This window comes from Homo sapiens, chromosome 1, assembly GCF_000001405.40.
Source record: "Homo sapiens chromosome 1, GRCh38.p14 Primary Assembly".
NCBI lineage: Eukaryota > Metazoa > Chordata > Mammalia > Primates > Hominidae > Homo > Homo sapiens.
The window spans coordinates 197,038,423-197,491,157 of record NC_000001.11 but is presented as its reverse complement, the minus strand read 5'-3'; the positions used below and the strand labels follow the sequence as shown (position 1 = coordinate 197,491,157).

The 452,735-nt window shown below is 36.1% G+C and overlaps 4 protein-coding genes, 1 long non-coding RNA gene and 3 pseudogenes across 29 annotated transcripts, besides 5 other annotated features; 5 read left to right on the top strand and 3 right to left on the bottom strand.

Moving 5' to 3' along the window:
- On the bottom strand, nucleotides 12,703-289,654 carry CRB1 (crumbs cell polarity complex component 1). 14 transcript variants are annotated; one of them, NM_001257965.2, is made up of 15 exons: nucleotides 289,570-289,654; nucleotides 188,687-188,718; nucleotides 186,745-186,787; nucleotides 162,155-162,736; nucleotides 146,682-146,877; nucleotides 143,679-143,818; nucleotides 134,145-134,327; nucleotides 69,202-70,158; nucleotides 63,157-63,704; nucleotides 62,050-62,184; nucleotides 61,544-61,709; nucleotides 55,546-56,452; nucleotides 52,483-52,611; nucleotides 48,866-48,992; nucleotides 12,703-13,494 (listed from the first exon to the last, which is right to left on the bottom strand). In NM_001257965.2, the coding sequence occupies exons 4-15, from the start codon at nucleotides 162,597-162,599 to the stop codon at nucleotides 13,279-13,281; spliced, it is 4,149 nt and encodes a 1,382-aa protein (NP_001244894.1). In that variant the 5' UTR covers nucleotides 162,600-162,736; nucleotides 186,745-186,787; nucleotides 188,687-188,718; nucleotides 289,570-289,654; the 3' UTR covers nucleotides 12,703-13,278. The 14 variants fall into 14 exon arrangements, 12 of the variants coding, with proteins under 12 accessions (NP_001244894.1, XP_016856341.1, XP_047272528.1 ...); NR_047563.2 differs by lacking the exons at nucleotides 62,050-62,184; nucleotides 186,745-186,787; nucleotides 188,687-188,718; nucleotides 289,570-289,654 and adding an exon at nucleotides 222,676-222,906 and having other exon boundaries at nucleotides 69,202-69,408; nucleotides 69,617-70,158; XM_017000852.2 differs by lacking the exons at nucleotides 186,745-186,787; nucleotides 188,687-188,718; nucleotides 289,570-289,654 and adding an exon at nucleotides 222,676-222,906.
- Nucleotides 126,946-127,374, bottom strand: MRPS21P3 (mitochondrial ribosomal protein S21 pseudogene 3; annotated as a pseudogene).
- On the top strand, nucleotides 203,325-218,103 carry LOC124904477 (uncharacterized). Its single transcript, XR_007066780.1, has 3 exons — nucleotides 203,325-203,363; nucleotides 217,637-217,771; nucleotides 217,889-218,103. It is a non-coding gene; the product is annotated as an uncharacterized LOC124904477 (long non-coding RNA).
- LOC127011 (ATPase H+ transporting accessory protein 2 pseudogene) lies at nucleotides 267,618-269,032 on the bottom strand (annotated as a pseudogene).
- Nucleotides 289,533-290,118: an enhancer, noted in NCBI's record as "H3K27ac hESC enhancer chr1:197170170-197170755 (GRCh37/hg19 assembly coordinates)". NCBI's record gives its function as "activates a minimal SCP1, AML or CMV promoter by ChIP-STARR-seq in primed H9 embryonic stem cells {active_cell/tissue: H9 hESC(primed)}" and the evidence as "EXISTENCE:reporter gene assay evidence [ECO:0000049][PMID:30033119]".
- Nucleotides 289,809-289,918: a silencer, noted in NCBI's record as "silent region_1660". NCBI's record gives its function as "represses an Ori minimal core promoter by ATAC-STARR-seq in GM12878 lymphoblastoid cells {active_cell/tissue: GM12878}" and the evidence as "EXISTENCE:reporter gene assay evidence [ECO:0000049][PMID:35858748]".
- ZBTB41 (zinc finger and BTB domain containing 41) lies at nucleotides 289,865-337,476 on the top strand. 5 transcript variants are annotated; one of them, NR_135153.2, is made up of 12 exons: nucleotides 289,865-289,935; nucleotides 290,568-291,804; nucleotides 299,259-299,466; nucleotides 300,327-300,396; nucleotides 302,719-302,866; nucleotides 310,041-310,170; nucleotides 312,646-312,741; nucleotides 314,488-314,594; nucleotides 315,144-315,227; nucleotides 316,043-316,148; nucleotides 318,910-318,998; nucleotides 331,144-337,476. NR_135153.2 is itself a non-coding variant. In NM_194314.3 (11 exons), exons 2-11 carry the CDS (start codon nucleotides 290,685-290,687, stop codon nucleotides 331,797-331,799), a joined length of 2,730 nt encoding a protein of 909 aa, NP_919290.2. In that variant the 5' UTR covers nucleotides 289,865-289,935; nucleotides 290,568-290,684; the 3' UTR covers nucleotides 331,800-337,476. The 5 variants fall into 5 exon arrangements, 4 of the variants coding, with proteins under 4 accessions (NP_919290.2, XP_047275627.1, XP_011507809.1 ...); NM_194314.3 differs by lacking the exon at nucleotides 315,144-315,227; XM_047419671.1 differs by lacking the exon at nucleotides 315,144-315,227 and having other exon boundaries at nucleotides 289,865-290,446.
- ASPM (assembly factor for spindle microtubules) lies at nucleotides 344,489-407,031 on the top strand. Of its 2 annotated transcripts, NM_018136.5 has the most exons (28): nucleotides 344,489-345,017; nucleotides 347,058-347,201; nucleotides 347,348-348,827; nucleotides 351,287-351,391; nucleotides 355,916-356,062; nucleotides 357,563-357,808; nucleotides 358,806-358,873; nucleotides 361,102-361,243; nucleotides 361,841-361,971; nucleotides 362,493-362,668; nucleotides 365,967-366,112; nucleotides 366,203-366,288; nucleotides 366,827-367,048; nucleotides 368,563-368,770; nucleotides 368,857-368,999; nucleotides 369,115-369,243; nucleotides 373,175-373,369; nucleotides 385,973-390,727; nucleotides 394,994-395,160; nucleotides 396,978-397,074; nucleotides 397,897-398,106; nucleotides 399,102-399,251; nucleotides 400,117-400,308; nucleotides 400,770-400,962; nucleotides 401,074-401,228; nucleotides 402,726-402,902; nucleotides 404,186-404,355; nucleotides 406,732-407,031. In NM_018136.5, the coding sequence occupies exons 1-28, from the start codon at nucleotides 344,721-344,723 to the stop codon at nucleotides 406,832-406,834; spliced, it is 10,434 nt and encodes a 3,477-aa protein (NP_060606.3). In that variant the 5' UTR covers nucleotides 344,489-344,720; the 3' UTR covers nucleotides 406,835-407,031. The 2 variants fall into 2 exon arrangements, with proteins under 2 accessions (NP_060606.3, NP_001193775.1); NM_001206846.2 differs by lacking the exon at nucleotides 385,973-390,727.
- Nucleotides 344,805-344,984: a silencer, noted in NCBI's record as "silent region_1659". NCBI's record gives its function as "represses an Ori minimal core promoter by ATAC-STARR-seq in GM12878 lymphoblastoid cells {active_cell/tissue: GM12878}" and the evidence as "EXISTENCE:reporter gene assay evidence [ECO:0000049][PMID:35858748]".
- On the top strand, nucleotides 351,851-352,610 carry SEPTIN14P12 (septin 14 pseudogene 12; annotated as a pseudogene).
- Nucleotides 410,593-410,793: a silencer, noted in NCBI's record as "peak640 fragment used in MPRA reporter construct". NCBI's record gives its function as "represses an SCP1 promoter by STARR-seq MPRAs in K562 erythroleukemia cells {active_cell/tissue: K562}" and the evidence as "EXISTENCE:reporter gene assay evidence [ECO:0000049][PMID:32103011]".
- Nucleotides 421,591-422,790: an enhancer, noted in NCBI's record as "BRD4-independent group 4 enhancer chr1:197037498-197038697 (GRCh37/hg19 assembly coordinates)". NCBI's record gives its function as "activates an origin of replication core promoter dependent on BRD2, P300/CBP, MED14 and CDK7 cofactors, and independent of BRD4, by STARR-seq in HCT116 cells {active_cell/tissue: HCT116}" and the evidence as "EXISTENCE:reporter gene assay evidence [ECO:0000049][PMID:35650434]".
- On the top strand, nucleotides 423,898-452,417 carry F13B (coagulation factor XIII B chain). 7 transcript variants are annotated; one of them, XM_047449422.1, is made up of 12 exons: nucleotides 423,898-423,998; nucleotides 428,101-428,301; nucleotides 429,189-429,374; nucleotides 430,083-430,259; nucleotides 430,616-430,792; nucleotides 433,693-433,872; nucleotides 433,963-434,145; nucleotides 435,261-435,443; nucleotides 438,324-438,524; nucleotides 440,279-440,461; nucleotides 450,423-450,636; nucleotides 451,747-452,417. In XM_047449422.1, the coding sequence occupies exons 1-12, from the start codon at nucleotides 423,935-423,937 to the stop codon at nucleotides 451,778-451,780; spliced, it is 1,983 nt and encodes a 660-aa protein (XP_047305378.1). In that variant the 5' UTR covers nucleotides 423,898-423,934; the 3' UTR covers nucleotides 451,781-452,417. The 7 variants fall into 7 exon arrangements, with proteins under 7 accessions (XP_047305378.1, XP_011507586.1, NP_001985.2 ...); XM_011509284.3 differs by having other exon boundaries at nucleotides 450,781-452,417; NM_001994.3 differs by having other exon boundaries at nucleotides 433,960-434,145.

The window sequence follows — 452,735 nt, the reverse complement described above, 5'->3', positions numbered from 1 at the left end:
ATTTACAGAGGATTTCCTCTTTATCTTTTGGGATAGTTTCAGTAGGATTGGTATCAATTCTTTGAATGTCTGATCGAATTCAGTTGTTAATCCATCTGGTCCGGTACGTTTTTTGTTGGCAATTTTTTTATTACCACGTCATTCTCGCTGCTTGTTATTGGTCTGTTCAGGGTTTCTATTTCTCCTTGATTTAATCGAGGAGGGTTGTATATTTTCAGGAACTTATTCATCTCCTGGAATGAATTGAATTCCAGGAGATGAATAGTAGTAGCCTTGAGTGATCTTTTGTATTTCTGTGGTATTGGTTGTAGTATCTCTCCCATTTCATTTCTAATTGAGATTATTTGGATCTTCTCTCTTCTTTTCTTGGTCAATCTCACTAATGTTCTATCAATTCTGTTTATCTTTTCAAAGAACCAGCTTTTTGTTTCATTTTTCTTTTGTATTTTTTTTTGTTGTTATTTCAATTTTATTCAGTTCTGCTCTGTTCTTTGTTATTTCTTTTCTTCTGCTGGGTTTGGGTTTGGTTTGTTCTTATTTCTCTAGTTCCTTGAGGTGTGACCTTAGATTGTCTATTTATGCTCTTTCAGACTTTTTGATATATGCATTTAATGCTATGCTCTTTCATCTTAGTACCACTTTTGCTGTATTCCAGAGGTTTTGATACATTGTATCACTATTATTCATTTCAAAGAACTTTTACATTTTCAACTTGATTTCATTGTTAACTCCTAAATCATTCAAGAGTGGATTATTTAATTTTCATTTATTTGTATAGTTTTGTGGGTTTCTTTTGGAGTTGATTTCCAGTTGTATTTCACTGTCATCTGAGAAGATACTTAATGGTTTTGATTTTCTTAAATGTATTGAAACTTGTTTTTTTTGGCAGCCTCTCATATGGTCTATCTTAGAGAACGCTCCATGTGCTTATGAGAAGAATGTATATTCTGCAGTTGTTGGGAAAAAATGTTCTGTGAATATCTGTTAAGTCCATTTTTTTCTACGGTATAGTTTAAGTCTACTGTTTCTTTGTTGACTTTCTGTCTTGATAATCTGTCTAGTGCTGTCAGTGGAGTATTGAAGTTCCTCACTAGTATTGTGTTGCTGTCTATCTCATTTCTTAGGCCTAGTAGTTAATTGTTTTATAAATCTGGGAGCTCCAGTGTTAGGTGCATATAAATTTAGGACTGTAATATCTTCCTGTTGGACTAATCGTTTTATTATTATATAATGTCCTTATTTGTCTTCTATTACTGTTGTTGCTGTAAAGTCTGTTTTATCTGGTATAAGAATAGCTACTCCTGCCTGCTTTTGGTTTCTATTTGCATAAAATATCTTTTTCCACCCCCTTAGGTTTGTGTGAGTCCTTATGTGTTAGGTAAGTCTCTTGAAGACAGCAGATATTTGGTTAGTGTTTTTTTTTTTAATTTATTCTGCTATTCTGTATCTTTTAAGTGGAGCATTTAGGCCATTTACATTTAATGCTAATATTAAGATGTGAGGTACTGTTCTATTCATCGTATTTGTTGTTAACTAGATACTTTGTTTTTCTTCATTGTGTTATTGTTTGTTTTATAGGCTCTGTGAGATATATGCTTTAGGAGGTTCCATTTTGGTGTATATTGAGGTTTTGTTTCAAGATGTAAAACTCCTTTTAGCATTTCTTGTAGTGTTGGTTTGGTAGTGGCGAATTCTGTCAGTATTTGTTTGTCTCAGAAAGACTTTTTCTCTCCTTCATTTATGAATCTTACTTTTACTGGATACAAGATTCTGATGGTTACTTTTTTTAAGGATGCTAAAGATAGGACCCCTGTGTCTTCTGGCTTATAAGATTTCTGTTGAGAAACTTGCTGTTAGTCTAATAGGTTTGCCTCTATAAGTTACTTGATGCTTTTGTCTCACAGCTCTTAAGATTCTACTCTGTATCTTTAGATAGCCTGATGACCATGGGCCTTGGTGGTGATCTTCTGAATTTCCCAGGAGTTCTTTGAGCTTCTTGTATTTGGAAGTCCAGATCTCTAGCAAGGCCAGGATAGTTTTTCTCAATTATTCTCTCAAATAAGTTTTCCAAACAGGAACACCAGTTATTCTTAGGTTTAGCCATTTCACATAATCCCATATTTCCTGGAGACTTTGTTAATTTGTTTTCTTTTTCTTTGTCTTTGTCTGATTGGGTTAATTTGAAAGCCTTGACTTCAAGCTCTGAAATTCTTTCTTCTATTTGTTCTAGTCTATTGTTGAAACTTTCCCCTGCATTTTGTTTTTCCCTATGCATGTCTTTCATTTCCAGAAGTTCCAATTTGTTTTTATTTATGATATCTATTTCTCTGGAAGATTTTTCATTCATATCCTAGATTGTTTTTAAAATTTCTTTAAGTTAGTTTTCACCTTTCTCTGGTATCTCTTTGAGTAGCTTAATAGTCGACCTTCTGAATTCTTTATCTGGCACTTCAGAGATTTCTTCTTGGTTTGGATCCATTGCTGAGGAGCTAGTGTGATCTTTTGGGGATGTTATAGATCCTGTTTTGTCATATTACCAGAATTACTTTTCAGGTTTCTTCTCATTTGGGTAGACTACTTCTTCTAATTGTTCTTGAATTTATTTTTTATTTGACCAAGTTTTTCTTTTTTAATTTCTATTTTTTCCCTCTTAAAGATCTGACTTTAGTGTGTATACTTTATTTTAGTCTAATTTGATTCTTGGTGCTTTTAGGAGTGAAGACTATATATGAGTTCCTTAGTTATATAGAGTCTTTGTGCACTGGCTTTTCCAGATCCTGGGTGTAGTAGTTATGTACTTAGTGTATGGGTGAGTTCACTGTCTCCTATGGGGTTGGAAATGGCAGGGATCTCTTGAAGCTTATCTCATTCTCTCACGATGTACACTTTATTTATTTAATTTTTCCCCAGTATTTTATTTACTAAGTTGATAATTAAGGCTTCAAGCCAATAGGCGAGGTATCCCTGGGTAGGCACTGCTTGTAGGTAAGGCAGGTGGGTAGATGTAATACCCAATGGTGGGCAGAGGTCCCAGCCTTGGTGAAGGTGCTGGGGGAGCTCTTAATTAGATGTGCTGAGGTTTTATCAGGATGAACAGTGGGAACTACCTCAGCTCCCCTACCAGGCCTGCAGGAAAGCTATCCACCTCATAGTCTCACTCCTGCCCCAGTGTACTGGCTATTCAGATCAGAAAGGCACCTCTTTTCATCTATAAGAATGTTGATATTCCAAGTAGGGAGGGATTGTGACTCTGCCTCTTGTGCAGGCCTGAATCTGCGGAGTGCTCCTCCTCTGGGGCTGTAATCAACTTGAATTGTTCCAGGAAGGCTGTCTATAAGTGCATCCATGCTGCGTTCCCATGTGAGAAGCCCCAGATGTGTCTGCAGTGGTCTTCCAGGGAGAACAAGGACCCCTTCTCCAAAATCCTTCATTATCACAGAGGCTGCCTGCCTGTTGGGGTAGAGGTACAGACTTTCCCTACTGCTCTCAGTGCTGCAATTGTGTCTCTCCTGTAAGAAACTTCCAACCAGCAGAAAGATCTAGGACTCAAGGCCTACTGTTCAGAATTTTTTCTTCCACAGTACCCTGTGGAAGTATTCCCTTCATGTTGGACTCTCCCCGTTAGCCTAGGAATGGGACTTCTTGAGAGCCAGGCTGCAATGATTGTTATTGCTCTTCTGTGTCTAGCCACCCGGTGCAGCTACCAGACTCCAGGCTGGTCCTCGGGAATGTCTGCAAAGGATCCAGTGATACGACCTGTCTTCAAGTCTCCCAGCAGTAGGTACCAGCACCCACTCTGATGGCATCACAGGGGAGTAAGATAGATTGTGAGAATCCTTGGTTGTAGACAGGCTTAGTGAGCTGGCTCTCTCAAATGCTGGTTATACTAGTAGTGAAATTGTCACATAGACGCAGGACCTCTGGTTAGTCACGGTGTTTCAGGCAGTGGTGTTAGCTGAGATCATGCAGCCATTTTCTCCTTCCTGGTCACAATGTTATTCTGTCAAGAGGTACTGTACATGTCTGAGTTTGTTGGCCTTCAGCCAGGAGGTTGCACTTTCCAGAGAGGACCAGCTGCATTTGTAGCAGTGGGATTTGAACTGCCCTAAGTTGTCCAGGGGAAGTATTCTGATTCCTCAGGCAATGGATGTTGCCATAAAGCTCCCAAAATTTATGTCTTTTGTCTTAAGCTACCAGAGCAAGTGGATAAATACTGCTTGTTGTGGGCAGGGTTAGGTGGGTCTGAGCTCAGACTTTTCTTGGGCAGGGTCTGCCACGGCCACTGTGGGGATGGGGGTGGTTCTTAGGCTGCTGGGGTAGTGTTCCGAAGGGGATATATGTACTTGTTTTAAAATCAGATTTGTGTGTCCCAGATATGTTTGAGTGATTCAAAAACTTGTGTTTTGAACAATCTTAGGTGGGATAAGCCAGTGCTAAAAACCTTCAAGGTCTGGGCATCTTTGAAACTGTCAGCAAAAGAAGGATTTTGCTGACACCAGTTTCAAAGAACCTAGTCAAGGTTAAGGGAAGGACTGACTCTAAAAAGAGCATCAAATTCCTATAGAATTTTTTTTTTTTTTTTTTTTTTTGAGACGGAGTCTTGCTCTGTCATCCAGGCTGGAGTGCAGTGGCGCAATATTGGCTCACTGCAACCTCCGCCTCCTGGGTTCGAGTGATTATCCTGCCTAGGCCTCCGAGTAGCTGGGACTACAGGTGGGTGCCACCATACCCAGCTAATTTTTGTATTTTTAGTAGTGACGGGGTTTCACCATGTTGGCCAGGATGGTCTCGATCTCTTGACCTTGTGACCCACCTGCCTCTGCCTCCCAAAGTGCTGGGATTTTAGGCATGAGCCACTGTGCTCAACCCCTGTAATATTTAATTTAACCTCAGTGATCTAATACATGATAGAAGGTGAGAGTTGCAGAATTTAGGAGAGATGCCCAGAGGTCACAAGCTAGCTTAGTTTGCTTCCTAGTTTTAGATGGAAGAGGTAGCAAGAAAATGATTAAGACGTGAAGTTCAAACTCAAAACGGAAAAATCAATGCTGGAAAGTAAATAGTACTGAGAAAGAAAAAGTTAGATCATACTTCCTCTTCACAAGTCACAAAGGCCAATTATGCTGAAATAAGAGAAAGTGAACTGGGTCACCTGACACTGATCCAGAGAAAATAGCTGAAGCTGCCCGAGGCTGTTTACACTAAGATGGCAGGGCTTTTGTTGCTAGACAGATTTTGACTGTCCACATACCTATCTAGGCCTCTAATTAGAGTTAAGTGTGCTTACCTCTCTGGTAGAATCCTGGCCTAGCCAGGTTCTTGTCTGTGTGTCCTGAGATTAGACCATCCTTAGGAACAGGTGGAGAGCTTTGCTTGAATTCTCCAAGGGAGTAGGGAAAGGGTGGTCTGGAATGGAGGGAGGCCTCTGAGGAGATGTGAGTGTGACAGTAGCAGTGGCCTAGTCTCCGACTAAACTCAGGGTTGCAGGAGCCGTGTTATCCTACAGTTGCTCCCTGGTGATTAAGGGGCAGCTCTGAGATCCAGGCAGCTCTGAGATCCAGGTTGGGTGAAGGGAGCAATGCTAAGTTGTGCAGCTGCTACTGGCCTAGGGTAGTTGATAGGATGCAAGAGGACATCCTCACCACCCTTGTCCAGCAGTGGCCTCTGAAAGTCAGCCTGATGAGAATAGGAGTGGCTGATGGAAACTGCTGCAGGCCACCATCACAGCCTGGATGACTTACCAGTGCTGCCATTCCTGACAAGAACAGATACAGAAGTCAACTCATCATAGGGCACTAAAGAGACTTCAATATTCAAAAATTTTCACTCTTCTCCAACATGAGTCACCCTTGAGAAGGAAGAGGATAGTGCCTTGTATCTAATTGTTGTAGAAGGGGAGAGTAGAGGTTGTTAATTGATATTTCTCATTAAGATAAGAAAAACAAAAGACTCAGCATGAACAGTGTAGGGATTGGAGTTTCAGAAATGCTGGATGGGACTTTGAATTAAGGAATCTTTCACTAATAAGCAGCAAGATAATCGAGCCTAAAAAAGAGGGTTACACTCAGAAATTTGGTGGGAAATAGCAGCTACAACACCCAGTTGGATTAAATTAAGCACTGATTACATACAGTTGGTCAGAAAGGTCACAATCTATGCCTTCAAATATTCAATTATTGCTTCAAATAATCAATGATCACAAATACCTGTTTTTTAATATAGCTGTTTGTGGAGAGTAATGATATTTGGCTGGATTATAAATCTCATTCCAAACCTGAGGACAGAAATTTACCAATTACTGTACGCATCCTAACTGGCATCTAAAGGCAGCAATCTTTACAGTCTTGAGGAAAAAATAACCTAACTTTAAGAAATGAGCTTTTGATATCTCACTTATAACAATGAACAAAAATATCATAGCATCCCCCAAATCTGTTTTCACTTCGTCTATATTATTGATTAAATGATATAGCCTCTTGTCAGCAATGATTTTCATGGAAGATGACTAACTTTGACCAAATTTGTTCCTAAACACTATTAGAATCTAAATTGAGTTTTGAACTATAAATTGATCTGCCATCTTGAAATATTTTCACCTACTTTTATAATCTCTAGTTTTTATTGTTTTGATCAAAAAACACAGAAAGAAATATCCTTTGAAAAGAGGTCTAATCATCCCTTTTAAAGTAAACTGCAGGCCCGGTGCAGTGGCTCACGCCTATAATCCCAGCACTTTGGGAGGCCGAGGCAGGTGGATCACTTGAGGTCAGGAGTTCAAGACCAGCCTGACCAACATGGTGAAACCCCATCTCTACTAAAGATACAAAAATTAGTCATGCGTGGTGGCATGCACCTGTAATCCCAACTACTTGGGAGGCTGAGGCAGGAGAATCGCTTGAACCCAGGAGGTGGAGGTTGCAGTGATCCAATATCATGCCACTGCACTCCAGCCTGGGTGACAGAGCAAGACCCTATCTCAAAAAAAATAGAATAAAATAAATAAATAAAATAAATTGAGAATAATTATTAAACAGGTATTAAGATTATGCATGGCAACAATGAATTTATTTTGACACTTTTGAGTCTTTTATAATAGTCTCATCTCTAGACTAATAACCCTTGAGGGCAGATGTTAATCTACTGAAATGCTTTCAGAAGGTCACTAGAACTCTGAAAGTTCACTGGAACTCTAGTAAATATAAACAAATTTGATTTTTTTCAGTAGGGTGTGTGTTTGGCCAGTTTCTGGGATAAGTGGAATAATTAATTTGTATTTCATTTTAAATGATTTAAGTTACCCTCTGTCAGTTTGGATGACGACATTACATTTTACTCTCTAATTGTGAGTGACATTTTCTTCATCCTTTTTTCTCCCATGGTAAGGTCTCTCATTCTATCAACATGATAAATGCTAAATAAACTGGCATAATTGGAATCTCTGATTTTGGCCATTAGGGGCTTCAGACGAACAGTTTATTAAATTGATGATTTTTGCTCTTCTTCATTTTGAGACACTTAAGTCCTATTACTGCAGATTCAATATTTGAATGAAATTGGTATTTGGCAGTGGAGGGGTGGTGACCCGAAATCCAGGTACTATTCAGATCGCCAATCAAGAGGACCCTCTGCCTTCCCTTCTGTTTATCAGAGAACCAATTATCAATGCATTTAAAAAATAATTAATACTTTTAGAAAAATTTGAGCCTGGGTTCATGTCTATATTCTATATGGGATGTCTATATTCTGGACCTGGAAAACCTAATGGCTTTGGAAACCCAATAAAATAAAATTTTTATTACGATTTTTAACCTTTAATTAAGGTAAAGTTCGGCTTAATTTTTCTTCATGCAAAAAAATATTTTCAAATTAAACCTACCCTGGGTGGTTAGTGCTAGTTATTTATATTTTACAAAAAACAAAATCCCCAAATGATTCAAATGTACAGCAATTTCTTTTTAAAGTGGGCATTAGAAAATGGGACTGACCTTGCAAAATAAAGTTTTTGAATGATCTCTGTATGGGAAAGCTAACCTAGAAGTTGTCTTGTGGACCACCCGCCTCATATGGTAAAAGGCTTTCGCAACCATACAAAGCTGGATGTTGAGTATGTAGCTGAATAAATTAATTCATGCTGCAGCCAAATCTTTGACATGAAGGATTGAGTCAAAATGGGGTCCTGGAGCTCTTATACTCTAGGGACTTTTCATAACACCTATATTTGCTTCCATTCAGTTTGCCTTATTTCAGCCATGAATGAGTTTAATTTTGAGCCAGGAGCCTCAAGCTGCAAACCATGAGCACCTCTACAGGATGCTCCACTTCGAGCTGAAAGATGTGGATTTGGGAGCAGTTTTCAAGGGGAGCTTGTTTTCTCCCATTCTAGGAGACTCTGTGATTGGTGATTAAAGCAGCTGTCCTCAGGCAGGCACTGCCAAATATGTTGGATAGATGCTGTTCCCAGGTTTCTGGAACCATGTAAAGCAAAGCCTGGGTACCAAATCATAGGAGAATCAGTTTAAATGGGAAACATGCATTTTTGTCATCACTATTCAATGCAATACACAGCAGTAAAAACTGCACTTTTGCTGAAAGCAGGGTGAAACTTGAAAAGTCATATTCCTTCCAGATATGCCCCTGCAGAGCATAAAACCAGGTTGAAAGTTGGCTAGCTAATCATTATCAGAAGGATGATTTAAATCAAGATACATGGGCCAATATTTCTTGCTGTTAATGAAAAAAGATGATGGTGATTTTCTAACAAAAGAGGTTTAAGGAGTAACCCTAAAAGGGCCAAAAAAAACCATAATAATAAGTCATCTCTACAATGTATAACTAAAAAAAATCTCTATCATTAGTTGTTTGGAGGTCTGAGAGACCTGAGACCTTTTGATTTATTTCTGACAATTTCACTGAGGACATACAACTGGTATGTACCGTTTGTTTTATTACAGATGAATGAATTAAATTCTTTAGTTGGATGGGACCACCATCATGAGGCAATTCAGAGTTATGGGAATGACATGAAAAAATTATCTTTCTCTGCACAAAACCTGCTTATTTTACAAACACATTATAAGACAGATGGGAAGGAGGATAGGAGGAAAGTAGTTACCTATTTGGTTTGTCTGGCAGATAAAGTAGGAGGTAGGAGTGTGGAAACCATTTAAACGTTACTGCTGCTTGTCATTTGTCCTACTAACACTTCATCTTATCTGAATAGTAACAATAGATGCTATGTATTGTGTGCTTACTTGTAGTTAAGCATTTTCCAATAATGTTATCATAATGTGCCTGTGCAATAGAGGTGTGATTCCCATTTTTCAGATTAAGCTCAGATCAGCTGAATGGGGCATTTCAGAAGTTTAAAACTATGTTTCTTTGTCTGCAGAGGCTCGTGAGAAGAAGATAAAAGTTCCTCCCTCAAAGGCTGTTATGAGGTCTAAATGAGACATAATGCATGTAGCGCAGCAAGCTTAAGATAGTCTTGGCCTCTAGCAAGGGCTCAGGAAGGGATCCCTCTTTATTGTTATAATAATCATTATTATCATTGCTATGATGGCTTCTAGTTCTACCTCTATTCCCTATTACTGTTACTCTTCAATTACTGCTGCTAATACTAATTGGTAATGATAATAACAATTATGGCTACACAGGGCCAGACTCTGGGACCATACCTGTCTCAGTCTCAGATAAGAGGATCTATTATACGGTGGTAATTTAGGAATAAAACAGGGGAAGGCTTGACAGCTGATTTAAGTCACAGTCATTTGTCATTTCCTGCTTCTCTTTGCACTCACTGTGACTACAGAAGCCACATGAGAGTCCGCTTGAAGGAGGCTTCCTGTCACTCCTTGTAAACTCACACCAGATGTGTGCCTTTTACATTGGCTGCCTTGGGCCAGGGTTCACCCTAGGGCAGGAAGTTGGCCGGCTGTGTCCACTTTACACCATGCCCCAAAGCCTGCAAACAGCTGCGCTAGAAGGACTATAACCCTCAGCACCTCCTGGACCTGTGTTTGGATTAAGTGGCTCTTCACCCTTATTTGCCATCCTGAGAGAAATCTGACATATAGGTGTCATATTTTATTCATAATGTACTAATTATTGTTCCTATACAAATGAATACTCTATAGTCCACCAGTTCCCAGAGCAGCAGTTCTAAAAGCAAAGAAATTAGAATCAAAGAAGTACCTCATATTGCTGTATTCCTTAGGTTGCCTTATTGATGTGAATAATTGTGTTTCATTTATCTATTACTATGTAACAAATCACTCTAAACCTTAATGGCTTAAAACAATTTACTGTTTCTCATGATTTTGTGGATTGAGCTGGTGGTTCCTTTGCTGTTCTCACGTGGGTCACTAAGTGATTGCATCCAGCAGGCACGGTGACTGAGGCCGGGTTCAGCAGGGATGTCTGGCATGGCTGGGACTCTCTCTTGACATGTTATTTTCATTCCAAGCTTCTTCACAGTATGGCAATCTCAGGGTCGCCTTCCAAGAGAGGGAAAACAGAAGCTGCAAGCCTCTTGTGTATGGCAGAGCATCATTTCCATGGCATTCTGTCAGCCACAGCAAATCACAAGGCCAGCCCTAATTCAAGGAGAAGACAAACAGACTCCTCTTGATGGGAGGGGTGGCAATGTCACATTGCAAATGAGCATGGGAGGAATTGCTGTGGTGTTTTGTTGCGGTCTTCGAAACCAATCCTAATACAAATTTTGAAAATACATTCTATTAAAAAGCTGCACCGTCATTGATCATGCAGATGCTTCACTTTTCCACTAAGATGAGGTCTACATTGTTAAAAATAGTTCAGTACAAATACTTCATGGGGCTAATTTGGAAGCATTCTTGACATAAGATATTGAATATTTAGCTTCTTCAAAGATAAAGAGATTTGGCTTGCTGGGGCAGCCTGTAAATGTGTGCGTGCTTGGAGTGTCCACATGGAAAGAATCACTCATTTATTCATGCCTGCATGCATTCATTTATCCATGTATTTGGACATACATTCCTATGCAAAGCTCTAAGCTAGGTACTGGAATAGAGCAAATACTCAGATTAATTAAACCAATAGAATCATTTTATATCCTGTGATTTTTTTTTAGTTTGTGTGTGTGTTTTTAACTCAGCTACTTATTTTTTCAAGCATGAGCTCTTTCTTTTCCATATGAACTTCTATTAAGAAGTTGTATCTAATGAAATGCAAAAATAAATATAGCTCATAGTATACTTCACATGTAGACACTGGAGACATGCTTTTTCTTAAACTTACACTTAAAGCAATATTAGATATGGATAAAAAAGCCTGAGATTGAGTAAGACATTAGATAGGCTACAGAGCCATGATAGTTTCATGACCAGAGCATCCAATGACAGCCCACACAAATCTTGGGCACTTTGGGATTTCTCTGGTGGCAGGTACAAATTTGAGCACCATTCATTCATTATTTGTTTATTTATCCAGAAAATATTTATTGTGTTTTCACTATGGGTTAGGCCTGTTCCAGGTGAGAGATACTGGAGTCAAAAAAAAAAATAGTTCTTATCCTCATATAACCTAAATTCTAGATAGAGAAAATTGAGAACAACAACAACAAAAAAAAATACGCAGTCTCTCAGGTGGTGATAAACAGTATGGAAAAAAATAAAGCAGAGTTTAAGGAATGAGGGGAAACTATCAAAAGAGATGGAGAGGGGATGGACAGTGAGGTAAGAAGAAAATCAAGATGAAATGGTGTCCCATTGTGTGGAAAATATTTCAAGAGGAGTGACAATTGTTTCAAATGCTTAGGAGAGGTCAGGTAAGCTGAGGACTGAGGACTGGACATTGTGTTTGACCATGTGGAGGTCATGGAGTGGTGATGAGAAAAGCCAAATTAGTTTAAGTTCCAGAGAGGATGAGAGACAAGAAAAGGGAAACCAAAAATACAGAAAACTCCTCTGTAGATGTTTTGCTGAAAAGGGGTGTTGAGGAATGGGGTAGATATTGGAGTGAGATGAGGGCCACAGGAGAGAATTTTATATGATAGGAAATATGACAGCATGTTGGTGCTGATAGGGATGCCCCAGGACAATGGGTAAACTGATGATGTAGAAGAGAAGGGCACTTGCTGAAATGATGTCCTTGAGTAATTGAGATGGATGGGTTCTTCTAGACCAGATTTAAAAATTCATGTCATTAGACATGTTGAGTGTATACCCAGAATATATATGCATCTATTCTTAAGTTTTATTTATATTCTACAGCAGTAGCATGTTTCATATATTTCAAAGCACATATAAAAATATAATCAGATGCTTTGTAGAAGAAAATATAAGAATAGAAACCCCAGCATTTTCTCCAAATATCCCATAGTCTTAAAACACATACTCCGTAAAGTGCATACATTTAACTTTGGAGTTCTTACCTTTAAACAATGTCACTGTTTGGCACTGATTTACCTAAAAGCAGTTGGAAGAAAAGAACTCGATTTTTCGAACTTGAGAATCTGAGTTTTCCCCGTTTTGATTTCTATCTAGGAAGCGTTTTGCCTTAACCAACCCTTTACAAAGAGTAATAATTTGAAAATGTAACCAACTTGAAATGATTTAGGTAAAAGGTCTAATTCATAAGCAGGTTCTTCAAATGTTCCTAGAGGTTACTTTTGTCACACATAATGTCACAAAAATGCAAAAAGTACTCAGAAAGGAGAACAACTGCATTTCAATTTTTATTTGTTGCCATTGGGTCACTTTTTTGGACCATAAGTCATTCCCAGAGCTTTCTCTGAATCCATGAATGAAGGACAAAAGTATACATCCCATCGCTGGTATACAACAATAACTTTGACCACATGATAGGAGAAGTGAGAAATGTAGCCAATTTTTTCCTGTAGTTTCCATGTAAACATATGGCAGTTTACACAGAAACTACAGAAAGTACAGAAACCTAAAATGAAAACTAAAATTTGTTCCCAGGTTGAAAAGAGGAAAGAGTTTCAGTGATAGCCACTAAAGCCACAGAAGACTTTATTCTCTGGAAGATGTTTTTGCTAATTATAAGGCTGAAATTACTGGCACAGACTTTTTTTGCAATTGGCTGATATAATATAATAAAACAATGGTGTCGAGCGGAACCACTGTGAAAGTTTTTAAGGTGGTCAAAGGAATCATTCCTGTAGTTCCAGTGTAATCCCAGTTGCAGATTAACATTGTCAGGTATGTCAGAGATACCTGAAGTACAGTCATCACATTCACAGTGTGTGGATCCCCATCTCGAAGGGACACAATGCTCCTAAATCAGTCTCTCCATTGCAGGGGGTGGCATCAAGTTCCACATTTCCACTCGGGAGCCCTCCTTCTCCTGACGGCTGGGGCTGTAGGTTCCCTGAGTTGCCCTTTTGTTGGAGGTGACAACAGAAGCAACAATGGCCAGCAAGAGGATCAGTAACAAGGCGACAGTCACTGAGCCAATAGTGGTGAAAATGTCGGAGATCAAGTCATCTGCCAACTGGAAAGATTGAAATCATTGGGATGCGAATTCTATAGCAAAGGCAAATAAATATTCAGGACAATGGAACTACTCAGGAATGAAGACCAACCAGAGCAAGCTGGTACCACTCAGTACTGTAAAAAGACCAAGGTATTAAAAGAAAGTCAGATTTTCTTATTCTCAAATCATTTACAAATAATCATATATCTAGAATCTAAAGTCTACAGTCAGAAAATATGGCATGAAATACCTACTATATTTGCTCAGTCTCTTAATCTCAGTGACTGAGATGATTCATGTAGCAACAAAGGCAAAAGATGAGCCCACACTTATATTTATAAAATGATTCTAGATCTATAGCCACGTATTATTCATGATCTCTTTCCTCCCTTGCCAAAAGTTCTAATTTGGGACTGAAGAAATGGTTATTTTACAGTTTTGTTTTGTTGCTTTGGGAAAGGAAAGAAATTAAATTAGTTGGGTCTTGTGGGAAAAATTCTTGACACAGAGGAGGGACTGTGATACGCTGGTCTCGCAGGGGGTTTCCAAAGGAATCACTCTGATTCGGATTCAACATGGCAATTGAATGGTTGTAAAGGCACATGTGCTTAACGCTGAATCCAAGTATCTAGCAGCAGACAACGGCAGGTAGAGCCCTGTCAAAGGGAGCTGGATCCTGGGCTCTCAAAGTTGTTATTTTTACACAGTGGTTTGATTAATGTTAATTCCGATGTGTTTGCAAACACTTTTTAGCAAACCTGAGCTCTTATCAGTTTAACAATGGCTAACATGAAACTGTGACTGAGTTGCACAGAAATATTAAAGACAGAAAGGAGTTACTGTTTGAATTTTTAAACTGATTTTTTCAAAGACATATTTCTATCAGAGTAAATCAGTAGTAAACTCTTTTACCTTCTTATTTAGCTTTCTCTAGGACTCATCCCCACGTTACCAAACCAATCTATTACAAATGAAATCTGTGTTTAACATCCTAGAGAGTTTAAATATCTTTTCTATCCTTAGTCTCTTTTTATTGTCCCCTGTGTCTTGGTTTAAATTATTATACAATTAATATAATATTTTAACAGCTTCATAGTATTGTCTGGGATCTACTCACAATAATCCTTGCTCAAATGTGGTTCATTAGTTTGTGCATTCAATCAGCAATACTTATTGACCATTTACTATGAGCATTTACTGAGCTAGGAAATGAAAATACAAAGACAAATAAAAGTTTGGAATCTGGAGCTCAAATTCTGGAGATAGGAGAAGAGGAAGACGCGCACACACACACACACACACACACACACACACACACAAATAATCATAATACATTACAGATAGGTGTTATGACCATGTGATGAATTAATTGTGTTGAGGAGTAGGTGGAGCAAGATTGGAATGAGACATGATTGTCCTTTGAAGGATTAGTGGATGCTCAAGTACTTCAAGGAGGAAATTCCACTTTAATGAGACAATCTCGGTGGCTCATATCTGTAATCCCAGCACTTTCGGAAGCTGAGGTGGGCAGATCACCTGAGGTCAGGAGTTCGAGACCAGCCTGGCCAACATGGTGAAACCCTATCTCTACTAAATATACAAAAATTAGCAGGGCATGGTGGTGGGTGCCTGTAATCCCAACGACTTGGGAGGCTGAGGCAGAAGAATCGCTTGAACCCGAGATGCGGAGGTTGATGTAAGCTGAGATCAGGCTACTGCACTCCACCCTGGGTGATAGAGCAAAACTCTGTCTCAAAACAAAAACAAAAACAAAACATAAAACGCAAGAAGACATAAAAGTCCTTAGAATTTAGGGAAAGAGTAAGAAACCCAGTGTGACCGAATGTGTATGTTTGAATTGGGAAAGGGTGAAAAGAGTTGGTGAGAGAAAATACTATATTGACCAATACATTGACCATGAATGTGTATGTTTGAATTGGGAAAGGGTGAAAAGAGTTGGTGAGAGAAAATACTATAAAGTAGAAGGGTCTTGTTAAGAAATGTGAATGCCACACTAAACTCAGACTTTGTCCTGTAGTCAGTGAGGAGCCACTGAAGATATTTAAGCAAAAGCATGACTTGATAAGCTCTGGTAACAGGGTGGAGGATGGGAGATAGTGTAGGTGGGGAAGAAATTGGAGGCAGAGAAGTTAGTTTATCTTATTAGTCATGATAAGAGATTACCTAGGTCTAAATTTAGCAAAGGAGTGAGAATTGAAGGGAAAGAATGTTTGACAGGGATTTCTGAGGTAAATTCAGCATCACCCCATGTCAGATTGTGTGGGGTAGTGGGGAAGAGAGGAAGGATGAAGATGGCTGTTGATACCACATTAGATGAGCAGGTGGATTGGGATGTCAGTCATTGAAATTGGGCTCACATGAGGAAAAACTGGGTTCACATGAGGTTTGTGTAGGAAGAATATGAGGTCAGGCTGGGAAAAGCTGGTCTTAGGTGCCTTGGAGACATTCAAGAATATAGTACTATTAGATCATTAGAAATATGTTTACTACTCCATCTCTCCTTCATATTACTGTGAAAAATTCTGGGTTATGACAATGACTGGAGCTTTTGAAGTAAAGCATATAGAATTTCATAGAGTTCAGTAGTTTTTTAGAAAAAATAGTTTATGTCAACTAGAGGGCAAACTCTCCATCCATACTGTGTGGCCATGCTTTTGTAAATAATTATATGTTTTATCAATAAAGATAACTCTGGCCTGGGAAAGAGGAACAGAACCGCAGAGTTGGGCTTGAAAGGTCAAAAGGCTGGGACACAGAAGAGCAGATGAAATCTGACCAGAAAAACACCTTAGTACTATCCAATGATCTTTAGAAAATGCACACTCTTGTTCTTAGATGTTGATTTCATCTTAATCTGTCTGGTAAATCATGTCATCTGTTGGAGTAAATGGCGGTTCTCCTGGATGAGAGAGTTGGGAGTGCCCACACCCATGCACACAAGAGAAAAATCACTTGGTTTGTCTCTGTTTTCTAAACTTTTCCAGGCCCTTCTCTTCTCATTCAGCCTGAGATTGATTACATTGGGTAAACTGAGGCTTCCCAGATCCTCTCATCTGCTATGCTGCAACAGGAGAGGAAGAAGGACTCATGGGGGTGGGTCCCGAGTCCTTGTTAGTACCTCAATTCAGGTTGAACCAGAGGGCTGACCTGTTTCACATATTTTGGGACTCCTGAGGAACCAAGTCCTTCATCTACAGTTGCTTTGCTGTTCTTAAAAATGTGATAAAAATAAAAGAGCAAATTCAAGGCCTGGGATCCAGCCCCACCTCTGCCAGTCCTGGCTGTGTAATGAAGTGGTTAAGAGGTCAGTCTTCAGAGGCAGAGACCTGGGTTTGATTCGTGGCTCTGCCAATTACTTGTGCAAACACAGCAAGTTATTTCACCTCTTAGGAACTCATTTTCATCATTTATAAAATGGAATATTAACATCTACTTCAAAGGATGGGACCAAATAAAACACAAAGAATGTAAAATACAAAAAGCACAGCCTATAGGAAGTTCTCAAATACACAAACATATTAGTAGTCATTAGTATACCATTTATCATTTTCCCTAATTCTATTTGCTTTTAAAAGATAAACTAGAATTCCCTCAGGACGTTGCAGTATGACCAAGGGAGCCAACCTACAAACCTAATATTGCAATTCCCAGCCTCATATAAAGTTTTTGATGAAAGAGTTCCCCTAACTGTATCAAATAGGGCATGTCATTAAGCTTTAGAGTGAACTGAATGAGTAGGGTTTTGAAATCGCCTCTTCAGGGCCCTTTGCTTTTAAATTCCCATGGTTGAAAGGCTTTTTTTTTTTTGCTCCACTATTCTTCAACTGTGCTTAAAATATACGGCACTAGGATGGATCTTTTGATAATTGAAACTGCTGGGACACATGAACTGATGATGGAGGCCTCCAGGTGCAGGACGAGATTTAAGGCCAGCCCTATTTGGATTGGTTGTGCTCTAACACTGAGCTTTTGAATAACCTTTTCCTGAAAAGACATACCCCAAATTAATTATAAATATAATGTAGAATTGTTTTTTTTTTTTCTGAAAAATGACATGCTGCTATCTGCAGTCAGTTATCATATTAACATCTTTTAAAAAATGTATATTGTATGTATGATTAATTTAAACTGTGATTACTTTGAACTCCATATCTGCAGAATAAAATAAATAGATGTTTCATTTGTTCTCCTCAAAGAGAATTTATTCTGAAACATTAACTGGGTTCTGGCCTATATAGGACCCAAGCAAGGTTATTCCATGGTATTCTATGGTGAGACTGTCAAAACCTATTTTGAAACTTCCATCCTGATTATTGTATGCTGGAATGTGCTAGCACCATAGGTTAATGTGTGTTTTCCTCTTAATCCCAGAAAAGAAATTTCATCTTGTTTCTTCTGAAGGGGAACTGGAAACAGCATGCACTTGCTAAGCAGACAGAAAGGGATTTGAATCCAATTTCGATACTTGTTTAGTATACTTAGCCTACATATACTGTTTTCCCACTTCTCTCAGAAATGTCATAAGAATGAAAGAGCAAATTCAAGGCCTGAGATGCAGCCCTACCTCTGCCACTCCTGGCTGTGTAATGAAGTGGTTAAGAGCTCTGCTCATATACCATTTTCCCACAGTATATGTAGGATAAGTATAATAAATGGGGACAACAATTCCCACGTCTTAGAATTGTTCTAAGAATTACAGCATTCAGTGGATAAAGAGCTTCTCATAGGACATACGCACAGGACAAGAACTTTGATCCATGTGATTACTCTTGTTTATTACCCCAAGTGACCTTCCCCTGATTGATTTTCTTGATCCTGTTTGGATTTCAGAACTCCTACCATCCACTCAGGGCCATCCTTGTGAACAAGGAGGCGCTTCGGGTTATCACTCTCACTGTGCTGATGTGGCGCTGGTGGAAGGGTGTGCAACCTGGGCCTATCAGAATCAACTGTTACTAATTGCTTGAGAGTTAATCTAATTTGGAAAACACAAAATGAGCTGGAAATAAGAGAAATGAGACAAATTCTGTTGTCAGCATCAGGACCTATCTTTCATGATATTTAGGGCCGATGACAGCATTTGAAATAATGTGAAAACAATAAACATATCAGAAGGAGCTCTGAAAAAATATGAAACATTGCAGGATTTTTTGGAAAATGTAACCTCACATTCCCAAGTGAACAGAGGTGCAAACATGAAAGCTTTGACTTAAAGTGAGGGAATTCAAGAACTAATGCTGCAACCATCAGCCCCCAGAGGTCCTTTCTCTCATGCCTGCGTTTTATAAAACCAACAGAAGTATGTTTGCGGTTAAAAATGAAGGCAATATTTGGGGTTAAAAACTGGCTCCTGGAAAACACCACACTGGAATGAATTACTTCAAGTCTTTCCTGGAATTCAGTTGTATGTATATCAGTTACATAGAAATATGTGGAGACAGTTTAAGATGGAAAGTTAAAATGTTTGAATGTGTCAATTGATTACAGGTTACATTCCAGCTTCAATATGTGCGTTTCTGAAACTAGTTGTGTCTGTGTGTGTATTTAGTGTTACATCAAATAACCAAGTAAGACCATTATGTGCAATTAAGAGAATTAGTGATTCATGGAAAAATTATTTTAAACACATTGTGTCTTTAACATGCCAGTTGGAATATTTATCTTCCATCTACATATATAAAGTAAAATAAAGGCATCTCTCGAATGCTCATCCACTAACTTTTTTAAAAAAGGAATACAAATTTGGAGAGCAGTTCTTGTGAATTGCTATTCTGACAAGTAGATCGTCAATTTGGTGGATGGTAAAAACCTCCCACACAGACCTCAGTCCTTGAACTATATCTTATGAGTGAATTGTTAGAAGCGGCCGTTTCCATAGTAATATTGAATATGTGCCAAAACTCTGTTTTTAAAATTAATATTGCTATAGCAGCCAATTTTCAACCATAAATACACTGTCCACTTTACAGTCATAAGGGGAAAATAAGGTATTAAAAAGCCAAAAGAGAGAACTCGGGAAGTGTCCTGGGATAAGGAGGAGGCTATCCAGCCAGATGCTCCTTCCACCAAATAAAAGGCTTAGGAATGTGAAGAAAGGATGGCGATCAGAGAGCCACCAGGCACCTTTCCCTCTGAGCAGCAGGCCGACAGCAGGGAACAGGGGAGGGAGGGATCTGCACTGCATGCTGAGTATCATTTTCTCCTTGGCACTGCCCCATCTCTTCATCTGGCTGCTCTGCTTCTCCCAGAAAACAGATAAGCTCCCACTGGGTTTGCCGAGAACAGAACAATGGTGAGCTACGGCCCCCTCCAAGGGCTGTAAGACTGCAGTTAGCAGGGTTTGAAGTCTCTTGCTGGAAAAAGAAGGAATCCAATATAAAGGCTTTCTCATTAATTCTCACCATGTGATTACAATTTCTTATAACTATGCTGATTGGGGGTCATCACAATAGCTGGGGGAGGAAAAACTGAGCTGAGATGGGACCGTCCAGGGAACCGCAGCCTGGAAGACGCTTCCTGGGAACCTTCTGATATGATTTCCATACCAGAAGGAATGGTATAGCTATGATAGGAAGGAAGAGGCTAGAACAGCTACTGTGGAAATTTCCTGTGGACACATTGGAGATAAATGAGAAAAAAAAAACTGATGTAACATAAGGATATATGTTTGGAATTCTAGTTCCAGGTTAAACAATCAACCTCAACATTAACTCAAGCATGACATATTTCCTCTTGTAGACCTTTAGGGAAAGGGCCCAGTGACACTGAGATTTGACATGTGCTGTGACATTGGTCATAAATAGACAAGTTTATTTCTGCATTCTACAAACTGTGTAACCACAATGCTAGCTAGAAGTAGAGTGGTGGGCCAAACAGTCCCTGGCAGGAGCCATCATAGGCATTAGATCTGTAAAAATAAGTATCAAGAAAAAGCCCTGATAATTCACAACCTCTCTCCTACTTAGGATACCAGATTTTAGGCAGAAGCATAGATGCAGCTAGAGGTTTGAGGACATTGCTTTCATATTTTTCTCTCCATAAGCAGGTGGTATAAGTGATAGCATTGTTTTCTTTGGAGCACATGGCCTTGTGAATAAAAATTATCGCCTCATCTCATACAAGAACCAAATCCCAGCAGCTCAAACTCAGTTATATTTCATTATGCTTTGTAAATTTATTGTTGAAAGATAATGGCTAGCCATTTCTTCTGACCCTGTGTCAGTGGTTTGCCAGATGTTTTTAACACAGAAAATGCTTTAATTCTCCTAATAACTCAACTAGGTAGGTGTTACTATTTGCTGTCATCTTCTTGGGGAGACCTTCCCTGACCATCCTCTTTGATTGCAATCAGCTTTCATTCTCTCAAGCATTCAGTACCATGTGAAGTCTATAGAGTTTTTGTGTGTATCCTGCTGTAATGGAAGCCCCATTCAGGTGCAGATATTTGCCTTCCTTGTTCCCAATTGTTTCCCTGGCACCTGGAACAGTGTCTGTTCCACAAAGACATTGCAGACTGCCACTTGGCAGAAGAGAATTAAAAGTTAGAGCTTGTCTAGCAGCATGCAATGAGCTATTGACTTTATCAACACAGAGCTTCTTCCTCTTGGGATTTTTACGTAATAAAAACCTCACCATGTGTCCTGCAGAGGAACGGAAGCAGCAAGGGGAGGTGCCATCTCTGAGGTGCTGCTGGCAGGAATTGGAGTGGCAGATAAGGGATAATATGACCAAGGAGCCAACCAGACACGAGCATTATTCCTTTTTGTGAAATCAACAAACAATGTGTTTGTTTTTACCTTTTCCTGCCCCTCGTATCTAGAATGGAAACGTTATCACGTGATACAATCAGGAGCTGCTAGTGAGGATTAAAAACAAAAATAAAGGTAAAAAATAAGCAGGAGCCAGCTATCATTTGCTACATGTGAATTATTCTTTTTGTTTCCGTTAGGTGAACTACTGGACATTAGCTTGGCCTATTTTGGTCTCAGAAAAGCTGTGTGGACATTCATGCTTCTCTCCCTTTTTTTTCTTTTCTTCTCTTTATTTCATTTTAGAAAACAGTGGTTGCTAACTAAAGATTCAGAGCGTGTAACTCATTCAGTGCTATGAGCTGCAAACTCTTGTAGTTTTCAAAGCACATCCTTTTCATCTCTTCATTACTCTATGCCCAGACCCATTTGTAACCAATTCCCCTACAATTCTGTTCTAATTTCTCTCTCTGCATTCCCACAGTCACAATCCTGGCCCAATTATCCTCTCCCTAGGTAATTCATCTATTCTCTACACACTTTTATTTCCTCCAGAATCTACATCCTCCATCCAGCCCCACAGAAAAAAATGACCGTACTTACGTGACTAGGAAGTCGTGGGAACGAACTATATCAAACCTGTCCATATCAAATATAAATTGCCAATTTTGATTTTATTTATTTATTTATTTTGAGACAGGGTCTCACTCTGTCGCTCAGGCTGGAGTGCAGTGGCATGATCTTGGCTCACTGCAGACTTGACCTCCCGGGCTCAAGCTATCCGCCCACCTTGGCTTCCCAAAGTGCTAGGATTACAGGCGTGCGCCACTCCACCCAACAATTTTTAAGTTGAGGCTCTTTATTAATGAGTCCCATTTCCTCATGAGGGTCATCACCAGTTGCAGCCTAGCTAGTGCCGGGGCCGGGGGGTTCCAGCAGAGCAACTCTCTCTATCTGCCACTTTTCAAACAGGAATCACCTGTTCCTCCAAACCACTTCTCTATCCTGAAACATGCCGTTTATTCAATCATGCCTCTCCTCTTTTTAAAAGATAATTCAAACTTTCTCTGTACTTTGCAAAGCCTCTCCAGAGAAGCCCATGTGACTCCACTCACCTGTAACTCTTACACAGCAATGTCCAGGGCCAGCACATTTTTGAGAAGAGCTGTAGCTAGGCCTGCCTGGCATAACATATGCGCATGAATGTGTAGCTGTTGTTCAATGTGAGTTAAGCCAAATCTATCCCTTCCTTCAGGACTGTAAGGCATGACTATTTGTTACTCTGGAACTTCCCAATAATATAAAATGCAGTGCTTTGCCCAAGTGGCTGATCAATTATTATCGACTCACACACTTGTAACACTGATTGCCCTGTTTAACACATTACTAAGTTCTTCTCAGTCATAAGAAGAGTTCTATAGAACCCAGAAAGTTTGTTGGTGGTGAAATTCATTCATTCATTTTTTCATGCTTTCATTCACTTACTCAACAAATTATTACCGAATGCCTTCAAACTTTCAGACAGCATATTAGATCCTGGAGATATGGAAGTAAAAGGCATAACCATTATCTTTAAAATAATTCACTGTTTAGTGATAGTGCCTGGGGGTGGGGCAGCTATATAAAGCAATTACAGTTCCATATGGGTGGTGTTAGTTTAGAGGTGAACATGAAGGAAAAACAAGGAGAAAGGAAGGTGCCTCATGGGATCGCTAAGTTTCTCAAAGGAAGTTGCTGGGAGAATGAGGTAAAGAAGTATGTTTTAGGCTGAAGGAATCACCATGATCCAATTGCTTTAAGGAGAACAAAAAGCATGCCTGTGGTTCTGGGATATTTCCTGCATGCCTGGGAAACTTTACAGAAGGATAACTCCTTATGCAGAGCCACAAATGGAGAAGAACTAGAATAGGAAGTGGCAGACAGCTCATGTGCCAGGAAAGTGTTTACCAAAACTGGGCATATAACCCATCTAGATACCATGTCAAGAAACCTGATTTCCTGTCTCTCAGGAGGGCCAGAATGGAGGGAGCAATTTCATGTGTACTCACTACTGGTCCTTTCCTAGGCTGATGACTTATACCACTTATTTTCAACATAGTAGCTTCATTATTTGAGTTCCCTTTTTATGTATCTGCTGGGTCGTCTACTAACTTGCATTTTGTAGTGTAGAAAAAGATTGGAGTTTCTTCATATCCCATTTCTGCCATACTAAATAATTTTAGAAGACAAGGGATAAATATGCCAATTGATTTTATACAGAATTCCAAAAGCAAGAGAATATTCAGTGGCAAAAGAATTAAAAGGGCAGGGGACAGTTTGAGATAAAAAAAGATACTAAAAAGACATGCCAAATGATGATTAAATGCAATTGATTGTATCCTGGATTTAAAAAATCTATAAGGGACATTATTGGGACAATTAGAAAGTCTGAATATGGATAGTATATAAGATGTTAAATTTCTTGAGTGTGATACTAGCATTGTGGTTATAGAAGGAAGCCTTCTTTCTTAAGAGATACTAAAATACTTAGTGGTAAAGTGTCATGACATCTGCAATCTACTTTCTAATTACTGAGCAAAAAAAAAATACATGTATATGGACAGAGATAAAGCAAAGGTATCAAAATGTTAAAAAGTTGGTAATCTGGGTTAAAGAGTTACACGCATTAGTTGTAACTTTTTTTCAATTCTCTTTAGGTTTGCATTTTTTTCCAAGCAAAATGTTGGAAAAGTAATAATTTAACAAACAATTTTTATAAGGAAAATAGTTCCTCCAACCCCCATATTTGCAGATCTTGCTTCTTCCATTACCCCTTCCTTGGCTATACCAGGCCTTGCTTATTTCTCTCTGCTCTACACTTTTATTGCACAATAAATCTTGCTCTCATTGATGGTCTTATCTCCTCTCCCAGACACTAAGATATGGATCACATCACATGTTAGTTTCCTCACATATTTGGCCCTGACCCTGCCTGCCTGTGCCTTGCACGGTGTTGGACACACATTGGGTGTTCATGGACTTTCTTATGATCGACTGGTGTCACTGCTCTTAACCTATAAGCCGTACCTTGGCTCTCTTTTCATTCAGATTTCTTTCTTCTTTCCAACTTTCTTCAGCTAGTTAAAAGCTGCTATTAATTCATTCTCACATTACGCAGAAAAAATAATGCAGGATCCCTGACATCCCTACGGCTTATCACATATCCCTTCAGCAGAGGTAATCTAGTCTGTGTCATCATATTTATTGCCCCCAAATCAAAACCAGTTGCCAAAGTAATGAAGGTCTATTGGTTTGTGTTGACTTAATCCATGTCAGAGGAGCTTTAGGAGCATATAAGGATAATTTGACCAGCAAAAGGAAAGCCATAAAAATGATCAAAAAGCCAATAGATATGCTGAGAACACCAAGCTTATTTTACTGAGGATTTATGGCCAATTTATCAGAAAATTATTTGGTCCAAGCCTACATTCGAATAAGTCTCTCAGTAATTCAGCAAAGATTCAAACCTCTGAAAAAAAATAGCCTCCTATAATGAGATACCCTAGTAACCCCTAACTTGCAGCACATGTACTTTAATTTTCAACAGTTGTGAGACTGCAGTAAATCCAGTTTTTGAATCACTAGTCCCATTTATGCCTCAGACCTGCATTAAATTACTAGAGCCTGAACTGCCTCAGAGCAGAGCCAATGCATCGTCCCTTCAACCTGCATAAGTGTTGATTAATCAAATAGGGCTTAAATGTAGGACATACCCCAGATGGTAGCAGTGCCAACTCCTGCTGTGTCCCAGCAGAAGTGGATGCCAAACCACCAGGCTCTGCCACACTATGTCAGCTTTGCCCCAGGCCCAACTTTGGAGGTTGTGTTTTATTGACCAGACTCAAATTGGCTTCCCCTCATGTAAGTGATAAAGTGTGGCGTCAAGTCACCCATGTAAAATATATTATTTTAACTTTGACAGCTTGTCATTGAAGTCCTTGTTTATATAATCTATTGTGCCATTTACTCTATTCTTATTTTAAAAAGCAAACACAGAAATAAAAACCTTTCCTTTAGTGTTTCATTGATGAATGTCTATACCTTGCACCTTCTCTTAAATAATCTCAAAAGTAGCCATTTCTATTGTCACTGTCAGTTTACATCAAATTATCAGACTTTCAGTTTCGAACTCTGCCTAGTGGAAGATGAAAGACACACATCATGCTTTAATGGGTAGCCTTTCACTGCACAGCCTTTTCTCTTCAAAATAGTTTGAGACTTGGTATGTCTAAACAGAGATGGATCCTGTGAAGCTGAGAGGCTGGTCAGATCCCAAGTGAACATTTCTAAAATCTATGAACTCAAAGCAACTTAAAACACCAAGCAACCTGACAACCAGCAAAGATAGAAACCTTCATATTATGAGGATTTATTGAAATAGTATTTAGTTTTAGAACTAAAGGTTTGTTTCAGAAGTCAGGCTTTCATAAGCCATTTGGTAAAAGTCTATAGGTTTTAAAGTTAGCAGGATTAAAAAAAAAATAAAAACAAACCCTAAACCTTATGTATGACTTTACTAACAGTTCACCTAAATACGCAAAAGCACAACAGAAGCAAAGGCTAGGTTTTCATTTGTATTGAGGAATCTAAAGCATTTATTCTTGGAGGGGACAAAAATAAAGTCTAACAGCATTTTCCTATTAGTTTAAAAATACTGCTGAACTAAAATTTCTCCATCTCTATGTATAAATTTAGCACAGAATTTAATAACCTGCTATAAAATTAGATCATACAATAAAGCTAAAGTGGTTATTTTATGCTTTGGGATCTCTAAGTCTGTGTTATATACAGTACATAGGGTAATTATGATATTCACAATGACCACATCTTTTTTTGAAATAATAGTTTGAGACCCTTGCCCAAGGAAAGGTGGGAAGCAGAAGTGACAAGAACTCTGTTCCTTTGCTACAAAAGGCTCAAAAGACAAATTGCATGACAAGTTCTCTTCTCCTTTAGCCACTGGTTAATTTTTGGAGACTGTTTTAATAAAATGAAGATCAGGTTCTCTGTTTTCTAAGCAGCTTGGAGATCTATTTAAGAAAGAAGCTGAGATAACCTGGCTAATGTGCTTGATTATATTTTATTTCTATAATTTGCTATTCATACTCTCAAAATATAGTTTTTTTTCTGGATAATTCTTGTCTCATACTTGGTATCATACTGACATGAATTATTTACATTATTTCTGAATTTTGAAGTAATTGCTTAGAGAAAGTATTCCTCTTAGTGACTTAAATAATCTGAAACAGGGAAATTTTATTTTTTTAACTCCCAAGGAGACATAGAATTGAATGTTCAAACTATAAACTAAGCCTCTTCAATTTTGCAGTGCAGCGCAACTCTCTCTACTTTTTCCCATACCCCAAACAACACTCCCACTGCCCCTTTAAAAAAAAAAATACTTCCCTTGGGTCTATAACTTTTCTATTCAATCACCATTTAGATTGCTTGTCCTCAGGGATATGGCTGAGTTAGGAGCCTCAGGAAGAAAACCATGATTAGTCACTAGGCCTGAAAAATCCTCCCCAATCCTGTTTCCAAGGATTGATGCCAATTCTCCAAACGTGCTCAGTGCTCATGTTCTTTTCAGGGTCATTCGGCTTGTACAGCACAGATTAAACACACAGCCTCAGTATTTTCAGTGTTGTGAGGAGACGCATTTACATTCCACTGACGGCGTTGGGTGTAAAAGGAAGCCATCTGCTGTGATTTAGCAACACGAGGAGGAGCTACAACTTTGACAAGCGAGAAAGAGTTGCAACACAGCTCAACTCAGTCCAGGTCCTCTTTGTGGGGTGGACCTGAGCAGAAATCACCTCAATATTAAAAGGCATTTTTATTAAGTAGTTCTTAGAAGTTGGTCTTCTATTAAATGTTTCATTGTTCTCTTTCACTAAAATTCGTTTGCTGCTATTTGTTAGGGTTCTTTTACTAGTTTCAGGAACCCAGAGTAAATAGATTAATTCTATGACAAAGATGACAACTAGGTCTTTGATTCTTTGAGCATTCGATCCAGGTAGTTAATCTTTCCTGTATCTGGTTCATTCGCTACACTGGGATTACCTGTAAAATACGTTAGAACTAAAAGGTGGAACATAGGGATATGGAAAAAGTAACTACAAGCTGAGGATTTAATATTTTCTGGCATTTTAGATGTCATCTCTTAATTTTCACCACAATCTAATGATATAGAGATTATTGCATGTATTTAAAAGATGATTTAAGCAATTTGTCCAAAGTCACACAGCTAGTAAGCAGCTTAGAATCCAAATTATCAGGGCTTGTTTAATTACGCACAGCTGCATCCTTAGATAGAGCACTATATAAATGTAACCCCAAATCTACCCCATAATTTCAACTGTATTACCCTTAGTTGGCATATCTGCAGACTGAAAGAAGAGTAAAAATGGTTATTTTATATTTCAGGTCTCTTACTATGCACAGTGCTTATGTAACCAATCATGCTTCTCTGATTACTGATGTTTGCTTAGTGTGTGTGTGTTTTGTTTTTTTTGGACTTTGCATGTGAGAATAACTACAATAAAGTAGGCTGATGGGTGGAAGGGTTTTGTTTTCAGTTCTAGGAAGGTGCCTAGCACACAGCAGGTGTCAGGAGGTAAACTGTCTTTACAAACAGTGTCTGCATAGACCTAGAAAAATTCAGCAGGAGAACAAAGAAAAAACTCCATAATGCACAATTTTCAGTCCTATGCTTTTAACATCCCAGTATGTCTATCAAGAAGTAAAACAACTAAACAATGAAGAAAATCTCCCAGGGTTGTGGCTCTTATAAAACAGCCATGTGCTCCCCTCCAGTTTCAACACAATATCATCAGGCGATGATTAAGAAGGTAGCTGTTTCAGTGCTTCACAGTGTCAGGAAACAAGGTATCAAGCCAACAACTTCCTTGTTAGGTGCAGCACTTAGATTGCAGCCATGTTTTGCTTCCAACTGTAAATATTAATGGTGAAGAAAAAAAAAAAAGATCTGCATTGGCTATAGGCTGCCTGAGCTCAGCATATTACATGACACTCTGGCGTTATTTGCTGAGATGTAGATAATTGTAATTCCTGTTAACAAGTTTCCATGTATTTTCACTCCATCAGCAGGTTCTTGAATCAATGCTTAGATTACGTTTGACTACATCAGCACAATTTGACTTTGATGGAAAGTTTGAAATTTATGTGTAATTAAAAATTATACATCAATTTCCTAATTTTCCAGAAAAGGCAGCTAATCCTCTTGGATGCCGTAGCATTTATACCTTGTCCCTCAAAACACACTGGCTCCTTTGCCTCGAACTCCCTAAAGGAGTGCGTAATGTTTTTAGGACCAAAGGGAGTATTTCAGGGCAAACTGAGGGAGTCCTTTCACATGTCACCCATTGCCAAGAGGATTTAATGTTTCCAGAAGCATAGGGGAACTTCGGAGTTGTTTTTGTACTCCTTTTGAGACACTAAGTTTCAAAACCATTTTAAAGGAGCTTATATTTCCTTATAGATTAATGTAAAAATGGCCTGAAAATAATTTAAATCATTTATTAAAACATACACACATATTCCACTATATGTAAGATATATCAGTATTATTTATGGTGCCTGAATTCAATAAATGCCAATTGATGAGGATGGTAATACAGTCATCCATAAAATGCTCCTAAGTTTTTTCATTGCAGTGGCACATTTCTGCCTATAAAAAGTCTAAGGCAAAAAGCTTATTCTACACTATCATGTACAAAATCAAGAACGACAACATTACATGTGTATAAAATGTGGAAAAGTCAAACTATTTAATTTATAAGAACATACTTTTGCATTTGTGTAGCATAAATTCTAATAGGCATGTCCTCCGCGATGAGTTCCTGCAATTCATGGCATGCTGTGCTTTTGTCTTTATGTACAATTTCAAGACTCATACATTTCTATCTTGAGAAAACTATTCAAACAACATGCCATCTTTTCCTGTCAACTTCAGAGTTCATGATGTTTTGCAGGTGCTGAAATTTTTTTGAACTGAGCTGACAAATTAGATGGCATTGTAAAACAAATGCAGCACTCCTGGACATAAATGATGAGTAAGGTCTGATATATCCAGGTGCGACTTGGATTGTTTGCCAGGTAGAGGGGAAAGCTCTACAGATTCATGTGTCGAGCCCAATCTGGACCTCACTTTTAACCAAGAGAATGTAATAGGAGCTTGTGAATTGCAATGTCTGATCAATGGAATGAGTAAATCAGTGGACAGGTCTTTAAAAGGAAATTGACCAGTGATGATGGTTCTTGTTATACGTCTCTCTAGCTTGCAGTGCCATGAGAGCTAACACACAGGATGCAGCCTACTCTTCTGTCACAGAATATTTAATTTGAAGAGGCAGCCACTCAAATGCTTTCCCTTTATGCACATGTGCATCACCTTCATGGCTCTCATAACCCACCCCAGGCTCTTTCCATCCCAGAGTGCCTCTTTACAAAGGTGTGCATTTTCTCCATCAGAGTAGTCCTCTGTCTTCCCCAGCCACGGCCTGTCCTCCCCAGCCATGGTGGGAATCCTATGAAATACTCCTTTTCTGTTTCAAGGCAGAAGACTAATCATGCACAATTACACACAGAAGCTGATCCTCTTCAGCTCACCTCACAATGTGAATGTGAAGCTCAATGTCATTACTTAGAGTTCTGCAAATAAATCTTTAAGTTGAGGGGCTTACATTGGTATCTATAATTTGAGAGCATTTATATTGGTAATTAAGTGGCAATGCAGTTATACCAGCCAAACACACACAACCTTTAACTTCAAGAAGCTGCAAATATGGATAATTTACATATTGCCAGCTGTGATTATCTTTAGTGTTCACAGGACCTAATGGTAAAAACAAATAGATTCTGGATCCTATTAGGGCCGTAGAGCAAAATTTACAATTTCTTTCCCATTTACATTCCATATTTGCCCCTAGACCTGTTCTTTAAGAAATTCCAGAGTTCCCTGGACACAGTTGGTCCCATGATAAACTTGTGTTTTTGTAAACTATGTGTAATGGCATCTCTTCTAAAACACTTATTTTACAATTAAGAAATATTAAGACTTCTAGAATTTTCTGGTAGGACAGTCTGCTTAAAAACAGTCTCCAAATGTTGCACTTCACAAACTAGGAAACAGAAAACCAAAATTATACACTGGAGAAAAAAATGAGGATTTGAGGTTAAATGAACTGTGTGACCCCAAGTAAGTCACTTCACTTCTTTGGGCCTTCGTTTCAGCATCTGTAAAGTGGAAATAACAGTACTATGATGGTTAGAACTAAATGAGGCATTGCATGTTGAGTGCATGTGATCATTATGGCCTAATATCAGAGAAGGCACAACCCTTGGCTGAAAGAGGCACCGTAAGAATCCTGGTCATCTGATGCAAGCTTTCTTGTGCACTAGACTGTTAACTCCCCTCAGGTAGTGAAGGGTCTGCTTTTTTAATCTTCTGGCTTCCTTAGCTCTGAAAATAGATTGCACTAATCACAGAAATGTTCAAACCAACCACTGCTCAGTATAAGGCACCTTTTATATTGATCTGCACAACTTAGAAATTTTCTGAAGTGAGTAAATATAGTTCCTTAATTTTATGTACATTAAAATGGTGAGTAATAACATCAGTCTATTGCCCCAGAGACTCTTTTTTAGTGATGCTGATCCAGGGAATTTGCTCAATTTTTAGTGAAAGAAGACTTAATCTGATCATATCTGAACCTCCCCAGAACAAAACATGTCTTTGGCCCTTTGAGAGAAATAGGAGAGCATCATAGGTCTAAAAACCTTCAATTAAAATCCTCAATTAAGAACTTTAGAAAGATTCAAGTGAAGTAAAAAAAAAAAAAAAAAAAAAAGAGGGGGGCTTAAAGCAAGACTTACTAACAAAACTATGCCTAGTGAAAACTTCTAATTAGCAGAAATCAAAAATTGGACTGAAGATTTTGTGGATTTAATAAGCTAGTTTCAAAAACCAAACTCCCAAAAAAATCTGCTCAGGAAAAACTTTCTGTCTACATAACATTATATATTTTAAAAAATTCTGGAAGAATAAACAGTTTGTATTGCTTTGAGTTCCAAAATGAAAGAATTCGTCTGAGAATATAATTCAGGAGTTTTTATTGATAAATCCATCATGAAGGAAAGATGCTACCATTTTGGTGTAAGATCCTGCCATGGTCTGAATGTTTATGTCCTCCCAGATTTCATTCACTGAAACCTAATCGCCAATGTCACCGTATTAGAAGATGGGGCCAATTAGGTCATGAGGGTAGAGCCTTCATGAATGGGATTGGTGACCTTATAAAAGAGGTCCTGGAGAACTGCCTTGTTCCTTTGTCATGTGAGGACACAGAGAGAAGAGACCATTTACGAACCAGGAAATGGGTGGTTCCTCACCAGACACTAAATCTGCTGGTTAGTTGGTCTTGAAGTTCCCAGCCTCCAGTACTAATACCCTTCTGTTGTTTAAAAGTTACCCAGTCAATGGCATTTTGTTACAGCAGTCCAAACAGAGTAAAGTAGGTCCTTTCTAGTCAGAAAGTGAATTGTAGCCATACATAATCAAAACCTGTAGGAAACATTTGAGAAGAAAACATGGCATATACCTAAATCACAGAATTATAGAATGATTCTTTCTTCTCTGGCTGGATTTTTACCAAAGTTTGGTCGAGGGAATCCATCATCTAATCTTTCTCTTAATTTATCCACTTCTATATCCTACTATTTCCTGACATTCTTTATCTATTAAAATCAGGCCTACCTAGTCTCTGTTCTTCATCCCATCCAAACTTTTTTTTCCCACTATCACATCTTTACTTGCGACATTTTTCTCTCTTGAATGTGCTCCCATTTTCTGTTCTATAAATAATCTTTCTCATATGTCATGGCCTACTTTAATTTCCGTATCCTCCATGAAAACTTTCCCTCTTGCAATAGCTCATAGCGATCAGACTTCTGTGAATTTATACTGTGCTTTTACTCAGTAACATAAATTAGGGATTAATTGTTTTCAGGATGTTTTGTAGTTTCTTTTTTCTTGACAGCTAGATTATAGTTTCCTTGAAAGTATTGTCATAAGAATTATATGTTATCTTTTACAGATTCCCTGCTCTCCTTCTTCTCTCCCTGTGTACTACCCATTGCCAGATGTATTGAAGAAACAAACGTGTGGATGGAATGGTGACTTTGGGAAGATGCTTGCATTCTTTCAGCTGTAGAGAATATGTGGAAGGCACTGACTCCAGCAGCTCTCTGCATTGCCATGGGACTTATGAAAGGACAGAACATTGGATTTCCTGCCTAGAAGCCCAGAATGTCAGCTTATCCTGTGGGGAGCAGTTATTGCAGATGAAGGTGGCTTATAGGGAAGATGAATTGGCAATGAATAGGTGGGAGTGGACAGCATAAACCCTTCAGGCTCAACTGAATTTGGAAAGAAGAGAACATTTAGAAAATTTGTTGTAAGGCTTTTCTGACAACTAGATTTGTAAAAAAAAAGATAAGCTTTAGTGTTCTTAATGGCACTTTTGGGGCAAATGCAGAAATCTTCATCCATGTCCCTAAACTCCTGTGGCTGCTGTAGGGCTCCTTCTACTTGTAAACTCTACTAGCTCTTTCCTGGATCCTCCTTTTCTTCTGGTACCACCCATTTTTCCTTGGCATATTTCTGCTCTCATTGCTTAGGGCCCCTTCAAAAATGTGTGTTGACGTTGATTATCTTTTGGGACCAGTGCCTTAAGTTTCCTTTCTTCCCTTTTGTCTATAACCCTCGTTCGGTGATCCCTGAGGAAGGTTATGGCTTTAATGGTTGTTTTCCAGAATTTCCCTTTTCTACTCTCACAAATTTAAAATGCAGTTATGTTAAGAAGAACTAATAATCAACAAAAGCAAGGGATAATTATAAACACAGTGTGGCACTTACACTATCAATAAAAACATGGGCATTCTGACATTCTAAGCTCTCTTTGCTGACAGGTATACAACTTATTTGTGAACTAATTTCTCCAGTGAAAAACTGTTTAAATTAAAAATTAACACTTTGGTAGCAAATAAACAATCAACAATACAAAAAAACATGTCAAGGAGAAATGTGCTTTTTGTTCTTCTGAGATAATGCTTGCTTATTCTTTAAGAGCTGGATCAAATATCTTCTGCACGAAGCTTTTTCTACCCTACCGCCAGCCCTGGGAATGTTCTAATTTCTTCTGTGCACACCACATACAATTCTTTCATTCGTTCATTTAGTCCTTTGGTAAATAGTGAAGCACTACTCTGCCAGGAATGATTGCCAGGTACTGAAGTTATAAAGATAAACAAGACATTTTCTCCACCTTCCTATAGCTCTCAGGATGGAGGATGAGGCAGACAAATGAAGGCTTTTGCAGTATAGCTAATTGGTAATAGATGCAGATGCTCCGGGATCTGAAAGCGTGGCTCCAACTTCTGAATTGGAGAGCCTTGGAAAAGATACTTATCCTCTCTCTGATTTTGAGTTCTCATCAATAAAATGAGGAAAATAATATTACTTAACTCTTGGGATTTTGTGAATAATAAATAAAATAATGCTTATAATGACCTGAGCATAGTTTCGGGCTCAGAGTAAGCACACGACAAATATTAGCCACTATTAGTATTATTATACGATGCTATGATAGAGGCGTACTTAGGATTGTATGGCAACAAGACACTCCAAATGCTGATTGTGTGGGGGAGGGAAGCAAGGAAATCTTTACTGGAACATTATGAGAACAAATGTATTTGACTAGGCAAAGGAGAATGAAATGAGGGTTTTAGGGTCGAAGAACAATGAGCAACATATTCTTTAAAATGTCTTTTCAATATTGCAGCAGTGGTCAACTCTTACTGGCTTTAGAGCAAATGGAAGAAAAGGACATGATTTTCTACAATTCAACCATACTTATCTTACTTTGAAGAGAAAATCCACTCCTCCTCTCAAACCACTACGATTTTTAAGCAAATTGAGTATAACCTGCAGGACTGCCTTGAGAGTGTCCTTGGCTGTGTCCATGTGATTATGGACTTACAGAAACCGGTTTTTAAAATAATACATTTATTCATTCATCCACCATTTATCAAGGGCCTTTTTCAGGCAAAGCTCTGAGCTAGGCATGGTAAGCAATATATGTCTTTATGGATCTTGACTGCATCTGGGATTGGTTCGGGAAAGGGTAAATTTATATCAAATTCTAATTCAAGATGAATAATGGGGTTTCTGTGCATTGGGTTCTTAGATGGAAATGTTTTCCTAATGGACAGTGTGGCTCACTTGTCTCCAAGACACTGTCATCAACAAAGTGGTGACTAATGGTCAAGCCTTGCCTTTTTCATCCTGTAAATTTGAAAGGGAAATGGGACAATTTTGTACTTACTATATACTATCATTTTCATCTTAATTTCAGTAACTATGGGGCAGGATGAATAAAAACATTCACACACACAAAAACAAAATTCTCAAAGCTGGAAATTGACACTTCAAAATTACCTCAAAAATACCTCATTCATTATCTCAATCACTTAGGTAATATTTATTGAGTATATACTTACTCAGGATGATGCTGGCTACTGAAAAAGTCAAGGAAATGAACTGGTTTCAAAATATAATTTTTTTCCTGAGTTCTAGGTATCAACTAGAGTAATTTCAGCCATTTATCAGTCATTAATACATATTTTCCCACTTTAAATAACAAATATAGAAGTACTTCAGTTTTCCTTTATAACTGTTGTTATCAGCATAGGATTATCAAAGAAATGTTAAGGGAAGTGGATAAAAGTAACATATTTGTAGCTATTTGTGAAACTAAATTAAAATACATTCAAATAGACAATGAAATAATCATGAATATAATTTCCAAAACATCAAATAACTTTCATTGCAAATAGCCTATTTGGTTTTGGATATTATATTTAATATGTGGCTTCCTTTCTGTCTATAATTAGTCTCCAAAATATTTCTACGGTTTACATGAAACAAACCTGTGTTTCAGTAATTACAATTGTGAGAAAAATATAACAGCCATGATCTTTATAACCTTTTAGGATGAAAAATCATTTTTAATTTAAAGAAATTTAGGAAAATTATACACATATAATCCATGAATAAGTATTATGATTCATGGAAGTTTTAAGTAGAAACAATATTAAAGCAATTGCCAATTTCAAGTCAATTATCTTGGTATTTAAAATTGTTCAGATAGTAAATTCCTACAGTCTTCTACATGCTATTCAATTTGTTCTCACAAGAAAAAATTTAGCAATGAATTCAATGAGGTGCAACTGCATTTCCTAAAGGCAATGTAAGTTATAAAAGAAAAAAATGTATACACACCATTCTTAAAATTAAAAATTAGTAGAAACTAAATTCATGTCATGTTAAACAAGACAACGGCATGGTATCTGGGTGCATACTGGCAGTTTTCGGTTTGGTTGACAGCTCTATTTTTCATAGATGGAACTGATGCCAAAAGTTCTCCTTGAGCAAAAAATAAGGAAAATAATTCAAGAAAATTGGTAACTAACACGATGCTGTCAACTTTATTGTTTGAGTTATTTTTGTCAGTTAATTGGTTTGGAACATGTAGACTTGATTTCTGAATGATCTGTGATAGATGTCAATGGCATTTTAAAGAGAATCAAGTAAAACATAATGCATTCTCCTGGGTGGGTAATAACTAGGATATGTCCTAGTTTGCCCAGAACAGTATCAGTTTAGGCTGCTGTCCTAGAATAATTATTAATAGTGTTGCTCTCTTTCACTTTGAAAATGCTCCAAATTGGACAAGAAATAATATGGCCAACCTTGTCATAACCAACATATGTCATTATAGACACATTAAAAATATCTTTATGATTCACGAAATTAGAGAACTCTTATGTACGAAGCTATGTACCTGATTTTCTTACCTAAGTTCTTTGAAAGCACAAACACACTTTTTTGTGTATATTTTAGTTGCTTACCATGCCTAGCTCAGAGCTTTGCCTGAAAAAGGCCTTTGATAAATGGTGGATGAATGAATAAATGCATTATTTTAAAAACCGGTTTCCGTAAGTCCAGTATCGTACCAAGGCAGTGATCATTTTAGGGAGATTTTAGTAGATGATGAGATTGATTTGACAGCTAACAAAAATGCTGCATGATTTGGTTAGCTAGTCAACTCAGTAGCAAACATCAACCTAGTTATTTCCCACAGTTGTCTATGGCTTAACAAACCAACCAATTTAGTTGGTTGCATCTATAATCCAGGAGCTCCACTCTGTATGTTGCCTGTTTCCATTCTATTCAGAACACATGAAAAAATGTGTTCTGACGGGAAAAACCTATGTTGCATGATTTCCGTGAAGCCTGCAGCAATGACCTCACGTTAAGAAATGAAGAACATTAATTATACTTGGTGAAGCAGAAATCTTAATAATGTATGAAAAGATGAAAGGAAAAGAGATTAGTGAACCAAATTAGACCTAATTTTGGTGCTTGATAATGCATCAAAATAACATTTATGAACAATTTCTTATTTTATTTATTTTTCCTCCATTTGAAGTATTTTAAATTCTGTCTTAAGTAAGTAACTTTTTAAAAAATTGTGGTAAGATCATTTTACATAAGATTCTGCTAACAAGATTTCAAGTGCACAGTACAGTATTATTATCTGTAGGCACAATTGTTGTACAGCTGTTCTTTAAAACTTATTCATCTTGTATAATTAAAATTTTATACCACTGGGTAGAGTGGCTCATGCCTGTAATCCCAGCACTTTGGGAGGCCAGGGCAGGAGGATTGCTTGAGCCTGGGAGCTTGAGACCAGCCTCGGCAACATGAGTGAGACCTCATCTCTACAAATAATAATATAATAATATCAATAATATATATTATTAATAATATAATAATATCAATAATATATATTATTAATAATATAATAATATCAATAATATATATTAATAATATAATAATATTAATAATATATATTATTAATAATATTAATATATATTAATAATAATATTGATAATATATTAATAATTAATAATTAACAATATATTATTATTAATATATTAATAATATAATAATAATAATAAGAAGAAGAGGAAGTAGAAGAAGAAAATTAGCCAGGTGTGGTGGCACATGGCTGTAGTCCCAGCTACTCAGGAGGCTGAGGAAGGAGTATTGCCTGAACCTAGAAGTTTGAGGCTGCAATGAGTTGTGATCACACCCCTGGACTCTAGCCTGGGCAACAGAGCAAGACCTTGTCTCTCTCTCTCTCTCTCTCTCCCTCTCCCTCTCTCTCTCTCTCTCTGTCTCTCTCTCTATATATATATATATACACACACACACATATATATACACATATATATACACACACAGTTATTTAATGTATATATTTATATACCAATATATTTATAATTAGTATACTACTATACTTGTAAGTATGCTAAATTAGTATATAAGTATGTTATATAATTTAATTATATATAATTTAATTATGTATATTAATTTAATTATACTAATTTAATTATATATACTTATTATATATAAATATATATACTTATATACTAATTTAATTATATATATATATATACACAAGTATACACACATACTTATTTAATGACATCTCCCCATTTCCACTTCCCCCTAGCTCCTAGCACTCATAATTCTACCCTCTGCTTCTAGGAGTTTGACTCTTCTAGATATCTCATATAAGTGAACTCAAACAATATTTGTCCTTCTATAATTGGGTAATTTCACTTAGCATAATGTACTTCTGGTTCATTCCTATTGCAGCATGTGTCAGAATTTTGTTCTTTTTAAGGCTGAATAATATTCCATTTTTATTTTCTTTATTCATTTATCCTTCGCTGAACATGTAGCCTGTTTCCATCTATTGGCTATTATGAATAATGCTGAAATGAATATGGGAATGCAGATATGTCTTTGAAATCCTGATTTCAATTATTTTGTATATATACTCAGAATCATGAATCATATGACAGTTAACAAATTATATGATAGTTCTATTTTTAATTTTTTGGGGAAACTTCATACAGGTTTTTATAGTGGCTGAACCATTTCTACATATGTGTAACTTATTTAGGAATCAACTTACAGGGTTTGTTACTAAAGATAGTGCTGCATCCTAGGAAGACCTGTGGCTTGGAAGTAAGTACTCCCAGGTTCTAAACCTTGCTCTGATCCCTATTTGTTGTGTGGCCCTGGGGCAGGTAACTAGCCCTTCTAAATCTTATTTCCCCCGTCTATAAGATGGGCATTATAATATTTATCCCATAAGGTTTCTGTGAATATTTATTACTAAAATTGATATGTAAGGTCCCTTCATCTCATACATGCTTTCATTTTTCCATCACGAAATCAAGCCAGACTCAGCCTTGTCTCCTACATCCTCTAAGATCCTAGGCCTATATAATGACAATTGATATTCGTCATCATATTTCTTTAAAGTACTTTTAATATCATTAGACTAAGACTACATTTTGATGAATGCAGTGCTGATGTTGATTGGGTTTTATAAATTTGTAGCTTTAAAATAGGTCACGTATGCAGGGACTCTGCAGTGGCCTAGAGTACTCTGAGACTCTCATTCACAATCTCTCTGGCAAATGGGATAGGGAATTTCCTTCGTCGTCTTAGAACAGCAGGAAGAATATTGAACTGTGGGTTGACAGACCGGGATACTTGTAGAGTCTAAATAAAGCACTCTCTCTCTCTGAGCTTTAGATTCTTCATCTCATACATAAAGAAGTTGGATTAGATGATTCCCGAAATCCTTTTTAACTCTTTAATTCTCCCTTCTGCATTAACAACCTAAACTTTAGAAGAAGCATCCTTGCAAATATCAGGCATCTATTATGGAGTCAGTTTAACCGTATTAAATTGTCATTTTTATCAGTCAAAATGTCAAATATTTGCAAGTTCATATGATTCAATCTAATGTTTCAGTGGCATATGTAGTGGTGGAAATAGCATTCACTTAATCTTCCTATAAGGGACATCCTACAATTTATAATGGAATGTTTTTCTAATGTTAGTATTTTACCATATGACATTAAGAAGAAAAGCGCAATTTAAACAAACTTTCCCAATTGCTCTCTTGCTATTGTCTGGCTATATGCCTCGATTCTGTTTCAGATCTTGTTTGGAAATGATTGAGGATGAAGCAATGTAGACCTCTAAGTTTGCTCAGAAAATCCTGTAAGTGTATATGAAGCACATGGCAAACATCCAGGCCCAGCCCATCCTTGCTCTGAATGGGGCAGAATCGACAGTGTTAGGTTCAGTTTCAGAGAAAGCAGCATAATAAATCAATGCATTTAAAAATATCACATTCTTAGGGAAATGTCTCATTCTCAAACATTTCTTTACTATAACATGGTCCAACGTATTAATGACCTGAAAAATCTAGATGAATCATTCCCAGTCCTCCCTTTCTCCAAAGTATCAGGTGATCTCGGCCAATTATTTAGCCCTGTGTACTACACTTTGCTCAACTAAAATTCGCAAATGTCATTTTTCCACCTGGCCCATAATTTTGTTATCATGAGTAATCTATGCCATAATCTTGAGAAATGTTATACATAGAAAATGCATGAATTGTGCTAATCAGCTAATCACAGATGCTTAAGAAATGTCAGGTCCATGTCTCTCTTTCAATCAGTGCTTAAGTATTCTCTACACTATTTCTGAAATACGGTCATTCAGATTCTATTGGAATGTTTCCAGGGATGGGAGTCCTGTTTGGTGCAAATCAATGCATTACATTATTGAGTACTTCTAATGTTAACTTGCTTCCTCTTATGCTGACTTGAAATCTTCTTTCAATAAATTCTATCCCTTTGTCTTATTTATGCTTTCTTTTTTTTTTTTTTTTTTTTTTTTGGGACGGAGTCTCGCTGTCTTCCAGGCTGGAGTGCAGTGGCACGATCTCAGCTCACCGCAAGCTCCGCCCCCCGGGTTCACGCCATTCTCCTGCCTCAGCCTCCCAAGTAGCTGGGACTACAGGCGCTGGCCACCACGCCCAGCTAATTTTTTTTTTTTTTTTTTTTTTTTTTGTATTTTTAGTAGAGACGGGGTTTCACCATGTTAGCCAGGATGGTCTCGATCTCTTGACCTCGTGATCCGCCCACCTCGGCCTCCCAAAGTGCTGGGATTACAGGCATGAGCCACCGCGCCCGGCCTATGCTTTCTGTATTAATATAGAACAAATCTATTTTTCCATTCTCATGATAACGTTTCAAATATGTGAAGGCAGTTTCATGCTTTCCTTAAGTCTTCCCTTTCTAGACAAAATATCCGTTTATCCTTATAATGTTTACAAAAAAAACTAACTGTTGGGTTACTATGCTCACTACCTGGTGACAGGATCATTCATATGCCAAACTTCAGCATCACGCATCACACAATATACCTATGTAACAAACCTGCTAAAATAAGCTAAAATGCCCTTTTCTAGGCCCTGGCATTCATCAATGTTTTCCCCGGAATGTAGTGCCCAGAAGTAAAACCTGCGCTTCTGAATTGATGTGGTCAGTGCAGAAATCAGAAGGAAAACCATGTATCTTGTTCTGGGACCAAATACCTATGCGATTACAATCTCAGATTACCTTCTTAAAATTACAGTTTCCACTTCTGTGGACAAAGTAGCTTCTACTAGAGTAACCCTTCGGCATATAACAGCAATAAAATCCAGATGGAATAGCAAAAAACAACAATCTGAGGGCACTCAGATAATAACCAAAAGTATGCATCGACCTGTATGAGAATTTGAACTAAGCAGAGCGGAGGGCACTATGTGATTTTTATTTTTTTGGAGTGCAGTCTCTGCTCAGCACCATGCCAGTTAACTAAAACTAGGAGAGACGTTTGCAATCTTACAGGCTTGAAGAACCAGAGAAAAGAGGGTTCACCACAGCAGCTAGAAAGTGAAGGAAAAATTCTAGAAAGGAGACAGCTACAGAGGTGGAGCCTCAACTTCTGAAAATGATTTCTGCTCAAATCTCTGGTTCACCCTTGTAATATGCCCATGTAGCGTACACTCCAAGTCACCCAGCTAAAGACAAAATAACTGAGCAGAGATTGCAGCTGTGACACACCACAGAGGGCACTGCTACAGGACTAGAAGTTTGATTCAGCTAAGAGACTGCCTGCCAAAATAAAATAATATTTTTCTGGGCCAGGCGTGGTGGCTCACGCTTGTAATTCCAGCACTTTGGGAGGCCGAGGCGGGCGGATCACGAGGTCAGGAGATCGAGACCATCCTGGCTAACACGGTGAAATCCCGTCTCTACTAAAAATACAAAAAATTAGCCGGGCGTGGTGGCCGGCGCCTGTAATCCCACCTACTTGAGAGGCTGAGGCAGGAGAATGGCATGAACCCGGCAGGCGGAGCTTGCAGTGAGCCGAGATTGCGCCACTGCACTCCAGCCTGGGCGACAGTGCGAGACTCCATCTCAAAAATATAAAATAAAATAAAATAATAATAATATTTTTCTGAAAAACATAAAAGAATTCATTCATAATCTCTGCATTGTATAAGCTACAATGACCAGGATGCAATCCAAAATTACTGGATAAAGAAACAGAAAAATGAAACTTATATACAAAAGGAAATTCAATAAATGGTGACCAATCACAAAATGACCTAGGTGTTGGAATTAACTGAAAAGGATTTTAAAGCAGCTGTCATAACTATGATGTTACAACTAAGGGAAAATAAAAATGCACACTGACATAGTTGCTATTCTTTTGACATTGTTGTAAATACCACTATGAATTTGTATTCTTAAATAGCCTGCAGTTTCTCACTTAGCTATAAGTGTATCATGATAAATTTTATTCTAGCTACACTATGCATTTATCCTCATTAAAATAAAAATATTAAAATAAGGAAGCAATATAATTTCTTCTCAAGATCTCCATGTTACTGTAAAGTGATCATTCTTTTACAGACATTTGTAGAGCTGAGTTAGATATGTTAGATGGCCTCTGGCCTTGAGCAGTTTATTATTGGATGCTGTTTTTGTGTGTACATGCATAGATAATTACCAAATAATAAGCACTAGAAAAAGAAGTACAAAATAGCAAAAAAGTGCAGGAATAAAATAGTAAGCTTTTCCTGGGGCAATCAGGGAAAGGATCCTAGAAGAGTCTATACAAGATCTGAAATTTCTGGAAGGACAAAAGTATGTCAAACAGAGAAGAAGGGAATGACAGGTTAGGTGGGAGGAACAGCACGTAAGGGAAGAGCTGTGGCAGCTGTGAAAAGTTCAAAGGGAGGTGCAAAGTTTCATGTGGCTGGAGAGTGGAGTTTGTGAGAGCACAGGTAAGAAATGAAGTTGGAGACAGTTTGTGTCACATTTATAAAGGGCTTGAACCCAAATTGTATATGGAGACCAAATTTACACTATCCAGATGTTGTGGGAATCCCCAAACTAAGAGCACAAAAACAGGCACTAGACCAGTGGAACTCCTGGCATCCTAGCAAAAATCTAAAGCTAAGACTGTAGTCAGGGGCATTTACGCAACTCAGCACACAAAGACCCCCCAGGAAAAAGAAAAATCCTCTTAAAGTTGTTTTTGCTCATAAAAAAATAACAAACCACATGAAGAAAAACTCTGTTGTGAGTAAAATTCCCCAGAAACAAAAATAGGAGGGTGAGCACTCCAAGAGCTTGAAATAACACAACAGTCTGAAAGACACTATTAAATAAGTTCCTAATTATGTGAAAGTAAAATGAAGGTAGCAATTATAGAGAAAAAAAAACAGGACACAAACAGGAGAAAAGATTGATTTGTAAGATTTAAAAAAGTCAGAATTTTTTAAAGTAATTTAAAATTGAAAAATCTATCAGTGGATTATATGTGGACTATCAGTGCTTGGAAGATAGCAATAGGGAATATATGCAGAATACAGCACAGACAGTAAAAAAAGATACTGTGAGAGAAGGTTTGGCAGACAGACTTTTTTTTTTTTTTTTTTTTTTGAGACAGGTTCTTGCTCTGTTGCCCAGGCTGGAGTGCAGTGGTGCCATCATGGCTCATGGCAGCCTCGACTTCCCAGGCTCAGGTGATCTTCCCACCTAGCCTCAGCCTCCTTAGTAGCTGGGACTACAGGCACATGCCAAACTAATTTTTGTATTTTTTCTTTTCTTTTTTTTTGTCAGAAAGGGGATTTTACCATGCTTCCTAGCTGGCCTGGAAATCCTAGACTCAAGTGATCTTACTGCATAGGCCTCCCAAAATGCTGGGATTACAGATGTGAGCCACTGCAACCAGCTGGCAGACACCCTTTTAAGTGAACCCCCCATGGTTGGTCCCCACCTCCTGGTGTTTACACCTTGTGTGCCCCTCTCGCTTTCAGTGTAGATAGAACCTGTGACTTGTTCTTAACCAACAGACTATGACAAAGGTGAGGAGAAGTATGCGATTATATGTACACAATTGCATAATTATGTTATATAAAATGGTAACATCCATCTTGCTGGCATCTCTCCCTCCTTTTTTGGCTTTGAGGAAGTAAGCAACCATGTTGGGGAGCCCCAAGTGGCAAGGAGCTGAGGGCTGCCTTCAGGAATCGAAGGCTACCTCTGCCATCAGCCTCAGTGAACTTGATCACTGAGTTCACTCTGGAAGTGGATCCCTCCCTGGTTCAGCTCAGATGAGACCACATCTCTGGCTGACACCTTGAATGCTGTCTTGTGAGACCCTGAGCAGAGGACCTAGTTAAGCCATGCCTGGGCTCCTGAACACAGAAACTGTGAGATAATAAATGTGTGTTGTTTTAAGTTGCCAAGTTTGAAGTAATATTGTTGCAGAACAATAAATAAATAATACAAATGGATTACATATACAAAGAATGGAATATAACACTCAATAGATCTATAATATATATCCCAAATATATACACCCTGATATGCCTCTTGAACTCCAGAATGGAATATGCACACTGATTAATAACTGTATTTAGATATCCAACAGATCTTAAATTCATTCATTTATCCAATCAACAAAGATATTAAAAATATTATCCACCAAATTTAAGTTATCACCCCCTTAGACCCACAGCTTCTCCCAAAAAATCATGCTTCAAACTTTTAAAATCTATCTTCTCTACAACTATATATGGTAGTGCAAATTCTCCTTCTTTCTTTATCACTGCAGCAGCCTCCTAGCTGTGTCTTTCTGGGTCCAGTCTTGCCTTTCTTTTAAGCCATTCTCTATGTAGAAGCCCAAGTGATCTTTCTAAAGTGCAAGTATAATCATGACATTTTTCTTGTTTGAAACCCTTCAAGGATTCTCCATTTCTCTTATGATGAAAAACCAAGGCCTCTGCCAAGGTGTATAAGGGCTTACTCCTGCTTCTTTCGACAGCCCCATCTTTCAGCACTGCCACCCTGTGATATCCCTGTCACAGTGCACAACCTCTCCAGCCCCTTCTGCCTGAAACACACAGTACTGTGCCATTGCTTCTTCCACAGCCTAACTCCCTCAAGTCTTAGCTTAGGCTTCAGGAAACTTTCCTTGACCTTCTATACCCACCTGTAAGACTGGACAAAATGCCTCTCTTATATGCTCCCTTACAGCTGGCACTCAGTTACATCCTAGTTACATCCTAAGACTATTTGTTTAATCACATTTTTTTTTTTTTGAGACAAAGTCTCACTCTGTCACCCAGGCTGGAGTGTAATGGTGTGATCTCAGCTCACTGCAACCTCCACCTCCCGGGTTAAAGTGATTCTCCTTCCTCGGCCTCCTGAGTGGCTGGGATTACAGGCATGCGCCACCATGCCCAGCTAATTTTTGTATTTTTAGTATAGACAAGGTTTCACCATGTTTGTCAGGCTGATCTTGAACTCCTGACTGCAGGTCATCCACCCACCTCGGCTTCCCAAAGTGCTGGGATTACAGGTGTGAGCCACCACACCCAGTCTAACCCACATTCCTTACCATAACTTCAGCTTATTTTGAGCAAGCATTGTGTCTAAATCATAGTTCTATTCCCAGGACCTAGTATACAGTATGGCAAATAGTAGACATACATTAAACATTTGTTGAATAAGTACAAAAGCAGAGAAGTAAAATAGTTTATATTAGTAATAATACTGGCAGTTGAGAAACAGATTTCTTCACTGATTTCCTGCCTAACTCACTAAACTCAAATTTTATGCAGCACCATTTGCAGAAGAAGTTTAATTTTAATATTGCAAAATTAAAGCTTAACAGTTTCTATTTTTAAACCTACAAATGGCCAAAAGATATTTTAAGAAAATTTAGTGAAGAATTTGGAAGATAAAAAGATTTTGGTTGACCTTGTATTGAAAAAAGATAATTGAAAAGATAAAGTATTTAAAAAGGCTTATCACAGTTCCTGGCATAGAGTAAGTCCTCAGTGGTGTTAATTGAACTTAGTTGTCTCTCCTCCTCAAACACTGATTTTTCCAAATTTGCCTATTCTCTCTATTTTCCTATTTTGCAAAAGGGAGGGTGATAAAAACCCACTTGCCACGTACGCACACAAAAAAGGAGGCATGGCCAAACATAGAGACATAGCCCTGTTTAGTTTAATGTTAAATCTGAAAAACGCAGCAAAATGGAATTAGTTTTTATTCAAGTAAATATAGGCTATGTTTTAGAAGCTTGGTCCAGAGGAGTTAGTGTAAATTTCTGTCATTTAGGTAAAACAGCCCCTCTTTAGAACCAGGTTGAACTATGGCTAGCTTTGGCAGGGACAATGTAAACCAATAATAAGAACAATTAGGGTTGTAATCAACTTTAGAATGCCAACTAGAGGATTACTTGCCAGAGTACATGCAACTTTACTTGGATACCACAGTGTTTACTCACAGTGACACTTTCACAGAAAGAGATCACGATTCAGGAAGATCAGTACCAGTACTTCTGTGGTGTGTGTGTGTGTGTGTGTGTGTGTGTATGCATGGCTGGTGGAAATTTTATCATACAAGACATAGTCAAGGCAAACAAGTACAAGTACCATTAGAAGATGAGAAAGAGAAGATACAGAAACAAAGGTTTTATTTTTCTGTGCAAATATGTAAAAGCCATAGTCACACACATGCAGCTGGAAAATACAGAAGAATAAAAAGAAAAGGGAAAACATTTTTTAAAGTCAGATACCTTATGACAAGAAGACATTTGGAAAACAGAAAAGCAACTGACAATTACAGTGACAACAGAGGCATCAGAATTGTACACAGAAAGAAATTGTGAGTGAATATTTCTTAACCACATTTGGTAGAGAACATATTACATTTGGAACAGCCTGTAAGTACATAAGTACAGGTATGTCTAGAAGGGAGTAAATGTGAAAACTATACATATGGTCTGGCTATAATCTATTTTATGCTTATTGCAAATACTTGTGAATGTAAATATTGATGGGAAGGTTTTCCCCATGTCTTTTGTCACAAAATTTAACTTTGGAACAAATCATCTGAAGCAGCAGCATCACACGTTCAGCCTTGGATGTGAAGAAAATGGATGAGTAAGAAGGAAAATCTTCACAATTAGTTGCTCCCAGTTTGAAATGATTGTCACTACTCCAAAGGATATGAATTTGCTATATAAAAATTGTCTATTACTATTGCAAGATAGAATACACTTTCTTTGCTTTTGTAGTATATTACTTCATACTATATGCTACATGTACTCTATAACAAGGATATTATTTTGTCCTTGTTTGTTTGAATGGTATATTTAAATTTACCTTGGTCATTCTCACAAAAAAACAACTTTCTTAATTGGGACTAAATAGATGGCATCCAATGGATAAACTGTCCTCATGTTTTCAAACCAGGACAGCTCCTAAAGTCATAGACGTATATTTACAAAATGACATTTGGCAGGCCATTGTTATTTTAGTTGCTTTCTGAATTAATTCATAGGATCAAACTATTTTTCCTTTAAATGAACACAAATAACGTCTTCTTTGGAAGGGTATATCTACACAAAGATATTTAGCATAAATGATAACGTACTGGTGGAAACAATAAAAACATTAAGAAAGTTTTTTTAAATTATTATTTTATAATCTCTGAAATATTTATAATAAAGAATATATTAATTTTTGCATATCTTAGTATACTTTATAGATCCATTATTTCAGGTATACATTTATTTTAAAAAATCATAATGTCAAATATATTTTGGTTATGATGTATACTATGCTTTCATATTTTTTTCTGAAAGATACTTAAGAAAATAAATTTACTTGCAAATCTTAGAAAACCATGCTTCTAAGAAAATTCAAGTTTTACAATATATACTTTTAAATTTATGTATAAACTACAGTGCTTATTTTTATTAAATATTCATTGAAAAGCAACTGAAATTAGTCCATTTGATAGAAAAGTCAAGGAGCTCATAAATTTAGAAACAACAGAAAAATTGTTCTATTTGTTAGGAAAAGGGAAAGTATTGCAGGAAAGGAAATAGAGAAAGGATTATTTGTAACTTTGTTAGAGAGACAGTTTTATGGAATCAGAAATTATACCAGGGAGGTATAATTTGAGTACTGATACTAGATAATTGTTTTTCTACAATTTAGGGACTCGATGTAAATTCCTGATTTCTCTTTATATATTTAATCATATATCAGAGAAAACGTAACAATTCATTTGAATAGCTTCATGTAAAAACATAGATGAATATAATCAGTAATTTTAATCGGTAATTCTCTCTTTTTTTTTTTTTTTTTTTAGACAGAATCTCACCTGTCGCCCAGGCTGGAGTGCAGTGGCACAATCTTGGCTCATTGCAACGGCCGCCTCCTGGGTTCAAGCAAGTCTCCTGCTTCACCCTCCTGAGTAGCTGGGATTACAGGCATGTGCCACCACTCCCAGTTACTTTTGTATTTTTAGTAGAGACAGGTTTTCACCACGTTGGCTAGGCTGGTCTCAAACTCCTGGCCTCAGGTGTTCCGCCCACTTCAGCCTCCCATAGTGCTGGGATTATAGGAGTGAACCACCACACCTGGCCTGTAATTCTCAATTTTTGTGTCATAAATAATAGATAAGAATGAAAGAACAGAAATGAAAATAGAATCATAGTGATGGAGGGCAACTTAAAATGTGAAAATACCCAGAAATGGAGTGGGAAGAAATTGCAGTGGTCATTCACATATAGAAGTGTTGAGAATGATAATATGTTTGTACTAAATACACACAATAAGGAGATATTTCTAGTTATATTAAGAACACTTTTTTCATATTTAAAGTTAGAATAGGAAAATATTTTATACACAGACAAAGTGCTTCTGATATGTTTAAAATAAGCCTTGAATTTACCTTAATTATTGAGATGGTTTTTATTTCCTTTTTCTTCCCCAGAGATCTAAAATGAATCAAGGCATTTCTTGAAATTCAATGGCTTTTTTTTTCATTTGGGAATGTTCAAATGTATGTTAATAATCTTCCTGTTCACCCCACTCAACAACTGGCTCGTCATTCATACGCAAAATGAGGTAAGAAAGAAGCTGAAAAAGATTCTGCCAGAATAAGAGAGAGACATAAAAGGAGAGGCTGCTTACGTCCACCTCGCAGCGCTCGCCAGCAAAGGCAACATCACAGAGGCACTGGAATTTGTTGAGTAAGTCCTGGCACAGACCTCCATTGACACACGGATCAGAGGCACACTCATCAATGTCCTTTTCACACCTTCAAAATAAACAGAACAGCAGAAACCCAGGTCCCTGTTGAATACATTGGTTGTGAAATGGGAAGAAAAAGTTTGCCTTATCTCTCTGGAACAGCACAGTCTTATCTACCCATCCACACATACTTTATACATACTTGATAATGTCGGAGATGTTTCTTAAAATTTCTTTAACACATTTGGGGTTTAATGGAAATAATCTGTACACATATATATACATATACACACGGAATTAATTAGAATGAGAAAATAGATGCAAATATTTAGAAACCAAGAGAAAAGTGGGCCATGCCTACACCAGTGTCAATGCTCAAGAGCATTAGTGTGGTTGCCACCTTATATAAATGTTCAGTTTATTAGGGGCACAAGGAGAGAGGCTGTATTTTGCCATCTGGAGTCTGCAGGGCAGACCTACATTCAGGCTATCAGGATCCTCATGCATCAGAGCCCTCAGGCTAAGGAAAAAGCCCACCAAAGAGAAACCAAAAAAAAAAAAAAAAAAAAAAAAGAAGGAGGGAAGGAGGAGGAGGAGGAAGAGGAGAGGTTTATTCTGAGAGATTTTGAATTATTTTCTGTGGAAATCCTTTTTTTATAACAAAAGCAAAAATCAATAATTAGAAGATTGTACTTGCTAATAAATCTGTGTTCCAATAGCCAAGCATAATTTCTGAAATGTTGAGGTAGAATGACTTTCAAAAGCCAAATTTTCCAAGACAAGTGACATCAAGTCTCAGGTAAATTGAAGTTTTCTTCTTCCTGGGATATTGTCATTTTTTTAAACTAATTTTCCAGCAAGAATTTGTTTTTCTGTATATTCATGGATTAAGTCACCAATCATGTATTCAGTCACACAGTGGATATTTATTTAACACATACTATGTGACAAACACTCTGCTAAGACCTTGGGATAGAACAGCAACTAAGGCGGCTATTTTACTTTTGAAAATTTATATAAAATCTTAGCTCCAAGATCTCTATAGTGCAGCTTATAATGTTGAAATTGTATGTAAACAATTTTTAATTTTCCCTTATTCTTTCCCTCACCTTCCAAAATGTAAAACTTGCACGTATGGGTCAGAGACTAATCACTAGGCTCAAAATGAAAGGGGGTGAGGTAGTGGGGCAAGGCCAGCCCAAGGTATAAAGGAAAACAAAGATTTCTTCCAAGAAAAACAGCTCCTTATCCCTTTGGATACCAAGCATAGCTGAGACATTTTGTTTTCCTTTTTTGGCTTATGCTTCTGGACTGGAGGGAGACTTCTCTGATTAGATCTGAGCAAAACTTGACAACCCTCAGGAGCCTGCCAAGCATTCTCGGTCTTGGGTGGGCCAGAGTGTTCACACCATCCATCATTCAAAACCTGCCAGGATGACACTATTAAGCTGAAGGTTTAACCAAGGCAGGAGAGAAGCCAATTTATTTGAGGATAGCTTTTCAATATCCTTGGATGTGATGGAAGTCACATTTCCCTAGGCCATGGGAGATAGCCCACTATTTTCTGTCTTCCTCTAACTACTCCATCACTTTCTCACCTATTTCTCTGTTGAACTAAACAGTCAACAATAGATACACATGTATTATCAGCATCATTGGCATTTTTATTAGAGGTTAATTAATGCATGAAAAGTAAAAATAAATCCATTAACATCTAGTCAATTAAGTAATGATGGTTAAGGACTTTGAAAGCATAGAATCTACTGAACACAGGTTCAATGTTTTAGAAATATCTAGCATCATGTAAGTTTTTCCAGTTGAAAAGTCTCCTGGGAAAAGAAGGAAAACTCTAAGCTTTCTTTTCTTTCTATATTTCAAATATATCTGAATTTAAATGTCAAATATAAATTTTGTAAACTAATAAATATCAGAAGACAGGGAGATATTTGTTGTAAATAGAAACAATGTGTGAGTGGCAGAGAAAAATAATCCAGGGTTTTGGATGAGTTCCATGCATTGTGCCATTAGGCAGAAAGTGTGACGTTCAACCAGGAAGCAACCCACCCTTGACAATAGTTGGATTACTCAAAATTAATGACAAGAAAATATTTGCAATATTTTGAAAGATACATGGAATTGGAATACAACTAAACGATCTCAGTTAATAAGTTGCAGAACCAAAATTGGTGCAACAGAAAGCAGAATGTGACTCAAGGCTATCTCCTTTCATGCACATATAGACTTGGAATGCCTGTACCACAAAGAACCAACCACAGAAGGCAGGCTGCAAATGAAAATGAACGTTAAAAGGGTCAAATTCAGGTATACCCTAGACTCCCCGCTGTTTTGTAAAAATGGCAAAAGACCTGTGTCTTTGTGATGCAAAAGAGGCCAGCTAGAAAACAGAAAATTCCAATTAATCCAAAGGGCACTTGCCAGGGAGCACTCACATATCCATTATTTTATTAACTATGCTTATGGGAAATATTGAGTCAGTCAAAATATCTTTGTCAAATATGTCTGAGCTCAGTTTATTTAATTTTTTCAATGTAGGAAGTTTGATCAGAGATCACTTATCTTACCCTCGATGATACATGAGATGGAAGAACACCTTTCTCATTAAAAAAAAAGAAATTGTGTTGAGCAAAGATTTATTCATACAGTTATGCTGGCACATCAAATAGAAGAGCAGAGGCTTTGAAGGCAGCTCAACCTTACTGCAGCAAACGTGTGGATAGGCCCTTTATACGTCACTCAACCTCTCAGCCTCAGTTTACACATATGCAAAATAAAAATCATGAAACCTTCTTTACAGAGCTATAAGAATTAGAGATGGTATTTGTAAGGTGCATGGCACAGTGCTAAAACAAAAGGTTAACAATTATCTGCTTATATAGTATCTGTATTCTATAGAGCCCCAGTTCATAACTGTTTTGGGGACATAAATCCCTTTAAGCAGCTGATAAAAGCTATTCAGTATGCATTATTTCTACCCCTGAACTTACCCCTAGCCACTCAAATACATATTCTAATTTTCCTGTATTTTCAGCAGGTCACAGATTGCCTGAAGCCATTGACCAACTCCATTTTAAGAATTCCTGTATGAGGTGAAGAACAGTTGAAGAGTTTCTCTGGGAAAAGTAGACTCATATGGATAAGGTATATATACTTTTGGGTTGTAGGCAATTCTATGAGGCAATCTTTTAGTTGTAATTTATTTTACCTCGACAGCAACCATATTTGCATCATGTATTAGAGTTAGCAACAAAAAAGAGACATGAATTCAGAAGTACTTATAAGAAAGAAAAATAGCACATTATACATTTTTTAAAAATCATTTTTCCCTATTTGAAGTTTTGTCTAATAAAATGTTCTCCCCTTTGACCTAAACTGTAGTTTTTCTTCTTTTTTATTGTTTCATTCTGTCTGAACCTCTATTTCAGCATAGATTTTCCTATGGGAACTGAGATAAAAAATTAGAGGAGAAAATGAACTTTGAGTAATCCCATCATTCTTTAGCTCAGAATTCTCTTCCAGAAGGCTCTAATGTGACTCACCATTCTCCAGTAAAACCTGGCCGGCACATACATTTTAATTCAGTCTGGAACTCTGTGCAGTTGCCTCCATTGTAGCAAGTGAGATTTGTCTTCTCATTCCCACAGACTGTTGAGGGTAATCTGCTCTGTCTAGAGAGATAAAAGCAAGAGCCACAGCTGTTCATCTTGTTCATCTCATTCAAGAAAAGTTTTCTGATAAATTCATGTATGTAGTCAATGCCAAGCTAATTAAGTACTCAGGCTGGAGGAGCTACAAATGCTTAATTGTGCTGCATTATGCAAGAATCACTTTCTCCAGTAAAAAGCTCCTGCTGGAGGGTTCTGTGACAAGCATGGCTATACATCTTCCATTTCTACACAGTTTTCGTTTGTGAGATAAGATCTATGCCATGGGGTGGCAATAAATTTTGGGTTGGAAAAGAACTTGCTATAACTAGATTTGCTGCTGCTTTGCTAATAAATCAATAAAGGCCATAGGAAAATTGCATCTCTATAAAGGCCAGGAAGCAAGGACAGCACTCTACTACCCAAGCACTCATGTGATTTCTCTATTGGCTTTCAGAGCTGAACTCCAGTTGCCCTGCCAAGACTTGCTGCTCCCTATGTAATAATTCATAGCTTCGAAGAATGCAAGCCAAATGCTGTCCAGGAGCTTTGTATATAGCACACGATGGTAACTGCATGTGAATTCAGAGTGTGGCTCTCTGATATGGCAACAAAGCTTTACATGTTAAAGAATCCTCATAAAAGGCGGAACAAGTATTAGAAGCTAAGCGGAACTTCACTGTAAGACAAAATCTAGTAATGTGAAGGGACTGATATTTAAAGAGTTTAATAGTGTTGCTTAGGCCCTTTGACCCACTGTGTATGTGCATGGTATCAGATAACTAATAAATATTCAGGAAGTGTAAAATGAATTGAATTTTGTTCTGTTGTGTGTGCTGCAGCTAATGTGGATAGACTAGCTTATATGATGCTAAGTGTGTCTCTTCCCGCAAGAGCTAATCAATTCTACTTTAAAAAGAAGGATATCATAAAGACTTTTCAAAAGAGCCAAAAATGTCAACCAGCTTTGAAAGAGGTCAATTAGCAATGCAAATATGAAGCTTTGTATACATCTTGGTTTTAATAAACAATTCCTGAATCTCATTAGAAGGTATTTTTGAGGGCTTTCATCTTTCAGAACTTGACTTTAATGAATTAGGCAGAAAAAAATTCTGGAGAAGTAGTTACTAGGGCCTATGTGTTTATTTTACTTATCAAAATTCACAGTGAAATATACTAAATTTGATCCTGAATTCTTCTTGCTTTTAAACAGGCAGGTTACCTGTTGGGAACACTTAGCACCTACAACAGTGCCTTGCTTTCACAGGCTCAGAACAGTAACTGTTAAGGAGAGATGTACAACTTCTTATAGGTATGCCTACATGTTATGTTTGCTAGGAGATTCATGCAATTAAGGTACCACCTCTGAATTAGTGTAATGTCTACAGGCTGCCAACCCATTCCAGGTGTTCTTGCCGAAGTTCTGGAATGTATTACTTGTTAATAATAACCCTCTCACCTCCCCATAATGACTCAATTATTTAGTAAATTTAAAGCGGTGTAAGTTGTAAAAACAATAATAACTTCTTACATGGAAATACTGAAGCAATGTGACTTAGAAGAAAAATAGTCTTTCTTATCTCTGTTTATATAGCTTGAAATGGAGGTAGTTACAAGAACTAAAATACTGCTTTTGTAGTTGTAGAAAAATGTGAAATACTTTGAAATGGGCAAAAAAAATCACTGCATATTCTTTCAATGCACTGCTGGGTTTACATAAAGGACTATCCAGGATTATCCACTTTTGCAGTGGTCTGTGCCTTATTACAATTCTGTAAGTTGTAGAAAACAATATTAATATGAAAATCTTGTTCGTCAAAATGCAAATTAGTTTATCTGTAGTGAGCCATACAAATGATTATCACAGTATTGAAGATGACTTCAAATACTAGTTTTCTTGCCCTATGGGATATTAAACAGTTTTGTATTTATTAATAAATTCATTCACTCATTCTTGTTTGTATATATACGTATACATATTCTTTAGATTGTCCTTTGAATTAGTTTTTATATCTTACTAGTTTCCTCATTAATGACAGAATAATTAAAACATGTTTATTTTATATTTGTCTGAGAATTATAATTCCACTGTTTTGAAATTACAGTTGACCCTTGAACAACACATGTTTGAATGGTGTGGATTCACTTATATGTGGATGTTCTTTCACCTCTGCCACCACTGAGACAGCAAAACCAACCCCTTCTCTTCCTCTTCATCCTAATCAACATGAAGACAATCAAGATAAAGATCTTTGATGATCAATTTCCACTAATGAATAGTAAATTTATTTTTTCTTTCCTATGATTTTCTTAATAACATTTTATTTTCTCTAGCTTGCTTTATAGTAAGAAGACAGAATATGACATACAAAATATGTGTTAATTGACTATGTTATTGTTAAGGTTTGTGGTCAACCAGGCTGATAGTTGTTATGTTTTGGGAGAGTTAAAAGTTAAATGTGGATTTTCAACTGCACATCAGCACCTCTAACCCCTGCGTTGTTCAAGAGTCAGCTGTATACTTTAATGTACTGTTTTCGGGATTTTAGAGTATTTACCTGCCTGAAATAGCTCAAGGCATTATTTTAGCAATAGAAGTCATGCCTTCCCTAACAATACTACATTTCAGCTTTTGCATTTATTGTAAATGCATTTGTTTCCCGAGGCCTTGAAACTGTTAGACCCTGGGGCTACAGTTCATGAGACATATTTTCACACAGATGACTGAGAAAATATTTTGCTGAAAATCTGATTTAAACACTACCTTTCTGACCTGTAGAATATCCTGGTAAGTGAGATCCCATCTGAACATGACCAAATTGTGACAGAAGCTACCAGTGTCACCCTGTTCAGCACAGTATATATGTATACCTTGAGGAGAGAGCTTTCCAATTTGACAAGAACAGTGATGCAGAGTATAGCTTCAAAGACCAAGCTTCATATGGACTTTATGCTCACCTGCAAAATTTTCCTGTAAAATTTCCAAAACAGAGGCAAGAATAGCCATTAGTATGACTAATGCAGGTGGCTCCATTTGCACACTGGTGACTCTGGCAGTTGTCTATATCCACTTCACAGTTCACACCAGTGTATCCAGGCTCACATGTGCAGTGGTAGGCTGCAACTCTGTCAGAGCAGTTGCCATGGATACAGGGGTTTGAAAAGCATTCATCGATGTTGAGTTCACAGTGTTTCCCTGACCATCCCAAGGGACAGGAGCAATGATAAGAGCTATAGATGTCTTCACAGTTTCCTCCATGCAAACAGGGGTTGGAGTTGCAGACATTTAACTGCAAACAGCCAGTGACCACTGAATTGGTAGAGATTTTGAGAAATTGCTCTTCCTGAGGTTTATTAATGAAACCATGAACATTTTCAAAGTAAGAGAGATAAATGCCTCCGATTTCTATTGTACTTAGACACCCTTGCAGGCCCTTTATATTGTCAATAGCTCTGTCTCCCACATAAATATCTGTATTATCCTTCAAAAAGTTGAGGCTTCCAGTAGCAATTGTGCTGGTCACAAAAGGTGTTTCGTTGTCCACTTCCATTTGCCACCTGGAGGTCTGGGACAGTGGGTCTGTCATGGAAAGGGTCACTTCGTGCCATGTGCCATCATTCACTGACTGCAAACTTGTCAGACTTAGCATATAAAAGCTGTTGCCACTTTGCAATTGAAAGAATAATCTGGAATCTTGAATGCTAATATTAAGAAATTCAGGCTCTTTTTCTGCATGCAATATTATTACATTTGCATCCCTTGTTCTGAAACCAAATGTGATATTGGTGAGTTCTCTGGTAATATTCCCATTGCTTCTGAATAATATTTGACCGCTTTGTCCATTAAAAACAGCATTTGCAATACCTAATGAGAGAAGGTGATAATAATCAATAACTTTATTAAATCTATAGTTTGCTTAATTACCGTTATTAATAGTAATGATCATTGTGTTAATAACATTGCATATTGACTATTTGATACATGTTACATACTGTGCTAGTTGCTTTTATATTATTTCTAATATCAAACTTTTGAATACAGGTATTATTATTATCCCCATTTTATGGAAGAAGAAGTTGAGACTCACAGAATTTAAGTAATTTTGTTCATGGTCATGTAATTAATAAATAACAAAGCCAGAATATCAAACTGGGATGGTCTGATAGCAAAACCAAAACTATACATTTCTTTTCCAGTGAAATCCTAATGCATGCCAATTTTTATTTTGCATTTGCTCCCACAAATAAAGCATTGATAATTCATTTTACACATAAATAAATTGAGCAAAAAGAAATCACAAATCTAGCTATGGTGACCCAGAAAATTAACAGTGGAGTCTGGCTTCTGATTAAGCTGATGAGTAGGCAGTTAAAAGTAGCATTCCAAATGACTGATTTACTTACCTGGTAAAACTCCAATTATGTGACAAGCTGCAAATTCTGTATCTACACCCAAGTACTTTCATATACAACCATATCAATTGCTCTCATGCTATATGTGAGCAGAGCACTTTGGGCAATCCTATTGCATTTCTCTATTAAAAACTTTTTTCCCCATTCTATAAGATGATTAACAAACAACTTGTTCTGTCTCTTAAAATATCTAATTCTGTCTCAGCTTATGATCTCACCTAATATTTTCTTGAAAAAACAGAGCTACCTCAGATATCCATCAAATCTGTAAACCTAATATTATTTGGATCCACACTGCATTCTATCCTGCTATAATAGACGTATTGTCTGTATTCCCACCAAGGTCAACTCTACCAGTTATAAACTGGGTCCTACTGCTTTTCACCTTTTAAACATATTATTCCTCTATGCATTCTTTTTCTTTCTTGCATCATCATTTCCCCTTCCATTTTGTTGTTTCCCATCAATATACAAATATGTGTAATTGCTTTAATCTTAAAAAATAAAAATACACACGAAACAGTATCCTGACATCCCCCAATCCTGCTGCTTTTTTGTCTATTTTCTTTACCAGCAAAACTTACTAATTTTATATCCCCATGGTCTCACTCTATTATTCCTCATTTTTCTCTTTTATATATGCCACTCAAGCTTTTGTCCCAGTCACTTCACTAAAACCACTTTCATGGTTACAATGAATGACCTCCATGTTACTCAATGCAGTGGCCAATTATCTACTTTTATTGTATCACACTTTTCAGTAGCAAATGACCTGAAAACACTATTAATACATTATCAGGCACTACACCCAACCACCATCATCTTTCATTAAGACTAATTACTTCTTAGTGTCCCTGCTTCTACTGCTCTGCAGATCAATATAACAACCACTCCTTAGTCAAGCTCCATTAGTTATCATCTTTAAAAGAAATCCTAAATTCTAAACATAACCACAAGAGTGTACATGATCTGAGCCAGTTGTGGGTATAATCTCAGCTATCTGGGAGGCTGAGGAGGGTGGATAGCTTGAAGTCAGCAGTTTGAGACTATCCTGGGCAACATAATAAGACCCCGTCTCTCTTCAAAAAAAAAAAAAATTCATGACAAAATTTTGCCATGTTAAAAAAAAAAGCATCTACATGATCTGGCCCCTGATTAACTCTCCAATTCCAATTCATTCACAGGCCACAGCCACAATTTCTTGCCATTCATTGAAGATACACCAAGCTTGTTCCCAGCGCAGGCCTTTTATACTTGCTGTTACTTATACCAAGAATATTATTTCCCCAGATCTTCTTATACTTGGCTTTTCTTAGTGTTAATATCGCTCAAATGTCACCTCCTCTGAGAAGCTTTTCCCTGACTATCCAAGTTAAAAAAACCGCCTCCCTGCATTCACTGTCTATGCTTAATTTTCTTCATAGCTCCCATTACCACTTAAAATTACGTTTATTTGTTTACTTGTTCCTTCACTGTCTTTCTGCACTAGGACATAAGCTTTATGAAACCAAGGATCCTCTGTGTCTAGGTTATCACTAAATCCTTATGCCTAAGCCTGTGTGTCCCTGATGTATAGTAGGTGCTCAGTAAACATAATTAAATGAATACTCTATGAAAATAACTCCATCCTGTATCCTGAAAAGTGAGATAATGATTAGAAACCACAGCAGGAGAAAATTTCAGTGTATCATTCAAGTGTATTATTTGACTTAATTAAATAAATCAATTCCTTTGATCTTATTGTTTTTTACTATGTGTGTGTGTGTGTGTGTGTGTGTGTGTGTGTGTGTGTGTGTGTGTTTCAACCAGGTTTGGAGTTGGGAATTTAGGGAAAAAAAGAGCAACAAGTGTTTCATTACATGTTTTTAAGTAAATGTTAAAATAAAAAATCTCCAAAATTCTCCAACTCTGAAATGAAGACTATGGTCTATAATGCTATATAAATATATTTACTAACTCTGCTGAGCACACTGAAATCATGTCTTCTGATCTGGGTAAAAACCACGATATACCTAATCACTTTTGTACTTCACCTTTTCTTTGGGGAACTTTACCATAATAAGCACACCTGTATTTAAGGTGAGTTGTAAATGTTTAAATCTTGGTACGATACAGAGATGATTAAAGTCCTAAAGGCAAACTCAGAGCAATTTATCAGCTGTACTCTCAAGAGTATCTTGTTCCATTAGACTTAATCTTTTCAATATATTTTAGTTGGAAAGAAAATATAATAGAGTCATAAGATTACATAAAATTAAAATTATGAGAGTAGTAAAAGTGAATTCTGGGTTCATACCTGTCAATTAGAAAATTGATTTATAATTCCTATTGTACACCTATTTATTTACGTTTTCTCTCTACACTAAGATAAGCTATACTTAAAAAATGCTACTGGGACTTTCTGGGGGTGTCAGAGCTGGACTTACTAGTCTTTTGCTATTGGCAATGTTGTAGCAGTAAAAGTTCACTTCACTTCCTTCTGACACATGTTTGTCCAGCTCCTAAACTGTTTGATGTGTAGATTGCAGAGCAGTGTGCATACTGTTTTGGGGCTGCCACTGTTTTTAGAAATCCTATTCATTTTTCCTGTGAAAATATTCAAAACAATTCGGACACCAGGTAGAACATAGCTGAGACTAACAACTTTAGTATTTCTATCAAAAGATCAACAGTAAAATTAATAATTAAGAAATTATTTTAGAATAATTAAAGAAGTAGAATGAAAAAGTATCATTTAAAATTTAGTGCCCCATTAAAAACCAATTTACCTTATTTATGCCAACGCATCATGTTTTCTATACATGTGTGGTACCTATTTCTTAAGTATGAAACATAAAAGTATATACGTTTTTCTAGAGAACTTCCCCAAGTGTATATACAGTGTAATGTATTTCATACAGGTCTTTTAAATAATATGATTTTGAAGTACAGAAACATAAAAGTAAATTCATTTTTCTCTTTTTCTCAGTTACTTCGGGGCCCAGTCTAGATAGTATGTCATTGCTACTGACCTTAAGCCAAACTATCCTCTAGTTCCATTCCATTATTTTAGTGCAGTATTTTTATTTTTATTTTTATTTTTATTTTTTTTTGAGACAGGGTCTTGTTTTGTTGCACAGGCTATAGTGCAGTGGTGTGATCCTAGCTTACTGCAGACTCAAATTCTTGGGCTCAAGCAGTCCTCCCACTTCTGCCTCCTAAAGTGCTGGGATTATAGGTGTCAGTCACTGCATCCAGCATGTATTTTTTTTATAGTAAGCTGATAATGTACTTAATGTCCACAGCAGTTAAGTGAAAATATTAAGTAAATTTGAAGAAAATAATATCAATTTATTTATTTTACAAATATTTATGAGCAAGAAACCACATAGAAAAGTTTCTTGCCTTGTGAAGCTTATATTCTCATGATGAAAGAGATGATAGACAAATATATCAATGCATATGTAACAAAATATCAAGGAACAATAAGAGATAAAAATAAAAATAAAGCCAAGTTGGAGGATGTTTGTGTAGAAACCTGAATGAAGTGACAAAGGTGACCTGTGAATCTCTGGGTTAAGAGAGTTCAGGAGGGAGGTGGTGGTGTGTGGGCCTGACTGTATGGAGCAAAAGAGAGAATGGAGTGAGAATATCAGAAGCATATTGCGGACAACACATTAAAGGGTTTTTTACTCCCTATTCTTTAAGGCAGAGAAATGGGATGGTAACTGGTAGGAATAGGAGTGAGGAAGTGTCAAAAGAAATTTTTTGTAATGATGGAAAAATTGATACTGGTGTGTGAGAGAAAAGTTTTAGGAGCACAATCTTTGAATAAGGGGAAGAAATTAGAATTCAGTGCAAACTTAGAGGGTTGGCTATTAACTGGACTGTGAATTATTTGAAGTAGGTGAGAAGACAGAATATAAATAACAGTATAGTTAGTGGGTGGATATGTCAAAATTGTGAATACTGTATAGTATTCAAATTGCTAACATTTGGAAAATTGTTTTTTGTAGTACAGAAGATGGACAGGAAAACTTTTCACAGTGAGGGAAATTCTCATAGATATCATTAATTGAGTGCCTAACATGTTTGATTATTTACAGATAAGGTCATAGAATCATCACAAAGAAACCGAAGAAGTAGAAAGTGTTCTCCCTATTTTACAGGTGAGGAAGCTTTAGATGATGGAGATCACATGAATTGCCTGAGGCCTCATAGTTAATAAATGGCAATGCGTAACATGCACATATTTATTCTGTGTTCCCAGTAATGAGGGAAGGAAATTCAAATATTGCCTTGTTAATTCTTTTTCAGGAAATCAGTTTTAAATGATTAAGCATCTAGGTTTAGTGTTGCTGTGACCTCCATTTCCTATCCAGACAGCCACCAAGGGCAGGATGAGGCAAGAGGCCAGTCAGTATTAGCCTACTCGCATAGGGGAAACAACCATAGATTAATTTAATAAACTGGCTTTGTCTATACTCTTTTTCTGTGTTTGCTCTTGGAACAACTCAAATGTCGCAACTTAACTGGTGAGATGGTAGGTTTGAACTCTACCTACATTCAAATCCTTGAAGCACCGGCTGGCACTGGGCTCCGTGAGGACACGGGCTGAATCCACACCACTGAACCTCCTCACAGGCTTTCCCACTTGTGAGGGCAGGACAGGAACAGGAGAAGTCATCCCACCGGGAATGGCAAACACCTCCATTGTGACAGGGGTTGGACTGAGCAGAAAAGAAATCAAAGGTATAAAAAGCACTGGCAACTAAATAGAAAAATGTTGACGGTGAAACCACATATCTGTTTTTTTAAAATGCTAATTTCCCTGCATCTTTACATTTTAAACTTTTAAGATCCATTGTTAACTAAATAGAATAAAAATGACTACTGCCATTACCAACTCCTTTCTAAAAGGGCAGAGTGGTGGCAGAGAGAGAGAAAAGATATAAAATTGATCCATAGCACAAGGAGGGTTTTTCAAGTATAGCAGTGTCCTCTGTAATTTACAAATTACCAGGCACTTTTTCACATGCACTAATTATCATTTGAGGAAGGGATTCTTACTCCTGGTTTTATAGATGATAAAAAGAAGGTGTTTCCAGTTGCCCAAGATCCTACACAGAAGCGAAACAGTGAAACTTGGTACTTAGGTCCTCTGGATCCCAACTCAGTGAGTGCCCTTCCCACATTGGTCTGCCTCTGAATCAGAGACATAGTATTATTATTTGAGTTCTCACAAGGTTGCTCACAAAAAGTATTCAAAATGAAAGTATTTAAAAAGAAATTTATTAGAGCATGAACTGTGTTTGTCCTGGGTCTACTATTAACATATGATTTAGGCTAGTTACATAACCTTTCTAAACTTCAGTTACTTCATCTGTAAATAATGTAAATTGGGACAACAATAATGCTTGCTTTCCACAGTAGTCCTTCAATAGAACTAAGTGGATTAATCCATGTAAAATAGTGCCTAGTACATTGAAAATGTTCCATAACTATGTTACAATAATTCATTTGTGTATATTTAGAACCAAGCTTAGTGTAGGGCCATAGTTGGAGCTCAACAAACGCTCAACACACAGAAATGCGTTTCCTTTTTTTCCTTTGAAAGGTCATGCAGAGCTGACAAGTTCTTGTATTTAAGCAGCTCTTAGAAGAGCACATAGAATATTTAAAGTAAAGCTTGGGCTTTGAGAAATTATATTTCGGAAGATTTCAACTACCAGAAGGAAATTACCTCTCAGATTTCTCTTGTTGTTTCTGACTTAATAAAAGTTCAAAACAATAGTAGTTGGGCATTTAAAATAAAGTTAACAATATCATCCAAAAAGAGTTAATTCAGTTAAACCTCTGGTGTGCCATTAGGAGTTTAGGAATTGAAATATTATTATACCTAAGTAATTTGATTGCTGTGAGGGTGAGAGAAGCCTATAGCCGAAGTTACTTTGGTTAGTTAAATAGATCCTGATACCAGTAAGATCAAGGCCTCATTTCTATGGCTCAATGTAAATTTCACAGTCTTGTTGGAACAATATAGATGAAATATTATTCTATACTGGTGGGTCAGTAACATCATCTTTATATACAAAGAATGGTTTTAATAAGTTATCTTTTTAATAAAGTAAAAGTTTAGCATACAGTATATACCTAGTTTGTATGAGTAATCATTACCTTGCAGCTGTTGTCTCCAGCACAGCCTTGGGTTACATTGACAAGAACTGGATTGAGAGATGCATTGTTTGTTGGATTTGGAAAGAATTCCAGATTTTGGTTGTTTAGTCTTACATCTTGGATACAGCCTTTGAAGAATCCACCATTAAGTTCAGTCTCTTGCTTGTCAGGTAGGCCACCAATGTAGATGACATCTCCCTTTTCGATTTTCCACGTAGAAGCAGAAATAAATCCTAGGTTTTGTGAAGACTGATACAGTTCAATTTTATATGGCTTGATTTTCAAAGATATCAAGTGGACATTTCCATCATTAAGAACAAATTTTACTACTAATTTGGGAGAGTTTGGAGTCAGCATTGCTAGTCTGCCGCGCTCTAGCCAGACACGGATATATTGATAAGTGCTGTTTTCCAAAGCTAGAAGTAAGCCTGATGGTTGAAGCGTTCGGACAAACATGGAGAGGCTGATGGTGTCTCCATAGCTCTCATCAAGAGTAAAGATGACATAACCAGTGGAGTCATCCTGGCCAAATCTGCCTGCCACATACTCTTCAATGTCAAAATAGAGGAGGAGGAGAAAAAAAAAGAAACATCTTAAGGCTCAAAAGACAGAAGGGATGGAAGACGAAAATTATACATTTCACACACACACATGCACACAAGCATACACACTCATACATAGCTTTTAAAGTTCAGGACAGGTTTATTAAATAGAATAATGATTTGGCCTCTTTCTGGACTTCTGAGTTTACTTTAACCCTAAAATAACTATATTTTGGTTTGTAGTTTACACTTCAGGCATATTGATCACAAAACAGACCAAAAAGATCTCTGCACTGATAAACTAAAGAATCTCCCCTTTGCTGCCCTAAAATATGGGCCTTAATGGTGGTATATCAGACACTACTATACTCCAACCTGGTGGAAGAAATTTTTGGACAAGGGCACTTCATGCAACCCTCTGCAAGTGGACTGTGCAGGGAGTCATAATCTTTGCTACTTAGAGGCATGCTGAAGCAAACATGTCATTAAACCTAATTATTCTTTGTAAAGAAATTTTTTAGAGCCTGGAATGTATTTGTCCCAGGTCTGCTATTAACATGTGATTTAGGCTAGTTACATAACCTTTCTAAACTTCAGGTTTTTAGTCTGTAAATAACATAAATTGGGACAACAGAAATCAAGAATTAGATGATTAAATCTTCTCTTGGGATGACATCTCACATAAGAAGCAAGGCAGTTGAACAAGGAAAAAGAAGGACCCTTCCTTCTGTGGTCCTGGTTGGGAGTAGGAAAGGCACAGGAAACAGAGAACTTGGGGCAAAGCTGAGTATTAAACCCACCCTGCATTTCCTGTGGTCAGAGGAGTTAGTGATGCTCATCTGTGGCAATGCTATTGATGTGCATCACCTCAAGAAAACTCTTGAGATGTATAAAAATAAAAACTGACATTGTAAAATATGGGTGACATAGTAGGAAGAAAACTTCCCATCCTCATCAAGCTTACATTCTAGTTGGAGGAAAGACACCAGACACAGACAAGGAAGCAAACTATATAATATGTCAGATGGTGAGAAATCCTTTAGTATAAAATGTCAGGTAGAGAAAGGGAATAGGGCGATTTGGAGGGGTGGAATTGTAATTTTAAATAGAACAATCAGGGAGGAACTCTGAGAAAGTGATATCTGAGCAAAAGCCCAAAGTTATACTACATTATTGTAGCAACTCAAGAGAGAAATGATAATGGCTTGGATCAGTGGTAATGTGAAAGTGGTCAAAAGTGGTCAGATTTTCAAAATATTTTGAAGGTAGATACAACAGAATTTTCTGGAGCAAGTTCATCTCTAAGGCTTTGGGCCTAAGCAACTGGAAGCATGGACTTTCTATTTGCAGAGATACGGAAGAAAACTGGAGGAAAAGATTTTTGGGTGAGGTGGGAGTCCATATTAAATTTGAGATGCCTTTTTGGATATCCAAGCAGAAGTGACTAGTGGGCAGTTGATATAGAGGTTCAGGCAGGATGTTCTGATAATGTGGGATTTGTTAGTATATACCACCTTCCATCGGCCCCACCTTCAACATTGGGAATCACATTTCAACATGAGATTTGGAGGGGGCATACATCCAAACCATATTAGATATTTAGAGCCACAAGACTGGATGAGATCACCAAGAGAATGAGTATATATAGAGAAAATGAGAGGTCCAAGAAGTAAGTCCTTGGGCATTAGACAAGTAGAGGTAAAGGAAATGATGCAAGAGTAGCCAGTAAGATAAGAGGAGAACCAAGGGAGTGTGGTGTCCCATAAGCCTAGTGAGAAAATAGTTTTTCAGGAGGAGGGAGTGTTTAATTGTGTTAACTGGTATTGAGAAATCAAGTAAGATGGGGACAGAATTGACCATTGATTTTGCAGTCTAGAAAGCATTGATAACTTGACAAGATCACTGTCTTCAAGATATTGCTGTCTTCAAGATTTTATATCCCAGTACTAACCAGAAAAAAAGAGCATATTTCAGCATGTCTAAATGTCATCATATGGCCCAGCTGAAGTTTGGGCAAAGGTAAGACACATTTTAGTTTAGCTTAACTATAGTAAAACTTGCTTAGACAATCAACTGTGTTTGAAGATCTTCTGCATAAAAGGCTATATTTTCAGAACTCTGACTTGATTTAATACAGGAACATTGCATTTTGAATCTGCATTTGGAGACCACCTGCTCCAGGCAACTACCGGTAGCTTTCAAAAGTGTACTGTTAGATAAAATAACCCCTTTGAAGAGGTTAACATCTCTGAATACACTGCAGCACTTTCATATGAGATAAAATGCTTAATAAGAAAATTTGGCCCTTGAAGCCCCTGAGGTTTGAAGATATGCCCAGAATCACTCAACCTCAGGGGTAGCGGGGTGCCTGCTGGTCATCCCAGGATGCCTTCAGCATCACTTTGTGGATCTGGATTAAAAGCCAAAATGCAGAGTATTTTTTTTTCTCAGAAGCCTGATTCTTCAGCAATCCTATTTCTCAGAAATCACAAGCAACTAATCAGCATGTGTGATTTGCTACATGACTTTAGAAACACCTGAAGACATATGACTTGGCTGTGGATTTGGAAGGGTGATACTCATACAAGTGGTTGACATGTCATGAAGAGGAACAACACATACAGATAAAAAACAATTTTGGCAAGCTTTAATGATTGATGGAATACAACAAGATGAAATTTAACAAGAATAAATAAGAGCCACTTCGATCTAAATGTGCGTTTATAAGATTAGAGTGGGAGAAACAGGACTATGTGGCATCATGAGTGACAATGATACAAAGTGACGCAATCACGAAGTGTGGCTGCCAAAAAGTCAATGTTGTATTAAGCTGAAAAACAGAAGCACATTATCTAGAATAAGGGAGGTTATGGCCCTGTGTGTCACTGTATCATCCAGCACATACAGACATCACATCTTAGAAGGAATACAAAGAAGCAAATATATTCCAAAACCTGCAAGCAGCTGATGAAGTGTCGGAAAACTATGTCATATGGCAAACATTAGAAGAAACAGGATGTTTAGCCTGAATAGAAGTGATGGTTTAGATGGCTCGAGATACTTTTCTTCAGATATTAAGTATTCTCAAGCAGCAGGCAAGTTGAGATTTTTATTTGCATGTGTTCCAGAAATGCAACAAGGTCAATGAAGGAAAGCTACGGGCAAATCCTATTCTATTTCAATATAAGGAAATAACTTTTGGGCAATTTTTGGCAAGATGGAGTGAGTGATCTCTCTATTTGTGAAGGTGTTTGAGCAGAGATTTGAGCCACTACATTTGGCAGGTACAATTGTGTTAAAAATTCAGTCATAGAATGAATCTTTTTCTATATCTAGGAAACTATAATTCTAAGAGAATAAAATTCTCAAAATCTAGGTATATGGCTGAAAAGAAGAGATATGTAAATTGCTTTTGTAAGTCAAATGTTCACCAGAGAGCAAGAGGTAGGTGATGCCATTTATTCTGAGTAGTAGTATCTTGAATGCTGCATGTTCTTACAAACAGTCAACACAAGATATGCTGAGAGAACCTTATGGACACTTCTGTGACCTAAGCTTAGTTAAATCCTTTTCAGCACTCTTTCTGTTGAGAAATTAGATTATTTAAAAAAGATCAACCTTGATACATTGGAAATCACTATGTCTTTTGTGTTTAGTCAGCCACCAAAATCCTCTATCCAGTCTCCTTGTTCATTAAAATGTATACCATGGTTGGAAAACATTGAGCCAAATATGAGTGCAAGTCATGAATGGGCTGAAGTTTGCCTTTGTGCTTTTTAGTATGTCTCCTCCCTCTTGCACGTATATGTACAGTAGCAGAAAGACTCCATGTTCTCATTACCACTTAAAAGCAGTTTTTAGTGGGAATAAACTCTCCAGGAAACATTCCTTCAAGATAACAGAAAATACAGAATATTTTAATTTTATAATGAAGAGGTGATATGAAAAATATAATTTTCCTTAAATTTATACCAAGAATTTTCAGAAAGAAAAGATTTCACAGAACTCTCTCTGTCTGTAAAGTGATCTTTTGAAGTCAAATATTTTCTTGAGGGTTAAGCAGTTTCAAATAATGTTGGAGTATAAGGAAACTGGGAGAAGTGGGGGAAGGGTAACCAATTCAGGAACTTGGTTTGAAAAGTTCATGGTTTTCCAAGTTGGATAAAATAAAGAAAACCAGAACCCAGTGGATTGGCATCTCTTGAATCTATTTACTAGGACAGTTAACATCACCATGGTCAGTATTAACCTCATGGGTCACTGCATCTGGAAGCCAGTCAAAATGAGTCAGCATCTGTTTGTTATTTTGTATATGTAGTAAAAATATTGCCTTAGGTCAATTAAATTTTTCTTCAAAAAGTGAACATTGCCTCAGCATAATTTCCCTTTTTCTCCTTAAAAAAAATCACAAAACAACTTGCCATTCTACTTAAAATATTACGTAGAGCTAGTAGATACCATACTTCATTGTCAAACAGGTCCGTGATTTGTAATGAATATTGTGGTCGGGGGAAACCCTTGAGTAGTTTCTAATAATTCTTAGACATTTGAACATGGAATAGAGTATAGGCTAAGACTGGTTTTAATTTTACTTCATATAAAGCAGAGAAGACTACTTACCAGATGTTGTCCTACTTCAAGTTACTCTAAAATCTTGGGGTAAATTACAGCTGAACTTCAAAGCAGTCCGTTACAATTACCTCTCAGACTTTTTCAATGTATGATAATAATAATAAAAAGAAACAGGTATATATTGATCACTATCAACAGCAATCTCTAGAACAATGTTGGAAGTTAAGGATTTTGAAATACTTTGCAAACTGTGGTTTACTAGAGAAATTAGATCAATTAGTTTATGGCATCTACCAAGTTCTACTATTGTTACTTTCCACATTTTTTTTTCTTTTTTTTTTTTCTTAAGACACCTAGTATATTATCTGTCTTCTCCAGGGCAACCTTGGAAAAGATACCTTTGAATAAAATTGGCGTTTTATAAAAACGCTATGCTTAATTATGATTGTGGAGCAAGTGTGAATTGCATGGAAAGGAGAGCAAGGAAATGAATATTTACCGAGAATTTACTATGCACAAGATATCATGCTAGTATGTGGCACTGACAAATTTTATGTCTAAGGTTTTTTTTTTTCAAAAGATTATTTCTCTTTCAAATAAGATTTACAATAAATTTCTGATATGTGACCAATGGTAAAATTGCAGTAGCATTTTGCAAACACAAAGATGAAAACCTCTTTGGAAAAGAGCTATCTGCTTATTTTTTTTACTTCTCTGTATGAGTGAAACTGATGTCCTATGAATCCACTCAAAATTAATTAACGCACATCACTGCCCTCTTCTTTTCTTTCTCATCAGTGGGCAACCAGCAGCAGAAGTCTTGTGGGGTCATTATGTTTCATAGCAGGCAGAAGCAGTCTGGCTGTTTTTGCTGTTTCTGCTCTGCTCTGAGGCATGGCACTCCTAGCCATAGCACTCAGCTTTCTCTCACCTCTCAGACAGTTGGGGCCTTCATAGGGCCTGTGGCAGTCACACTGGTAACTCAGCCACAAGTTGATGCAGCGTCCTCTGCTTTGACAAGGTTGGCTTTCACACCAATCCTTTCTCACACAGCCTGCCTTGACATTTAATGATGAGCCAGACGAGATGTTCTCCAGGGTAATGTGATTCCAATCAATTTTAATGTCTTGGAGACAGCCTACAAACGAAGGTGTGGATGGCATATTATAGAAGTTAAGCAGAGCAACACCATTGCTGGTCATTCCCACTGGTAAACCACCCAAAAAGGAGTTCTGAAAAGCACATATTGATTGATCACTTTCAAGTGGAGTAGGAGCTTTCGCGATGCATTTCTCCTTACAGGAGTCGTCGATTAAGGTAAGGGTCACAGCCTCTGCAAATATTACCTCCACGAAATGCCACTCTCCATCGCTGGTGTTGTGGGAAATGAACAGAAGCACCTTTGACTGATTATTGACCTGAATTGATAAGTGAATGTAGCCACTTAGCAGCTCCAGCTTCACAAACACATCCCTGTTGCTTCGGAAAAGTAGAAGAGCCATTGGCTGAACAGTCTGAAACCTGAGGGCTATGTTACAAACTGAGCCCTTGGTTGTCACTGAGCCACTTTTGACCCACAGGAAGCCATCGCCCTCAAATGAAAGTGTGGTTGCGATTTCACACAGGGACCCGGTGTAGCCAGATGGACATAGGCAGCTGAATCCATGCTGGCCATCTTGGAAGTGAGGGATGCATGTTCCATTATTTAGACATTGCTGATGGGTACAGCCCAGGAGAATATCAGAACAGTCCCTTCCTCCATAAAAAGTTCTAGAAAGGTTATCAAATGGGCAATGGCAAGTATAATTCCCAGGCAAGTTCTCACAAGTACCACCATTTTGGCAAGGGTTTGAAGAACATTCATTGACGTCTTCTTCGCAGTGGATTCCTGTTAAATAATAAAAAAGGGCTAAAATTATATATATTCACATCAAAAATAGAAGTTTCACGTAATTTACTTGTATAATCTTGCAGAAGTGCATGAATAGCTCAGGTTTAGGACTGTAATGGAGTAAAATGTAAACACTTAATAAGGAAAAGTAAAATCAATTCTATATTCCACCTGTGTCATGAAGAAAAAAGATGCAGTCATGGCAGGCTTTGTATTCTTCCTCTAGGAATAATTTGCCAAATACTGTGATTGATTCCAACTATCACTGTCAGATATACATGCAGCACTGAATATCATACAAACAAAAACAAGAAAAAAGATCGCTCTTGGCACTGATGTAAGATACAATTTATTTATTTCGAGACTTTTTTCTCAGACATTGTATATTCTGTCCCTGGCTGCAGATTTCACTCTATTCTACTTGGAAACAGTGATTTTGCCTTATATCTTGTTTATACTTCCCCATAATTCCTAAAAGTTTGCCAGAAATATAAATAGTCCAAACAACTCTCACCATGAAGGACTTCTAAGGTGAATGGAAGGCCCCATTTCCTCCTTCCCTGCAATGCCAGTGTAAAACATGATGTCTATACCATAACAAGCTCCTTTCCTGTTTATTATTTTAACTTCACTTTCTACTTTTTTTTTCTGATTCCAAGTCAAAAAATATATCTAATTAGGGAATTATTAGAATTCATTTAAAAAAAGTAATATGAATACGTATAACACCTTTTAATAAGCGTGGCTGTTGCTTTTCCAGGGAGATTCAAATGAACAAAGAGTAACAATAAGAACAGACATATGCGTAGGACTTTATGGTTTCCCCAACATCTTCATTCAAATTATTATATTTGTGCTCACTACAATTTTCTGAGGTTTTCAAAGCAGATATTCTTAGTTCTCTTTCACAGAGTAAATTGAGGTGTAGAAAGAGTGAAGTCTAAGTTCCAAAGCACTTCTAACATCAGACCCTACATTAACTAGTTTTTTTTGTTTGTTTTTTTTTTTTCGTTTTTGAGATCGTGTCTCGCTCTGTCGCCCAGGCTGGAGGGCAGTGGTGCAATCTCAATCTTGGCTCACTGCAAGCTCTGCCTCCCGGGTTTACACCATTCTCCTGCCTCAGCCTCCCGAGTAGCTTGGACTACAGGCGCCCGCCACCACGCCTGGTTAATTTTTTTTTTTTTTTTGTAGAGATGGGGTTTCACCATATTAGCCAGGATGGTCTCGATCTCCTGACCTCGTGATCCACCCGCCTCGGCCTCCCAAAGTGCTGGGATTACAGGTGTGAGCCACCACACCTGGCCTAAATTAACTAGGTTTTAAAAATCCAACCTGGCCATGCTCGGTAGCTCACAACTGTAATCCCAGCACTTTAGGGGGCCTAGCTGGGTGGATTGCTTAAGGCCAGGAGTTTCAGATCAGCCTGGCCAACATGGTGAAATCCTATCTTTACTAAAAATACAAAAACTGGCCAAGCATGGTGGCGCATGCCTGTAATCCCAGCTACTCTGAAGGCTGAGGCAGGACAATCTCTTGAACTCAGGAGGTGAAGATTGCAGTGAGCCAAGATCATGCCACTGCTCTCCAGCCTGGGCAACAAAGCGAGACTCTTGTCTCAAAAAAAAAAAAAAAAGAATCCAATCTGACACACAGTTTTTTAATTAATAATTTAGTGTATTCTCATTTATTGTTTGTTATTAATATGCATGTCTTATTTTTCCATTTAACTCTATGCCCAAATGTGTGTTTTTAAAAATTTAAACCAAAGATTCCTATATTGATAATGTTGGATCAGAACCCCAGCTATGCTGCTTGATTGTGAGCAGGTCACATATACTTTCTATATTTGTTTCCTCATCTATGAATGGGATTAATAATAGTATTTACATCACGAGGCTCTTTTAAAGATTAAACCAGTTAAGACATGTAAATATTCATAACATTGTTTGGTATATAACAAGTTCTCAATAAGTTTTGGCCAATACTAAAAAGTAGTAGGAAAGAATTACCCTCTAATGACAAAATTCAAATAGTACTGTAGTCATTGAGAGAGACTATTTAGAAAGTGTGGGCATGTGTAGTGTCCTGTAAATTGCGTAATTTTATATGAGAAATTTACTTGGACAGCATATTAGTCTAGAATCTCATCAAGTTGTGCTTTCCATGAAGGAAGGAAAATGCCTGTTTTATTCACCAATATATGTCTAAAACATAGCATAGTACCTGGCTTGTATTCACCATTTAGTAATTAATTTTGGAATGAATGAATTCATCATGACCTTCCTAAAGTGATTAAATATTTATATAATGCATTTAATCTGATCCAAAACCAAAGTGATCTTTTTGTGTAAACTTTTAGACAAACGTATGAAATGTTAATCTGACGATGTACTGCCATTTATGATCTACACGTCTAGGCACTTGATTGGACTCTACTGTACTTATATTTTACTGTACTGGGATTACTTTCATACAAGCTTTGTCAATTCAAAAATATTTCAAGCTCTGTGAAAACCGTGGACATATTATAATCTTTCTTAGAGACGCCCACAGCACCTGTACAGTGCTAAGGGTATGAATGATTAAATGTTTGATGGATAGAAAGAATAGAACTGAATGGAAGTAATCTATTTGTTATACAATTATCCTGGGAAGCACAGAAAACTGACACAGGAATTACAGGTAAACTACAGTATATTCTAAAGGGGTGTTCCAATACAAGTTTAATATAACTGAATATGAAAAGTTGAAACTTTTGTATTAGAAGATATTTTACTTAAACTTGATTTTCAAAGGATTTTAAGAACAAAAAAATTAATAACAAGTATTTGATTGAGGGTAAAACTATTGAACAACTGATATGGCATAACAAAAGCAAAACACGATTTTTTCTCCTACCCTATCTTGAAACATATTTAACTGGGGAAGGGTTTCATTGCCTCTAGATAAGTCTTCAGCAGACCCCAGGACTTTTCGGCTCACTATTAGATAGTAGTGTCACGATCTCTTAAAAAAAAAAACAAAGCAATAAGAATGGTCAGTCACATATAATGATCAAAAATTTCAATGCAATTTAGAATAAAATCGTCTTTGTCTGCTAGGCTAACTTCAGGCTGTCTTGAAGGAAGATTTGGAAGCCTTCTTCCCTCTTTCTATCCTTCCATTGTCTCCATCTTCAGATTTATGTGTTTTGTCCCCTAGAAGACTGAACTTGGTGGCAAAAAAAGGGGGAAGGGGGCACAGAAATTATTCACTTGACTGATACAATATGGCTCCATGGTTTCTGAGACTGGGAGGTGTTTAAAGTTGGTATTTGTTATAAGGGACACTTATGACTTCCTTGGAGCCCACTCTATTCCTGCAGCTGAGACTCACTCTAGAGAACTGTGAAGGCAGGCAGACGTTGCCTCTCTTTTTACTGGCGGCTCATATTTGCTCCTTCCTCAACCCCTTTGCTATTGGTTTACTGACGTTTACTCCTTCTTCCTTCTTTATCAACTCTTTTAGTGGGATTCTTTGACCTTCCAACAGAGGCCTATTGGGAAGAACTATTTTTACACAAACTGCCTACTAATGCTCCTACCATGGGTTCCCCATCTAGACCACAGGATTCACGTACCCTTAACCTGCAGTAGGAGGGGAGCACATTTACTTTCCAACACAGCACAGCAGCAATTCTTTCTCTCTCTTTCCTGACACCTCGGGTTAAGAGTCATCACGCTTTTTCATCTTTGGATTCCTCAGGCAGGTGGAGAATCTAGTCTAAGTTTCCTGTTCCTTCCCTTCCACCAACTTTAGATGACACTGGAGCACTCCTGGAAGCTATGGTCACTCTGGTTTAGAATGTGGCATCCAGCCCTCAATTTGATGAGTAAGGTTCAACTCACAACACAGCAGCAAGCCTCTCCAACGAAATCTCCTTATAGACCCACTCCTTCAAATTGCCTCTGAAGAATTTTCACACATCCCTGACATAAGTATAAACCTTTTGGCCAGGCACGGTGGCTCACACCTGTAATCCCAGCACTTTGGAGGCCCAGGCGGGTGGATCATGAGGTCAGGAGTTTGAGACCAGCTTGACCAATATGGTGAAACCCTGTCTCTACTAAAGATACAAAAATTAGCCAGGCGTGGTGGCGTGTGCCTGTAATCCCAGCTACTCAAGAGGCTGAGGTGGGAGAATAGCTTGAATCTGGGAGGCGGAGGTTGCAGTGAGCTGAGATTGTGCCACTGCACTCCAGCCGGGGCAACAGAGCGAGACTCTGTCTCAAAATAATAAATAAATAAAATAAAATAAAAAATAAAAAAGTATAAACCTTTCAAAAACCTAAAGTCTGTTATCTGTATTTACTTTAACATCTTGTGTTTTTATTTCTTTCATAATTCACTTTGGTACCTGACAGCAACCATATCTTGACCCCTTAGATGAAATTTCAATTGACCATTTTCTCAATTTATAGAATAGCTACTCTATGATGTACTCTCAGAGTACTCTCAGACTACAAACTAGAAGACGTAGACCTAGCCTGAATGTATTTACAATATAATGGAAGGACAAAATATATATTTATGAAAATGCATTGTACATAGTATGTTCCCAGCAGATGTCGATAATATATGAGAATAAAACTCAGGCAACATTAGAGCATATTTAGGAAAGTTTTAGGAAAAATACTTTGAATGATAGATAATGAAACATCTTTAGATATGAAATCTTCATATTAAATTTAAGTCAAATCAATAAATATTGATTACATATCATGTATAAAATATTGCAGATAACATGAAGTTCGAACTAGTCCCTGTCCTCAATGAATTTAATAAAGGAAAAGTAAGACAAATTTGTGAAAAACTAAATGATAGTGCAAGTCAAGACAATACTGAAGAGATTTCACTAGACAGTACACAATAGATTCTAAGTGAATAGTTTGGGCAGTAGCTGCTGCAGAGCCTCTGGAGAAGGGTATCTCTTCAGGCCTGGCTGGGAAGGTCTTATAGAAATAGAATTTAATATAGGTTTTCAAATATAGGTCAAGTTGATAAAGAGGTCCTTGTGGGCGGACGCAGTGGCTCATGCTTGTAATGCCAGAACCTTGGGAAGCCGAGGTGGGCGGATCACGAGATCAGGAGATCGAGACCATCCTGGCTAACACGGTGAAACCCCATCTCTATTAAAAATACAAAAAATTAGCCAGGTGTGGTGGTGGGCGCCTGTAGTCCCAGCTACTCAGGAGGCTGAGGCAGGAGAATGGCGTCAACCCGGGAGGCGGAGCTCGCAGTGAGCCGAGATCAAACCACTGCACTCCAGCCTGGGCGACAGAGTGAGACTCTGTCTCAAAAAAAAAAAAAAAAAAAGAAAAGAAAAAAGAAAAAGAAAAAAAAAAGAAAAAAGAAAAAGAGGTCTTTGTGTGTGTAAATAAGTGAATAAACAAAACACTCATCGATGGGAAAGCTTAACATTTAGAGGTGACAATGAGTTTGGCAATCTGGTTGGCATGTACAATTTACCTAGAAAAATAAACACACAAAGGTTAAATGTAGCCAGAGTGGAGAAGGTCTGGGAACTTACGAGGTTTTTAGCTGTATTTATTTATTTTCTGGCAGTGGGGAGTCATACGTAATTGTTGGACAGAAAACCAACATGGTTTCTCATAAAGATCACCTTCACAGGGATATGTAACAGAATGAAGTGGGAAGAAAGTAGAGACAGGAAGACCAACTAGGCAGCTATTAAAACTATTGACACATAAGCTTATTAGAGCTTGAAATAAGATGTTTATTTCTTTACAATTTACAGTACACTCTCATTTATCCTTTGTGGGCAAATAAGTGCAGATGGTCATGCTTTCTATACCATTGCCTACTGTTTTTTTTCTTATGATTGCTAAAATTTATGCATTTGATCTTTCATAAAATGTCAATAATTTGATTATGTGTTTCTTTAAATATAAACAGAAAAGCAAGTTTTAAATTTTACCATCACTTTAAAAAGAACAAAAAAAGGAGAGAAAGCCTGTATTAAGATCAATAGTCCGAAGAACAGCAAACAGAATTAGGTATGAAAAGTAGAATGATAAACAGCGATTTATGCTTTTACTTCACTTAAAATCAATTCTATTGACATGTCCAATGTAAAATAAAGTCCAACATATTTATTTGATGAACCCAGAAAACTAAAAGTGGGAAAAAAGATAAAAATGTCTCCTATTGGTTATTGGAGGAGCTGGGCAAAGAACAAGATCTGTTGTCAATCAAGATAAAAGGATTAGGACATATTTATGGGACCATTGGGGCCATTCAGTCTTCTTAATTGGGTATTTTAGTTGAATACAAATTGCTTATTTATGTGCAATTATTTATAGTATGGGATGGATTACTTGAAGCTTATTGTTATTTGCTTAAAGTCAATTAATTTAATTAATTAAAAACTGTCACCTCATTTTACTTTCCTAAAATTTTTTTAGTTCAGTATCTGATTCCATAATAATACTGTATTTCAAAAATAATCATGATAGCAAAAATTTCTACCACTTGGTATATCTCATATTTCCTTGAGAATAAATCATATTAATGGATAAAAGGAACGTAGACTTTATATTTAGAATTAATATCATTGGATATGAAGATGATTTTTGTCATAATTCTCACTTTGCTGAAGCCATGGTTAATGAAATATCTAATATGAAGTTATATAATTTACCCTAGATATATATATACTAGACATATATACAAAGACATATACAAATGAGGAAGTTTCATCTTGATCTGTTTTGATTGACTTAGGATTTTAAAAATTTTAATAAATAGAAATCAAAGTAGAAATTATCTAAAGCCAAAAACTCAATGCATAAATATATCCACTTTTCCTTTCTCAAAAGTTTGAATTTTCATTTGATAGTAATATCTGTTATAGCATTAAACAATAGTTGCTAAATAAACATCTTAAAAACACTAAGCATGTTGCAAATTAGCGTATATAAGAAGAGAGTTAGTTACCTATGAGCATTGCCATTAAAATGTGAAAACCATGTGTCCTGGCTCCAAACATCTTTCTGTTAAAAAAGAGGTATCCATCCAAACACCTACTAGGTTGACAGAGTGAGTTTCTGATCATTTTGGACCATATCCAGAAGTGTGGGCTTGTTCTTCAATGTCACCTCTTTCTCGCAGGTAGAGAGTATGGGGACTTGGTTTTGACTCATTTCCCTCCAAGCTGGATCAGTGTGGCTTAGTGTAAGACTCATTTGTGCTGCTTACCAGGCAGATTTGTTATTCTTAGATCCTATCCCTGCTTAACACATGGTGCCTCCCCTTTTTAAGTCACACTAGTGAATGTTATGATCACAACACTGAACGCTGACAGTATTATTATGAAGAAATGAATTTTGGGAAATCTAAACACAGATAAGTATTTTGGACAACTTCTGTTGTGGAAAATTAGGGCCTGATTTTATTTTGCTTTACAACAAAGGAAATGCTGTTTTTGTTTTTGTTTTCTTTTGTTTGTTTTCCTTTTGAATAGTGGTTAAGAAATTAATGGCAACTTCAAATCTATTAAGTATCTATGCAAGGGATAGAAAGGAAAGAAAAATTAAGAAAAAAGAGTAAAGGCTTTTATTAATTGAGACTGTGGCAAGAGTTACTTGTGTGGTGCTCTCAGAGAAATTCCAGCCTCTATGAAAGACCAGTTATGCTCCACTCCTTCTACATCCAATGGCATTTAATTTTGTACAAGAGAATAATTTGAATATGTGAGGTGTTTGAGATACACTTAGAGTACAAACAAAAAAAGTGATTCTTTTTTGTTTCTTTTTAACATTTTCTTAAAGGGGAACCTGAGGACCTAGAGAGGTTTCACATAGGCAGTATAAGCTGAGAGGTCATGAAGCCCCTAGAACTACCATACTCCCTAAAATTCTCACAATCAGAGCAATTCCTTTAGGTTGAGACCTTGTCTCTTAGAAGCCTCAGTAAAGGTGAAAATGTTACCTGAGAGGGGCAGTAACTGTATCATGAAATAGTCATTAGTGCCTTATCATGGGCAGTGTATGCCAAGTTAAAAAAAATAATCGCCAGGTAACTGAGGTCAGATAAGTTGTGATGGAAACCAGTAATAAGGCAGAAAACGTGTGATGCAAGAGACATTGCAATAGTGCATGTATTCATTCATTTATTATTCATTCATATTTAAAACTTATTTATCAAGGCCTTAGTTTGACTGCCACTATGTGAGTGCAGGAGATATGATAGTGAAGAAAAATAGATATAATCTTGCTTTTTGAAGCATACAGTTTATCCAAGCTTATAGTAGTGGGGAAGCCTAAGCAGACAACAGCCTTGAGGACCAAAGGAGGAAATGTATCTATTGGGGGCTACAGGGTGAAGGTGGTGTAAGAAGGAGAGGGAACATATTCAGGGTTCTGATCAATGGACCTACTTGGAGAGGCATTTCTAATAGCCCTCAGGGAATCAAAATAATGAAGTAGAATAAACATGGACTTGGAGTCAGACTATGACACTGACTTTTATATTAATCGGAGCTTTGATACTAGGCTATGAGAACTTGGGTAAATTAGCTAATTTATTTAAGCTGAAATTTCTTATAAAGTAGAAATAATAAAGCCTATGAAACAATTATTTTTGTGTGAACCAAATGAGATAACTATAAATGCTTGGAGCATGCTAGTCATTCAAAGGAGTTTCACCAACTTTTTTGTAGACAGCATAAGTGAACTTGGATAAATATTACTTGAATAAAAATATATAAGGCATACTTATTGAATTTATAGGCAACATGAACCTGTTAAAAATAATGACCATCCTTAGGCAGAAATTATGGTTACCTCTAGTAGTCATTCCCCAGCATGTCCCATGCCTGTTCCTTACAGAGAGAAATGTGTTCCACCGTATAGAATACACATGTCAAATATATTCTTTCACACACTCCTTTACAGCTGGGTCATGGGCATGTGACCCAATCCTGGTCAATAGGACTTGAGGGGTGCTCTGCTAGGGGGAGGCTGAAAAAGGTTTTCTTCTCCAATACAACAAAGAGATGTACCTTTAGAGGGCTTGGAGGAGGGAGAGGATCAGGAAAAATAACTAATGGGTACTAGGCTTAACATCTGGGTGATGAAATAATCTGTACAACAGCCCCCCATGACAGAAGTTTGCCTATGTAAAAAAATCTGTACTTGTACCCTTGAACTTAAACTAAAAGTTAAAAAAGGAAGAAAGAAAATGAGAACTTTAACACAATATATACTTATACACAAACCTTAATAATTTACATGAATACATGTAAATGAGTCTATATAGCTAATATATCAGAGTGATGTACAAAAGGAAAGGAGAAAAATGAATGAGGAATGGGGGAAACTATAGAATAGGATTGGTTGGGACAGAATGGAATAGATATAAAGCAGGCAAGCCAGGGATCTCATGTCAACTAAAGAAGACAGTTTTCTATAATCTGAAGTAAAGAGTTAACTCTTTTCACTTGAGGTGAAGAAACCACAAAACTGGATAGAAGAGATACAACTTATTGGGTGAAGACCTATGAGTTTCAATTGATAATAATTTACTAATAATTATTATTAACACTTACATAATGTACAGCAGCCTATGGTTTACTTTATTCTGTATTACCTCAACTTATCTTTGAAATATGGATCCATGGTGATGTGACTTTCCAAATTTTATGTGACATTGGGGCTGTCATGACCGATGATAGTATCTGGGGCAAAGGAAATGAAAATCCCTTTCTAACTCCCAATTTGAACTCGAAATATTTTTGTTTTAGGAGACAGCGATAAGATATGGACACTCCAATAAAGAAAGCTAATATGATAGTGATTTTACTTGAAATCATGTCATTAGAGAAATTATTGGAGAAAATTGAATGTTTAACCAGGAGAAAAGCAGATACCAGGGCATATCAGAAGGGTCTTCATGTAGCTAAAGGTCTAACACATGGAATTTTATGTTTTATTTGTTTCTAACTGTGAAAACTAGTACCAACAGTAAGAAGCCTTTGGATGGTTTATTTATGCTCACTGTGCAGAATCTTCTAGCAGTTGATGCTCATCAAGCATAGAACCAGCTGTCTTGGGAGACAGTATGTTTCCTGACATTGAAGCTGTGCAGATTTAGAGAGAATCATCATTCAGCATGGATATTATCATCGAAATTTAAGAAAAGGTATGTTATGTATTTCAATGGCCTCTAGTGATTCTCCCAGTCCTAAGATTCTATCATAATTTTAAGTAAAGAATATGCCGCATGAATAATTTCTAAGTAGAGAATTTATAAGTGGAAAATATGCTGAATATAAGAGTTGACATTTTCATAAATTCATAATTTTGTCACAGTTTAAAAAATCTGTAAAAAGGGAAGAGCAGTAACTTCTTTAGAAGGCCACTAATAAGGATTAAATGAGGCAATTGTTCATAGCATGTGGTTCCAGGTCATAGGTGCTTATCAAATGTTGCTTGTCTTGCCATAATTCACTAACTCTATTTTTATTTGCTTAAAAACATAGTTAGATTTCATCATGTCCACAATTTTTCTCCGTATTGATTACCATTAAATTTTACTTTTCTGGAGGTCAGTCCCTGTACGTGACCTCAACTATGCAGAACATAATCAAGAACGAAGATGTGTCCTAAAAGTGTCTATGTTTAAAACTGGAGATGGCGAAGTTTGTTAACTATTTCCTCAGGCCTTAATCCATCATTCATTACTATTTTAGATACAATTAAAGCAAGCTTGATTATCAAATATTTCAGCTTGCAGTGGAATAGAATCAGCAAAAGAAAAGGATAAGGGATAACTTTGTGTACCTTTTCAGCCAGCAGGAAATGACAGCTGAGAACTAGAAAATGAATGTGAGTGGATAGAACTAACACTTACTGGCCGGGCGCAGTGGCTCACGCCTGTAATGCCAGCACTTTGGGAGGCCGAGGAGGGCGGATCACGAGGTCAGGAGATCGAGATCATTCTGGCTAACACGGTGAAACCCCGTCTCTACTAAAAAATACAAAAAAAGTAGCCGGGCATGGTGGCGGGCGCCTGTAATCCCAGCTACTGAGGAGGCTGAGGCAGGTGTGTGGCATGAACCCCTGGAGGCGGAGCTTGCAGTGAGCCGAGATTGCGCCACTGCACTCCAGCCTGCGCGACAGAACGACTCCGTCTCAAAAAAAAAGAGAAAGAACTAACACTTCCTGAGTCTCAGATCTGTGCCAGTCACTGTGGTAAGTGCTTTATTTATGTGGCCATTTAATCATTCTAATGAATGATGAAGCATGTATTGCTACCTGCATTTCACAGATGATGAAACCAAGCCAACTTGTGGTTGGTACTCAGTCTGCCTGACTCCTGAGATAAGTCATTTGTTCTCTACAACATGCTCCCTCCGAAAAAATAATATGATGAGCTGGCATAAAATAATATTAAAAAGTATAGTACCTTGAAGATATTGAAAATAGGAACAAAATCAAAATCTATAGAGCATAGGACAATAAATAATAACATTGTCGTCAATAAGATACAAAATTGTATGCAACATTTTTAAACCAGAAATGCAAGAAAATGTGTAATATATTTCTGAAATATTTAAATGTGAAATGATTAAAAAAAACATTTTTCCCACAAGAATTATAAAAATGTGTTATGCCAAAAGCTCTTTTATGTGGGTCACTGTCAACCTTAATATCAGAAAAATGTGGTGTTACTATGTTGGTAACTTATTTTGTATATTAAGATTGTGTGTGTACAGCGTATAGCATGGAATTGTTTCTTCAGCATCCATTCTTTGCTCTACTTTATGATTATACTATTCTAAAGTTCTGATGCAAGAGATACATATACACACTCTCCAGACCTGATATTTGTTCAAAACCATATGGTAGCTCAGATAAAAAAAATACTGAGCCCAGAGGAAGATTTGATTCAGTCTATTGTGTGGAAAGTATTCTGAGATCTTCAAACGAAAGACAAAATAGCTGCAAAAAGCCTTGCATTTCAGTTTCACATTTCACTTGATTTTGCACTTCAAAAGTCATACTTTGAAGCTCAGTGGATATAGGTAAGTGATTTTTAGTTATTTTACGGACTAACAAGTAGAAAGTACAGCACTGCACATGCTCACTCTTGTTGACTTTACTTTGAAAAGTAATTTCAGAGAAACTCAACCCAGTTCAACCAGAACTATCCTAATTGGCTTTGATCAGTAAATCATCAGAAAGGGCTCTGCTCTTGCTTGGTCCTTTTTTCCCTTGTCTTGTCAAAAGTGAATGATTAAACACTTAAGTTAAAGTGAATTATAAAAACCTGTCTTGTATGGAGTTGGATGTTGCTGTTCTAAGAAATGTTGGCTTTCTCTCTGCCATGGTAAGAACTGGCTTTACATTCTTTAGCAGTGCTGTTTGTCATTTTTTGCAAATTTATTAATACTTTAATTTTGTACAGCCATGAAAATATCAAAGGCCAAGTATATTATTGACCTGGTAAGGCCCGACATTCAAGGCCCTCCACAATCTGGCTTTTATTCATCTCCCAGCATTATTTCCCATTGCTTACTGCATAAATGGTTGTATTAAAATATATTTTAGTAGAATAAAATTTAAAACACATTCAAAGTTTTCTCTCTCTCTTTCGTTTTTTCAAAATCCCAACTTTCTTTCAGAGTTCTGCTCAACTGCTACTTTCTCTTCAGTTTTTTAAAAATCCCAACTTTCTTTCACAGTTCTGCCCAATTGTTACTTACCCATATTGAAATGCCTTCTATTGGTAACTCTCACTCATGTTTGTCCTTGAACATCTGAGCTTATCCATATGGAACCCAGCACAGAGTACATTGTATTCTTTTTTTTAATATTTGTGATTTACTTTCCTCAACTGCATGGTAACTCTTATAAGTGTGAATACCTCTTTCTATGTTTACTTCCTAGTGTACGGTATTATATAATACAGTACTGCTATAAAGTATATATCTTGATGAAATGTGTGAAATGCTGTAATCAAAATGAACATGCATTCAGTCTTTTCTCCTGCATAAAGAGCCTAATGTATTGGAAGACAACTTTAGTCTTTATTCAATGCAAAGGTTGTAAACCTGGCATTTGCAGATATCTAATGTATCCATGAATGGACATGACAGGTCTGTAAATCATTTGAAAATATATGTAATATTTTTTGATTTGTTGTTTTGCATTTTCTGGGGGAAGAATTTATAGTATTGACTCTATAAAATATAATATCATAAGAGTCCCTTAGTGGGAGTGGGTGTGATTAAAATGCAAAATCTTAGGACACATCACTAGAAATTCTGATTCTGTGAATCAAGATCGGGCTCAGATAGCTGCATTTTTTATGAGCATACCAGGTAATTCTGTTAGCACTCTTCCTCAGAACTGGTCTAAAATTTCAACAAATTTTCACAGGAATATTTGATCTGGAAAAGCTAAGAAGCTCTGATCGCAGGAAATAAAACACTTTCAGAGACACAAATTTTATCTACCCATGTAAATGTGTCAGTTCAAAGAAGCTGGCTTTGGATTGGCATTTAAACTGTTCCTAAAAAATGGCAGTGACTTTTAGAAGAAATAACTTTAGTTGATAGAGGTTTCTTGATAAAAGGCAGAAACTACTTCACCAAAATATTTCTTTAAAACTTCTATTTGGCCAAAACCCGAAATCTCTAACATACTTGGATTATACCATATGCTGCCTATTAACTGAGTAGATTTCATTATGTCCTTCATAGAATAAAAAGAATATCTTAAATATGCAACAAGAAATTTTCCTCCATATTTTGTCTTTGCTTTAACCATTTTTCCACTTCATTCTTTCTTAGTACAATCTTAAGATTAAAAAGTTACCTGTGGCATATTGTAGCAAACATAGGCTGACTTAGCTTCTTAATTACTAGGTTTACATATATTAATTGGCAAGCCAATTTAATAAATATGGAAGAGAGAGGAGGTGTTTGGAGGTCAAATGTCCCAGCAATGGCTCCAGTTAAATATGTGATCCTACAGGAGCCATGTAGTTTCTCTGAGTTTTAACTTTGTTCATGGTGAAATGGGAGTAAGCACCTTTGCACCACCTACCTTTAGTTGTTGTGAGAACTGGAAAAGGTAATTAATATGTAAATATTTTAGAAAATATAAAGTGCTCTATTCGGCAAAATATAAAGCACTATACAACTATAGGGTAATATGTTTCTCTAAATGTCTGGAATTTGTCATTTGGTTAAAAAAAATAAAAATCCCTCTAATTTTAAAGTTAAGTTAATAAAAGAAATATTTGAAATGTTAAATTTATGTTAGAGATCCATTCATTTTGTAAATATAAATTCTAACAGCTATTTAATTAAAATATGCAGAATATTGAGCACATTATTTTTTATTTATTTATTTTTTTATTGATCATTCTTGGGTGTTTCTCGCAGAGGGGGATTTGGCAGGGTCACAGGACAATAGTGGAGGGAAGGTCAGCAGATAAACAAGTGAACAAAGGTCTCTGGTTTTCCTAGGCAGAGGACCCTGCGGCCCTCCGCAGTGTCTGTGTCACTGGGTACTTGAGATTAAGGAGTGGTGATGACTCTTAACGAGCATGCTGCCTTCAAGCATCTGTTTAACAAAGCACATCTTGCACCACCCTTAATCCATTTAACCCTGAGTGGACACAGCACATGTTTCAGAGAGCACAGGGTTGGGGGTAAGGTCACAGATCAAGAAGATCCCAAGGCAGAAGAATTTTTCTTAGTACAGAACAAAATGAAAAGTCTCCCATGTCTACTTCTTTCTACACAGACAAGGCAACCATCCGATTTCTCAATCTTTTCCCCACCTTTCTCCCCTTTCCATTCCACAAAACCGCCATTGTCATCATGGCCCGTTCTCAATGAGCTGTTGGGTACACCTCCCAGACGGGGTGGTGGCCGGGCAGAGGGGCTCCTCACTTCCCAGTAGGGGCGGCCGGGCAGAGGCGCCCCTCACCTCCCGGACGGGGCGGCTGGCCGGGCGGGGGGCTGACCCCCCCACCTCCCTCCCGGACGGGACGGCTGGCCTGGCGGGGGCTGACCCCCACCTCCTTCCCAGACGGGGTGGCTGCGGGGCGGAGACGCTCCTCACTTCCCAGACGGGGTGGCTGCCAGGTGGAGGGGCTCCTCACTTCTCAGACGGGGCAGCTACCGGGCGGAGGGGCTCCTCACTTCTCAGATGGGGCGGTTGCCAGGCGGAGGGTCTCCTCACTTCTCAGACAGGGCGGCTGGGCAGAGACGCTCCTCACCTCCCAGACGGGGCGGCAGGGCAGAGGCGCTCCCCACATCTCAGACGATGGGCGGCCGGGCAGAGACACTCCTCACTTCCTAGATGGGATGGCGGCCGGGCAGAGACGCTCCTCACTTTCCAGACTGGGCAAGCCAGGCAGAGGGGTTCCTCACGTCCCAGACGATGGGCGGCCAGGCAGAGACGCTCCTCACTTCCCAGACGGGGTGGCGGCCGGGCAGAGGCTGCACTCTCGGCACTTTGGGAGGCCAAGGCAGGCGGCTGGGAGGTGGAGGTTGTAGCGAGCCGAGATCACACCACTGCACTCCAGCCTGGGCACCATTGAGCACTGAGTGAACCAGACTCCATCTGCAATCCCGGCACCTCGGGAGGCCGAGGCTGGCGGATCACTCGCGGTTAGGAGCTGGAGACCAGCCCGGCCAACACAGCGAAACCCCGTCTCCACCAAAAAAATAAGAAAACCAGTCAGGCGTGGCGGCGCGCGCCTGCAATCGCAGGCACTCGGCAGGCTAAGGCAGGAGAATCAGGCAGGGAGGTTGCAGTGAGCCGAGATGGCAGCAGTACAGTCCAGCTTCGGCTCGGCATCAGAGGGAGACCGTGGAAAGAGAGGGAGAGGGAGACCGTGGGGAGAGGGAGAGGGAGAGGGAGAGGGAGAGGGCGAGGGCGAGCACATTATTAACAATAGCTACTGCTATTGCGTAGGTATGGTGTGCAGCTCACTTTGCTAAGTATTTTACTGTATTATTCATTTCTCACAACCTCACAGTGAGGTAATTAAGCTGAATAAATTGAAACTTTGACAGCTTATGAAACTTGCCAAAAGTCACAGAATTAGACAGTGGTAGTGCCAGAACTTAAATTTAGATCTGGCAGTGCCCAAATACAAATTAGTTACAGTTATATCTATCACAAGTTTAGCTATATTGAAGCAATGTAAACAAGTTTGAAACATGTAAACAACAATAATAATTGCTGTTTAGCAGGGGCACATATCCACTCTATAGCATCATCTATTTAACAGTTACTGTCAATATCCCATTAAAATGTGTATGAAGACAAGAAAAAGATGAGAGGTAACACAATAGTAACAGATAAAATGAAAAGATAACTTACTGTCTGAATTGGAGAAAATGCTTAACCATAAAACCAAAGGTGCTGAATTAAACAAAACCAGTGTGAAACAAGAAAGTAGCAACAGAAATGGTGACTAACGTCATCTGACAAGTTCCACTACTTTTTTTTTTTTTTTTTTTTTTTTTTTTGAGACGGAGTCTCGCTCTGTCGCCCAGGCTGGAGTGCAGTGGCGGGATCTCGGCTCACTGCAAGCTCCGCCTCCCGGGTTCATGCCATTCTCCTGCCTCAGCCTCCCGAGTAGCTGGGACTACAGGCGTCCGAAGTTCCACTACTTTTAGGAAAGTACAGAGACGTGGTTTTCATATCCTGCAATATGCAATTAGGCTCAGAGCCCTGGGTCTGCACTAATGAGAGAGCCAGCTGATGGTCACTCAGTTGCTTTACAGAGCTAGTCTGAATACTATTTTCCTTGTCATTCTTATACTCTGTCTTCTCCATGCTTTGAGAAATGACAACTTGCAGAACAAAACAAGGCAAAAGCAACAGAGGACTATATTTTATTTATCTTACAAGTGACAGAGAAGATATCTGCTTGGTTTGAAGTATCTGTGAAACTGGTTAGATCCTAGTACAGTTTAGTATTATTACAACAGATGGTTACCAACTACCGGAACTTGAACAGCAATTTCTACTATGTATCTGAGGTGGAGCTTTGACTGTTCCTCAAGGTGGTCAGTGAACCTGGCTAATGACAGCTCACAGATTTATTTTGTTAGCAAACACTAGGTCTGGTTGTGCACTTGCTAAGGAGATGTGGGGAAGAGCGGGGCAGGGGGAGAGAGGGAGAGAGAGAGAAAGAGAAAACTAATTCCTTTCAACATCAGATTGTAGTTATGTGTAAGTTAGGATGATCTGGCAGCAAGCAATAGAGAACCTAAATGAAGCTTCCCTAAATATTAAAATTTATTGGCTCATATAAGGAGAAAGTCCAAGAAAAAAAAAACATCAGCAGGGTTATCTTGAAGACTCAAAAAGATCAAGAACTCAGATATCTACCACTTCTTCACTTCACTGGTCAAAGTTTCAGCTTTACCTCAAAGACATTTTTGAAGTTATAGGATGGTTGCAAGTAGCACTCTATCTACATGCTTCCTCATTCACGTCCCCCTGATGTCTCTACCTAAAGAACAAATGAGAACTTCCCGAGAAGCCATCAGCAAACCTTTACTCATATTCATCTCTAAATGGATCAATGGCAAGAAGTGGGAGGAAAGAGGATTATTCTTTGGAACTGAGAATGAAGTCAGCCTCCTCTAATGTACCTGGCTGCTAGGAAAAGAAGGTTATTAAAGAAACCACTGTTCTTTTATGAAGAGGTAAAGCAAGAGGGAATACATGATGATTGGACAGACACATGTTGTGTGTTTGAGTATCTATACATATACATACATACATTATGTATTCCTAGTGCTCCACAAAAGAAAGGGAACATAACGCTAAAGAGCTAAAGGAAGAAAACCCAAAATCTGGCTTATAACAAAACATCAAGAACATTTTAGAATACTACATTATTTTCATGACAATATGTGTGAAAACTTGATTTCTGTGGAAATAAAGTAAAAAGACACAAAAATGAAAACAATAACTGAAAAGACAACAGGATGGGATTAAGGACTACAGACAGAGAAGAAAAGGATGCAGTGTAAAATAACAAGAATAAACTAAAACTAGCATTGCAATAGTGCTATTAAAATCTACATTGGGGGCAGAAAAGTGGAAAACTGGTACTGCAGATAATCAAAGCAGTATGATCTAGGAATTAGTTATACAGATATGTTTAGTTGATGAGAACTCATTAAGCTAAATACTTGGTTTATGTAATTTTTTGTTTATTGTACTTCAATAAAAATTTTAAAACTGCATCTGTGATAAGAGAACAAAACTGAGAAACTATCCCAGAGATAAAGGGACTAGAGAACAGAAATTAGACCTTAAAATTTCAAATGTAACTGAGAGAGAAATCAAAATACTTTGAAGTGGATTAACAATAAAAGACAGCTGACCTATTTTTCTTGTTGAATAAGACAGGAGACAGCATATTAAAATGGATGACTATCTTTTAGTCAACATTAATTTTAAACGACATACATCTAAATAATGATGAAATAATTAACTGTGATTGGATAAAGAAAATGTGGTACATATACACCATGGAATACTATGCAGCCATAAAAAAGAACAAGGTAATGTCTTTTGTGAGAACATGGATGGAGCAGGAGGCCATTGTCCTTAGGAAACTAATGCAGGAACAGAAAACCAAATACTGCATGTTCTCACATATAAGTGAGAGCTAAATGATGAGAACTCATGAACGCAAAGAAGGGAACAACAGACACTGAGGACTCCTTGGGGATGGAGGGTAAGTTGAGGGAGAGGAGCAGAAAAAAATAACTAAATAACTATTGAGTACTAGGCTTAGCACCTGCATGACAAAATAATCTGTGCGACAAACTCCTGTGACACGAGTTTAACTGTATAACAAACCTGCACATGTACTCCTAATCCCAAAATAAAAGTTAAAAAGAAAACAAAACAAAAAGAAGAAAAACAATAATAAAAATTAACTGTGGATACAAGGAAAACATAAAAATATTAATTTATATTAAAATATTTTAAAAGACATAAAAATAAACAAATTTAAAAGATACAAATAAATGCCAAAAGAATATCAAAATAATAGAATTAAAGTTAAAACATTTTGAATATAAAAGACTGAGACCCTGAAATTCTGTGCACAGAGAAACTGTCATTCAAATTTGTAGATAACAGAAAGAGATACTACTTATGATAAGTGCATAGCCTAAAAATACTTAAAGATAAACTTCATGTGACTAAGGGAAAAATTATAATATCATTGGGAAGAATATTAGTTAAATAGCATAAAATAGTACATTATCAAATATTAGTGGGCAGATTATTAAAGAACTGGTCATAAACATTAAAACCAGTTCAATTTGAAAGTATGGCTAAATCATTTTGCAAAACAGAAGACACAAAATACGACAAATTGTTCAAGGTTATTCTTCAAAAATAAATTTCCAAAATGTTAAAATAATAATTGGATGACAACAATTTGTTCCCAAGCTCATGATTATGTTAGCAAAGACCATGCTATCATGGAAAAGATGAAATTTTATTTAAAACATGCTAAATTCTTTGTCTTACATAGTGGGCAATCAAAACAATATGATTTCACTTTGACCTTGGTAATTAGAGGAGAATAGATTAAAACATTTAAAAAATGTTTTTAAGTTTAAAAGTAGCCTAATGAAAACAAAATATGGAAATTCCAGAACACTGGTGGAGATAAACATCAACAAAATAATATACAAAAAATACAAAAATTATTTTTAAAACACCAATTTAAAAAAACCCACACTCTACAATAACAGAAAATGAGAAGGTAGGAGCAAGGCACTACAAATGGTATAATAATAGCTATATATATGCTTAAACACAGCAGTAAAAGGCAAGGACTCAAAAATTGTATTACAAAAAGGAAGTTTAAAGATATTGTGAGGTAGCAATTTATTCGGATACAAAACTATATATAATATAATTTCAATTTCTCTGTGTATATGTATGTGTGTGTTGGGGAAGGGAAGAATAGAGAAAAACAGAGAGGAAAAGAAGGGAAGGAAAGCAGAATAGATATACTAAAGTATTTTTAGGTGTGCGATTAGAATTTTTAACTTCCTTTATTTCTTTTCTATATTTTCCAAATTTTCTACAATGAATATGTTTTACTTTAATTTAGAAAAAGATAACAGACATATTTCAAAACAGAAACACAAAAGCTTTTAAGTCTTTAAGAGTCAAAAGGAAACTTAAATCAGGGCTGGATAGTATCTGAGTGAGAAACCTTAAATCAGGGCTGGATAGTATCCGAGTGAGAAACCTTGTACATCAAAGTGAGGAGAGGAGTTTCTGTTTATTTTGTTTGCACATTTTATAATTTACTCTGGAAGGAAGAAGCAGGATAGGTTTTGTAAGAGTTCCAGAGATACAAAAGAGATTTAGTTAGGAGTGTATAGTTTCTGTTTTTAAAATGTGTCTTTGTGTATTACATCATCATCATCATCATCAAAAAAAAAAAAATGCTCTTTTACTTCTGGTTCTGCTACTCTAGAGGCCAAGATGGGAGGATTGCTGGAGCCTAGGATGTCGAGGCTGCAGGCTGCAGTGAGCCAAGATTGCGCCACTGCTCTCCAGCCTGGGTGACAGAGCAAGACCTTATCTGTTTTAAAAAAAAAAAAAAAAAAAAAGCTCTTACATTCAAAATCTCTGACCCTACTTTTATGGCACAATGCTGTGAAGGATGCACCACCATCTAGTGGTTACTCCGGTTAATTGCAGAACAATTGATTGATGGATGAGTTCATTTATCCATTGGACATAAATAGCTGTTTGAGCACTTGCCATGTATAATATTAGGCATCTAGTGAATCTTTTGGTTTTATTGACTTGGTCCTCACATGTAGTAGGCAGAGTTCTATATGACTCTATAGCTCCCAATGATCCCCATGTCCAGGCATTCACATCCTTGGATAAGCCCCTCCCCTTGAGTCTGGACTGGAACTAGCAACTTGCTTCTAATCAACAGAATATGGCAAAGGTCGTGAGATATCACTTCAGTGATTATGTAACAAAAGATCTTGACTTCCACCTTGCCAGAAGACTCTGTTTCATAATGACTGTGGTCAAACTGCCATTGTTAGAGAAGGCTCACTGCCACCAAGAAACTGAGATCCTCAGTCTAACCACCCTGAAGGAATTTGTACCTGCCAAAAACCACACACATGAACTTTGAAGTGGACTAATTCCCTGTTGAGCCATCAGAGGAGACCCCAGCCCTGGAGGACACTTTGATTGTAGCCATGTGAGAGACTCTGAAGCAGAGAATACAGCTAAGCCATTATCCACTGAAACTGTGAGATAATAAATGGACATTATTTTAAGTTGCAGAGTTTTGGGAAAATTTGTTATGCGGCAGTAGTTTACTAATACATGACAAAAACTTGATGAGGAAAGTAGCATTATAATCTCTATTTTATAGAAACCTAAACTCAAAGAGATTGAACGATTTAACCAAGCACACAGACTATGGCTAGCAGAGTCAAAATTCAAACTCATATCTACTTGATTTCTTACACCATGTTCTTTCCAACAGTGTAATGCTGCAACCCTATTTGACTATTTCCTATAAGCCAGGCACTGTAAAAAACACTCATGTTCCACAGATGAAAGACATCAAGGAGCTGACAATCTTTTGTGGGAAAATGACAACTAAACTAATCAACAGTTGCATTAAAGTACCCTAAATGCTACATTCATTAGAGTGTTATAAATGTGACATTAAAATGTCCAAAAATGTGCATCTAACAGCGTGGAGTTAGGGGATAAAGGTGGGCTTGAGGGAATGGGGCTAATCAAGGAAGATTTCCTCAAGTAGATGGCATCTGAATCATTTCATGGAGGATGAATTGGAAATAACAGATGAAGAAGGTGAGCATTGCAAGTGGAGAGAATAACATAGAGAAATACATGGAGACTTGAATCCTTCTTTACTTCTGAAAGAAATAGACAACTATTATACATATATATAGTCACATATATAGTCTATATCTGCATATTACACACACACACACACACACACACACACACACACACACACACAATCATTTCCTGACCCCAGCTCCTGGCAATCTATTATCTCTGTTGTCCTTGGGATTTTACCCCTTCCAGAATGTCATATAAATGGAAATATGTATATATAGTGCCTCTACTCCTTCCCTGGGATACAGATTGATTTCTTTAAATATCTTCCTGATAGGATTATCAAACTTATTATTTTCCAAGCTGAAATAATCACTTTATACCCAAACCTCTTCCTTTTCTTATGTTCGCTGACTTGCCGAATGACTCCACCATTATTCAGATTGTATAAATTGACCATAAATTTGACCATTCATCTAACAATTCTATTTCCCTGTCCTAGCTGTGTTCAATGTATTGCCAAGCCCTACTGATTCTTTCTTCTACATCTCTTTAATCTATCCTTATCTTCCAAAGCCCTACTATTTGGATATCCATCACTTCTCCATATCATCTCCCAACCTACCCGCCTTCCTTCAGTTTTGCCTTTTTCAAATTTATCTTCCAATTGATACAAAGGTAAATACCCTAAAATACAAAAGTGATGCCCTTGTTTACAATGCTCAACTTTACTTTAAAACAAACGAGTCATAAGTAAATAGAAAATGAGAAAGGTATTCTAAATATGGGAATCTAAGCAGCACCAATATTTAGGGGGTTGAGGAACTTTTCATCACGCTAAGAATGCATGATTAGGAGAGAGCAGCATTGTGGAAGAGAAAGGGAAAATATTTCAAAGGAGAAGTTATTGATTATGCTAAAAGTTGTGAGAAGTCATAAGAAGAACTGAGGATGAATTTTGCAATCAGAATGTTTTTGCTGACCTTAACAAAATGAGTTTTTTGTGCAGTGGTGGAGATAGAAACTGGATTACAGTAGGGTGAAGAGTGAGAAACTGGGGTTAGGATGGACATCTCAGAGGCAACAGAGGTCCAGGTCACTTCCACTTTTTTAAAGTTGAGTTTATTGATATGTAATTCACTTATAATTCATCATGTTAGGTGTACAAAGGTATACACTGTGCGACTACCACCACAATCGAGCTGTAGAACACTTCCTTCCCCTCCAAAACAGTTCTCAATGCTCTTTGTTTTCAATACCATGCCCTAATTCCAGCTCCCAGCAACACTCCATCTCTTCACTGTCCCTAGAATTTTACCCTTTCCAGATGCAATATGAATGGAGTCATACAATATATAGCCTTTTGAACCTTGCTACTTTCACTTAGAAAAATGATTTTGAGATTATTCTTTGTTGTTGCATGTGTTAATGGTTTGGGTCTTTTTATTGCTGAGTAGCATTCAATTGCAAGAAGGTAAGACTGTTTATCCATTCAGTAACTGATGAAGATTTGGGTTCTTATCAGGTTTTCGAAATTATGAGTAAAGAAGAAATAATCATTTGTGTACAGGCTTTTGGGTAGAAGTATGTTTTCATTCTCATGGGTAATATGTATGAATTGGGAGTGAGATTGCTCAGTGTGTTACAGTAAGTGTATTTTTAGTTTTATAAGAAAAAAATGCCCAACTGTTTTCCATTTTACATCCCTGCCACCAAAGCATCAGAGTTATTCCACATCCTCTCCAGCATTTGGTATTGTCGATTATTACATATAACCTACTCTCTCTCCTTCCTTCTCTCTCTCAACACATACACTAATACATGTATATAAAATAGTTAATAGTTGCATAGTGATATCTCATGTGGTTTCAATGGACATGTTATTGATATTGAGTATCTTTTCATGTGCTTATTTGCTATCTTATGTGATGAAGTATTTATTTAAATTTTTTGTATATTTTTAAACTGGTTTGTTTACATTCTTGAGTTTTGAGAGCTCTTTAAATATTCTGAATATCAATATGTAAGAAAAAACATGTTTTGCAATATTTTCACATTCTGTGGTTTGTCTTCTTATTTTTTTAAGTGTCTTTCAAAGAGCTGAAACTTTTAATTTTGGTGAAGTGCAATTTATCAGATTCCCTTATATCATTTGTACTTTTTTAGGTATAATTTTAAAAATCTTTGCTGAGCCCAAGATCCCAGATATTTTCTGTGTTCTCTTCGAAGTTTTATATTAAATCTGAGTTTTAATGGAGTTAGTTTTTGCATTTGATTGTATAAAATTTGAGTTGAAGTTCATTTCCCTGCAATATGGCTGCATGCATTGTGCTAGCTTTGTTTGTTGAGAGGACTTCCTTTTCTCCAGAGATTCGCTTTACACCTTTGTTTAAAATGAATTAATCATAAGTGTGTGAGCCTATTTCTGCATTCTTTATTGTGTTTATTTCTATCCTTTGCCAACTCTACATTATCTTGATTGCTGTGCTTCTATAACAGATCTTGAAGTCAGATAGTGTGAGTCCTTCAACTTTGTTCATCTTTTCCAAATTGGTTTTTATTGTTTTATTTCCTTTGGCTTTCCATACAAATTTTAGAATCAGCCTATCAATTTCTACAAAAAAAAATCCTATTGATATTTTCATTTGGATTACATTGAATGCAGAGATTAAATTTGCAAAAATTAACATTTTAGCAACGTTGAGTATTTCAATCAGTGAACGTGAAATATAGCTCATTTATTTGGGCTTATGTAATTTCTTTTATCAGTGTTTTGTAGTTTTTGGCATTCTAATCTTGCTACTATTGTTAAATGTATACCTAATTATTTCATTTAAAAAAATTAATAGTACTTTAAAAATTTCAGTTTCAAATTGTTCAATGCTAGCGTATAAAAACAACTAATTTTTTATATTTACTTTGTATCCTGTGACCATGTTAAAGTTATTTGTTCTAGTCTCTTTTTGGCAAATTCTTTGAAATTTTCTGTATAAACAATCATGTCATCTGTTAATAGAGGGGGTTTTAATTACTTTTTTCCAATATATGTAACTGCTATTTCTTTTTCTTACCATGTTGCACTGACCAGGATCACCAATACAATGTAGAATAGAAGTGGTAAGAATGAACACCTTTGTGTTAATCTTGATCTCTGGGGAAAAGCATTCAGTCTTTCACCATTACTATGTTAGCTCTAGGTTTTTTTGTAGATGGTCATTTTCAGGCTGAGGAAGTTTCCTTTAATTCTGTTTGCTGAACGTTTTTATCATATGAATGTTGAGTTTTGTTAAATGCATTTTTTTCTGTATCTATGGAGATGATCACATAGATTTCCTTCTTTGTTTTATCATGGTGAATTACATTAATTGAATTTTAAATGCTGAATGAACCTTGCATTCAATGAACCAGGGAGGTCCGTGCTGGCACACAGTAGGTGTTGAGTCATGGGCATAAGGAGGGAGCACTGGAGCACAGAGAAGACCTGGGGTTCCTTAAAGACTAAAAATTATAGGGAGAGGGGTATGTTGAATCACCACCTAACTTTTATACAGTATTTATCTCATGTTCCAACTTGGGACTTATTTCCAGGTAATCTGCTCTGTTAATTTTTTACATTTCTTTAGTGCATATCATGCAATCTTCTAAGCAGGCTGCCAAAAGCATGCACCTAAGGTGGGAACATTTCTGGCTTATGAATAATTTGTTTTTTTGCTTCCTTGTACGGTAAATATCAGGGTTTCAAATAGTTTCAGATATTATGTACATTACTTGGAGGTCAGAAGAAACTTGTAGAAAGTTATTTCATTCAACTCTCACTCTCAATAATCTTGGGTTACATAACATTTACTAATTTACATAAAATTTTCACTGATGGAGATAGAACAGTAATTTCTTTTAGTTTTTCTGCTGCATGTACTCTGGAGACATCCATTAGCAGCTGTATTTAGATTCCAGCTTAATGTGGAAACTGTAATCTCAAGCAAGTTACTTAACCTCTGAGGCCCAGCCTTCCTCCTCTCTAGAAGGTGGTAGCAGTAACAATACCCCAGGGTTACTATGCCAACCATATGGTACAAACGATGCTCCTTGATTGCCTATTAAGTCAGAGTTATTTATTTATTTAGTTGCCTTAGGAACTAACCGAGGCATAAAATAGAGAAATAACTTGGAGATACCCCATCTTATTTGAGTGCAACCTAATATGCTTGCTCTTATGGTATAAAATGGGATTTCTGTGAATGGTTTAGACTCCCTGCTGAATAAAAATGTTATCTCCACATCTGGAGAAATAGGGACTGGCAGCTAATCCTGTCATTAAACAGAAATAGTGTCCCTGTGTTGAAAGTGACTTTAATAAAACTGAAATCAGAAAAGATTCCTTGAAAAGGAATGGCAAAAAACATAATAAATCTATAAAAATTAAAGAAATAAATTAAAATTATATAATTTAAATTTGTATCATAATTGCATTAATTATAATTTGAGTGTATAAATTAATACATAATTATAACTTATTTTAATCATTGTGAATGTAGGTAGTTTTACAATATCTATGGTATGTAGATATAAAAGGTATACAGTTGACCCTTGAACATCATGGGGGCTGGGATGCCGACCCCTGAAGAGTAGAAAATCCACATATAACTTGCAACTATCCCAAAACATAACTACTAATAGCCTACAGTTGACTGGAAGCCTTATTGATAACATAAATGATTAACACATATTTTGCATGTTATATGTATTATACACTATATTATCAAAATAAAGTAATTCAGAGGAAAACATGTTATTAAGAAAATCATAAGGAAGAGACAATATACTGATTATTCATTAAGTGAAAGTGGATCATCATAGAGGTCTTCATCCTCAGCATCTTTACAATAAGTAGGCTACAGAGGAAGTGGAAGTAGAAGGGTTGGTCTTGTTGTCTCCAGCATGGCACAGGCAAAAGAAAATCTGCACATAGTTGGGCACAGGCAGAAGAAAATCTGCATATAGTTGGACCCATGCAGTTCAAACCCATGTTGTTCTAGGGTCAACTATATATAGTGCCACCCAAACCGCTATAAATTTTGTGGAAAGTTTAAGAAACGATGACTAAACACTATTTATATATAGGGAGATTCTAAAACTAGTCTTAAGATCATTATCGTAGTTTTTGTAAAAAATTTAACAGAAGCACCTTTTATTCCTATACATTCACTTAACTTTATTCTGTTTTCTCGATACATATTGAAATACATTTATAGATTTAAGCAGTTTTGAAAAAAGCAGAAGAACAGATAAATGTGCCTTAATCTTTATAAAAACTCTATTCTTGTTGATGAAAGCAGAGGTTATAGTGGGCTATGATTGGAATAATATGTAAATTACATCGGGTGAAGCATGGTCTATAGTATTAGTTTGAACTAATTGGGTGATACTTTTTTTGGTAGAGAGTTTGGTCATTCAAATCATTTAAATCCTTATACCTTTTCTAGTAAAATAATAGTGAGAATATTTCTCCATTAATTTCACCTCTTACTGAATGTTTTATCTTTCAAAAAAAATGACTACTTTTCAAGAAATTAATGAGAGTGCCTGGCATATTCATCTAGATTTGTAAAGGAAGACTGAAAACAGCCTCGCTATTTCACTGGAAATATTAGCTACTGAGCCACTGTAGCCAGCCCTTCTCTTGCTATGCTGTTGCTGGGCTTCACTTGAGAATTTTCCATCTACTATATAGTAGAAGCTGAGATTCTGAAGCCATTAAGGTAGGAGGAGCAAACCTAGCTTTCAGAAGTCATTGTTTATATTAGTTTCCATGACTACTTCTAGAAAGAAAGATAACACATTGTGCATGCAATACTATTTTTTGGTACTTTTTGGTCCTGCATTCATTGCTGTGCCTCTTTTGCATGTGCTTTTAGATGTTAATCTATTTTTTCCTCTCTGCATTCTTAACTGTGTTTTAAAATGTCCTGTTTAATTTGATTAACAGCCCTAACTATATTTATGTTGTAAAATATATACTCAGTCTAATTATGTAGTATATATTTTGTTATTATTGCACAGTATATGCATTCATACAACATATATTCCCCTGGGAACATTAAGTACCTTTTCCCTGGATATTACTTCATCAAGTGCCGAATTTACAAGCTACCTGCATTTATAAGCTGATTCCCTACTTGGGCACTGTTGTGGCAGCTCCAGAAAATGAAATTCCCAACTCTTCAGTTACACTTTCTCATTTCAAATAATACTTAATTCCTTTGCAAGGACAGCTTCCCTAGTCCACTGAAGATCTGGTGAACTTTGCATATTTTATGTTTGATTCATAGTATTTTTAGTGTTGTATTTTATTACAAGCTCTGTAGTCATATTGATTCACTTAGGTGAGGCTTTAGAGCCCCATAGTTTTATGTTTTGCATCTTATAAAATAGGAGTTTCATCAAAAAATATTTATCCTGTTTCTCTTTTCCCTTTTAGTTCCTTGGGTCTTTTCTTGAGATTGAACAATATTGCTAGCAGAGTTTGGAAAATGAATACCCAGTGCTGTGTAACCTATTTCTTTACAGCTCAGAGCATGTTCAAGTAAAAAGAATTGAAAGATGAAAATTATGGAAACAAATTATCTGAGTTACCTTTATAGTATCAGTTCCTATTCAACACAAGACTTATTCCAGCTGTCTATAATTATGATCCTGTTAACCTGGTTTTCTCATTCAGCCATACAATCTTTGAGGTCTTAGCTAGACTCAGATTTTGAGCCCTTTTCTCACTTTAAAGAAGGAAATTATATATATATGTGTGTGTGTGTATGTGTGTGTGTATGTATATCTTTGTTTTTTTGCCTTGTCACCAGAGTGAAAACTTAGGACCTCAGGTGTAGAGGAAGTGTAGAGTAAGGACCAAAAGGCCTTCAGGTACTAGCAGCACCACCCTGGTACCTCTAATTGCATGTAGTGAGAAGCTACCCAGCTGCTTGAGTTCCCCTTTTCCCTAGGATTTAGACACCACGAGATGCTGTACCAGCCTTGTAAGCCCTCTGCTGGCCTCATTCCTAATTTCTCATAGTTTCTTGAATACATTCCTCAGAATAAAACCTGTTTTTGCACTGGGCCCCCCAAGTTTCAGCTACAAATTCTGTAAGCAGATCTCCTACCACATCGAGACCTGGACCCTCTCAGATACTGACTCTATCCTAGACTTGAACTTGAGTTGTCACCCTGCTGTATATTACTGTAGGAGGGTCTGTTGCTTCCTTCTTAATATTTTTTTCTGAATTCTTATTTTTTCCTTCACTAACTCACCATCAGCTCTTTGAAAGCCTTTCAATTATGTCAGCACACTTCTGAGAACTGAGAACTGGTTAAGTTCAACTCCAATAAACAAGAAAAACTCAGCCACTTGGATGTGCAAAACCCAAGAGTCGAATTTATTATAAAGTTCCAGGATGCAACTATCAGAAGTAAAGATGCCTGCCACTGTGTGGTGTTATATATGGTGCTTGCTTTGCTTGTTATCAGGAAACCACAAGGCAACTACAAACATTTTTTTTCCATTTGAACTTCTTCTGATGTAATCATCTTCCATTACAGTGACAACTTCACAGCAGAAACTTGGTTTGCTTTTTTATACTCTTCAAAATGATACCATTAAACAACTCTTCTGAAAGAAACAGAAGAAACCACAAGAAATTTATGAGCCTCTGTCTAGCTATAGACTCTTTGCCCCTCTATCAAAGTTGGTTGAAATTAGCCTGTGGGATCAATGGTTATTATAGGAGGTGGACAGGCCAACAAGGCAAATGATTTTATAAGGTTTCTGTCCTGAGGATATCACACTAAAAACAAATTTATTTTCACTCCAGCAATCTCTTAAGGGAATTTCAGAATGTTGTCTGTTTGATGAACACCACTATTGAGGAAGATTGGGATGCTTCTAATATGCCATAAAAGGAATTGTGTTTCTGGTCTCCAAGCGAATTCTCCTGCTTGTTCTAATTACAATTGGCATGTACTCCTTTGTGCTGTCTACCATGAAACTTTCTGCTTGCAACTCTTTGCCTGGAGAAATAGTTTCTTGAGAAAGTATTTCAGCAATCCTTAGAATTTTTTTTAATGTTGTCACAAAATATATGAAGCTACAATGCATAAGTGAGTATATTTGTATAACCTTATTAATGCCTATTATAGCCTATTCTTAAGGGCCTCGGGCTAGAAATGGAAGTTTTAACAGGAAATGTCTCTACCTAAAAAGAGATCAATCACCAAGAATCAAATAGAAGCTCCTAGAGTTATCTTTTTCATGGGATGAGGAAGGAAAATTTTAAATATTTTGATTTGCTATTTTAGCTACAATTAAAAAAATTCACGTCTTTAAAATTTTTTTGTATTATATTTACTCTGGTTTAAAATGTCAACAGAGGACCTTTATGGGTAAACAAAACAAGGTATCATGTTATGCACAATGAAGGGAACCGAGTAACTTCTGCCTCACTTTCTATTCTGTATGCTGGGTCAAACCTTGGAGCCCTGGAAAAGCTGAACATACCTATGATATGAAAAACAATCAAATGTGCCTTCTGACCTTGTCATCTTTCTACTGCCCAGGAGAATGTTGGGAGCTATTGTTCAGCTTTCTTGGCTTGCTCAGAGTCTCTAATTCAAATATAAGCACCCTTCCCACTGCTGGCACTAAGCGAGGGCATATGGGAAAAATGTCTGCTGTCTATTCATCCATTTACCTCCTCTGAGCACAGAATATTTAATTGTTATAGCTATGTTTGAACTTCTCTATTGTTATTTAAAACACATTTTTATAAATGTGTTTATAATGTAGTGACTTAATAAAAGAACACAATTATATCTGGTATATTTCCCGCCCCACCCCCTCCCCCCCACACAAACACCCCTTCTCTGGGCTCTTCTTCCTATACTTCTTTCAGGAAGCAGAAGCTAACATTATCTCTTTTAAAGATTTGACTTCCTTTCTACAGTGTCTCCTGTTCCCCTTCTCAGTCCCACCTGCCACTCCTCCCCAATCCTTTAATAATACCATAATAAAAGGAAGTTCACAGTTGTTTTTGTTTTGAGTTGCACATTTGATGTACCAGAGACAAAAACAAAGCTGTGGCAGATCTCACATCATTTTCATTCAGCACGCAGCAGGGTGGCAGGGAGTTTGGTGGAGTGGCTCCTGGATGCCAGGGCACTGAAAACTAAGTTTTCAAGACTTTAGAAACTGCAACAAAATGCCTCAGCTCCTATGTCTAACATAAAAAGATTGAAGACATGCCACCTAGACCTCTGAGAGACCACTTAAACAACTATTGATGAACTGAAACCAATAGCCCTATCCAATTTTTTTATTGTGGTAAAATATACATAACATAAAATTGACATTTCATCATTTTAAGTATAGAGTTCTGTGGCATTAACTACATTCACGTTGCTGTGTAACCGTCACCACCATCCATCTCCAGAACTTTTTCATCTTTCCAAATGAAAAACTACTCATTAAGCACCAAATTCTCGCTTCCCTTCCCCTCAGCCCCTGGCAGTCGCCATTCTAATTTCTGACTCTATGAAATTAACTACTCCAGGAACTTTATAAAAGGAATAATAAAATCTGTGTCTTTTGTTACTGGATTATTTCACTTAACATATTTCCTCAAGGTTCATCTATGTTGTAGCATATGTCAAAATGTCCTTGCTTTTTAAGCCTGAATTATATTCCATGATATATGTATGGTATATTTATATAGTATTCATACCATATATATCATATTTTGTTTAGCCAGTCATCTATTGATGGACATGAGTTGCTTTTATCTTTGGCTATTGTGAATAATGCTGCCCCTCTTTAAGGTGTGTATCCAGCAGAATTGTGGAATCATGTGGTAATAACTATGTTTAATTTTCTGAGGAGTCAAATGCTGTTTTCCACAGCATTTCACCATGATACCTTGCCAACAGCAATGCACAAGGGTTCCATTTTCTCCACATCCTCACCAACACTTGATATTTGTAACTTTTCTGTTTGATAATAGCCATCCTAATGGGAATGAAGCGGTATCTCACTGTGGTTTTGATTTGCATTCCTCTAATAACTAGTCATGTTCAGCATCTTTTCATGTGCTTATTGGTCATTTGAATGTCTTCTTTGGAGAAATGTCTAATTCAAGTCCTTTGCCTATTTTAAAATCAGGTTTTTATTTGTTGTTGCTGCCATTGTCCTTTCTAAATTTTAAGGACAGTTGCCATCCCTGGGACAGATAAAGAGAAAATTAATAAGAGTAATATTTAATTTCATTTTAAAAATAAAGAAATGTAGCAATTCTCTCATGAAGCATTTCAGGGGTGAATTTCATGGTTATGTTTGTTTGTTTTTAAATGTGTGATTGATTTCTACATTATTAGATTATAAACTCTTCCATAGCCATCTTATCTTCTACTTCTTTTCTTTTCGGAATGGCTATTTAATTATTCTTTTAACTGATTGATTTCTTAACTGCTGATTGATTTCCTCACTAATGGGAATGCAGGAGAAATAGAGATTTAAATAAAAGTGCTGTGGCTCTATTTCATTGGACCAGTGAAGAGGAAACTTGATGAATAGGGAAGAGAGAAAAACATGAGATTTTTGACATTCTTAAAAACTCAGGCTTTATTGTAATGCTGTGAAATTGAGTTTTTTTTCTTAGTCTCCCGAAAATGTTTAGGATATAATGATGACATTGTTTAGGTTAAGTGGCTTATTTTGAGAAAATTCATTTGCCCTACTATTATCTCCTTTAAAATGTGCTTTTGCCATTTATTTGATCCTAAGAAACTTAAAGTAGCTCATATCCTGTGCCTTAGTAATTTGTCTTCCAGAAATCCATCAAAAAATAATTTTCATTTCAGATGTTCATTGCAGTGTTATATATAATATCGAGTAGTAGGTTCTACCTAAATGTCCAAGAATAGGGGATAATAAAGCAAATCCATAAGGAGGAATATTATGGAGACATTAAAATGATGTTTATGTAATTTGATCATGTCTTAAATACTATGTGTGTGCATATATATATATATATAGAGAGAGAGAGAGATGAGTTTACACAACAGTTTCAATTATATAAATACATACTAATACTCAGTTTGGTGAGGGGAGGTTGGGGAAAAAAGAAGATACAATTTCAGAAGAGAATCTGCTAATATATTACATATATTATTTTCGTTTGGTGGCAATAGAAATAGCCTCCCCACGCTTTTGTGTTTTTTTCCTTTCTGTATTTTTCAAATTTTCCTTTAATAAACTTGTATTCTTTTTGTAGTAAAAACAGTTTAAAAAATAACTAGAAGGCTCTTGTATTCATGTAAACAAACTTTTTAGAAAAAAATTGTTGCACCCAATAAAAAATTGTAGAATAAATGGATAAAATTAAATAAAATAATCATTCATTTCCTTTAACTGAAGGTTCCTGGAAACATTATTAAATTATTTATAATACATCTAAGGTCAAGTCATTTTTAGTACGCCAGGTGCCAAAATCAAATATAGCTCCAAAAAAGATGTAGAGAGATTTAGAGAATTCTATGGAGCGGCACAGGGAACTTTCTGTTAAATTCACACTTAAAAAGATATACAAAAATCTAGAAGAAAGGGAGAATTACCAAAGACAAATGGCAGAGGAAAACATGCCTCTCTACAAACAGTGTCCAAAAGAATTAAGTTCCTGATTAGCTATATTTGCTGAATGTAGCTACATTAGCTACATTAGCTTTATTAACATAATGTAGCTACATTAGCTACATTGAGCTACATTTGCCAAAATACTCCAGACTTTGTGCTTTAAAGATTATATTTCCGGAGGCTGAGGCAGGAGAATTGCTTGAACCAGGGAGGTGGAGGTTGAAGTGAGCCCAGAATACACCACTGCCCTCCAGCCTGGGCAACAGAGAGACTGTCTCAAAAAAAGAAAAAGATTATGTTGGGAACAAGAATGTGAACATGATGGTTCTACTGCCAAGGACCAATGGAGTGATGTCAACTGTTGAGTGAGAGAAAGCGAGCTACTTGTGATCTAAATGTTTCTATCAGGGAAGACTGTTAACTTGGATGGAGAAAGTAAACAAATGAAATTGTCGTAGCCAATACTCATGGCTATAGAAAAACATAGCTATTACTATGGAATTGCTTTTTATAATAACTATAAAATTATTAACAATTGACAGTTACTAGGATAAAAGCAGGGAAAATATTCGCTCCGATTTTCTTAAAAGAGCTTAATATCATATCCCTGAAAATATTTCAAAGAGAGAATGCAATAACACTCAACATAATAGAGATGACTTATTTTCCCCCATGTATATTCTCCCCTTCTTAGATTGTATAAAGAACCTCCAGAGTTAAAGAGGAGCACGTGATGGCTATATTAAGACGATATAGACTATTATTTCTTGCAGTCCGTTTTGACCATGTGATTAAATTCTGAGAAATAAAATGTGGAAAAATGAATTAATGCAACTTCCAGATCATGTTGTTTTTTAAATCAAAGTTCTGGGACAGATATGAATTCAGGGAAGTGCTGTCTACTTTGCATGCAGAGATGCAGGGACTTTTAGCTCTGCTAAGGGAGACTCCATCTTTGGTCTGCAATCTAAATTGACTGAGAGATTGGTAACTGGGTCCTCACAAGTTTGAAAAATCTCAACAGTTTCTAAATCTTAAAGAGTATGATAAGAGATACAAAGATGTGGAATAATAATAACAGATATTTGCAAAGCTCTTACTATGTGCCAGGGTGTTCTAGGAGCTGTATATTTACCATATCGTTTGATCCTTTATTAATAGATCCATTATTAGCACAGAACAATTACGTAACCAGTTCTTGGTTACATAGCAAGAAACTGGCAAGAGCTGGTATTTGAACATTGGTGAACACAATCCAGGGGTATGTGATTTCAGGGGTAGTGTTTTACCCCCCACTACTGGGGGAATTTGTACAGGAATAAATTCTAACATCCGCATGTCGGTTTTAGCCCCTAGACATATGAATGTTAGAATTTATTCCTGTACAAATTGCTTTAGAAGAATAAAGATCAACAACTTTGCTGGGAAATGGATAGTTCCTTTTTGATAATTTTCAAGGTAATTGAATCTAACTCAATTACAATTTCAAGCCCTTAGATTGTTTTTTAACCACTTCTGATTGTAGTTAACTTCTTTTTTTAAAGCTCTGAACTGTTCTCTATCATTTTTGGGTCATTAAAAAGAGAATCTTAAATGTTAACTATGTATTTTCATACCTAAAGTGATTATTATGAATGTCAGCTCTAGGAGCTCTTGAGGCGTTCAGTATACCTGCCAATGCCTCTGAGTAGTCTCCTCCAACTCTCTATAGTCCCCTGCAATCCAGAATTAAAGGTCACCAAAAGATTATAATAGTAATCATAATAACCCTAATAATAACAAGGATATAATAGTATAACAATAATACATATTCTAACATGTTATTATTACTTGTATATTGTACATGTATATATCACTTGTACTATTGAACTTGGCACCCTGAGGAGTCAGGAGGAGAAGTATGAGGAGAAAGACTCTGGAGGAGGAGAAAAATCTGAAAACCTACTTCTCACTCCACAATTTAATATCTTACATATTAGACATATATTCTTACATATTAGACATATAGTTTCCTGATAGAATATCAAAGGGAATACCAAAAAGCAGCTTCAAGAAATGCCTCATTTGTCTATTTACATTGTTCTTTTAAAGATATATTGTTTTGGAAAAGCAATTCTCAACTACTTTTTAAGAAAATACAATTTGAGAATCAGTAAGACAACTTTAAAAAATGATAATGTACAGTTGTACAACTAATTCGACTAATTAACAATAGCAGGTTTGTCTCAAGGGTTAGAAGTTGTGATATGAGCTGGGGGAGGGTAGTTTGCAGTAGCAGCATTTCACAGGAAAATTCCCTTTTTTCAGAAACAAGTTACCAGAATTAATGAGCTTAGCTGACTAGCTGACTAAATCATATCCTTTCCTCCCTGGAAACTCCTCAGACAGAAAATCCTTCAAAGGTTTCTGCTTATCCTCTGAAGTGCAGAGCAAGTCTCGTTTTATTAAAAGTCTCTCTACCTTTAATGAAGGAGATTAGCTTTAGTTTTACTTTTTTCTATCCAAGAATCTTTAACAGAGAGAAGAGATAACTGACAGAGAACAGGTGGCACACAAATCTTTCTAAAGCACTGACTACGGCACACAGGGCAAATGAGCAATATAAATATGCAAATGTGGTCATTCATGTCCTTATTATCCGTAAATGCTAAACAATTAAGTGGGAAATGCTTTGGGGAATAATTTAGGTAAAACTGCTTTTATGGGCTGTGCTACAGTGAAATGTATTTCGGTTCTCATTTGGCCATTTTATTGTCAATGTTGAGGACTTCACAGGAAGCTATAGAGACCTGTGGGACTCATCAATGTTAATTAACTTCAAGCAAAGACTAAACCTACAGGATGTCGAAAATACATTTAAGATGCAGCTCCCATCTCAGGATAATATGCTCTCAGCTTAGAATTAAGACAAGGGTCTTAAACGGAAACGCTTGCAAACACCAGGTGACTGTTGAAAGAGACATGCTGTTTTCACTTCCAGCTATTGATGCCAGGTTGGAAAGTGGATCCATTGTTGTCAGGGGGAAATGTGGGTCCAAGCCTTTGGATCATTCTTTCCAGGTAATAGCACGACCACCTGGGAGTGTTTGGAGCCTGGTGGTCCAAGTTTAGGTTCCAGCTTTACCATTTGCAAGCTGTGTGAGCCTGTAAAATAAGTTATTGAACTTCTCCATGCCTTTGTTTCCTCATTTGTGAGATTTGGGATGATGAGAATGGTGATACCTTAGAGGATTTTTTAGAAGATTCAGTATTAAAACAAGGTCTGGCACAGAAAGTAGAGAGGTAAGCAATTCAGGTTTTTATTGGAAATTTTCTAACTTAAGGATGTTGGTAACTAATTTTTCTTTTAAAATTATTACATCTGCTGAATAAACCATATCCAAGAGCAAAATCTGGCCCAAGGCCCTCAGGTTGTAACTTCTGCATTAAACTTATTTGAGTCTATTAAAAAGCTCTTATAACCTTCCACTGGTTTTAAGGCTCAGTAGCCATTGTTCATAATTATTTATTTGCTTATATATTCTCTTTATTTGCCCAAAGGACTTGTGGTAGTTTACACTAAATGGTATAGTTCCAATTAAACTGGTAGTCAGTAAAACAAAATAAAAATACCAGAGCAGTTTAATAGAGTTGAAGATGTATAAAGAGGAGAGAAAATGTTCCAGAAAACCAAAGCTCAGGAAACACTGGCATGGAGGAAGAAAAACTAAACTCCGAGCTTCATGGTAGCCAAGACAGAAAGAGAAATATCATGAGTCTGTTTACGTCACAGTGTTCAACAGGAGGAAGCTGCATATCAGGTTGTCAAAAGACATTTCTTTCAACTTTTAACTGTGAAATTTCTGAAAAGGGTCTTTGTATAAGGGACATTTGAGAATTCAACAAAGAGTATCTTAAGTAGCAGTTCTATTGAAAAAGTGGAGAAATCGTGTATGTAGCAGCTCCTTAATTCTTGCTTCAGGACCAGCTCCAGGTACACTTATTCATAGTCATGTAAAGGCATTTGCAAGAGGCAGAGAATGGAGAGCGTAGCGGGTCCAGTTGCATTCTGCTTGAGGTTATCTGATGATTCAGAGATGAAGCTTAGAAAATCTCGAGTAAAGAATTGTTAGTATGATCCCTATTTTAGCTTTCCCCAATATCAACAATTTTAGTTTGAGTTCCTATGGAAACTCTATTATAGACATCTTGTGTTTTGACTAAAAGATCCTACAAGCCAGGGATATGTGTGGGATGAAGGGTGAACTGGTGAAAGAAAATAGCACAGGAGGGCCAAGAATTCTCAAAATGTAACTTTGGGCCCATTCAAGCCCTTGAGTGATTCTCGAACAGAAGTCCAGAATTCTGCACCAAAAGTAGAGGACAAATAATTTTAACCTATGATTTTTGAGGGTAGTTACCAATTTTGTACTTCTGTTTTAGAAGAACCTTAATTTAGTTCCTGCAGAATGGATGATTTGGAGCAGGTCTGCATCCTGAGAGGTCAGTGAGGTTAGGAGAGCTGCAAAACGTGCCCTGAAAGTGAGTTTTTATGTGTGTACCTTTCTTGTCTCTCTCCTTCCCAAGACTGTAAACTGTGCAAAGGCAGGGATTATTGTCTGCTTATTATTTTCAGGGCATGCAACAGTGCCTGGCACAGAGTCTGCTCCTAATAAATCTTTGCTGAATATGTGACCAGAATTTTTTGTTATTGGACATCTGGATACCTATATGTGTCTGATTTTTTTCTATGACAATTTTACTTTGGGCATATTTTCTATTTTGCAGCTTCTGGTGGACATAATGAATAAACACATTCATTTGATACTTAAAGCAGACTGATTTAAACCCAGATGTTTCTTTGAAAAACGTCTTGCTGTCTTTGAATAATTATTATAGTATATTTTCTGAGATTTCCTTTCTTATCAGTAAATAAATAAATTACTGGATGAATTATCAAATTAAAATAGCTGTATATTATTCAAAAGAAGAGTTTTTCTCTGAATTCATTTATCTATTCCTTCATCACTAGTTTATCACATTTTATTGGTTATCAAGTCTATTCCAGGAGCAGTATAAGGTATTGGAAATACAGTCATGAGCCCTAAGTACCTGCCCTCTAGGGGGATATTTAATGATGGCAAATACTTACACTGAACTTTCTTTGCACCAGGTGCTGTTCTAGGCATTTTGAATATATTAACTCATTTATCCCATTACCAGCCACCCTGTAAGTTAGGTTACTGTTATTGTCTATATTTTGTAGATGAAGAAATATAGGGCCACAGATAATATTAATAATTGGCTGTTACACTAAGAATTCTGAATCCACAGTCCCTACTCCCCGTCACCATCACAGTTTCTCCTCACTTTGCTTCCTAAGGGACTGCCCAGCTCAGTGCTAGGCACACCTTATGTGTTCGAAAATTACATCCTGAGCCAAACCTCTTCCAGTCTAAAGGAGGAGAGACCCTTTGGAAAGCATCAAACACATCTGCAAGGGAAGAATTTACTGCTTAAAGCCCATAAATTATTTGGCTTCCTCACAATAAGGAGTGCAGAACTTACATTTTTAAGGAAGTCAATTATCTTAATGGTTGGTATGTAGTTGACTTCACCAATCAGTGTGTAAATTTCTAAAATTTTTCATGTTAGTTAAGTGGATGTGGAAAGTTTTCATATTAAATTAAGATAGGAACAATACTCATTATTACTATTGCAATGAGTTATGCTGTCATCTGTCAAATTGAAGGCTGCATGTGTAACCTCTTGTGTCTTTAATCATTTTCTATAGGTTCTTAATTTGACCAAACTATGTGTATTATAGTGAGAGAATTTACTACAAAGAACAAAAGTAATTGTGTTCATTGAGGAAACACGTTTAGTTACACATATGCAGATTAAATTGATGCCTGAATGCTTCACGGAGGAAATCTTTGTAAGATATCACTGTAAGGACTTAAAGAAAATAATTACCAATTCTGTGCCACTGAAAGGAGAATTCTATGTTTGATGATTATGTCTGCATGTTTATTATAATTTGAATTTACCTATGAGATACGAAGTAAGTGAGGATTATGCCAATTTGAATGATTCAAGTATAGTAATAATCTAGTCTCCTTTTATTTTTCTATTATATATATTCCTTTAAATCACTGAAAAATTCTCTTATTCTCCCAATGCATAATGCCTGAACAGGCTAAAATATTAAAAGGAGGAGAATGAGAGTAAACCAGAATGAGGAACCCATTTAATAGAAGCTGGCTGAAGGCCCTAGAGTGGTATTGAAGGCCCTAGAGTGGTATTGCTTAAATGAACGCTCACAAAGATGGTATTAATTAATGATTGTTCAGGATCTAAGAGTAATAATTCAAATGGGAATGGTTGTCAGATACGATATTGGGGTCATGAAAGAAAACATATGAAGAGCTGAGGAATCTCTTCCCTTTTCCTACTGCTTCTAAGGACACACTTTGCATGCTAAAAAATCCTCACCAACAAGGACAGTTCAACAACGAGAGATGCGCCAGACACACTTGCGCTGGCTCCTGGGCCTTGTCAGTCCTGCAGGGCTGCTTTGTGTAATTTGGCATGGAGATGCACTCAGACAGGATGGATCAAAGCACACAAGAGCCAACTATGAGAATTCAAAGGCAAAAAAGGCTTCAGATGATCAGGAAAGCATCTTGGTGTAGAGCTTCCTGGTGTTTTAATTTCTTGTAGCATTTTACCTTTTGGGGGCTTTACAAAATTTAACTATGATTGAAGTTAAGTGCCCAGCTTGGTGCTTGTGTCTCTCATTTTTCCTACTAAGAGCACTATGAGAAATGCTTGAGAAATTGGATTATCTTATTTGGATGTTCTTACCTATTTGTGTAAGCTGTTCAAATCTTTTCACTGGAACGAATTCACTGACCTTCCTGCTTCTGTGGGGAAATCAGAGATACTGGATACCCTTAGCTGCTAGATAAATCTAGATTCTTCTTAAGTGAATGACCACAGCTGGATGGCCGCTTCAAGCAATATTATGAAAGTAGGTTAAGATGAGAAATATAGGGCCTCATTAGAATTTCAAGGGCATTTGAGACAGGCAAAATATAATGAATTGTGTTGGAGTTTGGCCAGGTCAATGATGCTAAAACTCACTCAAATAAATAGATAAATTTTGAAGCCCTATCCTCTGTTTAACCTCCCACCCCAAAAATGATTTTCTTTGCCAAAACTTTTGATAATATTCCAGACTATTGTCTCATAGGTGACTCTAAAGGAATGCTGCCTTCAATTTAATCACCTTGGGCTCTGCAGAACCGAGGTGTTAAGTAGAAAATCTCGATCATTTTTTTCTTTATCTGCCTCTTTTTCGACGTATTAAATCACTGCAGTAATTAAAACATTTAAATCACAAAGTGAGATGGTCATGTATTAAAGAATATGAAAGAAACAAACTTTCTCATGAAAAAGTGCACAAAGATGAATCCTTAATTCAGTTGTTGAATTTGAGGGCAACAGTTATAAAAATTTTGTTATACTAATTATCTAGGTAACTCCTTTGTGCTGAAATAAAATTATGTTATCATTAGCAGGAAGAGATGTAACAATTTCACTGTTTGCCAAAGCTTACCCAGTGCAAGGAACAAGCTTAGATATAAATCTTCCATCTTATGAAACTTATTATATCCTTTCATCCAGACTTCACTGATAGTATCCTTAACTTAAAATAGTCTATGATATGGAAAGCAAAAAGCCCATTCCACCATTCTTTTAATTTACTTCCTGAATGAGCTAGAAAAATGGTTTTTTTTTTTTTTTTTTTTTTTTGGCCGGGGCCGGGCTTGGTGGCTCACGCCTGTAATCCCAGCACTTTGGGAGGCTGAGGTGGGCGGATCACGAGGTCAGGAGATTGAGACCATCCTGGCTAACACGGTGAAACCCTGTCTCCACTAAAAATACAAAAAAATTTGCCAGGCGTGGTGGCGGGAGCCTGTAGTCCCAGCTACTCGGGAGGCTGAGACAGGAGAATGGCGTGAACTCAGGAGGCAAAGCTTGCAGTGAGCTGAGATCGTGGCACTATATTCCAGCCTGGGCGACAAAGCGAGACTCCATCTCAAAAAAAAAGGAAAGAAAAGAAAAGAAAAATGATTTTTAAATATCTCCTAAGAATCATTTTCACTGATCTTTAGAAAATACTATTTTATTATGTACATTTATAATTGCCTTGATGTTACCATTAGAACATTGATCTTCAGAGTTTGATTTTACGTACATCTTTGGTTGGAAAGACCCAAGGAAGTCATCCAGTCCAACCAACCACTCAAGAATTCCATCTTTCCTATCCACAAACAACTCTAATCACATAGAATCTTTTTTCTTTGCAAGGATGCCTGTCTCATTTGTAGACAGTTTTAATTATCTGAAAATGTTTTGATGATTGAACTGAATTTTGCCTCTGTCACTAACTACACTGGCACTAGTCATCTCCTTCAAAAGAAAGTAGCATCCATTTAACCATGCTCTTGCTCTGGGTACTAGATACATGAGCATGTTCTCTTTATAACACATGTATTGAGCTATAAATATATTATGTGTACACTTTTATCTGTGTGTGATACTTCAATAAAATGTTAACAAAAGATGATAACCAGATCTTGATTACAGTTTTATCAGTAGAGAGTAAACTGTTATTTTGAAAGGGGTAATTCTGAAGAAACTCTTTGAAAAAAGCAATAAACATATACAGCTTCAGCAGTAGATTATCTGTGACACTTATGAAATGTTTCATTCAGACCCTCTTCCTTATTGGGGTCAGACTACCATGAGAGGAGTGAAAAACAGGTCTGAAATTTATATAGCTGCATCTTAGAGGCATCAAAAGTAGGTCTAGTTCCCTTTTGTTGGAAAGGGTTCATAGAGTTTTGGATATGAGAATCCTTTACATAATGAATTCATTAAGAACCATTATAATTGAGAGAAAGAGGAGGTAAGAGCAAACAAGGAAGAGAAAAGAGAGGAAAAAATGGAGAAAGATTAATCTGTAGCTGTAAGATATCAATATAGCCACCTGGGAAAATGTAATAGTAATCCCATCTTGATCTAAACTCTAAATTCAATCTGAAGAAATATTAGATTGTGGAGAGCAGGACATTTTGTTTGATCGAATTTGAAAAATCTTACGCTATTGGCTGACATCTATATCATTGTTTGATACTTGAAGAATTGATGGTTTCGCATGTGCCAAAAATGGCTTGCCCATACATAACTTTATTCTAGCCACCATTCCTCTTTTTTAAAACACTATGGGAGATGTCAGGAAGTAAAAATGGAAAAAACAACCAGAAAACTTACATGTCAACAAAACCTTGTGGCTCTGTCTTAAGACACTAACTCAGCAAGGGCAGCTCTACGGAAACATCTAACTGACAAAATTACTTTTGCCATAAGCCAATTAACTAAGAACATACGCTTGACTCAAAGATAGTGCCGGGAGGATACAGCAGGCTAGAGCTAGGCCAAATTTGCCTTAAGCTAGGAAGTGCTTCATTGCACAAATGATCCTAATCACATTTCCAGTAATGACCCCTATAGGTTTGTCATGATCCATTAAAAAAAGAGTTCATAAAAAAAGGTTTCATTTTTAACAAAAGCCTTTCTCATAAAAATGTAAGCTCATATAATATCTTTGAATTTTTGAATAAATAAATCCTTAGATTCTTGATAGGAAGAAAATGGAACTGAGAAACTTAAAGATAAGGTGTTAGATACTCTTGAAAATGGAAGATCAATCTGAAATAAGGAGAACACATTTTTCAAATTATGATATGTCAAGTGGCATGGAAAACTTAATTTATCAAAATATGGCATACACTATAATTAGAGCAAGAATTCTGAGGCTCATCTAGTTACTTCCGGATTAGGAGAATGAAAGAATCTTCAAAAGGTTTATTAAAGTTTTTAGCTGCTAAGGGCAAAACTTTACCTGACATGTGGGTTGATGATCAATGCTTACAACTGAGAGTCCTGAGATTTCTCTCAAGCTTCAACTGATTGATTTCAGCATTTTGATATTCATGAAATATTGGTTGGGCCTCCTGTTATGGGCTAGGCACTGTGCTAGGTCCTGGAGCTATAGTAGTCAAGATGTTCAAAGTCTATTTCATGGTGGACAATTCTAGTAAGGACTGAGAGAGGGGAGATTAAAAATTAATGGAAGTGTGTGTGTCTGTGTGTGTGCGTAAGATCACACAGTGATAAGTAATATGAAGAAATTAATAAGGGTAAGGAAATAGAGCATGTGTTTGTATGTGTTGGGGTGCAGAGAGAGGTGGCATTTTTGTGGGAGGTTTAGATAGACCTCTCTGGAAAAGTGGTCTTTGAATAAAGATTTAAAAGAGGGAATCACCATGCAAAAATCTGTAGTCTTTTAGGTAAAGGGAAAAATAAATGTAAAACCCCTAAGGCAGAAATGAGTTTGGCCTAACCAAGTAACTTTAAGACCCCCAGCCTAGCTACAGTGAAGAGAGTGAGGACTCAGGAGGTGATTTTGGAGAGGATAACCAAGGACAGATCACACAAGGGCTTCCAAGAATATGTTAAGGAGTACAAGTTTTATTGAGAACATGTGAGCCACTGGACTGTTTGAATGGAAGACTCACATGATCTGATGCATATTATGTTACTACCAAAGCTGTGTGGAGAACTGATTTAGAAAGTCAAGAATGGAAGAACACCAAAACATTAGGCTATTGAAGTAGTTGAGGTGAGACATGACAGTGGCTTGGTCTAGAGTAGAAATGGTAGAGGTGGGAAGTATGATCGTGCTTGAAACACAGCTTAAAGGAGAAGCCAACAAACTGTGTGGAGGAATCAGATGTGGGATATTAAAGAAAGAGAGAAACCAAATACGGCTTTGAATTTATGGCCTGACCAACTGGGTGAATATGCTGTTACCACTTACTGAGATGGGGAAGAAGTGTTTTTGTCGTTTTGTGAATTTTTGTTTTGTTTTGTGATTATTTTGTTTGTTTGCTTTAGCTTAATTTTTTTCTTTTGGGTTTCATGAAGATAAAAAAATAAAAAGTTTTGCCTGGGTTATGTTATGTTTGAAAATCATTTTAGCTATCTAAATACAAAAGTTAAGGGAAGTTCAAGAGAGGAGCTAGGGCTGGAGACAAAAATTTAGATGTTGTAAACATCTATCTAAAATTTAAAGTCAAGAGATTACATGAGATTTTCCAAGGGGTGAAAAAATATGTTTAAGGATTGAATCCTAGGGGACTCCAGCATTTAGAGTCTAGAAAATAGAGGATATGCTAGCAATAGAATGATAGTGAACAAGAAGAAAAGGGGGCAGATGTTAAATAAAGAAATTATATCCAGCAGGTCAGAGAGAACAACTGTAAACTAGAGGCCAGTTAAGATAAGGACTTAAAATTAAGTTTTAGATTAGCAAATGGAAATTGTTGACAGGGAAGTTTTCACCGAAGTAACAAAAACTGCCTTAATGGGGAGGTTACCGGGAAGTGAAAAAGTAGAGAGTAAGTATACACATCTCTTTAGAGGAGGGTGGAATACAGAAGAGGATATCTGAGGAGGTGTATGCATTCTAAGGAGCATTTTTTTTCCAGAGGATAGATAGGCAAGCCAATTAGAATGATTTAGAATAGAGTGGAAAATCAATGATGCAAGATGTATAAAGAATAATTGCTAAAGATCCTGAATCATAGAGAATGAACAGGGTGCCATGCATAAGTAAACTTCAGGTGGGAATGTTGTAATGGAAAAGTAGTCCAAACATAGGCAGGAATTGGGAGGCGGCAAGTAAATGAGTGACAGATAGATAGGTAGGTGTTGGGAGAGTCCATATACCATGGGCACTGAGGATCACTGCAATTCTTGTTGGTTGTACCAAGAATGCAAGATCCTTACCATTCTACCCAGGCCATCTCTCAGGATTGGTTTTTGCAGCAAGCAACTTTGAAACATGAGGTTCAAAGTTGGGACAAAAAACAGATTGGCTTACTGCCTGCTATGAAAACAGATAATTTATCAAGCTATTGTTCCTCAGCTGTGATGCAAATCCACTGCAGGTACACCATCCATCTAGCAAATCACCCCTGTAAGACTTGAATGCAAAAGAAACCTACATAAACATGATACTCATGCAGTCTGCTGTGCTGTGAGTAATATAGTCATTTGTCTTTGACCCAAGAGTTTAGTGTCTTCTGCCAGCATCCATGAAACAGTAACAGGCTAACTCATTCCTTTATAAACAGGGTAAAATTAAATCTCAGACCCAACAGTTATGGCAACAAAGATGAGATCCTGAAAGAGACATGTCTTTCTGGAAGAAAAATGTTAAGAGCCTTTGGGATGGGTTCAGATGTAGAAGATGAGTTCCCTGGACTCCCACTGAAATGGTAGGTGAAAGAGGGAAGCAAAAGACCCCCAAGGTCCTGCCCATCAATCAGATTGGGATTAAAACAAACAGCCTTATATGGTGCCTTGGTTGTTTCTAGCTCTCCTCTAGGTGGGAGGAGGAAAAAACATTATTATGACAATAGGGCAGCAAGCCCTGTGGCTCCAGCCAGAAGGCAACGTATCTGTGACAGCTGAGTCAAGGAGTACTGAAAGATGAAATAAATGGAGTCAACAATGACATCATTTCAATTCAATATAGAACTTTAGTTAGAAAAAAAAATGATGATTTTATTTGATGATGATGAGTTTATTTGATTGAGCCACAAGCAAGAGAAATTGAATTGAAAGTGAAATTGAATGTAAAACCTTGTTTACTAGTGTCGAGCTGCTCTCTCCCTCTATGACCCCTGATTCCTCCCCCTCCCTATTCCACAACATCAACTTCTTTAAGAAGAAATAACATTGTTATATGAGATCTCAAGTTACTAGCTTACTCAGGTGTGGCACTGTTCTTGCTTGGTGACTACCCTTTGACAGGGCAGAGCACAATGGCATGCAGGGGGGGCAAGAAAAAAGGGGTCCTCTGGGCCCTGACACTCATCAGATATCAGGATATACATGGATAGGAAGCAGCTCTGGCACTTGGTCACCAGCCCCTTAGAAAGGACCAAGCCTTTTCCCACGTCCACTCCCATAGGCTAATCTCCCCATCATCCTCCATTCCTTGCACTCCCAACTGGGGGATAGTATGGTTTTCTGGTGGCTGTTGCTATAACCCCTAATGAGAACAACTAGAATCAAATGGATTACCCAGCATCTATCTAGATGGCTTCCATCATTATCTGGATCCATCCTCTTACCAGAAAACATATCCACTACCACGAACTACAGCAAAGGACTATATGTTTCTAATCTAGAAACTGCATACCAAAGGAGACTCCTGCCAAAAATTGGCCTGATTGTTTTGCAGTAAAGGAGGCCACATTACAAGGAGCATTTTCCCTGCTCACTTCTAGAAAATTGGCTGTGTCAGATCTCTGACCCTCTCTTGGGACTACCATTGGTGCCTTGCTAATATTGACATATTTTTAGATTATTTTGCTGCTATTTCAGTTTGATAATCTGATTCTTATTTTCAGTTTTCAAGACCATCTACAATCTGACAATGGTGTATTTTTGTCATAAAGGCCACCTAGCAATGGGCCAGTAGTAAACATATTCAATGGACATTCCACACTCTTATCATTCTCTGATAAGGCTGCTGGCATCATTGAGATATGGAATAGACTTTTTGGAAACCAATCCTGAAGATTTCTGACTCTCCCTCCTTTCTGTATCTACCTTCTTTGCCTCTTTCTGGCCCACAGATTTTATTAAAACAGTTTATTAAGGCTGTTTGAGCATTAAATATGGCCATGGGCAGGAAAGATTTGTCTCCTGTTGGCCAACTCCTAGGTAATGATCAAGATGGATGGGTAGAAAAATTATGTAAACTTATTTTGAAAATTCATGATTATGCCTTGACCATTTATGAACCTGAAGTGTATTTTCTTCCCCTAGTGACAACCTCATGTCAGCCTGATTTGTACACACTTTGAAGGGCAGCCACATCTAAAGGGGAGACTAAGAGATTCAAACTTAACTTGATGTAGCTACCTGGATTCTTTTATTGAATTAACATGGTCTTAGATCATAAAGACAATGAACACTGGTTGAATATACTATTCACCAACTAGTATAATTACTTATAGTAACCTAACTGGACTAAGTGGGAAATATAATGAATGAATCTCAGTAAATATTTTTTAAAGTGACCTATTCCTATTCATGTCTGACCTCTCTGGACAAAAGGTATTGGTATGAGCAGATGATTGGAGAAGAGGTAAAGTTATAGCTACTGGGTTGGGACACCCTAGTTTCATGGCCATGGAGGGAGAATAACAATTCTAGCACCCGAGCACAGATCACTTTAAACCCCAGGCAGTTCAGGGGAGAGAGGCACTTAGGCTTCTTATTCCTTAGATTCAGCAATGCAGGCTGGCAAAACAATTGTATGGTCTAGCTGAATCTAGGAGCAGCTGCAGTTGACAATCTAAACTCACTACAGGATTTGTCATCCCTGTCCAGGTGTTATAAAAACACCAAAAGTCTTGCAAACTTGGCTGGTCCTAAACTACTTCACCATAGCTGACACCACTAATGGAAGCTCCTGAACTGCCTCCTCCTCAGCCTTGTATGCGTACAAAGAGATAGGTCCCACAACTTTGTTTCAGTTTTTTTATTTGTTTTTTTTTTTTAAAGAGACAGAGTCTCATTATATTGCCTAACCTGGTCTCAAACCTCCTGCCTTGGCCTCCCAAAGCACTGAGATTTCAGGTGTGAACCACTGTGCCCAACCTCAATCTTAATAACATATATTCATACGCTTTTCCTAATACTCAGGCAGCTTAAGTGTTGCCATAAATGGCAATGGGAGCTGCAAGCGATGCTTCTGTTGTACTGAATTAACCAAACCAATGTAACAAAGGTATAAATCAATTTTAACCAGAAATTCTGAACTAGAGTCTGTCCCTTTGTGTTATATGTTTGTATGTGGGGGAATGTCTCTCCTTTGGGGGTTAGTGTTGCTCGTTTATTGCCCCTGTCATTATTGGTAATGACATCAAAGATCAGTATGTCAATCTAAGCTCCCTTACGTGGGTCACAATGGATAACTGACTGGCTTTAGACTACTTTCTGGCTATCTAAAGTTAAGATGATGATTGGTGCCCCTGGGACTTATGTACAATTGGCTGAGTCCAGGGCCCTGGGGAGTAGAGTTGAAATGTATACTACAGGTTGACTTCATCTTATTGCTTAGAGTCCTCTTGATAGTCTCCTTAATTAAATGCTGCATGAGGCAAATTGAACAGATTTAATCCCAGTCTCTGTCAGTCACATTAAGCAGGGTGGCTCATGGAGTGGCATATTCATATGAAAATTCGAGTTCAGCCAAGAACAAGTGGGGTCATGGGATGGATTGCTGGAAGAAGCAACTCATCATGGGCCCTGTGTGTCCTGGCAGTTTCTTACTGGGAATCCTAAGAATGCAAGGCCCTGACTGATCTTTACCTGCCCATTTCTTGGGGTTGGTTTTGCAGCAAGCATCTCTGAAGAATGAAGTAATGTCTCCCTCTGGGACAAGGAGCAGGCTTCTTACTGCTTACCGTAAAAGCGATGAATTCCCCAACTTGATGTTCATCAGTTGCGACAAAAATCTGTCTGTGCAGTACTCATCTGGGCCCATGTAGTACCAACCCTGTGGGAGTTGGGTGCAAGGGTAATTCATGTAAACCTGAGGCTCATGCTGCTGGTTGTGCATTTTTTCCTGACACAAAGTTTTATGTCTTTTGCCAGCATTCACAAAACAGGAACAGGATAACGTATGAGCTTGTAAAAAGGATAAAAATCAAACCTCAGAACTGACAACACTTTTGGTGGCAGGAAGATACTATTTTCCTGATGAAATTAGACTTGATGATCAACTTAGGGTAACAATGAGGGAGGAGGTATTGGAAGTTTGAAGAAATAGAAGATTTAAAAAGGCTCATCTTGGGAAGTAGAGCTCTAGAAGGATTTTTATCTAGTGCTAAAGGCCCCATGAGATTTGGCACCATAAATTTAAAGTGACACTCAACAGTTCAGTGTGTGGCTTGTGAGTTTTTCTCCAACCACATTCAAATTGGTTGTAAGTGTGGAGAAGGTAGAGGATTGATTTAACCATAATTGTACCTTTGTCAGGCAAGTACAATGAAGAGAGAAAGAATCAGGTGAGCCGAAGGTATATGCAAGGGAATAATTATAGTGCTGGACCTTGAAACCTTAGCTGAGACAGAAGGTAAGTGAGGCAATGACTGGAAAAAAAGTGGTTAAGACAACAGACTAGGCTCAACGGAAAAAGTTCTAAAGTATATGAACTGGAATAATTGGAGGTTCTGGTCATAAAACAGAATGATTTAAAGTGATGTTTTTAGGAAGGTTATCAGCGATAATAAGGCCTAAGTTATGACCAAAGAAGTGGGCAGAAGTGTGTGTGGCATGGCAGTCACAGTCATTGGAAATAAGGATTTCAAATAACAGAGATAATGGTTTGTATCGGTTGTCTACACGGATGCTGAAATCCTCAAAATGATGACAGGAGTAAGATATTAAGGTAATCAGTGACTGAGGAGAAGGTACCGTGAGGTAGGAAGAATGTTGCAACCAAAAGAGGTAGTGAGCAGTGCAGTTCAAAGACATGTACTTCAACATGAGGTGGGTTTTTGATGTAGGCATTTAATGCTATAAACTTTCCTCTTAACATTGCTTTTGCTGTATCCCAGAGGTTTTGATAGGTTATGTCACCATTATCATTCAGTTCAAGGAATTTTTAAATTTCCTTCTTGATTTCATTGTTGATCCAATGATCATTCAGGAGCAGGTTATTTAATTTCCATGGTTTTGAGAGTTCCTTTTGGAGTTGATTTTGTTTTATTCCACTGTGGTCTGAGAGTGTACTTGATACAATTTCTACTTTTTAAAATTTCTCGAGACTTGTTTTGTGGCCTATCATATGGTCTATCTTGGAGAATGTTCCATGTGCTGATGAGTAGAATGTATATTCTGCAGTTGTTGGGTAGAACGTTCTGTAAATATCTGCTAAGTCCATTTGTTTTAGAGTATAGTTTAAGTCCATTGTTTCTTTGTTGATTTTCTGTCAACAAAAGTATAAATACCTTGCGGTTTTTTTTCATTGTGTTATTGTTTTATGGGTCCTGTGAGATTTATGCTTTAAGAATGCTCTATTTTGGTGTATTTTGAAGTTCTGTTTCAAGATTTAGAGCTGCTTTTTAGCAGTTCTTGTAGTCCTGGCTTGGAAGTGGAGAAATCTCTCAGCGTTTGTTTGTCTGAAAAAGATTGTGTCTTTCCTTCATTTATGAGGCTCAGTTTCGCTGGATACAAAATTCTGAATGAGGATGGAAGACTAATTTCCTAGATGAAGCAATGACATGAGGACATTTAGCTTACCTTTGGGACTAGTCAAACATGAGATTTGGAAGAAGAATAAAAGACAACCACCATTCAAGAAGATTGCAGAAGAAATGGTACCCTGAGAATATAGCATGATTTGAGCTTAAGCAAGCAGGTGAAGGAAACATTTAGAAAAAAAGTTGAGGATATTGGTAATTGGGCTTATTAAATCTTCAGCATACAGAGAGAAGTTCAGAATGGGGTAGAAAATTGCATGAAATTAGGGTATGTAGAGAGCATTCTGGGATAAAGACCAGAAATGATGAACTGGGACGCTGGGACTTCAGTGGGTGACTGAAGTAAGCAGACTTATAAGTCATAGTGGTATTGTTCCTGATGTACTTTAGGGAAAGTTGTAATCAATGCTGATTATAGCTTCTTCAGAAATTAATTGTTTCCTAAGTAATGACTAAGGGGGTAGTTTTTTTTGCCAATGGCAGGTATAATAAAACCTCTTTTGAGAAAGGGATATGTAATTCTTCAGGAAGAGGATTGGTTGGTCTCAGGAAGAGGTTTTGGATACTTTTTCTTGCCCTCGCAACTGGGTTGCTTGGGACTGAAGTGAAGCTCTAGGTGAATGTGCGTGTCATGGTGGTTGGGGAGGGGATGCAGGAGGAGAGGGGTGTTTCTGAGGGTCTTCTGTGTTAATATCAGAAGACAGACTCTCTCAACAAACTAAGTAGTAGACATTGGGAAAAGAGCTATAATTAATCATTTATTAGGTCAGGTGTAGGTCAATAATATTGTACTTAATGATTAACATGCTTAATAAAAAACATTTTGGGATCTTGGGTAGTTAGAAAAAAAGCATGGGATGTCAAGATGGGCATCCTCATGAGTAGTAAACACACACTAGACCACGTCATATGAGAGCTCGCAGGATGGTCTACTGTGAGGACAACTCCCAATATCCTCAACCTCCCCAATGAACATTTTCATCAGCTTCTTACTCTAACAAACGTTTGGCTATTCTCAGGAAACATTACTCTCCTGAAAGCTCTTTTAAATGGGTGAGGCCCACATCTCTCTCATCAAAATAGAACTCTGGTATGAAAATCTACCTTTCAGGTCTTCTAAGTTGCCAGGACAGCACCTCAAGACTTTAATGATGGATTTCCTGGCTTTGTTCTTTAGTTTCAGAAATTTTTTCTAATACGTATTGGTCAGCATACTTAAGTTGAAGAGTTGGCACCTGTCTGCTGATTATTCATTTGAGAGCTTTTCCCTTACTTGTGTGATTACAAGTCAACAGAGGAATGCCAACCTGAGACAGCAGCCAAGGCCCTTGATGCCATAGTTATCTATCTCTGTCATAGGGTCTACAAACATATCTGCCTCTGTTTTGGTCTGTATGTGGTCTTCCAAATATTAGCCTTTAAATTTTCCTCCTTGCTATAATATCTTTCTAAATAATAGGCAGTAAGCAATCAACAAAAATCATTTTTTAAATTAATGTATGTATAACGTGGTATACCTGTCCTAGTTATTGCAGCTAACATAGTAAAATCAAAAGGAGTACAAGCGTAAATAGTTATACACACTATGAATAGTTTTGTTCATAGAAATTAACATGCATGGTAAAGGCAAAGGTAAATGAATCAGATGAATCTTGAAAAGATGTTTTATGAAGTAAACGAGGATAGAAGCAAAGTTTCATCTTTTAGAGTTACAGTTATTTATGCATATCAAATATCTGTTTGAGAGTCCTAGGATTTATATTCTCAAATTTGAAATTGTAAGTAAGAAAAAAAAGTGCATTTCTAGGAACAATGCTCCTGAAATGTGAAGTCAGCAAATGAAAAAATTCTATTGAAAATTTCTCTTCCAGCAGGAGATATTGACTGTACCATTGCCTAATTCCTTCATGACTATATGAAGCTTTGAATGATATATGCTTGGCCCTCTATGGCTATTTTAGTTGGATTTAGGTAAAGTGACAGGATTTGACTTTTAAGGAAAAGTGAACGCTTCATTTTTAGCAACATTGTGCTTGAAGCGGATGAACTTGAGAACGAAAGCCCTGTGTGCAGTCACTTTGCCAGGTGGCTCTCATCGGGGTGTTTATTGTTAAGAAACCCGATATTTTTGCCCGAGGTTTGAAGCCAGGACTTCATAGGATCCCCTGCTGCACTCAGTTCTTTCCATACAGAGAGCAGATGGGTGAAGTAGAATAAAATCCCAGCCTCAGAGGCAACAATGTAGCGTTCCAGAGACCAGGGAGGGTGTTCCTCTGAGTTGGAGTACATGCTAATTGGAGTTGGTGAGGGAAAGTTAGAAATGAAAATTGGACTTGGATGAGATGGTTTGGAAACTTGTTAAGGGTATTATCATGAGTATAGTTTGATAAATAGAAATGAAATGTTCACGTGAAAGACATATCAATTGTTTCCAATTTCACTTGGCTGGTTAGAACAGGATGGTTCAAGGGTAAGCACACAGGTCATGAGATCCTTGTAAAAGTTTCAGTAGTAACGTTGATTTGTACTTCAAAATGTGAATTTATCAAGCTGTTTGGGTTCTTATAATTTCCACTAACTTCTATCTGGCATAAACAGCACAAAAGTTCCTCTTTATTGATTTATCTAATGGTGCCTTTTTATGGCTCCACTGTGACAGTTATCATATTGTCTTACACTTTGCGCATCATTTTCCTCTTGTTCTTTCATTTTCCCTTGGGAAGAGACCATGTACTCTCATCATTTTATCCCCAGAACTGAGCCCAGTGCCCCGGACTGGAAAGCTCAAACAGAATACAAAGAAGCAGCCAACATTCCTTCTAGTAGTGGTCAAGGGTGGTCATACAAAATAAAGATAATTTACTGACTTTGGAATGGACTGAATAGTATTATTCAACTACAGGCCTTCTCCAATTATAAATTTATTTTGCTTACCATTAAAATTATGTGGATGTGCAGGTTTAAGTAAATGCACAGACATTTAAATCAAGTGGCAATGTCCCATTCTCATTTTAATTTGAGTGTTGCAACTATGGTCACAAATAGTTATGACAAGATATGAGCATATTTTGCCAAATTTTTTTTTGAAATGATTTTGGAGAATTAGAGAATAGTAACCACTACTGCCTCTAGAGGCATGGTTCAATTCTAGTCATTAAAATATCTAAATGGATCTTTAGATTTTTCTCAATTACCTTACCAAATGAGACTTTTGGTTTCTCTGGGCCATGGTAACTTGCTTTACCGGCTGGAAATTCTAGAAGAAACCTTGAATAAAAGTTAATCCTCCTTCAGGGGGTCTTGATTCCTCTCACTAGGATTCTCTGCCTCCTTGAGTTCCTGTTTTCATTTGTCATCTTCCATGGTCTCATGCTCTCTCTATTTCTAACTCCCTGAGTATAATTCTGAGACTGTCAGTTAATTTTCTACTCTGGTATATATCATTTTTACATTATAAAAAGTTAGAAAAATTACGTTACATATGCAAATATTTTCAATATAGAAGGTAATTACACAAGTAGTGAAGAGTAATAAATACATTCTTAATTATAATACAAAAAAAGAACAGTTTATACCTGTATTTAACACTTGGAAAGGTTCTTTTGAATGGAGCTGTCAGTAAATGTACTATGCACAAATACATTTTTCAACATAATGGAAATTTTATTTTAATCTAACAACCAATAGAGCTATAAATACACATAGCATGTAAAAAAGTAAACTGTATGTTTTCTATCTGCAGAATATAAAATGGACGTATAACAAATAAAAATAAAGTTGAATATCCAACTATTCGGGATGGAAGAAAGGCAAGGGAAATAGTAAGTTATTTATTAATAATTAATTATAAATATAGTCATTGATAAAAATAAATGATATTTTGAACTTCTTGGTACTATCAGGAAGATAAAGAGAAAGTTAACACTTGCTTTTCTACCTGAAGCCATTAAAAAAATTTTTTTTCTTTATACTACTATAACACAAGTGTTTTTAACAAATGTTACATAGGGACTTTTAGACTGGACAAGAGAGCATAGACTTCTCTCTCCCTGTTTCTCCCCACTAAGCATGACTAAAAACTACATGTAACAACCAAACAGAACTCTGAAAGGTGGAAGAGGAAGGTGAACTGGTTAGACGCCCCAGGACTAACAGCAAAGCATCAGGGCTTTTTATAACCTCCAGCATAACACAAGGAGGTGCCTCCGTCCTGGTGTTTGCTGATCCCCGGTCAGCAACAGAAACAAGAGAAGGTGGCCGAGGTTGGCTCTTTCTTTCCCCAGATTGAACGAGAGTCCCACCTACAACACAAGGCGAGCCTGGAAGAATGGGCAAAGAGAATTAAACAAAGCCCTACTGATAAAAAAAAAAAAAAAAGAAGAAGAAGAAGAAGGAGAAGGAGAAGGAGGAGAAGGAGAAGGAGAAAAAAAGAAAAGAAAAGAAAAAAGAGCAGCCAGAGAAAGAGCTTACCTCCTCTGTTGCTGAGCCTCCCTTCTCCCCCCCTCCCCAGAGGCATCATAGGCAAGGGGGCCATGGCAAAAGGAATTATGCTACCACAATGGCCTGTTATGTGAAGTGTTTTCCTTCCTTAGCAGTTGTGAGACTCCCCACTTCCATCAAGAGATACCCTGTGAGTGGGGGATCAGTAAAGGGGATTATGCCACAACAGGTATTCAGCCTAGGAAATGCTCTCTACCCCCAGAGACAGGGAGAAGCTCACCACAACACCCACTAAAGGAGCCTCTTCATCTCCATAAATCAAAGACTCCCATTTCTCAGAAGGACATGGAACATTCTCACCTAAGGAAACACCTTCTGACCACTCAGGGATCATCAGTAGAGATCCTGGGAGGCCCAATGGCACAAGGTAAGCCAAGGAGGTCAAAACAACACAGCAAAGAATCAGAAAATAAACTGATCATTGGACCCACAGTCCACATAAGTAGGCCAGGACCTGTTCTTAAAACCTAAAAAGGTGATTGTCTGCTAAATTCAAAAATTCAAAGAAGACATGGAGTCTCCTAACTTAATATCTAAAATGTCCAGCATACAATTCAAAATCATGTCATCACAAGGATCAGTAAAACCATAACTTGAATGAGAAAATAAAATGAAATGATGTCAACCCAGAGATAAATCAGATATTGGAATTATCTAACAAGAATTTTAAAACAACCAGCATAAAAATGATTTAAAAAGCAATTACAAATTCTCCTGAGATGAAGAAAAAACAGAAGTATCAGCAAAAACATATGTTGCTTAAAAGAACAAAATGGAAATTATAGACTTGTAAAAAACAATAGATGAAGTAACTCCCTGAATGGGCTCAATACTAGATGGGAGACAAAAAAGAACAGAATCAATGAACTTGAGTACAGATCAAAAGAATTTGCTCATTCTGAGCAAAAGGCAGAAAATAGACTGAAACAAAAATAAAAACAGAGCCTCAGAAACCTCTGGAAGCATAGCAAAAGACCCAATATTTGTATGATTAGAGTCCCAGAAGTGGGGAAAAATAAAAAAGGATCTGAAAGAATATGCAAAGAAAAATTGGCTGACAAGCCCCCAAATTTGCCAAAAGACATAAATCTACTGATTTTAAAAGGTGAGACTATCTCAAATAGGATAAACCCAAATAAGTTAACACCAAGTCATATTACAAATAAATTGCTGAAAATTAGACAAAGAAAAAATACTGAAAGCAGTTAGATAGAAATAATCTATTACCTATAGGGCAACGCCACTTTTCTTTTTCTTTTTTGCAAACATATTGAGTTTATTTTGAGTTTACTGAGTTTATTGCAGAACTGTAATAGGAAATGGGATTGTATAAAAAAAAGAGATGGAGACAAAACTGGATGAGGGTTTCATACTGGGTGTCCCATCCACAAGCCTCAGCAGCCCACCCACGGATCTGCCCGCCTCAGCAGCCCCGCCACGGATCTGCCTGATTCTTTCGCATCAAGAAGTTGATCTTGTGAGCCATTTCCATACTGTAGATCCGCCGGCACTTTTCATAGCTTTCCCTCTGTCGCCGGCCGCATGGCTTCTCATAATACCGCCGAAGCTTAATGTCCTCAGTGAGCCCATCCGTAGTGAGGATTCTGTTTAGGGTCCTCTATGCACCTTCCACGTTCCCTTCCTATACCATCACAGTCCTGGTGATGAACTTCAGATGTTTTGCCATGAACTTGGGTTTAAATCTCCATTCTGCAGAGCCACAAAGACCCGTTGCCAGGCATGGAAAGGGCAGGGATGGCAAGGAGGCACCACAGGATGCCAACAACCACACACAGTTCCAAAAGGGCTTGGGTTGGGAGTTGGGAAAGTTCTCTTTGTTGGTCTTTGGAAAAGGGAGCAAAAGCCTGCAAACCTGCCTTCCTGCCGAGCCGGCCTTCCTTCCCCCAAACCCTGCACCCAGCACCACTTTACAATGATAGCAGATTTCTCATTTGAAACCATGGGGTGCAGAAAAAAAAGTTGTGTAGAATTTTTCAAGTTCCATGAGAAAAGAACTGTCAACCATGAATTCCACATTGAATAAAACTACTTATCAGGAATGAATGTGCAATAAACACATTCTCAAAGGAAAACCAAAAGAAATTGTCACTAGCATACCTACCCTCATAGAATGGCTAAAGAAAGCTCTGTAAACCTAAATAAAATGATTTAAAAAAAAAAAGAAAGACTCTTGAGGCCTAAGGTGGGGAGGACAAACAATGGAGAATAGACACATAAGTAAACACAATGGAGTATCCTTCTTTTCATGAGTTTTCTAAATTATATGTAATGATTAAAATAAAAATTATAACACCATCTGATCCTCAAAACAAGGATATTTTAAAGTGAAGAAGGCAAAAAAAAAAAACCTAAATAGAAGTGAAATTCCTATACTTCACTTGAAGTGGTAAAATACTGAAACCAATAGGCTGTGATCAGTCATACCCAGAGCAATCACTATGAAAATTACACAGAGTAATATATTTAAAAACACTATACAGAAATCAAGATGAAATCCCAAAAATAGTCAACTAATTCATAGGAAGTAAAGAGAAAGAAAGGAATCAAACAGAAAACACATAATAAAATCATAGAGCTAAGCCCTACAATATTAATAATTACTTAAACATAAATGGTCTAAATACATCAATTAAAAGGCAGAAATTGGCAAGATGAATTAAAAAAGCATGACCCAACAATTTGCTGTTTGATATACTGTTTACAAGAAAATCATTTCAAATTTAATGACATAAGTGGGTTGGAAATATAAGGGTGGAAAAATATATGCTGTGTAAATATAATTTTTTTAAAGGCAGGAATGGCTATAACAATATCAAATGAACTAGATTTCAAAGCAAGAAAAGAATATGAGAAAAAAAATCATTGCCTAATGATAAAAGGATCAGCACACCAGGAAGACATAATGACCCTAAATGTGTATATATCAAACAACAGAGCCTCAAAATACGTGAAGAAAAATTGATAGAACTGAAAGAAGAAAGAGACAAATCCATAATTATAGGTGGGGACTTTAACACCTCTCCTCTAAACAAGTAATGGACTGCTAGACAGTGCTATTCTGTATCAGTAAGGATATACAAAATGTGAACAACACCATCAGTCAATGGGATTTAATTGACATATATAGAAATCGCCTCTAAACAATAGCAGAACACATGTTGTTTTTTAATTTTTATTCAGGCAACCATGGAACATTTACCAAGATAGATTGTATCCTGTGCCAAAAAACAAACCCCAACAAATTTGAAATAATTTGAATTATTTGAAATTATACAGAATGTGTTCTCTAATCATAATGGCATCAAACTGAAAATCAATAACAGAAAGACAAGAGAAAAATTTCTAAACAGAAATTAAACAATTCAATTCTTATTTCTAAATCATCCATAGGTCAAAAAGGATGTCAAAAAGGAATTTTAAAAATACACAGAACAGTATTAAGATGGAAGTATGGCATATCAAAATATGTGGGATGCAGCTACTGAAGCACTATTGAGAGTTAAATTTATAATGCTTATATATTAGAAAAAAGAAAAGGTCTTAAATCAGTAATAAAACTTCCTACCTCAAGAAGCTAGAAAAATAAAAATAAATTTAAAAAACAGAAAATAAACCCAAAGCAAACAGAAATAAGGATATAAAAAAGAACAGAAATCAATAAAATTGCAAATAGGAAAACAGAGAAAATAAATGAAACCAAAAGCTATTTTTTTAAAAAAAATCAGTAAAATTGATAAACCTGTAAAAAGGTGGACATAAAAGGGGAGAAAAGATATAAATAGTCAAAATTAGGAATAAAACAGAGAAATCATTACAGATTCTGTAGCCATTAAAAGAGTAATAAGGCAATATTATGAGCAACATTATGCTCAGAAGTTCAACAGAAAAATCAGCAATATAGAAGATCCGATCACTACAATCATCCAACATGATCTAATTGACATATATAGAAATACTCCATCCAACGACAGCAAAATACACAATTTTTAGAAAAAAAAAGGACCAATCCCTTGAAATCCACAAATTGCCGAAAATAAGTATTCTTGATAGTCTCATAACAATACTGAAATTAAATTTGCAATTCAAAAGATCCAGAAAATGGAATCTCCAGGATCAGCTGATTTCCCTGAATATGTCTACTACATATTTAAAGAATAATTAACATCAATTTTACATACTCTCTTCCAGAAAATAGAAAATTAAGAAACATTTTCCAACTTATTTTATGAGGTCAATACTACCTTGATCTTAAAACCAGACAAAGACAGTACAAAAAAAAAAAGAGAGAGAAAGAAAACTATAGACCAATAACTTTCATGAACTTAGAAGCAAAAAAGTCATAAAATATTAGCAAACTGAAAAAAAATACACCAAGTGGGATTTATTTCAGATGTGCAAGTCTGGTTCAATATTTGAAAATGAACCAGAGCAATCTACCACATCAATAGGCTAAATAAGAAACTTACATGATAAATCAATTGCAGAAAATGCATCTGACCAAATGCAATACCCATTTATGATTAAAAACTCTTAGCAAGTTAGGAGTAGAGAGGAACTACTTCAACTTGAAAAAGAGCATCGATAAAAATTCATAGCTAATGGTAAAAGACTGAATGCTTTCCCTCTAAAATGGTGAATGAAGCAAGACGTCTGCTCTCACAACTCGTACTCAACACAGTAAAATAAACAGCATGTATATTGTAAAGGAAGAAATAACACCAGTCCTCTTTGCAGATGGCATAGTTGTCCATGCAGACAATGCCCTGGAATCTACAAAAAGAAAATTCCTAGATCTCATAGGTGAGTTAAACAAAGTCTCACTATACACAATCAACAACCAAGAAACAATCATATTTTTATGTTCTAGCTCTTTGGCAAGTGGCATCTGTTGCTTATTACCAGGAGTAAAAGTCTGGACACGTTTGGCCACTGCATTTTAGTATTGGAGTTACCAAGGAAAACACAACACAGTCAAGTACTAGATGGAACAATGCTTTACTCACATAGAGAAGAGACAGAGCAAGGTCAGCTATGTGGTGACCCCATAAGCAGTCCCCATAAACAGCAGGGCCTCCTTTCAGCAGATGCGGGGCAGTTGGCAGCATGCAACCATTTCATGCTGCAGCAGAAGAACCTTTTGCCCTCCCCGCAGAAGAAAGTTACAGCAGTGGGGCTGGCTAGGTGCCATATGATACATATGTTTAAGCAGAACGAGGGAGTACATATTGAGTCTGAAACAGGGAAAGATATTCCCACACAAGGTGATAACTCCAGCATGGTCTGCGAGGACGCTTTATCTCTTGGGAAGGAAGTGTTCTAGGCCCAAGGCCCATTCTTATGTGGCTGAGTAGGGGTTTCAAAGGCCACATGCACAATACTGCCTTTCCCAACACTAATAATGAATATGTAGAAACTGAATTAAAAACAGAATACTATTTACTATCCCTCAAAAGAAAATGAAATACTTAGGTATAACCTCACAAAAAACGCCCAGGGTCTGTATGTGGAAAATTACTCAACAGTTAAAAAAATAAAAACAACTCAACTAGGAAATAGGCAAAAAACATGGGGTGACATTTTCCTGCAAAAGACAAACAGATGTCAAACAAGCACATATAAGATGTTCAACATCACTAGGCATTAGGTAAATGCAAATTAAAACCACAGTGATATATCACTGCATACCTATCAACATGACTATTAAAAAAAACAGTGATAACATTAAATGCTGGTGAGAATGCAAAGAAATTGGATCACTCGTACATTGCTGGTGGGAATGCAAAATGGTACAGACACACTGGAAAACAGTTTGACAGTTTCTTAGAAAACTAAACCTGAAACTATCATAGGAACCAGCAATTTTACTCCTGGGCATTTACCTTAGAGAAGTGAATATTTATATTCACACAAAAGCCTGTACAACAATGTTTCTAGCAGCTTTATTCAGCGGCTGTTATGAATTAATAGCCGAAAACTGAAACAATCTAGATGCCCTTCAATGGCTGAATGGTTAAAAAATCTTTGATATATACATACCATCGAATTTTACTTAGCAATGAAAAGGAACAAACTATTGATACACACAACCTCAATAAATCTCCAAAGAATGATGCTGAGTGGAAAAAAAAAAAAACTCTTATTCTAAAACTTTACATATTGCATGATTCCATTTATATAACATTCTTGGAATGACAAAATTATACAAGTGCAGAACAGATTAGTATTTGCCAGGGATAAGGGATGAGGAGGCAGGGAAGGAGAGAGGTGGCATCCTTGTGATGATAATTGTTCTGGATGTGGACTTTGTCAATGTCAATATGCAAGTCTGATAGCTGAACTATAGTTTTGCAACATGGTACTATTGGGAAAATTAGGTAAAGCATACATGGGCCTCCCTGTATTTCTTAAAACTGCACATAAATATACTATTATCATTTAAAAAGTTATTTAAAAACAAAATATAGAAAAACGTGTAGACATAAAAATATGTGACATAGTAGGCAGGAGGATAAACTTAGAATCAGAAGATCTAGGTTCGTATCCCCAGTGTACCAGTTCTAGCTATTGTGTCAAATTGGTTATCTGTTTGCAAAACTTATTTTCTCTTTATTTTAGGTACACAGAAAGACTAGATTTTCTCGTCTTTTCTGCAATTAAATGTAGTTACATGATTACATTTGACCAGTAATATGTGGGTAAAAGAGATATTCATTACTTGTAGTGGTTGGCCCATAAAATCTGCAGGTGTCACACTCCATTTTCTTTCCTTCTCCAGTAGCTTGCTTCATAAGAGCACAGCAAATTTGGAAGTAACATTTTGAAGCGGGGGAAAAACATAGAGGAGCCTGTGACCCTGAATTGCCATTTGTAGGACAACTGATGATGGGAACCCAGTTTTGGAATTCACATGAGTAAAACATAAACCATTGCATTAAGCCACAGAGATTTGGGGCAGTCAGGACATCTTAACTCATATAGTCATTCCTGGCAGCTCTTCAGAAATCAAGCCCAACACTTTTCTGGAACATTCTACTGTCTCTCCTTTTAGATCTGCAGATTCAAGGGGTCACCCATTTCCTTTTATTTGATGAGGTAATATTAGCAATGTCCTTTGACTTTCACAGAATCACCCCTTTATGACCCTAAAACCAATATTTAAAAAATAATTTATAATGCCTTCACCTTATTCCAAGAAAAATATAAAGTAGCTGACGAAAATGCATACACTAGACCAAAATCAAATAATTTAGAAACAAATTTTTGAAAAGAGGCAATAGTAAGAAACAGAAACAGGAAATTTAAATATCCCCAGAGGTGAGGTAAATACACAAATATATTTCAGAAAGACCTGTATGTTTGCAGATCTCATATTTATTTCTAGCAGCTTACATAATTGGGAAATATTATATATTACAAGATTTATTTCATGCATTTAATCAGTTGAGTCACATCAAGATTTATTTGGATGCATTTTTTAAACTAGGGTGGAAAGCATGCATGATAGAAGTTGTTCAGGGAAAATACCACTTTCCTGATATTGACACCTGGGGAATTTTTTTACTGTATGTTCTCCTTGAAAGGTCAGTGAATAAGGAAATAAACATTTTTTTTATCGACCTTGCAGCAAACACTGCCACAAATCAAAGACCATTAAATTTCAAAACTGAAACATTGAAAGAGAATCCTAAGTGTAAATAGACACCCCCTTCTTTTCTTATTTCTCATTTACTTTTCTCAGAAATCCTCAACAACAACTGATATATTTTCCAGAGGCATCACTTAATCTATTGAGAAAGAAATATGATAGAGATCTAGATTGTAATTGGTTTTCTCAGTGATATCAATGCAATTGTAGGTAAATTGCTAGCCATTAATGAATTGGGGAATGCCTCAATAATTCTGAAAATTTTCAGAACAGAAAGCAGACAATACAAAACTGTTCATTGGATAACATACATGCAAATTTCCTCTGGGTTTTAGGTAAGCAAGTTGTGAAAAAAAAAGAGTAATTTAAATTTGATATGTGGAATGACTTTAGCTACAGAATCGTTGAGGAAGATTACTTGAGACTAGGTCATTTTTCCCAGTGTAAATATAAGTACAATAACTTTTCTAGCAAATTTGAATAACATAAAATTTAACATCATTATCAAATTTGATAGCATAAAAATTTCAACATTTTCTGTGTGTAACGTAAAGAACTTGAGATGCACTCCAGTTCCCAGTATAGCATATAAAAATGTCATCCCTTTCATTCCTCCTTTATCCCTCTTTAATATTTCTCTCGTGATTTGAGGAATTCTGAAATGTGAAACAAGATACTTTTCATGCCCACAAGGGGGACCCTTTGCACCACAGCAGCAGAGTTTACACAGTACAGCTCTTCCTGCTAATACACCATTTGGTTAAAGCCATGGTCTGCCATAAAATACCAGAAAGTCAAGTCATATCCCATCTCCTTGGCCTCACCTGTGAATCCAGGCTGACAGATACAGACATAACCTGAGGCTTCATGGTAGCTGAAAGAAGAAGGCAGTCCAGTGATGCGTCCATATTGTTTCTCTGAGGACAGCTCCACACATTCCCCATTGGACTGGCAGGGGTTACTATTGCATTCATTGAGGTCGATCTCACACTGGGCACCTGTGTATCCTGCATGATGAAAATTCAGAGAAGCTGCTAAGTCAAAGGTGTTGAATTATAGAGCATTTGCCTAAAAGGAGGTTGACTGCTATACTGGCATTGATTTAGCAAGTTGATGTGCCTGCCCTCAAGGAGCTGGTAAGGGGAATCTGGTAAGAGGAGGCTTAGTGGAAACAAGTACTAGTATCAGTAAAATCACTTAAATAATTTTGACCAAAAAATTTTAAAGAAAAATTTGATTAATAAGACTTGAAATAAAATTAGATGTCAGGATAACCTGGATTTAACCTGAACATTTTAATGAAAGCCTCCAATTTTTCAAATACTCATTTGTGAATTTGTATTTAAAAATATTTCAATAGCTGAAAAGTCAGCAAATATCCACAAAACCAAACTAAATTCTCTTAAAACTCAAAGTAAAGGTAAATCCTTATTTCATAGCATTCAATGAAACAGAATAAGAGGTTGTTTTAAATTTGCATGGACTTAGCTGGATTATTTTATTAGGACCAGGAATAAGAACAGTAAAACATGATTTGTCACTTTATAGATAATTAAAACATTAAATATCAATGAAAGTTCTCTACTTGAACTTTTTCTTTGCTTTTATAAATACGAGCAACTGTAAGAAATACATACAGTTTTAGTGTATGTGACTGTTTTAACATAACTGGAACTGTATTATCTGCATTCTTTAGCAACTTGCTTTATTCACTCCCTTGCACAGTCTAGCCATGTTAGTAATATAGATCTAACTCACAATTTATAACTACTGCCAAGTATTTCAGAATATAGATGTGCCATGCCTTAACCATTGTCTTACAGTTTAACCTTTGTTTTATGTACATTTTTGCTATTGTGATGTTGCAATTAATATCATTATGAGAGGTGACAGTGTGCTGGCAGCCCTCGCAGCCCTCGCTCGCTCTGGGCGCCTCCTGGGCCTGGGCACCCACTCTGGCCACGCTTGAGGAGCCCTTCAGCCCACCGTTGCATTGTGGGAGCCCCTCTATGGGCTGGCCGAGAATGGAGTCGGCTCCCTCAGCCTGCGGGGAGGTGTGGAGGGACAGATGTGTGTGGGAACCGAGGCTGCACGGGCGCTTGCGGGGCTGCGTGAGTTCTGGGTGGGCGTGGGCTTGCCGGCCCAAAACTCAGAGCGGCCGGTGGGCGCCGCTGCCCACGGCATTGAGGGGCTTAGCACCCGGGCCAGCAGCTGTGGAGGGTACGCAGGAGCCCCCAGCAGTGCCAGCACACCAGTGCTGCTCTGGAATTCTCGCCAGGCCTCAGCTGCCTCCCCTCAGGACAGGGCTCGGAACCTGCAGCCCGCCATGCCTGAGCCCCCCGCAATCCCCCAGGGCTCCTGAGCAGCCCCAGCTTCCAGGATGAGCACCACCCCCTGCTCCGCGGCGCCGGGTCCCATCAACCGCCCAAGGGCTGAGGAGTGCCAGCGCACTGCGCGGGACTGGCGGGCAGCTCCACCTGCGGCCCCTGCGTGGGATCCACTAGCTGAAGCTAGCTGGGCTCCTGAGTCTAGTACGGATTATGTCTAGCTAAGGGATTGTGGATGCACCAATCAGCACCCTGTGTCTAGCTCAAGGTTTGTGGATGCCCAATGGGCACTCTGTATCTAGCTAATCTGGTGGGGACTTGAAGAATATTTATGTCTAGCTAAGGGATTGTAAATACACCAACCAGCACTCTGTGTCTAGCTTAAGGTTTGTAAACACATCAATCAGCACCCTGTGTCTAGCTCAAGGTTTGTGGATGCAACAATAGGCACTCTGTATCTAGCTAATCTAGTGGGACTTGGAGAATCTTTATGGCTAAGGGATTGTAAATACACCAATCAGCACTCTGTGTCTAGCTCGAGGTTTGAAAATGCACCAATCAGTGCTCTGTCAAAATGGACCAATCAGCTCTCTGTAAAACAGACCAATTGGCTCGCTGTAAAATGGACCAATCAGCAGGATGTGGGTGGGTGGGCGGGGGGGGGGGGGTGGGCGGGGGGGGGGGGTGGGGGGGCGGGGGGCAGATAAGGGAATAAAAGCAGGCTGCTGGAGCCAGCAGTGGCAACGTGCTGAGGTCATGTTGTACACTGTGGAGGCTTTGTGCTTTTGCTTGTTGAAATAACTCTTGCTGTTGCCCACTGTTTGGGTCCACACTGACTTTATGAGCTGTAGCACTCACCATGAAGGTCTGCAGCTTCACTCCTGAGACCAACAAGACCACGAACCCTCCAGGAGGAATAAACAACTCTCCAGACGCGGCCAGACGTGCCATCTTAAGAGTTGTAACACTCACTGCAAAGGTCTGCGGCTTCACTCTTGAAGCCAGTAAGACCACGAACCCACCAGAAAGAAGAAACTCTGAACACGTCCGAACATCAGAAAGAACAGACTGCGGACACCCCATCTTTAAGAACTGTAACACTCACTGCGAGGGTCTGTGGCTTCATTCTTGAAGAGTCAATCAGACCAACAACCCACCAATTTCGGACACAATTATACATGGCTGTCTGTGTAAGCGTTTTGAGTTTAACCCTACAGTTTATGCCTAGAGATGGAATTTGTGGGTCATAAGTAATGTACATTTTTAATTTTAATAAAAGCTGCCAAACATCTCTAGTTGTACCATTTGCACATTACCAGCAGTGGATGATTGTGAATGTGGCTCAAAACGTTTGCCAACCTTTGCTATCACCAAATATATAAATTTTACCAGCTGGTTGGATAAAATATAGTATCTCACTGTTACTTTGGTTTACGTTTTCCCCAGTTAATATTGAGCTGAACATTTTGGGGGTGTTTTTTTTTTTTTTTACCATTTCATATTTTTTCCTGTTTTTTTCATTAGGTTGTTTTCCATATTGATTTGTAAGAGTATTTATATACTATGTATACTGCTCGCCCCAAAATGTAAATTTAGTAGGATGCACATATAACACTGATGGTCAATAGGATAATATCAAGTGTTTTGTAACGTGGTAAAAGAAATGTATAAAGTTTTTTTTTTTTTTTTTTTTTTTATTTATATATTTTTGAGACGGAGTCTCACTCTGTAGCCCAGGGTGCAGGGCATTGGTGTGATCTTGGCTGACTGCAGCCTCCATCTGCTGGGTTCAAGTGATTCTCCTGCCTCAGCCTCCCAAGTAGCTGGGATTACAGGCGTGTGCCACCATGCCCGGCTAATTTTTGCATGTTTAGTAGAGACGAAGTTTCACCATGTTGGCCAGTCTAGTCTCGAGCTCCTGACCTTAGGTGATCCACGCGCCTCGGCCTCCCAAAGTGCTAGGATTACAGGCGTGAGCCACCTCATATTTTTAAAGAAACACAATTCAACTTCACAGTCGCCTAAGGCCCTTTGCAATATCATTTAACTCTGCTGAGAAATGTTTTGGAAACAATTTACAGTTGAGAATTATAAAACTTGTAAACTAAATCATAGTATGTGTTTACTTTAAAATCATTCAACAACTTCCCCTTTCACATAGAAAGGAATTCAACATCCTTAACATAACTGTAAAAACTCCCTGCATTCCCACAGCCTTCGTGATGTTTTTCTCTCTTCTAGAAAACTCTCCTTCAAGTGTTTTCTTGGCTAACTCTTACTCAATTTTCAGACTTTATCTTGTATTGCTTTCTCAGAATAACTTTCCATCATGGGCAGATATAAATAAGATCCCCTTATTTTCTCTCATGCCACCCAATTCTTTTCTTTCATTGCTCTCATTGTAATTTTAAATATATATTGATTTGTGTATATGGTTTCCTCCCTCAGCAGGCTGTGTGCTTCACAAAACAGAGACTGTGTTCATTTTATTTACCAGTCCAGGACTGAGCAATATGTAAGCAGTAGACCTTCAATCACTAGTACTACTCAAAGATTGAAAATAACAATTTAGATTATAATCCTAGTTTAGCACATAAACCAGGGAATTGACTATTAATAAGCAAATAATGAGATTGTAATGTGTTTGCTCATTTTGTATTAGTTTTAATAAACACCTAAATGAGATCATATGTTAAATCATAACCACAACATAAATTCTGCAGCTCAACAGTGTAATATATTTTTTACAAAAAGACCCTTGGGGCCTTTCTCAACAATCTGAAGAAGAAACTTAGAGTCAAAAAGTTAAAAAAAAAAAAAAAAAGGAAAGTAAAATAACATGTCAGATCAAGACCCAACAATCCTTTGTAGTGACCCCCCGCAACAAAGATCATTCAGAGTCTCTTAAACTTGAATGTCTACCTTTTGAATATTATTATTTCATACTTAAGGTTCTTCAAATACATTAAATAATAGTTTTTACAATAAGTTTTTATTAACTGGTATTTGTTGTGCCACAATGGACTTATTGAAGAAAGGCTGGACTATTTTCAATTTTCTTCTCATTCTAAGACTCGAGACACACATAAGCCAGGTTAGGGAGTAATTTAGAATCATCATAAATCCTTTTTTTGCTTTTCTGGCTCATGCATTATCTCATTCCAATCGTGAACATTAGGAAGATTCTGATTTATAGTCTTGCCAGTCCTGTCCCCAACACTGAGGCCCTGTGGGGATTTTATTTGCTGCTTTCTTTAACCATGTATATAAATAGACTCCTTCAGTCAAGACTGTATTCAATAGTTTTAACAAATTTTTCTGTAAAACTCTGAACAAATAAACAACATGATACTGAGTCACATCCCTGGGGTTCTTATATTATGTTTGTTAACAATTCCAATCACATCTGGGCATCAGGAAATCTTTGAAAGTAAGCATTTAAGGTGACTGACACTTCTTGTAATTATTAATTACTTCTGAAATGAGGACCCTAGGCAATTACATCAGTGGATTCTTGCCATTGTGTTCTGTGGCAGTGAAGTCATGAGCTGAAGAAATGGTCTCCTTTTCTTAGATATAGAGTAGTTTGTAGTGTTAACTTTTATCTTTGTATACAACAGCAAGATAGGTTACAAGGGTATTCAGGATGTTCTATCTAGGCAAAATTACCATCCATGCAGTAACCCAAGGCAGAAACCCAGAGGCAGAACTGTCCTAAACCTGTGCCCTTTTCTCACTCCCCACATCATTTCCAGCTCCTATGTGACTCTCAGGACTACCCCTCGCCCCAACCTTAACCACTGTTGTCTTCGTTCTAGCAAACAGGCTCATCTCTTCAAACTACCTAGGAATCTACTCACTAGATTTCCCTGCCTTTAGTGTTATTTTCTTTGATCATCTGCCATGAAGCCAGGGAACTCTTTTGAAATTAACAAAGCAAATTTTGTTATTTCTCTGCCCCGTAGTTGGCAGGGCAGATATGGAGTTTTGTGATCTGGCTTTAGTCCTGCTCCCCAGTTCAATGTTTCTACCTCCAGCCCTACACAGTCCAGTATTTTTGCAATCATTCAAAGTTCCACAATTGGACATGCTCTTTTCTTTTTTTCTCTTTTCTTTTCTTCTCCTTTTTTTTTTTTTTTTTTTTTTGCCAAGTCTCACCCTCTCGCCCTGGAGTACAGGCTGGAGTGCAGTGGCGCGATCTCGGCTCACTGCAACCTCCGCCTCCCAGGTTCAAGTGATTCTCCTGCCTCAGCCTCCTGAGTAGCTGGGACTACAGGCATGCAACACCACACCCGGCTAATTTTTTTTTTTTTTTTTTTTTTTGTATTTTTAGTAGAGATGGGGTTTCACCATGTTGGCCAGGCTGGTCTCAAACTCCTGACCTCAAGTGATCTGCTTGCTTTGGTCTCCCAAAGTGCTGGCATTACAGGTGTGAGCCAAGGCGCCCAGCCAGACATGCTCTTTTCTATGGGTGCCTGCCACCTTTCTTGCTTCTTTCTTTCCTCTTCTCCTTCCGTTCTTCATTTATTAAATAAGTAATGGACTACACAACTTCCTAATTTTGATATTTATTTAACTTTTACTTAGTGCTTACTGTGGTCCAGGATAAGCCAGGAGTTTTATATACATTACTGGATTTATCTCTGAAACAGCTCCATCCTGTGGATATTATAAATGAGGAAACTGAGGCTCAGAGCAGTAATTTGTCCAAAGTCACACAGCTAGTGAATACATTTATGGAACTTAGTCATCTTTAGCTTATCTAAAATGGTGCCTCTTTGATCAAGCTATCCCTGCACTTCTTCTCTATTCATTTTTACAGAATTTAGTATAGCCTCTTATTGTACCAAAAATTGTACTATATACGTTTTGACATATGTCTCGCTACTAGAATTTAGGCTCCTTGGAGGAAGGGACGATACCTTTTATATTCCCAGATCCCTATTGTATTAGCCACTGAAATCCATGTGGCTTAAATGCTTGAATCCATGAATGAATGGAACATGTACTAATTGGGTTTCTTGAGGTAGATGTTCTTAACTGCCTGACTCCATTACAAACTCTCGCCCTCCTACATAATTTCCACCTCATGGTATAGAATTTGCTACATAGTTGCCCTTTTTTGAGTGCTTAATATGTGCAAGGCTCTATTTTTACAATTTTACTTTTCATAATAATACTACAAGTAAAGTATTTTTATCCCTCTTTTGCAGATGAGGAACTTAGAGATGAAGAGGAAACTCACCCGAGTTCACTCAGTTAATAAACAGGAAACATATCCTACTCCTAAACCATCCACTCCGCCCTCTGCTTCTGGACAGAGATCTTTCATGAGTGTTGGTTGGTGACAAGAACATGAAACTACATAGTTTGGAAAATTTTCAGGTTTTTTTTTTTTTTTTTTGAGACGGAGTCTCGCTCTGTCGCCCAGGCCGGACTGCGGACTGCAGTGGCGCAATCTCGGCTCACTGCAAGCTCCGCTTCCCGGGTTCACGCCATTCTCCTGCCTCAGCCTCCCGAGTAGCTGGGACTACAGGCGCCCGCCACCGCGCCCGGCTAATTTTTTGTATTTTTAGTAGAGACGGGGTTTCACCTTGTTAGCCAGGATGGTCTCGATCTCCTGACCTCATGATCCACCCGCCTCGGCCTCCCAAAGTGCTGGGATTACAGGCGTGAGCCACCGCGCCCAGCCAAATTTTCAGTTTTAAGTCAAGTTGATGACCAAAGGTTAGCAAATATTCCTCATTTATTATCTGCAAGTGGGAAGACATAACATATATAGATTTCCAAGCCACAGCATTCCAAACTTCATTTTATATTTTCATTTATTTTTCCTATAAAATGTATTTAACCAAAGATGTTAAATGTCTCTTAGGCAATAGGATATCTTTCAACCAGAAGCTACTACTGATTAGATTGACTAGTCTCCAGGTTTCCTTTCCACCCACAAGATTATCATTTTCTTAGACAATAAAGTTAGTGGGGAGAGAGAGACAGATGATCAGTAAGCTTATATAACTAGGCCTTGAGTAATCATAAGTTTATCATTTTTTCCCAGTAAATAAAGCAAGAGGAGATAGGAGATGCTGTGTCTTTTATTTTTATCAAAAAATCCTAATGAGAATTAGATTTTAAAAAAGAGTCATGCATCACTTAAAGACAAACATTTGTTCTGAGAAGTAAGTCATTACACAATTTCATCATGGTGTGAAAATCATAGAGTGTACTTATACAGACCTAAATGTTATAGCTGACTACATACCTAGGCTATAGGGTATAGTCTATTGCTGCTAGGCTACAAACCTGTACAGCATGTTACTGTACTGAATACTGTAGGCAATTGAAACACAATGGTATTTGTGTATCTAAACATACTTAAACATACAAAAGGTACAATAAAAACACAGTATAAAAGATTTTTTTAAGTGGTACACCTGTGTAGGGTACTAACATGAATAGAGCTTGGAGGTCTGGAAGTTGCTCTTGAGAGTCAATGAGTAATGAATGAATGTGAAAGCCTACAACATTATTGTATACTACTGTAGATTTTATAAATACTGTATGCTTAGGCTACTCTAGGTTTATTAGAAAATTTTCTGTCTTAAAAACTAACCTTAGTGTACTAGAACTTTTTTACTTTATAAATTTTTCAAATTTTTAAACCTTTTGGCTCTTAAATAATGCTTAGCTTAAATCACAAACACATGTACAGCTGTATAAAATAATTTCTTTATGGGCCAGGCGCAGTGGCTTATGCCTGTAATCCCAGCACTTTGGGAGGCTGAGGCGGGCGGATCACAAGGTTAGGAGATTGAGCCCATCCTGGCTAACACAGTGAAACCCCGTCTCTACTAAAAATACAAAAAATTAGCCGGGCATGGTGGCAGGCACCTGTAGTACCAGCTACTCGGGAGGCTGAGGCAGGAAAATGGTGTGAACCCGGGAGGCGGAGCTTATAGTGAGCGGAGATCACACCACTGCATTCCAGCCTGGGCGACAGAGAGAGACTCCGTTTCAAAAAATAAAAATAAATAAATAAACAATAAATAATTTCTTTACATCTTATTCTATTTTGAATTTTTTAAGCTTTTAAACCTTTTATTAAAAATTAAGAACCAAGCACACACCATAGTCTAGGCCTACATGGAGTCAGGATTATCAATATCACTGTCTTCTACCTCCACATCTTGTCCCACTGAAATGTCTTCAGCAACAATAACACACATGAAGCTGTCATCTCCTATGACAACAATGCGTTCTTTTGGAATACTTCCTGAGGGACCACCACAATCCCATGGATAGTGAGTGATACTACAATGTTAAGACAGCCATGACATCACTAGGCAGTAGGAATTGTTCAGCTCTATTGTAATCTTACAGGACCACGGTTGTATATGTGGTCCGTCATTGACCAAAATGTTGTTATGCAATGCAAAGCTGTATGTCAGGCAGTTTGTTTTGCAAAATTAGCATCAATATTTGCCTATGGCCTGTAATGTAACACAAATGTTACATACTGTTTTCTATTGATTCTTGTATCACCTCTATACTCGTCTAATTATCCTCTATATGTAAACTTTAATTATGGTTTATAGATAATTAACTTTTTATTATATTAACAAATATAACTCTTTACAAATGCCTAAGAGAATACAAGTTTCTAATAGTTTAACATTATTTCATGGATTTCTATATATTCCTGCCATATAAGAGAACATCTTGGAAGAAAAGAGCATCTTCCAGTGAATTTTTCTCCATGAAGATCATGCTGAATTTCATCTTTCCATTGATTTTTCCCTTCTATTCCTCTAGAGGGTTATGATCATTGGGCAGCTTGGTAACCTACTTCAGACAACATTTAGTATAGCAGTAAATATGTGTGAGCACTGAAGAATAAAACTAAACAATATTAGCTAGAAGAAATTGATTTAAAACATTTAACAACAATAATTTTTCATTTCATTTGCTATAAGCGATATGTGTATTCTAAACAAATGAAAAATAATTGGTGGAAGGTATTTTGTCACTCACCAGGCCAGCAGTGACAAGTGTAATTGTCAACACTGTCCTCACATGTAGCATTATTGTGACAAGGTTTTGACCAACAAAGAGGCATCAAGGTCTCACAGTGTGTCCCTGTGAATCCACTACCCGTGCAGTTACAGCTATATCTGGAAAGTAAATGAAATTTTCATGTCAACTCTTAGTCATATTGAGATCAGATATCTTTATACTGTTTCTTCAACTGTCTATCAACCCAAGACCCATGGCATCATCTTACTACCTCAAAAACTCTGGGGAATTATCTATACAGGACTGAATGCATGATTTATTTCCATATTAATGTCTTATTAACTTTAAAAAATTTAAAGTACAGGGTCATGCAAACCATGACTATTTAGTTCAGTTTCTTCATTCATAAATTGAATATAGTACCTATATTACAAGGTTATTGTGACAATTAAGTATGCATATAAAGAATAGACACAGTATTCCACATATCTGAAGTACTAAATATGTTGCTACTAAATAGCACTTAATAAAATTGTTAATATTTTTTAAGGTGGTAGAGAATGATTTATACCATCATGGCACTCTGTTATACAGAGAGCCCATTAATAAGGTTCCATATGAAAAGTGAAACCATAAATTATGAAAAACTCAGGAAAAGCCTTTATTAAATGAATTGTGACTTACGATGTTCTCTTATTTTTAGATTGCAAGAATATTTAGGCCTTACTATTTCTAATTATTAACGGAATGACTGGAATTATCAAATAGCCCCAAAATACAAATCTAATGAAGAAAGTTGTTGATTTTATTAAGAGGAGACTTTTAATTTAGGTCGGGGTCTCCTCAAGGATTTAGTATTGTAAAAAATGTACCTGCACACTCAGCTTAGGCAAAATGAGGGTCTTGGGAAAAGAATATCTATGAATTTATAAGGCAGGTAGAGTCCTCTTCGCTATGGCTGTGTGTGTTTTTATCACCAAACCAAATATTGTAAGTGACTGTAATCTTCATATGTGTTGTTAGAAATCTATTCAGTATTCCATTTGTTCAATTAAAAAATACCTACTAAAAATCTAGTATAGGTAAAACATTAGCGACAAAAACCCTGTTGCCAAAGGGCTTGGCTGGCTGACTAGTGGACCTCACGGAATTAGAAGCTCCATTTGCATAATTCCTTTGGTATGCAAGAAGTTCTTTTTTTTTTTTTCAGTTCTGATTTTCCAATGTATCTCATAGCAAACATTTTAAATTTTTGTGGGAACATAAAGTCAGGTTATATTGGATTGATCTTATGACTATCATCTCAACATTTAGGCAATAAGAGATAATGGTACAATAGGGAAATTATTCATGGCATATTCAAGTGAGGAGAATAAAAGATAGCAAAGTTTCAGCCTTGTTTACATTTCCATTGGAATCAAAAAGTTGTGTCGTTTCTGTCCTGATGCTTTCTGGAAACAGTGAAGTATGGAAGGGTAAGCCTCCTTTTCCTCTAGGAGGCCTTGTGTGGAAACTTCCATTGTGACCTGTCTGTCTCTGTGTTGGCCAGTTACCTGTCTCCAGGAATGTAGATTTATGCCCCTAGAGCATTATTGGGGTACAACTAAAAGTCAAAGGCAAGACATGGAATGTAATTAAAAGTTATATTTTAAAAAGAATGTACAACCACATTGTTCTATTAAAATTTGAGAGCCAGGTGCAGTGGCTCACACCTGTAATCGCAACACTTCAGGAGGCAGAGGCAGGTAGATCACCTGCGGTCAGGAGTTCGAGACCAGCCTCGCCAACATGGTGAAACCCTATCTCTACTAAAAATAGCAAAATTAGCCAGGCATGGTGGTGGGCATATGTAATACCAGCTACTCAGGAGACTGAGGCAGGAGAATTGCTTGAACCGGAAGGCGGAGGTTGCGGTGAACCAAGATCACACCACTGCACTCCAGCCTGGGTGACACAGCAAGACTCCATCTCAAAAAAAAAAAAAAAAAAAAAAAAGTCATTATTTTTGCAAATTTTTGAAGCATATGTGCCTTTTATTGCTCTCCTTTTGACTCTGATTCACTTTGAAATTAGATTTGGCATAAATTATGTCTTATTTACTAAATAAAGGAAAACCATTCTGGTCTTCCTTTTGCAAAGAATTAATTGTGTGAACTTGCGGGCGTCTTCTCATTTCCCTAAACTTTAGACTCCTTATTGTAATATGGAAACATAAATACTTATCTTGCCTTCCACTGAGCTGTCGAAGAATCAAACGATAATTTTAAGTGCTAATCTTGTTAAAAATTGTTATGTATTTGGTAACTCAGCATCGTGGCTTAAATAAAGATTAGAAAGTTCTTCAGTGTCGTGGCTTAAATAAGTATTAGAAAGTTCTTTTAAAAATGTTTTATATGAGCTCAATTACTGTTACACACATTTATTATATTCATCATATTGAGATGTAATTTATTGCTGTTCTATTTTGCCTGAAAGCCAATGATAGACTTCAATTTGAAGCAGAATCACATGGCTATTTCTCGCCATTATGCTTTCTCAAAAATATTCACCCAATTCCCTGAACACATGGAAATTAATTCAAGATATAAGTAATTAAATATCACTGCCTTTTCCAACATGGTTTATATAACACTTTAAAAGGATTTATTGCTGTCATCTGATTTATATCCTTGACATATAGATACAAACTTATGTACACATATATAATAATCTCTAGCTCTGTTTTTGCACCTTTCCTATCTACAACAGCTTTATTTCATGGAATTGAAAAATTGGCCATTTTCCATAGGATAAGCAGTTCTAAACTATTACAAGAATGACTTGTAAAATCTTCCCTCTTGAGACAGATGGTCTCCAAGAATACCCTTTTTAGTGAAATCTGAATGTTTTCATCAGTTAAAGTATAAAGTTACACCCCAAATTTTAAGCCGAGAACGTGAGAGCTCTAAATTCAACAGAGTGGTAAAATAGTTCATGGTCAGGGAGTTCTAAGCCAATCACCCAACGCCAGAGAAAATGTACCTGTTTTCTCCATCCACACACAGCCCTCCATGGAGACAAGGTTGACTGGCACACTCATCAGTGTTGAGTTCACAGTGATCCCCCAGGAATCCAGGGGCACAGTCGCAGAAATAGGCCCCCAGAGCATCCTGACAAGTTGCACCATTTAAACAAGGCTGGGACCAACATTCGTCAATTTCCAATTCACAGTTTACACCTTTTAAAAAAGTCAGCACAGAAAAAACAGAAAAAGTTTTAGCAAAGTGTTCATAATTTAGCAATTTGACAATGCTTTGTTTACCAGAGCACTTGTCAAATGTTCTGTTACCCAAAATAACTTTCCCCCTTAATTGTAATTGATATTAACTTTTGGTGTGCTTGTGGGAAGTTGCACAAGGCAGAGCAGCTGTTACAAAGAATTATTGCATACAACAGCTTGTGGTGTTTAGTCCGTGAAAACAAATAAGTCATTTTTAGAACAAAGTTTATTGTTAACTGCACTTTTGTTGGAAGCCTAAAAGTGGCTGGTCGATGTTTTTCCATTATTTTTAAACACTTAATTTAGTAAAGGAGCAGAGAGAACAGTGGGTAAGAGCTCAGACTCCAAAGCCAGACAGTTGGGTCGGGATCCTGGCACAGCCACTTATTAGCTGTATGACCTTGGGCAAGCTTCTCAGCCTTTCCATGTTTCAGCTTCCTCATGTGAAAAAGACGATAGTGGTAATTATCTCATAGGACTCTTAGTCTAATTAAATGTGTTCAAAAGTACTTATAGCAGTACCTGATACATACTAAGTATTTGCTAGAGAAAAAACACTTTTTTCCACAAAAAATCTATTGTACAAATATAATGTGCAATTATTGATCTAAGTGCTCATTTTGCATAGACATTTTTATCTTAATTTTTCTTTTTGTAAAATACTACCCTTAAATACAAAAACTGGTGACAATGTAATTAATGGCATCATTAGAAGCTATTAACACTTCATTTTAAGGTAATGTTATGTTAAAAAAAAACTGTACTTATCCCCCCAAAATTAGTAGGTATTATTTGCTAAGCAAAATAAGTTTATGATTTATACAAGTTGTAGTAGTATTTAAATAACAAACTATTTTATTAAGTGCCAAAATAGTATTTGATATGCAATAATTGCATTTGCATACAGGTTTTAAAAGACACAAAAGGAAGAATATCTATACTTATCCATCTTTATTTCTTTGTTTCTAACCCCAAATAATAAATTATATATTAAAATGGTATTAAAAGACTTTCAAAAAACTCAGAAGTCAGTAGTAGTTCAATTGATTTGTGCCCATTTTTCTCTACAGAAAATGCAGCAGGATATTCTAACACCATCTATTATTTACAACTGTTACTAGATTCAACAAATAACCAACTTAAAAGAGAAGCTAGCATATTAAATTTGATTGTTTTTTAAAAAATAAAAAACTCTAAATTTATGTCGGTGAAAATGGAAATTTTTGCAATAGCACTTGTTTCTAGGTAAGTGGCTTGCTCTTTGAGGCTTAGCTATTTCTACTGCAGTCTGTGAATGAGATTTTCCATGGCTATTTTACTTGGCATAACTAAGGTCATGGAAGAGTGGAAAGAACATAAATTTTTTTGACAGACCATCCAGGACTGAGCTCTGCTCTATCACTACTAACAACGAGGTTGGATACAGTAAATGCTACATCAATGGTAGGTATTACTATAGTGTGTTTGTCATTTCCTGCATTCCACCCTTAATTCTTCAGGGTAGGTAGAATAAAAAATGTTTGAAAAGTGACTGGAAGCAAAGACAACTCTAAAAGAGAATTTAGAATAACCTTAAATTCACTTATCAATAAATATAAATGACATTACTGGGAGTATAAAATATAGAGACTGGAAAAATTTGGAGCAGCCAGCGTGTCAAATACCATTTAAAAAAATCAACAATTAATGTAGAAAAAGCCACAAAGCAATAGCAAATATATAGCTAAAATTAGGTAATAAATATTTGAAGTGGATTAATAGCTTTACAGCTAGACGAGAAGAAGGTAGAAAATGGGGCTTTCCACTACTGGAAAGTTGAAGGTCAAAAACAAGAATGTTTAGAGAGCAATGACAGACACATTCTTGAGATGCTTCTCATTAAGTCCATGATTGTTGGGGAGATGTCAAGATAGAGAAGGAGTGAGAGAGAGTATGGGTATGGAAAGGCCAGGCGACAGAGGTTCTGCTAAAAATTCAATAGTAGAAAGGAAATGAGAAGCCTCAGGATGTGGTGACAATTTCTGTTGTAAAGCAGGTTTGAATGACGCCAGGGTCTAACTTGAAATTGGATCAATGTATGGCTGCAGTGGAATAAAGATGAAGGTGACTGAGAATAAGAAGCTCACAGAATTCCAAAAGCATGGTCCATACAATTCCAATGGCTCCTATTAAAATTCTGTCATCATTCTACATGCTAGTCATATGTCATACCAGACTGTTTGCTTTTCCTCAAACCTACCATATACCTCTACCACTCAAAGTTTTTGTATACACTGATCTCTGTCTGGAATGCTTTTTCCCCCTTGTCCACCCAAGGAAGCCATCCTTTTAAAACTGAAGTTAAATGTCCCACTAGTGGACTCATGGGAACAGTGGTTTCAGCAAGAAAGCCAACCTTCCCTCTTGGCCTTAAGAATGAATCATGGAGATAAGGACTCTTCAAAGAGGATTGTGTGGAAAGTGGTTTCATTGAATAAATGCCAAGTTTCAGCAAAAGCCATGGGATTAAAGGTGCATTGGGAAAAAAAATGTTTGGTTTATCTATTCGTAGTTGAGAAGAGACTATAGGTAGAGAAACAGGTGATCATTCTCACAGAAGTCAGAAAGATTTTTCCCTGTGACGTTTTCACATAAGCGAATGTAGATATACATTAGCATTCTGTACCTCCAGACCAGATCACCCTTTTCTTTTTTTTTTCTGAGATGGAGTCTCACTCATCTCACTTTGCCACCAGTGGTGCTTTCTTGGCTCGCTGCAACCTCTGCCTCCCAGGTTTAAGCAATTCTCATGCCTCAGCCTTCCAAGTAGCTGAGACTACAGGCGCATGCCATCATGCTTGGCTAATTTTTGTATTTTTTGTAGAGATGGGGTTTCACCATGTTGGTCAGGCTGGTCTCAAACTCCTGACCTCAAGTGATCCGCCTGCCTCAGCCTCCCAAAGTGCTGGGATTACAGGCATGAGCCACTGCGTCTGGCCCAGATCATCCTCCTGATACCGTCTAGAATGTCTTCTTCAGTTATCTCACAGGCATTGAGATCTCAATGGCATTGAGTTATCTCACAGGCATTGGCTGTGTCCCCATCCAAATCCCATCTTGAATTCCCAGGTGTTATGGGATGGACCCTGTGGGAGGTAATTGAATCATGGGGGCAGGTCTTTCCTGTGCTGTTCTTGTGATAGTGAATAAGTCTCACAAGATCTGATGGTTTTATTAGGGGGAGTTTCCCTGCACAAGCTCTCTCTTTGCCTGCTGCCATCCATGTAAGACGCAACTTGTTCCTCCTTACCTCCTGCCATGATTGCGAGACCTCCCCAGCCATGTGGAACTGTGAGTTAATTAAACCTTTTTCCTAAATAAATCACCCAGTCTAGGGTATGTCTTTATTAGCAGAGTGAAAATGGACTAATACAGGCATCATTCCACAATTCCAAATAATGATAACCTTCATCTCCCCACCTGTGCTGATTTGCGCCACCCCCATCCCTGCCAAAACTCTCCTCTCAGTGAATGGTATTATCATCCAGGTCATCCAAGCCATAGTTCTAGGAGTTATCATCTTATTTGCCACTATTCCCCGTGTCCTAATTAGTCATCAGATCTCATCATCTCTCTCTTAGAAATGGATCTAAGGTGCCATCCTTATTGCTGTGACCTTAATTCAACCCTCATCATGTCTCATCTGCTCTCACTATTATTGACTTCTCTTTTCGCAATCACTCTCTACATTTCTATAGAAATGTGATCACTATAAAGTACAAATATAATTGTACCCTCGTCTGCTTAAATTTTTGACATCATCCCCTCTCTATCTCCCTGTCTCTGAAATAAAGCATAATTGCCTTGTAATGCAGTAGAAGCTTCTAAAAGATGTAGATTCTACTGGTGCCACCCACAGCAGTGGCCTCACAGCTCCACTGTATCTCAAGACTCCAGGCTGCATATAGGTATTTCCCTTACTTGTAATGCCCCACTCCTCACTCCCTCCTTCCCCAGGCTAGCTCCAGTTAGTTCCCAAATATCCAGTTTGTGTATCCCATGATTCTGGAAACTATAGTTACTTATATTTGCCTCTAATGCTGCTTCACTGTGCTCTCAAAATTCCCCTTAATATAAATGTCTATATATATTGTCCTCAATTGCTTATTTTTCTATTTTATCTACAAAATTGTGAGCTCCTTGAGGTCAGGGCCTTTGACCTTTAACACCAATATCTGTGGCATTTAGCACATATTCTTGAATATTTAAAAAGTGCTCAATAAATGTTGAATGCATGAATAATCAAGTCACAGCTATGGAATAATCAACCACCTCTACAGGAAGGCAAACTGTATGCCAAACAGAGCTTCTCAGTGCTTCCACAAGCCATAAATCAAAAGCCCAAAAGTCAAATTTGTGGCTTTGGCAAATGTTTAAAACCTATTATGGTTTCAGAATGATTGTGCCCCAAACTTGTGATCAGTATTTAGAGACTTTGCACTCCAATTGGCATCTTTCGGCATTTAGAGATCCATGTTAAGATTCCGTGCCACAAGATAATGGACATTATATCCTATCAGGATGGAACAGGTCTTGACTTTGACGCTGTCTTCATCATTCTTTACAGTGGGCAGGGAGCACACCATGCACGCAGCAAGGTGTTGATAAACCATTCTGAATGCCTTTCTCATTATCTGCAGAGTCCACGCTTTGGAAATAATTGTAGTCTGGCTTCAGACTATCATCTTAAATTTCAAATTCCATTCAATGTATGTGATGCCTAACAGGCCTCTATGCATAATATTTTTCTTTTGAATAATAATTATGTATGCTATTTTGGGGCTTTTTATGTATATCAAGTACAACAGTTATCAGTGCAAGTCGGTGACACAAGTATCAGAGCAATGTGGAACTGTAGCATTCGGTTTTCATTATAGTGATAGATTTACAGTAAGTTCTCCTCCTAGATATTATAGTCAATCTGTTTAACATCCTAAAGCAATAAGGAGAGGCTGGATGACTTCCTGCTCTGATTAATAACATAAGCATAACAATGTTTAGCAAGATGTTGTAAGAGATTAAACGTGGATAATTATTATTTTCAGTGGGAACATCTTTGGCGTTTTAGCCAATGAGATTTCTGGCTTGTGAATTTAGACACACCTTTCCTAAGGACACCAAAAATAACAAAATTCTCTTTTTGAATCATTCACTTAAAGCAGATTTTACAAGCCCAGGATTCTATCTCTGAAGGACTGCCGAATTTTGTCAATTCTGACTCCTTTTTTACTCCCTCACATTTTTAACTCTCTAGAACCGAGATGCACTTTACAATCAGCAGTGCCTTAGCCTCTTGTTACAACTTAACCAAATAATTTTTCTTTCTTAATGATATCTGAAATGTATGTAAGACTGATGATGTATTAAATCTGATGATACAGAAAATTTGTCTTTATAAATATTATTAATGCTTTGTCATTATTTTATTTAACTATTTGATTATATTTTATTATTTTGTTATTGTGACTATTATAATCCTTTTTGTTTCTACAAGTTTTGCTTTACTGCTAGACAAAACTGTAATAACCTGTGGTTTCCATATTAAACATTTTTTTCAGGTTTTCTTAATCCTTTTCACATTGTGTCCTCTTTGGTACCATTTTACCATCAGTGAAAGTTTAAGAATGTTCTTGACAGTTTCAAAACCATCTTCCCAGAATATCATGGAGGCTGAAACTAATTCTAGGAAGAGAAAGAATGTCTTCTCTTTGTCAGCCCTAGGAGTGGGGCATTGGGAGGAAATTCTCCTACTTCCTTGTATCTAATGATTACAGTTGTCTGTTTGGAGAACAGTTTCTTCTAATTCTGTGAGCTCATTCTTCATTCCTCTTCTCCAGCCATTTTTCTCTAAATCCATCTGTATGCCATTTCTCCCACTTCACTTGCATCATAAATATCATAAAATTTACAAGATAGTAATATATTATTTTCCCAAGTTAAACGAATGACTTTCCCCCTACACTTTCTATATTTTATACATATATATACACCCACACTTTTTAAAAGAATTATGAAAATAGCAAAATATATATCAAATTTTAAAAGCTGGAGTAACCCATTTCAGAGACTCCAAGATGCTATGTTTGAAAAATACACTACTTTTATGAATGGTTTATGCTTTAATTTTATGTTTTTTTGAAAGATTATAGAAAAATTACAACATTCTCATTTTATGTTAAATACATCAGTATTAAACATTATATATTTTCGTACTTCCATAATTATGTTTTAATCATAGCAAATTACTTTCTTATGTTTCTCTTCATTAGGATAATTACTATTCCTAAATATATGAAATTGTTAAAATAGTAGTAATTTCTTAGTTCTTTATTTTATGATATGGCCATTTTAGAAGTTGAATTCTTGCCTACACATATTAAAATATTACACTTTAAATTTATAAGTGTGGCAGAGAGATTTTGACCGAACTTCAGTTAATCTATTCCTGAGTTGGGTTCTAACAGTATTCAAAAAATAATACTTTCAAGTAATCAGGTATAAGATTACTTGAATGCAATTCAAATATAAGAAAATGATACCTGTAAAAAACAAAGGCAAACATTGTTTAGATACCATAGGTATTCATTAGTAGCAATGTTTTAAGAGACAGAAATATTGGCAATTAACTCTTTCATAGCCTAAATAGTCTATGGAAAAACTTTTGTTAATCCATTTCATTCTCATCATGACCCTAAAAGTTAGGTTGTATTACCATGCCAATCTTTGAATGAGGAAATGGAAGTTCATAATTGTTATTTATCAGTACCAAACCACTAGAGAACATCTAGGCTGAGCCTGGAATCCCTGTCTTCTACTTCCAAATTTGTCTTTCCACCACATCCGTTCTTTATATTACTATATATTTTTTGGCTCATCCCCTTTGCATTCGGACTGGCACACACACCCTGCTGATAACTAGGTAGGCACTAGGAGAAATAGCAGTCACATGTCAGAGAGAAAGCTGTCGTTCTGGCTCATAGATTATAATTTCTTTCTATGTCCTCACATGGTAGAAGGGGTGAGGGATCTCTCTTGGACCTCTTTTATAAGGGCACATAGCCTATTTATGAGAGCTTCCCCGCAATGACCAAATTACCTCCCAAAAGCCTCACCTTTTCATCGCCTTGGACAGCATTTCAACATATACATTTTGGAAGGACCAAACTTTTCAGATCATAGCAACACCTTTCCAAAATATCTCTGCAGTCCTTCTCCCTTGATATTCAACATGTTATTGTTCAAATAATAATAGTAAATGTAGGAGGAAGATACAAGTTTCAGTTTTACATTCTGAAAGGGATGCATTTTTGCTCTACTCATAGGCCATTTTTTTTCCTAGGAACATTTCCTGACTCCAACCAACATTACCAGCTTCTTTCTTTGTTCTTCCACAGCATGATGTTTATAGACAGATGGTAATTGTTGTTTACATTCCTGATCCCAGAATAATTTGTGAGCATTTTGTCAGGAATACATTTTATCTTAGTCACTTTTACATCTCCGAAGTCCGCACAATGCCCAGTGCATTGCAAATATAAGTATTTGCTGAGTGAATATTTGTTATTTTGTGCACTCATTCAACAAACATTTGTCAAAACCTGGAAACTTCATTTATTCATAAAAACTACTTCAAATGACTCTAGTTCTGAGCAAAAGCCTGAACAAGTGTTTAATTTTCTTTATAAGACACCATAAAACATTATCAATTTCATAATTAAGCGCATATAAAAACAACCATTTTTCTTTGATATAATAATATTATTTCTCATGAAATAAGCTTATATTTAATAACATATTTTATTTTCCTCAAATTATTTCCCATGACCATTAAATTATCTATATTATTTGCCACAGATGCCTTCAAAGTGATTTAGTTGATCAAAATATATTTAGAAAAGATAGAACACCAAGCCCAGATTCAAACCTCCACAACGACTGAAATTCGAATTATGTCTTTGATATGTGCCACTGTAATGGCAGTGTCAGTTACATCATACCTCTTAGACTTATGCATCAGCATGGATGAGGACTATTGGAGAAGGCCCAAGAGGAACAGGAATTATCATTAAAAGTAAAAGAAGTGCTGATAGGACACTTTAAATGAGTAACCATCATGTAACCCAGGGAGGTAAAATATGTTGCAGTTGTGTACGTGAAAGACACTGCATGGCAATATGGTGGACAGAAGCTACTAAGAAAGACTGCATTCTTGTTAGAATATTCTAAAGGACAGATTTGTTCTGAATAATCTAGACATTGCCATCAGAGGGCAATAGAGGGCAGAGAGAGAAAGGCATGCTTTCATTTTGTTTGCATGATCCATGATCCTTCTTTGTTAATTTCCATCTTAAATGTTAAGGGTGGAACAGGGAGGGGAGAAAGTTACTGTTAAAACTTGATAGGGGCCGGGCGAGGTGGCTCATGCCTGTAATCCCACCACTCTGGGAGGCCTAGGCGGCGGATCACAGGCTCCGGAGATCGAGGCCACCCTGGCTAACATGGTGAAATGCCATCTCTACTAAAAATGCAAAAAATTAGCTGGGCGTGGTGGCACGCTCCTGTACTCCCAGCTACTAAGGAGGCTGAGGCAGGAGAATTGCTTGAACCTGGGAGGTGGAGGTTGCAGCGAGCCGAGATTGCACCACTGCACTCCAGCCTGGGCAACAGAGAGAGACTCCATCTGAAAAAAAAAATTAAAACAAAAAGAAACAAAAAACTTGATAGGTCTCTTTCACTCTTCTCTCCCACAAGGAGTGGATTTTCTTGGACTATTGTATTAACCTCCCTTAGACACTTGAATTCCATGCTTATCGCCCCCTGCAGTGTATCTTCAACATAATAAGCAGAGTGACCTTGTTAAAATGTAAGTCAAATCATTTCAGTTCTCTGCTCAGAACTCTCCAATAACATCCCATCTCACTTAAAGTAAAAGCCAAAGTCCTTACAATGGCCTACAAGGTCCCAAACAGTCTGACCTCATTATTGCTCTGACCTATCTCCTTCCTCCTTCACTCCAGTCACACTAACTTTATTGCTGCTCCTCAAACATTGCAAGGACTCTTTACCTCAGGGCCTTTGCATCTGCTGTTCCTCTGCCTGGAATGCTATTCCACAAGACATTTCCTTGGTTCCCATCCTCTCCTCTTTAGAACTTTATTCACATGTCACCTTCTCAGTGAAGACTTTCTTGATCATTCTACCTAAAGTTAATCCCTAATACCATTATTTTGTTTTACTTTTCTCCATGCAGTTATTACCCTCTAACCTACTATATACAGTATATCTATTACTTGTTTTATAGACATCTATCTCTTCCTTGCAGAATGTAAGAGACTTTGTCATCACTTCTCTTTACGCTTTCATTTTCAGAACATAGAACAATGCCCAATTCATTGAGGTACTCAATATATATGTGTTGAATAAATTAATGATCTAATGAATTCGACAAATATTTAAAAAATCCATATCATGTGTCTTATAGTCCATCTGGTGCTGGTATAACAGAATATATAGGACTGGGTAATTTATAAAGAACAGAAATTTATTTCTCTTAGCTCCGGATGTTTAAAAGTTCAAGACCAAGGTTCCAGTGGGCTTGGTGTCTGGTAAATCCCCACATCCAAGATGGTGCCATGAAGGCTGCATCCTCCAGAGGATAGGAACATTGTTCCTCACATGGCATAAGAGTGGAAGGGGGTGAACCCACTCCAAAAAGCCCTTTTTATTATGGTATTAATCCATTCCTGAAGGTTCCATCCTCATGGCCTAAATACCTCCTCTTAGTTCCCACCTCCCAATACTATTGCATTGGTGATTATGTCTCCAACACATGAGTATTGGAGGAGGCAATCACTCAAATCATATCATCAAGTACCTAGAACTGTTACTAGCAATAAGTGCTTTATATAAAAGCCTGCTTTTATTGATTTGTGTTTCCTTGCCTCATGGACTTTGTGAAATAACAGTCAAGGATGTCACATGGAAATCCACATAACTGTCTATGTCAGTGGTTCTCAAAGTGTAGTCCCCAAACTAACAGCATCAGCATCACATGGGAACTTGTTTTAAATGCATATTCTTGGACCCCCACCTCAGATCTGTTGAACTGAAAACAGTATTTTATTGATAAGCTGTATAGGTGAGTCTGATGCATGCCAACACTTGAGACCCATTGATCTACATTGTAAGCTTATTAAGTTGACAATGCCAGTTAAACTTTTAATGCATTTGTTTCATATCAGAGTTTTCAAGTTTTCCTTGGATACAATAAGTTTGAAAATACTCTGACCTTGATAAATGTTAAGTGAGTCTTGTTTCTAGAGACATTATACTTTCTCTTTCCTTTCATGCCCATGGCCACTCTCCCAGGCCAGGTCCTAAAACCTTATACCTGGGTTATCACAATGGCCTCCTAACTAGTCTCCATGAACTAACTAGTCTTCTAACTACTCTGTAAGTACAAATACATTTCCTTCACTATATGATGAATTTTTGTACATTTTTATTTCTGCAAGGAAATTCATCATATAGTTGAAAAGTACATTGAATATAGTGCATTTTCTTATTTCCCAAAAGATTACTTTTATACCAAAGATCTATTTTGTAATAGAGGAATAAGATATTTTTCTACATTGATTTGTTTCAACATACATTGAACTGGCCTTTCTCTGCCCTCTTACAGCCCTATTTTTCTCATACTGCAGGCATCTGAATGAGAAAAATGTACATTAATCAATCTGGCTAATTTTAAAGAAGGCCTCAATTATGAAATGATTCATTGCATGAAATTGAACTAAAAGCAGTCACATGCTTAGAGCTAATATTCTTTTCATTAAAAAAGTTTGCATCCACTTACTTTCAGCTTCAATTGGAGTTTTTGCTTATGCACAGCAGATTCTCACCAGCCTCTTCAGTGGCTCTCTCTGAGACCATTTCTGTAGTTCATGAATCACTGCCCATGAAGCATAATGGAGTGCACAGAGGAGAATTCACGCAGTGTGAACCCTCTCTATGTGCTACAGCTCTTTTTCCCCTTCTACCTCTCTGCCTTTTAAAATTTATTACCTTTTCTTACTTTGCTGCTCAGAGGAACACAGGTTTTTTTCTGTAAGAGGAGTTCTTTATGATCACTCTAAATTTGGATGTGGTGCACAGCAGCTAGGTCATTGTAATACAGTTTCCAGGATTCATCAGGAGGTCTAAGTTGAGGCAGAGCACTCCAGCACATCCATGCTGATTGCTGATGGTCTTTTTTCTTTCCTTCTCAACTTTGGCTTTTCCCTTGGTTCTACAGACCTTCTTTGGGGTTCTCGTTAGTTGGCCTGGGCTGCCACAAACACTGGTGGTCATGGGATAGCAATGAAATAAACACACTTCCCTGTGTGTCTAAATGATGGTATGGTGCAAGAAAAATTTCCAAATAAAGCTCACATGAACTTAATATTTGGCCGCCAGCCCTGGCTATACATTAGACTCATCAATTAAATTTGACCCTCTGGAAGTAGAGTCTGAGCACCTCTGTTTCAGAGCTCCCTGGGTAATTGCTAATGAGTAGTCAGGGCTGAGAAACACCCATGAGCTACTAGAACACAGGCCATTCTACTTGTGTAGGAGATTGGTGAGCAAGCCTATGACTGCATTTTTTTTTTTACCCGAACAAGCCTAACCAGCTAATAATAGACCCGATTTTTATCTGCCTTATGAGTCTCTTGTTTAAATTCTGTTTTCAAGAAAGTTTTATATATGTCACTTGAAAAGGTGAAATAATAACATGTAGCTGATTTCATAGAAAACAAGGGAAGAATATAGTCAAATAGGGAACAACACTATTATATCAGGGATTGACAAGGAAAGCATCCTCATTGTGGACCTAAGTGTTATAGTGAGAAAAGGGGACTCATTCCCATTGGACCCTACAGGGATGTGATACAACCTACAGTATAAATGAATTCATTGTAAGGTGAAGTGCCTTATGATGGAATTTGACTACATTTCACATTTAGAATATACTCTTTCTAGCTGTTTTTTTTGTTTGTTTTGTTTTTTGTTTTTTGTTTTTTTGAGACAGGGTCTCACCCTGTCGCTCAGGCTGGAGTGCAATGGCACAATCTCAGCTCACTGCAACCTCTGCCTCCCCAATTCAAGCAATTCTCCTGCCTCAGCCTCCCAGTAGCTGGGACTTGTATTTTTAGTAGAGATGTGGTTTCACCATGTTGGCCAGTGTGGTATCCATCTCCTGACCTCGTGATCTGCCGGCCTCAGCCTCCGAAAGTGCTGGGATTACAGGCGTGAGCCACCACACCTGGCCACCCTTTCCATCTTTTATGCCTAAATTTAGACGACTGAAAGGATTCATTAAAATCCAATTTAATTAAGATATTTAAAAAACATACATTGTAAAATATAGTTTTGCAAGCTGTGTTTTTTTTACAAATATAAGACTATTACACAATACTATAGTTGAAATGAATGAAACATTAATTTGATTTTATATCTATTCCTTTTAATCACCATTCACAATATTGAGATAGAAGCAGAAAATGGAAGACACTATCTTAATGAACTGTATTGATTTTTAAATGTGACCATTGTAAACAAAGCACTTCCAAGCCAGCCCCACAAAAATTTCTTATTTTTATTCAAAAATTTAAAAAATATTGAAATTCACCTGCCATAACTCCACCAAAGAAAGAGACACCTCAGTATGGCATACAAACAAGGAGCTTTTCATACAACTATTGTTTTATAAGCTTTTAAAATATTTCCTATAACTTTTAGATAGTATTGACAATTAAGTCACTTGATAAAATAATTTTCCATTTGACATAAGCATTTTAGCATCATAGAGTATACATAAAATAATACAAAAAGTGAATTCTTATTTAATATTCATTTACCTGAGTTTCAGGATGGGGAAGGGTGCCCAGAAATATATGGAAGAATTGTAAAACTTAGAACAATTTAGTAACAGTTGATTAAGCAGCCATTACTCACAAATACTGAGTCAGGCTCTTGGAGGAAGAGGGCTCCTCTTTTTTTTTTTGAGACGGAGACTGGCTGTGTTGCCCAGGCTGGAGTGCAGTGGCGCGATCTCGGCTCACTGCAAGCTCTGCCTCCCGGGTTCATGAGTAGCTGCGACTACAGGCGCCCGCCACCACACCTGGCTAATTTTTTGTATTTTTAGTAGAGACGGGATTTCACAGTAGTCTCGATCTCCTGACCTCGTGATCCTCCCGCCTCGGCCTCCCAAAGTGCTGGGATTACAGGCGTGAGCCACCGCGCCTGGCCGAGGACTCCTCTTCTTAATCCACTAACTGACATCTAATAGAAACTCAGAAAGTATTGATGAATTAAAGAATAAATATAAAACAATACTCTGTCCTTTAGAAACTAACATTTGGGGGGGGGTGCAAAAACATAGATATATGTAAAATAGGAAAGAATTATAGGGGATTCTTTAATACAGGTGTCAACTAGTACAAACATAATGAATATAATTACTGCAGCAGTGTGGAATTATTATTCCAGCTGGAAAGGAACCTGGAAACACTTCTTGTGTTGGGTGATATTTGAACTAGGTCTTAAAAAGTATAGCAGAACTTCAGAGTAGACATTGTGAAGTGAGGAAGGACATTCCAGGGGGAAAGAAATGACTTGTATAAGAAATGAAGAAGATTTATTAGAGGAAATAGAAGGCTTCGGTGGAATGTGTGAGGACATGGCCACTGTCATGGGCCCAAATTGTGAAGTGCTTTCAGGGAGAGGCTAAAATTATTCTCTGTGTAGTGGGAAGCTCTCAAGGCTCTTCAGAACTACGGCATAGGTCTATTTTAGAAAAGTTATTTCAAAGGCAGTGTTCAGAACAACTTCGAGAAGGTAGAAGCTATAAGTAGAACGTCTGGGAGGTTGTGTAGTAGTACACACAAGAGTTGAAATAAACCTAACCAAGGAAAAGAATGGATGAGCTCAATTTGGAACATATCTTAGATGTCAAAACAGCAGATTCTGAAGACTGGTTGTATGTAAAGGAGGAGGGAGAGGGGAAAAATTTCATTTTAGAGCAACTAGGAATGTGTCTATTTTATAAAATATATAGTTTTAGAATGTTTAAAAGTAAAATGATGCTGGAGGGTTCTGGTGCAAATTTTGAAGAGAAATATTTTCCAAATAGATATATTGCTTAACACTTGGAAAAAGAATGACAAAATAAAGAACTAAGTGTGAAAGTGTTGGGAGAAGAAGGCAAGTTTAAAAGCTGAAAGCCTCAGGAAGGCTTTCAGGAAGGTACAAAAACGGCAAGTGCTAAGGGAGAACATGGTATTAAAATGTGTGTGGTGTCTTAGAGATATGAGTCAGGAACTGTAAGAAAGTGGTGAGCAGAAGTTAGAATGAATGCATGTGAGAAAGCATAGGCTAGGTAAGTTACCCCCTTACAAGTAAATGGAAAAGCCAAAGAATAAAGCAAAGCAAGAAATGTGGCCATCGTGAAGAATTGACCTAAAACAGTAACAGTGATTCAAAAGGATAGGGAGGATAAATACTGAGTGTGAAGAGGCTGAATAGCATGTAACTTGGTAATGATGAGTTGTCAACTTGTTACTTTATTATTAAAATAAAATTCTATCAACAGAAACATTGTAAAGAATAGATAGATAAATATGAGGTACAATTGTTTGCTCTAAGACGTAAAACAAGAACAGGCTTTTTTTCTTAATAAAAATCGTGGTTTATCTGATATACCATGCTCCATCAGCTTTACTACCACTGATCTGTTGATAATACTCAAGTCAGCACTAGAAACCCATCAACTTCCAAACTGCCTTCCCAGAAGGTTGCAGTGCCAGGCTTTGGGGATTAGAAAGCAGGCTTGAACTGGAATGAAAGGAACATGCACTGATGAGGAAACCTGAACTGCCCTTGAGTTTCTCTTGGACCTCATTCATTCTAGACTGAATCCAGTTTTAAATCATGTAGAGCTCCATTTAAAACAGCAACAGTGACAGCAGGCAACCACTTAGAATTCAGTGCATTCAGTGGATTTTCAGCAGTTTAGGGAGTTTCTATCTAGTGATTGATTCCTGTCAAGAACTTGGCCATTTTCATAAATGATTGTGTGAAAAATAAAATGTCACCTCTGCTTCTGCCACTTAGAAAGAGCTAACTACACCATCTGTGATTCAGATATGATCACACTTACCAGAATAATTGTGGGGACAGATACAAGTATATCTTCCTATTTCATTGAGGCATGTAGCCTCGTTCTTGCAGGGATCTGAAGCACATTCATCCACTTCCAAGTCGCAGTGTCTGCCTTGATATCCTGGGACACAGAAGCAGGAGTAACCATCAATTCCATCCTGGCACACGGCCCCATTTTGGCAAGGGCTGGAAGCACACTCATCGTGATCTATCTCACAGAATCTTCCAGCATATCCAGCAGGGCAGATGCAGACAGGATAAATAGGGTCCTGATGGCAAATACCTCCATGTTGGCAGGAGTTCTTGCCACAGGAACCAATGGTAGTTTCACAGATTGTCCCACTGTACCCAGGAGGACATTTGCACAGAAAGCTCCTTTCTCCTGGGGTGTTCACACAAGTGGCACTTCCTTGACAGGGATTGGAGAAGCAAGGGTCTTTCATGTTGTCACAGTCTTTGTCCAAATTATTGGCTGTGTCTGAACAAGAACAATCATTGTCTTTTGAAAAATCTTTGCATGTAGAATTGTTTTGGCAAGAATTTGAGAGGCACCTGGTGTTGTTTTTATTGCAAAAGGAATCTACAAGGAAATAAAAAGTAACAAGATTAAATTTATAAATGAGGACAAAGTTAAAAATCTTTCTTTGTGACCTTTGTGCTGCCTCAACCAAACTCATTAATAAAATACATAGTTGGGTTCATCCTAATGAAAAAACTACGTCATCTACATTACTATACCTAGCACATTGTATGTACTTTCAGTGAACAATGCAATAATTTTCATAGTGATAATACCTTCAGAGCAAGACTTAAATGGACACAGAAAGAAGTTATAGGATATTTTAAATTATAATTGAAATTTAGTTCCCAGAGAAAGTACCATAGAGAATTTTGTTTCCTGATTTAACAGAAGACTTATATACAGGATAGCAAATTTTACTGGATGTAGAGTTTAATTGCTATTTTCAGACCAAATTATATAGGCTGCAAAATTGTTTCCTTGCAGTAAAGTTTGCCATCTACTGGCTGTTTTAAGAAATTCTACCACTGTGAGTTTCAGACTTTTTGTTTTCCCTCTTTTCCTTTCTTTTTTCTTTTTAAGAGCAGCAGAATTCCTTCAAGGAAAATGTCATGAGGAATCCCAATGTACACAATTGGAAAGCAGATCTGCTCAGGTCGAAGCAGGGAAGGTCCCTTGGAGCCCAGTCAGACCAGTCTCCTGCCTCCCCTAGAGACACCTCCAAGGAGCTAGGGTTTGAGACCAGCAATTTGAAAACCTCTGCACAAGAGAAAAGAAAAGATTTTATATAGTTACTATAAGCAATTATTTCTATATTTGCATTAAGTATTTCTAGTGCTAAAATAAAGTTTTTTTGTCTGCTGAGAAGTAAAAACAAATTTGACCAGTTTTAAGGAAGATGAAGACCCAAATAACAGTAAATATATTTCTTGTGTGTGTGTGTATGCATCTGTGTGTATGTATTTTCTAATAATTAAATTGACTTGGAAAATAGCCATATTGGTAATTTTGTTTCATTATGAGGCCGAGTATGTTTATTTAGAGCAATGAAACAGTGCAAGGTGCAAGACTTTCAGGGAAGAACATGTTAATTTCTCTATTGTAAGTAGTATTTATTCCTTTGTCCTTGATAGTTCTATTGCACTTTTCTATGAAACAGGTAATTCTCTAATTTAAAATCATCAATCAAGAATCTGAAAGTTGTATTCAGTGGTTTTTATTATCAATCTTTTCATTGACTTTTCTATTTAGCAATCATAGGAGATTTACCAGCGAGTCAGGATAATACAGTGGGAAGGGGCAACAGATGGGTACCAGGCCTGCTCTGCCTCTCCCAGCCTTGGTTTCTGTTTTTTTTTTTTTTTTTTTTTTTTTTTTTTTTTTTTTTTTTGGTGTGTGAGAATTAAGTCACTAAATTTAAATGCTTTGCAGACACATCGTAAGTGTTTGGTAAATGCTAGCTCTTACCTTTATAAGATGTTGAGAAATAGTTTTGAGTTCTTAATAGAAAATTTACTGAACAAGTACAAAACATAGCAATAAAAATAATTAAAAAGGTACAAGTCACTAATAATTTTCACTGAAGGAATTTTATTTTAAGAAAGAGAATGAAACAAAATAAACAAACAAAAAAACACGAGTACCCTTACATAGAAAGCCTAACAATGGACTAATTCAAGGTGCCAACTATGCCCTTCCTGTAAATTACCTGGGAATGGTCAGGATCGGACAAAAATAATTATGAAATTGAATTAAAAAGGTTCTGTTCCCCAGCTCCCTTGTTTTTTGCAAGAAAATATTTAACATCTGATTATACATTTTTAAATTATTTATTATTATTATTATTATTTTGAGACAGAGTCTTGCTCTGTCGCCCAGGCTGGAGTACAGTAGCATGATCTCAGCTCACTGCAACCTCCATCTCCCAGGCTCAAGTGATTCTCCTGCCTCAGCCTCCCAAAGAGCTGGGATGACAGAAGCCCACCACCATGCCTGGTTAATTTTTTGTATTTTAGTAGAGATGGGGGTTTCACCATGTTGCCGCCAGGGTGGTCTCGAACTCCTGAGCTCAGGCAATCTGCCCGCCTCAGCCATCCAGGCCTCCCAAAGTGCTAGGATTACAGGCTTGAGCCACAGTCCCCGGCCTCTATAAATTTTAAGTACCATTTAAATTCTTGGCTCAGCAAAATGCTAGCTATGGAATTTGAGTTGTGATAAGGACTTAATTGTTCAGAGCATCTGCTGTATCTTTGTATTGTGCTCCATATCTATTTATTTATACCAAGTGCTCAGTAAATATTTCTTGAGTATTAACTGTCAAAGCCATAGCTCTTACCTTAATAGTTTCTTTATGTAAAACTATGCATATGTATATGCATACATATATGTATATTTAAATGTATAATTATTGATCCTTGATCTTTTTCAAAATTCTATTTAAATATCCTCTTATCATCAGTATACTCAGTCTTTTCTTAAGATTTACTAACTTAATTCTCTCCCTAGCTCTCTAATTATATCTGTCTCTAGATCTCATTTTAACTGATATTAACGTCAAGAATTAAATGTATCCTTTGTCAGCAGAAGGAAAGGAAGGAGGCGTAGATAAAACTCCTATTATTGCTCATATCTGGGTTAAAGTAGCAATTTTTAATATGCCTCATATTTAGCTAGATAAACACTCCTCATTGTATCCTCACTAATGTATATAAAGTTATTTGGGAATTTATTCATTGTTCTGGAACATGTATATTTCTGGTGTTTTTTTTCCTCAAACTGTTGAGACAAGCAGGGACTTGGGGAAGTCGCTGCTAGGGATAGGAAAAGAATATGTCACCTGTGGTATGGAATAATGTTATTTTCAATATATATGGTTGGCGTTATTTGAAAAAAAATTGAGTAATTTTCCAAACGTGTAAAGGCACAGTTTTTTAAATTTTAATTCTATAGTTATCTATATTTAACCTAATTTTACCTAAATAATCAGAGTAGAATAGAGGAATTGTGAACATAAAATTTGATATTTCCAAAAAATCAAATGAATGGTGTCTTACATCGTTTCACCTAGAAGACTGACGATTTTATAAACATTTGCTATGTTTTGCTAATGAAATGTAATCAGAATGAAATAGAAGGTATAAACAATGCTACTGGAGATAGAACTCAAAATTTCCAGGTCTAAGAATGCCAATTTATGAGAATAAAGTGGTTTGCTGAATTCTCTTTAGCCTGGCTTTCTGCAGAGAATGAAATTTAGTTCCAGGATTGGGGTGGGGAGGGAGGCGGTGCAGGAGGGGCACATCTTTAATCAGGACATAGCCAAAATGGCTTGCACATGGTAAGGCAGTCAATAGAAATTTGTTGAATAATGAATGAGTGAGCAAGGAAACCTGAATTCCCATTTAAGCCTTGCTGTGAAATTCTTACTTTGACCTCTTTTGATAAAATCAAGCAGAACAAATGATTGGTTAAATCACTTACTTTGATGTACTGCGTGATAGAATCCACATGGAGCAGTTAAAATAAGAAGTAGATGGGCTCCTTTAAGACCATTTTTCCTTTGTATTCCTACTGTACACGTTGTCTTAAATACTAAATTGAGGCCAATTTAATATAGTGAGAAGAGGACATTTTTATGGTAGACAGAGATTTAAATTTTGGTTCTAGTATTTACCATCTCTGTGACTTTAAGAAAAAACATTTTCACTGAGCCTCAGTGTCCTGATTACTAAAGAAAATGATGTGGAGCCATATATATAGTGGATAAGCGCATGAAGTTTGGTGCCTGGGTTTAAATCCTGGCTCTGCCACTTACTAAGTCTATGAGTTTTATCAAGATAACATCGCTCTGCCTCAGTTTCCATTTTTGTAAAAATGGCACCTATCTCATAGAGTTGTTATAAAGGGTTAAATTAATGAACATAAAATGCCTAACAGGGCTTGGCACAGAGTGAGCATTATCAATCATCCTTGTTCTTATTATTATTAGGAATAAAAGAGATAATACACATAAAGTTCCTTATAACAATCAAGCATAAAGTAGTTTTTTAAAAAACATTATTTGCTTTTTCTTTCAATGCAGGGTCCAAAGTACATATATCTTATTATTTGTCTATTGACTAGCAGAGTGCCATGTACATAGTTGGTGCTTAGTAAATGCATATTTAACAAATGAATAAGTTCAAGAAAATGAAACTATATAATATTGCAAAGAGAGTTTTGGGGGTTCTGAGAAATGCAAGCTTAGCACCAGCACACATTCTCTGAGAATCATACCTAATAATCAGGGCAGGTTCCCATCATCATCAACCACAATTAATACTCATGCAAACTCCTTGAAACACGACTTTCTTACTCCAGGTAAGAAGATTGGTTTTGGCCAAAATTCATTGACATCACCTGTATCTTAATATCCCTATTCTACTATTAGCTCCTCTTTAGAAGGTCAGTGGCCTCACTGAGAAAGTTTTCTGTCAACATATTTTAAATCCCCTATATCTGATAGGCACGTTGCTATTTGCTTTTATATATAATTTCTGATCATCAGCATCATCACAGATGAAATCAGGTCCTGCCGGTTCAAAGGTTTCTTTTTCTCTCAAAGCATCCCCATGAGAATCAAAGCTTCTGGGTCCTCCTTTACACAGCCTACACACCTAAGCACAGGGTCTGGCTTGGATCAGGTCTTGGGCGTTAGGGTTAGGTAGGGTAAGGGACCAAGTGCATGTGCCTCAGGCTGCAATCATACACATTTACCTCATAGAAGATGCCCTGCCCTTTGTCATCCTTAGAACATGACTAAATGATGCAAGTTGTGAAGGTCATTTTTACTCACTGTCAATCATGAAAAATTTTAATGAGGAACTAATTATATTCCTTTGACATTACATTTATTTAAAGCTAATCAGGCCTGAAATCACTGACCTTATTATAATCAATGTATATTTTAATAAGGACAGGCTTTTGAATGACCCCTTTTACTATGGAATAGACATATTTTACTAGTTTATTTGCCTCTAGCAAATTGAAATTCTCACAGTAAAGCTAAAAGTGTTCTGAACAAAGACGAAAAAGTTTTTTCCCGCTCCATAAAGCCATGTTTTGCAGAATCGATCAACGAACAGATATAATTTCAATGTCAATTATATAATGATGGTGCAGGAAAATTTAGCTACACAACACTTTTGTTCTAAAAGAAGATCCAAAAGTTTTAATATCTCTACTAGAGACTTATCAGTGTGCTAAGTTTTATTATACACAATTAATGTTAAAAAAGTGACATTTGTAAAATAAATGAAAACAGCCCTTCGAACTCTAGTTCATTCCACTGTACATCAAAATAGTATTGGCAATCAATATAAGAATGAAAATAATTAGAATAATCTAATTTTTCAATATTATTTTTGATATTATAAAAATTTCTCCAATTTATTGGTTCCTTTCATAATTCTTGTGTTTCATTTAACCCCTATAGAAAAATTATGGGATTGGAGGTATTACATCCATTTTATAAATATGGAATTGAGTTTCAGGAATGTCAGATAACTTCCCCAAGTTTATGCATCTAATATGTGCTAGGTCAGGATGCCCAGACTGTAAAATATTTATTTGAAAAAAATCCAAATGAAAAGGAAGACAGAGTCATAAAAAGAAACATCTAAAACATTATCTAGATCAGCATTTTCTAAACATTAATGTTCATATGAACTGCTGAGGATCTTGTTAACCTTGCAGAGTCAGGAGGAGTGGGGCCTCAGACTTGGCATTTATGGTAAGCTCCTAAGTAATACTGATGCTGTTGGTCCACATACTACACTTAAATAGCAAGCACCTATACCAGTGCTGTCTAATGGAAGTATAATGTGAGCTACATATGGAATGTTAAGTCTTCTGTAACCATGTTAACAACGAAAAACAAACAGGCAAATTAATTTTAAATATTTAACCAAATATAGATAAAGCATTATATTTAAATATGTAATTGGTATAAAAATTATTATTATTATTATTATTATTATTTGAGACAGAGTCTCACTCTGTCACCCAGGCTGGAGTGCAGTGGTGCGATCTTGGCTCACTGCAACCTCTGCCTCCTGGGTTCAAGGTATTCTCATGCCTCAGCCTCCTGAGTAGCTGGGATTCCAGGGATGTGCCACCATGCCCAGCTAATTTTTTCTATTTTTAGTAGAGATGGGGCTTGTCTCGAACTCCTGGTTTCAAGTGATCTGTCTACCTCGGCCCCCCAATGTGCTGGGATTACAGGCATGAGCCACCGTACCTGGCCAGTGTAAAAACTATTAATGAAATATTTACACTTTTTAACATTAAGCCTTTGAAATCCTTAGTGTATTTTACACTTCTAGCACACTTAATTTTAGTCACATTTCAAGTGCTCAAAAGCCATATGTGATTAATGGCTACTGTGTTGGATAGTGCAACTCTCAACAGTTTTCTCGCATTTTTGTACAGAGAACTAAAGTCTAGAAAAATAATGTGTGGTTATGAGTAAGACATTATTCCTCCAGAATTTAAATTATCTTCTTTATGACATTCTTCTTATAGTAGCCATGAATAAAAATATCTCAGAATACTTTCTGAGAGTTTAACTGTGATGTATATTCAAATTGTTAGAAGTCCAATGCAAAGTGTACTTTTCCCATTAATCCTCCTCATATTTTTACATACCCCTTGAGCTCCTGGCCTGAGCAGCCACAGAATTTATTATTGTTAAGATACAATTGAACACTTATCTATATGCAACCTAAAGTGTTCTTCATGCCATATATGAAGACTTGTCCTTACAATTAGCAAACAAACTCTTTAAGTTCAGGAACTATAATATATGCTTTTCAGTATGCCTGTATGTATGAGGTATGTATTTGGTTTTGATGACATTTTGAATACCACCTTCTAATAGTAAAATAAATATATGATGATTGTTTGCTTTGCTGATTCATTGGTTTTTATCCCAGGGAAATTTGTTTCACTCACTCTATGGCTCACTATGCTTGAACAAAGACAGAATGATTTGTTTCTGTCAGGTGACTCAAAGTTGTGGACCAAATTTGGGGAAAACCTAGGTTACTGTGGTTACTGGATAACTTGGAAGTCATCATGAATATATTTTTTATTTTCTTTTTATTCAGCTAAAAGCCCCATGGCAATGAGCACAACAACTACAATGCCATTGTGCCTTTGGTCTGGATAAGATTTTTCAAGAATTTATGAATGGCTCCTTGCCCAGTGTATTCTGGCACATGCTGTTCTGAGCAGGGCCTTGGTGAATACAGACATGCCTCAGCTCATGTGCATAGCCCTATGGCACACATGGAGAATGGGTCTTGATCTCCCAGGGATCCATTTGGCAAACTCCACCCCAGAAGGCTATGGCAAGTGATTACGTAATGAATTCCGAGGCTTCATTGCTGAGCACAAAACACCAGGGAAATGGGAATAGCTTGTACTGTTTGAAATCAGAGAGAAGGAGATGCATGGTTGCTGACATCCTTCTGAGATTTGAAAGAGAATATCTGATGTTTTGAATTGGCAGCTTAACTGAATAGAAAAGAATAAAAGTATAAGGATGGCTCTACTGTAGAAAATGCATGAGACATCATAACATAAATGAAATCATTCTTGTAAATATATGGCCACTTCAAATCAATTAATTTAATTAATAGTTTAATAAGAGTGCTTTACTTGATATGATAATTTAGTTTTTAAAATAAATCCCATATACTATTCAACATTGTATATACCTATAGTGTACAACATAGAGTAGATAATCAATAACTCACTATTAAAGTCAACCAAACTTGATCCCCATCTTCCTCTGTTTAACTACTTAACTAAATTTAAGCCTTCCATCTTTCTTTCTCTTGAAAAATTATTTCCTGCCTACCACCATCTACTCCTGTACCACATTCCTGTCATAAATTCCCCTTGATCTTTCACTTATAAGGGCTCCTGAAGGATGCTTATGTATGAAATGGAGGCCTTTGCTTTTTTCTATGTCAGTTTTTATGATACTAAAATTTAATAAATTCAAAAAATTACTAAACTTCCCCATGTAATACCTAGTGAATTATAACTCAATAGGGACCAGGTCTATTCTGGCACACACTGAATAGCCTAATAAAGGATGAGTATTCAGACTCCATTAGTTAGAGTAGGAAAAGCTCCACCTGTCAGGGAGCCCAATAGGTGAAATCATAGTGTATATGAAGTATTAGTAAAGCAAGAGCCCTTGAGTGATCTATGTCAGAGTGAACACACTTTCTCACGAGGACTATTTATGGTTTTCCAATTTTTGGTGAATACTATGAAATGCATATCTTTAAGGCTATTTGAATTTGCTGTGCAGAAATAAAGTAGGGATGCTATCAATTATTTCCTGAAGTGAAGGAGCCTAAGAGCTGATTGGCTAAGGCCAGGTCTTTATAGAATAATTAACCATTTAATCTTTACAAAACAAAAGCAAGATTTTAAGCGTTTCATCAAATAAGCCAACTAATATTCATCCTCCAAGAGGATGCTAATTTTGTGGGATAAAAGGGGTTAAGAGGCCCTTAAAGAATCTGTTTACCTCAGGTCTATTTCTAAAGCACCCTATCATGTTGTTATAGAAACCACTTGCGGCTAAAAATCTCCCATCATGATTATTGCTATAGTAACCACCAAAAACAAGAAGCCAGTTTTTCATCCATTTGCCATCATCTCCCTCTGCCCAAGACAGTTTTGTTTCTAAATCCTCCTATGTTGCTGGAAACACAGGGGAAAAAAGAGTAAACAAATTAAATGGGTGAGAAAAAAAAAGAAAGAGAGAAATGATGACACATTACAAGCAATAAACTGATCCTAAATATTTTGTTTACACTCAGAGAGAAAAGAAATTGTAATTACACAGACAAACTAGTTTTTAAATTGGTGACCAAATCTCTTTACTTCCATTGTTTGAACTCAAAAGTATTAAGAAATTCTATTTTCAAATAGGAGAATATTTAAAAAATATTCTCCGTTCTTTCTTTTTTTTTTTTTTTTTTTTTTTTTTGAGATGGAGTCTCACTCTGTCACCCAGGCTGCAGTGTAGTGTAGTGGCATGATCTCAGCTCATTGCAACCTCTACCTCCCAGGTTCAGGCAATTCTCCTGCCTCAGCCTCCCAAGTAGCTGGGACTACAGGCACCCGCCACCACGTCCGGCTAATTTTTTTTTTTTTTTTTTTAGTAGAGACAGGGTTTCACTATGTTGGCCAGGCTGGTCTCAAACTCCTGACCTCATGATTTGCCCACCTCAGCCCCCCAAACTTCTATTTTTAAAGCCATCATTGAGCATTTTAGAGAATTTCCCAATAATATACCTTTGTTTAATATTGTCTTTTTTAGTGTAAATCAAGGTGATTTTCCTATATTCATTTATTAGAAGATATTATCAGGTCCTATTATAGTCTCATATTTAAAAAGTCAATTTCTGATAACATTTATCATTTGCTTGTAATGAGTTCAAAAACTTCTCTTTGGAACATATAATACATTGTTGTTAACTCTAGTCATCCTGCTATTCAACAGAACACCAGAACTTATCCTCCTGTGTAACTATAACTTTGCACCCATTGGCCAATCTCTCCTATCCCCACTTGTTCCCTAACCTCCCTATCTTGTGGCAACTACTGTTCCACTGTCTACTTCCACAAGAACAACTTTTTAGATTCCACATGTGAGTGAGATCATGCACTGTCTTCCCAAGCCTGACTTATTTTACTTAACATAATGTCATCCAGGTTCATCCATGTTCCTGGAAATGACAGTATTTTATTGTTTTATGACTGAATAACATTCCCTTGTGATAGTACTTTTTAAATCCATTTAAAAATTGATGAGCATTGAGGTTGATTCCATATTTTGGTTATTGTGAATGGTACTACAATAAACATAGGAGTGCAGATATCTCTTCGAAGTACCTATTTCATTTCCTTTGGATGTATACACAGTAGTGGGATTGCTGGATCATACAGTAGTTCTATTTTTATTTTTTGAGGAAACTCTAAACTATTAATATTTTCCAAAATGGCTGTACTCATTTATATTCCCACCAGCAGAGTGTAAAATTTCTCTTTTCTCCACATCCTCACCAACACTTGTTATCTTCTGATTTTTTGACAGTAGTCATTCTAATTGGAATGAGGTGAAAATTTCTGTCATCTTGATTTGCCTTTCCCTGATGATTTCTGATGTTGAACATCTTCTTTTTCATTTATCTGTTGGCCATTTGTATATCTTCTTTTGAGAAATATCTACTCAAGTCTTTCGCTCATTTTTTGATGGGTTTACTTTTGTTGTTGGTGTTGAGTTTCTTATATATTTTGGATATTAACCCCTTATTAGATGTAGAGTTTTCAAATATTTTCTCCCATTCTATAGGTTGCCTCTTTGCTCTATTGATTGTTCCCTTTGCTATGCAGAAGCTTTTTAGTTTGATGTAATCCTATTTGTCTATATTTGTTTTTGTTGCTCAGACTTTTGAGGTTTTTTACAAAAAAAAAAAATCCTTACCTAGGCCAATGTCACAGAGCTTTTCCCCTATGTTTTCTGTTAGTAGTTTCATTTCAGGTCTTATGTTTAAGTCTTTAATCAATTTTGAGTTGATTTTTGTATATGGTGAGAGATAGGAGTCTAGTTTCATTGTTCTGCATGTGCATATGCAGTTTACCCAGTACCATTTATTGAAAAGGCTGTCCTTTCCCCATTGTCTATACTTGGCACCATTGTCAAAAATTAGTGGGCCGTAGATGCAGGGATTTATTTCTGGGCCCTCTATTCAGTTCATTAGTCTATGTGTCTATTTTTATTCCATTTACCATGCTGTTTTGGTTACTCTAGCCTTTTGGTATATTTTGAAGTCAGGTCATGTGATGTATCCAACCGTGTTATTTTTGCTCAAGATTGCTTGGGTAATTTGGGGCCTTCTGTGGTTGCACACAAATTTTAAGATTTTTTTTTTCTCATTTTGGGAAGATTGTCATTGGTTTTTTGTTGTTTGTTTGTTTTGTTTTGTTTTTTGTTTTTTTGAGGCAGAGTCTCACTCTGTCACCCAGGCTGGAGTGCAAAGGCGTGATCTCGGTTCACTGCAACCTCCGCTTCCCGAGTTCAAGTGATTGTCCTGCCTCAGCCTCCCCAGTAGCTGGGATTACAGGCATGTGCCACCACACCAAGCTAATTTTTGTATTTTTAGTAGAGATGGGGTTTCACCATGTTGGTCAGGCTGGTCTTGAACTCTTGACCTCGGGTGATTCACCCACCTTGGCCTCCCAAAGTGCTGGGATTACAGGCGTGAGCCACCGTGCCCCACCTGTCATTGCTATTTTGATAGAGATTGCACTGAATCTGCAGGTGCAGAGGTGTACATTGTACGGACATTTTAACAATATTATTTCTTCTGATCCATGAACATGAGATATATGTGTCTTCTTCAGTTTCTCTCCTCAATGTTTTTTGGTTTTCATTGCAGAGATCTTTCACCTCCTTGGTTAAATTTATTACTAGGCATTCTGGGTTTTTTTTTGTTTTTTTTTTTTGTAGCCATTGTAAGTGAAATTGCTTTCTTGCTTTCTTTTCAGACAATTCACTATTGGTGTATAGAAACATCACTGATTTTTGTATGTTGATTTTATATCTTGAAACTTTACTGAACTTGTTTATTAATTTTAATGGTTTTTTGGTGAAGTCATTGGGGTGTTCTCCATGTAATATCATGGCATCTCTAAACAGAGAGAGTTTGCTTCAATGAATTTTAAAGTTTGAATGTGACATTAAATTTTGGCACTATTTTGTGCAAAAATGGCATGTATAAATTAAACCAAAAATAATTACTTTTTTTATTTTCTTGGCTCAGACTTCGTCTCTTAATATTCACTTTCTTTGTGTATTAATAACAAGCAAATTTTATAGCTGGAGTTTATGGTGCTTTGGTTCTTATATTCCAACAGACACATATAAAAATCTGGGACGGGCGCGGTGGCTCACGCCTGTAATCCCAGCACTTTGGGAGGCCGAGGCGGGCGGATCACGAGGTCAGGAGATGAGACCATCTTGGCTAACACGGTGAAACCCCGTATCTACTAAAAATACAAAAAATCAGCCGGGCTCGGTGGCGGGCGCCTGTAGTCCCAGCTACTTAGGAGGCTGAGGCAGGAGAATGGTGTGAACCCGGGAGGCGGAGCTTGCAGTGAGCCAAGATCATGCCACGGCAGTCCGGCCTGGGCGAAAGAGTGAGACTCCGTCTCAAAAAAAAAAAAGTCTGACTTTGAAATCGTTTAAAATCTGATTTTTGAACCAAAGCTCATGTGATGAGGATATGATGCAAGAATGATGATGGCAATGATGTTTAAAACCCCTGTCCCCTAGTGAAGATCTTAAGATATATCTAGGGTTACTTCTTAAACCAAAACCTGTAGCAATGATGCATTGAGTAGAAAAATTGTTGTAAATAAAAGGCTAATCTTCAAAAATATGAAGTCAGAATAAGCTTTATACATGGCAATTGACCTCAGTTCACCTCTAAGATTATCCTTTTAGAATGTTAGTGTAAGAAGCAATTGTTATATCTTAAACATTTTATTTGAAAAGAAATAATTTAAATTATTCAAATAAGTGTTGGCCATTTTCAGGATACTGAATTCACCCAAAACAAAAATAAAAATGCATCTAGTCACTCAAATAAGAGCAAGTTACTTTGAATAAACTGAACAACTCAACTCATTGCACCTGAAGGTTATTTTTAATTAAGCACATTATTTGGGAAAGTCTAAACAAATATGTGGAAGTTGATGCAAACACTACTTTGCTTCAGCTGGTTGTCTTTGTTTGGATATTTATATTCATGAAGTATAATTTCACTCTTAGAGAGTCTATATGAATGGAAAAATTAGATGTTGTTTCTGGTACTTTTCTCCACACATGTGGATTTTTGTACCCCTCAGCATGTTTTGCTTTCCATCTGTTTATTTTAGTTTTATGCAGGCACAGCTTTGGAGCTGAGAGAAAGAAAGTGTCTGAAACTGTGTCTTTGGCTGATCTGTGTTGACATAGCATTTACCGTCAACCCCAAGCTTTTCCGAAATTTGTTATGATGAGATAATAAATAGTTCATATGTGTAAAATAGTGCTTAACACAAAGACACACAGGAAATATTTGATGCCTTTTGTGAAACCAAACTAGTTTGGCCATTGTGATGGAATGACAGGGTAGCTAGTACAAGACTCGCCCTCCTGATGTAAACAACTAAAAAAAAAGGTAGGAAATAAATGAGGTTTCTATTTTTGGGAACTGAGCACTGTTAGTGCAGAACTATGATTTTTGCTAGATGTGAAACACACATAAATACACCAGTGATCTCCTGGGATTTGGATTTGGAATGGCTTTTGTGCTGTGGGCAGACAGAAGGAATACAATGAGATGAGCAGCAATGTTTCTGAGCTGAAGAGGATGAGGTCAGAGTCATAGGCAGCAGAAGCAATTAGAGTTTATAGGCCAGAGCACCAGAGAAGAAAGAGCCACTCAGAGGATGGGCTCAAAAGACTCATTAATCATCATGGGTCTCTGAGGGGCCTAGCAGATATCATCTGCTGAGAGATTGAGAGATAAACAAAACTGTCAGAAATTAGAGAGTTGGAGTTCCAGCTCAGCCAGTAGGGAGAGACATGACACTAAACATCTCAAGCATTGAGAAACCAGAAAGGCCTTTCTTTAGGAGTAGAGACCACATTATACAGAAAGAAAGATGCCATACATTCAAAAACAAAATAAAAGCATTCAAAGAATAAAATCAAGATTTACAGGGAAAAAACATATTTTAGCTGCCTGCCAGAACAAAATTCCAAATCTTTTAAAGGAAGTTAACATAATCAGGAACCCCTTTAATTATCGTCTGAATGTCCAATATACAATAAAAATTATTAGATCTAACCTATAATCAAGAAAAAAGTATAAATATTGAAATGACATAACTGTTGAAATTAGCTTGCAAGAACTTAATATTTTTCAAGGACTTAAATAAAAGAATGAATATGAGTAAACAATGAGAAAACTTTGCAGAGAAATGAAAACTATAAGAAGGACCCAATGAGAATTTCAGAATTGAAAAGTAAAATATCTGAAATGAAGAATAATCTTGATGGGCTGAACAGTACATTGGAACCAGAGAAGGAAGGATTCACATATCTGAAGACGATTAACAGAAATTACATAATCTGAAGAATGGAAAGAAAAAATATTTCAAAAAACTGCAGAGAGCTGCAGTGATCTGTGGGATAATTCCAAGTAGGTTCCCATATAATTGCAGTACCAGAGGGAGAGGAGAAAAAGAACAGGGAGGAAAAATATTCTGAATTAATAATGGCCAAATATTTCCCAAATTTGGTGGAAGATGTCGATCCAAGAACCTTAGCAAATCTTAGTCAGGTTTTTAGCAAATCTTAGCCAGGCGTTTTTAAACTGGTTTTAACTGTGCTAGTTAATGAATCTGTTACCCTTTTAAAATTTAACCAGACCTACAAATACTAACTCAAAATAGATTAAAGACTTGAGATATTTGCACTCCCACGTTTATTGAAGCACTGTTCACAATAGGCGAGATATGGAATCAACCTGTGTCCATCAACAGATGAATGGATTTTTAAGTGTAGTATATATACCACAAAAAGAATGAAATCCTGTCATTTGCGGCAACATGAATGGAACTGGAGGTCATTATGTTAAGTGAAAGAAGCCAGGCACAGAAAGACAAATATCACATGTTCTCACTTATACATGGGAGTGAAAAAAGTGGATATCATGGAGGTAGACTGATGGTTACCAGATGCTGGAAAGGGAAAGGAAGCAAAGAGGTATAAAGAGAAGTTGGTCAATGGGTACAAAAACGCAATTTGATAAAAGGAATACATTCTAGTACTTGATAGTAAATAAGGGATATTATAATTAACCATAATTTACTGCATATTTTTAGATAGCTAGAAGAGAAAGAATTGTAATGTTCCCAACACAAAGAAGAGATAAATGTTTCAGGTGATGTATATCTCAATTGGCCTAATTTGATCATTACAGATTGTATACATGTATCAAAATATCACATTCACCCAAAAAATGTGTACAACAGTATGGTTTGGCTCTGTGTCCCCACCCAAATCTTATGTTGAATTGTAATTCCCAGTGTTGGGGGAAGGACCTGGTGGCAGGTGATTGGATCATGGGAGCAGATTTCCCCCATGATGTTCTTGTGATAGTGAGTGAGTGCTCACAAAATCTGATGGTTTAAAAGTGTGTGGCACTTCCCCTCCACCACACATTCTCTTTCCCCTGCTGCCACGTGAAGAAAGTTCTTGGTTCCCCTTCACCTTTGGCCATGATTGTAGGTTTCCTGAGGCCTCCCAGTCATGTTTCTTGTTAAGCCTGAAGAACTGTGAGTCAATCAAACCTCTTTCCTTCATAAGTTACCCAGTCTCAGGTAGTTCTTTATAGCAGTGTGAGAATGGACTAATACAAACAATGATGTGTCAATTTAAAAAATAAAAAAACTTAACTGGATAAAATACTGTTGAAAGGGATTAATGCACTTGATATATTACAGAGAATGAAAAATACAAGAATAATATTAAATGTTGCTATGTGTAAAAAAATTTAACTGGATAAAATATTGTGGAAAGGGATTAATGCAGTTGATATATTACAGATAATGAAAAATACAAGAATAATATTAAATGTTGCTATGTGTAAAAAACACAATATAAAAGTGCTCTCTTTTATTTTATTTGAATAGATAATTGTCATTATTTTGTAGCCATATTATATTTTTTCTATCTTAACAGATTGTTTTTATTTTTGGGTGTTTGTTTGTTTGTTTGTTTTGAGACGGAGTTTCACTCTTGTCCCTCAGGCTGGAGTGCAGTGGTGCCATCTCGACTCACTGCAACCTCCCCATCCTGGGTTCAGGCAGTTCTCCTGCCTCAGCCTCCTGATGGCTCGGATTACAAGTGCCTGCCACCACGCCCAGCTTTTTTGTTTGTTTGTTTTGTTTTTTTGTATTTTTAGTAGAGACTGGGTTTCACCATGTTGGCCAGGCTTATCTCTAACTCCTGACCTCAGGTGATTCATCCATCTCGGCCTCCTAAATTGCTGGGATTACAGGCATGAGCCACCGCACCCAGCCTGTTAACAATGTTTTATGACTGACAGAGGTTGCATATTCATTCAGTTTCTATGATTTCTTTTGTTTCAGTGAATAGCAACTAATAAACAGTTACTATGTAGTTATCTTTCCTTGCTAAGGTTTATTTGTATATTGATTATATACACATATTTTTTCAGGGACATTAAAAATTTTTTCATCTCATCAAATCTGGAGCAACATGCCTAAGTTATGTTGTTTATGGGAAAATCTATGATGTGATAATTTACTTACGACTTACAGAAAAGAATAGCAGAAACTATGAGAAAAGCCTTAGGTTTTACTTACACTTGGCTATATGAAATTTAAGTTTCTGTACAAAGAAAGATATATCACTCAAAATTTAAAAGATGAGCAAAAGAATCCAGCATATTTAACAGATAAAGAGCTCCTACAAATCTATAAGAAACAGATAAGCACTGGTAATTGGGGAATTTCCCATTAAAAGATATAAATAATATTAATAGTGTATTATATACTTGAAATTTCCAGAGAGAGTAGATCTTAAATCTTCTCAACACACACACACACACACACACACACACACACACACACACACACACACTAACTATATGAGGTGATGCATGTGTTAACTAACTTGATTGTGGTAATCATTTCACAATATATACATATATCTAAGCATCATAGTGTTCATCTTAAATGTGTACAATATTATCTGTCAATTGTACATCAATAAATCCGGAAAAAAATAAAGTAGTTGCAACAAGAGTTAAAAACTATGAATTTTTAATGAAATACAAGAAATATTTTGTATAATCTTGGAAAGCAAAATTATTCTTGCACATTAGATTTCCAGGGGTTATTCATCTTACAACGGAACGTTTGTTTCCTCGATCAACATCTCTCAAATGTCCTCACCCTGCAGGCTCTGGTAATCACCATTCTATTCTATGTTCCATGGGTTTGACTTTTAAAATTCCACATAGAAATGAGATCATATAGTATTTGCATTTCTCTTTCTGACTTATTTCGCCTAGCATAATGCCCTCAAGGTTCATCCATGTTGTCACAGATGGCAGAATTTCATTCTTTTTGATGGTTGAATAATATCCCATTGCATATGTATATCATATTTTCTGTATGAATCCAGCAAGGAACATTTAAGTTATTTCCATGTCTTGGCTACTGTGACTAATGCTGCAAGCAACAACTTTAGAAGTCTGAAATTGTGTCAGTATAAAACCATTAAAATTTAAAAGTTAGCTTAGCTTTTTAAGTTTAGATTTTTAATTCATCGGAAATTTCTATGTCAGATGAATGGCAGGTGTCATAGGTGAGATTATTGTTCATCAAAATATTCATTAGTGTCTTCATCTCCATGGGAGAATATATTTCTCTACCCTGTGGATGTCAGGTTTGGCTACATGACTGCTTTGGCCAATGGGATATTAACAAACATAATGCAAAGAGAAGCATATGATATTTCCTACTCCCCTAAACTGCCCTATGTAATTTTAATTTCTATTAAAAACAAAAGTCATTATTGAACTAATATGACTATGCAAATATGGTTATCAGGTGAACCAGATAGAATATGCTAATATATTTATTAGTATGTAACTTCTTTTTTATTCACTGAATTTTCTATATCTATATCTATATAGATATAGATATGTATCACTTGTTGATTGATCTGGAAGTTTTTTGATAGAACTCTAAAGCTTCTCTTAATCTGGTAAAAATACATTTCAAAAATTAATAAATTCATTTCCCTTTCAACTGTTTGCTCAACAAGCTAATTAATTACACAGATCTTACCTTGACGTTCCTTTTCCCTATTATCTGTGGTCTGCAGATGCAGGGATCTGACAACTTCCTGACAAGAGATAATGCTGAGTCTCCAGCCCAGAAACGGGGATTTAGGTGCCACAACATTCTGCATAGGTTTGGTGAGGGCGAAGACAAAAGACGATGTGTTCCTAGGCCTGGAAGATGTCAGGGTTTTTTTTATATTTTTCTATTCCGAAAATTGCCAACCCAGTGAGGCTTCTCATTCTCCTTGAGGAGGGAAAGAGAGTCTCAAGGGCAGGATCCTCCTTGAACTTTGACCTCGAAAATTTAATTACTTTGTTTTCAATAATGTAGTGTCTTCTTGTAAACCTACACTGTTGGGTAACTCTGTGCATAGAGAAATTTATCATTCAAATGTTTATAAACATCATACCATTGCACACATGGTTCTCAGCCCAAATAAAAAAGTTAAAAGAAAGCTATACACAAAAATCACTGGTTTAAACTATTTTCATTTCATCAGCCAGTGTGCAAACGTAGATATTTTTCACTTTCCTTGTATAAACATATTGTTAGTCCAGCAGGTGTCCATTGTGCTAGAAGAGGGTTGCCAACTACATTTAAGATGCTACATGAATGCAAATATGCTCATAAATAACATACCCAGTTCTCTGTGTGTAACCTTCATCTTGAACAACTACAGTACATAAGTAAATTTATTTATTTATTTATTTATTTATTTATTTATTTATTTATTTTGAGATGTAGTCTTGCTCTGTTATCAGGCTGGAGTGCAGTGACACGATCTTGGCTCACTGCAAGCTCTGCCTCCCGGGTTCATGCCATTCTCCTGCCTCAGCCTCCCGCATAGCTGGGACTACAGGCGCCTGCCACCACGCCCAGCTAATTTTTTGTATTTTTAGTAGAGACAGGTTTTCACCGTGTTAGCCAGGAAGGTCTCGATCTCCTGACCTCCTGATCCGCCCGCCTCGGCCTCCCAAAGTGCTGGGATTACAGGCGTGAGCCACAGCGCCTGGCCGTAAATTTCTCTAAATATGTGGATTCCAGTGTTATACTTATGGAAGTAGGAAAGCAATGGAAGAAACGAAAGGAGAAAAGAATGCAGAATTAATTAAACAGAAGGTGTTATGTTAGTCCACATACCAACCAGAAACTGTGTGTATGTGTGTGTGTGTGTGTCAGCAAAGACGTAGTAAGACATTCAAATTCAAAGATCTTCTGTAGAAGACCACAGTAGTCTAATGAACAAACTATGAAATGTGAATAATACATAGGAATAGAACAATCTGGCCTGTTCATCTCTTGTGCAATTGTGAATTATTTATATAAATATATATACTCACACTGATGAATATATGTGAGTATAAATATATAAATATATGTGTGTCATTGTGTGTGTGTATATGTGTATATATGATTTACAGTATATACATGTAACATAAATATATACATATACACGTTTGTGTATATACATATATACTGTATATTTATATATACCTGCATATATACATGCATATATACCCACATATATACATATATGTATATACCCACATATATGTATATATACCCACATATATATACCCACATATATACATATATGTAGATACTGTAAATCCTATATATACACACACATTTTTATATGTTTATAAATTTATATTTTTTATTTATTTGTTTACATAAAAGCATTTATTATATTGTGAAATGCTAAACATATATAGGGAATGATTTTTAGTAGTAATCACTATTATCATAATAGTTCATATTTATTAAGGACCTATTAAACCAGACATTTTAAATTTTAATCCTCATCATACAACTAATAGATAAATCTTTTTATTCTCTATTTTACAAAAAGATATGCCAAAGCATCATCACCATCATTATAGTAAAAATGACATTCATGAATATAGATAACATTTATTAAGTCCAAACTGTTTACTAGCACTTTTTAAAAATTTTTATATAGATTAGCTCATTTAATCTTCATAATAATCTTACAATGTACAACCTATCATTACTCCTATTTTGTAGATGATAAATTAGAACAGAGAGGTTTTGTTTTTTAACTTTTAGTTTAGATACAGGGAGTACATGTGCAGGTTTGTTACATGGGAATATTCCGTGATGCTGAGGACTGGAGTAAGGATCCCATCACCTACATAGTGAGTATAGTACCCAATAGGTAGCTTTTAGCCCATGCCCCCCTCCAAGTAGTCCACAGTGTCTATTATTCCCATATTTATGTCCATGTGTGCTTAACGTTTAGCTCCTACTTATAAGTGAGAAAATACAGTATTTTATTTTCTATTTCCACATTCATTTGCTTAGGATTACGGCCTCCAGCTCCATCCATGTTGCTGCAAATAACGTGATTTCATTTTTAATGGCTGTGTAGTATTCCATGGTATATATATACCCATTTTATTTATCCTATTTGCCATTAATGGTACTTGGATTGATTCCATGTATTTACTATTGTGAATAGTGAAGCAATGAACATACAAGTGCATGTGTCTCTTTGGTAGACTGATTTATTCTCTTTGAGGTATATATACCCAGTAATGAGATTGCTGGGTTAAATGGTAGCTCGAAAAGAGAGTTTAAGTAACTTGTTCAAGGTCACGTAGCTAGTAAGTGGAAGGACCAGGGAGAGAGAGGATCTGGAATGTTTCCAAGTTATATAGTTAAGTTACAATGGACAAGAGCCTGCTGTGAGCCTTGGGGCTCTGACCTACTGCATCGTAATACCTCCAGTACTAATACATTAATGAGTAACTCATCATTCACAACTGTAAATCATCTACCTGTCAGTGATAATGGACATTTCTGTTCCTTGCCTTTTGATTAGAAATAATTTAAACAAAAAGAGAAAATAACTCATTGAACATCAAGAGTGATTGGATGTGGCTATTATTTTAGTTACTTTCATACTGAACTTCTCTGTACTCTCACAGTTCCTGCATTTTCTCTAATTTTAAAGTGTATATTTCAGTCTCCCTCTTTAGACTCAGACCTCAATGGCCAAAACCACAGCTTATTTCCTTTGTATCATCCCAAAAGCCTTTGCATGCTGTTTGGCAAACATTATTTTGTTAATAAATATTCATTAAACTTAACAGAATTTCATATGTAAACCCCTTTAATCCTGTCCAAACAAGCTGTAAAACAGCTTTTAACATCCTCATTTGCAGTTGTAAAAACCAATGACTGGGGAAGTAATTTGCTCAAGGTTTTAGCTGCTTAGAAATACATCTGAAGCTTGAACTCTGCAATACTGATTCTTAGTCTGAAGTTTTACTATCAGTTCTATGAGAACTTACTAAGTTCTGTGAAAACTATATAGTTCTGCATAAACTATTATATGTAAAATGCAAGCAAAAAGGTGCTTAATAAATGTTAGTTGATTTTTGCCTACAGGTACCACTTATATTCAAAATATCTTTGAATAGAACAAATAAAATAAAGGTAAAAATATCTAAATTTTCAGACATAACATTTGTTTTTACTATAAGAGGGAAAAATGGTCAGGCCACACAAATCGACTCCTTTTTTCAGTGTGCTGCTAAGAAACACAACTAACAACATGATGTGACTAGAATACAGATCATTCTATTGAGTTGTAATAGCTAATTGCATTTGCCCTGCTTCAGAAATGAGCACCTGTGGGCTTTTGTCTGCTGTGAAAATGACTGTAGATGGCAAGAAAGCACAGACAGAGACCCCTCTCTACTTGACTTTGGATGTTTACTTCATGCCTTTCTGTGTGATTTTCTTTTTGGTGCAAGTGAATTTTCAGCAAAGGACCAATTTTTCTCTCTTCTTTGATCCTTGTCCCTTGAGGTTTCTGTGCCTAAGTCTTGCTCTCAGCACAAAATTATCTTCCCAGAGCCTGACTGCTCCACATAACACTCCACTACAATCCTAAGCTTGCCACCCAATGGATATGACAGGCTTTTTGCCTCTGAGTATATATTCCATCTCAGCGTAGTACTTTCAGTTTTCTGCTCAGCCTGGACTGTTTACTGTAGGATAAGTTCTTCCTTCCAAAGTATAATAGAAAACCCAAAATTTAGGACAGGATATCTGCCTTCAATATCAAAAAGATACTCATTCCTGATACTTCAGATATCTTATCTTTGTTTTATCCTAATTTATCCTTTTTATTATTGGCTGGACTGTTTTCACGACTTTTCTTCTTTGACCATTCAATTTCCCTCAGACCACCTGGGACCCACCCATTCTCCTACATTTTGGACTTTACAGCTTGCTATATAGCAATTTGAATCTCTCTGTTTCTGGAGTGTTCAGCAGCTGCTGGCCAGCTGCTTCCTCTGAAACATGTTCTTGTATGTGCCCTACCCTGCTTCCTTTCCTGGATCTGACCTATTCCTCTGCTTACATTCCTTGGTGCTGTTCGTTTCCAGGCACTCTTTACCAATATTAGGACTGAACACTATACTTCCTTTTCCCCACCTATCATCCATCCTTGGTTGCACTCCTTACAATTCAGTAACAAAGATATTCCCAGAATTGAGACTGATAATGTTGCAGGCTTGCTCAGTTCTTGCTTTTTGTTTTTTTTTTTTTCAATTAGATCTCAAATATCAGTTTCCAAAGTGAGTAATTTATCACCTATATTATGTAGATCTTTCTGTATTACATTCTTTAAAATATAAAGAATAGAGGAATTGCAAGAACTCCTTGCAATTTGGGAAAATATTCACAAGGATTGAAGGTATTTGAATAGTTTTAGCTCAAGAAGAATGTAAAGTGTTCATGTGCAGTTAATATTGATTATCAAGACGTTAAGGAGGTGACGGCAAATATCAAATAGTTATTCAGGTGTTGTAATGGTTAACCCAAGATGAATGCTGTAAAAGGACGCTCATAAAAAAATCACAGATTATTAGCAGTCATCCGCATAATTATTTCTCTTCTCTCTCTATATATATGTATATATAAATAATATTTTTTCATATTCATACAAAAAATCCTTTTAGAAAATACAGTTAATTATACACTCTTATATCTACTTCAGACATTCTAATTCATTGTATCAGTACATAAAATTTTTTGGAACATATATGTATACTCTATTTTAATAGCACCTAATAGCTATCCTAATTCCTGAAAATATAAGCTGTTGATTCATTAACAAATATGTTTATACACTTGACTCCCATGTACTCAACACCAACAAGGATAATTATAGGATAGTAATAAAATTACATTACAAATAGACTCTACATAGAAAGAAACTTAAATTATTTAAGAAATTACCATAAATATTGGAGACTATGTTTTAGAAAACACACCAAGTTCCCCAGTAACCTAAGAACATTAGAGCACACAGCAAACTTAGATATCAGGTTTCAGAGCAGGACATAAAAACCAACTCTAAGTATTTTAAGTAGAAATAAATTTAGTATTGAGAATAAGATGCAAAAGGCATCCCTGGAATGGCTGAAAGAATAGGCTCTGCAGGGCCTTCCAGTAATGACTAACAGAACACTACAGAACTCTCAGGCTGAAGCTGGAATTGTCGAATACAAAACACAAGGTCATAGCTATGATCCAAGGATTAGGACTGCCTCTGTGTCACTGCCACCATTGCCATGGTCCCTGAACATTCACAAAGCAAGTGAATGAACACTGGTGAATGGGTAGGATTGGCACTGCCTTTGTCAAAACTGCCTCTTGACACTTAGGTAGCTGGAGAGTGGACAATGGAATGCTGTTGCCAAGATCCTCATGTCATCATAACTGTGCAAGCCTGTAGATGTAGCCAAAAGAGGAAAATGATTTCCACTTCACTTCTGCCTTCCAAGTGTTTTTAATTGGTGAAACCTAATTTATGTGTAGAACCCTACTGCAAGGAAAGTGAGAAATGTAGTTTTAGCCTTCCAGAATCTACAATATAGAAAACCACATAGGTGGAGGGTGGGATGAAGGCTGAGCAAGTCAACCCATAGTATCTACCACAGAGGCATCTAAATAAACTCCTCTAACTTTAGATGAAGAATATGAAAATCATAGAGGTTAAGTGAGAATACACCTGAACCAGGACATACATTTACCTTTCCTGAGCACATGCCACTGCTAGTCATAGATGTGTCCTCCCTAGATGTGGAAAAACATTTAATGTTATTCAAAATCAAAATCAATATATTTTAAAATGTAACCATTAGAAAATCAAATATCTAATTGCATTTAACTTATGTTAAAAAATTAGACAATAATCTTATTAAAGAGTATATTATATTCCATTTTTGAGAGATGTGCTATGAAGATTTTGGGGAAGAACTGTTTCAGTTGGTATTCATAATGACCTAGAATTACCTAATACTTTCTGATCCACCAATAGTATTACCACATATCAATACATAGCTTCTCCATTTAGTAAAGGCATACTGAAGATTTGTTGAAAGATCTTTAGAGTATAACTCTTCCATTTTTCCAAAACACAATGTCTAATTTAAAATATTATGTTTTTATTTTTTTAAGAGATGGCGTCTCTCTCTGTCACCTAGGGTGGCATGCAATGGCATGATCATAGTTCATTACAACCTCGAACTCCTGGGCTCATGCTACACTCCTGCCTCAGCCTCCCAAGTAGCTGGAACTACAGGCACACACCAACACTCTCAGCTTCAATGTATGTTTTCAACAGCATTTTTTCCAAATGCATAATATTCTCTTTTAATGTTAGAATAAAAATAAGTTTAGCTATTAGATAAAGGCAAACTAGACATGTGAAATCTAAAGTGGCTTATTTAGATTGATTCAAGGAAAGCATGAGTCAAAAGATCTGAATGTTAGTTTTGATTCTATCATCAATCTAGCTAGGACAAGTCGCTTATTTTTTTTTCAGGGTCTGAATTTCATGATATTTGACTTTGAGATGACTTGACACTTAATAGACTTGTTGGGGAGAGTAAAGCTAGATGGTAGATAATATTAAACAATGTCAAAAGCTAGATACAGTCATCTGATGGTACAATTATTTGTTATTTTTATATTCTACTGCTACTAGTAATATCTCCTTTACTTCAGAGTAAAAAGAAACAGGAAAAATGAACAAGATCTTCTTTTCATACAAAAAACCAAACACCACATATTCTCACTCATAGGTGGGAATTGAACAATGAGAACACATGGACACAGGAAGGGGAACATCACACTCTGGGGACTGTTGTGGGGTGGGGGGAGGGGGGAGGGATAGCATTAGGAGATATACCTAATGCTAAATGACGAGTTAATGGGTGCAGCACACCAGCATGGCACATGTATACATATGTAACTAACCTGCACATTGTGCACATGTACCCTAAAACTTAAAGTATAATAATAATAAAATAATAAATAAATAAATAAATAAATAAAAGAATAATTGGCCTCTTAATTTGAGCCTGGGTCTTATTTTAGCAAATAACTGATAATGGAAAAGTAGAATGGCTGGAAACCAAGTTGATGACACACAAAATGCTTCTACTTAGTGCAGCTTCATTAAAGATGAGACATTCAGGAAATATGTGTGATTTGTGGTGCCTTGGGAAAGTATCTGGAACTATTAAAGAGAACTTGACATACCTTCTTACTTCCCTTCAGTTGCATACAGGAGTATTTAGTTTCACAAATGTGTTTGTTTTTTCTGATTTTAATTTGATGTGTTTTCTAACACTAGCAGATTTTAGCCCAAGCTGACCTAAAGGGGCTCTTGTGTCCCTAGTTAATATTCCCCCACATTTTGCCATGAGATCTTGTCTTATATTCTTTCATCGACTTTATGGCATAAATATTATTCTTTGGCCAACTTTATTCTGAATTTTCTATTCTTTATTTTGTCAATTACTCTATCAGAGACAGTTGAACAGACTCAGACTTCACTCCTAACATTTAGCTCACCATTGCAGGCTTTGCCTTCCATTTTTTGGCCCCATCTTGTGTATATTAGCCTTTTTTAGGTCTTTATATTGCTTACTTTTTATTTATCCCTAAGATTTACAAATATAGGCATACCTCAGAGATATTGTAGGTTCAGTTCCAGACTACTGTAATAAAGCAAATATCAAAATGAAATGAGACACACAATATTTTTGGTTTCCTAGTGCATATAAAAGTTATACTTACACTATACTGTAGTCTATTAAGTGTACCATTGCATTATGCCTGCAAAAACAATGTGCATACCTTAATTTTAAAAACCTGTATTGCTAAAAAATGCTAACGATCATCTCAGCCTTTAGCAAGTCATAATCTTTTTGCTGGTGGAGGGTCTTGCCTCCATGTTGACAGCTGCTGACTGATCAGGGTGATGGTTGCTGAAGGCTGAGATGGCTGTGGCAATTTCTTAAAACAAAACAATAATAAAATTTGTTGCTTCTATTGACTCTTCCTTTCATGAAAGATTTCTTTGTAACATGCTGTGCTTTTTGATAATATTTTAACCACAATAGAACTTCTTTCAAAATTGGAGTCAATCCTCTCAAACCTCATTGCTGTTTTATGAGTTATGTTTATGTAATATTCTAAAATCTTTGTTGCTATTTCGACAGTGTTCACCAGGAGTAGATTTCATTTCACAAAATTCTTTTTTTTTTCATCCATAAGAAGCAACTTTGCATCCATTCAACTTTGATCATGAGATGGCAGCTATTCAGTCACATCTTCAGGTCCACTTCTAATTCTACTTCTCCTGCTATTTCCACCACATCCGCAGTTACTTCCTCCATTGAGGTGTTGAACCCCTCAAAGTCATCCATAAGGGTTGGAATCAATTTCTTCCAACTCTTGTTAATGTTGCTATTTTGACCTCCTCCCATGAATCATGAATGTTTCTTCAGATTATGAGACTACCATGCTACCTACTGCATTAATGAGGCACCTACAAATGTTCTGAATGGCACCTAGAATGATGAATCCTTCCCAGATGGTTTGCAATGGATTTTTCCCAGAATCGCCAAAGGAATCACTATCTACGGAGTGTTCACCTTATAAAATGTATTTCTTAAATAATGAGACTTGAAGCCGGGTGTGGTAACTCACACCTGTAATCCCAGAACTTTGGGAGGTTGAGGCAGGTGGATCACCTGAGGTCAAGAGTTTGAGACCATCCTGGCCAACATGGTGAAACCCCGTCTCTACTAAAAATACAAAAATTAGCCGGGTATGGTGGCACATGCCTGTAATCCCAGCTACTCAGGAGGCTGAGGCAAGAGAATCATTTGAACCCAGCAGGCAGAGGTTGCAGTGAGCCGAGGTCGCGCCACTGCACTCCAGCCTGGGTGATAGAGTGATACTCGGTCTTAAAAAAAAAAAAAAGACTTGAAAGCTGAAATTACTCCCTGATTCATAGATGGGCTGGATAAAAACATTCACATCCTTGCCCATCTCCATCAGAGATCTTGGGTGACTAGGGGCATTGTCAATGAGCAGTAATGTTTTGAAATAAATCTTTTTTTTTTTTCCTGAGCATTAGCTGTCAACAGTGGGCTTACAATATTCAGTAAACCATACTGTAAACAGATGTGCTGTCATCCAGGCTTTATTGTTCCATTTATGGAGCACAGACATAGTAGATTTAGCACCATTTGTAAGGGGCCTAGAATTTTCTGAATGATAAATGAACACTAGTTTCAGTTAAAGTCATCAGCTGCATTAGCCCCTAACAAGAGAGTCAGCCTGTCCTTTGAAACTGTGAAGCCAGGCATCAACTTCTTTCTAGCTATGAAAGTCCTAGATGGCATTTTCTTCCAACAGGAGGTTGTTTTGCCTACACTGAAAATGTGCTTTTCAGTGTAGCCACTTTAATCAATTATCTTAGCTAGATCTTAAGAATAACTTGCTGCACCTTTACATTAGCACCTGCTACTTCACCTTGCACTCTTATGTTATGGAGATGGCTTCTTCCCTTAAACCTTATGAACCAACCTCTGCTAGCTTCCAACTTTTCTTCTGCAGCTTCCTTATTTCTCTCAGCCTTCATAGAATTGAGGAGAGTAGGGGCTTTGCTCCGGGTTAGGCTTTGGCTTAAGGAAATGTTGTGGCTGGTTTGATCTTCTATCCAGACCACTCAAACTTTCACCATCTCAGCAAAAAGGCTCTTTCACTTTTTTACCATTTGTGTGTGAACTGGAGTAGCAATTTTAACCTTCTTCAAGAACTTTTCCTCTGCATTGACATCTTGGCTGTTTGGCACAACAGGATTAGTTTCAGCCTATCTTAGTCAATATGCCTTCCTCCATAAGCTTAATCAGTTCTAGATTTTGATTTAAAGTGATAGTTGGGTGACCCTTACTTTCACTTGAACATTGAAAGCGTTATTAATTGGCCTAATTTCAATATTGTTTAGTCTCAGGGAATATGGAGGCCTGAGAATAGGGAGAGAAACAGAGGAACAGCCTATCAGTGAAGCAGTCAGACATACTGAACATTTATCAATTAAGTTGGTTGCCATATGGGCATGGTTTGTGGTGCCCAAAAACAATTACAATAGGAACATCAAAGATCATTGATCACAGATTACCCTAACACATGTAACAAAATACTGAAAAAGTTTGAGATATTGCAAAAATTATCAGAATGTGACACCGAGACACAAACTGAGCACATGCTATTGCTTGATGCTGAGTTGCCACAAACTTTCAATTTGTGAAAAAAAATGCAGTATCTGTGAAGCACATTACTGTGAAGTACAATAAAATGAGGCACGTCTGTATAGCACATCATGGTCTATGGAGTCCTGCCTTTTTTGGTTCAACTTAGGTTTTAACAATTTATGCATGTAGTTGCACATAACAGTAGTTCATTCATTTTCAATATTCTCTAACAACCTGTTATATAAATATACTACAGTTTTTTTTTTCCTTTTCTTGTCAAGGCAAAAATACTTTTATTTTTCAAGTTTTTTGCTGTATGAACTTTTTTTACATATTTTGATTTGTACACGATTGCACATACACATTGAAGATTTTTCCTTTAGTGTGTGTGTAGGAGTGGAATTACTTAGTCAATTTAGAGTAAATTTATGGTCAAATTTATAAAATAACTTCAAATTGCTTTCCAGAGCTTATGCCAATGGATACATGCATTAGTTCTATGTAAGAGTCACTCTTACTTGTTGTTCCACATGTCTGTCAGGTTGGCTTTGTAAGATGTAATCATTTTTACCAATCTAGATGCAAAATGGCATTTATCTGTGATCTGAACTTGCATTTCCCTGATAACTAGTGAGATGGACTGCATTTTCTTATGTTTTTGACCATTCGTGCTTCCTCTTCTGTGAAATAGTTCTTCATGTCTCATTTCCATTTTATTAATTGGTCCATTGTCACTTTCTCATTGATTTGAAGGAGTGCTTTACATACTAAGATCATCATTATCTTGTTGACTGTATGCCATGCAAATTCCTTCTCCCAGTTTGTTGATTTTTTTTCTACATTACTTACAGTATTTTTGACTATTATAGTTAATTTAATGTAATTGAATTTATCCTTAATTTTTTCATAATTACCACTTTTGTCTTAAATAAATGTATTCCTACATTGAGGTAATGAAATATTCTTTTGCTTTTGTAAAGTATAAAGTTTTTGCTTTTCCCATGTAATTAATTTATTTGGAATTAGTTTTTATGTATAAATGAGAAGAAGATCAACTCTATGTTTTCAATATCAATAAATAATTGGGCAAAAAAATTTTAATGCCATTTGTTCTGTTCCCAATGATGGCAATACCATTTCTCTTATGTATAATTTTCCACTTATATATGGCCGTTTCTGAGTCTTTGTTTTATATATTTACCCCTTGAGCCAATGTCATCCTTTTAAAATTGTTATAGCATTATAATAATTCTTGCTATATTATCTGGTAGGACATATTCCCTCCAAGTCATTATTCTTCCTCAGGAGTGTTTTAGCCAGTTTTATTCTTTGTTATTCTCCTCAATTTTAGAATCAACTTGTTCATTTTGTCCAAAACACTGAAAATTATTAACCTCCAAAATTTGTGGAGAAAACTACTACTTAAAGGTTCCTCTCGCCTGAAGCATTTAATCCTCTTACCCCACTTTTTCATCGTCTGCAATTTACTTGCAGAGTAAATAGAACCTGTTAGAGGTACCTTCTTTAATTTCCCTGTACCAGTGATATAGACTTATCTACATCCATATACATCTATTCCTGTTTTCCTCCTATTAACCAGGCTACTAGGTTTTGTCTCTTTATCCAAGGATAAAATTTCAGCGTGCTCAGAATAAGATTCTTTTACTTCCCTGTAGGGTCTTGCCTCTCTTTATTTTCCATCTGCAATTTCTCTTTTCTCTGTAAGTATGTAAGCATGTTCACATTTTTGCTAAAAATAGAACAAAAGAAAAGAAGCAAAGTACATAACATAACCCTCTTTATCTCTCCTTTATTTCCCTATGGCTCCTGTAGTATCTGCCTTCCCCTCTTTACAGCCAGACTTCTCAGAACAGTTGTCTATGTTCACCATCTATTCTCACTCAGTTTCCACTCAGTGCACAGCCAACTGCCATCTGGCTACTGTCCTCACCACCCCATGAACCTACTGGCCAGGGTCCCCAGTAATAACACATTTGGAGTCATTTTCTTACTTGAAGTCTTGATATTTGAATTATCTTATCTCTCTATCTCTTAAAAGCTATTCTTTTTTATAGCTTCATACTTTTCTGACTTTTTTCTTTTCCCCTCTAAGTTCTATAGGCTCCTTTGTGAATTCTCTTTTCTCAGTTGTCATTTAAAATGACTGGACCTTAGGGGCCCTCTTCCCTTTTCCCTGTGGACTCTCACCTGGGTGATCCTCAATCATCAGATCTCTACTTGCTACGTATAGATTGATATCCCCCAAGTTGTAATCTCTAGCACATCCCTCTTTCCTCAGCATGAAGGCTATCACACTATCTGACATCTCCATTCTAACTCAACTTGCAAACATAGCAACGCTACTGGTCATCTTTCATCCTGCACTCCCATGCAGTACTTTTCCTCCTGCCATACTCCATACCTCAGCTAGAAAGTTGATGGAAGTACTGGCCATACAATTGATCAAGCCAGAATCCTCAGGTTCATCGTGGATCCTTCCTCATCTTTTCCTAACACATTCAATTAACCAAAAAATCTTGTGGACTCTAACTCCCAAAGACAACTAATATATGTATAATAGCACAATTTAATATTTTTCAAGTCTAGAAAGGAACAATTAGGAGCAGATAATCAACATGAAGAAAATCATTAGAAGGGGATGGATATCAGGAGTGTTGGACAAGGTGCAAACACGGGACAGAATTGAGATTATGGCAAGCAGTTGATGGCGTTTCAGATGACCCATGCCACAAGATTCAGTGGCCCAGTCATAGGAAAACTAGAGCTCAGGATTAGAAAAGCCCAATATAGCAAGAACAAGATAATAAGAACAAACTCACCTAATAGGACTAGAGAATAAAGAGAGGAAGTCAATCAAGGAGGAGACTTGTGTATTAGTCCGTTTTCATGCTGCTGGTAAAGACATAACTGAGACTGGGTAATTTATAAAGAAAAAGAGGTTTAATGGACTCACAATTTCCCATGCCTGGGGAGGCCTCACAATCATGGCAGAAGGCAAAAGGGACGTCTTACATGGTGGCTGGCAAGAGAGAAATGAGGACCAAGTGAAAGGGGTTCCCCCTTATGAAACCATCAGATCTTGTGAGACTTATTCACTACCATGAGAACAGTATGGGGGAACTGCCTCTATGATTCAATTATCTCCCACCAGGCCCCTCCGACAACATGTGGGAATTATCGGAGCTACAATTCAAGATGATATTTGGGTGGGGACACAGCCAAACCATATCAACTTGGTTACCAGACAGATCAGTTCCTAAAAGCCTGGAGTTCCAATATCGGATAAATGGGATCTCAATGATAAATCACTTCACTTTAGTTCTGAAGTCTATCACTCTCTTCTTACCTGGAGATACAACTGACTTCTGGATCTGTAGCAAGACAGTTTTGATACAAGAAAATATGAAGGAAATTCAGTGATCTAGTTGGATAACACAAGTAGAAATTTAAATGTACTGTTTACTATATTCCAGGTACAGTTTGGCACTTTTTAAATCATTTACCATGATGATGTCAATTAAGCTTCATAAAATAGTGTAAGTACCATTATTATTTCCATCTTATAGATGAAGAAAGTGAGGCTTGCAAAGGTAATTTTCTGAGGCAAAACATCTGGTAAGTAGTGGAGATAGAATTCAAGGCCTGCAGTCTGGCTCTAGAGCCCCTGATTTTACCTGTGATGAAAAAGTGTTTCTTGTTAATATACTATGAACATTATTTGTGTCTCCATTTTGCAGATAGAAAAATAGTCCAAGAGAGATTTAAACAATTTGTATTTTGTAGTTTAGACAGTTCTAGAACTCAGGTTCTCAAGTCTAGTGCTCATATTTTTATAGTCTTCTGTCTATAAAATCTATTAATGAAGGATTATGCCTTACTTTGTCTTAAATTTTTTTTTAAATCTTAGAAGAGTTAAGATGCTATCTTTCTTAGATCTAATAGTAGAGACCAAAGTAGCTCTCTTCCAGCTATGTGATGCTGTGTTTCACAGTAAGCCTGGCTTTTGTCTTTATGAAGACATAATACTTTATTAGGATCATCCTAGGTACACAAGGTCTCAGGCAGAAATAAGATTAGATCCTCAGCCATATGTCGCACTTCAGAGAAGATCTAATTCACAATCTTGTACAGTCTGACAAATATCTCCATTAACAAATCTTAATCATGTGGGTGGAAGAAAGGAGGGTGACCAAAATAAAGCTGCTCAAATATATTTCAGCTATTAAATGCTGAAGTGCTGCAGACACAAAGGCTTGAGTTGTGTCATTCCATTATCAGTGAAATATAAACTACAAAATATACCATGATGAGACACACAACTCAGTGATACTGTGAAGTTCTTGAGTGTCTGGTTCCTCTCTTTCTTTGGCTCAAAAATTTTTTACTTGCGGAATCTATATCCTACAAGACAAAGCCCCAAGTTACTTCTTCAAGTTCAATTGCTCTAACCTGCTGGATATCCCACATTGCTCTCAGTTGTCCTTATTTTGCTTCTGACCCTTGCTCTTGCCTGCCTCTTGGGTTTTGACACACTACTTTGGTTTTCAGCTTTGATCCTTAGGACTCAGGTGTTTAGTACCCTGACGACACAATCCAGCACCACCCTCACTCAGGCCTTGGGCCAGCTACAAGCTAGAAGGCAACATGACAACATTTAAAGACCATTGAAAAAGGATTAACAATTCTATAGCCTGCCAAGAGGTTGAAAAATGTTTATGATTTTATGAGAATTTAGAGTTCTTACATATCATTTATGAAAAAAAATACTTGCCTCCCAAACACTCAAGTAAAACAAACTTAGGTCTTTTCTTTTATTATTATACTCTAAGTTCTAGGGTACATGTGCACAACGTGCAGGTTTGCTACATATGTATACATGTGCTATCTTGGTGTGCTGCACCCATTAACTCGTCATTTACATTAGGTATATCTCCTAATGCTATCCCTCCCCTCTCCCTCTACCCCACGACAGGCTCTGGTGTGTGATGTTCCCCTTCCTGTGTCCAAGTGTTCTCATTGTTCAATTCCCGCCTATGAGTGAGAACATGCGGTGTTTGGTTTTTTGTCCTTGCGACAGTTTGCTGAGAATGATAGTTTCCAGCTTCATCCATGTCCCTACAAAGGACATGAATTCAACCTTTTTTATGGCTGCATAGTATTCCATGGTGTATATGTGCCACATTTTCTTAATCCTGTCTATCATTGATGGACATTTGGGTTGGTTCCAAGTCTTTGCTATTGTGAATAGTGCCGCAATAAACGTATGTGTGCATGTGTCTTTATAGCAGCATGATTTATAATCCATTGGGTATATACTCAGTAATGGGATGGCTGGGTCAAATGGTATTTCTAGTTCTAGATCCTTGAGGAATTTCCACACTGTCTTCCACAACGGTTGAATTAGTTTATAGTCCCACCAACAGTGTAAGTGTTCCTATTTCTCCACATCCTCTCCAGCACCTGTTATTTCCTGATGATCGCCATTCTAACTGGTGTGAGATGGTATCTCATTATGGTTTTGATTTGCATTTCTCTGATGGCCAGTGATGATGAATATTTTTTTTCGTGTGTCTGTTGGCTGCAGAAATGTCTTCTTTTGAGAACTGTCTGTTCATGTCCTTTGCCCACTTTTTGATGGGGTTGTTTGATTTTTTCTTGTAAATTTGTTTGAGTTCTTTGTAGATTCTGGAAATTAGCCCTTTGTCAGATGTGCAGATTGCAAAAATTTTCTCCCATTCTTTAGGTTGCCTTTTCACCCTGATGGTAGTTTCTTTTGCTGTGCAGAAGCTCTTCAGTTGAATTAGATCCCATTTGTCAATTTTGGCTTTTGTTGCCATTGCTTTTGGTGTTTTAGACATCAAGTCCTTGCCCATGCCTATGTCCTGAATGGTATTGCCTAAGTTTTCTTCTAGGGTTTTTATGGTCTTAGGTCTAACATTAAAGTCTTTAATCCATCTTGAATTAATTTTTGTATAAGGTGTAAGGAAGGGATCCAGTTTCAGCTTTCTACATATGGCTAGCCAGTTTTTCCAGCACCATTTGTGAAATAGGGAATCCTTTCCCCATTGCTTGTTTTTGCCAGGTTTGTCAAAGATCAGATGGTTGTAGATGTGTGGTATTATTTCTGAGGGCTCTGTTCTGTTCCATTGGTCTATATCTCTGTTTTGGAACCAGTACCATGCTGTTTTGGTTACTGTAGGCTTGTAGTATAGTCTGAAGTCAGGTAGTATGATGCCTTCAGCTTTGTTCTTTTGGCTTAGGATTGACTTGGCGACGCGGGCTCTTTTCTGGTTCCATATGAACTTTAAAGTAGTTTTTTCCAGTTCTGTGAAGAAAGTCATTGGTAGCTTGATGGGGATGGCATTGAATCTATAAATTACCTTAGGCAGTATGGCCATTTTCACGATATTGATTCTTCCTATCCATGAGCATGGAATGTTCTTTCATTTGTTTTTGTCCTCTTTTATTTTGTTGAGCAGTGGTTTGTAGTTCTCCTTGAAGAGGTCCTTCACGTCCTTTGTAAGTTGGTTTCCTGGGTATTTTATTCTCTTTGAAGCAATTGTGAATGGGAGTTCACTCATGATTTGGCTCTCTGTTTGTCTGTTATTGGTGTATAAGAATGCTTGTGATTTTTGCACATTGATTTTGCATCCTGAGAATTTGCTGAAGTTTCTTATCAGCTTAAGGAGATTTTGCACTGAGACGATGGGGTTTTCTAAATATACAATCATATCATCTGCAAACAGGGACAATTTGACTTCCTCTTTTCCTGATCGAATACCATTTATTTCTTTCTCCTGCCTGATTGCCCTAGCCAGAACTTCCAACACTATATTGAAAAGGAGTGGTGAGAGAGGGCATCTCTGTCTTGTGTCAGTTTTGAAAGGGAATGCTTCCAGTTTTTGCCCATTCAGTATGATATTGGCTGTGGGTTTGTCATAAACAGATCTTATTTTTTGAGATATGTCCCATCAATACCTAGTTTATTGAGAGTTTTTTTAGCATGAAGTGCTGTTGAATTTTGTCAAAGGCCTTTTCTGTATCTATTGAGATAATCAAGTGGTTTTTGTCTTTGGTTCTGTTTATATGCTGGATTACATTTATTGATATTTGTATGCTGAACCAGCCTTGTATCCCAGGGATGAAGCCCACTTGATCATGGTGGATAAGCTTTTTGATGTGCTGCTGGATTCGGTTTGCCAGTATTTTATTGAGGATTTTCTCATCGATGTTCATCAGGGATATTGGTCTAAAATTCTCTTTTTTTTGTTGTGTCTGTGCCAGGCTTTTGTATCAGGATGATGCTGGCCTCATAAAATGAGTTAGGGAGGATTCCCTCTTTTTCTATTGATTTGAATATCTTCATAAGGAATGGTACCAGCTCCTCCTTGTACCTCTGGTAGAATTCGGCTGTGAATCTGTCTAGTCCTGGACTTATTTTGGGTGGTAGGCTATTAATTATTGCCTCAATTTCAGAGCCTGTTATTGGTCTATTCAGGGATTCAACTTCCTGGCTTAGTCTTGGGATGCTGTATAGGAATTTATCCATTTCTTCTAGATTTTCTAGTTTATTTGCATAGAGGTGTTTATAGTATTCTCTGACGGTAGTTTGTACTTCTGTGGGATTGGTGGTGATATCCCCTTTATCATTTTTTATTGCGTCCATTTGATTTTTCTCTCTTTTCTTCTTTATTAGTCTTGCTAGCGGTCTATCAATTTTGTTGATCTTTTCAAAAAATCAGCTCCTGGATTCATTGATTTTTTAAAGGGTTTTTTGTGTCACTATCTCCTTCAGTTCTGCTCTGATCTTAGTTATTTCTTGCCTTCTGCTAGCTTTTGAATGTGTTTGCTCTTGCTTCTCTAGTTGTTTTAATTGTGATGTTAGGGTGTCAATTTTAGATCTTTCCTGCTTTCTCTTGTGGGCATTTAGTGCTATATATTTCCCTCTACACACTGCTTTAAATGTGTCCCAGAGATTCTGGTAAGTTGTGTCTTTGTAAACTTAGATCTTAACTTAAATGCAAGCCTTCCTGGAGAATATAGATGGGAAAGCAAAGAGCATTATGGAATGAAACTTGCAATGTTGTATGTACACATGTATGTACATATAATGCATTATAATTATATATGCAATCTAAAATTTCAATGAATAATAACAGGCTGTCCAGGAATGTGCTCTATTAAGCACTATGCATGCTAAGGACTCTGGAAACTGAAAAGACAAATATATGTGACATCTTGAAATAAATATAAAATCTCTAACTAATTTTGCTTTTACTGTAGAAAGATAACAGCATGAACTAAAATCCAACAGTGTCATGAATTTTTGATTATTGAATTGAGATAAAAGTCAATCAAATGAAATTTTATCATGAACAGTAATTTGAAGCTACTTTGAGTATAAGATTTTCGCAGTAATCACAAACATTAATTTGATAAAACATGTAACCAACTAATCTTAGAAAATTAAGGAAATACTGAAATATTAAATTTCCCAATGTAATTAAAAGCTAAAATAAAATACTTGCAAAGTGCCGTATGTTTATTATCCCACAGTGTTGAATAAAGTAAAAATCAATTCGTTAGAATGGGATAAAAGACACATGTCCACTCACTTATATATTTAAGTATTTTCATTATTAACATCTTTATTTAAATGAAGTTTTTAAAGACTATATTGTCCAAGAAATGAATTATCTTGCATGGAAATTTAAATATTACTAATTAAGTTTTAAAATGTCATCATCCTAGCTCTTGAAGTTATTATTTTTAGTACTTATTACCTATTCAAATGCAAGTTTACAAACGTTGAACTAGTCTGTGAGATTGTCATATAAGTATAAAATCGAGAAGATTAATGTCCACAGTATATTTTAGTTTCATTTCTCATTTTGAAAGCCATTTATTTTAAAGAAAAATTCTTTCTTGATTAGAGCTCATTACAATTAAAAATACATTTAGTACCAGAGAGCCAGGCACAAGAAACACAATTTCCTGCAAAAGCATGGAAATTGTCCTGCAAAAGCATGGACAAAAAGCATGTCATTTTAACACAGATATCTTTATTTTAGTGAATGGATAATTAACTTCTATTTTTAGTGAGAGGGCAAATGTACATAAACTTAAAATCCTCCCATTACAAATAATCAGAAATAATGAATCAAATACAACAAATATTATTTAAATATGTAAGTGAAGGAAAGGGAGATCACCAGGTAACACAGGGGATGAAAGAGCTGAAAATCAGCATGACACTCAATGGACGTTCATACTGTGTCTGTCCTGTTGGCTGATAGAGGGGAGAGAAGAAGAAAAAACGGATCCCTTGCATCAAGAGTTTGGTTTTTAATGGTCATGGAAAGGAGCTGGGGGGATGTGAAACTGAGCTGTTCAGGGAAAAAGAAGGCCTAAAAAATAATCTTCCTACTGTCAGGGATGTGGTGAGCAACAATGAAGCTAATGACTTCCTGTCCTTTCACATCCTACCTCCAGGAAATCAAAACCCTGAGACTCTGCATCTATCCCATTTACAGTACCCATATGATCTGAGATCCACTTCTCTTCAAACACACACACACACACACACACACACACACACACACACACGAAAGGGAACATAAAAAACTGATTTTGAGCCAGTGGTATCCTTGGCTACTTTGCAAAAGCACAGCAAAAAATGTTCTACAGGGATATGACCAGGATGCAGTTCCAAAAGGTACTCATAGGATAAATACAACAAATGTTTTTAAAAACCTCTTGAAGAAAGACTCAAAATAAAAAATTATAAGTCATAAGAAAAACAAACAAGGAACAAGTTAGCAGAAACCATAGATAGATTAGATCCCCAACCCTTAAGATAGACTGACAAATATAACTTTTATATAACTAGATAAAAATAACTATATATAACAACTATATACTTAAATAGCTACAGATATATAATCATCTACATAAGATATATAACTTTAGAGAAGATATATAACTATGTAAGATATATATCTTTATAAAATTTTAAATTGTAATATGAAAAATAAAGCACATTATATAAAAAAGAATAGGTCCATTTTAAAAGGCAAACAGATCTGTTGAAAAGGAAAATGTAGGCACTGACATTTAAAACTAAATCAACAAATTAGAGCATATTAGACATAGCTGAAAAGAAATAGATGAAAGGAAAATATGTTAGTAAGATTAATAGACAACAATGATAGAAGAAAAGGTTCTGATATTCATCTAATAGGAATACTGAGACAGAACAGAGAGAATGGCGAAGAGACCATATTCAAAGTGATAAATGGTTCAAATTTTCCCCAAACCCACGAGGTTTGTGAAACTTCACATTCAAGAAGCTCAAAAAGTCTTAAGAATCATAAATAACATTTGAAAAAATAAAGATACAGTAAATATAAATCCCCAACCAAGGCACATCACAATACACTGAAGATAAAGAAAATGCATTAAGAAACCAGAAAGAAAATAGGGAGCACCTGCAGAGGAACCAAAATTAGAGTGAAATGAGAGCACAATTTTCCATAGAAGAAAAAAGACAGACAAAATATTTTCAAAAACAAAATATTATTCAAGAATTAGAGAAGATAATTATATTTCAGGAAAACATTTCCTGCTTATTGACAGAATGAGAGAAAAGTAAGAGATATAATTAAGAAAGAAAATGGGTATGGTTTTGTGTGTGTGTTTCTTGTACTTGGGATTTGTTTTTTGTTTTGTTTTGTTTTGCTTTTGTTTTTTTGGTCTGTCTCTGGTCTGTCCCGTTGCAGCTCTCCTCTCAGGTACTCTGTCCCGAGAATTTCATCTGTCCGGGTCTCCTCAAACATTAGGCTCTACATGGATCACTCTCCACATGCTGTTGGCTGGAAATTCAAGTTTTTTTTTTTTTTTAACCTATGTATTCATAGTTTTCATCCTTTTTAGAGAAGTTTGGGCATTATTTCTTCAAAACTTTTTATTCTCACTCTCTTTTTCAGGGAGTCCAATTTTGCATATCTTAGACTTTGTAAAGTTGTCACAGTTTTGTGGGTGTTTCGTTTGCTTTGCTTTGTTTTGTTTTCTAATCCTTTTTTCTCTTTATGTTTAATTTTGGATCATTTCCATTGCTATGTCTTCAAATCACTAACCTTCCCTTCAACGTCTAATTTGTCATTCATCTCTTCCAACGTACTTTTCGTCTTATACCTTGTAGATTCTTTCTCTATAAGTTTGATTTGAATCTTTCTCATATCTCATAATTCTACTTAACTTTTTGAACATCTGGAATACAGTTGTAATAACTGTTTTGGTGCCCTTATCTGGTAATTCTAACATCTGGATCAATTTATGATCTGTTTTGATTGATTTATTTTTCTCCTCATTTGGGTCTTATTTTCCTGTTTCTATGCATGCCTTCTTGAGCTGTGTTCTGCAATGCAGTTTTTTAGAAACAGTTTGGTTCTTTTAAGTCTTGCTTTTAAGATTTGTTAAGCAGCACAAGACCGTATCGAATCTGGAGGAGAATATTTGTAACTACCGAAGCAATATCCTACCAAATGTTTCATAAATCATGAAGTTATTCAGTCTGGCTACTGGGCACAGGTACAATTCTTGGCCCTCTGTGAGTGCTGGGCATTATTATCTCTAATCATTTCAGCTTTATTCTTTCCCAGGTCTTGGGAACTTTCCTTACATGCATGTGCTGATATAAACTCAGCTGAATACTAAAAGGAGCTTCTGCAGATCTCTGGTCTGTCTCTGTGCAGCTCTCCCCTCAGGTACTCCGTCTCATGAATTTCATCTGTCTGGGTCTCCTCAAACACTCGGCTCTCTATGAATCCCTCTCCCTGTGCTGTTGCCCGGAAACTCTCTCATGGTAGTAAGTTCAAGCAATAGGGCTCACCTTGTTTGTTTTCCATTTCTTAGGGATGACTACTCTTCATTCTCTGATAGCTGATGTCTCGGAAACCATTGTTTCATATGTGTTGCCAGGTTGCTTTTTTTATTGCTTCAGGCTGGAGGGTGAATCCAGTCCCACCTACTCCATCTTGCTCAGAAGTGGACACCTCTTCAGAATATAATTGTAAAATGTAATGTATGGATTTGTTTTTACCTGTTTGTGTAGCTAAGGAGGAAATAATTCCAGGTGGATCATTTGGCTAGTTGTATTTCTTTTTCCTTCATGAGTAGAATAATTCTATTTGTGAGCCATCCTTGGATAAACTGCACATGAGGAAATTTTGCTTTGTTACTGTCTCTAACATCTTCTTTCCCTAGCGCCTCTCTCCCTTGCAAGAAGTCAGAGCCTCCATGCTGCTGTGGGATCCATCAGGGATCCCGTTACAGAGACCACCATCATCAATTTCACATGCTTACAATCCCCCACAAACTCTCTACCGTTGACCTATTTTAGATCTTTTTCTTTCAAGTCCCTACTTTAAGTTAGGAAACTGAAAGTAAGTCTATGTTGATGGGTTAATGTAAAATTGTCCTTTTGTAATTGAAACATTCTGAAGAGCTTGAATTCACAAAAATGACAAACTCTGAGGAGAAAATTTTGGAGTGGCAGCAGGCTACCAGGAGCAATATATTAGCCTGGTTACAGTAGGTGAAACTATTTTGCAGTTCCAAGGGCCAGAACCACTTTTGGTTCTCAACTCATGGTTTATCAAACTAAGCCCTTTATTACCAAGTTCTGCTTTTCTCATTTCTAAAATATAGCATATTACTTTATTTTCTAATTAGCTCCTATATATTCAGGCCATATTCCACGTACTCATTTTACCTCTCCTGTGACCTATGAATATATGATACAAATATGAATTTTTGAAATTTTATAAGTGTATAAGAATTGTGCATTAAATGAATCTATCAACCTAACTTTACTTTGAGAACTTCTGTTATGAACTTTTTTCATAAATGTCTAATTCTCTATGAAGCAGAAAATTAATAGAATTCAAAATAGTTTTTCTTTTTCCCTTGAATGAAACAAAATAAGTCAAATGCTTAAATAATCAAATTAAATATCCATTATTTCTGATAACCATATGGCTTTGCATTAAATTACAGATATAAACAAAAATTTTATGAAATTATAATGCAAAACATGGGAACTATGTCAGTGATTTCTTCATTAAATCACAGAGCTGGAGGGTGCATTTAGAGGTCATCCAAGGCAGCCAGTGGTCTTCAGACACTAAGCGCCTACAATAGTACTGAAGTTTAACTCTAAGAAAACTTTATTATATTCTGTGCAAATGTATTTCAAAATTCATGTTTCATTACAGGTGTATAGGCCTTTTAGTAATTAGGGTAATTTGGACAGAAAGTTGAAATCTGTTACATTAGTATTGGGAAGATAAATTACAAATAAACAATTAGTAAATGTTTAGTTTTCTAAGGTCTATGGTTATCAAGACCTATAGGTGGTTTAGTGGGAATAACAAGAAGTTTTAATTCTGTTCTAGCTCTGTCACTTACTTTGCCAACTTGTCAAATCACTTAACTTCCATGAGAATAATTGTGCGCTATTTTAAAGTATAGATAACAGGTACATTGCAGGAGTTTTATACGATTCAGAGTTTGTATACAATTCTAAGTATTCGGTTCTCAATAAATGAGGTTGTTACGATTGCTATTGGGAAAAGACTGTGCCCTTTGATAGGTAACCTTCTCTCTATTTTCTAGAAAACAAGCAATCAAACTGATGCCACATGAAGGAAAAGAAAAATCTCTTTTTTCTCGGCTTTGCCCAGTCCTGGAGCACCAATAATTAGCTTTTCCTTCCTTTAAAAAGCCATGAAGGGGCTAAGAAGCTAGGAATAGTACTGAGCTACAATGAGTACAGAGAAAGGCCTATACTCTTTCAAGTCTGTATCACAGGAAACGTTGTGACCTCACATTCTAAGTCTTGAGAGCACACACAAGCCCAAGGAATTAAAAAAAGGAGAGAAAGAGATTCTGCTCAAATTCAAAGAATAACTAAATAAATTAACTAGTAATTGTTAAAAATTAATATTTATTGAGAATGTTTCAACTCTATCCAGTTGATTCTCTTTCATTATTTACTCAGCATGTGTGTTTCCCCTGGCATGGCCTTCCTTGGTAAATATGGGAGAAGGAGCTTAGTCTCCTGAGTCATCCACCTGTGCTCCACTGCTGCACAGAATGCTTCACCACACCACAGGTTAAGCCTCACTTTGCTGTCAGTCACCACATCAAACGTCTGGACTGCGATGCCTCAAGAAGAGTTGTTTCTATCACATTGGCTTCAACAGAGAGGCCAATGTGGGACATGTTATATCTGTTCATAGCCCAGTTGTAATATTTGCTACCATTCTACTCCCTAAGCTATAAAAGTAATAAAATCGAACTGAAGATCTGGCAAGGCAGAGAGGCTTTATAAGTAGTAACACTGATGTGTTAAAAATGAGAATTTGACATTCTTCTAACTAGTCTGTTGTACATCCCACTGAGAGGAGTATTTTACTGGCTATTTTTCTCTAAAGGGCAAGGCCTTCTAACAAGTTGCCTCATCTATTCTCTTATCCCTTATTTCTGTCCCCATCATCTCTCTATTTTCACTCTCTGACCCCCAAATTCATGGTTATTTATTATAAAAAATAGTTTAGCTACCATCTTCTTGCATAACCCTCTTATAAGCCGTGCTCTTGGACAAACTTCTCTTTTCACTACACTTTCACTTCCTTCAACCAATATTCCCAGTTACCAACTAGGTAACTTCCTAATCAAGGGGACTTTCATGTTGACATGAATGATCCTTCACAGTTTAATGACCAACTCACACTCCAATAGCCTATTTCAGCAACGACTCTCAAGACCATGACTTGCCATCATCCCTCAATATTCCTGTAATGAATATTTAAAGTCATCTATGATAACCACTGACCTGTAACACAACATGATTTCAAGGACATCATAGGATTTAATTTTATTTGACGTGAAAGGAATTTGACAGAGGCATATGATTTTAGCAACAATCATTTTGAAAATTATCAATGAAGAAAAGATATTACAACCAAGCAGTGGATTCCTTTGTTCTATTATTTTTTTAAATTACAATATCAGAATATGCACTTTATTTGTCAATTTTGAAAAAACAAATTCAATGATTCTGTGAAGTTTTTGTTTGCTTACTACGTGTCAGGCACTATCCTGAGCATTTTATATACCGAAAAAGGACTAACAGCTGTTTCTTTGGCCTCCTCTCTGGAAATGGCTGAAGACTAGACCTCTGATTTGCAGCAGCAACTGAGGAATAGTTAGATATTTACCTATATTGATGCAAGATAAATGAGAGTTCCATGGAAATGACTAAGCATGTGTAACTCATTGTCAAGGTTGTTTAACGAGTAATTGGGAACTAATGAAATGGAGCTGCCCTGAAGAAATAGGGCTAATCACATAAACCTGATTAGATGTGACTACTCAGTCACAAACACATGGCTTGATATAAAAACTGAAGGGAGGATCTCAGAGCTGATGATTTTCCCGAGCTGAAGTTGTATTCAATCAGCTTTATTCCTTGTGGCCACACACACCCAGGGTGCAGAATGACTGGGACATCCAAAGCTGTGTCTGAGAATCAGGAGACCTCTGCTGTGTTGTCATTGTGCATGCTATGACACTGGTCCTGTGCATTTTCTTCAAGACAAGTAAAATTGGTGCTTGATGAAGTCTATTGTGAATCTCAAGTCTGACTATAAATCAAATCAAGTTAAGACGTCATAGAGTGTCACACATTCATTTTTCATTTAATCCTCACAACACTCCTATGCAGTTTAAAATAATTATTCCCATTAGGCAGATGAGAAAACATAGAATTTAAGTAAAATGATTCAAACCCACATAGCTTATAATTGAAATAAACTATCTTTCGTTTCTTGAATATTTTTGAAACTGGTATTTTTCTAATATAACTTTTCAGTATTTAAAAATAGCAAATATTTACTTAATACTTCTGTCTATATATAGCTACTTCTGTTAGTAGCTCTGTGACTTAAAATTTATTGTTTGAATAACTAAATTATTTTTAAAATAAAATTTATTTTAATATAAATAATAATCTGTTTTATGTTTATTGAAGATTTTTGGCCTACTTACAGAAAATGTAGAACCTATAACAAAATTAAAGAAAAATATTGCAATCCCTTGTAATTTCAATGTCCAGTGATAATTGCTATTAAATTTCTAGAAACTGTGGTATAAAGAAACTGTGGTATATCGATATATATCTATCCATCTAGATAGATAGATACATGATGGAATACTACTCAGCCATAAAAAGGAATGAATTAATGGCATTTGCAGCAACTTGGGTGGAATTAGAGAACATTATTCTAAGTGAAGTAACTCAGGAATGGAAAACCAAACATCATATGTTCTCACTCATAAGTGGGAGCTAAGCTATGAGGACGCAAAGGCATAAGAATGATACAACGGACTTTGGGGACTCGGCAGGAAAGGGCGGGAGGGGGATGCGGGATAACAGACTACACATTGGGTTCAGTGTATACTGCTGAGGTGATGGGTGCACCAAAATCTCACAATCACCACTAAAGAACTTACTCATGTAACCAAATACCATCTGTTCCCCCCAAAAAACATAGGAAAAAAAAAGAAAAAAAAATTCTAAAATGTTTCCCTCCAGAATTTTTCTTTGTTTTTTCCAAGCATATTTTTTACACCACAAATTGCATATTGTAGATTACATAAGATTTGACATCCTGATGTGTTTATTTTTATTTTTTTTATTTTTGCTTAACCTTTTTGGAAAACAAAAATGACCTTTTGACTAAGTGTTGAGATTCTTTCCCCCTTCCTTGCCCACTGGTGTACCTTTGGCTCTGATTGCTCATCTTCCATACACCTATATTAAAAAATGTACCTTCACTAGCTTTATTCCTGGGCTTTTGTGATGCAGAATCAAGACAACCAGAAAGAAATAAACAAAATTTGGGAACCCAGGAGAGGGGACTTATATAAGAAAGAGTAGAGATTTATTTCTGAGAGAAGAAAAGAACCTATGAGAATTTCAAGAGAAAGGTCCAACCTTTTTCAGAGGTTAGACCTTAGGAAGTAGTGAGAGACATTGAGAACATAACAATTGAGAAATAATAGTTTTACAAGACATTGAGAACATAAAATGGAGAAATAATATTTCTCTGTGCCTTATATTCTAATTGTATATGTGTGTATATGTGTGCGTTTCTTAAGAGACTGCAGGAAATATTTAAATTGCTTTAATTTACTTTTGATTACTGGACTGTGTTTATTTCTTTGATCCCAAAGCAACACAATTTATGTTTCAAACATTTTATTAGTATAAACGTGCAAATTTGGTTAATAACATTAAGGTTATTTCTAATTTTTCACTATTATACATAACATACGGCTTCCTTCACATGCTATTTTTTGCTCTCATTTTCAACTATTTCTCCTAGAAGAGTTACTGGACCAATGAGTAGGAACACTCATATTTAAGCCTTGAATCCATAGTGTAAAATTATTTTATAGAACTTCGCTCTAGATTTTTTGTGTTCTCTCTTCTTATTCTAATAAGTAGTCCAGAGGATGGACTTGATGATAGTTACTGAATTTGTAAGTAAGGACCCAACTCTTTATCTTCTTTTTTTATTATTATTCTGAAATTTTATTTAAAAAACAACTAACAAATACATTTTAAATTCAATTATGTGACATAGTTATTTTTTAAAGGAATAAATTATTTTTAAAAGGAATGATTATGATTTCTTACCTCAGTAGAAATTTCAGAGACTTGATTTTCTTTTTTTTTTCATTTTTATGAATAGCTTATATTTTATTTATAAAAATGTAATTAACCCAAGCAGCAAGTTAATATTTTATATCGCAAGTTTTATATAGTCTATAATTTTTTTTATTATACTCTTTATCTTCTAACTGGGTCTCCCCTTTGAACTTTGGAGGGATATATCCAACTGCCTGCTGGATATTTTCACCTGAAAGTCCCTCCAATATTTCAAAATAAAGAGATTTAAATTGTAACAATTCATCCTATATTTTCCGTGCATTACTATTTTAGATAAAGTCATACCATTATTTAAGATACATAAACTAGGGGCCTGGAAATCATTCTTCGCTATCCTCCCTTTTGCTCTCACCCATTTCTCATTAAACAATAAGTTAATGTTCCCCTGAAGTATCTAAGCCCACTCTGCTTCTTCCTTACCAGGACCACGCTGTTTGAGGTCTCCATCATTTCATGCTAGGTCTCTCTAACTACAGCCTTGCTTTCCCTTCTTTATTCCCTTCTCATTCTGGCCAAGTCTGAGCATGCCAGGGTTCCTATTTAAAGTCCTTCAGTGGCTTTCAACCCCCCTTCATGGCACTTCCCAACACGTGAAGAGTAGGCTAAAGGGTGCCAGAGCTGCAAAAGCCACCAAGTGATCACCTCTGGTTGTCAACAGTCCTGACTACATGAGCAAGTATGGTGCACAGATATTATCCTCTCTCTACAGGCCACAGTGTGAAAACATTTGGGAACCTCTGACTACAAGAAAACTCTAGTATAAGATAATTCATTATAGCATTTAAAGCCTTTAATTATGCAGACACTGCCCCTACACCCTCATCTCACATCGCTCCCCACTGCTTCATTTTTCTATTAAGTCCCAAATGCACTGTGCCCTTGGTTGTTTCTTGCCTGTTCCCTCACATCAGTCTTTGCCACACTTTAAGAATCAATAATCGACCAACTTTCACTTTGTTAACTTATGGATTAGTGTCTCTTAAAACCTAGTCTGTAAATGACATGCATCACAATTACTAAGACTTATTTTTTAAATTGATTTTTTGGTCCTACACAGGAACAGTGAAATCATAGCATCAGGAGTTGTAGCACAGAAACCCATCATTTAATGACCGCCCCCGATGTGTTTATTTTACATATTAAATTTTTTAATCCGATGTCATACATACAATCTCACTGACCAATGTACTTTATAAAATATGATTACATACATGTCAGGAAGAAACAAAAGCATATTGAGTTAAATAAATGTTTGAGTCTTCATAAATATGAGTTTACCAGCCATGAACAATTAACAGTGAAATATCTACTAGAAAAAGGACATAATAAAAACTATCCTTCTTTTAAAAAATAGTTATATTGATGGCAAGGACTACAACTGACCCTAAGAATTAATAAAACATATTTTTGTGACAATCTGTAACCTAGGCAATTCCAGTACGCATTACTGCCTATTAGAGTTTTAAAAAATACCTTAAAGAAATGTACTTGATAGAATACATGTTTGGTATGATATCTGGATTTTTTAAAACCAGTTTATTCCCAAAGCTCTTGGCTCTCTGAAATTCTATCATCAGTCACACAACAAATTCCCTTTGAGGGCATACAGTATGTTGATATTTAAAATTATACTTGTAGCACATGTAGCTGGTGATGAATACATGATAAATTATCTTTAATACCTGTATTTCTTATGGTTTGAGCAATAGATTATTATTCACAGGTGGAACCTACTTACAAGCTTGATTGACGATCTTTTCACTGCATCTCTCTCCCTTATGTTTTTCTGATTTACGATTAACAATTATATTTACATTAATGCTTCCCTTCATAAAGCCAAAAGTCTGTTTGCAGAGTTTCCATGCTGTATCTATAGAAGACTGTTTAATTCAGAAGGACCAAAAGTTTTAAATTGTCCATGGTCTTATGAATGGTGACGCTGGTATTTCCAAATTCTGACCGTGTGATATGGTTGTGTGAAAACTACTCATATTAAAAAATAATTTAAGTATCTAAATCAACAATTTAGTGGCTTTACTTGTGCACTCCAAGCCTTAGATATCTCTGCAAAATGGGAATAATAAAATCTTCATCACAAGGTTTCAATTAAATGAGATAAACTATGTAAAAACATTCAGCCTAATGTCTGACATAGAGAAATTGGGTAACAGAGGTTGGTTGTATCTGGTAGGCAAGGAAAACATGAATCATAGACTCCTCTAATTTAAAAAAAAAAAAAGGCTTTAGAGATGTATTATCTCCAAAAACAAGGAATATGAGAATAAAAGGGTAGGGGGTAGTGGGCTGCTTTCACTATTGACATTGAGTCCCTCTACATGGACACAATTGCTATTTACCAGCCTACAGAAAAAACTACGTTTATGCAAACTTTGCCTTAGTTCTATGGCTATTCTGAACTTCAAGTAGTTCATATAGCTAGCCTGCTAACTGAAGCAGCTGAGTAGAAAGAGTTAAACAACACATACATTTCCTGATTTCAGTTGCTCCATAGAGGGGTTGTTAAAAAAAAAAAAAAAGCCAGAAAACAAACAAAAAAAAATTTGATATAATGAGGTTAGTGAAGAGAAAGCAATTTATATTTACATCTATAATTATTTGAGTTTATAATTACAGAAAGTAATGCTTTAATTATTTTAAGATTACTTTAGGAGAAATTGTAGAAATACAGTCAATACTATAATGAGTAGGCTGTAAAGGCTTCTTTTAAGGCTCCTAGTCTGTGAAAGTATTAAGTAGCTCCTTGCAATATTGTGTTTGATGTAATTTTCAGGCATTGATATATAAAATGTAAAATTTTACATTTCATTTTTCCTCTCTTTCCTTACCCAACCTCTGGTATAGGTGCTAATGATAAGTGAAATGAGGTTAAAGAGAAATAGGAATTCCTAATCTACAAACTGTATATGCTGTTTGCCAAATCTGAGTTGACCGTAACCTCAAAATATAACTACTTTCATTAGGGCTAATAATTTCGAAGCAAGCTTGATTATATTTTCTTTCAGAAAACATTTCTTCATACACAAGACTAGTTTTATTTTTCGGAATAAAATTTCTACCTCTATCTACATGTGAAAATAGTAGCCAGATCCATGCACAGACTTCTGACATTATTTTAAAAAGTGTGATGATTTTCTTAGGCAAAAATGTCTGGACAGCCTTTACACATATGCCCACCCCACTACAGTGTACGTGCCTGGAGAACAGTGGACCTTGCTCATTTTAACTGCTTAATATATAGTTGCTGAAATAATAGTTTTGTCAAGTCTTTTAAATTTCTAATATTTATTTTAATGGTTATTTAAAGAAATTTGTTTATAAATTGATCCCTGGAAGTTGGAAAGAGGAAAAAAGATGGAGTAGAAAACATTATTTGTTCCAAATATTTTATGCCTGAATATGGACTTTAGTCCATTGATGTCAAGCTTAGCCACATGACCTGCTTTTGTTAATGAAATGTGAGCCAAACCGAGGTATGTCAAAGCTGAGCTGAAGCTTTTAAGAGCTATTGTATGCTTCCTCCATTACCTTTTTCCCTCTGCCATTAAAACAGTGTTCTCTAAAAGGGAATGCCCCTGCAGATTGTGTCCTAAAATGAATGTCTTAATCTGTTTAGGCTGCCAAAACAAACTATCATAGACTAAGTGGCTTTATAAACAAGAGAATTTTTGTTGTTGTTCTTGTTTTGGAGACTGGAAAGTCCTAGGTCAAAGCACCAGTAGATATGGGGTCTGTCCAGGGCCAACTTCTGGTTCATAGGTAGAGGGCCATCTTCTCCATATGTCCTCACATGGTGGAAGGAGTAAGGAATTTCTTGGAGGTCTCTTTTACAAGGGCACTAATCCCATGTGTGAGGCCTCCACCCTAGTGACCTAATCCCCTACCAAAGGCCCCACCCCCTAAAACCGCCACTTTGGAGATTAGGGCTTCAATATACATATGTTCATTTGGGGAGAGGGGACAAACATTCACTATAGCAATGAAGAATACAAACGAGGCAGAGCTGCAGCCAACTTGCACACAGTACGTGGTGGGAACAAGATATACACCTTGTTGTTTTAACACTAAGATGTTGGGTTTGTTTTTTGTTGCAATATAACCTAGTGGAAGCTGGATCATGTAGAGTGACTGGTCACTAAAAACACTCTGCTCATCAATGTCTATGATTCGATTACCTAGAATAATCATGAAATCATAAAATGTAGGCCTTGAAAAAACGTGGTAATTAGATAATATAACCCCCTCATTTTACAAGTGAGAAATTGGAGACCTAGAAAGTTTAAATGATGCATTTATAGATACACAACTAATTGTGGGCCAGAGCCAGAATCTGTATTTACTGACACAACTCATATAAAAATTAATGCTGAATATAAATATTTATTCTTCAGCTATATTAAAAGAATAGATAATGAAAATTATAGACAGAAACACAATAATAATAATGCATCACCTATGTGAAAAAGTTATTGCTGCAAACCCGCAACTGATTATTTCAATGGTGTTGCTTAATTTGTTGAGTTAATTTCATTTTCTCTCCTTGTATTAAAAACTACAAATTTGAGACCATCTGACTAGACATAATTGCTTGTTGTACAGAGCTGGTCTCTGTGCAAAGCAAACTGAATTGTGTTGAGATTGAACCGTAAACTCAGCCTCATTAGCACTCTGCTCTCACTAATTTGCAGAAAGTAAAATAAGTATTTAAAGGTTCCAAGAATTCTGAATGTAGAGAAAAGAGTCATCCATCTGGGAATTATCAGGACAATTACGTGGAGAACCAAAAAGACTACACAATGCGGTTAATCTAGGTTACATATCAGCCATTCCTGCTTTGGCAGATTTTAGTCACAAGAATGGGATAGTGGTTGAAACTATAAACATTTTACCCTGAAAAAATTTTAAAGGTAGAATGAAAACTTTTATTATTTAGGACTAACTTTTTTTAAAAAAATAAATCTTCCCAAACACTGATTTGTAGTGTTTGCCAAATTCTGTGATGAAATTACTTCCACCGTGGCTGATTTTAAGCCACCAACGCTTTAATAACTGGCCTTTTAAATTCCTCAATGTTTATCTTTTGGAATAAATAAGCTGGTGTGAGCTTGTGGGAGGTTTAGAATCTGACAAACTTGTTTTAAATCTCAGTTGTATCCCCTTGTAGCTGTGTTTTTAGTATGTACCCTAGGCTGTCATTTGCTTAAGGTGTCCTAATGGTCTTAATAGCTACTATGTAGTATGATTGCAAGAATGAGAGATACTTATTGTAAAACCCCTGACACCTTTCCTAATTTGCCCTGTTTTACTCAATCCACTTCAGTTATGTTGGACAACTTACAGTATCTCAAACACTATAGGCACGCTCCTGCTTCAGGGTCTTTGCACTTGCTATTTTCTTTATCAAAATATTATTCACTGTGATATCCTCATGGTCCAGCTGCTCTCTGTTACTCATCTTTTGCTTTCTTCTATAGCACTTTTTGCCAGCTCACAATTACATAATTTACTTATTTATTTGGTTTTTGTCTCTCTTACCCCACTAAAGTGTAAATTTCACAATATCAAGGATTGTGGTCTCTTCTATTCACTACTGTACCCTTGGAGCCTAGAACAGTGTCAGATATATAGATTTACGGCCCTCAATAAATACTTATTGGATAAATAAGTAAATAAAAAAATTATGGAATAAATAGTAAATTTTAATATTTATTAATTATCCTATCTTAAGGCTAGGGACAACTAACTTTACATTGGTTGCCTCTAAAACCAGTAAAATTTTTGGTCCCGTCAAACCATTCAACTCCAAATAGTCATGCTAATTCCTACATGTACGGGATACAGCAGTATGGGATACAGCAGTATGGGATACAGCATGACTGAATCCCATAGTGTTATTATTAAAAGTACACTGCCTTTGGTTTTGCTTTTAATAAAACTTTTCTGAAGATAAAAACTAGGAAATATAGGACAATCTACTTAGCATGTTGCAACGAAACTTTGAAGGAATCACTACTTTTTATTAAACTAGGAAGGACACTAGATGACTGATAAAGGGTGCTAACCATAGCAACCAATAGGATCTAATACTAGATGACTGAGTACCTTCTTCCTTTCAGAAATTTTACTGTTTATTGTTAAGTCAAAAATATGTACATAAAATAAAAGATGACATTTTATTAATAAGCACAACAAATAACACATGCACAGTAAAATAACTTGCAATCACTGTTTTGAATCAATAATAAAGGAAAGTAATCTTTTGGTGCCCCAAGTAATGAATGCAGTTTGTGAAAAAAAGTAGGTTAAAAAATTGAACATTCACATATGGAAGACAGCTAAACTATTTGTCCCGAGGAAATATGGAGGCATGTTTACACCTAATTCTAGTGCTATTTTACATATTGATCAGACTCTAAGTTAATTTCATAGGGCAAATTTACATAGGAGGAAATTTCTGAACACTTAATTCAAAGTGAAAGGCTGAATATGTAAAAGGTAGGGACAGTGTAAAGAGGGGGAAAATAAGAGAACAATATGGGCACATTGTTTAGCATAATCTTTCTTCTACCACATGTTAATACAAGGATATCGATATAATGTCTCTTGAAACATAACAACTATTTACTCCACAAATATTTACCAAGCACTTACTATGTTTAAAAAATCAATTGTAAACCAATTTTACCCAATAAAAGTGGTATTAACCAAGTGTTTTTTAAATCATATATCAGAGTTTTATTCATAGTAGATGTTATAGGTTGAATTGTGTCCCCAAGGTATGTCAGAGTCCTAACCCTCAGTACCTGTGAATGTGCCCTTATTTGTAAATAGGGTTTTTGCAGATGTAATCAAGTTAACATGGGGTCATTAGGGTGAATCTACTCCAATATGACTGACGTCCTTATAAGAAGAATAGAAGAGAGGTAGACAGATAAAGTGAGAATATCATGTGATAGTAGCAGAGACTGGAGTGATGCAGTTGCAAGCTAAGAAACACCCGGGACTGAATGACACCACTAGAAGCCAGGAAAAGGCAGGTAAGGATTCCAAGTGGAGTCTCAGTGGAAGCAAGGGGCTTCTTACCTTTGATTTCAGACTTCTAGCCTCCAGAGCTATGAGAGAATACATTTATGTTGCTTTAAGCCACCCAGTTTGTAGTACTTTGTTACAGTAGCCCTAGGAACTAATAGCCCCAAACTGAAAGTAACAAAGTTGTCCTTCAGTAGGTGAGTGTTTAAGCAAACCGTGCTACATCTATATAATGGAATATTTTTCAGTAATAAAAAGAAATGAACTATCAAGTCACAAAAGCACATGGAGGAAGCTTAAATAAATATTGCTGTGTGAAAGAAGCTCGTCCAGAAAGGCTACATATTGTATGATTCCAATTTTATAGCATCCTATAAAAGACAAAACTATAGAGACATAGAATGATCAGTGGCTTCCAGAGAATCAAGGGTGTAGAGAAGAGGCACAGGGGACTTTTAGAATAGTAATTATTCTGCATAATACTTTAATGGTGCATTTGTCAAAATGTACAGAATTTTACAGTACAAAGAGTCAATCCAATTGCATGCAAATTTATAAAATCATTTAGGACATCAAAGAAATCCCATGAAGTAATTCAGACTTTGACACAACAATCTAACTGCATTACAAATGTATGAAATAATCTCACAGAAGGGGTTGGGGGAGAACTGTTCACCTAAGTAGTTTTGGAAACAAGTGGATTCTGAAAAACTAAAAACAAAATGAAACAGCTATAAGTACTGTACCTAAACAGTTAAAGTTGTTTCCCATAGGAGTATGGGTTAACAGTCCAATACCGCTATATATGTATACTGAATTTAAACAAGTGAATAAATGGCAGATAGTGGAAATCAGGTTTCTCACTGTTGAAATTTACAGATAAGCAAGGGGAGACAGCTAGAATGATCCATGTGGAAATGGAGTTAGAGGCATCAATATGAACTCATATTTAGCTTAATACAGACAGACACAGATTTACATATAGAGATATCTATAGAAACATGTATATACACGGACTAGTACACAGACATATTTCTGTGCTCTTTCAGCTGAGATTGCCTAAAAGACCTGACACCCCAGCAGCAACAAGCACACCTCACATCCAGATCTTGGTTTTGGTTACCATTCTCTAATAAAAGGAAACAGAGCTCCTTGGAGAAATGGTGATTTATGCTAGGATTGGGTCAGGAAATACACAAGATCAGTCTGAAAGGGATTGTAGAGCCATAAAGGAAGAAAATCCTTTTTTAAAAAGCACCCCACATTGATGGGGAGTACGTGAAAAGAAAATAGGAGCCAACTGAAAAGAACTCCCACAGGCCAAAGATGGAATAATTTGAGTAACAAAATAAAATAGTATTGACTTATAACCCAGAGTATAAAATAAATGTCAATAGATTCATACTGATATGAATAAACAATTGAATAAATAAATAAATGAAAGAGAAGAGCCAGATCTCCTATGCAGAAGAATTTCGAATAATTTATGTAAATTTTTCCCTCCAGGAGAGAGATCATAACTCCAAACTTCTTAAGTGTGGGTTACACACAGTGACTTCCTTTTCTAAGAGTACAGTATGGAGAAGAATAAAAGACATAACTTTATAGTTATCAGGGAAACCTGATAACACCACCTCCCAGGTGAGTAAGGTCAATATCAGCAGTCACATATCATGTTGATTGTATAAATCATTGATAATATTATAGATATGATGTAATGAGGATAACCCTTTGCCTTTGTGGTCTTCATTCCAATAGCCCATAACTCCAGTTTCACCATGAGGAAAACACAAAACTAACTCCAATATTGGGAGAATCTATAAAATACCTGGCCAGAACTCAAAACCTTCAAGGTCATCAAAAACAAGGAAAGCCTGAGGAACTGTCACAGCCAAGAGGAACCTCAAAATACAAGACAGCAAAATGTACTGTGATATCTTGGATGGGATACTAGAACAGGGAAAGCATGTCAGGTAATATCTAAGGAAATGTACATAAACTACTTAGGTGAACAGTTTTTCCCCAACCCCTTCTGTGAGATTATCTCATACATTTGTAATGCAGTTAGATTGTTGAGTCAGAGTCTGAATTACTTCCTGGGATTTCCTTGATTTCCTAAATGATTTTATAAATTTGCATGCAATTAGATTGACTCTTTGTACTGTAAAATTCTGTACATTTTGACAAATGCACCATTAAAGTATTATGCAGAATAATTACTATTCTAAAAGTCCCCTGTGCCTCTTCTCTACACCCTTGATTCTCTGGCAGCCACTGATCATTCCATGTCTCTATAATTTTGTCTTTTACAGGATGCTATAAAATTGGAATCATACAATATGTAGCCTTTCTGGACGAGCTTCTTTCACACAGCAATATTTATTTAAGCTCCCTCCATGTGCTTTTGTGACTTGATAGTTCATTTCTTTTTATTACTGAGTAATATTCCATTATATAGATGTAGCACGGTTTGCTTAAACACTCACTCTAACTTTTCTTGTCCACTTGAATTCCAGTATTTGTTATTGTGAGACCATGAATGATAATTTTTGAAAATCACCAATGATGAAAAAAAAGCATGCAATTCTCCAGAAAATTTTGCTAAGAGAAGTATCTAATAAAAGAAGCCACAGTTAACTCTGCTATGTAATGTAGGAAACCCTGGGTAACTTTCATGGAGTAGTGATGATTTTACTGTAAACTGATGAGATTATTTCATTTATGAGGAAGCAAAAAGATACCTTTTTCTCACACTAATAATTAGGTAGGCACTTTACAAAATGCCACTGCAAGGATATTAACTTGCACAGTAACGATCAAAGTTTTCAATGTTTCTACACATGTAGAATTTTAAGAGTATGTGATTACTCCCTAATGAATAACATCAGCCTTCTCTGACATATTAAGCAAATTCAATTATTTCTTATTTAATCTCTATTTGTTCTTCATTCTTTTAGTACTTTAGAAAGTACTTTTTAAAATAATGCCATTCAAATCAATTACTTAATAATTGCTAATGGTTTTTGGAAGACTGGATGCTACCCCAAACTCTTTAACATTGTTCTGGTAACTCTAAAGTAGTTTTGTCAAACCACATTTTTTTTACATGTTGTGATCATACTTTAAACGTAGATTAAAACAGTTACTTTTAAATTAATCTCGATGTGGCATTTACATTGAAAATATTGTTTACCCCCAAATTTATAAAGGACTAGAGAGATAGACATTACTTTTCTAATTCATGGTATGGTTGTTTCTTTAAAACCCTTCAGAACAGATTCATACATCAAGGTCCCAAAAAGAGTTTATTATAAAGTACTGTTATTATTTAAAACAGTCTCTGAATAATGGATCACAGGAGAGTCTCACTCTAATAAGTTTCTCTTTTAATACATCAGAAGCAAAAAATAATAGCTCTTCTTGAATTATTAAAATTTAATTGGTCCCACACATTAGAACCAGTTTTGCAAAATCAAGGAACAGGTATAAAAACAATCAGGACAAATTCATTGCAACTCCAAGTTAGGAGAATGTCTACCTGCTCAGGAACAGAAAGGGAATGTCACTTCCTGAACTCTGCTCTAATATTCCTCATGTCACATGTCCTCAACTGGAAGGACATAAAGGTTGATCAAAACATAAACAGCGTTCCCCTGGTAGCTGAGCAAGGTAGAACTTTAGATACAAAATACAGTATGGAGCTGGAGGTGATTATTTTCTCTTAAATTTAAGGGAACATATTTCAAAGTTCGAAGAAAGAATCATTGATTCCTTCAATTAATATGATATTAATAACTGAAATTTCTTTCTCCCTTTCTTTTTATTTCTTGAGACAGGGTGTAGCCCTTTTTACCAGGCTGGAGTGCAGTGGCAGGATCATGGCTCACAGCAGTCTCGACCTTCCAGTCTCAAGCGATCCTCCCACCTCAGCCTCCTGAGTAGCTGAGACTACAGGCACATACCACGATGCCCCATTAATTTTTTATATTTTTGTGTGTAGAAATGAGGTCTTGTTATGTTGCCCAGGCTGGTCTTGAACTAGGCTTAAGTGAACTCATTTCAGCCTCTCAAAGTGCTGGGACTACAGGCTTGAGCCACCATACCTGGATAATGGACATTTCTTTGTTTGCTATTATGTTCCAAGCAGAACATAATAAAGTCTGCTTAAGCATTATCACTTAAAGTCCTTATGCATTATCACTTCATGGGAATAACTACATGCAAGCTAAGAGCCCACACTCCAGAGCCAGATCTCCAGGTTCACATTCCAGATCTACCATTCACTAGTAGTATGGCCTTGGACAAATTAATAAACCTCTATGTGCCTCAGTTTCTTCAGCTGCAAAATGGAATTAATAATAAATTCTACTTGACAGGGTTATTATGTATATAAGAGTGACAACAGTTATAAAGCTCATAGTGTTTATCTTTTCTCCTAAATAATCTCATTGAAGAGAGAGATATGTTTATATTTAACTATTCTGATGATTCCTAGCATCATTATGTAGTAGGTTCTTAATAAAGATTTATTGTATAGCTCAGAGCTTCTGGTTACCTGTATTTGAAATGAAGAGCTAATTAAATTATAGTTTCCTAGGATCTACTAAGTACCTGGGGCTAGACTTGAGAGGCTGCACATTTTAACCAGGCATTCCAGCTCCCTGAGGTGCCTCAAAGTTTGAGGTACACTGGTATAGTGACTTGAATCTTTGTTTCATCTTCTATAAAATGTGAATTACTATGATAGTATCTATCTTATAGGGTTGTTGCAAGAAGTAAATGACATATATGATATAGAAAATGCTTAACACAATGTTAGCAATTTTTACTGCTAGATATTATGTTATTCACTTGTCTGGAACACAGAATTTGTGTCAAGAATACTAGGTAATAAGGGTAGAAAGGAAGGCTGATGCTAGATTGTTTTAAAGTCAGGTGGGAAAAAAACTCAGCTAACAAGGTCTAAACTACGTGTTTTGATTGGGAAAGCAATATGATTATATCTTGCCAATAAATATATCAACACAGACAAAAGTCTACCTGCTTAAAAATCGAAGAAAATGAGACTTCAAATGTACTTTTTTAAACGAATAAAAATACTATGCTGGAGAACAAATAAAATAATTACAAAGTATTTAGAATCTATCAATAAAATCACTTACTCAAAGAGAGCAAAAACAAATGATATATATTTATCAATTCATAGTTACTATACTTTTAATTAAAGATATCATACATTCATTTCCTTTAAAACAAACTGCAGCAAACTCCAGGAATTTCCATATATATTACATTGAATGACAAAGCTGTTTGCCATAAAATGCACCATAAACTCACTTCACATTCATTTTATGACTTATTTCTTTTTCTCCCTTTCTTCTCCTACCTGCACAACTAAACACAGCACTTCTCTTCCTCATTCCTCATTGCCTGGGGCCCACATTAAGTTTCAAGGAGGGTAAATAACTATTTAAATAACAACTCTTTAGTAAATATATATGAAAAAAAATCTTTTGTGAGTGTGCGTTGCAGTCAAGTATTATACTGATCATTTGTTTAAAGTTTGACTTGGTTTTTCTATATGTGCCATCAGCTACCTACCCACAGCATTTACTTATTTCTTCACTCAGTCTCTAATATATGTTCAACTGTAAACCGTACAAGTAACAATCTCACTGGTGCAGCCACAGAAGGTGACCCAGATTATCCAACACTGTGTGCTAATGCCAAGTTGTCTTGTTCAACGGCAGCTGCTCTACGCTTTGCCTTATTGATATTCAGATTCAACAGACACAAATCACATGGCCCCTTTGACAAGCACACACTCTCCCTGTCTTCGTTTTAAACGTGTTGAATAGCTACTGTGCTTCATAAACACACAGCTGGGGCAATTTGGTCTCCTCTGATTTTCCATCCTGCTATAGAACCGACAAGATTATCTCAGAAACATTGCTCTTGCTTCTATTTGGGGAAGTTTGTGGAAAATAATATCTTCATTTATAAAACAGAAACACATAACAGTAAAAGCCCATTTCTCTGGTGAAAGAAACACTTTGAACCATTATCCTCTGGGAAACATTGAGACTATCCCCTTAATTATGAGAGCAAATGTTGCAACACAGAGTTATTTAAAAGTGAAGATAAATATATAGTATGTGGGAATAAAATGAAATACAGGTTATGAATAACTTCCTTTTAAAGGATATCAATTAGTAAGGGCCAAATCTATTTTGTAAAAGCGTAAACACAACAAAATATCTTCTAGTCTATGTGACCATTTCATTCTCCAGCTCACTACTACAAAGGTTAAAAACAAAATTTCTGTACCTGAATACCTATTGGAAATCATAGAATCTTAAAACTGACTGTTCACATTGACTGGTATCACTGATTTCTTTAACACAGGACACTTAAAAAAAAAACAAATAAAAACTTCCTTTTTTAGCATTGTATTTTATAGAACATGCAACATTATCCATTATTTGTAAGAAATATAATAAGCCAGAAATAAACCAGGAAAAATGCCCAAAGTGGGAAAGGCTTACTTTTTATGTAGATAAGCAGTGAGAAACTGAGGTAGAAGATGAGAAGGTAGTTAATGTTCTTAAGTGCCATGGTCTTATTTAGAGAACATCCTCTGGTGTGTTGCTGGTGGTCTGGTCCCAGTCCGGCTCCTGATCCCTGTCTGTCTCAGAGAGGAGCGGGTGCCTCAGAACCCCCAGGTGCCATCTCTGTCCCACCCTACTTACAGCTCCTTCACAGAAAATACAGGGACTTAGATTCAAAATGCAGTTTGTGCTTCTTAGCATCACTTACACGGGAGGATGGGGTGATTTTTCAAACCTGGTGCAGATTTTTTCAGGCTGGATTGGATTCATTCCCCCCTCAAGCCTTTGCTGCGAGTTTTCTTCTGTTCATGCTGCCTCCTCAAAAGGGCCTACATTAGAATAGTGTCTTCAATTGCTCTCAATAGAGGGATTAATTTCTGATAACTGCCTTGCCACACAATTATGATCTGGCAACTTTTAAAGGAATACCGTATGTTCCTGTATATTTACTTTCATCTTCAGAAAATAATTCACAGACAAGTAATCTTTTCTGTTCATAAATTATATTCCCACAACTCAGATTTCTGCTGTTTGTAAGTTGGGCCAAGACAGAAGAAAACTTAAACTACTGCATAAAATGAACAGAGTTCTGAAGATCATTCAGGGGCAGATTTTGTCGTAAGTCCAGAGCTCATTTTATTCTCGGTTCATGAAATTATATGCTCTGGGATTTCTTGAGCTTTTGTTTTACTATAATTGATGAATGTAAACATGTTTGCTTATTTAAAAAATACACTTGCTTTAAATACACAATATTTTCTCAGATTAAATTGTTCAAGTCCTTAAAATTGTATTTTTATTAGACACCATGAAAACATCCATTAATTAAAACCAGAATGCTTTATTTTCTAATTGGTGTTAGTGCTAGTACAGAGCCTTTTTCCATTGTTAAAACTGTTCACTGTTACACTTTAAAATGCAATTTCTATAGCTGATTTTTACAAAGCTTTATAAATCTGCCAGATATTTAACTATATAACATATATTTTGAAGTCTTTATATTTTCTGCCCATGTCTCTAATATTTTGACAGTCAGCTTAATGTTTTTTATCAATATTATTCTCTCACATACTCACAGATTTACTTGCTGAAGTAGGATTTATCCATTTAAAATTATTTAATTTTTATAGAATTCATGACAATTATTATTTTTAAAGATTTTTTCCTCCCCTCATGCAAATAATTTAACTTGGGCAATTTAACAATTAGAGTAAAAGAATTTCAGATTACAGAAGCATTATTAACTCCCTATTCTAATCCCTGTGTTTTGTCAATTGGAGAATTGAGAAGCAGAGCAATTATTCTGTGTGCCCAGAGTCATCTGGTGGGTCAGTGTCAACATTAGGACCAGAGTCTTCCCATGATTTCTAGAACATTAGTTCTTCACTAAATCTTGTGAAGTCTCTTTTCATCTTTATTCTTATGTTTTCTGTCATGCCTTTTGCAACGATACCATTCTGGGACATCTACATACTGAACCAACTTGATCTCCATTCGTTCTAAAAAGGCCTCCACCATGAACCCCAAGACTAAGGAATTTACAACATGGAAGGCCGATTGATAGACTGGAAAAAAAAATGAATAGACTCAGGTAAAGAATCTTATGGTATTAGAAAGCCTTCTGTTAGGGTGTCTTTAATTATGAGTGTCACAATCAAAGAAACAAAGAAAATTAGTTTTTCAAAAGACAAAAGTGTCGAAGAAAATAAGTGGTTGAGAGAACATGTTATACAAAGGATGGTTATAGGAATTATATACATGGGGTTTGAATATAAAAAAGTAAGTGGATATAGCCATTATACAAATGAGTCAATGGCTACCATGTGTCAGATTTGGGCTAGTCAGGAATTCCTTTAGAAAAACATATAATATTTACGTTGAATTTTCAAGCATAAGTATGGGTATGCTGCGGTCTGAATGTTTTCCCCCCTTCCCAAATTCACATGTTGAAACCTAATCCCCAATGTGATAGTATTAAGAGGTGGGGAGTTTTGAAAGGTGGTTAGACCTAACCCTCATGAATGGGATTACTGCCCTTATAAAAGAGGCCTGAGGGAGTTTATTTGCCCCTTGCACCACATGAGGACACATAGAAGGAACCTTCTATGAGGAACAGGCCCTTGGCAGCTACCAAATTTGCTGGTACCTTGATGTTCCTCTTCCCAGTCTCCAAAATTATAAGAAGTCAATTTCTCTTGTTATAAATTACCCAGTCTAAATTTTGTTATAGCAGTATGAAAAAACTAAAGGTATAACAAATAAATAGGGCAAGAGTGAAGTTTAAGAGTTTTACAGAAAAAGGATATGTATATAGGAATAGAGGCCTAAAGCAGTTGGGCAAATCAAGAAACTAGAAATATTCTGATATTGCAGAAACATAGGTGTGAAGAGATGTCAGGAAATAAGACTCAGCAAATCCACAAAATCAAGGAAGTTTGATTTTCAGTATGAGGAAAAGACACCATTAATAGGTTTTAAGTAGTGAATTCACATACTCAGAGTTGTGCTTAGAAAGATAAATCTAGCAGCAATGTAGCAATGTTTGGAAAAGGGCAGATGGAAAGCACAGAAACCAGTGAGAAGGATATTGCCGTTGTCCACAAGAGAGATGATAAGGGACTGAACTAAAGCAGAGACAGTGGGGATGATAAAATGAAACAAAACAGCAATAAACTAGATACATCTAAAGACATATAGAGATTAAGGCAACATGAAAACGAATTTTATCAGGTTTTGAGCTTCGGCATTTGGGCTATTATTGTCATTCATAAAAATGAAGAATATAGACAAGGGCACCTATACAAGAAACAGCAAAAACCATCCTTCCCAAGTCAAACACATTTAAATATATGTCTATATTTGAGCAAAGTGTAACTTTTATAGAAATATGTAAGTGAGCTCAACAGCAATAAAGTAAAATAACCAATTGAGGTAGACAATTCTTGACTTTTGGAATGGAAAGACAGAGAGAGAAAGAGGAGGAGGGAGGGAGGGAAGGAACAAATGAAAGATAAGAAAAGAAGGAAGGAAAAATGAAGGAAGGGAGGACAAAAGGAAGGAAGAAAGGACAAAAGGAAGGAAGAAAGGACAAAAGGAAGGAAGAAAGAAAGGAAAGAAAGAAGCAGGAGAGAGGAAGGAAGGGAAGAAAGAAGGAAATAAAGAAAAGAGTAGTTCAGAAACAGGGAAATCAATGAGAACTGAGATGAAACTAAACTCTCATGTGGAAATGCTACAATTCACAGTTCACAAATGGTTCCCATGGAAGCCAACCTCTACCGAAGATGAGCTCACAGCTTAAAACTATAAATCAAACTAGAAACCCACTGCCATGACAGACATTGGACACAATGAGTGGGAAAATTCACACTCAAAAGATTCATGATAATGGAGCTAACTTAAGAGATTATAAAATAACACTTTGTTAAGAAACAGAAAAAAAGAATCAAAGAAAATAACTGGTTGAGAAAATATGTTAAACAAAGAATGCACTGTTCTGGCCGGGCGTGGTGGCTCACGTCTGTAATCCCAGCACTCTGGGAGGCTGAGGCGGGTGGATCACATGAGGTCAGGAGTTTGAGACCATCCTGGCCAACATGGTGAAACCCTGTCTCTACTAAAAAAAAAACAAAAGTTAGCCGGGCATGGTGGCAGCCACCTGTAATCCTAGCTACTTGGGAGGCTGAGACACAAGAATCCCTTGAACCCAGGAGGCGGAGGTTGCAGTGAGCCGAGATCATGCCACTGCACTCCAGCCTGGGCGACAGAGCGACAGAGTGAGACTTTGTCTCAAAAAAAAAAAAAAAAAAGAAGAATGCACTGTTCTTATTCACTGTGTATGGGTAAATTGGTACAACCTTTACGGAAAACAATAAGGAAATTACTCAAAGAACTTAAAATAGAACTATCATTTGATCCAGTAATCCCATTACTGTGTAGCTACCCAAAAGAAAAGGAATCATTGTATGAAAAAGATACCTGTACTTTATATGTTTAATGCAGTACTATTCACAACAGCAAAGATATAGAACTAACCTAAATGTCCATCAATGGATGATTGGATAAAGAAAATACGGTATATATAACACAATGGAATTCAATTCAGCCATAAAAAATGAAATCATGTCTTTACAGCAACATGGATGGAACTGGAGGCTATTATCTGAAGGGAAACAACTCAGACACAGAAAAACAAATACCGCATGTTCTCACTTATAAATGGGAGCTAAATAATGTGTACACATAGATGCAGAGTGTGAAATGATAGATGATGGAGACTTGGAAGGTTGAGGGAGTTGGAGGAGGGATAGATGATGACAAGTTACTTAATGGGTATAATGTACATTGGTGATGGATACACTAAAAGCCTAAACTTCACTACTCTGCAATATGTCCATGTAACAAATTGCACTTGTGCCTTTTAAATACATACAAATAAAAAATTTTAAGAGATAAAAGAATGTATTTATTTTATAAAACAAGAACAAGACATGATAAAAATGATTAGGCCTATTCGAAAATAAACTGAACATAAATTCTAAAAATAAAAAAAGTCATTAAAATTTTTTCAAAAATTTAACTAATAAATAGTAGATGACACTACAATATACTAAACAGAAGATAGATCTGAAGTTTTTTTTAGAATAGATCAATGTGAGATAAGGAGTTGGTGAAAAAGAATGAACAATAAAGAGACACGGAAAATAGAAAGTTCTATCTCAGAAGCAAGGAAAAAAGTGGGAGAAGGTAAGTATCAAGAACTAATGGACTACAGTTTTCAGATATGAAAAAATATGATTTCTCCAATTTAGAAAAGCTCACTGAATCCCTAGGAAATATTACATTTAAAGTGCAACAAAATTGCAACAAAAACAAAAATTGACAATTGGGACCTAATTAAACCAAAGAGCTTCTGCACAGCAAAAGAAACTATCATCAGAGTGAACAATATACAGAATGGGAGAAAATTTTTGCAAACTATGCATCCAACAAAGGTCCTACATCCAGAATCTATAAGGAACTTAATCAGTTCAACAAGCAGAAAACAACTCCATTAAAAAGTGGGCAAAAGACATGAACAGACACTTCTCAAAAGAAGACATACAAGCAGCCAACAAACATGTAACAAAATGCTCAACATCACTGATCATCAGAGAAATGCAAATCAAAACTACAATGAGATGCCATCTCACACCAGTCAGAAAGAATATTTTTTTTTAAGTCAAAAAACAACAGATGCTGGTGAGGCTACAGATAAAGGGAACACTTACACACTGTTGATGGGAATGTAAATTAGTTCAGCCACTGTGAAAAGCAGTTTGAAGATTTCTCAAAGAACTTAAAACAGAAATACCATTTGATCTAGCAATCCCATTTCTGGGTATATACCCAAAGGAAAATAAATCATTCTACAAGAAATACACATGCAATCATATGTTCATTACAGCGCTATTCATAATAGCAAAGACGTGGAATCAACCTAGGGTCCCATCAACGATGGATTGGATAAAGTAAATGTGATACTTATACAAGATGGAATACTTTGTAGCCATAAACACAACAAAATCGCGTCCTTTGCAAGAACATAGATGCAGCTGCAGGCCATTATCCTAAGCAAAATGATGCAGGAAGAGAAAAATCAAATACTGCATGTTCTTACTTATAAGTGGGAGCTAAATATTGGGTACACATAGACATAAAGATGGGAACAATAGACACTGAGGACTATTGTTAAGAAGAAGGGGGTGAAGGGCTGAAAACTACCTATTGGGTGCTATGCTCACTACCTGGGCAATGAGATCATTCATACCTCAAACCTCAGTGTCACACAATATACCCATGTAACATATCTGCACATCTACCCCCGGTATCTAAAAGTTAAATTTTTTAAAAAAGAAAAATAAATACATACAGTGCAGTAAAAGAAGCAAAATAAAATCTTACAAAGTCAGCAGCATTTGTCGTTAAAGTCTAAAATGTTTACAGTAGAACAATAATCAAAATGATGAAAGACTTTTCAAGAATAAATTAGGTGCCATAAAACAAAGAAAATAGAAGAAAAGGAAGATTTATAGACAAAAATAGAAGGTACAGTTTTAAAATATATTCAATTTGAGCTGTCTATTCAAAACCAAGTGAAGATCCAGAACATAGTAGGTTCTGGAGATACAATTTCAGAAAGTAGGACAGCTGTTCTTACTGGTGGACACTATTGATGTCATATTAATGTACAAGCATTTGTTTGTTTTACACGTACTATACAAAAGGTATATTATATGTACACCTGCAATACATCAGATACTAGAGTCATCATCAGTAATTTGCAAGTTTAAGACAGGGTCATCACCCTTGTTGAATTAAACTCTGGTGAGCAGATGCAGTCTTCTGAGGAAAAAAGTACTTTTTCTCCCAGTTCCCTGATATTCAAAATTGATTTAATAAGAGTACAAAGATTTATCTTCAGCTCAATACCAACTCTATATTATAGATTATTTTATGCACATTATCTCAGTTAATACAGCATCTCCACAAAGTAGATTAAATTAACCCTATTTGACAATGGCAAAAAAGAGATTGAGAGACCCAAGTTACCTGTATAATAAGTGCTGCTGTTCAGATTCACACCCAACTTGCTTATTCCAATGCTCTTAATTATTGTTATAATGGTATTTATTGTTAATTACATAATTATAAATGTATTATTGTGAAAAATCCCAAATATTAGGATAAATATAAAGAATCTTTGATGAACAACAATCCCACACTCCTCTCCAGAAGTAATCATTGTTATTTGTTAATGAATATCGTTTTATACCACTCTATGCTACAGTTTGATAAATACATAAATGATTGATAGATGATGGATAGATGAATAGAGACATAAATATTATTTTGCTTCTTTTTTTAAATAACAGTATGATACTCTATGTATTATTCTGCAACTTGCTTTTCTCACTCAACAGCGTGTCTTGAAGATTTTGGCATTTAACTCACATACTTTTTAATGCCACGCGGCATTTCATAGTATGCATGTACTATAGTTTAATGATTTCATTTTTCTGGGAATCAATGTTTCCAATTTACTTTATGCAAACAATGATTAATAAAAATCATTTTACACACCCGTTTGTTCAAATGCACAAGAGTTTCTCTAGGGTAAATGCTAAAATTTACCTTAGGCAAATACAGAAATTTTGAGGATAAATTTTGAAGCTGGCTATTGGGTATGTAAAGGTATATCATATCATTTATTCTGTGTTTGTATAGATTTTTAAAAATTAATTACAAAAAACTTGAAATTTTAAATTTGTGTATTTTTCATATTTAGAAAAATTGAGCCTCTTTTAGCATTTGCATTTACTCCTCAATGATTTGCCAACTCATATCATATTCACTTTTCAATTAACTCTTTAAAAATTTTTATTTAGAGGCCGGGCGCGGTGGCTCACGCCTGTAATCCCAGCACTTTGGGAGGCCAAGGCGGGTGGATCACGAGGTCAGGAGTTCGAGACCAGCCTGGCCAATATGGTGAAACCCTATCTCTACTAAAAATACAAAAATTAGTTGGGCGTGGTCATGCACACCTGTCGTCCCAGCTACTTGGGAGGCTGAGGCAGAAGCATCTCTTGAACCTGGGAGGCGGAGGTTGCAGTGAGCCAGGATCTCCCTACCGCACTCTAGCCTGGGTGACAGAGCGAGATTCCGTCTCAAAAAAAAAAAAAAATTAGTTAGTTGTAGCATTTCCTTATAAAGATTTGATCTTAATTCTTAGTCTGCTATAAATGTTGAAAATGTTCCTTCTCAATAGGTTCATTTTCTCTTAAAGTTTATAGTTTTTCTTTATCTATTTGATTTTGAAAAGTTTTTATGACTTTTGATTTTTGTGTTATTGAAGAATGCTTTTTTTTCTTATCAGGCTTACTAACACAGGGGTTCCCATTGGGTTTTATTCCAAATTTTATTTTAAAAAATTAAAATACATATATTAAAATTTCTTAAAATTTTGTGACTTTAACCCACATGGAATACATTTTTATGAATGATCTAACTTACAGTTTTAATTTTATTTCTAAATTATAGATTTAACTTTATTTCCAGATGGATAGCCAATGTCCAAACTACAAAATCATGTATGAAACCCGTATATAAAAAAAAATTTTGTTTAATTAAACCTTTGTGATTCTTTTGCCAATAAACTTAGTTGTTTTTCTCCTTCCTCTTCTTCCTCTTCCTCTTCTTCCTCTTCCTCTTCCTCTCTCTCTCTTTCTTTTTTTAGGGTCTCACTCTGTCACCCAGCCTGGAGTGCAGGCAGTAGCGCAATCTCAGTTTGTGGCCACAGCAGCCTGAACTCAAGTGATCCTCCCAACCTCAGCTTCTGGAGTACCTGGGATTACAGCCAGGCTCCATCGTGTGCCTGGTTAATTTTTTTTTTTTTTTTTTAGACATGGGGCCTCACTATGTGCCTAGGCTGGTCTTTAACTTCTGGGCTCAGGCGATCCTCCCACCTTGGCCTCCCAAAGTGCTGGGATTGCAGGCATGAGCCACCATGCCCGGCCTGAAACTTTGTTTTAAGTTTTTGCCTTCCCTTGTACAGTTTATCTTCCAGATAGTTTTCTAAGCAGTTGGTCTATTTCCTTTCAACAACAACTATTCCAAGTATAATGGGGATTGCATTTATTATATAAGTTAATGAGGGGATAATTTATATCTTTTCAATACTTCTTTCTTTTTTTAACTTTAAGTTCAGGTATACAAGTGCACAAAGTGCAGGTTTGTTACACAGGTACACGTATGTCATGGTGGTTTGCTGCACCAATCAACCCATCACCTAGGTTTCAAGCCCCACATGTATTAGCTATTTGTCCTGATGTTCTCCCTCCCCTTGCCCCCACCCCACTGACAGGACTGGTGTATGTTGTTTCCCTCCATGTGTCCATGTGTTCTCATTGTTCAACTCCCACTTGTGAGTGAGAACATGCAGTGTTTGGTTTTCTGTTCCTGTGTTAGTTTGCTGAGGATGATTGCTTAAAGCTTTATCCATGTCCCTGCAAAGGACATGATCTCATTCCTTTTTATGCCTGCATAGTATCCCATGGTGTATATGTGCCACATTTTCTTTATCCAGTCTATCATTGATGGGCATTTGGATTGATTCCATGCCTTTGCTATTGTGAATAGCACTGCAATAAACATACGTATGCATGTATCTTTAAAACAGAATGATTTATATTCCATTGGGTATATACCCAGTAATGGGATTGCTGGGTCAAATGGTATTTCTGGTTCTAGATCCTTGAGGAATCATCACACTGTCTTCCACAATGGTTGAACTAACTTGCATTCCCACCAACAGTGTAAAAGCATTCCTATTTCTCCACAACCTCGCCAGCATCTGTTGTTTCTTGAAAAACTACTATTTGAAGTATAATGGGGATTACATTTATTGTAAAAGTTAATGACGGGATAATTGATACCTTTTCAATATTGCATTTTTCAGTATCTGAATAACCTTACAATATTTAACACATATTGAGTCATTCTTATAAACCAGATGCTCTCTAAAACGTTTCTATGCATTATTTATTTAATATCTACCATAACACTATGAAGCAGGTTCTATTTTTTCCATTTTATAGATGATAAAAATACAAAGATCCAGTGATTTATCTCAGTTAGCACAGCCAATAAGTCACTCTGGAAGAGAAGAGAATGTAGAGTAAGAAAAGGAGAGGGTCAGCAGCCACACTAATACTTAATAATTGGAGGATAAGAAGCCAGAGATTTAAGAGAAATAACCAGGACATTGTGGTGTCATGGAAGAGACGAAAGAGGGTCAGGAAAGAGAGTGATGAACAGTGGTAATGCTGCAGGAAAGTGAAGTCTGATAAGGACCAATTTGATTTGTCAGGAAGGGGATTTTTAGTGACCTTGGTGACAGAAATATCAATGGAACATTGGGACAAAATCCAAATGTCAGTTATTTTTATGAGTGAATTGAACATTAGCAAGTAGAGACAGTAAGTGCAAAGTACACTTTCCAAAAGATGGGTTGTGCAGAAAACATGGGATGGGGAGGCAACGTTTAAGAGGGATTTATGGCCAAGTATTTTTTTAACATGAAATACACGCAAAAAAAAGGAAGGAACCAGAAAAACTGAAGGTATGAAAAAGATAAAAATATTTGATGGAGCAAGCTTCCTGAGGAGTAGGTGAGAAAAATGGGATCCATTTGTGTTACAAAAAATCCAATTATACTATTTTAGTTATTTTAAAATGTACAATTAAATTGTTAGCAACTATAGTCACCCTATTGTGTTATCAAATACTAGTTCTTATTTATTCTTTCTAACTATTTAGAATAAAAGATAATATCAAGTATTTAAATAGAGAGAAGAAGAATCAGAGAAATGGAAAGGCAGCAAGAGTCACCTACCAGCTTTGATAACAGAGCAAAGGGTCCAGCTGAATTGATCCAGCTAAATTCATTTGTAATGATGCTAAAAAGCACAGTGGCATGACCCTTCCAGCAGCAAAAATGAGTGCTAGTACAGCAGCAGAGCTGGGAGGCTACAGGACTACTTCAAGAGTGAGAGCTTTCAGAGTGGAAGGATAAGTAATAGGTGGAGGGCTTATAAGCAATGCTTAGAGACAATGGGAACTAAGGCAACTAATGAGGACAGTTATGAACAGACATGGAAAAAATGAGGTTTCATTGGATTAGCGGTATTTATGTGGTAGAGAAACAGATGAAATGAGACTGGGGTTGAATTCAGACAGTGGGATACTGAAGTCTGTAAATATAAAAGAAAGAACTGATTAGGCTTGATCTAGGCTAAATTGGAACCAAGGTGGAGATTGCAAGAAAATAGACTTTTGTGTAGCCTAAGAAAACTATATAACAAATAGCTATTTAATAAAGTTCACCTCCACAAGTAGCTATTCAAGTAGATGAGGACCAATTGAGTGAGAGACTTGTGATGGTTAATTGTATGTGTCAACTTGACCTGGCTAAGAGATGCCCAGATAGCTTGTAAAACATTATTTCTGGGTGTGTAATGGGGGTGTTTCCAAAAGAGATTACCATTTGAATCAGTAGGCTGAGTAAAGAAGATCTGCCCTCTCCAAAGCGGGCGGGCATCATCCAATCCTTTGGGAACCCAAACAGAACAAAAAGGTGGAAGAAGGGCAATTTTCCTCTCTCTTCTTGATCTGGGACATTTCTCTTCTCCTTCCCTCAGACATTAGTTCTTAGGCCTTTGGACTCTGGGACTTACTCCGGCGGCACCCCCCAGTTTTCAGGCCTATGGACTTGGACCGAGAGTTACATCATTAGCTCCCCTGGTTCTCAGATCTTTGGACTCAGACTGAATTACACCACTTTGGCTTTTCTGGTTCTCCAGTTTGCAGATGGCATATCATGGGAGTGAACGTGAGCCAATTTCCCTAATAAATTACACACACACACACACACACACACACACACACACACACGCAAATCCTATAGGTTCTGTTTCTTTGTAGAATTCTAATATAGGACTAAATATATCTTTTTCCCTAAAGACTTCTAAGACACCCTCCAAGTTTTTTTTGTTTTTTTTTCTGAAATTTTCTTTTTTTTTATTATACTTTAAGTTTTAGGGTACATGTGCACATTGTGCAGGTTAGTTACATATGTATACATGTGCCATGCTTATACTATATTCTGTGAGCTAGAGAGAAGTAGAATAAAGGAGAAAAATCAATTTTCTGCTGTTCAGAGAAAGTAAAAAATTATGTAAAACATTTCCTCAAAAGATTTAGAATTTCATGCCACGTAGCTTTACTCCACTTGGAGCCCTTCTGCTCAGTGGGCATTTAAAAAAAGAAGGAATACAGATTTACACATATTAAATTTTAAGAAGTGTCTTAAACATATAAGTACATATATCAAATAAAGAGTTGTATATTTGAATCTGGAACTCATGAGAGAACTCTGAGTTACATATATAAATTGACATAATGAGGCACATTAAGCCATTTGGAGAGATAATAACACTTAGTGGGTAAGAGGAGTTATTTATAAAAAATAATAATAATAAAGGAAGCAACAAGGACTACTCCCTGTGGCTCACCTACCTCAGTAAATCTAAAAGAACAAGACCAAGAAAAAGCAGCCAGTGAGTAGAAGGAGAATCCAGAAAAGATGGTTTCCTAGAAGGCAAAATAAGTATTTCTCTAAGAACAGAGTGATTAACGAGTCATCTACTACTAAGTCAAAGAAGATGATGACTGAGGGCTGGTTGTTAGTTTGGTGACATGGAGGTCATTGATGACCTTGACAAGAGAAATTTCAATGTGTTCAAGAGAAAATGAAAGGAGAAATAAGTGCAGATTGAAAATGCAAGGGATATGTGTATATACATACATATATAATTCATATTGTAGTGTATATATATATATATATATATATATATATATAAAATGTTCTATATTATTATAGAACATTTGAATTTGAATGCTGTTGGGAATGGCCCAGTAGATAGGAAAAGTTGTGACACCTTTCTACTCTCCTCCTATCCTATAGAAAGTTAAGAAAGGGAGTTTGTTTCATAATCTATGTTTTTAGTACTTAATCCACATCAGTGCTAGATACTCATGAAGTATTAGACTGAATCACTCATTAAATTTGCTTTATTACCCCTAGATCCAACACTTCAGGTGTTGGTAATGGTTTTGTTTTGAAAATGGAGTATGTGTTAAGTATAGGTCTGTCACTTTTCTTTGCACATTTGAGCAATTGATTGACAGGCAGAAGCGTCCTTTTTTCTCCAAAACAGGCATTATGTGCCAGTAATCAAGATGCATTCAACTGTGGGCTCCTTCTTATAATTACTAATGCTCATTTCCAACTAGGATGTGAACAGTTGAAAGGTGCTGACTTGATAAATATTTTCCATGGCTAGATTCACATCAAATAATTTAGAGTTCTTGGACTGCAAGTAACAAATTACCTTAAGAAAATAAAGAATTTATTGGCAGGATACCCAGTGCAGCATAGAACAGATGAGAATTCAAGAGAATAGATATGAATAGAATGGAACTATGGTGGTGTGGAGTCAAGACAATAAGCATCACACATAATTTCATAAGGAAAATACCATTCAAATGAGTGAATTTTAATTTTTTCCTATTTTTCCATCAAAGTGTGGGAAGAGAGAGTCAGAGTAGCCTAACTAGGGTAGGGCAGTGCACCTTGATTTGCAGTACAGTGTTTTAAAACTACACTCAATGGAAAAGTATAACTCCCCAAAAGGAATTTAGCACACTGCTATCAAATGAAAGAGAAACGGATGCAGGCAACCAAAAGGAGGAAATGACCATGAGAGACCTCAGCCAAAAAGTTTAATTAAGAATCCATGACAGGCTTGAGTGTCCTTACCATGCTTTTAAATTTAACAACAACAAAATCCAGTGAGTGAAGTCACTGTACATGGTGGCACATGAAAAAAATTAGACCCTGTTGAAGATAAGATCCATCACAAAATCACTGACTTCATTAAAAATGTGCATATATGTGTTACTGAGGTTTGCAAACATTGAATTGATGTATACTTCTAGAATTATAGGAGAAACACAAATATTATAAATTCTAGAAGTCACATAAGATAAAGCAATTATTTGATTAGCTTACTGGCATATATAAACTTACTTTATTCAAAGCCTATAATTGCCTTCAGAAATTATTATATTTCATTTAAAGACAGATAAAGGTGTTCTTTAAAAAACTGATTTGGAGTTCTGGAAGCAGCCCTAGTTCTAGTTAATTTATGTTCCTAATCAGAAATTAAGACAGCTGAAGCTTTTTTGCTTCTCCTCATTCAATTATCACCACTACAGAGAAGTAGAAATAGCAACAGAGCCTGACATTCAGGTAAGAGAGACGATATGAAAAAAACATATTCTGTTCATGTCATAAATCACGGTGACACTACTAAGAAAAGAATATGAACAATTCTGAGTGGTTGTCATCAGTGACATCAACATTAATTTCAAAAACACTTTGTGGACTGAAACCTTTAGCTCCCTATAGTATTTTTTCTTGTATCTTGCTATAAATAATGATTGCATAGATTCTGTGTATCACTCAGGACAAGGAATGGCCAAAAAAGTACAAAGGGATTCATGTGCTGACTCTTTACTTTGGCGAACTTGGGTTGCTTTCCCAGGCAAATAATCACAAGGCACACAAGTCTGAAGAATCTCCAGGAAGCTTTCTATCAAATACAAGTGCGGTGGCTTTCTTCCCATGAACTACACTTATATCTATAAATAAATGTATCTAGCCTCTCCGTAAAGAAGGAGAAGAGATGTATGAATTAGGAGGATGAGGAGGCAGAGAATGAAGGCCCAGAGTTTGGATCAATAGCTGCCTGAAGCATTTTCACCATTAGCATCCCTAGGACATTTGCTCTGGGAATATTTATTTGCTGATGTGTTTATTACAAAAACAAACAAACAAACACAAACCTCTCAAAATATCAGATCTAGATTTTTTTTTCTCAGTTGGCTTACTTATAGGTGGTAATCGAAGCTATCAGCACAAAAGCTGTTATTTCCTTAAAACCTTGATAGTTTTTGGCAAATGAAACTATAAGCTTAAAAATTCAAACCCATTAAGAAAAAAATTCAAAACAAAGAAATTTTAGAGAAATTTTTCTTTATCAAATGATTCTTTGCTTTGCAAAAAGGTAAACCCATATATTATATTATGTACTTTCCAAAAATAATCTGTATTTTTTAAATCTTCCCTAAAAAGCAGATTTTTGGTAAAGTATGGCTGATGTAAACATTCATGTGTAATTTCTTTGTTGTAGCATTAAAAATCATTTGTGAAGCACAAAATACATACCAGGTTTGGGGAAAACAAATGTGAATTAATTCAATCTCTTACATCAAGAGTTTATATTAAAATTGGTATAAACAACCATGAACAAAGTGGATTATAACATAATGATACACTGTGTTAAAAAATGTTCAAAGTGCTATGAAACCATGAATGAAAAAGTGATTAATTCTTCCTAAAAGTTCAGAGACAACTTCATAAAATACGTGCCATTTTAAATAGACTTTTAAAGAATAAGTAAGAATAAGTATGCCAAGTAGCAAAGTGTGATAAAGAAATTCAAGGCCCAGGGGAAAAAAGAATGTACTTATCTGCGGAATCAGCAAATAATTGGGATTGCCTTGACTAAGGAATGCTGAGAGAGAAGTAACGAATGGTATGTCTGAAAGAGTAGACTATGCAGATTTTGTGAATGGAAATGTCATGCCATAAAGTTTAGAGAGTCAACAAACGATTGTAAAGAGGGGAGTTATGATGGTTAATTTCATGTGTCAATTGTACTAGACTAACAGATGTCCAGATAGCTGGTAAAGCATACTTTCTGGATGTGTCTGTGAAGGTGTTTCCAGAGGGATTAGCATTTGAATTGATAATCTGAGTAAAGAAGATCTGCCTTCACCAATGTGAATGAGCATCATCCAATCCATTGAGAACCCAAACAGAACAAGACAGATGTAAGGGCGAATTTGTTCTGTCTGTTTGGGCTGGGACATCCATATTCTCCTGCCCTCAGACATCGGAGCTCCTGGTTCTCTGGCCTTCGGACTTGAGCTGAATTACTGCACTGGCTTTCCTGTTTCTCCAGCTTGTAGTATGCAGTTCATAGGACTTCTCATTCTTCATAATCACATGAGCCAATTCCCATAATAAGTTTTATTTTATATATATGTGTGTGTGTGTGTGTAATATAAACACACATATATATATCACACACACACACACACACACACACACACACATATATATATATATATATATATATATATATATATATATATATATAAAATCTATTGGCTTTTTTCTGTAGAGCCCTGACTGATATAGGAATGATATAATCAGGTTAGTGATTTAAGTTTAAGAATGATAATTCTAGCTTAGTATGAGGGATAAAATGGAATCACTAGAATAATAGGGATTATAGCCATATAGGGCATGAAGGGGGAATAGAGAATGCACTGTGGTTTGCAAGACGAACTCTAAATAGCCACCTATTTCGAGACCTGAAAGCTAAGAATGGAATAGGTTTTTATGTTTTTAAATGGTTAAAAAAATCAAATAATATTCTATGACATGCAAAAATTATATAAAATTCAAGTTTCTGTGTCCATAAAGTTTTATTGGAGCACAGCTATGTTCATTTGTATACATATTATCTATGATTGCATTCATACTACAATTGAGTAGAGACCATAGGGCCCACAAAGCCTAAAATATTTACTACCTAGAACTTTACCAAAAAAGATTGCTGACCCCTAATTTAAGGTATGAACAAAACTGTGGATAGCTAGGTCTAATATGAGTTATAGTCAGAAAGGTCCTACTGCCATAAGTAAAAATCATAACCTAAAAATATTAATGGCTACAGATATTAACCTAGTTCAATTTCTGGTAACTAACAAAGATCCCAAATAAGGAAAAATATAACTACAAGAGAATATTGGACAAACTGACAATAAGCAGATAATCTCTCCTTCTTCTACTTAACACCACATTACCAAGTGAAATTATTTAAAACACACACATACACCCTCCACATGCACATGCATGTGTGCACAAACACATAAAAAAATTTGGAAAGCCCATATTGCACTGAAAACTTGAGAAGGAAACAAGCTCTATAGAAAAAAATTTAAGGAATTTCTGACAGATACAGTGTCATAAATAAAAGATTAAAGGAAGCCAGGGAGGATCAATATGCAATTCCCATTCTGGAGAAAGTGGTTTCATTTGCCATGACAAAAGTAGAAGAGATATTTTGAGGAATAGGGATTAAAAGCTCAAGCTTTGATGTCAGCCAGTCCTGAGCTTTAATGCTATCATTGTAACTTCATTCATTAAATAAATATTTAATAATTACCAACTGTATTCCACGCAATTACATGATATACAAGCTTAAAATCTCTGAACCTGTTTCTCAAGCCCGTTTCTTAAATAGTACCTTACAGGTCTACTGTGAAAATCAAATAACTACCACCACCACTACCACCATTAAAACAAAGACAACAACAACAACCAAAACACTTCTATTGTGCTTATTATGTGCTCAGCATTGCTTTAAGTATTTTATATATTAATTTATTTGAATTATAACACCATTTTACAGGTAAGGAAACCAAAATACAGAGAAGTTAAGCAAATTGAACAATTTTCACAGCTTGTGGGGGAAGACCTGTGATTGGAAATCAGATACTCTGTATTCAGAGTTCATGCTCTTAGCCACTGTGTTTTATTATCTCTCCAAATAAGATAAAGTATGGAAAGTATCATGATGTCTGTGTTTCTGTTGTTCAATAAAAAATGGCTATAACTACATTTTATGGAAATCACTTAAAACTTCAATATAAAGTAAGGACTACCAAGTGGGCAGAATGGAAGACAAATGGAAATTATTTCATTTTTAAAACCTTTTTGCAGATTAATGACTTTCAGAAGCAGCTCTTCCAGGAGACACAAGGGAAAGAAAAACCATACCATACAAAAACCACACGGCAAGGAAACAGGGCTTCTTCTGACTGAGGTGCAGCTCCTCCCTGAGGCAGTAAGCTACTGTCCTAGGAAGGATGTCAGACAGAGCCACACGTGTCCATAATGAAGGTTAGATACAAAAGTAAATTAGACAGGAAAGCTAATGGCAGGTACTATAATACCAACAAACACCAGCTTGAACAGAGAAAATATTCCTTTGCTGTAACTACACAAGCCCCCTCTCTACGCCCCTAATGCTGCTGAATCACTGAGCTGGTATAACGTATATCAACCAACCCTCCAATGTAATGTAATATAATGTAATGTAATGTAATGTAAATCTCAGAAAGACGACATTAATAGAATGAAAGCAGACAGGAAGGGAGTCCTAAAAGAATCTAATCGTAAAGTTTGTTGGAAAATACTAGTCATCTATATTTAAAAATGAGTAAAGAAGGGAAAACAGGTCTTATGAAAAGATTTGCCACCTAAAAGGAGTTTTGCACTATCTTTGAAATTAAAGATGAAGAGATGAAACGAATTGATTGAATTAAAGGAAAAACATTAAGAAAATAATGCCACAGGATAATAGTAAAGGGTTTTGAAAAGATTTTCCCCTGCCTCACACTACACATCAATATAAATTTCCAATAGATTAATAATTTAAATGAAAAATATAGAGCAATAAACTGTAGAATAGAATACAGGTGTGACTACATGATTTGGAGTGGGAAAAACTTTCTCAACTAATAATAAAACATTAAAACACTATAAAGAAAAAATATTAATATATTTGCTCTTACTGAAAAGCAAACGAAAAACTGAGAAAATCTATATGGCAAAAGAGAAGCAGGAGTGCATGGTGCTTGTAGATATTGACCACAACTTGATATCTTAGCCATAAACCTTCCCAGGGTCACTCAAACTCAGAATAGTGTGTACATAGGGGAAAGACCACATAGCCTATTCCTTAGTTTCAAAATTCACGAAGTACTTTTCTAAATCCACTCTTGAATTTTTGCACTCTGGACTTTGCCTGCTACTTAAAATGTCAGAGTATTATCTTGCTTCTCTCATCTGAGTTAATCTTTCAGAATTTAGGTCCTAATTTTCTGCCTCTGCCTACAATTTTTGTCTGATTTAGTCATCTTGCCTGCTTGTATCTCTATCACACCAATAGTTTTATTTTAACAAGAAAATCTCATAAAGCTCTTTCTCAAAGCTCCAAACAATTCCAGGGTGCCAGGAAATAAAAACTCTGAACATTCATCTTCCTTAAATACTACTTTTCATGACCTCTCGTTACTTTTAATAGTTCAGTACTATTTCCTGTCATATTATGAATTATCATTCCACAGCATTCAAAGCATCCTATAGTTTATACACTTCTAGTCTCTAACCATATTTCCTGTTCTCCTTCACTCAGAAATGTCCAAGAGCCTGCATGCATATCTTTCAAAATGAACGGGTTTATATCAACTTTTCCTAATTTGAAAATTCCATGTTCTTTGTACAAGATTATTCATGACTTCACTGTAGTTATACAAGTTTAGGAAAAAAAAATGTATGTCCATCAAAAGGGGACTGGTTAAAATGTATGGTCTGTATATTTAATGGAGCACTAAACAGCTGTTAAAGCAAAAAAGATAAATTCTTTATTAGCTTGACTATAAAAATCTCCAAAGGATATTGTAAAAAAGCAATGTGAAAAATGATATGTATGGTGTGTATGCAACACTTGAATTACAAAAAGGTATATGATTAAATTTATCTATTTACATATGCATAAAATATCATTACAAGAAATGAAAAGAAAGACCAATAGCTATTTCTCTGTGGCAAGAACACTTGGGTGGCTGAGAGACAGGGGGTGAGTTAGATATGTTTTATAATATACATTTTTGTATTTATCTTTTTAATTTTGAGAAATCTAACCGTAGTATTTATTTTGAAGTTAAAGAAATAAAAGTTTCATGATCTACTTTAAGACATCTGTTCCTTCTGTGGCCTTTCATCACATTTTGTTTTAATAAAAGCTTTTTAATTCTGTATCAGAGTTTAATCTTTGCAAAGACATTTTAATCAATAATAAGGACCCAAATTAAAGTCAAAATTCACATTCTTGTGGGATCTCATAAGCTGGCCAGTATGTAGACAATGCTAACTGTACACAATTTAATCATGACCTGATTCATTGTCCATTTATTTTAACATCAACTTCAGAAACATTAAAATGTAAAATAATAATGTTTTTGTTATAATAAACAGAGAATCTTTAAGCCCTAGACAACTCTCAACTCAATTAGATTTTCACTTAACTCGCTGATCTTCTTTAGTTGTTTTTCTGTAAATGTATTTGAAGTATTTATTACACAATTTGGAGTTTGGTTATAATAATCACCATTTGCCTAACACTTATTTCAATCCTGCATGGATGTTGGGTAGTATTTTCCTATTTTACAGATAAGTAAACTGAGGTCCAGTAACTGGTAAGCAATTAAAAGGATTCAAAATCAGACCCGTCGGACTCCAGAGCCTTAGCGCTTCCACTAAATTATATTTCGTTTTATACAATAATTATTTAATTAGCTAACTTTACAACAAATTAGCAGTAAATTATTTGCAGATGAGAAAATTGTGCTCAGTTTTGTCCAATCACAAACCTCGGAACTCAGTAAAATGCTTTCAGACAATGAAGGCATTTTTCATATAAAATAATGACATTTAGGAAAACAGTCGCTTAATACACACTTATAATTGGAATATGAAAATGCACTTCCAGACTTAAAATATACAATTTTGATTTATTTAATGTATTAATCATTTTAGTTTCACAATATTTTTAAATGGAAACATTTACAAGAGTTTATAACATTTATAATTCCTAGTTAATATCAGAGTATACTATATCTATGTTTCTAGATTTAATATTGACCAAAGCACCTATTCATGGTCAATTAGATGATTTAAGGTGAAGAGTCATGTGAAATGATAGTTGTTGTTCCAAGGTTTCAAAGCTTAAACTTTCTTTAACATGCAAAGTTTCTTTGAACATTTTACATTTTACAGACTAAACAAACTGATTCAGATAAGATGCTAGCTATTCTCTGGGGGAACTCCTGGAAGCAATGGTGTGTGATACAGTTCTGCTTACTTTTGATGAATTCCTCCACGAAAAACATGTTTTCTCTGTCTTTCCTGTGGTTGATACCACCAGGGAGCAATTCCACTGTCACTGATGAATGCTAGCAAGGTCAGACCTTGTCAGTGCAAATGAAAGTCTTGTGATTAGTATTCTGTACCTTCTTACTAATGAAGCTTCTAATCATGAAATCTGTCTGTATTTATAATCTTTTTCTAGCTGCTAAGTGCCCTTGAAAGGTTAGATAAATGGGAAATAATACTATTGGTTTGGTGTTCTTTTCTTGCACAATGTCTTTCAAATTTAGTGTTCAACTTGCTGTTTATGACTCTTATGGTCAACATTACAACAATGACAACCTTGCAACCTTGGCTATAGAATTTCAACATGCAAAAGAAGTTACAAACATACAAAAACATTTATAATAAAAAATATTTGTGGAAACATTCAGGTTTCCTGGGGAACATTTTGACAGTAGAAAAAATACATAACAGTATTTGTAGCAGACTTTGCTAGAAGAAAAAATTATGAGTAAAAAATTTTGCACTAACCAAGAATGGTAAAAGAGTGATTTTGACATCAATGTTTAAGGAAAATTTATTCAACCTTAACTGAGTAGCATTTGGTGTAAACTGAAAACTGTATATATACCTTTTTAACAGTATGAGGATTTACTTATGATTGCTATAGATAATTATATTTCCCTAAAACTGAGTACAGTCTATCTGAATTTATACATTCATTTTTCTCTAAGTTTTGATAGAGGAAGTACTCTACTCACTGTTAATAAAATGTAAGTAATTCCATGATGTAAGCCAGGGATCAGCAAACTTTCTTTAAAGGCTCAGACAGTAAATATTTTAGGCTTTGTGAACCATAGACTCTCTGATACAGCTATTCAACCTCAGACATTGTAGCACAAAAGGAGCTGTAGACAATATGTATGTGAATGTAACTATGTGCATTAAAACGTTACTTATGTACACTGAATTTTGAATTTTATGTAATTCTCATGTGTCATGAAATTGTATTCTTCCTTTGATCTTTTTTTCAATCACTTAATTATCTAAAATAATTCTTGCGACTTCTTCCAGGAAACTGTAGTAGACATATTTTTCCCATTCTTTCTGCTAATGATAACTAGAAACCTTGGACATTTTATATGCAATAAATATAAGGAGACTCTAAAAGATAGTGAGAAGAAAGCAGACCATCTATGGGACACAGGGCACAAGAAATGACATGGTGGTAAGCTCCTTGGGTTTTCTTTTGGATTCATATATCTCAGACTTGGAGCTGAAGAAGCCAGCAACCCAGAAATGCCAGTGAGTAAAGACAAAAAATAGAAATAAATAAATAAATAAAGCCTCCTCTCCTTAGCAAAAAGACCAGGAAAGGGGCAACCTAGTAAGACAGAAAACTTGTATACTGTAACTGTTCTACTCCAGCTAAACACCACAGAAAGAACTGTGTCCCCACCTCTGCCTATGCCAGCATAGGCTGAGTGGGGTGCCACCCTCACCAGCCTCTAACAAGTTACCCTAACTTTCCTGCTGGGGTGTTACAGAGATTGAGTAGGTACCTGGGACTTTCATCTCTATCAGGTGGTAACAAGGCTCCTCCCATATTTCCAGTGTAGACTACCTGGGGAACCTGAATTTCCTGGCACGCCCAACAGTTATGAAGTACCCCTCCCCACTATGGTAGTGTCATAGGAGCCCTGCTGGAAAGTTAGAACTTTTGCCCCCAACCAACGTCAGTGAGGACATATACCCCAACTGTGGTGGCAGTGGAAGGCACATGGGAGCAATAATAAGGCATTCCTTTTTCTCTCATCAAGAAAAACATCAGCGGAGGCCACAGAGGACACCCACTCTTAGGTGTCAGCATAGATCATGTAAGGAACCTGCCCTTCTTCTCCCTGACCTGCCAGTAGCAAGGAACATCCATCCCTTTCCCATGCTGGAGCAGCGTCAAAGGAAATCAGCTAGTACAGAAAGCTTAAATAGACCTGGCGACCCTTAACACAAAATACAAAATTTCATGTTTCAATAAAAAATTATTCATAACAGCAAAAAGCAGAAATATCTCAAGGTGAATGGGAAAAAAAGAAAAGACAATCAGTAGATGTCAACACCAAGGTGATAAAGATGTTAGAATGAATTATATAACAAAGATGCTTTTAATATCTGTCTTTTTTGTTTTAAGAGATGGGGTCTACCTTTGCCTCCCAGGCTGGAATGCAGTGGCTATTCACAGGCACAAGCATAGTATACTGCCACCACAAACTCCTGGGCCTAAGTGATCCTCCGACCTCAGCCTCTTGAGTATCTGGGACTACAGATGCACACCATTGTGCCCAGCTAACAAAGATTTTAAAGCAGCCATCATAGAAATGCTTCTATGAGTAATTACAAACATTCTTGAAGTGAAAAAAATTTTTAAAGCCTCTTAAAGAAATAGAAAGTCTCCACACACCGGGGCCTGTTGTGGGGTGAGGGAAGTGGGGAGGGATAGCATTAGGAGATATACCTAATGTTCAATGACGAGTTAATGGGTGCAGCACACCAACATGGCACATGTATACATACGTAACAAGCCTGCACGTTGTGCACATGTACCCTAAAACTTAAAGTACAAAAAAAAAGAAATAGAAAGTATCAGAAAAGAAGTATACAAAAGAACCAAATAAAAAAATTTAGAACTAAAAATACGATAACCTAAACAAACAGACAAACAAACCTCAACAGATAAGCTTGACAGCAGAATGGAGGGAACAGAGGAAAAAAGCAGTGATATAAAAGATAGAACAATAGAAATTGTCCAATCTGAACAACATAAAGAAAATAGAAGGAAAAAAATACACTAAGCATAAGGAATCTGTGGGACTATAACAAAAAAATCTACTGTTTGTGTGATTAGAGTCTTTGAAAGAGAGGGGAAATAGATGAGACCAAAAAAGAAAAAAAAACTATTTGAAGAAATAATGGCTGGAAGCATCACAATTTGGAAAAAGACATAAAACTACAGATTCAAGAAGGTGAACAAATACCAAACAGAATATACTCAAATAAATACACTAAGAAAATTATTGACAAAGTTTTGAAAATTAAACACAAAGAAAAAATCTTGAAATCAATGAAAGGGAAATTACACCCTACCTGTAAGTAAAAATCTGTTTTCATGACAGAGAATTTCTCATCAGAAATTGTGGAGGTGAAAAGCAAATAAGAAAACACTTTTCAAGTTCAGAAAGAAAATTGTCAACACCAAATCTTATATTCAGAAAAAAAAATATTTTAAGGATGAAACAGATACCAAGACATTCTAAGGAAAAATGAAGATAATTTGCTGCCAGCAGATCTACATGAAATAAAAATTGCTTATGGAAAGAAAAAACCCATACCAGCCACTGCAAAAACATACCAAATTGTAAAGACCATCCATACTTTGAAGAAACTGCATCAACTAATGGGCAAAATAGCCAGCTAACGTCATAATGACAGGATCAAATTCAAACATAACAATATTAACCTTAAATGTAAATGGGCTAAATGTCCCAATTAAAAGACACAGACTGGCAAATTGGATAAAGAGTCAAGACCCATCGTTGTGCTGTATTCAGGAGACACATCTAATGTGCAAAGACACACACAGGCTCAAAATAAAGGGATGGAGGAATATCTACCAAGCAAATGGAAAGCAAAATAAAAGGCAAGGGCTGCAATCCTAGTCTCTGATAAAACAGACTTTAAACCACAAAGATCAAAAAAGACAAAGAAGGCCATTACATAATAGTGAAGAGATCAATGCAACAAGAAGAGCTAACTATCCTAAATATATATGCACCCAATACATGAGCAACAAGATTCATAAAACAAATTCTTAGATACCTACAAAGAGACTTAGACCCCCACACAATAATAGTGGGAGACTTTAACAACCCACTGTCAATATTAGACAGATCAACGAGACAGAAAATTAACAAGGATATTCAGGACTTGAACTCAGTTCCACACCAAGCAAACCTAATAGACATCTACAGAATTCTCCACCCCAAATCAATAAAATATACATTTTTCCCACCACCATATCACACTTATTCTAAAATTGACGAGATAATTGGAAGTAAAACACTCCTCAGCAAATGCAAAAGAACGGAAATCATAACAGCCTCTCAGACCACCATGCAATCAAATTAGAACTCAGGATTAAGAAACTCACTGAAAACCATACAACTACATGGAAACAGAAAACCTCCTCCTGAATGACTACTGGGTAAATAATGAAATTAAGGCAGAAATAAATAAGTTCTTGGAAACCAATGAGAACAAACACACAACATACCAGAATCTCTGGGACAATGCTAAAGTAGTGTTTAGAGGGAAATTTATAGCATTAAATGCCCATAGGAGAAAGCAGGAAAGATCTAAAATTGACAGTCTTTAACATCACAATTAAAAGAACTAGAGAAGCAAGAGCAAACAAATTCAAAAGTCAGCAAACGACAATAAATACTAAGATCAGAGCAGAACTGAAGGTGATAGAGACATGAAAAACCCTTCAAAAAAATCAATGAATCCAGGAGCTGGTTTTTTTTAAAAAGATTAACAAAATAGATAGACCACTAGCCAGACTAATGAAGGAGAAAAGAGAGAAGAATCAGATAGATGCAATAAAAAATGATAAAGGGGATATCACCACTGATACCACAGAAATACAAACTACCATCAGAGAATACTATAAACACCTCTACACAAATAAACTAGAAAATCTAGAAGAAATGGATAAATTCCTGGACACATACACCCTCCCAAGACTAAAAAAGGAAGAAGTTGAATCCCCGAATAGACCAATAACAATTTCTGAAATTGAGGCAGTAATAAATAACCTACCAACCAAAAAAAGCGCAGGAACAGACTGAATCACAGCTGAATTCTACCAGAGGTACAAAGAGGAGCTGGTACCATTTCTTCTGAAACTATTCCAAACAATATAAAAAGAGGGACTCCTCCCTAACTCATTTTATGAGGCCAGCATCATCCTGATACAAAACATGGCAGAGACACAACAAAAGAAAATTTCAGGCCAATATCTCTGATGAACATCAATGCAAAAATCCTCAATAAAATACTGACAAATGGAATCCAGCAGCACATCAAAAAGCTTATCCACCACAATCAAGTTGGCTTCATCCCTGGGATGCAAGACTCGTTCAACATGTGCAAATCAATAAACGTAATCCATCACATAAAAACAACCAATGACAAAAACCACATGATTATCTCAATAGATGCAGAAAAGGCCTTTGATAAAATTAAACACCCCTTCATGCTAAAAACTTTCAATAAACCAGGTATTCATGAAACGTATCTCAAAATCATAAGAGCTATATATGACAAAACCACAGCCAATATCATACTGAATGGGCAACAGCTGGAAGCATTCCCTTTGAAAACTGACAGAAGACAAGAATGTCCTCTTTCAACACTCCTAATCAACAGAGTTCTGGCCAGGGCAATCAGGCAAGATAAAGAAATAAAGGGTATTCAAATAGGAAGAGAGGAAGTCAAATTGTCTCTGCAGATGACATAATTGTATATTTAGAAAACCCCATCATCTCAGCCCAAAATCTCCTTAAGCTGATAAGCAACTTCAGCAAAGTCTCAGGATACAAAATCAAGGTACAAAAATCACAAGCATTCCTATACACCAATGAGACAAACAGAGAGCCAAATCATGAGTGAATTCCCATTCACAATTGCTACAAACAGAATAAAATACCTAGGAATACAACTTGCAAGGGATGTGAAGGACCTCTTCCAGGAGAATTACAAACCACTGCTCAAGGAAATAAGAAAGGACACAAAAAATGGAAAACATTCCATGCTCATGGATGGGAAGAATCAATACTGTGAAAATGGCCATACTGTCCAAAGCAATGCATAGATTCAATGCTATTCCCATCAAGCTACCGTTGACTTTGTTCAGAGAATTAGAAAAAAAAAAAAAACTACTTTAAAAGAAGAGCCCCTATAGCCAAGACAATCCTAAGCAAAAAGAACAAAGCTGGAGGCATCATGCTACCTGACTTCAAACTATACTACAAGCCTACAGTAACCAAAACAGCATGGTACTGGTACCAAAACAGATATATAGACCAATGGAACAGGATAGAGGCCTCAGAAATAATGCCACACATCTACAACCATCCGAACTTTGACAAACCTGACAAAAACAAGCAATGGGGAAAGAATTCCTTATTTAATAAATGGTGTTGGAAAAACTCACTAGGCATATGCAGAAAACTGCAACTGGTCCTCTTCCTTACACCTTGTACAAAAATTAACTCAAGATGGATTAAAGACTGAAATGCAAGACCTAAAACCATAAAAACCCTAGAGTAAAACCTACAGAATACCATTCAGGACGTAGGCATGGGCAAAGACTTCATGACTAAAACATCAAAAGCAATGCCAACAAAAGCCAAAATTGACAAATAAGATCCAATTAAACTAAAGAGCTTCTGCACAGCAAAAGAAACTATCATCAGAGTGAACAGGCAACCTACAGAATGGGAGAAAAGTTTTGCAATCTATCCATCTGACAAAGGGCTAATATCCAGAATCTACAAGGAGCTTAAACAAATTTACAAGAAAAAAACAAACAACCCCATCAAAAAGTGGGTGAAGGATATGAACAGGCACTTCTCAAAAGAACACATTTATGAGGCCAACAAACATATGAGAAAAGTTCATCATCAATGGTCATTAGAGAAATGCAAATCAAAACCACAATGAGATACCATCTTATGCCAGTTTCAATGGTGATCATTGAAAAGTCACTGGAGAGGATGTGGAGAAATAGGGACACTTTTACACAGTTGGTGGGAATATAAATTAGTTCAACCATTGTGGAAGACAATGTGGTGATTCCTCAAGGATCAAGAACCAGAAATACCATTTGACCCAGCAATCCCATTACTGCGTATATACTCAAAGGATTATAAATCATTCTACTATAAAGACACATGCACACATATGTTTACTGCAGCACTGTTCACAACAGCAAAGACTTGGAACCAAACCAAATGCGCATCAATGATAGACTGGATAAAGAAGTGGCACATATACACCATGGAATACCATGCAGCCATAAAAGTGGATGAGTTCATGTCCTTTGCAGGGACATGGATGAAGCTGGAAACCATCATTCTCAGCAAACTAACACAGGAACAGAAAACCAAACACTGCATGTTCTCACTCATAAATGGGAGTTGAAGAATAAGAACACATGGACACAGGGAGGGGAACATCGCACACCAGGGCCTGTCAAAGGGTGGGGGCATAGGAAGGGATAGCATTAGAAGAAATACCTAACGTAGATGACGGGTTGATGGGTGCAGCGAACCACCATGGCACGTGTATACTTACGTAGGAAACCTGCACGTTCTGCACATGTATCCCACAACTTAAAGTATAATTAAAAAAAAGTTCTCTAAACACAAAGGAAACTATAAAGAAAGGACCTTTGGAACATCAAATAAAGAAAGACATGGTAAGCAAAAATACAAGTGAAGACAACAGATTTTTCTTCTCCTCTTGAGTTTCCTAAATTATGTTTAATCACTGAAGCAAAAATTATAACACTGACATTGTTCTATGTGAATGTAGAGGAGATATTTGAGATAATTATATCATAAATGGGGGAGAGTAAGGGGGCATAAAGGAAGGTAAGGTTTATACACTTCATTCTAATTGGCAAAATTATGACACAAATAGACTATGATAGACATGTATATATAATAATTATAAATTATAATTATTTATTTTTATATAAATAATATACAATAAGTTATCTAGAGCAACCATCAAAAAGCTATACAAAGGGATACACTCAAAAATACTATAGAGATATTAAAATGGATATATCAAAACTAGAATTCAGAAAAAAATAGGGAAATTAAAATAGAGAAAACAAACAGAAAACAAAAAAAAAACTACAGATGTTTTCCCAAACGTATCAATAATTATATTATTTGTAAGTGGGTAAAATATGTCAATTAAAAGACAGATTTACAAAGTAGATTTTAAAACATGACCTAACTATATGCTGTCTATAAGAAACCCACACAAACTATGACAATATAGACAGATTGAAAGTAAAATGATATTAAGAGATATATCACTTAAACATTGACTAGTATTAATGGTAGGTATAGTCAACTTTACAGCAAAGAAAATTACCAGACTGAAAGAAACATTACACAAAGCAAGAATATATTGCATTCCTAAATAGGTATGTCCCCAAGATCAGAACTGCAAAATATATGAAGCAAAAATTGATAGAACTTGAAAGACAAATAGACAAGTGTGTAATTATAGTTGGGAATTTTAATTTTTGATATTTTAATATCAAAATTTGATACAAATATTAGACAAAATATTCAGAAATAATCTAGAATAAACTCAACAACATAAGGCAATATAATCTAATTGACTTCTATAGAACACTCCACCTAACAGCAGAATACACATTATTCTCAAGCTTGCATGGAAGATATACCCGGATAGACTATAACCTGAGCCATAAAAAAACTTAATAAATTTAAAATAATTAAAATTATATAGAGCTTGATATCCCTGGAGCTGATAGAATATGCAAATGGACAACTGAAGAGTAAGTAAGAGATGCATCTATCCAAGGCAATACTGTTCCATACATAAATACGCAGAAGACTAGGATGTGAAGACACCAAAAGAAAGACACTTTTCACAGGTCGATATATTTCTTATGATTTCTTTCTATGTTTTTGTTCTTTTGTGATATAATTTGTCTTGTTTTTATAATAGCTGGTGATTTTTTTTTTTGAGACAGAGTTTCGCTCTTGTTGCCCAGGCTGTAGTGCAGTGGTATGATCTCAGCTCACTGCAACCTCTGCCTCCTGGGTTCAAATGATTCTCCTGCCTCAGCCTCCCAAGTAGCTGGGATTATAGGCATGCTCCACCATGCTGGCTAATTTTGTATTTTTAGTAGAGATGGGGTTTCTCCATGTTGGTCAGGCTGGTCTCAAACTCCTGACGTCAAGTGAGCTGCCTGCTTTGGCCTCCCAAAGTGCTGGGGTAACAGGCATGAGCCACTGCAACTGGTCTAGTTGGTGATTTACTGACATGTAGGATAAACATATACAATCATGTACTTAATTGTGAAGAGATTTTACATTTAAGAAAAAAAGATCGTACTTTCAAAAATATTTAAGGTGAGAGAAATGTAAAGGGAAAAAAGCAGAATAATAAGATCAAAGCAATATTGTCTACAATATTGAGATAAGCATAATGATACCTATATAAATAAGCATATTATAGAAATATCAATTGATTAACATTAATATTAGTTGACATCTGTTGGGAAATTGGGGATCATTTTATTTGTCTTCATTTGTTTCTATGTTTCCACATTCTTATGGAACTGGAATGTAAACTTATTAAAAAAACTATACAGAGTTTGTTCTCTGACAACAATAAAATCAAACTATAAATCAATAATAGAAAGATAACAGAAAAATGTCCTAACCCTTGGACACTTCAAAAACATGCTTCTAAATAATCCTTGGATGAAAAAGGAAGTCTCAAAAATTTTTAAAAGCACATTAAACTCAGTGAAAAGTGAAAATACAACATATCAACATTTGTAGAACACAGTGAAAGTATTGCTGAGAGGAAAATTAATAGCACTAAATGCATTCATTAGAGAAGATAAGTCTCAAATCCATAATTGAAGCTACTGTCTCAAGAACCTAGAAAAAGAAGACCAAAAAGAAAATACAAAGCTATCAGAAAGAAGAAAATAATAAAGAGCAGAAATCAATAAAATTGAAAACAAAAGAGAAAATCAGTGAAAGAAGAGCTGATCCTTTCAAATAATCAATAAAATTGATGAACCTCTGCCAAAATGACATGTATTTAAAAAGAGAGAAAAGACGAATTGTGAATATCAGAAATGAAAGACAAGTCATCACTACTGATCCCATGGACAATAAAAAGGAATACTATGAACAACTGTGTCTACAAATATGATAACTTAAATGAAATGGACCAATTCCTTTAGCGACACCAACTACAAAATTTGTAAAAGAAATAATAAATAATTGGAATATGTCTATTGTCTGAATGTTTGTGTCCCTCCCCCAAAATTCATATATTCAAACCGAATACCTACAGTAATAATATTAAGAGGTGGGGCCCTTGTGAATGGGATTAGTGATCTTATAAAAAGAGGTTGAAGGGAGCCGCCTTGCCCCTTTCACCATGTGAGGATGCTGCAAGAAGATGCCATCTTTGAGAAAGAGGCTCTCACCAGATATCAGATTTGCTGGTGCCTTGATCTTCGACTTCTCAGCCTCAAGAACTGTAAGAAATAAATTTCTATTGTTTATACATTACCCAGGTTAAAGTATTTTGTTATGACAGCCAGAATGGTCTGAGAAAGGTAATATGTAATAAAGAAATTGAATCAATAATTAGTAATCAATATAATTAATAATCTTCTGAAATAAAAGCACCATGTTCTGTCTTTTTTTTTTCTGATAATTTCTACCAAACATTTGAGGCAGAAATGATCCAAACTCTCTACAATGTCTGCCAGAAATAGAAGCAAAGAGAATATTTGCAGACTCATTCCGAGGTTAGCATTACCCTAATGCCTAAAACAGGTAAAGAAATTATAAAAAAGAAAAACTATGGGCCAATATTTCTCCCTAACATAAATGCAAAAAATATCAATAAAATGCTAGCAAGTTTAATTCTTAAAAATTATTTTAAAAAAGCTTAAAGAGAATTATATACCACAACAAAATGAGATTTATTTCAGGTATGCAAGCCTGGTTCAACATTAGCAAATCAATGTAATCCACCACATCAACAGGCTTATAGAAGAAAAATCATATTGTTAAATGCAGAAAAACCCTTTGAAAAAAGTTAACTCCCATATATGACAGAAATTCTTAGAAAAACAGGGATAGAGGGGAACTTCTTTAACTTGATAAAGAGCATCACAAGCAAACCCCACAGCTAGCATTATTTTTAATGGTGAAAGACAGAATATTTTCATCCTAAGATTAGGGAAATGTCAAGAATGTGCACTCCTCACCTCTCTTATTCAACATGGTGCTGAAAGTTTCAGCCAGTGCAATAAGTCAATAAAAGGAAATAAAAGCTGGCCGAGCGCAGTGGCTCACATCCATAATCCCAGCACTTTGGGAGGCCGAGGCAGTTGGATCACGAGGTCAGGAGTTTGAGACCAGCCCGGCCAACATGGCGAAACCGCATCTGTACTAAAAATACAAAAAATTAGCTGAGCATGGTGGCACATGCCTGTAGTACCAAATATTTGGGAGGCTGAGGCGGGAGAATCGCTTGAACCTGGGAGGTGGAGGTTGCAGTGAGCTGAGATTGTGCCACTGCACTCCAGCCTGGGTGACAGAGCGAGACTCTTGTGTCTCAAAAAAAAAAAAAAAAAAAGGAAATAAAAGCCATACAGATCATAACTGCATGGTGGGTACAGGGCTACTTCTCAAGTTCACCCCACAATATGTATGATTAATAATCCTACAGTCTATTTTCTGTCTAAAATGTGTTTGTACTGGAGCCCATAAGAACACAACCATCAGATTAAGAATTCCAAGCTGGGTCCAAGTAGAACCAGAGGAAAGGATAACATGTAGCAGGCTACTAGGTCATTACTTCAGGTTACACCTAATGTAAAATAAAGAAATCCTCAAGATTCGCCTGTGGTTGCATTCAAGTCACCAGGATGGGATCATGGTAGATGATAAAATATTTAATTCAGAAGCACGAATACCCATTTTCTCAAAATGATCCTTGGATCATATAGGTTTTAAGAAAAAAGCCACAGTATTCTGGTTTCTAAAACCCTTCTCTTGGCAAGCTGTTTCTTATATCAGCTCACTCTTGCTCCTTAACAAACCACTCTAAAACTTAGGTACTTAACACAACCACCATTTATTTAACTTACGAGTCTGTGGTCTAAATCACCTCAGCTGATTTTTGTTGGATTGCTCAAGCCTCTGCTACACTCAGTGGGTGGTTTCGCTGATGGCTGATTAATTTAGGATAGTCTCACTCATATGACTGATATTTGGCAGCCTATCCACTGAGGCACATGGACAATGGTACCATGTGTCTGTCATCATCTAGCAGGTTAACACAGACTTTATCACATGGTAATCACAGGATTCCAAAAGCAGTACATGAGCAAGCTACAATGCACTAACATATTTCAAGCTTCTGTGGTCCTACCTTTGCTTGATGATCTGGCTCAATAACCTCTTTCAGAATGTTGAGTTCTCTCTCTGACTGCTATCTCTTAGCAGGAGCAACCTGAAGTGCACGGGTGACAGTTGTAGCTTAATTAATGGGACCCAAGTGGAAGCATTCCCCCTTTGAAAGGAGGTCTTCAAAACATGATGACCTCTATGCATCAAAATGGCATGGACAGTAAACATAAGTTCCCCTACCGAGTCTCTGACAGGAGGGCAAATAGGGCCACTCCTACTTTTACCCTTTGGTTCCCATATATTTGCCTACTTGGGACATAGTGCCATATACTTCACAGATTTAAAATGCATACTATCTCCTGAAAGATGATGCCCCACTCTTGTAAGGAATCATCTCTGAGCTGCTATCTTAGTTGTACTTTCAACAAATGCTTCCATCATTCTGTCAGGCCAGCAGCTGCTCAGTGGTATGGGATAGGATGTGACTGACATAACTGAATTCTAAGAGCATGTGCCCATTTCTGCACTATAGAAGAAAGGATCTAATGTAATTATCTGGCCTAATTGACTGCTTTCCTCAAAGGATGTTTCAGTGTTGTGCTCTATTTTTGTCAGATTGGACTTCTAGGAGCAGCAGTAGCTAGATAAGCTTGGTGAATGGGAGCCTATGTTATTGGAACCATGAATAGCTTCTGTCCTTGCCCACATGGCTTCTCTATCTTTGGAACCATTATACTATCACTGAAGTGGCTGATGCCAGAGGCTGACCGATGATAACTGAGCAAGTCATTTTCTCTGTTTCTTCAGTGCCTCTTCAACTGTGGATTATTTCTGGGGATCTATATTTGTTAACTATTGCTGTTTAACAAATTCCTCCAACTCTTGGCAACTAAAAATTGCTGTTTCTAGTTTACAATCTTTCAAGAGGTTGTAGTCAATTTGTTGCCTGAGGTTGCAGTCTGGGGACTGAAGGATCTCTCTCCAAGCTCACTCAGGCTGTTGGAAGAAGGCTTCTGTTCCTCACTACATGGGCTGTTCCAGTGATACCTGAGTGTCCTCATGACATGCTAGTTTGCTTCTCCCAGAGAAAGCTATACAAGAGAGAAGAGTCAGGAAACTACAGTGCCTTTTATAAACTAGTCTCCAGAGTTGCACATCACCACTTTCCCTTTATTCTATTCATTACAATGGAGTCACTAGGTTCAGCCTAAACTCAAGACGAGGGGAACCAGGAACCAGAGAAGATTATCAATGAATTTTTAAAACCACTACAACAAGTAATAAAAATATCTTCATACCATATGCTCATTCCCATAGATGCATCCACATGCCTCTACCCTACACTACCTCCTTGTGCTGGTCACTCAGGTTCTTTAGGAAGCAGACACAGAGATGGAGTTAGGAGTAAAAACAAGGTATTGGGGGAGGGGAGGTAACACCTGTGAAACACAAAAGGAGGAGACAGCATTTGGCAAGGGATTAAGCAAATCACAATGTAGGACTGATAAATGTCTCTCCAGCTCAACTGGGGGAATTCTGGAGCAGAGAGCTTATTAGAAGAACCCATTAGAGGGATCTTACTTTAGGCAGAAATGATTAGGCCCATGTACTGCCATTTTACTCAGTCATTGGCTGCCCTGAGAAGAGCATGGTCGTGGCTCAAAAGTAGAGGTGGACCTTGAATAAGTCAACAGCTATAGGTTGTCAGTTAACCATATTCTAGTAGTATGGCAGGAGGAACATGTTTGGCTCCCACCTACGTGGCTCTTGATACATCGTTGACCAATCTCGATGTAAATGGGCAAGTATAAAAGCTGTGCCCTAAGAAGGGCTTTGTGAGCCAAGGGCTCAGACCCCTCACAGATGGGAGCCTGGGTCATGCTATCAGTAAATCACCTTGAACAGCTGAAGGTGAGGGTCTTCTGGAGTTCACAGTAGAGGAGAGAGATAAGGACGATCATTTACATCCTTGAGATCAGGTGCAGTGTAGAGAACTGTGGTTAGTGCCACTTACATTCTACTTAAATACATTTCCCAGATACATGTACCTAATTTCTTTTTAATTGGCTCTAGAAAAGGTACCTTATTTGGTATGGCAATTGCAATTAGGGCAACTACTTGACGGAGTTTATAGTATCTATTTTCATTCCTCCAGGAACTATCTCAGTTTTGTAGAGATCAGACCAGTGGATCAAATGAAAATATAGTATCACCAATTCTGCAACTTTTAAAAATTGCATTAATTTCTACCATTCTTGACATGGAATATTGTTTTTTGATTTACTATCTTGGCCACATGGGGATGCAGTTTCAAAAACTTCCACTTAAACTTCCTTGCTATGATTACCCTTTCTTCCCAGGCCAAAGAACCAAAGTGGGAGTTGTGTCAACTATCAAGTATGCCCATTTAAACGATACCTTCAAAGACTAGGAAAATAAATCCGAAGTATATCTTTGGAACCAGTGGACCCTGTGAGCAGTATATGAGCCAGGATCCTATTACTTGACCCTCATATGTCTTCATTCTAATAGAGGGGCTGTGATGAGATTCTTGGTTCTCTGAGTAACAATATCAACTCAGATTCTGAGTTTAAGCAGTCCTTAAAATGTTTGTATATTTATCTTTCCTCAGAATATAGTTACCCAAATATAGGAGAGTCCTACTGTGATAGTATTAGATGAACTGTTACCACATACACTTTCTAAGAGCCCTTTTTGTTAGAGACCTGGCCTCTCCTTCAGTCAATGAATTTGGGGTTTGAAAACCAAAAATTTAGAAGAGGAATCATGAATTTTTAACTAAAGCAACTGGCCTCAGCCTTCTGGACATCTATTCTTGATTTCTTTTCATTGTATAGACTGAGTAGTATCTGTGTTGGCTGCCTGTCTATCTTGCCCCTAAGGACACCATGTTCTGGTCATCATCTCTTGTAACCCTCTGTGTCTCACATCTGCTGACTACCACTCAAACCTTGCTCTTCTTTATTGTAACTGCATCGACCTGACTCCTTACTGTTAAGCATTACCATTTTATCTCGGTTGTCTTAGAGTGTCATTTCCACCAGTTGGCCCAGTTCTTTAAGTGTATTGATTTCCCATTACTACTGTAACAAATTACCACACACAGTAGCCTAAAGCAACACAAAATTTCTTCTCTTGCAGATTTGAATGTCAAAATCCAAAATATGTCCACTAGGCTAAAATCAAAGTGTTACCTGAACTGCATTCCCTTGGATCCTCTAGAGAATAATCCATTTACTTGCATTTTCTGGCTTCTGCAGGCTGCCTGCATTCCTTAGTTCATTGCTGCATCATTCCAACCCCTACTTCCATTGTCACATTGCATTCTCTAACTCTGACCCTCCTACCTTTCTCTTATAAGGAGCCCCTGTAATTACTTTGGGCCTACCTATGTAATCCAGGATAATCTCCTCATCTCAGAATCCTTAATTTAATTAAATCTGCAAAGTCCCTTAAACTATGAAGGTTACACATTCACAGGTTCCGAGAATTAGGACATAGACATCTTTGGTCGAGGTGGGGTAGGCACTATTCAGCCTACTACAAATAGCGTCTGCTATCATCAGCCCTGGTCTACAGAAGAGAGCTACTGCTAAGACTCTGATATTGGTACTCCTCTCACCAAAATGTTCCTGATTGCAAACAGTGATGGTTCTAGGCCTTCCATGGAAACTAGGTATCTGGTGATCTTTCCATATACATGGTATATCCACTTTAGCATGCCCACTTTGCCTAGTCTTTTAATCCCTTATTTCACCCTCTGGGATGTCAATTCTAGCATTTTCTACATCGCTTATTGTGGCTCATCACTTTCTTCATACTACAAATTTCATTCTATCAGCATGCTTGCACTGTTTCCTAGGGTCCTTGCCAGGGTATCAAATCCTGTATCATGGGAGAGTGTTCCCCTGTTGTCCTTTTCTGACTTTAGCATACATCCCTCTTTGATTCCAGCTCTCCCAGAATCCAGTTTCATGTCTACTCACCTGGCAACAGGCATGTGGAATACCTTATAAGAGGAGTCTGGCAGTGGGCAAATGGTAGACATTCCTTTCAAATTTTAAATGTGATTTATGAAAAATATCAAAAATAAGATGATGAGGGGGGTAGTCCTGTTCTACTTGCACTGGGCAACCCTAAAAATAATTTTATGAGATTATAAACATATGACTTTAAAATGAAGCAGGAATTGTAGTCTAATTATTTAGTATTTAAGATAATGCCTGTAACTGTTTATAAAACATGTAATAAAGAAGCTATAATTTCTTCTGTTCTTGTCTTCATACAAGAACCAACTCCAAATTGTTGATGGTGTACACATTTTATAGCATTTCTCTCCAAATTGGGAAGCAAAGTCTATTAATTACAGCTAAACATTTGTATAACACTTAATAGTTTGCAAAACACTGTGCCTTATATTTGAGCATTTGATCATCATGACAATTTCATGAGAGATACTATCATCTTTAATATCTCTAATTTTACCAGTTAAAAACTTGATCCTCCAAGAGACTAAATAACATGTCTAAGATTTTTGATTAATCAATTGCAAAGCCAAGATTTAGCCTAGAACTCCTGATACTAGAGTGCATGCTCTATATTCACCTCTACCTTTTCTTTGGGTAAATTATGTTGGTCAAGACTATTTTATCAGTCTGGGACTTCTTTTTCTCTGAAAAATACAAGGAGTAATTGATTGATTTTAAAGGATCTTTCTAGTCCTACCTATTACTTCCTTTCACATACCACTGGTAGACATGGAAGTGGATAATTTTATTTACCTGCAAGAGCAACCAGAAGTGAAGAGAACTAGATACAATCAATAACTTATCAGATAGTAAATTTGCCACATAGTGATTATTTCCCAAGACTGAATCTAAACTTGAGTTGTCATATCCATCTTAAGACCTATACATGGTGAAATCCCATAAAATAGAAAAAAAATGAAGAATTTGAGGTAACTACTAAAATTTTTGTGGAACTTATCAAAGGTGGTTAAAAAAATAAAAATCTTATTAATGCAACGCATATTCTAACAGTGATTTACACAAATTTACACTTCGATCCAAGAAAGAGAATCTGATAGTACAGATCAAAAAATATTTAGTATAGATTTTATATTTCTCCAATTGTATTTTTCATTGAGCTAATTCAATGCAATAATTCTAACAATTATCTGAATGGATTAAGACTTTATAGTAATATTGTAAGGCCAAAAACATGAGTTGAAGTCTTGGTATTTCCACTTCAGCTGAGTGATCTTAAGCAAGTTAATATCACAGTGACTGAGTTCTCTCAGCTGCAAAACATTAGTACTTATTTTAGAGTGTTGTGAGGATGAAATGACTTAATACATATAATGCACTTAGTGTAGTGCTGAACATATTATAAATGCTATAGAAGATAGCATTATTAAAACCATAATATATTGCTACTGTTATTACATATGGCTGAATCTTAAAACCTGTATGATTTCCATAACTCCCATAGACTTTTGGTCATCTTCTAATCAAGAGCGAAGCTGTAGGTCTTTTTTTTATTTTTGCCCCAAACCCTGCTTAAATCGTGAGGAAAAGGCCTTAGAACAAGACTCATTATTCTTTTTCTTTGAAATGAGAGGCAGAGGGCAAGTTTAAAATCAGCAGGGAGACCATTATCCTAATCTAATTAATGCAGAAACAGAAAACCAAATACCCCATGTTCTCACTTACGAGTGAAAGCTAAATATTGAGTGCACGTAGACATGGGATGAGAACAACAGACACTGGGAACCACTAGAGAAGGGAGAGAAGGAGGGGAACAAGGGCTGAAAAACTACCTGTTGGGCACTATGCTCACTACCTGGGTGACGGGATCACTCATACCCCAAACCTCAGTGTCACGCAATATGCCCATGGAACAAATCTGCAAATGTACCCCCGAATCTAAAAGTTGAAATTGTATTAATAAATAATTAATTAAGATTGGGGGAAGGGAAAAGACAAATCAGAAGACTCTAGGCTTGTGTCTGAGCAAAGAGGAAATGCCAGGAAGCTAGGAAGTTTGCAAGTTCCTTTATAGAAAATGGCTGTGTCATACTTATTCTTTACTATCATATCATGTTGCTAATCTCATAAAATACTTTTAAATTTATTTGAACTCAAGAAGAGTACACCACAGTGCCTGTCTCTGTCAGTTTGAGCTACTACGACAGAATATCACAGACTGGGTGGCACACATAACACCTATTTATTTCTCATTTATTTCTGGAGGCTGGAAGTCCAAGATCAGGATGTCAGCATCGTCAGGTTCTCGGAGAGGGTCCTTGATACGGTTTGCCTCTGTGTCTCCACCCAAATCTCATCTTGAATTGTACTCCCATAATTACCACATTCTATGGGAGGAACACGGTGGGAGATAATTTGAATCAAGGGGGCAATTTCCCTCATACTGTTCTCATGGTAGTGAATAAGTCTCACAAGATCTGATGGTTTTATCAGGGGTTTCCGCTTTTGCACCTCCTCATTTTCTCTTGCTGCCACCACGTAAAAAGTGCCTTTCACTTCTCGCCATGATTCTGAGGCCTCCCCAGTCATGTGGAACTGTAAATCCAATTAAACCTCTTTTTCTTCCCAGTCTAGGGTATGTCTTTATAAGCAGCATGAAAACGAACTAATACAGTATATTGGTACCAGTAGAGCAGGGCGTTGCTGAAAAGATATCCAAAAACCTGGAAGCCACTTTGGAACTGGGTATCAGGCAGAGGTTGGAACAGTTTGGAGGGCTCAGAAGAAGCCGGGAAAATGTGGGAAAGTTTGGAACTTCCCAGAGACTTGTTGAATGGTTTTGCCCAAAATGCTGATAGTAATATTGGACAATAAGGTCCAGGCTGAGGTGGTCTCAGATGGAGATGAGGAACTTGTTGGGAAACTGGAGTAAAGGTGACTCTTGCTATGTTTTAGCAAAGAGACTGGTGGCATATTGCCCCGCCCTAGAGATTTGTGGAACTTTGAACTTGAGAGAGATGATTTAAGGTATCTGGTGGAAGAAATTTCTAAGCAGCACAGCATTCAAAAGGTGACTTGGGTGCTGTTAAAGCTTTTCATTTCAAAAGCGAAAAAGAGCATAAAAGTTCAGAAAATTTGCAGCCTGACGATGCAGTAGAAAAGAAAAACCCAGTTTTTGAGGAGAAATTCAAGCTGGCTGCAGAAATTTGCATAAGTAACAAGGAGCCAAATGTTAATCCCCAAAACAAGGGGGAAAATGTCTCCAGGGAATGTCATAGGTCTTCATGGCAGCACCTCCTATCACAGACCCAGAAGCCTAGGAGGAAAGAATGGTTTCATGGGCCCGGCCCCAGGACCTTGTGCTGTGTGAAGCCTAGGGACTTGGTGCCCTGTGTCCCAGCCATTGCTAAAAGGGGCCAAGGTACAGCTCAGCCCATGGTTTCAGAGGACGTAAGCCCCAAACCTTGGCAGCTTCCACATGGTATTGAGCTTGTGGGTGCACAGAAGTCAAGAATTGAAGTTTGGGAACCTCCGTCTAGATTTCAGAAGATGTACGGAAATGCCTGGATGCCCAGGCAAAAGTTTGCTGCAGGAGCGGGGCCCTCATGGAAACCTCTGGTAGGGCAGTGAAGGGAAATGTGGGGTTGGAGCCCCCACACAGAGTCCCTACTGGGGCACTGCCTCGTGGAGCTGTGTGGGGGCTCCACTAGGAGCAGGCCACTGTCCCCCAGACGCCAGAATTGTAGATCCACTGACAGCTTGTACCATGAGCCTGGAAAAGCCACAGACACTGAATGCCAGCCTGTGAAAGCAGCCAGGAGGGGGGCTATACCCTGCAAAACCACAGGGGCAGAGCTGCCCAAGACTATGAGAACCTACCTCTTGCATCAGCATGACCTGGATGTGAGACATGGAGTCAAAGGAGATCATTTTGGAGGTTTAGAATTTGACTGCCCTTCGTGCCACGCACTCCAGCCTGGGCGATGAGCGAGACTCCATCTCAAAAAAAAAAAAAAAAAGAAAAAGAAAAAAAGAATTTGACTACCCTTCTGGATTTCGAACTTGCATGGGCTCTGTAACCCCTTTGTTTTGGCCAATTTCTCTCATTTGGAATGGCTGTACTTACACAATACCTGTACCCCCATTGTATCTAGGAAGTAACTAGCTTGCTTTTGATTTTACAGGCTCATAGGCAGAAGGAACTTGCCTTGTCTCAGATGACACTCTGGGCTGTGGACTTTTGGCTTAATGCTGAAATGAGATAAGACTTTGGGGGACTGTTGGGAAGGCATGATTGGTTTTGAAATATGAGGACATGAGATTTGGAGGGGTCAAGGATGGAATGATATGGTTTGGCTCTGTGTCCCCACCCAAAGCTCATCTTGAATTGTACTCCTATAATTCCCACATGTTGTGGGAGGAACCTGGTGGGAGATAATTTGAATCATGGGGGCAGTTTCCCCCCATACTGTTCTTATGGTAGTGAACAAGCCTCACAAGATCCAATGGTTTTATCAGGGGTTTCTGCTCTTGCATCACCTCATTTTCTCTTGTCATCACCATGTAAGAAGTGCCTTTCACCTCCTGCCATGATTGAGGCCTCCCCAGCCATGTGGAACTGTAAGTCCAATTAAACTTCTTTTTCTTCCCAATCTTGAGTTTATCTTTACAGCAGCATGGAAACAGTCCTTTTCCTGAAAACAACCTCACATGGCCTTCCTTGGTGTGAGAACACACACGGAGAGAGAGAATCTTGTCTCTCTCTTCTTCTATGGATGCTAATCCCATCATGAGGGCTCTACCCTCATGACCTCATCTAAACCTAATTACTGCCCAGAGGCCTGACCTCCTCCTAATATTATCCCACTGGGGGTTAGGATTTCAACAGATGGGTGGCAGGGGACAGGGCACAAACACACAGTCTAAAACAAGTATCTTCCTGGTTACAAAAGGGGAAATATAATCTGCAAAAACTAAAGTATTTTAATAATTGACAATTTAAAAGTCAATCACTAATCACTACTACACAAGTTACTACTACTTGTAGAATTATTTAAGTAATTAATTTTGGACTTCAGGTAGAAATGATCTTTAAAAAATTATGAGGTAAAAAATAAGCATAAAATATATTAGTAGCTTAATAACATATTCAAAGTTCATGTAGCCTGTAAGGATATTTGATGACCTCATGGTAGAATCACATCAATTGGGTGCAGTGGCTCATGCCTGTAATCCCCACACTTTGGGAGGCTGAGGCAGGTGGATGGCTTGAGTTCAGGAGTCCAAAACCAGCCTGGGCAACATGGCGAAACCCCATCTCCACATCTCCACAAAAGATACAAAAGTTAGTTGGGCATAGTGGTGTGCTCCTGTGGTCCCAGCTCCTCAGGAGACTGAGGCACGAGAATAGCTTGGACCCAGGAGGCAGGGTTGCAGTAAGCAGGGATGGCACCACTGCACTCCAGCCTGAGTGACAGAGTGCGATTACCGTCTGAAAAAAAGAAAAAAAAAGAAAGAAAGGCTGTGGTCTGGGGTGGACCGAGGCTCAAAAGATAGACAAAATGAACTCTTAAAACCTATCAAACTTGTTAGTAGGATTAGATACAGCTGTGTATGCGAGAAAGCTTCAAAATATGGGCTTAAAGGAAACAGCAGTTCCTGCCTTGTCTGGCTGTCATTCTGTTATCCTGCCCCAAGATCCAAAATGGCTGTTAAGCTCCAGCTGTTTTCATGCCCACATTGCAGGTAGTGGAAAAGAGTAATTAAGAGTAAGTGTAGCAAGATCACAGACCTCCGCTTTTGAGGAGACTCCCTGGAAGTTCCACACAACACTTACACTTAACATTTCATTGCCCATTCATTTATGTGGCCATTAATATCTGAGAGGGAGGCTGGAAAATGCAGCCTTATACTGTGGCAATATGCCAGCAAAATATTGGTGTTCTGTTACTGAGAGGGATGGAAAGAGCTGCTGGGGTAGGCAATTAAGATGCTCTGCCACAAGTTCATTTATCTAAGTCATAATTAAAGAAGTTCTATTAATTTAGGCAGAATAGAAAACACAAATACATATTTGATGGATATCTTTGAAACATTAATTCATAATGGAAAGTGCCTGTCTTCAAGTGTCTAAAATAAAAATCAACACGTTGGTATTTGAGTAGCAGTGGATGGCATCAACAAGGTTAACATAGCTGTAGAATAGTGATTAAATCTGGGCCCTGGAGCCAGGCCATCTCGGTGGAGTTCTGGTATTAATTGTATGGACTTGGACAAGAAATCTTGGCACATTCAATTCATCTGTGAAATGGAGAAAATGATACCTATTTGTTGAGGTTGTTGTGATAAGGAAGTAAATTACAAATGCAAAGTTAATAAATATAGAACTGTGCCTAACACCTAGCCAGTGCTTAATAAATACTAGCTTTTATTATAATTTGTTTCATTAGTATTATATCTCAAGCACATATTATCTAATAGCCTTCATACTATATGATATATATAATAAAAGAAAGTTTGTTAAATGTATGTTAGTTTTATGCTTATTTAATTTACATTTCATCTTAGACTACTCATTATTACTGAGTATAAAGTCTAATAAAATAAATCCATATTTCATAAAGAATTGTAAATAAATGCATAGACTGCTAAAGAAAACAACTATAAAACTTAATAATATTATAAGTAGGACTGTATCTTCAGCATGAATTATTAGTATATATTTTTGCAGTATTAATAGCCAAGAAAGTCATATATGGTATCCAAAAAAGGTAACAGAAGAATAAAATTATGTTCAGCTTACTTGATCCTAATTGTAAGTATATTCCACATAAGGATATTGTGGAATAAAGCCCATATTCCTATTGGTGAAATTTCATTTATTTAAAGTTTCATGAAATCTGCTCAGCATTCTATGTTAGTGTCTTGGAAATAATCAGCTCTCTGATATTATTTATAAAGTATACTCATTAAAGGAACTGTGACTATTTTGATATACTGACAAATTGCACCCTCCAGTGGAAAAAATGTTTATCCATAAAACTTTAATGTGTTTCTGCATTGCAGCTGTAATATATTCAAAGTCGCTTCTGTCTAAAATTCTTTTAAATGTAATTGTGTTTTATGACCTGAATATACAGAATGAATATATATCTCACTCTATTTGATATACATTATACTTTTTGGGTCCCCAGGAAGTTCCTCTGAGTTTCAGACTCCATTATGTAAACAGGACATTAAATATTGGCTAAGTACAAGAGCTTTAAAGAAAAATTTTTTCGGTACAAGAGCTTTAAAGAAAAATTTTTTCGGAATTATTATTAACGTGTCAGTCTTTATAGACATGAGTCCATTCCAAAAAGTAGAACTCATCCACTTCCACTTAATATTCTACAGGATGAAGTTGGACCACAAACCATAGTACCTTACACAGGGGGAGAAGTTACTGAACTAAAAATATTTTATGTTCATGCCTCAATGATTTTTGTGTGTATAATTAAAAGCATCTATACTCCACAAGGCTAGTTTCTTCTTACATAAATGTAATATTTTTAGTATCCATACTAGAGTATGGGTCACCAAACTTGAAGAAGGTTAAAAAACAGCCATCCTCTGTCAATCAGAAAGAGTTCCAAAACTAAGTGACTGTATAAGCACATCCATATTTTAGGGCTATTCGAAGTTAAAAACCTTTCCTCTTGTTTCAGAGATACTTATATCAAATGAAGACATTTACAAATTGTTCATAGTATACAACAGTCCAAATATGATTTTCACCTATGCTGTGTAAAGAAGTTAAACATTCATAAGTTTCTCTAATAAATTCAGTGCATTTTTCCATAATAAATAACACAAGCTATTCTAAATGTTTTAATTTCTTTCAGTGCATATTTCCAAACTCATTAAAGGGAATGAAATCGTGTTATTAAATGGCTATGATATATTTCAGTATATTATGGAATCTACACTGTACAGTTTGATTCACATCAATACTGTAATTCACTCTAAAAAAAACCATAGGCACACACAAAATAGAGAAGAAATGTGAGGTTTTAATAAATTTAAAGTATGCTATCTACTTTAAACCACAATGTATGATATATTTTAACAAAACAGCCAATTTCCAAACCCCTTTTCTAATTCTGGCACAAGGAATATTCAATCTATTCGAATCTTCTGGTTTGTAATCCTATAAATGATGCTATCATATCCAGGATCCATGTTCCAAATATTGTAAGAAGTGATAATCACAGCCAGGGCCAAGGCAATCATTATCCAAAGTATCATGTTGAAAATCACTGAATATTCAAAATTATACGCAAGGTTATAGGGACTTGCTGGGTTCTTCACTTATTTTGCCTCAAAGATAGTCCTTGTCTTCCTCATAAGGGAGGTGTCAAATGACTTAATAGTGACTAACTCTACCACTGCATTCCCACTGTAAAGATTGTACATGTTATCTGCAAACTCTTGCAGAGCGTCAACAGGATTTTAGAAGCAACTATGAATTGTTCAGAGTCTTCCCTGTAATGCTTCCCAATTTCATCCAAACCTGCCAGCTCCAGTGAATATAAATCAGGAGAATGATCCTTGGCTAGATGCTTATGACAAGACACCAAGCTTGAAATATCATGTAGCACTTGGAGTTCAGAAAGAAAGAGCAAGTCAACTCCATTGTTCCTACTCAGAGAATTCAGGGGAAATGAACTGAGAATGGAGTTTTCCTGAAACAAGTAATTATGGAGCTGTCCTAAGGTGACTGAAAGGTCTTCAAACACTGAGTTTGCCTTCCCTACCAAATACACTCTTTCCTCACTAGGAGCCAACTGCAAAACAACAGGAGTTTCGTCAGAAAATAAAGAGCGAATGGAATTTGCAACACTGCCAAGACCAAACGGAACTGCATTCTCCAAAGGGTATGAAATGACACTGCCTGGTGGTAGAGCCAGTTTGTCCACTCCCTTCACCATCACCATGACGGTAGCCCGAGGACGATGAAATAGGTCACCTACTGCAAGTCCTGGCCAAGAAAGGTTTTCCTTCACAGAGAAGGCCATGGACAATGCAGCCACGTCTGGGATTCACTCTCCCGGTATAGGCCAATTTCCATTTCTGAAAATAACAGACCAAGAACTAAACTCGTTCCCTCAAACACCCGCCACCAACGACAGGAGCACGGCAAACACAATCATGGTGCCGCTGCGGCCGCGCAGTGCAGGGCAACAAGGAGCGGGCCGGCAGGACACAGGCAAGCACTGCGGTGTGACTGGGTGACGGCATTAGGACTCATCCTGACTCCTGGGGCTTGTCCTTTCATCGCCTAAAGGAATATATTTTTTAAAAAAAGTAAAAAATAAAATTATACCTGTATATATTGAATATTTTCTAAAAGAATATCCTCCACTATATATTTGATATAGAAATATTTTATAGATATTCCTGTGAGCAAAGATTTTGGTTGGAAAGATCTGTAGTTGCCCAATATTGGAAGAGGAATTTAAAAAAATGGTTAAATAAAAATTGAAGCATCACCTATTCTTGTCATAAATGGAAGAGAGGAGGAGCAGGGCAAGGAAAATAGTACTTTCAGTCACTGAGCATATGTCAGGATCAGGGCTAGGTGGTTAGATATACAAAGTCATTCCACCACCACCCAACCCCAATTTTATAGTGATTCAAAACAGGTTCATACAGCCTCTTTATTATTTTTTTTTAACTAAAGTCCTCTTAATGACAAAGGAAATTGAATATGGGCTGCAAGAAATATGAAGGCATATCCCACAGCTACTACTAATCAGTGAGAAATGTCTTTATTTTTTAAATTCGTCAGGCAAATGTTTCATCCTACTTCAAAATATATGTGCTTTTTGTCAGTGTAAAAAATGTTTATGACTGCTAGTAAAATTATTTTTCAGAAAGAACTGAAACACTGAGCACATCTCTCCATTTTTCACTCCAGTCTGAGGAGCATAAAAGCTAATACTAACAGAATGTGATGAGGTATGGTTTGAACACAGAGGGTCTTGACTCTAAAACTGAACTCATCCTACAATATTCTACACTAATTCTATAGTTATCAAATCTTTCCCACCAAAATCTTTGCTCACCCCTTGTTTTATCTTCCCGTTTCTTATGAATCAGTGGCATACTATCAGGCAGTTATCACCTAAAACTGAGGCCCTTTTCTTAACTGTCATTTCTGCTAGAAGTTGGCTTTATTCCTCATTGGCTTTCTTCTCTCTACCCAACATGGCCTCTAAAAATCTCTTCTATTTTCCTAATTATACTCTATCCTTCACTTTACACACCTTATGCACCCCAGGCAAAACACAAGTATCGTAGTCTGTGACTACCTTTTTATGTTTAGCCTGCCCGTTAGAAGACATGTAGATCTCTTCCTTATAGAGAATTGTATTAGTCTGTTCTCACACTGCTATACAGAACTACCTGAGACTGGGTAATTTATGAAGAAAAGAGGTTTAATTGACTCACAGTTCCACAGGCTGTACAGGAAGCATGAGTGGGAAGCCTCAGGAAACTTACAATCACATTGTAAGGCAAAGGTGAAGCAAGCACGTCTTACATGGCAGAGCAGGAAAAGAGGTGGGGGAAGGTGCCAAACACTTTTAAATGATCAGCTCACTATCACCAGAACAGCAAGGGGGAAATTCACCCCCATGATCTAATCACCTCTCACCAGGCCCCTCCTCCAATTCGACATGAGATTTGGGCAAGAACACAAATCCAAACCATATCAATAATTATGCTAAGAAATACATTTTTCTTCCTGTGTTACCACTTTGCCAAACATTAGCTGTCATTGACAAAACAACCTAAAACTTCTCAAAAGAAAGCAAACGCAATAGTTACCTTTGCTCCCTAAAGCTCTTGTAGCCCATGGTCTGACACCCTCCCTGCTCCCATCTCCTTGGATCTTGTCTCATCTCAGAAGTCCCTGTCTGAAACCAGGGCCTAGGTATTCAGCTGTCAGGGACGGTTTGTTCTCACCTGTCTTGAATGCCTAATCCAATGTTTTTATGTTGCTGGTCCACATTTTATTTTACTTCTTCTAAGTTCATTATTTACTTGTTTATACATCTTTTTACATTATTTTACTTAGTTCTTACTTTTTATTCATCTCTTTTAAAAATACTTCATTTCCTAAACTCTTTATCCAATTTGTTTTATTATTTAACACTTTACTGTGTTCCTTTTATTCCTTTTCTTTTTTGCAATCAATTTTAGTTAATTTTTTTTCTTTCAGCCTCTCCATGTTAAATAGTAGGTCAGACCCACAAAGGAGAATAAAGAAAGAGGATGACTTGTGTCTACTGGAGGAAATGTACTAATCAGAAAAACACACAAAAAAAATTATAGCTATGTTAAGTGTTACCAAGAAGAGGTATGCAGTTTCAGGAAAACATGTGACTGGGTCATTATCCTAGTCAGAGAAGTTAGCAAAAGCTTCCCTAAAGAAAAGATGAACTCTTCTCATGGAAGGATGAAAATATGTAAGACAGTGAGTGCCACTGACACAGAGATAGTACTACACAACCGTTTATGAGGAGAGAACAAGCAACCTGACTTACAGGAAGTAAAAGAAGATCATTGTGGCTGGAGCACAGAGAGAGGGAAACATAGTATAAAACTTAGAGGTAAGTGCAGTTTAGATCATACAAGTTTTGTTGAGAATTTTGGTGTGTATCTTAAAACCAAATGGAAGCCATTCAAATGCTTCAGCAAAGCTAAGAGGAGTAATGTGAGGATATTTGCATTTGAAATCTTACTCCTCTGCGTATTCGCTGTGCGACATGACTTTGGACAAGTTTCTCAATCTCTCTTAGCCTCATCTGTGAAATGGCAAGAACAATAGTCATTATATTAGCAGTCGTATAAGAAGTAGTAATGGTAATAATAGGTAAGCTTTATGGACCTGGCACTAGACAGTGTCTCATGGATTGTCTCTTTTAATCCTCTGTGATGTACATACTATTACTATCAGCCCTATTTTTCAAGTGAAGAAAATAAGGCACAAAAATCAAGTGAAAGAAACAAAACAGTAAGTGGTGGATTATCTATTTCATAGGATTTTGTGAAGATTAAAAGTGTTGCTAGACTAAACTAGTTACCACAGAATTCAGGACATAGTAAGCATTTGATAAACCTTTATGTATTTGAGGTTCCAGTTTCAAATAAAATTATGAGTCAGATTTTTAAAAACATTATCCAAGGTTGAATTCTCATCAATGACAATTTCTTTTTCTTGTGGCCAATTTTGTCATACTCATGTCTTATGCTTATTTTTAAACACATTATGAGCCTTTTCAGTGGCCATGACAAACCTACCAGCACTTTCAATTCACTTGGGCTCCCATAGTACTTGTTAGCTACATGAGCTTTAGTCCTCTTACTGTCTATGCCTCAACAACCCTGTCCTCCTCTCCCCATCAAGCCTTTCCACTGGGCTTGCTGCTATGATAAATCTGTTTTCCTAACTCTTAACTTCTTCACTAAATACTCCTTCCAACTTCTAGCCTTAACTTAAAACTTGTTATTCCCTGAGGATATTGTTTTTCCTGCAGCTGCTCAAATAGGTGTTTCCTACTACACATCCCTCCTCTCTTTGTTCTCCAGTACTACTTCCAGTCCATTATCCCTTCAAATTAATGTAAAAATAAATTAGCTCCTTTGAAGCCCATGTGTCTGCCTGTATCATGTCCTGCTCTCCTATTCCCTGCCATCCACAAACCTTGTATCATCCACAGTCAAGGGACTTTTACACGTACACAGCCCACACAACATCCTTTTCTCTTGGGGTTATGGATCCAACTTCATTGACCTCCACATTTATTCCACTCAAGTGAAACACCAGAATAGAGGTCATCAATAGGGCCTATGGGCCAAAATGAGGCTAAAAATCTTGTTTTATTTGGTCCAGGAAAATTTAAAAATATATACTTTACATGACTGGCACTGAGTCACCATAAATCCATACTCATATATGAGAATCTCTAAAAAGGCACTTTCTTCACTAATTATATAAATGAGTTCTAGCAATCACCCGGTACCCTTCAATCTCAAATTACTCTCTCAAGGTTGCTTTGTATAACCCAACTAGAATTTAAAAAGTTCTTGCCAGTAGCAGAGTACTTCCTGACACAACATCAATTTTGAGAGTCATTCTGTTTCATGATAAACTGACACACCTTTCTTGTTCCTTGCCCGGCATAGGTGGCAAGCTCTGACTTTGACTCTAAAGTCTAGAAGAGTCTGCAAGCACTATGACATCATCTGCTCTCTTTATGGTACTTTTAACAATTTTTAATTTTTTTCATTATGAAAATGCATGTTTATAATAGAAGAGCTGAAATTGTTTTTTAATTGAAGAAAATAAAATCTTACATCACCCCACTACACAGAGACAACCTCTGTTAATATTTGGGTGCAATGTCTTCCCATCTTTACTCAGTGCAATTCCTTCCTATATATGTGATCATGCCCTATGGGCAACAAGTACTATGTTTTTCACATAAAAATTATTACATAAGTATTTTTCTGTTGTTACAGTCTCTTATACTGTTTTGAGATATAGTTCATATATCATAAAGTTCACCATTTTAATACGTGCAATTTGATGGATTTTAGTATGTTTGTGAGGTTGTGCAAAATGACCACTATCTAATTTTAGAACAGTTTCATCACCTCCAAAAAACCCATACCCAATAGCAATAATTCCCCATTCCCCTCTCTCTCTATCCCCTACCAACTACTAATCTACTTTCCAACTCTATAAATTTGTATTCTGGACATTTTGTATAAACAGATTCATACTATATGTGGTCTTTTGTGTTTTACTTCTTTCTCTTAGCATGTTTCCAAGGTTCATCAATGTTGTAGCATGTATCAGTATTTTATTCCTTTTTATGGCTGAATAATATTCATTTGCATGGATATACCAAATTTTGTTTATCCGTTCATCAGTTGATGGACATTTGCATTGTTTCCAATTTGAGGCTGCTATGAATAATACAGCTATCCTTCATGTACAAGTTTTTGTGTGAACATGTGCTTTCAACTCTCTTAGGCATATACACTGGATTAAAATTTCTGGGTCACATGTTTGATGTTGAGGAACTGACAATCTGTTTTCCAAAATAGGTGCATCATTGTATATTCTCACCAACAACAATTTTAAAATTATGGCCATCTTAGTAGGTATGAAATGGTACTTTATTGTGATTTTGATTTGTATTTCCATCCATAAGTACTAACAATATTGAGCATCTTTTCATGCGTTTATTGGCATTCATATGTCTTTGGAAAAATATCTATTTCAATTCGATGTACACTTTAAAAATTGGGTTGTTTTTTATTATTGATTTGTAAGAGTTCTTTATATATTCTAGATACTAGATCCTTATCAGATTTATGAGTTTCAAATATTTTCTCCCATTCTATGGGTTGTCTTTTCACTTTCTTGAGAATGTCCTTTCTTTATGGGACTTTTATGAGAAGGGCTTGAATGTCACTTTATAACCATGCTTTCCTCAGTTGGTCTTTCTCTGAAGATCATAGAGTAAATGTTTCTCACAAATCACAAGGAACTGTCCTCATTCCTGACCTATGGCAGCTGACACTCATGTAGGTCTTTCAAAAGACCCTGTAGGCCCTCTTCAGTTTTGACCTCATTGCAGTACACTATTATTCTCTTAACTACTGTGATACCTGAGTACTAGTTTTATAAAATTTCCAGTGCCCTAGTTTAAATAAATAATCTAGCTCTATATCCTTTTGAATCATAATTAATTTTTAGTGAAGGTAAATATCATGCCAGGATTTATAATAATTTTGGATTCCTCCAATGAAAAACTTGTATCTTTACACTAACTTAAGGGTAACAGAGTAGCTCAATATCAGCAAGATACAGTATTGTAGTATACTTCTGGCTTCTTACTAATGTATAATTGACGATTTCCAGCTAGTTTATTTATTCAAAACTATTTACTGACTTATTATCAGGATCTATACATTTTACTGGTTATTAAGGATACAGCTGTAAATAGAATTAATATGTCTTCTGTCCTCATAGATATTTTGGTTCCATAGGTGAGTAGGCAAGCACCCATGTTAATATGGGAGCTATAGTGTTCTGAGAGCAAACAAAAGAGGGACATTACCTGTATATGAATGCACAGCAAACTTCTTCAAGGAGAAAATGACTAACCTGAAACTATTTGAATAGATTAATGGGACTATACCAAAATGGGGGTAAAGTGGTAACATACTGGAGGAAGAATATTCTAAGGAAAGGAAACTCTACATTCAGAAGGCCAGATGGGAGGCAAAAGAGCATGCTGTTAAGTTTAAGAAATTTAAGGATCTTCCAACTCCTGGTTGATATGATTAAGTAAAAACTGACAAGCAATTTAAGGACATTTAAATCTAAATAAATGTTCCTATTGCAAAGAAAAATGCAGATATATGTTCCAATAGATTAAATTGAGACCTAGTTACATTCTTTATTGACATATGTCATTGATATAAATGATGTATGACTGGATTAATGGGAAAAGTTCTGAGATGCAATAACTTCTGGGGTCCTTTATTCGGGAAGGAGGTTTAATTGACTCACAGTTCTGCATGGCTGGGAAGGCCTCAGGAAACATACAGTCATGGTGGAAGGGAAGCAAACACGTTCTTCTTCACATGGTGGCAGGAGAAAGAAGTGCTGGGTAAAAGGGGGAAAAGTCCCTTATAAAATCATCAGATATCATGAGAACTCATTCACTATCAGGAAAACAGCATGGAGGTAACTACTTTGCTGATTAAATTACCTCCCGCCGGGCACAGTGGCACATGCCTGTAATCCCAGCACTTTGGGAGGCTGAGGTAGGTGATCACCTGAGGTTGGGAGTTCGAGACCAGCCTGACCAACATGGAGAAACCCTGTCTCTACTAAAAATACAAAAGTAGCCGGGCATGGTGGTGCATGCCTATTATGCCAGCTACTCAGGAGGCTGAGGCAGGATAATTGCTTGAACACAGGAGGTGGAGGTTGTGGTGAGCCGAGATCGTGCCATTGGACTCCAGCCTGGGCAACAAGAGTGAAACTGCGTCTCAAAAAAAAAAAAAAAAAAATCTCCCACTGGCTCCCTCCCATGTCACTTGGGGATTATGGGAACTACAATTCAAGATGAGATTTTGGTGGGGACACAGCCAAACTATACCAATGGCCATTATTATGCTGATGTACATTCTTTCTGTACCTAATTTGTTGAGTTTTTATCATTGAAGAATGTTGAATTGTGTCAAATACTTCTTCTGCCTCTATTGAAATGATCATGTTTTTTCCTTCATTCTGTTAATGTGTCACTTTTATGTTGAGCCATTCTTGCATCCCAGGGATAAAATACCACTTGATCAAGGCTTGTGATCCTTTTAATATGTTTTTGAATTCAATTTGCCAGTCTTTTTGTTTTGTTTTTACGATTTTTGTATCTATGTTCATCAGGGATATTAGCCTGTAATTTTTTTTTTTTCTTCAGTATCCTGGTCTGGCTTTGGTATCAGGGTAATGCTGGGCTCATGAAAAGAGTTTGGAGGTATTTCTTTCTCTTCGAGTTTTTGGAACAGTTTGAGAAGGATTAGTATTAATTGTTCTTTAAATATTGGTAGTATTTACTAGTAAAAGCTCTGGTCCTGGACTTTCCTTTGTTGTGAAGTTTTTCATTACTAATTCAACTCCTTGTTTTTTTATTTTAGTTCAGATCAGACTTTGTTTTTTACATGATTCAGTTTTGATTGGTTGTATGCTTATAGAAGTTTATCCATTTCTTCTAAGTTACCCAACTTATCAGTGTATAGTTGTTCATAGTATAGTCATCCCTCAGGATCCACAGGGGTTTGGTTCCAGGACCACCCATGGGTACCAAAATCCACACATACTCAAGTCCCAGAGTAGGCCCTGTGGAACTTGTGAATATTAAAATTGGGCCCTTCATATAAGAAGGTTTTGCATCTCATGAATACTCTTATTTTTCATTCATGTTTGGTTTCAGATGCTGAACTCATGCATATGGAGGGCAGACTGTATATATTGAAAAAAAAATCCACATGTAAGTAGACTCACGCAGTTCAAAGCCATGTTGTTTAAGGGTCAACTGTAGTCTCTTGCAATCTTTTGATTTTCTGTAGTATCAAATGTAATGTTTCCCGTTTCATTTCTGGTTTTGAGTCTTCTCTATTGTTTTCTTAGTCTAGCTAAAGGTTTGCCAGCTTTTTTTTTCTCCTTCGCAAACAAACAAACAAAAAAACCACGCAACTTTTAGTTTCGTTGATTTTTTTTCTAGCATCTATTTCATTTATTTTGGCTCTTATCTTTATCATTTTCTTCCTTTTGCTAGCCCAAACTAACCTTAGGCTTAGCTTGTTCTTCCTTTTCTACTTCTTTGAGGTGGAAAGTTAGATTGTTTATTTGAGAGTTTTCTTTTTTCTTAATGTAGGTGTTTATAAGTTTCACTCTTAGAACTGCTTTTGCTGTATTCTGTAAGTTTCGGTGTTTTGTGTTTCCATTTTATTTTGTATCAATATGTTTTTAAATTTCCCTTTTGACTTTTCTTTTTTGAACCATTGGTTGTTCAGGAGTGTGTTGCTTAATCTTCATATGTTTGTAAATTTTTCAATATTCTCCCTGTTATTGATTTCTAGCTTCATACCATTTCAGTTGGAAAAAATACTTGGTATAACATCAATCTTTTCAAATTTTAAAAGATTTGTTTGTGGCCAAATGTATGATCTAGCCTAGAAAATGTTTCAAAGAAGAGCTTCAATCTTATGATTGGTGATTGATTTCTGGTATACTTTTACTCAAGGCTAGGGCTTTCTGAGTCACATGGGATTTTTATTAGGACCCTTCCTTTTTTGAGGTCCTTATAACTTTAATTTTTATGTTTCTGTCTCACAAGTCTAAGGATCTGCTCTGCTCGTCTTATCAGCATTTCAGCAGCTGCTTTCTAATCAGTAACTATTTTTAGGGAGAAGCTCCCCCAAATGCCAGGATATCTTTTTGTGACTCTTTCTTCTTGCAAATCATGGCAACACAATTCCTTACACACAGACTTTGTAGCTCTTCTGCGCATTCAGAACAGACGTTCTGTTTAAAAACATTTTGTTGTATCATTCTCAGTAGGAGAGTTGGTTTGAATCACTTAATACACTATTACTTATACTGGAACTTCTCCATGCAAATTTTAGAAATTTTTATATGGTTGATTTAACCTTTCTTTTGTCTTAATTACTTGTAAATTCTGATTCATGGGAAATGCTATTTCCCATTTTACTGTTATTTAGAAGTTTGTTTGCATTTTGGTATAGTACTTTCATAGTTTCAATTTTTATACTGAAACCTTTGATCCATTTGGAATTTATCTAGATCTGTTGAGAAGTTTATATGAAACTTTTATTTTTGATGTTCACCTCTTTATCCATTCCCGTTTGCTGGATGGTCTATCTTTTTGCCATGGACTAGAAATTTTATCTTTTTATATAGTAAATTTGCCTGTAAATTTGGATCCATTTCTGAATTTTCTATTGTTTTGTTTCATTGTGTGTCTCTGTTCACGTGTCTGGGTGACACTCTTTTTAATGGCTTTATTTAGGCTTGTCATACAGTACTCTGTGTACATTTAAAGTGTATAATTTGATCAGTTATGACATATGTACACCCTGATGAAACCATCAGTATAATCAAAGTAATGAACAAAAGTTTTCTTGTGCCCTTTTGTAATTTATCACACTTCCCCTACCCTTGTTCCCCAGCTGTCTCCACACAACAAACTGATTGGCTTTCTGTTATAATAACTTGCAGTTTTTAGAATTTTGATCAGATAGAATAGAGTCCTTTTGTATTTTACTCAACATGTTATTTTGTGACTCATTTATGTTGTTGCTTTTATCATCAATTTGCTCTATTATTTGTGTGGTAGTAGTAGTATTTTATTATACAAACACACAAATTATTTATCCATTTATCGGTTTTTGGAGGTTTGGGTTGTTTCCAGTGTTTGGCTATTACAAGTAAATCTGTCATGATCTTTTGTGTATATAAGACTATATAGATATACACTTTTATTTCTCTTGGATAAGGATGGAATGGTTAGTTTGTATGGTATGTGCAAATTCAATGTTTTTGGAAATTGCTCAACTATTTTCCAAAGTGCTATACCAGTTTACATTCCCACAAGAAGTGTATGAGATTTTCAGTTTATCTATGTCCTCATAAACACTTGATATTGTTTGTCTTTATACTTTCGGTTATTCTAATGGATGTATAGTGGTATCTCATTGTGGTTTTAATTTGCATCTTCCTTAAAATGCAAATTAAAGATAAAAAAGATCTTTCCCTGTGCTCATCTTCTTTCATGAAGTATCTACTTAAATATTTTTTTCATTTTATATTAGTATATATGTTTCGTCTCATTGATTAGTTAAGAGTTCTTTTTATATTCTAGATGTAAGTTCTTTGCCAGATATATGCTTGCCAAATGTCTTTCACCAATGTGTGGCCTGCTTTTTTATTTTCTTAACATTGTCTTTTGAAAAAAAAATTTTAATATTGATGCATTTCAATTTGTTGATTCTTTAATTCTATAGATTAATTTGATAAAAATTAACATATTCATAATATGGATTTTTCCACTTTATGAATATGGCATATTATTGTCTGAAATAACCCCCAAATTTTATAAGCTAAAACCTAATCCCCTTTGTGGTGGCATTAAGAGGCAAGGCATTTTGGGAAGTGATTTTCATGAGAGCTCCACCTTATAATAAAAGGACCAGAAGTAACTAGCTTAGGCCTTCTGCCTTCTGCCACATGAGCACACAGTATTCATGTGGTGTATTCACCTCTTCTGCCATGTGAGGACACAGCAAGAAAGCCCTTACCAGACACTGAATGCTGGCCCCTTGATCTTGGACTTCCCAGACTTCAGAACTGTGAGAAATAAATTTCTATTGTATATAAGTTACCCAATCTGTGATGTCTTATTACAGTGGCACAGACTAAGGAAGCACATTTCTTCAATTATTAAGTCTTCTTTAATTTCTCGGAAGTCTGTTTTAGAGGTGGTGGTTAGGAAACAATGGCTGTTGGTATGCCAAATCCAACCTGTGGTTTATTTGGTGTGGTTCACAAAATAATTTTTACGGTTTTAACGTGTTGTTAGAATGCAGAAGAAAGTGGGATAAACACTAAAATATTTCATATTTGCTTCTTATAAAAAAGTTTTCCAGCCCCTGTCATAGAGAATTGTGTATAAATGTTGAACATAATTCATTAGCTTCACTTCCAGGTATTTTACGTTTGTGATGCTACTGAAAAACATCCGTTTATGATTAAGCTTATTTAAAATGTTATATTTCTGGTACAAAGTATTTGTTCAATATATATTCTATTGAATAAATGAAGAAAAACATTTTCATCTTTAGAAATAAACTTGTGAAACAGCTTGTTAAAGATGTTAAGGCCATGAGAGATCAGCAAAAGGAAGACACTGGAAAGAGATTCTAGAGTGTGTAGCTCTCCTTTCTTTCTTGGCCTTCTGCAGACTATACTCTCTCTTATGGGCCCTTGTCCCACCTGTTACTTTCTCTGACAAAAACTTTTGGCATCTTAGAGACATGGATGTTGGTACTACATGAATGAAGAAATCATATGACATTGTTTTCAAGTTTTATTTTCTTAATTTTCATTGCTGGTGTATTAGTCATGGTTTTCCAGACAAGCAGAAGCAATAGGCTCTTAGATAGGTAGACTGATTGTTTGACTGACTGGAAGGAATTGGCTCACATGATTGTGGGGGCTGGCCAGTCTGAAATCTGTGGGACAGGTCCACAGATGGGAAATCCTGGTAAGAGATGATGTTTCAGTCTTGAGACTGAATTCCGCAGGACAGCAAGCTGAAAACTCAGTTAGGGTTTCTACCTTGAATTCCTGGAGATAATTTCTTTTTCTTCATGAAAACTGTCCTTGCTCTTAAGGCCTTCAACTGATTGAATGAGGCCTACCACATTATGGAGGGTAATTTTCTTTACTCAAAGTCTACTTATTTGCCTGTTAATCACATATAAAACACCCCTCCACAGCAACATCCTCAGGGTGTTTGACCACATAATTGGGCACCACAGCCTAGCCAAGTTGACAAATAAAATGAACCATCACAGTTGTTACTGGTAAATACTATTTTATTTTGTACTTCAATGTTACATCCTGCAACTTCATTAACTAATAATTTCTCCATAGGGAAAAAATGGTGAATAGGGGGCAGGACTAACTTGCAGCTCCCACTTGGATGGACAGAGCAGTGTGTGGAGGCTCACATTGTGAACTTTTACTCCAAGAACTACCATAGGAACATACCAGGAAAGCTGAGATAATTCACAGACCCTTTGAAAGAAGCAGATAGCTGCCCTGGGATACAGTGGAAAAACTGTGAATGCCCAAAGTGTGAATGTGTAAAAGGGGGATCATCTGCCTCCAAATACATACCCCCACTGGGGAACCTGAAGGTCCAGATCACAGGGGAAGGATTTGGACTTACCTGGAGCTGAGACAAATTTAGAGAGCTGAGCGAAATACAGGAGTAGAAGACGCAGCAAGAAGAGCCCTATGCGCATTCTTGGTCCCCAGGGAAGCCATTTCTGACTTTGTCTCACACGGGTTTTTGGAAAGGGCTGCCAGGGGAACTGGGAAAAGACCGCAGGAGAGGCCAGGTGTTGTGGCTCACACCTGTAATCCCAGCACTTTGGGAGGCTGAGGCAGGCATACAACCTGAGGTAAGAAGTTCAAGACTAGCCTGGCCAACATGGGGAAACCCTGTCCTTACTAAAAATACAAAAAAATTAGCCAGGCATGGTGGCACTCGCCTGTAGTCCCAGCTACTCAGGAGGCTAAGGCAGGAGAACTGCTTGAGCCTGGGAGGTGGAGGTTGCAGTGAGCCAAGATCGCCACCACTGAACTCCAGCCTGGGCAACAGAGCGAGACTCCATCTCAAAAAAACAAAACAAAACAAAACAAAACAAAAACAAAAACAAAACAAAAATGGCAAGAGAAGGAAACTTCCAGCTGAACAATTTTGATTGAATGCAAAGTTTCTGGACAGAACCTGGGAGAGGGAGCAAATCGGGAGTGCAGACACAGCACAGAAGCTGAGGCATGTGGGGAGGCATGAAACCTGAAAGCTGTGCTTGCTTTCTCAGTTGGGAGGCTAGTAGCCTAGGGTAAGTTCTCAGCCCTGCTCACATGCCATCTGGAAATAAACTTGATGCTGTTGGCAGGGCATGATGGAAGTGAGACTGGCCTTTTGGGCTGTGTGGGAGCGGGGTGAGGTCTGTAAGTGCCAGCTTTCTCTCACTTTCTTGGTGACCTACATGCAGCAGAGGCAGCCATAATTCCCCTGGGAACGTAACTCCATTGGCCTGAGAACCACACCCCCATCCCTACAGCAGCCACAGCAAACACTGACCAAGGAGAGTCTGAGCTCAGACGCACCTAACCCTACCCCCACCTGATGGTCTTTCTCTACCTGCCCTGGTAGCCAAAGACAATGCACATAGTTCTTTGGGAGCTCTATGGCTCATCTAATGCCTGAGCCTAGGGCAAGTTTGTATCCTTCCCACACAACCGGAGGTGATGTGGTCTTGAAAGCATCACCTCCTGGCTAGAGGCCAACCAACAGAAAACCAGAACATTTAATAAAAATACAACCAAGTACCCTCACAGAGTCCACTTCACTCCCCTGCTACCTACACCAGAGCAGGAGCTGGTATCCACAACTGAGAAACCTGAAGACAGTTCACATCACAGGACTCTGCGCAGACACTTCTGGAGCCTGGTAGCTCCACTGGGTGGCTACATCCAGAAGAAAAATAAAAATCATTGCAGTTTGGCTCTGAGGAAACCACATACCTAGGGGAAGGGGGAGAGCACCACAATAAGGGAGCACTCCATGGGATGGAGGAATCTGAATAGCAGCCCTTGAGCCCCAGATCTTCTCTCTAACATAGTCTACCCAAAAGAGAAGTAACCAGAAAAACAATTCTGGTAATATGGCAAAACAAGGTTCTTTAACAACACAAAAAGATCACACTAGCTCAACATCAATGGATCCAAACCAAGAAGAAAACTCTGAATTGCCAGAAAAAGAATTCAGAAAGTTGATTATTAAGTAATCAAGGAGGTACCAGAGAAAGGTGAAGTCCAACTTAGTGAATTATAAAAACAGATACAAGATATGAAGGGAACAATCTTCAGTGAAATAGATAGTATAAATTAAAAAAAAATCACAACTTCTGGAAATGAAGGACATACTTAGAGAAATGCAAAATACACTGGAAAATCTCAGCAATAGAATTGAACAGGTAGAAGAAAGAAATTCAGAGCTCAAAGACAAGGCTTTTGAATTAACTCAATCCAACCAAAACAAAGAAAAAATAATTTAAAAAAAGAGCATAGCCTCCAAGAAGTTTGGGATTATGTTAAATGACCAAACCTAGGAATAACTGGTGTTCCTAAGGAAGAAGAGAAATCTAAAAGTTTGGAAAACACATTTAAGGGACTAATCGAAAAAAAATTTCCCCAGTTTTGCTAGGGACATAAACATCCAAATACAAGAAGCTCAAAGAACACCTGGGAAATTTATTGCAAAAAGATAATCACCTAGGCACATAGTCATAAAGTTATCTAAAGTCTAGATGAAGGAAAGAATCTTAAGAGCCATGAGGCAAAAGTATCAGGTAACCCATGAAGGAAAACCTATCAGAATAACAGCAGATTTCTCAGCAGAAACCCTATAAGCTAGAGGAGATTGGGGCCCTATCTTTGCCCTCCTTAAACAAAATAATTATCAGCCAAGAATTTTGTATCCAGCAAAACTAAGGTTCATAACTGAAGGAAAGATACAGTCTTTTTTCAGGCTAACAAATGCTGAGAGAATTCACCACTACCAAGCACTACAAGAACTGCTAAAAAGAGCTCTAAATCTTGGAACAAATCCTCAAAATACACCAAAATAAAACCTCCTTAAAACATAAATCTCACAGTACCTATAAAATAAAAACCCAATGAAAAAAAAAAGGCAAGGTATTCAGGCAACAAATAGCACAATGAATAGAATAGTACCTCACATCTCAATAGTAATGTTGAATGTAAACGGCCAAAATGCTCCACTTAAAAGATACAGAATGGCAGAATGGATAAGAATTCACCAACCAAGTGTTTGCTGTCTTCAAGAGACTCAACATATAAGGAAGGGCTGGAAAAAGATATTCCATGCAAATGGACACCAAAAGCAAGGAGGAATAGCTATTCATATATCAGACAAAACAAACTTTAAAGCAACAGCAGTTAAAAAAGACAAAGAGGGAAATTATATAATGATAAAAGGCCTTGTCCAACAGGAAAATATCACAGTCCTAAATATACATACACCTAATACTGGAGCTTCTACATTTACAAAACAATTACTACTAGACCTAAGAAATGAGATAGATGGCAACACAGTAATATTGGGGGACTTCAATACTCCACTGACAGCACTAGACAGGTTATCAAGACAGAAATTAAACAAAGAAAAAATGGATTTAAACTATACTTTAGAACAAATGGACTTAAAAGATATTTACAGAACATTCTACCCAACAACTACAGAATATATCATCAGCACATGGTACATTCTCCAAGACAGACCATATGATAGGCCACAAAATGAGTCTCAATAAATTTAAGAAAACTGAAATTATAAAAGTACTCTTTCAGATCACAGTGAAATAAAATTAGAAATCAACTCCAAAAGAAACCCTCAAAACCATGGAAATTAAATAACTTGCTCCTGAATGATCATTGGGTCAACAATGAAATCAAGATAGAAATTTAAAAATTCTCTGAACTGAACAATAACAGTGACACAACCTATCAAAACCTCTGGGATACAGCAAAAGCAGTGCTAAAAGGAAAGTTCATAGCCTTAAATGCCTACATCAAAAAGTCTGAAAGAGCACAAATAGACAATCTATGGTCACATCTCAAGGAACTAAAGAAACAAGAACAAACCAAACCTAAACCCAGCAGAAGAAAAGAAGTAACAAAGATCAGAGCAGAACTAAATGATATTGAAACAAAAAAATACAAAAGATAAATAAAACAAAAAGCTGGTTCTTTGAAAAGATGAATAAAATTGATAGACCACTAGTGAGGAGGTTAAACAAGAAAAAGGAGAAGATCAAATTAAGCACAATTAGAAATGAAATGGGAGATATTACAGCTGATACCACAGAAATACAAAAGATCATTGAAGGCTACTGTGTACATCTTTATGTGCATAAACTAGAAAACCTAGAGGAGATGGATAAATACCTGGAAATGTACAACCCTCCCAGTTAAAACCAGGAAGAATTAGAAACTCTGAAGGGACCAATAACAAGTAGTGAAATTGAAACGGTAATTTAAAAACTGCCTACAAAAAAAAAAAAAAAGTCCAGGACCAGATGGATTCGCAGCTGAATTCTATCAGACATTGAATGAGAAATTGGTACCAATCCTATTGACATTATTCCACAAGACAGAGAAAGAGGGAATCCTCCCTAAATAATTCTATGAAGCCAGTATCACCCTAATACCAAAACCAGGAAAGGATATAACAGAAAAAGAACACTACAGATCAATATCCCTGATGAAAACAGATGCAAAAATCCTCAACAAAATACTAGTTAACCAAATCCAACAGCATATGGAAAAGATAATCCACCATGATCCAATGGGTTTCATACCAGAGATGCAGGGATGGTTTAACATACGCAAGTCAATAAATGTGATACACCACATAAACAGAATTCAAAACAAAAGTCACATGATCATCTTAATAGACACAGAAAATGCATTTTACAAAATCCAGCATCCCTTTATGATTGAAACCTTCAGCAAAATCGGCATAGAAGGGACATACCTTAACATAATAAAAGCTGTCTATGACAAATTCACAGCCAACATTATATTGAATGGGGAAAAGTTGAAAGCATTCCCCCTGAGAACTGGAACAAAATAACGATGCCCACTCTCACCACTTCTATTCAACACAGTACTGGAAGTCTGAGCCAGAACAATCAGACGAGAAATAAAGGACATCCAAATCAGTGAAGAAGTCAAACTGTTGCTGCTTGCTGATGATATGATACCTAGAAAACCCTACACATTACTCCAAAAAGCTCCTAGAATTGATAAATGAATTAAGCAAAGTTTTAGGATATAAAATTAATGTACACAAATCAGTAGCTTTGCTATACACCAACAGCGTCCAAGCTGAGAATCAAATCAGTAACTCAAACCCTTTTACAATAGCTGCAAAAAAATAAAATAAAATTCTTAGGAATACACCTAACCAAGGAGGTGATCCTCATCTCTCACCTTATAAAAAAATTAACTCAAGATGGATCAAAGACTTAAATCTAAGACGTGAAACCATAAAAATTCTAGAAGATAACATTGGAAAAACTCTTATAGACATTGGCTTAGGCAAAGACTTCATGACCAAGAACCCAAAAGCAAATGCAACAAAAACAAAGATAAATAGATGGGGTTTAATTAAACTACAATTTTCTGCACAGCAAAAGAAACAATCAGCAGAGTATACAGACAACCCGCAGAGTGGGAGAAAATCTTCGAAATCTCTACATCTGATGAAGGACTAATATCCAGAATCTACAAGGAACTCAAACAAATTGGTAAGAAAAAAAATTCCATCAAAAAGTGGGCTACAGACATGAATAGATAATCCTCAAAAGAAGATATACAAATGGCCAACAAACATATGAAAAAATGCTCAACATCACTAATGATCAGGGAAATAAAAATCAAAAGCACAATGTGATACCACCTTAATCCTGCAAGAATGGCCATAATAAAAAAATCAAAAAATAATAGATGTTGGCTGGGACATGGTGAAAAGGGAACACTTTTACACTACTGGTGGGAATGTGAACTAGTACAACCGCTATGGAAAAGCGGAGGAGATTCCTTAAAGAACTACCAGTTAATCCAGCAATCCCACTCCTGGGGATCTACCCAGAGGAAAAGAAGTCATTATACGAAAAATATATTTGCACACGCAGGCTTGTAGCAGCACAATTTGCAATTGCAAAAATATGGAACCAGCCCAAGTGCCCATCAATCAATGAGCAGATAAAGAAATTGTAGTATACATATATATTATGGATTACTACTCAGCTATAAAAAGGAACAAAATAATGGCATTCACAGCAACATGGATTGGAGACTATTATTCTAAGTGAAGTAACTCAGGAATGGAAAACCAAATATCATATGTTCTCACTCATAAGTGGGAGCTAAACTATGAGGATGCAAAGGCATAAGAATAATACAATGGACTCTGGGGATTCAGGGAAAGGGTGGGAGGGGGGTGAGGGATAAAAGGCTACACATTAGGTATAGTGTGTACTACTTGGATGATGGGTGCACCAAAATCTCAGAAATCACCACTAAAGAACTTATTCACGTAACCAAATACCACCTGTTCCCCTAAACATATTGAAATTAAAAAGTCAAAAGTAATTAATCCATAGGATTTAAAACCATTTTTTCTAAATATCTAAATATGGCACCAACATACTTAAAACATATAATGATTAATTTTAGTCTTCCTTTCCAAAACTTATACATTCTATTTCTTACTTATGCTTATTTCTCCTAGGTAAGGCCTCTATTAAAATGTCAAGTAGGCCAGTCGCCATGGCTCACACCTATAATCCCAGCTCTTTGGGAGGCCAAGGCGGGTGGATCACCTGAGGTCAGGAGTTCAAGACCAGCCTGGCCAACATAATGAAAGCCCCTCTCTACTAAAAATACAAAAATTAGCCCGGTGTGGTAGCATGCGCCTGTAGTCACACTACTCGGGAGGCTGAGGCTGAGGCAGGAGAATTGCTTAAACCCGGGAAGCGGAGGTTGCAGTGAGCCAAGATAGCACCACTGCACTCCAGCCTGGGTGACAGAGCGAGACTGTCTCAAAAAAAGAAAAAAAAAGTCAAGTAATGATAGAAAGCATACTTGGTTTATTCTCAAATTCCGTGGAAGTTTTCAATCTTTCATTAAGTGTGATATTTGCTCCATTTAAAAATTTTTCAGTAGCTTCTATTTATATTAAGCCATTTTCTAATCCTTGCTTGAGATTTTTAAAAAATCATGTGTTAAATTTATCAAATATTTTTCTGCATCTATTGAGATGATCAATGGTTTTCATCTTTCATTCTGTTAATACGAAGAATTACACGTTTATTTTTAAATGCTAACTAAATCTTTCATTCCTTTATTAAATCCAATTCAGTTGTATCTCTCTCTCTCTCCGTCACACACACACACACAGACACACACACACACACACACCACAAAGACATCACTTGTAGGTCTACGATTTTTGCACCTAATTTTATGAGTTTGACCTATAATGTTCATTTCCTGCAACGTATTTTCAAGTTTGGGTATAATCATTATGCTTGTCTCATGAGATGTGACCTGCCCCTGCCACCCATTTTAAATTTTTTGAAGAGTTGGGTAAAACTGGCAATATCAAATCTTTCCAAAAGTTTCTAAACCTTTTACATATCCCAACACCCAAATTTTTGGTCTATTGGTTCTCTTTATTGTATATTTCACTATTTCATTATTTGCTCTTATCAGAATTTTTTCTATTTCTTTGGATTTATATTTTTCTATCTTGGATCAGCCCTTCTGTTTTAATAAAAACACATTTCCATCAACGTTCTAAGTACTAAGATAATGATAGCTTTCACTTCTAAATTATTCTTTTAATCTGCTTAGTTATTTTTGATAATTTTTTCATTTCCCTTCATTTCTTTAAATATACTTGTTTCTGATAATTGCAATATCTGCAGACTACCATCCTTTTTCTATCTTGGTTTTACATTTTTCTCTCTTTTCAGTGTGGCTAGTTTTTGTGGGATGAGTCTCACAGGTGATATGAATCTTTGTGCAAATCCATGTGAATGTGAGTTTTTGCTAGGAATTTTCATGAAAGGCTTAAAAATTTTATTTTTTCAATTCCCAAGAAAATCGGAGACAGGCAAGTTTCTTCATAGCCTCCTCCTGTTTGCCGGTGGGGAGTCCAACTCTGCAGGAGTTCTTCCATGGAGTGCGGCCCTTTTAGTTGTCAGGTTGTATGTGTATGGGAGGGACGAGAGGGTGGGGGAAGAAAATTAGGCCACCCATCCTATTTTGTCTCAGCCTTCATCTTATATTCCTTATGCCTGTAAAATCACACGCTCTAGGACCTTGCGCTTCATAATACGAGTCCGCAGATAAATGATATCAGCACCTCCTGGGACTCAGAAATCCAAAATCTCAGGCACTAGCTCCAAAAGTTGTCCTTGTGGATTTTTCTTTACTTTTTGTTTCGGCTTCCTTTCCTGTCCTACCAGCTTTACGCTTATATAAACATTTTTCTATTTTTTTTCTGTGTACAATGATAGGTATAAAATTTTTTTTCTTAGTAATCGCGTTTAGATTTAACCGTTTAAGTCAGAAAAATAACGAAACGAGATCAGCATCGCTGGGTTCTTTCGTGCACGCCAGTAGGTTAGCTGGGACTGGCTTCTGGCAGTTGCTGTTTGGTAGATTACAAACTATTAAATACACCAGTGAGGATGAAATCCATTCGTGCGACTGCACCTCGGCAAACTACTTCTAAACTCTGCGTCCATCCTCCCCTCTCCCATTGCCCTCCCTCAGCAAAAGCCTCACGGTTTCGATCGGGGTAGGCCACCGAGCCACTGCGAAAACCCGGAGTAACGGATTCGGCGTGTAGCTAGGGTCTCCGAGGGAGTACGGGGAACTTAAGGAGCATGCGTAAAGCGGCGTGCGCGCACATGCGCACTCGTTCGCGCAGGGTCGCGCGCCGGTCTCTCTCAGGAGGGCTTGGAGGCTGCGCGAGCGGTTGACGTGTTCGTTGGCTGCGGAGGCGGCGGAGCTCTGGGAGGGGAAGGAGCGGAGGGAGGGGAGGGGGTGGTGAGGTGGGGGGCTGAACCCGGAAGTGGGTAGGCGCAGGAGCGAGCGCGCCCAGAGTGGAGCTCAGCTGCTGGGAGCCAGCGGGGGAGCCTTGGGTTCCCGGTAATGGATCTGTGGGGCGTTTTCCCAGGGAAACTGGGTGGGAAGGGTAGCGGGATCGCCGACTACAAGCGCATTCTCCGCCTTGCCCGGGCCTGGGAAAGCTCTTCTGCTTCCTTTAGTCGTCCCTCTGGTTGACCCCACTTCTGCTCTGCGCCCCTCCTGGGGCCGTCTCTCACCGGGTGGCTTTGGCTGAGGGACGCTCTCTATTCCTGAAGAGCTGTGCCTTGCCCGCCCGAGGAAAGCATGTTAATGGAGAGACTCGGATCTCGCGGCCGCCACGGCCTTATTGTCACCATCCCAGCACCCCTAAACCACGACTTCAGCCTCCTCAACCCGCACCGTCAACGATCTTGGAAGATCTCTCCCCTTTCTGCCCGGGTATTTTCACCCTGTTCGTGAATCAGGCCTGGAAGGTGTGCCTGGGTTCCTTTAAAATTATTCTTTTGTTGGCTGCCTTTTCTAAACCCGGCCCTCCTTGTTCTCCGCCCCAAAATCTTTGCCACGAATGAGTGTAAGCTGTGATTTTATCATCATTCAGTTATAATTAGAAAGAATTCGTTGATGATTGCCGTTGGCTGATTTAGCATTGCTTTGCCATGGAGTTATTTTACGTGGTTCTCACTCTTTTGCAGACCATGAAACCCTTGGGCACGCCCCTTCAGAAGCTGTTATCCAAGACAATCTAGTTTTCCTTTATAAATCACTTAAGACACTTATGAAGTTTCTTGTTCTGAAATTGCTGTACTGCAATGAAGAAGAGGAGAAAGGTTACTTCAAATCTTGAGAAGATCCATCTAGGCTATCATAAAGATTCTTCAGAAGGAAATGTTGCAGTGGAGTGTGACCAAGTGACCTATACTCATTCTGCAGGAAGACCAACTCCTGAAGCTCTTCACTGTTACCAGGAACTTCCTCCCTCTCCAGATCAGAGAAAGCTTTTAAGTTCTTTGCAGTATAATAAGAATTTGCTAAAATATTTAAATGATGATAGGCAGAAGCAACCATCTTTTTGTGATTTACTTATCATAGTGGAAGGAAAAGAATTTAGTGCACATAAAGTAGTCGTTGCTGTCGGCAGTAGTTATTTTCATGCGTGTTTGAGCAAAAATCCAAGCACTGATGTTGTCACCCTGGATCACGTAACACATTCAGTTTTTCAGCATTTGCTTGAATTTCTTTACACATCAGAATTTTTTGTGTACAAATATGAAATACCTCTTGTTTTAGAGGCTGCAAAATTTTTGGACATTATAGATGCAGTGAAGTTGTTAAATAACGAAAATGTTGCCCCTTTTCATTCAGAGCTAACTGAAAAGTCATCACCAGAAGAAACACTAAATGAATTAACTGGAAGACTATCAAATAATCATCAGTGCAAATTCTGTAGTAGACATTTTTGTTATAAAAAGTCTTTAGAGAATCATTTGGCTAAAACCCATAGGTCCCTTTTATTAGGGAAAAAACATGGGTTAAAAATGCTGGAGAGAAGTTTCTCCGCAAGAAGATCAAAAAGGAATCGGAAGTGCCCTGTTAAGTTTGATGACACCAGCGATGATGAACAGGAAAGTGGTGATGGGTCAGACAATTTGAATCAAGAAAATTTTGATAAGGAAAAGTCAGATAGAAATGATTCTGAGGACCCTGGAAGTGAATATAATGCTGAAGAAGATGAGCTAGAGGAGGAGATGTCAGATGAGTACTCTGACATTGAAGAACAAAGTGAAAAGGATCATAATGATGCAGAAGAAGAACCTGAGGCTGGTGATTCTGTAGGAAATGTTCATGAGGGGTTAACTCCAGTGGTCATTCAGAACAGCAACAAAAAAATATTGCAGTGTCCTAAATGTGATAAAACATTTGACCGAATAGGTAAGAAAAGAAAACTGGTTTTCTATCTCTAATCACTTACTTTTCTTGGATATTTTAAAGGTGATAAATAAAAACTAAACTTGGAAAGTAACTTCTAAAAAGACTGTTTAAGTAGGGAGAATACCTTGGTTTTCAATAGTGTTTATCCTGTTACTTTAAAGTTGTTGTGATTCAGGAATTAATTTAAGTATTTATATTAGCCTTTACTTTTCTTCATCTCCCAGTGACACATCATTAGATCATGTATTTGCTATGAAAGACTCCAGAGTGTCAATAATTATCATGTAGAGCTTTGATTTATATGCCGGTTTAATTCCAGTGATAAATACTATTTTTAACTCATTAAAAAAGTGGATTATATTAGATTTAATAATGTGTATACTGTTTTCCCCGTGCATGGTAATATATGAGTTATAAATGTTGTCACTTTTCCAGTATCTAGCACTATTTAATAGAAAGGGGATGTTTTATATTAAACTATGGTGAAGGATAAAATTGAAATGAATGTAATTTAATACTGTAGATAGAGACTTTAGGTAGTATCCTAGTTAGTAGCACTCTGGTTATATTATACATGTGACTTTAGCCAAAAGGCCAAGAAGCTTTGGTTGTTATAATAATGAATACATCAACTTTTTTTCTTTTAGAAAAGAATTTGAGGAAATGTAGTCTATCACTTTAAGTTTTATGTCAGTACATGTTTAATTTCAAGTTGTCTAATATTTGCTAGGTAAGATAATTCTTGGAAGTGTCTGAGATGAACTGTTCTAATGTAAACTTTTCAGTTGCAACAATTAAGCTTCCAGGTAAATTGAAGTTATGAAATTGTGAAATATATTCTACCACATATAATGATAAAAAAAAATTACTGCAATCTGACCTGGTAGAAATTACTTACCCAGTTTAATATATCCCCATATGTCTTACAGTGTTAACTTACTTATGTTATTGATATAGGCGGAAATTGGTTTTTTAAGGAATTGGTGATCATTTGCTGTAAAAAGATGTTGCATTATACGCTGACATAACAGTGGTATCTGCTTTTTGCTTTTTATAATGTTTTTTGGAATAATTTTCTCTCTGAATCAGAATACTTTGGACAATCTAATTTAATAATTATTAATATTTTAACTGAGGCTGTGTGTAAACATGAATAAAATAACTTCTTCAGTAACAATTCCAAGAGCATATGTATACAAGTAAGTTGTTAAAGTTAGACTGGATAAAATGCTGTTGTAGAACTGTAAACAAATACTGTGAAGATATGTATAGAGGTGAGAACAGCTTTTGGGTTGAAGTACCTGAGAACATTGCATCTTTCCAATAGACTTCTTAGACTTTGTACTCTTAGTGCATGCTTCCTGTATTCTGCCTTAATTGTCTTAATTTGACTTGGAGATGAGTGAATAGGGATGAGTTCACAAATGGTATTGTAGGTGCAACACAAATATCTCAAACTGTCCCACTGAACATTAGTCCCGTGACATGCTATGTAAGAGAAGGCTTCTGTGTTCAAGTAAGATTGGGAACTACGTAATTCACAATCGGTTTTAACTGCCCAATTCTTTAGTAAAGAAACCTGTTGATTTTGCTTAACCCAGTATTTCCTTAAATCATTTTACCGCAAGATACTTTGGAGGTACTTCTTTGAGCATCCTAGGAAACTAGAGTTTTCTGCACAATTTGGGAAAATACTGCTCAAGATTGAGGTGCTGATTTACTAAGAGGAGGACATTTTGCTCCTTCCTTCCTTCCTTCCTCCCTCCCTCGCTCCCTCCCTCCCTCCCTCCTTCCCTCCCTCTCTCCCTCCTGTCCCCTTCCCCTTCCTTTTTTTCCAAGTTCAGCCCAGATAATTGTGGGAATCAGTAGGTCACATTGTAGGTTTATTTCTGACTGACCTTTCTGAATGTATTTTACATTATGTCACTCTTCTACCCATTCCTCTTTTTTGTTTAGCCCTGCTGCTTGCTTTTCACCAGTAGTTTCTCATCTCTATTACCTTAGTGTATCTATATCTATATCTATCTATATCTTATTCATATATCGCTAGTTAAAAAGCCTGAGTTATAGTAATATAAGACTGCTTGGTTTTTTTGGAATCCTGTTCTTGGGTGAGTTACTTAACCTGTCTGTGTTTTTGTTTCCTCATAAGTAAAGTGAGATGATGCTAATGTGATGCTAATAGTACCTTCTCATGGGGTAGGGAAAGGTTATTATGAGGATTAAATGGGGTAATTCTAGGGAATCACTTAAAATATTGCACAAAATGTAGGTGTTCTAGCATATTTATTGTCTCTAAGCTGCCAAACATTATTAAACAAATATGAAATGATATATTCTCTGTCATCAAGAACCTTAGAGTTTAATGGGTACATGAAAAAACACAATCATGTTACAATAAAGATAATTTTATCAGGATAAGTATAGAAGACTAAGGAAATCAGGAGAAGTGTCTCAGAGCAGATAGTATTTGAGCTGAGACTCAAAGAATAGGGAACAGTTTACAAGACAGAAGGACCAGCATGTGCAAAGGCATTGAGGTATGTTGTATTCTGGAAATTGCTCAAGTGTGAGTGGTTTCAAGGTGGTCAGGGAGGCATAGTGAAAATAACAGGAGATGAAGGTGGGCAAGAAAGTGGTGGTCAGATTTTGTATGTCTTGTATGTTCTACAGAGGTGTATACTTTGGACAATCTAATTTAACTAGACTAGACTTTATTCAGTAGGTGATAGGGACTGTTGAAAAGAATTTTACAAAGGAAACCATGGCCTGTAAGAATTTTAGAAAGATCATGGTGGCTTCAGTGTGGAGAAGGAAATTGGAAAAAGGGATGAAAAAAGAGCCAGGGAGACAAGAAGGAGCATATAACAAAGGACCAGAATGATAATGTAGCTTAGACTTGGAAGATGAGTGGCGTTGGGAGTGGGATGTAGAATGAGAGTAAAGCAGAGAGTTATGATACATTGAATGTAGACTAAGTAGACTGGTGATGAGTAGAATGAAAAGAATATGTAGCAGAAGATCCATGTGTCTTAAGTGTCCTCTCTTACCATCTTTATTATTAGAAGTACAGTTTATTTAAAAAAATAACAACACAGGAGTTCGAGCGCCACCTTCCCATTATTCTCATATCATCCACATTCCTTTCGTAGAATTTTAAAATGCCACCCAGATTTTGGGGTATTTATCTGTCTTAGATTGTGAGCCTGGAGGTTACGTATCTTACTCTTGGCTAGTATTCTTTGTAACATCTCAGGTCATTTCAAATAAATTTTTAGTAAGCACTTGTTTATTTGAGCTAAGTTGAAAAGTTGGTATCTGGCTTGACTTTGGGCTTGTAAGAAGCCAATTAGCCTTCTTTAAGCTTCTAACTTGGCTTCTTTGGGGTGGGTTTATGAGAGATGCATAAGCTTTGAGACCTTCTGCTGGAACCATTAGTTCCACAATAAGTAATCTACTAATTTGATTCCATTACTTTGCATCTTTTATCCTTTCTTCCAGTTATATTTTTCCTTAGGCTACCGGCTGTCTTCCTCTCAGCAAATTATCATGCAAATAAGAGTCCTTTGACCTTTCCCCTTATACCAAAAACCTAGTGGATAAACAGGCAAAAATAGGGAGATGACAGATGGGGTGAGAGAGAAAATTTGGATAATTCATCTTTTTTATTGTTTCCACAGAGAACTAAAATCTTTCATTAGATTAAATTCACAATCTCTTCTAGAGGTAGAACATGTTTTATACCTTTAAAAAAAAATGTGACTAGTCCATCGTGCAGATATTCCACTTAGTTCTTAATAGAAAAGGGTTATAACAATGGCACAACTCTCTAAGGCTAAGTATTTTAATTACATATTCTTTAGACTAACTCATATGAATATTTCAAGGTACATTTTAAGATGTAGCAATATCAGATATATAATGAACTCATCTGGTGATATTTCTCTTTGTAAAAACTGCATACAAAATCTAACATTGGTAATTTTATATGACCCATGTGGGAGTAAACTCTGTATAAGGTCAAATTTGTTCATGTGAAAATATCTTTAATTTATGACTTCTGATTTGAGACATGATTCATATTGGGATTCAGTTCAGAAAAATGCTGTGGATAAAATTTCTTATGTTATAAAATGTTATGTATTTTCTGTTCAGGATCAGGAATGCTTGGGTGTAGTTTAATATTCTGTGAAGGAATACTGTTTTTGAAATTGAAACTTTGATAAGTTTTAAGTGAACATTTTGATTTATACATTATTATTGAATGCCCCACTCCATGAAAGTAGAGAAACAGTTGTAGATGTTTACTGTTTGTGCTGAGGAGTGCCCTCCCCCTGGCAAAAAACAAAACGAAACAAAACAAAAACAAAGAAAAAACCCTACCAAATGATTTAAACATGAAAATCGAAGATTAACATATATTTTCCCACTAGTCTGTAGAGATCTACCTAGCTCTTCTGGGTCCAGCATTCCGTCAAAAGTTGTCTCTCCTGTTCTTGTTCAGAAATTCAAATCCATGGTGATAACAGGCCATGCAAAGCCTAAGTGCATAAAATTTGAATTAATAACTAAAAAATTATTTTACTTACTCAAATTTCTGTATTATCATTGGTCTGCTTGATTTGGCTGAATTTATTTAAAATGGTTTTTAAAAAAATCATGAGATTTTTCTAAATTTGGCTATTTCAGTTTAAATTCCCAAACTTCCTTCTTCTTCTTCTTTTTTTTTTTTTTTCTTGCTTAAATCTTTATCTCTCCTGGTCTGTAGGGAAATGGAAGCTTACTAGTCAAAGTGATTTTAATTTTTAATATAACTGCCATTTCAATGACTTCAGTATTTAGCTATAAGTAACTTAATTTTTATTTGCATGCATAGAAGAAATTCTCAATTTTAAATAGAGGGAGAATGCTGCTAATTATTAATTTAACATCTTTTCAGCAAAGACATTTTCATAGCAAGTAAATGATTTGTTGAAAAATTTTTCATACTTTAAGATTTTTATTATGCTGCTACTTTTGTTAGAAATAAAAATGAGGTCCAGGCGCAGTGGCTCCTGCCTGTAATCCCAGCACTTTGGGAGGCCGAGGTGGACGGATCACCTGAGGTCAGGAGTTCGAGACCAGCCTGACCAATATGATGAAACCCGTGTCTACTAAAAATACAAAAAATTAGCTGGGCGTATAGCATGTGCCTGCAATCCCTGCTACTCAGGAGGCTGAGTCAGGAGAATCGCTTGAACCCGGGAGGCAGAGGTTGCAGTGAGCCGAGATCGCGCCAGTGCACTCCAGCCTGGACAAGAGCAAAACTCCGTCTCAAAAAAAAAAGAAAGAAAGATGAGAAGATTTAAGCATTAGGAGGTTGATAAGTTGTCTCTCAATCTTGAGAATCTGTGCTAAACATGCACAGTCAATCCCCAGTTAAAAATGGACCTGTTCCAAAAATCACAAGTTTAGTTATTAAAAAATCAGACTGTATACTTTTGATTTTACAGTTTTTTAAATATCAGTATGATTATTTACATAATTTAAAAGGTGAGTTAAAAATGAAATGTGAAAACTTTCACAATAAGGGAATACTTAAAAACCCATATAGTGACCTCTGTCTTTTCCCAGTATTTGGTCTGATTCCTTGAACACAGCGGGGGAGGTGGTGGTGGTAGGATGTGTACATGTATGTGTAAATGGTTGAGTATACTCTAGCAGTAGCAGAGAGGGAACTGAGATACTAAGCAATTTTAGCAGTGGCAAGGGGAAAGAGCCAAGTGTATCCAATGTTATCAGAGAGCTGAAACCCTAGTTTGATTTGTTATAACAGATATTCATAAATCAGATGTATCCATGTTTATATTTGAGGTATACCTACATGTCCATATTATGACTAGTAACCCGTATGATAATAATGATGACAGTTAATATTTATTAGTGCTTACTATGTGCTGGGTTTTTTTGTTTTTTTGGTTTTTTTTTTGTTTGTTTTTTTGTAGAGTTGGGGTTTTGCCATGCTGGCCAGGCTGGTCTCAAACTCATGACCTCAAGTGTTCACCCACCTTGGCCTCCCAAAGTGCTGAGATTACAGGCATGAGCCACCGTGCCTGGCTGTGCCAGGATGTTTTAAGTGTTGTTGTGTGTATTTGTTAACGTATTTACTTGTCACAACCCCATGAAGTGTTACTAACGCAAGTAAAGAGAGGTTAAATTATTAGCTTGATTAAAATCGCGCAACTAATTTAGGAGATGCCTAAATATTGACTGAGTTTTCTGACTATATGCATATCAGATATGCATATACCATTACTATGTTCTACACCTAAATACCTAATTTTTCATTGTACTTCTGTTTTCTTTGCTTGTGATTAACATTCTTCCCTTACCTTAAGGAAATACATTGGTTTCCTTTCCTCAGTTTTTTTATTATTTTTAGAAAATATGATATTACTTGCTTAATAAAATCAGTTGTATATATATTTACTAAATTATTGAATTTATTTTATTTTATTGGGTAGACACATAATTATGATTATATCTTTCCTCAGTGGCCTTGGAATATTTTGGATTTTTCATAATTTTCATGTTATACATAGGATGTATCCTTTTTAAAGTATATGACTGAAATGCTATACTTTCACATTAGTTTTCACCTGAAGAAAAATTTATTTATACATTTATTTTTCAGGAGAGAGCAAAGCTAAGTTTTTAATTAAGAGTTACCTTTCATGTTGATTTATTTTCCTATTTTTATTGCCTTTTGCTTGGAAATATATTTCAAAATTTCTAATTCAAATTACTAGATGTGCATATTCACAGTACACAGATTACCCAGTAATAATAATAGACAACAGTAATTGATAACTTATGTGTTCGACACTGTTGTAAGTGCATTATGTGTATGAATTTGTTTATTATTACAACAGTTCTATTAGGTAAATTCTGTTATTACCGCAGTTTTTCAGATGAGGAAGATTTGAGGCATATAGAGGTTACTTGTCCAAGGTCACGTAACCCTCTATTTAGAGAGCCAGTATCCATATCCAGGTGTATGGACCCACAGAGATACCAAAAATATGAACATAATAAATCTTAAATGATGAATTGATCTTTTGCTAAAAGTTAATTTTAAGTTTAAAAATACATTTAAAAATTTAAGTTTCAGAGAATTTTCCAACAGTTTTCAGAAAATGTATCAAACCTCTTAATTTTTAAAATGTGTGATCATGAATATTTTTTTTTAATGACTCAAGTTTTTGAGGAAAAGTACACTTTGAACAGGAAGCACAAAATAGTAAGTCATTAGGTTTATCAGAGGTAGAAATTTACGTAAACTTTTTTCTAGTTTTGTGTGTGGATTTGGATGTGTATATAAGTTTGCTAAATCATGAGGTTTTATTCCACTCTCAAATTCCAATCACAGTATAGCAAATGTACTAAATTTAATTTTAATTTTTCTTTTTTTATAGGAAAATATGAGAGCCACACCCGTGTTCACACAGGTGAGAAGCCCTTTGAGTGTGATATTTGTCACCAGCGCTATTCAACAAAGTCTAACCTAACTGTTCACAGAAAGAAGCACAGTAATGAAACAGAATTTCATAAGAAGGAGCACAAGTGCCCTTATTGTAATAAACTTCATGCAAGCAAGAAGACTTTAGCCAAGCATGTTAAGAGGCAAGTATTATCTTGCTTCCATAATATACTTTATTGTGCCTTTTAATTTAAATATGTGGAAAGCTAAAAACATCTATAAAGTGCTTATCTCCAATTCTTTCATTGGAGATTCATTGAGATACAGTATTTTGATTATCCTGTTTTCTTTCTTGGGTTTTGGCAAGTCTGTCTTCAGAAATATGTGGTTTTTATACTCTGATAAGTTTCTTTCTCTTTTTTTTTTTTTTTTTTTTTTGAAGTAGGGCTTCACTGTGTCGCCCAGGCTGGAGGGCAGTGGTACAATCTCAGCTCACTGCAACCTCTAACTCCTGGGTTCAATCAATCCTCCCATTTCAGCCTCCTGAGTAGCTGGAACTACAGGCGTGCACCATGCCCAGCTAATTTTTGTATTTTTTGTAGAGACTGGGTTTCACTATATTGCCCAGGCTGGTCTCAAACTCCTAGGCTCAAGTGATCTGCCCGCCTTGACCTCCCAAAGTGCTGGGATTACAGGTGTGAGCCACCACGCCCGGTCAAGAAATTTATTCTTATACTCAACATTGTCTTTAATGTGTAACAGTTTGTGAGATAAATAATATTTAATAGAGTATTATATATTTAACTCTAAAAATTAAATTTACTGAAATCTGGACTAAAAAAAATCAGGTATATTACCTTTCAGTTTATCTATAAAGAGCTAGGTTCCTGAATGTGTTTAAAATGATAATGATACCTTCTTAAAGAGCTCATCTATGCCTACTTGTCTCATTATGAAAGGAATCAGTACTTGATCCTGGTAATTACTGTCAACATATTCACATGGAATATTGATTTAACTAATATAACCTTTTCCTAATAATCTTTTTCTTTTCCTCTGATAGATTTCATCCTGAAAATGCACAAGAATTTATTTCCATTAAGAAGACTAAGAGTGAAAGTTGGAAATGTGATGTAAGAGTTTTTAATTAAAACAAATTAGAAAACCAAAGTAAATGCAACGTCTTTTGGGGAAGTAAAGTAATTAGGTTTTAAAGTAATGTGACTTAGCTTATCTCACTTTTAGAATTTTCCTTTTATATAAAATTATTCTAATATATTTTGTAAATTAAGCCTGGTATAGGTTAGTTTTTAGATGATGGACCTAAACAGTGGAAATCCTAGTTTTTATTTTCATTGTAATCACCATACCATGTATTTATGGTTATGTATATAAACTGTGACATTACTGTTGCACAGAGTATAAAATGTTAGACTTTCTCCCCCATTTCTGGGTATGTGGTGTTAACATAATAAACTATATCAAAACTTAGTGGCCTTAAATAACTATTTTGATATGTCTCACCCTTTTGTGTGTTAGGAATCCAAATTTGGGGCAGGGATTTGCTAGGTTAATTCTTCTGTTCTGCTTGTTGTCAGCTGAAGTCACTCAGCTGTTTTCAACTAGTGCATGGTCTGGTCTGGTCTGGGAACACTTCCAGAGTGGCTCACTCAAGGCCGAGTATGGTGGTTCATGCCTGTAATCTTAGCACTTTGGGAGGCCTAGGCGAGTGGATCACCTGAGGTCAGGAGTTCGAGACCAATCTGGCCAACATGGCAAAACCCCATCTCTACTAAAAATAAAAAAAAATTAGCTGGGCATGGTGGCACATGCCTGTAATCCCAGTTGCTCTGGAGACTGAGGCAAGAGAATCACTTGAACTCGGGAGGCAGAGGTTGCAGTGAGCCAAGATGACACCACTGCACTCCAGCCTGGGCGACAGAGCCAGACTCCATCTCAAAAAAAACAAAGTGGCCCACCCACGTGACAGGTCACTTGGTGTTTGTTCTTGGCGAGAATCTCAGCAAGGACTGTTTACCAGGAACCTTAGTTCTTCTCTACTTCGGTCTTTTTTTGAGGCTTCTTGAGCTTCTTTCTAGCATAGCAACTAAGTTCCAAGAGTGAGTATGTGTTCCAAGAAACCTAGATAAAAACTATTAGACTTTATGGCATAGTCTCAGAAGTCTCTGAAAATCACTTCTACTACATTTTGTTGGCCAAACAAATCACTCCAACCTGGGTAGATTTAAAGAGAAGGGAATTAGATTCCATTTTTTAACAGGAGGAGTACCATCGTATTTATGGACATCTTTATTCTACAGTACCTCTAATTATTTTTTCAGTATTTACATTAATTTTTTTTTTTTTTTGAGACGGAGTCTCGCTTTGTCACCCAGGCTGGAGTGCAGTGGTGTGATCTTGGCTCGCTGCAACCTCCTCCTCCTGGGTTCAAGTGATTCTTGTGCCTCAGCCTCCCGAGTAGCTGGGACTACAGGTGCACACTACCACGCCCAACTAATTTTTGTATTTTTAGTAGTGATGGGGTTTCACTATGTTGGCCAGGCCGATCTTGAAGTTCTGACCCCAGGTGATCTACCCGTCTCGGCCTCCCAAAGTGCTTCCCGGGATTACAGGGGTGAGCTGCTGTGCCCAGCCTAGGTTAATCTTTTTTAAGGCATCCCTAGCTGTTATTTTTGCCTTCTTTAATCCAAGATTCAATTTATATATACAGCAAATTTCTCACAATTTCTCTGATTTCAGCTTCTAGAAATTGAAGTTAATTATTTATTACAGTATTTTAGTCTGCATAAGATAGTGTCTTCCCCTTACCAAGTTTCATCATCCTTGGCTATAAAATGTTAATAATGCCAGTTGCATCTATCTCACAGAATTATTGTGAGAATCAAGAAAAATAATCCATGAATTACTTAGCGTTGTGCCTGGTATATATAATATGTGCTATGTCATTATTGTTGGTGCTGTTACTATAGCAGCCTACCTCTTTTTAAAAACCTGATGAATGTCAAATTTTTAGACTGACCACTTCAAGAGATACACTTTAAAATAATTTTTCTGTGACTTCTTATTCAGATTCTTATTCAAATATATGGCAACACTGAAAAAACCTTTTATTCCTGACATAAGTGACTAAAAAACAATATATTTCATGGATTTAGAAATTCTGACTAGAATTAAGATAGTATGATTATTCTGTATCCCTACTAGAAATGTAAAGAGTTGAAATTCAGCTACCTTTAGTACTAATTTAAAATCATTCCTTACTTCCTCTAGAGCATTTTTTTCTGCACAATTAGAATTGAATTTTACTTTTTGTAAGTTTTCTGTTGGGAGAAAAGTCTCTTTATTGAATTTATATGGTTTTCTTCTCATTACAAGCTTAATATTACAATTTTTAATTCAGGTTCTCTTAACATTTTGTTTGCATTTTAATTTAGATTTGTAAGAAATCTTTTACTCGAAGACCACACTTGGAGGAACATATGATTCTACATTCTCAAGATAAACCTTTTAAGTGTACCTATTGTGAAGAACATTTTAAATCACGGTTTGCTCGGTTAAAGCATCAAGAAAAGTTCCATCTGGGTAAGCAAGTTACTTTTTCTTAAGGCAGTCATGACAATTTTAATTATCACATCATGCTGGAGGAGCCTTCTATAGCTGAATTACTCTTTTTCTTCTAAAAGACTTTTTAAGAGTGGTTTTAGGTTCACAGCAAAATTGAGAGGAAGGAATAGATATTTCCCATATGCCCTATGCCTCCACATATGCACAGCCTCCCCCATTATCAGCAGTTCTTCACCAGAGTGGTACGTTTGTTACAATCGAAGAACCTACGTTGGTACATCATAATCGCCCAAAGACTCTAGTTTAGACTAGGGTTCACTCTTAGTATTGTATTTTGTGTTGTTTTAGACAAACCTGTAATGACGGGTATCATTATAGTATCATACAGAATAGTTTCACTGCCCCGAAATTTCCCTGTGCTTCTCCATCTGTCTCCCACACCAACCCCTGGCAACCACTGACCTTTGTATTTTGTTTGTTGGTTCATTTTTTTTAGATACCTCATCTACTATTTGATGATCTTTTTACTGTCTCCATAGTTTTACCTTTTCCAGAATGTCATATGGTTGGAATCATACACTGTGTTGCCTTTTCAGGTTGCCTTCTTCCACTTAGTATAGTGCTAAATGATACAATTGGCCCTCCATATCTATAAGTGCCATGTCTGTGGATTCAGCCAACTGTGGATTGGAGATATTAAAAAAAAATAACAAAACATAACAATACAACAATAAAAAATAATACACATTTTAAAATATAGTATAACAGTGATTTACATCACATTTCCATTGTATTAGTATTAAGTAATCAAGAGATGATTTAAAGTATATGGGATGATGTGCATAGTTTCCATGTAAATACTACACCACTTTAGATAACGGACTGGAGCATCCATGGATTTTGGTATCCTGGGCCATCCTGGAACCAGTCCCTCATGGATACCTAGGGAGGACTTTATTCCATTGTCTGGATATACCACAGTTTATCCATTCGCTCACTGAAGGATATCTTGGTTGCTTCCAAGTTTTGGCAATTATAAATAAAATTGCTATAAACATCTTTGTGTAGGCTTTTATGTAGACTTAGATTTTCAATTCCTTTGGTTAAATACCTTGGAAAACAGGGGCTGGATCAGATGGTAAGAGTATAATTAGTTTGTAAGAAACTGTCAAATTGTCTTCCAAAGTAGTTGTATCATTTTACATTCCCATGAGAATGTCTGTCACTTCATGTTCTTGCCAGCATTTGGTGTTTTCTGTGTTCCAAATTTTGGCCATTGTAATAGGTTTGTAGTGGTATCTCATTGCATTGATTTGCATTTTCCTGATGCATATAATGTGGAGCATCTTTTCATGTTTATTTACCATCTGTATATCTTTGGTGTGGTGTCTGTTCAGTCTTTGGCCCAATTTTTTTTGGTTTTTTTGTTTTTTTGTTTGTTTTTTTGTGACAGAGTCTTGCTCTGTTGCCCAGGCTGGAGTGTAATGGCGCAATCTTGGCTTACTGCAACCTCCACCTCCCAGGTTCAAGTGATTCTCCTGCCTCAGCCTCCAGAGTAGCTGGGATTACAGGCGCCTGCCACCATGTCCAGCTAAGTTTTTTGTATTTTTAATAGAGATGGGGTTTCACCAGGTTACTCAGGCTGGTCTTGAACTCCTGACCTCAGGTGACCCACCCACCTCGGCCTCCCAAAGTGCTGGGATTACAGGCGTGAGCCACCACGCCTGGCTGGCCCATTTTTTAATCAAGTTGCTTACTTATTGTTGAGTTTTGAGAGTTCTTTGTATATTTTGGATAACACTTATCAGATATTTCTTTTCAAGTATTTCCTTTCATCTGTGACTTTTCATCATCTTGACAGTTTCTGTGACAGAGGAAAATTTTAATTAAGTCCAATTTATCCATTGTTTCTTTCATGGATTGTGCGAAGTCATTGCCAAACCTAAGGTCATCTACATTTTTGTGATTCATTTTGAGTTCACTTTTGCAAAGGATGTAAGGTCTGTGTCTAGATGTATTTTTTTTTTTTTTGTCTGTGGATATCCATTTGTACTAGGACCATTTCTTAAAAAGACTATCTTTACTATATTGTATTGGCTCTGCTTCTTTGTGAAAGATTAGTTGACCATATTTATGTAGGTCTGTTTCTGGGCTCTGTATTCTGTTCTGTTGATCTTTTTTTTTTATTTTTTATTTTTGCCAATACTACACTGTCTTGATTACTGTAACTTTATAGTAAGATTTAAAGCCAAGTAATGTCAGCCCTCCAACCTTATTTTTCTCCTTCAGTGTTGTGTTGGCTCTTCTGGATCTTTTGCCTTTCCATATTAACTTTAGAATCAGTTTGTTGATATCCACAAAATGACTTTCTGGGATTTTGATTGGGATTGCATTGAATGTATAGATCATGTTGTGAAGTTGAGTCTTTCTTTCCATGAACATGGGATATCTCTTCATTTATTTCGTTTTTCTTTGATTTCTTTCATCCGAGTTTTGTAGTTTTCTCATATAGATCTTGTACCTATGTTGTTAGATTTATACCTAAATATTTCATTTTGGGGGATTGTTGAACTACTCTTGGTGAACCTTGAGTATTGGCTTAGGCAAAGAAAGTCATATAAATTGAAAGGAGTACTGTATATGTCACAGTTCTTGGAGATGTGTAAATGTGTTTTTTTGTGTGTGTTGGGGGGTTTTTTTGGTTTGTTTTTTTTTTTGGTGACAAATGTGCCAGTGGGCATAAACTGTGCATTTATTCATAGTTGATGTTGCATAGGTTTGTGAGTGCTTAGAATGAGACATTCTTGTTTTGGAAAAAGATAATTTTTCAAGGAGTAGAATAAACTTAGTATATTTGGAATGCGCTATAGTATTTAATGAATTACCTCCCTAATGCTTATGGCCAAGGTGGAGAGTTGTGGTCTAGATGGTGGTATACTTTGGTAAATTTCTGATTGTTAATCCCACTAATGAATTTTGTCATTCCAGGTAGAGGTCCTCTCCATGTTCAGTTCATTACTTTTGTTAACAACTTAGATAAAAATATACACTTCATTGCTTATGAAATTTATAGATGTCATAAAGCTATCAAGGGTATTTAGTATACCAGAAAATAAACATATTTAAAAAATCTGTATGCTGTACAATAGGTCAAAACAAATTAAGTTAAAATTAATTAAGAATAAATACAAAGTTAGGCTGTGTGCGGTGACTCACGCCTGTAATGCCAGCACTTTGGGAGGCCAAAGCTGGCAGATCACCTGAGGTCAGGAGTTCGAGACTAGCCTGACCAACATGGAGAAACCTTGACTCTACTAAAAATACAAAATTAGCTGGGCGTGGTGGCGGACGCCTGTAATCCCAGCTACTCAGGAGGCTGAGGCAGGAGAATAGCTTGAACCCAAGAGGCGGAGGTTGTGGTGAGTCAAGATCGCGCTATTGCACACCAGCCTGGGCAACAAGAGCGAAATTCTGTCTCAAAAATATAAATAAATAAATAAATAAATAAATAAATAGTTGTAAACTTAAGGAAGTGATCTGACTTTTAGTCATTAAGTCTTTAAGAACTATAAAATAGTTTATCATCCAAACTACTCACTTTACAGATGATCTTAAAGGCAGAGGCTTTTTGGACACAGTGTGAACCAATAATGTGATATGATTTACAAAACAAATGTAGTTTTAAACTATATTAATAAAAGTGTATTTTTCAGAATTAGGGAAATAATAGTCTGATTTTGAATTGATCTGGAAAATTGCATTCATTTCTGTATACCACATTTAAGATGGATATTGACAAATATATATTTTAGAGATGGGTAATTTTGGTGATGTAGAGTCTTGAAATCTTATCATGTGAAAAACATGGTCCTTGAAATTTTTTGTCTGGGAAAGGAAGATAGAGCAGCTGTCTTCAAATACTTTCAAGGCACTATTGCGCAACAAGGGATTCTTAATCTTTGTGAGTCTAGTATATAAGACTAGTATATGTTGGAAGATTATTTACCTGAAGCTTAATCTCTCCAAATTGCCTTTACTAAGTTGTTCTTTCATAGTATTCAGTTTCAGCACTTCTAAGAAGCCATCATGTAGAAACAGTTTTTATAGTTACCAAACTGTAGTTGACATGTTCATGATTCTGTTTCATGGGAGAAATTTCTTTAGAGTTTAGTTCCAGAAAAAGTAGTTTTTATTGGAGAATTGGTGCACTTCCTTCTTTTTGATTTGAAAATTTTAGGTAATCTTTTTGGTTCTACCTTGTAGAAACATCAGAGGGAACTATAATAACTTTTTAAGTGTTGGAACTTACAAACTAAAGTAACTTGTCTTACACAATAGTTACTTTCCCATCAGTGAAATTATACAAGTATACAAGCATATGCTGAACTTACCTTACTAACTGTTAGAGCTGGTGAAGAGGGCATTCTTCAGAAGTGGTTGAACTGGAAGATTTTTATGACTTGTTAAGAGATTCTTCTATCATGCTGCAGCATACCAATAATGAGAGGTGTTCCAGAAATGTTAGGCAGTAAGGCTTAGCTCCCCTGCTATCTAATGTTCATGGCGGAAAATATACAAGGAAAGTACATTCGACATTCAAAATAGTAAATATTTATGGAGCAACTGCTAAATGTATGATCAGCTCTGTGTTAGGATCTGGGGATACTATTTCTGCCAAATTAAATTACGGCGCAATAGGTAATCTAACTAGTAAATAAATCATTACATTTTACTACTGTACACCCACAAATATTTTACAACTGATTAGGTAATTTGTATGATTTTTAATAAGAGTTGACATTTACTGGGTTAGGTTGACATTTACTAGAAGAAAAAGTTTAATAGGTGTGGCATGATGTAGAAGTGGAAGTAGAAGACTTTCTAGCCAGCCTTGTTTTCTGAGTCTGACTTAGCCACTTACTAGGTGATCTGGAACAGCCTCTCAGACTTCCAGTTTCCTCATTTGTTAAAATGAAGTTAATACGTACTTCTTAGATACTGTTGTGAGGATTATATGAGGTACTGTATAAGTGCCAAATGTAGAGCCAGGCATAGTTTTCATTCTCTTTCTCTGAATGTATTGTCATTTCTAGTATTATAGTTTTCAGTCTTTCCAAGACCTTTGAGAAATATGGTTTGTGACATAGTAGCTTTGCATTTTGGGCCACTATTATTAATAAACCAAATAGAGTATTGTTATAAGTATTTTCTGTATTTGTGTGTGTGTACATATGTATACATATATGTATACATGCATATATAAAATACTCAAAGCAATATTATATATATATAGAGAGAGCTTCTTTTGCATTCCGTCTCTATGTTTCTGTTCCCTTGAATCACTGTACACTTCAGATAAGTGCTTCATGCAGTTTGGTATATATCACAAGCACCTGGAGACCTTATTAAAACGGATTTCCCAGAGTGTCTGACTCAGATAGGTCTGGCGTATGGCCCCAAATTTGTATTTGCATTTGGAACTTGTACAGTTTGCAATTTGCACAAGTTCCCAGGTAGTGCTGGTGCAAATGGTCTAGATATCACATTTTGATAATGACTGCTTTAGATTATTCAAAGCAATACTCATACTGTCTACATTAGGAATATATATTCTGTTAAATCAGAGGGAAAGATATGTATTTAATGCAATCTGAACAGTTAAAGGAGAAGAATTTTTAATATATATGAATATATATGTGCAAAAGTTGTAGTTTGGCTTTTAAAAGTCAGAACTTGGCCAGGCATGGTGACTCACGTCTGTAATCTCAGCACTTTGGGAGACAGGTGGGAGGATCACTTGAGCCCAGGAGTTTGAGACCAGCCTGGGCAACCTAGTGAGATACTGTCTATATAGAAAAAATAAATAAATAAAAGAGGGGAGGCTGAAGTGGAAGGATTGCTTGAGCCCAGGAGGTTGTTTAAAATAGGTTTAGCTGCATGCAAAACTGGATATCCAGTATAGGAAAAAAATGCAGTTGTTATTTTCTTTGAAGAATCCTGATAAGTAACTGAACATTAAAGAGAATGCTTCATTTCTTCCTTTGCCCAGCTGAAGCCGCCAGCTATACAGATAGTCATATTTTATAAAAAGTTTTACTAGTAGATATTTCATTCTTTGACTAACCACACATTTTGCATAATAACCTTATTTTGGCACGTGTATTTACTTCACCTTTTTTTTTCAGCTATGTAAGTACTGACTTTCGTTTTCTCAATTTCTTAGAGCCTTTTTTTGGTTCAGAGGAGGTGGAGAGATTTTTCATAATACTTAACACAGTGCTTGATGTGAATTAAGAATAAATAAATACTTGTTGAATGAGTTAATAAATGAGTAAAATATTTAGATCCCATGAAAAATGAAATATTAGAGGTTTTAAATGAGAATCCATTAAAGATACTTAATACAATGTACATTTTGAGGTCATCTCTCATTTCTAATGTGTAAAACACATTGAAATTTACCCAGAGCTACTGTGGCTACCAAGCAATTTTGCTTATAGTTACGTTTCTGAATTTCAGCATCTTAATTCTATTTTCTTTCCATTGTGCTATTATGATTAATTCATTAGAATTCTTTCTTCAGTTTGTCCTTCCATATACTGAGACATCTTCTTGCTAATATATAGCTTCTTTGAGCTGTATTTACTAAACTTCTTTTTTACGCATTCTTTGTCTTTCTTATATTTTGTCAGTCAGTAGAACACTGTCTTGTCTCCAGTTTTTTATTTGGTAAAATCATAGTGAAATTCAGTATCCAACTAATGTCAGTGTTACTATGAGAGGCCTGGGCTTAATTTTGTATCACCAAATAGAAATATTTCCAAACTATAAACTCTCTTAAGTCCTCCATTCATTCTTCCAAAGTTTTTTATTACCCGCTTTCCCAAAAACTTTAGTATGCAGCCATTTCTACTTTGTTCCAGTCTGATTTCAAACCAGGAATTGGCCATTTCAATTTGTTAACTCATTAGTTTGTTCAGCATTCATTCTGTTTGTTAGATGCTGAGCCCTATACTTGGTTATAGGGATATGGAAATGTTATTCTAGGAATAAATAACCTAGAAGAGAAATTGCAGTGTATTATGACATATGCACCAATAGGATAGGCATGAACTTACAGCATACCTATTAAATTTAACTTAGTATCTCCTCTTTAAACTTTAAATGCACACTTTTTTTTTTTCCTTTTTAGGTCCTTTTCCATGTGATATATGTGGTCGCCAGTTTAACGACACTGGAAATTTGAAACGTCATATAGAATGTACTCATGGTGGAAAGAGAAAATGGACTTGCTTTATCTGTGGAAAATCAGTACGAGAAAGGTGAAGAATTATCTGCACACCCACAAAAATCCTAGTACTATTATGTAGAAATAATCAATCAATATGATTTATAGGAATTAGGGTAACATAAGACACAAAATGCATGAATTGTGCTTTAGTTTGAAATATAAGGAAAAAAGGAATTACACAAATGTTATGGAAGATGACATGGATTCAAGATTTGCAGGTTTTAGATGGATGATTTAATGTACATATTTTATGTCTTTCTGAAACCCCACTAAAACTAGATTAAGGGTTTTTGTTTGTTTTTTAAAAAGAATAAGCTACAAAGATAGGGAGAACAGAAATGTAACATGAATGACACAGGTTTGGAAGCTATAAAACAGATGGATCAAGGCAAAACAAGAATCCCAAAGATAACCTTTCCATCTTTTACTATAACTATTTAACAGGTAGGGATCTGGGAATATCTTTAGAGATATTTTCCACAAAGCTGGGTGTTATCTACAGACTGTCATATTGGTGGGCCTTGTAGAAGAGCACCATCTACTGGCAAAACTCTACTTTTATTTCAGATTCATCCTTTAAACTTACTAGGTATGGGATTGAAATACAAACCAAGTACAGTCATGCGCCGCTTAATGATAGTGCTATGTTCGGAGAAATGCATTGTTAAGCAGTTTTGTCATCACACAAATATAGAGTGTACTTATGCAAACCTAGATGGTATAGCCTACTACACATGTAGGCTATGTGGTTTAGCCAGCCCATTGCTCCCAGGCTACAAACCTGTATAGCATGTTACTGTAGTGAATACTGTAGATAATTGTAACACAGTGGTAAGTGTTGATATATTTAAACATACTTAAGCATGGAAAAAGAACTGTAAAAATGGTATAAAATATAAAAAAGAATATATGTGTTTGTGTAGGTTACCGATCATGAGTAGAGCTTGCAGGACTAGAAGTTTCTCTAGGGGAGTCAGTGAGTGAGTGGTGAGTGAATGTGAAGGCCGCGGACATTAGTGTACACTAATGTAGACTTTATAAACACTGTACATTTAGGTTTCACTAAATGTATTAAAATTTTTTCCCTCAAATGAACAGCAGCTTACTGTAACATTTTTATTTTATAAACTTTTGATTTTTTCAACCTTCTTACTCATTTAAAGTAACACTTAGCTTAAAACACACATTGTACAGCTGCATAAAGATATTTTATTTTCTATAAGCTTTTTTATATTTTTAAATTTTTTATGTTTTACTTTTTAAACTTTTTTTTGGTTAAAAACAAAAGACACAAACACAAACATTAGCCTAGGCCTACACAGGGTCAGGATCATCAATATCACTGTCTTCCACCTGCACATCTTGTCCCACTGGAAGGTCTTCAGGGACAGTACATGCATAGAGCTGTCATGTCCTATGGTAACCATGCCTTCTTAGAGAATACCTCTAGAAGGACTTGGCTGAGGCTGTTTTACAGTTAGTTTTCTTTTTTTTTTAATAAGTAGAAGAAGTACACTCTAAATCATGATAAAAAGTATAGTAAATACATACCAGTAACATAGTCGCTTATCATTATCAATAATTATGTACTGGACACAATTGTATGTGCTATGCCTATATACAGTTGGCAATGTAGTATGTTTGTCTACAACAGCATCACCACAAACATGTGAGTAATGTATTGTGCTATGATGCCACTAGGTTATAGGAATTGTGTAGCTCCGTTGTAATCTTATGGGACAGCATTGTTTATGTGGTCTGTCATTGATTGAAATGTCATTATGCAGTACATGACTGTAGTAGTGATAGCTAAAAGCCTGCAGAGGTCAGTCATATTTCCCTTTCACTTTATTTCCCCTTAAAATAACTTTGTTCATTATTACTCAGCACTTTAGATATGTGGGGAAGCTCTGAAGGTTAGAACTGTAGGAATTGCTAGTGATGTACTTTGAGGAGTAATGGTTTCATAGTAGCCCATCCAGGGCCAGTGGGGCTGGAAGACTTAGGAATAGCAATAATTACATTCTGTATATAGGTTCCTTTTTCACATCAGCACCTGGAAGTTAGAAATACTACAACATTTTCTTTGCTTTAAAACATTTTTTCAATAAATACTAAGCACATATTTGGAAGAAATAGTACTGATAAACTGGATTACTTAAATATTATTAAACCCTCTCTATCAAAATTCACATCAACTTAATTCAGTGTCATAATGAGCATTTTAAAATTATACTTCTTGAAAGTCTGCTTAAGTTGTGTAATTAAATCTCTGAGCAAACCAATGGCAAATGAGGCCGAAGTATTTTTTGTTTTTAAGGAGAGAGAGCTATAACAAGCATGTTTGTATACTAGTGAGAATAGAAAAGAACAAAATTATTGTAAGAAAGAGGAGAGAATTGCCATAATATCAGTTAGCTTGAATACCTTTCTAGTAAGTTTTCCAGAAATCTATTTACTATATATAGGCATTTAAAAAATCTCGAATCTATATATTTTAATGCAGAACTACTTTGAAAGAACATTTGAGAATCCACAGTGGAGAAAAGCCTCACCTTTGTAGTATTTGTGGGCAAAGTTTTCGTCATGGAAGTTCGTATAGGTAAGTAAAACCATTTTTTCCCTTTATTAAGTAAGATAGAATTATATCTCTATTTTAGTTCTATTTTCTTATTACTTTGTTGAATTGAAACATTTCTTAGTCCTTATGATATGCAAAGTTGTGCAAAAACTTTACTGCATAGATTTTTTTTTTACTAAACATTTTATTATCTTTATTCTGTGGTATAAAATATTATTAAATATTTTCTCACACCAAGTTTGCAGAAGGCTTTACTAAGGCATTATTTAAATATTTATTTCATTACTTTTCTCTGAATGAAAAGTCAGTTAAACTTAGTGTATTTCTCCACTCTTTACTATCAAAGAACATTTTAATATGAAAGTAAGACAAAGTAAAAAACTCCCCATTCTCAATTTTCAAAAGTCTTCTGTGCATTAATAGTGATTATAACTTATTTAGTTATTTCTGTGGTTGAATCCTTGACCATATTTGCAGTTTATGAAAAGTTTTTTTCTAAATAAATAATATGTAACTACTTCTGAAATGTGTGTACAATTTTAATTTTTATTAAAATGTTACAAGGCTTTAATATATACACTTTCATTTATTATTTATCTTGCTTTAAGTTTAAATTGAATACTTCCCCTTTAGAGGTAGTCTAGTCAGTTGGTCTTGGTAAAATCAACACTTATTTTGGCAATTTGCAAGGGAAAGCTATTCCTTTCATTAGAATATATATAGAGAGAGAGGCTCTGGAGATAAAAGTAATTCAAGTTAAATTAATCTTAATAATCTGAGCCTTTTATACTGTCTTTGGGTGACTATAAAATGAGCCCCATTTTGTTCTATTGGTGTGAAGAAAAGCAGTAAGATGTAATTTTCATAAAGTTGAGTTCTTAGAAAAGAAAATTCTTAAATATCAGTTTGTAGTTGATAACAATTATCCAGAATAGGACAGATTCTCCATTATTTGCTCTATTAGTCTGTTTTCACACTGCTATAAAGACATACTTGAGACTGGGTAACTTACAAAGAAAAAGGATTTAATTGACTCACAGTTCCGCATGGCTGGGAAGGCCTCAGGAAACTTAGAATCATGGCGGTATGTGAAGGTGCAAGCAAGGCACGTCTTACCTAGGCGAAGCAGGAGAAAGAGAGAGTAGGGGCAACTGCTGGAACACTTTTAAAGCATCAGATCTTGTGAGAACTCACTGACTGTTACAAGAACAGCATGGGGAAACTGCCCCCATGATCCAGTTACCTGCCACCAGGTCCCTCCTTCAATATGTGGGGATTACAATTTGAGATGAGATTTGGGTGGGAACACAGAGCCAAACCATACCATTTACTGTATCATTTGCTATCATCATGATATGCCTAGTCACTTGTACACTTACTTCATTTGTCTGATTCTAATTCCTTTCTGATTACTCCTACTTTTTATATTTTTGAGTCTTGGCCAGTCAGCTAGATAATAACCTTAGACATTTGATAGATTCAGTGAACTAGATTTAGGATCTAATATGATGGGAAGGAATAATGTTGAGAAGTGGTTTGAGCATATACAAATGTTGAAATGCTTTCTTGAAAGAGATGAGTAGGGACCTGGGGTCAGGTGGTAAAAGACTGAAAAGGACTCTGAAAGTCATAGAAATAAAGCCAATAATGTATGAGTGGTTGAGTAGACAGCCCAGTTTTCATTGTTTATTCATCATTTATTCATTATTGAGCTTTTTCCTTCTATGTCACCAGTTTTAATGGTGTTCAATTCTTTTTTCTTTATAGACTTCACTTACGAGTACATCATGATGATAAAAGATATGAGTGCGATGAATGTGGAAAAACATTTATCCGTCATGATCACCTTACAAAGCACAAAAAAATACATTCAGGTATACCATATTTTGTAATGCTAGTTCGAAAATCCTTTTTAAATACCTGAAAGGAACATAATATGATGTTATGTTTATGTTGGCTATAAGTTTAATAATTTGGTTTATGCTCATCACTTCTTTGTAATTCTGGTTCTGAAAACATTTTTTAAAAAGCATCCAAAAGGGACATAAGTTTATGACATATTCACTGTAATTTTAATTATTTGGTAACCCTTTGTGACTATAAAGTGTAAAGTTTAATTTTAAATAAATTCTCAAAATTTGCATTTTGCATATTACATGGATATATCTAATAATTGCTATTGACAGTTCCTTAAAGGGAGAAGCCATGATAATTTTTCTCATTTTGATTGGATTTGAGAAGAAGTTGGTGAAACTTACATATTAAAAGGGAAATGATTAAAATTAGGTGCTAAAAGTGTATATTATAGTGAATTTTGAAACCCTGTCTTTGGAGAAGAGTACCTTAATAATCCTGACCAATTTCAGATCTTTATACTGTATAATTTTTATATTCTGGGGATTTCTTTCATATTTTCCTCTCAGATTGATGTTCAGGAAGTGCTAAGAGAGCCAACTCTGTGAGCACAATAATGGGAAAGAGCCATCTCTATGAGCACGGTAGAACAGGTGATTATTATTATTATTTTAAACATAATTTTTGAATATAAAGTATGCAACAGATAGTAATTTTCTGAGATGATCTCAATGAGATAGGTTGCAGTTGTTTTCACCACTTCTAACAGATACTAAAAATCTGATGACTTTTTCCATTGGAATTATGCCTTTTTATTTTTATGAGGAGAATTCTTAATTTCTAAGTCTAGAGGCCACATGCTTTAATTGCACACTGGTATTGAGACAGTAATTGTTTTTTAAAACCAAGCCTTTGTAAGTAAATGTAAGAATAGAGATGAGAAATTGGACTTACGTAGAATTTTTCATTATATTTGTATTTTGGCTCATTGCAAACGTAAGAAATCCTCACAGATGAAAAATCTTCTAAAAGTAAAGTACAAAGATCTGAAAATGTTTGGGTCCTTTTTATAAACAGTAAGACACCCTCATCTTAATTTAATGTATATCAATTTGAGGTGTTTGATATACAGACATATATATATATATATATTTAAAATTCCTAAGTTTTGAAGTAGTTTCGTTTATCTTGCTCTGTTACATTGAAATGTATGATTTGAAGTGTTCAACAAAAGGCTATTGATTCCTTTTCCAAGCGGGGAAAAGATTCACATCCATGAAATTAAGCATACATTTTTTGAAGAAAGTTATTTGAGTAAGGAATATAAAGCAAATAGTGCAGAATAAAATGTGGCTTTACTTTCCTGTTATATTTGACATCATGTGATCTTACTGTTTGATAGTTTGTTTCTGGGGATAAAAACCTGAGATGTATATTATAATGAAAATATTTGGGTCTTTATTTTAAGGTGAAAAAGCTCATCAGTGTGAAGAATGTGGAAAATGTTTTGGTCGTAGGGATCATCTCACTGTTCATTACAAAAGCGTACACCTTGGAGAGAAAGTGTGGCAAAAGTAAGTGAAAAAGCAAAATGTCTCATAGTTTACATTGGCTAAGTCTCTGAGGAAAGTTGTAACTTTTTTTGTTTACTTTGTTTAATTGAAGTTAGGTTAACCAGTTCTCTTTCTCTACATTCTGTAGCATCTCTATAGACCTAAAAGAATTCAGCAAGCATATATTTTCCTCCTTGTTTTCAGTTAATTCAAAGGCCAGGGAGGTGACATGCAAGTTAACAATAATTAATAAAAAATCTTGGCATTTGGTTGCTGAGGCTCTTTGAGAGCTAAATATACTGCCTATATATTATACTTAATAAGACAGCAGTTGTTAGGAAATGTTTGCAGTCAGAATTTAAACTTGTTTCTAATCATACTAAGCATTTAAAATATTATTTTATTTGAAGGCGCTGTGTGCTATCTTGAACATCAGCTTTTTAGTATAATTTAGATATCCAAGTTTAACTGAGGTTAGTTGCTAAGTGTAAAACATTCAAGTAATTCATGTTTTGGGGTTAGGCATTTGGGCAAATGATAAACAACAGACATGTTCTAAAGTGCCAAGAGACTTCACTTAATAGTCCTGAGCATAATTAGCAAAATGTACATAGGATTAACACGCCTCCAACCACCAATTATTTTTCTAATCTTTGCTTCTAAACTTTTTTATGGTGACTACCTCAGTAACCACTTCACATTCCAGCCACTGTTGCAATCTGACCTCTGATCTTATTCTGCTCAGTTATCAGTATGACTTCCTTGTTGCCAAATCAATAGGCATTTTTAAGTTCTTTTTTTACTGACATCTCTGCTTCAGTTCAAATTGTTTATCCTCTCCTTCCTTGAAAATCTGTATGGCTTAGCATCCATGTGGTAATTGCAAGGTATATTTTCATAGGGTCTTAGCCATGCAAGGCCCTACAGAATTTATCTTAAGTCCACTGTGAGGAAGTTAAAGTGTTTTGTACATATTTATGTTGAAAATATCACTTTGTTCATAGTATAGAGCAAGGTTTCTCAGCCCAAACACTGTTGACATTTTGGACCAAGTAATTCTTTTCTTGTGTATTGTAGGACGTTTCTCAATATTCATGGCTTCTACCCATTATATGCCAGTAGCACTTATTATCGTATCCCCAGATGTGAAAAACAAAAACGTTTTCAGGCATTGCCACATGTTTTATGGGGGGCAAAATTGCCCCCAGTCGAGTACTACTTCCTCTTTCTCTATGTGCCCATGGTGACCCTGTTTGTATCTCTGTTTATATTTACCATGGATATGAATGGAATAAGGTAAACCAAGCATACTGGTTAGGAGTCTTTTGCCAGGGTTATTATTCACAACCTCAATTCACAAAATCCAAATTATCTGTGTAAATGTTTGTTTCAGGAGTTTGACACCAGCCTGGGCAACAAAGTGAGACCCTGTCTCTACAAAACAATAAAAGAAAATAAATTATCTGGGTGTGGTGGCATGTACCTGTAGTCTCAGCTACTCAGGAGGCTGAGGCAGAAGGATAGCTTGAGCCCAGGAGTTCAAGGCTGCAGTGAGCTATTATGATGCTGCTGCAACCTAGTCTGGGTGACAGAACAAGACCCTGTCTCTAACAAAAATTAAAACAACCATCTGTTTCATCAAGTAGAATTAAGTTCATCTAGGACAGTGCTTTTTATGTTGTCTTATAAATGTTGGGTTGGATGAATTGAAAAATGAGGGACATTTAAAATCCTAGGCATAGTATGTTGGTATTTCGTATTGGTAACAATGTTCTAAACATTTCCAGTAAAACTCAATGGATATGTTAAGAGCAAACTGTTTTACAGAAGATTAAGTAGCCCAGGTTTGATTTAATTATTTTGCCATGTATTCATTCCATATGAATTGCTTCTGAGGTGAGATGGTATGGCTTTCTCAATAACTGCCACTTAAATGATAATTATTTTGTAAATATCTCAATTCTCACAATAAAATTTTCAGTTGAGAACTGTTTAACTCAAAGACACTTCTTAGGCACTATGCTGTGGTGCTTACTAAGTTAACTTTTCGGTAACTTATTGCTTTATTTCTGTCTATTATTTTGTAGTAAAAATAAAGGACTAATATTTCATTTTTAAATTTAGGTATAAAATTTTATTTATTAGTTCAAATTTATAATTTTTTTGTTAGGACATGAACTGATGAGAGCAATTTCACCTTTTTGATAAATGCGGGTTTTAAAATTGCCGCAGATTCTTTTTAATCAGCCTGAGCATCTATTTTTTAAATTTAGTTAAGGTGTAATTTACAGAAAGTGAAATTCATTCTTTTTAGTGTATAATTCTGCAAGTCATGTAATCATCACCACAATTAAGATATGGAATAGTTTCATCACCACAAAATTTCTGCCATGTCCCTTTCTAGACAACTCTTCATTTCCCCTTTAGGCCACTCTTGATCTGTTTCTACCTTATAATTTTTCTTTTTGTATATTTGGATAGCTAGTAATAATAAAAGTTCAGTGACTTAAAGCAGTTGAAAATCTACAGACCTCTTTTTATAGATTCGTTTGTTGGATGTAACTGGAAGAGGAAAAACCAGAGGCAAGCTCAACATATTAAAAGTATTTCCATGTTTCTTTGGAGTTCTATACTTTGTTAATGTGAGAATTATATACACAGTTGTAAATGAAGTTGCAACTTATTTTCATTATGTTAGTTATTAATATAATTATTAATATTGTCATATTTATTATAGTTATTAAAATTATATTGAAAAACTCAAATCTTTTTATTTTCTTAGATATAAAGCAACATTTCATCAATGTGATGTTTGTAAGAAAATTTTTAAAGGCAAATCAAGTCTGGAAATGCATTTTCGAACGCATTCAGGTAAAATTTAATGAGTGGTTCATAGATATATATATATAGAGAGAGATATATATAGTGTAATCAGAAGTAAAATATAGGCATTTAAACTTTGTTGTTCTTGGTTAAATTTCTTTGGTTTTCCCCATTAAGATTTTTACTTATTATATTGAAGTTCATGCCATGACTGAACAATATTCTCATCTTCTATTCTCTATTATGTAAGCTTCAATACTTTTAAATATTTTACAAAACTTGAGAAAACTTTTTCCATAAGATATTTACTCAACTTTTAGTTGTAATTTTCCCTTTTCTGATTGTTTTATGATTCTTCTTTATTTTGCTTTCTGAAGGCTTTTCTTAAGCCTTCAGATTAAATTCCTTTTTATCTTTTATTTTCTTCTCTTTTAAAAGAGTAATGCAAATATGACCTCATTGTCTTGTTTGCCAAGTTACCATCGTTTCATTTTCCTTTTTACATAGCCAGTCATGATTTATAGGTAGTTATAGTAAAAGGCTTTGCCTCAGCTGCTTTCCAGAAGTTGTCATTTGCAAAATCTTTCTTTTTTCTCCGTTGGGAATGTTACTACATTTTGAAATACAGAATATGTTAGATTCTTTCTTATATATTGTCTGAATCCTTGTTTGCCTTTACATATAAATTAACATTTTTAAAACCTTGTTTTCCTTAAGAAACAAGCCCATTTATGTATTTATGGCTGCTTTGTTTTATATTCAATTCGGATTTTGTCAAGCTGCTATTCTGGAAGAGAAAAATAAGTGATTTCATAAATATTAGAATGGGAAATAACTGAATTTGGGCAATATTATTAGCAAATAGTTGCAGTAAAGGATTTACTACTGATACAGTGCTGCTGTTAAAAGCAAAGTTACAGCCCTCTCCAAATAAAAAAAGGCATAATTTGGGAGAGCATAAATAAAAGTGTAAAATGAGGAAACGAACTTGATGGTATCTTCCATATCTTTTGTAAATAATTAACCTAATAGAACTCATGACTTGAAAGAGATGGTGAACTTACAGAAAGTTAATTTCAAACCATTGATGATTTAAGAACTGTACAACTTGAGTAGAAATTTAGTGCTGACTACATTGCATCAAAATTTTTAAAAACACTGATTTATAGTGATTGGCTGGTGGCCAGTGACAATGTGGAACATCAATATCTGGATATTTCACAGTTAATTGGAATTAGAAGACAAGTCTCTCTGCCCTTTGAAAATTGAGGACATTAGCTCTATGATGGAATAAGACAAAGACTATGGCTATTATGAAATGAGAGGGAAAAATAATAGAAGGCAAAAGTCAGCAAATACTTGTTGAGGGCTAGATAGTAAATGTTTTAGGCTTTGCAACTAAGAGTCTGTCACAATCATTCAGCTCTGCTGTTGTGATGTGAAAGCAGCCATAGACAATGTGTAAACAGATGAAGCATGCCTGTATTCCAATAAAACTCTATTTACCAACTCTCAATCTAAAGTGACCAACAGTCTACCCAGACAGGACTTCACAGAGTGGCTTTTGCAAGAAATGGTCACCATGTTCCCAAGTCCATTTTTGAGATTTATAGGTTCAGAGACTCAATTTTATCTGTGCATTGAGAGTTATAAGTATTGTGAGTAATTCTTCACAGTAAACACTGGGAATAGATTAGCCAGAATGTCATTAATTTACATTCTAGAAAATGAGATATTAATGTTTACTAGCTAGGGTATCTTTATCAAGGAAGCAGAATTGCTGAGTTTATTAATCAGAAGGAAAATTGCCAAATGTAGAGATAGAGTAAAATTAGATAGTAATTTTATGGGATAGTTTATCCAGGAAATGGTGAAGGATTTTGAACCATCCTTACCCTCATAGCAGGTGACCAGAAAAATTTTGTTCTTCAGATTTTTTTTTTCCTTGTTGGGATACCCTTAGTTCATTATATATATATTGCTAAATTTTTGTTTTTTAGAATTTCCTTAACTAGATTTCCTCTATAACCTTTTTTCTTCTGTTAGTATGTCTTTTCTCCATATCCTCATCTGGAGAAACAATAAAATGTGTTTGTTTCAGTTTTGGCCAGTTCAGTACACCTAATTGCTTCAAATAAGTATGTACAATCAATGCATATCGTAGGGCTTTTGAAGAGTTTGGCACTCAATAAATATTTGCTGAGTAAATAAATTTATTATGTTCTCCTATGACTCTTCTCTATTTTATTTTTTTTAAACCACACAGTTAGATAAATTAGTTGGAAAATGTATATAAGATTTTCTTGTACAGATGGCTTTTTCTAATCATGAGTTTTGTTTGTTCAATCCTCAGAATGTAGTGATTACATCTATTCTTTAACAGTTGTCTTGTTGAAACATATTCATTAAATTGGCATAAAGATGACCACAAATTTAGGACTTGATTTTAATGTTGACTGATTTTTTTATTCAAGGTGAATTTTCTTTGTAAGCTTTTTTTTATTGAAGTATAGCACACAAAGTGCACAAATCTCAAACAGTTCAATTAATTTTTATGAATGAATCCATCAATGTAGTCATGACTCAGATCAAGATATTAAAACACTACCAAGATTTCAGAAGGATTCTCTATGGCTCCTCCCAGTCAGTAACCTCCTTGCAAAGATGATGACTATTTTGACTTATATTAATAGCACCAAAAATTAATTTTGTCTATTTGAACTTCATATAAGTGAAATCATGTAGTATGTAATCTTTTTTTTCTGGATTCTTTTACCTAATAAATATTAAGTGTGGATTCCCTTATGACAGTAATTTGTTTCTTTTCATTTTCATCTTCATATGACTGTTACAATTTATTCATTCTACTTTTATGGATACTTGGTTTATATTTGCTTGGTTCTCTTAGGAATAAAGCTGCTGTGAACATCCTTGTCCATGTCTTTTCATACACATATGCATTCTTTTCTCTTATATATATTCATGGCCCTAGGATTCCTGGCTCATAGGATATGCATATGTTCTACTTTAGGAGATACTACTAAGTAGTTTTTTCAAAGTAATTGTGTCAGTTTACACCACCAGCAGCCACATATGAGAATCTCAATTGCTTCACATTTTCACCAACATTTGATACTTTTTTTTTAAATCCATTTGATAGATACGTAGCACTATCTGAGAATGGCTTCGATTTGCACCTCTGTGATGAGTATTGATGTTGAATACCTGTTCTTGTGCTCACTGGCCATTTGGATATCTACTTTTGTGTAATACTAGATTAATTCTTGTACTCATTTTTAAAAATTGGAGTGTCTGTCTTTTTCTAATGGATTTGTAGGTATTCTTTCTACATTCCGGATATATATATTACAGATACCTTCTCCTCTATGACTTACCTTTTCACTCTTAATGATGTCTTTTGATGAACAAAGGTTTTGAAGTTTAAAGACGTCATGTACCATTTTTTTCTTTATAGTTCTTTTGTGTCCTCTTTAAGAAACTTTTGCTCAACCCAAGGTCATTAATATTTTTTGCGGTTACCTTCTAGAAGATTTATTTTAACTTTCTTATCTAGATCCATGAACTTTCTATAATTTGTTTTTGTTTGTTATTAGGTAAAGGTGAAAGTTCTTTTTTTAACATATGGTTATCCAATTGCTTTAGCGCTATTTTTTGGAAAGATGATCCTTTCTCACTACATTTCATTGGCATATTGTTGTAAATTAAGTGATCATATATGTGTGCTTTGTTTGTCAACTTTTTAGTTTCAAATGTGTTTATTATTTTTGTCCCTTTGTATTTTTATATAAATTTAGAAATAGTCTGTTAATTTCCACACACAAAAATACTGGCTAGGAATTATTGGAATTTCATTGAACCTGTGGTCAACGTTTCCTTAACTGATTTTTTTTATAACATCGTATTATCCAGTCTGTGAACACCTCCATTAATTTGTTTAGATTTTTTTCAAAGATGATTTGTAGTTTTTAGTGTAGCTATCTTACACATTTTGCATTAGATTTATGCCTAGGTATTTGATATTTTTGTATCAAATTTTGACCTTTTTTTAATTTTATTTTTTATTTGTTTCTGGTATACAGGAATAGAATTGAGTTTGTTTATTGACTTTTTATCCAGTGACCTTGCTAAATTTCTATTAAATTTTATAGTTTACCCCTAGCTTTTTTTGAACTTTCAAAGCATGCAAACAAGTTATCTGTGAATAATGACAGGTTCATTTTCCCCTTTTTAGTCTTTATAACACACACTCTCTCTCTCTCTGTCTTTCAGGGTTGGGAAGTAAACCTTGTTGCTTCGGTCACATTATTGCTTTGGTCACATCTCCAGTAGAAACATTGAGAGTAGACATTATTTTCTTATTCTCATCTTCAAGGGAAAAGCTTTCAATAATTCACAATTAAGTATGATATTTTTTATAGGTTTTTTGTAGATAGTCAGATAAGGAAATTACTATCCCTAGTTTATTTAGAGTTTTTGTCATGAATAGTTGTTGAATTTTATGTTTTTTCTATATTGATTGAGGTGATCATATTTTTTTATTTATGTGGTAAATTGTACTGATTGATTTTTGAATATTAAACCTCATTTCTGGAATAAACCCAGACTGGTTTGATATAGTATCTTGCTAATGATATATTATCTTGTTTATCCTGTTCATGGTGTATTGAAGATATAATATATCCTGTTCATGCTTGGTGCGATGGCTCACAAACCCCTGTAATCCCAGCGCTTTGGGAAGTCGAGGTGGATGATTTGCTTGAGCCCAGGAGTTCAAGACCAGCCTGGGAAACATGGCAAAACCCCTTCTCTACAAAAATTCCAAAAATTAGCCAAGCGTGGTGGCGCATGCCTGTAGTCTGAGCTACTCTAAAGGCAGAGGCGGGAGGATCACCTAGCCGGGGAAATTGAGGCTGCAGTGAGCTGGGATGGCACCACTGCACTCCAGCCTGGGTGATGGAGTGAGAACTTGTCTCAAAAATAAACAAACATTCAAACACATAAATATACAGACATACACATACATATATCCTGTTCATGATATATTATCCTGTATAATTGAATTCAATTTGCTTATATTTTGTACATTTTTTTGGTTCACGAGACATATTGCCTATATCTTTTCCCTTGTAATGTCCCTGACAGGCTGTGTTATCATAACTATGCTGGTCTCAAAAGATGATTTGGGAAATAATTTATCTTTTTCAGTTATCTGGAGGAGTTTGTGTAAAATTGGCATCATTTCCTCATTAGTGTTTGCAAGAATTGACAGAATAAATTCCTGAGTTTGTTTTCTGTAGGGAAAGGTTTTAATTAAATTTTTTTGTTGTTGTTGTTGTTTTTGAGACCGAGTCTCACTCTGTCGCCCACACTGGAGTGCAATAGCACGATCTTGGCTCACCGCAACCTCCACCTCCTGGGTTCAAGCGATTCTCCTGCTTCAGCCTCCTGAGTAGCTGGGATTACAGGCACCAGCCTCCACACCCGGCTAATTTTTTTTTTTTTTTAAGTAGAGATGAGGTTTCACCATCTTGGCCAGGCTGATCTCTAACTCCTGACCTTGTGATCTACCCACCTCGGCCTCCCAAAGTGCTGGGATTACAGGTGTGAGCCACCATGCTGGGCCTAATTAAAGATTTTTTAAGTGTGTTTTTTAATTTGTGTTTTAGTATGACCGTTAAAGAGCTGTCATATTTTCAATTTATTTATTCACTTTAAAGGTATTCTGTTAATCTAAAATGTGAAATCTATTGGCAGAATTTGGGGTATTTTGTTATTGATCTTTTTAGTGATGATAGTGTCTTTAGTGATAACCTTTTTGTCATTCCTGTTACTAGTAATATGCCTTTTCTTGCTAAGGATTTATTGATTTCATTAAGCTTTTGAAAGAACCACTAGGTTTTGCTGATTTTTCTCTTTGTTGATTTATTTTATTTTTCATATCTGCTTTCTCTTTTGTATTTCTCCCATTTTGCTTGTATTTCTTCTTTTTTTTTATTATTATACTTTAAGTTCTGGGATACATGTGCAGAATGTGCAGGTTTGTTACATAGGTATACACGTGCTATGGTGGTTTCCTGCACCCATCAACCCGTCACCTACATCAGGTATTTGTACTTATGCTATCCCTCCCCAGGCCCCCCCATCCCCCAACAGGCCTTAGTGTGTGCTGTTCCCCTCCCTGTGTCCATGTGTTCTCTTTGTTCAGCCTCAGTGAGGCAACGCCCCACCCTGGTTCTGCTCGCCCCCCATGGGCTGCACCCACTGTCTAGCCAGTCCCAGTGAGATGAGCTGGGTACCTCAGTTGGAAATGCAGAAATCACCTGCCTTCTGCGTTGATCTTGCTGGGAGCTGCAGACTGGAGCTGTTCCTGTTTGGCCATCTTGTCAGCCACTGGCTTATATATATATTTTTTTTAATTTGCCTTTCCCTGCCTTTTTTATGGGGATGCCTAAGTTGTTAAATTGTAGTATTTCTTATTGTTTATTGTATGTATTTTAAAGCCATGTTATCCTCTAAATACTGCTTTAGTTACCTTCCATACCTCACTTTTTTTTGTTGTTTTTTTTGTTTTTTTTTTGAGATAGAGTCTCGCTCTGTCACCCAGGCTGGAGTGCCGTGGTGCAATCTCGGCTCACTGCAAGCTCCGCCTCCCGGGTTGACGCCATTCTCCCGCCTCAGCCTCCTGAGTAGCTGGGACTACAGGCGCCTGCCACCATGCCCGGCTAATTTTTTTGCATTTTTAGTAGAGACGGGGTTTCACCGTGTTAGCCAGGATGGTCTCGATCTCCTGACCTCGTGATCCGCCCGCCTCGGCCTCCCAAAGTGCTGGCATTACAGGCATGAGCCACCATGCCTGGCTCCGTACCTCATTTTTAATTTCATATTTCCATTATAATTCAGTTAAAAATATTTTCTAATGTCTGTTCTAAATTGTTCTCTCGTTAATGGTTTACTTCAAATTGTATTACCCAATTCCTAAATATGTGGGGATTTTCTAAGCAAGTTTATGTTACTGATACCTAGTGTAATTCTACTCTTGTCAGAGAAGATATTCCATTCAAATATTCTACATTCTTCATTTTTTACCACTTATTTTGTAAGTTACTGAGATATTTATGTGAAAATCTCTACTGTAACCATGATTGTAAATTGTTTATTTCTTTTGATTTTTTCATTTTTTGCTTTATTTTGAGGTTATATTATTATATATAATATATATAATATATTAGATATGTATTATATATAATATATATAATATATTAGATATGTATTATATATAATATATTAGATATGTATTATATATAATATATATAATATATTAGATATGTATTATATATAATATATATAATATATTAGATATGTATTATATATAATATATATAATATATTATATATGTATTATATATAATATATTAGATATGTATTATATATAATATATATAATATATTAGATACGTATTATATATAATATATATAATATATTAGATACGTATTATATATCTAATATAATATATGTATTAGATATATATTAGTCATATCTTTCTGTTGAATGGTCTTTTATATCATTATAAAATGTTGCTCTTTATTATGGGATAAAGATTACCAGCACTCTTTTGGATACTTTTATATTAAATATTTTTTCTTTTTTTACTTCCAAGCCTTCTTTGGACTTATATTTATGATATGCATCTTTTGGTATTGTTTAATTATCTATTTTGATCATCTTTGTCCTTTAATTTGTATGTTTAGTTCATTTAAATTATGTGATTTCTCACTTATTTGGGCTTGAATGTATCATCATGCTGTTCACACAATTGATTCCTTGATGCTTTTTTCTCTTGTCTTCACTTTGTTTATAATCATTAAGGATTGTTGTTGTCATTTTTCCCTCAGTTAGCTTCTTAATTATGTGTTCTTTCATTATGTTTTTAGTGGTTACCCAGGATAACAATGTGCATTCTGAAATTGTTACAGTCTACCTTACCTTCTAGAAAAGATAAATAAAATAATTGAAATTATTCGTCACTTTCCAGAAACTGCAAATACCTTATAACACCCTTATCTTTCTTATCTGTTATATATTGTATGTATTTAAATTCTTCATGTCTCTTAAAACCCAAAGACATCGCTTTTTTGTTTTAAATATTTAATATTATTGCTATTTAACCATGTATTTATTCTTTACTGTTTACTGTTCTTCCACCTGGAGTCATTTTCCTTATACATGAAAAGTTCTCTTTCATGCAGTCTGCTGGCACCATATTATTTGTCTGAAAATGTTTTTATTTTACCTCATAGGTAATTTTTTTTCTGACTGTAGAATTTACGTTAGCAGCTTTTTTCATTTGGCACTTTAGATAGGTTATTTTTGGTTTTGGAGCTTGTTTTGCTTTTGTTGAAAAAATATACTATCAGTCTTATTGTTGCTCATTTGAAGGAAATGTCTCTTTTTAATTGGCTACTTTTTTAGATTTTTCTGTTTTTGGTTTTCAGAAGTTTTACTATAGTGTGCCTTGATTTGAGTGTTTCTGTGTGTGTGTGTGTGTGTGTGTTTTGTATTTTGTGAGGTTTATAGTGTTTATTGAATCTGTGACTTGATGTCTTTCTTTTATTTAGGAAGATTCTTGGCCATTTTCTTTTTAAATATTGCTATTGCCTATTCTCTCTCCTCCTCCTGAGACTTTGATTACATGTACATTAGGCATCTTCACTTATCTTTTTTAGAGTTTCCTTTTTTTCCCATAGATTCCAATCTCTGGTAAAATTTACTTTTCCTGTATTGTCCTGTACATATTAATCATATTGATTTTGATGTCCCAGTCTTATATATATAATATTTGCTTTGAGTGTGTGTATTGTATTTTTTCCCCTCTTGGCATTTGATCATTTGGGTCACTTTGTATTGAACTTTAGATTTTGTGAGTTAAAAATTACAGAAGCCCTTGAAGATGTGTTTCTTCCAGTTAGATTTAAATTTTTTCTCACAAGCAAATAGAATATGAGAGGACTTTGTTTTGTTTCTGGCTACTTCTGATCTGCCTTTCTCCTAGTTCATCATTGCATTGGGGTCTCTACTGACTGCATGGTGTTTTTACCAGAGTTTCTCACTTTGGTGAGTCCTGAACTCTAATCTCTGTCTCCCAGTATTCTTGGGATTGCTGAAATATTGGTCAACCCTGTAGCCTTCTGACTCTTGGTTTCCAGCTGTCTCACCCAGCAAATGTTTCTTTTAATAGTTGGCAAATACAGATATTTTTGTTCATTTCTCTGTTGTTCCTTCTTTTTCAGGCTCCTGACCCTTCAATTCTTTGGTAGTCCCAAACTCCAACTTTTATCTTCCCATTCCAATGAGATTTCCTCAAGTGCTGGGTTGCAGCTTGGCGTCTATTTCCTCATAGACTGACTCTGAAAGTGCACTGAGGAGAAAAGAAAGCACCTCTATACTTCCTATGTCACCAGACCTTGCCCCTTAGGTTCTGGCTGACTTGGCTGTGCTTTGATGCCTGCAAAGAGTAATTTGGGTGTGGGGGTTATTTTTTAAAAATCTTTTATCTTTCCCTTCTCATCAGTAAGAGCCATGATATGATGTAAGTCTGAAATAAGTCTGAAATAAGTCTCCCAATGCACATTTTTCACATACCAATTTTTAATATCTAAAGAAAGATGATTCTGTGGATGACATTTTTAAATTCTAAAGGCTCATAGATTCTACGATTTTAACTATTAGTTTACATCTCTTTGAGTATTGTTTATTTCCTTCTGCTCTTAATGCTCCTTTCTGTCATTAAAGGGACCTTTTGGTTGCCTTATGTCTCTGATTTATGATCTTGAGATGCACTCTACTTGCATTATTGTTAAATACATAATTTTACCATAGAAACTCTCACTGTAGAAGGTTTATTTCTTTAATCTATATTTTTTCAAGTTGATAGTTTTCACCTTTTCTGCTATCTATCTTTAAGCACTATAAGTTTGCTTTTTACATTTAATAATGTTAACATTTTCTTTATGAATTTTCATCTTTTTAGAAACCTAAATTGATTTTTCTATTGAAAATGAAAGTTGTTTAAAATGATAATGGAAACTACTCAAAGGAATATGCCCATCTGGATTACAGTTTTCTAAAAGTATTTGTTACACACCAGAACTGATTGAAGATTATTCTAAGTTTAAAAACATCGTTGCACTTATAAAACTTTTTTAATGAAAATGCTTAAGGACCATCATGCTGGTCCTGTGCCAGAGAACACTCAAAACTTAAACTTTTGTCTATAAAAGTAGACTCTGTGCTTCTTGGTGGTGTTAGTATTGCTGTGGTCGTGTTCTTATTTTTTTTAAAAAAATTATAGAATGCTCATTGCATGACAAGTATTGATGCCAGGGATTTATAGAACGCACTTAAGAGTTCTTGCATTTTGGAAGTGTACATTTTGTTTTCAAAGCACTCTCCTCTGAGCTTTTCCTTATTATCTCTGATTATAGGCATTCACTTGTAAAATCAAATGTTAGATGCTGTGTGTTCTATACACAGTTAAAAATACTTTTTCTGAAAAGTTAATTATCTATATAATGTATTCATGTCTCACTGCCTCTCTAATGACATCAGTAATAATGTTAGTCCAGAAACAAGTAGAAATTCAGTAGTACTAGGTAATCAGCCTCCCAATCTGTCTAAATTTTCTGGTAGTGGGATTTGAAGGTTCCAATGGGCTACAAAATATTTAACAATAATATTTAACAAATAATAGTTTGATATTAGTGATTCAACTTGAAGATGTAATTATCTTTTAATTTACTAGGAGAATGGATGATGCTTCAAATGGAGAGATGAGAGGAAAATATCAACAAACTCATGTGACAATTAATATGTAATTTTCTAATTTGGCTTTAAAATAATGCCTTTGTGTCTACTGCAGTATTAGTGTTTCTGGATATATGAGTTTTCTATTGCTGCTGTTAACAAACCACCACAAATTTGGTGGTTTAAACAATACAAATTTATTACCGTATAGTTCTTTAGGTCAGAAGTCTGACACCAAGCTGAAATCTAAGTGTTTGGTAGAGCTGTATTTCTTTCCAGGGGCTATAGGGAATAATGAGTTTCCTGCTCATTCAGGTTACTGACAGGAATCAATTATTGGAGTTGTAGGACCAGGACTGAGATTCCCGTTTTCTTGCCTATTGTAAACTGAGAGCCTTTCACATCTTATAGTGGCCGCAGCATTCCTTATGTTCTAGCTTCCTCCTTCCATTTTCAAAGCTAACAATTTGTGATTGAGTTCTCATGTTGCATCTGTCTGACCCATTCTTCCTCAGTTATTGGCCATCTTCTACGACGCCTATGATTAGATTTGACTCACCTGTGTACGCCTGTTGGTCTGCCTATTTCAAGGTCTTACCTTAATCTGATCTGCAAAGTCTCTTTTACCACATAAGTATCTACAGCTTCCTGGGACTAGAGTGTGTACATCTTTGATAGGCCATCATTCTGCCTACCACATTGGCTAACCTAGGAATTTATAATGTTTTATATAAAACAAAACAAAACAAAACTACAGTGTGAGAACCTGACTCAGGGGGATCTAAAAACAGGTCCAGCTTCTTTGTTCTTTCCGCTGAACAACTCTTCTTATTTTGACCTCAGGCTAGAGATAACTACTTGTTATCTAATCCAAGGAACCATGTTAATTAGAATTGCTGTTTTAGTTTTTATCCTCCTTGCGTGGGGGAGAAAATCAGATGTTTTGGTTTAACCTTTTTGAGGGCTATGGGAATAAAAGTAAGCAATAACAATAGTTTACAAGCACTTATTATGTACTAGGTGCAGTGCTAAGCCCTATTACTCTACTTTCTCTTTTGGTCCATTTACCAACTCTGTGAGGTTGGTTATTATTCCATATTACAGATGAGAAAATTAGGCATAGAAGTTGGGTAGCTTGCTCAATGTTTGGCTAGTAAGTGTTATAGTCAGAATTCAAACCCAGATCTTTTTAATGTTTAAGCTTCTTATTTTTACCAGTTTATTGTACTGTCTGCATTTTGTGATAGTATACAGTATTATTGCTATTATCAAGTTCTGGCAAGTATTCACATTGGAAGTTTGCTACTTGAAGTCATTGTCTTATCAAGTTGAGTACATTTTACATCTAATTATATTCTTGTTCATTCATATAGGTGAAAAACCATACAAGTGTCAAATTTGCAATCAGTCTTTTAGAATTAAGAAAACATTAACAAAACACCTGGTTATTCATTCTGATGCCCGACCTTTCAACTGTCAGCACTGTAATGCAACATTTAAGCGGAAAGACAAGCTGAAATACCACATTGACCATGTTCATGAAATAAAATCTCCTGATGATCCTCTCAGTACTTCTGAGGAAAAACTTGTATCCTTGCCAGTTGAGTACTCATCTGATGACAAAATCTTTCAAACAGAAACAAAACAATATATGGACCAGCCCAAAGTTTATCAGTCGGAAGCCAAGACGATGTTACAGAATGTATCTGCTGAAGTATGTGTTCCAGTAACTCTGGTTCCAGTTCAGATGCCTGACACTCCGAGTGACCTAGTGCGTCATACTACCACACTCCCACCATCTTCTCATGAGATTCTGTCACCACAGCCACAGTCAACTGATTATCCACGAGCAGCGGATTTAGCTTTTCTGGAAAAATATACTCTTACTCCTCAACCTGCAAATATAGTTCACCCAGTTCGACCTGAACAAATGCTAGATCCTAGAGAACAATCTTATCTTGGAACATTACTGGGCCTTGATAGCACTACTGGTGTTCAAAATATTTCTACGAATGAGCATCATTCATGAGTAAATCTAAACATTCCACAGATTTTTGGATGGTTATATGCTAATGGTAGAGATGATAGCTTTTAAATTTGTGGGGCTGCTATTTTCTTGTTTTCTCTAGTTTCTCAAGTCCTCAGAACAGTTTCAAATCAAGAAAACTATGTGTCTCTGTTTACTGAACATGAATATTTGGACAAAATTTCTGGCATAATATTTGAAGTGCACATTTTTGTGATTTTTAAAGATTATTTAGTGCTAACTTTTAATGGTTTCTTAAATTTTTTGCAATTATTAGCTGCTGATATTATGGAAGTATTTTTTTTAATCATCAGTGGAAATTTTTATTCTTCTTTAGTCTCATTCCTCTCCTTCTTCTTCCTAGCCCTTCTTACAAACAAGTTTGAGGACCATGTAGCCTTTAAGAAGGAATTAAGAGTACACTGATAATTGCAACTGTTTCTTATCCTAAGATTCAATATTACGTTATACAAATTTTTAAAATTGAAATTAGGAATTTGAATTTACAAGAATGCCTTGGATATTTCTGTGTTGTCTTTCCATTCATACATAATTTTAGGTTATCATTATCCTTTGGACTTTTGATATACTCAAAGCCAGAAAGCTTAACTAATGTAAGATTAGCTATTATTTGTAGGACTGAAATAATAATCCAGATAATTGGTTTTTGCCTATACTTCAATTGTTATGAATAAGAAAGGCAAACATAGGTCTGGGCATTAAATTATACAAACTGAAAATGTGTTACAAGAAAAATATGAGAGTTTTAACTAGATGTTTTTCAAGGTAAGTTCACCTTTTGTACTTTACTATTTATTTCAGAAATGTTGACAATACAACATAGCATATGTCTTCATCTCACTAAGAAAAGAGCAGTTGTAACTCAATGAAATTTAATTAAACATGCTACTTTTGATTTCATTTACTTGGCTGATAGAAACTCTGGGAAACAGAACCTAGATATTTTGTGTTCAATTGTTAGAAAAGGTGCCAAACAGATTATGAAATTTGTGCCTAATTTAACTTAACATTGTTTAATTAAATGGAACCACTACTTATATACAGATTTACATGCAATCCAGATCTTTAATTTTGCCTTCACAAAAGCCTAATGTCTGTAATTAACCTTTAATTTTTATTTCTGTATGAGACAAAAGTTGAGGACTTGGTGAAAGGAAATAGCAGTTACAGCAAAACCTCAGTGATTACAATTGAGGAAAAAGTCAAAATTATAAAATACCTTTAAAGACATGCACTTTCCATATTTTCAAGTCAATTTTAACTAAAAACTAAGATAATGTTTCCTAGTAGAGTTGCTTGAAGATTAGACTAGACAGGGTTGATTTATTATTAGCATGTCATTTGTACATAAACTAGTAGAAAATAGCAGTTTTAAAAGTTTTCTATTTCAGTTTTGTTTACACTCCTAATTGCTTTAAGCACTTTTTTTGTGTGTGTAAACTGTAAAGTCTAGCCCAGCCCTTGTGAAAAAAAAAATCACAAATAAAACAGTGAAGTTTTAATGAATAAAGTTTAATCAATTAGTAATGGCGGAAACTGTCGCTGAAGCACTTAAGAAATAAAGGTACTTTACAGCAACATTCGCCATACTAGCGGAGGTAAAACAAAAGAAATATTGAAAACTGAGGCAGTTAACCAAAGTAGCTCATATAAATAATAAAACCAATCTGAGTTTAGCCTCATTTGTCAAGGTTTGGTTGTAATTGTCTTAAGACTAGTGGACATACTTACTATGTTCTCCTTTTTAAAGTATTCTTATTTCTTTGTGTGGAAATGTTATATCTGGGGTACTTACATGATTGAGGTTGACTATATGAGGTACTGTTAGTCTGTTAGTCTTTCAAATTGACTTTTAAAAATACATATCTTTATGATTTTCATCATAAAGACTGGCAATATTATAACTAAAAATCTTACTATAATGAAAGAAATCATACATAAAAATGTAGCCTGCCTTACATATAAGCTAATGTAGAAAAGTTTAGACTTATAAAAAGGCAGATAGTATATATATATTTATATACATGTATGTATATGGTATATTATACATTTGGTGGCAGAAAAAGAAGATACTGCATTTTCACATTGAAAAGAATACTTTGATTTTTGAAGGTATTTACTTTAGGGTTCTTTTAATAATAATGTCCGTCCTAATGCTTTAAATATATGATTTAATTGTAGGAATTGGTTTACACAGAACTTTTTTGGAATACATCTCTTAGTAAAGTGAAATATAATAATATAATTGTATTTAGTTACTATTGTAGATAACTTAAACTTGAGTAGTGATTTACTGTTTTATAAAATGCTTTCATATATGTTATCTCATTTGAACCTCATAACCAGCCCTGAAATAGTAAAAACAAGCTATATTCCCACTTTATAAAGAATTTGAGGTTAAGATAAAAGGACTCATTTAAGCTCACATGGTCAGTAGGTGGCAGAGCTACTAGTAGGGAAAGAAGAAAGCTAGCATTAATGAATGCTTACTATGTGCCAGGTACTACATCCTGTCATTTAATCTTAACCTAGTCTGGGAGATGCGTAATATAATTCTGGTGAAGTAATAGTTTCAGTGGATGATTGAAAACAACAACAACAAAAACAAAATGAAACTAATCTGCTGCCTCTAATTTCCAAAAATGTAAGAAATTTTACAATTGTGAAAACCTCATGGATTTGGGCAAACTGAATGTATATAGGCTTTTGACAAAAGTTGGCACAAAAAGTATAAAAGGAGGCCTATTCTTTTCAGTTGACCTTTTGTAATATTTGATTTAGAGTATTTTGGACAAATGCTCTATAACTCTAATCCATTTATTTTGTAACTGTACTTAAAATTTTGAATCTTGCAACTAAGTTTAGCCTCATTCAGAATTTTTTTATTTTGTGAGCATAATTTATTGTTTTAAATTAATTTTTTAGCAGATAGCAGTTAGCACTTAATCTGTAAATTGAATAATTTATCAAGTGCAGGAATGTGTTAATCTAATGGGTTTTGACTTAAATGCACCAAAGATTTTTAGTAGGTATTAAATAGTTTAAAAGACTTTAAATTCTTTCTTGCTTGAATAACTATTTGTCCAAAGAAGCACAGTTGAAGTCCTAGAATAATGGATTTTTTTAAAAAAAAAAAGTTGTTAGTTTGAATACTGAGATTGATTATTGTGTTTATATGTATAAAAATAGGAGCAAAAGAAAATACTCTGGGAATAGTCATACTGACAAACCAATTATAAGTGAGAATACTGTTTTCCTTAGTTTAATTAATACAATGTTATGTTTTTTAGAGAACACTACTAAATGCTAAATAAGCCTATTTTTTACACTACACTATCAAAATAATTTTTGCCTTCGAATTTTTTTAAGTCAAGTTGAGGTTATTTTTGTAAGAAACCCAACCTATTTTTTTTGCAGCCTAAAATCCCATTTAAGGTTAGGGGTTGGTCCTTATGCCAGCAAGATTTAACCAACTGTAAAGATAGTAGTCTTTGCATACATTTAAGTAATTAAGGCATTTATTGCTGGGAGAATAGGAGTAGCAAAAATATGGTTTTAAATTGGTGCTTTATTAGGTGACTTCCTTTTAGGCGATGGCAGGTCATGAAATAGGTACACTAATAATTTTCTATCAACCTTAAAAAGTGTCAAAGCATCTTTGTAGGGTGACTCTAAACTGCTAATTAAGGGTTAATAAGTAATTATCATTGGTTGCTTTTCAATATAATTGCAAACAAATTAAAAACACAGTTAAACTAATATGTTTATAAGCTTGAGTTTTCTTCCTACCATATCACTCTCATATATCAGTGATGAAATGTCAGATTTTGAGCAGTAGCTCTTTGACAGTGTCCTTTTATACCCAGTCTTTTCTGCATTGAATGCTTTGTGCCTTTTCGATGTGTTGTAGTTGCTTAGAGTTGATTCTGCTGGCTAGATTGTACTGATTAATAGATTTTTATTTTTATTTTTTTTTGGTTATGGGTGTTATGATTGTGTTGCCTGCTGGTTGGGCAACTTTTTTTTTTTAGGTTGCTTTATGTTTATATAGGCAAATTGGCACTAAGTGTTAGTGTGAATATTTGTTTTTATGATTTATATATCATTTTAAAAATCTCTGTTGTGGCCTTTATAGTTACTGTGAAGCCACTCTTGGGCCTGTCTCTATATGCTTATTAGAGGAATCTGACAAGTAAAATAAAATGAGTAGTGTGTCTGCATCTGTGTCTCTGTTTCTCTGTCTTTTAAATAACCAGTAACCATAACTACACAGCCCTGCACTGAATGACCTTATTTCAGTTTGCCTAAAACTGAACAAGAGGTGATGGTTTGAGATGAGTTTCTCATTAGGAGCAGCAACATCCCAACCAATATATAATGAGTTGATCAACTCAGGAAAAATTAGGACTTTAAAGAAGGTTGTATTTGGATATTCTAAGATTCAGTGCCAAATTTAAAATGCCTAGAAATGTATTCTACAAGTAGCATTTCTAAAACTTTAAGTAGTGTTATAGTAAATGCTACTTGCTGTTAGAGTGAATAATGGATAATGTGAGAATAATTTTCTAAACGACTTCTAGAAACTAGACAGTTCTTCCTTATATCCTACCCTTTTCCACATTTCTCTAATGTGGGGTTTTTTGTTTGTTTGTTTGTTTTGAGGGTAGAGGGAATCCCCTCCTTATTTCCTCTAAAATTGTTTTTACTTAAGATACCTTTTCCCTATAATCTTAGCATGCTTTCTGCTCTTTCTCTTTGGAAGTAGCATTAATAAGATAGATGTAATAGGATTAAGATGTGTGGAAGATGAGAAAAAGAAGGTTTTTGTAGAGAGAGTGCTTATGTTTTGTTTACTCATGTTTCAACTTGCTGTGTATGATCATAAATCTATGATCTTGAGAAAAATCCTAAAACAATTTAAATTTAGCCTATGCAGCCAATTACATAAAGAGAAATTAAGGATTATATTCAGAGGAGAAATTAAGGATTATATTTAGAGCACAGAGGTTATACAAAGAATATAACCTTGTTTGGTCAAATTCTTAGGTAAAGAAAAGTAATCAATGCTTGCATTGCTGTTGGAGATTCTAAAAGATGTATTGAATGAAGAGGATGTACACATCTCATTGTTACTGCGTATTTTTTTGCTTGGTATTCCTGCTTGCATTAAAGCTGGACAATGTACTGTGATGTAATTACAAAATTTTTATTCCTTCTAACGATTGAACTCTTCTTATCCCTATTGATAAAACTGTATTACAATTGATGAGTGTGGCTGCCAGAAAATAATACAAAACTGGGCATTTAGCTGTTCCACATTGTGTAGTAAATGTTTTGATTATGGGGATTTACAGTGTATATTAAAGTAGAAATGCTTTTGCACTTGTTTTCAGTCTCAAATAATAATTTTTGTTTTTAATTAAGGATACTTTAAAAGCAATGACAGAAAAATCTAAAATATCAGAATTAATTATTGTGAACTGTGTGTAAAATATCTTGTGAGTTTTATACATACTTTGGTTGTCTGATGTTTCCTAAGTATAAATGTCTTTATAGAAAATTTCAGTTCTCTGTGAAGAGTAGGAAGTGTACTGTATATTGAACTAGTTCTTTGTGTTACTTTGATATTTAAAATAAATATAAAGTTCTTTGGTCCTAATACAGCATATCTAGGTTTTATTGAACCACATTTTCACAGGATGGGAATGCAGTACTCTGAAACCAAGTAACTTGCAGCACATTTTAAAACATTTTCTCATAAGCTATATGTTTTGAAATATTTTATATATTAAATGTATAAACCATTAAACTAATTTTAAGTGTAATATAAATTCAAATATTAGTGATGACTTTTATGCTTGAAGTAGTCATATTATGCTGTTTTTTAGAGAGAAGTCTGAAGTGTAGTAAAATTCATTAGTGAAATGAGTTATTCTGTATAATATTGAGAGGGGCCACTCTTACCTCTAATCCCCCTCACTCCCAGAAACATACATTCTGGCTATGGGAGAAATGGTTGTTGGTTGAAAGCATAAACTGTAGGCTATAGGATGGTACCCCCAAACTTGCAAGTTGTTATCCCTATCTGGCACCATAAGTGAGCCTCCAATAGACTTTCTCTATTTTATCTCAGCAGCTGCTTCTGAGTGTTAGAAGACCAGTAAATTCTATAGGCATGAGCACATTTCTGCAAAATGAGTTTTCTGATTATAGCCAATGTCGTGTGTGATACTTAGTTTACTATTGCTGTCTAATACATTATACCGAACTTAGTGGCTTAAAACAACAAACTTTTATTACCTCCAAGTTTCTGTGGGTAAGGAATCTAGGCCGGATTTAGCTGGGTGGTTTTAGCTCAGGGTCTTTCATGAGATTGAAATCAAGCTGTTAAGTCAGTTGCCATCTCTAGAGGCTTCACTGGGGATGGCTTTACTTCCAAGCTCACTCGTGGTCTTTGGCCTTAGTTCATCACATGGCCTCTCCACAGGGCTGCCTAGTGATATGGCAACTGCCTGCCCCGCCTTCCCCCCACCCCTCCACACACACACCACTTTCCTGAAAGCAATCCAAAAAAGAGAGCGTACCCAGGATTTCAGTTGTTGTCTTTTTATAACCTAATCTTGGAAGTGATATAGTATCACTTCTGTATTCTATTGTCACTAATTCTAGTCCACATGCAAGGGACACAAATTAAACTCCCTCTCTTGAAGAGAGGATAGCAACAAATTTTTGGACATATGTGAAAACCATTACATATTCATTGGTTTATAGATAAAGCTTTCTGTAAATATATATATAATGGGGGCAGGTACAGTAATCTATACTCAGAAAAATATATTTATCCCAGAGAGGAAGAATATTGCATCTTCCATAATAGAAAGCGTTCAATGTAACCACATGCCACAGGTAGTTAGCTGGTCCCACTGGAGAATGGAATTAGACTGGATGTTCAGCATCAGCCTCTTTCAGTAGGTTAAGCACTCCACAGGGGCTTATCACATCAGCTTTGGCAAGGGAAACCACCTTGAGCCCATTCTTATCCTCCACCACTGCTGCCATAGCCACTTTCTAAATGGGTTCAACGCGCAAGCAAATGGATCTCTGGGGGAAGAAGCTGACCTCCACAGGATAGATTGTCCTTTTTACCTGATTTTTGAGCTCCTTCTCAGCCATGGATATTCTCTGATGGGCATTTACATGGAACACAAATTTAACTTCCTATACCTATTTTGAGAAGCCCTTTTATATACCGCTCCTCCCCAGACCAAGCTGTCACCAATTTTCCATTTTGTTTTCTCCAAAGGTTTGACCAGCTGGCCAACCTGTCAGCCATTATCCATGAATCAGCACAGAGCTTTACCTTAGGCCATGTTCTCTTCCTTATGAAGTGGACTACCAAACATACCATCCAGAATTCTCACTGAGAGTATTCCCATCCACCCCTAAGGAGAAGCTGTAATGTAAGTCTGTTTATGTCTGACCTACTATACAGCTTCATTCATAAATCAGGCCTTTTTTCTTGTGAAATTATCATTAAGAGATACCCAGTTTTTCCTGTGTAGTTTGAGAGAGAGGGAAGTGGCAAAGTAGTAGAAGTAGTAAAAGATACTTACTAAAATCTGAATCACCTGTTTGTATCACTTACTTGTGTATTTGGGGCCTGCTTAGCCCTGGTCTTGTAGATTCTGCTTTTGTTTGATAGTGCAATGTTGCTCTTCACATCAAATTTTATGGTCCTTGAGATTAGATCCCAGGTCAGCAAATATTTCGTAAAGGGCCAGACACTAAATATTTTAGGCTATACAAGCTATATGTTTTCTATCACAGCTATTCTGCCATTGCAGTGTGAAGGCATAGACAATATGTAAATAAATGCTTATGGCCTTGCTCCAGTAAAACTTTATTTGCCAAAAAAAAAAAAAAAAAAAAAAGCCAATGGGTCAGATTCAGCCCTTAGGCCATAGTTTGCTGATCCCTGGATTAGGTAATAGTTGATAATAAACAGTTTGTATCACAGTCACTTATAGTCCTTTGATGAGGCATTCAGTCTCTACCATACCTAATAGCATAATTAGGATCTGTTTTTCAAATGATAGATGATTTTCTGCAGAGGAAGGCATAGTCTTATTCTCCAAACCTGGAATTTTGTACTGTGATACTTCTCTGGAAACTTGCCAGAGCTTCTATTCCACATCTTGGATTGTCATGGAATGAGTGTTTTGGGCCATTGCAGCCCAGACCTACTGCAGAGATCTTACTTGTTCCAGGCCTAACTCAAAAATGTCAGTCTTAGAGTTTACTAGGTAAATGGTTTGGTGAGATGTGTCTTAATAATGCATGCATTGCCTCCAAAATCTAAAGAGGCTTTACAAATGATACAAAGTACAAGTTGCCTCTTATTTTAGAAGAGATAGCCTGACATGTCTCAGACCATTGGATCCCTAAAAACTTTACAGATGTGATAGGACCCTGAACTTTGTCCCATCTGGTTTACATTTGTTTTATTATTGGCATCCACAGTGCTTGCTCCTGTTGAGAGATGCAACTTACCATGGGCTCTGAGCAGGCCTACACATTCTTGCTGGCTATGCTAAGAATGTGAAGCCCTTATTAATTTCTACATAGGCCATTTCTCAGGATTGTGTTTGCAGAAATCTTGAGGGACGATAGGATGTCTCCCTGCCCAGGCATAGTACTATAAAAACAGTCAAATCTCCAATTCGCTCTTCCTTTCCTGTAATACAACCCACTGTGTGTGCAGGCATCCATCAAGGGCCCTTTGTATGGTCCCATGAGACTTAGGAAGCAGGAGGAATCAATGTGAATGAACATGCTGACACTCTAGCTACTGTTTTTTCTGTGAATAATAAAGTCTTGTCTCTAACCCAAAACTGTCATATTTTCTGCTGGCCTTTATGAAACTGGCACGCTAACTCTTTAGCTTGCAAGAGGGATAAAATCTCAGACTCACACAATTCTTGACAAGTACTTCTTGCTCACCAGGTTTAATTAGCAAATGTCATCAATATAATGGACCAGTGTGATACTAAGATCCAGGTCTCTCTGAACAATATTACAGTATAGGTAGGAAATTTGACGAGCCCTGAGGCAGGACAGTAATGCTACAGCATTGTACCACTACTTAAGTACAAAGTGCTTCGGTTTTTCAATACTGGATGAATGGGGAAAAACAAGAAAAATGCATTTTGCTTGATTCATAGCTGCAAACCAGCTGACAAAGGTATGTTGATTTGTGTATAAAAATAACACATCTGAAACTGTAGTGTAATAATTGGCATCATCACCTAATTGCTATAATCTACTATCATTTTCCAGAATCTATCTGGCTTTTGCACTGGCCAAATAAGTGGAGAAAGTGGGTATATGGACAAAATCACTATCCCAACATCTCTCAGGTATTCAGAATAATCTCTGAATTGCCGTGGTGGGAAAATGGTGATTTTCAGGGGCTTCCACTTGGCCCTTTCTCCAATAATTGCCCTTGTTCCTTGGATCTAGGAACCAGTGTGAGAATGTGGTCAGTAAGTGTTCCTATTTTATATTCTGGAAATGGGTGGATCCAAAGGACACTTGGTAAGACAGATTCTGACTTAGATGCCATCTGTCACCGGTTCTTGAGAAGCTCTCACTATGTCTGGTGGTCCACAGTGACATTTTAGGATTCTGGAGTATAGCAGAAAGGCAGAGCTATTATCTCATTATCTAATAACCCTTAGGAAGTCAAGTTCCTGCCCCCAATCCATATTCATGTGGGTAAATGACTGCAGTTCCCTCTGGGGAATTGTTGAGAGAAGATTTATGGTATTCGTGTTGCAGGGTTCTTTCTAGTCAAGGAGCTTTGGGTGTATGAACTGTCTTAAGTTTGGAAAGTGGGTAAAAGGCATAACTGCCACAACATTGGCTTCAGTTAGGTTTTTTGCTTTGCATATGTGGTATTTCTCTGCCTATATATGTTAGGCAGCACCATAGTATATAGCTCATCTTATTTATAGGGCCCTTGAGAAACTGGCCATTGCCACAGATCCCTGCCTCTAATTACAATTCTGCCATTAGCATATTGTGGTAAGAACTATACCACCTTGTCTATTAAGTGCCAATCGACTTTGACCACTTGTGGATCATATAATTCACATGGAGATCAGAGAACCTATTTTCATTATTGATCCTCTATCATCATTTCTGGCCTATAAAAAATAGTCACCCAGGTCTTTTCATGGATGCTGGAGTCCTTTTTATTAGTTAATGCATTTATCAACACCTTGGTAAAAGGAGAATGGGTGGAGGGTGTGCATGTTTAGATGTGACTTGGCCAAGCAGGTTGCACATGTAGATTTTCTCCAACATTCCTATCTTCCTGAGCTTTTGGACTCCTTCGTGTACAGAATGCCAGGTAGTTTGAGCATTTTGACCTAACTGCCTGTTTTGTTTTTGTTTTTATAAAGACCATGTCTCACTTTGTTGCTGGTTTTTAACTCCTGGGCTCAAGCGATCTTCCTGTCTCAGCCTCCCAAAGTGCTGGAATTACAGGCATGAGCTACCGTGCCTGGCCTTGACCTACCTGACTGTAAACCACTACTGAGTTCAGTTTTCAATTAGTGAACCTATTAAACTATTAAAGCCATTCCCAGGTACTTCGGACATTGTATTAATTAAATGGGTAAAGTGCACCCATGACAATAAATTTGGCCTTATTGTTCCTTATGATTTGTCCTCTTGGTCTAACACCATTACATTCCACCTTAGACTGTCAAAATCTTTTAACTCTTTGCTGTATAGGCTGTTTCCTCCCTCCCACAGCATATCTTGCACTCTCCTCCGTCCAAGTTTTATTTTTTGGAGCCTAACTAAGCTAATGGAGAGGTCGTGGGGGGTAGATGCTGAGGAGAACTGGAAATGACTTGTGAGGCTCTGCTCCAGGGTTTTGTTTTGTTGTTTTTTTTTTTAAGCCTCTATGAAAGAATTTTTTTTTTTTTTTTTTTTTTTTTTGACAGCGTCTTGCTCTCTTGCCCAAGCTGGAGTTCAGTGCCATGATCTCGGCTCACTGCAACCTTGCCCCCACCCCCCACCCCAGGTTCAAGCGATTCTTCTGTCTCAGCCTCCGGGGTAGGTGGGATTACAGGCATGCTCCACCACGCCTGGCTAATTTTTTTATTTTTAGTGGAGACGGCATTTCGCCATGTTGGCCAGGCTGGTCTCAAACCCCTGACCTCAAGAATCCGCCTGCCTCAGCCTCCCAAAGTGCTGGGTTACAGGCTTGAGCCACCGTGCCCAGTGGAAAAATTTCGTTTAAATATTGTTAAGGTCCAACTTCAGGTGAAATTGGACACCATTGAATATAATTTCATGTCTCATCTTCCTTATTTTGATTTCCCATTGACTTCTCTTTTTACATGTTTTGTGTAACCATACATACATCCAGACATTATTTTTATTTTTTAAGTTTTCTACTGCCTTTAGAGGCAATATAGTGTAGTGGGTAAGAGCAAGACTAGGGCCAAACTGCTGGGATTACAGGCATGTGTACCTATCTGGGTTATGCCACTTCCTACTTAGCTGTATGACCTGTATTCCTCATCTGTAAGATACAAATAATGGTACCTACGCCCTAAGAGATACCTCGTAGGTTTAAGGCAAAGGTTGAGATAAATAGGTAAAGGATTTTTAAAAAATCCCTAGCCTAGGGTCGGGCGCCGCTCAGGCCTGTAATCCCAGCACTTTGGGAGGCCGAGGCGGAGGCAGGCGGATCACTTGAGGCCAGGAGTTCCAGACCAGCCTGGCCAACATGGCGAACTCCCCTCTCTACCAAAAATACAAAAATTAGCCAGTCGTGGTGAGGCGCGCCTCTAATTCCAGCTACTTGGGAGGCTGAGGCAGGAGAATCGCTTGAACCCGGGAGGCGGAGGTTGCAGTGAACCAAGATCACGTCACTGCACTCCAGCCTGGGAGACAGAGCGAGACTCCATCTCAAAATAAATAAATAATTTAAAAAATCCCTAATATGTAAGCTATAATTATTATTAGATCCCTACAATTGAAATAAAAACTAATAAGATATTTGTGAAGGGCATTGCCAGTCAAAACAATCATTTATGAATTACTGGTAATCTCAGGTTTCATTTGTTTACCTGGTTTTGCTCCCAGCGTCCCGAGGTAATTAACAGCATGTAAATGTACTGAGTCCCTGCTATGTTGTCACTAAAATAAGCATGTTCATACAAACTAATTATCTTTACATCTCTACCATTCAGCCCTGGAAACCGCGACAGTAAAGTTAATATAATTCTGGGCGGGGTATGCATATGAGAGGAGTGGCATAAACCAATTTTTGCCTACGTAACAGTTTTATCTATGATTGTTCCTGGAAACCGCAATGATTACTACATGTATTGTGGAAATGCTGTGACTCCCTTCCCTTCAGCACAACCAAAAATATAAAGACGAATTTCAATTCTAAGCCCCGGGTTTTAGACGGTGGCCAGGATTCCGCTACCGTTCTCACCTCCTCCGCAGATAGCGATTGGCGGCCGGATGCAATCATTCAAATGAAGCGCCGCCGTCTCATTGGCCAGGGGATGCTGCTCACCGATTGGTCCCGTGACGAGGAGGGCGGTGCCCGGAGGTCCTCATTGGTGGAGGCGGCAAGTTTAAACAGAGTCAAAACGCCATACTTGTTTGGCTCCTCTTTTTAATTTGCGAGTTTATTGGGCTTGTTTTCTGTTTTCTAGGGAGTAGGTTAGTGGAAAAGAAAAAGGGCCGAATTCACTCCCACGACCTCTACAGCCGCCCCTGAGGGGAAGCGGTCAGCGTAAGTCCCGGATCCCCGCTCCGGAGCCGCCTCGTGGGAGCGGGGCAAGGAGATCCAGGAGGGGTCTCGAATCTGCCATGGCGAACCGGCGAGTGGGGCGAGGCTGCTGGGAAGTGAGCCCGACCGAGCGGAGGCCGCCCGCGGGGCTGCGGGGCCCCGCGGCCGAGGAGGAGGCGTCTTCCCCGCCGGTCCTGTCTCTCAGCCACTTCTGCAGGTCTCCTTTCCTTTGCTTCGGGGACGTTCTCCTGGGAGCCTCACGGACGCTGTCTCTGGCCCTAGACAACCCTAACGAGGAGGTGGCAGAAGTGAAGATCTCCCACTTCCCGGCCGCGGACCTGGGCTTCAGTGTGTCGCAGCGCTGTTTCGTGTTGCAGGTAGGTCTCAGGAGGAGCGTGCTCCAGGCCGGTGTTCTGCTTCTCCGCTATCTTTCCTGCCACCCTCCTCAGGAAGGTTGACGATTGGAGAAGAAATCAGAAAAGACCCTTAGAGAATAAAGTCAGTTCCCTTTCACTCAATAACTGTGGGTGGCTCTTGGAAAAGAAATCAGAAAAGACCCTTAGAGAGTGAAGTCAGTTCCTTTTCAATAACTGTGGGTGGGCCCTTGACGCATACACATGTGTGTGAGTATATATATATGTGTCAATATTATATATATATATATATATATATTCTCTAATTGAAGGCTAGGATAGACGCTAACTTGGGCGGGGACAACACATAAACGCGCGCGCACTTAGCATCTTTAGGAGCAAGTTATATAGACTTCTCTGTTAAATTGACAAGCACTTTTACTAGACTTAAGGCGTTGTGAAATAGCCTTGCCGTTCTAAATTAATAGACAATGCACTTTTTTAACACTTTTTTAAGATTGACAGGAGTACCTTGGTTGGTTAAAGCAGCTTTTTTTAAAATTTCTATCAGCCATCTTAATATGCATTTTAGTTTCCATATGTACCCTTAGAGTCGAGGTAACTGGTTTTTTTTTCCGGTGAAATAGTGAGCTTTGTTCTGGCTAAATGCCTACAATAAAAACCAAAAAAACCTATTCAGAGTTGTTTTCAATATATACGTGTAGTATGTATGCACACTTTAGTATTTTAGTCCTTTTTTTCTTTGCTGTTAAGTGTAATTTTAATGCTGCATCAAATTTAATTTTATAAATGTTGTTTCAAGAACTCCTGTAGCTTTCTTTTACTGCATTGCATTTGCAAGAGTAATGCTCCAATCCCCTTCACCAAAGACTGGAGAATTTATGTTTTTATTTTGACTGCTGTGACCTTTCCATTGAGTAGAATCACCAAAAGTATGAAAACCGTTAGCCGAGGAGGTCTGAACTAGTAGGCTAATAACCACTTCATTAGGCAGAAAAAAGAGATTCTAATCTGAGGTCCCTTAACTTGTGTGTCACCAATGGTTCATCTATCTACACTTCAGAACCTACCCACCCCGCCCCTCTGTTTCATGAATCACTGCCTGCTTTCCTTTCTTTGGAAAGACAGATTTCTTTTCTATCCACATAATACTTCAACTTACTCTTTTTTGTTATAATGTGGAACTAAATTTTGTGGTATTTTTAGAATAAACTATTTTATAGAGTAAAAATGCACCATTCTTATTTTTTAAAATTAGTTGTTTATGATGTTATATTATTTCTCCTTTAAAACAGAAACTTGTCTGTTTCTCCTGAAAAACAAAATTTGTTTTGTCATGTCAGCGTTTAAATTTGGCAGATTCTGTCTACCTGCCAGGGTGTGGGGTGTAGATGTTAAAGTCCAAACTCTGGCATTAGACTGCCTGGGTTCTAATAGGTACCTGCGTGACTTTGGCAGACTTTTCTGGATGTTAGTTACTTCATCTGTAAAATGTGCATAATCATAATACCTGCTTCCTAGGGATGTTAGCATTAAATGAGTTTTACAGGATACCTGCACTTATGCCTGGAACAATAATACCTGTTTAAGAAATCTCAGTATGATGATGTGGACCTTAGAGGAATTTGTAAGGAAGAAGGAATTTAGCTGATCATCTTTACATTTCTTTTTAAATAAAGTCTTCATAATGCAGGGTCCTTGTGTTTGAAGTAGAAGTACTCTACACATCTAAAAATTAGAAATGTACAATTAAATCTTTTGAAACCACTCAAACAAAATGATTTAGAGACTATCTGTTCTATTGCTTTAATACAGTTAAGATTTTATTATTTATTTTGTTGTGAACCCTGTTATTTTTAGTGACTTTTTTTCTTATAATTAAGCAGATAGGGTAGGAGAAATATATTTGATTTATTAAATGTTTAGTATATAGAGTGTTGGTTAACAATTATTAAGCCCTACTATATTGTAAGTTGTATATAAGGTGTTTTGGTTATTATGTAATTACTATTGTAATTATATAATGTATTGTTTTGATTATAGCCTAAAGAGAAAATTGTTATTTCTGTTAACTGGACACCACTCAAAGAAGGCCGAGTAAGAGAGATTATGACATTTCTTGTAAATGATGTTCTGAAACACCAAGCTATATTACTAGGAAATGCAGAAGAGCAGAAAAAGAAAAAGGTAATGTTTTAACCATTCTGTGATTTACTCTAAGAAATTGTTTAATAATAAATAAAACTTATTTTGATAACAGGCTTGAAGTAATATTGCTTATTTAATATTCAATAGCTACAAACTTAATTGGTATATTTTCCTTATTTTTGCAGAGGAGTCTTTGGGATACCATTAAAAAGAAGAAAATTTCAGCCTCTACAAGTCACAACAGAAGGGTTTCAAATATTCAGAATGTTAATAAAACATTTAGTGTTTCCCAAAAAGTTGACAGAGTTAGGAGCCCACTACAAGCTTGTGAAAACTTGGCTATGAATGAAGGCGGTCCCCCAACAGAAAACAATTCTTTAATACTTGAAGAAAATAAAATACCCATATCACCTATTAGCCCTGCTTTCAATGAATGCCATGGTGCAACTTGCTTGCCACTCTCTGTACGTCGATCTACTACCTACTCATCTCTTCATGCATCAGAAAATAGGGAACTATTAAATGTACACAGTGCCAACGTTTCAAAAGTTTCTTTTAATGAGAAAGCTGTAACTGAAACTTCCTTTAATTCCGTAAATGTTAATGGCCAAAGAGGAGAGAATAGTAAACTTAGTCTTACCCCCAACTGTTCTTCAACTTTGAACATTACACAAAGCCAAATACATTTTCTAAGTCCAGATTCTTTTGTAAATAATAGTCATGGAGCTAATAATGAACTAGAATTAGTAACATGTCTTTCATCAGATATGTTTATGAAAGATAATTCACAGCCTGTGCATTTGGAATCAACAATTGCACATGAAATTTATCAGAAAATTTTAAGTCCAGATTCTTTCATAAAAGATAATTATGGACTAAATCAGGATCTAGAATCAGAGTCAGTTAATCCTATTTTATCCCCTAATCAATTTTTAAAAGATAACATGGCATATATGTGTACATCTCAGCAAACATGTAAAGTACCATTATCAAATGAAAATTCTCAAGTCCCACAGTCTCCTGAAGATTGGAGAAAAAGTGAAGTTTCGCCACGTATTCCTGAATGTCAGGGTTCAAAATCTCCCAAAGCTATTTTTGAAGAACTAGTAGAAATGAAGTCAAATTACTACAGTTTTATAAAACAAAATAATCCTAAATTTTCTGCAGTTCAGGATATTTCTAGTCATAGCCACAATAAACAACCTAAGAGACGTCCAATACTTTCTGCCACTGTTACTAAAAGGAAGGCCACCTGTACCAGAGAAAACCAAACTGAGATTAATAAACCAAAAGCAAAAAGATGTCTCAACAGTGCAGTGGGTGAACATGAAAAAGTAATAAATAATCAAAAGGAAAAAGAAGATTTTCATTCTTATCTTCCAATTATAGATCCAATATTAAGTAAATCTAAGAGTTATAAAAACGAGGTAACACCCTCTTCGACAACAGCTTCAGTTGCTCGGAAAAGAAAGAGCGATGGAAGCATGGAAGATGCAAATGTGAGAGTTGCAATTACAGAACATACAGAAGTGCGAGAAATCAAAAGAATCCATTTTTCTCCCTCAGAGCCTAAAACATCAGCTGTTAAGAAAACAAAAAATGTGACAACACCCATCTCAAAACGTATTAGCAACAGAGAGAAATTAAACCTGAAGAAGAAAACTGGTGAGTCTTGTTTATAAAATCTACTGAAGTATACCTGTAAAGGGGATACTTCCTTTTGGTTTAGTAAATCTGCTATTGATAAGCTTGTATTATAGTTTTTACTTATTTGCTGGGTACATTTCCTTAGCAAATGTGAATACAGCTTATGTGACATCTTGTATCTGTCTGATTTTTCTTTGCTTTTGCTGTTTCTTGTAGATATGTTCTGATCAGATAACAAATTCTTTGATAGTAAGGAACATACCTATTTTAATCTCCTACAAGATGTACAATAAAAGATGAATTGAATGAATGGATAAGTGAATAAATGAACAAATAAACCACTGAAAGGTCGACACTCACACCTACTGTTTGTTTGAGGCAGCCAGCTGGTTGAGCCTCTAGTCTAGAATCAGAATTGTACATATTGGGTATCTGATTTATGAGCCTATGTGAGAGGCAAGTAAGTCACCAAGAGTGGCTCTTTCTACCTCTTGACAAATCTAAGGGAACAGAGAAGGCAATTTTTCTAGATATATTTATTTGACTGATAAGGTACCTACTATGTGATGTGCATTTTTCTAGGCACTGTGTACACAGGGAGGAAAGGGATAATTCCTGTCCTCAAGTTGCGTTCAGTCCTGTGATTATGCTATGCTTAGGAAATTAAGGAAGCACAGAAGCAGAGGGTTTGTGTGTAAATTGCAAGGAAGTATGAGATGGTTCCAAGAAAGACTTCCTAAAGAAGAAAATGGTTGCAGGGAGAGGGACTAATTTCTGTAAGGTTTAAGAATGAGGAATTTCTCCTTAGAAATTTACTTTTTAAATGTTCAATTCATAGAACCTTACAATCTAATAAGTATTATGTTGCAATTTAGTCATGTTCCTTATTTTCACAATTGATATAGGTTTGAGATTACTTTAAAACAAGGGTAAGCAAACTGTTCCTCTACTGGTCCAGATAGTAAACATTTTAGGCTTTGCAGGCCATATAGATTTGCACTGCAATTACTCAACTCTGCTGCACTTGTGGGAAAACAGCCATAGACAATGTGCAAATCAAGGAGTATGGCTGTGTTTCAGTAAAATTTTATTCATAAACACCGAAATTTGAATTTTATGTAAGTTTTGTGTTTTATGAAATATTATTATTTTCATTTTTTTTTTAACTCTTTACAAATGTAAAAGCTATATTTAGCTCTTGGAACATACAAAAACAGTAGGGAGGGTTTTGCATGGGGAATGGATGTAGTTTGCTGACCCCTGCTCTTATTGTCTCTTTGCTTATATTTAGTAGCAGTATATTTTGTTGTGAAACCTGTTTTTGAAAGAGTGAACTGCTATTCCAATAGGTTATTTGCTACTGCAATTTGTATTGCATTTTCTTTGATAGCCACCTGGCATTATATCAACCATCTTGGTTACATATTTGGGAATCAGCCTGTTATTCTCTATCACTTTTCTAATAAGTTGGTATTAAGGGTTGTTTCTTCCACTATTAAAATAACTCTCCTCTGATTTGTCTCCATTGACTCTGTTTTAATTTGTCTCACCATATCCACCTTGGGTCATTGTAATAACTGCTTTGTAATTTTCTGTTTCTAATCTTGACCCTGTTCATTCCATTGTCCATACTGTTTTCTTAAATATAAATGAGGGTTTTTACTTCCTTGATTAAAATTCTTCACTAGCATAGAAGGTGCTTCAAAGTGATTAATAGTGGAGGTTCTGTAACTATACTGCCTTTGTTCAAATCTTTGCTACTTACTAGCTTATGTGACCTTAGACCATGTGGCTTAATTGCTCAAAGCCTCAGTATCCTAATTATATACATTGTGGTAATAATAGTACACTTCTCATAAATTTGTTCTCATAACTGTGTGAGAAAAAGATTATGATAGTGCCTGGCACAAAGTATTTAAGTATTAGCTGCCACTATTATTTTGAATATTATTGAACTCCTCCCTACCTCTTCTAGCCTCTTGTATGTCATTTCCTACGTGTATTCTTTGCTTCATCCTTATTGCAGTTCTGGCAACAGGCCACATTCCTCATGCCTAATTTTAATTTCATAAGTTAACTCAAGTAGATTCCCATCTGGGAAGGCTCTTCTACCATTTTTAAACTTCTTTTTTTACCAGACTGAGAACTACTTCAGGGCTGAGACCATATTTTTCAATTCTGCATATTCTCAGCACCTCGTAGAGAGTCTGGAATATACAGACACAATAAGTTTTGGTTGAATCTAGACTTTAGCCTCTGTAAACACAAAATAAATTGTGGTTTATGGTCTGTGACTTCTGGATGTTGGTTTGATAAACCACTGAATTCATAGCATTAGTGCGTGGAGTACAGTGGTTATTAAGTGTTTGCTAAATGAATATGATTGTGAAGAACCCAAACTTTAACTTTCAAATCACTGACCTATTTAGGGAATTTGTATTTTAATGCTCTTAGTTTTGTTTTCTAATTTATTTTAGATTTATCAATATTCAGAACTCCAATTTCTAAAACAAACAAAAGGACAAAACCCATTATCGCTGTGGCACAGTCCAGTTTGACCTTCATAAAACCATTAAAAACAGGCAAGTATTTATTATACTTAAACTCTCTGAAAACATGACATCGAATGAAGCATTAATTGCATTTCACATGGAAATGAATTGATTTTTGTTGTTGAATAACAGCCTGGAAGAATTGTTAAAGTGTGTATTAAAATGACAGGATATTGTGTCAACTTTCTGTTTGATAAAAGAAATAAAGACCAAATGTTCAATAGATCAGTAGGGTCACTATAGTAATTATTGTATATTTCAAAATAGCTAGAAGAGAATAACTGATGTTTCTAGCATAAAGAAAAGACAGATATTTGGACTGCGGGCACCCACGACCATGCCCGGCTAATTTTTTTGTATTTTTAGTGGAGACGGGGTTTCACCGTGTTGGCCGGGGTGGTCGGGCAATCTCCTGACCTCGTGATCCCTCCCCTCGCCTCCCAGGGTGCTGGGATTTCAGGCGTGAGCCACCGCGCCCGGCCAAAAACATGGGCTGTTATCCTTTGCTGTGGTAGGGAGTATGGATGAAGTGAAAGTTGGTAAAAGGATGGTCAGAGGCCGTCACTAGCCTTGGGGAGTTTTCCAAGTGGAAAATGAAAATCACTGTGACTTCGTTAAGCTCCAAGATATGCTTCTTTGTACCAATGTGGAAAATCTAAAAGAAAAACCTACACTCAGCACTATGAATGCTGTAGGTACCAAAAACTGCAGAAAATGGGCTTTACAGATCTGGGCCCAGACAACCAGCCAGTTAGTTTTCAAGAAATCTTTGAAGCCAAAAGACAAGAGTGCTATGATCAATGTCAGAGAGAAGAAGAGTTGAAACAGATTTATGCAGCGAGTCAAGGAGAAAGAAGCTGAAAAAGAGCTGCAGGACAAGTTCAAGCATCTTAAAATGATTCAACAGGAGGAGATAAGGAAGCTCGAAGAAGAGAAAAAACAACTGGAAGGAGAAATAATAGATTTTTTATAAAATGAAGGCTGCTTCTGAGGCACTGCAGACTCAGCTGAGCACCAATACAAAGAAAGACAAACATCGTAAGAAATAATCGTTTCTCTTAATTTTCTGTTTGAGAGCCCTATCATTCACATCCCAGCTTCCTGTGATTGTATTTGTAGCATTTAAATCTGATTGAAGTTCTTATTTTAAAAATTGGCTTGCTTATTGTATATTTTCCCTAACTAAAGTGTGAACTCCTAGTGGGGCGTGGTGGCTCATGCCTGTGATCCCAGCACTTTGGGAGGCTGAGGCAGGTGGACCATCTGAGGTCAGGAGTTCAAGACCAGCCTGACCAGGATGATGAGGCCCTGTCTCTGCTGGGAATACAAGAGTTGGCTGGGCTTGGTGGCCGGTACCTGTGGTCCCAGCTGCTTGGGAGGCTGGGAGAGTCACTTGGGCCCCAGAGGTGGAGGTTGCAGCGAGCCAGGTTCTTGCCATTGCACTCCAGCCTGGGCGACAAGGGCGGGACTCCATCTCAAGAAATAAAAAGGTGTGAACTCCCTGAAGACAGGTCCTGTGTCCATCTTTTCAGATTCTGTATCCTGGCACTTAGGATGTAGACTAACACGAAGATGACATTCAATCAATATTTGCCAAAATGAAAAAATAAACATGTAACATCATGTTAAAGGAGCAGTTTAGGTGGAGAAATTTCTTTACCATAGTCCTGCTTGTGGATCCAGTAGTGACTTTTACATTTTATATCTAAATAGAAGCTTGAGGCTTTGTTGGGGACTCATAGGCATAAAATATTATGTTATACAAATCTAATTAATAGGCCTATTTTCCTTTTTAAATTCTAATAATTTCTTGATAGTTTTTATTATGATAAAAGATTGGATTTTGATTAGAACTCTCATGCTTTTATGTCAGACTTAAAACTGATATTAGAATAAAGAATTCAAAAGCTAGAGAAAATCAGAGTACAATGAGAAGCCATGAGTTGCATTTGAATGATAATATTATGTCTTACAGATTTGGGGTATACGCTAAAGTTATCAAAGTTGTAAAAATAAGGCTGGGTGCAGTGGCTTACACCTGTGGTCCCAGCACTTTGGGAGGCCAAAGTGGGCGGATCACTTGAGGTCAGGAGTTTGTGACCTGCCCGGCTGGCATGGTGAAACCCCATCCCTACTGATAATGCAGAAGTTGGCTGGGCATGATGGTGTGCACCTGTAGTCCCTGCTACTCGAAAGGCTGAGGCGGGAGAGTCGCTTATACCCAGGAGGCAGAGGTGCAGTGAACAGAGATTGTGCCACTGCACTCCAGCATGAGTGACAGAGCGCTATGAGTCACTACACCTGGTATGAGCCACCATGCCCGGCCTACGATGACTTTTATACATGTTGTTAAATCATCTTACAGATTTTATAATTTGGGGGAAGAAAAATTTTACTAAATGGTCTTTTAATGGAAACTACAAGAACCAGAATCTTTGCTTTGTTCACTTAAGTGTCCATTCCTAGGCCTAGAACAATGTCTGACACATAGCGGCAATTATTCCTTGAATAAATGGACCCAGCAATAGTACATTAGCTATGCTATATGCATAAATTAAAAATGTAGATTATTGACTTTCAAAAAATAATTAATGTGACTTCTTACTGCTTCTGAACATGTTTGTGAGTTATATTGCTGAGGGACCTTTATCTTCTCATTCTTTCATCTTAATCCAATGTTATTAAAATTGAAATCACCAATATTATTCCATATCTAAAAATAATATCTACCTTATAAAAATTATCACTCTGCTGCATTTGAGAATAGACTTTTTAGGTAATAATAGTATGATCCATAGGGTTTTTTTAGGGCACAGAAGGATTCATGCTAACAGAACATTTTATTTTCTATTTTCCCAGAGCTATAAAACATGATATTATATGATAACTATAAGGCATATTTTTACTCTGTTCATATTTTTTCTAAAAAAAATTAGTGTTTGTTTCCCATATAACTTTTAATTTTATAAGTAAATATTTGTCTCTTTCAGCTCCAGTTTTATGTGAAATAGAGTTTCCAGATTTATGTAGCATGGAGAGTTTTAATAAGTCAGAGTTACTGATTTTTGCCAGTCATTTTCTCAGTTGTTAACTTCTTTTATCTTTAGTTGATTTTTTTTGTAGTGACAAGTTTTGTTTCTATTCTCATTTCCTTTTGTGTATATTCTATGTATATTTTGTTTTTGTTTACTATGAAAATTACATATAACATCCTAGAGTTATAACATTCTAATTTGAATTTATTTCAACTTAACTTCAATCACATACCAAAATTCTACTGCTATATAGCTCTACTCTTTTTAGGTTATTGATGTCACAGATTATATCTTTATTCATTGTACACCACCTAACATATTTATAATTACATTTTATGCATTTGCCTTTTAAATCATGTAGAAAATAAAAAGCGGAGTTACAAACCAAAATTACAATAATACTGTTTTTATGCTTGTTTATATATTTACCTTTACCAGAGAGCTTTATATATTCATATAGCTTGGTTATTTACTTATATAGTTACTGCCTAGAGTTCATTTATTTCAACCTGAAGGACTTTAATGCTTCTTGTATGGCAAATTTAGAGATAAATGGATTTTTTCAGCTTTAAAAAAAATCTAGAAATGTCTTAATTTCTCCCTTATTTTTGAAGGACAGGTTTTCCAGCTATCAGTTTCTCAATTGACAGGTTTCTTCATTATTTTAAATACATAATCCACTGCCTACTGGCCTTCAAGTTTTCTGCTGAGAAATCAGCTGCTAATGTTATCCAGATCCCTTGTCTGTGAGAGTTGCTCTTCTCTCTGAGCTTTCAAGATTCTCACATTGTCTTTTTGTTTTGTTTTTTGGGACAGAGTCCTGTTCTGTTGCCCAGGCTGGAGTGCAGTGGTGTGATCTCAGCTCACTGAGACCTCCATCTCTTGGGTTTGGGTGATTCTCCCGTCTCGGCCTCCCAGGTAGCTGGGGCTACAGGCATGTGCCACCATGCCCAGCTAGTTTATTTGTGTTTTTGGTAGAGACGGGGTTTTGCCATGTTGCCCAGGCTGGTTACAAACCCCTGGCCTCAAGCAATCTGCCCAGGACTACCATTTACCCAGCAATCTCATTACTTGGTAAAGACCCAAAAGAAAATAAATCATTCTACCAAAAAGGCAAAAAAAAAAAAAAAAAAAAAAAGACAGATATTTAAGGTGATGGATATCCCAAGTACCCTGACCTGATTTGTATAAATTCTATGAATATATTATCACATGTACCACAAAATTGTGTACATCTATTATGCATCAATTATAAAAAAGATATTCTATCAGACTTTAATGTAGTTGATTCATGGTGGTTTAGTGTTAAATAACCAGGAAATATCGCTTTACTTTTCCCCATTTTGCTCTGATTACATTTCTTACCCAAAATGCTTTCAGCTCTTTCCTGCAAGTAGTAGAAAAGCAAATATTGTTCAGTGTTTTAAAGATGGTATTGCTAGTAAAAATGACTTTTGCTGTATATTGTACAATAAGTTAAAGGAAATTTTGTTATGCAGTAACCTAATTGTATTCTTAGATATTCCCAGACACCCGATGCCATTTGCTGCAAAAAACATGTTTTATGATGAACGCTGGAAGGAAAAGCAGGAACAGGGCTTCACTTGGTGGTTAAATTTTATATTAACCCCTGATGACTTCACTGTAAAAACAAATATTTCTGAAGGTAAACGTTAAATTAATGTTTAAATTTAATAATACTTTTAACAGATAAAGATTTTTAACATCGTTTGTCATTCTTTAATTATACATAGTTATTATAATTAATGGCATAATTCCCTGTTCATTAGCCTAAATGCTTGTATAGGTAAGAATTTTTATTTACATAAATTTATATATGTACATTTTCTTTACCGAAAGTACTGAAATATACTTTTTGTTCTCTATTCTCTCTCATCAGTCAATGCAATCAGTCCCGTGTGGCCTGCCCACTTTGGGCATATTGTCCCCACTGTTCAATACCTTAGTTTAAGAAGTATGTTGGAAAGCTATAGGATTATGAGGAAACTAAACACCAATTCATATGAGGAATTTTTAAACATTTCAGTGTTTGTTCTGGAAAAGAGAAAACTTGGGAAAGGGACCAGGTAGAGATGTGCCTTTCAAACATTTGAAGTGTTTTCTTGTGAAAGAGAAGGAAACTTAACTTTTGTGCAGCTCTTGCTTAGAAATTATAGGGATCAATTTCAGCTGAAGATAAGGAAAAATTCTTATGAATGTTTAAATTGTCAAATCATCATATAGGCTAACTTTTAAAGTGATGATTTTCCTATTCTGGTGTTCAGACAGACACTGATTTATTTTTGTCAGAGAAGCGCGTGTATAGGATTTTTTTTCTTTTTTGCTGTTGGAGACAAGGTCTCACTCCCTCACCCAGTCTGGAGTGCATTGGTGTGATCACAGGTCACTGCAGCCTCCACTTCCCAGGCTCAAGCAATCTTGCTCCCTCAAACTCCTGAGTAGTTGTGACTACCAGTGCACGCCACCATGCCTGGCTAGTTTTTTTTTTTTATTATTTTTTATTTTTGAATAGAAGAGTTCTTGCTATGTTGCCAGAGTTGGTCTTGAACTCCTAGGCTCGAGGAATTCACTTGCCTTGGCCTCCCAAAAGGCTGGGATTACAGGTGTGAGCAATTGTACCTGGCTGGATTTTTGTATTAAAAGGGTCTTTGAATTAGATGCTCTCTAAGCAGTGATCTTAGAGATCACTTAAAAAAAAAGAAAAAAGTTGTTTCTTTTCCAAAAGGGAGCAAAGCCCCATTTTTCGTTCTTTTCTTAAAAGAAAATGTGTTTTATAAAAGATTAAATTACATTTCAAAATTCAATTGGTTTTTAAAAATTATATTCCTTAGAAACTTGACTTTTATTAATTTATAAAAAGGATGGGAACAGATAAACCAGTGAGGAAGTTAATTCATTAGTCCGGATTAGAGATAATCATGTTTGAATTTGTGATAGTAGAGGCGGTGAAAAGTGGCTAGACTTGGAATACATTTTGCAGGTAGAGCTAACAGGTTGCGATGATAGATTGGCCTAAGGAGTAAGCTTGGAGTGGGTGAGGAATAGATTATGTTTTTACCGTCTGAAATTGCATTTTATTGCTGGATTTAAGAATATGTAGAGATATTGTTTAACCAGAAACATTCTTTCTTTTGTTTTTACCCAGTAAATGCTGCTACTCTTCTTTTGGGAATAGAGAATCAACATAAAATAAGTGTTCCTAGAGCACCTACAAAAGAGGAAATGTCTCTCAGAGCTTATACTGCTCGGTGTAGGTTAAACAGACTACGTCGTGCAGCATGCCGTTTGTTTACTTCTGAAAAAATGGTTAAAGCTATTAAAAAGCTTGAAATTGAAATTGAAGCTAGGCGGTTAATTGTTCGAAAAGATAGACACCTATGGAAAGATGTGGGTAAGAAGACTGCAGAAATCTTGACATTAATTCTTTAAAAACATTCAAGAGATTTTGTGTTTTTTTCCCCCGGCTTTATTGACATATAATTGACAGGTAAAACTGGCATATATTTAAGGTATACAACATGATGTTGATATATGTATATATTATTAAATGATTATAACAATCAAGCTAATTAATGTATCTACTCACATAGTTACCTTCTTGTGTGTATGTGTGGTGAAAACATTTAAGAAGTACTCTCAGCAAATTTCAAGTATACAAGTCACTGTTATTAACTATAGTCGTCATGGTGTACATTCGATCTCCAGAATTTATTCATCCTGCGTAACTGAGACTTTATACTCCTTTGACAACATCGCCCCAGTCCCTCTACCCCATTCTCTGGCAACCACCATTCTCTGTGCTTCTATAAATTCAACTTGTTTAGATTTCACATATAAATGAGATCATACAGTATTTGTTTTTCTATGCTTAGGCTATTTCAGTTTGCATAATATCCTCCAGATTGATCCATGTTATCACAAGTGACAGGATTTTCATTTTTAAGACTGAATAGTACTTCATTATATATAAATATATATATATTTATCATATATATTTATTTGTATATATACGTACACACACATACACATACCCCACATTTTCTTTATCCACTTATTCACTAATGGACACTTAGATTGATTCCATATCTTGGATATTGTGGATAATGCTGCAATGAACATAAGAATGCAGGTATCTCTTCCAGATACTGATGTCCCCAAGAGATTTTGTATTTCAAAACTAGGTATACATGCTTTAGCTTTGCTGCCAAAAATCCCACATACTTGAATATGATCATGTATATTTAAGACTATAAGTGTATTTTATTTAAATTAACTTATTTCATATAAGCAAGTATTTTTTTCCCACTGATATACTCTCCTTGAAGTTTTATTTCTTGTCTCTATTTGATTATCAATTTGAACTTATTTGCCTTTGACATGCATTTCAGGAGAACGTCAGAAAGTCCTGAATTGGCTGTTGTCCTACAATCCTTTGTGGCTTCGAATTGGTCTAGAGGTAAGCATATATTTCAGGTTTCTAAAATAATATTTTTTTATTATATACTTTTTGTAGAATAGACTCATTTTATTACAATGTAGTTTTACTTATAAAAGTTGAAAGTCATTAGGTTAGCTTGATTCATCTTTTAGTATAAAATGTAATACCCGTTAATAAATGCTTATTAGGTAAATAGACTATGCCATTATATATTATTACACCATATTGTAATACAACATTTTACTGTACAGTCTCTTTAAACATAATTTGGTGTTGCACGTAATGACAACTATAGTAAACTCATTTTTGCAAATTTACAAATGCCAAAACGAGGCTGCTGTGAATACATTTTCTAATTTAAATTTCTTAAAACCCAGTGAAGTATGTATTATTATTTCCACTTCACTAACGAAACAGAAGCTTAGATGTTAAAGTGACTTGCCCTGGCCAGGTGTGGTGGCTCATGCTGTAATCCGAGCACTTTGGGAGACTGAGGTGAGCTGATCGTGAGGTCAGGAGATGGAGACCATCCTGGCTAACATGGTGAAACCCTATCTCTACTAAAAATACAAAAAAATCAGCCAGGCGTGATGGTGGGCGCGTGTAGTCCCAGCTACTTGGGAGGCTGAGGCAGGAGAATGAGGGGAACCCGGGAGGTGGAGCTTGCAGTTAGCCGAGATCGCACGACTGCACTCCAGCCTGGGCCTGGGTGACAGAGCGAGACTCCTTCTCAAAAAAAAAAAAAGTGACTTGCCCTATGCCAATTATTTGGTCAGGAGTTGAACCTATACCAATCTGATTAAATAGTACTCATAAAAATGTCATCAGGATTTGCATTCTTTACATAGTTCTTGGCTCTGTAATACCTAGAATGTTGAAACTGACTGAATTAGAAAGATACTATTAGTAATTGGCTGTTTAAAGACATTTTTATTAAAAGTATCTTTTGTGCGTCTGTATTCTTTAGTTTTTTGCTAGTATGCTTTCACATTTTTTCTAGGTTTCTTACCTTCTTAATGTAGGGTCTCCCATTACTATTTCAGTTTATTCCAGGTTTTGGAATAGAAGAGTCTTTGGGACCGAACAGGATCTTTGTAATAATCTGGCTTTTATATACCAATAAATTGAGGCCCAGAGAGAATAAATAATAAGCTTACTGTGGTTACACAGCATTGTGGTGTCATTGCTGGGATTTCTTATTTCAATTCCAGTGTCCTTTCCCTTTAAATAGTTGGCAAGTTACAGATCAACTAGCTCTGCTTCACATATGAAAGAATTCTGGAACCTCAATTGAAATAGAGCCCCCCATATTTGGGACATAGCTTTTTTGTGGCAAAAATAAAATCAAGAACTTTGTGTGGAACCTTGCAATGCTTTTTAAAACCTCTTGGATGTAATTTGTATCATCTCCACCCACATTCCATTGGCCAAAGCACATTATGTAGCTAAGCACAAACTAGTTAGGAATGTATTAACCTCCCACAAGTCACAGCAAATTTATGGCAGGTGGTGGGGATGTATAATCTTTTTACAGGTACCTTATTACTACACCCTAGGATTCTTTAAATAAATGTACGTGAGGATTTTAAGAAAATTTCAAAGGCCAAAAAAAGTAAATAAAGTTAAATTCCTCTATTTTGGTAGGTAATAATTAATACTTTTCCATGCTTTAATCTTTATATTTTGTCAATGTAGGGTTGCAGAATTTGATATTTTTTAAGTTTTTCCTAATTGCTTTAAAAATTATTAATAAGCATGCTAATGTTAAACTAATTTTATATTTAAATCATTGATTATAAACAGACCTGTGCTTTCCAAATTATCTTGGATGATTTGCAGATGTTTTCTACATTGATAACTATCATAAAAATTTGAATATTTAGGTTTCTGTTATAACTTCACGATGTACTTAATGGGACAGTTATAAATAAATTTGAACAACATGCCTATATTTGATAGTTCTTTAACTTAAATGAAAAAATTAAAATGGGAATGTTGCTCGTCAGATGATTAAGACTTATCTTAGTCCTGAGCTTTGTCTTTTTGCATTGCAACGTATACTATATACAATAAGATATACATAAATCATATATGCATAGTTTAAAGAAGTTATTTAGCAAATAACCATGTCATTTAGAAAGTAGAACATTGCCAGTTCCTTAGGTTATGGTCTGCCATTCCTCAGTCACTTCCCTTTGTTTCTTAGAGATAGCATAATTCTGACTTTGGCTTTAATTTATTTTCAGACAACTTATGGAGAACTCATATCTTTGGAAGATAACAGTGATGTCACAGGGTTGGCTATGTTTATTCTGAATCGCCTACTTTGGAATCCTGATATAGCAGCTGAGTATAGACACCCCACTGTTCCTCACCTGTATAGAGATGGTAAGTATCTCTGCCTCTCCTACATTCTCTCCACATTATACATGAATGGCTTATTGTCATTCTTCCTGTTTCTGTTTACATTTTCCTTTCTCAAAGAAACCAATCTAAATAAGTCTCTGCTTCTAGTACTCTCCCTTCCTCCACCCTCATTCCCCGTTAATTCCTCCATCACTATTTATAATTCTATCTGTTGTCTCTACCCATCCTCTCCCCCCAGTAGGTTGTAAGTCCTATGGGGGTCATGTTTGTTGTAATTTGGTACTGTATATCTAACACCTACGATGGTGCCTGCATGTAGTAGGTGTTCATTAAATATTTGTTGAGTAAGACCAACTAAATCTCTTGATGCCTCTGTGCCTGTTTCCTCATCTATGAATTGAAAATATTAAGTGGTGCATACTTGTCCCATAGAGATATTGGGAGGATTAAATGGATTTATACACATAAAGCACTAAAAAAGGCACATAGTGTTTTATTTGTGCTTGCTACCCTACACTTTTTGTTTTACTAACACCTTATTATTATTATTATCATATTTTAAGATGAAACCTACCTTTCATAGATTAACTTGCTGTGCTTTTTTGTACTTTATTTAAGGTCATGAAGAAGCTTTGTCCAAGTTTACATTGAAAAAGTTATTGTTGTTGGTCTGTTTTCTTGATTATGCTAAAATTTCCAGACTCATTGATCATGATCCTTGTCTCTTCTGTAAAGATGCCGAATTCAAGGTATGCTTTTCATTGTATGCTTTATATTTTATATTTCCCATTTACGACTTTTGCTTGCTTTCATGGTATGTTTTCTCTTTAGAAAAAAAATTAGTTTTCCAAAGAATAATACTCAGAGGAGTAAAATAGGAATGCCTGTCTGGTGAGTCCCATCAGTAATTCTAACCATCCCTCGTTTTTATTGGTTTACCTTTCATCAGCACATTATCATTACTCTTAATTTTGACTTGAAAATGGATTAAACTATGCTTCTGAAGATTTAATTTTTGAGAAAATTTCTTCCCTAATTTTGATGTAGTATATAATCAAGTTAATGCTAGTTTTTATAGTGTATTATTATGAGCAACTTTTAGAAAGATCTTAAGTTGGAAATATGTATGAAGTTTGCATTATTAATGTATAATATGAAACTTTTTATATTATTTTATTTTTATATGTACAGAATGATTTGGAGGATTTGTTTTTATTATAAGCAAAATTATAATATTGGAATATAATATCTGGAACTTATTTCTTTATAGGCTAGTAAAGAAATCCTTTTGGCTTTTTCACGAGATTTCCTAAGTGGTGAAGGTGACCTTTCCCGTCACCTTGGCTTATTGGGATTACCTGTTAACCATGTTCAGACACCATTTGATGAATTTGATTTTGCCGTTACAAATCTTGCCGTAGACTTGCAATGTGGAGTGCGCCTTGTGTACGTATAAGAAATAGAATTATTTTGCTTAATGGAATAGACTAACATTTTCTGGAAAACACTTTTTTTGTAATTATTCAATCTTGCTCTTTCAAGTAGTACAATAAATTTAGTACTGAAAAAAATTGAGGTTTTTTTTTTTTTTTCAGGGAAGTGGTACATCAATGTTATGTCCAGAAACCTTGTCTCCTATCCACACCTTTTTTCCTGATGGCATGTGACTGGGACTCATGGATAATAATTACTGATGTCTCAGAATAGGAGTTGGGAAGACCATTAAACTAATTAAAATATCAAACATTGAAATAACACTTTTTTTTTTTTTTGAGACGGAGTCTTGCTCTGTTGCCCAGTCTGGAGGGCACTGGCAAGGTCTCGGCTCACTGCAAGCCTACCTCCTGGGTTCACGCCATTCTCCTGCCTCAGCCTCCGGAGTAGCTGGGACTGCAGGTGCCCACCACCACGCCCAGCTAATTTTTTGTATTTTTAGTAGAGACGGGGTTTCACCGTGTTAGCCAGGATGGTCTCGATCTTCTGACCTCGTGATCCGCCTGCCTCGGCCTCCCAAAGTTCTGGGATTACAGGCATGAGCCACCGTGCCTGGCCAAAATGACACTTTTTATTGACAGTGGTTTCATGAATTTTATATCATTTGAGACCATTTTTAGTAGTATTAACCTTGTTTTACATATGAGGAAAATAAGATGAAGTGGTAGAATAGATTGCCCAAGTTTTCCACAGTGGAATTGAGACATAAACTCATGAAATCTGACTTCAAATTACACAATATTTCCTCAATAACAAACTGGAATGCTCAAAATTGGCTTTGGTATGTATGATGGATAGCCAGTTTTGCTTAGAAGGAATGGCCTTTAGCATTTTGCCATGATTGGCCTCTTCAGGGTATCTGGGTTGGAGATACTCATTTTATTTCTAGGGAACTCTCCAAAATATATATTATATCCTTATCAAGGAAGCACTTTTGGGGTCAAGGCAAGAGATTTCTTTAAAGCAATGAAAGTTTTTTTCTCTGTGTATTTAGGAAGTTGCTATGCCTCAAAACAGCTAGTTAAATGTTGACGTATGGGGAGCACAGATTTAATGGTCTTTATAAAATATCTCTGCTACAGTAAAACTTAACAAACTCTTTAGCTGACCCTGGTACATTTTTGTCAGATTTTAAATTGCTTGTATTGTAGCTAAAATTAATTGCAGGCAGTCTTCATGTTAAAATTCATGTTGTCTAAAACTCAACTGAATAGGAAAGAAGCTATTTGGATATACTTTTTAATTTCTTTGTTTCGACTAGAGATAACTTTAGAGTATAAACTAGAAAACCTTATATCCATGTTTCATGGAGACCAATTGAAAGAACTGTGAATATTTAGAGAAATAGAACAGAAGAGAAAACTCTGGGGCATAAATGTTTTAAGATATTTGAAGAACTGTCTTATAATAAAAGGTGATTAAATTGTTTATTGCCAAGCAAAATAAGTATGCATGAACAATGAAAATTTCAGGAAGATGAATGTGGGTTTGGTTTAAAAACTTGCCAATATTCAGACGTGTCTTTATCAAACAACCAGTTCACAGTGTTGGAAGGTTCAAGCAGAGGTCAGAGGACCGCTTGGCCAGAATGGAGGAATTCTTTGACATTTATGAGGACAAGATCCTAGATTTTTATGAATCTCCGGTTTTTGAAAAACAGTTTACATGTCCCTTGCCTTCTTTTAGGCTAAATTTCCATGAACATTCTTTTCTTTCTGATCAGTATTCTCACAAGTTAATAGTCTTTTTACTGCAGCTTTGTCTCACTTTAGCAGTTCCATATGAGCTAAGATCATTTTGCTTAAAATATTTCACATTTTTTTAGTTGGTTAATTTGTTTATTTAATAAATTCAAGCTACCACATCAATATTCTGGCCAATAGGAATTGTTTTTATACTTTTTCCACTTTCTAGGAGGAACAAGGATTGGTTTAATGTTCAGTGCTATTTTTCCACAAAGAAAGTCCCCCTCCCTTTTTTTTTTTTTTTTTTTTTTTTTTTTGAGACAGAGTCTCACTCTGTCACCCAGGCTGGCGTGCAGTGGCACGATCTCGGCTCACTGCAGCCTCTGCCTCTGTGTTCTAGCGATTCTCCTGCCTCAGCTCCATGAGTAGCTGGGACTATAGGTGTGCACCACCATGCCTATTTAATTTTTGTATTTTCAGTGGAGACGGGGTTTCACCATGTTGGTCAGGCTGGTCTTGAACTCCTGACCTCAGGTGATCCACCCACCTCAGCCTCCCAAAATGTTGGGATTACAGGCGTGAGCCACCGCGGCTGGCCAGAAAGCCCATTTTTATGCTTTTACAGGAGTTACTGAGGATTTAGCACTGTTGGATGTTGATGTTATTTAGTCGGTTAGGAATTCTAAGTAGTTAAGAGATCAATCTTGTATAACCAAATTTCTGTTTTGATAAGTGTCAGCAAAATGACTGTTTTATAAATCTTTGAAGTCACTTGAGAATGCTTTGGGATGGTTACTCTATTAATGCCATGGGTGATGGGTTGGTCTACAATTGACTGGATGGTTGGCCTAGAATTATCTTAAGTCTCTTTCTAGCCTTTAGAGACTATGGTTGTATAAGTAATTCTACCAGCTTTTTGTTGAAGACAGAAATCAGTTGGGGTTTGCTTTTTCTGTCTTTGTTAGGTAGATACTCAAATATTCGTGCGTGTATATATACATATATTTTTATATATATATAGGAATTACTGTGGAAACAAGTAAAACTGGATTTTAGTTCTCATCTTAGTTTTGCCATTACCAGCTCTATGACCATAGGCAATTCATTTAAGCTCTATGGGCCTTAGTTTCTTTATCTAACAATAATTAATTGTGCGCTTTACCATGATAACTAAAATAAGAAAATAAAGCACTTGCTTGATGTGTACAATATAGTACATCCCAATAAATGTGCTTCCTCTCTGCTCTACATCCCTCTCCTCTCTTTTCTGTCCTTTCCTTTCTTTCTCTTTTCTGTAGAGCCCTATTATTTTGTTGATGTGTGCATTTATATATGTATATCTTATTTTCTTATCATCTGTTCACACACTTCAATCCCAAACTTAAAATAAGAACTCTACTTGCCGACTATGGAGCAACAGAGTTTTGAGATAGTTTTTTGAAGTCTTTCTGATCATAAAGCCCTGTAACTGTTGGGATTTATGTGGGAAATAACTATATTTCAGTGAAGGGTTTTTTCATATACGTTTTTATGATAATTTCATCTGAACATTTTATTACTGCCAGGCGAACCATGGAACTTCTCACACAGAACTGGGACCTCTCAAAGAAACTCAGGATTCCGGCAATAAGTCGTCTTCAAAAGATGCACAATGTTGACATTGTTCTTCAAGTTCTTAAATCACGAGGAATTGAATTAAGTGATGAGCATGGTAAAAACTGAGTAGAGGTAAAACTTATTCTCCTCACTGAATATTGATATGTGCGTACATTATGCTAATGGACAACCTTTTCTTTTATAGGAAATACAATTCTATCTAAGGATATTGTGGATAGGCACAGAGAAAAAACTCTCAGGTTGCTTTGGAAAATAGCGTTTGCTTTTCAGGTATTATACATTTGGTACATCTTGTATTTTTTATCAATTTTGATTACTGATTTATAAAAACAATTTGAATCTAATAAAGAATAACAACAACAACCATCATTTAATAAGGTTTATTTTGCCCCAGTAACTGTGATAAATGCTATATATATATATGTATATATATGTGTATATATATATATATTTCAATCTAATCTTCACCACACCTGCAAAGTAGGTGTTATGTCTACCTCTCAGATGAGGAAACTGAAACTACAGTTTACATCATTGATAAATCCCATGGGCCCCAAATCCCATGTTCTTAACCACTAAACATTTTATCACTTCAGTGTAGATGGTGTTTGCCTTTGGGGAAAAAAAAAGCGACTGTTTTGTACTAAAATATCCATTTCAGGCACTTTATTTTCTTTGATTTTTTTAACTTCCTGGTTTAAAACATCTACAGTTTCTCTAAATAGAAGACAGTTACTTTGATTTCTGTGGGTTAAAAATAATCTATGGAAAATATGAAGGTATTTATCTTTTTTTGTGTTTGTTTTAGGTGGATATTTCCCTTAACTTAGATCAATTAAAGGAAGAAATTGCCTTTCTAAAACACACAAAGAGTATAAAGAAAACAATATCTCTACTATCATGCCATTCTGATGATCTTATTAATAAGAAAAAAGGCAAAAGGGATAGTGGTTCCTTTGAACAATATAGTGAAAACATAAAGTTATTGATGGATTGGGTAAATGCTGTTTGTGCCTTCTATAATAAAAAGGTAAGTTTCTTTGTTTTTTGTTTTAACCCAATATATTTTAATAAATTTTGATGAAAGTCACTTAAACTTAATGCCTGAAGTCTTTTCTTGAATTTCTTAGTTCATCTGTGTAAGCAAACTTTCCCTCAAATGAGTGAATGTTTTATCATACACTGTATTTCATCTAATCTATCACCAATTGTGTGATACATGATAATTTTATCAAGAAAAGAAAAATATGCCCTAGATGGAAGTCTTAGTAGAAGATGCTTGCATAGAACTGGGACATAAAAGAATCATATCATTATTATAAAGTTCAATTCAAATAAGCCCACATTCAGAAAGGGACAACTAAGAACTTACCACTAGTTAGAGGAAGAAGAACAAAATTTGAGTCTCTCTATAATCATTTGTTAGGTTAACACTGTATTTCTGTATGAAGTATACTTCTTAGTGTAAATATATGAAAAAAATTTCCCCTAAACACGTGGATAAACTATCTGGTAATAAATATAAGACAGAAACAGTGATACACAGTATGTATAGCTAAATATGGTAAGCCTTGCAATATGATTATACCAAGAAGTTATTAGTACAAAAATTGTTAAACATATGGATAATCTTCTATGTTTTAACTAAATACTAGAGAGCCAAAGTTGATCATCGGTATTAATTAATTCCATATTTGGAATTTGCATACTAGCTAAAATTTCTTTTTAATGCCAAAATTAGTAGTTGCAGTATTTTGTGGTCATTTATTGACGTGTGTGAATGCCTGGGCCCTCATAGCCAGCTGATGTCAAACAAGGTGGTGCTCTTTTTGTTTCAGCTCTTATACTGTAAACAAGCGTCCTTTTCAGGACCTATTTAGCATTGTACTTTTTTGCATTTTTGTGCTTTTTGTTGGTGAGTTCCCTGTTTAAAATGGCTTTCAAGTGTAGTAATGAAGCCCTGTCTAGTGTTCTTAGGAGAAGACTGTGATGTGCCGTATACAGAAAATATATGCGTTAACTAATTTTAATGCAGGCGTGAATTATAATGCTGTTGGCCATGAGTTAGTGTTATTGAATCAGAAACACCTGTGAACAAGGTTATGTGCGGATTGGTTGATAAACATATTATAACCAGAGGCTCACAGGACACTAACCTTATATTTCTCCTCTATGCAATGGTTCAATATTCACAAATAACGAGAATCCACTCTCATTGCTTGTTGTTGTAGTTTCCTAAGACTACCATAGCAAATTACAGCAAACTAGGTGGCTTAAAGTAGAAATTTATTCTCTCACAGTTCCAGAGGTTAGAAGTCTGAAATCAAGGTGTTGGATGTGCCATGCTCTCACATAAAGTTCTAGGGGATACTCTTTTATTTTTTTCTTTTAAATTTTAGAGTTTACCAGTCAAACTTGCCATTACTTGCCTTGTAGATTTGTCACTCCAGTCTCTGCCTTTATTATTCACAGGTATTCTGCAAACCATTATGTCTATACTACTTTCTAAATGCGGTTAATTGTTTTTCTGGCATTTTCAATCAGGTGGAGAATTTTACAGTGTCTTTCTCAGACGGCCGTGTGTTATGTTACCTGATCCACCATTACCATCCTTGCTATGTGCCATTTGACGCTATATGTCAGCGTACTACTCAAACTGTGGAATGTACGCAAACTGGTTCAGTGGTATTAAATTCATCATCTGAATCTGATGACAGTTCTCTGGATATGTCTCTTAAAGCATTTGATCATGGTTAGTCCCTTTTGGTTACTTTTCCAATTTTTTGCCATGTCTGATTTGAAGCTACGGCTAATTTCTCCTTTCCTCCTGCATAATAGAAAATACTTCAGAGCTATACAAAGAGCTCCTAGAAAATGAAAAGAAAAATTTTCACTTGGTTAGGTCTGCAGTTAGAGACCTTGGTGGAATACCTGCTATGATTAATCATTCAGATATGTCAAATACAATTCCAGATGAAAAGGTAAGTAAAAGAAGAGTTTCTAATTATTAATTCAATAATAAAGTCTCAGAAGATGATAGTAAGTACTGTATTCTCTGTTGATATTCTGTTTTTATCTTTTGTGGGTTTTTTTTAGGTGGTTATTACCTATTTGTCATTTCTTTGTGCAAGGCTTTTGGATCTTCGTAAAGAAATAAGAGCTGCTCGACTCATACAAACAACATGGAGAAAATATAAACTAAAAACAGATCTCAAACGCCATCAGGTACTCCTAGAATATGAAACTACTATAGTGTGAATTATACTTTAGAAGGTATTTGTTGATTGATTTTTGATATGATTTTACATTTTATGGATGTATGGCATTATTAAGATAAATTTAGTAATTGTGTATATGTATTTTGGGTTGGGGAGGTATGAGTATTTCTCCCTAATTGCTAATATTCCCTTCATTTGATGTATCTTCCAGTCTGTCCACCCCTTCACCTAGTCTGTTCCAGGGGAAGAGGAATAACTTAATCTGCTTTTTAAATTTGTGAGGAATACATAGCTCACATTGACTCAGCTCTTCCTTTCCTCCTGTTGGAATCTAACCTGCCTCTGGAGAGCAGGAGCTTTCCATTAATTTTTTATTCTGTGCTGTATGAGGCTTGACCTCAACTAGTGCTGCCTGGGCCTGAGCATCAAGTGTCTGATTTTGTGATTTAACTAGTAAGCTTAGTTTGTTTGCCATGAAGCTGTCTTCTACTTTATCCTTTATTAGTTTTAAAAGTGGTATTTTGGTTTCTGCTATTAATTTTTCAAAATGTTAGGATCTGGGCATGAGAATAGAGATGTTATTTATTGTTTCCCTTTGTGACCCCAATAGTACAAAAATTTCATTAATGTAAAAAATTTTTTTCTTAAGTTCTGAGAAAATTGTTATTTTTAATAATCTAAGAAACGGCCTCCTTGATCAAGTTGAACAAACTATTTCACTCTTTTTGTCACCCTATTCCATCTACTAACTAATATTGTGTTTATTTATTTGGAAAACCAAAAAAAATAAAATAAAACAAGCATCCATGCCTGGTAAAATTTATCATAAATATTTCAGAAATACATTCCACCCAATATTCCTTCTCAACTTTGAAATATAATGCATCTGTGATAAAGTTCTTGGTAGCTGTGTAAAACAGATAAATTTTGACAACTTTCAAACACAATATGTGTTTTTTCATTTCACACCAGACTTGGAAATAAGACTAATTGAAATAATTTTCTTTTCCCCTACTCAAACTCTTCATAGTAAAGTTTGGGAAATAGGCAGGGTCTTAACACTCACAAATGGTCTTTTCTGCTACTGTATATGCTGTGTGCCCTATAGTGCCCCTAAACTCAGGATCTGCCTCCCTGCCTACATATCACTTGGAGAATAACTTCCTGAAAACTTTCCTAAAGCAATTCCCCTAGAAGCTTCCAATACTTCTAGGGGAATTGGAAGAGTTCAGAAAAGTGTCTCCCCTGGCCAGTCCTCAAGCTATTTGATTCACCCATTGTATATTGCATTAAATGAGAGTTTTAGAATTACAAGAGATAGATATATATGTATTCTGCTTTTATTTTCTGCTCAAGATAGCCTTGTATTAATCAGATTTTTTTTTTCTTTTGGAGACAAGGTCTCACTCTGTCACCCAGGCAGGAGTGCAATAGCACGATCTTGGCTCACTTCAGATTTTGTCTCTTGGGTTCAAGCCATTCTTGTGCCTCAGCCTCCTGAGTAGTTGGGATTATAGGTGCATGCCACCACACCCAGCTAATTTTTGTATTTTTTGTAGAGACAGGATTTCACCCCATTGCCTAGGCTGGTCTTAAACTCCTGCCTCAAGTGATCTGCCTGACTCTGTCTCCCACAGTGCTGGGATTATATGCATGAGCCACTGCACCCAGCCTTAGTCTGATATTAACTGTAGAATTTTCTCAGCTTTTTGCTAGTGAGATCCCTTTTCTTGATTTATTTCCTTAATGCAAATAGAAGTTTCCATTTTTTTGAAGGATTAAGAGAAGTTTTTTTGAAGAATTAAGAGAAGTTTCTATACTTATGGTTAAACTTCTTGGACCCAGTCAGACCACTGTTTCTCTCCTTTTTCTTGGTGACCATACTCCCTCTTTTATACAATTACCTCACATCCAATTATATCTTTCCGTTTTCTATTTAGAACATTAAGCAGCAGGCTCCCTATGTTATTGCAAGCTACTAAACATATTAACTTGAGATAGCTATTTTTCAGGTTTTATATTTTGCTTTTATGTTATAATTCATATAAATCTATTAATGGAGTGGCTCAAACTTTTATTATGACAAAGAAACTTTGTCAAGTAGCTAAAATTACCTGATGAACTATTGAAGCATCCCCTGGTACATTACAGCTCTCAGTTCTTCCTGTCAACAAATAGCCATAAACTCCAAAGCAAAAGAAGTCCTAGAATTTGGCCCTATATATATGAGGCAAGATAAAAGAAATAAGCTGGTACCTGGCTGACTCAACAACAGTCTGATTAAAAAGGGTCAATGACCATACATGGAAACTTTTATCATCAGTATATGTAATTTTCAAATACTTGCTAAATTTGGTAATATATTTGCCTCTTCTAATTTATTTACTTTCCATCTTTAAATTCTCTAATGGCATGTAAAGTTGTATTTTAGTTCTATAGAGATGATCTAAAAACTGAGATAAGTTACAATTTACTTTAGCCTATTTTGTCCATGAATGCCCTGACCCTTACAACTTTTGTCTCAAATGCAATATACTTCTGAACTGCAACATTTGAAAATTTTATTTGTGTATTTATTTATTTACTGTAACAGGGTTGTGCTTTTAACTTGAGCCTCTACAGTCCTAAAGCCCATAGGTTTCACAAGGGCATTGATAATGGTGTTAGATGACTTAATCAACTTGTTATATACATAATTCCCCTAGCCCGATTTTGGAATTGTCTACTCTTTCTCCCCAGAGGAATGATCCAATATATAGCACTTACCATTCCTTAGTATTTATGTTTCAATCTATTGGTCACCTTTTTTATATGTAAAAATAACAGTTTGATTATTTCCATAGTTGTTTCCCCTATTGCACAATTTTCATGCACAGATACCAACCACTGATTGTTATTAATTAATAATTGGAATTATAGCTAATCTCTGTGTAGAGCCTACCCTTGCATGGTGGACGGTCCCAGACAGCAACACAAAAAGCTGCCAGACATCCCTGCCATAAGTTATTCCTTCCCACCAGAGGAAATAGTTCATTTTCTAGTCTCCAATTCCAGTGAAGTAAATTGAGAAATCTAGTATTGGACAGTATAGCAAAGTTACTTTAAAGCCAAACTGCCTGATTCGTATCCTGGCTATATTACCAATAAACTAACAAGCTAATTGACCTCATTGCCTCAGTTTTCTAGTGATCGTAAGAGTAGTATTTGCTCATTTGTTCTTATGGTGGTGGTTGTGAGATTTAAATGGATTGTTCATGAAGTGTTCAGAATGGTGCTGGACATAGAATATGTTATTATTTACAGCAATTTATTATCAGAAGTAACAAGTAGAGATATGGGGGGTATTGCCTTCTAACATAACTAGGGAGCTGGGTCCTCTTTGACCACAAATGTTGGGCATCTCAGATACCACTTCTCATAGCCCAAACTATACTTTTTCCTCTTCAGCTTGTATGACCTAAGGCCACAATGTATTCTGTGCTAAAGGAGGAGGTATTTTGTTTCTCCCCTTTAGTGTTTTGCTTTGTTCAAATTGTTACAATTCTCTAACACATTCTTTTTTTCATACAATCCTCCCCTTTCCTAAAAGTTAATCATGAATTCAGTGGACCTGAATCTGAGAAACATACCACATTACACTTCAAATGGCCTTTATCTTGATTACTGAGGATCTGTGATAGATCAAACATGTCTAATCTTTATCTTAGACTATTTCTTAGGAATCTTTGTTTCATCATACAAAATATCTGCAAGCCCACCTATCAGCGCTTTCGACATGCCTGGAATTATCAGTATTCCAAAGATGAACACAAGAAGTGTAGGGGTGTTTTATTTCCAGTATCAATTTGATTGGTGTTTAACATATGGTTATCTTACAAAGAATAATTTAAGGTCTTAAGTGAGTGTTTAATTTACATTTGCTGACTTTTTTATTTTAGGAGAGAGAGAAAGCTGCAAGAATTATTCAATTGGCTGTAATCAATTTTCTAGCAAAACAAAGATTGAGAAAAAGAGTTAATGCAGCACTCGTCATTCAGAAATATTGGCGAAGAGTCTTAGCACAGAGAAAATTATTAATGTTAAAAAAGGAAAAGCTGGAAAAAGTTCAAAATAAAGCAGCATCACTTATTCAGGTATAGTATCCTGGACTAATTTTTGAATTTAAAAAATTTTAATGACTTTTTTAAGTAAGAAGGCAAAATGTGATGAAGTTTTCAATGATTATATTTTAGGATTCTTTATCTAATACTTAATTTAACAAATATTTACTACCTGAAAAGCTCGTTATGGTGTTCAGCAGAAGGCTGAAACATAATTGAAATGCATTTGCTCTGAAAAAGCAAACATTCTAATTCTGTACCTGTTGCTCTCTTCTTTGTTGCGTCTTCTACGCTGTGGGACATGCTGGCCTACTGAACCATTCTACTTTGTAGATCCACATAACCAACCAGGTTCTTTTTTATCTTTGCTTTGAGTCCTGGAAACTTCTCTTTGGGACAACTGTACACATTTTTCTCTCTACTCCACTTAGTTGGCATGTAAAGGAAATAGTACTTATAATTAGTCTATAGAATACCTATATTATTTTTCTTTTTAGGAAAAAATATATAATACTGACTTAATATAGTCTTTACATCTATGTAAATTAGTTTTTTTATATTAAATTATATTTTAATGACATGAGAGATGTGCATTATTTAAATTTACTATTTATAAATGCCATTGAAGCTTCACCCCATCAATATATCTGATTTATGAATTTGAAAGTTTTTGTGTCTGGCTACCATTATTGATAAATGAGGGTTCTCTGACTTAAATAATTGTCTTTTTTAACCTTTTTTTAACATGTAAAATATTACACATAGAAAATTACCCAAAATAAAAATATAGAGCCTAATGATTTTTCACAAAATAAATGCCAATGTAAAACCACCTAGGCCAAGAAATAGAATATTGCCAGTGTAGCAAAAGGCATTTTTCAATTAACTCTCCCATCCCAGCTCAAGCTAACCATTATGCTAATCATGCCATTTTCCTAAGTGTTTTCTTTAAACACAATAATTTAGTTTCGCTTACTTTTTGAATTGTTACAGGTGAGTTCAAACCATATGAATTCTTTGATTTGATATTATTACATTTTTTGAGATTTATCAGCGTTGAGTATAGCCGTGGTTTAATTTTTTTATTTCGTATTCTGCACTATACTTAATCTGTTCTATTTTTGATGAACATTTGGCTTTCCAGTTTTGAGCTATTATGATTAAAGGTATTATGAACATGTCTTTTGGTGTGAAATGTATTCAGTCTCTTCAATTGTACTAGGAGTACAATTGTTCTTAAGGCATATAGGCATACCTCGTTTTATTGCTCTTTGCATTATTGTGCTTTGCAGCTATTGAGTGTTTTACGAACTGAAGGTTTGTGGCAACCCTGTGTTAAGCAAGTCTGCAACACTTTTTCCAACAGGATATGCTCACTTTGTGTTTGTGTCATAGTTTGGTAATTCTCAAAATATTTCAAACTTTTTCATTAGTACTACATCTATTATGGTAATGTGAGATTAATGATCTTTGATAGGAAGTGTGAGTGGTCTAGATAGAAGATGAAACCAGCCACAACATTCCCATAAGCCAAAGCCTAATCCAGAGAAGGCCCAAACTCTATTCAGTTCTACGAAGGTTGACAGAAGTAAGGAAGCTGCAAAAATTTTGAAGCTAGCAGAGAATGATTCATGAGATTTAAGGAAATAAGCTGTTCCCATAACATAAAAGTGCAAGATAAAGCAGCAAGTGCTGATGTAGAAGCTGCAGTAAGTTATCCAGAAGATCTAGCTAAGATCATTAATAAAAGTGGCTACACTAAACAAAAGTTTTCAATCTAGACAAAACAGACTTCTATTAAAAGAAGATGCCATCTAGGACTTTTGCATCTAGAAAGGGGAAATCAATTTCTAGCTTCAAAGATTCAAAGGAGAGTTTTACTCTCTTATTAGGGGCTAATGCAACTGGTGACTTTAAGTTGAAGCCAGTGCTTATTTATCCTTCTGAAAATCCTAGGACCCTTAAGAATTATGCTAAATATACTCTGACTGTACACTATAAATGGAACAACAAAGTCTGGATAACAGCACATTTGTTTATAGCAGGGTTTACTGAATATTCTAAGTCCGTTGTTGAGACCTACTACACAGAAAAGAAGATTCCTTTTAAAATATTACTGTTAATTGACAGTACTCCTGGTCATGGACATGGACAAGGAGAGGAATGTTGTTTTCATGCCTGCTAACACAACATCCATTCTGTAGTCCATGGATAAAAATTAATTTGAGTTTTAAGTTGTATTATTTAAGAAACACATTTTTGTAAGGCTATGGATGCAATATATAGTGATTCCTTTGATGGGTCTGGGTAAAGTAAATTGAAAACCTTCTGGAAAGGATTCATCATTTTAGGTGCCATCAAAAACATTCATGATTCGTAGGAGGAGGTCAAAATATCAACATTAACAGGAGTTTGGAACAAGTTGATTCCAACCAACTTTTATGGATGACTTCGATGGGTTAAAGATTTCGTTGGAGGAAGTAACTGCAGATGTGGTAGAAATATCAAGAGAACTAGAATTAGAAGTGGTGCCTGAAGGTGTGCCGAATTGCAGCAATCTCATGATATAAGCTGAACAGATGAGGAGGTGCTTCTTACAGATAAGCAAACAAAGTAGTTTCTTGAAATGGGATCTACTCCTGGTAGCCAAGTGTGGTAGCTCATTCCTATAATCTCAACAACTTGGGAGGCTGAGGTGGGAGGATGGCTTGAGGCTAGGAGTTCGAGATCAGCCTGGGCAACAAAGTGAGACCCCATTTAAAAATAAAAATAAGCTGGGCATGATGGCTCATGCCTGTAATCCCAAGCGCTTTGGGAGGCTGAGGCAGGCAGATCACATGAGGTCAGGAGTTTGAGACCAGTCTGGCCAACGTGGAGAAACACTGTCTCCACTAAAAATACAGAAATTAGCTAGGCATGGGGGTGCATGCCTGTAATCCCAGCTACTTGGGAGGCTGAGGCAGGCAAATCCCTTGAACCTGGGAGGTGGAGGTTGCAGTGAGCCGAGATCACGTCATTGCACTTCAGCCTTGGTGACAGAGCGAGACTCCGTCTCAAAAATAAAAAAAATAAATAAAATAACTAGCCAAGTGTGGTGGCACACATCCATAGTCCCAGCTACTCAGGAAGCTGAGGTGGGAGGATCCCTTGAGCCTGGAAATTCAAGGCAGCAGTGAGCCATTATTGCACCACTGCACTCCAGCCTGGATGACACAGTGAGACCCTAACTGTTTAAAAAAAAATGTACTTTTTGTAAAATTTAAAACAGTATATAAATTTAGTTGACAAAGCAGCAGCGGGCTTTGAGAGGATTGACCCCAATTTTAAAAGAATCTCTACTTTGGGTAAAACGCTAATAAGTGGCATTGTATGCTATGGAGCAATCTTTTCTGAATAAGGAGTCAATCAATGCAGTAAAACTTCATTGTTGTCTTATTTTTAAAAAATTGCCAAAGCCACCTACAATAACTACCATTCTGATCAGTCAGCAGCCACCAACATTAAGGTAAGACCCTCCACTAGCAAAAAGATTACAATTTGCTGAAGGCTCACATGGTTCTTAGCATTTTTTAGCAATTTAGTATTTTTAAATTTAGGTATGTACCTTGTAGTGTTTTAGACACAATGGTTTTGCACACTTAATAGACTGCAGTATAGTGTAAAGATAACTTCGGTATGTATTGGGAAACCAAAAAAATTGTGTGACTCACTTTATTGTAATATTTGCTTTATTGTGGTGGTCTGGAACTGAACCTACAATATCTTCGAGATATGCCTGTATATATTTCAACTATCCAAGAGTTTTTTAAAGTACTTGTAAAGATTTAAAACCCACCAGGTGTTTATGACCATTCACATGACTCCATGTCTACATTAACATTTGGAAATTGTCTTTTTAATTTTAGCCATTCTGGTGATTGTGTAGTAGTATTCAGAGTAGTTTTAATTTGATTTTTCTTCATTAATGATGTTGAACAACTTTTCCATTTTGGAAATCTTTTGTGAAGTATTATTTTGAGCATCTTTTAAAACTGTTGCCTTCTTGTGGATTTATAAAAGAGCGTTATACTATGATTGTTATTAGGCCTCTATTTGGTATGTGTGTTGTGTCTTCTCCCAGGCTATAACTTACTGTTTTATATCTTACTAATGAAATTTCTTGTTTTTCTTTTATTGTTAGTATTTTTTGTGTATTATATAAGGAGTGTTTCTTTATCTTCTTTATCTTAAGGCCTTGTAGATGTATGCCTATGTTATACTCTACAAGCATTAATGTTTTGTCTTCCTCATTTTGATCTCACCTAAAACTAATTTTTAGATGATTTGTTTTAGAGGACATTTAAAAAATATATGGCTATCCAGTTGTTTCAGCATGTTTTACTGAAATGACCATCCTTGCCCTTTTGCCATGCTACCTTCAGTATACATTATATATTCTTTTTTTGTTTCTTCTACTTCTATTTTAGATTCTGGGTATATGTGAGCAGATATGTTACATGGGTAAATTGCATGTCATTAAGCCTTAGTGTACAAATGATCCTGTCACCCAGGTATTGAGCATAGTACCTGATAATCTTCCAACCCACACTTCCCTCTGACTTGCGCTCATCAAGCAGTCCCGGTGTCTATTGTTCCCATCTTTGTGTCCATATGTATTCAGTGTTTAGCTCCCACTTATAAGTGAGAATATGTAATATTTGGTTTTCTGTTCCTGTGTTACATCACTTAGGATAATGGCCTCCAGCTAAATGCACATTACTGCAAAGGACATAATTTTTTTTATGGCTGCATGGTATTCCATGGTGCTTATGTGCTACATTTCCTTTTTTTGAAAATTACCTTTTATTTTAGGTTTAGGGGTACATTTGCAGGTTTGTTATATGAACCCCCAAAATTTGAGTCAGGTCTCAGTTAATTTAGAAAGTTTATTTTGCCAGAGTTGAGGATGTGCACCCATTACACTGCATCAGGAAGTCTTGACATGTGCCCAAGGCAGTCGGGGCACAGCTTGGTTTTATACATTTTAGGGAGACATGAGACATCAATCAATATATGTAAGAAGTACATTGGTTTAGTCTGGAAAGTCAGGATAACTTGAGACAAAGGCAGGAAGACCCAAAGCAGGGAGGGGGCTTCCAGGTCAGATAGGTGAGAGACAAACAGTTGCATTCTTTCAAATTTCTGATTAGCCTTTCCAAAGGAGGCATCAGATATGCATTTACCTCAGTGAGCACAGGGGTAGCTGAATAGAATGGGAGACAGGTTTGCCCTAAACAGTTTCCAGCTTGAGTTTTTCTTTAAGCTTAGTGATTTGGGGGGCCCAATATATTTTTCTGTCACAGTTATATAGGTAGACTTGTGTCATGGGGGTTTGTTGTACAGATTATTTTGTCACCCAAGTATTAAGCCTAGTACCCATTAGTTATTTTTCCTGATCCTTTCCCTCCTCCCACCCTTCACTCTCCAATAGGCCCCACTGTGTGTTGTTTCCCTCTGTGTGTCCATGTTTTCTCATCATTTAGCTCCCACTTATAAGTAAGAACATGCAGTGTTTGGTTTTCTGTTCCCGTGTTAGTTTGCTAAGGATAATGGCCTCCAGCTCCATCCATGTCCCTGCAAAGGACGTGATTTCATTCTTTCTTGTGGCTGCATTGTATTCCATGGTATATATGTACCGCATTTTCTTCATCCAGTCTGTCATTGATGGACATTTAGGTTGATTCCATGTCTTTGCTATTGTGAATATTGCTGCAGTGAACATCACGCATGCTTCTTTATGATTGAACAATTTATATTCCTTTGGGTAAATACCCATTAATGGGATTGCTGGGTTGAATGGTATTTCTGCTTTTAGGCCTTTGAGAAATCACCACACTGTCTTCCACAATGGTTGAGCTAATTTATACTCCCACCAACAGTGTATAAGCATTCCTTTTTCTCTACAACCTCACCAGCATCTGACTTTTTGACTTTTTAGTAATAGCCATTATGATTGATGTGAGATAGTATCTTATTGTGGCTTTGATTTGCATTTCTATAATGATCAGTGATGTTGACCTTTTTCCATATGATTGTTGGCTGCATGTATGTCTCCAGTGTGTGTGTACCACATTTTCTTTATCCAGTCCACTGTTGATGGACGTCTTGGTTGATTCCATGTCTTTGCTATTGTGAATTAGTTCTGCGATGAACATATGAATCCATGTGTCTTTTTGGTAGAATGATTTATTTTCTTTGGGTATATACCCCGTAGTGGGTTTTCTGGATCAAATGGAAGTTCTGTTTTAAGTTCTTTGAAAAATCTCCAAATTGATTTTCAAAGTAGCCGAACTAATTTACATTTCCACCAGGAGTATATAAGTGTTCTCTTTTCTCTGTAATCTTGCCAGCATCTGTTTTTTGACTTTTTAAAAACAGCCATCTTGACGGGTGAGATGGTATCTCACTGTGGTTCTGATTTGTATTTTTCTGATGTTTAGTGGTGATGGGCATTTTTTCATAGATTTCTTGGCCGCATGTGTGTCTTCCTTTGAGAGGTGTGTATGTCCTTTGCCCATTTTTTAGTGGGGTTATTTGTTTTTTGTTTTTTGAATTAAGTTCCTTATAGATACTGAATATTAGACCTTTGTTAGATACATTGTTTGCAAATATTTTCTCCCATTCTGTAGGTTGTCTGTTTATTCTGTTGATAGTTTATTTTGCTGTGCAGAATCTCTTTAGTTTAATTAGGTCCCATTTGTCAATTATGTTTTTTGTTGCAATTGCTTTTGGGGACTTTGTTATAAATTCTTTCCCAAGGCTGATATCCGGAGTAGTATTTCCTAGGTTTTCTTCTAGGGTTTTTATTGGTTTGGGTCTTACATTTAAGTCTTTAATCCATCTTGCATTAATTTTTTGTATGTGGTGAAAGGAAAGCGTCCAATTTTAATCTTCTGCACTGACCGTTTATTGAATAGCATATCCTTTCCCCATTGTTTGTTATTGTCAACTATGTCAAAGATCAGGTGGTTTTAGGTATGTGGTTTTATTTTTGGGTTCTCTACCCTTTTCTATTTGTGTAGTAGACATCAGCTATTCTTATATGTGTGATTCTGTTTCTAGTATTTCTTTCTATTCAATTGGTCCATTTGTCTATCTTTGAGCCTCGCACTGTAGCAGTAGGTGAAATCTGGATATCTAGTAGGTAATCCTCCTTCTTTGTTAGTGATTTCACACAATTTCTCCCAATCTGCAGCTTGTCTTTTTATTCTTGTAACAGGGCTTTTTGTTCAGCAGAAGTAGTTCATTTTATTGGAATCCAGTTATCACTTTTCTTCTTTTATGGATTATGCTTTTAGCGTCATATCAAAGTACTCTAAAAGTTTTATAATTTTTCATTCTAAATTTTGACCTATGATGTATTTTGTGTTAGTTCTCCTCTAAGGTAAGGGTTAGGTCAATGTTCACTTTTTTTATATATACATGTCCAATTATTCCAACACTATTTGCTGTAAAAAACTATTCTTTCCACATTGAAATGTCTTTGCACCTTTGTCATAAATCAGTTGGTCATATGTGTGTTGATCTTCTGGACTGTATTCTGTTTCATTAATACATGTGTCTATACCTTCATCAATACCACAGTTTCTTGATTACTGCAGCTTTATAGTAAGCCTTAATGGATATTGTGATTCGTCCAATTTTATTCTTTTTTCAAAATGAGTTGGAATTTTCTAGTTGCTTTGTCTTTCCATTTAAGTTTTAGGTTAGTTTTTCTATGTCCTCAAAAAATACTGTCAAATTTTGATTGAAATTGCATCACATTTACAGATATTTTGAGGTACACTGACAACTTTACTATGTTGATTATTCTGATTCATAAAGGTGATACATATCTCCATTTATTTAGATCTTTGAGTTGTTCATCATCAGCTTTTTGTTAGATTCATACCTCAGTATCTTATTTTATTTTGGAGCTATTATAAATAGTATTGCTTTTTAATTTCAGTTCCCATTTGTTTCTTTTTTATAAACATTCATCCTTATATGTTAACCCTTTAACATATAAAAGGGTTAACTATTAATCCTGTTAAAAAAACTCACTTATTTCTATGAAGTTTTTATGTTTGTTTTTGTTTTAGATTCTTTGAGATTTTCTACATAGTCGTGTTGTCTGCCTTTCTTTCCAATCTAAATATTCTTTCTATTTTTTATTTCCCCCACTTATTTTATTGGCTAAGAATTCCAGTATGATGCTAAATAGGAGTGGTAAGATTCAATATCTTTGCCTTGTTCACGCATTAAGTATTATATAAACTGTAGTTTTCTTGTAGATGCCCTTTATCAGGTTGAAGGAGTCTCTGTTTCTTAGCTTACTGAGAGTTTTATCACATAGATTTGGGTTTCATTAAATACTTTTTCTGCTTCAATGGATATATTAACATTTATTGGGTTTCTAATCTTACTGTAAACTTACATTCCAAGGATAAAATTCAAATATTAGTTATGTATTTTTTATATGCATTGATATTTCATTAATTCCACTTGCTAGTATTTTATTGAAGAGTTTTGCATCTGTGTAATGAGTTGGGAAGTTTCAGCGTTCTTTTATGTTTTCTGGAAGAGATTGTTGACATGTTATTATTTTGTCTTTAATTATTTTATACAACTCACCAGTGATACTATCTTAGAGTGGAAATTTCTATTTTATTTTATTTTTTTCCTCTTTTTTTACTTGACATAATTGTGCATATTCATAAAGCACATAGTGATGTTTTGATACATATACTGTATAGCGATCACATTAGGACAATTAGCATATTCATCATCTCAAACATTCTTCTCTGGACTTTTTTTTTTTTTTTTTTTTTTGGAGACAGGGTCTTGCTCTGTCGCCCAGGCTAGAGTACAGTGGTGCAAACACAGCTCACTGCAGCCTCAATCTCCTAGGCTCAAGCCATCATCCCACCTCAGCCTCCCAAGTAGCTGAGACTACAGGCATGTACCACCACACTCAACTAATTTTTGTATTTTTTGTGGAGATAGGGTCTCACTAAATTCCCCAGGCTGGTCTCGAACTCCTGGGCTCTAGTCATCCTCCTGCCTTGGCCTCCTAAAGTGCTAGGAATACAGGTGTGAGCTACTACACCTTGCCAGATTCTGTTTTTTAAATTTGTATAGGACTATTTATCTTTGATGAGTTTTGGCAGTTTCTAATTTTCGAAGAATTGGTCCATTTCATCCAAGTTGTTGAATTTACCATATGTATATACAAAGTATATCTTTAATATCCTTTTGATGCCTGGGTAGTCTGTAGTGATATTCCCTTTTTCATTCCTGATATTGATAATTTGTATCTTCTCTTTTCTTCTTTGTCAGTCTTGCTAGAGTTTTAACTCTCTTGATCTTTTCAGTGGACAACCCTTTGGCTTCATTGGTCTCTGCTCAGTCTTTATTATTTCTTGTTTTGATTAATTTTGCTTTTCTGTCTATAGTTTCTTTAAGTATAATCTTGAGTAACTGATTTGAGTCCTTCCACTTTTAATGTAACACATTAATGGTATAAATTTTCTTCTAAATACAGGTTTAGCCACATACTACAAATTTTGATATGGTATTTTTTTTTCATTCAGTTCAAATAGTTTTTAATTTCTCTTGAGGCTTTTTCTATGATTTAAAGTTTCAGAATATGTTATTTACTTTCTAAATGTTTGGAGATTTTCCTATTATTTTTCTGTTAGTGACTTTTTCTTCAATTCCATTATGACCAGAGCACATACTGTGATTTCAATTCTTTCCTATTTGATAACCTTTAGTTTATGATCCACAATATGGTCTATCATGGTCAGAGGTTGGTATATCTGCAGGCCAAATTTGGCCTACCATGTGTTTTTATAAATAGAGTTTTTTAGAATATGGTCACAACTATTTGTTTATGTATTATTTGGGAGCTGCTTTTGTACTACAATAGCATAATTGACTTGTTGCAACAGAATTGGCCCACAAAGCTGAGATATTTGCCATCTTGGCTGTCATCTCCATTCTGCTATTGTGCCATACCAGTGAATTTTTATTTTGGTTAGTGTGTTTTTCGGTTCTACTATTCTCACTTGGTTCTTACTCATATCTTTGATGTCTTTACTGAGACTTTTTATCTTTCCATTAGTTTCAACTTGTTGTAGCATTTTTACTTTATCTGCTCTAAAGTCGTTGTCAGTTAATTCCAATTCCAGTATCTTTGTCATCTCATCATTGGTGTCTATTGATTATCTTTTCTTGTGAGAGTTGAAATTTTTCTGTTATGTTGTATGTCAAATAATTTTTAATTGCATTCTGGAAATTTAATGTTATGTTATCAGACTCTATGTTTTGTTTAAATCCTATGGAGAATGTTGATATTTTAGTTTTAGCAGCTAATTCACTTGATTGGGTTCAGGCCACCTGTTCTCATCAGCCTTCCATGAGCGTAGCTTCAGTGACAGTTCCTTTTTGAAAGCCTTTACAGTGAGTGATATTTGTATCATATCAGTTTCATTATGTAACACCCAGTAGCCAGTCTGGGATCTAGATTGTGATCTGTATCTTATTCAATTCTTAAAGTCTATAGCCTACTGTGGTCTAGATTCACATTGTGCACAACTTGGTGGTGAACCTAGAAATTCATAAACAACATTATCAGATTGCTTCCCTGAGCTCCCCAGTCTCTACCATCTCCCTGGTACCCTCTAGTTCCTCAGGGCTGCCTTGTTTCATCATCTGACCAGAAAACTGAAGATTGAGTTACACTGCTCTACTGCATTCTTTCCATGACTGCGCCCATATCTCAAGCAGAGAAACTCTTTTGTATGAGGAAAAACAAAGTATGGCACAGGTTATAGTTACTGGGAGAGATGAAGAATTGGGCTGTTAATGCACTCAACCTGCTGCAGATATCTGTGGTAGAGTAGAAAGAACATTTGATTTTGGTGTAATAATGTAGATCCTAAGATCAATTATTTTTATTTGCTGTGGGACTTTGCAAAAAGTTTTGTAACATTAGTGTTCCTTTCTTTAAGTGAAGAAACAATGCCAACTTAATGTATTTTTGTGAGAATTAAGTGAGAAAATTGTATGTAATGTGTTCCTTAGTAAAAGCTATTTATTTTTAAGAATTGTATGACAATGGTGAAAAAATTGCTATTGTAATAAGCAAAACTGTTAGGAGAGGAGATGATCATATCTTCCATGTTATATATCAACATTGATTAACATTTCAGTAATGGAGTAGTAATAGTAATGTAGAAAAAGTGATTATTAAAGTATAAAACAATCTGTACACACTGATTCTTCAATTTCTTAGTTTGAGGATTTTACATAGAAATATCTGTTGGGGGTGGGTGCTCAAAAGAAAAATAATATCTGAATTTCTGAGTACTATTACTGCTTTACTTTGCCCTAATTTAAAGCAAGTTAATACTTTATGTAGAGTTTATTGTTTTCAAAATACTTTTGTACAAATAAGTTTGACTGTTGTTGGATAAATATTTTGACAACTTGTGCATCTCTTCTTGGTAAGATAAAATGTATACAATCATTTCCTGTCAGGTTGAAGAGTATGAACAAAACCTCAGGTAACATTTAGTAGAGGAAGAAGACAATAAAACTTACAGGAAAAGGGTCAGGAAAAGGGATGTGCATGTTCTCCTTAAGCTTCCTCACCCATGGATAGGTATGCTTAGGCCAGTGATAGCTGCAAGCAAACTCGATACTGCTATAGGAGAGCGAGGTACCCAGTCCCTATATTACTCTACTTATATGCGAGAAAAAGTAAGATGTAGTAGAGAACAACCTCTCCATGCCACCCCCAATCTCAGCAATGTTTGGAGTGTTTGTACAAAGGAATGGTCTTATTGCTAAAACATCTAGAACTTGACTACCATTAGCCTGGGACCATTTTAGATACCAGCAACTGGAATTAGCTTGAGAGTTTGTAGCTCTTTTTGTTGAGCCAACATACAGTTGGATTAGCCATTGTAACCATGGCTTTTCAAAAGACAAAAGTTTTGTCATTTCTCAAGTCTTTCTAGAATTCTACTTTTAAGCCATGTATTTATAGTTCCTAAATTTGGGAAAAGGAAGTAATTTTATTCTTAATGAAAATAATGACTCTGAGAGTGATCTGGTTTATTTATTCCTAAATTCCTATATTTATATTATCAGGCCTGTAATGTGATAATGCAGGATCCTTCACATAAACAGTTTCTAGTCATTATAAGGTAGCTTAGAAACATTGAAGTAAGGGGACCATATAAGGCCCAGAAATAAACTCATAGGAAATTACTTAGAATCAATAGATAGCAAAGAATATTACTATAGTTTTATTTTGACTCTTTTGCTTGTAATATAACATAAACTTGCTTATGTTTCTTATGATTCTGGCATACAAATGCAGTATTTAAATATAATGAAGATTTGGATGGATTTCTGAATTGGCTACAGGTATATCAATGTAAAACCTAAACTAAAAACAAAAGAGACAAATATCTCACAAAAATAATTAGTTTTCTAATTCAATGTGTTTATTTTTAAGCAGAATGTTAGAAAAATTAGTATTTTGAAAAGTGTTAAATATAGAAAGCTATGCCTATTTTACTTTGTGTCCTTTCTTACCTTTTCCAGGGATATTGGAGAAGATATTCCACTAGACAAAGATTTCTGAAATTGAAATATTATTCAATCATCCTGCAATCTAGGATAAGAATGATAATTGCTGTTACATCTTATAAACGATATCTTTGGGCTACAGTTACAATTCAGAGGCATTGGCGTGCTTATTTAAGAAGAAAACAAGATCAACAAAGATATGAAATGCTAAAATCATCAACTCTTATAATCCAATCTATGTTCAGAAAATGGAAGCAACGTAAAATGCAATCACAAGTAAAAGCTACAGTAATATTGCAAAGAGCTTTTAGAGAATGGCATTTAAGAAAACAAGCTAAAGAAGAAAATTCTGCTATTATCATACAATCATGGTATAGAATGCATAAAGAATTACGGAAATATATTTATATTAGATCTTGTGTTGTTATCATTCAGAAAAGATTTCGGTGCTTTCAAGCCCAAAAGTTATATAAAAGAAGAAAAGAGTCCATACTAACCATCCAGAAGTACTACAAAGCATATCTGAAAGGAAAGATTGAGCGCACCAACTATTTGCAGAAACGAGCTGCAGCCATTCAATTACAAGCTGCTTTTAGGAGACTGAAAGCTCATAATTTATGTAGACAAATTAGAGCTGCTTGTGTTATTCAGTCATACTGGAGAATGAGACAAGACAGAGTTCGATTTTTAAACCTTAAGAAGACTATTATCAAATTTCAGGCACATGTAAGAAAACATCAACAACGACAGAAATATAAGAAGATGAAGAAAGCAGCTGTTATAATTCAGACTCATTTCCGAGCTTATATTTTTGCCATGAAAGTTCTAGCATCTTACCAGAAAACACGCTCTGCTGTCATTGTGCTGCAGTCTGCATATAGAGGGATGCAAGCCAGGAAAATGTATATTCACATCCTCACATCTGTTATAAAGATTCAATCATATTATCGTGCTTATGTTTCTAAAAAGGAATTTTTGAGCCTAAAAAATGCTACAATAAAATTGCAGTCAACTGTTAAGATGAAACAAACACGTAAACAATATTTGCATTTAAGAGCAGCTGCACTATTTATCCAGCAATGTTACCGTTCCAAAAAAATAGCTGCACAAAAGAGAGAAGAGTATATGCAGATGCGGGAATCTTGTATCAAACTGCAAGCATTTGTTAGAGGATACCTTGTCCGAAAGCAGATGAGGTTACAAAGAAAAGCTGTTATTTCACTACAGTCTTATTTCAGAATGAGAAAGGCTCGGCAGTATTATCTGAAAATGTATAAAGCAATTATTGTCATTCAGAATTACTATCATGCATACAAAGCACAGGTCAATCAGAGGAAGAACTTCTTGCAAGTCAAAAAAGCAGCTACTTGCTTGCAAGCAGCTTACAGAGGTTATAAAGTACGCCAGCTAATCAAACAACAATCTATAGCTGCTCTTAAAATTCAGTCTGCTTTTAGAGGCTATAATAAAAGGGTAAAATATCAATCTGTGCTTCAATCTATAATAAAGATTCAGAGATGGTACAGGGCGTACAAGACTCTTCATGATACAAGAACACATTTTTTGAAGACAAAGGCAGCTGTGATTTCCCTCCAGTCTGCTTATCGTGGCTGGAAGGTTCGGAAACAGATTAGAAGGGAACATCAAGCTGCCTTGAAGATTCAGTCTGCTTTTAGAATGGCCAAGGCCCAGAAACAGTTTAGATTGTTTAAAACAGCAGCATTAGTCATCCAGCAAAATTTCAGAGCATGGACTGCAGGAAGGAAGCAATGTATGGAGTATATTGAACTCCGTCATGCGGTACTGGTGCTTCAATCTATGTGGAAGGGAAAAACACTGAGAAGACAGCTTCAAAGGCAACATAAATGTGCTATCATCATACAGTCATACTATAGAATGCATGTGCAACAAAAGAAGTGGAAAATCATGAAAAAAGCTGCTCTTCTGATTCAAAAGTATTATAGGGCTTACAGTATTGGAAGAGAACAGAATCATTTATATTTGAAAACAAAAGCAGCTGTAGTAACTTTACAGTCAGCTTATCGTGGTATGAAAGTGAGAAAAAGAATAAAGGATTGCAACAAAGCAGCAGTCACTATACAGTCTAAATACAGAGCTTACAAAACCAAAAAGAAATATGCAACCTATAGAGCTTCAGCTATTATAATTCAGAGATGGTATCGAGGTATTAAAATTACAAACCATCAGCATAAGGAGTATCTTAATTTGAAGAAGACAGCAATTAAAATCCAATCTGTTTATAGAGGTATTAGAGTTAGAAGACATATTCAACACATGCACAGGGCAGCCACTTTTATTAAAGCCATGTTTAAAATGCATCAGTCAAGAATAAGTTACCATACAATGAGAAAAGCAGCTATTGTTATTCAAGTAAGATGTAGAGCATATTATCAAGGTAAAATGCAGCGTGAAAAGTACCTGACAATTTTGAAAGCTGTTAAAGTCCTTCAGGCAAGTTTTAGAGGAGTAAGAGTTAGACGGACTCTTAGAAAGATGCAGACTGCAGCAACACTCATTCAGTCAAACTACAGAAGATACAGACAGCAAACATACTTTAATAAGTTAAAGAAAATAACAAAAACAGTACAGCAAAGATACTGGGCAATGAAAGAAAGAAACATACAATTTCAAAGGTATAACAAACTGAGGCATTCTGTAATATACATTCAGGCTATTTTTAGGGGAAAGAAAGCTAGAAGACATTTAAAAATGATGCATATAGCCGCAACTCTCATTCAGAGGAGATTTAGAACTCTAATGATGAGAAGAAGATTCCTCTCTCTCAAGAAAACTGCTATTTTGATTCAGAGAAAATATCGGGCACATCTTTGTACAAAGCATCACTTACAGTTCCTTCAGGTACAAAATGCAGTTATTAAAATCCAGTCATCATACAGAAGATGGATGATAAGGAAAAGGATGCGAGAGATGCACAGGGCTGCTACTTTCATCCAGTCTACTTTCAGAATGCACAGATTACATATGAGATATCAGGCTTTGAAACAGGCCTCCGTTGTGATCCAACAGCAATACCAAGCAAATAGAGCTGCAAAACTGCAGAGGCAGCATTATCTCAGACAAAGACACTCTGCTGTGATCCTTCAGGCTGCATTCAGGGGTATGAAAACTAGAAGACATTTGAAGAGTATGCATTCCTCTGCAACCCTTATTCAGAGTAGGTTTAGATCATTACTGGTGAGGAGAAGATTCATTTCCCTCAAAAAAGCTACTATTTTTGTTCAGAGGAAATATCGAGCCACCATTTGTGCCAAACATAAATTGTACCAATTCTTGCACTTAAGAAAGGCAGCCATTACAATACAGTCATCTTACAGAAGACTGATGGTAAAGAAGAAGTTACAAGAAATGCAAAGGGCTGCAGTTCTCATTCAGGCTACTTTCAGGATGTACAGAACATATATTACATTTCAGACTTGGAAACATGCTTCAATTCTAATTCAGCAACATTATCGAACATATAGAGCTGCAAAATTACAAAGAGAAAATTATATCAGACAATGGCATTCTGCTGTGGTTATTCAGGCTGCATATAAAGGAATGAAAGCAAGACAACTTTTAAGGGAAAAACACAAAGCTTCTATCGTAATACAAAGCACCTACAGAATGTATAGGCAGTATTGTTTCTACCAAAAGCTTCAGTGGGCTACAAAAATCATACAAGAAAAATATAGAGCAAATAAAAAGAAACAGAAAGTATTTCAACACAATGAACTTAAGAAAGAGACTTGTGTTCAGGCAGGTTTTCAGGACATGAACATAAAAAAACAGATTCAGGAACAGCACCAGGCTGCCATTATTATTCAGAAGCATTGTAAAGCCTTTAAAATAAGGAAGCATTATCTCCACCTTAGAGCAACAGTAGTTTCTATTCAAAGAAGATACAGAAAACTAACTGCAGTGCGTACCCAAGCAGTTATTTGTATACAGTCTTATTACAGAGGCTTTAAAGTACGAAAGGATATTCAAAATATGCACCGGGCTGCCACACTAATTCAGTCATTCTATCGAATGCACAGGGCCAAAGTTGATTATGAAACAAAGAAAACTGCAATTGTGGTTATACAGAATTATTATAGGTTGTATGTTAGAGTAAAAACAGAAAGAAAAAACTTTTTAGCAGTTCAGAAATCTGTACGAACTATTCAGGCTGCTTTTAGAGGCATGAAAGTTAGACAAAAATTGAAAAATGTATCAGAGGAAAAGATGGCAGCCATTGTTAACCAATCTGCACTCTGCTGTTACAGAAGTAAAACTCAGTATGAAGCTGTTCAAAGTGAAGGTGTTATGATTCAAGAGTGGTATAAAGCTTCTGGCCTTGCTTGTTCACAGGAAGCAGAGTATCATTCTCAAAGTAGGGCTGCAGTAACAATTCAAAAAGCTTTTTGTAGAATGGTCACAAGAAAACTGGAAACACAGAAATGTGCTGCCCTACGGATTCAGTTCTTCCTTCAGATGGCTGTGTATCGGAGAAGATTTGTTCAGCAGAAAAGAGCTGCTATCACTTTACAGCATTATTTTAGGACGTGGCAAACCAGAAAACAGTTTTTACTATATAGAAAAGCAGCAGTGGTTTTACAAAATCACTACAGAGCATTTCTGTCTGCAAAACATCAAAGACAAGTCTATTTACAGATCAGAAGCAGTGTTATCATTATTCAAGCTAGAAGTAAAGGATTTATACAGAAACGGAAGTTTCAGGAAATTAAAAATAGCACCATAAAAATTCAGGTATTTCTATATTTAATTTAAATATAAAACTGTGAGTCTTTCTTTTGACCAATATTTGTTAGAATGTATAAAATGAGCTTAAGCAGGTCATAAAGAATAGTACTTAGTTGAGGTGACCATTTATCTTCCAAAGTGGAACATTTTTGAAAGAGGGAAAGGGCACTAGTAAGTCAGCCAAGACAGCACAGAACGGGGATTGTTCTGGCCATGGTCACCCTATGTGTGGTGCATTTCAGTATGGGTTAATTGTAGCACTCTTAGAAGAATTTTGAGAAAATAGGAGTCCTGTATTTGGCAAAGTTATTTCTTTAAGTGGAAAATATAAGCTAAGATAAAGTATTATTTGGCATAATATAGGCAAAATAGAGTAACTTTGTTCCTCTAATAATCTATTAACCAGAGCTGTTTGCTGCTTAGGCTAGTAGACATACTTTATTCTGAGTGTTTAGTACTTTGGCTTCCAAATCAATTTTGTATTATTTTGTTTTGTCTATTTGCCAAATGTGTGAGGAATGTACAGTATTATCTCTTTTAAAATATGAAGGAAGTGATAAAGTTTAAGTAATTTGGCCAATGTTGCATAGAGAGAGGCAGATCCAGGAACTGAATCTAAGTACTTCAGCTATTTCTTTTTACCTGCAATAACCCAGGCTTTAACCCAGATGTGATATGTTCATATCTTACTGGATTACTGTTAAATTTAGAAATAATGTTTTAATTCAAGAAATGTCAAGTGCTAGAAATGTGCCAAATGCTGTAGTGGGTGTTATAAATAGACAATGAGTAAGATATACTTAGTTGCTGTCCTCAAGGAACTTAATTGAACAAGGAAGTATAATTATAATACAACATGAGAAGTGTATGTTTCAGGAAACACAGAATGGGAAATCAAGCTAGTCTCCATGGTCAGAGACTTCCCAGAGTGAGTAACATTTAAGTTGAAATGTTACACTGAAGTATGAATTAGAAATAGCCCAGTAAAAGGTATAGAAGAATATTCCAATTGCAAGAGATAACGTGGAAAAATCAAAAAACTAGAAACAATAAAAAGTGATATGGGACCAGGTTGGCAATAGAGGGAGTAAGATTGTGGATAGATTTTTAAGACAGAAAAAATTTAGTCTTTATGCTCCAGACAAAACAAATTCTAGAGGAGTTTAAGCAGGAGAAGACCACAGTCATTTTTATTAAAAAAAAAAAAAAAATTACTCTGGCAGGAATGTGGAAGATGGACTGGAAAAGGAGCAAGACTAGAATCAGGTAGACCAAATGAAAATAGGCAGTAAGCCAGGTGAGAAAGAGTTATAGTTCAGTGTAGGTTTGTGACAATGGGATTGTAAGTTGGCATTATATAGAGCATGAACAAGGAGGCAAGCCATGTTGATGGCTTAAGTAACTCAGCAGAGTTACTCCCTCACACCCTGACATAGGGAATAAAGAGGGAAGAGCAGGTTTTGAGATTGATGATGAATTCAGTTTGGAGTATATAAGATCTGAAGTACCTAGCAGGTAACCCCCTTGAAATATCTAGTAAGGCAGTTGACTATGTTTGTCTGGAGTTCAGGAGAGTAGTGTGAGTATTAGAATTTGATTTGTACATTATGGGCATATGCTAATAATTAAAGTTCTGGGAATAATGAGATCACCAAGGAACAATACATAAAATGAGTGAACAAAGAGGGCCTGGGACTTGAGCCCTGAAGAACATCAAAATTCACAGACATTGACAAGAGAAGCCAACAAGGTGTTAAGAGGGAAAGAAGAAAGGTAAGAGATTAATGGTATCAAGAAACCAAGGTGTTAAGAGGGAAAGAAGAAAGGTAAGAGATTATGGTATCAAATTCCTAACACTACTGAGAAGTTCACAATTGAAAGGTGTTCATTGGATGTATTAGTTATGGTTTTATTCACTTAAAATGATTAAATAGCCAAAATAACAATCTTATAAAAATTTTTTTCTCTTACATAATTACATAATAAAATTGTATTTTACACATATAATTTTTAGCCTATGCCAGTGGTCTAAAACTTTACTGCATATTGGAGTCACCTGGAATTTTAAAACATACTCCTACCTTTAGATATTCTAATTGGTATGGGAAGCAACACAAGCGTGGGATTTGTTTCAAAGCTCCCAGGTGACTCTAATGAGCAGCGAAGTTTGGGAGCCACTGGGATATAGTATACATTACTAAATACTTACATATATATGTAAATATGTATGTTTTATATATATATATATATCAACTTCTCTGTAGCATTTGGGATTTAAGCACACTTTGTTTCTTCTCTCAACCCTTGGTTTCTTGATACCATAATCTCTTAGCTGTCTTCTTTCCCTCTTAACGCTATGTTGGCTTCTCTTGTCAATGTCTGTAAATTTTGATGTTCTTCAGGTGTGATGTGTGTGTGTGTATATATATATATATTTGTAAATATATATATACACACACGTATATCTATACATATATATAATTTTCTCATTAAAACTTTGTTTTAATGGGTCTCAAAATTCTGTGACAGATTTTCGGTCAATTTGTTTTCATTAAAAAGTACTGATTTTAAAAACTAGTAACTTATAACTGCCACAAGCAAAACAAAAACAAAAACACCAAAATGGTCCACAAAACATTCTCCTTTCCTCCTGAAGGTTTTATGATGCAGTGTTACCATTAACCAGTCTTTTACTGTTACAGTTAAATGGCCAATTGAAACAAACAGTTCTGAGACCATTCTTCTACCACTGATTAAGACTGAGGTGGCAGGTATTGGGGATATACATAAATAATGTATGCAGATTTACATAAAAACCGTATACAATATAGTCTGAATGAGTTAAGGTCATCTCAGAGTAATTTTGGCCATATATAATTATTGCATTATCAACTGAATTTAGAACCTAATCTAAATATACGTTGTGCCTATAGTATTTGTTGTGCTGCGGGATAATTAAGGAATCAGAGAGACCGAGGGATTTGAGGAGGAATTATTTAATTATTTATGTGCACCGACCCAGTCGGATTAACATCCAAAGAGGACTGAGCCCTGAACAAAGAGTCAAGCTACCTTTTAAGCATTTCGTGGGGCATGGGGAGATCTGTGCAGGGGGAAGCGTATTACAGAAGAGAGAAACAAAGACAGTTATTCAAGTAAGAGATGCATTACATTATTTCTTACTTTTTAAGGAACAACATGTTTTACAACTTGAGATTATCTGTCTAGTGTCCTTGCAGCTGCACAGCTAGAGAAACAGTCTTCACAATGCCTGGGAAAGGGAGAGATAAGGCTCACTAGCCACAGAGAGAAAAACACAGTTAATTTTAAAGGACTCCAGCCCTTTCTCTTCCCAAGGGGAATTGGGTTTTCTTACATACAACTGAGTTTTTGCTTACACAGTCTTTAATTTCTTTTAATTCCTCTTCCTGTAGGGATGTTGGAGTCAAATAGACTTGGGTTCAAATCTTGACTCTGTCACTTAACAGCTATATGCTAACAAGTCCTTCTTAATTTCAATTTTGGATTTTTTTCCTTTTTTATAAAACAGAGATCTTAACCATTTTATAAGATATTTATAAATATTAAGTAAGACAACTCTGCCACTTATTAACCTGTGTGACATCAACAAGTTACTCAATTTCTCTAGGCCTTGATTTCCTCATCTCTAAATTAGAGATAATAGTATTATCTACCCATGTGATTATTAAGGACTAATCTTCTTAGTGCTTAGTTCAATAAGTTGTAGCTGTCATGTAAACCTTTAGTCTTCCAGAAGGTTGTCAAAATCAGAAAGTCTGACAGTCCTATCACAGGAGCTCTCAGGATTCTCCTGCAGGCTGAACACAGAACCCAAAGTGAATATGGATTGGGAAGAATTCCTCTTTCTCCCCAGAACCTGCAGTAGGTCAATGTGTTCATTTTCTTTTCTTCCAAATGGATTGAGGTGATGAGGATAATTTACATAATGTGGGGCTTTTCAGACATGTGTGTCTTACAATTTATAAATACTGGTTAGGGTTTTGTTAGGCTGGGCTGGCAGCCAGCCATAAGGTATGTGTGATAAAGCACATAATACGTGTTCACTATAGTAAGCACCACTGTTCTCAGAAGACTCATTACATGTCAAAGTCTAAAAGAGTCATGATATGACTATGCAATTTATTTTTGTCTGCACTAACCTTATTTTAACTGTCTTTATACTGATTTGTCTTATTTACAAAAAAAAAGAGACAACTCATTGCATACTTGTTATATTTATGTATTTAATAGGCTATGTGGAGGAGATATAGAGCCAAGAAATATTTATGTAAAGTGAAAGCTGCCTGCAAGATTCAAGCCTGGTATAGATGTTGGAGAGCACACAAAGAATATCTAGCTATATTAAAAGCTGTTAAAATTATTCAAGGTTGCTTCTATACCAAACTAGAGAGAACACGGTAATGTATCATAGTTCTGTGGAGAGTGTAAAAGTATTTGTGTGTGATAGCTAAGTCTTTACATAAAATAACACTGCTTATTGATTTTTATTTTAAATATTTGTTATGCTTAATTTATATGGTTGGTTTTGTTGATATTTTCTTTATTAAGGAAACAAAATACATCTCTCGTACTGTCTTGCTTTTTTGAGATAGAGCATAGCCTTTAATTAATATAATCTAAAAATATTATATACTTGATTAATTCAGGTTCATAAGGATTAGAGTAAGGACAGAGACGTAGGAAGTGAATAAAATCATTTAGTTAAGACTTGGTTTTCTTATTAGTGCTTTGGGCCATTTTGCTGGGTGACTTAACTACTGGCAAAATTTGTTTTCTTACTCATTCTTTTTTTCTTTGAACTTTGTATTATTCCTCATACTCTTTGTCATTAATGATGAAGACCCTAATTACCAACCTGTCTATGCTAATTGTATTTCACTATTCCTAGCTTATTTCTCACACACACATTTTCAGAAGCTGTTACCAGATCATCTTTTTTTAAGTTCATAGTATAAGAATTTTTCTTCAGCTCCCAGAGTTGATGAATTATTGAATCAATGATGGTTTTAAAGATGGTTTAGGAAGGCACACTAGTGTGAGAGGAATTTTTGGATGAAGCCCATGGGTAGAAGCAGGGCTTAACATATACAGTTGATCGCATGAAGATAGAAGTAGAATGTTGGTTACCAGAGGCTAGGATAGGGAGAGGGGAGGGGTGGATAACGACAGGCTGGTTAATGGGTACAAAAATACAGTGAGAAGGAATAAGATTTACTGTTTAGTAGCACAATAGGGCAACTATAGTTAACAATAATTTATTGTATATTTCAAAATAACTAGAGGAATAGAATTAGAAGTTTCCTAATAGAAGGAAATGATAAATGTTCGAGGTGATGGATATCCCATTTACCCTGATTTGATCATTACTCATTGTGTGCTTGAATCAAAATATCACATGTACTCTGTAAATATTTACAACTATTATATATCCATAAAAATAAAAATTAAAAAGCATATAAAGATACAGTTGCTACTATCAGCTATTAAGGACCAGTATCTAATTTTCCTGTAACAGATGCTGAATTTTTCTCAATGGTGTTTGGTCCTATTTTCTAAGAAACATGGCAACAAAACAAGCTACTCATTGTACTTTTTCCACATTATCAAGAACAGAGTAGAAAACCTGTCCATTCTCACATTTTATCTCTTAGTATTATGTTGATCCCTAAAATTTAATCTCTAGTGCTCAGATTTTTTAAAATTTTTCTCCAGTTCTGTTTACGAAATATCTCTACTTAGATATTTTGATGATATCTATTTTTCCTTTCAAATGAAAGGAAGTACCTGATGCTGCTTGTAATCACATTCTCTTCTTAACCACCTCCCGTCTGCTCAAAGACTCACTTGCCATGCAGACTCAAATCTTATATTTTACCATTATTTCTACCATTCCCCCTTTATCTAGTTTTTGTCTAGATCTGGGTAACCATACTTTATTTTGATCCTGTTCAAAATTCTGTGCCATATTAGAATCGTAGAACTTCATATTTCTTACCCACTGGAATATTGCCAATTGTAAAACTTCTTTCGTGTGCGTGTGTAAATTCTGATTGTTAGAACTTAACTATGAATTATACTTGCCCACTTTTTAAAATTCTGTCATTGCCTTTCTTATATTTTATTCTCTTCTAATATTTTAAAGGGGGGGAGGCAATAAATACTCATTGAATAAGTTAAAGTAATTTGACATTGCTTTCCAATAACTACTTTTTAGGTTTTTGAATGTGAGAGCATCAGCAATTATCATTCAGAGAAAATGGAGAGCTATACTTCCTGCAAAGATAGCTCATGAACACTTCTTAATGATAAAAGTAGGTATTAAAAATTAATTCACTTGCAAATAACTACTTTAGGAAATAGAAAACAAAGAATGTTTTGTATTTTTTAATTTTTAAAAATAAATCCTTCGCTGGAAAAAAAGTGTTTTTAAGACCTAAGTATGCATTTATTTCACACACATCTATTTCAGTCAATTAAAAATTATATTCTCCCATAAAAATACTATTTGCTAGTTTTTAAAAATATATAACTGTACAGGCATACCTTGTTTTATTGTACTTCGCTTTATGGTGCTTTGCAGATATTGCATTTTTTATAAATTAAAGGTTTCTGTCAACCCTGTGTTGAGCAAGTCTGTTGGTGCCATATTTCCAGCATCATGTGCTCACTTTGTGGCTCTGTCTCATTTTGGTAATTCTCACAGGTTGTTACGTAATTGAGGAATCTAAGGTGTGCTAGTGGTATGCTATGTTTTTTCAAGCTACAGACAGCTTCTGTCATAGCTATTTATGATCACCGTGCTCTTTCTATTGTAGCTAGCATTTTTATTAAATGTATTTGTCCTGTAATGTTAGTCCTTTTCCCTCTCACAATGAAAAGTATCAAGAGGATGAGAGGGAAAGAGCACCAGGTATCTATTGACCCTTGACCCTTGGCTTACACCTTCATCTTGGCTATAGACCTATGTGAGTTTAGAAATAATGCTTCATCATCATTTCATATCTATGAAACATGGCATTCTTAGACTATAAATCATAATTATGCCATCTCATTGAGAAATTCAAGAACTTCTAGTGGGTTGGAAATCTTTTTCTTTCTACCCATTAATGTTACTTGTAAATTTTTCCTTATAGAGACATCGAGCTGCTTGTTTGATCCAAGCACATTATAGAGGATATAAAGGAAGGCAGGTCTTTCTTCGGCAGAAATCTGCTGCTTTGATCATACAAAAATATATACGAGCCAGGGAGGCTGGAAAGCATGAAAGGATAAAATATATTGAATTTAAAAAATCTACAGTTATCCTACAAGCACTGGTGCGTGGTTGGCTAGTACGAAAAAGAGTAAGTATTTTCAAGTAGCATATCTCATTCTTATAAAATGAAAGCACTTGATGTTAAATAGTGTTAAGAAACTTTGGATTTTAGAGAATAATTTCAGAACTAATATGACCATTAACTTGAATTAATTCAGCTGCTAGAAAGGTAAGTGACAAGAGCACTGACTGTCAAATTTTTTTTCTCTGAACCTAGTCCTACTATTTCTCACAGGGGTTCACCACCAAAGACGCAAAATAAAATTTCTCTTTTGTAATGAATCTTAACAAAGGAACTGAAAATATGAGAGAGAGGCTCCATATGTGAAAGAGGTTAAATGTTATTCTAGTAGCTTTTTGCCACCACCAAGCAACTTTTGAGGTGTTGCAACCAGCATTCCTGTGACAGCTTCCACATCTTCAGCAAGAGAGAATTATTTTTAGGGAGGTCATGATATTCAAGCTTACAATATGTGAAGTACTGGCATAGACAAAACAATTTGATTTGAAGTTAAATAGGAGGAATGTTTGTATTTTGTTTATTAAACATCAAGTGAAAGTCTGAAGCCCAACAGCAACTGTAGAAAGCTCCTTCTGCAGGGTCTTATGCTGGAGTTGCACTGTACTATTTAATAGTAGAGAAGTTAATTCATATACTTTTTCTGATTTAATATCACCATTTCCAAGAGTTCTGCTTGGAATTCTGTAACATTTTTTGAGTTTAATATTTATACCCTTCTCTAATAGGGCAGTCTAGTTGAATTAGAAGCTATGGTTATTTAGTAAAGTACCCAAAATATAATTTTGCTTTCTACACTCTGAGTTATGAGTTACACTACTGGAAATATTGTATAGTACAATATTGTAATTACTTTGAATTACAATATAAGTAATTGTAATGATTAAAAATTAGTTTATTCTTGCTAGTTTATATAATTTGATGTTGAGGTTATACAAAAAAAAACACTCATTGATTAACTTAGGAGGCAGATACTTGAATATGCTTTGTTTTTTCACCTTTAGTTTTTAGAACAGAGAGCCAAAATTCGACTTCTTCACTTCACTGCAGCTGCATATTATCACCTGAATGCTGTTAGAATTCAAAGAGCCTATAAACTTTACCTGGCTGTGAAGAATGCTAACAAGCAGGTTAATTCAGTCATCTGTATTCAGGTTTGCTTCTTCTTTGCAGTAAAACTATATGATATAATTTTTCTGTTAGAAATTTTTGATATGTAATAAACAATTTCCAAATGCTTTATGCTAAGGTCGTACAACATTTAGCCTTTCACCTTATAGCTGTTACAATGATTTGAGGGTTAGAAATAGATTGATGTTTTATGGCACAGTACTAAAGTTGTGAATTATTGTCTGATGTAATTGTACTCATTTACATTCCTGCCAGCAAAGTCTTGAGGGTACCCTGTTTCTCTACATGCTTGCCAACATAAAGTATCAGAAGACTTTCTGATTTTTGCCATTCTAATGAATGGGAAATAGCATCTCATTTTTGTTTTGGATTTACTTGATGGCTAATGATTCTGAAATTATATTCTATATGTTGGTTATTCAAGTTCTTATCTGTGTACTTTTTTTTAACATCTTTTTCTCATACACTTTGCCCGTTTTTCCATTGGCTGTTCTTTTTTGTTATGATTTATAGGAGTTCTTTATGTATTTTGAAGAAGAATTCTATTTGTTTATATACATTAACATACATTTACATATAAAGTATTTAGTAAAAAAAATGCAGAATGATACATGCAGTTTGGTAGAATTGTAAAATGAAGACATTGTTGTCCAGGATTAAATATACTCCTGTGCATGTGTGTGCACACACACACACACACAGGCACCCAACATGGACTGGAAAGGTTTTTGCACCAAGTGGAGTGGGGAAGTAATGCCTCTGTGGAAAGCTGAAAGATTTCTTGATATACTGTTCTATTTCTTTCATTTATGTATAAATGTATATTTGTATATTTTTTTAAAAAAACCTGAAGTAGAAATGAAAAACAAAATTCTATGTTTTAAACAGAGATGGTTTCGAGCAAGATTACAAGAAAAGAGATTTATTCAGAAATATCATAGCATCAAAAAGATTGAGCATGAAGGTCAAGAATGTCTGAGCCAGCGAAATAGGGCTGCATCAGTAATACAGAAAGCAGTGCGCCATTTTCTCCTCCGTAAAAAGCAGGAAAAATTCACTAGTGGAATCATTAAAATTCAGGTAATTGAAACTTGTATAGTTTTAGTTCAAAACTTTAGTTTGCAATTCATCTACATGATATCTAACACTATAAAAACATAGTTACCATTTTAAAAAGCTAACGCATTAGCCGGTAGAATAACTCATAAGCACTATACTACCATAATTTCATTGCTAAGCTCTTTATTTTCAAATGCTCTAGAGGAGGTTTATAATCAAGAAGTAAAAATATTTTAACATTTTGAATAAATTTAGACATCTTTGGTCGATAAATGCTGTCCAGTTTACATATAGGAATATTATCTGTATTTCTTTTTTTGAAAGTTGATTTTGCTATTTATTTGAACTTGAGATTTTAATTGAAATGTATGTGATCATGTCAAATAAATTTACTGAAAATGTTTACATTGTGAAAACAGATGTAGATATAAATAGAAAACATTGGCTATAATCTTAAAATTACTCTGTTTTATCTCTTTAAGGCATTATGGAGAGGCTATTCTTGGAGGAAGAAAAATGATTGTACAAAAATTAAAGCTATACGACTAAGTCTTCAAGTTGTTAATAGGGAGATTCGAGAAGAAAACAAACTCTACAAAAGAACTGCACTTGCACTTCATTACCTTTTGACATATAAGCACCTTTCTGCCATTCTTGAGGCCTTAAAACACCTAGGTTAGTTTGTGTTAACATGTTTAAAGAATGATGTAATACTACATTATTAGCTAAAACTTCATTTTGTTGCTGTAAATTTACCTGTGTGTGTGTGTTTTTTTTTTCTTTCAGAGGTAGTTACTAGATTGTCTCCACTTTGTTGTGAGAACATGGCCCAGAGTGGAGCAATTTCTAAAATATTTGTTTTGATCCGAAGTTGTAATCGCAGTATTCCTTGTATGGAAGTCATCAGATATGCTGTGCAAGTCTTGCTTAATGTATCTAAGGTAGTTTTTCATTTTATTAATGAGATATTCACTGGTCAACAAATATGCCCCTGCAAATTAAGTTTGGGTTTACTCATCACTAGGGCTTAAATCTCTAAGTTAAATTCATTTATGTGCAAGAGTCTTAGGATGAAAAAATGTTTATTAACATAAATGTAGATTTAAGTACCAATTTTTATATTATTTCCTCAGTCTTTATAATATTAAAAACAATGATGATTAATAATATTAAAAACAATGATGATTAAAAGTTATTAAGTACTTACTACATGCTAGTATTTTTCATGCATTGTTTAATCCTCATAATAATCCTCTAAAGTAGTTCATATTATTATTCCCATTTTATAGAGAAAAAATAATAATAATTATAGAAATTAGGTTCCTCCTGTAAGAACCTGAGTGTGATAAGTGGTAGAGTTGAATTTGGATTCATTTCTGTCTGCCTTTAGAGGTGGTGATGTTATCTACTGCATTATATCAAAATAGTATTACCACATTATAATCATGTCTAGCAAAGTGTGTGAAAGAAAAATATTGCTATAACTTAGTTACTCTGTAATTGTTAATCTGTGTATCAGAATTTGTCTTTTGGCCTTGGACTATTCCAAACTATATTGTATGCAACCAAAGGTTGAAAGATTTCTCTTTCCTACTCAACCTTTCAGTGACAACTTAAAGCGCTTTACCCAATATTTTTATTTTGAGAGGTAGTGGTTAAGAACACAGATCTGAGGCCAAACTGCTTGAGTTTGAATCCCAGCTCAGTAGCTTATTATAGGTTACTTAGCTTCTCTGTACTTTACTTTCTGCAACTATAAAATGAGTATAGTAACAGTACTCAAAACTGTTACTATACACATTGAGTTAATACACATTAATACATAAACATGCCATACAAAGGGTCAGCTATGTTGTTTTGTTATTTTTATCTTAGTATCATTATTTGTTACCATGCAAATTTCACTATGAATCTAATAATACAATTAGAAAAATGAGGCGTGGAAAATATATCCTAGACTTACTAGCATCATATGTATTTTGTTTTATTTTCGAGCAAGCTCTTCTTCCTCTCAAGGAGCATGTAATAGAGTAACTAATTAGATCCTGCCTTTATCATTATCTTACCTATGATTAATAATACCACAGATAAGTTATCTTTTTCCTTAGAGATTCTTACTAAAGTGGTCTTATCTTTAAAAGTTTGCTTTTATTGACTTCAAGATGTTTGTTTTCAGAGGTTTTAAATTTGATTTATTTTATGTGAAACTTTAGAATTAGGGGGAAAAGATTAAGATTAAAATGTGAATACACATATATGATAGATCCGTAAATAATGATAATATCAAAGCTATTTCACAAAGTCCTTTGCACTTGCTGCAGGTGGTCCAAAAATTTGGCTATACTAAGTATGGACTTTTGTATTTTGTTTTTTTGGTTGGGTTGTTTGTAAATGTATGTGTTTATTACAACTTTTAATTTCATTCTGTTCTCTTCAAGTATGAGAAAACTACTTCAGCAGTTTATGATGTAGAAAATTGTATAGATATACTATTGGAGCTTTTGCAGATATACCGAGAAAAGCCTGGTAATAAAGTTGCAGACAAAGGCGGAAGCATTTTTACAAAAACTTGTTGTTTGTTGGCTATTTTACTGAAGACAACAAATAGAGCCTCTGTAAGTATTAGTCAGTTGCCTTTCTTTAAGATTATTTTTCTGTGGTCTTAAGTCTATGACTTTTATAGTTTTCCTTTAGTAATTATCACTCTAAAATAGGGTTTTATGTGTGTTCAAACCTGCTTTTTGCACGGATAAAATGAATTCAGGATGTATCTATGAGTTGTTTCTTTCTGACTATTAAAGAAACTGAATTCTGAAAATAAATTTATTACAGCCATATAAGTAACCATTTCCCATTTACTAGAGAGAAAAGTATCCTAGCAAGATAGAAAACCAGATAGGTATAACTTCTTATCCTCCTGTTGTAACCATAATTGTATTTCAAGCTTTTCTACGATGAGACCTCTGAGTCATTCTTTTTAAGTGTCATAATTAACATGGGGAAACCATAGGCCATAATTGGACTGTGGCCTTTATCCTGGTAAGTGGGAACCGCTGCAGGGTAAAGCAAGGGAATAATATTTTCCAATTTAAATTTTAACAACACTCTGGCTTCTGATTGAAGAATGAATTTGGGAGAGCATGTGTGGATATAGTGAGACCATCAAAGAAGGTGGCAAGTGTTGATATGTAGTGATCTAGGCAAGAGATTGTGCTTGTCTTAGGATTGTGTCGCTGAGAGGTAAGTAGAAGACTTTGGAAACTGCAGAGGTAAACTTTTCAAGACTTGGTAACTGGATATGATAGGTGTGTTGACTATAATTGCTATGTTGACTATAATAATTCCTTCTTATATTCAGTGTGGAGTTAAGTATGCAACTTTTGAATATTTATCTTCCTTATAATTGCCTTGCAAATTAGCTCGTAATTTAAATCAATCTACCTGCCAAACTTGGTGAGGTTTCTTTGATTATTCAAAGCTTAAAAGTTTACTGCAGGCTGGGCACGGTGGCTCACGCCTGTAATCCCAGCACTTTGGGAGGCTGAGGTAGGCAGATCACGAGGTCAGGAGATTGAGACCATCCTGGCTCACACGGTGAAACTCCATCTCTACTAAAAATACAAAAAAAATTAGCCGGGTGTGGTGGCGGGTGCCTGTAATCCCAGCTACTTGGGAGACTGAGGCAGGAGAATGGCGTGAACCCGGGAGGCAGAGATTGCATTGAGCTAAGATCGCACCACTGCACTTCAGCCTGGGCGACAGAGCAAGAGAGACCATCTCAAAAAAGAAAAAAAAAAGGTTTACTGCATAGTTTTTATTATATTTGATTTTGCTAGTCTAAAAGAGATAAAATTTTAATTCTTATTACTTTTTAGTAACTGTGCATTTTATTTTGTAGGATGTACGAAGTAGGTCCAAAGTTGTTGACCGTATTTACAGTCTCTACAAACTTACAGCTCATAAACATAAAATGAATACTGAAAGAATACTTTACAAGCAAAAGAAGAATTCTTCTATAAGCATTCCTTTTATCCCAGAAACACCTGTAAGGACCAGAATAGTTTCAAGGTAAGCAATTAAATATAGTCCATAAATTTGTGTCACTGTTCATTCATTCATTTAACAAATATTTATTGAGCACTTACCATAAACAAGATGTGCTTTTCAGTGGAGAAACAACATATGAATAAGAATGGAATGTTTGGTAAATTTAAAAGAAGCAGTCTTGGTAAATAAAGAAATAACATTATACTGTAGCTTTGGACATTTAATAGTTATTCAACAAACTTCTTATATTAAATAGTTAAGAGCTAAGGCTAAGAAGCTTGTTATAAGTTTTGTCATTTTATTTTATTTATTTTATTTTGCATGAAAGACAAACTACACTGTTTAAGAAGTGCCAAAAGTCCTTCTTAGCCAAAATATCAACCTCCAGTCCTCCCATAATCACCCTGATTCTTGAAATTTCTCCTTCTGGAAATTTAGATTGACATTTTCTGATTTTATTGGCAAAAAGATTTAATTTATTTTGGTGAACCGTCATGGCATTTAATTAGTGTTTTTACTCCCTTCCTTCTTTCTCCCTCCTCCTTTTTTTCTTCCCCCTTCTCCCTCTCTCCCTCCCTTCCTTCCTTCTTTCCTTCTTGAGACTTAGCAATTCTCTATACTAGGTACAAATCCTACATTATTGACAACACACTATTTCTTGACCTGAGTGGTTACACAGCCATTAGCTTTATAATTATACTCATAATTATAAACTGTATAATGTAGTTATAAATTGGTTTTATGCATGCATATTTCACAGCATAATGTAAAGTTCATTTGCTTGAAATATATTAATGGGACCATTTCTACATGTTTTTTAAGGACTTGGTAGAATTTAATATTCATTATGTTTTAAAAGCTCATACTAACATATGAATGGATTCTCTTAAAATTTTGATGTAGGTCAGGCTTTTGAGGTAAAATTTACTGACAGTATAAATGCATCCTTTAAATGTATGCAATTCAATTCGTTTTGACAAATGTATACAGTTAGGAAACTACCACCACTGAGATACAAAATATTTCTGTAACACAAAGTTTCCTTATGCCCCTTTGTTGTCAGTTCTCTTTCTTTATTCCCTGGATTTTGGGAACTACTGATCTGATTTTTGTACCTTTAGTTTTGCCATTTCTATACTGTCACATATATGGAATCATATAGTAGATAGCTTTTTGTGACTGGATTCTTTTCCTTAGCATAATGCTTTTGAAATTCGTTCATGTTTATGCATGGATTTGAATTTCATTCCTTTCTATCACTTAGTACTATTCCATTGTATGGTCGTACCACACTTTGTTCACTCACCAATTGATATATCTTTGGATTTTTAGCAGGACAAAATAAGATGATGGAAATGCATATAGTAGGGAATTATGTGAGAAGATGCATGAACTCCCTCGGTTTGATACTATTTTCTCAATAAGTTTGAGATTATAAACTCAACAACTCAGAAGCAGCTCAGAGGGTATGGAGGGGAAGTTTGAAAAGAGGAAAGGACCAAGATAGTCATCTTGGAGAGAAAGGGAGCATGCTGGCAATTTCAAATGCTCATTTTAGATTTGTAATTATTGGCAAAAAATAAAATCAGCTTGGTTGTGTAAACATTTTTAGTAATATGCAGCTGTATAGGAATGGAGAAGGCAGATATTTTGACTCAATTTGAAATCCAAGTAGAATTCTTCAGACTAGTTTGGTAGGAGAGAGAGACAACAGTTAATGGCATTTGCAAAGGTTTTGATAATACTGATGCACCTGAGCTAGATACACAGGAAAGTAAGGACAGCATTCTGGTGGATGTTGGGTATGTGTTGAGGCCAAATGAAGTGGAGATCTCAGTGGGGTAGAAGAACTGGTTCAATGACTGTGTTAGAGCATATGACATGGATGAATCAGAAATGGTGGATGGAGAATGGAAGTCTCAAGATTTCAGTGGTCGCACACTTTCTGATGATGACAAAGTCTAGTATGTGATCATATTAAAAAGGATTGGTTGAGGTAGAATTGAAGGAAAGTGGGGCAAAAACGGACTAGGTTGTTGGCTTTTTGGCCACATAGATGTTGCTGTTGCTGAGAACGGTGACAGTAGGTAAGAGGAGAACAAGAACCAGGTTTACAAGGAATAAGACACTGAGAGTTTGGCTGATGACCAAAAGGCAGTGGTCAAGCTAAATAGCATAAGCTTCAAAGAAGCCAGCATTATTTTTTAGAAAGGATGGAGAGAAATAGTCTGGAACTAGTGATGGGCAATAATATGAAGTTCTCCCACCTCTTTGAGCAGTTTGTAAGGGAAATGATGTGTTCAGGAGTAGCTACAATTTAGTTAAGAGAAAAAAGGTGAAGGTAACTCTAAAGAGAAGAACTTTATTAATGCCAGACTTTTTTTTTTTTTTTAACAGACTTAAGCCAGATTGGGTTTTGAGAAGAGATAACATGGAAGAAATCACAAATCCCCTGCAAGCTATTCAAATGGTGATGGATACGCTTGGCATTCCTTATTAGTAAATGTAAACATTTTCAGTATGTATAGTGTAAAGAAATATTAAAGCCAATCATGAGTACGTAAAGTGATTTTTGCTCTCCGTGTACAACTTTTAAAATCTGACTTTGTTTTAAAAAAACATAAACTGTTCATTACATTCTTCATTTTTATCATTTATAGTTTTATGCATGTAATAAACTAATATGTCATAAGATGATTATATTATTCCTGTCTATTATCTTAAAGTATTATAGTAGTTTCAATGTAATCTTATTACTAAAAGGAAATAATAGCTGATTACACCTTTTTTATAGGTAAGTTGAGGAATTTTCATAAAACAAATGTTAGAAATTGAAGTTCTGTCTACTCACTAAGAAGTGAGACTAGGATAAAATAATCTCACAAATTCATATCAATGGCATCCTTATCTATATCCTTGACTGGCTAAAGCATCCAGATAAGCAAGTGAGCCCTTCTAGGCTCACAAAAAGAATACACCCACCACTGTATTTACTAAAAATTCTTACCATTGAACTGATGGGGGTTATAATTTGAAGTGGAAGGAACATGCTATTGCTTATAATAGAATCTTGTTGTGTAGTTATACACCACAGACCTGAAAATGATTCAGTATTGAAATGTGATTTTTTTTCTACTCTTTGAGTCACTATTACTAGTATCTGTGGTTTCAGGGCCACAGATGTCTAATTCTTATGGCTGAAATCTGAATAGAGTCTCAAAGTCTGCCCATGGGAGTTAGAATCCCTGGGCTCATCCTTTTCTTTCATCACTTTGTTCAGTGAACTTAGGAGTATCAACTAACTTCATTATATTCCTTGGTTCTCCACATATGGTCAAAGGTATTATTTATAGAGACACTAAACTCCTTGCTTCTCAGGAGCAGTTAATAAGGAGTATCAAATGCATTTATTTTGCATAACTCTCTAAACAATTCACATAAAAAACTATCAGTGTTCTCCATACTATTAGAAATAGAGTCCTTAGCATTTTTGGATCTAATCAGATTAAACAGCCAACTCCAGAAACCCCAAAACCAGCTAAAGAAATCCATCCTTAAAACTCTGTTCCTCTAGAACAACTACTGGTACCAAAATCTGTATTAGTCAGGGCTCTCCAGAGGGAAAGAACTAATAGTATATATGTATACATGAAAGGAAATTCATTAGGGAGAATTGGCTCACGTGATCAAATGGAGAAGTCTTAGGATAAGCCGTCTGCAAGCCGGAGAAGAAAGAAGCCAGTAGTGGCTCAATTTGAATCCAACAGTCTCAAAAGCAAGGAAGCCAGCAGTTCAGCCTTGAGCCTGTGTCTAAAGGCCTGAGAGCCCCCAGCAAACCACTGGTGTGATTCCAAGAGTCCAAAGGCCAGAGAACCTGCAGTCTGATGTCCAAAGGCAGTAGGAACAGAAGAAAGCATTCAGCGTGGGAGAAAGATGGAAGCCAGAAGACTCAGCAAGCCAGTTTTTCCCACCCTCTTTCACCTGCTTTGTTCCAGTTGTGCTGGCAGCTGGTTGGATGGTGCCCACCCACATTGAGGGTGGGTCTCCCTCTCCCAGTCCACTGACTCAAATGTCAATCTCGGGTCTCTATCTCTCAGTCCACTGACTCAAATTTCAATCTCCTCTGGCAACACCCTCACAGACACATCAAGAAACAATACTTTACCAGCTATCCAGGCATCCTTAAATGCAATCAAGTTGATATCTAATGTATTAGTCTGTTTTCACACTGCTGATAAAGACATACCCGAGTCTAGTTAATTTATACAGGAAAAAGGGTATAAGGGACTTACAGTTACATGTGGCTGGGGACACCTTGCAATCCTGGCAAAAGGCAAGGAGGAGCAAGTCAAGTCTTACGTGGATGGCAGCAGGCAAAAAGAACCTGTGCAGGGAAGCTCCACCTTATAAAGCCATCAAATCTTGTGAGACTTATTTAATATCAGAAGAACAGCACAGGGAAAAGTACCCATGATTCAGTTACCTCTTACTGGGTCCCTCCCACAACACGTGGGAATTCAAGGTGACATTTGGGTGGAGAAACAGCCAAAACATATCATTCTGTCCCTGGACCATACCAAATCTCATATCCTCATATTTCTAAACCAATCATACCTTCCCAACCATCCCAAGTCTTAACCCATTTCAGCATTAACTCAAAAGTTCACAGTCAAAAGTCTCATCCAAGACAAGGCAAGTTTCTTTTATGTATGAGCCTGGAAAATCAAAAGCAGGCTAGTTACTTCCTAGATGCAGTGAGGGTATAAGCATTAGGTAAATACAGCCATTCCAAATGGGAGAAATTGACCAAAACAAAGAACTGCAGGCCCCATGCAAGTCTGAAATCCAGCAAGGCAGTCAAATCTTAAAGCTCTAAAATGATCTCCTTTGAATCCATGTCTCACATCCAGGTCACGCTGATGCAAGAGGTAGGTTCCCATGGTCTTGGGCAGCTCTCCCCCTGTGGCTTTTCAGGGAACAGCCTCTCTTCCAGCTGCTTTCATGGGCTGGGGTTGAATGTCTACAGCTTTTCCAAGTGCAGGTGCAAGCTGCTGGTGGATCTACCATTCTGGGTTGCGGAAGATGGTGGCCTTCCTCTCACAGCTCCAATAGGAACATGGTGGCCTTCCTCTCACAGCTCCAATAGGTGGTACCCCAGTAAGGACTCTGTGTGGGGACTCTGACCCCACATTTCCCTTCTCACTGCCCTAGCAGGGATTCTCCATGAGGGCCCCGCCCCTCCAGCAAACTTCTGCCTGGGCATCCAGGCATTCCCATACATCCTCTGAAATCTAGGTGGAGGTTCCCAAACCCCAATTATTGACTTCTGTGCACTGGCAGGCTCAATACCACATGGAAGCTGCCAAGGCTTGAGGTTTGCACCCTCTAAAGCCATGTTCCGAGATCTACATTGACTCCTTTCCACCTTGGCTCAAGCGGCTGGGATGCAGGTCAGCAAGTTCCTAGGTTGCACACAGCATGAGGATCCTGGGCTCAGCCCACGAAACCACTTTTTCCTCCTAATCCTCCAGGCCTGTAATGGGAGTGGCTGCTATGAAGACCTCTTAACATGCCCTGGAGACATTTTCCCCATTGTTTTGGAGATTAACATTTGGGTCCTCATTACTTATGCAAATTTCTGCAGCTGGCTTACATTTCTCCTCAGGAAATGGGACTTTCTTTTCTATCACATTGTTAGGCTACAAATTTTCCTGACTTTTGTGCTCTGCTTCCCCTACAAAACTGAATGCCTTTAACAGCACTCAAGTCACCTCTTGAATGCTTTGCTGCTTAGAAATTTCTTCCACCAGATACCCTAAATCATCTCTCTCAAGTTCAAAGATCCACAAATATCTGGGGCAGAGGCAAAATGCCACCAGGGGGTCACCTTTACCCCAGTTCCCAACAAGTTCCTCATCTCCATCTGAGACCACCTCATCCTGGATTTCATTGTCCATATCACTGTCAGCATTTTGGACAAAGCCATTCAACAAGTCTGTAGGAAGTTCCATACTTTCTCACATTTTTCTGTCTTTGAGCCCTCCAAACTGTTCCAAACTCTGCCTGTTACCCAGTTCCAAAGTCGCTTCAACATTTTCAGGTATTTTTTCAGCAGTACCCCATTCCTGGTATCAATTTACTCTATTATTCCATTTTCAGGCTGCTGATAAAGGCATATTCAAGACTGGGTAATTTATACAGGAAAAGGGGTTTAATGTACTTACAGTTCCACGTGGCTGGGGAAGCCTTACAATCATGGCAGAAGGCAAGGAGGAGCAAGTCACGTCTTACAAGGATGTCAGGGAAAAAGAGCTTGTGCAGGGAAACTCTGCCTTTTAAAGCCATCAGATCTCATGAGTCTTATTCACTATCAGGAGAACAGCACAGGAAATATCTGCCCCCTTGATTCAATCACCTCCCACTGGGTCCCTCCCATGATATGTGGGAATTCAAGATGAGATTTGAGTGGAGACACAGCCAAATCATATCATCTAATATTAACCATCATGGGGGCCAAATGCTTCCTTTTATTAGGAACTAACACCCACAATAACTAACCTACCCCCCTTGAAAATAGCATTAATCCTTCCATGAGGATCGAGATCTCACGACCTAATTATATCTTAAATGTCCCACCTCCCAACACCTTTACATTGGAGATTACGTTTCCAACATACGAACTTTGGGGAACACTTGCAAATCATAGCAGACATTAGTATCCAAAATATATGAGTAACTCCTATAACTTAATAGGAAAATAAATTACCTGATTTTAAAACTGGCAAAGAAGACATATAAATTGCTAACAGGTATATGAAAATGTGTTCAACATCACTAATCATTAGGTAAATGCAAATCAAAACTACAATGAGATGTCAGCTCAGACCTGTTATTGGTCAGAAAGTGGAGAAAAGGAAACCTTTATACATGGTTAGTGGAAATGTAAAAAAGGTGCAGCTATAGAAAACAATATGGAGGTTTCTTTAAAAAATTAAAAGTAGAATTACCATTTGATCGAGAAATCTCACTTCTGAATATATGTCCAAAGGAATTAAACTCAGTACCTCAAAGAGGTGTCTGTACTCCAATGTTCATTGCAGGATTATTTACAGTAGTCAAGATATGGAAACAAGTGTTCACTGATGAAAGAATTTTCAAAAGCAGTACAGTTGTCTCTTTAATAACATGGGTTTAAACCATGTAAGTGCACTCCTATGCAGATTTTTTTTTCAATATATATGTTGGAAAACTTTTTGGAGATTTGTGATAATTTGAAAAAACATGCAGGTAAACTGTGTAACCTAGAAACGTTAAAAACATTAAGAAAAAGTTAGATATACCATGCATGCATAAATATATGTGGATAATAGTCTTTTATTATATACTACCATAAAATATACACAAATCTATTGAAAGAAGTCAAAATGTATTAAAATTTACACACACAAACACCTGCAGACCATACATGAGACCATTCACAGTGGAGATAAATGTAAATAAGCATAAATATGCAGTATTAAATCATAACCACATAAAATTAATTGTATATACTGTACTACTGTGATAATTTCATAGCCACCTCCTGTTATTATGTAATGAGCTCCAGTGTTGTATCTGCTTAAAATGCCATGTGATGCTAATCATTTCCATGTGAGCAGTTCATCACTCTAGTAAATTGTGTATTGCAGTAAAAAGAGATCTCTCACGGTTTTTGTGTATTCTTCATTGTATTTAGTGCGATACTGTAAACCTTGAATAACAATAGGAAGCACACACCAAGTGCTACTAGTGAACTGCAAGGGCTCACAAGAAGCAAAGAAAAGTCATGATACTAAAAGAAAAGTTTGAATTGCTTGATATGTACTGCAGATTGAGGTCTGCAGATGAAGTTGCCCACAATTTCAAGGTAAATGAATATAGGATAAGGAACATTGTAAAGAAAGAAAAGGAAATTTGGATAGCCATCACTGCATCTATGCCAACAGGGACAAAAACCTTGCACTTTTTGAAAAATATCTTTCTGTATTGAGAATGTAGCTTTTATGTAGGTGCAAGATTGTTATAGGAAAGGCACCCTTATAGACTATAACATAATTCATAAAAAAACAAAGTCATTATATGACAACTTACAGCCAAAGGGAAGTAAAGGAGTTAAAGCTGGAAAATTTAATGGCAGCAAAAGACAGTTTGATAATTTTAGAAAAAGTTTTGGTTTTAAAAATGTCAGGAAACAGAAGTAGCTTCTGCCAACCTAGAAGCAGCAGATGAATTCCCAGGTGCCATTAAGAAAATCATTGAGAAGAAAGGATATCTGTCTGAATGCACTTTAAATGCAGACAAAAATGTCCTAAATAAAAGAAACTGACACAAAGGACATTTATTAGTAAGGAAGACAAGCAAGTACCATGATTTAAGTCAGGAAGGGGTATGCTAACTCTACCATTTAGTGTAAATGCAGTCGGGTTTATGATCAGGACTGCCCTTATCTATAAAGTTGGTAACTCCTGGGCCTTGAAAGGAAAAGAGAAACACCTGTTGCCAGTCTCTTGGTTGTATGACAAGAGAACCTCAGTTGAACAATGAGAACTCTATTTCTGGATTGGTTCCATGGATGCTTTGTCCCTGAAGCTAGGAAGTACCTTGCCAGTAAGGAACTTCCTATTACTGTACTTTTGATATTGGACAATGCCCCAGCCATGCAAAACCGCATGAGTTCAACAGTGAAGAGGTAGAAGTCATCTTCTTTCCCCCAAATACAACTCAATTTGGCCTCTAGATCAGGGGTTATAAGGATCTTTAAGGCTCATTACACACATTACCATATGGAAAAGATTGTCAATGCTCTGGAAGAGAATCCAGATAGAGAACCCCTGAAAGAAAGAGCATCATAAAAGTCTGGAAGAATTACACTACTGAAGATGTCATTTGTTGTTGTATAAATAGCTGTGAATGCCATCGATCATAAAACAATAAATTCCTGCTGCAGAGAACTGTCCAGATGTGCATGCCTTCACAGGATTTACAATGGAGCCAATCAAGGAAGAGTGTGGATATGGCAAAAGAAAAAAAAAAGGTAAGGAGTGAAAGGTTTAAAGATATGAATTTTGCAGAAATTCAAGAGGTAATAGACACCACAGCAGAGAAATTAATAGAAGACTTGATGGAGAAGAGGGCTTCTGAACCAGTGCCAAATTATGAGGAAGAAGATAGAGAAGAAGCAGTGCCAGAAAACAAATTTACATTAGACAATCTGGCAGAAGGGTTCTGATTATTCAAGACTGCTTTTGACTTCTTTTATGACATGGACCCTTCTATGATATGGGCAGAGAAACTAAAGCAAATGGGGAAAGAAAGATTGGTACTGTGTAGAAACATTTTTAGAGAAATGAAAAAAGAAAACATCAGAGATTACAATGCATTTCCATAAAGTTACACAAAGTTTGCCTGCCTTTCCTGCTTCCACTTCCACTTCTTCCACCTCTTTTGCCTCTGCCACTCCTGAGACAACAAGAATAACTCCTCCTTTTTTCAAAATGAAGATGACAAGGATAAAGCCTTTATGATGATCCACTTTCACTTAGTAAATATATTTCCTCCTTTTATGATTTTATTAGTTACATTTTCTTTCTTCTAGCTTACTCTATTGTAAGAATATGGTCTATAACATATAATAAAAAAAGTGTGTTAATCATCTATTTGTGTTATTGGTAAGGCTTTCAGTTCACAACATGGTATTAGTAGTTAAGTCTTGGGAGAGTCAAGTTATATGTAGAATTTTGACTGTGCAGAGAGTCAGCAGCCCTAACCCCCACTTTTTTAAGGCTCAACTTTATATGCATACAATGACATATTATACAGTCTAAAAAAGGAAGAAAATCCTGCCACTGACAGCAACAAGGATGGACCTGGAGGACATTATGTGGAGTGAAATAACTAGACACAGAAAGACAAATACTCCATCCTCTCATTTATGTGTGGAATTTAAAACAGTCAAACAAGTGGAAACAGAGAGTAAAATGGTGGTGGTTGCTAGGGGATTGCAGGGAAGAGAAAATAAAGAGGTTTTGGTCAAAGGCAACAAAGTTTCAGTTATGCAAAATGAATACATTCTGGAGACCTATTGTTGAAAAATTAGGTTAATTGAAGCATTTAAAAATTAGTAAGAAAACGATAGTAAAATGTTAATGATAGCATCTAGGTAGAGGTTTTGTGTGAAAAAAATATTTGAAAATAAGCAGATGTCAATGATTTTTATAAATTGTAAGTAACCCAAATTTACATAAATAGTTGAATGGATAAATTATGGCATATTTACAGAATGCAATACTATTTAGAAAAGGTGCTATCTACTGTATCCTCAAATGGATAAATCTCAGAACCAAAATGTTAAACAAAAGGAACCAGACATAAAAATATACATGTATTTCCCATATGATTCCATTTATATAGTATAAAACTACTGATTGATCTATGTTATTAGAAGTCAAGATAATGTTTAACACTAGGGTAGATGTAGGCAGTAACTTGGTAGGGGGATTTTGGGGTGCTGGTATATTCCTTCTTTGTTCTGGGTTGTGGATTCATGGATGTCTTAGACTTGTGAGAATTCTTAACATATGTACACTTTTCTGTTAATACATTTAATAAAAAATACAAAATTGAAATAATAATAGCTTCTGCCTTGCAGAATTATTTTGTACTCTATTTTATTTTATTTTTATTTCCATAGGCTATTGGGGGAACAGGCTGTATTTGGTTACATGAGTAAGTTCTTTAGCAGTGATCTGTGAGATTTTGGTGCACCCATCACCCAACCAGTATACGCTGAACCAAATTTGTAGTGTTTTATCCCTCAGCCCCCTTCCACCTTTCTCCAGAATCCCCAAAATCCATTGTATCATTCTTATGCCTTTGCATCCTCATAGCTTAGCTCCCAATTATGAGTGAGAACATATGATATTTGGCTTTCCATTTCTGAGTTACTTCACTTAGAATAATTGTCTCCAGTTCCATTCATGTTGCTGTGAATGCCATTAACTCATTCCTTTTTATGGCTGAGTAGTATTCCATCCTGTATATATATCACAATTTTTTATCCACTCATTGATTGATGTTGATGGACATTTGGGCTGGTTCCATATTTTTGCAATTGTGAATTGTGATGTTATTAACATCACCTGCTTGTGCAAGTATCTTTTTTGTATAATGACTTATTTTCCTCTGGGTAGATAACCAGTAATGGGATTGCTGGATCAAATGGTAGTTCTACTTTTAGTTCTTTAAGGAATCTCCACACTGTTTTCCACAGTAGTTGTACTAGTTTACATTCCCACCAACAGTATAGAAGTGTTCCCTTTTCACTGAATCCACACCAACATCTATTATTATTATTTTTTTATTATGGCCATTGCAGGAGTAAGGTGGTATTGCATTGTGGTTTAGATTTGGATTTCCTGATCATGAGTGATGTTGAACATTTTTTCACACATTTGTTGGCCATTTGTATATCTTCTTTTGAGAATTGTCTGTTTATGTCCTTAGACTACTTTTGGATGGGATTGTTTTTTTTTTTTATTGCTTATTTGTTTAAGTTCTTTGTAGATTCTAGACATTAGTCCTTTGACAAATGCATAGATTGTGAAGACTTTCTCCCTGTTTATTCTGCTGACTGTTCCTTTTGCCATGCAGAAGCTCTTTAGTTTAATTAAGTCCCATCTATTAATCTTTGTTTTTGTTGCATTTGCTTTTGGGTTCTTGGTCATGAAGTCTTTGCCTAAGCCAATGTCTAAAAGGGTTTTTCCAATGTTATCTTCTAGAATTTTTATAGTTTCATGTCTTAGATTTAAGTCCTTGATCCATCTTGAGTTGATTTTTTTTGTGTAAGGTGAGAGATGAGTATCCAATTTCATTCTCCTACATATGGCTTGACAATTATCCCAGCACCATTTGTTGAATAGGGTGTCCTTTCCCACTTTATGTTTTTGTTTGACTTGTTGAAGATCAGTTGGCTGTAACTATTTGGGTTTATTTCTGGGTTCTCCATTCTGTTCCATTGGTCTATGTGCCTATTTTTATACCAGTACCATGATGTTTTGGTGCCTATGGCCTTATAGTATAGTGTGAAGTCAGGTAACATGATGCCTCCAAATGATTTGTTCTTTTTGCTTAGTCTTGCTTTGGGTGTGTGGGCTCTCTTTTTGGTTTCATATACACTTTAGTATTGTTTTTTCTAGTTCTGTGAAGAATGATGATGGTATTTTGATAGGAATTGCATTGAATTTGTAAACTGCTTTTGGCAGTATGGTCATTTTCACAATATTGATTCCACTCATCGATGAGCATGGGATGTGTTTCCATTTGTGTCATCTATGATTTCTTTCAGCTGTGTTTTGTAGTTCTCTTTGTAGAGGCCTTTCACCTTTTTGGTTAGGTATATTCCTAAGTATTTTTTGTATTTTTTTTTTCTTGCAGCTATTGTAAAAGGAGTTGAGTTCTTGATTTGATCCTCAGCTTGGTTGCTGTTGGTGTATAGGAGAGCTACTGACTTGTGTACATTAATTTTGTGTACAGAAACTTTGCTGAATTCTTTCATCAGTTCCAGGAGCTTTGTGGAGGAGTCCTTAGGGTTTTCTAGATATACAATCATATCATCAGTAAACAGTGAAAGTTTGACTTCCTCTTTACCAATTTGGTTTCCCTTTATTTCTTTCTCTTGTCTGATTTTTCTAGCTAGGAATTCCAGCACTATGTTGAAGAGAACTGGTGAGAGTGGGCATCCTTATCTTGTTCCAGTTTTCAGAGGGAATGCTTTCGACTTTTCCCCATTCAGTATTATGTTTGTTGTGGATTCGTCATAGATGGCTTTTACTACATTGAGGTATGTCCCTCGTATGCCAATTTCACTAAGCGTTTTAATCATAAAGGGATGCTGGATTTTGTCAAATGATTTTACTGTGTTTACTGAGATGATCATGTGATTTTGTTTTTAATTCTGTTTATGTGGTGTATCGCATTTACTGACTTGGGTATGTATGTTAAACAATCCCTGCAGTATGAAACCCACTTGATCATTGTGGATTATCTTTTTGATATGTTATTGGATTCAGTTAGCTAGTATTTTGTTAAGGATTTTTATTTCTGTGTTCACCAGGGATATTGGCCTGTAGTTTTCTTTTTTTTTGTCATGTCCTTTCCTGGTTTTGGTGTTAGGGTGATACTGGCTTCATAGAATGAATTAGGGAGGATTCCCTCTTTCTCTGTCTTGTGAAATGGTGTCAATAGGAGTGGCACCAATTTTTCTTTGAGTGTCTGGTATAATTCTGTTGTGAATCCCTGGCCCTGGAATTGTTGTTGGTAATTTTTTTGTTACCACTTCAATCTCACTGCTTGTTATTGGTCTGTTCAGGGTATCTAATTCTTCCTGATTTAAGCTAGGAGGGTTGTATTTTCCAGGAATTTATTCATCTCTTCTAGGTTTTCTTTTTCTTTTACTTTTTCTTTTTTTTTTTTTGAGATGGAGTCTTGCTCTGTTGCCCAGGCTGGAGTGCAGTGGCGGGATCTTGGCTCACTGCAAGCTCTGCCTCCCAGGTTCACGCCATTCTCCTTCCTCAGCCTCCCTAGTAGCTGGGAGCTGTTACAGGTGCCCACCACCATGCCCGGCTAATTTTTTTTTTTGTATTTTTAGTAGAGACGGGGTTTCACTGTGTTAGCCAGGATGGTCTCAATCTCCTGACCTCGTGATCCTCCCGCCTCGGCCTCCCAAAGTGCTGGGATTACAGGTGTAAGCCACCGCTCCCGGCCCATCTCTTCTAGGTTTTCTAGTTTATGCATGTAATGGTGTTCATAGTAGATTTGACTGATCTTTTTCTGTGGTGTCAGTTGTATTATCTCCCGTTTCATTTCTAATTGAACTTATTTGGATTTTATTCCTTCTTTTCTTGGTTATTCTTGGTTAATATAATGGTCTATCAATTTTATTTATCTTTTCAAAGAACCAGCTTCTTGTTTCATTCATATTTAAAACAATTTTTTTTGTTTCAATTTCATTTAGTTCTGCTCTGATCTTGGTTATTTCCTTTCTTCTGCTGGGCTTAGGTTTGGTTTGTTCTTATTTCTCTAGTTCCTTGAGGTGTGACCTTAAATTATCTGTTGGTGCTCTTTCAGACTTTTTGATGTAGGCCTTTAGGACAATGAACTTTCCTCTTAGCACCACCTTTTGCTGTATCCCAGAGGTTTTGATAGGTTATGTCACTATTGTCATTCAGTTCAAATAATTTTTTAATTTCCATCTTTCATTGTTGGCCCAATGATCATTCAGGAGCAGGTTATTTAATTTCCATGTATTTGCATGGTTTTGAAGATTCCTTTTGGAGTTAATTTTCACCTTATTCCACTGTGGTCTGAGAGAGTGTTTGACATAATTTTTTTTTTTAATTTATTGAGGCTCATTTTGTGGCCTATCATATGGTCTATCTTGTAGAAAGTTCCATGTGCTGATGAATAGAATGTATATTCTGTGGTTGTTGGGTAGAATCTTCTGTATATATCTGCTAAGTCCATTTGTCCCAGGGTATAGTTTAAATCCATTTTGTTGTTGTTGTTGTTGTTGACTTTCTGTCTTGGTGACATATCTAGTGCAGTGGTATATTGAAGTCCCCCACTAGTATTGTGTTGCTGTCTGTCTCATTTCTTAGGTCTAGTAGTAATTGTTTTATAAATTTGGGAGTTCCAGTGTTAGGTACATGTATAATTAAGATTGTGATATTTTCCTGTTGGACAAGGCCTTTTATCATTATATAATGTCCTTCTTTGTCTTTCTTAACTGCTGTTGCTTTGAAGTTTGTTTTGTCTGATATAAGAATAGCTACTCCTGCTCACTTTTGGTGTCCATTTGCATGGGGTGTCTTTTTTCACCCCTTTACCTTAAGTTTATGTGAGTCCATATGTGTTAGGTGAGTCTCTTAAAGGCAGCAGATAGTTGGTTGGTGAATTCTTACCCATTCTGCAATTCTGTATCTTTTAAGTGGAACATTTAGGCCATTTACATTCAACATTAGTATTGAAATGTGAGGTACCATTCCATTCATCATGCTATTTGTTGCCTGAATACCTTGATTTTATTTATTTAAGTATTTATTTATTTACTGTATTTTTGTTTTATGGGTCCTGTGAGGTTCATGCTTTAATGAAGCTCTGTTTTGTTGTGTTTCCAGGATTTGTTTCAAGATTTAGAGCTCTTTTCAGCAGTTCTTGTAGTGCTGGCTTGGTAGTGGCAAATTCTCTCAGCATTTGTTTGTCTAAAAAAGACTGTATCTTTCCTTCATTTATGAAGCCTAGCTTTTCTGGATACAAAATTCTTAGCTGATAATTATTTTTTTTAAGGAGGCTGAAGATAGGTCCCCAATCCCTTCTAGCTTATAGGATTTCTGCTTAGAAATCTGCTGTGAATCTGATAGGTTTTCTTTTGTATGTTACCTGGTGCTTTTGCCTCACAGCTCTTAAGATTCTTTCGTCTTGACTTCAGATAAACTGATGACTATGTGCCTAGGTGAAGATTTATTTATTTATTTATTTTGAGATGGTGTCTCGCTCTGCTGCCAGGCTGGAGTGCAGTGGCGCGATCTCAGCTCACTGCAACCTCTGCCTCCTGGCTTCAAGTGATTCTCTTGCCTCAGCCTCCTGAGTAGCTAGGACTACAGGCATGGCACCACGCCCAGCTAATTTTTGTATTTTTAGTAAAGATGGGGTTTCACCATGTTGGCCAAGACGGTCTTGATCTCTTGACCTCGTGATCTGCCCACCTCATCCTCCCAAAGTGTTGAGATTACAGGCATAAGCCACCACACTTAGCTGCAATAATCTTTTTTTTTTTTTTTTGAGATGGAGTCTTGCTCTGTCGCCAGGCTGGAGTGCAGTGGCACGATCTCAACTCACTGCAACCTCCACCTCTTGGGTTCAAGCAATTGCCGTGCATCAGCCTCCCACGTAGTTGGGGTTACAGGCATATGCCACCATGCCCAGCTAAATTTTTTTTTTTTTTTTGTATTTTAGTAGAGACAGGGTTTCACCATTTTGGCCAAGATGGTCTTGATTTCCTGACCTCATGATCCACCTCCCTCGGCCTCCCAAAGTGCTGGGATTACAGGCATGAGCCACTGTGCCCGGCCGTAATGATATTTTTATGATGATTTCCCAAGTGTTCTTTGAGCTTCTTGTGTATGGATGGCTAGATTTCTAGCAAGGCCAGGGAAGTTTTTTTTTTTCAATTATTTCCCTAAATATGTTTTCCAAATTTTCAGATTTTTCTTCTTCCTCAGGAACACCAATTATTCTTAGGTTTAGTCATTTAACATAATCCCAAACTTCTTGGAGGCTTTATTCACTTAAATTTTTTTCTTTGTCTTTTTTGGATTGGATTACTTCGAAAACCTTGTCTTCAAGCTCTGAAGTTCTTTCTTCTGCTTGTTTTATTATATTGCTGAGACTTTCCAGTACATTTTGCTTTTCTCTAAGTGTGTTCTTTATTTCTTGAAGTTGTGACTGTTTTTTATTTATGCTATCTATTTCACTGAAGATTTCTCCGCTCATATCTTGTGTCATTTTTTTGATATCCTTAAGTTGGATTTCACCTCTCTCTGGTGCCTCCTTGATTAGCTTAATAATCAAACTTCTGAATTCTTTTTCTGGCAGTTCAGGAATTTCTTCTTGGTTTGGATCCATTGCTGATGAGCTAGTGTGATTTTTGGGTGGTGTTAAAGAACCTTGTTTTGTCATAATACCAAAATTGTTTTTCTAGTTCCTTCTCTTTTGGGTAGGCTATGTCAGAGGGGAGATCTGGGGCTCAAGGCTGCTGTTCAGATTCTTTTGTCCCACGGGGTGCTCCCTTGATGTAGTATTCTCCCCCTTTTCCTAGGGATGTGACTTCCTGAGAGCCAAACTGTAGTGATTATTATTACTTTTCTGGATCTAGCCACCAGAAGGGCTACCAGGCTCTGGGCTGGTACTGGGGGTTGTCTGCATAGAGTCCTGTGATGTAAACTGTCTTCAGTTCTCTCAGTCATGGATACCAGCACCTGTTCCAGTAGAGGTGGCAGGGGAGTGAAAGGAACTCTGTGAGGGTCCTTAGTTGTAGTTGTTTGATGCACTAGTTTGGTGCTGGTTGGCCTCCTGCTGAGAGGTGAAGCCAGCTGGACTTCCTGGGTCGAATGGGGACTTGGAGAACTTTTCTGTCTAGCTAAAGGATTGTAAACACACCAATCAGCGCTCTGTGTCTAGCTAAAGGTTTGTAAATGCACCAATCAGCACTTTGTAAAAACAGACCAACCAGCACTCTGTAAAATGTGCCAATCAGCGGGATGTGGGCGGAGCCAAATAAGGGAATAAAAGCTGGCCACCCGAGCCAGCCGCAGCAACCTGGTCTGGTCCCCTTCCAGGCTGTGGAAACTTTGTTCTTTCGCTCTTTGCAATAAATCTTGCTGCTGCTCTCTTTTTGGGTCTGCACTACCTTTATGAGCTGTAACACTCACCGCGAAGGTCTGTGGCTTCACTCCTGAAGTCAGCAAGACCTCGAACCCACCAGGAGGAAGAAACAACTCCGGACGCACCATCTTTTAGAGCTGTAACACTCACTGTGAAGGTCTGCGGCTTCACTCCTGAAGTCAGCAAGACCAGGAACCCACCAGAAGGAAGAAACTCTGGACACATCTGAACATCAGAGGAACAAACTCCGGACACACCATCTTTAAAAACTGTAATGCTCACCGCAAGCGTCCGCAGCTTCATTCTTGAAGTCAGCAAGACCAAGAACCCATTGGAAGGAACCAATTCCAGACACACTGCCATGAGGTAGTGCTTTCATGAGAGCATCAGCTGTGGTATATAGGGGAGGATCAGGTGGTGGGTGGGACACTAGAACTTCCAAGAGAATATGACCTTTGTCTTCAGCTACCAGGGTGGGTAGGGAAGGACCATCAGGTGGGGGCAGGGTTAGGCATGTCTGAGCTCAGAGTCTTCTTGGGTGGGGCTTGTTGTGGCTCTGTGGGGAATGGGGGTGTGATTCCCAGGTTAATGGAGTTACCTTCCCAGGAGGATTATGGCTGCCTCTTCTGTGTCATGCAGGTTGTCAGGGAAGTGGGGGAAAGCTGGCAGTTACAGACCTCACCCAGCTCTCACACAACCCAACAAGCAAATCTCACTTCTACTGTGTTCCCCCAAAAAGCACCGAATTTGTTTCCAGGCAGTAGGGGAGCAGGATTGAGAACTTGCCCCAGGCTACTAGCCTCCCAGCTGAGAATGCAAGCCAGACTTTTGTGCCTCCCTACCTGTTAAGTCTGCACACCAGATTCACGCCCTTTCCTGAGTTCTGGACAGGAAAGTTTGTGTTCGGTTGGAATTGTTACTAAGTTCAGCTGGAGGTTTCCTTCTCCCTGTGGTCTTTTCCCAGTTCCTCCGGCAGCCCCTGTGAGACAAGTCAGAAATGGCTTCTCTGGGGACCCACAGAGACGATGGGGCTTTACCCTTTGCTTCCTCTACCCCTGTATTTCGCTCAGCTCTCTAAATTGTCTGAGCTCCAGGTAAGGTCAAATCCTTCTCCTGTGATCTAGACCTTCAGGTTCCCCAAGGGTGTGTGTTCAGGGGTGGACAATACCCCTTTCACACTTTTCACAGTTTGGGCATTCACAGTATGTGGGCTATTTTCTGGGTCATGCAGGAGCAATATACTTTCTTCAGAGGGTCTGTGGATTATCTTGGCTTTCCTGTTATATCCTTGCAGCAGTTCTTGGAGCAAAAGTTCACAATGCGAGTCTCCACATCCTGCTCTGTCCATCCAAGTGGGAGCTGCAAGTTAGTCCTGCCTCCTATCCACCATTTTTTCCTATTTTGTATTTTAAATTAAAACTCATTAGAATGTAAACTCCATGAGGGCAATAATTTTAATCCAGTTTTTTCACTGCTAAATACCTCAAAACTGTTACATGTGCTGCCATTATCATGGACGTTCTAAACATTTCTCATGAATGAATGTTGATATAGCACAGTGCTGATCTCACCACCTGCCACAAAGTAAAAACTCTCTAAATGTCAAACACTACTATTATAAGTAATACTATTCTATCATTGAGACAACTATGGTTCTGTATCTCTTTAAGGAGTGCAGTCTAGGCAACAACATATTTCAACATCAGGTATCTGTTATCTCATGTTCCTAAGTTCATCTTTTTACCTGATCAATATTAGTAAAGATCTATGGCCTCAAGTGAACTTTACTCTATGAATTTACAATTGGGAACTTAGGTTGAAAATTTACCTAGTATTATTTATTCTGCTGCTATAATTTATTATTTATTCTGCTGCTATTGTTGCCCTAATCAGTTATCATGCTCTTACTGGACTCTGACATGGTAAGTAATGTCAATTAATATAGTTGTGTTATTTTAACATTATTTCAAAATATTTTAAGTGAAATATAAGACTCGTTACAAAAGGACTTAGACAGAGGTTATAAATTATTAACTTTTTCCTCAAGAGAAGTATTGTGTACTTAATGACAAGTTCCTAGTGCTTAGAATTGTTAAAATCTTTGTGAAGCACACCACTGAAGATGAGGTTGAAAAACCTGACTTTTATCATCATATTGATAATCTCAGGAGAACTCTATGCAGAAGGTAAAATTAATTCTTAATATTCTTTATTCTCTAAAACATACAAATGGAGATTCTAATATTTATACAACTCAAGTTTTAATATACTCTTCTATTTTCATTATCAATTTTATAACATATTTTATAAATATAACTTTTTATAATATTTAGACCTTTTCCTTTGAGCAAAATTAGTAAAGTGTTCTTACAGTAGCATAAGTCAGAAAAGCAAAACAAAACAAAAACCCTTGTATCTCTAGGGGGCATAGGAGACCAGGATCTAAATACTTCGAAAAGGTTTTCAGGTTAACAATATGTCCATTTCGAAGTCACATGTTAACTTTAATTCTAAATTTATGCTAGAATCCATTCCTAATACTGACAAAACTTGTACAATTTTAATTCTGTTCATAAGGTGAGAGTTTAATGTGGGAAATTTGAAAAGGAAATAGCCATAAATATTTTTTACTTTTGAGACTTTGATTTTTATCACAATGAATTATTCATTTGTTGGAGACATTAAGTAGTGATTAGTAGGTGAACCATATAATTGCTTGTACAAACAGGGACACTTAGAGAGTAAAAGAGGGGCTCTATTAATAACTGTTTGGACAACACATGTAAATCAGGACTTTCCAAACAAACCAATACCTATGGACTCCCTATTAGAAAGCTTTATAGTCAGATTGCCCAATGTGTAAGATTAGTGTGCGAGTGGAAGCTAGGCAGTGTACATGGGTATGTTGTTCAGGAACATTATCAATATTATCAGGCCATAGGATGAAGAATCCAGGGAGGACACTTAGCATTAGCAAGAGTGAACATACAAAGAAGGAAGCTACAGCAATACAGCTTTTCTAAAATAAACATTTTTGGGAATTTGTTGAAATTAAATACATAAGTTTTAACTGTGTTTTAGTTGAATAGTTAACTATAAATTTTCTACCAAAACATCTATAATTAAAATTATAAAAGTGAAAGACACAGAATTAATCTTATTTTATACTTTTAATTCTATAATAGGATGATTTTTGCATGAATTTCTTTTGATTTTATTTTTCTGTCTAAATAGGGAAATACCAGCAGATATAATTGTCTGTTATCTATACCATAAAGACATTGCAATATTCTAGTTAATTTTCTAATTATTATAAGGTTATAATGCTATTTTACACAACAAAAAAAAAAGTAAGCTGCTTGAAGACCAAGACAATGATTTTATTTTTGCATGCTTCTCTCAACTCCCATTGTGCACTTCAGGGACAAGAATTGAATTAATTGTGTTTCTCATTTCATGGTATGCAAGTATTATTGGCCTATGAAAGGTCTCACTCTTGCTTTACTTACACATTTTATCCCCTTATTCCTAATCTTGAAGTCCATTTCCCCTGGGACCTACTACAATGTTTTAACATGTTACTCTAGCTCTCTCAACCACAAATAGCTCTGGAATGAATATTGTAATATAACCAACTTATCTTTCTGTAAGAATGTCATCAGTCTGTATTCACTCACAGATAGCATTATTGAGTCTATTCTTGTACTTGATTTCTGTAATGAGAGATTACTTTTGCAGAATGGCAGTTTTGAAGTATATCATCTCTGAGAGAGGATGTAAATTGTTGCTCCTCATCATTCTCACCAACACCTCATATTGTCCATTTTTGTACTGGTTGCTATATGGTTATTCATAAAGTGATATCCCATTTTTATTTATTTACCATTCTCTGATCAGTAGTAAGTGTGTCCATCGCTTCATGTACTTTTTTTAATATGTTCAGACATCTGTGATTTCCTGGTTTATATGTGATTAGTATATTCCTCACATTTCTCATTAATTTTTTGTCAGGAATTCATATTCTCCAAGGCATTCCAGCTACCTTAACAAATAATGTGCCTATCCTGGTGGTGGAGGGAGATGTCCCAGGACAGAGAGTCTTTAAAGCCACAACCTAGGATTGTTGTGCAGAGAATACTTTGCTGCCCCTCCCTGACAAGCAACTGTGCCCCTCAGGGAAATTTCTTGTGTATTCACCATTGCACTGCTATTTTGGAAGACTCTTTTTATTGTAAATTCCTTTGGTGCTTGGGTGTGAAAAAATGGTGAGAATAATTCTCAAGGAATGGGGACTATCCAGCCCATGTTTTTCTGTCTGCTCCATCAGATAGTGGAAGTTTTGTTGCTCATCATTCCACATCCATTTCCTTCAAACCTAGGCTAGCACTACTAGTATTTTATGTCTCATAGTAGCATTAAGGTATACAGTGATCAACCAAGGCATTGAAGCCGTAGTAATCACACTGGATCTAGGCCTTCTTCCATCCATGACTGCCCATGTTTCTTCCCACCACAGCTCCTAGGATTGTTCGAGCATTTCTTTCTTTTAAGTGTTTTTATGACTTTAAGATCTTCAACATAAAGATATATTTTTAAAATATATGTTTTATTTGGAGTATAACATATCCAGAAAAATGCAAAAATCACAGGATACACTTATATAGTTTTTACAAAATTTTACACCATCCAGATCAAGATATAGAACAGTGATAGTACCCCAGAAATATGATCCTTCTAAGGCACTAAACCCCAAAGGTAACCATTCTGACTTCTATTATCATGGATTAGTTTGTTTTCTTTTAAAAAGTTATGCAAATGTATACATTAATTCATATGTGATTGGCTTCTTTCACTCAATATTATGTTTATGAGATTCACCATTTGTTCATTTCTGTTGTTGGATAATATTCCATTGTATGCATAGTCTAAAATGTGTTTATCTTTTCTATTATTTATGGGCATTTAGATTGTTCCCAGTTTGGGACTATATGAATACTGCCACTATAAGCATTTTTTTCCATGTCTTTTGGTATACAAATATGTGCTTTTTTTATTGGGTAATATGGTTTGTACATGTTTTACCCCAATATATATTGCAAAGGTGTTCTCTCATAGAGTTTGGACTGATTTATACTTTCAGTTGTAGAAATATGCGAGTTCCAGTTTCTTCACTTCTTCACAATCATTGAGATAGCTTGTCTTTTTCATTTCAGCAGTTCTATTGGATATGCAGTAGTATCTCATGGTGGTTTAAATTTTCATTTCCCTGATGACTAGTAATGCTAAGTACCAGGTCTCTAACCATTTAAATATCCTATTTTGCCAAGTTCTTGCCAAGTATTGCTTTGTTTTACTTGGTTGTCTGTTTTTTCTTTTAATGCTATTTATTTCAAAATTTTTTATGAGTTAGCATATGTTAAGGAGAAACTTTACCTATTCCTGAACTGTACTGTCCAATACAGTGGCCATCAGCCACATATAGCTATTGGAGACAGTACTTAAAATGTCACTAGTTCAAGATCAGATATTCTGTAAGTATAAATATGTAGTGGATTTTAAAGAGTTAGAAAAAAAAAGAATGTAAAATATTTTCAATATATTGGGTTAAATAAAAACCTATTATTAAAACTAACTTCAATTGTTCCTTAGTATTTTTATGAATGTGACTATTAGAAATTTTTAAATTACATAAGTGACTTACAATACATATCTATTAGGAAGTGCAGGCAGGGTGGAGTGGTTCAAGTCTTGTAATCCTAGTGCTTTGGGAGGCCAAAGCAGAAGGATCCTTTGAGTCCAGGAGTTTGAGACCAGCGTGAGCAACAGAGTGAGACCCCTCATCTCTACAAAAAATAAAACAAAAATTAGCCAGATGTGGTGGCATGTGCCTGCAGTCCTAGCTACAGGAGAGGAGGCTTGCTTAAGCCCAGGAGCTCCTGGTGGCAGTGAGCTATATTTCAGCACTGCACTGAAGCTTGGATAACTGAGGAAGACTCTGTGTCTAGGAAGAAAAAAAAAAGTACTGTTCTACGAAGTTATGCAAAGCTTCCCTGAAAAAGTGGTCTGCTAAATTTTATCATGACTGTTGGATGTTTAAAGTCATTTGCAGATCAATTATGATAAAAGGACTGCTTGAGTTGTCACAAAAGTACCTTAAAAATTTAAGTAAGAAAAATAAGTACTAGTTGAAGTGTCTCTAAAAACTTTTAGTTTGTATTGTCACCTGATTACAAATTTATGTTTTTAGATTTGTTTTTCCATTTTCAGCTTGACATTTACTCATTTCAGAGAAACCCTGTGGTTTTCCTCATGTGGAAAATGGAAGAATTGCCCAATATTACTATACTTTTAAAAGCTTTTACTTTCCAATGAGCATAGACAAAAAATTGTCATTTTTCTGCTTGGCTGGTTATACCACTGAAAGTGGAAGACAAGAAGAGCAAACCACGTGTACAACAGAAGGCTGGTCTCCAGAGCCAAGGTGCTTCAGTAAGTCAGCTGGATATGTCACTCAATGTTTCAATACTCAAAGAAATTTGTATATAAAAATAGGGGTCCAATAAAAATGGAAAGCGGTTAAACCTTTTAGTAGATAAGAACAAAATCACTAGCAATCTGTCTTTCTACAAAATGAAGGCATAATTTGAAATCCAGTAAATAATGCTTTTACATTAAAATGTTATTTTCTGTATCTGTTTTTAATAATACTCTGTTGAAGGGAATAGGGTAATAACTGAAATTATCATATTGCAAGGCAAAGAGAGGTAATTTACTTTAAGTAACAAGAAACTTATTTTGATAATTAAGCATAAGATGCCAGAAAAATGCTTGAAACTCTGGCCTCTGGAAGGGCAAGATTGCTACTCTAATGCTTTATCATTTGTAAGACTCATCTCTCTTCATGTGCCAACTTCTCTCATGATACCCATTGAAAAATGTGTTTTTCAATTTTGAATTGAAAGTTTGAGTTCAAAGTTGTGAGAAGGTAATCTAATTGACTCATTTCATTATTTTATATCAGGCTACACTATCATCAAACTATCAATGATCTTCCACTAGGGCAGGTGACCCAGAGTAAGGGGCTTTGGTTGAGCCAGTTTCGTTTAAAAGAGGATGTTGAATATGGCTATTGTGGTTGATATATCTAGTAAACCTATCTAGAAGTAGATGTGGTAGGGGTAGAAATTACTATAAGAACTAAAATTAGTAAATACAAAGAGAGTCAGTGTTAAATTGAATCCATTTTCAAAAAAATTATGCAGATATTTCCAAAATGAAATCGCCAATAATAACATTATACTTTTGGCTTAATTTTACAATTTAGTAAAAGACAAGCTTAGTTTCATCATTAAGTTAAATAATTTTTTTTCCCATAGAAAAATGCACTAAGCCTGACCTGAGTAATGGTTACATCTCTGATGTAAAGTTATTGTATAAAATTCAAGAGAACATGCGTTATGGTTGCGCTTCAGGGTACAAAACCACTGGAGGGAAGGATGAAGAAGTGGTTCAATGTCTCTCTGATGGATGGTCTTCTCAACCAACCTGTAGGAAAGAACATGGTATAAGAATCATTTCCTAAAACTGAAGATAAGTGCTTATCAAGCTTATATTGAATATATTGAAGCTTATATTGATATCTATTATTTAATAGAATTTATTTTTCATTATGTCTACAATGCAGGAAGTTGATATTACATTGCTTTTCTCAAGTACTAGGTGATTCCTTAATCCAAATGTTCTCAATCCCTACAACCCACCTACGCCAATAGTTCCTACTTTGCATCAATAAAAGGAATTGGAATGGAATAAAATGAAAGAAGCTTTTTCTTTATATGTCACTATTTCCTTTATTACAGAAGAATTTAAGATCATGTACATTATTTTATATTGTGAACCAATGTCAGATATACTTAAAAATAGTTCAATAATTTAAATATATGTATACTTTGTTAGTAAGTTGTTTAAATTGTAAAAATGCATAGACAGCACATACTTTCACAATTGCTACTGCACAAGCCTTTAGTTGAATTTTGGCCTTTGGTCAAGCACTTGTAGACTAGAATTTTAAAAACAGAAAACTGGTAGAGTTAGGTCACAAGGTGTATGAAGAAGAGAATAGAGGCAAAGAAAAATTGGGGCTATTTTTCAATTTTGCTAAGAGTTGATTTTACCATGTATTCTTAAGATTTGTAAAACCATATTTTGAGATTTTTTATAATCTAGGTTATTAAAAAAGTTTATAAAATAAATAATTTTTATAATTTTAGAAACATGTTTGGCTCCTGAATTATATAATGGAAATTATTCCACAACACAGAAAACATTCAAAGTGAAGGACAAAGTACAATACGAATGTGCTACTGGCTACTACACAGCTGGAGGAAAGAAGACAGAGGAGGTAGAATGTCTCACATACGGATGGTCTCTCACACCAAAATGTACCAGTAGGTTCTCATTTGGAATAAAATCTACTCTCACTCTGAAAGCTTTTTCTCATAGAGAAGTGTATATAAGTTGTCATGCTCATTATGTTTCACCTTTTCATGCATTTTTGCCTTTATTTTTAATTATGTTGATAGCAGTCTTTGATAATTAAAGCTCTCAAGTAGAATAAATTCATTTTAGCTCACAGAATTAAATTAGAATAAGCCTAATGATATTTAACAAATATATAAAATGAATTCATAAGCTTTTTGGCAAATTTAATTTCTATTCTAGTTATGTCATGTAAATAGTGCATTTTGTTGTAGCAGAAAAAATAAACATTTGTTTGTAATTTTATTCATTCTTTTATTTGCAGAATTAAAGTGCTCTTCTTTAAGATTAATTGAAAATGGTTATTTTCATCCTGTAAAGCAAACCTATGAAGAAGGAGATGTCGTTCAGTTTTTCTGTCATGAAAATTATTATCTAAGTGGATCTGATTTAATTCAATGCTATAACTTTGGTTGGTACCCAGAATCTCCTGTATGCGAAGGTAAATTTTTAAATTTAATACTCGCAAAATGCCATGTCTTTATCAGCTTTAATCTCTATTAGCTCTGACAAAATTCCTGTGGTCATATCTATTTTTTTTCCTGAGTCCTATTTTTAAAATAAATATTATCTTTTAAATCAGTGCTATTTTCAGCAATCTTTAATATATCCCACCTGAATAAATCTTGTTTTGTCTTAGTTTGTAAATGACTATATCTTTTAAATTTATTATTTTAAAATATCTATTATACATTTTAAATCCCTTATTATAACGAATAACTTTTCTTATTGGGAATTATTAGGACTAATTACCCCAATCTGGCAGCTTTGCAAGGATATTTTCTCTTAATTTGCCACATATTTCCAGATGTAAAAATTAATCTCCAAAATAGTGAGGTAGAAAGCAGAGAAAGCAGGAAAAGCAGAAGAATAATGCCCAGAAGTGAAAATGGGAAAAGAGGTCATCTTGTAAAAGCTGCCCAAAAATGTAATATCTATGGTCACATTTCTATTACTGGAAGTGTCCAAACAGGTAATGCAATTACCTGTCAGAAGACATCCATAGTTATTTAAACAAACCTACAATTTAATATGAGGAGGGTCCTATACTAGCAGAAGATATGAAAACAGTAATTGCAGATATGAAAAAAATAATTGCTATAATGTGACAAATGGTACAATCAACTCAGGTACAAAGTGCAGGAATAAACATTAGAGATTCTGATTGGTATGCTGTGGAATAGCATTCACAGAAGTGATGGACAATATTTAAGTTGGGTCTTAAGAGATAAGTAGCAGTTTGAGAATTGGGAGGATAGGGTGAGGCAAAGGGTTTGATAGTCATTTTTTATTTTCTGTAATATGGGATATAAGGTCTATTGACAGGCAGGTGAAAGACATGAAGGTAGAACTTGGAGGAAAGTGGTGAAGATTTGAAACAGGTGCTAGGGGAAACAAATGAGGGCTCTGACCATGGGTATGCAGTGGGATTGCCAGAACTATCATAATTCCCTAAATGCACTGTACAGTAACTTTAAAGATTTTATGATTTTTCATTTGTGCTCGACATCCTTGGTATAGTAGTAGAGAAGTAGATTTTTTAAGCAAATTTTTTTAAAGTCTATTATTCCTTATTTATTTTTTATTTTTTTGAGATGGAGTCCTGCTGTGTCGCCTAAGCTAGAGTGCAGTGGCACGATCTCAGCTCACTGCAACCTCCACCTCCCAGGTTCAAGTGATTCTCCTGCCTCAGCCTCCTGAGTAGCTGGGACTACAGGTGTCGGCCACCATGCCCAGCTAATTTTTTTGTGTTTTTAGTAGAGACAGGGTTTTGCCACGTTGGTCAGGCTGGTCTTGAACTCCTGACCTCAGGTGATCAGCCTGCCTCAGCCTCTCAAAGTGCTACTTCAAAAATAAATGGCAGACCTACTTAAGGCCTTTTATACCCTTCTCCTCTTCCAAATTAGCCAGCATGACAACATGCCTGTTTTTTCCGGTAAACAGTCATTAGGCATACAATGGCTAATATAATTCAGCCCACAACAATATAATTCAGTTGTGGGCTGAATTATATCTCTCTTACTCCTCCCAAAATATAGCCACATTCTAATACTGAGAACCATTAAACGTTACCTTACACGGTACAAGACACTTTGAGGTTAACAATCTTAAGGTAGGAATATTATCTGGAACTATCTATCCAGACTCTAAATATAATCACAAATGCTTTTATAAAAGGGAGGCAGAGGGAGATTGACTGCAGAAGAGGAAGCAGGAGATGTGACAATGGAAGCCACAGGTTGAAATGTTTTGAGGAAGGGGTTGTGAGCCAAGGAATACAGGTGATTTCAAGAAGCTAGAAAAGGCAAAGTAGCTGATTCTCCTCCAAAGTCTCCAGCAGGAATGTGGCTCTCCTGATATCTCGATTTTAGTCCAGTGAAACTGACTCTGGACTTCTGGCCTCTAGGACTGTAGGAGGATAAATCTGTGCTGTTTTAAGCCACTAAATTGTAATTCATCAAAGCAGCAATAGGAAAGTAGTGTGGTCAGTATTTTAGAGCAGGAGACTTTAATTTAGACAGACGTGGGTTCAAGAACAGATCTGCTACATGCTATTAATTTATTTACTTCATAAGTTTTAGTTTGTCTATAACATGGGAGAAATAATAGTTCCTACTTAATAAAGTTATTTTAGGACTAAAAGAGGTAATGAATGTAAAATGCCTGCTGTGTTAGTATTCTATTGGTGCGTAACAATGTCACCACAAACTCAGCAGGTTAAAACAACACAAAGAAATTATTTCCCATTGGGTGTAGGTTGGGGGTCTGGGTGCGGCTTAACCGACTCCTTGCATCGATGGCTATCAAAGCTGCAATCAAGATGTTAGCTGGACTGCAGTCTCATCTGAGGCTTGACTGGGCAAGACTTCTTCCAAACTCACTGTAGTTATTGGCAGCATTCAGTGCTTTGCAGACTGCTGAACTGAGAGCCTCTGTTTCTTGTGGCTGTTAACTGAAGGCAGCCCTCTGCCCCTTGCCTTGCAGCCGTTCTGCTTTGGAAGCTCATGATGTAGCCTCTTGTTTCTTCAAAACCAGCAAGGATAGAGAGTCTCTTGGCAAGAATGGCGTTAAAAACTGATGTTACATAATTATGTGTGCATAATCACGTACTAATCCATCACCTTTGCTGTATTTTGTGGGCTAGAAGCAAGTCACAGGTCCTACTCATGGAAAGGGGTATCACACAAGGAAGTTAACATCAGGAGGTGAGGATCAAAGGAATGCTCCTAGAATCAGTCTGCCATTCTCTCTATGATGCTTGACATGATGAATATTTTAATTTAATCTTTATTATTTTTTGTAATTATATGACTAAAGGTGCTGATTAATTTTTTCCATAAGGAAGAAGAAACAGATGTCCTCCTCCACCTCTGCCCATAAACTCCAAAATTCAAACACATTCAACAACTTATCGTCATGGAGAAATAGTTCATATAGAATGTGAACTTAATTTTGAGATCCATGGGTCAGCAGAAATACGTTGTGAAGATGGAAAATGGACAGAACCTCCAAAATGCATTGGTTAGTAACACCTTGAAGAAGCTTTGCTAAAATGAAATCTGCATGTGTAGCTAAATGGTCAGTTCTCTTTCAACTGTACCTTTTCAGAAGGACAGGAGAAGGTAGCCTGTGAGGAACCACCCTTCATTGAAAATGGTGCAGCAAATTTACACTCTAAGATTTATTACAATGGGGATAAAGTGACATATGCATGTAAAAGCGGCTACCTTCTCCATGGATCGAATGAGATAACTTGTAATCGTGGAAAATGGACACTTCCTCCTGAGTGTGTTGGTATGTATGCTACATTTACCATCAGTAGCTAAACTTATGGTGTAAAATTTTCCATTCTGTTACTTTAATCTGAATATTCCTAGGAAAAGACCACTGCTTAGGCAAATTAGAAACACATTGCTACAGCACCTACTCTTCTGCTTTGCATGTGTGCATGTGTGTGTGCCTGTATGTGTAGCTATCTGTAGAATTTAAGTCAATGTAAAGAATTCTTAAACAAAAGTTTTTTTTGAACGCTAGTGCTAAGCACGGTTATCTGATCTGTGTCATGCCATTACCTGTAAGTTCTAAATGACAACACATAAATGACGATGTGCTTCATTAGATAAGTAAATAAGGGCATGGTGGATTGAGTGACGGGCCATGAGCATTATCTACTTCTTCTCCCCATATGTCCTGCAAAGTTAGGGTAGTGCATTCTGTTCTTGACCTTGGGTAAGTCCTGCTGATATTTTGCATCTGGCCATTCTGAACCTTATGCCCTTCTGAGACATGTCCCTGGTCTTTCATTTTACTGAAAGGCACCACCAGGCTACACTATCATTCCTGGAGACTACTCTTCCTGTCATCTATCTCATTTCTTAATCAGATCAGAGCAACATCTCCACACACATGTTTATCTAGGATATTTATTAAATAAGACAAAAGCAATGAAGGATGCTAAAGAAATAGATAAAGTGAGAGAAAGATACCAAAAAGAGGAAAAAAATTGATATTTCCTTCATGGGTCTATTGAGACCTGAGATGAAGAGGAATGAAAAAGAAGAAAATAAAAGTGGGGTAATGCCAAAGAGCAATTTTAGAATTGACCATAATCTTTAGGTTGAAGAACAGTTTCTCATTCTATAGGTTTAAGAAATGTGTATATCATAATTCCTTCACAATTGAGAAAAGAGAAAAATACGTATAGTTGTTTTTAGGTAACATATTTGCTGTCAACTCTTGCTTAGCAAATTTTAAAAATATTTGAGCTGAAAAAATTTTTCATATTTGTAATGAATTTATAAAACAATTGTCCTAAATTATATAATACAAATATCGAGACACTATAGTATGAGTTACTATAGTATATTGTTATGAGCTCATATTAATTTTAAAACAACCTCTTTTCTTAGAAAATAATGAGAATTGTAAGCATCCTCCTGTTGTAATGAATGGGGCTGTTGCAGACGGGATATTGGCAAGCTATGCAACAGGATCCTCAGTGGAATATAGATGCAATGAATATTACTTACTGAGGGGATCAAAAATATCTCGTTGCGAACAAGGAAAATGGTCATCCCCACCTGTTTGCTTGGGTAAGAAAGAGAACACATGGAATGTCTACGTTTGTACTTTTATGTGATTTTCTTACAGTGTTTTATATCATGAAAATGATGATTTTGTACAAATCTTTTTTCACAAGTGTTTTCTCTCTCATTTCTTTAAGTAGAAAGTCCCTAAAATATTAGTGTATTTTTTCTATTGTGGTAAAATATACATAACATAAAATTTACCACCGTAGCTATTTTTAAGTGTACAATTCAGTGGCATTAAGTATATTAACATTTTTGTGACCAATTAGCTTTTGGGTTGTCTTTCTCCTAGCTGAAATTCCCTCCCTGGTATACAGCCCTCAATATCTCTGCTTGTATTGCCCTCAGAATGTCATTTCAAGAAGAATAATTAGTCCTATTCTTTCCTTGGTAGAGTATATTGCTAATATATTATAGAGTATATTATATAGAGTATATTGCTAAATTTTACCACCGCATCCTCATCTGAATGGACACGTTTGTTACATCTTGTTGATTATATAAAAGTGTTTGCTAATGACTTAGATAATAAATGGTCTTCTAAATGTTTTACACACACAAGCACACACTCCACAAAATGCTATGATATGATGCAGAGGTATATATCTTAGATTTTTTCACTCAAAATATATTGTAAACATGGTTTGTCATACTTCTACAATATATACTTTAATGGCTGCATAGTATTCCATAATGCAGATATACATATGTAATTTAACCAGTTTATTGATGGATGTTTAGTGTTCAACATTTTTATATTCCAAACAGTACACTTTCAAGTAAATCTTTGTACATGTTAAACATATTTATTTTTGTTAAAAATAATTATCATGAGATCAGGAATTTTAATTCTTTTTCTATTAATTGGCAAATTGTCTATCAGAAAGTTTGTTCTGCTTTGTTAACCCTACCATAAGTGAATTAAAGTAGTAATCATCCTAATCTTTGTTAACTTTGAATATTTTAATCTTGACATTTTTTGTTAAGCAGGCAAGCACAATTATTTTAATTTGATTTATTTAAGAATTAATTAATTTGGAATTTTTTAACTTTCTAGTAGCCACAGGTTTTTTTACATGAATTAATTATTCATAGTTTAGCCATTTTTTCATACTTATAAATCTATATATAAATTATTTTATCCAATTGAGAATCATGTTTATTGCAATTATTTTTAATTTATTTTTATTTATAGTGTTTTTAAGTATATATAAGTGTATGTTTTAAGTCTTGAGCTCTTTCAACCTTTTGTTAGTAGTTTCCACCTTTCAAGTAATTCTTAGGAGTCGATTCCCATTCAAATTCAGATACAGATACATATTCACATAGAATTTTGCTATTGGTCTCATATTTTTATAAATGTTTTTGATATTAAGTTTTTGATGCTTTGGTTGATATTGCATTGAGTGGAGATATAGTAATCTCTAAGGACAAAGACTAGATTAAAATATTTATGGCAAAGCTGGTAATGAAACAAGCTCATAAGGAAATAACAACATTTAAGGAAATACATCATTCTATATCTGGAACAACTGCCTCAAGAGAGTTAGGTTTGGTCCTAATGAATCAAAGCAAATACCAAATGAAGATTAATCATTGTTATCAGGGCAAGAGAAAGGGGCTTTGTATATCTTGGTAACTATTGAAACTGGAAAGGCTATCAGTACAAATTCACAACAGTATGATAAAGCATAGAATTTTCTCTGTAGGAATTATTATTCCAGACATTAAGAGTCTCTCTAACCTCTCCATACTCTCTTCCCTGCTCTAATCACTCCAGTCTTTCTGGTCTCCTTACTCTTCCACAAACAAGCCAAGAATGCTCTCACTTCAGGGCCTTTGCACTGGTTGTTCCCTTTGCTTGGGACACTCTTTCATAAGAAAATGACATGGTTCACTCAGTCTCCTTCAAGCTTTTGTGCAAAGTCCCCTTCAAGCTTTTTTACTTCTTATTTAGGCCTACCCTAATCACCTTACTGAAAAGTGCAACTTCTCTTCACCTAGCTCTTTTGTTACCCCCTCCTGCTCCAGTACTCTTTTTTTCATCTAATTTATCTTATGCTGTAGTTTAAAGATGGCCACTGTGTTAGTCTGTTCTCATGCTGCTAATAAAGACATACCTGAGACTGGGTAATTTATAAAGGAAAGAGATTTAATGCACTCACAGTTCCACATGGCTGGGGAGGCCTCACAATCATGGTAGAAGACAAAGGAGAAGCATGGAACGTCTTACAAGGTGGCAAGCAAGAGAGCATGTGCAGGGAAACTCCCCTTTATAAAACCATCAGATCTCATGAGACTTATTCACTGTAATGAGAACAGCATGGGAAAGACCCACCCCAGGATTCAATTACCTCCAACCAGGTTCCTCCCATGACATATGGGAATTATGGGAGCTACAATTCAAGATGAGATTTGGGTAGGCACACAGCCAAACCATATCAGCCACAAATTATACAATTCATGTCTTTATTATATTTATTATGTATTGTAGGTGTTTCTCCCAGTTAGAAGGTAAGCTCCATGGGAGCAGGAGTCTTGGTTTTATTCATTAGCAGGTTTTCTATTATTTTCTACATGGTAGTTAAAGGTTTTTATTTTATAGAAAGAAAATTATTATTAATCTAACTGATTGATGCCCTTAAATAGTATTTTTGATGTTTTAAATTAAGTGGTTTTAGTTTATGACAATAATGTATAGATTCATTTGATAGTAATAAAGTATATATTTTCTTATATATATATGTGTGTGAGAGAAGCCTTAATTATGATTTCAATTATAAAATATTGCTTTTGAAACTTGTCATAATTTTTGTTTTAAAAAATATCACTTTTATATTTGTCAGACAAGTAAAGAATTTAAAAGAGCATTTTGTTTTACAGAACCATGTACTGTTAATGTGGATTACATGAACAGAAATAACATAGAAATGAAGTGGAAATATGAAGGGAAAGTCTTACATGGAGATTTAATAGATTTTGTATGTAAACAGGGATATGACTTATCTCCATTAACCCCATTGTCTGAATTATCTGTGCAGTGCAACAGAGGAGAAGTGAAATATCCTTTATGTACTAGAAAAGGTAAAATAATAATGTTCTCTGCAAGTATCTTTACTTGACCAATATCTGCTACCTCGGTTGAAAATTTATTTATAGTTTGTTGCTATTTTTCTTATTATTATTCTTTTTAATTTTGTTTTATTTTATTTTATTTTACTTTGAGTTCTGAGACACAAGTGCAGAATGTGCAGGTTTGTTACATGGGTATACGTGTGCCATGGTGGTTTGCAATTCCAGTAATGGAATTGCTGCGTCGAATTTCATTTCTGGTTCTAGGTCCTTGAGGAATCACCACACTGTCTTCCACAATGGTTGAACTAATTTACATTCCCATCAGCAGTGTAAAAGCATTCCTATTTCTCCCCAGCCTTACCAGCATCTATTGTTTCTTGGCTTTTTAGTAATTGCCATTCTGACTGGTGTGAAATGGTGTCTCATTGTGATTACACCTTATACAAAAATTAACTCAAGATGGATTAAAGATTTAAATGTAAAAACCCCAAACCATAAAAACTCTAGAAGAAAACCTAGGCAATACCATTCAGGACATAGGCATGGGCAAATACTTAATGACGAAAATGCCAAAAGCAATTGCGATGAGAGCCAAAACTGACAAATGAGATCTAATTAACCTAAAGAGCTTCTGCACAGCAAAAGAAACTATCATCAGAGTGAACAGGAAACTTACAGAATGGGAGAAAATTTTTGCAATCTGCCCATGTGACAAAGGTCTAATATCCAGAATCTACATGGAACTTAACACAAATTTACAAGAAAAAAACGAACAACACCATCAAAAAGTAGGCAAAGGATATAAACAGTCACTTCTCAAAAGAAGACATTTATGTGGCCAACAAACATATGAGGAAAAAGCTCAACATCGCTGATCTTTAGAGAAAATTTATACCTATGACCCCAATTCACCACCATCATATTCTAATCTATAAAGTTGAGAGGAGTGATCCAACTTCCAAACTTCAATCAGCATATATACCTATATAGGATGGCCATGCTGACATCTTTTAATTCCAATAAGTCAATTTTATGAAGGGAAAAAATCAAGAGGTTTTATAAATGTTGCCAGACTATCAGAGAATTGATCACCTTCTTGTGAGCACTCAACAACAAACACTGTAAAGCATTGCTCTACTTAGGGCTTTCTGGGGACCCATTGTCTCAGTACTCACTGGCTATAGGGACTATTACTTTTAATAAGGAAGAAAAGGAAAATAATATATACAGAAATCATGGCTTCTAGAAAAATCCCATATACACTTAGGGAGAAATAAAATCATGATTGTTAATACTCTCATAGTTTTAAATATGCATGTAAACACTATAACGTGGGATTCTAATTATAAAAATACATTGTATGGTATAATATTATTGCAAAAACATCTTCAATATTTTAAAAATATTTGAGAACTGCCTAAAAAATGGCTTTATGGCTAGGTGCAGTGGCTCACGCCTGTAATCCCAGCACTTTGGGAGGCCAAGGTGGGCAGATTTCTTGAGCCCAGGAATTCAAGACCAACCTGAGCAACATAGTGAGACCCTGTCTCTACAAAAGAAAAATGCACCTGTAGTCCCAACTAGTTGGGAGGCTAAGACAGGAGGATCACTTGAGCCTGGGAGGCAGAGGTTGCAGTGAGTCATGATCATGCCACCATACTCCAGCCTGGGTGACAGAGGGAGACTCTGTCTCTGTAGCACTTATAAAGTACTGGATGTTCATTATAGCAATTCATTGTATACTTTAAAACTTATTTTTGCAGAATCTAAAGGAATGTGCACATCTCCTCCTCTTATTAAACATGGAGTCATTATTAGTTCAACAGTAGACACCTATGAAAATGGCTCTTCAGTAGAATACAGATGTTTTGATCACCATTTCCTAGAAGGATCTAGGGAGGCCTATTGTTTAGATGGAATGTGGACTACACCACCATTGTGTTTAGGTATGTACTACTAAATATGCCTCTAACAAAGTAAAACTATATATTTTTAATTTGCTGTCATTTTTGAGTTAACATAACACTAATATAATGCTATATTTGCTACATTTGTGTTATTTTATTCATGTGCTTATTTTATCACTGCTTTCTATTCTTTCCTCTAGATCATAAATACCTATAGTTCAGTTTGTTGTAATACATATTTTTTTAAAGACAAACCACACATCAGGTTGGTATGGGCTATAAGTTGAATAAGCCATAGTGGTGTGAGTAAACTTTAACAATTATCATTCATTGTGATTGGTACTATAATAGAAAACATTAGGGAAACATGTATAATAGAAAACAATGCGGAAATAAAGAAATGGACAACTCAATATGGAAAGATGAAGCAAGTTAATGTTTTATTAGCAAGGCATCCTAGTAAGAGTAACAACATTTACTAAGGCCCTCAGAGGCATGAAATAGCACATCTGTAAATAATAAGAAAATATTTTTTATTTCCAATTCTGACTTTTATTTACTTCTCTTATCTTCTTTCACTGGCTAGGACTTCAGTACAATGTTGAATGGAAGAGGTAGTGGATATCTTTATTTGCTTCCCATTCTCATAAGTAAAACCTTTGATAATTCACCTCTATGTGTTGTTATAAATATTTTTTTAAAAATCAAGTTAAAGGTATAAAAACCTTTCTTTCTATTTTGCCGAAAGTATTTTTAAAGAATCTTCAATCTGTGTTTAATTTTTAGCAATATCTGTTGAAATAATTACATAATTATTACTTTTGTTTTTTCCCCTGCAAATTTAATGAATTATATTGCTTCTTTTGAATGTTAAAGCATGATTCTATTCCCATAAGAAATTCCACAAGGTTGTGATAAATTATGCATATTATATGTTATATTTTTATTTATCAATATTTTACTCATCTATTTTCATGAGAAAGACTGGTTGGTTATTTTCCTTTCTGGTTTGATATCAAGTCTGTGCTGACCTCATCCCATGAATGGGAAGTGTTCCGTCTTTTCTGGTTCTCTGGATTGATGCTATTTCTTCCTTTATAATTTTAAGAGTTAACCAGAGAAGCCATCTGGGACTTGAGTTTTTCCGTGAAAAGACAAATTGACAGCTTCGATTTGTTTAACAAATAATGGTAATTATTTCTTCTTCTGTCAGTTTTGGTAGGGAGTGGTTTCTTGATGGTTCATTACAACTACATTGTCAAATCTACTAACATAAAGTAGTTATGACATCTTCCTATCCTCTTTTTGATGTTTTTATTGATGTATCTTTTGTTATTACTTCTATTAATATGTATCTGTCTTGACATGCCTTGCTAAGGGTCTATACATTTTATTAGTGTTTTCAAAAAACCAACATTTGCATTTGTTGATTCATCAAATTTTGCTTTCTATTTTATTAATTATGCTATTATCTTTATTATTTCCTTTCTTCTATGTTCTTGGATTTCTTTTGTTACTCTTTTTCTGGCTTGTTTAGATGAATACATAGATTACTAATTTTCAGCATTTATATTTTTTCTAATACATGAATTTAAAAATAGAAATTTCTCTCTGAGCACAACTTTAACTTCATCCAAACCATTTTTATATCTTGGATTTTTACTGTCATTCAGCTCAAAAATTTTATAGTATTCATTTTGATATATTCTCTGTGCTCTGAATCATTTAGAAGTTTCTTTTTAAAGTTCTGAATATTTAGGGGATTTTCTAGTTTTCTTTTGGTTACTGATTTCTAGTTTAATTCAATTAAGACATACTTTGAATTATATCTGCACTTTAAAATTTGTTGATATTTGCTTTATAACAAGCATGTATTTGCTTTAGGTAAACGTTCTTTTCATACTTGAAAAAAGTTAACTTTGTCATTGTTGGGTTCACTGTTTTATATATGTGAATTGGATTGAGTTTTGTTTTTGATGTTTAAGTTAATCCAAAGCTGTACTGATTTGTGTGTGTTTGTTTTCTATCAATCACGGAGAGAAGCATGTTAAAGTCTCACTTGGCATTTTAAAACATTACTAATTTTAGTTCTGTCCATTTTTGCTTTTGTATTTTGATACTATTTCATTAGGTACACACACAAATTGAGACACTAAATCTTCGTATCTTGGTGTATTGGCATTGTCTAATTTTAAAAGACCTCCTTCATATATAGTAATGCTTTGCCTTTTTTTTTGCCTTGAGGTCTCCTTTAGCTGCACCAAGGGGCTTTTGACAAGCATTCATGTAGTACACATTTTTCCATCCCTTAACTTTCAACCTTCTGGGTTTTTACTTTTAGTGTGCCTCTCTTATAAGCAATATATACCTTATTTTAAAATATACTTATGCAGTTTATAATTTTTTCCCTTGTAATGGAATAGTCTATTTACATATTCATGTAATTACTAATATATTTCTGTTTATACCTACCAACCCTACCAACTTTCTATACTAGGTGTATGTTACTATACTCCATGTATATCCCATTGGTCATCTCCCTCTTTCTCTCTCTCTCTCCATATAGGTGTGTGTGTATATATATATACACATATATATATATAATATTTTAAGTTCTAGGGTACATATGCACAATGTGCAGGTTTGTTACATAGGTATACATGTGCCATGTTGGTTTGCTGCACCCATCAACTCTTCATTTACATTAGGTATTTCTCCTAAAGCTATCCCTCCCCCAGACCCCCACAGACAGGCCCTGGTGTTTGATATTCCCTGCCCTGTGTCCATGTGTTCTCATTCTTCAACACTCACCTATGAGTGAGAACATGCAGTGTTTGGTTTTCTGTCCTTGTAATAGTTTGCTTACAATGATGGCTTCCAGCTTCATCCATGTCCCTGCAAAGGGCATGAACTCATCCTTTTTAATGGCTGCATAGTATTCCATGGTGTGTATGTGCCACATTTTCTTAATCCAGTCTATCATTGATAGACATTTGGGTTGGTTCCAAGTTTTGCTATTGTGAATAGTTCTGCAAAAAACATATCTGTGCATTTGTCTTTATAGCAGAATGACTTATAATCCTTTGGGTATATACCCAGTAATGAGATCACTAGGTCAAATGGTATTTCTAGTTCTAGATCCTTGAGGAGTCGCCACACTGTCTTCCACAATGATTGAACTAGTTCATACTCCCACCAACAGTGTAAAAGCGCTCCTATTTCTCCACATCCTTTCCAGCATCTGCTGTTTCCTGACATTTTAATGATCGCCATTGTAACTGGAGTGAGATGGTCTCTCATTGTGGTTCTGATGACCAGTGATGATGAGCATTTTTTCATATGTCTGTTGGCTGCATAAATGTCTTCTTTTGAGAAGTGTCTGTTCGTATCCTTTGCCCACTTTTTGATGGGGTTGTTTTTTTCTCGTAAACTTTTTAAGCTCTTTGTAGATTCTGGATGGTAGCTCTTTGTCAGATGGATAGATTGCAAAAATTTTCTCCCATTCTGTAGGTTGCCTGTTCACTCTGATGATCGTTTCTTTTGCTGTGCAGAAGCTCTTTAGTTCAATTAAATTCCATTTGTCTATTTTGGCTTTTGTTGCCATTACTTTTGGTGTTTTAGTCATGAAGTACTTGCCAATGCCTATGTCCTGAATGATATTGCCTAGGTTTTCTTCTAGGGTTTGTATGGTGTTAGGTCTTACATTTAAATTTTTAATGCATCTTGAGTTAATTTTTGTATAAGGTATAAGGAAGTGATCCAGTTTCAGCTTTCTACATATGGCTAGCCAGTTTTCCCAACACCATTTATGAAATAGGAAATCATTTCCCATTTCTTGTTTTTGTCAGGTTTGTCAAACATCAGATGGTTGTATGTGTGTGCATTATTTCTGAGGCCTCTGTTCTGTTCCATTGGTCTATATATCTGTTTTGGTACCAGTATCATGCTGTTTTGGTTACTGTAGCCTTGTATTATAGTTTGAAGTCAGGTAGCCTGATGCCTCCAGCTTTGTTCTTTTTGCTTAGGATTGTCTTGGCAATGCGGGCTCTTTTTTGGTTCCATATGAATTTTAAAGTAGTTTTGTCCAATTCTGTGAAGAAAGTCAATGGTAGTTTGATGGGGATGGCATTGAATCTATAAATTACCTTAGGCAGCATGGCCATTTTCACGATATTGATTCTTCCTATCCATGAGCATGGAATGTTCTTCCATTTGTTTGTGTCATCTTTTATTTCGTTGGGCAGTGGTTAGTAGTTCTTGAAGAGGTCCTTCACATCCCTTGTAAGTTGGATTCCTAGGTATTTTATTCTCTTTGAAGTAATTGTGAATGGGGGTTCACTCATAATTTGGCTCTCTGTTTGTCTATTATTGATGTATAGGAATGCTTGTGATTTTTGCCATTGATTTTGTATCCTGAGACTTTCCTGAAATTGTTTATCAGCTTAAGGAGATTTTGGGCTGAGACGATGGGGTTTTCTAAATATATAATCATGTTATCTGCAAACAGGGACAATTTGAATTCCTCTTTTCCTAATTTAATACCATTTATTTCTTTCTCTTGACAGATTGCCCTGGCCAGAACTTCCAACACTATGTTGAATAGGAGTGGTGAGAGAGGGCATCCCTGTCTTGTGCCAGTTTTCAAAGCAAATGCTTCCACTTTTTGCCCATTCAGTAAGATATTGGTGGTGGGTTTGTCATGAACAGCTCATATTATTTTGAGGTACATTCCCTCAATACCTTGTTTATTGAGAGTTTTTAGCATGAAGGGCTGTTGAATTTTGTCGAAGGCTTTTTCTGAATCTATTGAGATAATCATGTGGTTTTTGTCATTGGTCCTGTTTATGTCATGGATTATGTTTATTGATTTGTGTATGTTGAACCAGCATTGCATCCCAGGGATGAAGCCATCTTGATCGTGGTGGATAAGCTTTTTGATGTGCTGCTGGATTTGGTTTGCCAGTATTTTATTGAGGATTTTCACATCGATGTTCATCAGGAATATTGGTCTAAATTCTGTTTTTTGTTGTTGTTGTGTCTCTGCCAGGCTTTGATATCAGGATGATGCTGACTTCATTAAATGAATTAGGGAGGATTCCCTCTTTTTCTATTGATTGGAATAGTTTCAGAAGGAATGGTACCAGCTCCTCTTTGTACCTTTGGTAGAATTCGGCTGTGAATCCATCTGGTCCTGGGCTTTTTTTGATTTGTAGGCTATTAATTATTGCCTCAATTTCAGACCCTGTTATTGGTCTATTCAGACATTCAACTTCTTTCTGGTTTAGTCTTGGAAGGGTGTATGTGTCCAGGAATTTGTCCATTTCTTCTAGATTTTCTAGTTTATTTGCATAGAGTGTTTATAGTATTCTCTGATGGTAGTTTGTATTTCTGTGGGATTGGTGGTGATATTCCCTTTATTATATTTTATTGCATCTATTTGATTCTTCTCTCTTTTCTTCTTTATTAGTCTTGCTCTCAGTCTATGTAGTTTGTTTATCTTTTTTAAAAAAACAGTTCCTGGATTCATTGATTTTTTTGAAGGGATTTTTTGTGTCTCTATTTCCTTCAGTTCTGCTCTGATCTTAGTTATTTCTTGCCTTCTGCTAGCGTTTGAATGTGTTTGCTCTTGCTTCTCTAGTTCTTTCATTGTGATGTTAGGGTGTCGATTTTAGATCTTTCCTGCATTCTCTTGTGGGCATTTAGTGCTATAAATTTCCCACTACACACTGCTTTAAATGTGTCCCAGAGATTCTGGTACGTAGTGTCTTTGTCCTTACTGGGTTCAAAGAACATCTTTATTTCTGCCTTCATTTCGTTATTTATCTAGTAGTCATTCAGGAGTAGGCTGTTCAGTTTCCATGTAGTTGTGCAGTTTTGAGTGAGTTTCTTAATCCTGAGTTCTAATTTGATTGCACTGTGGTCTGAGAGACAGTTTGTTGTGATTTCTGTTCTTTTTCATTTGCCAAAGAGTGTTTTACTTGCAGTTATGTGGTCAATTTTGGAATAAGTGCAGTGTGGTGCTGAGAAGAATGTATATTCTTTTGATTTGGAGTGGAGAGTTATGCAGATGTCCATTAGGTCTGCTTGGTCCAGAGCTGAGTTCAAGTCCTGGATATTCTTATTTACCTTCTGTCTCGTTGATCTGTCTAGTATTGACAGTGGGGTGTTAAAGTCTCCCATTATTATTGTGTGGGAGTCTAAATCTCTTTGCAGGTCTCTAAGGACTTGCTTTATTAACCTGGGTGCTCCTGAATTGGGTGCATATATATTTAGAATAGTTAGTTCTTCTTGTTGAATTGATCCCTTTACCATTATGTAATGGCCTTCTTTGTCTCTTTTGATCTTTGTTGGTTTAAAGTCTGTTTTATCAGAGACTAGGATTGTAACCCCTGCTCAGCAATAGTAGACGACCCTCCCCCCATAACGCTGTCGTGTCACAGGTTGATCTCAGACTGCTGAGCTAGCAGTGAGCAAGGCTCCATGGGCGTGGAAACTGCTGAGCCAGGCAAGGGAGGGTATCTCCTGGTCTGTCGGTGGCTAAGACCTTGGGAAAAGCACAGTATTTGGTCAGGAGTGTACCATTTCTCACTGTGCTGCCCAGGCTGGAGTTCCTTAGAAACAAATCAGAAACAAATCTCTCCCTCTCTCTCTTTCTCTCTCTCTCTCTATATATATATAAATATATATATATATGAGTTAGTTCCAAGATGGCCGAATAGGAACAGCTCCGGTCTGCAGCTCCCAGGGAGATCAGTGCAACACAATGAGACTCTCTTTGTACATTTTGTTCTTCAAGTTAGTAGCATTCCTTGAACCTTGATGTACTTGATATCCTTCATGGGTTTTAGAAATGTTTGGCTAATATCTTTTAAAATGTACATTTCTCACCTCTTCTGTGATGCCATATTACATATATTACATCTTTTTGCTATGCCATTGTCTCTTTAAATCTATATTTTCTCTCATTTTCTTCTTGTTTCACTGTAGTAATTTTTTGGTAATTTTCTCATTGTATCATTTCTTTGTTTCTATTTGGTAATTTTCTTCTAGTTTAACAATCCTCTCTTTAGATGTATCCAATCTGCTTTAAACTCATCTTTTGAGTTCTCAATTTCAGTTATCATCTTTGCATTTCTATTTTATATTTTCTTTTTGTAGATTTGAGTTATCTGATGAAAGATCCTAGCTTAACATCAACTTCTTGAACATATAATTCATACTTTTTATTAAGGCTTGTCTGCAAACTCCAATATCTGGATCTATTTTTTAGCCCCAAATTCTTGATATTTTTGTTAACAGTTGATTGAATTCCAAATATTATACGTGGAAAATTTCAGGATGTTTGGATGATGTCAGCTTACTCCAAAGAAGACTCATCTCATCCTCTGGCTGATGATTAGTGTAGAGGCAGTTGGTTTTAATACAATTAGAAATAAAGCTTTCTCTATGTTTGTTTTCAGACCTCTGTTTGCCTTTTCTCACAGACTGTAACTCTCCAGGGCTCTTTACAGAGGGTTTGTTGTGTGTATTAAAGCTTTTTCTCCTTGACTGTCTCTGATATTACTGGGAGACTGCCAAATGCCCACTGTAACTTTTTATTTACTTTCTGCTTGGCTTCTCATCCTATGCCTCTATACAAGTCAAGGATAAGCAGTACCTTAGGGAAAAGCTAGTGCAGAGCCTCAAACTCATATCTCTACACTTCCTATCCTTCTAAATTCTTTATTCTTCAAGTCCTGGCTGCTTTGGTTTACCGAAATTCTCATTTTTCTATCTTCAACTCCATGAGATTTTCAGAAGTTCTGCTGGCTGTATGCCTAAGCTTACCATTCTCTATCATCTAACCTCTCAGGTCAGACTTAGAGTCAACAAACACCTCAAGAGAAAAAAATGGCACATAGAATTTTTTTTTTTTTTTAGACAGTCTCCTTTTGTTGCCCAGGCTGGAGTGCAGTGGTGCGATCCCTGCTCACTGCAACCTCCACCTTCTAGGTTCAAGAGATTCTTCTGCCTCAGCTTTCCCGAGTAGCTGGGATTACAGGTGCATGCCACCATGCCCGGCTATTTTTTTTTTTTTTTTGTAGAGATGGGGTTTCACCATGTTGGCCAGGCTGGTCTCAAACTCCTGACCTCAGATGATCCGCCCGCCTTGGCCTCCCAAAGTGCTGGGATTACAGGTGTGAGTCACCACGCCCAGCCTCACATAGATGTTGAACTCACCTGAATACATTTTTTCCAGAACCTTACTTCCTTGACTAAGTTCCTTGGAGGTTTTCTGATACCTCGAAATGCTTCCTGTTTTTCAGATTTTCTGGTTCTTAATAGAAGTGCTGGTTTGATATAATCTCCTCTGTCATAGCTGAAAGTTAAAGGTCCATGAATCAACTTTTAAATTTATTTTAATTTAAATCTCATGTTCTGTAGAACAGTGACATCGTAAATTATAGTGCTATTCGACTTCATTTTCACAACTATTTTGTAATGAGTGTAATAATTCTTGTTCATTTTCATCACCTGTAGCACTTCCAGCATAATGTTTGACACATAGGCATTTAATAAGTAGTTGTTGAAGAAAGTAACTGAACACAGTGCTCTCAGCTGCGGTTTCACTTTCTGTGGTTTCAGTTACCTGCTATAAACTGCAGTCTGAAAACGTTAAATTGAAAATTTCAGAAATAAACAACTTATAAATTTTAAATTATGCACTTAGTAGTATAATAAAATTTCATGCCATTCCATCCTTCCTGCCCCAGATATGCTAAAAAGAAGCTGTAAAGTGCTTCCTTTAAGTGAAAGGGCGGAAATTCTTAACTTAAAAAGAAAGGAAAAATAAATGTATGCTGAGGTTGCTAAGATCCATGGTAACAATGAGTCTTCTGTCTATGAAAGTGTGAAGAAGGAAAAAGAAATCCATGCTAGTTTCGTTGTTGCACCTCAAACTGCAAAAGTTACAAGCCACAGTGTATAATAAATGTTTAGTTGAGGTGGAAGAGGCATTAAATTTGTGGGCAGAAGACATGAACAGAAACATGTTCCAAAAGAATGACAACAGGGTTTAGCATTATCTGCGGTTTCAGGCATGCACTGGGGCTCTTGAAATGTATCCCCTGTAGGCAATCAGGGAGGGGCATACTGTAAGTAAGTTTGTTAATGTACTACAGGTATATGATTGATATGCCATATTAGCAACTCTGGACCTTTTTACCTGTCTCAGAAGTTATTCCTTAATGCTAGGTCATCCAGGAGACAAATAAGGACATAAGAAATCCCATTTTCTGAAATAATTTGATATTTGATATTTTAGAAATATTAATGTTTTTATTCTGTAAAAAAAATCGAAGAGGTTTTTTTGTGTATTTTAATACATACTTTACCATTCTCTTTGGTTTACGATACATGGGAAAGGACACAACTATACTTTGTATGCTTAGAATTTAAAACGTCTTAATCCAGTCTTGATATTTCTTAACTAGAAATTTGAAAGAGAAGTAACTGTCAACCATTTTGGATGGCATGAGGTTATAAAGCTTGGGTCAGTGTTGAGAATCTACATTTCCATAAAATGTTATTTATACAGCAATTAATAATTTGTCTCATGAGAATTTTATTTGAACTTTCTGAAGAAGGAAAAGGGAAAAGAGCATGATATCAATGACCATTAGTAACTGTCAATGCTTCCCCCCAAATACCTTTTTGTTTGTTTGCTATCTTTGAAAAAGCTAATGACATAAAACTAAAATACCTTTTAGTTTTTAAAACTGGAAGAAAATACCTTTTCTCCAAATCCAGGACCACAGAGAGAAATGGCTCACTGTTTTCTGTGAGATTTGAACATATTTTCTGACTCAAATATTAATTCTGATTAACTGACTTGCTGCTCTTAGGCCTGAGAATTTTAAGGTCCTCATGAGTAGGCAACACAACGATTCCTGTTCTTACCAAGATGTAACAAGATAGTTTTCTTCTTTTTCTTTCTTTTTTTTTAAATTGTTGTTCCCAGAGCCATGCACATTATCTTTTACTGAAATGGAAAAGAATAATTTACTTCTGAAATGGGATTTTGACAATAGACCACACATTTTGCATGGTGAATATATTGAGTTTATTTGTAGAGGAGATACTTATCCAGCTGAATTATATATTACTGGATCTATACTTAGAATGCAATGTGACAGAGGGCAGTTAAAATATCCAAGATGTATTCCAAGACAAAGGTAAGAAGTTTTTTTTTTTTGGTCAGATTATTTTTTTTGGTCAGATTGTTATTCAACATTTCAGAAATGTTATGTTCTATACCACTCATACTTTATGGCAATTGCAAAGAAAAAATAATAATATTTTCTTCATTTTTTTTACACCAAACAAACAACTGGAAGTGGTAATCAATTCAACAGGCCTTCTGAATTGTCTGAAGTGAAAGCAACGTTTGCCATTTGATATTTGTGACACTTTGGCAAATGGAAAAATAAACCAATTTATACGTGCAATATTTCAATGTGCAAAAATTAACCTATATGTTCTGTGATAAGGACAAAAATCACACTTTCTCCTACTTCTCAATATAAGTTCAAGCACTACTAATAAAGGTTGGAAAATGTGGTATTTATTTTCAGGACCACATTTTTGTGTAACTTTTGGAAATTACATACTAAAGTGTTTCCTCATATGACAGTTTAAAAAATATATCCTCTGCTACTTACAGGAAATAATTTAACAATTTTCTTAGAGAAATGTTAAAAAAGTATAATAAAATGATGTAAACCATTTTGTAGGATCACAATTTTAACCCTTTTTGAAGACACTATATATAAAAAATGGAAATTATATTTTTTGTTCAACTAAGAATATTAAAAATATAAGTAGTGGCAAAGTGCATGTGGTCCTGTTTTAAAAAATGCAAACAATGAACTGTATGAACTACATAAAGTCAGTTTTTTAGATGCTTTGACCACTCTAGTAAAAAAATATTTAAAAGACACACAATAGTGGGAAAAATTTTTATTTTTATTTCTAATTGTGGTAGCATCAGGGTGGAAAAAATTTTATATGCTATTTAAATGTTTTGGTACAGTATGAATTTCTCACTTTTAAGAGAAAAAGGTAAACACGTAGAAAATATTTAAAAAATCATGAGTAGTGTAGTAAATAATATTGCATTTTTAAAAGGGAACTGGTGGTATTATTTACTAAGTAAGATCATTTATTCTTATTAGTACTTAATAAAAACAATGACTCATTATATGAAAAATTGAAAGGCTGAGATTGTAATTAACACCTGACTGCAATTGATGCTTATTTCAAAAATCTCTCTTTTTCCCCTCAAGCACTCTGTCTTATCAAGAACCCTTAAGAACATAGAAATGAATGGCAGAAAGAGGAGTCATATTTCAATACATCATGAAATTCCTTATAAAATATAATTTTGAGGAAATAAGTTAAAAACTTCGGAGTTTTTCCTTGCTTAAATATTTGAATCTAAATTATTTGTGCTGAACATTTCGTTATTTATAAATGAAAACCAATAAATGTCTAATTTTTAGTTTGTATGATTTGATGTAGAACTTAATCTCTTTTGTATGTCTTCCATCTGTTACAAATTAATCTACACATCATATTTTCATTTCCTAATGCCCATTGACTAGACTATATAGTTGTTTTCAATATACTGTATGTGCAAAAATTTCACATTCACATTCGTCATCATCTTTATTAATATTAAGGCTTTTGTTACCCTTAATTCAAAGTTTATGTCACTATTAAAGGGCCAAACACACTAGAGATAAGAAACTATATGCTGTATTAGAGGATCTGCCTTATTAAAGGCAGAAGAGACTGCCCTTCAGACTTTCTAAATGTAAAAAACTTTTAAAATTAACTGTAATATTTGCTACAACGTTAATAACCAAATTGTTTATGAGGTGGTGTACTACCATATTTGAACATGTGCTCAAATATTGTTAAAGAGACACAATTAAAGAAAGAATGACCCTTGGAATTTTATTTAATTTTATTTATTTATTTATTTATTTATTTAGAGACAGAGTCTTGCTCTGTCGCCCAGGCTAGAGTGCAATGGCATGATCTTGGCTCACTGCAATTTTTGCCTCCCGTGTTCAAGCAATTCTCCTTCCTCAGCCTTCCAAGTAGCTGGGATTACAGGCGTGTACCACCACGCCCGCTACGGTTTTTTTTTTTTTTTTGTATTTTTAGTAGAGACAAGGTTTCACCATGTTGACCAGGCTGGCCTCGAACTCCTGACCTCATGTGATCCACCCGCCTTGGCCTCCCAGGACTCTTGGCATTTTTACATTTT

What these genes read in the sequence shown, in the direction of transcription:
- ZBTB41 (NM_194314.3), top strand. Translation starts at nt 290,685, where the DNA reads ATGAAGAAGAGGAGAAAGGTTACTTCAAATCTTGAGAAGATCCATCTA. An exon ending in TCAAGAAAAGTTCCATCTGG is followed by an intron (nt 302,867 to 310,040) that starts GTAAGCAAGTTA and finishes TTTCCTTTTTAG; the next exon opens with GTCCTTTTCCATGTGATATA. An exon ending in GGAGAGAAAGTGTGGCAAAA is followed by an intron (nt 316,149 to 318,909) that starts GTAAGTGAAAAA and finishes TTATTTTCTTAG; the next exon opens with ATATAAAGCAACATTTCATC.
- F13B (XM_011509283.3), top strand. Translation starts at nt 423,935, where the DNA reads ATGAGGTTGAAAAACCTGACTTTTATCATCATATTGATAATCTCAGGA. An exon ending in AGAATCTCCTGTATGCGAAG is followed by an intron (nt 430,793 to 433,692) that starts GTAAATTTTTAA and finishes TTTTTCCATAAG; the next exon opens with GAAGAAGAAACAGATGTCCT. An exon ending in ATCCCCACCTGTTTGCTTGG is followed by an intron (nt 435,444 to 438,323) that starts GTAAGAAAGAGA and finishes TTTGTTTTACAG; the next exon opens with AACCATGTACTGTTAATGTG.
- CRB1 (XM_017000852.2), bottom strand. Translation starts at nt 222,745, where the DNA reads ATGGCACTTAAGAACATTAACTACCTTCTCATCTTCTACCTCAGTTTC. An exon ending in ACTGCTTATCTACATAAAAA is followed by an intron (nt 162,737 to 222,675) that starts GTAAGCCTTTCC and finishes ATTTCCTTGTAG; the next exon opens with ATTCCTTTTGCAATAAAAAC. An exon ending in TGTGTGGATGGAGAAAACAG is followed by an intron (nt 143,819 to 146,681) that starts GTACATTTTCTC and finishes TTTACTTTCCAG; the next exon opens with ATATAGCTGTAACTGCACGG.
- ASPM (NM_018136.5), top strand. Translation starts at nt 344,721, where the DNA reads ATGGCGAACCGGCGAGTGGGGCGAGGCTGCTGGGAAGTGAGCCCGACC. An exon ending in TGAATTAAGTGATGAGCATG is followed by an intron (nt 366,113 to 366,202) that starts GTAAAAACTGAG and finishes TTTCTTTTATAG; the next exon opens with GAAATACAATTCTATCTAAG. An exon ending in TCTTAAAGCATTTGATCATG is followed by an intron (nt 368,771 to 368,856) that starts GTTAGTCCCTTT and finishes CCTGCATAATAG; the next exon opens with AAAATACTTCAGAGCTATAC.